This window comes from Elephas maximus, chromosome 1 (genome assembly GCF_024166365.1).
Source record: "Elephas maximus indicus isolate mEleMax1 chromosome 1, mEleMax1 primary haplotype, whole genome shotgun sequence".
In the NCBI taxonomy this organism is placed as follows: domain Eukaryota; kingdom Metazoa; phylum Chordata; class Mammalia; order Proboscidea; family Elephantidae; genus Elephas; species Elephas maximus.
In genome coordinates, this window is record NC_064819.1 from 174,859,160 (window position 1) to 175,402,774 (window position 543,615).

The window sequence follows — 543,615 nt, forward strand, 5'->3', positions numbered from 1 at the left end:
TGATATTTTCACATACTCACAAAGGTGCTAATAGACTTTTAGACTACCTTAATGATAGAAAACATGCTTATCTAACAAGTTTTATTTATCTACGTATCTATCAATTATTTATCAAAACTAATTTGAAATAGCTAAACTATCAGAAGAATAAAAACCTAATTGGCTTTTAAATTAAAGTTAAAAAGCATCACTACCTTTCATATGGAGAAGTTAGACCTAAATAATTGTGGTGAATATAGAAGTGTTTGGAATTTAATATTCTTATAGTAAGAGCTATGCAATTAAATTTGGCCTAATATAAAAGTTCAAGGAACTTCAACAAAAACCTCAGCTTTTAAAAATCAAATCCTGGGAACCTGAACCAGAAATCTTTTCATGATTATGTAAGAAAAAAAATTTTCCTCTGCAGGGAGGGTTTTGATATCCCATAGAATATTCTACTTAACCTTCCCCAATTATTTTGGAAACTATTAATTTCAAGGATTATGGTAACATTAGAAATCCTGTGTGCTTACTTTTGGGAAAACAGGAAGCACCTGTTAAATGGGAGGCGTTGAAACATCAACTTTGTATCACAGCCATGCCCTTTTATTACTTTAGGTAAAGAACACTTTTCTACTCACTAAAATCTTCAATTTTCAACTTCTGATTTCTGAGTGGTTATTAGCTTCAATGAACCAATAAACTGTAGTTGATCTTGTTTTGTGATCACCATATTGCTGATTAGAACCTCTCCAAGAAATTTTGTGTTTTGAAGGGGAGGCACAAACAACAAAGAACACAAGCTGAATGAGTAAAATTTTAAATATATCCAATGCAACCTTAGTTGTTAGGCTCACTTGTATTACTCTAATGAGATAACTCATCAGCAGGCAGGAACGGGGAAGGCATGATGCAAATTCAATCTGTAAGACCACTGTAAGCTAACAAAAATCTGTAGAAAAGATTTAGGAAGAGAGCTATTTTGGTTAATCTAATAAGAGTATATATTTCTTTAAATAAAAGAATATTAAAGATAACAATAGTCTGTTTTTAAGGTTTCATTGGTGGTTTGGTGGTAGAGTCTCACCTTCCATGAGGGAGACCTGGGTTTGATTCCTGGCCAACACACCTTATGTGCAGCCACTACCTGTTTGTCAGTGGAGCCCTGCGTGTTGCTACGATGCTTAACAGATTTCAGCAGAACTTCCAGACTAAGGTGGACTGGGAAGTAAAGCCTGGAGATCTACTTCCAAAAATCAGCCAATGAAAACCCTATGGATAACAACAGTCTGATGCACAACTGATCATGGGATGGGGATGGTGGAGGACCAGGGCAATGTTTCCTTCCATTGTGCATGGGGTTGCCATGAGTCACAGCCGATTCGATGGCAGTTAACATCTAAGGTGACAGTCTTGTTTTCTTACTAGGGTAGATATCCTTGAGGGCAGGTACCACTTCTGTTCAAAATTGTGCCTCCCCCCCTCTCACCACCATGCTCTCAACACATGATAAATTTGCAGATGCTAGATTGAGCTTAATAAATGTTTTGATGAGTAACAGAGTTATTACAACAGCTTGGATTAAATTTAGAGCTATTTCTAGTAGTTGCACAGAGTCATTTTTTTACTTTATAGTCTGTCCCTAATGAGTTCTTGTTTGTAATTATTCTATTTGAGCTCTGAAACTATCTCAATTCAAAATGAACTAGGCAGGCACACCATACCAGCTATTTCCAAAATAAAAATGGTCTTAGATAAGATCCTGAAAGTCCACTCCTCTTTGTATCCCCCCAAAATGGCCGAGTTTCACATTTCATTTCAGTCTTTCATCTAATAACAGCATCATTTAAGTGTGAATCTACGTGGTTTACAAAAGTAAACAAAAATTCAGAATTGTTATTGATTGTTAAGTCCTGGTTTTTAAAGGAATTGAGACAGCAAATAAAAAATGGAGAAAAATTATTCTTTATTGAAAAATACCAATAATACTGACAGACTTCAAAAGCAATTCATTCTTCCAGAATACAAAGTACTTAATACATTTTTTTCAAACCTGTTTGCATTTCAAACAAATTAGCATTTTTCAATATCCAATTCGATAACCTGACTAAAAATATTTTCCAGCTTTATTATTTAAGGAGCTGCACAATCTTTAAAGTGGGGACCATGGAGGTGGGTAGGACCAGAGGGCTAGGGACTGCGCAGCAGTCTACAGAAACACTTCCACAACTTTGGTGCTGGCAACAAAAATACTGCACAAGACAGCTGCCCTCCAGTGTCAGAGAATCTTGGGAAACAGTATATCAAAAGATAGCTAGCTTTCTTATAATTCACACACTTTAAGATTGCTTTTTAAAGAAAATCTTTAAGAACATCACCGCGATTTAATGTCATCCAATAACTCTGAATTTTAAAAAATAACTAGAGTGAAAGAAATGAGCTGTTACCGTCAAAATGGTTTTTGCTGAGCTGTGAGTAATATTTCTATGCTTTTTTAGATGCAAAAAAAAAAACAACACATATGCAAGTTTAATTTGAAACCACACAAATTATGTATGTAGGCTCAGATAGTAGCAGTGTTCACTTTTATTACTAATAGCTTAATTGGAACAGCCATTCTATTCATTCCACCAGCAGGAATAGCAGCACCAAGATCTTCTAAAATTCATTATGTATAAAGCTTATGTCATTATCCAAGTCCCATTCTTTGCATGCTCCAATTGTTGTTATCTTATTTAACATAAAAGCAACAGGATTTGGAGAGTTACTATTTGCTGTATTAAAACAGTTATACAGCATCTTGTACTGTCAAAAAGCAAAATACTGTGAATGGCAGCTCTTCTTCACAGCTCTACCCTTGAAGCCGCCAAGCATCCGCTGCTCGTGCGGGCAGCAGCATTTCCACAGTAAAATAGCAGAAAATAAAGGAATCATGGCACAATGGATTCTGAATTCTTTTATCTACCATTGGTCCTGGGGCTCAGTACCTTCCCCTTGTAGACTATATCTGCTGATCATTCCGTCATCTTTAATGGAGGAAAGGTATCAGGTCATATAGCGAGTGATGGCTCTCAGAGCATAAAGGAGTTCTGCCTGCATCCTAGCTTCTATAAGAAGCAGATTAACATGAACCTGAATATAAAACACAAGATCATATAAAGTAGGATTATAAGCATTCACAATCACAGTTTTCAGTGAACCTAATAATCACCAGCACTAATACATTTCAATGTGCCACCGAATAACTTAGACAAAAATCTTGGGCTTGTTTAACAGAATAGCAGTATCTCAGGAAAATGAAAGCTACCTGGTATTCTTTTTGGATAGATGTTTTGAGCTTTCATTTGTATTTGATCACATCTCTCCTTGAAGGTTTGCTAAAATTTCAGAAAATGTAGACATTGCTTTATCAGAATACCAAATTCCCCCATGTAATCATCATTTTGTAATTTCTATAAAGATGTTTCAAAGAGACCAGACATTTCTACCTACATACCCTTAAAAAGATCTCTTGCAAAAAACATTCTTCTTTCTCCTAAATGGTGACAGCCAGGCCAGTGCCTCTCAAGATGGGCCAGCCCACCTGCCATCCCTGTCTTCTTTTACTCTGTTATCACAATGAGGTTCCCTCCTAAGTAATACATGACACAACTGTCCTGGAATGTTTTTCTTTGGGTTGGTAGGGGTGATGGAAAGGATCTGAGAGCCATTAAGTTAGGTGAAGGAGAATAAAAATTACTACTAGGTTACTGACTAAAGAAGCCACACTAGGCACCTACCTTCTCAGAGTGCTTGAACTGCCTCCAGAAGCTATCATACATTCGTTTGGTAACCTTTTCAGGAGTGCAAACAATGGTTTTGATATAAACTTTAAAGCTACGATCCAATAGCTGGTTAATTTCACCATAGTCATAGTCATCATATCTGTTTTAAAATACAAAGTGAGAATTATATTTTTAGTGCAGTTTTTATTCTTACAAAAGTAGAGACATCAATAGTAAGTGCTCTACTCTTTTACCTTCCTTGTGTAAGCAGCTGTCCCCCGAAATGATAATAAACAGCTTTATAATGTTTAATTGGGAGTGAAAGAGCGAGTATAAAGGGATAAGAAGCAGAGACCTCAGGAAAAGGAACAGAAAATTTGCCAGTGCTCAAGCAAATCATTTCTGAAACTTGACGGTATGAGCACTGTAGCACTGGGTCCTGAGCAATAGTACATATTTATAATCATGAACAAATGCTATAAACAGAACTTATGAATATTACCGAAATTAACAAATTAATATTTATTACCAGTGCTGTTATATAAGATATATACATGTGTAAATATAAAAATTGGAATTATTTTATTCATGTTTCCATGAGTTTCTGGGGTAAGATGAGGGGATAAAAAGAGGGTGGCCCTGGAAAGAAGGATGGTCTACAGACAGCCTCACAGTGTCTATACTCAGGAGATGCTGGTCTAAGTCAAGATGATCCCAGGCACTTGTGTCTGCCCTGTCCCACTGGTGGCAGATTCTCTATTTGGTTTTCAGTGCAAAACGGAGAGAACTCCTGCAAAGCTCGTCCTCCAACCATTCAGGAGACTAAAGTCAATAATTAGCCTAGCCAAACTATCCCCAGATTCTATAAAATGAATAGCAACACAAAGCCTGCCTTTACTGCCAAAATAACCACGAAGTACTATATATAGCATATACTATATACAGCATGTGTGCATGTATGAAAAGTGGGTACATAACCCTGCAGTTCCTATACAACATAATGATGGAGCTCTAAGGACACAAGAGTTGTGATACAGTATCATGGGAGTAGGTACTCTTCAGAAGGAGCTTAAGAACAGTCAGAGTGGCAATATGAGGTTACTGAGTTCCCAGAAGGCAGAAATAAGGGTGTCAGGGGGTAGAAGGTGATATACAGAAAAAACACACCAAAGATATTTGGTGACAAATTTTGCCTCTTTTCAGCTAACACTCTAGAACCACTTGCCTGCTCTTCTCTTCCCCCTTCCTAGAGATAACTGTCACTTAACTCTTGTCAATGTTTCTGACTAGCTAGGAGAGAGGAAACCACCTAAGCTGCATTAAGTCAGTTCTTTGAAGCATTAAAAGCATGAAAATAAACTACTGGGAGGGGTTAGTTGTGAGTACATGTATATGCGTGTCTGTGTGTGTGTGTGTGTGTTCCAAGCATCTGAATAATTTGGCCCAAAAGAATATATCTCTTTGTAAATGTAAGAAGAAAATAGACTAACCTTATTCCAAACATGCAGTGAATATAGTTCCAAATAGCACGTCTAAGCATTGAGGTATCAACATCTTTGTGCGTTGCCATTGTATTATAAGTAAGATTGTAAGCGATATGAAATTTTTCATCAATCAACTGTCCCACATCTGGATAAAGGCGATTTACCAAAGAATAGCCATGGTCTTCCCAGCAATAGTCCTGGATACAAGGAACAGAAAAAATGGGAATGCTTAAGATGCAGCCAAGTGTGGTTCTGCGGTGTGGTGAGACAACTGGCAGTTGGAATCCACTGTCTTTCTGGAACACCCTAAAGCTCCCAGCTTTACTGGCACTCCAGTCCCATGTTTTCAAATTATATACTGAAACATGCAAAAGGTTATGTTTTGTAATTCTGCGAGTTTAAAAACCTTTGGAATCTCTTCCCTAACACCAACCAAAGACAGACAAACAAACCAATCCATTGCCGTGAGTTGATTCCAACTCATAGAGACCCTGTAAGACAAAGCAGAGCTGCCCCACAGGTTTTCCAAGACTGTAACTCTTCACAGAAGCTGACTGCCGCATCTTTCTCCCGTAGAGTGGCTGGTAGGTTCAAACCACCAACCTTTCAGTTGGCAGCCAAGTGCTTAACCACTGTGCCACCAGGGCTCCTCTTTCCTTAACACACAGGACGTCTATTTTCAGCTTCATCTCTCTCACTGACTGCCCACTTAGCCTCAAAAGGCAACTCATTTTGGGAGTCCGCCGTCTTTTTCCATCACTACAGCCATTCACATAGTCCCCAAATTCTGTGAATTTTTAATTGAACACATCCATCACTCATTCTTCTCCTCCAGTCCCCCTTCTGAGTCTCAGCCCTATTAACTGTCTCTAATTGATTTTCCTGCATTAAATCTCCCTGCTTCCTTTCTTTCCACCTCAAACAAAACTTGATAAGCCCCATTTCTGTTGCTCCCATGTTTATTTTCCTAAAACACCTCTTTGACATCATGTCATTACTCTTGTCAAGAACCTATAAACCTATTAATCTACTCATCTAAATCTCTAAACTGTTTTGTCTGGCATTTAAGGCATACCTGATCAATTTTAAATTAATTTCCAAATAATCTGAAGTAGGAATCCTTTGTTCATGAAGCTCAACTAGTCTCTTTATGATCCTTTCCCTCACTCTGTCCCTTAACTGAAGCTCAATTATTGTCCACAGTTTCCTCTGCCTTGGTTCTGTGACCATCCAAAAAACCTTAAATCCTAATCTCTCTCCATAAAATTTCCAGTCCACACGATCTCTTCAATTTCTAATCTATTATATTTCATATCACAATTGAACTATTGAGTACAAATATTCTATAACTCCTCCTTGTGCCTGAAATTTGTCCCCTTAAACAATATCTCAGTTCCTTCAGCAAGGGAACAAAATCTTATAATTCTCAAATATTTCCATAATTCTGGAAAAAATATTTATTGCTTAACATTGGCCCCTCAAAATAATTGGGAAAGTTGGGAATATCAACTCATCTAAATTAAATACTTACGCAATAGATTTAAGACATATATTTAAACTACAATATGTTTCTACTGATGAATTAGAAGCAGTCTTAAAAAACTAGAACACAGAATAGATAAGTATTTGCTAATAGACGATTCTCAACTTTTACTGCAGATCTAGACACTATAACTACTGTTGCTCCTGAGGTATTGCTGAGCACAGTGCCTCCTGCCAAGCAAAAACAGAGAAGCAGCCTGGTATCCTGAAGGACCACCAGGTTCCCTAAGCCTCCATGGATTCCATATGTGCAGAATTGCATTGGGGAAGTTTTACTGTGTATTTCAAAGTTAATGATTTGGGAGCTAAGGAAACTGGGTACACCAATAATAATTCTACTCCCCGCATCACTAACTTTATTCACTCTAAGAGACAGGTGTTAAGCAATTTTAGACTAACATTTATTTATGTAAATCCTATTAAGGCTTAAATTTGAAACCCTCAAAATTTCTCATTGCTTCAAATAACATTTGGTTAATATTTTAAAAGGAATTAAGATGCTATAATTTTCATCATGTATTTTCTATGGTACCTATAAGAACTCACCCAAATTATGCAGTAAACAAAAAATTTACTCACCCCTAAAGCCCCTAACTTAAGCACATCCCTCACCTCTAAATTTCTCTTTAGGCTGCTAAAGACTTTTCTGTTACTCAGCCTTGGGGACCTGGTGCAGATCAGGGTACACAACTGTCTCACTCTTTTGGGTTTTTTTGGTAGGACAAAGGGAGATAAACCAATGCGATCAACACTGGCTAGGCTGTAGTACAACTATTATTTATTGTTTAACTATATTATGAAACTGAAATGTTTCATGCACCATCCTGAAAGCCTAACTACTACTGTAATTTTGTTTTATGGGTGAATGTGTTTTGAATTCTGAGGATCTGATTTATGAACTTCCCCAACACAATAAATATAAGGGAATTGCCTGTACACAGGAAAGTTATTTCTGCAACATTTTATAGTTCTCAAATCCAGGCGGCTCTTTCTTATTTTAGGCCAGATTGAGAGATTTCTAACCGATCACATACATATAGGAGTCCCTGGATGGCACAAATGGTTAAATGCTTGACTATTAACTAAAAGGTTGGTGGTCTGAACCTACCCAGAGGAAAAAGAAAGGCCTGGCGACGTGCCTCTGAACAGATGCAGCTTTGAAAACGCTATGAAGTACAGCTGTACTCTGCAAACATGGGGATGTCGTGGGTTAGAATCTACTCAATGGCAACTGGTATGTGCATAGAACAAATTACAATTTTACCTGGACTCGAAATGTTGGGACATGCATCCCATGTCTAGAGAAATCCTTATAGCCATAACTAGTATCCTCAAAGTGACGAGATATATCTCTTGCTGGTGTAACTTCTTCATCATCTGAAATAGTTTGGGAAAAAAAAAAAAAAAAAAGGCCATTGAAAGCTTTGAAAAAACACAATGCTAGTTAAAATTAATTTTGCCAATAACAAGTAAAAATAGGATAACCTCTTTTTGACAATGAATAACCTATACTAACTAAAATAAAGTCTTAAAACTATAAAATGAAGCTGCTTACTTATCAGTAAATGAAATACACTAAAAGTAGCTTCTCTGTATTAAAAAAAAAAAAAAATCATGGTTTAATTCTCTAGGCCTTTTGTTCTCTTCTTTTATAGCCTCGCTTGTCCCTCTGTGTTCCCACCAACTATATGTATACTAGGTTGTATTTTGGAGCCCTTGTGGGGCAAAGGTTAAGTGCTCAGCTGCTAACCAAAAGGTTGGCAGTTCAAACCCACCAGAGGCTCAGTGGGAGAAAAGACCTGGAGATCTGCTCCTGTGAAGATTACAGCCTAGGAAGCCCTATGGGGGCAGTTCCACTCTGTCACATGGGGTCTCTATGAGTCAAAAACTGACTGGACAGCACTAACAATAACAACAGGTTGTACTTAAAAGTACGCGCTCAAAGTTATGAACATCTTTGTGGATAATCGTTAATGTGATAACAACTATTAAAATCAGCTATGCTCTAAACTTAACACTTAGGCTATTTCTGCTTGAATATTAATGTCACACAATATATGATATGATCTAACAGCTCAATGGTCCTAGAAACAATTCTAGAACAGTGAAAAAAAGAGGTCCTGTGAATCACCATCTTTTCAATGCTTCCTACACTGTCCTAAGCCTTTTTGGACTATCATCATGTTTAGAAACTGATGAGATTATAGTTTCAAGTAAATATAGAATTATATGACAACTCCATGTTTTCAGGCATGGATACAAAACAAAAACCTTTTCCTAGAGGAAATACAAGCTAATGCCCAACCCTCCAATTATACAAATTTGATGATTTCTTTGCTATTAAGAAACTTAGTGTTTAAATGTAGAAACTTACAGTTTTCCCATTCTATTCTTGTCAAAATACATTTTGAGATATTAATTTTTCCTCCTTTAAATTACCTGGTTTATATGTTAAACCTTGTAGCCTGCATATAGATAAAGGCTAAACATAAAGAATTTAGGTTGTTGTTGGTTGTTTATTAAATAGCTCCTTTTCACAGAACTATAGAATTTTATAGCTGGAAGGAATCTCAGCACTTTCAGGAACTCAATTTTCTCATTTTAAAGAAGAGAAAAAAAGGTGGGCTGGGGGTGAGAGCTTGTAACTTACTAAAGTTCACAAAGCTTATTAGCAGCAATTCTAACATTAGAACTTCACTGTCCTCCCTCTTAGTGTAATGCTATTTTCCCTAGAACTTCCTTTTTTCCGATGAAGTAATGATGTAGCATAAACAAACATCTTTCAAAGACTGGCAGTGGCAAAATCTGACCAGTATTCTACTTTAACTTTTCTGTTACATTATATTTCAAAATAAGTAATGTATTCTTTAACAGTGACTAGTAAAACAATCTTTAGTGCTTCAAGTTTCTCGCAGATGTAAAACATTGAAAGCATACATATTTACCTTAAAAACCTTGTTTAGGAAAGGTATTAAATGCCTTGAATCCATAAAAAAATTTCTTTTTAAGACAGAAGCACAATTTTCTATATTATAGTTGAAGTAAGTTATAAAACAGAGACAATATAATTAGATTTATTTTTGGCACATAAGTAGAAGTCCCAAGAAAACCCAGGACATAATGGAAATTATTTATTAACTGACCCTCCACTGGTCATGGCTGGTACATCCCTCTGGCAGTCTGGGCCCCGTTTTCTAGCACTTTGTTGATGCTCTTGGTTTCTGAATGGGAATAGGTTCGTATGGGCTGAAAAGAGGGCACTGAAATATATCAGAGCCACTAGTTCAAAACGCAAGGAAAAAAAAAAAAAAAAAGAGAGGGAGCAAACTTCCCAATCACAGGGCTGAGCTGGCCTGGGGAGTTTGCAACTATTGTTTCCAGGCAATATACGGAATTAGCTGGTGGCTTTAAAAAATTATTTGTAAATAGGAATGCCTATCCAATAGCCTCTCTAAAAGGAAAGGCATATTTGGATTAATGTTTTGAAACTTACTATTTAAATTATCTAAGCAAAAAAGATAGGTTCCTTTTTGTAAGCAACAGAAATTATATTGGCTATGTAATTGTTGCTCTTACCTGAAGAGAAGACAAACATACTTTCTCTTTTTTCTATTTCAAAACGTGAAGCCATCTCTTCCTGACTTGCCTCTTCTTCATCTCGACATTCCTGTAACTGCTTCATTTTTTCCATGAGGGCTTCAACCTCAAAGAAGGAATCACTTACCTGAAAGAGAAAATACAATTAATATTATGTCAGACACAGTATGAAATTTATGAATTTTCTTTTTCTGAAATAAATTTTCTGAAAAAATATAAAACAGAAGAGAAACAATAAAGGCAAAAGCATTTTAACAACTTTACATTCACTGGATACCACTTTTTACATTTATACAAGGTTAAACATGAAAAAAGAATTTTAAAGAGAAAATTTCGTATCAAGGCTGATTAAATCTTCTAAAAGATGAATCAAGATGCCAGCCCTTTCTTTTTGTGCAAAAGAAAAGAGGAGGATGTGATTAGCACCAGGAAATCTCAAGCACCTGTCATTGGCTCTAGGGAAGAGGGAAGTGGTCTCTGCTTCCTCCCATCTCACTGCAGTAGCCATTCACTACTAGCTGGTCCTGATAGGGCACATGCTGCTGGCTCTTAATCCTAAAATAACTCGAGCTTAACCTCCTACAAGGTCTTATAATTTTGCCTATCCCTTGCCACCTACACTAGCGTTGGCAATTTGGAGGCAGTCAATAAGTACTTGCTGAGTGAATAGGTATAGGGGCCTAATATCTCTATGAGCTTAACTGGGTAGATTTTCTACGAAGCCAAATGAAGAAACAATATAACAGCAATTATTGTGATTATTCTTCTGATGATCCCATAACATATAACACTTACTTACCGAAATATTTCCCGCTGAGTTGACCTGCATCTCATCCACATTATGATTGCCATTTGTAATGTCACAGATGCAGTAGTTACTAACAGAAGGAGGTCTGAATGTGTGGCCACCATCACAATGGATTTCTGGACTGATTCCACAGCCAAAGGTGAATGAGGCAAGAGAATGATAGTGTGTGAGCAGAACTACTGCATGGACCAGTTCCGCAAGGGACCAGCTGTGCTCTTCAGCTTTTAAAAGTCCCTTAGGGGTGGAAAAAAAAAAACCAGAACATCTTTTTATACTGGGCTGTGGTGTTGGTGAAAATATATAGTTCATCTTAGTATTTAATCTACTGAAAACAGGGTTAATCACCATACAAATCCTAGTGTAAAATCATAATTTAGAGGACATAAAATCCAGAATATGCTTATTTTATGAATATGTATTCATGAATAGCGCTTAACATAATCTGTAATGACAAATTCATTATTATTTTGATTTACTGAAATACTGATTTATGATATAATAAATGCATTTTACTTACAGTTTTAAGTAAATGCTTTTATTTAGAAATGTGTTTCAGATGCTAAGTTATAAATGTTACTATGTTCTTAGTCCAAAATCTCAAACTAAATATAACAAATTTATGTTTAAATTAGAAGCTACTATGTGAGGTGTGTCTATTCTTGTTTATTACTGGGCCTCCTGTTTATTTTTGTTTATGACCAGGCCTCCTCAAGGAATTAGTGGTTGGAAAAATTTTGTTGTTGTTAGCTGCTACTGAGTAGGCCCCCGACTCATGGCAACCTCATGAATAATGAAACTAAACACTGCCTGGTCCTATGCCATCCCCATAATTGGTTGTGGATCAGACCACTGTGACCCATAGGGTTTTCACTGGCTGATTTTCAGAAGTAGACTGCCAGGCCTTTCTTTCTAGTCTGTGTTAGTCTGAAAGCTCTGCTGAAACCTGTTCAGCACCATAGCAACACACAAGCCTCTGCTGACAGACGAGTGGTGGACGTGTATGAGGTGCACTGGCAGGGAATAGAACCCAGGTCTCCCACATGGAAGACGAGAACTCTATCACTGAACCACCAATGCCCCTCTTTGGACAACTTAAGACTGAATATACCTAAATCATAAAATTGTATTTTGAAAATTATGCCCAAATAACACCTAGAATTCAATTCTGTGCCCCTTTTGCTTCATTATCTATTTTATAATCTTGTATTATTTTTTTCCCTTTCTTCGTGATATACTAGACACTGCATTACTCATATTCCAATCTTTTATCTTCTTAATAATATGCTTCAATTATGTAACGGTATCTAGAATGTGCTATAAACTAGAAAGACAAGACCAGAAAAATGTGTCATGTTTTCAAAAATTTCTAATGCATGGTAGACATCTGTAAAGAATGTCAATCTATTTTTATTCTACTATCCTTTATTAAGGAAACCCTGGTGGCGTAGTGGTTAAGTGCTACGGCTGCTAATCAAAAGGTCGACAGTTCAAATCCACCAGGCACTCCTTGGAAACTCTACAGGGCAGTTCTACTCTGTCCTATAGGGTCACTATGAGTCGGAATCGACTTGACGGCATTGGGTATCCTTTATTTATAAGTAGAACCAGAGAGAACTAGTTTAAAACATCATTTAAAAAATAAGAACACCTGAGATATGTTACTCATGACTTACTTCAATGTGTTCTTTGGTAATAAGCCAAGGTCTATGGGCTAACACTTTGTTGAGTTCTCCTAAATTCCGTAGCTTTTGAGGAGCATTCTCTAAGCCATTGAGCCACTTGGGGTCCCCACCAACATGAAGGAAATCATTTACATGAAGGTTCACTAAGTAGGAGCACTGGTGTCTTGCGGCAGCCTTAAGAGGAAACAAAAGATTATACTGATCATAAAAATTAAAATTCAGACCTACTATAAATTCTTGTTCTTTAGAATGTGCAAAACAGCTAAAGGTTTTATTAGCATGTTTAAAAAATTTCTATAAATTACAAATATGAAGTTTTCATATAAACATTTAAAATATTCAAATACACCATAAAAAGCACCTCAGAAATATTCCAAGAATAAAGAAATATATGATAAAAAACTTTAGAAATTCTATGTGCCAACTTTCAGAAGCTCAGATTAACAAGAAACTTCAATTAAGGTGCTAATCATAAAATAATGGAAAATTATTTAGAAATGGAATAGGATTTGCAATACTTATGTCAATATGAGATATTTATAATTTAAATAAATCTTGTACACTACTTTACTCTTTTATTTAATGGAGGATGGTTCTCAGTAGTGTATAAATACATGGTTGTTTCTTTTTTTTTTTTGTTATGCTTGAGAGCATACCTATTTACAAAGAGGAAAAACAGATACTACCTAACAGGAATCCTATTATAAGCTAGAGTATAAGTATTTACGCCTGTGATTAAAGCATTAAATATCTCTTAAAGAGATCAATAAAAGCAGACAGAATTTTCCACTGAATTTTTACAAACCATTATTCCAATGTAGTGCCGATAATGAAGGGGTAATGGCCCATCCATTTGCAGTAGATAGTGTTGAGTTTTTAAGAAACTTTCTAAATATTGTGGGTGAAAAACCATCACTAACGTAATGTTATCCAAACGACCCAAAGCAGCAAAAGAATCTGCAAACAAAGCATGCATCTGTGCGTCTTCACTCCCCACTTGGAGAATCTGTAATAAATACGAGAAAAATCATGGTTACATAAATTGTAAATAGGTGTCAAAGAAAGAAAATATGTCATTAAGAAGCACATTAAATTTGGCTTGAGAGAGAGGTTACAATTCCACAAACTTAAACTCAGTTGGTAGTAAGACAGAAGAATAAACAGTCACATACCAGCGTAGGGGATAAACAACAAAGGCTGAATGTTAAAGGCACACGTAGATAGTCTGCCTGCAGACTTGGCCAGAATCCAGATAAAAGAGCAGATTTAGATGATCAAACTTGCAGAGCTTGCAAACAGACACTAAAGTTTTTTGTTATAATGATGCCTGCTGCCACTCAATTTAAAGAGACTCGAGATTAATAGCAAGCAATCCTTGTGAAAACAAAGCATAAAAATGCTTTCATATATTTATATTTAGAATAAAGATTCAATCTAGCATTGATACTATCCTGTGAAAATGGTCAGGACTAAGCATCTTAGCTTATGGGCACACCTAAATAACATCCAAATATGAGCAGATGTAGTATCGTTGGTCAAAAAGAACTCTTGGCTTTCCTTGATTAAACATGGGTGTTAAAAAGCATCATGAAATACTAGAAATCAACATGACTACAACAGCTTCCTAATTCCACAGATTCACTGCCAAAGCGTAATGATTAACTGTGATCAACTCTGCGTAAAACACGCTGTTGACCAACAGTTGGTTCAGGTCCCAAGATGTGGGTCATAAAAGCATTTCCTTAGAAGCACACAGTTCACTATGTACCTTCACAAACAACATACCTCCTTTTCCGGGATGAATCTGCTTGGTCCGTGTCCTAGTGGTCGAGGAATTCTAATTCCAAGTTCCTAGAAAAGAAAATTACACCATCTCAGGCCTCCAGCAATAAACAACACAAACTGAGGCTACAGGAATGGAATGGAAAAACACCCAGTTGAACAGAGAAAGGGTTGTTCTGGTGGTTTGTTTTCATGGCTATATATACATACCAACTCTTCTGTTTGCATCACATAGCTAACAACAGCTTACGATACGACTCTGACTAAAAACAATAAAACCTGTTTCACTAAAACCAGAATTTTGCATAAAGTCCTTGGCAGAAAGTCTAGAACAGAAAGTTCAGGACATAGCAGCCAACCCTGTGGATTGCTGGTGATACAAAATAACACCAATGTGTTTGTACATCCCAAACCCAACCAACCAAAATATCAATTCCCTGTGCATCTTGTCAGGAAATGAAAAAGCAGTAAACTTCACTTAGATGTCTTCAAGAGGAGAAATATATTTTTTATACAGTATATAGTAACACCTCACAGTAAGAGCAGAAATGTTAAGAAATAAAAAGCAATTCTTTAAATCCACAAAAGAGAAAGTACTGCAAGACATGTGTTACAAGGTTGGGTAAAATAATACTAGAGAAAGTAATTTTGTTTATAAGCTTGCCATAAATTTTTTATTTATAGGATGTCATCCACCTTGTTTATATTTTAGAGAAGCTCAAATAATTGAGGAATTAATGGTTCTGTCTTTTGACACAGTGAATCTAGAATACCTTATGTGACAGTATGGCATGGTTAAAAACTGACAATACTGTTAGGGTCTCCTTTTTTCCTCCTAATACAGTATGTTTATAGAAACAAAACCCAAAACCAAAATAATGTAATTCAACCTCTTTTTGTTTTAAGGCCCATGCCTTATCAAACTGGTCTCATTTAAAAAAAAAAAAATTTTTTTTTTTTTAGAGTTTATACAACTAAAAATTAACCCTTGCTTATATAATTTCATACAAGTATTATTTCTACCCTCTTCCTACTGCTTCCTAGGGTTCTTCATGACATAAACCAGATACTTTCCTTTTAAAGATTTAAAAAAAGGGGGGGGGGGGTAGACAGGGCAGAACATTTGGCAGCAATTCAAGAAATCTGGTCCAACCAAGTAAAAACCTTTTGAGCAGAATGGATCTTTAAAAATTAAGCAGGCAGGACAACTGAAGAAAATTTTTACTAGAAGTCAAGATTTAAAGTAGGTTATACTTGCCAACTGAGTCTATAAAATAATATATAATTCAAATAATCCCAGCATTGGAGGTTAGTGATTTCTCACTGTGGTTGTTCCACACTTAATACTTAACCATACCCTTCACTAGAGGAGGAACTTAATTCATTTGGTCTGGCCATGTATTTGTTTTACTTTAACACCCTATAATAAATGAGGAGCCCTGGTGGTGCAGTGGTTAAGAGTTCAGGCTGCTAATCAAAAGGTCAGCAGTTTGAATCCACCAGCTACTCCTTGGAAACCCTATGGTGGAGTTCCACTCTGTCCTATCGGGTTGGAATCAACTCGATGTCAATGTGTGTTATAATAAATGACAAAAGAAAACATATTCCCGATATTAAATACATCGCCCTGGCACAATTGTAGCCATTTATACAAAATGTTAACTCTATTAGTTTCTCTAACTGCTGAATTTCTGATCCAAATACATATATTTTAAACAAAATATACTGGACTAAAAATATTTACCCTTCTCATTTCTTTAATCTTTGAAAACTATCTTATTTATATAAGGTGTATTTTAGGAAAACACCTGTTTCATGGTTTTCTTACTTATTTTGTAACTAAGAGACCCTAGGGACTTTAATATGTCAAAAGGTGGCATTTCAAATGTGGGAGAGATGATTATTCAACAAATGATCTTGGGACAACTAGATAGGCAAAACGAAAAAAGTGAAGTTGGAGCTAAGTCATACTTTACTTCATAATAAATCAGTGTTAAATATAAACAAACAAACAAACCCAAAATTCCAGTATTAGAAGAAAATATTCATGAAGTGGAAAAGGCCTAAGAATGCCATAAAAGCCAGAAGTCATAAAATACAAGACTGACAAATTCAATAACATAAAAATAAAGAATTTCACACGGGAAAAATAAATACACACAAAGTAAAAGGCAAACAGTAAACTGGGAAATATATTTACAACTGATGTAACAAAGGGCTAAATTTCTTTAATACACAAAGACTCCTACAAATCAATAGGAAAAACCCCAGCAACCTGAGAGAAAAATGAGCAAAAGACCTAACATTTTAAAGAAAAGGAAATACAAATGGTTGAAAAGATGTTCAATCCTCACAATAAAACAACTGCAAATTAACTACACTGAGATACCATTTTCATTTAAAACATGATTTAAGATAAAAAAAAGTTTGTTAACATGATATATTGGAGAAGGGGTAGAGAAACAGTCATTCTTATACAATGCTCATGGGAGCATGAGGAAAAAAAGATCAAGAAAAATATAAAGAGTATAAATTGTGAGAACCTCAAGGGAATAATTTACTATGTTGATTAAAATAAAAAAGGCATATACCCTTCGAATCAACAGTTCCTTCCTAAACCTTAACCTATAGTCATGTTTGTGAATGTCATATGTGAAAGAGTAAACACTGCAATGTTGTTTATAATAGAATATGATTGAAAACAACCTAAATGCTCATTAATTGAGGGCTGCATGCAGTCCTTAAAAAGAATAAAGCAGTTCTATAGTGGTTGATTTAAAAACATCTCTAAGATACATTACCAAAAAGCAAACTTGCTGCTGTTGAGTTGATTCTGACTCATAGCAACCCTATAGGACAGAGTAGAACAGCCCCGTAGGGCTTCCTAGGCTGTAATCTTTACAGAAGCAGACTGCCACGTCTTTCACAGAGCAGTTGGTGGGTTCAAACTACCAACATTTCAGTTAGCAGCTAAGTGCTTAACCACTGTTCCACCAGGGCTCCTCTAAGATATATTACTGGAAGGAAAAACAAGGTGCATAACATGCATGTATCATGTTAACTCTTCCCAAGGAAAGAAACTCAGCAATTCTATATCTAGGACTGTATCCTACAAATACATTAGCAGCATCTGGGTGGTATTTTTTTTTTTTTTTTTTAATTGAGACCAGATTGATAGACTATGGGCTTTAAAAAAAAGGGACTGAATTTTATTATTTTGGTTTTGTTTCTATACGAAATACATAGTTTACACACCAAACTATTATTAAACGAGTTTCAGAATTTCAAGAAAGTGGCTATCAATGCTTCAGAAATGGATTATTTTCAGATGAGTATGGCAATGGTCCTTCCCAATGTAATTCTCAAGTTTCAGTAATTCGATCCCTATAGCCAAATTTAGTGGCCATATTGGTATCCTTGGCTCCCTCCTTGAGCCTTTCATGGCCAAATCCTTCCTTTCCAGTTCCTTTAGAAATACTATTCTTTTAGGGTGAGAAACTATGCATTTTAAAATAGGATGCTTAGAAAAAGCAAACATTCTTGGGAATAGATTAGAGACCTATTAACCTAATAACCTCTTAGTGTTAAGATCACATTCATTCCTTGACGAGGTAGCAGTCTAGCAAGAGAGCTAGGGCCAGAAGAATGGGTAAAGGTGAGAGGGCTAGGAAGGAATCTCTGACATTCAAGACTCCCATTTCATTTTTTTTTTAACCTAAGGTTAATCCTAGGTAAAACAGAATTTTGCCCAGTTCTCAACTGGATCAACAGGGTAATTTCCTACTAAGCTTAAGAGGTTGTAAGGTATTTGTGCTGTTCTGAAAAAATGTAAAGGGAAAATAGAGAGAAAATAAAAGAAAAGATTAGGGTGGGGGGATAGACTTTCTTTTATCAATTCTTTTCAAAATAGAAGACTGATCAAGATTGATATAATGGGTAATAATACTGCTGTTCTGGAATCACATAAACTTAGTCTCCTATATTTAGAGGCTTGACGCAAAAGATATACCTTGTTCTCTCTCTCTTAGCTAATTAAACTGGGTAAATGAGGATACAAGAACTTGACATGATCTTTCCTACTGAATCTTATACGTAGTAGAAGATAGAGGGCTGATTTGGGGTGTCCCTGATGAGTTCAGACTGCATCCCAATTTATCTCTGTCCAGCTACTGGTAGGAAGAGGATGGTTAACTCCATCCAGCCTCCCACTGCACACAAAAACCATAGCAATAACCCCTGGGAAAAGTAAGCAGGTGATAACTACTTTGAAAGCAGACTATGACATTTGTTCTCATTGTTTTCATAAAGATGCCTCATTTTGGGAAATGCACCAAAGGACACCACAAAAATGGAATAATGTTAAAACAATTTCCCCCATGCATCAATTGTGGAATGGAGAAAAAAGTACACAGCAGAGTCAGAAGATTTGGGCTGAAAACATGACCCTGTTTATTAAGTATACAATTGTCAACAAAACACTTAACTTCTGAGCTGAAGGTCCTACTCCATAAAATAGGATAGAAGACAATGATGGTGCTAATGGTAACACCAATACCAACTACCTCAAAACATCAATTACAGAAGATTTTCCAAATTACTTATACATAGGCTAGCCCTTCATAACAGACTCAAGTCTTATTTTAGGGACAAGGTCTAATAAATTTGATTATTTAGTTTCTCATAAGCAGCAGAGTAAAACAGATAAGGTCATACTCCTAGGTTCTGGCTGGCACCCTGAAATTAGTCAATGATTTCTGAGAACCAAACTTACTTTTAGTTTTCGGCTTATTCCTTAGCTGATAAAAATACGCAAAAAGTAATCTGGGGATAACAGCAGCAGCAGCAGCCACACGTAACAGGTACATAGTATTTACAGCCAGACACTGTGTTTTAAATTCTATTATCTGTAAACAAGAAGCATCTACGATGATAAAGTCTAGAAAAAGTATTTGGCATTCTACAACCTTCATGAAAAAGAAATAAGGATCTTACACTGATCCTTACATCAATCTATGAGGTAGGCAATATCACTGTTCCCATTTTACACAGGTAATTGGTGAAAGCCCTGGGATTTGAACCCACGGTTTAGCTTAGAATCACTACTAGTAAATAGTAGAGATGGGAGTTGAATCCAAGAAGTTGAGTTGTAGAGTTGGAGTCTTCAATTACTACTCTTGTCTCTTTAAGAGTTCTTGATACCTTGGAGACCTCTTTAGATATTACTGTATTACATATTTGCTTTCTATAAGGTTCTGTTTCAATTTTCTGGAAAATTCACTTTTGAACACTTCTGGCCCTAATCACATGACAAAGGAGTTAGTATTCTATTTCTTAACAAGTGCTGATCAGAAAGGCACCGTAGATCTTTAATAGGATGATCACAAACCTAATTAAATATATTTCAGATAGGAAAAAAAAAAAAATTAGTAAAAAAAAAAAAAAAGTTTTTTTTACTAGTTTTTCCTATCTAGGTTACTTCAACTATTCCTTCATCTGTATCTATAAGAAACTGAATTATAGGCTCTGAATAAATTTTCACCAATTCAGATTCTAGGAAGCAAAACTGCCAACAGCAAATGGCCTTGCTGAAAAGATGCTAATTACAGGACAAACTTCAGAGGCTCGCTGTGAAGGTGTGGCAGGAAAAGCCAGCATGGGAACTAACACTCCCCTCCCCTCAACAATCCTAAGTGGCATCTTTGAAAGACAGAGCAATAGCCTCCGCCATCAAAGCATTACTCCGAATCTCCAAGACCTGTTTCCTCCTTACTGCATAATACTAATATACTAATTTTCAGAGTATGAAAATTCTTAGTAAATGTCCAAAGTCCCACAGAAAGACCATGTGTGCACTAGGTCGCTGCATGAATCAATGTCTGTGTACTGAAAGCACTGTTCTCACCAGAGGTTTCAAACTTGTTAAAGAAACAATTACGACTCTGTATCAGTGACCTTAAGTGAAAGGGTGAACGATTTGTCTTCAATGCAAAATGAAAGCATTTGTTGGCTTATGGTGTCTACCCATTTGCAAAAGTAGCTGAAAAGTAAAAATAATCCAGTAATCTGAATCATTTTATTTTTCTCACTGCACTTGATACATTGAAAGAAAACATACAAGCAAAAAACTTGTCTGGGTGTTTTAACACTACACTGATAACTACAACACTGATATAAATTTTATTTGATTTTTAAAAAAATTACAAAAGCAGTGTGCTTTTTGAAACACTTACTAGGGAATTTAGAAATATTAGAAGTCCAGGTACCTCTTTCTCCTTTAAACTTGATCTTCTGTGGACAATATTCTGGAAAGATAAAAATTGACTTCAAAGTACTTCATCTGTAAGGCTGACTTAGGCTATCTGTGTGCCCTATACTTTGCTTAGGAGTTCCATTCCTGGAAAGTGTTTCTTATTTTTTTTTACAAAAGCAATTTAGCAGCCTGCTATTTGAAAAAAAAAAAATTGTTATTGATTCCTCTGTAAAGTGAGTAGTTTTTCTATAAAGCACGGCTTCCTAATTTATCTTCACACATGTTGGATTTATTAAAAATGAAATACATCTATACAAAGTTCCTTCCTGGTTTCCTGAACACAATTCCATAGGCATTACAATCAATGTGCAAGCTAAGATGCATCTACCAGTCAGTTTACGTGGTTATATTTAGAAAATTCTAGATCTGGGTAAGAACTGTTTAGGATTCTGCACACAAGCACCATCAAAAATAACAGATCTATTCAGGCACAATGATTGGGACTCACTTCTACTTGAAATAGAAAAGATTTGTTATGGCCAGCAAACAGAAACTGTAAATGCTAATTCAACACTTTCACCCTGTTTTCTCTCTTTGGTAAAGTTCCTGAAGCAATGTTTTAAGAGACTTTTAGGTTGTTCTATTATCCATAAAAAAGGAGCCCTGGTGGTGGCATGGTTAAAGTGCACAGCTGCTAACCAAAAGGTCAGTGACTGGAACCCACCAGCCGCTCCGCGGGACAAAGATGTGGCAGTCTGCTTCAGTAAAGATTTATAGTCTTTGAAACCCTATGGGGAAGCTCTACTCTGTCCTGTAGGGTCGCTATTGATTCGACTGCAGAGGGTTGGTATTATCTGTAAACAAGGGGCATTTTATATCTATGAATGTTAAAATCTAGAAAAAGCATTTGGTATTCTACAACCTTTAAGAAAAAGTTTCTTCATTTAAGTGCAAATGAATATATGTAGTATAACCATAACGTAAGCTCAGTTCACAAAAAAGTCATTTTAGTAGGCAAAGCTGCGCAGACGTTAATTCAAATTTGGATTTCTTGGACTAAGGCAATACAGCATTCTGATTTCAATTCACATTTTAATTAATATTTCTTTACTTTCTCATTTGTCAACTTTTGAATCAAAACCTTTTAGAGGTTCAAATTTTATGTAGGGTTGTATTAGTCACTTTCAAATGGTGTCCTATTTGCAACCACTCAGGAAAAACACAAAATGTTACAATTAAATGGCTTTTTCCATAGACCAATTCAGAAACGGAAGGTACGGTTTAATAAACAAGATTGAACGCCGTGCATAACGTCACAGAGCTTGCAGAACGTATTTATTCCAGGCAACATCTCATCTTTTAACTGACTCAAATGTATTTTCTTTTTTTTTTTTTTTAAGTAGGAGATAAATGATGGAGGTGGCTGAATAATGTTTTGACAAGACGCTGAGGGAAAAAAAAAATCCACAGGCTGCTTTACCTTCAGCCTAGATCTTTGTTCAGTTTCTGACTTGTGGAGGCTTGTACAAAAAAGACAAGGTTATTTGTGTTTTGGAGGCTTCCATGTAAATCACGGAGGAGCGAGCTGCCTCTTCCAGCCTCGGCAGGCATTTTCCACCCGGGGCAGACTCGCGGCTGGAAACGTCTCCCAGCGCCGCAGGCCGCCCCTCACCTCGGGGACCCGGGCGGCCAGCGGGCGGCTGCTCCTGCGAAGGTGTCAGGGTGCGATTCCGAGTAGGCGCTGCGACCTCCGTGCAGAACCGTAGCTCGGCCGGGACCCCCACCTGGGACCGCCACCCCGCCCGCCCGGTCCCGCCCGCCCGGCCGCCCGGTCCCGCCCGCGGGTACCTCGTCCTGGCCGCGGCCCCCGCCGCACTGCCTGCAGCCCAGCAGCTCCGAGACGGCCAGCGAAGCCGTGTACGCCTCGTTCGCAGCGGCGGCCAGGCGCATGTCGGCGCGGGCTCGGCTGCGGACGCGGAGAGGCGGCGAGCGCTGGCGCCGGCGGCGGCTCCAGGCTGCAGCTTCTCAGTCAGCGCGAGCCCGGGGGGCGGGGCGGCGCCAACAAACAGGCCTCTCGGCCCCGCCCGCGCCGCCGTCACTCCGCCGCCCTGGCGGCCCGGGGCGCCAATGCCGGCCCGCGGGGCTGTCGGGCGAAAACAAGCTCGAGGGCCCGAGCGCCCAGTCAGGAGAGGAGAGGACTCTCAGGTCGGGAGCCGGCGCGGGGCCGGTACGTGAGCGTGCACTGTGGCTGCAAGGTGCGACGCCGCCTTCGGGCTGCTGTGAAAGGCAGATCTGCCCCCCCCCCCCCCTCCACCGCTCCGCTCCGTTTGTCCAGAGCCAAACAGCAAACCACCTCCAGACTAAGCCCGGCACAAGGAATCAATTTCTCTTCATTCTTCTCCAGTAATAATCAAACAGCGCTGAATGGGCCGCACCGTGCAGAAACAAGTACAAGACCATGGCCTATATTCAATGTAAAATTTACTTTTGGTAAGCTATGTAGAAACTATAATCGCTCTCCCACACAAATAGTAAGACTTGGTACCCGACCTTTGAATTGTCTTTTTTCTTACCAAGTATATTCGAAGGATTTAAATATTCTGATTGTCCCTCATAAGTGCCCTGGCTTAAAAAGAAATTCCTCGCTCTAACATCTGATGAGGAACTTGGGAAAATATAGGTTATAAAGGAGCACAAATAACTGACATTATTGGATCCAGAACCCAAATCTCTGAAGTCTGTATCAATACTATTTCCTTACATGGTTCCATTAACTTCTTTTTAAAAAATCAACTCTTTTTTGCCTTTTTGCCCTTGCGTTTTCAAAGCTTTACATGCTCAGGTTTAAGGCGGGGGGGGGGGGGGCGAGAAACATTCTGATAGAAGGAAAGGAAACCAGTTGCGAACGAGTAGATTAGGACTCATAGCGACCCAAAAGGACAGAGCAGAACTGCCCCATGGGGCTTCCACGGAGCGGCTGGTGGATTCCAACTGCAGACCTTTTGGCTGGCAGCCATACCTCTTAACCCCTGCCCCAAAAGAAACAAGTGGAGTCTAAATGAATAAATATTGACACAGAAACAGGACTCATCAAAGAAGTTTCAGTCTCAGGAAACAAAGTCTCAGAAAAGACTGTTACTCTTGTAGCCCTTAAATTGTCATATTTTAAAACAAGCAGGTTAAACATGGTTACTTTTTACTTATCTCCTCCAGATAAGTAAATGTTATATGTTCTCATAGCTGCCTTTATAAATTGCTAAAGCCTCCCCCCCAAATTTTTTTACTGATTAAAAGAAGCAATTTTGGTCAACATTAACATAGAAGAAAAGGCTAGAAAGGTTTCCAAGCTGTCTTCCACTGAGCACAACCACAAAAACAAAACGAAATAAGCAACAACGAACTCAGCAAATCTTACCATTTGCAGCAACATGACATACCTTCCAAGGTAAAGTGGCTATAAATGAATAACTTGGAAACATAAAAGGACTTGATGTATGGGGCTGTGATCCACAAAGCCAGTTAGATGTTGAAGGAAGTACAGGAAAAATGGTTCTAGGACCAGGATCCCTGCTGGCACAGTGGTTAAAGCTTTCAGCTGCTAACCAAAAGGTTGGCGGTTCTGCTCCACACGAGAAAGATGGGGCAGTCTGCTCGCATAAAGATTTACAGACTCGGAAACCCTATGGGGCAGTTCTAGTCTGTCCTACAGGGTCACTATGAGTTGGAATCAGCTCAAAAGCTGTGGGTCCGTTGTTATTATAGGCCAGCAGCTATTTTACAAACTCTGCTATTTGAACATTTCATTTCACCAGTTTATTTCTTCTAGGAAGACTCTTGATATCTAATCCAAGAAGTAATAATGATTTTTAAATATTTCCTTTCTCTATAAATGTAGCATTTATCAAAGTGAAAGTCATTGTCATTGCATTTATCTTTAGTAATAATGTTCTCAGCTCTTATTTTTCTCTAGATCAAGCTGATATACACCTATGTAAAAGCACAGTGGTATCAGTGACTTGATGTGAACAGAGAACTATGAAATATTAGGGAAGCCCAGATTTGGAGTGGGGGTTCAGGATAGGCTTCCTGAAGAAGAGATTTCTGAGTTAAGGCTTAGAGGATTAGTGGAGAGGACTTGGCAAAAAAAGTTGGGAGGGTAGAGGTAGCTTTTTAAGCAAAGGAACCAGCATGTGCAAAGTCCCAGAGGTAGGACAGAGAGTGATCCATTAGAGGAGCTGAATAAAGGAAGTTCATTGGGTCTGGAGTGGAGGACAAGGGGAGTAATGGAAGCAGTTTAGTTAAAAGATAACCAGCAAGGGGAAACTTGTTTGAGTCTTGTTAGGGAATCTGAATTTCATTCTTAAGGATAATGTGGAGCTATTCAATGTTTTAAATGGTAGAGTGACATCAAATCTGCATTTCAGGAAAGGTTTGGAAAAATATTAGAAGGGGGCAAAACTGGGGTCAAGTAGATGTATTAGGAAGGCTATTGAGGCCATCTTGCAAAGGCAAGGGATAGGACTGAAAAGCAATGGAAATGAAGAAAAGTATAAGGAGGAACGTATATTTTATCTCTCCAACACGATAATAAGTTCTCTGAGGGTGGTAGGTACACCTCATACTCTTGTTTTTGGAATTTAGGAGTTCTCAAAGTATCTGCTTTTCCGACCAAGCGGCTTTCTTGAACTCACGAAACCAAACCAGTTGCCGTCGAGTTGATTCTGACTCATGGCAACCCCACATGTGTCAGAGTAGAACTGTGCTCCCTAGGATGTTCAATGGCTGATTTTTCAGCAGTAGACTGCCAGGACTTTCTTCCAAGGCACCTTTGGGTAGACTCAAACCACCGACTTTTCAGTTAATAGCCATGCATGTTAACTGCTTGCACTACCCAGAGACTCCATCCATTAGGGCTTTAGAAAACATAGTCAATTTATGAAAAGCAGTAGATACACTTTAGCAGAAAAAATATTAATCAGGTTAAAAGGCATAATCATGCTTTTACGAACCTCATATTAAGCCTTGAATTTTCTTATTCACGAATGGAATTATATTAAAGTAGCCTATATATATTTTTTATATTTGCAGATCTATTCAATGGAAAAAAATGTATTTAATAATGAGGTTAGAAAATACATGCAGCAATGATTTTGGCCATTAAGCCAAAGAACTCCTTTCAGAGTGGGAGTGGGATCTATCAAACTTATGTAGTTTAAGCATTCTTGAAAAAGCCCCTATTATGTCACTTAAGACATTTTATTTAGAATGAATGCTGGTTTAAAAGATTACTTCTGCTTACTAATTTTGTCAAGATTTTTCTCCTCCAGCTCATATCTTCCTGTTTTTATATATATAGCGTGTCTGCTAAGCACTTTTTTCCTTTTTGACATCATGTTTTGGGTACATTTAGATCCTTTTAGCACTGAACTTTAATTTTACGTGTTCTCTTATATGCTCTCTACTTTTTTCACTTCTTCAATTTAATTTTTAGAATTACATTATAAAGGAGCAAGAGTGTTGACAACTTTTTGCTCTTTCTTTTCTCTAGGGTTTCTCCTTTTAGAAATGTACAGGTTGTTTTAAATCTCTACACAGGAATTTAGAAATACAGGACATCGCCCATACTTTTAAATAGGCTATATTCCAAAAGTATTGGTGGTTTTAAATTAGAAAATCACTTTTCCCCAAAGAATCAGCATGTTAAACTGTGATCAGATTTTCCATGTTGATAATAATAAGACCAGTAACTTATCAACGCCTATTACCAGACACTGAACACTTTACATATACTTTACATATATAAGGTAGATATAATTATTTCTATTTTATAAATCTGTAAAACAAAGTATGGGTAACTTGTCCAAGTTTATACCTGGTGCCATCAAGTCAATTTCAGCTCATAGCGACACACCAGTAAAATGCAGTCTGAGATTAGAGCCCAAATCTGTCTGAATCCAAACAGCAGACACTATGCTGGGCTGCTTCTTTTAATGAATGTATACTTTTTTGAATTTAGTAGCTATGTATTAACCTAAGTTCTTGATTCTGGGGGCAAGAAAAGAGGACAGGAAGAAAGAAAATTTTGTCTCCTTTTCTTACACCCAGGGTGACATCTGGTAAAAAGAGATATGAAACAGATGATCTTGGTCTTTGAGAGCTTCTCCATTTCTCTATCCCCTTCACTCCTTTCAGTCTCTTTAGTGACCTCATGCTACTCAAAACTCCTTCACTACATATCTTACCCGAGTCTACCCGGCCTCATTTTTAAATGCCCCTCACATTACCCTCATTCCCCTCAGAATAAGTGGTAAAGTAGGCTTCTTTAAGTAATTCACACTCTTGTTTGAGTGACTGACATTTCATATTTATTTTAATCAGTCTCAATGGAATGTAAGCTCAATGCAAATCAGAATGTTCGTCTTTTTTGTCCACTGCTGTATTTCTAATATCCTAGTGCTCAGCAAACATTAGACCTGCAACAAACATAGACCCCCAAATAAATATATGAGATCCACAGAGATGTTTCCATTAAAAAAAGAAATTTAACTCAATTGAAAACTTAATAATGAATTTCAGGTTCAGTATTCAATTTTTAAAAGATTTCAGCAATTCAGACTAACATTTTTGGAGGCTTAGGGGCCACTATTAGGCAAGCAACAGCTGCTTGGAAGCAGCTTATTGTTGGATTCAGCTCCACTAAGCAAATTCTGTTTTTCATAGTTTCTTCCCCTTTTTCTCCTTGGGAACTCACATACACTTCCAAGCTTTTTGATTTTCTGTGCCTACTGTCCTGCACTACCCATTTTGCAGCTATAAAGGTTCTGGATCACTTGTTAAGTCAAGCAAGTACTTACAAGTCAGACACTGCCTGTATACATACTATTGTTTAACAAGGTTCATGGAACACTTTGTAACTAGGTTTGGCTTTTAACATCCTGAGGCCTATCTAAGGTGGAAAAGAAAGTGTCCGTTGTGAAATCAAAATTAAATGGGGGAATTCATTCAGAAATATTACAACTTTTAGATGCTAATTACTTTTTGCATCATTTCTGAGTTAAATGAGAAGAAAAAGGTTTAATTTGGAATAGCACGAGGTTTGGGGGAAAAAGGTGAGTAATTCCACCTGGTGGGGAACTGAGTGTTAGAAATTTATCCCATGTTCTGTGGAAGGTTTTAAGGAAGAAGGAAATACTGATACAATCTTCAAAATAAATAAATAAATAACTGAAGATACTAAATATATGACATTTAAGTAGAAAATATTTCTCAGACTGTATATATACACTGTATTGTATAATTTTTAAAATATTTTTGAGGAGCTGGATTTTATTTGTACCTAAAAACATGTGAAATATTTTTAAGATTCTCAAGGTGCTTCTGTTTGTAGACAAAAAGCAAAAATTGATTTTAATATGTAACCTATGATTTTAAATCCAAGGAATATCATTAGTCAGGGATAATATAAAAAATTATCTTTTCAAAATAGATTAAAACCTAATCTAATCTAATATCTTAAACTTACCCTGAGCCCAGAGACTTGAGGGAACTGAACTCTCATGTATCTATGTCCTTTATAAAACTGAATTTACCTCTGGTTAAAAACGTTTAGGGTAAATGCATTAGTCATTAGCTTAATCATGCCTGGATTTTAAATCTTTTACTCGTACTAATGAGAATTTTGATCCAAAGAAACAAAATCCTAATGACGATATTCTATATTCTAAAACTTTTTAATCAAGGTATCCTTTGTTTGTAACAGCTATCCTTCCCTCTCTATCCATGCCTCCCACCATGACTATTACTACAGAGTTCTGCCATATGTGCTTTCCTTGCACAGCACAAAGAACCCCCACTTAGTTCCTTTGTAGTGATCTTTAATTGTAGGTCTTTAATCCTTTAAATCACCTTCTTTTTTGCCTCCTTCTGAGATCTCTTGTTTTCCAGCACGGTATTGAGTTTGTAGATCCTTAACCTGGGCATGAAGTACAAGGCCACATCTGGAGACTACATGTTATTATGCATCTTGGAAATAAATGATATTCACTGAACTTTCCCATCTATTCCTCTGCCCTCCAAAATCCTTACTACCCTTCTGTGGACCATTTTCTCTTTTTCAGAAGGGGTGTGGGTTGATTCAGGGCACTGTAATTCAACATAAAGATGTTTATTTTTGCTTATCACTCACTACTAGCTTTCTGTTTAGCTAAAATATCATCTCCAAAAGAGATAATGCCACTTTAAAAATTATGCATTTTACATGAGCTCAAGTTGACACAGAATTTAAGATTATTTCACTGTGTAATAATACAAAATCTGATTTTCCTAATTTTTGTATTCTTATTTTTGGCAAATAATTGAGAAATATTAAAATAGGATTTTATTTAAACAAAACAGATTAGACAAGGTAGGCTTCTTAATTTGTTATAACTTTAATTTTTAAAATATATTTTGGCATGCTTTCATGTATGGTTGCCAATGCTGTTATTTTACCAATTAATAGAAATCTTAATATTATGTAACCACTTAGCATTCAATCATTACTTATAAATATTTACTGAATGTCAATTATATGCATTTAATTTCTTAAATCCTATGAGTAAGCAGAAATATCTTAATTTGAGATTGGGATTTAGTATGTATTTTATTTAGACTTAATCTTCCACATAATAAGTCATACAGATTAGCCGTCAAGTTGATTCTAACTCACAGCGACCCTACAGGACAGAGTAGAACTGCCCCATAGGGTTTCCAAGAAGTGCCTGGTGGATTTGAACTGCCGAACTTTTGGTTAGCAGCTGCAGCTCTTAACCACTACACCACCAGGTTTTCTGGCACTCAGGGAGTACTAAATGGGGTGTCATCTAGTTTACTGACCAAGTCTGCTAAAAAGCCTGGAAATTTTTTAACTAATATAACCCCTCTAGTTTTAGTTCCCTCCAGTTTCAAATGAAGGGCAACTGAACTTCATAACTCTCATACTTTTTTCAGCCCTAAGGTTCTACTCTTTAAATATAATTCCTAATTTCATTGAGAGTTAAATGCTTTAAGCTAAGTAGAACCTAGCCTACTGAACCTCTCTACTAGCAGACCTCTTTGTACAATACCAATGGTTTCAATTATATTCCTTGGAATCCATTCCTTACAAGTACTTTAGAAATATTAGCAAAATTAGATTTGAACTTTCTTTTCTCAAAATAACCCACAAATGTATATCAATATTAAATGTACTAGAGACCTTCAAAATACTTAATTATTACTGGCCACTAAAAATTCAATTACTGGACTGAAAAAAAGCTTCTTCCACCATTTCCCAGAGACATGTTGAACATTCTTATAAATGTGTCACTGATTAGGAAGTGTAGAGTTAGTGTGCTCTATTTTTTTTTTCCCCAAATTATGCTCGAGCAAAACTACAGTAGTGAGTAAACTGCAATAGGACATAAGTATTTTGATTTAAAATGTGCCAGGCAAGGCTCAGGCACACGTGCTTGGTACATACTCATGAAAGGGTGTAACAGTCAGTTTTGTAACAAAGGAGTGCACTGCACGTTTCAGCATGATAATATTACATGATTCATTAATTTTAGTGCATATTGTGACCTTCTGCTTTTTTCATGTGTGATGTCCTTTATGTCATCCCAAAACTCATCTGGTCTTTAGTCATTAGTGTTCAATGCACCAAATCTATTCTTGAGATGGCCTCTAAATTCAGGTGGGATATACTCAACATTGTAATTTGGTTCTCTTGGATTTGTATTAATTTTCTTCAGCCTCAACTTGAACTTGCATATGAGCAATTGATGTCTGTTCTAAAGTCGTACCCTGGCCTTGTTTTGACTGATGATATTGAGCTTCTCCACTGTCTCTTTCCATAGATGTAGCCTACTTGATTCCTGTGTATTTCACCCAGCGAGGTCCACGTGTACAGTTGCTGTTCATGTTGCTGAAAGGTATTTCCAATGAATAGATTGTTGATCTTGCAAAATTCTGTTAGGCAATCTCTGGTGTTGTATCTATCACCAAGGCCGTATCCTTCTTTGCTTCCAACTTTTGCATTCCAATTACCGGTAATTATCAATGCACCTTGATTGCATGTTTGACCAATTTCAAACTGAAGAAGTTGTTAAACATCTTCAATTTCTTCATCTTTGGCATTAGTGGTTGGTATAAAAATTTGAATAACAGTCATATTAACTGGTCTTCCTTATAAGGATATAGATATTACAGATGGATATTATTCTATCACTGATGGAATTGTATTTCAGGATAGATCTTGAAATGTTCTTTTTGATAATGAATGTGACACCATTCCTCTCCAATTTGTCTTTCCCAGCATAGTAGACCATATGATTGTCCAATTCAAAATGGCCAATACCAGTCCATTTCAGCTCACTAATGCCTAGGATATCGATCTTGTGAGTTCCATTTCATTTTTGATGACTTCCAATTTTCCTAGATTCATACTTCATACATTCCACATTCCAATTATTAATGGATGTTTGTAGCTGTTTCTTCTCATTTTTAGTCATGCCACATCAGCAAAACAAAGCACTGAAAGCTTTACTCCATCCACGTCATTAAAGCTGACTCTACTTTAAGGAAGTAGCTCTTCCCCAGTCATAGTCTGAATGCCTTCAACCAGAGGGTCTCATCTTCTGGCACTATTATCAGAAAATGTTCCACTGCTAGTCATAAGGTTTTCACTGGCCAATTTTAAAAAAAGTAGATTACAGGTCCTTCTTCCTAGTCTGTCTTTGTCTGGAAGTTCCATTGAAACCTGTCCACCATGTATGATCCTGCTGGTATTTGAAATACCAGTGGCATAGCTTCCAGCATCACAGCAACACACAAGCACCATAATATGACACACTGAGAGACGAGTATCATATATGAAGAACGCAAAAGGTCATTAAAAAGGTAGCAAAGAAATAAAACACCAAAATGGATGTCAGAAGAGACTCTGGAAGCACTCACTCGTCTATGCCAAGAAATTTGAAAGACAGCTACCTGGCCAACCAACTGGAAGAGACCCATATTTTTGCCCATTCCAAAGAAAGGTGATCCAATAGAATGTGGAAGTTATCAAACAATATCATAAATATAAGATGCAAGTAAAATTTTGCTGAAGACACTAAAAAACGGTTGCAGCAGTATGTCAACAGGGAGCTGCCAGAAATTCAGGCTGGATTCAGAAGTGGATGTGAAACACGGGAAATCATTGCTCATGTCAGACGGATCTGGGCTGAAAGCAGAGAATACCAGAAAGATATTTACCTGTGTTTTTACTGACTATGCAAAGGCATGTGACTGTGTGGATCATAACAAATTATGGATAGCCCTGCAAAGAATGAGAATTCCGGAACACTTAAAGTGCTCATGTGGAACCTCTAAGTAGACCAAGAGGCAGTCATTTGAACAGAACAAGGGAATACTTTGTGGTTTAAAATCAGGAAAAGAGTGTGTCAGGATTGTATCCTTTCACCATACTTATTCAATCTGTATGCTGAGCAAATAATCCAAAAAGCTGAACTATATGAACAACATGGCATCAGGATTGGAGGAAAGCTCATTAACAACCTGTGTTATGCAGATGACACAACCTTGCTTGCTGAAAGTGAAGGGGACTTAAAGTTATTGATGAAGATCAAGGGCCACAGCCTTCAATACGGATTATACCTCAGCAGAAAGAAAACAAAAATCCTCACAACTGGACCAAAAAGCAACATCATGACAAACAAAATATTGAAGTTGCCCAGGATTTCATTTTACTTGGATCCACAATCAATGCCCATGGAAGCAGCAGTCAAGAAATCAAATGATGTATTGCAGTGAGCAAATCTGCTGCAGCAGACCTCTTTAAAGTGTTAAAAAACAAAGATGTCTAGTGAATGAGAAGGGGCCAAGATGACAGAATAGACAGATGCTTATGGTGAGCCCTCTTACAACAAAGACCCGAAAAAACAAGTGAAACAAGTGTATTTATGACAAGCTAGGAGCCCTGAACATCAAAGGCAAAGTTAGAAAACAAACTGAGCGGCAGGGGGAGGAAGAGACAGTTCAGAAGTGGAGAGGAGTTGCTGGACCTGAATCACCTGGAGCCCTCAGGCACCATTCCTAGGAGCAGCTACAGCAGGATGATACCAGCATTTGGCCATAGTTCCCCCCAGGGAGAAGCTGCCAGCCACACAGCCTACTCACACCTCCAGAACCAGAGAATAATGGCACTCTTGGCAAAAGCTAAGTACTTGCGTATACATTACCACACCCCCCACCCCCAAGCCAGCTTAAGTGGCTGTTGATTTCCCTGGGTCTGAGATAGGCCCTGCTGAGCACCTAGAGCCATTCTCCCGGCTGTGGAGAATGAACAAATTCTCAATCGGGGGAAAAGATAATTTGCCAGCTCCACTAACCTGGGGAGCTCAGGACAGAAGCATCTTCTGTCCAAGCATAAACGGTCCGTGGACTTTGAGTACCTTTCCCCTCTGCATGGACCTGTGTGGGCCTATTTCAGGAGAACACGCCCTTGTTGGCAGGCTACAACTGTTTCAGCTGTGCGGTGGAGAGGTGGGTGTTTGATGTTTGATACTGCTGTGCCTGTTAAACAGGGTCCTCACTTACGCACATCAGGGGCCTAAGGACTGGTAGCTCCACTCAGGTCACCCAGCCATCCGCAACAGGGGTCCAAGGATAACCAGTACCTCCCAGTCCTTACAAGCAAAAACACTGGGTGCCTATGGTCTGTCTGCAGAGCCCGCCCACCTGTATGCTCTAGGCAAGAGGGACACACTTTCCTCAGGGACACTTGGGGGACGATTCTCAGATCCCTGCCTTGTTTAGAGCATGACCCTCTACTGCAACCAGATACCGGTACCTACGACAATCACCCCTGCTCCTCTACGACTGTAGGACAGAGCCTGTACCACACACTTGATGATCAGCTACCTGGACACCTGAGCTGAATTCATACAAAAAAAGTGAATGGACTCCTCGACCGATATACCTGATAACAGCTCTAGCCATCTGGGGACAGGACGTCAGAGCTCCAAATGCGAAAATAATCAAGCTGGGTCACTCAAGCAACCCATTTGGGCATATCAAAATAAAACAAAGCAAGAAGCTATGGTACAGTAAGCAAACATAAAATAAACTAATACAATAACTTATAGATGGCTTGGAGACAACAGTCAATATCAAGTCACACAAAGAAACAGACCATGATCACCTCAACAAGCTCTCAAAGAATCGACGGATCTTCTAGATGAATGTGGCTTCCTGGAATTACTGGATGTAGAATACAAAAGATTAATATACAGAACCCTTCAAGACATCAGGAAGGAGATCAGGCAATATGCAGAACAAGCCAAGGAACACACAGGTAAAGCAGTTGAAGAAATTAAAAAGGTTATTCAGGAACATAATGAAAAATTTCATAAGCTGGAATTCAGAAGATTACCAATACAATTATAGACAACTCAATACAGTCTTTTTTTTTTTTTTTTTTTTTTACAGTCGGAGGAACAAAATTGAACAAGTGAAAGGCAGGATTGTGAACTTGAAGATAGTGCACTTGGCACCAATATATTTGAAGAACAATCAGGTGAAAGAATTTTAAAAAAATGAAGAACCTTTAAGAATCATGTGGGACTCTGTCAAGAGAAATAACCTATGAGTGATTGGAATACCAGAACAGGGAGGGATAACAGAAAGTACAGAGAGAATTGCTGAAGATTTGTTGGCAGAAAACTTCCCTGATATCAAGAAAGATGAGAAGATACCTATCCAAAGTGCTCATCAAACTCCACATAAGGTGGATTTTAAAAGAAAGTCACCAAGACATATTATAATTGAACTTGCCAAAAAAAAAAAAAAGGCAGCTAGGGATAAATGAAAAGTCACCTACAAAGGATAAGCTCGGTCTACTCTGCAGAAACCATGCAGGCAAAAAGGCAATGGGATGACTTATATAAAGCACTGATGGAAAAAAATTGCCTGCCAAGAATCATATATCCAGCAAAACTGTCTCTCAAATATGAAGGTGAAATCTGGACATTTCCAGATTAACAGAAGTTTAGGGAATTCGTAAAAACCAAACTATAACTATAAGAAATACTAAAAGGAGTTCTTTGGTTAGCAAATCAATAATATCAGGTATCAACCCAAGAATACAACACTGGACAGTGCAATCAGATGCCAACCCAGAGAGGGAAATCACAAAAATAAATCAAGATAAAAAAATGCTGAAAACAGAAACAGCGATGTTATTATGTAAAAGACAACAACACTAAAACAAGAAAGAGGGACTAAGAAACATCATAGATCTTCCATATGGAAAGGAACACAAGGCGATACAAAGAAATAAAAATTAGGTTTAAATTCAGAAAAATAGGGGTAAATATTAAGGAGACAAACTATCCTACACCTCAAAATAAAATACAAGAAAAAAATAAGAGACTCAGCAGAAACAAAATCAACAACAACAAATATAAGGAAAAGACAATATATAAAGATAAACTACTGAGTACAAAAAATTAAGTGGGAAAAAGAAACTGTCAGCAACACACAAAAAAAGACATCAAAATGATAGCACTAACGTCATACCTATCCATAATTACGCTGAACGTAAATGGACTAAATACACCAATAAAGAGATAGAGAGTGGCAGAATGGATTAAAAAACATGATCCGTCTATACACTGCCTACAAGAGACACACCTTAGACTTAGAGACACAAACAAACTAAACCTCAAAGGATGGAAAAAAATATATCAAGCAAACAACAATCAAAAAAGAGTAGGAGTGGCAATATTAATTTCTGACAAAATAAACTTTAAAGTTAAATCCATCATAAAGGATAAGGAAGGACGCTATATAATGATTAAAGAGACAATATACCAGGAGGATATAACCATATTAAATATTTATGCACTCAATGACAGGGCTGAAAGATACATAAAACAAACTCTATCTGCATTAAAAAGTGAGATAGACACCTCCACAATTATAGTAGGAGACTTTAACATGCCGCTTTCGGTGAAGGACAGGACATCTAGAAAGAAGCTCAATAAAGACACGGAAGATCTAAATGCCACAATCAACCAACTTGACCTTGTAGACATATACAGAACACTACACCCAACAGCAGCCAAGTATACTTTCTTTTCTAGAATTCTCTAGAATAGACCACATATTAAGTCATAAAGCAAGCCTTAGCAGAATCCAAAACACTGATATATTACAAAGCATCTTCTCTGACCACAAGGCCATAAAAGTAGAAATCAGTAACAGAAAAAGCAGGAAAAAGAAATCAAGCACTTGGAAACTGAACAATACCCTGCTCAAAAAAGGCTGGATTATAGAAGACATTAAGGATGGAATAAAGTAATTCATAGAATCCAGTGAGAATGAAAACACTTCCTATCACAACTTTTGGGACACAGTGAAAGCAGTGCTCAGAGGTCAATTTATATCAATAAATGCACACATACAAAAAGAAGAAAGGGCCAAAATCAAAGAATTATCCCTACAACTTGAACAAACAGAAAGAGAGCAACAAAAGAAACCCTCAGGCACCAGAAGAAAGCAAATAATAAAAATTAAAGCAGAACTAACTGAAATAAAAAAACAGAAAAACAGCTGAAAAAATTAACAAGACCAAAAGCTGGTTCTTTGAAAAAATTAACAAAATTTATAAACCATTGGCCAAACTGACAAAAGAAAAAAAGGAGATGAAGCAAATAACACAAATAAGAAGTGAGATAGGTGATATTACAACAGACCCAACGGAAACTGAAACAATCCTATCAGATTACTATAAAAAATTGTAGTCTAACAAATTTGAAAACCTAGAAGAAATGGATGAATTCCTAGAAACACACAACCTACCTAAATTAACACAAGCAGGTAGAACAACTAAACACACCCATAACAAAAGAAGAGATTGAAAAGGTAATCAAAAAACTCCCAACAACAACAACAAAAAATGCCCTGGCTTCAGTGTAGAGTTCTATCAAACTTTTCAGAGAAGAGGTAACACCACTACTACTAAAGGTATTTCACAGCATAGAAAAGGATGGAGTACTCCCAAACGCATTCTGCGAAGCCAGCATATCCCTGATACCAAAACCAGGCAAAGACACCACAAAAAAAGAAAATTGCAGACCTGTATCATGAACTTGGATGCAAAAATCCTCAATAAAATTCTAGCCAATAGAATTCAATAACGTATCAAAAAAATAATTCACCATGACCAAGTGGGATTTATACCAAGTATGAAGGGATGTTCAACATTAGAAAAACAATTAAGGTAATCCATCATATAAATAAAACAAATGACAAGAATCACATGATTTTATCTATCGATGCAGAAAACGCATTTCACAAAGTTCAACACCCATTCATGAAAAAAACTCTCACCAAAATAGGAATAGAAGAAAAATTCCTCACATAATAAAGGGCATTTATACAAAGTCAATAGCCAACATCATCCTAAATGGAGAGAGTCTGAAAGCATTCCCTTTGAGATCGGGAACCAGACAAGGATGCCCTTTATCACTGCTCTTATTCAACATTCTGCTGGGGGTCCTAGCCAGAGCAATTAAGCTACATAAAGAAATAAAGAGCATCCAGATTGGCAAGAAGAAGTAACAGTATCTCTATTTGAAGATGACATGATCTTATACACAGAAAACCCTAAAGAATCCTCAAGAAAACTACTGAAACTAATAGAAGAGTTCAGCAGAGGATCAGGATACAAGATAAACATACAAAAATCAGTTGGATTTCTCTACACCAACAAAAAGAACATCGAAGAGGAAATCACCAAATCAATACCATTCACAGTAGCCCCCAAGAAGATAAAATACTTAGGAACAAATCTTACCGGAGACGTAAAAGACTTAAACAAGAAAACTACAAAACACTTCTGCAAGAAACCAAAAGAGACCTACATAAGTGGAAAAACATACCTTGCTCCTGAATAGGAAGACTTAACATTATAAATATGTGTATATTACCAAAAGTGATCTATAGAGTTAATGAACTTCTGATCCAAAGTCCAATGACATTCTTTAATGAGATGGAGAAACAAATCACCAACTTCATATAGAAGGGAAAGAGGCCCCGAATAAGTAAAGCATTACTAAAAAACAGAACAAAGTGGGAGGCCTCACTCTACCTGATTTTAGAACCTATTATACCACCACAGTAGTCAGAATAGCCTGGTACTGGTACAACAACAGACACATGGACCAATGGAACAGAATTGAGAATCCAGACATAAATCCATCCATATATGAGCAGTTGATATTTGACAAAGGCCCCAAACCAGCTAAATGGGGAATAGACAATCTTATTAATAAATGGTGCTGGCATAACTGGATATCCATCTGCAAAAAAAATGAAACAAGACCCATACCTCACACCATGCACAAAAATGAACTCAAAATGGGTCAAAGACCTAAATATAAAATCTAAAACAATAAAGATCATGGAAGAAAAAATAGGGACAACATTAGGAGCCCTAGCACATGGCATAAACAGTATACAAAACATTACTAACAATGCAGAAGAAAAACTAGATAACTGGGAACTCCTAAAAATCAAACACCTATGCTCATCCAAAGACTTCACCAAAAGAGTAAAAAGATTACCTATAGACTGGGAAAAAGTTTTTAACTATGACATTTCCGATCAGTGCCTGATCTCTAAAATCTACATGATACTGCAAAAACTCAACTACAAAAAGACAAATAACCCAATCAATTGCACTCCAACAAGGCTGGCATTAATTAAAAAGACACAAAATAATAAATGTTGGAGAGGTTGTGGAGAGACTGGAACACTTACACACTGCTGGTGGGAATGTAAAATGGTACAATCACTTTGGAAATCGATTTCTAAAAAGCTAGAAATAGAACTACCATATGATCCAGCAATCCCACTCCTTGCAATATATCCTAGGGAAATAAGAGCCTTTACACAAACAGATATATGCATACCCATGTTCACTGCAGCACTGTTTAAAATAGCAAAAACATGGAAGCAAACAAGGTGGCCATAAATGGATGAATGGATAAATAAATTATAGTATATTCACACAATGGAATACTATGGATCAATGAAGAACAGTGATGAATCTGTGAAACATTTCGTAACATGGGGGAACCTGGAAGGCATTGTGCTGAGTGAAATTAGTTGCAAAAGGACAAATATTGTATAAGACCACTATTATAAGAAATGGAGGAACAGTTTAAACAGAAGAAAATAATCTTTGATGGCTATGAGGAGGGGAGGGAGGGAAGGAGGGAAAGTAGTATTCACTAATTAGATAGTAGGTAAGAACTGCTTTAGGTGAAGGCAAAGACAACACAGAATACAAGAGAGGTCAGCACAACTGGGCTAAACCAAAAGCAAAGAGGTTTCCTGAGTAAACTGAATCCTTTGAAGGCCAGTGTAGCAGGGGCGGGCGTTTGGGGACCATGGTTTCAGGGGACATCTAAATCAATTGGCATAATAAAATCTCTTAGAAAAACATTCTGCATCCCACTTTGGACAGTGTTGTCTGGGGTCTTAAACGCTAGCAAGCGGCCATCTAAGATGCATCAATGGGTCTCAATCCACCTGGAGCAAAGGAGAATGAAGAATACCACGGACACAAGGTAATTATGAGCCCAAGAGACAGAAAGGGCTATATAAACCAGAGACTACATCAGCCTGAGACCAGAAGAACTAGATGGTTCTTGGCTACGACTGAGGACTGCTCTGACAGGGAACACAACAGAGAATCCCTGAGGGAGCGAGACAGCAATGGGATGCAGACCCCAAATTCTTGTGAAAAGACCAGACTTAATGGTCTGACTGAGACTAGATGGTTCCTGGTGGTCATGGCCCCCAGACCTTCTGTTAGCCCAAGACAGGAACCATTTCCAAAGCCAACTCTTCAGACGGGGATTGGACTGACCAAGGGGATAGAAAAAGATCCTGGTGAAGAATGAGCTTCTGAGATCAAGTAGACACTTGAGACTATGTTGGCATCTCCTATCTGGAGGGGAGATGAGAGGGCAGAGGGGGTCAGAAGCTGGAGGAATGGGCATGAAGAGAGAGAGTGGAGGAAGAAGAGGGGTGTCTCATTAGGGGGAGAGCAATTAGGAGTATATAGCAAGGTGTATATAAATTTTTGTATGAGAGACTGATTTGATTTATAAACTTTCACTTAAAGCAGAATAAAAATTAAAAAAAAAAAAAAGCAAAGATGTCACTTTGAGGAGTAACGTGTGCCTGACTCAAGCTGTGGTATTTTCAATCGCGTTACATGTATGTGAGAGCTGGACAATGAATTAGGAAGACCAAAGAAGAACTGATGCCTTTGAATTGTGGTATTGGTAAAGAATATTGAATATACCATGGACTGCCAGAAGAGTAAACAAATCTTGTCTTGGAAGAAGTACAGCCAGAATGCTCCTTAGAAGTGCAGATGGCAACACTTTGTCTCAGGTATTTTGGACATGTTATCAGGAGAGACCAGTGCCTGGTGGAGGACATCATGCTTGGTAAAATAAGAGGGTCAGCAAAAAAGAGAGGAAGACCTTCAATGAGATGGATTGACACTGTGGCTGCAACAATGGGTGCAAACATAGCAATGATTGTGAGACTGGTACAGGACAAGGCAGTGATATGTTCTGTTGTATACAGGGTCACTATGAGTCAGAAAAGACTTGATAGCACGTAACAAGGACAACAAAAATTATATATTTTACATTTTGGTGCCTTTTGACCTCCTTTTACATTTATGATAAAGAAGTCACCCAGTTGTTTGAAATAAATAATTCCTTTGACTTTTTTGTTCAAGGTTCTGGATTAGTTTAACTACAGACTATTCTGAGAATGCAAGGTGAATCAGTTTCCATTCAAAACTACTTATCTGTGTGAATACAGATTTTCTTGATACTATGTATACAAGAAAATACAGAAATAACACTGCAACTGTCATCCATAACCCCTTAATTCAAAATTTGAAACGTAAAATAGCCTCATTGTTGTCACTAATGACTTGATAATTTTTAAACTTTATTTATTTGAATTTAATAAAGAGATAATTTATTAATAAAATGTTAGTTTTATGTATTATATATATCACAACCTTGTCAAAATTGATAAAAGGCTATGCTGATAAAAAATTAAAAAACATATTTGAATATTGCTGTTTTATATATACACACCATATCTCACGATCTGAACACTAGAACTCAGTAGGTTTGGAGAATCTACACCAGACTGTAGCTCCTAAAATTATGCACCCCAGGCATGGGTCAGGCTTTAAGGTTCAGAGAATGCTTCAAGGATCTCTACTGGTTCCAGCAGAGTGCTGGGGAAATCTAGTTCAAAGTTGCATTCCTATCAATGCCAAATAGAATTTTAAAAAAGAAAAACCAAATCAAACGCCTAAGAGTCAATTCTGACTCATAGCAGCGCTATAGGACAGAGTAGAACTACCTCCATAGGGTTCCCAAGGCCATAATCTTTACAGCAGCAGACTACCACATTTTTCTCCCTCAGAACTGCTGATGGATTCAAATAACCAACCTTTCGGTACGCAGTTGAGCACTTAATCACTGCATCACCAGGGCTCCTTAAAAAGAAAATGATCTTCTTACAATTGCAATGGCTCATGAAGGTCTGTTGAATTAATAACCAAACTGGCCTTCCAGTAGAACTTTCATTCAGCCTGTCCTGGATCTGGTGTATAATTGAAAGGATATCAATCCTCCCAGTCTTTCTCTTGAAAACTTGAAGAAAGTCAATCTTATCCTTTAGTGACACATGCCAGTATAATCAATTATTAGCCTTTATCTTAAATCACAAAAATTTGATATAATGAATATTTTCAATTGAAAATTTAAAAAATGAAGTTCTTTGGATTTGTTTTGATTAACAAGCATGTTATCGATATCTAAAAACATATTGTGTTTATAATAGCCAGGTTTTAAAATAATGTATTTGCTCTCTATATTTAGAAATTGCTTTATGTCAGTAAATTCAAGTTTCAATTGTTCAACCAGATTTTAAAAACTGAACCACAGCACTTTAACTGGTGCATTACAAATATGCAATTAAAACCTTAGACCTTAAATTGGTAAATTAAAAAAAAAAAAACAACTAAACTTTAAAAGATACAAAATATATATATATGCATATTTTATACATATGTGGATCGGAGAAAGAGCAAAGCAGAATCAAGAGTAGCAGGATGCAGTTCAAATAGGTCACACTCAACTTTTAACTTTCCCTAAGAACAAAAAAACAAGCTTAGCAACAGCTTTCAGCCAATCACAAAGCAGACAAACAGGTAAGAACTCAACCACTCCAGATACCAATGAGGTCCAACCTTCTTCTTTTTTTTTTTTTTTTAATTATATAGTGTCAGAACAGAACATAACAAGTTATAAAACAGGATATACTGTCCTGGGTTAAAAATAACTTATAAAGATAAAATCTCTTCCCCAAACCTTAACAAAACATACCAAATTTTAATAATGTAGTGATAACTTTGTTTTCACCTTTACTGTGCCATATATTGTACACATTAAAGTTGCTTTTAAAATATGAATGTATTTTTATTAAAAATATGGAATTCTGTGAGTTTTCTTTTTTGTTTGTGGGTAGAAGATAAGGTAGAAATATCTCTAAGAAAACAATCTTCTCTTTCTAAATTCCCTAGTACTCAATTTTTGAAATCCATAGGGGAGAAAAATCCAACAATGAAATGTTACAGTCTATATCCAAAAATATAAAATATAAGTAAAAACAACCATACACAAACACAACTTTCGAAACAAGTGAACAAACTATCAAACAAACTTAACAGGTTACACAGTGCTAGTTTATGCAATTTTTGCTATTTATTTCTATCATTCAATACATATCCTTGAGAGAAAGTTATTTTAAGATTTAGAAGGGATTTTCAAAGCATTACAGATAACACCACTGTAATGTTTAGTGAAACCCTCAGTATTTGCTCAAATTGACAAAGTGTGTTAGCTTGCAATAAAGACATAAAAACACTGTGAATCAATAGTTAACAATTTTCTTCATTTTGGTTTTAGTTTGTCAAATTTATAAAGTATTCTAAAACAGCTTCCAGTATTTTCTGTGAAAATCTTCAAAAACTACTTTTTGTTTTCTCTTTAAGTACTGCTTAAACCATTTGCTGGTTTTAGTTCCCTAAAAAAAGAAAAAAAAAAGAATTATTTTAAGTACATCAGCTTCACTTGTCATTACCAATTGGACCCACGCTTTAAAATATAGGAGGTTTGCTAATGGTACTAGGGGGTATTGTAAAAAAAATGTATGTATGTATAGTTTTCCATCAATATTTCTTTGTATTCTATACATCCCCAGGAGGACAGGGGAAATTAATGTTTGGAGACTAGCTCTAGGTTTTATTTACCAGTGATATCCTTACCTCATCCTTCTCCACTCTCCTCCTACTAAACCCAAACCCAAAGCCACTGCCATCAAGTCAACTCCAATTCATAGCAACCCTATAGGATAGAACAGAACTGCCCCAGCGAGTTTACAGGGCTATACAATCTTTACAGAAGCAGACTGCTACATCTTTCTCCCAAGGAGCAACTGGTGGGTTCGAACTGCTGGCCTTTTGGTTCGCAGCCGAGTGCTTTAACCACTGTGCCACCAGGGCTCCTTCTTCTATCCTCAGTTGTCACAAAAAGCTAAGCTATGTTGAATCAAGAAAAAAAGTAATTTCAATACATCATTTGGAATAGAGGCATTTTACATGAAGCGCATATTTTCTTTGAGCTCTTAAGGAAATTAAGCATACTTCTACCTCTTAATTCCTTGCATCTGAAACAGAATTTACTCTCAGTACAGACCAAAACCAACATATAAATACTCTGAGGTTGTACCTTAAAACTGTGAATCCAACATACGCACAGCACAATAAATATAACAGTATCTAAAACACAGTGTATGGTATTTTGGAGGGTAAGAGACAATATATATATATATATTTTTTTAAAGAGACAATATTAGGTTGGTAAACTGTAAATGATATTCTTTATTTAGTATGACAAAATTTTCTGCAGAAGATATGATGTTAGAAGACTTTTGAAGGAAATTATAACAATGTATTCTTAGTGAAACTGGGAGAAAATATTTTCAAGCATCTGGGAGCAATTAATGAAGGTTCAAAGGGCAATCACAAGTGAGTAAATGGAGAAAGGAAATTGGGACAAGATTAACAAGGATGAGGAAGGCGATAGCCAAGGAAAGGGATATTAAGAGATATTTTGGAGCATTTTCATTTTAGTAATAGGTTCACTGGGGGAGCCAGTCTAGATTTCCTGGAGAGGGATGGTGAGCTAATGATCTGGGTGGTCATACAGGGTTGGGTAAGCAGTTATACAAAAGAGATTACAGGAAAACAGTGCAGGAGAAGATAGGAAGGAGTGGTGAAAAGTTGCTTATGGTCCCTGGCCCCTTTCTGATGGACACACAATTACTGGCATGTTAAAAGTGAGAAAGGGCTCTAAAATATTGTTGGAAAATATCACAGTACAGTGGGAAGAACACATCTTTGCAGTTAGAAGAAACTTGAGTTCTAACTTTTATTCAACCTTGTTGGCTGGGTGACCTTGAATTAGGCACTTAACCTCTCTGTGTCACCACTTCCCCTTGCTAAAATAAATATTTTCCCCCACATTTCTGTCAGTTTGTCATACTGTGGGGGCCTGCATGTTGCTGTGATTCTGGAAGCTATGCCACTGATATTCAAATACCAGCAGGGTCACCAATGGTGGACAGGTTTAAACTGAGCTTCCAGACTAAGAAAGACTAGGAAGAAGGACCTAGCAGTCTAATTTCTGAAAAGAATTAGCCAATAAAAACCTTATGAATATTGTAGAGGATCACTGAAAAAGAGGTAGACCCTCAATGAGATGGACTGACACAGTGGCTGCAAAAACGGGCTCAAGCATAACAACAATTGTGAAGATGGCACAGGACCGGGCAGTGTTTCCTTCTGTTGTACATAGGGTCGCTATGAGTTGGAACTGACTCAACAACAACGACAACGACAACGACAACGACAAAATATTACAACAGTATCTACCTGTAGTTATTGTGGTGGAACCCCGGTGGCGCCGTAGTCAAGAGCTGGCTGCTATCTAAAAGGTCGGCAGTTTGAGCCCGTCAGCTGCTCTTTGGAAACCCTATGGGGCAGTTCATGCTGTCCTACAGGGTCACTATGAGTAGGAATTGCCTCCACCGCAAGGGTCTTTTTTAAATAGGCTACTGTGAGGGCTAAATATATGTAAAATGCTTTACAATGGTGCCTGATACATTAGTGTTAGTGTTAGTTATTGTATTAATATTATCAAATTTGAAACCATGAAGTTTAGCATCTATTTCTGAAATCAAATCTTAGATAACAATCTGAGTTATTGGTTTTAAAGTTCTCCATCAGCTGGCACACATTTACCTAACTGCTACAATCAGATTTTCACCATAATTCAAAATGCCCCTTTAAGACTTTGTATCTGTTTGCTTTTGTAAGTTTAAGGCCTTCTTCAGTCCAAGTGCTCCTTTAGGATTAAAAGCACTATAAGAAATGATAAGAAAGAAGCTGGGCAAAGGAAAAACACACCCAAATCCAAACCAAAACCACTGTGGTCGAGTCAATTCCAACTCATAGGTACCCTAAAGGACGAAGTAGAACTGCCCCATAGGGCTCCCAAGGCTGTAAATCTTTATGGCAGCAGACTGCCAGATCTTTCTTCTGCATCTGGCACATACTAACCAAACCAAACCCGTTGCCGTCAAGTTGATTCCGACTCATAGTGACCCTATAGAACAGAGCAGAACTGCCCCATAGGGTTTCCAAGGAGCGCCTGGTGGATTAGAACTGCCGACCTTTTTGGTTAGACAGCCATAGCTCTTAACCACCACGCCACCAGTGTTTCCATCTGGCACACAGTAGATGCTTAATTAATACTGGTTGAATGAATGTTGAATAAATAGAACCAATATATCCATACCAGCATATGACAGATATGTACTTAAAAAATACATTTTAATTATAGGCTGTTCACTAAAAAGAAGGCAATAAGCTTGAGTCTACCAAAAAAATAAAATAAAATAACTAAAATTACCTTTATCTTAAACAAAATATAACACTTTTACGTAAAATGGAAAAATAAAAGCATAAATGAAGATTTAAATCAGTACCCAATCATTAAGTTGCTTCATTAGATTTAAAACCTTAAAAAATATTATAGATTTTTCTTAGTAGTGAAATATAGTTTTGTCTACTCTGTCCTATAGGGTCGCTATGAGTCAGAATTGACTCGATGGCACTGGGTTACTCAAAAAATAAAAGGATTCAGAGAGATTTATTTGGCAGAATTAAGCCCAATGATTACTTATGCATGTGTGCACCTGCACACACACACACACACACACACCTGTGCACATCTTGAAATGTTTTCTCACACATTTGAAAATCAGTAGTTTTGGCCAAAATAGCTGTTGACTATTGATACCTGAATTAGCTTTTTTTTTTTTTTTTTAACAATCTCACAGAATGTAGAAAAGTAAGCAAAAAAAGACAAGATAGATGCCACAAAGTTTATATATCAAAGCTAATGTACTGTAGTCAGAGAAAAACCCTTGGCCTGCCTCTTTAAGAGACAATTTACTCTTGCTTTGTACAAAATGATAACAAGCTTGCTTCTCTAGTTTCTAAGTTCACAGTAATTTAGAAGGGAGTAGGCACTACCATTAAACTGATAGAGGAAAAAAGTTATAGTTAACCATATGATCACAAAGAAAGAGTCAGAAAAATTATAAAAGGCAGAAACAAGACCTTGGGAAACACAACAGCAGGAGCCCATTTACTGAAATTGTAAAGAGCCTCCTGGAGCCCTGACAGCACTGTTTTCTCACAGCTTAGGGTAATAACTGACCTCCATAACAGTGCTTTTTACTCATGTTGGACAAACTACCTAAAGATACCCTATAAACTATAAAAAATACAATTTAAAATGGCTGAATTGGCAAAGTAACAGAAATCCTCAGAAGACAAAAATGACCAACAGGAGGAATACGGAGAGGCTATGAGCACTGAGGCTGGCAGCTATGGATCCCCAGTAACCTAGAGCTGTGGTTTTAATGGCAGCATAGAAAATAGAAGACAAAGTCTAGGGCTTAGAAATTGGGGGTGGAATAGAGATCCCATCATAAAACTAGATCCCAAAGGGTTAAACCATCAATGAAAGCATGAACTAGGAAAAACACTCCACCTACAAAAGGAGACAGAAAAATTGCCTGTTTCAACTTTTGTTCTTAGTGGAAATCTCCTTGAGAATTCATAACCACAGGGTGGCTTTCGCAAGAAGAGTTGGGATCTGAATTTCCCAGTACCTGCTTGATCTCAAAACAAAATAAGCCCAAAATTTAAAGTGGGTTGGTTATACCCCCAGTTTCCAGTTAAAAATAAATACCAATTCTCTCTGGAGAAATATAATTCCAAAGAATATGAGCTTACAATCACAAAACATACCATGAAACAAGGCACCATTAGTGAGAGTCAGAACAATAAGCAGCTGACTCAGACTTGAAAAAGACTTCAGATGTTAGAATTAGTTGGTACAGAATATCACTTTATGTTTTAAAAAAGTTAAAATGGAAAGTATGAGTGAGAAACAAGAAACTATCAAAAATAATCAGAGAGATTTGAAAATAAATCAAACACAGCTTTAAAAATAATCAAAATTTAAAATTCAATGGATAAGCAGCTATTTAGCAAAGCTGAAAAGACAATTATTAGTGAACTGTAATGTAAATCTGAAGAAGTAATCTAGAATGTAGCTGTGGGGTAAAGAATTTAACATTTCCCAAAGTAATTTTGACTTTGTCCTTGGATCTTAAGAAGTAACTCTAAATCCTTTGGAATTTCCTGAGTAATTAAGGTGCTTTTGCTATCTATAGGCCTCCAGACCAGGCCCTACAGATTGTGCTAATGAGGTAGCTCAGGTGGGGGTTGGCTAGGCCAGAAAGACCATCTTGTAATATCAGCTGACCTGAGGTGGTAGGGGGACACAGATAATTATGCCTACATGATGAGGCCCCAATAAAGGCTCTGGACATGGAAGCTGTATTGCTTTCTGGTTGGTGAAAGACACAGATATGTGTGGAAGGATAGTGAACTATTTGGGAAGTGGAATCTTCACGTTGGGAACCCTTCCACACCTCACTCTATGTGTCTCTTCATTTGTATCCTTTTTCCTAAAATAAATTGTAATGGTAAGTATAGCACTTTCCAAGAGTTTGGTGAGTCGCTCTAGCAAATTATCAAATCCGAGGGAGTAGTGGGAGTAGGTCAGAAGTGAGGGGGCTGCGGACCCCTGAACTTACAGCTGGTATCCTGGAAGGGTAGAGAGAACCACCAAATTTGTAGCCAGCAGGTCAGAAGTGAGGGTGTCATGAGGATTCCCAAGCTTATGGCAGGTGTCTGAAGTCTTGGGCAGACTGGCAGTCTGGAAGACGGTGTCCTTTAATTTGTGAGGTCTGACCTAGCTCTGGAAACCCTGGGGGCATAATGGTTAAGTGCTAGGGCTGCTAACTAAAAGGTCAGCAGTTCAAATCTGCCAGGCGCTCCTTGGAAACTCTGTGGGGCAGTTCTACTCTGCCCTATAGGGTCGCTATGAGTCACAATTGACTTGATGGCAGTGGGTTTTTTTGACCTAGCTCTGAGTGGTTAGGGTCGGAAGAAGAAGTGCTACATGTGCAGCTGGCATCAGAGCAGAAATGAACAGAACTGAATTGACTGATCCTTAGAGTTTGGTGTGAGAAGTGGGATTTTGATTTTTTTTTCACTCAGTTTGGTTACCACAAAGAGCAAAAAGATAGAAAATATGAGAAACATGGAGGTTAAAATAGCCCAGAAGGAGAAAATAGAAAAAATAGGAGAAAGGTAATATTAAAAGAAACATGGATTGAGAATTTCCCAGAACTAAAGACACCAATTCTCATTTTGTTCAGGAAGCACAATGAATTCTATGCAGAATAATTGAAAAAAGATTCATATCTTGACAAATGGAAGCCAGAAGACAGTGGAATAATACCTTCAAAGTACTGACTGAAAATTGTCATTCTTGAATTGTGTAACTTAAAAACTATCTTTCAAGAACTTGAATGAAACATTTTAATATATTAAAAACTAAGAGTATAACACCACTGAAGGAACTTCAGTTCAGGAAGAAGCAAAATGATTCCAGAAGGAAGTGTGAAAAATACTAGAAAAGTAGTCAGCAAAGAAAAGATTCTTAAAATTTTCATTTCATGAGTAAAATTCTCACCTATCCCTAAGGATTTTGAATAGCTTTGTGTGAACATATGGTTAGGATTCTGAACAGCTCTGTGTGAACATATACTTTCAGTTCTCTTGGGCAAATTTCTAGGAGTGGAAAGCCTGGATCATATAACAGGTGTAGGTTTAAGTAACTGAAACATTGTTTTTCAAAGTTGTTTTACCATTTTACATTCCCAACAGCAATGCATGAGAGTTCCACTTGGTCCACACCCTCACCAACACTTGGCATGGTCAATCTTTTTAATTTTAGTCTAGGTTGTGGATGTGATGCAGTCGCTCTCAACTGGGGGCAATTTCCCCCGCCACATCCCAGGGGACATTTGGTAATGTCTGGACTCATTTTTTGGTTGTCACAACTGGTGGTGATGTAGGGGATGCTACTGGCATGTAGTGAGTTGAAGTCAGGGATGCTACTAAACATCCTACAATGCATAGCATAGCCCTCCACAACAAAGAAATTCCTGGCCTCAAAATGTCAAGTGCCGAGGTTGAGAAACCCTGGAGTAGTAATATTTCATTGTGATTTTAAGTTGCATTTCCTTGATGACTAGGAATAAGATATTGAGCACTGTTTATCGTGCTTATTGGTCATTGATACATCTATCTTCTTTTGTTAAGTGCCTTCAGATTTTTTTTTAATTGAGTTGGTTGTCTTCTTACTATTGAGTTGGAAGTATTTTTTTAATATATATCTTCTGGATACTTTGTCTGATATATGCATTGTGAATATTTCTTCCAGTCTGTGGCTTGTCTTTTCATTTTCTCAATGCTGTCTTTCAAATAGTGTAAGTTTTAAGTTTTAATTTTGATGCAGTATAATTTATCTTTTTTTTTTTTTTTTAATGTTGCATGCTTTTTTGTCTTCTACCTAATAAACCTTTGCCTATCTCAAGGTCATCAAGATTTTCTCCTGTGTTTTCTTCTAGAAGTTTTATAACTTTAGGTTTTAGATCATATAAATTTTACTACATCTGAAAACCAAACTGTTAAAGTGTTTCTCTCCAGGGAACGGGATTATGGATGAGTGGCAATCACTTTTCTTGTATCTATAATATTTGACCATTTCCCTGCCATAGTTATTAAAAATTCTACAGTATGGATAACTTTCTGGAGTGAGAGAGAATGGGAGGGAGAAGTATAGCTCCAACAGGGCTAATTTTGTTCTAGGGACCAAATCTGACCCAAAGGTCTTCTGGTATATTGCAAGTGTACGTGTTACATTAAGTACTCCTTGATGATTCCCCACTATATTAACTCCATATAGCAAAAAGTAAAGTGGACTTTCTTCCAGATACTAGAACAGGCAAATACCGGGGTAAGACGGAGTTAAACACCACTTTTTACTTCTAGTACCCTTGGGTCATAAAAAGCATCTCTTAAAAGCAGTATTAGTCGATGCCACATGGAAAATTGGCCAGCACATACCACAGAGGCAAAGAGAATCCACCATTTAAAAATAATTCACCTCATCTCTGGGCCTGGCACAGAACAAAGACTAGGCCATAGAAGCCCTGTGCTGGGCAAGGAGTTTCCTTTTTAAAAAACCTCCTAAACCATAGCTATTTGTATTATGAAACAACAACCCCAAAAACCTTCCAATTAATCTGCAGCTATAGAAATGAGAAAACAGTACTGAAACTGCACAATAGATATGCTGACATACCTGTTGTTGAACTGGGTTTGAAGATCACCATTAAAAATGGACTTTAACTGTCTCATGTAGATTTAGAGTCTAAATTACTCATTTGATAACAGTCTAAAATTTTTACAGTTTCATGTCTACTCTGAAACAGGGACTTTGTGCAAGCAGATGATGATTTCAGGATACTTTCCTACCCTCTCTGTTTAAGAAAATTATTTACTATAGAAGATTCACAATAAAGTAAGCAGTAAATGGGAACTAAAGTGGAAAGAATGTTCTAAATTCTACAAAGAATTCCAAAGGCCTGATATTTCTAAGAATTATAGAACTCTGTGTCCTAGAAAGACATTTTTCCTAGCCACTGATGAGTAAGGACGCTATTAAGAACAATGGAAATCATGGTTTAAAACACCGTAATTGTATCAAAAAAGGCAGTCTCCAGATTAAATGCACTTGATTCACAGCAATTTCAAACAATTCTTATGAGTAGCAGGGATGATTGTGCCTTATTAAACCTTTGTCTTGAGTGTGAATTATTATTTAAGATGCTGTGAATACTAAATTTAAAATGTTGCCACATTCCTACCCAAAAAAACCAAACCTGTTGCTATCAAGTTGATTTCGACTCATAGCAACCCTACGGGACAGAGCAGAACTGATCCATAGGGTTTCCAAGGAGCGGCTGGTGGATTTGAACTGCCGACCTTTTGGTTAGTGGCTGAGCTCTTAACCACTGTACCATCGCCCCCTAAATCCACTTCTTTTCCCCAATAATAAGCAGATTTGTCTGCTTTCTGTTTTTCTTAGTGAGGAAGGAGACGTTCAATTTATTTTCCTATATAAACATATATTCAATTAAACTCTATTTTACTGAGCTTCTTCAACCCTTCAGTTAGATTCCTAGATATAGTCAAAGTGCGGCAGATATTGTAAGCTCTTAGATACGAAGGTAAACAGTCCTCAAAATGTTAGAGCCTCCTCCCACCCCTGCCAGTACAAGTGGGAGGTAAAAGTTAATAAAATAGCCTTTTAACTTGGCTATAGTTTTTATTTGTTTGTTTTATAGTTAACTGAATGGTTGAAAGGCCTGGTGATCTACTTCCAAAAAATCAGCCACTGAAAACCCTATGAGCATAGTTCTACTCTGACACACCTGGGATTGCCATGAGTTGGAATCGACTCAACAGCAGCTAACAACAATAGCTTTTCCAGACACTTGGGTCTTCAGGGCACGTGTCTACTTCTTTTGGCTCTCCACTCTCTGGTCAGTCCTGCATTAGCATGAACAAGATCCATGGCTCTGGAACCCTCAGAATCTGAGATTTAGGACTTGACAGGAACGCCATTGTTATGAGCCCCTGATCTGAGAATTTGGTCTGAGGAGAGGTATGAAAATGAAGAATGCATTCTAAAGAATCAAAGGCACCAGAAAAACTATTTAGGACTGTGAATGTCCACAAAGGCATAAACAATGCTATGTGTCCTAAGCATTTATGTGAAGGTGTAGGCTGATAGCAGTAAGTTCCTCTATATGTAGAGTACACTGGGGGGAAAAAGACAGTGAGAGATTTCTTCAGCGTATCAATACACAAGGCAAATGAACTTCCTTTTCCTGTCTCAAAATATTCTTTTCTCAGCTGTCTGAAGTTATTTCATCTGAATGTTTAAGGATGGAGTAGAAATAAGTGAAATAGGGAAGAATAAAAATAACCAGGACCTGGGTTAGTGAGAACTATGTCACAAAGGAAAAAAAAAAAAAAAAGTCTCAAATTCTGAAGATCCTAAGGCCTTGGAAGGAACCACAAAATCTTACATTAATTAATGGCTATAGTTCTATGTAGGAACTGTGGAATGCAACATGAAATGCATATTGATATAGTTTTACAGTCCACAAATTAATTTCATATAAAGCAACTTGCAACTTATATAATTTCTCACAACAACCATGTGAGATGGATCGAATTTTCCTGTATTACCCGAGAAGAAACCTGTTATGCAAATAGTAAGTGGCAGACCTTCAAGTCAGATGCAAGTCTGCTGACTTTCGGTCCAGTGCCCTTTCTTTTTCACTATTCAACAGTTTAAAATGCAGCTTCAGGGCCAGCCCTCAGAGAGCTTGCAAGCCAGTTCATCAGGAAAGACTTAGAAACAATTAGAGGACAAACTGGGCAATGTGTAATTCTATGTTGGGTTACAAGCCACAAACTGCAGTTATCTAAGTAAGAGTAGAAAGAGAGTAAAAACTTGAAGGATGGGGCATGACACTGAGTTGGGAATAACAAACCAAACAAAACCCACTGCTGTTGAGTCTATTTGGACTCATAGCGATCTTTTAGGACACACTAGAATTGCCCCATAGAGTTTCCAAGGAGCACCTGGTGGATTCGAACTGCCGACATTTTGGTTAGCAGCCATAGCACTTAACTACTACACCACCAGGGTTTCCAAGATGGGAATAAGGTAGATGAACTCAAGAGGCAGTAAGCAGGTTGCCTTGGCTCTGGCAGGGGATGTGAGTTAGTAAGTGGAAAATCAGGTTAGGGTCAATTTTAGGAGCCTCAAAAGCCAGTGAAAGAGAAGATTAAACAATGCAGAGGCAATAAAACAGACCTGAAAGATTTTTGAACAGAGGCATGAAGTGGTGGAAAAAAGTGACTTTCACAAGTGCAGGATGAGCTCAGGGCAGAGGAAATCTGTGCACATCTGAGGAAGTGGAGGTGAGACTGACTACTTCCTTTCCTCTCCAGCCTCCCGACCTACAGAACTTCACAGTCCACCCATAACGGCTCATTCTGGGACCCGTGTACATGCTCTGCTCTCTGACTATAAGTCTTTCCCCTCTTCTCCTGGCCCACTCCTCACCTTCAGCCTAAAGTTAGAAGTCACTGCCTTGGAGAAGCCTTCCCTGACTCCTCCTCACCTGGGTCAGTCATCCCTCTTTGTGTACTTCCTGTTACAGCACTCATCTCCCAGCACCATAATTCCCAGTGGGCTCGCCTGCCTCCCATTATTAGACTGAAAGCTCAGGGGGCAGAAACAGACCCATGTTTCTAACACTGACACATAATGGGCAAATCAGAGGAAGTAAGAGAGGGTACATAATCAGGAAACCGATTGAGGGGTTTACTTTCCCTAAAACTACATGAACAGGTAAGAAGACAGATCCGTACACATGCCTGCAGAACAAAAAGGCATGTAAATTGGAAGACGATCTTGATCTCAGTAAAGGAGATATTTCAAGCCTTATTTCTACCCAAGTCCCTTAATGAACGGGATGATTGGAGCAGGGTCAGGGCAAAGGTAGGAAGAAAATGTCCCTTTTATAACCACTGCTTAAGGACAATAGGATGTAACTTTTTAAAAACTATATGTTGGCCTTAAAGGGAAGAGAATTCAACAACTTTAACAACTACCCACAGAGAGCATAATGCTTTGGAAGAAACTACACAAGGTATTTCAGAGTACACAAAGATGAAACAAATACAATTCCAGCTCTAAAAAGCCTTATAATCCAATAATCATATAAGTGGAATTACATAAAGGTACAAATAGTGCCATGAATTCACAGGAGTGGAAGTGGAATGAAGGGGACACATTCAGGAAATTAAGAAGGTAGACTCTTAAAAATTATTCTAATTAATAATCAAATTTTATTTCCCAAGAGGCTTCTTTCCACTCTATACCTAAACAAATAAAAGGGCAGTGTTTAAAAGGGGGTTTTGATGGAGATACTTCTGTATAGAATACTGAGGTTGGTTTTATTTGTGACTTCTCACTTGTGAAAAGATGCTACCAGTTATTTTTATTCCATAATATCCCTCTGCAATTATCTTCAGAGCATGATTAAATAGAAAGAAGCTGAACTTAAAATAAGAAGATCTGGATTCAAATTTCAGCACGTTATCTTATTTTCTCATGCCTTAGCTTTTCATTTGTGAAATGGGAGTGATGATACTTCAAGGAGTTGCTGTAAGAACAAAATGTGATAATATAAAAAATTGATAGAAACAAGTGAGTTACCACATTGACAGTGCCAATATTCTAGCACCTTCATAATATCAGGTTGCCAGCTAACAGGAGAAATAGTCATAATAAATAAAAGCAAGCATTTATTTAACACTGCCTCTTACGACTGATTTCGGCTGAGTTTCTGTGTAGACCCAAGATGACAATCAGATGAATTATACTAGTAAACATTTATAAAGAAGAGGCTAACCCATGGGTTCCACAGATAAATTAATCTCTCTTAGCCTCAATGTCCTCACCTGCCAATGGGAGTGATACTACAATAACCTTAGAGGGCCATGGGATTATGTGAGGTTGTTCATAGTGACTGGCTAATAGTAGGTTGTCAGTAAATATTAGCTACGGGAGCTATACATTAAGAGCTCCATACAAAGCTACATAGCATAGTACACTGAATCAGCAGTCTTGTCTTACTTAGAATGTAAACTAAACAACTATTTAGCACAGTGTTTGTGAGGTAATCACAATTTTAATCTTCCTTTTGGTGTTTTAGACTTGAACAATATGTATTTAAGATAAAAAATAATAGTTATCGATGTACTTTTTTTAATTTGGTATTTGTAATGTTATAATTACTTCTAATTACAATACTTACTAAACCAAAAACAAAACAAAACCAAACTCATTGTTGTCAAGTTGATGCCAACTCATAGTGACCCTATAGGACAGAGCAGAACTGCCCCATAGAGTTTCCAAGGAGCGCCTGGCAGATTCGAACTGCCAACCTTTTGGTTAGCAGCCATAGCACTTAACCACTACGCCACCAGGATTTCCAAATACTTACTAAGCACTTATAAGTAATTTAATGTTAAACACAATCTAGCCTCTATAAGCAACATCAATGATTTTATATATAAAACAGAATCTATATTTTAAAAACAATAAATTATTGAATCTTTCCTCTAGTTTGGTAAATACTTGGCTACCATTTATTAGTGATATTTTCCCATTTGGAAGCCCTGGTGTCGTGGTAGTTAAGTGGTACAGCTACTAACCGAGAGGTCGGTAGTTGGAATCCACCAGGTGCTCCTTGGAAACTCTCTGGGGCAGTTCTACTCTGTCCTGTAGGGCTGCTATGAGTCGGAATCAACTCGACGGCAGTGGGTATTTTCCTATTGGTCAATGTGGTAGAGATGGCTAGTTGTCCCTAGTACCTGTTCTCTTCTTCTTCAGTGGTTAACAAAACTCTGAATTTTTAGGTGTACACATTGCCATTCAGAATAAAGACTATATTACCCAGCTTTCCTGACAGCTAGGTATGGCCAAGGTACTAAGCTTTGGCCAGTGGGATATAAAAGGAAGTTGCATATGCTCCTTCTCTCGGTAAACTCTTTTATCTGGAATGTAGACATGATGGCTAGAGTTGGAGCAGCCTGCCATCTTAGGCTTCTATTTTGAAGCTGTTGGAACAACACAGAAGGGATCTGGGCTCCTAATGATTCTGAAGTATCTACCCTGGATTGACTTCATTTACATGAGAGAGAAATAAACTTCCTATTTAAGAACTCTTGGGTTTTCTGTCATTGGCAGCTTACTCTAATCCTAAGTAACACAGACAAAATGAAACCCAAACTTCAAATTCACTTATTTTCTTAATAAGTTTGTTCTCAACTTACACATGCCTGATTTTTTTACGTCCCCCTTTTTCTTATTCCCGCTAACGACTCCTGGATGCCTGTAGACACTTTTCCCTTTGACTCATTTCTATGATGTTAAAGGAGAAATGGCAAGTACCATCCTTCTCCTCTTTCACCACTGTCACAGCTCATATCATATTCCTTTCCTTTACTCTACCCCCACCCACTCTAGGGTTCATTTTGTTCTTCATCTTAGAATTTCAGCTCCCAAAAAGGATTGCCCTCAAAAATGGCATTCTTTCATTCAATACTTATTCAGCAATTTTTTATTGAGTACCTACTGTGTGTTAGGCACTATGTTAGATGGTGGCTGAAACACATGCTGACTTCAAAGAGCTAAGTCTGGCATTCTTAAAAAATGTAGACTGAATTTTGTTCTGTTATTTGCACACTGCTCTTCTGTGGTCCCAAATTTTCCTACAGAATCAGAGTGAAAGATAAGTGAATATAAACGATTGAGAGAAAGCTCTACATATTAAGAGGTAGGAAAAACCTCCGTGCAGGAAATAAGGAAGTGTGGAGTGGGACATTCAGAGACAATGGCAAAGATCTATCATCAGTCTCGCAAAGGCAGACAGATGGGGAAGGGAAAGGAATAAATATTCATTGCATTTTACTGGGCTTTATATAACCTCACAGCCTCTTTCACATATTAATAATTAATAAAGACAGCTTATTGCTAAACATCTGGAGCCCTCCTTATTGCTATATCTGCTCTAAGCATTGGTACAAACAAAGACCTTTGGAAAACCTCAAAAGGCTCTCCAGTATTCTTTCTTAATTCTAGCCCCCATTCAGAACTCAATGGGGTTTTCTTCCATCCTGAGGGAAGAGGTGATTCAGCAGAATGGGGACAGAGGAGGTGTTGACGAAATCTCCAGTTAAAATTTAAGGTTAATTTTCTCACAGGACATTGTTAAATATGCAGCTCAAATTGGCTTTTGTGAATTGGTGTTAGGATTTGCCAGAGAGAGAAAATCAGTTCAAAGTTCCAAATAATTGATATGAATTTTAACTTTGAACAGTGGCCCTTTTGTGAGATGTGAAAAACCTGAACATCACCCTTCGCCTAAAATATAAAGATGGCACTATTATTATCGGACACATAGCTCCAAAAGAATGAAAAAACAAACCGCAACTGATGTTGGGATTTGGTGCTTTTTGTTTTTGTTTTAATCTCAGGCTTCAAGGAGAGGGTATTTATTAAATACTGCTAAACCAGTTTGTAACATTTAGTTTCTAAATACTCTGCAATACGACATTATGAATTTTTTTTTCTTTTGTACATTGTGGTTTTAACACTTCACAAGTAGTTTCTTTTCCTGTTAACTTTCAGACAACTCTGCTTAAGCTTGAGCTAAATATCTTGAGGAAGTGCTACCACAATTTTAGCTTTCTTGTTTCCAGTTGAGCTATTATTCTCAGCTTTTCTCATTAGTAAAGTATATGTTCACTCACAGTTCTCTTTCTAGCCTAATAAAAATGCTCTGAAAATAATTACAGTAAGATAATAAAACAATTAGAAATTTGAGATGGAAAAAAATAGGAACACTGTCCCATCACTACCAGCAAAAAGGCCTAAACCCATTGTCGAGTTGATTCTGACTCATAGCGACCCTATAGGACAGAGTAGAACTGCCCCATAGGATTTCCAAGGCTGTAATCTTTACAAAGCAGACTGCTACATCTTCTCCTGCAGAGCGGCTGGTGGGTTCGAACAACTGACCTTTCAGTTAGCAGCTGAGCACTTAACTGCTGCACCACCAGGGCTCCTTAAAAAGGATTATAGATGTTTAAAAACTTTCTTTCTCTTTGATTCAACACCTGAGCCAGGAAACTCCTACTGATCAAAGTCCCTTGTCTTTTTCTATAGGGCCCATAATATGTGAAATAGAAATCTGACTGCATAGAAAGGCATGGACTTAGGGCCTCCCCAGTAGGCCCTAAGTCCAGAAAAAAACCCAACAAATCACTTCCTTTATGAACCATGCCATCTAAGACTTTGTGATGCAGCACTATTGTACTATTTTCTATAAAAATGTATTCCTTTAATCCAATCAAAATCTTAGATATCCAACAAGGGCCTAAAACTCTTGTTTTTTCCTCTGATTCTTCTAAATTGGCTTTAGGACACAGAATAAAGTATGTTTTCACCTCACATAATAAACATCATTGGGCACTAGAAAATATAAATCTCTGCTAATTGGTATTTTTGTATAGCAATAGTTGTTATATCAACTTTAATTCATGAGGATGACTTTGAAGGACTACAAGATGTTAAAATTCCCTCTCATTAACCAATGCAATTATATTCAGCATCAAGTCCATATTCTTTGTAAAATCATAGTTATTCAACTAAAAAAAATAATTATAAAACCAATTGGGTGAAGCTATAAGGAACTGAGAGAGTGCCTAAGTATCAATATTCTCATTCTATAGATGAAGAAATTGACAACCAGAGGTGAAATATAGAGTTTAATGCTGGTGTATCTATTGTATTGCAGTTTTCAGAAATTTGGACATGTGTGTGTAAAATCAGGGCTATTCTTAGGATGTGCTAAAGTAAATGGCTGCTTACTTGGTTACAAAAAACACACAAAAACCTGTCACCCAAATTCTTCCTTAGAGATGAAAATGGTAAAAATGATACCTAGTTGTCTTTATCTATTTGGTTTCGGTTCAATAATGCCTATACTTTTATAAGCAGATTAATTCCTTTATCTCATAAAAATGCAAAAAACCAAACCAAACCAAACTCACTGCCATCGAGTCAATTCCAACTCATAGCGACCCTATAGGACAGAGTGGAACTGCCCCATACAGCAGGACTGCCTGGTGGATTTGAACTGCCAACCTTTAGGTTAGCAGCTGTAGCTCTTAGCTGCTACACCACCAGGGTTTCTGTTAAAACGCAAATACCCAGTAAAAGAGAAAACTCATTAAGCTATATAATAGATTGAAGCCTTGTGTTGTCGTGTAAGGTGACAATCATGTAGACAAACTTATCCTTGAAAATCCCTTTGAAATGTATCATATTGAATACTGACAAACTACTTCTTAGTAAGTCCACAGCAGACATTTTGTCCTCCAGCATTAGAGCAGATGCCTGTTTATTTGGTTCAGCACTAGATAGAGTCATTGACTTGTGTTTGGGAGCCTTGTTATATAAAAAAAGCATGTCTTTAACACCTGACTCACCGGCAGCATGGTGAGATGCTCACTCTATGTGAGGCAAGCAACAGGGGAGATAGCAGATTTCTGTTTCCCATTTCACACTCACTCTGGGGCATATGTTCATTGAGTGGGGATGTCAGGAAGCAGTGCCTATGATATTTACATTTACATAAAAAATTTTTTTTACCCATATTTAAAATTTTTTGATAAGCAAGAATAGTTAATTTTGCATATGTTAAATGTATGAATGAAGTAACTCCATTGTAAGAATCATCTCCTAAGAGTAGGTTTTGATGGCATATTAGGGCAGGAAAAAAAAAGAATAGGCTCCATAACTGAGAGCAAGAAGAGGGTCCATAGGAGGTGGGGAAAGACCATGGCCAAAGATAAATTTTGCCTACTTCACAAATTTATCCACTCTTTAAATCGTAACAGCTTATTAAAATTATAACATCCCAAATTCTCAACCATGTCAGAAAACCAAGACTTTACTGTAATTTCCCTCCACTTTTGCAAATAGTAACTATTAGTGTCAAAATGTCATCTTTCTTTTACTATTTTTAGTTCAAGATGAGGTCCAATTTAAAGCAACTTGATGGCAAAAACATTAAATTTGCAGATCACAGAGCTGTCTTGTGACTTTTCTTATTGAGTACTGCCGGCAAGTGCTGACTGTCTTTTCCTTGATAAACAGTGTTAAAGAATCTCAAGTGGAAGGGTTATAGCCCTATCACTGGTATTAAAAACCTTAAATCATCAAATTATATGAAGATGATTTACATTTACAGATTCTGAAAATACATGGATTCACCCAAACAGCAAAATTAAGTTGCTAGAAATGAATATTTTCATGAATTTAGAAACTAAGTTTCTGTTAGGGTTTTTCACCTACAAACTCACTTTTTCAAGAACCTTGTTGATTTTCTTTTTCCTAACTAGAGTCTTGTTCATGCAGAAAATTAGTCAAGTGAATTATCATGGCTTCAAATCTGAAAAGGAAACAGGGACGGGACAGTGAGGAAGCACAGCTGAGACGGGGAATTTCAGGGTCACAGAACGCACCATAGCTCTGGAGGGAGCTTTCATAAATGTGTATGTACCATCAGTCAAATGGAGGGCTGTGAGAGAATGTGGATGGCTGAGATCACTTAGGCAGGACAACTGGGAAAGCAACCAACTGGAAACACATGGCCTATTGATATTGAGTACTATCTTTAGCATGAAAACCCCAGTCATGGAATTAGGGACTATTATTTGAATTTCTAGTTATAGCACTAGTAAAAGCTATTTAAATAACAACAAAAAAATTCCTCTTTCACAAAAGAAATGATTTAGTTTGGCAGGTCTTCTGTCATTTATATAATATCCTTTTTATTATACTTAAATATACTTTTTTCAATTAATTAGGGACAAAATTACTAGACTGAGGGCCTTTTGAGGGGTGATAGAGGTTGAGGAAGGATGACAGCATTGTATTTAATGTTTGGACTTTGGGTTTCTGTATCAGTTTAGCTGTTAAATGTGGGAAAGTTATTATGAATTTATCATTTTAGCTATGCCACTCTTGTTCTTTGTGTAAACACTTGTCCAAGGTCTCTTGGGGCAACTCCAGCAAATTACATCAGGTGTTTTGTTACAGCGATGAAATTCAAACAGGAGTCCTTGGTATCACTTCCTTGATTTTATTTTAACTTCTTAAAAACAAATGAATTGTCAACCATTTATGTGACAAACTGGTATACCTTTAAAATAACATAATGCCCTCAGTTTGAAAAGTATGCATTATTTTAAATTGAAATATAAAAATAGCAGAGAGCCTTTTGCTATTTCTTTTCTTTAAGAACAACTCAGTAAATCCACCCCACCCATCTATACAAATACTTGTGCCACTACAAGGAACCACTGACCAAAGAGGGATTTTGAGGACAACAAAAAAGTGGAAGAAGTTTCCAGAACATAATCATGAGAATCCCTTGTGTCATGGAAAAACAACAGGGCCCATAGTCTACATGTGAATAATAATTTAATACTGTAGCAGTGATCAATCCAGAACTGATTACTTAGAACTAAGAATCCTGGGGTTTCCTCTTAAACTATGTCATAACACCTTAAATATTTTTAAATTTCTTAACTAAATGTTCCAACATTAGCATTGAGAGAAGATCTTTTAAATCACAGCAGTAATAAAGACAGTAAATCTGGACTATAAATTAATCAAATTAGAACAATCTAGCAGATTATTTTCTAAATATTTAATGTCCTTAAATTCAAGAGCTAACGCAAACCATTTAGAATACTGATGATGAATATTTGAATGTTTAGATAGGTAAATATGTAAATATTTCTAGCTTCGAGGTTAAGTACCACTGAAAAATGGGAAGATTTCTGGCACATAAGATATATTTTTGTTAAACACACACACAGTAGACAGGAACTCTACCACAGATTAGACATATACTTGAAAATATTTGAACTTAACATGCCTGTGTCTTCCTACCACAAAAAACATTGCAATGATACAGACACTAAAGTAAGACCTATTTGAAAAGTGCTTCTTTCTAACAATATTTTAGATCAGTTGTTATAAAAAAGAAATAAAAAAAAATAAACCCAATGACTTCTGCTTTCGGAAGACAGAGTAGACATATTTTCCCTGTTCCTCCCGATAAAGTTCAACTAAAAATCCAGGGCATTATATATAAAACAAACATAAGAAGACTCTGAAAGGTGGAGAGAAGCAGACAGACTGATTGGGGACACTGGGACCAAAGGAATGACATGGTGATAGGTTCCCTGGGTTTCTTTTTGCATTATTTATCCCAGACAAGGTGCTGGAAAACACAATACTGAAGAACAAAGTTGGAGGAGTCACACTACCCAATTTCAAGACTTACAAGGCTACAGTAATTAACACAGGATACTATTGGTAAAAGACACAAATCAGTGGAACAAAATACAGAGCTCAGAAATAGATTTAAACAAATATGTCAACTGATCTTTGACAAAGGAGCAAAGGCAATAATTCAATGGTGCTGCAATAATTGGACATACACACGGACAAAAAAAAGAAATCTAGAATTTCTTTTCCCTTTATCTCTGTTGTCCCTATTCTACTCAATTTTGATTCCGTTCCCAAGAATCTTTCTTGATATGGGGCCCTGCCCTAGAAGGGAGTCATAGAAGGGTCAGTTTTGAGAGTTCATAGGAATGACACAGTTCCATCCATCCTCGGCCTTCTTACTATATGTCTTCTCTCTGAGTGATCTCAATGAGCATGTTGACCAAGCTTGTAACTATATTTCAGTCTTCTCTCCTGAATTTGAGGTCCATTTATTTAGCTACCTATTATATTTCACCATGATGTCCCACAGCCATGTCACGTTCAGCACGTTTAAAAGTCGAACTCATCACCTTCCCCCAGCTATCCCATTACATCCTCATTTCGCCTCTTATATCCCTATCTCTATGAATGTCTCATCATATATCCAGTTGTCCAATGCAGAAACCTGTGAGGCCTTGCCAATATCTCACCCAGTTCTGAATATTCTACATCCTAAAAAGCTGTCATATCTATCCCCTTATCCTCAACACCAACTCCATCAATATGGTCTCTCTCCGTATCTCTCCTCAATTACAGCAATAGCCTCTTTTCTGGTTTTGCTGTCCATGCTACCTTCCAGCCTATTTTCCACACTGAAGCTATCTTTCTATGTAGATCTGATGATGTTGCAGTACTCCACAGGTTCTCTCCTAGCTGTCAAAATAAAATACAGATTCTTTACATGGCATGCAATTCCATTCTGGATCTCGTCTCTGCCTACTCCTCCAATTATACTGAGTTCAACCTACTTACAGTTCCACAAACTCTAAAAATTCTATGCTTTTTCGCACATGCTAATCTCTCTGACTAGAGTACCTTATCTCCCGTTTCTTCACCTAGCAATCCTTAGTCAGGCTTCAGAAACCAGCTGAGGCATTATTCTTTTGTGAAGCCTTCACTGATAATCTTCTTTCTGTGTTCCCTTACTCCCAACCATCCAAAGTCCTGTGAATAAGCCTCCTCAAGAGCACTTATCACATGAATTATAATTGTGTGTCTACCTGTCTATCTCACCCATCTATCTGGGAGCATCTTGAGATTGAAGCCTGTGCCTTATCTGCTTGCTCACAGAGCCTTACATGGAATAGGTACTCAACAAAAGTTTCTTAAATAAACACATAAATGTGAGGCATGATATGGAAGAACTCTGAATGGAAATAAGAACTTGATTTTGAATCTGTATAGGTTGAAAAAAGTATATCCTATCCTTTACTCTAAAAGAAAAACCAACGTCTAAAAAACAAAAAACCGCATTGCCATTCAGTTGATTCCAACAGTAGAACTGCCCCATAAGGTTTCCAAGGAGCGGCTGGTAGATTCAAACTGCTGATTCAAGCAGCCAAGCTCTTAACCACTACGCCACCAGGGCTCCAAATCTATAATAATTCACGTAGTATGGAACTATAAGAAGTTAAGAAAAAAAAGTTACATTTAGAAGCTTTTAAAAATCTGATGTAATATTTTGTTCTCACTATTTACCAAAACAGTGACAAGAAGAATGTCCTTCACAAACGGGCCCCTCTGAATCTTCTGTCTTCCTAAATGAACATTCTCCTTCCCCCAACTGGCCCTGCTTGTGGGTGGCAGAGGCAGTTTACCACAGGTGAATGATTTGAGGATCCACCTTCCTAAAACATTCCTCTGCTTACCTTGCCTATATGACTTAAGACCTGCACCATTAGTATTGCTCCACTGAGCTTAGTCAACAAAAGCAGTGGAACTACTTCTAAGGGACTGCTGTTAAAATGTAGCGACTACCTAGGAAAAAGGATATGCTCTAAAAAGGCAGCCGCCTTCTTTAGCCTCTCCCCTTAGCACAAACAAGTTTATAAGATCAGGTAGGAAGGGCCTCTCAAAATTTTCCACAGAGGCATCTCTAACCTCTGAGGTGAGAGAACTTCCACATGGGATAACGTGATGAATAGCCTGATAGAAACTTGCCTCAAGTAGGCAATTTAAAATTCTTTAAGTTAAATTTTTATCTTATTCCCTACTATAATCATGCTTGTTTTTAACCTAAAATAATGTTTTAAATCATTTACCAGTAAATTACCTATATTCTCCTCACCTCTGAACCGCTTCCCCTGAAGATTTTAAATACTAGGAAGATATGTCACATTTACGCTATGGCTTCCTGCATCCCCTGACATATAGCCACATATCCCAGGCTGTAATCATGAGCTATAAAAAGTGAGGGAGCAAGTACCTAAAACATTTTAACTGTTTATTTCCTCCACTAAACACCAAGTTCCTTGAGAACAGGGGCTGAGACTCAGTACCTCTATCATTTTCCTTAATACATTTCTTGACACAGAGCTGGCTTTCAACAAACATCTATAGAATGTAAGCATGTATGAATAAACCAATGACAGCCATAATCTTTGTAAGGCTTGGAGCATATCTTGGCACATCAGGACAGCAAAAGTTGGGGACAAAGAAGAGAGTATTATGCATTCATATTTATTGATATATAACAAATATTGTATTACAGTCAATTGTATATTATACTAATATACTTGTATATATATACTAATATACGGGGTGGGTGGGGATACATATCACACTAATACATATTTTAATAACATAGAACCTAAAGGAAGTTAACTTACTTAAATAAAAAAAAATTTTTTTAATTCTCAATAAGAAAACTGCATCATGTGAATGAAATTTCAAAACAAACATAAACACCTAGAGAAGAGGAATAAAACACATGTCTGATGTTGGTTTTAAAGCTAGGAAACAGCTTTAAAAGAAAAATTTTAAATGAAGATTCACACAAAGCTGTGTTACAAAACACAGCAAACAAAGACAAGAACAAAAGAAAGGCAATAAGTACAGGAACAACTGATTTTTAAAACTATGTATCTGAGGTCAAAATATTGGCCAATTCAGCAAAAAGGCCAAACAGGTTATTAGGAGTCTGATTAGACTACTTTTTCATTTTTCAACAGGTTCTGTAGTATGTCACAACCTCGATCTAGTCAAATGACAGAGACAGCCAACGGAAGGGAGGAACTCCAAATCTAAACATGTCCAGCTAGAGCGAAAACCGGCCTGATTGGAAACTGCTCAAAGACTGAACAACTGTGCAACTGGCTGAAGGTGGTGTCTACCCGCAACAGCATCATTAAGTAGCAATGAACACGTTTGGGAGGCCTAGGGAAAACACAAGGGATGCTGCTTTTTAAACATTATTTTAAATGCATACCCATGTTCATTACAGTATTGTTCACGATAGCAAAAAGATGGAAAAAACCTAGATGCCCATCAACAGATGAATGAAAAACAAACTATGGTACACACACAACGATAAAGAACAACAATGAATCTGTGAAACATCTCACAACGTGGATGAATCTGGAGGGCATTATGCTGAGAGAAATAAGTCAACCACAGAAGGACAAATATTGTATGAGAGTACTACTATAAAACTCATGAAAAGGTTTACACACAAAAAGAAACAATCTTTGATGGTTATAAGGGGGGGAGGGTGAGGATGGAAAAACACTAAATAAACAATATGTAAGTGGTAACTTTGGTGAAGGGTAAGACAGTACACAATACTGGGGAAGCCAGCACAACTTGTCCAAGGCAAGGTCCTTGAAGCTGCACAGACACATCCAAACTCCGTGAAGGACTGAATTATTGGGCTGAGGGTTGTGGGGACCATGGTCTCAGGGGAACATCTAGCTCAACCGGCATAACATAGTTTATAAAGAAAATGTTTTACATTCTACTTTGGTGAATATCGTCTGAGATCTTAAAAGCTTGTGAGCGGCCATTTAAGATACTCTGCTTGTCTAACCCCGTTAGGAGCAAGGGAGAATGAAGAAAGCCAGGGACACGGGGGAGAGATTGGTGCAGGGGACTGGGGAACGGCGACTGCTGTGGCCTCCACCAGACTGGGTCCAGTGTGGCTGGATGGCGAATGGCTGCTGCCGCTGACTGCTCTAACAGGGATCACAGCAGGGGGGTCCCCGACAGAGCCAGAGAAATACGTAAAACAAAATTCTAACTCACAAAAACAGACCAGACTTACTGGCCTGATGGAGACTGAGAGTATGGCCCCTGGACTCCCTTTTATCTCAGTAATGAGGTCACTCCTGAGGTTCGCCCTTCAGCTGGGGACTGGACGGGCCCATAGAACAAAACGAGACTAAAGGGGCACACCAGCCCAGGGGCAAGGACTATAAGGCAGGAGGGGACAGGAAAGCTGGCAACAGGGAACACAAGGTCAAGAAGGGAGAGTGTTGACATGTCGTGGGGTTGGTAACCAATGTCACAAAACAATATGTGTCCTAATTGTTTAATGAGAATCTAGTTTGCTCTGCAAAACTTCACCTAAAGTAAAATAATAAAAAAAATTTTTTTTAAGTAAAGTGAAGCAAAAAAGAACGGAGCCATGATTATGGCATTATAGCTCCTTTGGGACAGTAGAAATGCTGAAGTTTACAAATGCATCAGAGGCAGCAGATAACTAAGTTGAAAACAGAGTGGAATTTCGCAATAGTGGAATACACATTGTCTGGGGGAAAACAATTCCATGTGTCTACTCTATTTTGTAAATAGGTATTTTGTCTCTAAAACAAATCATTTTAAAAAGTCATTTCAATTTATAGCAAGTCAGAGAGGTGCCATCTTGCTAAGAATAGAGGCGTATGGCAAGTCTTTAAATATTAAAAATAGACTTAAAATTTAAAAAAATTATTAAAAGAGAAATATAGTTAGTTGGAGTGGTCTGAAATAGTGACAAGATTAGCTTTCTAAGAGAGGCGGATAAACACCAAAGCAGTCTCCAACTTTCAAATAACCCGTCTGTATCTCCCACCCCCCCCCCAATCCTAACACCAGCCTTATACAATCTTTAACCAAGGTCTCTCAGCCTAAGGGCAAATGCTCTATTATTCAATCTGACCATAGGAAAAGCAGCTTCCCAAGAGATCTATCTTCTTGTAGTAAGCATGAGGAATTAATAAGATGGTAGGGCGAAAAGAAAATCTCACCATTAGCCTTCCTTCCTTTTCCTATCATTTTCCAGTCCCTGGATTCCAGGTTAGAATGAGAAGGCAAGAAGGAAGAAAACACAGCTTCTACTGCTTAGGTAGGGGAGATGTGATATTCAAAATGCCATAGAAACACTGTTATAAATGGTAGTTGGTTATGGTAAAAACTGTTCAACGAGCATGACTTTTCAAATAAGAATGGGTTAAATAAGTTTTCAAGAGCTGAGTCCCGAAGCTAATCACAAAGTATTAATACTGCTTTTATAAAGAAATATAATCTGAGCCTTAAACAACTGATCTACAAACTGATTTCTGGAACAAACAGGAAACCTGTTAAGAAAATACAGGGACTCATTTCAGAGATGACTTTCAAGATGGTTTAAAAATTCTTTTGGATCAGTGGCATTAAAGTTGGTTTCTTAAAACAGCAGGGTTCCATGAGGTTTCAAGGGAATCAGATCCTTTATTAGAAGGATTTAAAAAATTTTATTTATTGACCATTTGAACGGATTGTCAGACCATAACTGTGCTACTTTACTGATAATGTAACAAATCAGTTGATTATTTTAAACATTAATGGAATTAGACAAGCTGCAACTTTGTATATTAATGAGTGTTGCTGTTAGCTGCAGTCCACCTGCAACTTATGGTGACCCTATGCTCAAAGTAACAAAATGCTGCCCGGTCCTACGTCATCCCCATAATCAGTAGGGAATCACACAGTTGTGATCCATAGGGTTTTCAGAAGTAGATCGCCAGGTCTTTCTCCCTAGTCTGTATTAATCTGGAAACTCCACTGAAACCTATTCAGCATCATAGCAACATGCAAGTCTCCAGGACAACAGGTAGTGGCTGTGCATGAATCACAGTTACTGATTCTCTTTTTTCTGTCACAGAATATAAGATAAATTAATAAATCACTAATGTGATAGCTTTGTTTCAAATATCTTTTTTCACCAAAATAAATGGCCACTATACACATGGACCTCGCCAGATGGAATACACAGGAATCAAATTGAGTACATCTGTGGTAAGAGACAATGGAAAAGCACAATATCATCAGTCAGAACAAGGCTAGCGGCCAACTGCAATACAGACCATCAATTGCTCATATGCAAGTTCAAGCTGAAACTGAAGAAAATCAGAACAAGTCCACGAGAGCCAAAGTACGACCTTGAGTATATCCTACTGGAATTTAGAGACCATCTCAAGAATAGATTGACGTATAGAACACTAATGACTGAAGACCAGATGAGTTGTGAAATGACATCAAGGACATCACACATGAAGAAAGCAAGAGGTCATTAAAAAGACAGAAAAGAATGAAAAGACCAAAATGGATGTCAGACGAGGCTCTGAAACTTGCTCTTGAAGATCAAGTAGCTAAAACAAAAGGAAGAAATGATGAAGTAAAAGACTTGAACAGAAGATTTCAAAGGGCAGCTCATGAAGACAAAGTATTGCAAAGACCTGGGGTTGGAAAACCAAAAGAGAAGAACACACTCAGCATTTCTCAAGCTGAAAGAACTGAAGAAAAATTTCAAGCCTCGAATTGCAATAGTGAAGGATTCTATGGGGAAAATATTAAATGACTCAGCAAGCATCAAAAGAAGATGGAAGCAACACACAGAGTCATTACACCAAAAAGCACTGGTCAACATTTCAACCATTTCAGGAGGTACCATATGAGCAGGAACCAATGGTACTGGAGGAAGAAGTCCAAGCTGCACTGAAGGCATTGGCAAAAAACAAGGCTCCAGAAATTGACAGAATGCCAATTAAGATGTTTCAACGAACAGATGCAGCACTGGAAGTACTCACTTGTCTATGCCAAGAAATCTGGAAGACAGCTACCTGGCCAAGAGATCTATATTTATGCCTATTCCCAAGAAAGGTTATCCCACCGAATGTGGAAATTATTGAACAATATCATTAATATCACATGAAAGCAAAATTTTGCTGAAGATCATTCAAAAGTGGCTGCAGCATTATATCAACAGGAACTGCCAGAAGTTCAAGCCAGATTCAGAAGAGGACACGGAACCAGGGATATCATTGCTGATGTCAGACGGATCCTGGCTGAGAGCAGAAAAAACAAGAAAGACGTTTACTTGTGCTTTATTGAGTATGCAAAAGAATTCGACCGTGTGGATCATAACAAATTATGGATAACACTGGGAAGAATGGGAATTTCAGAACACTTAATTGTGCTCATGAGGAACCTGTACATAAATCGAGGCAGTCGTCTGAAGAGAACAAAGGGATACTGTATGGTTTTAAGTCAGGAAAGGTATGTGTCAGGGTTATTTATATCCTTTCAACATACCTATTCAATCTGTATGCTGAGCAAATAATTCAAGAAGCTGGACTATATGAAGAAGAATGGGGTGTCAGGATTAGAGGAAGACTCATTAACAACCTGTGTTATGCAGATGGCACAACCCTGCTTGCTGAAAATTAAGAGGACTTGAAGCACTAACTGGTAAAGATCAAAGGCCACAGCCTTCAGTACCGATTATACCTCAACATAAAACAAAAATCCTCATAACTGGACCAGTAAGCAACATCATGATAAATGGGAAAAAGACTGAAGTTGTCAGGGATTTCATTTTATTAGGATCCACAATCAACACGCATGGAAGCAGCAGTCAAGAAACCAAAAGATGCATTGCATTGGGCAAATCTGCTGCAAAAGACCGCTTCAAAGTGCTGAAAAGCAGAGGTGTCACCTTGAAGACTAAGGTGAGCCTTACCCAAGCCATGGTGTTTTCAATCACCTCATATGCATTTGAAACCTGGACGATGAATAAGGAAGACCAGAGAAGAACTGATACCTTTGAATTGTGGTGTTGGAGAATATTGACTACACTAGGGACTGCGAAAAGAATGAACAAATTTGTCTTGGAAGAAGTACAACCAGAATGCTCCTTAGAAGCTAGGATGGTGAGGCTATGTCTTGCATATTTTGGACATGTTGTCAGGAGGGACCAGTCCCTGGAGAAGGATATCATGCTTGGTAGAGAGTCAGCAAAAAAGGGGAAGACCCTCAATGAAATGGATTGACACAGTGGTTGCAACAATGGGCTTAAGCATAACAATGATTGTGAGGATGGCTCAGGGCAGGGCAGTGTTTCGTTCTGTAGTACATTGGGTCACTATGAGTTGGAACTGACTAGATGGCACCCAACAACAACAATGTGACAGCAATGGTTTTTAGGAAAGATATTGAAGGGGAGTTTCAAATCAAAGTCACACAGGTAACTACAAGCATATCAGAATGGAAATCCCACAGAGACAAGGATTTTTGCCTATTTTATTACAGCCTTAGCCCCTTTGCTTAGACCAGTGCTTGGCAGTTAGCAGCTGCTTAGTAAATACTTGAATAAATGAATTAAGGAAAAGTATTCCCCTAAAAATTTCAGAAAAATATTTGAGAAAGTTTTAAAGATAATTTTTAATATAAAACTAATAGTTTTGCTATAAGAAAGGATATATATAAATATAAACATACATATAAATGCAAAATGAAACTGATCATAACTTTACCACTCAGAGAAACTCACTGCTAACAAACATATATACTCATTTCCAGTTCTTTTTCTTAGGAATATTTTTATACAGTTGAGATCAAACATTATTTAAAATTATCTAGCCTTTATTACTCACTTGAAATTTTAGTGTAAGCCTTTTCCAGTGTTACTGGAAAAATGAGGATTTTCCTCAATTAATACTTAAAAAACGTTTTATTCAAACATTCAAAAAGGCTGAAAACAATTTTTAGTGACAAAGAAGTTTTATATAAGGCATCGGTACTAGATCATTCTCTAGTCATTGGTATTGAATTTATGCTTTATAAGCTTAAAGGTAAGACTATTCTATATGAAACAATGTTACCATCAAGTATGCTGTTTTGAGAGAAGACAGGATATACCTCTAGTACATTAATTTGTTCACCCATTCAACAAACATTTATTGTTACCTTACTATGGGCTGGGCACTGAGGATATCATGATGAGCAAAACTACAAAGCTGCTACATCACAGAGCTTACAATCTAGTCAAGGGAGACAGATATTAATCAGCCAATCACACAAGCAAATTTAAAAGCACAACTACAGTAAGCTGTAAATGTTAGAAAATGATAGGTATATGGCCGTATGTCAGTATATAATAAAAGGAGTTGGCCTAGGCTGTGTGTGTGTGTGTGTGTGTGTGTGTGTGTAGCAGGGAATTGGGGTTAGGAGATATGTTGGGAATAATTATATTTAATATTACTGAGCACTTCAGTCAATGCTATTTGGGCCCTGTGTTGATTACACAGTTTATCTCATTTAACAATCACAGTACCTTATAAGGTAAGAATTATCTCCCCCCACTTTACAGATAATGAAATTGAGGTTTAGGTAAGTCATATAACTTACTTAAGATTACATAGCTAGTAAATAACAAGCTGGGATGGGAAGCCAGTCAATATGGCAACAGAGTCTGAAGTCATATAGCTACATAGCCTACTTCCTTGCATAACTGACAGTTATTTTGAGATATGAAGGATAAATCCAAAAATCAAAAAACCAAACTCGCTGCCGTTGAGTCGATTCCGACTCATAGCAACCCTACAGGACAGAGAAGAACTGCCCCACAGAACGTCCAAGGAATGCCTGGTAGATTTGAACTGTTGACCGTTTCGTTAGCAGCGGTAGCACTTAACTATTACACCAGAAGGATAAGTAGGCCCTAATAAAGCACGGGGAGGAGAGAAGGGGGAGAATATTCCATGCAGATTTAGAAGCATGAGAAAGTCTCTGTGATAGGAGGGACTGTGATGAATTAAAGAGGAAGCAACAACATCAACAAAGCCAGCAAACACGCAGGAACACAGAGAGCAAGGGGAAACATGAAGGTGAGACTGAAAAAATAGGCAAGACCTAAACAGTAACAAAGTGAAAGGCTCACGGGCCACATTAAGGATGTTGGCTTCAATCTTAAATGCAATGAAAAGCCACAAGATGCTTTTACCTTTTTTATTTGAAATTTGAATACTTAAGAGGAAGGACATTCACAAATGTTAGATTTAATGAAGCAAGGAATAGAAGGATGAATATTTTCTCAGGTTTGAAAATATTTTCTGAGACCTATCATATCTGTATCAGTATGTCTGACTATCTCAGGAATAAAAGTGATGGCTTTTAAACACCTCTTAAAATAAAATCAAATGTAGACACATTTAAAAGAAGGCAAATTTTTAAAAACTCCTTCTGGGTCTGATGTGTCAACTACAGAAGAGGATTCTATAAAGAGAGAGCGCGAGAAAATGGCTTTGGGCTGGGTGATGGGTGTGGGTCGATCAGACAATATTTAAAACCGAACCTTGTGGAGGCCCCAGGGCTAGGCCAGAAGCGGGGAAAGCTAACTTGAGGCTTCAGTCATAGCAGCCCAGGAACGATGTTGTTACAGAGATGCAAAAATGGAAACAGTAAATATACTATTGAGAATAAACTAGAAAAACTTGGGCTATTCATCCTGCTTTGAGACGTAAGGGTAGAAGAAAAGCAATAAAAGGTACTTCCATGATAGTCTTAAGGCATCCTCTCTTAGATAACAATTTTAATATGACAAGATTATGTGCCTTGTAGAAACTAATGTGTTACTTTCAATGGGTTTGACCCTTGGATAATCTTTTGCAATCCGTGTTAACATGCCGATCAGTTGCCATATTCATTTATTCATGCAGCCCTTTGAATCCCGTAGGTTAGAATGTTTTGACTCCATATTGCTGAATATATTTTTATTAATTAGAATTATACCAATATAATAAATTTCATCTAGAAAGTATTTTTCTGAAACAATGGAATTCTATGATCAATTATCTATTAAAAAAATTATCTATATATTGCAGTCAACCTGGTAAATACACTATATAGATATAGCAATATCTACATAGAGTAGTTGCATATTTAATTCTTTTTCGTTTTTTAGTTTCCCAAAATTATTTTCATTGAAATTAACTCTTTTTCCATAAAACTTAAAATGAAGACTGGATTCATCAATCAGTTTTTTGTCCGTATCAAATTTCATCAATTATTGGTTCTAACATTGTGAGTTTTCTTTTCTGGCCATTATTTTTACCAAGTCTAATTTCCCCAAATGTGATAAGAAAATCTGATTTTCCTGTTACCAGTAATTAAATTTCCTTTGTACAGTTTTTGTAGTTTTCATTTTAATTTTGTGATGTTTGTTTCTTGCCCAAATTTTTCTTTCGGCAATTTTGCCATTTTTATTGTTACCAATAAGACGCTTCTTTGGTCAGTGGCAAAATTTCCTGAACATAGTTCTGTGTAAATGTCATTTTAATTTTCTGTAGACTATTTATACCAATGGTGAACAACAAATTCACTTAAATAGAGAACTAAGGCAACTTCTGGGAATTATGCCCATGGAATAGAAGAATTTAAATGTCATAAATCTTAAGAATGTAAAAATAATAATTTGACTAACAAAAACAGGGCATGTGAGGAAGAGAAGAATAAGTCCATTAATTTTCTCCATTTAACAGAAGAGAGTTATCCAGCCTAAGACTAAAATATGTAGTTTTAAAAGTTTTTTAAATCTAATTTTTATAATCCTTTTAAAAATATACTTTTTGAATCCCTTTAAAGATCTACTGTGAAGAAACATTATTTTTGTCCTAAGCAGAATTACTTGGGTTGGCGGGGGGGAAGGTTCCAACTCACAGCAACCCTATAGGACAGAGTAGGACTGCACCATAGGGTTTCCAAGGAGCGGCTGGTGGATTCAAACTGCCAACCTTTTCATCAGCATCAGAACACTTAACCACTGTGCCACCAGGGCTTCTGAAGAAAAGCACATGAAATATTTGTTGTTGTTAGTTACCATCAAATCAGTTTCGACTCACGCTGACACCATGTGTGCAGAGCAGAACATATGGTTTTTAAGGCTGTGACTTTCAGAAGCAGATGGCCAGGCCTGTCTTTCGAAGCGCCAACCTCCTGGCTAGTAGTTGAGTAGCTTAACTGTTTGCGCCACCCAGGGACCTTTAATTTAAATAACTATCAGCAACACATAAAAAAGCCTAATTGATAACATTCTCATCTACATGAAAATATAATTTAAAAAAACTCTGCCAACATAACCAGTTATTGTCTAGACAATTTTGACACACGGAGACCTCATGCATGTCAGAGTAGAACTGTGCTCCACAGGGTTTACAATGGTTGACTTTTTCAGAAGTAGATTATCAGGACTTTCTTCAGAATATATAACCACCTCTGGGTGAATTCAAACTTCCAACCTTTCAGTTAGCAGCTGGCGCATTGTCTTTGTATAAACCTTTCTTCTATAATTGTGAAGTTGAACTTCTTTTTCACATTTGTAGACAATTTTTGTTTATCATTTATCTATGTTTCCACTTTTGCCTTTTGCTTCTGCTTATTGGTTTGTAAGAGCTTTTTACACATGAAGGATATTAAACTTTTTCATATATGCTGCCTTTATTTTTGCCAATTTTTTTGTTTCTCTTTTAAATTGGTTTATAGTATTTTTGATGTACATAAAGTTCTTAACTTTTAGGTAACCAAAACTCTATTTTCTGATAAAAGCTTCTTCCCTGGTCTTTATGCTTTAAAAGGCCTAACCTATCTCAAGATTGGAGTTCCTGGGTGGTGCAAATGGTTAAACACTGGACTACTAGCCAAAAGGTTGGAGGTTCGAACCCACCCAGAGGTACCTGAAAGATCACAGCCTTGAAAATCCTATGGAATACAGCTCTATTCTCCAACATATGGGGTCACCATGTATTGAAATTGATGCAACAGCGGCTTTTTTTTTTTTTAAATCTCGAGATCAAAATAAATACCAGTTATATTTGTTAGTGTGAGGTAGGTGCAAATGTCATTATTTTCCTTAAAAAGTTGCATAGTCCTTCCAGCACATTTATGAAACAAGCTCCCTTCCCAGTGAAATATGTTTTTGAGGCACGACCCTGCTCACTCTAGGCACTGACCCTCACCTTTACCTGCCAGTGGCTATGTGGCTCCTCTTCTTGAGTCTTTTTGTCTGGAGAGATAACCCTCTTCCCACCCAGTCTCTAAGTAGAGAGAGGAGAGTGAAGGTAGGGTAATTCTGGTCTTATCCTCCCTTTAATCTTTTTTTTTTCCTCATTAATCTCTACCACCTTCCTCTCCAATCCCTCTTAGGTTCCCAGTTTAAGTTCAGATTCTATGCTCATATTTTCAAGTTGTATGGTATTTTTCAGAAGTGTAATTTGGAATTAGATACAGAAAGAATAGCTGGAAAACAAATATGATTATTCCAATCAACCAAAACAAATATGGTTGTGCCAATCAACAATATTCTCAAAAAAAAGGGAAAAGATCAAGTGAAACAGTTCCCAGCAGAGATTATTTCAAGTTTTCAAAAATTTTTGTAAGCTACTACACTAACTGTATATGATATATGGTAGGCATTCAACAAATGTTTATTGAACGGAAAAAATTATCTATTTAGGGCTGTAAACATAGATATTGGGTGGAGGCTCAGATTTCAGAATTTTTATTGCCAACACATTTTATACAAACAAATGTAAAAAAATACAGAAGAAAAAATAATGTAAAATTTCCTCATAACAAACTATATTATGTTTCATAATTAAGTACATTTCAGATATTTTCTGGTACCTAGCCACCAATGTGAACTTTCTTTCTGTAATACCTAGAAGAGTCACCATATTTTTTAAAATTTAATTTTCAAGGTCCCTCTTATTTGCACTTCTATTGATTAAATCTCCTTTAGAAAGCTAAGATACTTGTTAATTATAACAATAGGGAACACAGGCAAATTAAAAGTAGTCACAGTCATCAAATACCCTGTGCATGCAGTAGACACTGGACTTTAGGCTAACCCAAACTATTTACAACTCCACTCCTGTCTCTACAATAGAGGCTGTAAAACTAAACATTTGATATCCCAGTTTCCCTTGAGAGGCCACGCTATACAGTACCAGCCAATGAGATACAAACAGAAGTCTGCTGGTACTGCCTCTTTCCTGTCTCTCTTCTTACCTTCTGGAACATATTTGCAGTATGTGGTAGGCAGCCTCCAAGATGCCCCCAGTGTTGCGTGCTTCCTGGTATTCACAATCTTGTGTAGTCCCTTCCCACATTATATCAAGGTTGGCCTGTGTGACCAATAAAATATGGCAGAAGTAATCATATCTCTTCTACCAAGATTACATAAAACACTGCGGCTACCATATTGTGTGTGCACACACATTGTCTCTCTCTCTCTGTCTCTCACCATTAGCTGTGGGGGAAGCCTGCTGCCATGTTGTGAGCAGTCCTATGTAGAGGTCCATGTGGTGAGGAACGAAAGCCTCCTACCAACAGTCATGTTGAGTTGGGAAGCAGGTCTCCAATTCAGCCAAGCCTTCAGATAAGTGCAGCCCCAGCTTATATCTTGTCTGTGACCTCATGAGAGACCTTGAGCCAGAACTACCCAGCTAAAAAAAAAAAATAAGCCACTCCTAAATTCCTGATCCTCAGAAACGGTGAGATAATAAATATTAGTTGTCTTAAGCTGATATCTTTTGGGGTACTTTGTTATGCAATTTATAATAGATGACAAATATGATGATGCCTGGTATAGTAGCCATTTGGTGACCTTGAGGATAAAAATCACATTCTAAGGATGGTAGCTGTTTAAAAACCTGTTACTATCAAGTTGATTCCAACTCATAGTTACTCTATAGGACAGAGTAGACTGCCCCATAGGGTTTCCAATGAGTGGCTGGTGGATTTGAACTGCTGACCTTTTGGTTAACTGTCAAGCTCTGAACCACTGCGCCACCAGGGCCTCCTAAGGATGGTTGTGGTTAGGTGCTGTCGAGTTGGTCCCAACTCATAGCAACCTATGTACAGCAGAATGAAACACTGCCTGGTCCTGTGCCATCCTGATGATTGTTGTTATGTTTGAGCCCACTGTTGCACCCACTGTGTCAATCCATCTCGTTAAGGGTCTTCCTCTTTTTCACTGACCCTCATACCAAGCATGAAAAGATGGTAGGGGCCATTATTAACTTAGCTGAGAATTAGCCTCAGCCCTGGACTGCCTAAATTAAGACTTCTTTTATAGGTAGGTCCCCATCTGTTTAAGCCACATAGTATTCTGTTGCTTACAGCCAAACACATTCCTAACTGATAAACAAAATAATTCCCAAAGCCCAATTACAGTTACTGAAGAAAGATTCCTTTTATTCAAGGATCTGCCTCTGCTCAGAAGTTTATATTTCTCCTGTCTTCTAGAACCAGCTGTTCATTTCCTGGTCTAGAAACAATACTCAGGCTGTCCTACAGGCACTCCTTGTATTTAAAGGCAGTGGCTGGGAGTATCGCCTTCATTCACCAGGTGATTATAATTCCTTTAGAAGAATGCCTACTTCTTAAAACACATCCCCTTTGACATGTCTGTTTTTTGTTTTGCTTTGTTTTGTTTTAATTCATTCAACTATATCCCAAAACAGAGAATTCAGGAGTTGATTCTAAGCAGCTGGATCATATAATTCATAGGAAAATGGGCTTCTCAGTGACATTCTGCTTTCTCGTATGGATTCTAGTAGCATGTTTCAGCCAAGGAACAAAGACTGGCTGTCTCTGACCTGAGCAAAGTACAAGAAAAACAAGGCTTCTGCTCAGAAAAACGTCCTTTCCTAAAAACCCCACGTTCCCCTTCCTAACGGCAAATCTCTGTTGAGATGCCAAAAGATGCCAAAACTGTAACACATAACAGAAGGCAAGTTTCGTCTGACACAGAAGTACAAGTAATGAAGATCCAGTGACCCTGCTTTGTTTTTCCTTTCCAAGTGCACAACTGCTCACAGATAGAGGCAACACAGCTCTCCAGAAGAGGAAGAAAAATTACAGGAAATCCTGATCCACACTTGTCCAAAATCATCAAACGATCTAGGCAACTGGTATTCACTCATATGATAGCTTTTAAGTTGTCAGCAATTCTTGGCAAATGCAAGAAGAGAAAATAACTTCAGTAAAACTCTGAGCTCTAAAAGGCTTAATGTTCTCACGGTCTCTTGCCTTAAGAAAAAAAAAAAAAACAACTAGGGAGCCCCAAGAAAGAAAATTTCACCAGCAAATCAACCTTCTGCTCTAAGAGAAAACATAATCCAAAATACCAAGTATACTATATCTGAGGAAACACTAAATTTCATATGAAGTTTTCTAAAACTTATGAAACTTCATATATGTCACTTCATATATATCAAATTGGTACATGATAACTTCTTAACATTTAACTAATCTAAGGAAGCCATTTCTTAGAATTTAATTTTAAGAAAATTTCATTTTCAAATTTTTGAGATGTATAAAACATTCTAGGCTCTTTGAAGCTACCTGGAGTATACTCTTAGATTCAATAGTAGCTTAGTCATAGTCAAGCAGACACAAAAAGAAACACGAGAGTTGCTATTTCAATAATCAGTAGATTTGCTTTTAGTGTTTATTCAGTGGCATATTTCAGAACTAATTTGACATGGATTGCTAAACCTAGAATATCTCCTTGATCCTACCACATGGTCACTTCCACAACAGCCTATGCATAAAAAGCAACAGTCCAGCAAAATCTGAAATACTAGTTTGCATCCACAGAGACCCACGTAGCACCCTTTTTATGATACTTAAAAAATCTGTCATATTTATGTTTATTTTTGCTTTTGATCTGTGGAATTAATATAAGAATAAATTCTGTTGCAATTTTTATTCTCTCCTCTACTGCCCCTACCAACCTTCACAATAACTGACAATAACATATTGTTCTCAAAAGTTACTTATGATAATATTCCTGAGACTTTTCTGCTATGTGAGCATTTCTCCCATTCACAGGAAGACAGGCCTAGACCATAACAATGAAAGTGAACTCCACCAGAGGCAAGACAATGTGAGTAAGCTCAGGGACTTCCCCTTTGCCACACTGTGGTACTCTTTGACCTACTTTGATTTTCTACAATTTACTCCTTTAGTTCTCAACCTGAAAGTGCCAAATCTAAGCCTCTGTTAAGTACTATGTATTAATAAACAAACAAAAAAAAAATAAACAAAAAAGAAAAAAACAAAAACATCATCTACTCTGTAGGAAAAGCCACACCACTAAATAAAACATCAACAAAGGATAACCAGTTGAGGTTTTCTTTTTTTTTTTTCCTGGAATAGATCCTAAAATACCTGAAAAAACAAAAAACCAAACCCAGTGCCATCGAGTCGATTCTGACTCATAGCGACCCTATAAAGGAGACCCTTAAAAGAAGTAATTATAAGAAACGTTTTTTCTTGTTTTTTTGTTTTATTAACAAGCTATATGTCTATATTGACATAAAATTGAACAAGGTTAAATTTTCTAGATTTACCAGTTTTCTAGGTTTTTGGCATCATGGTTGCAAAAACACAAGAACCTAAACTAACATGCTTTTTTTTTTAAATAATTTTTATTGTGCTTTAAGTGAAAGTTTACAAATCAAGTCAGTCTCTCACACAAAAACCCATATACACCTTGCTACACACTCCCAATTACTCTACCCCTAATGAGACAGCCCGCTTTCTCCCTCCACTCTCTCTTTTCGTGTCCATTTCGCCAGCTTCTAACCCCCTCCACCCTCTCATCTCCCCTCCAGGCAGGAGATGCCAACATAGTCTCAAGTGTCCACCTGATCCAAGAAGCTCACTCCTCACCAGCATCCCTCTCCAACCCACTGTTCAGTCCAATCCATGTCTGAAGAGTTGGCTTCAGGAATGGTTCCTGTCCTGGGCCAACAGAAGGTTTGGGGACCATGACCGCCGGGATTCCTCTAGTCTCAGTCAGACCATTAAGTCTGGTCTTATGAGAATTTGGGGTCTGCATCCCACTGCTCTCCTGCTCCCTCAGGGGTTCTCTGTTGTGTTGCCTGTCAGGGCAGTCATCCGGTGTAGCCAGGCACCATCTAGTTCTTCTGGTCTCAGGATGATGTAGTCTCTGGTTCATGTGGCCCTCTCTGTCTCTTGGGCTCGTAATCACCTTGTGTCCTTGGCGTTCTTCATTCTCCTTTGATCCAGGTGGGCTGAGACCAATTGATGCATCTTAGATGGCTGCTTGCTAGCGTTTAAGACCCCAGACGCCACTCTTCAAAGTGGGATGCAGAATGTTTTCTTAATAGATTTTATTACGCCAATTGACTTAGACGTGCCCTGAAACCATGGTCCCCAGACCCCTGCCCCTGCTACGCTGGCCTTCGAAGCATTCAGTTTATTCAGGAAACTTCTTTGCTTTTGGTTTAGTCCATCTGTGCTGACCTCCCCTGTATTGTGTGCTATCTTTCCCTTCACCTGAAGTAGTTCTTATCTACTAATTAGTGAAAGCCCCTCTCCCACTCTTCCTCCCTCCCCCCCTCATAACCACAAAAGAATGTTTTCTTCTCAGTTTAAACTATTTCTCAAGTTCTTATAATAGTGATCTTATACAATATTTGTCCTTTTGCAACTGACTAATTTCACTCAGCACAATGCCTTCCAGGTTCCTCCATGTTATGAAATGTTTCACAGATTCCTCACTGTTCTTTATCGATGTGTAGTATTCCATTGTGTGAATATACATAATTTATTTATCCATTCATCTGTCGATGGGCATCTTGGTTGCTTCCATGTTTTTGCTATTGTAAACAGTGCTGCAATAAACATGGGTGTGCATTTATCTGTTCGTGTAAAGGCTCTTATTTCTCTAGGATATATCCCAAGGAGTGGGATTGCTAGATCGTATGGTAGTTCTATTTCTAAAACGTTTTAAGGAAGCGCCAAATCGATTTCAAAAGTGGTTGTACCATTTGACATTCCCACCAGCAGTGTAGAAGTGTTCCAATCTCTCCACAGCCTCTCCAACATTTATTATTTTGTGTTTTTTGGATTAATGCCAGCCTTGTTGGAGTGAGGTGAAATCTCATTGTAGTTTTGATCTGCATTTCTCTAATGGCTATTGATCGTGAACATTTCCTCATATATCTGTTAGCTACCTGAATGTCTTCTTTAGTGAAGGGTCTATTCATATCTTTTGCCCATTTTTAAATTGGGTTGTCTTTTTGCAGCTGAGTTTTTGCAGTATCACGTAGATTTTAGAGATCAGGCGCTGGTCAAAAATGTCATAGCTAAAAACTTTTTCCCAGTTTGCAGGTAGTTGTAAGAGTGTTTTTACACTAATGCGCCATGTATGTACTCTTGATCCATAGATCTCATCTTTTGTTTAAAGAACCTGTTTATAAAACTTAACACTTAATTTCTAACTGGAGTAGGAGGAGAGATCAGACCTGCCTGATCTGACTTGCCAAGTTTTTTTAGGAGAAGATTAATTTTGACTTTTTTTTTCATTAGTTTATACGGTAGAGTTTTGTGAGGATTCTACAGTGTTACGTGAAAATAAACAGCAATTATAGTGAACTAATCTCTTTTAGAGGAAAATCCCTTAAAGGCAAAGATAATTAACCTTTTTAGCCAAAGTAGGCCATCAATGAATATAATTGGTACAGCATCTGCAGGATACTCAGTTCTACTTTAAATACACAGAAAAAATTAATCTCGTTTAAATGATGACTAAGCAAGATCAGTATCCATTGTATCATGGAGTCATTAGTAGGCTTTAGAAAATTTGTTACTGGAAAGTAGCATTTTTTTTTCCTCAACAGAATCAGGAATAATCGTATGCCCTTTCTTTCCCTCTGTGTTAAATTTATGCCAGGTACCTTTCAATGTCTCAGGAGGGAAAACATACATACAAGGCTCCTTCTAACTTTGCCCCCAATCTTTCCATCAGGATAGACTGACTTCAAATCATATACATTTAAATGGTTAATTCAATAAATGTGTATTCCCTTTTCGATTTAATTTGTAATTAAAATTGCTACTTAGAAAAAATTAACATTTTCTTTCAAGATGCATTCTACTTTTTAAAATGACTACGCATATTATTCACAACTTAAATGTATATTTCATTTTTAAATGTGCATAATTTAAAATTAAAGCAAGAAGTTTTTCTTATTTTTTTAGTTTCCTTATGGGGGGAGAAACAACGATTATTTAGTTATTTTACTTATCAAAGTTAAATGACATAGATATGTGTGAACCACATCTGATTTCACAGATCAAACCTAAATAATTGAAAGGCATGTTATGTAAGGAAAAATAGCCTTGACAAATATATATATATATATTTTCCTCAATAAAAGTAATGAGTATGGGAAGTTTGTATTTACTTATAATGTGAAAATAAATTCTTTTTATTTGGAACACTTTCAATGATAAATTTAAAATGTATCATTTATTTTAAACAAAAATTAAATTAAAAAAATTAAATAGGACCTCAGAATTAACGTCACTTAAATGTTTTGGGTAATGCTGTAAACTTGATCTTTACCTTCCTCTTTTAAGTAAATTAATTTATAACAAATATTTACTTAGTCTTTACTATATACAGGAATATATCTGCTGGCCAGGGTGGAGGAGCCTTGAGAAGAGACAGGGGAGGAGAAAGAAACTGCCAGGATAACTGTAACTGTTAAAAGAGAAACAAGTAGCAGGAAGGGGGGCATGCAGAAAAGAGAGGAAGTCTGATCTTGGGGGTGGGAGTGGGGAGGGAAAGCCAACAGGCTGCAGGAATTAACAGACCAACAACTTGCACCAAAATCTCCAGGTGCCTTAACCAGTAGGCAGATCAATTACAACGGTGGAATGAGAGGGGATGGAGATGACGTGGAAATGTTAACGGAGGAGATAAGAGCAATCAAAAGGAAGCTTAAGGAACTGCAGCTGGGAACTGTTTGTGCCTTTTTTACCAGGAACTCACCAATCATCATGCCCAGAGAATGAGTTTTGTCTAATCCTTGCAACCTGAAGTTTTCTCTGAGATTAATACTGTGACACTGATGTTTTTCCTATACATTTTCCTGCTATATCTTTGCACGTCCCTTTGCTTTTAACCTTCTGATGATACTTTGTGAGTCTTGTGTTACCATCTTCTAATCCCATATTATCTTTCCACTGAGTTTAAGTTTCTCAACAGGGGAGTTTTACCCATCTTTATCAAAAGATTTTCATTATACATTATGAAGTTAACAAAGCATTTTAAGAGGGGGCGGGGTGGCGAACATTTCACAAGCCATCTAGTATTTGAAAACAGTTATAGAGAAAGAGAAAAGCAACCCTGACACCTATTTTGCCCCAACTTTTGGCCTTTTACATTACTCCTATCAATGTAGAACTAAATAAAAGAAATAAAATTGAACCATAATGTATAATTTTGGGTTCAAAGAATGGATTTGATTAGCAATGAATGGTAAAATCATCATGAAATAGTCTTAGAGTCTTAGTGAACTAGTATTTAGCCTTGTCACTAAACTGATTTGATATCTGCCAACCTTTAGGATTCCCTCCCTTTTTCCTACAGACTATAATCATTACAAATCCTCAAACAGCTATATACTTATCTTCTTGAATTACATGCCAAGGTAATATACAAAGGTTTATGGATGACTCCAGAGTTGGCTCAGAGTCAATAAAGCTAAAGGTGGCCTAGACTATGTATCAGGTTATATTAGGAAATAGTGCGCTTGACCCCAAAGCGTCATGGACTCAGCTGCTTAGACAATACTCTGCCCAATGAGAACAAGGAAGACCAAAGGAGAATTGACACCTTTGAGTTGTGGTGTTGGTGAAGAATATTGAATATATCATGGATTGTCAAAAGGACGAACAAATCTGTTTCGGAAGAAATATAGCCAGAATGCTCCTTAGAAGCAAGGATAGCAAGACTGCGTCTTACATACTTTGGACGTGTTGTTAGGAAGGATCAGTCCCTGGAGAAGGACATCATGCTTGGTCATGTAGAGGGTCAGCAAAAAAGAGGAAGACCCTCAACGAGACAGATCGACACAGTGGCTGCCACAATGGGCTCAAGCATAACAACGACTGTGAGCATGGCACAGGATGGGGCAGTGTTTCGTTCTGTGGTGCAAAGGGTTGCTACGAAGTGGAACTGACTCTACGACACTTAACAACAACAATATGCCCAATAACGTACTAATTGACACCAAATTAGAAAATGATTTAAGGACCGTATGTACTCGAGAACAACAGGCAAAAAAACAACCACATGTCATCATCAATTATCAAATCAAAACATGGGTTAAAATAGGGTTTTTTTTTTTTTTTTTTGGTACCAACTTAGAGAGTGTCATCTATTAGCCATGCAAAGTTCTGAATGCAGAATGGAACAACCAGTATATTTCTAATATCTCAGCAATGCATAAACACTGAATCACATATACAGCAAATACAACATGGTACGAACTATGGACAACAGCGGGGGATAAAAACTAGCCATTGTTTTGTGAACGGAAAACAGAATGGCCATAAGAATGAGGAGAAAAAGGTCACATTGATGGTGCACACGATGATGTTTTCAGTAAAGCATAAAAAAAAAAAAAAAAGCATAGCAGCAGAAAAACCAGCTAGGAGGAAGTAATCAGAAATGAACCAACTGGGTGAACAAAGGCATTGTCTAAAACAGACTATGGCATGTGATTCTGCAGTGTGGTTGTAAAAGGATGCCCAAAATAGCCATTAGCCATTAAAATATTTCTATAGTTTGCTTGGGCAAAAAAACCCAAGAGGTATCCAAAGGTTTATGGACAAAGATGATAGCAAAGAAATAAAAATAAAGAAGGACAGAAAGGGAGAGAGAAAGAGAGGAAACAACTTACCTGTCCAACAATATTAGTTAAACAAACTATACCAGTCCCAGCTGCCAATCAAGTTGATTCAGACTCATGGCGACCCTATGTGTGTCCAACTAGAACTGTGCTCTACAGAGTTTTCAGTGGCTGATTTTTTCAGAATTAGATCACCAGGCCTTTCTTCAGAAAATATAACCAACCACCTCTGGGTGTACTCAAACCTCCAACGTTTCGGTTGGGAGCATCATATTCTGGAATCCTATGCAGCTAATAAAAAATTATGTGCATGTTATGTTGTTCAGCCAAAAGATTGGTATATAATATAATATGTATTTACCATTTATTAATATATATTAAAAATTTATTTTAAAATATGTTAAATAGAGAGACATATATAAACAGAGAGAAGACAATGTAGAAGTACATATACCAAAATGCTTATAGTGATAAAGCAGGCTGCTAGAAGTATAAGAGATTCAAATTCTATGCTGTATTTTTCAGCATGTTTCAAATTTTCTATAATGAATGTGCATTATTTTAGCAATCAGAAAAATATATTTTAGTTAAAAATTTATTTTTTATATATGTATATATTTGTAGCTAACTGGTCAGATACTCTATTTTCTACTTACTACCCGTTGCCATTGAGTCGAATCCGACTCATAGTGACCCTATAGGACAGAATAGAACTGCCCTATAGAGGTTCCAAGGAGCGCCTGGTGGATTTGAACTGCTGACCTTTTGGTTAGCAACCATAGCACTTAACCACTACACCACCAGTTTCTACTTACTACTCAACTATATATACTTTGTTCACACCATATCTTCAAATACAAAAACAATATGCACATTTTTAGTACACGAATACACACAAAATTTTATATATTTTTTAATTTTAAGAAAGACTAATTACTAGGATACAAATTAGGCTTGAATTAATCTCCTACCTCATCTAAACCTATTCTGTCTTCCTTTTACGAATCTCAGATTCTGGAGGTCACAGTTAAAGGGAAGGTAGAGAAGAATAAGTTTCTTCTTACAATGGATACCGAATGAGAAGTGAAGAGTCCCTAGACAATGGTTTTAAATTAAAGCATATCAAACTCAAACCACATAGTGACTTTTGCTATTAAACCAAAAAAACCAAACCCATTGCTGTTTAATTGATTCCAAGTCATAGCAACCCTACGGAACACAGCATAACTGCCCAATAGAGTTTCCAAGGAGTGTCTGTTGGATTCAAATTGCTGATCTCTTGGTTAGTAGCCATAGTTCTTAACCACTACACCACCAGGGTTTCCACTCTTGCTATTAAAAAAAGAAATAAAAAGAGGCTATAAATCCTGTTTGTGATATAGAACTTGAGAGGTCGATGAATAAGAGCTGGTTTTGTGAATGCTTTCTGGAAGCTTTCACTAAACCTGTAATTATATTGTCCACAGCTCATATTTACCCCATACATTTAAAAAAAAAGGAATTGTGTATTCTGTATTTTGAGTCTGATTATTCTTTGAGGAGTTCTAGTGGCGTAGTGGTTAAGCATTTAGCTGCTAACCAAAAGGCTGGCAGTTCGAATCCACCAGCCACTCCTTGGAAGTCCTATGGGGCAGTTCTACTCTGTCCTATAGGGTCACTATGAGTTGGAATCATCTCGATAGTGACAAGTTTTTGGTTTTGTTTATCCTTTGGATTCATGATTTAAAGCTCCTTTTTGAGTCTGGGGGGCTACAAGGCCCAGAATTCATCCTCCAAAGTTGGGAACAAGGTCAGTAAAAGATAACCTTCTAAAATTACTTAATTTTACCTGAAAAGGAAAGAATTTAAAATGGATCATTTTAGGTATATGTAAAATTAACTCATTCTAAGGTTTTTTTTCTTTAAGAAAGAGACTATAACTGATTTAGATAGTAATTAAGAAACTCATGCCAAATCCACAGGACTAGAGTGTATTTTCAGGAAAATGTGATAGAGGTATAAAAAATTCTTGCTTATTTATGTACACTTATTTACTAGGCATGAGGAAATGGTGTTCTTAGTAGTTTTTAATAAAAGAATGTGACAGTAAGGAAAAAAAATCCATTGCCATTGAGTCAATTTCGACTCATAGTGACCCTACAAGACAAAGTAGAACTGCCCCATAGGGTTTCCAAAGAGCAACTGGTGTACTCGAACTGGTTAAGAGCCAAGCTCTTAACTACTGCGCCACCAGGGCTCTGATAATAAGAAAGTCTAGTCTTAATTCAGTACTTATTGTTTTTGCTGTTATTGTTAAATGGCATCGAGTCAGTTCCAACTCATAGTGACCCTATGTACAACAGAATGAAATACTGCCTGGTCCTGCACCATCTTCACAATCACTGGTATGTTTGAGTCCATCGTTGCAGCACTGTGTCAGTCCATCTCATTGAGGGTCTTCTTTTTTGCTGATCCTCTACCAACCATGATGTCCTTCTCCAGGGTCTGGGCCCTTCTGATAACATGTCCAAAGTATGCGAGAAGTCTTGCCATCCTCGCTTCTAAGGGGCATTCTGGTTGTACGTCTTCCAAGACAGATTTGTTTGTTCTTCTGGCAGTCTATAGTATAGTAAACATTCTTCGCCAGCACCATAATTCAGAGGCATCAGTTCTTCCTTGGTCTTCCTTATTCATTGGCCAGCTTCCGCATACATATGAGGCAATTGAAAATACCATGGCTTGGGTCAGGTGCACCTTAGTTCTCAAGGTCAAGTCTTAGCTTTTTAACACTTTGAAGAGGTCTTTTACAGCAGATTTGCCTAATGCAATACGCCATTTGATTTCCTGACTGCTGCTTCCTAGGGCTTTGATTGTGGATCCAAGTAAAATGAAATCCTTGACAACTTCAATATTTTCTCCATTTATCATAATGTTGTTTATTGGCCCAGTTGTGAGAATATTTGTTTTATGTTGAGGTGTAATCCATATTGAAGGCTGTAGTCTTTGATTTTCATCAGTAAGTGCTTCAAGTCCTCTTCACTTTCAGCAAGCGAGGTTGTGTCATTTACATATCGCAGGTCGTTAATGAGTCTTCCTCCAGTCCAGTACTATATAAGGAAAAGGCTGTTCTATTTCTAGATAATCAACATGAACTACATAGACAAAAATAGCCCAGGGTACAGAAGACAAATTCCTAAAAAATTCAACTTCCTAAAAATTCAACTTCTGTGCTTAAACACCCTCATGATGTATGATTTGATTTGCTAAACAAACAACGGAAACAGATTATCTTCCTAGATATATTCTCCATTAAAAATGGACAAATTAGAATTCTGTTCTATCAGTATCCAGTTGAATCAGGACCTGGAACATGGTCACCTTTGAGCAGGCTACTAAAACTGAGTGCCTATACTTGAAGAGCTGAATACCATACTGTAGTCTTTTTTTTCCTTTCATGAAGTATTACCTCATCAAAATGTTCTTCCATCCAGGCCCTCCTTCTTCCAATCTATCCTCCACCCTGCGGCCAGTTGCTGTTCTAAAACAAATTTGATCAAGGCAATTAACAGATGCAAAACCTGACTCCCATAAAAGCTGTAAGGGCCAGATTCCTTAGCTTGGCTAACAGAGCCATTCGCAGTGTGTCCTAAACCTTCCTTTCTGGCCACATCTTCTACCATTTCCTCTTCCCACAACTGCCTTAATCACTGCAGACCACTTCCTTGGCTCATATTGATCCATTGGTCCATGATGTTCTTTCTATTCTTTTCCATCTGGAAATATCTTATATATCCATTAAGGTCCTGCTCGGATATAGCCAAGGTCAAGTGTCAACCTTCTATGGAAACTTCCTAGCCCTCCTAGACAGAACTAATCCTTCCTTCAACTATGCTTCCATAATGCAGTATACATAGAGCCTCTGTTATAGCACTTTACACACTGTAACCATTTATATAATAATTTGTTTGTATAGCTGCCTCCCCAAATGGATGTGGGTTCCATATGGGTTGAGACGTTGTTTATCTCCTCTGTGTGTCTCCAGTGACAAGCCTAGAATCTGGTGGCTGGGAAACAATGGACAAGGGTTGGCTTGAGGAATGTGTGTCTCTTATGGCACAGGTGCAAAGGCCCTGCCTCATCAACCACCTGGCATCTGTAAAGCTGAAACAATCCTCTTTAAAACTACAAATGACTTTAAGAATTTAAACTATTTAAATACTTATTACTTCCATAATTTCCTATGGCAACAACACATAGTAATAAACACAGAGCTTCTCTCTAATAAAAAGAAATAATCTCTCTTGTTTCTCTAAATAAGCATTATAGTGATTAACCAAAAACCAAACCAAACCCAGTGCCGTCAAGTTGATTCCAACTCATAGCGACCCTATATGAGATGATGATGATTACAGTGATGAGAGCCTATCAAAATGCTACATGTATCAAATTAGATAAATTATTATCTATTTAGAATCCAAATAATACTTAGAATGCTCAAGGTATTTTTGTAGAATTAAATAAAGGACTAAGGAATTCACATGAAAAGCAGTTCTCTTAACACTTAACTCTTAACACAACTCTTAACTCTTAACACTGTGGCTTTTAAAATATAAGGAACACTTCTTAGAAAACGTTATAATCTACTTCTCTTTCAAAATAGCTTTGCCTTATATTTTTCACGACTACAACTAAAACAACACATTTAGAATTTGAATAGGTTCACACAAATGAAAATATGAGTGTGGACTTAATACAAGAAAATTAAAAAGGAAAAAAAAAGCTGCTATAATTTAAGAAGAGAACAATCTCACAATACTGATTTTAAGTTCTTAAATAACAATGATTCTTATTAACTTTAAGAATTGACCTTTATAAATCTCTGTATTAACTAAATGAGGAAAATACAGAGAATCATATATAAAACACACAGCTTAGCTTTTCACATCCCTTTGGCTCAGAAATATTTAATAGCAAATGTTAATACAGTATGTCAGAAACTTGGAAACACTGCTGCTGTATTACTAGATGTTTCTACTAAAATAATGACTTCTGAACAACTAAATACGTCCAGAAAACCACCCAGAATATACTAACTATAAACAAGTCTGAGAATATACTTTAATGCTGGCAAAATCTGTGTTGCAATAAACTAATAACAATTTAGCATATGTAACAGATCCAAACAACCACCACAACAAATAGTCCTCTTTTTACCCTTTCTATCTATCAGCCTGCATACTTTCAGATTGCCTTCAGATATACTGTGGTGGTAAAATATAGCTATCAGTAATAGTAGTGTGCTCTTAGATATTTCAAAGAGTGTGTCATATAGGTTACCTGTCACATAAGAAAGTGAGCTATTTGAATTGGACACATGAAATAGCTAGGGTGAAGGTCATCTCCGATATTTACCCCAAATGTTTCTCCTACTATTGGACTATTCTCCTGATCCACCAAATTTAAAACTTTACATTTTCAACCTCTCTTTCAGTGCCCAAATTTAATACCCCATTAACTCTTTTAATTCCCTTTTCCTATTATTTCTCATTTTCACATGTTATTACCTTAATTTGCAAAATAGCTTATATTTTCCTTAGCTTTAGGTATATTTGAGAATCATTATCAGAGTTAATGTTTGTCCTTACAGATTTATAAAAAATATTCTTTTTTCCCCTGATGCCAATATATAATATTTCTCAGATTTATAAAAATGAATTTTATTTAGTTTTCCCCTTTCCTGTTCCATTTACATATCCAGTTTTCAGAGATCTGTTTCTTTTTATTCTTCAATTTTAAAAGAAATAGCAGTGTGCTACAAATAGTTTAAATATAATCGAATTTGGTTTCAAAATCGTGCAGTCATCCCTCTCACAAATTCCCTTCTATTTGATAATGGAGACACAGAGAGGAAGCACAGTCATTCTTCTTCCTGAAGTAGCCTCACAGGTGAAACAAGATGACTAGGAGATTAAATACAAACACACACAGAAAATTCCACAAGATTATGGGGCCTAACAGGGACAAGGCTACAAGCCAAAAAATAAAATATGTGTGTACTCAGGTGTAGAAAAGGTTCTGATTCACATATTTGTCTTTTCAGACATTCTCGGACAAAGTGATAAAGTGATTCTTGAGGTCTTAAATATTGGCCATTTATTAGTGAGAAAATAATATAAAACATAAAAATAAACTTATTTTCTTTAAAATACAGTAATAACTTTTTTCAATTACAAAACAAAATACTACCTATAATCGCAGTCTAAAACCAACACATTGAAGGGTTTTTTTTACTTTTTTTTAAAGTAAAGATTAGAACTCCTTTCAGTCTAGTGTAAGAGGAATCTGAACTAGTTTACCAAGGAATACAAAATAATGAGATCATCCCTTAAATCTTGAGAGAGGCAAGTTTGGAACCGATAAAAGAATTACTGCTATATACATAGTGGGAGGTAAAATTATGAGACTAATAAAATATTTTAGAAATCTTCATGCATCATTCAAATTAATCATCTCCAGCTAAAACACATATTGACTTGTAATAAGAGTCCTGTGTTAGGCCACACAGCTTGATTTTTGGCTTAAAAATACGTCCATAAACTAATAATAGAAATACACAAACTTAGACTGTCCATCAGTTTCTCCTTCTCCCTAGACAGAGCTCCCTTCGCTGCAGCTCCCCATGCAGAGAGAATCTAACACAAGTTTGCCTAGGAAGCACAGGTTTAAGTCACTAAGGTTTGGGGTTTTTTGAGTGGTTCTTTTCTATCTCGTATTTCCCCATCGCTCCTGTAGTGAGGGTAGGTAAGAAGACGTGTAAATCCTGCTGGAATAGAATGAAAAAGAAGGTAGTTAGGACTCATATGTAGGTCTATTCTATTTCCCTTACAAAAATTTGATCAATCGGTGTAACTAAGATTTGGATATGTATCATATATGTAGGTCTATTCTATTTCCCTTACAAAAATTTGATCAATCGGTGTAACTAAGATTTGGATATGTATCATAGTATTGAAATTATCTGATGGCATTTCAAATTTAATAAAAGTAAGAGGAAGCCAAAAAAGTCAACTAGATAGTTTTCTATTTTCAGGAATGTGTGATATGAAATTGGGAAAAGGAATTCATCTATGAGGAAACTCTGAAGGAGCCACTAATGAATAACGATGGCACAGTGCTTGGTGCAACAGTTAAGCACTTGGCTGCTAACTGAAAGGTTGGCAGTTTGAACTCGGCCAGTGGCTCCATGGGAGAAAGATCTGGTAATCTGCTCCCATAAAGACTATGCCTAGCAAACTCTATGGAGCAGTTCTACTCTGTCACATGGGATCACCATGAGTCAAAAATTGTCTCGACAGCACCTAACAACAACAACAAAAAGGATTTCTAGGAAGATGACAGAATAAACTAGTTGCTTAGTCTTAGGAAACCTATCAGAGAACAACCAACCTATCAGAATCAATGAGAAACAGATAAAAATCTTACGAGATAAAATTTAAAATATCATGCAACTATAAATTAGTTAACTTAAGTCCAATGAACAAGTATTGAAACCACCAAAAACAAAGTGAGGCTACGAAAGGTACAAGATACTCACAAAGGTGGAAACTCTTCAACCACTTGGATATCCAACAAATAAATATAAACAAACTAATCGACTTGACAGCACTGGGTTTTAACATTATTTTTAAAGTGCTAAAAGAAGGGATAATGACTGCCCCCAAAAGGAATACACTGCAATAATGAAAGTACTAAACATGAAAGTTTAGATGCAGAACAAAATTGATTTGGCTGGGTCAAGTGTCAACAAAGATTTGTAGGGCGGCGAATGTAAATCACATTTGAAGTAGCAGAGATGGTAGAATACAGAAGAAACTTACACATCTGGAAAAAATCCGTCAAGCCATCATCTCATCACCTCCTGGGACCTGGTTATTCATGCAATATTAACAAATCAATTATGTTTCCTCAGACAGATTCATTTTTAAAAAAGTACTCTTTATTCTTTTTAACCCCTCAATCTAATATTGTTTACTCTGGTCACTTTTCTGACAAATAAGTTTATATAATCCCAAGAGTCTGCAGCTTGGATGTCATGTTGTCCTCTAGCCATTATTATTCAATAAAATGGCATGAACTCCAATGCCTCTCTCCACCCCTCATTTCCCACCCATAATCTCCAGTCTATCTGGGCAGCACAAAGGGAGGGATTGTGTCACCTTCACTGCAGGTTCATTCACATTGTAACCCACTTCTCTGGCTTTCATGGCACTCCCAGTGTGCAGTGCTCCATCTTCCATCATTCCCCAAGGCATCACTAATTTATACCCACTGAGTGTAAAAGTCTTCTCTGGACAGTTTGGAGGTATAAGACAGAACTACTATATGGGGAAAGGAAATCCCCTAAAGCTGGATGCCAAATCTGAAGAAAATAAAAAGAATGTAAACACTTCAAAGAGATCCATTTAAGAGTCAGACCCTCATTCCCATGGCTACATTCTATCTCATTGTCTTACCTCTCCAGATATTTTTCTTCCATCTCTCTTCCATTCTAAGTTCTCAAATCTTGAAAAAATTCTCCCCACAGAACCCTCAGTTGCTTTCACCTTGAGTATTCACTAGAGCAATGTACTTTTGCTTCTGCCTTCTCCTATCAGATCTGCCCAGAGTGCTACTCTTCTCAAAGCCCCAATCTACTCATCAAGATTTCTTCTTAAATGGCATGAAAGAGTCACAACATAGATGTGCCTGATATTCTCTGGCACATTCTCAAAATGTCTCTCTGCCCTATTCCACCCTGTGCTTCAAAATGCTCGCCTCTATAGGCTGTATCATTGAGGTTCCCTTGCCATCTGGTTTATGGTTAGGTTCTTCCAACGGGAGGCACTAACTGATTGAAGGGCCAGAGGAAGGAGGTCAGGGTATTTATTCAAATTCCCTCACTTACAGGCTGAGGGTTCAGCAGTGGGTATATTTCTCTAATGAACGCCACAGTTCTTGTTAGGCAGGTAGCCATTTCCTACAGCTGTTAATCTCACTGGGTTCCAGTAATTATTCCTAACCCAGTAGCATCAGTAGAACTGGTGTCACCCAATGCGGTAACTTATGGTGTCAACAGCTCCCCCCCACATGGACCTCCTCTCATCCAGACCATACAGAATCCTTAGCAATGTTTTTTTGTACTAATGTTACTCGTAAATCATACTTCCAGTATATCACTCCTTCTTTTCCTTTAATTACTACTTTATTCTCAAAAAAGTTATTGATATAGATTCACAAATACTAATTATCACAACACTGTAGCTAAAACACCAGGAAATTTGACAATATCAGTGACCAAAAACACTGGCAGCAACGAAAACAACAGCATGTGCTTGTAGCACACAGATTCCAAGTGTCATTGTAATTGGGTAATAACGACAACTATGACCGGTGAGCATTAGAAGGTTCAAAAAGTAAGTTAGCATAGAGTTTTCACCTTGTATGTATGTTGATACACAGAAGCTGGGCTTATGAAAAATGTTTTTGTCATAACAACTACCAAGCCAAGCCAAACACATTGCCATTGAGTCAATCCTGATTCATAGGGACCCTGTAGGACAGAGTAGAACTTCCCCATAGGGTTTCTAACTACAGGAATATTTTTTAAAAGACAATAAATTTCTGCTGAAATACTGCACAAAAACTTCAGATAGTCATTTTTGGTGTAACTCCCTCTGACAGTGTCACCCAGTGTGGTCCACACCCCCTGCATTCCCCTAGTGATGCCACTGTCTCAACCCCTTGCCTCTTGAGGCTTAGGGGTGGCAGTGACTTCCAGCTGTTACTAGACCAAAATGCTTCACCATCCCTTGTTGGTCTTCCTTAATCCTGCCCACACCTTCGTAAATAGTCCCCTCATTAAACTGTCTTCAGTCACCCCTTCTGAGTGTGCCAGGATCTTAACTGATTGAGCAGGCAAGAAAATAGACTAATTAAAATTGTAATTGATACCCCTAGAGAGATCACAGAGGATAAAATACTCATAATATAAGAACTGGTTGCTCAGAGAAAGAAGCAATCAGAGAATAAGAAAAAGTTCTTGAAAATTAAAAAACATAAGTGCTGAATAAACACGTCAATAGAAGCACTGAATAATAGAACTGGGTTGAAGGGCAGATTTGTTATCCAAAAGATACAAATTCTTCCCTGGAAGATAAATCCCAAAGATGTAAAGTTAAAAGATAAAAAAGAATGAACATATGGGTAAAGGATGAGTTGGAAGGCTAACACCTATCTAATGATAGGTCAGAAAACCCTGGTTGTGTAGTGATTAAGTGCTATGGCTGCTAACCAAAAAGTCAGCAGTTCAAATCCACCAGGCACTCCTTGGAAACTCTATCGGGCAGCTCTACTCTGTCCTAAAGGGTCTCTATGAGTTGGAATCAACTGGATGGCAACAGGTTAATGACAAGTCAAAAGGGCATAAGGAGATAATGGAGGAAAGGAAAGAAAGAAATAATAGAAGAATAACCTGGATTTAAATCTTTATACTAAAAGGGCCAAAGTACAAAAGACTAAAAATAAATTAATAATAAAAATATGGAAGGGGTAGACACACTCTGACATATAGCAACAGTAATGAAATTTCAAAACTCTAACACAAATGGTTAAGAGCTTGACTACTAAGCGAAAGGTTGGCGGTTCAAACCTACCCAGAGGTGTCTTGGAAGAAAAGCCTAGCAATATGGTTCTGAACAGTCACAGCCTTGAAAACTCTATGGAGTATGGTTCTACTCTGCACACACCAGGTCACCATGAGTCAAAACTGACTCAATGGCAACTGGTAAGGATAAATAAAGTCATCCTAAAAACTCCCAAAATGTGCTTTTTCTTAGGTGACACATAATAAAGTATTCAAGGGTGAATTGTTTGTAACTTTGAAAAGGTTCGGCAAAAAAAGAGAAAAGTGAGAGAAAGTCATTGCGGCAAAACGTTAATGATATGTGAGTCTAGGGGAAGGGTATATGGTATTTATTGTACAATTCTTTTAACCATTCAATAGGTTTGAAAAAAGTTGGAGAAAAAGAAAATCAAGCCTCCCAGGGAGGGGTAAAATAAAACAAACAAAAACAGGTTTCAATGAAAAAGAATGAGAATCAGATTGGTATAAGACTTCTCATTAGAAGCATTAGATGCTAGAAAATAGTGGAACAATGTCTTCACGGTTCTGAAAGCAAATGATTTTAACCTAGAATTCTAGTCAACTATAATCAAATTTGAAGGCAAATTAATAGCATTTTCAAATATTCAAGGATAAAACCAAAAAAACCAAACCCGATGCTGTCAAGTCGGTTCTGACTTATTCAAGGACAACACCACCTAATTCCCATACTCTCTTTAAGAAAAAGTTTTTTAATAGTGCTAAGTTTATGCAACCTGAACAACATAGCAATGAAACACTTGAATGAAAAATGAGTCAAAACTGCATCTTCCTTGTTGTTACACTAATCCAAGCATTAATCATCTCGTTGCTGAAACACTGCAGTTGCTTTCTAACTGGTCTTGATGTTTCCTTTGCTGTGCCCCTCCCATCCATTCCCCACACAGAAGCCAATGTGATTTTATGATAATTTAATGTTCCATTTTATTTATTTTTTTGCATAGGTAATATATTCACATTGAACAAAATACATTCAAATGATTTGAGAAACAAAGGTGCAAAAGGGCTTACTGCTCTGAGGCCTAGACAACAGGGTCCTTGTACTTTAGAGGGCCTGCTCTGGGCCTCCTCCAGCTGTACCTCCCGACAGAAAAGGAGCCCACAGGGCCTTGAGCATGTGTCCGCCCAGACCATGTTCCAGGTACCTGGAACTCTTGGATTCTCTGCCCAAATGGGCCGAGCCTGATCCCAGGGTTTGCAGATAGGTTGTCCTCCTTATGACTGAACTCAGGGCCCATGGGTACAACCCTAGGCCCAGAGAGTAGGCAAGGGGCAGCTGTACGTGGGGTTTCACAGAGCCCTGATAGGGAACTGAGTGTGGGGATGAGGTAGGAGGAAAGTATGGACATGCCACATGCTGGCCAGAGTCCACGATATCAGAATGGGCATGCGAAAATGTATATAGTGAAAAGTCTTGGTCCCATCTCTGTCCCCAGCTAAAATGCTTCCTTTCTCAGATACATTACTTTTAGGATCAAATCCAAAATCCTTAAAATGGCCAATATGGTGCTTCTCAAACTTTAATATGCATTAGAGTCACTTGGGGATTCAAGTCTGATTAAGTAGGACCCGGGTGGAGTCTGAGATTCTGCATTTCTAACAACATCCTAGGTAATACCAATGCTGCTGGTCTGAAGGCCATACCTTGGGTAGCAAACCAAACCCAGTGCTATCAAGTCGATTCTGACTCATAGCGACCCTACAGGACAGGGTAGAACTGCCCCATAGAGTTTCCAAAGAGCCCCTGGCGGATTCGAACTGCCGACCCTTTGATTTGCAGCCATAGCACTTAAACACTACACCACCAGGGTTTCTTTTGAAACTATGTCTTCTGCTACCCCAGTTAGGGAGCGAAACTTTCCTGCTGGCCTACCCACCTCATTTAAAAAGAAACTGCAGCTAGTCCGGGCAGATTGGGGCAGAAGTTGCCAAGTTATAACATTTATTCACTTGTTCAACAAATATTTATTGGACATCTGTTTCTGTGTGCTAGCACTGGCCTAGAGGGTCCAGCAATAAACGAGAAAAAGTCTCCATTTTCATGGAGTTTACAATGTAGTAGGGCAAACAATCAACAAGTAAATAAAAATGTCAGGCAGTGTTTGGGGCTAAGAAGAAAAACAAATCAAGATAAGGAGCTAGAGAGTTAGGAAAGGCATTAGTTTAGACAAATGAGGCATATGCAAGAACAGATAAGTGAATTTTTTTTGCTATTTTCAGTTACTAAGGCAGACACAGTGCTAAGTACCTTATAGAAGAGCTCAAGGTGCTATTACCTCCATTTTGCAGATGATAGACCTGAAGCTTCATGAGGTTAAATAATTTGCCCAAAATTAGACATCTAGTAAAAACCATGACATGAACCTAGCAGTCTGACTAATACCAATTTCTGCGCTAATCAGCTTTTGCTGAGGAAAAACATAACTCCAATGTCTCAGTAGTTTAAAAGTATGTAATTCTTGCTCATGTTTCAAGAGGCCTTCAGCTCTGCTATGCTCACCTGGGCTCCCTGTGTCTTCTCGTTCTGGAATCCAGACTTGAACTTTTAGCCTCTAAGCTGTCAGGTGTGGGCCTGCCAGTTTATGACAAGCATCATAAGAAACTCAAGTACAAATATATTCAGACATGCTACAAGTGCGTCAGCATCACTAGAGGTGTGAGCTCATGCCAAATCAATGAAATTTTCCCTTCATTGGTTTAAAACTTCCAAATTTTAATCACTTAAACTTCTCTCTAAAGTTTAAGGAAAATATGGTTAACATGCAGTAGGTCACTCTAGTTTTTGCAGTGGCTCTTAAATCTCTGTGAGATCTCAATCTCTTTGAGAATCTAATAAAACCTGGGCTCTCTCCCAAAGAAAATGATTATACACACAGTTTGGTATGCAATCTAAGGAGCACACAGACCCCTAAAGCCACAAGCCTCAATTTGAGAACCTTTAAATTGCAGCATCTTCCAAAATCAATCTCTGCTTTGAAAAGTTCCTTCAAATACCTGATGAACAAGAGTGATTTCTCTTTTACTATTTCATTTAATTAAAAAAAAAATTAACTCTATTAGCACCACAAAAACATAGTTTTTGTTAAAGCAGTTTTATATACAGTACCGCAAAAAGCATACCCCACATGCAGCAAAAAAAAAAAAAAGCCTAACCAGCTGTTAAGAATTATTTACTTCAGCGATCCTCAAGGCATGTTTTATTTATTGATGACCTGTGTGTGAATTAGTCACAAATATTTTTATTCTATGGTGGCTGATTTCCCCTCCATGCTCATTGGCTTGAAACAAGTATTCTGTAGAACACAACTCTGGTCCTTGAGAGATTCAATTTTAAATTATCCTAAGTCACACGTAATTTTTTTTAAGAGGAAAGAATACTTGGTCAAAAAAATAATTATGAAATGTACCCTCAGACTACTAAGAAATGATTAGGATTTAGGGTTATGTATCATTTTTCAGTTTTACAGTGTATTGCTGACTCAAATCTACTTTTTATAAACAAGGTACTATGTTGTTGTCATTCGGTGCCATCAAGTAGGTTCCAACTCACAGTGACCCTATGTATAAAAGAACAAAACACTGCCCAGTCCTGTGCCATCCTCACAATCATTGCTATGTTTGAGCCTACTTTTGCAACCACTGTGTCAGTCCATCTCATAGTCTTCCTCTTTTTCGATGACCCTCTACCTTACCAACCATGATGTCCTTCTTTAGGGACTGAAAGAGTACTATAACCAAAAAAACAGACAAACCCGTTGTTTTTGAGTCGATTCTAACTCATAGAGACCCTATAGGGACAAAGTAGAACTGCCACATAAGGCTTTGAAGGAGTTGCTGGTGGATTCGAACTGCCAACCTTTTGGTTAGCAGCCAAGCTCTTAAACACTACGCCACGAAGGCTCCAGTGAGTACTACAGACTATTGTATATACACTACTTTTTACATACAGAGCACTATAAGTAGAGTACTACTAAAATGTAAAATGGCACAGTGGAAGAGAACAGGTAAGTAAATACTTAATGCCCGATGTTTCATTATTGCCATCAAGTTGATTCCGACCCATAGCAACTTAATTGGAGAGAGTAGAACTGCCCCACATAGTTTCTAAGGCTGTAAATCTTTAGGGGAGCATACTGTCACGTGTTTCCTATGGAGTGGCTGCTGTGTTCAAACCGCCAACCTTTTGGTTAGTAGCTGATTGCTTGACCACTGCACCACCAGGGCTCCTATGTTTCATTATAAACCAAAAAAACCCACTCCCATCGAGTCGATTCCGACTCATAGCGATGCTATAGGACAGAGTAGAACTGCCCCATAGAGTTTCCAAGGAGCGCCTGGCAGATTCGAACTGCTGACCTCTTCTTTAAGAGCCGTAGCACTTAACCACTACGCCACCAGGGTTTCCAATGTTTCATTATACAACAACTAAATTAGAATCTGGTAGAGCTCTCATTCATATAATACATCCAAATTATTACATGGCTAATAACCAACCAACCCGTTGCCGTCGAGTTGATTCTGACTCATAGCAACTCCAAAGGACAGGGTAGAATTGCCCCATAGGGTTTCCGAGGAGCACCTGGTGGATTCGAACTGCCACCCTTTTTGGTTAGCAGTCATAGCTCTTAACCACATGGCTAATATAGGAATTTAAAATAAGTAGGGTTATGCACAAAACCAAACTCGTTGCCATCAATTCCGAAACCAAACTTGTTGCCATCAATTCCGATTCATAGCGACAGTACAGGACAGGGTAGAACTGCCTCACAGGGTTTCCAAGGAGCGACTGGTGGATTCAAACTGCCGACCTTTTGGTTAGCAGCTGAACTCTTAACCACTGCACCATCAGGGCTACATTAGGGCTAAAAGGACAATTAAACATATATTTAATGAAGGCCAGCTATCCTTATTTGTGGCTTAACACTATCTTAAGAGACAGCTAAGATAATATGATGGTTGATCACAAAACCAAAAAATCCATTGCCGTCAAGTTGATTCTGGCTCAAAGCAACCTTACAAGACAGGGTAGAACTGCCCTAGAGGATTTCCAAGGAGCGGCTGGTAGATACAAACTGCAGACCTTTAGTTAGCAGCCATGGTTCTTAACCACCATGCCACCTGGCTCCTAGTTGATGACAGAATCATTAAAAAATACAGGCATTTTATCTGATCAACATTTTTTCAATAAAATATTGCAATGGCATTGAGCAGATCTAGGGCCAATTATAGGCAAGTTTCTATTATTTGCGTTCAAAGAGAATCAATAATAAAATGTTTTTTAGTTTTGAAATGCACTATAGTGTTATGGTTAACAGAACAAACTCTGAAGGCTAACTGTCTGGTTTTGAACCCCAGTTCTGCTACCTACTAAGTAGATGAACAGAGGCAAGTTAGAGAACCTCAAGGTGCCTCAGCTCCTCTTATTAAATGGGTGAATGCATGGACAGAGCTTAGAACCTAGGACAAGACAAACGTTTAAGTACTAGAATTTACATATTATGAGGGTAGTGATTTTTATCTTTTTGTCCACTGACTCATCTAAGCGTCCAGGACAGTGCTTAGAAAACCATAGGAGCTCAGTATATATTTGTGAAATGAATGCCTGATATTATTAATACGGTTATTTATGGATGGATGGAAAAACTCAATGAGTTAAGCTCAGCTATTTAAACTTGAAAACTTCCCCTTACTCGCCCAAACTACCTCTTCTAAAACAAAATGGAAACATGCTGTTCTTAAATCACAGTTCCAAGTTTTCTCCTAAGGTTCAAAACACCAAAATATGCTATATCATCTAGACTTCAGCTGGACAAGAGTGCCATCTAGTGCTCATAAAAGCTATGACAAACTGAGAATTCAGAGTATATTTTCATCCAGTGTAATGAAGACTAAAACACACACACAAATGCAAAACCCATTAGGAAATATTCTGCTCCATTAACAACCAGTCTTTGAAAAAAGACTCTTCTAAAGAAACTCAAAGAATTGCAGCTTTCAAAATTACTATATACGGGATTCCAAAAAAAAAAAAAAAAAAAAAAAACCCATTGCCCTTGAGTCGGTTCCGACTCATGCTGACCCTATTACAGCAAACAATTTCAGACGGTATACTGAAGTTCTGCTTAACCATAAAGGCCATTCTTCTTCAAACAGATAGCTGTGTGATGAGCTCATTTTCTTTTTAACGACACGTAATTTTGGTCTTGTTACAGGAAATAAATGCACCCATTATAGAAATTTTTCAAAAATGCAGAAATGCATTAACCACTGCCCCAGAGATAACCACTATTAACACTGGGATAGACAGTCTTCTTTTATATATTATGGTCAAGATACTAAGAATGAAATATGAGTAAATAATAGTAAATAACAATTTCTTTTTACTGAAATCAAGAGCTTTCCCTATCATTGAAAAGCCCTATCCTCAACTTAACATTTTGTTTGTTGTTACTTGCCATTGAGTCAATTCTGACTCATACTGACCCCATTTACAGAGTAGAACTGCTCCATCGGGTTTTTTTTTGTTGTTGTTGTTGTTTGGATGTAATCTACTCCTGTAAAGATTATGGCCAAGAAAACCCCATGTGGCAGTTCTACTCTGTCACACGGGGTCACTATGAGTTGGATTCAACGCGACAGCACCGAGCAACCACCACCACAACCATCTTAACTGAAGCGTATTGCCAGGTCTTTTCTTCCACAGTACTGCTAGGTGGGTTTGAACCACCAACCTTTAGGTTAGCAGTCAAGTGCAAACCATTTGTGCCACCTAGAGACTTTTTTAAAATAGCTATCAGTCATGTAATTATTTTTGTCTGGTTCTGCAACAGCAAAAAAGTCCATAGGGATTCAGGCTTATAAAATTTTTTAAAAAGAAGAAATTATTTCATCTGTTCTCTTTCAGGTAGCGATAAATTGAGAGTAAAGTATACCAACTTGAGTTTGGGAGATGTGAATAGAAATTCTAGTTTGTATAATGTTTAATCTCATCCATTATTCATTTGAGAATGCTCATAAAAATTCTGGGGTTTATAATTCCCTTGATCCCCAAATCATCAACACTTGGGATTTGATTTGCAGCTCATTAGATGATCATTAAATGACAAAAGAAAAGCTGTCTGATAACTCCTACCTTCTGGACAAATGCTGTTTTACTTTTGAGCAAATAGTAGAAAGTAGGAAGTTTCCTAGGATGGCACAGGAATAATGGAAGAGAGGAGAAGAGAAATGGAGGGAGGAGGAGAGGAAAGGGAGGATGAAGAAGCTGCTGCAGGCAGGCCTCTCCCACCGAGGAGTGGTGAGTCCAAACTAGTGAGAGGCCAGAGTCTGGGCAAGGGCATCTATTGGGCAGGCTGGTGTGAGGCTCCTCTATCTGGAGACTGGTCACAGTAGTGGGTGGGGGCAGATCCTTGGCTCATGCTATTGCTTGCTGGAGTACGCTCTCTTCTGGACATTAGTTAAGTTCCAGGGCTTGTACCCTAAACCACAGATCTCTTCATATGTGCAGGGAGGCCCACTCCTCTCAGCCCCTACCTCCAGGAGATACATTGTTCTGGTAGGCTGCTTCTAAAATGATCCCGGCCTCCCGGTACTTGCTCCCTTGGGCAATCTGCTCCCCTTGTGTGTGGACTGGACCTAAGGACTTGTTTCTAAAGAATAAAATAAGGAGGCGAGGCCAAGATGGTAAAGTAGTTAGACGCTTCCTGTAGTCTCTCTTAAAACAAAGACCCGAAAAAAGAAGTGAATTGATTATATATGACAATCTAGTAGCCCTGAACATCAAAAACAAAGTTGAAGAGTTGGAATGAGTGGCAGGTGGGAGGGAGAGACAGTTCAGAAGCAGCAAGGATTTGCCAGACCTGAACTTGCCGGCACGTGAGGGCTGAGGCAAGCAGTAGCAGTTGGGATGTGTTTTCTACATCAGGAGAAACCAAGCAGCAGAGAGTCTCCTCAATCCTCTGGAACCTGGGAGAAGTGACTCTAAGTAGGCAAAAGATAAGTACAAGCATCTAACCTACTGTGTGGATCAAAAAAAAAAAAAAAAAATCCTCCCCGCTTCGGGAAGTACCTCTCTCCCATTTACCTGCCCCTTCCCTACTCTGCTCCGTCCAGGTCTGGGTTCAGAGATTGCTGTGCCCTCTGAACCAGAAGTAGGATCCATCACACACCCCAAGCCATTCTCCTGGCTCTGGAGAAGGAACAAATTAACAAAGAGGAAAAATAATCTGCCAGCTCCCCTAAGCCAGGAACTCAGGGCAGGCACAGGCATAAGGGTCCAAGGACTTCTGAATGCCTTTCACCCCTGCACAGACCTGTGTGAGCCCATTTCAACAGTGTAGGCCCTCATTAGCACAGTACAACAGAGTATATACCTGAAGCCTATTTTCAACTGCAACAGCTATAAGGGGGAGTGGCAGATTCGTGACATTTGACACCACCCTGTCCATTAAGCAGAGTCCTCACCTACCCACATCAGGGGCCTGAGGACCGGTGGCTCCTTCCACTCCACCTAGCCACCTACAACAGGAGTTCAGGAATAAGTGGTGCCTCCCAGTCCTTACACCTAACAGCATTGGGTGCCCAAAGTTCAGCTGCAAAACCAACACACCTATGAGCTCTAGGGAACAGGGACGTGCCTTCCACCCAGACACTCAAGGGCAGCCATCAGCCCCCTGCCTTGCTTAGCACGTGACCTCTACTGCAGCCAGATACCTGGGCCTACTCCAATCACCCCTGCCCATCTAGAACTGTAGGTGAGACCCTGCACTACACACTTAGTGACCAATGGCCTGACCACCTGAGCTGAATTCACACAAGAAAAGTAAATGGACTCCTGGGCTCGCATACCTAGTAACAGCTCTAACCACTTGGTGACAGAATGTGAGAGCTTCAAAGACACCAATAATCAAAGTAGCCTATTTGAGCATATCAAGACAAAACAAAACGAGAAGCTAGGATACTGTAAGCAAACATAAAATAAATCTTATAACTTACTGATGGCTTGGAGACAACAGTCAATACCAAATCACATAAAGAGGCAGACCATGATGGCTTCAGCAAGCAACCAAAACAAAGAACCAAGAAACCTCCGAGAGGAAGATAATTTCTTGGAATTACCAGAGGTAGAATTCAAAAGACTAATATACAGAACTCTTCAAGAGGTCAGGAAGGAGATAGGGAAACAGAGACATCAATATGTAAACGATGACAATATTAAAACAAAAAAGAGGGACTAAATAATATAGTCATAGAACTTTCATATGGAGACGAAGTCAAGGCAATATAAAAAAATAAAAGATTGGTTTTAACTTAGAAAAATAGAGGTAAATATTAAGGTAACCACAAAGGAAACTAACAACCCTACAGATAAAAATAAAAAACAAGAAAAACATAAAGACTTGGCAAATACAAAATCAACAACAACGAAAAAGATAAAAAGAAAATACATAAATAAAAACAGCTGAGCAAAGAAAATTAAGTAGAACAACGAAACTGTCAAAACCACACCAAAACATACATCAAAATGACGGCACTAAACTCATACCTATCAATAATTACGCTGAATGTAAATGGACTAAATGCACCCATAAAGAGAGAGTGGCAGAATGGACAATCCATCTATACGCTGGCTACAAGAGACACGTCTTAGAATCAAAGACACAAACTAAAACTCATAGGATGGAAAAAAAATATACTGAGTAAACAACAATCGAAAAAGAGCAGGAATGGCAATATAGTCTTTAAAGCAAAATCCACCACAATGGATAAGGAAGAACACTATATAATGATTAAAGGGTCAATATACCAGGAGGACATAACCATAATAAATATGCACCAAATGATAGGGCTCCAGGATACATAAAACAAACTCTAACAGCATTGAAAATAGAAATAGGCAGCTCCACAATAATAGTAGGAGACTGCAACATACCACCTTCAGTGAAGGACAGAACATCCAGAAAAAAGCTCAATAAAGACACAGAAGATCTAAATGCCACAATCAACCAGCTTGGTCTCATATACATATACAGAGTACTCCACCAACAGCAGCCAAATATACTTTCTTTTCCAATACACATGGAACATTCTCCAGAATAGACCACATATTAGGCAACAAAGCAAGCCTTAACAGATTCCAAAACATCAAAATATAACAAAGCATCTTTTCTGGCCATAAAGCCATAAAAGTAGAAATCAATAACTGAAAAAGGGAAAAAAATCAAATACATGGAAACTGAACAACACCTTGCTCAAAAACTACTTGGTTATAGAAGAAATCAAGGATGGAATAAACAAATTCACAAAATCAGATAAGAATGAAAACACATCCTACCACAACCTTTGGAACATAGCAAAAACAGTGCTCAGGGGTCAATTTATAGCAATAAATGCACACATCCAAAAAGAAAAAAGGGCCTAAATGAATACATTAACCCTACAACTTGAACAAATAGAAAGCAGCAAAATAAGCCATCAGGCACCAAAAGAAAGAAAAATTAGAGCAAAATTAAATGAAATAGAGAATAGAAAAGCAATTAAAAGAGTTAATAAGACCAAAAGCTGGTTCTTTGAAAAGATCAATAAAATCGACAAACCATTGCCCAAACTGACAAAAGAAAAATATGAGAGGAAGCAAATAACTCAAATAACAAATGAGACATATGATATCACAACAGACACAACTGAAATTAAAAGAATCATAACAGAATACTATGAAAAATTATAGTTCAACAAATTTGAAAACCTAGAGAAAATGGACAAATTTCTGGAAACATGCTACCTACCTAAACTAACATAAACAGAGGTAGTACAACGAAATAAACCTATAACAAAAGACATGGAAGAGTTAAATAAAAAAAAACTCCCAACAAAAAGAAGCCCTGGCCCTAATGGCTTCACTGGAGAATTCTACCAAATTTCAGCGAAAAGTTAACATCACTACTACTATAGGTATTTCAAAGCACAGAAAAGGATGGAATATTCTCGAATTCATCCTATAAAGTCAGCATAATCCTCATACCAAAACCAAGTAAAGACATCAGAAAAAAGAAAATTACACACCAAATTCCAGAACACTTAATTGTGCTCACGAGGAACCTCTACATAGATCAAAAGGCAGTTGTTCAGACAGAACAAGGGGATGATGATTGGTTTAAAGTCAGGAAAGGTGTGCGTCAGGGTTGTATTCTTTCACCACACCTATTTAATCTGTATGCTGAACAAATAATCCGAGAAGCTGGAGTATATGAAGAAGAATGGGGCATCAGGATTGGAGGAAGACTCATTAACAACCTGCATTATGCAGATGACACAACCTTGCTTGCTGAAAGTGAAGAGGACTTGAAGCACTTACTAATGAAGATCAAAGACCACAGTCTTTAGTATGGATTGCACCTCAACATAAAGAAAACAAAAATCCTCACAACTGGACCAATGAGCAACATCATGATAAACAGAGAAAAGTCTGAAGTTGCCAAGGATTTCATTTTACTTGGATCCACAATCAACAGCCATGAAAGCAGCAGTCAAGAAATCAAAAGACTCATTGCATTGGGTAAATCTGCTGCAAAGGACCTCTTCAAAGTGTTGAAGAGCAAAGATGTCACCCTGAAGACTAAGGTGCGCCTGACCCGAGCCATGGTATTTTCAATCACATCATATGCATGTGAAAGCTGGACAGTGAATAAGGAAGACCGAAGAAGAGCTGACGCCTTTGAATTGTGGTTTTGGCGAAGAATATTGAATATACCATGGACTGCCAGAAGAACGAACAAATCTGTCTTGGAACAAGTGCGGCCAGAATGCTCTTAGAAGCAAGGATGGAGAGACTGCGTCTTACATACTTTGGACGTGTTGTCAGGAGGGATGAGTCCCTGGAGAAGGACATCATGCTTGGCAGAGTACAGGGTCAGCGGAAAAGAGGAAGGCTCTCAATGAGGTGGACTGACACAGTGGCTGCAACCATGAGCTCAAGCATAACAACGATTGTAAGGATGGCGCAGGACTGGGCAGTGTTTCGTTCTGTTGTGCACAGGGTCGCTGGGAGTCGGAACCAACTCGATGGCACCTAACAACAACAACAACATCCCTCATGAACACAGACACAAAAATCCTCAACAAAATTCTAGCCAATAGAATTCAAAAACATATCAAAAAAATAATTCACCATGACCAAGTGGGATTCACACCAGGTGTGTAGGAATGGATCAACATAAGAAAAACAATCGATGTAATCCATCACAAACAAAACAGAGTCAAGAACCACATGATAGTATCAATTGATGCAAAAAAGGCATTTGACAAAGTCCAACACACCCATTTATCATAAAAACTCTCAGCAAAATAGGAATATAAGGGAAATTCCTCAACATAAGAAGAACATTTATACAAAGCCAATAGCCAACATCATCCTAAATGGAGAGAGTCTGAAAGCGTTCCCCTTGAGAACAGGAACCAAATGAAGATGCCCTTTATCACCACTCTTATTCAACATTGTGCTCGAGGTCCTAGCCGGAGCAATTAGGCAGGAAAAAGAAATAAAGGGCATCCAAATTGGCAACGCAGAAGTAAAAGTATCCCTATTTGCAGATGATTATGATCTTATACACAGAAAACCCCAAAGAATCCACAAGAAAACTACTGGAACTAATAGATCTCAGCAAAGTATAAAGATACAAGATAAAAAAAAAAAAAAAAGATAAGCATACAAAAATCAGTTGGATTCCTCTACACCAACAAAGAGGACTTCGAGGAGGAAATCGCCAAGATCAATACCATTTACAAATAGCCCCCAAGAAGATAAAATAATTAGGAATAAATCTAACTGGAGATGTAAAAGATCTATACAAAGAAAACTACAAGACACTACTGCAAGAAACCAAAACAGGTCTACGTAAGTGGAAAAACATACCTTGCTCATGGATAGGAAAACTTAACATTGTGAAAATGTCAATTCTACCCAGAGTGATCTACAGATACAATGCAATCCTGATCTAAATTCCAGGGACATTTTTTAATGAGTTGGCAAAAAAAATCATCAACTTCATATGGAAAGGGAAAGAGGCCCCGAAAAAGTAAAGCATTACTGAAGAAGAAGAACAAAGTGGGAGGCCTGACACTATCTGATTTTAGAACCTATTTTACCACCATGGTAGTCAAAACGGCCTGGTACTGGTATAGCAACAGATATACAGACCAACTGAACAGAACTGAGAATCCACACGTAAATTCATCCACCTATGAGCAGCTGATATTTGACAAAGGCCCAAAGTCCATTAAATGGGGAAAAGCAGTCTCTTGAACAAATAATGCTGGTATAACTGGATATCCATCTGCAAAAAAAATGAAACAAGACCCATACCTCAAATCCTGCACAAAAACTAACTCAAATGGATCAAAGACCTAAATATAAAATCTAAAATGATAAAGATCATGGAAGGAAAAATAGGGACAATGCTAGGAAGCCTAATACATGGCATAAACAGAATATGAAATATTACTAACAATGAATAAACACAAGAAGAGAAACCAGGTAACTGGGAGCTCCTAAAACATACTTATGGCTCATCCAAAGACTTCACCAAAAGAGTAAAAAGATTACCTATAGACTGGGAAAAAAAATTTTGGCTACAACATATCTAATCAGGGCTTAATCTCTAAAACCTACAAGATACTGCAAAACCTCAACAACAAAAAGACAAATAACTCAATTAAAAAATGGGCAAAGGTTTACAGGAACAGATATATGCACACCCATATTCACTGCAGCACTGTTTACAATAGCAAAAAGATGGAAGCAACCAAGGTGCCCATCAATGGATGAATGGATAAAGAAATTATGGTACATTCACACAGTGGAATACTATACATCGATAAAGAACAATGATGAATCTGTAAAACATTTCATAACATGGAGGAATGTGGAAGGCATGCTGAGTGAAATTAGTCAGCTGCAAAAGGACAAATATTGTATAAGACCACTATTATAAGAACTGGAGAAATAGTTTAAGCAAAGAAAATATTTTTTGATGGTTATGAGAGGAGGGAGGGAGCAACGGTGGGAAGGAGAGGGGTTTTCACTAATTAGATAGTAGATAAGAATTATTTTAGGTGAAGTGAAAGACAACACACAATACAAGAGAGGTCAGCATAACTGGACTAAACCAAAAGCAAAGCAGTTTCCTGAATAAAAGGAATGCTTCAAAGGCCAATTTAGCAGGGATGGAGGAGTTGGCGACCATGCTTTCAGGGGACATCTAAGTCAACTGACATAATAAAATCTATTAAGAAAACATTCTGCATCACACTTTGGAGAGTCACTTTTGGGGTCTTAAATGCTAGCAAGTGGCCATCTAAGATGCATCAATTGGTTTTCAACCCACCTGGAGCAAAGGAGAATGAAGAACACCAATGACACATGGTAATTATGAGCCCAAGAGACAGAGAGGACCACACAAATCAGAGACTACATCAACCTGAGACAGGAAGAACTAGATGGTGCCTGGCTACAACCAATGACTGCTCTGACAGGGAACACAACAGAGAACCCCCGAGGGAGCAGGAGTGGAGTGGGATGCAGGCCCCAAATTTTCGTAAAAAGACCAGACTTAATGGTCTGAGTGACACTAGAAGGACCCTGGAGGTCATGGTCCCCAGACCTTCTGTTAGTCCAAGACAGGAACCACTCCCAAAGCCAACTCTTCAGACAGGGATTGGACTGGACTATGGGATAGAAAATGAGTCTGGTGAAGAATGAGCTTCCTGGATCAAGTAAGCACATGAGACTATGTTGGCATCTCCTCTCTGGAGGGGAGATGAGAGGGCAGAGGGGGTCAGAAGCTGACCAAATGAACACGAAAAGAGATAGTGGAGGAAAGGAGTGTGTTGTCTTGTTAGGGGGAGAGCAATTAGGAGTATATAGCAAGGTGTATGGAAACCCTGGTGGCATAGTGGTTAAGTGCTATGGTTGCTAACCAAAAGGCCGGCAGTTCAAATCCACCAGGTGCTCCTTGGAAACTCTATGGGGCAGTTTTACTCTGTCCTTTAGGGTCGCTATGAGTCAGAATCAACTCGACGGCAACAGGTACGGTACAGTACAGTAGCAAGGTGTATATAAATTTTTGTGTGAGAGACTGACTTGATTTGTAAACTTTCACTTAAAGCACAATAAAAATTTTAAAAAATGGGCAAAGGATATGAACAGGTACTTTACTAAAGAAGACATTCAGGCAGCTAACAGATACATGAGGAAATGCTCATAATCATTAGCCATTAGAGAGATGCAACTCAAAACTACAATGAGATACCATCTCACCCCAACAAAGTTAGCATTAATCCAAGAAACACAAAATAATAAATGTTGGAGAGGTTGTGGAGAGACTGGAACACTTATACACTGCTGGTGGGAATGTAAAATGGTGCAACCACTTTGGAAATCTATTTGGCACTTCCTTAAAAAGGTAGAAATAGAAGTACAATATGATCCAGCAATCCCACTCCTTGGAATATATCCTAGAGAAATAAAAGCCATCACATGAATGCATATATGCACACCCATGTTCATTGCAACACTGTTCACAATAGCAAAAAGATGAAAACAACCTAAGTACCCATCAACAGATGAATGGATAAACAAATTATGGTATATTCACACAATGGAATACTATGCAACAATAAAGAACAACAATGAATCTGCAAAACATTTCATCACATGGAGGAATCTGGAAGGCATTATGCTGAGTGAAATCAGCCAGTCACAAAAGGACAAATACTGTATGAGACCACTATTATAAGAACTTAAGAAAATATCTTTGATGGTTACAAGGGGGAGGGAGGGAGAGGGGAATTCACTAACTAGATAGCAAACGAGAATTAGGTGAAGGGAAGGACAACACATACTACAGGGGAAGTCAGCACAACTGGACTAAACCAAAAGCTAAAGAGTTTCCTGAACACAACCAAACACTTTGAGGGACACAGTAGCAGGGGCGGGGGTCTGGCGACCATGGTTTCGGAGGATATCTAGGTCAACTGGCATAACGAAGTATATGAAGAAAATGTTCTGCATCCCACTTTGTTGAGTGGCATCTGGGGTCTCAAAAGCTAGCGAGTGGCCATCTAAGATGCATCAATTTGTGCCAGCCCACCTGGAGTAAAGGAGAACGATGAATACCAAAGACACAAGGAAAATATTACCCCAAGAGACAAAAAGGGCAACATAAACCAGAGACTCCATCAGCCTGAGACCAGAAGAATTAAATGGTGGCTAACTACCAGCAACGACCATCCTGACAGGGAACACAACAGAGAGTCCCTGATGGAGTAGGAGAAAAGTAGGGTGCAGAACTCAAATTCACGTAAAAATACTTAATAATCTGACTGAGACTACAGGAACCTCAGAAAACATGGCCTCTGGACTCTTTGTTAACCTAAACTAAAAGGATTCCCAAAGGCAACTCTTCAGACAAAGATTAGACTGGACTACAAGGCATAAAATGATACCAGTGAAGAGTGTGCTTCTTAGTTCAAGCAGAATCACGAGACTAGATGGGTAGCTCCTGTCCAGAGGTGAGATGAGAAGGCAAAAAGGGATAGGAGCTGGATGAATGGACATGGGAAGTCTGGAATGGAAAGGGGGAGTATGCTGTCACATTATAGGAATGGCTACGAGGGTCACATAACAATGTGTGTATAAATTTTTACATGAGAAATTAACTTGAGTTATAAACTTTAACCTAAAAGCACAACAAAAAATAAAAAAGAATAAAATAAGGCAAAAGTGATGTGATGCCTTTTCTAAGATTTCTAAGATTAGGTTATAAAATATTGTGACTTCTGTCTTGCTGGCACTCTTTTTCTTTTTTTTTTTTTTAATAGCATTTTATTTTTTTCAGCGAAGGTTAACACAGCACTCTAGGTTCCCATTCAACAACTTCTACACAAATTTTTCTGTGACGTTGGTTACATTCTTCACAATGCATGAACATTCTCATTATTTCCATTCTAGTTGTTCTGTTTCCATTAATCTATTTTCCCTACCCTGTTACATTCTTATCTTTGTTTTAAAGTAATTGTTGGCCATTGGCACTCTTTTCTGGTAGGTATTTTCCTTCTTCCTCTTCTCATGTGCTTCCTCTGATGAAGCAAGTGGTGAGACTCAAATGGCATGAAACTGAGGGCAGCCTCTGGCCAACTGTCAGTAAGGACCTGAGGCCCTCAGTCCAACAACCCTCAAGGGACTGAATCCTGCCACTAACCATATGAGTGAGCTTGGAAGTAGATCATTCCCCAGTTAAGCCTTTGGATGAGGCTGCAGCCCTGGCCAACACCTTAATTGCAGCCCCATAGAAGACCTTGAAGCCGAAGGTCAAGCTAAGATGTACTTGGATTCCTGACCCACAGAAATTGTGAGATAATATGTATTATTACAAAGCAACAGATAATTCAATTGTTAAACAAATCAAAGCTCCTCAAACCCACCTAAAGAACTGTACCCTGAGAGTCTTTGTCCCTGACTGGGGCAGTTTCTTCAGCCACCACCTAAGCTTGGACCCTGCTTATTCCCTTGGCACAATTAGGCACTTCTTTTGCAGATTTACAGGCCCTCCCCTGTTCAGCTGCCTGATCCCCCTCTCCCACTCAAAGGCTTTTGCACCTGCCCTAGCACCTGAAGTAAATTAAGAGGACATCTGAGCAAATTTCCTAGCTTTGTGCTTCAGTGACCAGATCAGCTTGGAATTTAGCTGCAGGTGTGGTTTCTAAGATAAACCACTCATTCTGACTATGTACTATTAATTTTATCACTTACTGCAATTTTTATTTATATAACAACAAGTATTGCTGTACCAATACATCCTGGCTGAACATCAGCCCAAGTTTGTGCTGAAAGGTTAACACATCAGATAAGGTTCAAGGTCTTAGGTTCCACTTCCTTTCAATGAATTTTTAAATGCAATGTGTATGAATCTGAATACCAAGTGTAGAAACAGTCTAGAGAAAGACTAATGAATTAATGCAATTTTTACAACTTCTTAGCTACCATGATATTGGTACATAGAAACTGCAAAGCTGGAACTGTTTTATTTATAATGCCCAACACTTCAGTGAGAAAAAGTTTTGACAAAAATCACAGTTACGTGTTCATGTATGCACTGACAGATGGCACAAGGAGGATAAAAGTGGGCCACAAAAGGAAACAATATGAGTCCCAAACTTGCGGGGAAGTATAACAGAGCATTAATTACTTCCAGCCAGTCCTCAGAGGTTTTGTTTGGGCATGTAGAGGGTAGAAGCAGTGTGTAAGTGTGTAAACCAAGAGATAAGCTGAGGATAAAAATTAATTATTACATTAAAATGCATCTGCTCCATAAACTGTCTTTATTATCCCAACCCATCCTGATCTTTCCTTGCTCTGAATTGCTACAACACTCTATATACTACATTATTTTTTTCACATTGATTGTAAGTCAATTTCCAATATGAAAGTATGCATGCTTATTGCAAAAAAAAAAAAAGGAAACTATAAGATAGACTGGAACCCTGGTGGTGCAGGGGTTAAGCATTTGGCTGCTAACCAAAATGTCAGCAGTTCAAATCCACCAGCTGCTACTTGGAAACCCTATGGGCCAGTTCTACTGTGAGTCAGAATCAATTGAATGGCAATGGGTTTTATAAAACAGATTAGTAGTTAAGAATACAGACTTAAGAGTCAGACATGCCTCCTGATTCAGTATTCACTATTTACTTAACCTTTCTGGTTCTGTTACCTCAACTATAAAATGCAAAACTCACTTCACAGGATTGTTATAGGTATAAAATTAGATATTACAGGAAAATGGGCATAATCTGTGTAAATTCCTCCAGAATGTAGATGTAAACCCCCAGTATAAAGACTGTATAGCAAGAATTGAGTTTGGCAGTTCTGGAGTGATTCTACATGCCCAGGCAGTATCACCGGCAAGTGCACCTCCTCTGGAAACCTGAGGGGCCAAGGGAAGCCACACTGAGGTAGACTACAAGTGCTTCTTCCCAGGGAGGGCACCTAGCTTCTGAGAAGTTCCTGTTTCCTTGGCTAAATAAATCAGAACCCTAACCTGATCCTGACAGTGAGTGGGTGCCAGTATACCGGTTGGTATGTGTTTTTTGGGGGGAGGTCCTTTCCTCAAAACCTGTAACCCACATGAAACATTAAAAATGTTTTATGTAAAATGCTTACCACAATGCCTGGCATATGGTAAGCACTCAATAAACCTATGTAATTACTGATCATTCTAAAAAGATAAAAATAATGTACTATAAAATGAAAAATAAGTCACCAAAAATCCCACCCCTCGTAGAGAACTAGTTTCCTAACCTTTTTGCCCTCTCTAAATTAGCATGCTATTCTAATAGCTGTGTTTTTCACCTGAATATATGCATTTTGCTTTTACTATTAGATACATTTTAAAAGAATTTCACTGGTTGTATAACAGTCCTTTATCCAGATGTACCAAAATTTGATAATTGCCTATTGCAGAATATTTAGATTATCACTCATTTGTATATAAAAATGTAGATAATAGATTTGTATCATAAATAAAACTATGATTATCCTTAAACATAAATCTTTTTGCGATGATTTCCTAGAACTGAAATTACTACGTACACATTTTTTAAAGACTTTTTATTTTCTAAACTGCCCCCTAGAAACACTGTATGATACGTTCTCTTAACAGCAATTGCATTGTTGGCAATGTCCCACTGCCATTGAGTTGATCCTGACTCATAGCGACCCTATAAGTCAGAGTAGAACTGCCCATCGGGTTTCCAAGGCTGTAACCTTTATGGAAGCAGATTGCCACATCTTTCTCTCGTGGAACGGCTGCTGGGTTCAAATCACTGACCTTTCGGTTAGCAGCCGAGCACTCAATCACTGTGTAACCAGCACTCCTTTGTTGTCAACATACCACCATAAAAATGAACATTTTTAGACACAGTCTTGATATATTCTTAAATATTTTCCTCTGAATAATTGGTTATCTTCTATTTCTTTCATATTCATAGTGCCAGAACAATGTCAGACACAAAGAGATTTAAAATGAATTCTTATTCATGTGTTTTAAGAAAGTATATTTTTCAGCCTTAGATGAAAAGGAGGTCAGCTATAAAAATGCTGTAGGGTTCGGGAACAAAATAAAAACCTGTTATTAAGTATTTTAACAAAGGAATAGAAGCTAGCCATAAATTTAGTTTTATTCCAACCTATAAAAAACACTTGTTACAGATAAATATGTAGCACTAAAATGACAGGATATCTACCTCAAAGTCTGACTCTTCAAATTCTACTACACGTCTACATCTAAATTTCTAAGTAGGAGCCATCAAAGTCTAGTATAAATTGGAACTGTTTTTGTCAGGTGTCATCAAGTCAATTCCATGCATGTAGAGTAGAACTGCCCCTGTAGGGTTTTCAAGACCATGAATTTTCGGAAGCAGATTGCCAGGCTTGTCTTCTGAGGTGTCTTCTGAGGTGCCTCTGGGTGGGTTTGAACCACCAACCTTTTGGCTTGTAGTCAAGGGTTCAGCTTTTTGTGCACCCAAGCATTCTAGATTGGATACCTCTTAATTTGAATAATTACCATTAAGGGAATAATAAAATCTACTTCTGATAAACTCTCATTGCCTGATGGAAAGGGCAAATTCTACTCTAGTTTGGGGTAAATTTTTGTTTAGAAAATTAACTTCATAAATAAACTGAAAAAAAAAAAAAAAGGAAGAAGATGCAGAAAGGCCTTGCCAGACATCCATACCCCAATACTCACTACAGGCCCAACTGCACAAAGTTTCCTTATGCAACATGTAAGGAAGATGAATGAAAACATGTAATGCAACGCTTTGAAAAAAAAAAATCAAATGTAATCATTTGTTAGCAGTTGTCACTAACGAAGGAAGTATAATATCGAGATTTTCCATCTTTTTGGCAAGGTCAATTGCCAAAGATATTTTGTTTCGTCATGTGGTACTAACTTCTTAGTATACATGCCAAAGATACCAAAACTCTGACCTGACAAATAGTATGCAAAAGCATAAAAGGTGGCACTTATTATTAGAAGTTTGAAAATATCCTGTGGTTAATGGTACAGTTCTAATGGGATTTACAATTAGAAATATCAAGGAAGCATTTTAAAATCTAATATATAACACATCATGCAAGAAAGTTAAAAATACTTCAACAATTACGTTAGTTCAAGTACCCAGGTCAAATTGGTTAAGTTCTTAAGATCATTATATAACTCTGGTGAGTTCAATATTTAAGAAATCATGATTAAAATGTTCTAACTTATGAAGATAAAGGTTGAATTATGGAAAGAGCATGAAAAGAAGTGCTCTTCTATACTATTTCAATACAATCCTTTATGATTCTAATGACAACTTTCCATAAAAACTGAATAAAAGAATCCAAAGTCTTTACGCATGGGAGGCATACAAATGGAAGAATGATTTCGACATGAGTTCAATGCAGTTACACAATCTGGGCTTGATTTCTAAAAAGACAATTGAGGCCCCTTTTCTTTTTTGGCTGTAAACAACTTGCTGTATGACATGTAATGCAATACCATATTTTGAGAAATTTCAAACACTCGTAATCCACAGGAAAAATACTCAACACTCCTACACTATTTTTTTTAAGCCCACAATGGTGCAGTCTTTCATCGACAAAGCCAGAAGCACCAGTACTTTTCCACTAGTTACTTGCAGGGCGGGGAAGGGGATGTTCATCACTGCAAGCCTTAGGGTCTAAAATAAGATCATTGCAAGGAGTTACTACAACACTCAAACTGCCAGCACTGTCATAGCAACAATGAGCTAGCTAGGAGAATGCTCTTTTAACATTCAGAGCTAATCTTGAGTCTGTTACTAATGGAAATATACCAAGTTTTCTTTCAGGCAGTGCACTAAAAAAAATCATCTTACTTGGAAATTTCTTAACGTAAAGGTAAGCCTTTTATACATTATATTTCCAGGATCACAGTCCAGAACCTCGCTGCAATCGGCTGAAATTTATAATGACAACAACATAATGAAAATTATATGCCACAGTAAAGTACAAAGATTTAGCAGGACTCAAATGCAACTTCAAGATGGGTCGGGGTTTAAATAAGAATTTGATAAGCAATTCATTAACATCAGAGAATGTGGTTTCCCCTAGAAACACCAAATTTTAAGTTTCATCTTGAAAGAAACCCAAAAACCCATTGCCGTCGAGTCGATTCTGACTCATAGCAACCCTACAGGACAGAGTAGAACTGCCCCAAAGAGTTTCCAAGGAGCGCCTGGTGGATTCAAACTACTGAACTTTAGGTTAGCAGCTATAGCATTTAACCACTATGCCACCAGGGCTTCCCTTGAAGGAAAAATAGTTTGAAAAAGGAAGTAATATATTTTCACAGTTAAGAACTTTAGTATATTAAATTTTTATTCAGATACCCAGCCCAGTGCCGTCAAGTTGGTTCCGACTCATAGCGAACCTATAGGGCAGGGTAGAACTGCCCCACAGAAATGGTACAGACTGGTGTCTCACTGCGGGGTTTGGAGCTTGGCCCCTCCTCTTATTAGCTGTGATACCTTGGGCAAGTTATTTGTCTGTGCCTTGATTTTTCCCTAAGGCATAAAGTGGGGATAATAATAACAATTACCCTTATAATGTTGTTGTGAAGTAATATATAAAAAGGGCTAAGAACTAGGCTCGACATACAAAATGCCTATTCTCACTGTATTCAAAATTACATATTCTACAAAACTAGAAAGATGAACAGACTCATGAAGATGACTTTAAGATACCTTGGCTCCAATGCCATGGCAGATTCTAAAGTATATACAAGAGTCTGCTGCCCTTCCCCCAACACCAAAGACACCTGTCACATTCTCTCAAGCAAAGTCAAGAACACAAACATGGGTACAAAATCTCCTCAAGCCCTGTTAACCTCTTCTGAGGTATCTTTTTGGCAATGTAACCCTTTGCTAAGTTACTTTGTTCTTAGTCATATCAAACTGTCTGGGCCAGGTCAGTTATCTGACAAGAGTCAAAGGACTGTTTTGGGGACTTTCTGCTTAGCATGCTGGGCTTCTACTAGGGGAAGCAGAGTAGGAACACTGCTTGGTCAGATCTAATCTCAGTAGACCTTCGAGGCAAGCATTCTCCGCAGTAAATAACTTGTCTAGAGTAACAGACACAAATAGACCAAGCACACAGGATTCATTTCAACTGGCTACAGACAAACACTGGCATATAAGCCATCACTTACGTTTGTATATTACACATCCCTGAAGATGTGCTTGAAAGTCAAATGTCCATAAGTGCAATAATAGATTAACATGATCTAAGGGGAACCCAGTTCCCAGAGAGCTAAAACAGTATTTTTTAAATCCTTTAATTATGGTTCCTGGAGGAGCTATTTCCTCTACAACCAGGTAACCTGGAAAATAGGTGAAAACTTTCCCAGTTGCCTAGAGACTTGAGGGACCCTAATAGGACATTTCATGCCAGAGAGTTCACCTTCACATATCCTCTCCCCAGATCCCTTTGTAGGGAGAGGATGGAATACTAACAGCATTCAGTGAGCACATGTTAAGGAGCCCTGGTGGCGCAGTGGTTAAGCGTTTGGCTGCTAACCAAAAAGTCGGTGGTTTGAGCCCACCAGCCACTCTGTAGGAGAAAGATACAGCAGTCTGTTTCTGTAAAGATTTACAGCTTTGGAAACCCTATGCAGCAGTTCTACTCTGTTCTGTAGGGTCGTTATGAGTCAGAATCAACTCCACAGCAATGGGTTTGAGTCCATGTTACCTCATTTAGTCTTCACAGTTCTGTGAGGGAACTGAGGTTTAAGGTTACGTAACTTGCCCAAGGTCACAGGCTGGCAGAGCAGGACTTAAACTTACGTCTGACTGACTCCAATGCCCATGCTTTTGACCATTATCCTGTTATGCTGTCCAGGTACTGATGCATGAGCCTTGGCCACAGGACTCTCCAAGTGCACTTGACCACCTAGATTACACACACAGCTTCTGGCTCGCAACCCCTCCTTGTTGGTGCCACAGCAGCATACCAGAACGGTGTTGGACTCCAAAGAGGGGATGGAAGCTACAGATCTGCCAACACCCATGATGCAAACCTCTAGGCAAGTCCAACCCTCGCCCTGGGGTAGTGACTGGTTAGAAGCACCACTATGACATCGCTGGACATCTGCATTAATTGGCTGAACTGAGAACTGAATTAAATGTACAAAAGGCAATTAGGGGTGTTGATAAATGTTGATACAAAGTACAGGATGTATGAAAGTCAAATTACGTGAAAATCAAGGAGTGCCCATTCCTAAGGTAATGGCGGTTTAGACTTTGGCTCAACTGGAAGACCTAGATCAAGATTATTATTATTGTTGCCAATATTTATTGAGCAGTTACTATGTGCCAGTCCTTGCCAATATTCATTGAGCATTTACTATGTGCCAAGCCTACTTCTATGTGCTTCATGTGTTCATTTAATCCTCAAAACTATCCTGTGAGGTCAGTATTATTATAACCTCATTTTACTTGTAAAATGAGGATATAAGGCTTGAAAAGTTTATTTAAAATTTGTACAGTACATTTAAGTTTACAAAATGCTTGATCGAATATCATCTCCTTTAATTTTTACAATCAAACCACAAAGTAGATTATAAAATTATGTCACTTCACACCTGAGGAAGCTGAGACTACAGGGGTTAACTTATCTATGAGCACGTGGCTGGTAAAGAAAATCAACACAATCTTTAGATCATTCTGAAATACTATCTTTAATCAAAGTGAGGCCCTGGGTATTTAGAGTAGACGGCTAGAAAATGAAATAAGGCAGCAAAAACAGAATATAAGAAGCTTCTTCTTTTAAGCAGAATGCCTATTAAAAAGTAAGTAAAACTTATAGTTTTTGCTTTGCCATGTCAGAAGATAGATAAGCATACCCAGTGCCGTCGTGATAAGCATAGTGCTTGGCATATAGTAGGTAGCCAATATTTACCAAATAAACGAAATGAGAAGAAAGACTTCACTGGGTTCTGTGGTAAAATCTACACTGTCACAATAAGATTTCAATTATTTCTCATACTCGGAACCTCTGTCATCAACAAAACTGAGTGTTGAATTTTATAATTTAAGTCTCTCAATACACACATCAACATGTTAGATGAAAAGGCAGACACGTCTTAATTTGGTGAGCTGTAATCACTATCAACAACTTTGAGATATTTTGTTCTGTGAGAAAATCTGTTACCCTATCATTTAAACTACATTTTACTTTTAAAAAGCTTGCCTTAAATATGTCCTTCAGTACCATTGAACATATCACTCCACCTCTATTTTGCAAGGCTTGCTCTTTATCACATGATCGGAAGAATTTCTTGCTGTGTTTAGGCTATGAATAGCATTTGAAAAAATACTGTTATAATTATAGACAGCTAACACCTGCCAACTTGCTAGAAAATGAAATCATGTAAAATTTAAAGACTAGTGTGCAATACTTGTCAAACACTGAAGTATCAAAACAGTAAATGCTCACTTTTAATAAAATTCTAATTAGACTTTACTGAATATTACACATAGAACTGACAAATTATTCTAGCCATATGGCTAATTTTTAAAAAGGTATTATAAATATATATATCAGTTTGACAAATTAAAATAAAAATTTAAGTTTAAACACTAAATGAATATACATTAAGTGAATATATATTCACTAAATGAGTATGTATATTCATCAAGTAAATACATTTCATATATATGAAATTATACATATATACATACATACACATTCTATACATATATATGAAAGATGATTTGGGTAATATAACTCAATATAATTTTATTTCCTTTCAGTATGGTTTAAAAGCTTAAGTGTCAAAGTTGTTTTAAGCTGATTTTCTAATACAAGTAACTTATGCATCTATGAAGACCTTCTTTCTCTTTTTAAATTGAAAGCATAGTAAGATTTATATAAAATATAAAATAAAAAACATCTCATTTTCCTAACGTAATTCCACATCTTACTGCAATCTGATCGATTTTTCTACAAGTAGTTACATAAAAGATACAATAGCATGAGAAGACACATAATATTGTGTTGCCAAATTTCACATGAGTTTTTTTTCTTATTAAGTGAAACTTGCTTTTAATTTAGCTACTTAAGAAGTATGCCACAAACGGTGACCATCTAATAGTAATACACAAACATTTAACAATAAATGCTGGAAAAATGCTGGTGCCAGCTGGAAAAATCCAATAAATGGACCTAATAGTTATCCTACAAAAATTCTCAAAGTGTTCCCAGTGAAAAAGCATTTCTTTTTGAACAAGCACCTTTTAAAAAAACCTCTTTCTATACACTAACTTTATGTTTAATACTCTTTATCAATACCGGTTTAACTTGGTGTAGTAACCAGCAGAAAAAAGCAAAGCATGGAATAATGTTCCCATATTATAATTACCTACTTGAGGTTTTCATACTTTAATTTCCAGTCTGCCTGAGGCCCTAGCAGTATCATCACTGAATCTCCTGAAGAATCCTCTCAATTGAAGCCCCTCCATACACCGCACTAGCATCCTTACAGTGCTACATAATTCCATCAAGGTCAGTGAAGGTCTTTCTCACTTAATGTAATAAATGTTATCTAGAAAAGCTGGATCAAAGTATATCCTATTTTTCATTGACTTTTGTTTAAAAAATTAGCTATTTTACCATGGTGTGAAAAAAAAAAAAGATAGATTTGAGAGATTCTGACAAAGAAAGGATTAAAACTGGTGGCAAGGCTTGCTCGGTGCTGATGTATTTCAAGCACTCTGTGCATTTTGGGCATTACCCCCCGTCTCTGACGCCTCACTTCCCCCAGAGCGTGACTCCTGTCTTTGCACAAATTCTAAAAATTTTCCTATGTCTGGGGTTCCTCCGAGTTCATGCTTATAGTTTCTAAAACTAGGCTCTGCCATTTCTAATTTGTCAGGGTATCTATAATGTCTCACAGAGTTAAGATACAATATCATAATTTGCCACCACATAAACACTGACCTTTTTAAACATGAAAGTTCTTTGTGATTAAGACATAACACTAAACAGTGTTCCATTTTAATCAAAGTTTCAAGTTTGGAATAATCCTTTAGCACACCCAAGACTCACAGCTACTTTCTGTCAGGTCAAAGTTTCAACAAATCCTTAAATTGACTAAGTTATTCTTTTATTACCTGTTCAAACAGTAACAGGATACCGTGCAAATTTCTAATAATTGGCCAAAAAGAACATAAATATAACTAAAATAAAGAGAACAGTATACTTATTTTCTAATTCTTTTACTCCACAAAATGATCTGTGTAGTGCCAAAAGGACATAAAATGTTAGGGATGAGAATAATATTCTAATTAATCTGAACTATTGTTTGAGAGGGTCCTCCATGATATCATGAACAACTCATGACCTTAAATTGAAATTTAACAGCCAAATGTTAAATACAAAATACTATATCCCATTTATAAACAAAACAATAATTATATTAGAAAAAATATCTAAAAAAATTAATCATTCTGTTTTTTTCACTCTAGACTATTTAAATATCTGGAATCTGAAAACTTAAAAAAAAAAAAAAAAGTGTCCTTGTTAGTTTCAATCTTGCTGAAGAGTCAGAACAAAAGATGATGACAGAATGCATTTATATATTATAAAGAGGACACTGAGGGTAGATACTATAGATATGATTCATCCTGTCAGCCAGAGGATAGAAAAAAAATATCGGCTCTTTACTTTGCCTTCAGGCAATAGAAAAAAAAAAAGTTAAATATTTGCCTTCAATTTTTTCTCATTCTCCATCCATAAAGCCTAGAAAACCTGAGAGTAACTAGCAGTCTCCTCTGAGTCTGAAACCAAGGAAAGAAAGCAGTCACCTAGGAATGGGAATAAGCACTGAGGAGAGAAGTAAGCTAGGAGGCTTTTGGAAGGAAAGGGACTCACTGAATTCTCAATGTATGGATAAGATAAAAGAGACCAGAAAATAGTGGATATGGAAAAGAGAAGCTTAGTGTAAATATTGAAAGAGGACTCTAGTATTTGCTGTAATATCTAAGGGTCAGAGTCAGTAGTGACTGTTTGAGATGTACTACCTTAAACTTTTGGGTTTGACTAGAAATGTCAGTAAAAAAGGAAAGAAAAGCAATCATTTAAAAACAAGACCAAACCTGCTTTTACAATGTCCCCAATCTGTTGTTGTATTTTATAGCCCCATTATAAATTAAATTTAGTAGTATGCCTCTAATCTAATGGAATGTAAATTATAACTAGACCAAAGAGATCCCATTACCTAGTTAGATATAAGTGTAATTGTCATGGCAACATCTGACTAGACCTGACTACCTTCCACCCCCTTCTTCCTAGACAACAAAAATTCTTTATTGTGATGAAGGCTCTCCTGGCCCTTAGGGGCTGAATGCTGATTAGTCCAAACCAAAAATAGAAATGTTCAATTTCTTTGCCAATTGGCTTAGAAAAGGGCATTTGATCCAATCTCAGTCAACAGAAACCAGAGGAAGCCTGCTGGAGGGTTTCTGGGAAAAGCTTTTCTTCCGTGATAGACAGAAACACATGAGAAGAAATGCTTTTCTTAGCTACAGATGGTCATGACTGCACATGATACCTGGAACTGCTATGCTGACCTTGCAACCATGAGAGGAGACATCACTTGCTATGGTGAGGAAAGCAGAAAAAAAGGATGATGGAAAGTGAAGACATGATGTAGTTGAGTCAAAGAATTCAGCTTGCCCAACCTCCAAGTTTACACGTGAAATAATAAACTTCTAATTGTTAAATTTACAAACTATTTATTACCCAGTTGGATACCAACTTGATACTCTAACAACTGTAAACATGTACCATATCCCACAGCTAGTTTCATTTCTTCCTGGGAGAGAACAACTACTTCACTAAACGAAAGCATCCTGCACTCCGCCTAGCAGAGATAAATCTTCGTTACTTGGCCTAAACTTTCCATCTTAAACCAAATTACTTTTAGACAGTGTTAATTACTGACAAACTTGTAAGAAATTCTAAGTTTTCTTTTTTCATAGTACAGAAATAAAAATGATAAAATCACCACTCTTAGAAAAGTCCTGGGTACTCTGGATACTACTAAAAATCCTTTGAGGGATCTCCTACCACCAAGAAAGAAGAGCTGGGTACATCCTTTGGACCAGGGGTCTCTGTGCTGAGAACCTTCTAAATTAGGCCCAGGGGAAGACTGATGCCAAGACACATGGAGATCTCTAAGGAACACGGGGCCCAGGGATGCTGAAAGGAGACAAGGACCTTCCTCCTAAACTGTGAGCCAACAGAAAGCTTTCCCCTAGAGCTGGTGCCCTGAATTTGGACTTCTAGCCTCCTAAACTGTGAGAGAATAAACTTCTGTTTGTTAAAGCCATTCACTTTTGGCGCTTCCGCTATAGCAGCACTAGATAACTACGATACTCATATATATATACACTCACACATATATAAGATAAAAAATATATATGTATATATATACATATATGTTATATATATGTATGTATATATAAGATATATACATACATATTTTTTTTCACATTTCCCCCCTTAAAAATATACATGAAGACTACAGGTCCTCAGCGGACTATATTAGTAAATTGTATCAGTGTTGATACTTGTTTGTTTAGGGAATCAAGCATATCAAAAAACAGTGTAATGGGGACTTTGAAAAAAGTCTAAAAATAAATAAGTAAATAAATAAAGCCTCCTATAAGAAAAGACCTTCCTCAAAAGTGGGCAACAAATCCTGAGCACAGTCCCTTAGCATAGAGAAGTTCCCAAAAATGTGTTGAACAAATTTAAGTGTGATATTGATGTGATATCAATAAGTTACAAACAGGGGCATAAACAGAGGATGCTATTTCCTAAAGTGTCAATTTTTTATAGGTCTAAGCATTTGGCAGTACTGGTGGTGCAGCGGTTAAGAGCTCAGCTGCCAACCAAAAGGCTGGCAGTTCAAATCTACCAGCTTCTCCTTGGAAACCCTACGGGGCAGCTCTACTCTGTCCTATAGGGTCGCCATGAGTAGGAATCGACTCCACAGCAACGGGTTAGGTATTTGGAGTTGAATCCATCCTACCACAACTGCCTCACCATCTCTCCTTTCCTGACTACCGTTCTCTGAGCTACCTATAGCAATTAAGGGCCTTCAGGAACAGCTGTAGGAATTGCACATGCAGCTCAGCTTCTCTGCTTTACTAAATAATGTTGTTGTTGTTACCTGCCATAGAGTGGGCCCCTGACTCATGGCGACCCCATGCACAATGGAACAAAGCTCTGCCTAGTCCTGTGCCAAGCCCATGATGGGTTGTGGATCAGACCATTATGATCCACAAGGTTTTCATCTGCTGATATTCAGAAGTAGATTGCCAGGCCTTTCTTCCCAGTCCATCTTAGTCTGGAAGCTCCACTGAAACCTGTTAAGCATCACGGCAACACACAAGTCTCCACTGACACACAGGCGGTGGCTGTGCGTGCTATGCACCAGCGGGAATAGAACTTGCAAGAATTTTACTACTGAACCACCAATGACTTCTTACTAAGAAATTAACAAAGTATTATGAAGCACTACATTTAATTAGGAGCCCTGGTGGCACAGTGGTTAAGAGCTTGGATGCTAACCAAAAGGTCAGCAGTTCGAATCTACCAGCCGATCCTTGGAAACCCGATGGGGCAGTTCTACTCTGTCCTAAAGGGTTGCTATGAGTCGGAACCAAGTTGACAGCGCATAACAACAACAACATTTGGTTAACATTTGGTTTCAGATGTGAGGCAGGAAGGGGTGGACAGGGGAGCTAAGTAGAAGCCAGTTGATGGTAAGTGTTATATGACATTCTTAAGAAGTTTAGACTCTAGTCTATTCTAAAGGGTTTTAAGCAAGAGGGTAACATGGTCAGATTTTTATTTTGGATAAATGGCTCTGCAGCTATGTGGAGGACAGATATGAAGATGGAGGTGGGCTAAGCCTGGAGAGAAGAGACAACAATGGCAGAACTAGAACAGTAATAGCAAGGACAGAAAGCCATTTAGGAGCAGTTTCTAATTGGATGCGTTATAGGCACCTTAACCTCAACATGTCTAAAAGAAAACTCACCATTGTTTTCAACCTCCTGCTACTCTTCTGTCTTAGGAAATAATTGCACTATTCACCAAGAAGCTCAAACCAGAAACTTAGGACTCATCCTTCATTTTGTTGTTTTCCTCATCACCTAAATCCAGTTAAATACTATATGCTGTGATTTTTATCTCCTAGATATCTCCCAAACCCTTCACTTTTTCCCACTTCCCCTACCACATATCCAAGTCCACCATCATTTTTTCCTCAACTACTGGAACAACCCTCTAACTGATGTCACACAACCACTCTTGACCCTCGAAATTCATTCTCCACATTGCTTCCAGAGTGGTCCTTCTAATACAGCATTAATCATGTCACCACCTTGCTCAAAACCCTTCAGTGGCTTCCCACTATTCCTAGGATACGGTACAAAACTCTTACCATGACCTACAACATGCCTAATAACAGTAAGAATACCTAACATTTACTGAACATTTCTTATGTGCTAGGCACTGTGCTAAACTTTGCAGGATTATTTCATTGTATTCTCACAGCAACAGTGGGAGGCAGGAACTATTAGTGTCATCTTCATTTTGGGGAAACTGAGTCAAAGAGACATAACATAACTTGTCTAAGGTTGTAGAGCTAATAAAGTATTGGAGCTAAAATTTGAATCCGGGTCTGATTTCTAGAGCATGTGCTTCTAAGCCTTCATGGTCCCCTCAAACTGTATACTCCAAGCATATTGCATTACTTTCAATTCCTAGAACTCATCTGTTCTCTCTTACCATGAAGCCTCATACATATTGTTCCCTATGCCTGGAATGTCCCCCTCACAAATCTCACTTTGGCCTGGATAAGATTTATTCCCTCATCAAGTCTCTGCTTACATGTCATCTCCTCAGGAAACTCTTTCCTCATTATCTAAAATTAAATTTTTTTGTTTACTTCTTTACGGTATGTCTCTCTGGAGTAGAATGTCAAAATTGTTCACCACTGGTCCCCAGTTCTTAGAATGACATTTACCAGAGATTCAATAAATATTTGTTGAATGAATGATGTAGGCACAGAAACTCACTAATCTGTTAACTTCATCTACTGAGACTGATAAGAAACAAAAAGAAGCCAAATACAGGTTTGTTCATCCACTAAATATTTATTTAGTAGCTTTCAGGTCTCAGCCAATACTCTTGAGAACTCACAGCCCTGACTGGAAAGACAGACACATAAGCATGTGATTACCCCATAATAACGAAAGCATCTATTATAATTGTGGCAGGAATAAGGTGCAATAAATACAAAGATGAAAAAAAGAGTATAAATCTATAGGAAACCTTCACAGTAGAAGAGACTCTTGAATCTTTTTCAAGGATTAATGAGTCTTAAAATAAATATCATATAGTTCATGCATTTTACTTAAGAAAAGGGAAAGGAGCATCTACCATATGCTGGGGCACTTTACATCTCATTTAATTCTCACTATTTTTTTTTTTTTGCTCTATATTGTTATTCCTGTTTCACAGATGTGGAATTCCAAGTTAAGGGAGGTCAAGTAACTTGCTCAAGATTACATAGTACATTAATGTTGTATCTCGTTGAGTTGATTTCAACTCATAGTGACTCTATAAGACAACTGCCCCACACGGTTTCCAGGGCTGTAATCTTTACAGAAGCAGATTGACACATCTTTCTCCTGCAGAGCAGTTGGTGGCTTCGATCTGCTAACCGAAAAGTTAGCAGCCGAGTACTTAACCATGGTGCCACCAGGGTTCCTTAGTACAATAAAAAAAACAAACAAAAAAAAACCTATTGCCATCAAGTTGATTCTGACTCACAGCGAAAGTAGCAGAATTTGAGACTAGGTATGTCTGACTCTGGAAACCCTGGTGGTGCAGTGGTTAAGTGCTACGGCTGCTAACCAAAGGTAAGCAGTTCAAATCCGCCAGGCGCTCCTTGGAAACTCTATGGGGCAGTTCTGCTCTGTCCTATAGGGTCACTATGAGTTGGAATCGACTCGACGGCACTGGGCTTGGTTTGGTTTTTGGTATGTCTGACTCTAGTACCCATTAAAAAAAAAAATTACTGTTTAGTCATTTCTCACTAATGGCAACCCCATGTGTGTCAGAGTAGAACTGTGCTCCATAGGGTTTTCAATGGCTGATTTTTCAGAAACAGACTGCCAGGCCTTTCTTCAGGGGCTCCTTTGGGTAGGCTCCAACCTCCAACCTTTCGTTTAGCAGCCGAGCTTGTTGACAGTTTCCACCACCCAGGGACTCTGGTACTCACTTACCACTACATATCACAGATCTTTGGCCCTGTACTCCCTTCAGAACCTACATATTTCTATTTTCCAAATAACTCTTAACAAAACTGATTATCTGGTTTCCCAGCCTAATAATATAAATATGCGGGAAAATGATTCAGGAAAAGACCAAAGTGAAGTATGCAGACAGAAAGAGAAGGCACTGAAAAACTTTAAAAATTCAAAAAATATATCAAGATGGCATTTCTCAGTGTAGGGTCATACAGTCCTATACACCCCACCTTCTGTTTTACAACAGTGCTTGGTGTGCATCATGATGAGCCCATTACAAAAAAAAAAAAAAGGTTGTTTCATCACTACAGTCTAGGGCCAGAGAAATAACTTTTGATGCCTAAGAGGGTAGACTTTAGGTATCTAGAAAATTAATTTCTCTGTGGTACCTCTGGACAAATAAATTACAATGATTGTTTCCAAATTGTTCTTGGGAAGAAATATTCCAAGATCTACATAGAGTCTTAATTTTATGGAAATGATTATTTTTCTGCTGCTTTAAACTAAATTCAAGCCAGTATAGAAAACTGTTCATCTTAGTTTACATATAACCAAAAACCAAACCCACTGCTGTTGAGTCGATTCTGACACATAGCGACCCTATAGGACTGAGTAGAGCTGCCCCATAGAGTTTCCAAGGAGCGCCTGGTGGATTCGAACTGCTGACCTTTTGGTTAGCAGCCGTAGCACTTAACCACACACCACCAGGGCTTCCTAGTTTACATATATCCAAGTAAATTATAAATTTAAAAAATTTTTCATAGTATGACTTTGAAGAACACCTGTGGATTAAGTAACTTATAGATTGACAAACATATATAAACAACATTACCGAACATTCTTAGTATCTAAAGGCAACCTTTTGCAAAAAAAAATTCTAATAAATAATGTACGAAATGGGGAAAACTAAATATTTTTAATCTGCTGCACTCACAATTTAAATAAATATGTATGTGAAAAATAAACAAAACATGCAGGCAAATACAGAGAAAGTTGGCTGAGTAATTTACCATAAAAGTGTTCCCATCATATATCCTGCCTGGGTTTTGAATTCCTTTATAACATGGGCTTTAATTTTTTTTTTATATAATTCTTTTTAAAAAAGGAAAGCTTACATTTAGAGAACACACCCTGTGTTTTGTTTGTTTTGTTTTTAAGAACAAGAGAAAATTGTTTCAGCAATTATCCTGAACAAGCAGACTAGGAAACATTGAATATCCTCTTATCATTTTGAAGGTTTTTATATGGGACACTTCCCACCCAGAACACTGTTTGTAACAATGGGAAAAGTACACTGGCTCTGCTTCACAACAACGTGAAAAAGTTAATATCAGGAAAAGCCAAGTCTTTACTTGCAATTAACTGTAACTATCACACACACAAAATTTTTTTTTATCACATATATTTGAGGAATGCAGTTTCTGCCTAAAACTCTCTAGAAAGACAATACTTTGTTTACTTATATTTGAAAATTGCTTTTTACTTTAGTTCATTTTTTTCCAATTTTAACCCAAAACTCTATTTTAAGATGATTAGAGTTTACATCATGACGACGTATTAGAAGTAAACACAAAGTGAATAACTGCAAGTAAAATTTTGGTGTACTAGATAGACGGCATTATTTATAAAGCTTTCCTTACCTGGACGCTCTTCAGAATAAACTCACTTTTCTCTCTTACATCTTTAAAAGGACACCTCTTAGAAAGCATGAGCAGATGAGCAAGAAGTTTATTCAACCCATCCGAAGAAACAGCATTTGAAAGCTCGTGTGACGGACGATGTGGTGTCTCTTTAACGGAACGAAAATACTCGGTTTTCCTCAAAATTATTTGCCTAATGTTTTCCAGTGCTATCTCTCTGGTACTTGAATCTCTACTGCACAGTCCATCCCATCTCATTTCATTCTCTCCTTCAGCCATGTCAACTTGGAGCTTTTCTTTTTCAATCTTCAGTTACCTTTCACCATGTCTGCAAAAGCAGTTTTTATTTTTTAAATCAGAAATGTAAGAGTAAAATCAGAGAAATCGAATCGTCAAGAAAACGCACGTTCGGGTGACATTTGGAACCGGTTGTCTCTTATACGGATGATTTCCACCGAGTTACAAAACAGAGCTCACCCTCTGGTTCTACACTGGTCAAAGACTGAAGGGAAAAAAAGTTGGAAGGTTGCAACCTTACGGCGCTGGCTGTGCTGGAGAGGGACTCTCGGGGAAGTGCTGTCCTTCGTCTCGCGGGGTCAGCGGATATCCTCACGACGTGGAGCTGTCAAATCCGTGCTATGCCCAGAAAGGCTGGTACCAGTTGAACACTCTCCAGTCATTCGGGGGTTTTTGTCAGTGCAGGCACGGCGGTCACCGGAGCGTTCCCACCCCGCCTCTCCGGCACCAGTCCCCGCCCTCCGCAGCTCCTCCTTGTGCCCCAGCGGCCCGCTGACCGCCAGCGGGGACGACTCGCCGAGCCCTGGCCCACGGGCCGCGGCGGTCGGAGACTTGAGCGCTCCAGGGGGCGGGTGTCTTCTGCAGATGCAGTCTCCGAGGCAGTACTGGAGGAGAGCGCCCTCGGCCCCGCCGATTCCCGACCCTCAGGAAGACGCCGCTTCTTCTCCGATCCCTGCGCCCTTGCCCACCGCCCGCCAAGCCAGACCAGCACAGGGTTGCCCCGCACCGGGCTGGGCCGCAGAGCTGGCGGTGCGGCAGAGCCCCAGGCACAGAACCCGCCCCTTCGTCCAGCCCCATCGGTGGGGATCGGCCCAAAGGGCGGGAGCAAGGAGGGGAGATGGGGTCCTCACCCCCAGCCCCTCCCCTTTCTCCGCCCGGCACAAACCAGGAGCCGCCCCTGCCCCTGCGCCCTCTTCCCCGCCCAGGCAGACGCGACCCGCGAAGGCAAAAAAAAGCCATTGGAAAAAGCCCCGCCCTTCGCCCTGCTACCTCCGGACCCCAAGCCCGCGCGCGGCCGCCAACGGCTGCCGGTTCTTACGCATGCGTAACCTCAAGGACGGTGCATGCGCCTTAAAGGCACTTAGCTTCTTCACGGTTCGTTTTCTGTTGTCAGACGTTTGGTGTTGGAGTGGAGAAAGGGGAAAAAATTAAGTACGCTGAAACTTTATCAAAGACAAGCAGGGTAAAGAAAGACGACACGGAGCACTCCTGGAAGAAACAGGCTAAATTTAAGATTTGTCTAAAAATAGTAACGGCCTCTTTATTAGCCCGAACCCCGATTTAAGGAGGCAGGGTGTCCTCGCGTTGACTTCTGGGAAACGTAGTTTTTATTCTGCGGGTGTTTTGTTTGCGACAGAAACTACAACCCCCAGGGACCACCGCGACTTTGCCTGTGGCGGCCTACAAGCCAACGGTTAGGCAGCGCGGATTGACTGGATCGTCGGCTTGGTGAGCACTGTAGGCTTGGCTGCTTTCTTTCCTGGCTTTCTTTGACAAGATTTTTTTTTTTTCTTCCTCCTTTTTCCTCTGGGGTTTTGGAGACGAAGCCATCCAAGGCTGCTGCTCAGACAGTCCAGGGACTTTTTCCAGTGACCTGAGTAAGAAGTACTAGTCCAGGTGTCTAAGCTCCTGCGCGTGGTGAGGCGAGAATTTGGAGGTCGCGATCCCGAAGTTGGGAGTGAGCGGCCTTCTTTAAGATGCAAAAAGGATGAAATGAAAACGGATGCTCCGCGCAGCTGTCCCTGCGTTTGCCCTCTGTAGTGAACATGCGCGGGATGAATCAGACACCCCCGTGCAATTGAGCGGAAACCCTGGTGGCGTAGTAGTTAAGTGCTACGGCTGCTGTCCTAGAGGTCGGCAGTTCGAATCCACCGGGCGCTCCTTGGAAACTCTATGGGGCAGTTCTACTCTGTCCTGTAGGGTCGCTATGGGTCGGAATCGACTCGATGGCAATGGGTTTGGTTTTGGGTGCATTCGAGCCTAAGCTTACCTCTGTGTAGAGATAGTCTTCAAATGAATCCCAAGTAGGGCATTGAAAGCGACTTGTGAAATCCGTTTCGAATGAGACTAAAAGAAAAACAATCTCCAACATTCGTAGATGATAAGAATTCTTGCAGGCTTTAACGAGACCATATGGGGGGAAAAAAGACCATATTTAAAAAGTCATGCCACTTGAGAAAAGTCGGGGTTTGAAAGCCCATCAATGAACTGATAAGATTAGAATTAATTTTTCACGTTGCAGAACAGATCCAGTTCTAAAAATTTAACATTGTAGGCACGGTCTAAACAGTGAAAGAGACACAGTCCCTACCTAAACAAAAACAGAACTATGTAATAGTGTTATCTTTGGAGTGTCTAGAAAGAGGGCCACCCAGCCAAGTCTTGGAAGTCGAAAACCAAACCAAACCCACTGCTGTTGAAACGATTCTGACTCATAGCGACCCCATAGGGATAGGGTTTCTGAGGCTGTACATCTCTACGGAAACCAACTGCCACATCATTCTTCCAAGCTGCTGCTGGTGGTTTCCAACCTCTGGCCTTTGGGTTAGCAGCCGATGGCTTTAACCACTGCGCCACCAAGGTGCAGTGGAGTCTCTTTCCCAGGGGAATTGGGGGCCAAAGAAAGAGCATATGCTGAAGCCCAGAAGCGAGAGAGGTATGGAACTTTAAAGAAACTGCAATAAGCCAAATCACATAATTTGGGAGGGATGGCTTTTTGTATATTGATATATTTTGAAGCTGCAGAAAGACAGGTACTGTAAAATTTTCAGGTAGTTTCTCAAAGTGACCAATGAGTTGGTGTAATTTGGCAAGCCTGGAAGGATTCTAATGCTACTGGTTTAAATCAGAATAAAAATGGTTATAGCTATTATTTTAAGTGTGATTTTAAAAACAAAAAAACATTGCTTTTTTTGTGGGCTCATCCTTCTTTACCCAGCCCACAAAGGGTAAGGTGGTTTCTCAAGGCTAGCTTCCCTTTTCACTCCATAGTTGAATATGATCTCAACCATATGCATGGATTCACCAGTACCTATTTATTGCAGATGACGTCCAAATGTTTTTGGTTTTTGGTTTCCAAATGTATAGCTCCATCCAGGTTCACCTCTCAGCTTTCGTATATCCAGTTATCTCCTTAATATTTTTTCTCACGTATCTTAAAAGCACTTCAAACTCAGCATGCTTAAAACCAAATACACAGTTATTCCCTGTGAATCTGGTTTCCTTCCAGTGTTCCCTATCTTAGTAAAGGCCACTACCATCCATTCACTTGTGAAAATTTGAAAGCTAAGCATCATCCTTCATTCCTTCCTGTTGTTCATATCTCTATAGCGAAATTGTTAGCAAGTTCTGTCAATCTTATCTTCCAGATATCCCTCAAATCCACCCATTTCTCTCTGCTTTCAAAAAAACCAAACCCAGTGCTGTCGAGTCATTTCTGACTCAGAGAGACCCTATAGGACAGAGTAGAACTGCCCCGTAGAGTTTCCAAGGAACCCCTGGCAGATTTGAACTGCCTTCCCTATCTGCTTTAGCACCATCCAAATACTTGTTGAATACCTACTATATAACAGGACCCAGGGAATATAGCTCTGACAGCAGCAGAGTGTAGTGGCCTAGAAGCCAAGTGAAAGTGTTTGCCTTCTGCCAGAGAGCTTGCATTCTACTAGGGAGAGACAGACAATACATAAATATGTGAATGTATAGTGAATCAAATGAAGAAGACAAATGCTTTGAAGAAAAAACTTGAGAAGGGGAATAGGGAGTGTTGGGTTGTGGGGGTGGGGCTCACTTTTAAATAAGGTAATCAGAGAAGACCTAACCAAGAAGGAGGCATCTGAGGGGATCTGAAGATGCTAGGGGGAAGAACATTCAGGTGAAGAGAACAGCCAATGCAAAGGCCTGTGGGCAGGAGCATGCCTACACATTTGAGTTGTTAGCTGCCATGGAGTCAGCCCAGACTCATGGAAACCCCATGCATGACAGAACAAAACACTCGGTCCTGCATCATATCCATCATCAGTTGTGGATTGAACCATCATGATCTGTGGGGTTTTTATTGGCTGGTTTTCAGAAGTAGATTGGCAGGCCATTCTTCCTAGTTCATCTTAATCAGAAAGCTCCACGGAAACGTGTTCAGCATCATAGCAACACATAAGCCTCCACAGACAGACTGATGGTGGCTATGCATGAGGTGCATTGGCTGGAAATAGGATCAAGTCTTCTGCATGGAAGGTGAGAATTCTGCCACTGAACCATCAATGCCCCTTCCTCATGCACATTTGAGAAAGGAGACAAATGTGGCTGGAACATGATGAGAACAGGAAATGCAGCAACACACGGTCTCAGAAGAAGAGGGTAGTGGTAGGAGATGATGTACGTGATTGAAAGGACATTGGCTTTTTGGTTGAGATGGGAAGCCATTGGACAGTTTTAAGCAAATGAGGGCACAATCCAACTTTTTTTTCAAGAATTACTTCATTTGAATTGTTTTGCGTATAGACCATGGGGGAGTAAGGGTACAAGCAGAGAGACTAGTTAGGAAGCTAAACTAAAAATCTAGGTGAGAAATGATGGGAGGTGGGTTGGACCAGGGTGTTAACAGTGGAGGCAGAAGAGGACCAGAGTCTGGATATGTTTTTATGATATAGCCAACAGGTTTTACTGACAAATTGGATGTGACTTGTGAGAGTAAGAGTCAAAGATGACTCCAAAGTTTTTAATCTGAGCAACTAGAAGGAAAAAAATGCCATTTACTATCATAAGAAAGTCTGTAGATGAAACAGATGTGTGTCTGTGTGGTTTGTGCTGGTGGGGGATTGATTGGGAGATCAAGAGTTTAGTTTTGGTCATGTTATTTTTGAGAAGCCTATAAGATATTCACGTAGAGGCGTGGAATAGACAGTTGGATAAATGAGTCTGAAGCTGAGGGGAGAGATCCTGGGCTAGAGAGAAAATTTTAGGTTTCATTAGTGTTTCAATAGTAATTAAAGACCAAGCATAGTTAAGATCACTGAAGGAGGCATAGAATTTAGGTCGATTTGGGGTAATCTGCAAAAGTAAATATGAAGGAGTGGCTAGTGAAGAGGGAGAACTGCAGAGTGTGGTGTCCTAGAAAGCCAAGTGAAGAAAGTGATGAAGGAGGAAAAATTGATAAGTTGTGTGAGATGCTGCTTTTGGCCAAGTAAGATGAACACTGATAATTGACCACTGCATTTAATAAAGTAGAGGTCATCAGAAACCTTGATGAGAGCAGTTTTGGTGAAGTAAAGGATACAAAAGCTGCGTGTTTTATTCAAGAGCACATGGGAGAACTGGAGACAGTGAGTATGGATGCAGCACCTTTGTTACTGCTTTCTTTGTCCAGACTGTTCTAGTCTCATTCTTTGACTCATTAACTCTTTTTCTACAGATCTGACCTCAAAAATCGCTTTATCAGAGAAGTCTTCCTAAGAATGTCCATATAATAAATACACTCTTATTGTACTGTATACCTTTACTTGCTAGTATGTTACAAATGCAGTTTTACAATGGTGTGTGTGGTAATATGATTAAAATGCATTCAACTCCAGTAAACCTTATGCACTCTAGAGTAATGCCTGTGCTTTTTTTTTTGCTTGTCATTGTATCTCCAGCTCTGGCTCCAGTGCCTGGCACCTAGCATGTCACAGAACTTTCAGAGGTATTGCATAGTTACCTATTGATTACAAAAACACAAGGTAACTCAAGTATGGAAGAAGGTACTTTATAATGAAAACATTTTAGACATTTGGTCTTGAAAGAGAGCAAAATTTTTTATTACTGGTGAATTGTGGTGTTCGCTCTCATAAAATGTTGTTGTTAGGTGCTGTTGAGTCATTTCCGACTCTTAGCAACTCTGTGTACAGCTGAACGAAACACTGCCCTGCCCTGCGCCATCCTCACAATTGTTGTTATGCTTGAGGCCATTGTTGCAGCCGCTATGTGAGTCCATCTCATTGAGGGTCTTCCTCTTTTTTGCTGACCCTCTTCTTTACCAAGCTTGATGTCCTTCTCCAGGGACTGATCCCTCCTGACAACATGTCCAAAGTATGTAAGACATAGCCTCACCATCCTTGCTCTTGAGGAGCATTCTGGTTGTACTTTTTCCAAGACAGATTTGTTCACTCTCTTGGCAGTCCATGGTATATTCAGTATTCTTTGCCAACACCACAATTTAAAGGCATCAATTCTTCTTCAATCTTCCTTATTCATCATCCAGCTTTCGCATGCATATGAGGTGATTGAAAACACTATGACTTGGGTCAGGCACACCTTAGCCTTCAAGGTGACATCTTTTTAACACTTTAAAGAGATCTTTTGAAATAGGATATGATAATATTTTTACCATGTTCCTGTGTACCTCATTCAGTTTAAAGGTAGTCAGTAGGACATTGTATATGTAAAGGAAAAAAAAGGATGCTGTTGCTTTAAATGAATAGTGCTGTAATCAAGGAAAAAGCTGGTTGGTCTCCAAGACACTTCATAGAGTAGTATTCATTATGAAATTCATTGATGAATTCACTATACACCAGAGTTCCTAAGTATTGTGCGCGCAGAAACACAGTCTCGCTAGTGTACCAGTGTTTGTGAAACTTGGAGGTACAATGAAACCTGTGAGAGCTGGAACTCGACAGGACTGCCTTGTTTTTCTGGGTCTCTTAAGTTTTCCAGCTTTGTCAGGGTTCAGTCTTACCACTTTTCTGTTGATTGTTTTAGTGGAAAATATTTGAGCTTTCCTTCTCTCACAGGTTTCCACCTTACACAGGTTCCGTCTGGCTTTCGCAAGTTTTACTGTAAGTATTTATAAGAGTGACACAGGTGATTAATGAATTTACCAGGATGCCAGTAGGAGTCCCTGGGTGGTGCAAGTGCTTAAGCACTCGCCTGCTAGCCAAAAGGTTGACAGTTTGAATCCACCCAGAGGTGCATCGGAAGACACAGACCTGGCAGTCTGCTTCCAAAAGATCACAGCCTTGAAAACCTTGTGGAGCAGTTCTACTCTGCCCACATGGAGTCACCATGAGTTGGGATCAACTTGAAGACAACTACTATTGATAATAATTTACTAATATACTTTGAGGTATTTGCAAAGTGATTAGCATACTGATTCTCTGACCAGGGTGTTCTCTCTGTAGGAAAATTACTGCGGAATCAGCAGGTTGCCTGGGAACTTGGAATCAAAACAAAGGAAATTAGGTATATGATGTGATCACTTAATAGCATTAAACTATGAGAGCCTGCCAATAGATCTTTAACTGCCTCTAGAGTGTTCTTCCAATTTTTGCCTCTTTAAGTTGCTTTTTCTCTGTTTCCATTTCAGACAAACTTCTTTTTGAACACATTCTTTCTTTTTAAATATGTTAATATATTCATATTGAAGCCTAGCTTTTTGGTCTTAGAGCCAGAAAGCTAACTTTGCATATATCTGCTCTGGCCCATTATTGTGTTGTGTGTCTCTGAGCTGATTTCTACCCTACACTGATTTATAATTTAGCCCTCAGAGGGTAATCTTATTTCCCAGTTTTCCTAGACCCCACACTAGTGGCTCAGTGGTTAAGAGCTACAGCTGCTAACCAAAAGGTCAGCAGTTCAAATCCACCAGCTGCTCCTTGGAAACTCTGTGGGGCAGTTCTACTCTGTTCTATAGAGTCACTATGAGTTGGGAACAACTCTGTGGGTCCCTGACAACACGAACAGCATGTATCGTTTGGGGGTACATTGATTTTGAGCTCAGCAATGAGGTCTGAGCTACAGATATGTATTTCGAAACTATCAACATATAGGGATATTTTGCTTTTAAGCTTTAATATATTAAATGCTCATATGTTCCAGGCACTCTGTTAAATACTTTGCATACATTATCTTATTTTATCCTCATGTAGCAAGAAAATGTTAGAACTGATCCAAAGCCTACTCTTAAACACTATGTTAGCGTTATACAGTAAAACCTGTGAAAGCTGGAACCTGTGTAAGGCAGAAACCTGTCAGAGAAGGAAAATTCAAATATTTTCCACAGTGTAATAGAGAGTGATAGAAGAATGTTAAGACTACACCCTGTGAAAGGCAGAAAACTTGCAAGACCCAGAAAAACAAGGCAGTCCTGTCTAGTTCTGGCTCTCACAGAACTGTACTATAGATATGGGTACAAAGAAATTTACTAGGGAGCTAATGCTGAAGAAGAGCTTGAGTAGTCTGAAACTAACCAGAAAAGGAAGAGGATAACCAGGAAAAGGGGTAACCAAGAAATCTGAAAATTTCAAGAAGGAATGGCTGGTCACTACTGCAGAATGTTAGCAACATGTTAAGAACGCTAAAGTTTCTGCGTGGTTTGATAATTAGTAGTTTCTGCTACAGTACAGGAAACCCTGGTGGCGTAGTGGCTAAGTGCTACAGCTGCTAACCAAAGGGTCGGCAGTTCGAATCCACCAGGTGCTCCTTGGAAACTCTATGGGGCAGTTCTACTCTGTCCTATAGGGTCGCTATGAGTCGGAATCGACTCGGTGGTACTGGGTTTGGTTTAGTTTTGGTTTTGCTACAATTTATGCATCTGGCATATATTCCTGTATTAATTGAATTACTGTGCTGCACTGAGATAAAGACTGATTAGCCTGGAGTGGCCTGTAGGTAAAACCATGCTCCCTGTGGATATGAGAGTATTTCCTCAAGGGCTGGCATTTCCCATGTTCAATCTCTGCCAAAAAGTTAGGTTCCAGATTAGGAAATTACAACTTGGATAAAAGGATTTAGGAAAGTGAAGGAGGGAACTCTGGATCTCTGGACTTCTCTTTCTAAGCTTTAGTGTTTAAGGAGGGGACATGTAAGCATGGAATATTGGGTGGCGGGTGCTAAAATAGTGCTCACCAGTTGAAGGTAGATCAGGGGCAGGGATAGAATAGGGTCTAAAAGCACCAGAGAGAGAATTGTAACTTAAGATATGCCACCTGGTTTCCTGTTGGTGTCTGTGCTTTTTCTCCTTTTATTATCTTCTAGCTTCAGAGTCCCTGGGTGGCTCAGTTAAGTGCTAGGCTACTAGGCAAAAGGTGGGCGGTTTGAACGCACCAGAGATACTTCGGGAGACAGGCCTGGTGATCTACTTCTGAAAGGTTGGGCAGATTACTAAAAACCCTACGGAGCAGCTCTACTCTGCATATATGGGGTCACCATGAGCCGGAATCGATTGATAGCAACCAAAAATAGTCTTGGAGAAGTCTTATTGAAATGTTACGACTGTCTTCGCTGTACCAAGGGAAATATAAGGGAGAGAGTTACATAGTGATAGAACATTATTAGGAGAGCAGTACCGTCCTCACAGTGAGGCCAGTGAGGAGGTACAGGTATAATAACAACCCCCCAGGGGAAAGTGAATGTTGTGGACAAGAACTGGAACTCACGGATCTCTTGCCTTTCCACGTGTAGAGATTCTCCTTTCATTGTCAACCTTGTAGGATCTGGGTTTTAATTAGTAAGGAAGGCAGTAGTTCTAGCAGAAATTCATTAGTGGTCTTTTTCATTGCAATTGCAGGAGAGTATAGAGATGGAAACCAGATATATTCTTTCATTTGTTCAGCACTTTCTGAAAACCTATCATGGACAGACTCTACACTTGACACTAATGGTATAAATAATAAAATTATTTACAGCAGCATACAAAGTATGCCCTTTTGAAGCGTGCTATCTGCACGGAATATAAAGTTGTTTGGAGAAGGTTGGCTGAACAGTGAAGAGGAATAGAGATAGGGAAGTAGCTGAAGGTCAGTGAGAGAGATAATGAGGAAAGGGCAATGCTAAGGAGGTAGAATCGACAGGATTTAGTGACTCTCTGGTTGTAGGAGATAAAAAAGGAAGATGTCTGGGGTGACTCCTACCCAGATGGTGAAGAGTAATTCCTTCCATTACTCGGAGTAGGAAATTTAATAGGAAGACCAGTCTTGGGATGGAGAGGTAAAGAGTCCAAGTTTGGACATGTTAATCATGTTGTTTGAGGGACCTATGGTTCATTCAGGTGACTGATAACTAGTACTGCTTCTGAATGGCTTCTATACATGCAACTATAACTGTCATGAGATATAGCTGCTATATGTTCAAATAGTGAGAAGAGTATGGACGTTGGAGTCACAAAATCTTGGGCATGAATCCCAGCTCCATCTCTTTCTAGCTATGTGAATTTGGCCAGATGTTTAACATCATTAAGCCTTGGATATGGGAGATGAGAGAGTCTTAGTTTTCTCATCTGTAAAAGGATGATAATACCTACCATGCCAAGGCTATTAGGAAGATTTAGTGGCATATATGTAAAGTTCTTGACTACGGTGCACCTAACCTGAGCCATGGTGTTTTCAATTGCCTCATGTGCCAAAGCTGGACTATGAATAAGGAAGGCCGAAGAAGAATCAACACATCTAAATTATGGTGTTGGCAAAGAATATTGCATATACCAAGGACTGTCAGCCTTGGGTTTGGGTGTTGGGTCAGAAGATTGAACAACTAAATCTGTCTTAGCAGAAGTACAGCCAGAATGCTCCTTAGAAGCAGGGATGGCCAGACTTCGTAATTTGGACATGCTGTCAGCAGGGACTAGTTGCTGGAGAAGGACATCATGCTTGGAAAAGTAGAGGGTCAGTGAAAAAGAAGAAGACCCTCAGTGAGATGGATTGACACAGTGTCTGCAACAACGGGTTCAAACATATTTACTATTGTGAGGATGGTACAGGACCAGGCAATGTTTCATTCTGTTATACATAAGGTTTCTATGAGTTGGAGCCAACTTGACAGCACCTAACAATAATGTAAGGTTCTTAGATTAGTATATGGTATATGTTGGGCACTCAAGAAATAGTATCTTTTAAAATTATCATCTTTATGTAAAATAATATTTGTCCTTCAATTTGTTTGAGATTAATAAAATATTTCTAAAGTGCTTTATAGTTCAGCTGAAAAGTGCTAGTTTTTGTAATCCTATTATTTTTAGTTTTATTATTCTTGCCATTTTCTAAGGCTTCATAATGAGATCCTTGAGTTATATTTCATTTTTCTCAAACTTACACCTTTGATAATACTATTTTGCATTTTTAAAATTCTTAATTGGGGAAAGTTTCCATAAGAAAAAATAACAGCAATTAGGAATTTCTTATAAAACAAAATGATAAGAGCTGATATATTCTTCAGCAAGAACTCAGTATCTGGTTTTGTTATGGATGTTATTAAAAACACCATGTTTAGTTAATGCCATACCTGTAAAAAAATTATCTTCAGCAAAATTTTACTTCTCTGTGATATTAATGATATTGTTTGACAGTTTCCACATTCTGTTGGATCACTTTTCTTTGGAATGGGCACAAATATGAATGTCTTCCAGTTAGCCAAGCAGCTGTCCTCCAAATTTCTTGGCATAGACGAGTGAGCACCTCCAGCACTGCACCCGTTTGTTGAAACATCTGAATTGGTACTCTGTCAATTCCTGGAGCCTTGTTTTTTGCCAATGCGTTCGGTGCAGGCGTGGACTTCTTCCTTCAGTTCCATTAGTTATTAACCATATGCTATCTCCTAAAGTGGTTGCGCATCGACCAGTTCTTTTTGGTACAGTGACTCTGTATTCCTTCCATCTTCTTTTGATGCTTCCTTAGTCGTTCAGTATTTTTCCTATAGAACCTTTCAGTACTGCAACTTGAGGTTTTACTTTTTTCTTCAGTTCTTTCAGCTTGAGAAATGCAGAGCATGTTCTTGCATTTTGATTTTCTAACTCCAAGTCTTTGCACATTTCATTGTAATACTTTACCTTGTCGTCTTGAGCTGCCCTTTGAAATCTTCTGTTCAGCTCCTTTACTTAACCATTTCTTGCATTCACTTTAGCTACTCTGTTCAGGAGTGAGTTTCAGAGCCTCTTCTGGTATCCATTTTGGTCTTTTCTTTCTTTCCCGTCTTTTTAATGACCTTTTGCTTTCTTCACGTACGATGTCCTTGATGTCATTTCACAACTCTTCTGGTCTTCAGTAATTAGTGTTCAGTGCGTCAAATCTGTTCTTGAGATGGTCTCTAAATTCAGGTGGGATGTACTTAAAGTTATAATTTGGCTCTCAAGGGCTTGTTTTAATTTTCTTCAGCTTCAGCTTGAGTTTGCATATGAGTAATTGATAGTCTGTTCCATAGTCGTCCCCTAGCTTTGTTCTGACTGATGACATTGAGCCTTCCCATTGTCTCTTTCCACAGGTGTAGTCGATTTGATTCCAGTATATTTCATCTGGCAAGGTCACATGTATAGTCGTCGCTGTTTGTGTTGTTGAAAAGATATTTGCAATGAATAAGTTGTTGGTCTTACAAAATTCTATCATGCAATCTCCTGTATCATTTCTGTTTTCCAACTACTGATCCTTCTTCTTTGTTTCCAACTTTTGCATTCCAATTACCAGTAATTGTCAATGCATCTTGATTGCCTGTTTGATCAAATTCAGACTGAAGGAGTTGGTAAAAACCTTCAGTTATTTCCCATCTTTGGCCTTAGTAGTTGGTGCATAAATTTGAATAATAGTCTTATTAACTGATTTTCATTTTAGGTGTATGGATATTATCCTATCATTGACAGCGTTGTACTTCAGGATAGATGTTGAAATGTTCTTTTTGACAATGCAAGCCATTCCTCATCAATTTGTTGTTCCCAGCATAGTAGACCATAATGTATACTGAGCAAATAACCCAAGAAGCTGGGCTATGTGAAGAAGAACATGGTATCAGGATTGGAGGAAGACTTACTTAATAACCTGCAGTATGCATGTAACAAAACTTTGCTTGCTGAAAGTGAAGAGAACCTGAAGCACTTACTGATGAAGATCAAAGACTACAGCCTTCAGTATGAACTGCACCTGAACACAAAGAAAACAAAAGCCCTCACAACTGGACCAGTAAGCAGCAGCATGATAAATGGAGAAAAGATTGAAGTTGTCAAGGATTTAATTTTACTTGGATCCACAATTAACACTCATTGAGGCAGCTGTCAAGGAATCAAATGATGTATTGCATTGTGCAAATCTGCAAAAGACCTCTTTAAAGTGTTAAAAAGCAAAGCTGTCACTTCTAGGACTAAGGTACATGCCTGACCCAAGCCATGATGTTTTCAGTTGCCTCGTATGCATATGAAAGCTGGGCAATGAGTAAGGAAGACAGAAGAAGAATGGTGCCTTTGAATTATGGTGTTGGCAAAGAATACTGAATATATCATGGACTTACAGAAGAAAAAACAAATTTGCCTTGGAAGAAGTACAGCTAGAATGCTCCTTAGAAGCGAGGATAGCCAGACTTCATCACACGTACTTTGGACATGTTATCAGGAAGGACCAGTCCCTGGAGATGGACATCATGCTTGCTAAAGTAGAGGGTCAGCGAAAAAGAAGAACCTTGTTGAGATGAATTGACACAGTGGCAGCAACAGTGGGCTTAAACAGCAGTGATTGTGAGGATGGCACAGGACTCGGCAGTGTTTCATTCTGCTGTATAGGTATGCTATGAGTCGGAACCAACTCAGTGGCACCTGAAAAAACAATTTTCTTTGTCTATAAAACACCATACATACTATTATCCATTTTTACATTTCTGTTTTTTTAATATACCAAACTTAGGATGTTTGCATGTGCTATTATTTTCTACTCGGAACGCCCTTCCCTGATTTTCACATGGTGCCTCTTCATTGTTCTGGACTACTCTCAAAATCTTTCTGAGAGGCCTTACCTGACCATCCCAATCTTCTTCGCATCATTTATCCACTTGAACATATTTGCTCGTTTTATGCTATTGTCTGCCCTTCCCCAAGAGTATAAGCTCCTTCAAGACTCTGTCTTGTTTCCCACTGTACTCGCAGTGCCTTAAACACTGATTCACACATGGTACTCCCAAAATACTTCTTGGCACACTGGCTGACTACCTACCGTATAGACTTCTTAAACAAAACACAGATAATATATGTAACGCACTAAGTGCTTGGCACCATTTCTTCTGTTTATGTGTATATTTGTTTTCCTATGCCCTATCTCAAACATATATATAATTTAATAGTTATCATTATTAACAACAGCTAATATTCATAGTGTGACTACTTGTGCCTGGAGGTACTGCGTTAGGTCATTTACATGCATTGTCTAATTTTAAGTCTCCCAACAACCTTATGAAATAGGTACTATTATTAGCCCCATTTTTACAGATAAGGCTCAGAGTTTAAATACCTTGCTCCAAAACACATAACTAATTAGTGGCAGAGCCAGAACTGGAAACTGTGTGTATTCTGCCTTCAGACAAAGCTCTTGTTCTTTTTTTTTTTAATTTTTATTGTGCTTTAAGTGAAAGTTTACATATCAAGTCAGTCTCTCATACAAAAATTTATACACACCTTGCTACATACTCCTAATTGCTCTCCCCCAATAAGACAGTACACTCCTTCCCTCCACTCTCTCTTTTCGTGTCTATTCGCCCAGCTTCTGACCTCCTCTGCTCTCCCATCTCCCCTCCAGACAGGAGATGCCAACATAGTCTCATGTGTCTACTTGATCCAAGAAGCTCACTCTTCACCAGTATCATTTTCTTTCCCATTACCTAGTCCAATCCCTGTCTGAAGAGTTGGGTTGGGAAAGGGTTCCTATCTTGGGTAACAGAAGGTCTGGGGACTGTGACCACTGGGGTCCTTCTGGTCTCAGTCAGACCATTAAGTCTGGTCTTTTTATGAAAATTTGGGGTGTATATCCCACTGCTTTCCTGCTCCTTTAGGGGTTCTCTGTTGTGTTCCCTGTCAGGGCAGTCATTGGTTGTAGCTGGGCACCATATAGTTCTTCTGGTCTCAGGCTGATGTAGTCTCTGGTTTATGTGGCCCTTTCTGTCTCTTAGGCTCATAATTACCTTGTGTCTTTGGTGCTCTTCATTCTCCTTTGCTCCAGGTGGGTTGAGACCAATTGATGCACCTTAGATGGCCGCTTGCTAGCGTTTAAGACCCCAGACGCCGCTCTCCAAAGTGTGATGCAGAATGTTCTCTTAATAGATTTTATTATGCCAGTTGACTTCGGTTTAGTCTGAAACCATAGTCCCCAGACCCTCACCCTTTCTACGCTGGCCTTCAAAGCATTCAGTTTATTCAGGAGACTTGCTTTTGGTTAAGTCCACTTGTGCTGACCTCTCCTGTATTGTGTGTTGTCTTTCCCTTCACCTAAGATAGTTCTTATCTGCTATCTAATTAGTGGAAATTCATCTGCCTCCCTCCCTCCCTACCCCCTCTCATACCCATCAAAGAATATTTTCTTCTCTGTTTAAGCTATTTCTCCAGTTCTTTTAATAGTGGTCTTATACAATATTTGTCCTTATAATAGTGGTCTTATAAAATATTTGTCCTTTTGTAACTAATTTCACTCAGCATAATGCCTTCCAGATTCCTCCATGTTATGAAATGTCTTGTGGAGTCATCATTTTTCTTCATCAATGCATAGTATTCCATTGTGTGAATATACCATAATTTCTTTATCCATTCATCCATTGATGGGCACCTTGGTTGCTTCCATCTTTTTGCTATTATAAACAGTGCTGCAGTGAACATGGGTGTGCATATATCTTTTCATGTCAAGGCTCTTATTTCTCTAAGATACATTCCAAGCAGTGAGATTGCTGGTTCGTACAGTAGTTCTATTTCTAGCTTTTTAAGGAAGTGCCAAACCAATTTCCAAAGTGGCTGTACCATTTTACATTCTCACCAGCAGTGTATAAGTGTTCCAGTCTCTCCACACCTCTCCAACGTTTATTATTTTGTGTGTTTTGAATTAATGCCAGCCTTGTTGGAGTGAGATAGAATCTCATTGTAGTTTTGATTTGCATTTCTCTAAAGGCTAATTATCGTGAGCATTTCCTCATGTATCTTTTAGCTACCTGAATGTCTTCTTTAGTGAAGTGCCTGTTCATATCTTTTGCCCATTTTTTAATTGGTTTATTTGATTTTTTGTAGCTGAGTTTTTTGCAGTATCGTATAGGTTTTAGAGATCAGGCACCGATCAGAAATGTCATAGCTAAAAACTTTTTCCCAGTCTGTAGGTAGTCTTTTTACTCTTTTGGTGAAGTCTTTGGATGAGCATAGGTGTTTGATTTTTAGGAGTTGCCAGTTATCTAGTTTTTCTTCTGCATTGTTAGTAATGTTTTGTATACTGTTTATGTCATGTATTATGGCTCCTAGTGTTGTCCCTATTTTTTCTTCCATGATCTTTATCGTTTTAGATTTTATATTTAGGTCTTTGATCCATTTTGAGTTAGTTTTTGTGCATGGTGTAAGGTATGGGTCTTGTTTCTTTTTTTTGTAGGTGAATATCCAGTTATGCCAGCACCATTTGTTAAACAGACTGCCTTTTCCCCATTTAACTGACTTTGGGCCTTTGTCAAATATCAGCTGCTCATAAGTGGATGGATTCATGTCTGGATTCTCAGTTCTGCTCCATTGGTCTATGTATCTGTTGTACCAATACCAGGCTGTTTTGACTACTGTAGCAGTATAATAGGTTCTAAAATCAGATAGAGTGAGGCCTCCCACTTTGTTCTTCTTTTTCAGTAATGCTTTACTTATTCAGGGCCTCTTTCCCTTCCATATGAAGTTGGTAATTTGTTTCTGCATTTCATTAAAAAATGTCATTGGAATTTGGATCAGAATTGCATTGTATCAATAGATGGCTTTTGGTAGAATAGACGTTTTTACAATGTTAAGTCTTCTATGCATGAGGAAAGTATGCTTTTCCATTTATGTAGGTCTCTTTTGGTTTCTTGCAGTAGTGTCTTGTAGTTTTCTTTGCATAGGCGTTTTACATCTCTGGTAAGATTTATTCCTAAGTATTTTATCTTCTTGTGGACTACTGTAAATAGTATTATTTGGTAATTTCCTCTTCGATGTTCTTTTTGTTGTGTAGAGGAATCCAACTGATTTTTGTATGTTTATCTTGTATCCTGATCCTCTGCTGAAATCTTCTATTAGTTTCAGTAGTTTTCTTGAGGATTCCTTAGGGTTTTCTGTGTATAAGATCATGTCATCTGCAAATAGAGATACTTTTACGTCTTACTTACCAATCTGGATGCTCTTTATTTCTTAATCTAGCCTAATTGCTCTGGCTAGGACATCCAGCACAGTGTCGAATAAGAGCGGTGATAAAGGGCATCCTTGTCTGGTTCCCGATCTCAAGGGGAATGCTTTCAGACTCTCTCTGTTTAGGATGATGTTGGTTATTGGCTTTGTATAAATGCCCTTTATTACGTTGAGGAATTTTCCTTCTATTCCTATTTTGCTGAGAGTTTTTTTCATGAATGGGTGTTGAACTTTGTCAAATGCCTTCCTGCATCAATTGATAAAATCATGTGATTCTCATTTTTTATTTCTTTGATGGATTGCATGAATTGTTTTTCTAATGTTGAACCATCCCTTCATACCTGGTATGAATCCCACTTGGTCATGATGAATTATTTTTTAGATATGTTGCTGAATTCTGTTGGCTAGAATTTTGTTGAAGATTTTTACATCTAAGTTCATGAGGGATATCCATCTGTAATTTTCTTTTTTTGTGGTATCTTTACCTGGTTTTGGTATCAGGGATATGCTGGCTTCATAGAATGAGTTTGGAAGTATTCCTTGCTTTTCTACGCTTTGAAATACCTTTAGTAGTAGTCGTGTTAACTCTTCTCTGAAAGTTTGGTACAACTCTGCAGGGAAGCCTTCCAGGCCAGGGCTTTTTTTTTTGTTAGGAGTTTTTTGATTACCTTTTCAATCTCTTCTTTTGTTATGTGTCTATTTAGTTGTTCTACCTCTGTTTGTGTTAGTTTAGGTAGGTAGTGTGTTTCTAGGAATTCATCCATTTCTTCTAGGTTTTCAAATTTGTCAGCGTACAATTTTTCATAGTAATCTGATATGATTCTTTTAATTTCAGTTGTGTCTGTTCTAGTATCGCCCATTTCATTTCTTATTCGGGTTATTTGCCTCCTCTCCTGTGTTTCTTTTGTCAGTTTGGCCAATGGTTTATCAATTTTGTTGATTTTTTCCAAAAAACCAGCTTTTGGTCTTGTTAATTCTTTCAATTGTTTTTCTGTTTTCTATTTCATTTAGTTCTGCTTTAATTTTTATTATTTGCTTACTTCTGGTGCCTGAGGGTTTCTTTCGTTGCTCACTTTCTATTTGTTCAAGTTGTAGGGATAATTCTTTGATTTTGGCCCTTTCTTCTTTTCGTATGTGTGCGTTTATTGATACAAATTGACCTCTGAGAACTGCTTTCGCTGTGTCCCAAAGGTTGTGATAGGAAGTGTTTTCATTCTTATTGGATTCTCTGAATTTCTTTATTCCATCCGTAATGTCTTCTATAATCCAGTCTTTTTTGAGCAGGGTATTGTTCAGTTTCCAAGTGTTTGATTTCTTTTCCCTGCTTTTTCCGTTATTGATTTCTACTTTTATGTGCCTGACGGTCAGAGAAGATGCTTTGTAATATTTCGATGTTTTGAATTCTACTAAGGCTTGCTTTGTGACCTAATATGTAGTATATTCTAGAGAATGTTGCATGTGCACTAGAAAAGAAAGTATACTTGGCTGCTTTGGGTAGAGTGTTCTGTATATGTCTATTAGGTCAAATTGGTTGATTGTGGCACTTAGCTCTTCCAAGTTTTTATTGAGCTTCTTTCTGGATGTCCTGTCCTTCACCAAAAGTGCTGTGTTGAAGTCTCCTACTATAATCGTGGAGCTGTCTATCTGATTTTTCAATGCTGTTAGGGTTTGTTTTATGTATCTTGCAGCCCTGTCATCGGGTGCATAAATATTTAGTATGGTTATATCCTCTTGATATATTGTCCCTTTAATCATTATATAGTGTCCTTCCTTATCCTTTGTGGTGGATTTAACTTTAAAGTCTATTTTGTCAAAAATTAATATTGCCACTCCTGCTCTTTTTTGATTGTTGTTTGCTTGATACATTTTTTTCCATCCCATGACTATTTGTTTGTGACTCTAAACCAAAGGTGTGTCTCTTATAGGCAGCGTATAGACGGATCTTGTTTTTTTATACACTCTGGGACTCTCTGTCTCTTTATTGGTGCATTTAGTCCCTTTACATTCAGTGTAACTATGGATAGGTATGAGTTTAGTGCTGTCATTTTGATGTCTTTTTTTGTGTGTTGTTGACAGTTCCTTTTTCCCACTTAATTTTTTGTGCTGAGTAGTTTATGTATTGTCTTTCCATCTTACTCGTTTTTGTTTCTGCTGAGTTTCTTTTTTTTTTTCTTGTGTTTTATTTTGATGAGTAGGATAGTTAGTCTCCTTTGTGAGTACCTTAATATTTACCCGTTTTTCTAAGTTTAAACCTAATTTTCTTTCTATCCCCTTGTCTTCCTCCCCATTTGGAAGATCTATAACTACATTTCTTAGTCCCTCTTTCTTGTTTTAATGTTTTCTTCTATTACATAATAACATCGCTGTTTCCCTGTTGTGAGCATTTTTTTATCTTGATTTATTTTTGTGATTTCTCTGTCTGGGTTGACCTCTGATTGCTCTGCCCATTGTTCTAGTCTTGGGTTGATACCTGATATTATGGATTTTCTAACCAAAGAACTCCCTTTAGTACTTCTTGTAGTTTTTGTTTCGTTTTTACAAATTCTCTAAGTTTCTGTTTATCTGGAAATGTCCTCATTTCACCTTCATGTTTGAGAGACAGTTTTGCTGGATACATGATTCTTGGCTGGCAATTTTTTTCCTTCAGTGCTTTATATAAGTCATCGCATTGCTTTCTTGCCTGCATGGTTTCTGCGAAGTAGCCCAAGCTTATTCTTATTAACTCTTCTTTGTAGGTGACTTTTTGTTTATCCCTAGCTGCTCTTAAAATTCTCTGTCTTTGATTTTGGCAAGTTTGATTATAATATGTCTTGGTGACTTTCTTTTAAAATCTACCTCATGTGGAGTTCGATGAGCATCTTGAATAGGTATCTTCTCATCTTTCATGATATCAGGGAAGTTTTCTGCCAACAAATTTTCAACAATTCTCTCTGCATTTTCTGTTCTCCCTCCCTGTTCTGGTACTCCAATCACTCGTAGGTTATTTCTCTTGGTAGAGTCCCACATGATTCTTAAGGTTTCTTCATTTTTTTTAATTCTTTTATCTGATTTTTCTTCAAATATATTAGTGCCAAGTGATTTATCTTCAAGTTCAGAAATTCTGCCTTCCACTTTCTCAATTCTGCTCCTCTGACTTTGTATTGAGTCGTCTACTTCTGTAATTTTATTGTTAATCTTCTGAATTTCTGATTGCCGTCTGTGTATGGATTTTTCCAGCTTATTAAATTTTTCATTATGTTCTTGAATAACCTTTTTAATTTTTTCAACTGTTTCATCTGTGTGTTCTTTGACTTGTTCTGAGTACTTTGCCTGATCTCCTTCCTGATGTCTTGAAGGGTTCTGCACATTAACCTTTTGTATTCTGCACCTGGTAATTCCAGGGAGGCACTTTTATCTAGACGATCCCTTGATTCTTTGTTTTGAGAGCTTGTTGAAGCGATCATGGTCTGTTTCTTTATGTTGTTTGATATTGACTGTTGTCTCCGAGCCATCTATAAATTATTGTATTAGTTTATCTTATGTTTGTTTATTGTATCCTAGCTTCTTTCTTTGTTTTGTTTTGATATGCCCAGATGGGTTGCTTGTGTGACCTAGCTTGATTATTTTTGCCTTTGAAGCTCTGATGTCCTGTCACCAGATGGTTAGAGCTGTTATCAGGTATATCAGTGTAGGAGTCGATTTACTTTTCTTGTATGAATTCAGCTTAGGTGTCCAGGTAGCTGGTCATCAAGTGTGTGGTACAGGCTCAGTCCTACAGTCTTAGAGGGGCCAGGGTGATTAGTGTAGGTACTGGTATCTGATTTCAGCAGGGGTTCCAATGCTCTGAACAAGGCAGGGGGCTTAGAATTGTCCCCCATGTGACTCTGAGTAAAGCGCATCCCTCTTCCCTAGAGCATACAGGTGGGTGGGTTCTACAGATGGACCATGGGCAACCAGTGCTTTTGGTTGTAGGGACTGGAGGGACCAGTTATCCTTGGACCCCTGTCATGGGTGGCTTCGTAACCTGAGTAGAGCCACCAGTCCTTAGGCCCCTGATGTGGGTAGATGAGGACCCTGTTTAATAGGCAAATTGGTGTTAGTCATCAAACACCCACCTCTCCACTGCACAGTTGAAACAGTTGCAGTCTGCCAGCAGGGCCTAGACGGGCTGCTTCTGTCCGGAGCTCTGAAGGTTAGTGGAGCTGGCAAATTATCTTTTCCCCCAGTTGCAAATTTATTCCTTCTTCGGGGCTGGGAGAATGGCTCCAGGCACTCAACAGGACCTATCTCAGGCCCAGGGAAATCAACAGCCTCTGAAGCCAGCTTGGGAACGGGGGGCGTGGAAAAATTATACGCAAGTACTTAGCTTTTGCTGAGAGCACCGTTCTTCTCCGTTTCCAGAGGTGTGAGTAGGCTGTGCGGCTGGCTGCTTCTTCTTGAGGAAACTGTGGCCGAATGCTACCACCAGCCTTCCACAGCCGCTCCTGGGAATGGTGCCTGAGGGATCCCGGCAAATCAGGTCCGGCAACTCCTCTTGGCTTCTGAACTGACTCTCCCACCCCCTGCAGCTCAGTCCATTTTCTAACTTTGCCTTTGATGTTCAGGGCTCCTAGTTTGTCATAAATACAATCGTTTCACTTGTTTTTTGGGGGTCTTTGTTGTAAGAAGGATCACCGGAAGCACCTGGCTATTCTGTCATTTTGGCCCGACCTCCTGAAATCAAAAGCTATTGTTCTTAAACTCTTTACCCAAAAAGTGTGGGTATGCAATAAGTGGGAGTTGTTAGTGCTGTAGATTTTTTGTCATTACAAAAAAAATTTTTTTTTTAGTATGTACTTAGGCTTTCGAGATCAAATGTTCAATATTCTGCCTTCTTAGCAGTAAGGTGTTTTGCATTCTTGAGGTGCCATCTCATGAGCCTCAGTTTCTTAGCCTCACACTTTACACTTTGTTTAAAATGCAAGAATCAAAACTTAAGCTAAATTCTTTCTTTGTACCCTCATTGTGTTTAATGTCTCTCAATGTCCAAAAGCGTTTTTTGATACCTAATGGTAGCCCAACTCAACGGCTAACAGGACTGAATCAACTTAATAACTCCCCAAGTCCATCATAGCTTTATATTTGAACATTATCCACAATAACAGATTGCAGGCTTGACCGGAGCTCTCTTTTTTCTATGTAACTTTTAGAAAGCCTTTTGACCTTTCTGGGCCTCAAAGTCTTTATCTGTAACAGAAAGGGAGTTGGACTAGATTTTTATTAAGCTTTCTGCTGGATCTGAAATTGTTAATTATTTTGACCTGTTAAAGAATGAAAAAAAAATCAGTACACTGAATCTTTACAAGTATGTAAATGTTGCCCTTCAAAATTGTTCCTTGAGAAAGAGGCTAGAAGACAGCCAAGAGAGGGGGCCAACAAGAGCATTATCTGGAACACGTTAGGAGACTGGAGTCCATTTCAGTGCTGTGTTACTGTTATGTATTGTGAACATGTGCAATTGGCTGAGTGCTGTAAGTGCAGATTGCTAGTCAAGGATACTTCCTACAATTAGGAATATTTTTCTCCAATTGAATTACCTTGGTGCTTGTCCGCATTGCCGTTTGTTTGCTACTTTCTACCTCATCATACAGGTTTGCACAATCTACTTGTGTTTTCACTCCAGTAGTTTGACCCTCGTATGCTGTGAAATACTGAAGCCATCTGAACCTGAACTATACCCTTATAAAATGACTGACTTCCTTTTTAAGGCTTTTAAGGAAATTGTCCTAATTATTTATGATTTAGTAACATAAGCAGCTTTGCCTCCAAATGCTTACTTAGTGTTTTTTATTTTGGCTTATTTGAAAAATGGCTTGTTCCTTTTTCTGTGTATGTGATACCCAGATGAGTTATAAGGGCTTTTTAATTTTGAATCTTTAGTTTTTATTTTTAAGATTTTCTTAACAAGATTGATTTATGTTCTTTTCAGTCTTTTAAAAGCCTGCTTTCTGAAACAATATGGTCATCTTTTTTTCCATGTTATTTTGCCTCCCTCCTTTAGGAGTAAATGAATACTGTTTAATATTTTCTCCAGTTTTTCTGCCTTTGGTATCTCCAAATTTACTGTACTGTGCTTTGTATGTCAAAATTTCTAGTATTTCCAGCATATTTTAATGGATAAAATTTTAAAACCGTAATTACTAAATCTATATTCATTTTATGCTTATTGAAAGATTTGTGACCTACCCCTAGTGTGTATGTATATACATATAAAAAAATTTTTTTTATTTATATACATATAGTTTTATACACGCATGTATATGTATATATACACACACATATATATACACGCACACAATTTGTGACATGAATTTTATAAACTAGTCCCACTGCTGGCTTCATCTGATTTATCTGCTCTCATTTTCCTTATCCACTTATTTTACATGAAAATGTATATGTATAGAGGTAAGATGTTAAAATTTTGTATCATTTAAAAAAATTGTTAAATATATCAAATAAAAATAAAATATAACACCCTTATACCTACCCCCTTAAATGAACAAATGTTAACATTTTGCCTTATTTGCTTTGTTTTTAATGAAATAAAATATTACATATATTTTGCAAGTGCCTTGATACAGTAATGTTTTTATGTTTTATTTATACATAAAAGGCATCTTACTGGTACCTATCATTCTGTAACTTGCTTTTTCACACAACAGTATGTTTTCAGAGCCTAAACATGTTGCTAAGCATAGATCTAGTATATTTACTTTAGCTGCTGTAGCGTACCTTACTGTGTGAGTCTGGCATAATTTACTTATCCGTTCCCCTATTCATGGATATTTGTGTTATTTTTTTTTTTCTAGGGCAAACAACACTACAATGGATATCATTATACATACCTCCAAGTGAACATTTGCCATTTTCTCTAGGGCCCATTCACAAGTACCGAGAAGTAGAATTGCTGAGTTATAGGGTATATAAACCAAACCAAACCTGTTGCCGTTGAGTCAGTTCCAACTCATAGAGACCCTATAGGACAGAGCTTAACTGCTTTATAGGGTTTCCAAGGCCATAACCTTCACAGAAGCAGATTGCCACATCTTTCTCCCGCAGAGCGGCTTGTGGATTCAAACCGATGACCCTTCAGTTAGCAGCCAGGCACTTAACCACTGTGCCACTAGGGCTCCTTATAGGGTAAATATACAGCCTCACAGTTTTCAAACTGTCCTCCAAAATTTTGTTCAAGTTTACGCTCCCACCAGCAGCTTCTCAGAATTTCTTTTTTTCCACATCTTTGCTAAAGCTTGATATTGACAGGATTTTAAGTTTTCATCAGTATAATTGGTATGAAATAACTTGTTTTAATTTGCATTTTCTTAATTAACTAGTCAAGTTGACTATCTTTGGTCTTGACAATTCATGTTTTTTCTCCTGTTAACTTCTGTTACTATCTTTTGTCTTTTTATTAACTGAGCTGTTTCTTACTGTTTTTAGAATATGAGTTATTTCTGTATTTTTGGTACTAATCTTTTATCTGTTATCTTTGTTGCTGTTATCTTCTCTCAGGCTAGTGCAGGGCTTTTAACTTCGTTAATTGTAGCTTTAGTTATATGTTGTTGTTTGTCATTAGGTGCTGCCGAGTTGGTTCCCACTCGTAGCAACCTTATGTACAACAGAATGAAACACTGCCAGGTCCTGCGCCACCCTCATAATCATTATTATGCTTGAACCCATTGTTGCAGCCACTGTGTCAATCTTCTTTTTCACTGACTCACTACTCTTTCAAGCATGATGTCCTTCTCCAGGGCCTGGTCCCACCTGATAACATGTCCAAAGTACATGTGATGAAGTCTCGCCATCCTTGCTTCTAATGATCATTCTGGCTGGACTTCCTTCAAGACAGATTTGTTCCTTCTTTTGGCAGTCCACTGTATATTCAGTGTTCTTCACCAACACCATAACTCAAAGGCATCAGTACTTCAGTTTTCCATATTCATTGGCCAGCTTCCATGTGCATATGAAAAAATTGAAAACGCCATGACTTGGATCAGGTGCACTTTAGCCTTCAAGGTGAGATCTTTCCTTTTTAACACTTTAACAAGGTCTTTTACAGCAGATTTGCTCAATGCAGTGCGTCATTTGATTTTTTGACTGCTGTTTCCATGGATGTTGACTACGGATCCAAGCAAAATGAAATCCTTGGCAACATAAATCTTTTCTCCGTTTATCATGATGTTGCTTATTGGTAGTTGTAAAGATTTTTGTTTTCTTTATGTTGAGGTGCAGTCCATACTAAAAGCTGTAGTCTTTGATCTTCATCAGTGCTTCAAGTCCTCTTTCAGCAAGCAAGGTTGTGTCATCTGCGTATCACGGGTTGTTAATGAATCTTCCTCCAGTTCTGATGCCACTTTCTTCTTCATATAGCCCAGCTTCTTGGATTATTTGCTCAGCATATAGATTGAATAAGTATGGTGAAAGGCTATAACCCTGATGCACACCTTTCCTGATTTTAAACCAAGCAGTATCCCCTTGTTCTGTTTGAACACCTGCCTCTTGATCGACGTACAGGTTCTGCATGAGGACAATTAAGTGTTCTAGAATTCCAATTCTTCACAGTGTTATCCATAATTTGTTATCCACACAGTCGAATGCCTTTGTGTAGTCAAAACACCGGTAAACATCTTTCTGGTATTGCTTTCTTTCAGTCAAGATTTATCTGGTATCAGCAATGATATCCCTTGTTCCATGTCCTTTTCTGAATCTGGCTTGAATTTCTGGCAGTTTCCCATCAATGTACTGCCGCAACCATCTCAGAAATTATTGAACAGTATCAATATCACATGCAAATAAAATTATGCTGATGATAATTCAAAAACAGTTGTAGCAGTACTCTGACAGGGAACTGCTGTATGAATCTACATATGTACAATTCTATGTTTAGGTATGACTGCCGTAAAGTTTTAGATAAGAGGTTAGCCAAGAGACTCTGTCTAAAACAGTACTGTTGACTGGAAAAATAGTCTCGGGACATGTTGAAAATTTTGAACTTTAGGACTTGTGTCTAAGTCTAAGTAAAATTCCAGTAATGTCTTAGTTTAAAACAGCTCCAGACAATTTTACAACATGTATCAGAAGAATTAAAACTGACTTTGACTCAACAATACCATTTCTAGATTGTATCCTAATGAAAAAATTGGTGCTTTACATAAAACTTTATGTATTGCCATTAAAAAGACATACTCTAAAATAATATTTAATGATTTAAGAAAATGTTTCTCTTGTAATATTAAGTATAAAAGCAATTTATATAAATGATATGTATGGTAAGATACTAACTTTGGTTAAAGTAATAAAAGACTGGTAGAGTATATACCAAAATATATACCAATAATAGTTATCTCAGATTGGTAGAATTTATAATGATTGTTTTCCTCTATAATTTCCAAATTTTGTAGAATGACAGCATATTACTTTGCAGAATCAAAGTTTGTCGAAGATCTCTCCAAATACTCTCTCCAGTCTCTTGGCTAACACAGTAAGATAGCGTGGATTTATATACAATGCATAAGGGAACCCTGGGGGCACAGTGGTTAAGAGCTCGGTTGCTAACTGAAAGGTCAGCAGTTTGAACCCTGCAGCCACTCGGCAGGAGAAAGATGTGGCAGTCTGCTTCCGTAAAGATTTACATCCTTGGAAACCCTACGGGGCAGTTCTACTCTGTCCTGTGGGGTCGCTATGAGTCAGAATTGACTCGAGGGCAATGTGTTTGTTTTTGCTTTTTTCCCCATATATATATATATACACACACACAAACACACATGTGTATAAAATGTAAATATAAGAAGTTGTGGATAGTATTCATATACATTAAGAATATTACTTACAATTGAACTTATCATTGTGAATGCCCCTAGCTGTGGCTATTTTTTTTTTTTTAATTGAACTTTAGATGAAAGTTTACTGAACAAACTAGTTTCTCATCAAACAGTACACACATTGTTGTATGACATTGGTTAACAGCCTCATGACTTGTCAACACTCTCCTTTCTCAACCCTGGGTTCCCTATTACCAGCTTTCCAGTTCCCTTCTACTTTCCAGTCCCCGCCCCAGGGCTGGTGCACCCCTTTAGTCTTGTTTTGTTCCATGGGCCTGTTCAATCTTTGGTTGAAGGGTGAACCTCATGAGTGGCCTCATTACTGAGCTGAAAGGGTGCCCAGGGTCTATACTCTCAGGGTTTCTCCAGTCTATCAGGCCAGGAAGTCTGGTCTTTATTTTTGAGTTAGAATTTTGTTCTACATTTTTCTCCAGCTCTGTCCAGGACCCTCTATTGTGATCTGTGTCAGAGCAGTCAGTGGTGGTAGCCAGGCACTATCTCATTGTACTGGACTCGGCCTGGTGGAGGCCATGCCGGATGTGGTCCATTAGTCCTTGGGACTAATCTTTCCCTTGTGTCTTTAGTTTTCTTCATTCTTCCTTGCTCCAGAAGGGATGAGTCCCATGGAGTGCCCTAGATGGCTGCTCACAGGCTTTTAAGACCCCAGACATGTAGCCATTGGTTTTGTAGCTTTAAAACCCAGGTAGCTAATTGGAGAATTGTCTTCTGTATCTTTTGAAGGAGGGTAATTTGCAGCTGATGAAACACCAAAACCAAACCCACTGCTGTTGAGTCAATTCCAACTCATAGCAACCCTAATAGAAAAGAATAAACTGCCCCATAGGGTTTCTCACGCTGTAATCTTTACAGAAGCAGATTACCACATCTTTCTCCTGCGGAACAGCTGGTAGGTTCTAACTGCCAACCTTTCAGTTAGCAGCTGGTCACTTTAACCACTGCATCACCAGGGCCCCTTTTGCAGCTGATAAGAAGTGTTTCATTGAAGGATGAGAGTTGGTTTTAAACAAGGCTAGAGGTGTATTAGCCAAGGCTAGTCTGGGCTAGATTGGTAAGTGAGTCCAACTACCATGGTGAAAGCTGGATTGGAGGGTCGGTGCCACTTTTTGTGGGGCGCCAAATTTGCAGTAGTCTAGAGCTATGAGTCAGAATTGACTCGACGGAACTGGGTTTTTTTTTTTTGTTTTTTTTTTTTAGAGCAAATACAAAGCCCTGAGATGGTTAAACGTATTTGTTTCTCTTTTAGATTGTGAGTGTTTCCTCTTTCCATCTCCAGCTTTTAGTAGATAGCCTGGCACATGTTAGACACTCAGTAAATATTACTGAAATTGAAATGGAATGGAAACGAAATAATGCAGATTCCTAACATTAGCTTTACTGAAAAGTCACCTCAATATTAAATGAAGTGAATTGTCACAGACAACCTCTGTTTGGATGGCAGGGAAGTTTTTAGGAGCAATAATGATCTCATGTTTAGCTCTCATAGGCTCTTTTCTCTACTATTTTATTTTAGCTGCTAGGGGTACTTTGGAAGGCCCTCAGTTCTTTCAGTATTTGGCACAGTTAGCTATAGGTAAAGTATGTACATTGGAAACTGATGAAGAACTAGAACATATAAGAGGAGCGTGTGAGATACCAATTTTCATAGCTACATTTCAAGCAAAATATAAGTTGATCAGCTTAATTAAGCTTCTGCCTCGGCTAGTAAGGAAAATCAGGTTTTGTCCTTTTGCCCTCTGTGCTGTTCAACAGCATACACCATTTTTCATTTTAAGACCTTAACGGCGGTGCCAACAAGTCTAGTTTGAAAAAAAAGAGTTTAATGGTGTCTCTCTACAGATCAGCCTGTCAACATCTCTGGCCATCAGTAGATCACTCCCCCTTCAGAACAGTTGTTCACTTTAGACATGTCATAAGTTTGTGTGGTTAAGCTTGCTAATTGGCATAAGGATTGAAATTACGAATTTGGAGCTCCGGATGGCAAGGAGAGCAATGTTACGACAAATGTAGGTGTTTGTGTTGCTTTTTCACAGAATAACTCAGTCACTCCTGTGACTAGAACCCACTCTGGGCTGAATGGGATAGGTGTTTTACTTTGTATTGAGATGACTTTTCAGTAAAATTTATCTTGGAGCTCTACATGACTTTTAATTCATTTCAGATTGGCAAGCATTTATTAAGTATGGATAAGGTGCTGAGGTTACAAAGATGAATAAGATATGATTCCTGTCCTCAAGGCTTACAGTTTAATGGAGAAGACATGAATAGATTATGTCAGTCTACTATATTACGCATATGGGTATGCAGAGAGGAGAGTTAATTAAGCAGGAAAGAACCCAGGTCTTCTGACTTCCTCCAGACCCCTTTCCACTATATCATGTTCCTTAGTGGAACCATGGGGATATATTCCCACCCCAAATCCAAAGAAATGTGGGGGGAAATGCCTAAGAATCAGTTTGGTGTCACTAAATCTAAGAAAGTAACAGGAACTCAAAGGGATGTAATGTTAGAGAACGAACAGGAAGAGGAGTGACACTGTGTTTGAAGAGATGAACCTTTTCCTGCATTGCCTACCAATTGATGTTGTGCCGTCACATTGATGGAGGCGACAGGAAAGTCAGCAAACGAAAAGTAAGTGCTTAGGCATATAAATTGTTTTTCTTTCTGTTCTCAAGAAATTGCTGATGGTGATTATCTTCAAAGGGGGGAAAGTGATGGTTATGGTTGAGAATCAGCAGTCAAGGACTAAAAAAAATGTTTACTATTTTTTGTCTTTCTATGCTATTTAGATTTTGTTACCAGTCAATCTATTACTTTTATTTTTTTTTATGTTAAATAGGAGTTTCTATTGATGAGATTATGGGCCATTGAATTTTTTTAAATTAAGTATTGTATACTATACAAGGTGTGCTAATAGATTTCATCCTAAGAGTAACTAGGTAGGTTGACATTCACGGTGGACATTTCACAGATCCACAAAGAAATAATATTTTTATAACATAGGACAGCTATGGTACTATAGAACCTTTATTTCCTTGTATCTGTGAGAAGGGAATAATTTAAAATTATAGGTAGGGATATGGGAAACTTCACTTCTTGCAGCTGGAGTAAATCCCTATACTCACATGCATACATACATGTATACATTTTTTCCTGGGGTAGGACACAGCTTTCCTGAGTGAAAAAGGCGCTCTGGTGAGGAAAGGCAAGGGTGGGAGTCAGATTAAAATTTTTATATCGATTACTCTAGATAGGGCTGTGCTGTGATAGGGACTCTGAGGACTTTTAGTTCCTAAAAGCAGGGGTAAGTAGCACTGGTGGCTTGTGTAACTGGCTTATTTGTAAGTTATGCGTTTGAACTCACTGTAGTGGTCAAATGGTGCTTATTTTCAGTGCAAAACAACTTTAATTCTTTAGCAGTTTATTTCGATGACGTGTTTGCTGTCCAATGGAATTTGCAGTCTTAATAAGATCCCAGAGCAACTCTGGTGTGTAACTTGTGCTGTATTTATACTATCCTTGGAAAAGATAGGAAATGCATGTTTGAACTAGAGATCCACAGTTTTTTCTGCAAAATTAGGAAAGTTCCTAAAGAGTTTTTACCTGTGTGTTATTGGTGTTGTTGAGAAGCGAGTAATTTTTCTTTAAAGAGCCAGGGTACATTGGATAGAATGAAAAAATTAAATCAGTGTGGTGTTTGTGGCCTGTGAGTGAAAGAAGGAATGCCAAGTGTGGAACTGGGACTGTAAATTATCATCCTTGGCAGGAACAGAGTTTGCCTTTCTTCCTGTTGTGTCTGGACAGTTACCAGGGCCTGTGATGGACTTTGCAATCTATTTCTCAAATTCCCAGAGAGTGTTGCAGTGTTATATGGATTCTGGGGAAGGAGTGATCTGACCTCATTCAGTTTGGTTTCTTTTTTGTTTTCATTTTAGAGATGGTACTTTTTAATATTTGTTGTTGTTTTTAGTTGCCTTTGAGTTGGCTCTGACTCATGGGCAACCTTATGTATATCAGAATGAAATGTCTGGTCCTCTGCCGTCTTCATGATCATTGGTATGTTCAGAGGAATTATAAAAAATGGTTAATGTGATGGGAAAAAAAGGATTTTTATAATCTCTTTGTTTTATAGTTTTTACTTTTTTAAAAACAAGTGAACACCTATATGAAATTACATATGGAATACATTTGAAAACCAGAAGTAGGCCCCCTCAAAAATTTCTGATTCAAGATAGCTTAGTATACATTCCATTTACTGTATTTCAGTGATTCTAAGACTTTTTTTCACAGTCAAAATATTTCTAAAATAGGGATCTGTCTTGTAATCGTTATTGGCCTTGATCGAAGTTAGACTTCTTCAGGGAAGATTTGCATTTCCTCTGCACTTGTACTGCTGCCAGCCTGAGACCATTTTAAATTAACATTCTCTGCTTGAGGGTTGTTTGTTTGACCCCACTGGTAGTGTGGATTCAGACTGCAAAGGTGTGGATATGGTTTACAGTGTCATGGATAAAAGTTCCTGTACTCGGTGCCCGGCATAGACTTCCAGGTTTCTTTTCTGCCTCTTTCTGCATGGTGGGTTTATTTTCCATTTACCCTACACTGCGTTTGTAGCTTTCTGTTTTTCCAACTTTATATGGCAGTACTCCTATTTTGGGTATTTTAGTTTGTGACACATGAAAGAATAATGTGTCTTATAATAGTGGTTTAAATTTGATGAAAGATCCAAAGTAACTGACTCTTATTGCAGACACACTTCTATTAAGCTCAGTGTTTTTGTTATGCACTTCTTTGCTTATTCCTTACCAGTGGTCTTCAAACCAATTTGCATAAGATTACTTGGGCAGTTGATTAAAACTGTACATCTTGGGGCCTCATCCCGAGAGATTTTGTTTCAGTGGAGCTGGGTGAGGTATTTAGTAAATACCCTCAAAGTATCACACTTAGTGAAAGACTGCATGTTCTATATGAGTGAATAATCATGGCTTTAGCTGCCATCAGTATATATCAATGACTTCTACATCCTTACCTTTAGTTCAAGTCATTCTTCTTAAATGCCAGACTCACCTATACTATTGACAAGTCCATATGAAAGGCAGAATACACTTTGATCCAAGCTAAGCAAAAAAAAAAAAAAAAAACCATTGCTGTCAGTTCCAACTCATAGCGACCCTGTAGGACAGAGTAAAACTGCCCCACAGGATTTCCAAGGCTGTGCTCTTTACAGAAGCGGACTACCGCATCTTTCTCCCATGGAACAGGTGGTGGATTTGAACTGCTGACCTTTTGATTAGCAGCTGAGCGCTTAACCACTTTGCCTCCAGGGTTCCATTTTGATCCAGGTCACAGGGTTCAAATCCCAGCTCAGCCAATTAATAACTGTGTGATCTTGGGTAAGTTACTTAACTGAGAGATAATTCTCAGTTTCTTCATGTAAAATGGAGTTAATACTTACCTCATAGAGTTATCTTGACAGTTCAGTGGATCTATACATGTAAAGTTCTGTGACCACTGTCTGGCACATATCAAGCTCTGTCTAAGTGTTAGTTGTTGTTACTGTGTTTTGTTGCTGTGCCACAGACCTCACACATGTCTACCTACTTTCTCACTTTCTTTTGCATATCAAATTTCACTCATTCATCCTTCATGTCTCAGTTTAAGGACTAGTCCCCCAGGAAGCCATCTGTATAACCTCCAGGCTCTGAGTTAGATTCTCCTCCTCTGGGCTCCCATACCTGTTACCGGTTGCCGTGAAGTCGATTTGGACTCACAGCAACCCAATAGGACAGAGTAGAACTGCTCCATAAGGTTCCAAGGCTATAATTTTTATGGAAGCAGACTGCCACATCTTTCTCCCACAGAGTGGCTGGTGGATTCGAGTTACCACCGTTTCAGTTAACAGCCAAGCACTTAACCACTATGCTGCCAGGGCTCCTTTGAATGTCTATAAGCACCTCAAATTTGACATATCTAAAACTAGATTCATTCTTTTTCCCTCAGACTTGTATCTCCTTTTATATTATTTATTTCCATTAATGTTACCACCGTCTTTTATTTTTTTGATGTTAAATAGGAGTACTTGCCCAAGTGAAAACCTTGGGAGTCATTTTTGATACTGTCTTCTCCGCCATTTCACATATCCAGTTGTTCCCTAAGTTCTTTTGATTGTATCTTCTAAGTATCTTTTGTGTTTATCTCATCTACTCCAGTTATATTTCAAGCCCATATTTTCCGTTGTCTGGATTACTTTAGGAACTTCTTAATTTGTTCTTCAGTCTATAATTTCTTCCCCCTTCAATCTGTACATCTCAGGTCCATTAAAATAAACTTGTCAAGATGCAAACCTGATCATGTTATTCTTCTTTCATCCTCCATTAACTCCCCATTGTGTAATCAGAGAAAATACAAGCTCCTTTGTGTGATATACAAAGTCTGTAGTGGTCTCTTACCACCAACATTTATTCACTATGCTGCACCCAAATTCACTAAGGTCTGTTGAGTCCCTCAGTGATAATACATTCTGTCTCCACTAATTGTATATTTCCAAATTTTGTCTTCCTGTTGAACCTGTTTGCTTGTTTGTATGTTTGTTTGTTTTGGTCTCTGTCTTTCATATCTTTCCAAATGTGTGGTGAGCCTTGGTCAGACAATTTATGTTTAAGAGTGGGGCGCTAAAAAACTGATTGGAAACTCTGAATCCATTCCTCATTTTAGCATTTTCAAAATCTTTGGTAACTTGGGCTACTCATAGTCTCCAGATAAGGATCCGCATTCTGGGAACTGAATCTTCCTGCTTTCTGCCTGGTGCCCCCACCTTCAGCTGTGCCCAGTGTCCCCCAATCCAGAGATGCACTTTAATTCCCTCTTCAGAGAACAAAGCAAAACTTCCAGTCTCTTCCCAGGTAGAGGGAGGCTGCATGGAGAGGCAGGGAGGATTTAGCGTATGATTACATCTAAGTGCAACTTTTAACCTGTTCTCTGGGCTGCCCCATCTTGACTCCTAGATGTGGGGCAAATTCCTGAGCTGTGTGGGGTTCTCAGGGTAAATTTAAAGGTCACTTAGTAGGTTTTTTTGGTCATCATTTGGGTTAGGAGTCTGCCTTTTTGCATTAGCTAAGTCTGTTACTACTCCTCCATCTGTTTTTCATTTTCCAAAGTTCTGTTGTTGTCATCTCTCCTATCTCTTTGTTTTTGCAGGTTTATGTCTTTTCTTAAAAATTGTTTCAGTATTATTTCCAGTGGGTTTCCGAGAAGGAGCAAAGAAGTTAGTGTGTATGTTTAATCTATCATATTTACCTAAACTCCTCTTTCAAGCTGTTTGTAATTCCAGATTGTCTCCGGCTATACTTCTCTCTCCACAAGCAGGGAGAGTTAGATCATCTCTTCTGTGTTCCCAGGACACTCTGTATATGCTTCTGTTATACAAACTGATCCCGCTGAATCATATCTTGTTTTTAACTTGTCTCCCTACCACACAGTGATATCATTGGGGGAAATACTTTTTTCCTTATTTATTTTTATGTACTCAGAACATATCAACCAAACCCATTGCTGTCCAGGCCCTATTGGACAGCGTAGAACTGCACCATAGGGTTTCCAAGGCTATATAATCCTTACTGAAGCAGACTGCCACATGTTTCTCCCACCGAGTGAGTGGGGAGTTCGAACTACAAAGCTTTCAGTTGGCAGCCTAGCACTTAATTACTGTGCCACTAGGGCCTCTTGTCCTAAATATTAAAAAAAAAAAAAAAAACTTGCCGTCAAGTCAATTCCAACTCATAGAGACCTTATAGGACAGAGTAGAACTGTTTCATAGGGTTTCCAAAATGCTGCTGACCAATACCAACTGCCAACCTTTCGGTTAGCAGCTGTAGCTCTTAACCACTGTGCCACTAGGGCTCCCTTGTCCTAAGTATAAGAAAAAAAGTATAAAAAAGTACTAAATTTGGGGGGTACAGATTAGGCTAGACACATACTACTCCGGTATGTTAAATCATTGAGACATTTACTGAATAGCTCTGAGGAGCTATTGGATCAGACATTCAAATCTTCAGACATTAGTTAAATCATTGAGACATTTACTGAATAGCTCTGAGGAGCTATTGGATCAGACATTCAAATCTTCAGACATTATAATAGCAGTTATAAAAACAGGAATTGTTAGCAATGAGCTCTCCAAGTCTACGCCCTTGGCTGTCACGATGGTGGCTGCCATCTTCTTATAACCTTTCATTCAACATTATTTAAGAGACTTCATTTATGTTAAATTTGTAACTTTTTATTTACTTCCCAGTTTTCCCTTAGACTTGGAAAATTAAAAAAAAAAAAAAAGTTGTTATCCGTTCAAGATTCTCAAGTATAGAAATTAAACATATCATATATAATTTGTTGCTGGATATTTGCTGAGGGAAGGTGATTGCAGAAACTCATAGACTAGGGAAAGATGGGGTTGGATAATAGTAGAAAGCAACAGATCTTGTATTTGTACCAAGCCATGTATGATTTGTTTGGTTAGGGCATAGTACATTTCTATTTTACTTTGACTTTTACATTTTATGATTGTTTAGCTTAAGTTTGAAACATTAATACAGTAGAATTCCTTTAGTAATTTAAAAAATTTTGTTAGAACAAGAAGTGCTCATTATAAAATTTATTTAAGCAATACAGAAAAGTTCAAACCTAGGAGTAAAGACTCACAAAGCAATAAGCAAAAAAAATCTACTACCCAGAATTAACCATTGTTAATATTTGGAGAAATCTTTATTTTGATAGTGTAATTTTGTTTAACTAATATGTTATTGTGTAGAACTTAACATATTACTAGTTTCCCAAAACATAGCTATATATAATTAAAGTTTTAGTCAATATGCTTAGGCCACAAAGTTGTTGGACTTGTTCTCCAAAGGGGTACCACTGTATTTTAAATTATTTTTATATTTAACATTATTAGTTTTGCCATAAAGTATAAGACAATAATGGCATTTTAAAAAAGTGTTGATGTTCTTTTATGAAATTGTAGTATTTTATTCTTAGGAAGTATTCTTTAACTTTTTATTTGGATATAATTTCAAACTTACTGAAAAATTACAAGAATATTACAAAGAACACCCATATATCCTTTACCCAGATTCCCCTGTTGGAAACATTTTGCCTTTTTTGTTTTATCATTTGCTGTCTCTAACATACATTCGCTTTCTCTGTATGTGTGTGTGCATGTATGTGTGCGTATACCTGTGTATATGCATTTTATATAAACACACACATAAAAATAATTATACACATTTTTTTCTGAAACATTTGAGAGTAAATTTTATATACCATGGATCTAGATAAATCAGTGTATATTTCCTAAAAATAAGGATATTCTCTTACACAACCACAATACATCATCTTCAGTAAATTTAACATTAATATAATGCTTGTATCTAATCCATCATCTGTAATCCAGTTTTGTCAGTTGGCCCAATTATATTCTTCATAGCATTTTCCCCCTCCAGTACAGGATATAGATTAGGATCATACACTGCAATTAGTTGTCACTGTTTTTTAGCCTTCTTTAATCTGAAACAATTCCTCAGTTTTTTATTGTCCTCTTTTTAAACAGCTTTATGGAAATGTACTTTCATTATCTTTTATGACATTGACATTTTCGAAGTAAACACTGTCTCCTCCTTTTTGTAAAAAAATAGACTATCTTTGGGGTTTATGCAAAGTTTCCTCATGATAAGATTCAGATTATGCATTCCTGGCCGGAATACCACATAGGTGATGTTGTGTCCTCTTCACGTCCAGAGGCACATGACGACCATCTGTCTCTCATGAGTGATGTTAATTTTACTTATCCTATCAAGATGATGTCCAACTTCTCTATTTTTTTCCTTGCTTTTAATAAGTTATCCATGGAGGAGACTCTAACGTGGTGCAGATATCCTGGTCCTCACCAAAACTTACCCCCCGCCAGATTTACCATCTGTTGGTCCATCTTGCCTAAGTCAGTCTTTACTACGATAGCTGCAAAATGCTGATTTTCAAATCAAACAAGGTCTATTTTTAAAATTAATTATAAATTATGTTAAGTTAGTCCATTTGAATGTCAAAAGATGAGTATACTAAATGTAAGATTTGATGCTACAGTCAATACATTATACATGATAGACATTGAAATATGATATTTAAACTATTCCTGGATTTCTTGCGTTTGATAGTCGTTCTGGGTATTCCTATAAACTCATTGCATACGTTTTAAAATTGAATACGTAGTGCGCTTTAGGATGTGATCTAGGTTCTGATACTTCTTCTGTCTGTTTTCTCTACTGACCTGTCTAACAGATGCTCTGTTATCTGAATCCCTTTAGTGAACTCTCCATTTAGTTAATGATTAACCAGATAATATTCGCTTACTGCTATTGAAGAAAAACAAACTTTCCAGTATGGAGTAGCTTTGAGAACCATGTCTGAATAGAAAGATATAAGTTCTTTTTCCTTTTTGAAACATGAGTCTTAATCTGTATGAGTATGTAAGTAAAACTAGTATGCTTAGAGTACTTAGTACCTGTATATCTAAAGCTATGGCAGTCCACTCTTTCAGGCATTGTTTAAATGTTCAGAGAAACCTCTCATTAAAAAGATTATAAAATTTTTTATAAAATGCTTAAAACATCTTTGGATAACCTGGCAGCAAAGTAAGGGGCAAATATGAGGCTTCAAGTATGAGAATGCACAATTCCATAGGAATAAATTGGCCCTAGAGCCCCTTTTACCCTAGGGCATCTTCTGCTTCCTCATGACCCAGAACCTGGACCCTAAGGAAGTGCTTCTGCTTGTATGGGATAGTAGTCAAAGTCTGGGGCCTGTTGTATTAATTTTAATGTAATCTTTGTATCTTTCCCTTTATACTTTCTCCCTTGCTTTTGGACATAAAATATCGTATCCATTCTAAGATCAGTTAACAGTTCATTGATTTTTTTCACAGTTTTTATTTTATTTTTCATCTGACTCTGTTACGTACCTGAAGGCGCTTTGGTGGCCCAGTGGTTAAGAGTTCACCTGATAACCAAAAAGGTCCACAGTTCAAATCCACCAGCTGTCTTTGGGAACCCTGTGAGGCAGTTCTGCTCTGTCTATAGGGTCACTATATGAGTCAGAATTGACTCAAGGGCAGCAGGTTTGATTTTTTGGTTTATGTGTCTGAAAAAGAGGAATACTGTCAGTGAGATGGATTAACACAGTGGCTTGCAACAATGAGCTCAAACATAGCAACGATTATGAGGATGTCAGAGGACCAGAGAGTGTGTTGTTCTGTTGTGCATGGGGCTGCTGTGGGTTGGAACTGATTCGACAGCACGTAACAACATGTATCTGAAATTTATATTGATGTATATGGAATGAGATAAAGATTTAATTGGATTTTTCTCCAAATTTTCTAACATCACTTGTTGAATAAACCCATTGCCGTCAACTTGATTCCGATTTGTTGAATAATTCCCATTAATTCCTTTTTTAAGTTCTTTTATTTATTAGCTCCCCTTGACCAGTTGGTTTTTATATCATTATCTTAACATTTTAGGTATTGTATATTTAAATCGTGGGTTGGAATATCTGGCATCTATATCTTGCATTTATAAGGCAAGTTCTGTAACCACAAATTACCCTACTCAGTTGTAACAGTATTTTTTAAAGTGCTAGACGTTAAAAATAAGATAGGGTTAGCTCAACCCTTACTGTATTAGCCCTTAAGGTAAATTAACAGATAGACACACACACACACACAAATGGACAAAAGAAACAGAGCTATCAATCTTTCTTTCTCCGTTTTCTCTAAGGAAAAGTCCAAACTTGGAATAATTAGCAGCATAAGAAACAGATTTCCCCATTCCAAGAATGTACTGTAAGTATCCCCATTCCAAGAACCTACTGTAAGTATCTCTGATTACCTCCAAATGCCATTTCCCTAATAGTCCTATGTGATTATGCAAAGATGATGGTGTGGCTAGCCCCCAGCAGGAATAGATATTGGTTGTTATAAAGGACCATTTTGAAACAAGTGCTTCACTCAAGAATAAGTGAATAAGCACACAAGAAGACAAAAATGCTTTCAAGTATTTGTGTCTAGCACATTCTTTTTCAGGGATAGTGCTTTATGTGTAGTGGCTCTTTAGTTAGAGCCAATTAATGTGTCTTGATTTTATAAACCACAGAGACAACCGATAATTTCCCTGGTTGTTCATAAACTGCCAAGAATGGTTCCAGACATAACCTGCATTTCCCTAGGCTTTACTAGGCCGTAACAAATGAGGCCCACATTACAGCCTTTTGCCCCTACTTGCAGATACTTGTAAAATGCTCCACAAGAATTCCTGAGGTATTTTCAGTTACCTACAGGTAGGCCCCATACCAGACATACCAGAATGCCTTGCTTGAGGCCTGGACACCTATCATCATTTGCAGAAATTTCTCTCATATATGCCCACAGATATGTCCCTTCCAGTTGTTGTCTTCTTTCTCTCTTGCTGAACAATACTACCAGAACCCTCAAAAGACCAAAACTGTGTTTGTGGTCTCTGGTGAACTGAGACAATTGACAGCTTCCCCCTCTGTTGGATATAACATCTTCTACAAAGCAGGGCAGCTGATGCCTCAGCCTTTTATAGAGATACTGTTGAAACATTTCTCAGTTTTTACTTACAAACCTCTCTCTTTCCAGGACCCACGTATAAGTCTATGGGACTGGGTCGAAGATGCATTAGAATGACCACCCCTGTACTCAGAATCACCCCTCCCCTCCTCTACCAAGTAAGGCTTTGATTCTGGATCAAGCTTTTTGTACTTGTTTCTTCTTCCTTCAGAATGAGTTTTAAGCTTCTAGTGGGCTTATGCACCAGTTTACAACACATGGCCACATTATAAAGGTTAAGCTGGGACCCCTATTGCAATGAGAATCCTTGCATTCTGTGTCACAGCATAGCTTGTCTTTTCTTATTCCTTTACTGGTTTCCTTTTTTTTTTTTTTTTTACTTTATTTTCATCCTACTAGTAAGTTGTCACTCTGCTCATACCCACTTTAATATGTGTTTACACATTTAATTTAAAGAAACTTTAGTCTATTTTTTAACCTCTCAGCATTTTCTGAGTAGTTACTTCATATATACATTAAAAACCTCAAATGTGGACCAGTTTTTTGACTGGTCAGATTCCAATTTGTGTATTATGTTTGGGACAGAGGAAGCAGAGCCCTTCCAAGGATTTCAGTCTATAACTACTGATGCCAAAATTTCATTCTTTTTACATTCTCGTAGAAACCCACCAGGAGCTGAAAAATTAGTCGGGTATCTTAAGTAGCTCCAGTTGTTCTTGGGATAGCTTCATCCACCAACCTCTCTCCGAAGACAGACAACCATGTTCAAAACTTCTGTACTTTGGGCCCAACCTCCATTTCATTGTGAACCAGCTGTGACTAATTTTGCTTTCTTATTTTTTGAGGGAAGAGCAACTTAAATAGATGCAGTCTCCCACGGGCATCAGAGAGTGTCTGAGCAGCAACAACCTGGAGGAGTGGAGACATGGTGAGTAAATGATACCTGGTACTAATGACAATAGAAAAAAGTGGTTGCCTCCCCAAAACAAAGGACAAGTATTCTAATAAGACTTCTTAGGCCCTTTAACCTCTAAGGTCTCCAAGCATGGTTCAGACCATTCAGAATGTCCTGGAAGATAGCCAGTCATGGCAATGGCAAAAGTAGAAAATCTTGGAAAGTGAAGCGTGTCCTGTGCCTTTCCAGGAAATAAAGTCATGGGAAGTGTCTTCCTTTGCCTTGTGAATTGCAAAGGTAGTGAAATGACAGAATATTTGCAATTCTCAAAAGTTAAAATAGGCTAATTGGATAATGGAATTCCTGGATTTACATTTTAAAACAAGCTTTCTTGCTTAAAACCATGCCTTCTGTGTTCTTTGAAATTCTGATGTATGTGGAATCCCTGCTGGGGTGTGTGTGTGTGTGTTGCGTGCACACAAACAATTATTACTCCATTTCTTCTAAAATATGGAAACCCTGGTGGCGTAGTGGTTAAGTGCTACGGCTGTTAGCCAGGAGGTCGGCAGTTCGAATCTGCCAGGCGCTCCTTGGAAACTCTACGGGGCAGTTCTACTCTGTCCTGTAGAGTCACTATGAGTCGGAATCGACTCAACAGCAGTGGGTTTGGTTTTTTTGGGTTTTTCTTCTAATATAGTTATGGATTAATTAACACTGACTAGAATCTATTAACTAGAATACATTTCTAAAGGATTTAAATTACAGAAAGTAAAATGATTTGGTAAAGTTAGGCAAAAAATTACCTGCTTGGATGATTTAAGAGGGCTATCCTTAAAAAAAAAAAAAAGTAAAAATAGGACTAGATTCTTCGGAAACCCTGGTGGTGTAGTGGTTAAGTGCTACGGCTGATAACCAAAGGGTTGGCAGTTCAAATCCACCAGGCGCTCCTTGGAAACTCTATGGGGGGCAGTTCTACTCTGTCCTATAGGGTCGCTGTGAGTTGGAATCGACTCAACAGCACTGGGTTTGGTTTGGTTTTTTTAGATTCTTCAGATTTGAAATCCTTATAGTTGTATCTTATTCAAGAATTAGATTCAGAAATTGCATATAGCCAAAATTACCCTTGAAAATCCCTTAGGAAGGTAGTACATTGGAGTCCAACAATCAGTATTAGAGAATCAGATTATATGGTTGGCTTGTGTTTAAAAGCTGTATTGTATTTTAGAATATGCACTTTCTCTTTAAACCTTATAATCACTCTCTTTGTGGAGAGGTTCTCTGACTATGAGAGGTAGGTACGTGGAACCTGTGATCAACTGAGAAACCAACAAATTCACATCATCCCTGTCATGCCCACTCTAAGGCATAGTTCACTGAAGAGTAGGCAAAATTGCCCATTCTATTTATATAGCAAATCGTCATTTTCCTTTCTTTTTTTGCTGAGCCTATTACAGTTAAATTTGTGATGATTAATTTCATAAAGATACAACTCCACATAATATGATTATGCATTTATGTTAAAATTTTACCTTAATTTTTGGATATTTTTGTCACTCAGATAGGAAAGAATGATGCTATGCTATATCATCCCTGTGTTCTGTACAGGTAATGGATTCTGAATTAACGCACAGCATAGTCGGAAGCTATCTTAAACCTCCAGAAAGAGTATTTGTTCCATCATTCACCCAATACGAAACATCTCAGAATTGCCACCCCGTGAAAGTAGAAGTTACCCCTCCTGAAGTGTTTCATAGTCCAAATAGCCAAGGTAATGCTAACATAAAATCTTATATAAAATTAGGAGAAGGTACAAAATATTTTATATAAAACTTTTCATTTTTGTGTAGAAAATAGTATAATTGTGTATTTGACTAAATGAAACTCCTAATTCTGTTTCTGTTGCCAAAAGTTTCTATGAACTTAGACAAGACACTTAACGTTTTTTATTTTGTCTTCTTCAGCTGTAAAATAAAAATTAATATAACCAGCGGGACATACAGCATAAATGTGTTATAAAAACATCATTAGATAACAGGGAATTACTCTTTGAAGAATAAAGGTCAGATTTTAAACCCTCCCTGGTGGTGCAGTGTTTAAAAGCTCAGTTGCTAACCGAAAGGCTGGCAGTTCCAATCCACTACCTGCTCCTTGGAAACCCTATGAGGCAGCTCTGCTCTGTCCTATAGGGTCGCTATGAGTTGGAATCAACTCCCAGGCAACCGGTTTGGTTTTTTGGTTTAAACTAGATGTTGCAGCCTTGGTGGCACAGTGGTTAAAGCACTGGCAGCTAACCAAAGTGTTGGCAGTTAAAACCCACCAGCAGCTCCAAGGCAGAAAGATGGGGCAGTCTGCTTCTGTAAAGATTTACAGCCTTGAAAACCCTACAAGACAGTTCTCCTCTGTACCATAGGGTCCCTATGAGTCTAGAATCGTCTCCTCGGCAGTGGGTTTGGTTTTTGGGTTTTTTAAACTAGATGTTTAGAATGTTAATACCTTAGTGTAGTTGTGTCTCATTCAAGGGTTAGATTCCACAATTACATATATCTGAGTTCGATGGGAAGCGGGAACAAAGAACAGACCCTAGAGAGCCCTGAGCAGCGTCACTGCCGCAGCTGGCCTAGTTACCATCACACCCTGGGAGGAGCCACAGCTGCGGCAGCTGGCAGCCAACCCCAGTCACCATCACCACAACCATTATAGCAGCAAGGGTGAGAGCCAGCAGTCGCCCCTGCCCCACCTTCAGCGCTGCTGACACCAGGCACGGCACCACGGGCAGCAGCACAGGAAGCCACAGCCCAGGTGGCCTCACATTGGCAGCGTGTACCGGAGGCGACAAAAAATAATCACAACAAAATTTTGGAAACAGTACAATGGTTTGATGTAAGAAACGGATATGTTTTACCAACAGGAATGACACCAAGGAAGATGTATCTGTACGCCAAACTGCCATGAAGAAGAATAACCACAGAAAGTACCTTAGCAGTGTAGGAGATAAAGAGACTGTGGAGCCTGATGTTGTTGAAGGAGAAAATGATGAGAAGGCAGCAAATGTTACAGGCCCTCGTGGAGTTCCAGTGCAAGACAGTAAATATGCAGCAGACCTCAGTAACCATTATAGATGTTATCCACATTGTAGGGATCCTCCACACAATTACCAGCAGAATTACCTGAATAGTGAGAGTGGGGAAGAGAATGAAGGATTGGAGAGTGCTCCAAACCCCAGGCCCAACAGCACCGCGGAGACCCTGTGAGCGTCAGCAGCAATATTCCAGCCCTTCTGTGCAGGGAGAAGTGAGGGAGGACACTTCCAGCCAGGGTGCAGGAGAACAGGGTAGGCCAGTGAAACAGAACATGTATCCGGGTTATAAACCACGACTTCACAGGGGCCCTCCTCATCAAAGACAGCCTAGAGAGGACAGCAATGAGAAGAGGATAAGAAAAATCAAGATGAGAACCAAGGTCGGTGGCTACCTCAACGTTGGTACCGACGCAGATGCCCAGAAAACCCTAAACCACAAGATGGGAAGGAGACAAAAGCAGCAGATCCACCAGCTGAAAAGTCGTGCACTCCAGAGGCTGAGCAGGGTGGGGCTGAGTAAATGCTGGCTTACCATCTCTGCCATCATCTGGTTTAGTCATCCAGCAAGAAGAAATGAATATGAAATTCCAGCAATAAAAAATGAACAAAGGATTGGAGCTGAAGACCTTGTTTGCTTTTTGCCCGTTGACCAGATAACTAGAATTATCTGCATTATCTATGCAGCATAGAGTTTTCGTTATTTTTACCTAAGAAGTCTTTCCGGTAATGACAAAGTGTTTTTTTTTTAAAGCCTCATTTTTCTCAATACACCTTTAAAGGTTTTTACGTTGTTTCATATCTGGTCAAGTTGAGATTTTTAAGAACCTCATTTTTAATTTGTAATAAAAGTTTACAACTTGATTTTTTCAAAAAAGTCAACAAACTGCAAGCACCTGTTAATAAAGGTCTTAAGTTAAAAAAAAAAATTACATATATCTAAAATCACCCTTGAAAACCCCTTAAGAAGGCAGTACATCGGAGTAACTACAAAATAAAAGTAACTTTATGAATGTATATTTGGGAAGATCTTAAAACTGAGTTAGTAAAATATTCATGACTCTAGGCATACATTAGATACCATATAAATTATTTTCTAAGATGCTGATAATCATGTTATTTTTTAATATTCTATACTAAACATTGCCATTAGTAAATAGATGAGCTTTATGGAGTAAAACAGTGACAAGAAAAAATAATTACCCAAATCAAAGAACCAGCTATAGATATCATATAAACCAGTTGCCATTGAGTCGATCCAACTCATGGCAACCCCATGTGCATCAGAATAGAACTGTGTTCCATAAGATTTTCAGTGGATGATTTTTTTGGAAGTAGATTGACAGGGCTTTCATCCAAGGTGCCTCCGTATGGACTCCAACTGCCAGCCTTTTGGTTAGCAGCCAAGCACATTAACCATTTGCACCACCCAGGAACTCCTTAGATACCATATAAAGAGCCCTAAATATCATAGCTTTATCTCATTTGTAAAAATCAAATGATAATCTCTAGCAAATATCTTTTTTACAGGCTGTCCCCCGGGGTTACAAACATTCTACTTACAGACAACTTGTACTTGCCCTTTAATGTTAAGTAAAGTTGCTCCTCACTTTGAAATGATTGAACCAACCCCTACTCACAATGAATTCTTCATCACAATCACCTTCACTTGCTGCATGTGCAGCTTTTAAAGTACTGAAAAGTCTTTAAGCCTTTTCTTGCGCTAAAGTAAGGCTAAGGAAGAACCATATGCACCTGCTCCAACTTACAAATTTGACTTTTAAAGACATGGGTAGGAGTAGATCTCATTCATAACCCAGGGACTGCCTGTAATTAGCTTTAAACTATCTGCAAGTTAACATATAACAATCATTTGTATTCTATTCACCTCTATTTTCATAGTTTAATATTGAAGTTATAATTTAATAGTATAAAATAATATTTAAAAATTTTATAACTATGAACTTACCTAAAGTACAAAAATACTAATATAGTTGAATAGAAATTGCAGTAGTACACGTTTACTACTTACAATCATTCAAGCTTAACATTAGGTAAACAATTAAATTATGTTATTTTCTAATAGAAGAAGCTGTGTTTTACCTAATAGATCCTGGCTGTTAACACCGTATCTCGGACATCGAAGCAATAAGTGTTTGTGATTTGACTAAAACTGAATACATCAAGAATTGAGAAAAACCTTTAACTTTAATCCTAAATTTTCATGTTAAGTAGCAGATACTATATTTTAACTTTCTTTATTCGTATTCAGATTCTTATACACCCAAACTTTACAGTCTTCTTTTCAGATTTGAAAATACTTATTTTATTAAATTAAGATTGCAGTTATTAGCATTCTCAACACTAGAAAATCACTAAATACAATCATAGATATATTATTTTTAAAAGATATGTTAGGAAAATTTGTCCCTCTTTAGAGTTTTAGTCATTTATTATTTTTTTATTTTATGAGGAATATACATAATCTGTACATTTTTCTGGCTCACTAACAAAAATACACTGCTCATTTTTACATGTTACTGTGATTGCCAGTGCTTAAAAATTCCACCTTAAAACCTCAAGCAAATTTTTGTTTTTCAACAGCTCTTATTTTAGCCCTAAAAACTCTTCAGGACAAGATTCATCGTTTAGAGCTAGAGAGAACACAGGCCGAAGATAACCTGAACATACTGTCCAAAGAAGCAGCACAGTATAAAAAGGCCTTGGAAAATGAAACAAATGAGCGAAATCTGGCACACCAGGAACTGATAAAGCAGAAAAAAGGTAAGAAAACGCAATGGTTCCCAGAAATGGAAGCATTACTAAAGTTTACAGTTTGAAAGTAATATTCCCAGTCCAAACCGATTTACTCAGATATCTTTCTTACATACACTCAGACCTTGAAGCCTTAGTTCTCAGACATTTTGATATATGGGGGCAGTTGATACATTCTTGAGATTAAAAGAAAAATTAAGTTCTTAGGCAAGTTGTATTTAGAAATTGGAATATTTTCAGAATAACTAACAAAACCCAGTTTAATCCATAATATAACTAGAATGCTCTATATTTTCAGTTAGAATAATTTTTATTTAGAAAATATAAAACAACACTAGTAATGAAACAACATAAAAATGAGTAAAAAATAATTTCATAAAATTTGAGATGGAACAGTAGGTGGAGGTTTCTGTGGAAATTATGAAAGATATTTGGACACAAGAGTTTTAGAGATTTAGGACATAAGTCTTTATTGTGTATATTTTCACTTCAAAACTTAGAGCTTTTTTTTTTATTTTTACTGTGACACTACATTCACCTTCATAAACAAGACTGAAGTTTGTATTTTGACTTACAAATAGAACGAAGAAGTGGGAAGAAAAATTTTCTGGGATAATTGGACAAAAATGGAAGAAAGAACTGAGGAAAGTAAAAAGTTAAAGGATTAGAATGGGGTTTCTTATTCTTTAAGGAATTGACTGTGCTGTAAGTAATGAAGAGCAGAGGAAAATAGGAATGGTGGAATGCATATACTTGAGTTTCCTGAAAGGGTAGAAATGTGATGATAGGGAAGAGACTTTAGGTCTTCTGTTTTTCCAGGTGGTGTCATTTTCCAGAAATAACCAGAATATTTATCATCCTTTACTTTCAGAAGTATGTCCTCTGAGTCCTAAAGCCATCCTTTACTTTCAGAAATATGTTCTCTGAGTCTCTATGGGGAGACAATGTTAATCCAAAAAAAAAAAAACCCATTGCTGTTGAGTCGATTCCGACTCAGGGTGACCCTATAGGACAGAGTAGAACTGCCCCATATGGTTTCCAAGGAGCATCTGGTGGACTCTTAACTGCCAACCTTTTGGTTAGCAGCTGTAGCTCTCAACCACTAAGCCACCAGCGTTTCCCAATGTTAATTCAGTTATTTATAATCAATGAAACACTCACAAAATATATTTTTCATAACTCAGGGAGAGTCAATACTTAGGACTAAAGAAGCTTTGAACTATTAGATCTTGATCGAGTTTACGTAATGTATTTATTATGATATCCAGCTCTCTAATTTTTTTAATCTATGTGCCAGTCAACTAATTAACCTCATTATTTTGTTTTTTTCATAGATATAAGTATACAGTTAAGTTCAGCCCAGTCTCGCTGTACTCTTCTAGAGAAGCAGCTAGAGTATACAAAGAGAATGGTTCTCAATGCAGAACGAGAGAAGAATATAATCCTAGAACAACAGGTGAATGTATTTTCTGTATGGAATGATAATATAGTTTAATACGTTTTTGAAGGCTATTTAATGACACTGAAAGATTGCCAGTTATAACCTCAAATAGGATACAAAGCTGCATAACTAACCGAAAGGTTGGCCATTTGAACCCCCCATAATTATAAACCTCACGATATATTTTTATTATTTTGCTTTAGTCACTTTTCCTTTAAAGAAAATTAAGAATCAAGAAATATATATATGTGTGTGTGCATATATATATACACATTTTTACTAATTTCAAGTGCTTTTCATTTCTTTGTATAGATTCAGTTTTCCATGTGGTATCATTTTCCTTCAGCCTGAAGTACTTTATAATTTCTTATAGTGCAAGTATGTTAAGAGAATTCTCTTTTATAGTTGGAAAAATCTTTACCTTGTCATCATTTTTGGAGGATATTTTTGCTGGATATAGAATTCTCGTTGGCAGCCTTTTTTTTTTTTTTTTCTCTTTTCCCCTTTCAGCGCATTGAAGAGGTTGTTATGTGTTTCCTGGCTTTCATAGTTTCTAATGAGAATTCTTATTTTCATTCCTGTACATGTAATGTGTCATCATTCCTCAGCCTGTTTTTAAGATTTTCCCTTCATCACTGGTTTTCAAAAATTTTGATAATTGATTATGCCTAAGTGTGGTTTTTGTTATTTATTCTGCTTAGGTTTATTGAGATTGTTGGATCTGTTGGTTAATACTTTTTGTCAAATTTGGAACATTTTTAGCTGTTATTTCTTCAAATAATTATTCTTTTCAACCTCCCTTTCCTCTGGACCTTTAAATTGAACATATCTTAGAACACAGGTCATCTAGACTCAGCTTATTGTTTTTTAGCCTTTTTTTTTCTCTATGCTTCAGTTTGGATAATTTCTCTTGCGCTGTCTTCATGTTTACTGACTTTTTCTTGTGAAGTGTCTAATCGGTCATTAAGCCTATCCAGTAAATTTTTTGTTTCAGATGTATTTTTTAGTTCTAGAATTTCCATTTGGTTCTCTTTTATAGTTTCCATTTCTCTATTGACAGTCCCCATCTATGTACTCATTATGACCATCTTTCTCTTTCTATCCTTGATTATATTTATAACAACAATTTTAACAGTCTTGCCTGCTAATTTCAACATCTCAGTCATATCTAGCTCTGTTTCTATTGACATTTTTTAGTTGTGAATTAAATTTTTCTAGCTTTTTGTATTTTCAGTCATTGTATGTTATATGTTGGACACTGTTGAGTCTTAATCTTGTTATCTTAAGGAGTGTTGGCTTTTGTTCTGGCAGGCAGTTAAATTACTGGCAGATCAGCTTGATGCTGTCAAAGCTTATTTTTAAGCTTTGTTAGGGCAAGTCTAGAGAAGTCTTTAAGACTAGAGTGATTCATAAAGTATAGCCTTTCTTGGAGGGTGAGGGGTCTCAATTGAATACCTAGAATATTCAGTGAGGTCTCACAAATCTGGCAAGTTGGAACTTTGCTCCCAGCACTGTGTGACCTCTATCATTCAGCTCTGTAGTAGCTCGTTTCTCCCAGGCCTCACAGTTTCTTATTCTCCACACATGGAGCTTAATAGGACCCCTACGTATACTTCTGGAGCTTCTTCTTTATACAGCTTCCTCCTGTCCTATACTTTGCCTGCAAATTCAGCCACCTTAACAGCCATGAGCTCTGATTTCTGCCTCTTCTGCTCAGCCTGGCCACCATGCTCTGTTTGGGCTCACCCTCCCTGTATGGCAGTCCAGCAAGTGTACCCAGGCAGAAAGCTGGGGCAGTCCTGAGGCTTACCTTATGTGTTCTCTTTATCTTAAGGATCACAATCCTATGCTGTCTGTTGTCCAGCATCTAAAAAAGTTGCTTCATATATTTTATCCAATTTATAGTAGGTTAATGAGGAAAAGACTGATCTGGTACCAGTTACTCCACCAGGGTCAGAAGTCTGAGTCTTTTTTGATAGAAAATCACAATAGTAAATACTATTATAAAGCAGTATATAAATATGCATATATATCTGTATTATAACTGAAACAAATGTTTAATGAAACAATATTAACCAATATATTTAATGAAATGATATATTTTTCAGTCAGTCTTTTAATGCTGATCTTGACCCAGTAAATTGATTTTGTCACCCACTGAGATTCTTGTGAATGTACGTTGGGAGACATGTACAGAAACGTTCACGGTGCTGTTCCTAGTGGGAGAATACTGGAATCAGTCCAGATGCCCATTACAGGATATTCACATAATGGACTGTTATATAGCAGTGAAAATGAATGAGCTACAGCTACACACAACAATATGGATTAATTTTTGAAACATAATGCTGAGTCAGAACAAGCCCAAAAAAACCATATATAATAAACAATACCTAAATTTAGGGATCCATACATGTTAGCTGGAGCCCTGGTCGCGCAGTGGTTAAGTGTTTAGCTGCTAACCAGAAGGTCAGCAGTTCAAATCCACCAGCTGCTCCTTGGAAGCTCTATGGGACAGTTCTACTCTGCTCTGTAGTGTCACAGTGAGTCAGAATTGATTCGACAGCAACAGGTTAGGTTTTGTTTTTTTTGGGTACATGTTAGTTAAAATTATAAAGAAAAGCAAGTGCACAATTAATACAAATTTATGACCATGGTTATCTCTGAGAAGGAGGAAATGGGCCTTCAATTAGGGAGTAGCACATGGTAAATTAAATGGTACTGTTACTGTGACAGTTTTTAAGTTGAGCAGTTATTTGTAGATATACTTTTTAACATTATGCTTCATAATTTATATAATTTTGCATATATAAAAATATTTTATAAAGGGTGAGGCTGATCTATTGAATGGTCTCCAATACATATTGTTAAGTAAAAGAAAGTAAGATGCAAGCAGCAACATGTAAGATATGCTACCATTTGTAGATGGATCGAAAACTGAAGATAAATGTAAATATATGTGTAAATGCATAGAATATCTCTGGAACAACATAGAAGATGCTATTGATAGTGGTCGTTTCTGTGGAGGGCAACTAGGTGGTTATAGGTCAGGAGAGGGAGAGAGACACTGCCTTGTCGTACTATATTTTTTGTACTTTATTTTTATACATGTGCATGTATCACCTATTCAAAAACATAAATTTTAACAGGAGGGGAGCTTCCTCAAGTGGATGGAGGACTGTTGGGTAACTCATTATCTCTAAGAGCTACAAAGGGACCCTGAAATTCCAAAGCTGATACGATGAGAAGGGAAATCCTGCCCTCATTATGTGGTTTCTACATATTGCTTTCTTTTTCTCCATCTTTGTTTTTATCCTTTATTCCTCTCATAGCTGATTTTCTGTGAGTAGTTTTGATTATGTGGTGAATGACCGTTTATTTAAAGCAGGTTTTGCTGATGATGTTTGCTGTTAGTAAAAATGTTTTAGAAAGAACCACAGATGTGCCATTGATGATAATTTAGCACATCTTTTTTTATTTTTGCACATTGTTTCCTCCTTAAAAGTACTCGTTTTTTTTTTGTTCTTTGCTTGTAAGCACCTAAAGTATGTACATGTTTCTTATGACAGATTTATACTGTGCTTGGGATTCTCAGAAATTGTATTATTCTTGAGCCATTGGCATCACTTGCCAAATTCAGATTTTGTTTTTTACCCTTCCCAGGCCCAGCTTCAAAGGGAAAAAGAGCAAGATCATATGAAGCTACATGCAAAACTTGAAAAGCTTGATGTCTTAGAAAAAGAATGTTTTAGACTTACAACAACTCAGAAAACTGCCGAGGTAAGCCTCCACTTGTTTCTTTGAAATGGTAGTTCCAGGAATAAATCTTTGGTGTTAAGCACAATTGGCATTGTATGTGAATATACAGTAAGTTTTATTAGATTTATAAAGCTTCGTTTATAGTAATTCAGATGTGAATCCCTGTCTATCAAGATGGAAAGCTAATGTGTTCCATACCGGCATGAATTAGCTTGCCTTTGAATGTGATATTGTAGTTTTGATTTCTAAGATGGCAGAATATTTTCATTTGTTGGATAATTTACTTAAAAAGCTATGGAAAAAAGATTGCTTTTCACCATTTGCAGATAAATTAAGACTATCCTTGATCCCCTCCAAATTCCCTCCTTTCCCTCCCCCCCACAAGCTTATCCATTTCATAGAACTTTCTTCAAGTCCTGTTTCCTCTGTGAAGCCTTCCTTGAGTTCTTCAACACTCGGGAAGCTCTCGCTTTGAACTAGTACTGTCCTATTCTTAGCCACACCGCAGGTAGAAGATGTAATACTTATATGTTTAAGGCTATATATAGTGTATACACCTGATGTACTAAGGTCATATTTTGGCTCTCGTGGACTTGCTCTGATTTTCTTCAGTTTCAGCTTGAACTTCCATATGAGCAATTGATGGTCTGTCCCACAGTTGGCCCCTGGCCTTGTTCTGACTGATAATATTGAGCTTTTCCACTGTCTCTTTCCACAAATGTAGTCGATTTGATTTCTGTGTGTTCCATCTGGCGAGGTCCATGTGTATAGTCACCGTTTATGTTGGTGAAAGAAAGTATTTGTAATGAAGAAGTTGTTGGTCTTGCAAAATTCTGTCATTCCATCTCCAGCATTGTTTCTGTCACCAAGGCCGTGTTTTCCAACTACTGATCCTTCTTTTTTGTTTCCAACTTTTGCATTCCAATCGCCAGTAATTATCAATGCATCTTGATTGCACGTTCGATCAATTTCAGACTGCAGCAGCTGATAAAAATCTTCAATTTCTTCATCTTTGGCCCTAGTGGTTGGTGCGTAAATTTGAATAATAGTCGTATTAACTGGTCTTCCTTATAGGCATGTGGATATTTTGCTGAAGATCATTCAAAAACGGCTGCAGCAGTATATTGACAGGGAACTGCCAGAAATTCAGCCTGGTTTCAGAAGAGGACATGGAACTGGGGATATCATTGCTGATGTCAGATGGATTCTGGCTAAAAGCAGAGAATACCAGAAGGATGTTTACCTGTGTTTTATTGGCTATGCAAAGACATTCGACTGTGTGGATCATAACAAATTATGGATGACATTGTGAAGAATGGGAATTCCAGAACACTTAATTGTGCTCATGAGGAACCTTTACATAGATCAAGAGGCAGCTGTTCGGAAAGAACAAGGAGATACTGATTGGTTTAAAGTCAGGAAAGGTGTGCGTCAGGGTTGTATTCTTTCACCATACCTACTCAATCTGTACGCTGAGCAAATAATACGAGAAACTGGACTATATGAAGAAGAACAGGGCATCGGGATTGGAGGAAGACTTATTAACAACCTGTGTTATGCAGATGACACAACCTTGCTTGCTGAAAGGGAAGAGGACTTGAAGCACTTACTAATGAAGATCAAAGACCACAGCCTTCAGTATGGATTGCACCTCATCATAAAGAAAACAAAAACCCTCCCAACTGGACCAGTGAGCAACATCATGATAAACGGAGAAAAGATTGAAGTTGTCAAAGATTTCATTTTACTTGGATCCACAATGAACAGCAATGGAAGCAGCAGTCAGGAAATCAAAACACACATTGCACTGGGTAAATCTGCTGCAAAGGACCTCTTTAAAGCATTGAAGAGCAAAGATGTCACCTTGAAGACTTAGGTGCGCCTGACCCAAGCCATGTTATTTTCAGCCGCATCATATGCATGTGAAAGCTGGACAATGAATAAGGAAGACCGAAGAAGGATTGATACCTTTGAATTGTGGTGTTAGCGAAGAATATTGAACATATCACAGACTGCCAAAAGAACAAACCAATCTGTCTTAGAAGAAGTAGAACCAGAATGCTCCTTAGGAGCAAGGATGGCAAAACTGCGTCTTACATACTTTGGACATGTTGTCAGGAGGGATCAGTCCCTGGAGAAGGACATCATGCTTGGCAGAGTACAAGGTCAGTGGAAAAGAGGAAGACCCTCAACGAGGTGGATTGACACAGTGGCTGCAACAATGAGCTCAAGCATAACAATGATTGTAAGGATGGCTCAGTACCGGGCAGTGTTTCGTTCTGTTGTGCATAGGGTCGCTAGGAGTCGGAACCAACTCAACAGCACCTAACAACAACAACAACAACAACGTAGTGTATACATGGTCTGAATCAGATTATAAACATTGCTTTGTTGTTTTATTGTTCATGTATGTTACTTCTGTTTCCCCAAGTACAGTGTATAAACTCTTTAAGTAACAAGGACCCTATCTTATATTTCTAAGATGTTTTCTTTAATATCCCTAAAAGTTTCATCATATGACTTTGTTGCTGGAACTTAATAAAGCCCATGAGTCTATTACATTCTTAACTTTCCCTTTGTTCTCATCTGTAATAGCAGGTAAAGAAGCCTAGGAAGAAAGCCAAGAAAAATCTTGGCATCTTTTATAATACCTTTTTCTTACACTCTGCTTTAACTTGCCAAACTCTTAAGAATCAGCATGCATTAGGACTCTATTTGGAAAAGGAACAAAGGATATTTGGCTCTAGGTTTTATATAACAATCCTAGTTTTTTATTGTCTTGCAGGACAAGATTAAACATTTAGAGGAAAAACTTAAGGAAGAAGAACATCAGCGTAAGCTATTCCAGGACAAAGCTTCTGAGGTAAATGGAGTAGTACATAATCTATCTCAGTAAGCCACATATGCCTTATTATACTTTTCAATAACTGAAATCTGTATTCTAGACTCTAATTTCTGCTTCCCAGAATGTTAGTTTTGTCTCTTTTTGCTATAATAATGAAACTCTCAATCATTTGGCCAGTATATTAATATACTTGGATGCATTACCAAGAGTTGTTTTGTTTTTTTTTTTGTCTCTTGAGATTCTGACAAATGTATATATTCTCAATTGAAAGAACTCCTGGGACAGATTGTTTTCAGTTTGATTCATAGATGTATTAAATAATGTATTCTCATAAATACAAAATGGTTGTAATTACGAAGAGACTAATGACTTTCACAAAAAAAGAAAATGGTTTTCTTTTCTTCCTCAGAAAAATTTTTATACTTATAATTCATAACCTGATTTTGCATTTTTATGTTTTTGAGAAGCTTGTTACAAATCAATTTTATAAGTTTTTTCTTTATCATTATAGCTTCAAACTGGACTTGAAATCAATAGAATTTTAATGTCTTCAGTTTCAAATTCAAAACACTCTAAGGGAAAGAAAAAATCTTCAAAGGTATGCGTATAAAACTTTTTTTCAAGCAACATTCTATCCTTATTTGACTTATTTATTTACCTCTTTAATGTTTATACCTACCTGTTTCTAAGAAGGACTTGAAGAGATTTATAATAAAAGACATACAGTACCACCAAATGGGAATAAAAGCATGAGCCAAGTGATGATTGTTTTATATATAAGAACAGAGAATTCAATAAAACCTAGGTTAAAGAAAGTAACAGTTGAACGTAAAACTTAGCAATGAGTTTGACAACCAAAGGAGAAAGGAGCATATATAATGGGCTTCATAGCTGTCTTAGTGAAGTAACAGGAAGCATTCTAGTTTTTCTAGAAAGACAAGCTTTTTCCTAGTATTAAACTCTTAGAGAAATTTATTTTGTGATACTTGTAAAAGACGCACTAACTAAACAATGCAATATAGATGCCGACTGAAAGAACAATTTTATATAATAGGTGCATAATAAAAAAAAGCAAGGGTATAATATTAAATTAGAGGTCTGTAAAATCATTCCTATAGGAAATTTATAATCATTTGTTCTTTCTATGCTCATATCTGTAGGATTGCCTAAAATAGGAATAAATCGGTGAGTTAGTACTTTATAGATTGATCACTATTTTGTTTAGATGACTTGATGTTTTGGATATATTGCATTAAACCTTCTTAGTTATATATAATGCCAAGATGAAAAATTTTAATCTCTTTTAATCATATGACTCTGAAATTATACTTTTGATGACCACTATTACCATTTACTTCATATGCATGAGTGAGTGTTTCTGTGTGCCATTCACTGTGGGAGCCAGGGATGCTGTTTGAGAATTCTGGGCACTGCCATAGGCCCACCTGTGGGCACTATAATGGAGAGACCATTATACTTAAACTTTGGCTACTCTTCTGTTGCATAAATAAGAATTACTGTTCAATACTCTGGCATCATTTTTCATAATTGTTTTTCTTTTAAAGAATTTGCAAGCTACAGTAATAAAACCATTTTCCCAGTACAACTTTATATTGTTTTTTGCTTAATTCCTCCCTTAAATATTTGCTTTGTTTCTTGTTTACGCAAGCTATTTACAACCAGTGTAAATAGCTTGCAAATGGAAAAAATATTGACCTATTTTTATATCTAGGCTTTATGGCATCCTTTGTCTGGTGAGTTAATGGGAATTATTTTTAAACGATTTACCTATTCATTATAAAAAATAGTGAAGATACAGGGAGAGAAGTAAGAGAAAACAAATGAAGGAAAGGAAAGGGAGCTCCTGGAAAAGAAGAGAAAGAATCATTAACTAAAATCAGTTTACAAAAGTACTTAGTTCGCTCCAAAAGTTAAACAGAGTGTTACCACTTGACCCAGCAATTCTACTCCTATGTATATACTCAGAAGAATTGAGAAGTGGTACACAAACAGATACATGTACACACATGTTCATAACTGCGCTGTTCACAATAGCCAAAAAGTGGAAACAACCCAAATTTCCATCAATGGATGACTGGATAAACAAATTGTGGTATATACATACAATGGAATATTATTCAGCCTTAAAAAAGAATGAAGAACTGATACATGCTACAAACTGAATGAATCTCAGTAACATTAACGCTAAGTGAAAGAAGCCAGAGACAAAAGGTCACATATTGTATAATTCCATTTATATGAAATATTCACAATAGGTTAAATCCATGGAGATAGAACACAGATTGGTAGTTGCCAGGGCCTGGGAGAGGGAAGATTAGGGGCAACTGCTTAATGCGTAAGAGGTTTCCTTTTTGGAATGATAAAAATGTTTTGGAACGAGATGGAGATGGTCATTACACAACATTTTGAATGGTAAACACCACTGAGTTCTTCACTTTAAAATGGTTAATTTTACATATGTGAATTTCACCTTAACAACAAAAAACTGCAAAAACCTAGTTCAAACCCGAAGTTCATAGGTTCTACAGATAATAATGTCTCCCTTTGAAGATGGAAGGAACACTAATGTTGCTGAAGGTAGTATCAGCTTTTACGAGGCCCCTATGAGACTCCTACTCATCCCCCTGAGACTATTTTCTCCATATCCTGGAGGTGGTTCACTTAACTCGTTACTTTTTGATTTGCATACGTAGTACCTGTAGATGATAAAGAGGTAAATACAACAGACATTTATAGAGATGCAAATAAATATACAAATATAATACACAGTATAATAAAAGCTTAATACAAGCATAAGCAAAGTGTTGTGTGCTATGCAGATGAAGGAATATGTGAGGGGTCATGCAAGGCAGCTCAGAGGATTAATAAGTATTGAGAGACAGAGATGAGGAGGAGAAGTGCATTATAGCTTGAGGAAACAATTTGTTTTTCCAGGAACCGATAGGTCATATTTCAGTATTGGGGATGAGATGGGGCATTAAAAATAATAATAATAATAAGTTGCCGTCCTGTCAATTCCAACTCATGGAGAACTGTTCTCTGCAGGGTTTTCAGTGGCTGATTTTTCAGAAGTAGATGACCACACTTTTCTTCTGAGGTGCCTCTGGGTGGATTGTAATCAACAACCATTCAGTTAGTAACCATGCTCTTAACCATTTGCATCACCCAAGGACTCCAAAATGAGGCATAGTTAAAAGTGAAAATATAGCTTGGAGGAAGATTATGGCCAACGTCCAAAGCCATGTTAAGAATCTGAACTTTTATTCTGTACACAGTTGCATACTATTCAAAGTTTTTGAGAAGAGTTGGGACGTGATTAGAGCTATACTTCTAGATGGTAACTGACAGTAGCATGAAAAGGTGAGTTTGGAAGTAAAGAATCTAGAGACTATGCGAATATTGTAAGAAGATGATGGAAGCCTTTCCTAATAATGCTTTCATTATTTTCTTAAAAGGTTAGGCAGTAATTAGAGACCTCATTCAGCTCAGTGACTAAAAGATTAACTTAAATTTCTTTTTTGCTCTTAATTATAAGTACTTGAAATAGCATTAGACCAGATCATTGTTTTCTATTACTTGAAATTCCTATTTCTGAGGCATAGAATGTCCAAGGCCACCAAGTAACTCTGAGAGAGTAAGAACTGACTCACAAACTTTTAGAAACCCTAGTGACGTAATGGTTAAGAGCTGTGGCTCCTAACCAAAAGGTCGGCAGTTTGAATCTGCCAGGCGCTCCTTGGAAACTCTATGGGGCAGTTCTGCTTTTTCCTGTAGGGTTGCTATGAGTTGGAATTGGACTCAACAGCAGTGGGTTTGATTTTGGGGGGGGGGTCACAAACTTTTATGATTTATCTACCTCTAAGCCGTTTTATTTCTTTAGTTCTCTTTTTAAAATATCTAGTGATTATATAACAGTTAAGCCATCTAAATTTCCATTTAGAACTGAGAATATTTTGTTTTCATTATGGAATATTGTCAATTCGTGGATTATTCTCTTGCTGAAGTGTTAACTGGGGTGACCAGCTCATCCTGGTTTCTCTGAGACTTTCCTGGTTTTAGCACTGAAAGTCCTGTATCCCAGGAACTCTCTCAGTCATGGACAAATTGGGATGTTTAACCCTTTCAATAAAAATGGTTCAATTTCTCTAGTCAAAATGATTAGCAAAATAATTTAAATTATTCTTTGAGTTTAAGAATGTAGTTAGCAATTTTTTAAAAAAATTTTTTATCAAAGAGTATATATAACAAAAAAAGCCTGCTTTCAGAAAAAAAAAATAAAATTAGCAGTGGTGTATTCACTACCGTGCTTAAGAAATAGAACATTACCAACACTGTTGAAGGCCCGGATATGCCCCTCCTAAATTGTATCCCTTCCCCCCCAGGGGTGTCCACAATTTTGAATTTGTCTTTATCATTCTCTAGATTTTTTTTTTTAATTGCTGTTTAAGTTCATGTAATCATCACCACAGTCAAGATATAAAACTGTTCCACCACTACAAGCCACCCTCGTGCTACTTCATTATAACCACACATCCCCAGTCCCTAACCCCTGGCAACTTGTAATCTTTTTCCACTTCAATAATTTTGTTATTTACAATGTTATGTAAATGGAACCATATATAGCATATAACTTTTTGGGACTGGCTTTTTTTGTTGTTGTCGAATGCTGTCGAGTCAGTTCCAACTCATGGCAACCCAATGTGTGTCAGAGTAGAACTGTGCTGTATAGGGTTTTCAAGGCTGTGACCTAGTGGAAGCAGATTGCCAGGCTTGTCTTCTAAGACACCTCTGTGTGGGTTTGAACCACCAGCCTTTCAGCTAGCAGCTAAGCACTTAACCATTTGCACCACCCGTAATTTTGTTATTTCAAAATGAAATCATATAGTATGTAACCTTTTTTTTTTTTTTTTTTAGTATGTAACCTTTTGGAACTGGCTGTTTTTTACTCACCTAGTTCCTTGGAGATCCATCCAAGCTGTTGCATGTATCAGTATGTTTTTGTTGTTGCACAGTATTTCATAGTATGAGTATACCAAAGTATGTTTAGCTGTTCACCTGCTGAAGGACATTTAGGTTAATTCCAATTTGAGGCTGTTAAAAATAAAGCTGCTGTGAACATTTGTACACAAGTTTTTGTGTGAACATAGGGTTTCATTTCTCTGCGATGAATGCCCAAGAGTGCAATTGCTCGGCCGTATGCTTAATTAGATGTTTAGTTTCAATAAGAAACTGCCAAACTATTTTCCAGAGTGGCTGTACCATTACATTCCAGCCGACAATGGATGAGTGATCCAGTTTCTCTGCATCTTTGCCAGCATCTGGTGTTGTCACTATATTTTGGCCATTCTCATAAAAACATAGTGATTGGGTTTTAACTTCCATGTCCTTAATGACTAATGATGTTGAATTTCTTTTCATGTGTTTATTTGCCATCTGTATGTCCTTATCACTGAAATACCTGTCCATGTCTTTTGCCTACTTTCTAATTGGATTGTTTGGTTTTTTACTGTTGAGTTTTCAGAGATTTTTTTTTTTTATTTCTTTTTTTACTTTTTCCCTTATACTCTTTAGAAAACTAAATGTTTAAAGAGAGGACTACCTCAGGAAAGTTATTCAAAGTTTGGAGCACCATCTTTTGTGCCTGGGAAGGTAGGGGCAAAAAAAATGAAGATAATTATTCAAAAAAAACTTCTGCTTTTTTATTTTAAGTAGTATTTAAATACTGTCAGTCATTTGAAGTTCTCAGCTATTTCTTTTCCCCTTAAGTTCGTCAGGGCAAGCCATTCTGTAAATGCAAGTGTGCAAAACCTCCTGCAGATGGTACAAGATTGTGGCCTGCAAACCCTTCAGAAGCATTCTAAAGCTTCTGAGCCTCGATATTTTCACAAGCCTAGTAGAATTCTCCAATGTAAAGCTGCACCTCCTCATCCAGAAAACTCTGTCTCCGTTTGTGATAATTTGTCTGAACTTTTGATGGCAATGCAAGATGAGCTGGACCAAATGAATATGTAAGTATTTTTATTCTTTATCAAGGAAAAGCAAAATGATTTTAGAGATCGTTTTTCTCCACTCATAAATTCTTAAAGGCCTTATTTGGCCATTCGTACTTATTTTATCTGGATCTGCAAATTTGTTGTCACTGATTATTCATTCCGTTTATTATTACTATTTAAATTTTCAATTGTATGGGATTATTACTTTTCTAGTCCGAGGGGTTTCTGTCTTCCGAAGCTCTGGACTGATAAAAATAGATACCTATTATTGTCATTCTCACAAATGTGGTCTGGTGATTTTAGATTATAATCACAAAAGCTTCTATAAGAAAGATTACCCTTTATATATATATATATATATATATATATATATATATATATTTTAGCTAAATGAATGATTTGATTACACAAGTAGGAATGCATTTCCACAGTTTAAACTCCAGCTAGTCTGCATGACAAATTTTGAAACATTCATAGTAAGCAAGATACTGTATGGGATACATATTTCATGCCCCCAATTTTAATATGTACTCAATTCTAGAACATACGCGATTGGCTTGCCAGCTAGTCAAACTAGGACCACTGTAGAAGATATAACTAGTTTTATTGACAGTACTTTTTTTTTTATGGACAGTACTTCTTTGAATAGACTAACATCAAACCCAGGAATTTCTTAGGCAAATATATCTGCAGTTGGAATTTTTCCAAAGGTCCCCTCTCTCCCTACATCAAAAATTCCAGAATTGGAATTAAAGAGCCTTCTAATGCCTCTAGCTAAAAGTATGAGAACATTTAGCTAGGGACATGAAGAATTCACATGTTTTTTAAGATGGTTTAAGGGCCTACGTCCGGCTGGTGCACACGATTTAGTGCTCAACTGCTAGCTGAAAGGCTGGCAGTTCAAACCTGCCCACACGCACCTCAGAAGACAGGCCTGGAGATCTGATTCTCAAAGGTCACAGCAGTTCTACTCTGTGTACATGGGATTGCCATGACTCAGACTCAACTGGGCAGCAACTAACAACAACCATAAAGTCTTAAGATATTTCTAAAGACATACGACCTTCAGATCACAAGACTCTGGTTATATTTACCATAGATTTAATTGTTGTTGTTGGTAGCTGCCATTTACTTGACTCCAAACTCGTTGTGAACTCATGCACAACGGAACAAAACGCTGCCTGGTCCTTGCACTATCCGCATGATTGGTTGTGAATCATACTGCTGGATCCACAGAGTTTTCATTGACTGATTTTTGAAAATAGATCACCAAGCCTTTCTTCCTAGACCATCTTAGTCTGGAAATGCCACTGAAACCTGTTCAGCATTACATAGCAGCATGTAAGCCTGCACTGACAGATGGGTGAAGGCTGTGCATGAGGTGCATTGCCTGGGAATAGAACCTGGGTCTCCCACATAGAAGGCAAGGATTCTACCACTGTGCCACCACTACCCTATAGATTTAATACCAAACCAAAAAAAACACATTACCATCAAGTCGGAACCTTATATTAGACAACCCTAAAGAAGGAGACGCTCTTTGAAGATTAGTATTTAACTCTAAAATTTATGATTGAAAAATATGGCAAAAACATATACCATACACTATAACAGTGTTTGATATTTGCTTTTCTGTCATAGGGAGCATCAAGAACTACTAAATCAAATGAAGGAAACTCAAAGCCATTCAGTCTGTGAAGACATAGAAAGTGAACTAGAGCATTTAGTGAAGAAAATGGAAATTAAAGGAGAACAAATTTCCAAACTAAAGAAGCATCAAGATAGTGTAAGAAGGTTTTCATAAAAGATTTTAATAAAAAGTTAATATTTGTGAATTCAGTGTTATATCTCTGTCTGAGCTGCCAAATGTGAGGACTGTATGTGTGGTTTTGTGAAAAGACTATAGACAGTAGTCATTTAGACATGTTACAGAATGGAGTCATCTGTCTCTTTGGAATTGCGTGGACTTCCTACAGCTCTTTCCAAGATAACATAAAGAACATAAAGGAAAAGGAACAAGAAAGTTTAGTTATGTATTCAGATATGGTTTGGGAAATATTGTGAGGTAGGTTAAATTTGCCTATGCAGCCTTCCAAGTTACTCTTTTAGCATCCTTTTCCTTTATCCTTCTCTCCACTAATGCCTTAATGATGCCACAATGAGACGGGTCTCTAATTTAGTACTATACATAAACCTGGCTCCTCAAGCTATACTCCAATCCTACAACCATTATTCCTTCTTTCTCAAAACAAGCTGTGCTGTCTTATATTCCCTAGGGACTGTACTCAGCTGGCTGTAGTGAGTGGGGCAGGGGTGGTGAGGGAGACTCTATCTAGTTGCGTGTGAAGTCTTAACGACTACGAATAGCTTTAGTAGTTTTAATATTTTAACAGAATTATGGAATGTAGTATCTTATGCCAAGTCAGTGACTCCATAGCATGAGTCTGGGTCAAGCCTTTCTAGGAACTCTCAAGTCACTTTATGTAGCTACTCCTTCTATAGCTATAATCAGCATTCATAAAAATTGGTGATACATTAATCTATGAGTCAGAATTGACTCAACAGCAATGGGTTTGGTTTTTGGTTTGTTTGTTTTTTGGTTTCTTGTATGGGAAAGTAATAAAGGATGCAGAATTTTACTGCTTTTATTCCAATGACCAGTAAATAAATGAACATTTTGAAGCAATTTTTTTTTTAGTTTATTAGCTTTTAAGGCTATAGTAAGTATAATATTTTTATGTGATTGTGTTTAGTAAAGATTATACAACTTGTACACTTTCTTGGAATTGCATAGGAGAAACATATATGGTATAGAATAATATATTTTTAAAAGTGAGGCAGTCTGTACATAGATTGTATTTTGAAAAACATGATTCGTATTTCATAATAGCTCTTGCAGCATAATTTCCAAGAATTTTATTATGATAAATTTAATATCTACAAAAAAAAAATTGTCCCATAGGCTAACAGAGCACCAGGTACTCATCCAGTGTCTGGACCAGCTCTACAAATTAGGCCTTTCCCAGAGGCCTATATGTAAGTGAAATAGACTAGGTAATGGGATGCACTTTGAAGAAATGAGTTTCAGCTGGTTGATGAGTTTTGTTTTGTTTAGTTCTGCCTACCCAATTATTACCAGATACTCTTCAAGGAAATCAGGTTACTCCCATGATTTTTTTTTTTTTTACTGCTACTCAGTAATACTTAAAATTCAGGAATACATTTAAATGTGTGTATACATATATATAATTCAATTATAGAAACTCAGTACTCATTCCTAGAAACAATCCTTTGCTGCTAATATCATCTGAAAGGTTCTTTACTTTCCTCTCTGCTTTCCAGTTTTTACCATTTCATATCCTCTATGCAAACTTCCCTTCAACTTCTCCAGCCCACATTGATCTTGTCCTACTTTGGCCTTCTCAAATACACGCTTTTTGTCTTACTCAAAGTCTTCCTGGCTTGTATTATTTATTCTCTAGTTGTCATGTATGTGCTTAACACTCATAGGAGCAGTAAGCCCCTTGAGAGCAAGGACTGTTTCATTCATTATATTTCTACCAGACTAGCACAGTGTTGGACATGTAATAGTTGTTTAATAAATAAAAATTACTGAATTAAACTTTTTAATTTTATGTAATCTTCAAGCTTTCAATCCAGTCCATCTATTTTAGGTTATATTTTCAGTATATTGTTGACTAAAATTTTAGATTTTTTTTTTTCTCTCCAGGTCCATAAACTTCAAAAAAAACTTCAAAACTCAAGGATGAGTGAAGCTTCAGGTATTCAGCGAGAAGATAGCAATTCTAAAGGATCAAAGAACGTAAAAAATAGCCCTAGAAAATGTTCTCATGAATCTAGCCCTCTTCAGAAAAACAGTAACTTTCATCCAAAACGAGTCCATAATCTTCAAATGAAATTGAGCAAAGATGATATCATGTGGGAACAGTAACACAGTAGCACAACTGTCACCTTAAATGAACTCTGTCAATGAGATCTTGAATTGTCTAAAGTGGTTTTAATTTAATATACTTTTATGAAAGTTTGAATTATGTTTCTAGCCTCTATAAAGTGTGAAGTTGTATTTTTAAATTAATGCCTAATAACCTATTAAGGGTCTCAAATAATAAATGATTGCTTTTTTTTGTTTTTCTTATTGATTAAAATGCCTAATCCCATCATGTTTTAGAACATAGTTCACTAAACTAAATCTAAGAAATTGGATTGGATGAACTATATTCAAACCTGAGTTAAATTTGAGAAACAAGTACCATTCCTGTTTTAATTTGGTAGGTTTGTAACCTTGGGGCCCTGGTAGTGCAGTGGTTGAGAGCTCAGGCTGCTAATGAATAGGTCAGCGTTCAAATCCACCAGCTGCTCCTTGGAAACCCTGTGGGGCAGTTCTGCTCTGTCCAATAGGGTCACTATGAGCCAGAATTGACTTGATGGCAGTGGGTTTTGTAACCTTGAGGACCAGTGTAAAATGAATAGGGTATGGTAAGGTCTTTTAACTTTCCTGGTATTTCCTACCTATCTTGTTTTAGAGCTGTGAAATACTTTTTCTCTTTTGAAAAGGGAAAAGCCAAATAGGTCTGCAGCTTCATGAAGAGGCCTTTAACCTGAGTTTCTATGTGACAGTTACAAATAGGAACCCATACTTAATTTTTAGAAGACAATATTATATAACTGTAGAGCTTTCCTCTTCTGTTTCTATTCTCTTTTAAAAATCTAGTTGTGTCAAAACCAGTGATCTGTTTTATCTTACTCCTTTACAGCTACATAAACTAACTTTTACTCTGTGCATTGTGTATAATGTTCATCAGTGTAAATGGAGAATGTGATTTTCCAAGACCCACAAAACTGGCATATTTTTATAAGAAAATATAGGAACAGGAAGTTGCGTATTTTATTACCTAATCAAAAGTTCAGGGAAATATGGTACGTTTTTATATTTTTAAATCAGTGATGTCATGATAGATTATGTATGTATGCATTATAATAAATTTACACTTGTTCACCTATGACCTATCTTGTTAGAAGCTTTAAAAACTACTATGACTCTTGTGATCTATTTTGGTTCCTCACTCAAATTCTTTGTGGCAACTAGAGAATTGGAGGAATCAACTGAAGTAAAAATAAAGGACAGAGAGAAAAGGCATAGTAAAAGGGAGGAACTCAGAATATAGGATTGCTGTTTAAGAGATGGTGATTCCAAAGGAACAGAGTTGGACTGGTACATCCTCTGACTCCACAGCTGGAAAACTGCCCAAGCTATAGGTAGGAGAGAACTTTTAGGTCAGGGGGAGCTGGGAAAAGCAATTTTTAAAAGATAGCCTTTTTTTATTTTTTTTCCTGTTCTCCTTGGAAATTCTACAAAGGTATGTATAGGAGGAAGAGGGTAATTGTAGACCCTCTGGGGAGGAGGAGAACTATGATTCATTCTGATCGTGAGCAGAGGTGGTATGTTAGAAAACCTTTGCATCCCTGCAAGTGTGGAGAGGTGATTGAAAATGGGCAAATCAATACTTCAAATTGTCCTCAAAAGTAATTAAGAGCAGAGATAAAAGTTTCCCTCTAGTTTAAATAGTATATGTGTCCACACACTTTCATGTCCCCTCCCCCAGTCAGCTCCTTCAGCCCCAGAGATGTTCCACAGAGTGCTTCATCTAGAGTCAATTTTGTCACCTTACCTCCTTTTCTACTTTGTCTTTCCAACTCAAGATGCGAGGTCTGGTTTAAACTTAGCAAAAAGCCCATTAGGACCATGGTGTAACCATATCTTGCTGTGGCTTTTTTTTTTTTTTTTTAATGCACTTAGGAAAGTGGCTGAGTATACAGTAAAGCCTACAAAAGCCAGAACGTGTATAAGCTGGAAACCTGTCAGAGAAGGAAAATTCAAATATTTTCCACTAACAGAGATTGATAGAAAAGTGCTGACTGCACCCTGTCAAAGGTGGAAAACTTGTGAGACCCAGAAAGACAAGGCAGTCCTGCCAAGTTCCGGCTCTCACGGTTTTCACTATATTTATCAGTAATGAAGTCATTACTTGTGAAAATTTATTGCTAAATCAAATAACCTTAAAGAATTTTTAATTCATTTTAGGAATGCTTGAATATTTCAGTTAAGAATTTTCTTGCAAAAGCAGTGTAGCAGAGTAGAAAAAACATGAGACTTCGGAGTTAGGAAGGCATCTGCCACTTAGAAGCTTGGTCAAGTCAAATAACTTTTGAGCCTTGGTTTGTCATCTGAAAAGTAGGGCTAATACTAAACCTACCTCACAGGGTTGTTAGGAGGAGAGTAAATGAAATAACATGTGAAAGCACCCAGCAGAAGTGCTGCCACTAAGTAAAAATTCAACAAATATTTGTTGTATCTGAGTGATTGGAAAAAGAAATTGTTGTAGGAAAGCAAAAGCCTAAATGTGTTCTTTGTAAAAGTGGAAATATTCTAATTTACTTGACTGCGCCCCTGCCCTCATGTCCCTAGGAGGAAAGTTCTTTGGCTTGTTCTCTAGCTCAGGAGTAGTGGAAACGGGTAAAGAATACAGTTCTACCATTGTGCAGAAATACAGACTCACACACAGCTCCCTGGTTTGGATTCTATTTTGGTCGGTTTTGTGACATTTATTACTGGAGACAATAAAGAAGAGTGTCTTGTTGCTCCATCACAGCTACTGAACTAAAAATGGCTCTCTGCTCACAGACTACTTGCTTGCCACAGCTTTGGACTCCTCGGGGGGTGGAGCAAAAGATTTCCTTCCTGCACAGGGACAGTCCATGGTCAGTGTACAAGAGTTGCTGTGGCAACCCCGCAGTCAAGCTCTGCCCAGCAGAAACTCAGTATGATGATTTCATTGATTTTGTTCACTTCAGTGAGAAACAGGTTTGTTTGGTTTTTATTAGAAACTGAAATTAGAACTTTCTAGCCAAGGCAGGTCTCAACTTTGATGAAACCAGAGAGTTCCAGTGTTTGAAGCAACAGGTATTGTGAATATTCTAATCCTGGAAATGAGAGTTGGACTCTAGAATGAACTGTACTTGGGTGGGCCATTGGCAACCCAGCCATTTTTACTAGGTTATAGTCAAAGGTAGGAGTTGTTGTGTATCGTTGAATCGATCCAATTCATAATGACCCTATATGACAGAGTAAAACTACCCCATTAGGTTTTTTTAGCTGTCAGAATCAACTCGATAGCAATGGGTTTGGTTTTGGGTTTGGTAATCTTTACAGGAGGAGGTAGCCAGGTCTTTTCTCCCTCAGAGCCACTGGTAGATTGGAACTTCCGACCTTTGGTTAGCAGCCCAGTGCTAAGCGTTTCTACCACCAGGGCTCCTTAAAGACAGGAGGGTGAGAGGGAAATGCTCAGTTTTCAGCAATGTAAGATTAAAGAGGGAGATAACTCAGTATATTGAGCTAACTGGCTGGAAGGGTGTACTTGAGATTTTTTTTGTAGCCTTCTTACTTTCTTTAAAAGTACAATTTTAACTATAAAGTAGTATTCTTAATCCATGATAAAGTAACAAAAAATTAAATAGAAATTTGACTTGTACTATTGTAAGAAATCGAACTAAAGGAGGAAAGGCCAATTGGTCATTGCAATGAAAGGAGTGCTCACCTTGGACAAAAATGCACCAGCTGCCACTATTGATGCAGAGTAAATAGTGAAACTCCTAATGGTGTTTCCTGGAACTCTATTCAGCTGTAACTAAAAATGTACCTACTGAGAACATTTAATTGTATGTATCTAAGTACAGGCCGACTCCCAGAGGTACAGCCAGACAAACCTCTGTAAGGCATAATACCATCTGTGAGCTAAGAAAGCTCTTAAGGGTGCCACTGCACCTTTTAATTAAAGTGAAATGAGGATAAACAAAAATAATGTTGACTGTCACTCATCTGAAAACAAATTTACTTTTTAGTAATTAGGGATTGTTAATGCCTCGGTCCTTTTCTTCATAACCTATACTTATTTTCACACAACTTTCCTCATTTAGTTCCTTTTTTTGTGTTTTGTTACGTAAGGAGAATTAGACATAATAAAATTGTAAAACTTTAAAATATTGTCTGGGCCAGAGTTTGCTTTTTTTTATTGTTGTTGTTAGGTGCTGTCGAGTCAATTTTCGAATCATAGTGACTCCATGTGACAGAGTAGAACTGCCCAATAGGGTTTTCTTGGCTGTAATCTTTATGGGGAAACTAGGTTAGTACTAAAGGTATAAGGGGGAAGAGCAAAGTGTTCGGAGATCGCTGTGTCCTCCACTATATGAGTGACCGAAAGCAGGAATTTCTGAACCATAGGACAGTGTCTTAGTCATCTAGTGCTGCTATAACAGAAATACCACAAGTGGGTGGCTTTAACAAACAGAAACTTATTTTCTCGGTTAGGAGGCTAGAAGTCTGAATTCAGGGTGCCAGCTCTGGGGGAAGGTTCTTGTCTCTGCTGAGCTTCTGCTCCTGAGTGATCCTCACGTGGTTTTTAGTGGCGTAGTGGTTAAGAGCTACAGCCGCTAATCATAAAGATCAGCAGTTTGAATCCACCAGGTGCTCCTGGGAAACTCTATGGGGCAGTTCTGCTCTGTCCTATAGGTTTGCTGTGAGTCGAAATAAACTCATCAGCAGTGGGTTTGGTTTTTTAATCTTTATTGAAGCAGAATGCCAGGTCTTTCTCCTGCGGAGCCACTGGGTGGGGTCAAACTGACAACCTTTGAGTTAGCAGCCGAGCACGTCGTCACTTTTTATTGTAGCTATAGATTAATTGTTGCCTTAAAGAATCAGGTGGTTTTTTTTTTTTTTCTTCCTAGTGGATATATTGGGAGTATTCTCCTTATCGATATATAGATTCATTGTATTCCTCTTTGGTGCAAGATCCTGCTAAATGCCATAAGCAATCATTAGAATTATAAATCAGTGCCCACCACTGAAGAAATTTATTGTAATTGTATATGCATGATCCATTGTGTACCTATGTGTTTAACAGTTTTAGCAGAAAATAATAAATAAGACTTGTTAACGATGATTTCGACAGTCTTGTTCGTGAGTTGTAGATGGAGGGTTTGGGCTTAAGGCTTGAAGGGAGGAAGGTGTGCATTATGAGTTGTCTGTCAAAGGCAGATTAAAAAGTTCTGTGAAGGATATAATCAGCTTTCTAGAAAAATCTTTTAAAATAAGGGTGGAGTTATCCACCAATAATACACTCTGCCTAGACTTTTATCTTTGCTTGTCTAGCTTTCCCTCATCCTTCAAGTCTCAATTTACTGCTCCTCTAGAAGCCATTTTTGAGCCTCCTCACATATCCCTAACTCTTCCCAAACCTGGGTTTGCTGCCTCTTCCAGGCATGTCCCCGATCTTTGCACTTAGCACTTTCTTGTTATTGTTTATTTAATAGTTTGTCTTTCCCATAGACTGAGCTCCCTGAGAGCAAGTCCTTCCTGGCTCACCACTGTAGCCCTTGCACCTGGCACAATACCTGGCCCATAAGTAGCTTCTCAATAAATATTTGAAAAATAATTAAATTGCATGAAAATATATTAACCCTATTTGGTGGTCTTATCTGAGTGAGCATATTGGATTGGGTGCTGCTGTTTCAGACACCAGTTCAACTGTTGTGCTGTTTCACCTTTCAAGGATCTGCAACCATGTTTTACATAACCCCTAGTTAAGAATAACCAATACTGTGTTTGCTTGTTGGGGGAGAGATGGTTCCACAGACAACAAGCGCTCAGAATGATTTTTTTTTTTTTTACATTTTTCTTTTATTGTGCTTTAAGTGAAAGTTTACGAATCAAGTCAGTATCTCAAACAAAAACTTATATACACCTTGCTATGTACTTCTGGCTGCTCTCACCCTAATGAGACAGCAACACTCCTCCCCTCCACCCTGTATTCCCCATGTCCAGCTCCTGTCCCTCTCTGCCTTCTCATCTCGCTTCCAGAAAGGAGCTGCCCACATAGTCTCATGGGTCTACTTGAGCCAAGAAGCTCACTCCTCACCAGTATCATTTTATGTGTTATAGTCCAGTCCAATCCCTGTCTGAAGAGTTGGCTTCAGGAATGGTTCCAGGCTTGGGCTAACAGAAAATCTGGGGGCAATGACTCCTGGGGTCCCTCCAGTCTCAGATCAGTAAGTCCGGTCTTTTTATGAGAATTTGGAGTCTGCATTCCACTGTTGTACTGTTCCATCAGAAATTCTCTGTTGTATTCCCTGTCAGGGCAGTGATCAGTGGTAGCTGGGCACCATCTAGTTCTTCTGGTCTCAGGCTGATGGAATCTCTGATTTATGTGGCCCTTTCTGTCTCTTGGGCTCGTATTTGCCTTGTGTCTCTGGTGTTCTTCATACTCCTTTCTCCAGATGGGTTAGGACCAATTGCTGCATCTTAGATGGCCGCTTGGTAGCGTTTAAGACCCCAGACACCCCTCACCAAAGTGGGAAGCAGAACGTTTTCTAAGTACATTTTTTTATGCCAATTGACCTAGATGTGTCCAGAAACCATAGTCTCCAGACCCCCAGCCTGCTACTCTGGCCTTCAAAGCGTTTGGTTATATTCAGAAAACGTCTTTGCTTTTGGTTTAGGCCAGTTGTGCTGACTCCTCCTGTATTGTGTGTTGTCTTTCCCTTCACCTAAAATAGTTCTTGTCTACTATCTAATTATTCGTAAGGTTTTCAAAAAAAAAAAAAAAAACAAAGATGTCACCCTGAAGACTAAGGTGTGCCTGACCCAAGCCGTGGTATTTTCAATCGCATCATATGCATGTGAAAGCTGGACAATGAATAAGGAAGGCTGAAGAATTGACACCTTTGAATTGTGGTGTTGGCAAAGAATATTGAATATATGATGAACTGCCAAAAGAATGAACAAGTCTGTCTTGGAAGAGGTACAACCAGAATGCTCCTTAGAAGCAAAGATGGCAAGACTGCATCTTACATACTTTGGACATGTTGTCAGGAGGGATCGGTCCCTGGAGAAGGACATCATGCTTGGCAAAGTACAGGGTCAGGGGAAAAGAGGAAGACCCTCGACAAGGGGGATTGATACAGTGGCTGCAACAATGAGCTCAAGCATAACGATTATAAGGATGGCTCAGGACCAGGTAGTGTTTCATTCTGTTGTGCGTAGGGTTGCTATGAGTTGGAGCTGACTCCATGGCACATGACAACAACAACAACATATCAAATTAGTGAATACCCCTCTCCCTCCCCCCCCCACCCTGATAACCATCAAAGAATATTTTCTTCTGTGGTAAAACTAATTCTTGAGTTCTTATTATAGTGGTCTCATACAAAATTTTCATTTTGCAATTGACTGATTTCACTCAGCATAATGCCTTCCATCAATTCCTTGTTTTTCACCAATGCCTTCAGAGCAGCTTGGACTTCTTCCTTCAGTACCACTGGTTCCTGATCAAATGCCACCTCTTGAAATGGTTGAACATTGACTAATTCTTTTTGGTATAATGACTCTGTATTCCTTCCATCTTCTTTTGATGCTTCCTGTGTCGTTTAATATTTTCCCCATAGAATCCTTCACTATTGTAATTCGAGGCTTGAATTTTTTCTTTAGTTCTTTCAGCTTGACAAATGCGAGTATGTTCTTCCCTTTTGGTTTTCCATCTCCAGCTCTTTGCACATGTCATTAAAATACTTTGTCTTCTCGAGCCACCCTTTGAAATCTTCTGCTCAGTTCTTTTACTTCATCAATTCTTCCTTTTGCTTTAGCTGCTTGACGTTCGAGAGCAAGTTTCAGAGTCTCCTCTGACATCCGTCTTGGTCTTTTCTTTCTTTTCTGTCTTTTCAATGACCTCTTGCTTTCTTCATGTATGATGTCCTTGATGTCATTCCACAACTCGTCTGGTTTCGGTCACTAGCGTTCAATGCGTCAAATCTGTTCTTGAGGCGGTCTCTAAATTCAGGTGGGATATAGTCAAGGTCATATTTTGGCTCTTGTGGACTTGCTCTGATTTTCTTCAGTTTCAGCTTGAACTTGCATATGAGCAATTGATGGTCTGTTCCACAGTTGGCCCCTGGCCTTGTGCTGACTGATGATATTGAGCTTTTCCATCATTTCTTTCCACAGATATAGTCAATTTGATTTCTGTGTGTTCCATCTGGCAAGGTCCATGTGTATAGTTGCTGTTTATGTTGGTGAAAGAAGGTATTTGCAATGAAGAAGTCGTTGGTCTTGCAAACTTCTATCATTCCATCTCCAGCATTGTTTCTATCACCAAGGCCGTATTTTCCAACTACTGATCCTTCTTTTTTGTTTCCAACATTTGCATTCCAATCGCCAGTAATTATCAATGCATCTTGATTGCATGTTCGATCAATTTCAGACTGCAGCAGCTGATAAAAATCTTCAATTTCTTCATCTTTGGCCCTAGTGGTTGGTGCGTAAATTTGAATAATAGTTGTATTAACTGTTCTTCCTTGTAAAAAAAAAAAACTAGTGTGTTCTTCCTTGTAGGCGTATGGATATTATCCTATCACTGCCAGCGTTGTCCTTCAGGATAGATCTGGAAACGTTCTTTTTGATGATGAATGCAACACCATTCCTCTTTAAGTTGTCATTCCCAGCATAGTAGACTATATGATTGTCCAATTCAAAATGGCCAGTACCAGTCCATTTCAGCTCACTAATGCCTAGGATATTGATGTTTATGCATTCCATTTCATTTCTGATGATTTCCAATTTTCCTAGATTTGTACTTCATACATTCCAGGTTCCGATTATTAATGGATGTTTGCAGCTGTTTCTTCTCATTTTGAGTCATGCCACATCAGCGAATGAAGGTCCCAAAAGTTTTACTCCATCCACGTCATTAAGGTCTACTCTACTTTGAGGAGGCAGCCCTTCCCCAGTCATCTTTTGAGGGCCTTCCAACCTGGGGGGCTCATCTTCCAGCACTATATCAGACAATGTTCCGTTGCTATTCATAAGGTTTTCACTGGCTAATGCTTTTCAGAAGTAGACTGCCAGGTCCTCACTCATCTTTGCCAAGAAATATGGAAGACAGCTTTCTGGTCATCTGACTGAAAGAGATCCATATTTATGCCTATTGCCAAGAAAGGTGATCCAACCGAACGTGGAAATTATAGAACAATATCATTAATATCACACGCAAGCAAATTTTGCTGAAGATCATTCGAAAATGGCTGCTGCAGTATATAGACAGGGAACTGCCAGAAATTCAGGCCGGTTTCAGAAGAGGACGTGGAAACAGGGATATCATTGCTGATGTCAGACCCTGGCTGAAAGCAGAGAATACCAGAAGGATGTTTAACTGTTTTACTGACTATGCAAAGGCATTCGACTGTGTGGATCATAACAGATTATGGATAACATTGCGAAGAATGGGAATTCCAGAACACTTCATTGTTCTCATGAGGAATCTTTGCATAGATCAAGAGGCAGTTGTTCAGACAGAACAGGGGGATGATGATTGGTTTAAAGTCAGGAAAGGTGTGCGTCAGGGTTGTATTCTTTCACCATACCTATTCAATCTGTATGCTGAGCAAATAATACGAGAAGCTGGACTATGTGAAGAAGAATGGGGCATCGGGATTGGAGGAAGACTTATTAACAACCTGTGTTATGCAGATGACACAACCTTGCTTGCTGAAAGGGAAGAGGACTTGAAGCACTTACTAATGAAGATCAAAGACCACAGCTTTCAGTATGGATTGCACCGCAACATAAAGAAAGCAAAAATCCTCCCAACTGGACCAGTGAGCAACATCATGATAAACAGAGAAATGATTGAAGTTGTCAAGGATTTTATTTTACTTGGATCCATAACAGCTGTGGAAGCAGCAGTCAAGAAATCAAAAGATGCATTGCATTGGGTAAATCTGCTGCAAAGGACCTCTTTAAACTTTTGAAGAGCAAAGATGTCACCCTGAAGACTAAGGTGCGCCTGACCCAAGCCAAGGTATTTTCAACCGCATCACAAGTATGTGAAAGCTGGACAATGAATAAGGAAGACCGAAGAAGAATTGACGCTTTTGAATTGTGGTGTTGGCGAAGAGTATTGAATATACCCTGGACTGCCAAAAGAACGAACAAATCTGTCTTAGAAGAAGTACAACCAGAATGCTCCTTAGAAGCAAGGATTGGGAGACTGTGTCTTACATATTTTGGACATGTTGTCAGGAGGGATCAGTCCCTGGAGAAGGACATCATGCTTGGCAGAGTACAGGGTCAGTGGAAAAGAGGAAAACCCTCAACGAGGTGGATTGACACAGTGGCTGCAACAATGAGCTCAAGCATAACAATTTTAAGAATGGCTCAGGACCGGGCAGTGTTTCATTCTGTTGTGCATAGTGTCCCTATGAGCCGGAACCAACTCAACGGCACCTAACAACAACAACAACGCCTTCCAGATTTCTCCGTGTTATAAGATATTTCACGGATTCATTATTCTTAACCATTGTGTAGTATTATGTGAATATACCATAAATTATTTATCCATTCATCCATTGATGGCCACCTTGTTTGCTTCCGTCTTTTTGCTATTTTAAACAGTGCTGCAGTGAACATGGATGTGAGTATATCTGTTCATGTGAAGGCTCTTATTTCTGTAGAATATATTCCAAGGAGTGGGGTTGCTGGATCGTATGGTTGTTCTATTTCTAGCTTTTTAAGGAAGTGCCAAATCGATTTCCAAAGTGGTTGTACCATTTTACACTCCCACCAGCAGTGTATAAGTGTTCTAGTCTTTCCACAACCTCTCCAACCTTTATTATTTTGTATTTTTTGAATTAATGCCAGCCTTGTTGGAGTGAGATGGTATCTCATTATAGTTCTGATTTGCATTTCTCTAATGTCTGATGATCCTGAGCATTTCCTCATGTATCTATTAGCCGCCTAAATGTCTTCTTTGGTGAAATGCCTGCCTGTTCATATCCTTTGCCCATTTTTTAATTGGGTTATTTGTCTTCTTGTTGTTGAGTTTTTGCAGTATCTTGTAGATTTTAGAGATCAGACGCAGATCAGATTTGCTGTAGCCAAAAACTTTTTCCCAGTCCGTAGGTAATCTTTCTACTTTTTTGGTGAAGTCTTTGAATAAGCATAAGTGTTTGATTTTTAGGAGGTCCCAGTTATCTAGTTTCTCTTCTGGTGTTTATACAGTGTTAGTAATGTTTTGTGTACTGTTTATGAAATGTATTAGGGCTCCTACCATTGTCCCTATTTTTACTTCCATGATCTTTATCATTTTAGATTTTATGTTTAGGTCTTTGATCCATTTTGAGTTAGTTTTTGTGCATGGTTTGAGGTATGGGTCTTGTTTCATTTTTTTTGCAGGTGGATATCCAGTTATGCCAGCATCATTTGTGAAAGAGACTGTCTTTTCCCCATTTAACAGACTTTGGGCCTTTGTCAAATATCAGCTGCTCATATGTGGATGGATTTATGTCTGGATTCTCAATTCTGTTCCATTGGTCTGTGTATCTGTTGTACCAGTACCAGGCTGTTTTGACTACTGTGGCGGTATAATATGTTCTAAAGTCAGGTAGTGTGAGGACTCCCACTTTGTTCTTCTTTTTCCATAATACTTTACTCCTTCGGGGCCTCTTTTCCTTCCATATGAAATTGGTGATTTGTTTCTCCATCTCATTAAAAAATGTCATTGGTATTTGGATCGGGATTGCATTGTAAGAATGATTCTTTTTTTGATGTTATGATACTAAGAGATTTGAGAACCAAGGCAGTTCTTTATTTGGATATGGGTGTCTTTGACTTGTTGACTCAGCAAGTATTTACTGATTGCTAATAATCAACTGGAAACCCTGGTGGCATGCTGGTTAAGTGCTATGACTGCTAGCCAAAATGTCAGCAGTTCGAATCCACCTGGCGCTCCTTGTAAACTCTATTGGGCAGTTCTACTCTGTCCTATGGGGTCACTATGAGTCGAAATCAACTCGACGGCAACAGGTTTGGTTTTAGTTTTTAATAATCAACTGTTGGTCTCAAGATACTGTGCTGGATACTACAGGAGATTGAAAGACAAATTTTGCATGGATTCTGTCCTCAAGTTGCTGTAACCTGATAGAGGAGTTAAGACAAGTACATAACTATAATACAAGGAAGAAAACAATAGGTGACATAAGAGGTATAATGACCAGCACAGAGTAGATACTCAATATTTGCTACTAAATGTTTGTTCTGATCTATTGATAGGTACAGTACTGTGGGAGTTTTTGTTGTTAGGTTGCCATTGAGTCGATTCTGACTCATAGCGACCGTATGTATAACAGAACAAAACACTGCCTGGTCCTGCGCTATCCTCACAATCATTGTTATGCTTGAGCCCATTGTTGCAGCCACTATGTCAGTCCATCTCATTGAGGGTCTTCCTCTTTTTCGCTGACCCTCTGCTCTACCAAGTGTGATGTCGTTCTCCAGGTGCCAGTCCCACCTGATAACATGTCTAAAATATATTAGACAAAGTCTCGCCATCCTCACTTCTAATGAGCATTCTGGCTGTACTTATTCCAGGACAAGTTTGTTTGTTCTCCTGGCAGTTTGTGGTATATTCAATATTCTCCAGCACCATAATTCAAAGTAATCGATGATTCTTCTTACGTATTCATTGTCTAGCTTTCACATGCCTATGAGGTAATTGAAAACACTGTAGCTTGGGTCAGGCACATCTTAGTCCTTAAAGTGACATCTTTGCTTTTTAACACTTTAAAGAGATCTTTTGGCAGCAGGTTTGCCCAGTGCAATGTGTCTTTTGATGTATTGACTGCTGCTTTCGTGGGCGTTGATTGTGGATCCAAGTAATACGTAATCCTTTATATCTTCAGTCTTTTCTTTGTTTATCATGATGTTGCTTACTGGTCCAGTTGTGAGGATTTTTGTTTATATTGAGGCGTAATCATACTGAAGGCTGTGATCTTCGATCTTCATCAGTAAGTGCTTCAAGCCCTCCTCCTCGTTTTCACCAAGCAAGGTTGTGTCATCTGCATATCATAGGTTGTTAATGAGTTTTCATCCAATCCTGATGCCCCATTCTTCTTCATATTGTCCAGCTTCTCAGATTATTTGCTCAGCATACAGACTGAATAAATATGGTGAAAGATACAACCCTGCTGCTCACCTTTCCTGACTTTAAACTACACAATATCCCTTTGTTCTGTTCAAACGACTGCCTCTTGATCTAAGTACAGGTTCCTCATGCACACAATTAAGTGTTCTGGAATTCCCATTCTTCACAACATTATCCATAATTTGTTATGATCCACACAGTCAAATAAAACAGTATATTCAATAAAACACAGGTAAACATCTTTCTGATACTCTCTGCTTTCAGCCAAGATCCATCTGATAACAGCAATGATATCCCTTGTTCCACATCCTCTTCTGAATCCGGCTTGAATTTCTGGCAATTCGCTGTCAGTGTACTGCTGTAACCACTTTTGAATGATTTTGAGCATATTTTACTTGTGTGTGATATTGATGATACTGTTCCATAATTTCCACGTTTGTTTGAATCACCTTTCTTTGGAATAGGTATAAATATGAATCTATTCCAGTTGGACAGCCAAGTTTCTTGGCATAGATGAGTGAGTACTTCCAGTGCTGCATTCATTTCTTGAAATATCTCAATTGGTACTCTGTCAATTCCTGGACCTTGTTTTTCACCACTGCCTTCAGTGCAGCTTGGACTTCTTTCAGCACCATCGGTTCTTAATCGTATGCTACCTCCTGAAATGGTTGAATGTCTACCAATTCTTTTTGGTACAGTGACTCTCTGTATTCCTTTCATCTTCTTTTAAGGCTTCCTACGTTGTTTAATATTTTCCCCATAGAATCCTTCGATACCACAACTCAAGGCTTGAAAATTTCTTAAGTTCTTTTAGCTTGAGAAATGCAGAGCGTGTTTTCTATCTCCAGGTCTTTGCACATGTCATTATAATACTTTGTCTTCTCAAGCCACTCTTCTGTTTGGCTCTTTTACTTCATAATTTCTTCCTTTCACTGTCACTGCTTTATTTTCAAGAGCAAGTTTCAGAGTCTCTTGTGACATCCATTTTGGTCTTTTCTTTCTTTCTTGTCTTTTTAATGACCTCTTGCATTCTTCATGTATTATGTCCTTGATGTCACTGCGCAACTCATCTGGTCTTTAACCATTTGTGTTCAGTGCAACAAATCTTTTCTTGAGATGGTCTCTAAACTCAGGTAGGATATACTCAAGGTCTTACTTTGGTTCTTGTGGATTTGTTCAAATTTTCTTCAACTTCAGGTTGAACCTGCATATGAGCAATTGATGGTTTGTTCCATAGTCAGACCCTGGCTTTGTTCTAACTGATGATATTGAGCTTTCCCATTGTCTCTTTCCACAGATGTAATCGATTTGATTCCTGTGTATTCCATCTGGTGAGGTCCACGTGTATAGTTGCCATTTCGTTGTTGATTAAAAGGTTTTAGCTATGAAGAAGTCGTTGGTATTGCAAAATTCTGTCTTGCAATCTCTGGCATTGTTTCAGTTACCAAGGCCATATTTGCCAGCTACCAATTCTTCTTTGCTTCTAACTTTTGCATTCCAATCACCAGTAATTATCAATGCATCTTGATTGCATGTTTGATCAATTTCAGACTGCAGAAGTTGGTAAAAATCTTCAATTTCTTCATCTTTGACCCTAGTGGTTAGTGCGTAAATTTGAGTAATAGTCGTATTAACTGGTCTTTCTTGTAGGCCTATGGACAGTATCCTATCACTGACAGTGTTGTACTTCAGGAAAGATCTTGAAATGTTCTTTTTGATGATGAATGTGATGCCATTCCTCTTGAATTTGTCACTCCAGCATAGTAGCCCTATGATTGTCCAATTCAAAATGGCCAATACCAGCCCATTTCAACTCACTGATGTCTAGGGTATTGATCTTTATGCATTTAATTTTTGACAGTTTCCTGTTTTCCTAGATTCATACTTTGTACATTCCACATTCCTATTATTAATGGATATCTGCAGCTGTTTCTTCTCATTTTGAGTCATGCCACATCAGCAAATGAAGGTCCTGAAAGCTTGACTCCATCCACATCATTAAGGTTGACTCTAGTTTGAGGAGGCAGCTCTTTCCCTGTCATCTTTTGAGTGCCTTCCAGCCTGGGGAGGTCATCTCCTGGCACTGTATCAAACAATGTTCCGCTGCTGTTCATAAGGTTTTCGCCAGCTAATTTTTTTCAGAAGTAGACTGCTGGGTTCTTTTTCCTAGTCTGTCTTAGTCTGGAAGCTCAGCTGAAACTTGTCCAGCATGGATGACCCTGCTGGTATTTGAATACCAGTGGCATAGCTTCCAGCATCACAGCAACATGCAAGCTCCAACAGCACAACAAACTGATAGACACGTGGGGTGTTAGCCTATTAGTATTTCTTCATTCTCTGTCTTGATTTTTTTAGCTTTCACCTACATTTTGTCCTGGTAGCTGTATTGCTCTAGGATTCTTAATCTTTATTAGGCTTGTTGGTTGTGGATATCAGTTCACTTAGCAATTTCAAACAAATGCTGTCTGTATAACCACTATCAAATTCAAGTGCATGAATGGAAAAAATGAGTTCGAAACACTAGTAAATGGAGAGGGAGTTGGTGGGAAATGAAGCAATAATGACTTAGACTAAGACATAAAAGTAATACATTTATGGAAAAGTTATATTCTAGAGGTCAGTTATTGATTTGCACAGAATTATGTGAATGATTACCAACCCGCTTTCCTGGTGAACTTAAGGCACTCAGTTTCCTCATCCATTGGACCAAGTCAGTGTTTCAAACTGTGGGCCATTTCCTATTGGCGGATTGTGAAATCAATTTATTGGGGTACTACCAGCATTTTTTAAATCATAGAAGAGCATTGAAAACATCAGAGTTCATCACACATAGTGAAGGTAGCTAATGTTTTGTAAAACTTGTGAGCACTGGATTGTAATTTTAAATGTAGGCCTTCCTGTTGTTTGAGGAGGAAAAAGTAGTCTCAGTAAATGTTTACTGGGAATGAATTCGAAAGATCTTTTAGAGGAAAGTGGGGTAGCCAGTTGAAAATGGGAGTACTTCTGGATTCTCTCCTATGGCTTGTAGCAATCTTTTTTTTATCCCAGAAATACTATTAAGAATGTGTTTTGCATGTTTTATGATAGAAGTCTCATTTTAAGCAATACCGTTAAATTTCCCAGTCCGTGGAGCCCTTCTAAAAAACTAGCTAACCTAGAGTAATGTTCCTTTTCTAACGTGGACGCAAAAAATATGCAACATGAGTCCCTTAACAAATGGCCTCATTATTCCTCAGCCTCTGTTGCCATCTAATAACCTCTGTCTACAATGTAACCAAGCACGGACCTTGTAGTTAGGAAAGAGATTTGTTCTGCAGATGCTTTGGGCAGTTTTATAATTTTTAAAGATGTGAGATTTGAGAGAAAAACTATGTATATGTCTCCAATCTGAAATGGGCAAAGATCTGCGATTTGGCAAACCCTATTGAGCATCAACAGTCTACAGCACCATAGAATTAAAAACCTGATAATAGCACCAATGTAGCACTCTTTAAAAACTTGTCATTTTACTGAGCAATCAATCTCATGGAATTTTTTTTTTTTTTTTTAATGAGTGGGTAGAGTATTTAAATATCTTACCTGAAAACTAGCTTCATTAAATAAAGTAACTGTTAACTGAGAGGAAACTGGTATTTCTGTTACTTTTGATATCCTGCTCAATAGATTTCTTCCTAGCCTTATCAATAAAGTCACTTGCTCTGGGCTATGATCAGAACAGAGGAAGAAGTGCTGCGGGGAAATACGCTTTAGAATGATGTTCATTATCATAGGGTTCTACCGAGTTGTGAAAGTTTATTCACCACTACAAATTACTAAAGTTGCTTGAACACTTAAAAGAGGTCTTCATCTGTATGAAAAGAGGATTGTAAAGTGAGACAGACTTTCCAGTTGGAATGAAATAATGTACATTTGACCTGACTTTGCTTAACCTGATTAAGTAAATTTTAGGATGGGCTCTAAAAAAAACCTCGCAAGGTATTTTTGGTTTGTTTTCCTTAAAGTTAAGTGTATGTTGATTTGTAGGTTATTTCTTGGAAAAACCTATTACTGAGCTAGTACAGAATGTGAATCATTTCTTGCCTGAAATACAAGATTGATGCTTACGGGGCAGTTGTCCAGAATCTTCTGGCTCAATTGGAAGGTATTTCACTTTTCATCACTGTAGGTGCTTTTAACTTTAAAAATGTGTTATTTAAAAATATAAGCCATATTGGCACATAGGAAACCACTTAAATTTAAAACACACCCGAGAATTCTTTGGACTATTTAGTTTATAATTTCCAGCAAAATAAAAAGTATCTTTAATGCCTTTGAAAAAAGTCTTTTCTAGAGGTAGCTAAATCGAAAATATATAATGCATTTGAGAGAATAACACTACTAATATCTTTGATATTGAAATGCTTGAACACAACATAAAAACCTATTGACCTCTTTTTTCCAAAAGCAAACTAAGCTACAGATGTAAAGCTGAAGAAATTCAGTACCACAGTTAAAAGAAATCATTTTTAGGTTAAGAGTTTCTGCTTTTACATTAATCAAAAAAGTAACTTTTTTTTTTTAAGTTATAATTTAATGTATATAACTTTTCTGTTTTTTAAACTTGGAAGAATTTATAGTAGTATTACATGCTTTTATTTTTGTGTTATGATTTAAATGCTAGGCACCTAGCTAAATTTTCAGAAAGGGCTCCTTTCTCTTTTACAGAATAGCTCTCCAGTAGAGAGGGCTCTGCCTTTGGCGTTTGGGTGGGATATTTGCTTGTGATTTCTAATTCTCAGAGCCACTTCTGAACATTCCTACAGATATACCACAAAGTGAAGAGTTTGATTCTCTTAACCATTCTACTAAAGTATTATTGATACAAACTACCACTTACTAAAATAAAAATATAAAACACTCAGAAATGAAAGCATTTAGAAAAGGAATTTATGTGAAAAGGTTTGCAATGGAGTCCAGGCTTTAGAATGACAGTCTTATCAAATTAAAATATAAAGTGTATTTTATAACTAATGTCAGTGAATTGTACATGTGAAGAATGTTGAAAAGGCAAACAAGTTCTTGCATATATATTCACCACAATAAAATATGTATAATATTTAAAGGAAAAAGAAAAAGCCTAAAAATTTCTAAAGTCACCAAGTTTATAGTTATTCTATTCATGGTGGAAGACAGCAGTTTTCTCATGTAATTATGATATCCAAAAAGGTCACATATCTTCAGACATCAGCATTGACAAAGTCAGGGATATAGTTGTTTTTATTAGAGAGTAACTTATAGGAACAGCTCATGGTTTCATGCATTTGGGGAATGAGAAGTAGACTGAGTGACTCTTTCTGTTTATTGCTATTTGTTCTCAGGGTTGAAAAGTGTGTTTTTGGAAGTCCCCAAGACCACTTTAACATTCAAAGATTTGCTAGAAGGACTCACAAAACTCGTAAGAGCTGTTACACTCAAAATTACAGTTTATTACAGTGAAAGAATACAGACTAAAATCAGCAGTTGAAAAAAACACATGGGGCAAAGTCCAGGAGACATCAGGTGAAAGCTTCCAATTGTTCTGTCCCAGTGGAGTCATGCAGAGACTGCTTAATTCTCCCATCAACGATGTGTGACAACACACATGGAGTATTGCCAACCAGGGAAGCTCCCCTGAGCCTTGTTGTCTAGGGTTTTTATTGGGGTTCAGTCATGGAGGCATGGCTGACTGCCCATGGGCTGACCTTCAGTCTCCAGCCCCTCCAGAAGTCAAGCTGATACTGCATGGCCGAAGGCCCCTGGCATATATAACATTCTTAGCACACACTAACTGGCATGGCCTAAGGCCCCCAGGTAAACAAAGATGCTCTTTTAAAGCAGGATATTCCAAGGGTTTAGGGATTACCTCCTAGGACCTGGTGAGAGCCAAACCATTTTTTTTGGCACGCGCAGGATTACACAACCCTGCTGAGTTAATGTTTTATTGCACTGTGTCCGTTTGTTTTGTTTTTGACTGTGGAATATGATGTGCATTTGCTTAATGATCACGGCATCTAGTTAAGGTGTCTTTTGCCTCCAAATTTCTTCCTAAGGGATAGATTTGGCCACATGAATTTCCTAGGGACTTTCTGATTCATTATCATTACTGTGATGTTTCAGTCAGTTTTATGATATAAGGTGATGCTTAATACAAGAAGACCTTCTTGCAGTCTGGTTAATAAAGCTAGAGCCATGTGATACTAAAGCTTAGGAGTTAGCTTCATCTGGAGGCTTTATAAAGTCCCGAGGGTTGTCATTACTTTTATATGTAAGATATTGCTCTTATCAGCTTCTGTATTCAGATCAGAAATCAAGAACCATCCAATTCACCTCAACCAAGTTGCTTGGGCTTTGTTGCTTAAATGGACTTGCCATACCTAATTTAATTAGATTTGTGACATGTTTATGGTTACGGAAGTGATTTGTTAACTTGCCTGGTAGGAAGGAGAACAGGTTTTTATTGAACTTATCTATGCAAATAACCACATGACTATGAAAAGTAAAGGAACTTAGTAAAGGCATTTTGTGTAATATTTAACTTTCTACCATTATTTGGGTACTTCTCTGTGTCATTTTCTACAGAATCATTATTTTTAAGTTTTCCTGGAAACATTATTTATATAAATTATATTAACAATTTTCATAGGATTTTTTTTTTCTGGAACATGATAATATTTAAAGAATGTCTCATTCCATTTTATAGAAGTGTAGCCTACTGAGAGCTCAAGATTAAGAAGAAAGGAGTATTTTTAATGTAATCCATTTGAAATAGAACATTATATATGTTTAGCTACAATTAACTCATTTACTCCTAAATAACCAATCCTTGTTTTGGTAATTTTGGGTGAAGCAGTCAATTTTCACAAAGTCAACTACTTCTGGGTTTAAAGAACCATAGAAATCCTGACTCCATCCTTTGGTTTTCTGACAGGTTTCTATTTGTTGTGCTGACATCCACTTATACTGAAAAGTCTGTTCCCATGAGTGTATTTCCTGTAGAATTAATAGTTATTAAATGGCAAAATTCTTTACTGAGGCTCTTCTTCTTTTCATGCCTCTTCTAGAAGACTCAATTTATGATCTATAGCTTATATTAGGGGGCTTTAGGCAAATGTAAAAAAGAAAAAAAAAAGAAGAAGAAAGCATTTGTGGATGACAAAACCCAATGGCTCAGGCTAATTTGTAAGAGCCAACAATACTAGAATAGAGCAGAGTGAATTTATTCTGAAATAACACATAATTGCTTTATAAGGATTTAGACAATGAATACCCTGAGAGGGAAAATATATTATGGAGAGAGGGCATTGGAAAGCCTCCAGGTCCTTTTAATTTATCCCATAAAATTCTAGGGATTGTCACCTTGAAACAAAATGTTTTGTAAAAAAAAAAAAATTTGTTAGCAGTTATTGTGCCTATCTTTGTACATGGACATGAGAATGCTCCCTTCAACCTGAAAGTTACACAATTGCCATAATATCTTTGTTAATAACACTTAATTTATATGCAATTAACTGAGATTAACCTCTTGCTGATTTGCAGGTCCTTTACATACTGAGGACTTAATAAACAGGATAACTATTACAGTAATTTTGAGCTAATAAAAAGTCTGGAGTACGCCAAACCTATCTACTTACTTTTAGCATCCCTCCTTTTATAGGATAAATGAGCAAATCTTTGTGGCTGTCCAGCAGCTGCTGGGATAACCCCAAAGACAATTTTGCTGTAAAAGACACAGTAAGCATTTTATTCATCTGAATTTGAGGCTTGGATTTGGGAAAAGCAATATCGAAAAATGTTAGCGGAAAAAAGATATGAGCAAAATAAAAGGTTGCAGGCAAAATTAAAAATAAACTAAGCATCCAAAAACCAAAACCAAATCCAGTGCTGTTGAGTCGATTCTGACTCATAGCAACCCAATAGGACAGAGTAGACCTGCCCCATAGAGTTTCCAAGGAGCGCCTGGCAGATTTGAACTGCTGACCCTTTGGTTAGCAGCCGTAGCAGTTAACCACTACGCCACCAGGGTTTCCAAACTAAGCAACAGATAATATTTATTAGGAACTGTTTCAAAGATAAGGAACTTCTGTTTTAAAAAATTGTTCAAGGGCGTGATAAGAGCACAAAATGTTACCAAGCTCTCAAGGGTATTTTGGTGATACAAGACACCTCTCTACGTGGGCACTGAGTACCTTTTAACTGCCTTTTGTTCAGAGTAGACATATATGCAAAGATCAATCTGTCAAATTAACAGAAAGAAAATCCAAATTCTAGCTTTACTCTTCTTTGAATATCATCCATATTTTATAGAATAGGATTTACAAGCTGTAAAATTGGTGTGGGGGCAGTGTCTGATCTCCTGTAACTTCAGAAGGGGGAAGGAGAATCAAGACCTACACCCCAGGGCTGATTCTTATGAGGCAGAGGTCAGACATACCTCCTCTCTTTGCCATCTTTACCAATTCTAACACCAACTGTCCCTCCCATGGCACTCTCTACTTCTCTGCTGGGTTCAGTAAGGCATTGCAATGGCCACACAGAACTCACAGACAGTACTCACGATTACCGAGTTTATCAGGGAAGTAATAGGTTACAATTCAGGTTCAGGATACACTTCTTCCATCGGGACAGCTTCTCCCCAGCCTTGCTCGCAGGCACGCCTCTCCCTGGCTCTCTGCCTCTGCCAAAAGGCACTCAGCTTTCTCACTCCATGGGCAGGGAAGCCCACTATGCAGTCTCTCTTGCCGGTCTCTCCTGCTACTGCTTCTCTGCCATCGCTACTCACCATTTTCAGGGTTACATTCTCTCTCTGTCTCCTGGGTCCAGGAGCTTCTCAGTGCAGGGACCCCGGGTCCAAGGGACATGCTCTCCACTCCTGGCTGTTCTTCCCTAGTGGTTGTAGGATCCTCTTTTACCTGCATCTGGGCTGGCTCAACTCAAGCCCAGTGGGATGGCAAAACTGACCAATCCTTTTGGTGGGCCACAATTACCCCATCTGCACAGTCCCGCTCAATCACATGGGTGGGAGTTAGAAGACCATGGCGGGAAAGACCACACAAAAGTGATCTATCACACCACACAAGCCTTTTTCTCCGTCTTATGAAAAAAATGCATTAGTATCGAGCCAACTTTATAAAATTAGTTAACATGTTTTTATGCTTCTTTCTAATTCATTATTTGTAAGTATTATAAAACCAAGGCAAAGTCCATTTCCCTTCAGGCCTTCTACAACTTACTGTGCACACTTAATTTGTCTCTTAATATGTCCTTTCACATTCAGGCACAACCAGACAGTTTTAATTTAAGACAAAATTATCCTTTTCTCATGATAGAAAAAAAGTCATTATTCTTTACACACAATGCAGACATACAAATATTCTTTTACATTTCTGAAGAAAAAAAAACCTCAAAGTTGTTTATATATCCTTTCAGCCTATTAATTGATGGTCACAATATATAAAAAGAAAAACCAAGGGTATATTAAAACTATGTTTGGTGACCCAGAACTTTTTTCATTCTCTATAAGTTACTTGCCTAGACCCTGTAATTTGTATCTAAAGATTATTAACTTAGTAACTCAATTTAATATTAATTTAAGGACTTAAAATTAAGGATCTTGGAAAATATCTTGAAGCTGACATTCCACCCAGGGGCACAAACCCAGAAAAGCCAAACCCAGTGCCGTCAAGTCGATTCTGACTCATAGCAACCCTATAGGACAGAGTAGAACTGTCCCGTAGAGTTTCCAAGGAGCACTTGGCGGATTTGAACTGCTGACCCTTTGTTTAGCAGCCGTAGCACTTAACCACTATGCCACCAGGGTTTTCACCCAGGGGCACATTACTGTTAATTTCAAAAGATTGCCAGAAAGGTGACATGTAAAATGTTTACTCAGGCAGTGTCAATGGAATAACTAAATCCTTATGACCTGTAGCATTTTAAGAAGATCACAAGAGCAAATTGTTTTAAAAGATGTCAGTTACTGCAATTCAATCTTAGGTGAACAATAATTTCTTACCTTTTTTTATAGCATGCCAACATTTTAATTCACACTGTGATAAAACCAGGAAGAAGTCATATAGCTGTTTTTAAACAGCATTATTAAACCAGGCTACTTGGCCCAATTATTCACCTTGAGTAGGAATGTGATTACTTGAAGTTTCCTTCCTATTTTTATAGTATATATTTAAAAGCTCTTCCAAATTTGTTTAAAAGTGTTAAAGTTTTCTTAATATTTTTCTGCTATCAATTTGCATTTCTTTATCTCGAAAGCTTGCAAACAAGACTACTAATTTATTTCATAAAAATGTTTTCTTCTGAGTATAGGCTTCACTAAGAGAACTTTTTCTTAAAAGCCAGCAGACTTAAAGCAATGAAAGTTCAATATATTCTTTCTTCTTTAAAAATTCTTGAGGTATCTTATTTTCAATTTATAAAAATAAAAACTTTTCTAAATTGAAAATAATCCCTATAAGCCAATCAAAAACAGTTTTATAAATTTAAGAGACTGTAGAATTGTAGAATATAATTAATTTTTCTTCAGAACAGGGTTTCTTAACCTTGGTACTATTGACATTTTGCACAGATAATTATTTGTCCTTTGCACTGTAAGATATTTAGCAGCATTCCTGGACACACAAGATGCCAGTAGTACACTCTCACACTGTGACAATCAATAATATCTCCAGACACTGCCAAATATCCCTGGGGCCGGGGGGCGGGGGTAGTGGCAGCAAAATCACCTCCCAGTTGGAACCATTGCCCTAGAGACAGGCAAAAGTACTCAGATAGTATTTCCCTCTCTCTGAACAGATGAATCATACTAATCTGAGCATGCCACTGAACTCTGGAGAGTTTATTGCTGGATTTCCCCCTATTTTTGTAGTGCTATTTTGTAGTAAATACTAATGTACTATTTTTGTAGTACTTGTCTAGTCAGGTTATGAGTTGAGCTGGGGCACAACTTTAAGCTAATTAACACCTTATTTTTGCATACAGAGTTCTGTACCGCATCTTTGCTTGGCTCATTTGTGTATTTATACTTTCCTATTTTCTCTTGAGAGAGGAGAGAGTAAAAGTTGCGCACTCAGAACTTTTCAGATTTCTTACAAGGGTCATGAAATTACAGACAAACCAGAAGCAATCATTCCCATTCCATCACATATTCAGGTTCATTTGTAGAATGGTTATACAAACTCAGCAAAATTTTCTTTAAAGTTTCTACACTTTGCTCTAAAACCATGTAAAAATAATTTTAGATTTTATTCATTCTGTATATTTTGTTCTCTTTGATCATAGACCTGACTGTTGGAATTAATTGCCTCTATATAGTGCTTTCAAATGACAGCCTTTCTGACCAATTAATCTCCAAAAGTTTCCTAAGGGAAAGAGATTGGAGTCAGAGAAAGATTTATAATTGTAAATGGACTATTATAAAAGGTATGCCTTCCTTTTTTGAAGGAAAAAAACTCTTAAAAAACTCAAAAAGAGAGCTGACAACCATAGTTTATAATGTTAGCCCCAGATAGCTCAAATGTAACCAGAGTCCAAATAGCTAATTGGTTTATGGTAGCAGCTCCAGATATCCAAGGTCTTCCCTCCATTCTAGTGGGTACAAAAATATATTTTTCTTCATTGATACGAACTCATAGTAGCACCCAAACATGAAAAACAACACAGAGAGTTTTATCAGTGACTGATAAATGAGAAGAAAAATCCAGTCACTGGTGAAGGTTTTAATATACCTACCTCAGTATCTCATTAAAAATTAGACTGAAAAAATCAATAAGCATATAAAAGACTTGAACATGTAAAAATGGTGTGGGGGCAGCATCTGACCTCTAACTTCACAAGGGGGAAGAAGAATCAAGATTAATAGTCTAAGGCTGATTCCTATGGGGCAGAGGTCAGACATGCCTCCTCTCTCTGCCATCTTTACCAGTTCTAACACCGATTGCCCCTTCCACAGCACTCTCTACTTCTCTGCTGGGTTCGATAATTCGTTGCAATGGCCACATAGAACTCACAGACCATACTCATTATTAGAACGTTTACTAGGGAAGTGACAGGTTATATAATACAGGTTCAGGAATACTCAGGGTATAGTTCTTCCATCAGGATAGCTTCTTCCCAGCCATCCCGCAGGCACACCTCTCTCTGGCCCCTCAGCCTCTGCTCTGTTCAGGCAAGTGTTACAAAGCTCTTTTAGCTCTGCCAATAAGTGCCAAGAGGCACCTCACTCTGCCAGCAAGCCTTGGCTCAAAGGCACTCAGCTTTCTCGCTCCATGGGCCAGGAAACTCACTGTGCCATCTCCTGCCGATCTCTCCTCCCAGCCTCTCCCTCCACCATTTCTCTGCCACTGCTTCTCATCATCTTCAGTGTTATAGCTCTCTCTCTCTCTCAGTCCCCTGTTTCCCGGAGCTTCTCAGGGCAGGAATTCCAGGTCCACCTGAGTTCTCCTTCCTTGGTGGTGGTGAGATTCTTTCCCTGCTCTGGAGTTGACTTTCTTTTAAGCCTAGTGGGATGGCAAAACTGACCAATCCCCTTGGTTGGCCACAATTACTTTATTTTCACAGTCCCACCCAATCACTTGGTTGGGAGTTACAAGACCATGGCAAGAAAGATCACACAAAAGTGATCCATCACACTGCAGAACAACATGATTAACCAACCTGATCTAACTGACGTTTATAGAACACCATTCCCAACAACTATAGAATATACATTCTTTTCAATTGTACATGAAACATTTACCAAAATAGATCATATATTGGGCCATAAAGCAAGCTCAACATATTTTTTAATTTTTTGAAATCATACAGTTTGTCCTCATACCACAGTAGAATCATACTAGAAACTAATAACAGAAAAATAGGACCACTTCTAAATAGGTTAAAGAAGAAGTCACAATGGAAATTACAAAATCTTTTGAATAAATAATAAAAATACAACATCTAAAACTTGTGTGATGCTGCTAAAATGGTGCTTAGAGGGAAATAAAAAAAAAAAGAGGGAAATACATAGCTTTAAATGCCTATATTAAAAGAAAAAAACAAAAAATCAAACTGCTGCCAAGTCAATTCGATTCCAACTCATAGATTGAAAATTACTAATCTAAGCTTCCATCTCAAGAAGCTAGAAAAATAAAATTAAACTCAGGATAGTAGAAGGAAGCATATAATAAAAGATGTGAGCAAACATCAACAGAAGAGAAGGCAGACAAAACAGAGAAAACCCAATAAAACTAAATGTTGGTTCTTTAAAAGGATTAATAAAATAGTTTAGCCTTTTATGCCTACTAATGCAGAAGATCACATGCAGTTTAACAAAGGAGATATTTCCTTTGAACCCTGGACGAATATTTTCATGATCAAGATGACCAAGCACCAAAAATGGTTACCCAAGGCGGGTTGTGGTATACCTATCTGTGCAGATCTTCATGAAGAGGATTGAATTGCCTCAGAGTGATATGGGACCAGCTTGCTTATCAGTTTAAATTCTGGCATTGGGTGAAATAAAAGTTATTGTTTTATTTTGGTAAACACGACACTATCAATTTTAGGACATTTAAAAATGCTCGAAATTATGCTGCTTTTTGTCTTTTGAAAAGTGGGGTTAATCCATTTATATTTATCGTTGTTGTTATTGTCAGCTGCTGTTCAGCTGGCCCCTGACTCATGACAACCCCATGCGCAATGAAATGAAACACTACCTAGTCCTAGTTATCCTAGTTGTCTCAGTTATCTAGTGCTGCTATAACAGAAATACCACAAGTGGATGGCTTTAACAAAGAGAAATTTATTCTCTCACAGTCTAGGAGGCTAGAAGCCTGCGTCCGGAGTGTCAGTTCCTGGGGAAGGCTCTCTCTCTGTTGGCTCTGGGGGAAGGCCCTTGTCATCAATCTTCTCCTGGTCTAGGAGCTTCTCAGTACAGAAACCCAGGTAAAAAGATGCGCTACACTCCCAGTGCTGCCTTCTTGGTTGTATGAAGCCCCCCATCTCTCTGCTTGATTCTCTCTTTTATATCTCAAAAGAGACTGATTTAAGACAAAACTCAATCTACAAGATTGAGTCCTACCTCTAATCCTGCCTTATTATCATCACAGGGGTAGGATTTACAACAGGTGGGAAAATCATATCAGATGATAAAATATTGGACAATCACACAGTACTTGGAATCACGGCCTAGCCAAGTTGATACACATTTTGGGGGGAAAAAATTCAATCAATAACGTGCATCATCCCCATGAATGTTTGCAGAGCAGACTGTTGTGATCCATAGGGTTTTCACTGGCTGATTTTTGGAGTAGATAACCAGCTCTTTCTCCCTAGTCCATCTTACCTTGGAAGCTCCGTTGAAACTTGCTCAGCATCATAGCAACATGTAAGCCTCACTGACAGATGGGTGGTGGCTGAGCATGAGGTGCATTGGCCAGGAATCGAACCCTGGTCTCCTGCATGGGAGGCAAGAATTCTGAACCACAAATGTCCCCTATATTTGTTGTAATTACTGATATATTTGAACTTATTTCTACCATCCTTTGTTTCATTTTTTCTCCCTCATTTCCTGTCTTCTATTGGATTTTAAAAGTTCCATCCCACCCCTCACCCCAACTTGTTTGAAAAGCTCTAGATTACATTCTATTCTTTTAGTAATCACCTTGAAATTTTTAATGTGCATTATACACACAGTTAAACATTCAGCTATTAGCCATAATGTTGGCAGTTGAAATTCACCCAGAGCACCTTGGAAGACAGGCCTGGTGATCTGCTTCCAAAAGGTCACAGCCTTGAAAACCCTATGGAGCAGTTCCACTCCACACACCGGGTTGCCATGAGTCAAGATCAACTCAAGAACAACTATCAACAACAACATACATTGTCCTAAGAGTCTAGAGCCAGTAGTTTTCTTTGGTACGTGCTTGCTTTAACTACATCTAAGCTCACTTTAACCATCCATTGAACACCCCCAAACCCTGCTCAAGCTAATTGTATAATCTCTGTCTTATAGGTTAAATTTTACCACTTTTTAAACACATTAAAAAAAAAAGGTTGTTGTAGTTAATTAAATGTACTTATTTTTAAAAGACACTATTGATGCAATTTCTGGGAATCTCTCTTCTGAGACTTTAAGTGAGGGCCCAGTGCCAGCCTGGCACACAGTAGGTATCCAGGCAATGACCCCTCCCTCCCCCACGCCCCACCCCCACCCGGTATAAATAGTTGCTTGTCTCTTTAAAGTGGATCACGAGAGCCCAGCAGGCATGGATTCCTCTGGATTGGATCCATTCCATGGAGAGTTGTCAAAGACTAACCTTTCCCTGTGTTAGTTTTCTGGGTACTGTACTTGACTGTGTAGAAAGCTAAATGGTATAGGATTAAATTTTCTCATTTCTGAGCTGTGAAGTGTTGAAACTTATCAGGAAATGAAGGCAGAATGTTCATCCTCTGGGAAACCAAGTCATCCAGTCTCTCTTGGCTGCCAGCTGGAATGCAGCTGTTAAGGCAGCTGTTGAACTGTTTGCCCAACTGAAAGGACACTGCCAAACAGCAAATATTTTTCATAACAACATTTCACTTTTGCTAAGGACAATAACAGGCACTTTATTGAGCTCCAGCAGTGTGCCAAACATGACAGATTCATTACTCAGCAGGTCCACAACCTAGACTGAACATGGATGCTCATTTCCATTTTTTAATGTTTGTAAAAAGAACACATAGGCTCTCAAAGGAGGCCTCTGCACAAAAGATGGCTGCAGCTTAATTATTTGTTAAAACTAAAGCATATGAACTTAAGAAAATGAAATATATCTGAAAGGAACAATGAAAATCTAGAAATGTCAAAGGGAAAAAATATTTAAATATTTTAAACCACTCTAATGTGGCCTTTGCTATGAGTCAGAATCGACTCAATGTCAGTGGGTTTGGTTTTTTTTTTTCTTTTTGGGGGGTTTAATGTGGCCTGAGGAAACCCTAGAGGCATAGTGGTTAAGAGCTAAGGCTGCTAACCAAATGGTTGCCAGCTCAAATCCACTGGGCCCTCCTTGGAAATTCTATGGGGCACTTCTACTTTGTCCTATAGGTTTGCTATGAGTCAGAATCGACTCCATGGCAGTAGGTAACATGGCCTTGGAGTCCTGGTGGTGCAGTGGTTAAGAGCTCAGCCGCTAACCAAAAGATCAACAGCTTGAATCCACCGGCCACTCCTTGGAAACCCTATGGGGCAGTTCTACCCTGTGCTACTGGGTCTGTATGAGTCGGAATCAACTTGAGGGCAGAGGGTTTGGTTTGGTTTTTAATGTGGCCTACATTCTCCATGTGGGAGACGAAGATTCAATTCCCAGCCAGTGCACCTCATGTGCAGCCTCCACCCCTCTATCTGTGGAGACTTGCATTTTGCTATGATGCTGAACAGGTTACAGTGGAACTTCCAGACTAAGAAAGGCCTGGCTATGTACTTTCAAAAATCAACCAATGAAACCCCTATGGATTACAATAATCCTATCTGCAACTGACCACGGGGCTGGCGCAGGAATTGGCAGCATTTTGTTCCTCGTGCGTGGGGTCGCCATGAATGGGGGGCTGACTCAACAGCGGTTAACAGCAACAATGTGGCCTAAGAGTGACGTTATCCCTACCTGTCCAGGACAGCAGTAGCCCAACAAACATGCCTGGTGGAGCTCCATCTAAGGAGAGGCTACACATTCTCCACTGAATCTACTATAATCCATGGGCTCCAGGATTTCTAGGTCATGCTGTTGATCTATGCTGTTTAATAGAACAAGACACTAAGTACTTCACAATTAAATTGAATTTGAAGGGCTGTCAAATGAGTAGAGTAGGATAGGAATGATCAAAAATTTTTGTTTATTGATAAATTCAATATGCCAGATGTAGGTATTCAAAATTAAGAAAACATATCCAAATATGTAAGTATAATTTTTTTCTTACCATAAAAGTGCATGGATCATGTTCATGTTAGATAGCTTCCCACCTTCAATATATTCTCCCTAGCCACAAGCTCAAACCCTCATAAAACTTATGGAGAAATCTAACCATGGTAGAGAGATCCTGTACATAGCCATCGTTTGTCCCAGTTGAGGTGATATCAGCCAGCAATAACCAATGTTCATAGTGTTTAGCGTGTGATCCCCACAAGCCTTTCTGAAGCCTGTGGGCTTGGGATGGGGTGCGTTCTGATTTAACATACCCCACAGTCAAAGCTGGAGCAGAGACACTTCTGAAGGTGAACTGAACTGAACAAAAGCATAGTCAATGGAGCTTCTAAACTACTCTTTCTCTACTGTTTGCTCAGTGGTAGTTAAATCATAAACAACAACAATCTAGTCTGATTGTGTCTTTAAACTGCAAAAGCATACATGTCCTTTGGGCAAAGATAGCCAAAGTTCTGCACACTTGGTAATGGTCACGGGGGAAGTCACCCACAAGCTTTGTGCTCTTCTTTTTCAGGGATACAGGAAAACAGCAAATGCAAACCATGGATGAAATTTATAAGATTGCTTCCACAGAAAGGATCCAGCTGTTGGAGAAGGAACTGGCTATGCAATTGACTGAGCTGAAGTCTGAGATAGAAGAACACGGGGCTCTTCAGGGGACAGCTAATAGAACTTATAGGTAAATAAATAGTGGCAGTGTGAAGGTGAGATCTTCAGGGACTTTAACCCCCACTCTCACCTCGTAATCTCCATCAACTCCCCTCTTCTTTTTTTTTTTTAATTTTTATTGAGCTTCAAGTGAACGTTTACAAATCAAGTCTGTCGCATATAGGTTTATATACACCTTACTCCATACTCCCACTTGCTCTCCCCCTAATGAGTCAGCCCTTCCAGTCTCTCCTTTCGTGACAATTTTGCCAGCTTCCAACTCTCTCTATCCTCCCATCCCCCCTCCAGACAGGAGATGCCAACACAGTCTCAAGTGTCCACCTGCTACAAGTAGCTCACTCCTCATCAGCATCTCTCTCCTACCCACTGTCCAGTCCCTTCCATGTCTGATGAGTTGTCTTCGGGAATGGTTCCTGTCCTGGGCCAACAGAAGGTTTGGGGACAATGACCGCCGGGATTCCTCTAGTTTCAGTCAGACCATTAAGTACGGTCTTTTTGTGAGAAGTGGGGGTCTGCATCCAACTGATCTCCTGCTCCCTCAGGGGTTCTCTGTTGTGCTCCCTGTCAGGGCAGTCATTGGTTGTGGCCGGGCACCAACTAGTTCTTCTGGTCTCAGGATGAGGTAGGTCTCTGGTTCCTGTGGCCCTTTCTGTCTCTTGGGCTCATAGTTATCGTGTGACCTTGGTGTTCTTCATTCTCCTTTGATCCAGGTGGGTTGAGACCAATTGATACATCTCAGATGGCCGCTTGTTAGCATTTAAGACCCCAGACGCCACATTTCACAGTGGGATGCAGAATGTTTTCATAATAGAATTATTTTGCCAATTGACTTAGAAGTCCCCTTAAACCATAGACCCCAAACCCCTGCCCTTGCTCCGCTGACCTTTGAAGCATTCAGTTTGTCCTGGAAACTTCTTTGCTTTTGGTCCAGTCCAGTTGAGCTGACCTTCCATGTACTGAGTATTGTCCTTCCCTTCATCTAAAGTAGTTCTTATCTACTAACTAATCAGTAAAAAACCTCTCTCCCACCCTCCCTCCCTCCCCTACTCGTAACCACAAAAGTATGTGTTGTTTTCAGTTTATACTATTTCTCAAGATCTTATGAGAGTGGTCTTATACAATATTTGTCCTTTTGCCTCTAATTTTGCTGAGCATAATGCCTTCCAGGTTCCTCCATGTTATGAAATGTTGCACAGATTCGTCACTGTTCTTTATCGATGCGTAGTATTCCATTGTGTGAATATACCACAATTTATTTAACCATTCATCCGTTGATGGACACCTTGGTTGCTTCCAGCTTTTTGCTATTGTAAACAGAGCTGCAATAAACATGGGTGTGCATATATCTGTTTGTGTGAAGGCTCTTGTATCTCTAGGGTGTATTCCGAGGAGTGGGATTTCTGGGTTGTATGGTAGTTCTATTTCTAACTGTTTAAGATAACGCCAGATAGATTTCCAAAGTGGTTGTACCATTTTACATTCCCACCAGCACTGTGTAAGAGTTCCAGTCTCTCTGCAGCCTCTCCAACATTTATTATTTTGTGTTTTTTGGATTAATGCCAGCCTTGTTGGAATGAGATGGAATCTCATCGTAGTTTTAATTTGCTTTTCTCTAATGGCTAATGATCGAGAGCATTTTCTCATGTATCTGTTAGCTGCCTGGATATCTTCTTTAGTGAAGTGTGTGTTCATATCCTTTGCCCACTTCTTGATTGGGTTGTTTGTCTTTTTGTGGTTGAGTTTTGACAGAATCATATAGATTTTAGAGATCAGGCGCTGGTCGGAGATGTCATAGCTGAAAATTCTTTCCTAGTCTGTAGGTGGTCTTTTTACTGTTTTGGTGAAGTCTTTAGATGAGCATAGGTGTTTGATTTTTAGGAGCTCCCAGTTATCGGGTTTCTCTTCATCATTTTTGGTAATGTTTTGTATTCTGTTTATGCCTTGTATTAGGGCTCCTAACATTGTCCCTATTTTTTCTTCCATGATCTTTATAGTTTTAGTCTTTATGTTTAGGTCTTTGATCCACTTGGAGTTAGTTTTTGTGCATGGTGTGAGGTATGGATCCTATTTCATTTTTTTGCAAATGGATATCCAGTTATGCCAGCACCATTTCTTAAAAAGACTATCTTTTCCCCAATTAACTGACACTGGGCCTTTATCAAATATCAGCTGCTCATATATGGATGGATTTATATCTGGGTTCTCAATTCTGTTCCGTTGGTCTATGTGCCTGTTGTTGTACCAGTACCAGGCTGTTTTGACTACTGTGGCTGTATAATAGGTTCTGAAATCAGGTAGAGTGAGGCCTCCTACTTTCTTCTTCTTCTTCTTTTTTTTTTTTATTAACTTTTATTAAGCTTCAAGTGAACGTTTACAAATCCAATCAGTCTGTCACATATAAGTTTACATACATCTGACTCCTTATTCCCACTTGCTCTCCCCCTATTGAGTCAGCCCTTTCAGTCTCTCCTTTTGTGACAATTTTGCCAGCTTCCCTCTCTCTCTATCCTCCCATCCCCCCTCCAGACAAGAGATGCCAACACAATCTCAAGTGTCCACCTGATATAATTAGCTCACTCTTCATCAGCATCTCTCTCCCACCCACTGACCAGTCCCTTTCATGTCTGATGAGTTGTCTTCGGGGATGGTTCCTGTCCTGGGCCAAGAGAAAGTCTGGGGACCATGGCCGTCGGGATTCCTCTAGTCTCAGTCAGACCATTAAGTATGGTCTTTTTATGAGAATTTGGGGTCTGCATTCCAACTGATTTCCTGCTCCCTCAGGAGTTCTCTGTTGTGCTCCCTGTCAGGGCAGTCATCGATTGTGGCCGGGCACCAACTAGTTCTTCTGGTCTCAGGATGATGTAAGTCTCTGGTTCATGTGGCCCTTTCTGTCTCTTGGGCTCTTAGTTGTCGTGTGACCTTGGTGTTCTTCATTTTCCTTTGCTCCAGGTGGGTTGAGACCAACTGATGCATCTTAAATGGCCGCTTGTTAGCATTTAAGACCCCAGACGCCACATTTCAAAGTGGGATGCAGAATGTTTTCATAATAGAATTATTTTGCCAATTGACTTAGAAGTCCCCTCAAACCGTGGTCCCCAGATCCCCGCCCTTGCTCCGCTGACCTTTGAAGCATTCGTTTTATCCCGGAAACTTCTTTGTTTTTGGTCCAGTCCAATTGAGCTGACCTTCCATGTATTGAGTGTTGTCTTTCCCTTCACCTAAAGCAGTTCTTATCTACTGATTAATCAATAAAAAGCCCTCTCCCTCCCTCCCTCCCTTCCCCCTTCGTAACCACAAAAGTATGTGTTCTTCTCAGTTTTTACTATTTCTCAAGATCTTATAATAGTGGTCTTATACAATATTTGTCCTTTTGCTTCTGACTAATTTTGCTGAGCATAATGCCTTCCAGGTTCCTCCATGTTATGAAATGTTGCACAGATTCGTCACTGTTCTTTATCGATGCGTAGTATTCCATTGTGTGAATATACCACAATTTATTTAACCATTCATCCGTTGATGGACACCTTGGTTGCTTCCAGCTTTTTGCTATTGTAAACAGAGCTGCAATAAACATGGGTGTGCATATATCTGTTTGTGTGAAGGCTCTTGTATCTCTAGGGTATATTCCGAGGAGTGGGATTTCTGGGTTGTATGGTAGTTCTATTTCTGTTTAAGATAACGCCAGATAGATTTCCAAAGTGGTTGTACCATTTTACATTCCCACCAGCACTGTGTAAGAGTTCCAATCTCTCCGCAGCCTCTCCAACATTTATTATTTTGTGTTTTTTGGATTAATGCCAGCCTTGTTGGAATGAGATGGAATCTCATCGTAGTTTTAATTTGCTTTTCTCTAATGGCTAATGCTCGAGAGCATTTTCTCATGTACCTGTTGGCTGCCTGAATATCTTCTTTAGTGAAATGTGTGTTCATATCCTTTGCCCACTTCTTGATTGGGTTGTTAGTCTTTTTGTAGTTGAGTTTTGACAGAATCATGTAGATTTTAGAGATCAGGCGCTGGTCGGAGATGTCATAGCTGAAAATTCTTTCCCAGTCTGTAGGTGGTCTTTTTACTGTTTTGGTGAAGTCTTTAGATGAGCATAGGCATTTGATTTTTAGGAGCTCCCAGTTATCGGGTTTCTCTTCATCATTTTTGGTAATGTTTTGTATTCTGTTTATGCCTTGTATTAGGGCTCCTAGAGTTATTTTTTTTGATGTGTTGTTGAATTCTATTGGCTAGAATTTTGTTGAGGATTTTTGCATCTATGTTCATGAGGGATATAGGTCTACAATTTTCTTTTTTTGTAATGTCTTTACCTGGTTTTGGTATCAGGAATATGGTGGCTTCATAGAATGAGTTAGGTAGTATTCCGTCATTTTCTATGCTTTGAAATACCTTCAGTAGTAGTGGTCTTAACTCTTCTCTGAAAGTTTGGTAGAACTCTGCAGTGAAGCCGTCCCGGCCAGGGCTTTTTTTTTGTTGGGAGTTTTTCGATTACCGTTTCAATCTCTTTTTTTGTTATGGGTCTATTTAGTTGTTCTACTTCTGAATGTGTTAGTTTAGGTAAGTAGTGCTTTTCCAGGAATTCATCCATTTCTTCTAGGTTTTCAAATTTGTTAGAGTACAATTTTTCGTAGTAATCTGAAATGATTCTTTTAATTTCATTTGGTTCTGTTGTGATGTGGTCCTTCTCGTTTCTTATTCGGGTTATTTGTTTCCTTTCCTGTATTTCTTTAGTCAGTCTAGCCAATGGTTTATCAATTTTGTTAATTTTTTCAAAGAACCAGCTTTTGGCTTTGTTAATTCTTTCAATTGTTTTTCTGTTCTCTAATTCATTTAGTTCAGCTCTAATTTTTATTATTTGTTTTCTTCTGGTGCCTGATGGTTTCTTTTGTTGCTCACTTTCTATTTGTTCAAGTTGTAGGGAGAGTTCTCTGATTTTGGCTCTTTCTTCTTTTTGTATGTGTGCATTTATCGATATAAATTGGCCTCTGAGCACTGCTTTTGCTGTGTCCCAGAGGTTTTGATAGTAAGTATTTTCATTCTCATTGCATTCTATGAATTTCCTTATTCCCTCCTTGATGTCTTCTATAACCCAGTCTTTTTTCAGGAGGGTATTGTTCAGTTTCCAACTATTTGATTTCTTTTCCCTGGTTTTTCTGTTATTGATTTCCACTTTTATGGCCTTGTGGTCTGAGAAGATGCTTTGTAATATTTCGATGTTTTAGACTCTGCAAAGATTTGTTTTATGACCTAATATGTGGTCTATTCTAGAGAATGTTCCATGTGTGCTAGAAAAAAAAGTATACTTTGCAGCAGTTGAGTGGAGAGTTCTGTATAAGTCAATGAGGTCAAGTTGGTTGATTGTTGTAAGTAGGTCTTCCGTGTCTCTATTGCGCTTCTTACTGGATGTCCTGTCCTTCTCCGAAAGTGGTGTGTTGAAGTCTCCTACTATAATTGCGGAGGTGTCTATCTCACTTTTCAGTTCTGTTAACATTTGATTTAATGTATCTTGCAGCCCTGTCGTTGGGTGAATAAATATTTAATATGGTTATATCTTCCTGGTCAATTGTCCCTTTTATCATTATATAGTGTCCTTCTTTATCCTTTGTGGTGGATTTAAGTCTAAAGTCTATTTTGTCAGAAATTAATATTGCTACTCCTCTTCTTTTTTGCTTATTGTTTGCTTGATATATTTTTTTCCATCCTTTGAGTTTTAGTTTGTTTGTGTCTCTAAGTCTAAGGTGTGTCTCTTGTAGGCAGCATATAGATGGATCGTGTTTCTTTATCCAGTCTGTGACTCTCTGCCTCTTTATTGGTGCATTTAGTCCATTTACTTTCAGCGTAATTATAGATAAATAAGTTTTTAGTGCTGTCATTTTGATGCCTTTTCATGTGTGTTGTTGGCCATTTCATTTTTCCACAAAATTTTTTGTGCTGAGACGTTTTTCTTAGTAAATTGTGAGATCATCATTTTCATAGTGTTTGCTTTATGTTAGTTGAGTCGTTACGTTTTTCTTGGCTTTTATCTTGAGTTATGGAGTTGTTATACCTTTTTGTGGTTACCTTATTATTTACCCCTATTTTTCTAAGTAAAAACCTAACTTGTATTGTTCTATATCTCCTTGTATCACTCTCCATATGGCAGTTCAATGCCTCCTGTATTTAGTCCCTCTTTTTGATTATTGTGATCTTTTACATATTGACTTCCATGATTCCCTGTTATGTGTACTTTTTTTTTTAATTAATCTTATTTTGTTTTTGTGATTTCCCTATTTGAGTTGTTATCAGGACGTTCTGTTTTGTGACCTTGTGTTGTGCTGATGTCTGATATTATTGGTTTTCTGACCAAACAATATCCTTTAGTATTTCTTGTAGCTTTGGTTTGGTTTTTGGAAATTCTCTAAACTTGTGTTTATCTATAAATATCTTAATTTCGCCTTCATATTTCAGAGAGAGTTTTGCTGGATATATGACCCTTGGCTGGCAGTTTTTCTCCTTCAGTGCTCTGTATATGTCGCCCCATTCCCTTCTTGCCTGCATGGTTTCTGCTGAGTAGTCTGAACTTATTCTTATTGATTCTCCCTTGAAGGAAACCTTTCTTTTATCCCTGGCTGCTTTTAAAATTTTCTCTTTATCTTTGGTTTTGGCGAGTTTGATGATAATATGTCTTGGTGTTTTTCTTTTTGGATCAATCTTAAATGGGGTTCGATGAGCTTCTTGGATAGATATCCTTTCGTGTTTCATGATGTCAGGGAAGTTTTGTGTCAGGAGTTCTTCAACTATTTTCTCTGTGTTTTCTGTCCCCCCTCCCTGTTCTGGGACTCCAATCACCGGCAAGTTATCCTTCCTGATAGAGTCCCACATGATTCTTAGAGTTTCTTTATTTTTTTTAATTCTTTTATCTGATTTTTTTTCAGCTATGTTGGTGTTGATTCCCTGGTCCTCCAGATTTCCCACTCTGCATTCTAATTGCTCGAGTCTGCTCCTCTGACTTCCTATTGCATTGTCTAATTCTGTAATTTTATTGTTAATCTTTTGGATTTCTGAATGCTGTCTCTCTATGGATTCTTGCAACTTATTAATTTTTCCACTATGTTCTTGAATAATCTTTTTTAGTTTTTCAACAGTTTTATCAGTGTGTTCCTTGGCGTTTTCTGCAGTTTGCCTTATTTCGTTTGTGATGTCTTGAAGCATTCTGTAAATTAGTTTTTTATATTCTGTATCTGATAATTCCAGGACTGTATCTTCATTTGGGAAAAATTTTGATTCTTTTGTTTGGGGGGTTGGAGAAGCTGTCATGGTCTGCTTCTTTATGTGGTTTGATATGCACTGCTGTCTCTGAGCCATTACTGGGAAACTAGTGTTTCCAGAAAATCCGCTGACTGGTACGCTGGCTCCAGGCTCTGAAAACAATCGCTGCTTCCCCGTATTTGTTCGTTCTCCGTCTCTAAATCTGTGTTTGTTGTTCAGGGTTCGTAGATTGTTATGTATGTGATCGATTCACTTGTTTTTCCGAGTCTTTGTTGCAAGAGGGATCCGAGGTAGCGTCTACCTAGTCCGCCATCTTGGCCCCGCCTCCCGGACATTCATTTTTATCAACACAGAGGTCTCTCTTCTTCTTTTTCAGTAATGCTTTACTTATCCAAGGCTTCTTTCCCTTCCATATGAAGTTGGTGATTTGTTTCTCCATCGCATTAAAAAATGACATTGAAATTTGGATCGGAAGTGCATTGTATGTATAGATGGCTTTTGGTAGAATAGACATTTTTACTATGTTAAGTCTTCCTATCCATGAGCAACGTATGTTTTTCCACTTAAGTAGATCCATTTTAGTTTCTTGTAGTAGTACTTTGTAGTTTTCTTTGTATAGGTCTTTTACATCTTTGGTAAGATTTATTCCTAAGTATTTTATCTTCTTGGGGGCTACTGTGAATGGTATTGATTTGGTGATTTCCTCTTCGATGTTCTTTTTGTTGATGTAGAGGAATCCAAGTGATTTTTGTATGTTTATCTTATAACCTGAGACTCTGCCAAACTCTTCTATTAGGTTCAGTAGTTTTCTGGAGGATTCCTTAGGGTTTTCTGTGTATAAGATCATGTCATCTGCAAATAGAGATAATTTTACTTCCTCCTTGTCAATCCGCATGCCCTTTATTTCTTTGTCTAGCCTAATTGCTCTGGCTAGGACCTCTAGCACAATGTTGAATAAGAGCGGTGATAAAGGGCATCCTTGTCTGGTTCCTGTTCTCAAGGGAAATGCTTTCAGGCTCTCTCCATGTAGAGTGATGTTGGCTGTTGGCTTTGTATAGATGCCCTTTATTATGTTGAGGAATTTTCCTTCAATTCCTATTTTGCTGAGAGTTTTTATCATAAATGGGTGTTGGACTTTGTCAAATGCCTTTTCTGCATCAATTGATAAGATCATGTGGTTTTTGTCTTTTGTTTTATTTATATAGTGGATTACATTAATGTTTTTTCTAATATTAAACCAGCCTTGCATACCTGGTATAAATCCCACTTGGTCATGGTGGATTATTTTTTTGATATGTTGTTGAATTCTATTGGCTAGAATTTTGTTGAGGATTTTTGCGTCTATGGTCATGAGGGATATGGGTCTGTAATTTTCTTTTTTTGTAATGTCTTTACCTGGTTTTGGTATCAGGGAGATGGTGGCTTCATAGAATGAGTTAGGTAGTATTCCATCATTTTCTATGCTTTGAAATACTTTTAGTAGTAGTGGTCTTAACTCTTCTCTGAAAGTTTGGTAGAACTCTGCAGTAAAGCCATCCGGGCCAGGGCTTTTTTTTGTTGGGAGTTTTTCGATTACCGTTTCAATCTCTTTTTTTGTTATGGGTCTATTTAGTTGTTCTACTTCTGATTGTGTTAGTTTAGGTAGGTAGTGTTTTTCCAGGAATTCATCCATTTCTTCTAGGTTTACAAATTTGTTAGAGTACAATTTTTTGTAATAATCTGATATGATTCTTTTAATTTCAGTTGGGTCTGTTGTGATGTGGCCCATCTCGTTTCTTATTCGGGTTATTTGTTTCCTTTCCTGTATTTTTTTAGTCAGTCTAGCCAATGGTTTATCAATTTTGTTAATTTTTTCAAAGAACCAGCTTTTGGCTTTGTTAATTCTTTCAATTGTTTTTCTGTTCTCTAATTCATTTAGTTCAGCTCTAATTTTTATTATTTGTTTTCTTCTGGTGCCTGATGGATTCTTTTGTTGCTCACTTTCTATTTGTTCAAGTTGTAGGGAGAGTTCTCTGATTTTGGCTCTTTCTTCTTTTTGTATGTGTGCATTTATCGATATAAATTGGCCTCTGAGCACTGCTTTTGCTGTGTCCCAGAGGTTTTGATAGTAAGTATTTTCATTCTCATTGCATTCTATGAATTTCTTTATTCCCTCCTTAATGTCTTCTATAACCCAGTCTTTTTTCAGGAGGGTATTGTTCAGTTTCCAAGTATTTGATTTCTTTTCCCTAATTTTTCTGTTATTGATTTCCACTTTTATGGCCTTGTGGTCTGAGAAGATGCTTTGTAATATTTCGATGTTTTAGACTCTGCAAAGGTTTGTTTTATGACCTAATATGTGGTCTATTCTAGAGAATGTTCCATGTGTGCTAGAAAAAAAAGTATACTTTGCAGCAGTTGAGTGGAGAGTTCTGTATAAGTCAATGAGGTCAAGTTGGTTGATTGTAGTAATTAGGTCTTCTGTGTCTCTATTGCGCTTCTTACTGGATGTCCTGTCCTTCTCCGAAAGTGGCTTGTTGAAGTCTCCTACTATAATTGCGGAGGTGTCTATCTCACTTTTCAGTTCTGTTAACATTTGTTTTATGTATCTTGCAGCCCTGTCATTGGGTGAATAAATATTTAATATGGTTATATCTTCCTGGTCAATTGTCCCTTTTATCATTATGTAGTGTCCTTCTTTATCCTTTGTGGTGGATTTAACTTTAAAGTCTATTTTGTCAGAAATTAGTATTGCTACTCCTGCTCTTTTTTGCTTATTGTTTGCTTGATATATTTTTTTCCACGCTTTAAGTTTTAGTTTGTTTGTGTCTCTAAGTCTAAGGTGTGTCTCTTGTAGGCAGCATATAGACGGATCGTGTTTCTTTATCCAGTCTGAGACTCTCTGTCTCTTTATTGGTGCGTTTAGTCCATTTACATTCAGCGTAATTATAGATGTGTTTAGTGTTGTCATTTTGATGCCTTTTTATGTGTGTTGTTGACAATTTCATTTTTCCACTTACTTTTTTGTGCTGAGATGTTTTTCTTTGTAAATTGTGTGTTCCTCATTTTCATAGTATTTGACTTTATGTTTGCTGAGTCGTTACGTTTTTCTTGGTTTTTATTTTGAGTTATGGAGTTGTTATACCTCTTTGTGGTTGCCTTGATATTTACCCCTATTTTTCTAAGTAAAAACCTAACTTGTATTGTCCTATATCGCCTTGTATCCCTCTCCATATGGCAGTTCTATGCCACCTGTATTTAGTCTCTCTTTTTGATTTTTGTGATCTTTTACATATTGACTTCAATGATTCCCTGTTTTGAGCTTTTTTTTTTTAATTAATCTTAATTTGTTTTTGTGATTTCCCTATTTGAGTTGGTATCAGGCTGCTCTGTTCTGTGACCTTGTGTTGTGCTGGTATCTGATATTATTGGTTTTCTGACCAAACAATTTCCTTTAGTATTTCTTGTAGCTTTGGTTTGGTTTTTGCAAATTCTCTAAGCTTGTGTTTATCTATAAATATCTTAATTTCACCTTCATATTTCAGAGAGAGTTTTGCTGGATAAATGATCCTTGGCTGACAGTTTTTCTCCTTCAGTGCTCTGTATATGTCATCCCATTGCCTTCTTGCCTGCACGGTTTCTGCTGAGTAGTCTGAACTTATTCTTATTGATTCTCCCTTGTAGGAGACCTTTCTTTTATCCCTGGCTGCTTTTAAAATTTTCTCTTTATCTTTGGTTTTGGCGAGTTTGATGATAATATGTCTTGGTGTTTTTCTTTTTGGATCAATCTTAAATGGGGTTCAATGAGCATCTTGGATAGATATCCTTTCATCTTTCATGATGTCAGGGAAGTTTTCTGCCAGTAGATCTTCAACTATTCTCTCTGTGTTTTCTGTTATCCCTCCCTGTTCTGGGACTCCAATCACACGCAAGTTATCCTTCTTGATAGAGTCCCACATGATTCTTAGGGTTTCTTCATTTTTTCTAATTCTTTTATCTGAATTTTTTTCAGCTGTATTGGTGTTAATTCCCTGGTCCTCCAGATTTCCCACTCTGCATTCTAATTGCTCGAGTCTGCTCTTCTGACTTCCTATTGCATTGTCTAATTCTGTAATTTTATTGTTAATCTTTTGGATTTCTGAATGCTGTCTCTCTATGGATTCTTGCAACTTATTAATTTTTCCACTATGTTCTTGAATAATCTTTTTTAGTTCTTCAACTGCTTTATCAGTGTGTTCCTTAGCTTTTTCTGTAGCTTGCCTTATTTCATTTCTGAGGTCATCCCTGATGTCTTGAAGCATTCTGTAAATTAGTTTTTTATATTCTGTATCTAGCAATTCCAGGATTGTATCTTCGTTTGGGAAAGATTTTGATTCTTTAGTTTGGGGGGTTATAGAAGGAGTCATGATCTGCTTCTTTATGTGGTTTGATATCGACTGCTGTCTCCGAGCCATCACTAAGATATTGTAGTTATTTATTCTATATTTGCTCACTGAGTCTTATCTAGTTTTGTTTTCTTTCAATGTACATAGATGGGCTACTAGATTGCGCTGTCTTGCATCTTGTAGCCCTTGACTCACTTATGACCTATTACCAGCTGGTTTGGGCTGTTACCAGATATATATGCCTGAGTCCATTCACTATTCTTGAGTAGAATCTGATTTTGGGTCATCAAGTGTGTGATGCAGACTGTCACCTATCCACCTAGAGAAGTAGTGGTGATAGTTGTGTGCACCAGATTCTAGTAGCAGCTGGGGTTCACACTCTGGGGGGTGGCAGGATGCTGACAGGCTTCCCCCAAGTGTCAGTGAGGGAGGTGTGTCTCTATTCCTAAAGCACTTTGGTGGGTGGGCTCTGCAGCTGTACCTTAGGCCCGCAATGCAAGTACCTCTACAGATTGGTAGGTGTCACCCTCCTTAGACCCCTAAGGCAGGAGGCTAGGTGGTCTGGGGGGAGCTTCAGCCCTCAATTCCCTGTTGTGGGTCAGTGAGGGCTCTGTTGAATACACAGAGATATCAGACCTGGGAAACTTGTCTTTCCAGTAAATCAGCTAAAACAATTGCAGTCAGAACCCTATCAGAAATGCCTTTGCATTATAATAGCCACCTTGTTCCCTGTACGGATGAAAGCCTGAGACTGTGGATCGCGTATGCTTGGCTGGAGCTGGTTCTGTGTTTTTAGTCCAATTAGGGAAGGATTTTTGGTCCCTGGGTTTTTTGTGGTTGCTTCTCTCAGGCCAGAAGAATGGATTAGGAAAAGACCCCAAAAAAGAGGAAAAGAAAAACTGTGGAGCAGTTCTCCCTCTGGCTCAGGAAATTCCAATGTTAATGAAGCCACCTGGGGAGGGGAGGGGAGGGTTCAGATAAACAGGAGAGAGTAGCACCCCGGAATATAGACAAAGTTACTTATCTTGCTTGGGATGACTGTTTTATCTGAGATTCCCGAGGGGCACGTCGACTGTGTGCGCTGGCTGGGTAGAGATTGCCCCTGAGGGTCAGGCCCGCGTCCCATGCTTGCGCTGTCTCAGAAGCCACGGTCAGTTCCTCCACTCCCAGTCCAAAGCCCAGTGTCAAGGTTCCCCAGCTGGGATGCTACACTCCCGGCTCCAAAAATAGTTGCTGCCTCCCGGTGACTTCTCCTCCCATCAGCCACGTTGCTGCGCTGCCTGTGTGCACTGGCTGGGATTCCCCCGAGGTCAGTTCAGTGGGCTGGGGCTGCGCCCCGTGTTTGCACTGTCACAGGATGCCGTGTTCAGCTCCCCTGCACCCAGTCCAAAGCCCTGTGCCAAGGCTCCCCGGCTGGGGCACCGCACTCCCGGCTCTAAAACCAGTCGCTGCCTGCCGGTGACTTTTTCTCCCACCAGCCGCGTCACCCCGCTGCCCGCGCTGACCGGCTGGGCCCCCTCCCGAGGTCAGTTCAGGGGGAAGGGCTGTGCCCTGTGTTTGCACCGTCATAGGATGCCGTGCTCAGCTCCCCTGCACCCAGTCCAAAGCCTGGCACCAAGGTTTTCTGACTGGGACGCTGGGTCCAGGCTCCGAAAACAGTCGCTGCTTCCCCGTGGTTGTTCTTTCTCAGTCTGTCACTCAGGTCAACTCTTTAAATCTGTGTTTGTTGGTCAGGGTTCGTAGATTGTCATGTATGTGATCGATTCACTTGTTTTTCCGAGTCTTTGTTGCAAGAGGGATCCGAGGCAGCGTCTACCTAGTCAGCCATCTTGGCACTGCCCTCCCCACTTCTTTTTATATGAACTGTTGACATTACGTCAAGCTAAGAAATGGTATACGACAGCAATTTCAAGTATCCCTTTCCAACCTGACTGCTGCCCTTAAGGTTTTCCTATATTCTAGAGTTGCCAAGGCAGAAAGAGACAATGTCCTCCCAAAGAAAATGGAAAAGTGCTCTTAAGTGTTCACAAATGCCATTGTCTTGAAGTTCCAGAAGCTATTATGCAAGTTATACTCACTGAAAAGAGATCTTATTTTACCCAGTAATATTTTCATTGAATTTCACCTTGAATTTTGATGAGAAATTTAAAAATTGAAATAATACTGGGTATTTGGTAATAAATTCTGGCTAAAAGATGCTTTTAGGAGGCCTTCTACAGGCAAATGCTGCCAACTATTGTAATCCAGTTCTTTCAGGGAAATAGCCCTTTCAGATCAGTCCCTAAGGAGCAATATGAAGGCCCTGTTAGGTTGAGTAGTTGAGCAAACACAATGTGGATGATGAGGGGTGAGGAGGGACGATCAGGAGAAGAAGCAGTAAGTAGGTGCATTAGTGCTTCATTCTGAAGATGGTTCTAAAAAGAACCAGTATTTAGTTTGTTTTGTAAGAAGCAGTAAGTAGGATACCTTAGTACCTCATTCCAAATATGATTCTGAAGAACTAGTATTTGTTGTGTTTTATGAGTTGGCATTGAAAGACTTTGGGTATATAAAGCAAATCATGGATTGTGTAATGAAATAAAAGATGAGGGAACCACACAAGTCACATACTTTCTCTAAACTTTGGTTTCCTTATTTGAAAACCAAGGTTAAAAATATGTGCCTTGCCTACCTCATAAGGCTGTGAGGGCAAAATGAGATAATGCATGTTAAAGTATTTTGAAAACCAGAAAGCACCATGCAAAGAAGAGTTGTTGATATTATTGCAACTTAAATGGCAGAGCCTCAGGCAAGTGACACCCCACTACATCTTGTGATAAGAAAGGCTTCCTGAAGTCCGTTTTGGAACAGCGTGATGGAAAATCTCTGGGTACCCACACTTATCTACTTCTTCAATCCACCACACGCTGCACCTGAAAGAGTCTAAATTTAACACAATAAATACAGATTGAGCACCTTCTGTTTGCCAGGCACTGTGCTAGGTTTTGGAGTCCAAAAGAAAATGGAAAATGGCCAGTGCTGATAATCACTTCAACATTCTCATTCGCCACTAGACTAAAAAATCAATTGAGAACTGGAGGATACTGCTGTAGTCATCTTTCATTTTTCGCATTCTTTCCTTCATTTTACTGCCATGAGCCCAAGACTTTACAATGCTTAAACGTTTCATAAGTGCTTGCTGAATGAATAAATGAACGAATGTATGTTGAATGAACAATGCTTGCTGAACGAATGAATGACTGTTTCTGTGGGTTGATGCACTTATGTTGACCAGCCTATTTTAGGTCATTCACAGACGCTGTGAGGAAAGACATGATCCAAGTGAGAGATAGTTGAAGCAGCTAAGCCTGTGACCCTGCCCAATCTCCCAGCGTGCCAAAGAATTAGGAGACCGGGGAGAGGTGGCGAGGGGATGGATGGGTTTCTTCTGTTTCTCTGACTGCCTGTTTAATAGCTGTTTCCCTTTCTGGTTACTGCTTCTCCACCTCCATGAGGATGCAGTTAGGACCCAGGTACCCAATAATCACAGAAATTATACCCTACATTTATTAATGCTCTTACTCTCAAGGCCCTTTTAGAGCTTGCCCGTTTTCTTCATCCAAGCAAATATGTCTAGAGATAATCCATTGCCCACTGCCATGGAGTCGATTCTGACTCACAGTGGCTCTATAGGACAGAGTAGAACTGTCTCATAGGGTTCCAAGGCTGTAATCTTTACAGAAGCAGACTGCCGCATCTTTCTCCCACAGAGTGGCTGGTGGGTTAGAACTGCTAACCTTTCGGTTAGCAGCCCTGTGCCACCAAAGCTCCTGTCGGGAGACAAGGAAGGCATGACCACCACCATCAGATGGGGGAACTTGACACAAAGTGGTTAAGTAAGTTGCCTGATTTCACATGGCTCAAGCTCATTCTGACGCTTATACACACTAACAGTGTATTTTCATCTTCTTTTAAAACTTATCTATAGAGACTGAGAGGGTCGTATTAACACTATTTTTTTATTTTATTTGATTGTATTTTACGTGAAAGTTTATAGCGCAAATTAGTTTTCCATTCAAAAATTTATACATAAATTGTTTTGTGACATTGTTTACAATCCCCGCAATGTGTCAGCACTCTCCCTCTTTCCCTTTATACCTCCAATTTCCTATGTCCATTCATCCAGTTTTCCTGTTCCTTGTTTTTTGGGTCGCCTTCAAGTCTTTGTTTTTGAGCAGGAGTTGCCTGTTTGGTCCCATATACTTGACTGAACTAAGAAGCACGTTCCTCATATGTGTTACTGTTTGTCTTATAGGCCTGCCTAATCTTTGGTTGAAATGTAGACTTTGGGAGTGGTTTCAATTCTGAGTTAACAGGATGTCTCAGGTGCATTGTCTCAGGGTTCCTCCAATCTCTGTCAGACCAGTAAGCCTGGTCTTTTTTTGTGAATTTGAATTTGGTTCTACATTTTTCTCCCACTTGGTCTGGGACCCTCTATTGTGATTCCTGTCAAGGCAGTCCTTGGCGGTAGGTAGCTGGGCACCATCTAGTCCTGGGCTCAGGCTGGTGGAGGCTGTGGTTTATGTTGTCCATTAGTCCTTTGGACTAATATTTTCCTTGTGTCTTTGGTTTTTTTCATTCTCCTTTGCTCTGAATGTGATGGGACCAATAGAGGTATCTCATATGGCCACTCCCAAGTTTTTAAGACCCCAGACACTACTCCCTAAAGTAGGATGTGGGACATTTTCTTTATGAACTACGTAATGCCAGTTGACCTAGATGTCCCCCAAGACCAAGGTCCTCAGCCCTCAGCCCCAGTAACTTGGTCCCTCAAGGTATTTGGATGGTCAAGGAAGTTTCTATGACTTTGCCTTGGTCAAGATGTGCTACCTTCCCCTATATTGTATGTTGTCTTTCCCTTCACCAAAGTTAACTTGTCTACTTTTTAGTGACTTCCCTTCCCCATCCTTCTTCTCCTTCGTAACCATCAGGAATTGTTTTCTTCTGTGTGTAAATCTTTTCTCGGATTTTTATAATTCTGGTCTCATACAATATTTGTCCTTTTGTGATTGACTTATTTCACTCAGCATAATGCCCTCCAGATTCATCCATGTTGTGGATTCATCATTTGTTCTTCATCACTGCGTAGTGTTCCATTGTGTGTATGTACCATGATTTGTTTATCTACTCATCTGTTGGTGGGCACTCAGGTTGTTTCCATCTTTTTGCTCTTGTGAAAAATGCTGCAATGAACATGGTTGTGCATATGTCTATTCGGTGACGGTTCTTATTTCTCTAGGATATATTCCTAGGAGTGGGGTTGCTGGGTCATGTGTGTTTCTATTTCTAGTCTTTTAAGTAGGCATTATATCGTTTTCCATAATGGTTGTACCATTTTACATTCCCACCAGCAATGCATAAAATTCCTAATCTCCCTGCCACCTCTCCAACATTTGTTATTTTCTGTTTTTCTTTTCTTTTTTTTTTTTTTTGATTAGTGCCAGTCATGTTGGGGTGAGATGGTATTTCATTGTAGTTTTGATTTGCATTTCTCTAATGGCTAATGATTGTGAGCATTTCCTCATGTGTCTGTTAGCCACCTGAGTATCTTCTTTGGTGAAGTGTCTCTTCATATCCTTTGTCCATTTTTGAATTGGATTGTTTGTCTTTTTGTTGTTGAAGTGTTGAAGTGTTCTATGGATTTTATAGATTAGACCCTTGGCAGACATGTCATAACCAAAAATTTTTTCCCAGTCTGTAGGTTCTCTTTTTACTATTTTGGTAAAATCTGTTGATGAGCATAAGTGTTTAATTTTTAGGAGCTGTAAGTTATCTAGTTTATTTTCTGGTGTTTGTACATTGTTAGTTATGGTTTATATCGTATTTATGCCACGTATTAGAGCCCCTAGCATTGTCACTGTTTTTTCTTCCATGATCTTTATCGTTGCAGGTTTTATATTTAGGCCTTCGATTCATTTTTAGTTAGTTTTTGTATATGGTGTGAGGTATGAGTCCTGTTTCATTTTTTTACAGATGGACATCCAGTTTTGCCAGCACAATTTATTAAAAAATACTGCTTTTTCCCCATTTAATGGACTTTGGGCCTTTGTCAAAGATCGACTGAGGATAGGCTGACTTGACAACAATGTTTTTTTTTTAATGCAAAACCAACAGCCAACATCATTCTCAATGGAGAGAGGCTGAAAGCATTCTCCTTGAGAATGGAAACAAGACAAGAGTGTCCTGTATCACCACTCCTATTTAACATTGTGCTGGCAGTCCTAGCTAGAGCAATAAGCCCAGAAAAAGAAATAAAGGGCATCCAAATTGGATAGGAAGAAGCAAAACCATCCCTATTCGCAGATGATATGATCCTATACATAAAGAACCCCAAAGATTCCATAAGAAGATGGATTTATGTCTGGGTTCTGGGTTCTGTTCAATTGATCTATGTACCTGTCATTGTACCAGGCTGTTTTGACTACTGTGGCTGTATAGGAAATTCTGAGATCAGGTAGTATGAGGCCTCCTACTTTGTTCTTTTTCTTCAATAATGCTTTGCTTATCTGGGGCCTCTTTTCTTTCCATATAAAGTTGGTGATTAGTTTTCCATCTCATTAAAGAATGCTGTTGGTATTTGGATTGAGATTGAGCTATATCTTCTGTAGATCACTTTGGGTAGGATTGACATTTTTGCAATGTTGAGTCTTCTTAACCGTGAGCATGGTTTGTTTTTCCATTTATGTAGATCTCTTTTGGGTTCTTGCAACAGTGTTTTGCAGTTTTCTTTGTATAGGTCTTTTACATCCCTGGTTAGATTTATTCCTAAGTATTCCATCTTTTTAAAAAAGGGGCTATTATAAATGGTATTATTTTCCTGATTTCCGTTTCAAAGTTCTCTTTGTAGGTGTATGGGGATCCAACTGATTTTTGTATGTTGATCTTGTATTCTGCTATGCTGCTGAATCTATTAGTTCCAGTAGTTTTCTTGTGGAATCTTTGGGGTTCTCTATGTATAGGAACATATCATCTGCGAATAGGGATAGTTTTGCTTCTTCCTATCCAATTTGGATGCCCTTTATTTCTTTTTCTTGGCTTATTGCTCTAGCTAGGACTGCCAGCACAATGTTAAATAGGAGTGGTGATAAAGGACACTCTTGTCTTGTTTCCATTCTCAAGGAGAATGCTTTCAGCCTCTCTCTATTGAGAATGATGTTGGCTGTTGGTTTTGTATTAAAAAAAAAAAAATTGTTGTCAAGTCAATTCTTACTCATGGTGACCCTACAGAACAGAGTAGAACTGCCCCATAGGGTTTCCAAGGAGTGGCTGTTGGATTCGAACTGCTGACCTTTTGATTAGCAGTTGAGCTCTTAACCATTGTGCCACCAGGGCCCCTGATTTCTGGTTTTGTATGCCCTTTATTATGTTGAAGAATTTCCCTTCTATTCCTATTTTATTGAGAGTTTTTATCAGGGATGGGTGTTGAACTTAATCAGATGCCTTTTCTGCAGAAATTGAGATGATCATGTCTTTCTTTTCTTTTGTTCTATTTATGTGGTGGATTACGCTGATTGATTTTCTAATGCTGAACCATCCTTGCATACCTTGTATGAGTCCCACTTGGTCATGGTATATTATTTTTTTGATATGATGCTGAATTCTACTGGCTAGCATTTTGTTGAGAATTTTTGCACCTATATCCGTGAGCGATATTGGTCTTTGATATCAGGGTTATGCTGGCTTCATAGAATGAACTCAGGAGTACTCCTTCCTTTTCTGTGCTCTGACATAGTTTGAGTAGTACTGGTGTGATCCCTTCTCTGAATGTTTGGTACAATTCTCCAGTGAAGCTGTCTGGGCCTGGGATTTTGTTGTTGTTGAGAGTTTTTTTTAAATTACCTCTTCAATCTCTTCTCTTGTTATGGGTCTGTTCATATTAACACTCTTAACTGAAATTTCAGCAGCTACAATCCCCTTCAAAATCTTCAGGTGGTCTTTCACATGTATTACAGAACCACCTGGGATGCCCTCCTCACCAGTGTCTGCAAAATCTCATCTTGAGAAAGTGATGTCTGCACCAGGATTGCTGTCCCCTGATGTTCCCAAAGGTGCCAAGCCTTGGGGAATATTTTATACCAGATAGGGAGAGCGCCCTTCTTCCTGACCCTGGGTCCCACCCTTTACCACTGAGGCCCCACAGCAATGCTGCTTGTGCCTCCTTGTCTCATAGCCCATTGTGAACACAACTCCCTCTCTACTGGGCTTGGAAAGGAGTCCGTGAAGCTGCTTACGCAGTCACTTCGGCCATAAATGTGTTTCCTAGGGTATAAAGCATTGATTTTCTTGAAGCAGAAAGTTTGGTTAAAATAATTGCCGAAGTGTTTCATATTTGATTTTTAAGGGCCATTTTCACCCCAGGTAACTCAGCAAGAACACAAATGTAAAAACATTTTGTTTAAATTATAAGGTACTGGTTTTATGTGTCATCGAAGTTGAGATAGAGGCCTGATAAGCACAGTACTTACTAGAGATGAGTTACTGAAGGAAATGCAGGTGGAGGAAATAAAAAATTCTCAGCTGTGTTAGCATGTGCCCCTCTCTGCACTCTTGAGTTGGAATAGTGAGGTAAATTGGGGGTGAAAGGAAAGTTATGTGTGGGGAGAAGGGAGAAAAATTGGCCAAGGGGACGGTTTAGCAAGTGTTAAGGTGTCCGCAAGAGAGATTTTGACCAAGACAGAAGCACGTGGTCTTTACATGCCCCCAACAATCCATTATGCTATGATAATACTTAATCAGAAATGAGCAGTTATTTAGAATTGCATATAAATCATGATGGGTCAGGACGTACCTATGATTTGGGTCTAGATCTTCCTTTGCATAAATCTTTTACAGCTCTGTTCGGATACCGAAGGACATTTCCTACTTTAGAAGAGAAAGAGAACTAGCACTAAAGAAAATCCTACAGGTAAGTAGGAGAATGGGCTATGAATATTTCAATACAACAAAAAATTAGATTTTGATAAATTGTTGAAAACTTTTAGCAGGAAAAGGTTATTTCTGCAAACAAAAGGCTGAAGCAATTGACTGGTTACAATGCCAAAACAGCCCAAATAGCTCACTGCTGAATCAGAGCAGGACACTGTTTCCTTGGAGGGATTTGATTTTGTGATATTTGAAATTTTGCAGTTCCTTGATTTGGGCTGTTAAGATTAGTCATTTGGAAACTAATTTAGATTTAATCGCATAGTAGGTTGTGTAAAAACTACCAGAAACTGTATGTCATTTTAGGTCATAAGAATTGATAATTTTATTTTATTTCTTTCTGTTTATCTGCTGTGTTGCCTGGGGTTCAGGTGGCTGAGTCAAAGCCCATTGTTGTTCAGGCAGATGTCATGCAGAGGGAGCTAGAGAGCTGCCTAAGAAGGGAATACACACCTGAAAATTTGCCTTTGCTTCTGTTGCAGGTAGGAATCATTTTGCAATTTGAAAAACTGATCTGGAATTTAGTAGAAATGTATGACCAAAGCTGGCTTTTGGGGGACCTTACAGTCAGGGCAGGATTTTCCTCCATACGTGTAGTTTGCACATATGAGAACTTGGTTAGTGTAAATGCTGTTCTTTTGTGAGATAACTATGCCATCGTAGTTAAGTTCGGTTTAGTAAAAGTCACTAAATAACTGACCGAGTTTCTACTAAATACTCCCCTGGGCTAGTGTTATGGAACAATATAACACTGACTAAGACAGTCCCAGTCCTGAAAAATCTAGGTTTAGCAAACCTAGGAAAGGTATTTCTGAAAATTCCTCTTAATAACTGAAAACATGGAAAAGGGTTATCCATAAAGATGACTATTACAGCATTACACTTGTTAAAATGAAAATCGTACTAAGCCAATAGTAGAGATTGAAGTTTATTTAATATACAGTTTGCAAATTGGGCAACATTTCCAACTAGAGAGTCAAAATGTTCCAAAGAAGAAAATTCTTTTACAGGCTCTTATACCCCAGCTTAATGGAGCCCTAGTGGAGCAGTGATTAAAGTGTGCAGCTGCTAACCAAAAGGCTGGCGGTTCAAATCCACCAGCCACTCCACGGGAGAAAGGTGTGGCAGTCTGCTTCTGTAAAGATTTACAGCCTTGGAAAAAACGTTATGGGGCAGTTCTGCCTTGTCCTATAGGGTTGCTATGAGTCAGAATTGACTCCACGGCAATAGATTTTGTAACTCCAGCTTATCACTGGTAATTATACATTGCCGTGGAAACAGGGCCAGAATAACATGTAGACATGCAAGTTTCTCTTGAAGAACAATTCAGGTAATTACTAATTTACCCTAAAACAGAGCTCTAGTTTGACCTTTGGAGTTTCTATTGTCGAAACTAAATCAAAACCAAACCCACTGCCATCAAGCCAATTCCAAATCATAGCAACACTATAGGACAGAGTAGAACTGCCCCGTAGGATTTCCAAGGAGTGGCTGGTGGATTCCAACTGCTGACTTTTTATTTGCAGCCGTAGCTCTTAACCACTGCACCACCAGGGCTCCATTGTCAAAACTGCAATTCTATGAAAGAGTACAATGCCCAAGGCAAATATTTTTCATCAATTAAGCCAAAGCATTGTTCAACCTTAAGAGAACCCCTAGGAAACCAGTCTTCTCAAGGCTCAAGGTTCAGAGATTACCTCAACGCAGTAGTTTGGGTGGGTCACCTCAACGTCCCTGGAATCTAGAACTCTGGATTCTATGAGAATTAAAAACTCTCTTTTTCAGTTTCCCCCTTTTGATCAGGACTCTGCTATAGACTCTTTGTTCAAAAACATTCAGTAATGGTAGCCAGGCATCATCTGATTTTCTTCTGGTCTCATGACAAAAGAGACAGTTGTTAATGGAGGTAATCAGACATGGAATCTAGTTCCTCCTCTGCCTGGCTTTCCTTTTTCTCTGCTGCTGCAGACAGGTAGAGACCAGTTGTTGCACCTTGGATGGCTGCTTGCAAGCTTTTAAGACCCCAGACACTACGTAATGAACTAGGAAGTAGAACAGAGACACTAAGAACAATATTGGGCCAATTGACTGAAGCGGCCCAAAAAAACTATGACCCTAGACTTTGGAATCCAGAAAACAAATCACATGAGGTGTTTGGTCATACATAACCAACATCAATAACTGCTTTTCATGTGCCTCAGCAGCAACTGCATTCTGGAAAACCTCAGATTGCATATTATTAATATAGACACAGCAACATTTTTACTAAGGCACAGACTCTTCCCTGGGACACTAACACAAAATCTAATGCTACTCTATTTTGTAAAAGTCTGTCTTAGTCATCTTGTGCTGCTATAACAGAAATATCACAAGTGGATGGCTTTAACCAAGAGAAATTTATTCTCTCACAGTCTAGTAGGCTAGAAGTCTAACTTCAGGGTGTCAGTTCCAGGCAAAGGCTTTCTCTGTCAGCTCTGGAAGAAGGCCCTTGTCATCAGTCTTCCCTCAGACTAGGAGCTTCTCTGTGCAGGAACCCTGGGTCCAAAGGATGCGCTGTGCTCCTGGCACTGCTTTCGTGGTGGTATGAGGTCCCCAACACTCTGCTTGTTTCCCTTTCCTTTTCTCTCTTATATGATAAAAGGTGGTGTAGGCCACACCCCAGGGAAACTCCCTTTACATTGGATCAGGGATGTGACCTGAGCAAGAGTGTTACATTCCACCTTAATCCTCTCTAACCACAGGCAGAGATTATGACTTACAACACATATGAAAATCACAAAATGGAGGACAACAACACAATACTGGGAGCCGCAGCCTAACCAAACTAATACATATTTTGGGGAGACACAATTCAGTCCATGACAAAGTCACAGCTCAAATTTCAGATATTTCTCTAGTTATGGTCTTTAGAGCTTTTCTAAGTTTATTGATGGAATAAATCTAAATATCTAAAACCATTTGAAGTCTGATTATTTTCCTTTTAATGCAAGAAACGGCTATTTCAGTAACTAATAGTACTATGCCAACTATGAAGCGTCCTATGGTAATGGTTTTTCTCATATCCTAATTCTCCTTTTAATCCTTTTGAAGTTTCTTTTCTGGTTTTAATGTTTACTTTCCTTTCCTATTTCTTATTTTCCTCTTTAGTCAATTATGTATAGACACATAGGAATAGCATAACAAGAACCAGCCCAACCTGGAAGCAGAAAACAAAATCACTCATCAGATAGTTTAGGAGAAAGGAGGAAAGAGGTTTCTTATATCCAGAAAACAGAACATAAAAAAAAAAAAATCAGCAATATTTCCCACATAAAACCAGTAAAAAATCCTTTAATCCACTCAGTCCTGTGACTTACAACACATATTAATTTCTGTTTCACTCAATCCTGGATCAGCAGTCTCATGAAACTCATCAACTTCTCCACAAGAGTTCTGGAAATCTTCGTTCAGTCCAGTAATACCCACATTTAAAATATCTATCACAGCCTTCTCAGTGAATCTCTGATACAGTCTCTTTTGTTGAAATATTCTGGTCAAGTGCGTTTAGGGAATCAGCAAAGTAAAAACTACGTGCAGATGACAAAACTTAAAAATGGCCACTGTTAACTTATGATTAATAGTAAAACACTTGATGAGAATTTATTACAGAAGTAATGCAGAGTAAAATAAAGTCACTTCAAAAAAACTTCAGATGAAATATCTCTAAACATAATGATTAACTCTATTTTCAAAGAAATTTATATATAACGTGTAATGATCCTGAGACATAATAGCATATAGTTAGGATATACCAAGATTATCAAGTCTCTAAACATATGAATATTAATAAAACTTCATAGGTAAGAGGTGTAAAGCTCCAGTTAAAACCACTGGCTTCAGCGACGCTAGATTCAAATTTAAAAAATAAACAAATAAAGCTGCAACAAAGTAAGCAATTTAAAAATCTTGTTGTCTAATATCAGGCAAAACATCACGGTAAAGATACTGACACTCATAAAAATTTTTAACCCAAAGAAAATTACTCACATCTCTTGATTTAACAACACATTTCATACAACTCAGGATGCATTGTTGAGAAGAGTCCCTTGACTCTTTCTTTACTATTCTTTTGGTGATCAGTTTAACCTTGTCTTCTTAGCAAAACATTTTCTTTAAGGATCTTGTAGATAAACCCATCAAATCTTAGCTAGCTTTGTTGTTGTGAGGTGCCGTCCGGACAGTTCTGACTCATAGTGATCCCACGTACGACAGAATGACACACTGCCTGGCCGTGCTCCATCCTCGCGATCATTGCTATTTTTGAGCCCATTATTGCAGCCTCTATGTCAATCCATCTCATTGAGGGTCTTTCTCTTTTTCACTGACCCTCTACTTTACCAAGTATGATGTCCTCTCCAGGGACTGGTCCCTCCTGATAACGTTCAAATTAAGTGAGACGAAGCCTCGACATGTCGCTTCTAAGGAGCACTCTGGCTGTACTTCTTTCAAGACAGATGGCCTAGTAATTTTTTATTGGGTGCTGAGCATTGTAAATTTTACATTCTTGAGCACTGGATTTTCTTGTATTCCTTTAAAGAATGTTGGACTTTATTCTGATAGGCAGTTAACTTGCAGATCAGCTTGTTCTTTCAAGGCTTGCTTTCAAGCTTTGTTATAGTGAGTTTAGAGTAACCTCTACTCCAGAGATAGTTTATCCTTTTTACTGAAGTGTGACCCCTCAGATGCCTCCACTGAATGAATGCCCCAGGTGTTCAGTGAGGACTCTTTATTCAGGCTGGTTGGAACTTGAATATCTCCCAGCTTTGTTCAGCTCACAATTCCCCAGCTGGTTGTTCTTTGCGCAGCTTCATGGGGTTTCCCTCTGTGCATGCACAACTTAGTATACAGCAACAGATTCAATGAGACCTCTATACAAATTCCCAGAGCTCTTTCTCTGCATGGCTCCTTCCTCCTCAAGTACTCTGATCTGCGTGTGCCAGGGAGCTCAGCCTTCTCAAATTTCAATTTCTCTCTCTTCAACTCAGAGAGACAATCATGCTCTACTTGGATCTCCTATCCTGCTCCCAGTTCAGAAACTGCCTTCAAGCAGAAAACAGGCATCTGGCTCACTTCGTTTGTTTCCCTTCTTTCAGGGATCACAGTCCTGCATTGCCTATTGTCAGAAAACAGTTGCCATATATATTTTGTCCAATTTTCTAGTTGTTTATGATTGAAGGTTAAGCCTAGTATTAGTTATTTCATCATAAAACCAAAACCAAACCCGTTGCCATCAAGTCAATTCCGACTCATAGCCACCCTAGAGGACAGAGCAGAACTACCCCATAGAGTTTCCAAGGAGCAGCTGGTGGATTTCAATTACTGACATTTGGTTAGCAGCCAAGCTCTTAACCACTGTACCACCAGGGCCAGTATTATTTTTATTATCAGGAAGAAGACATTTAAAAAGAGTTGGCTTATCAATTATTTTTTAAGTATTTAGTAAAATTTCTGGTCTAAGATTAAGAGCTTTAATCTTACCTGTAAGGTGCTCAGCATCTTCGATTTATAACTTTATTTTTTAAGACAAATTTTTACACTCAGCTTTTGACAGTTTGACAGACTTTTATGTCAATCTGCTAAAATTGTTTGGTAACTGATACATGAACCTACAGTCTGTTGACTGGGCAACAGATCATAAAGATTTAGAAATGCCACCTTGCTTTATTTAAATTTAATGGTATCTTGATCCAGGTGTTTTAATTTTATGGTGTCATGTAAAAAATCCATCTTCCCAAAACAACCAGAAACTGATTTACCTATTGTTAGTGTTTTTAAGATTTTAATTCAGTCTTCTTATGATAATTGTATTCTGCTAAGCAGTTTTTTTTTTTTTTTTTTGCTGCTGTTTAAGTATTACACAGAGCGAATTACCCAGCTGGCCCAAAGTAAATATTTACACATGCTTAGGTGGAAGAGGTTTTGCCAGCACAGTAAGATCATGGAGCAACTTTACCCTCTTTACCAGGTAGGAAGCCCATGAACAAATGTACCTGTCGGCTGTTTTTCATAAGGAAACAAAATAGTCAATCAGCTTGCCAATTTTTTAAGTCAAGGCTAAAGATGGGAAAGGAACTAATGGGTGGACCTATTTGCCTGTCCTGCCCATGGCAGTTGATAATGGTACCTGTTTTTTCACATGAGATTTGAAGGAGGTTTCCTGTGATAGGAAATGCATTTTTCTCCATAGACCTGGCTGCCTCTGCCATAGGTATAAAGCTCAGAAGCTGACTTCAGTTACCAAACATCCTTACATGCCAACACTTTGCACGAGTCCCTCATTTCCACATCCTAAGAACATGACCGCTGGGTTTGTCAATCAAATTCAGAATATGGAAGAACTTTGGAATTCCAAGAACCCTCTTATTTGGCCCCAAAATAGCATTACCCTATGTCTGGATGCAATGATACAGGAGAATAAGGCTTGCAAATGACCAAGTTCTGTCTTTGTCTCTCTCCTAAACAGAAACAAGTTGGCTACATTCTGCAGGAGTACAATGACGCAGTTCAGAGAGCTCAAAGATTATCTGTTGCCCGAGAAAACTTCCTTATGGGAAAGAGCAATCCTCCTAGTTTAGTGACACAGGAAGACCTGACTATTTACACAAGGTGGTTAGTGTGTCACCTATACTCTCTCAAGACTATTCACCATTACTTGCAGGTAAGAACAGCACGTGAAACATTGTTATGTGATGACATGTTGCCCTGCCAGGAATGGTCAGCCCATTGTTTTCTCATACCTGTCATCTAGTTTTGGATTGTCAACATTGCGGTACTCCATCTGCCCTACAAATTATAGGACCAATGATGAGTCACTGGCCTTTTCTTTGAAACCTTTTAAGATGAATGCTATCTTGGTCTAAAAAAAATCATTTCATTAATTTAGTTTCCTAATATATTCACTATATATGTTCATGTTTTTATCATCTTGTTCAGGATTTATGCTCTCCAATTTAGAATCATCTTTTTATTCAGTAATATTTAATGAGGCTCTTAAATGTGCCAGGTACTTGCCTTGGGCTATGCAACAAACACATGACCTTTGCTGAAAAGGAGCTGGGTCCCAGGCTGGTAGGAAGATGGGCAAGTAAATATTCGACTGACATACACGGTGATAAGAAAAAGTAGAAAAAGTATAAGTACAGGGTAAATGAGTGGCCCTGAGGTATCAAGGAAAGGAGTAATACGATCCCATTTTCGTTTTAGAAGGATTCTTGTTTTTCCACCTAAATTCTTTCCTACACCTCTAAGCTTATCTCAGTGACACCACCATTCACAGAGTTACCCAAACCAGAAAGCTGGCCATCATCCTTGACTTCATCTTTTCGCCAGTTCCAGCCAGTCACTGTTAAGTCTACCTCTGATATGTCTCCCAGTCATATGTTATTATAATGATCTTCTCATAAGCCTGGGTGCCCTACTAAACTATGAACTCGTTGAGATTGGTCCATGTCTCCTGCATCTTTATATCCTAGCACCTCACACAGTACCTTGTCCATTATGGGTGCCTGATCAATGTAGACTAGGTGAAAATCAAGGTCACTCAGAGCTGGTGACAGTGCCAGGTCTCTGAGCTCCAGATTTAGCCCCTCATGGTTGGGCAGGTTACTGAGGCCCACTTCTACCTCCTTCCTTTTCAATCAAAGCAAAGTGTTGCTGCTGAACCTCAGTCTAGAAGATTCTGTGTTAACTGAGTTGACATGCAGCCTCTTGGCTGTACTCTTCTGTAGGACCTCCAGTATTTGTCCATCGCCAAATCACTGAGTGTAACTGGTAACGAACTCCCTGAAGTTGCTCAGGAAAATGAGAAGGTCTGTGTCAGTGACATCGGCCCTGACATCCAAGGTTCTACTTCTCCAGGTCCAATGGATACCAGAATTTCAGGTAAGAAATTAGTCTTTGTTTACAAGGATAGTGTGGAGAAAAGAAGATTGTGATTTTGTCACATGATCTTGATTGCAATTTTTCTATACACTGAGAAGTTATATCTTCTTAATGAATAAATAATAATTTGGTATTTTCTAATGGGAAACATAATTGATACTTCCCTTAAACATTTTAATCTCCACCTTTATAACTGGCAATTTCGGAGCAAGGAAAAAGCAATGGACCTGTCTCTGCCTTGGCCTCACTGTGGGCCTGCGTGCCTAGATCATTTCCTCTCCTTGGACCTCAATTTACTCATCTCCAAAATAAATCTCTCAGATCAAGTGACCTCTAAGTCCCTTCCAGTTTTCATATTAAATGGTTTTGGAAGAATTTCCTTATCTGAATCAATTTACTACAGTCTTCCTGCCCTTACCTGTGTTATAAATGACTAAGAAACCTGCTCAAGTTTCTACTCTGAATAACATACTTGCTTGGGGTTATGCACAGGGTGTCACAGGAACACCTGGGGAATAGGCGGTCAAGACAGTCATGAGCATCAGAGAAGGTTTCTGGCAGAAGAATCCACCTGAGTCCTTACAGATAAATAGGAGTTAGCTAGAAGAAGGAAGGAGAAAGTTCTCACCTTCATCTAATTTATTGGTTAATATATAAGGCATATTTTTCATTAACCACAAAGGATTATAGGCAGTTATAGTGTAAGTCATTCCTCAAAGCCATTCCTCAAAGGTTGTGTTGGGTTTCTCCTGCAGGCTGGGAGAAGGTGAAGGGTCTTTGCTACCTCCCACAGAATGCCAGCACCAAGCATTTGTCATATATGCCTGGCCAAGTGCAGCACAGACTATAAATTGTGGCAGAGACAGCAAGGCAAGGAGCAGAATGGCCCTCCCATCAGCAGAGTCGGTCCTGCCTTCACTTATTTCCAAGGACCTCTTGGTTTTCTCTCCCTGACTGCTGTTCATTGGTCTTAATGCATTTGGTTTTGGGTTTTTTCAGGCCCAATGAGAACAGAAACTGCTTTCATCCTGCCCCAACACATGACGGAAGCAGGAGAACTAAAACCTCAACTGAAGCTCCTGCTCTCCCATTTCAATATCCCATACGACGTGGAGGAGCTAAGGAACTCTGCTAAGGAGATGGAACTTTTTTCCTTGGTACTTGATGGACTCTTTCTTAATACAAATATAGATGTTCATAAAAGAAAACACTAGGATTCATCACAAAGTTGGATATTTATACTGCCAACAATTGTTTCTTGAGTGATAAATATAATAACAGCAGGTGGGACTTAATTTAATAGAGTACTCTGTTAGAGTTATGAGAACCTGGAATATATTGAGCCCAGAAGGATTGTAGGATTTGTTTTTCTGCTGAATGTAAAGGAAAATGTAGGCTACAGTTCATACTGTTGTTAGGTGCCGTAAGTCAGCTCTGACTCATAGCAACCCTATGTACTGCAGAATGAAACACTGCCTGGTACAGTTTAGCTGATGTAAATGTAGTCAAGATTTGGCAGATTTGTATTGCAAAGTTCTCAAATGCCTAAAGCCCTCCAGTTCTCAGAATATGTCACGATAGCCCTGCTTAAAGCCAAACCACTTTGTATTCAATAGAGCATACATTGTATAGTGATGTCTAAAGCCATGCAGTGCAGTCTGCTCTGCTGTAATGCAGTGTTGCACTTCCTTTGAAAAAAGGCAACTCATATTATCAAAAGCCATATTATTTAAAAAATAAATGGTTCAAAGGAAAAAAATATTTAAGGGTAGAGAGTTTCAGATTTATAATAACAAAGTTATTTTTTAGCAAGATTTTCAATGATAAAGGTATTTTATAGCTCCAAATGTGTACTATTTGCAAGTATCTATATTTGCAGCATAAAAATAATAAATTGATTGATCCAAACAGATAGAAAATCAAATCTGAGGGCTTCTGAATGCCCCTTGTGTAAGAAGGAGCTTCTGTCTCCTCTATCAGCATTTGCCTTGACCTTGAAGTTCCACTTGCATTTGTATCAGTTCCAGCATTATTTTATCAGAATTGTTTCTATCAGTATGAAACACAGACTCTTTACGCTCACTAAAACCAACAGTATCCTGTGCCCTCTGGTTTCTTTGAAGGTGATGATGTTCCATTTTGCCTTTCTTTTCATGCCACCAGCAATACTGTCATCAGCAGAGTGCTTCTATGGGAGAACCTTTACCCTCATTTTCACCAAGTATTATAACAAACAAACCATGGGACTGGAACAAGATGGTGCTTTCAAAAGATCCAAAATAAATAAAAAATAAATTGCAGCACAATAGACTATCATCAATGATAAACCAAAGAATATGAGTCTGGCTGAGCACGCCAACAAAGGAGCCTTGTTTCCACGCTGCTGTGAATGGCTGTCTCCTTTATGTGGTGACAACCCCCACTTTCAATTTTTTTAAATAACAGTATTCTGTACAGTGCTTATTGTGTTCCTGAGATAATTGCATTAGGACAACTTTTTGATATAGGAAAAATGTCTGTGTTTTGGGTACTGTTTATCCTGGTATTCTAGTGCCCCAAAGCGGGGCAAGCAAACTCCAGCCTGTAGCCCCCTACCTGCGTTTTTTTAGATACTGTAAAGTGTTTTCCAAATGCAGACACACCTACTCACTTAGGTATTGTCTTTGTCTGCATTCACACTACAACAGCAGAGTTGAGTAGTTGCAGCAGAGATCATATGGTCAGCAAAGGCTAAAATATTTACTTTCTGCCCCTTTTTGAAAAAGTTTGTGACCCCAGCCCTATACCAGTGATGTCTAATAGAACTTCCTACAATGATAGAAATGTTTTGTATCTGGGCTGTTTGATAAGGTAGCCGCTAGTCACATGTGGCTATTGAGCACTTAAAATATGGATAGTGCAAAAGAGGAACTAAATTTTAAATTCTATTTAATGTAAATTTAAATATCAAAACAGCCACATGTGGCTAGTAGCTATAGTATTGGACAGCATAGCCCTGGAGTACCATCATTCATTGGAAGACCTATCAAGGAATCTTCAGCTCTGTGATTCACACACCTACTCATTCCAGAAATGTTTATTGAGACCCTCATACCTGCCAGCACTGTGGTAGGTTCTTGAGATTCATGGACTGTGTCCTCAAGAAGCTCGCCTTCTAGTGAGGAAATTGTGATACATTGTGGTCAGTGCAACGACAAAGACGTGGCCAAGGCTCAGCAGATCTGGGCCATTCTGGAGAAGGAACAAAGAAGTATTAAGCATTTTGACAGCAGGAAGTTAACAGGTGCTAGCAAGGAGACCCTGGGTGGTGCAAACAGTTAGCACGCTTGGCTGCCAACCAAAATGTTGGCAGTTTGAGTTCACTGAGATGTGACTGGGAACAAAGACCTGGCAGTCTACTTCTGAAAAATCAGCCACTGAAAACCCTGTGGAGCACGGTTCTACTCTGATACGCATGGAGTTGCCATGAGTCAGTCATCTCCGTGGTAACTGGTGCAGGTAGTATTAGGACTACATTTAGGAAATACCCCTTTTAGGTAAGAGCACAGACACCTTCTTTCTAGCAATGTCCTGATCAGGCTTCTAAGAGCAGGATTTATTAAACCCTTAGATTTTCTAGATCACCAGATGAATGTTCCAAAAGTGGACAATTTACATTCCACTTATATTTAGAGTGAGGCTCATAATACATATAAAAATATATATATTACATATATTACCAGCCACCGGAGCAGACGTTCAGAACAAGTACCATACACACGATTATGGTAGTGAGCTGACTGGGCACATATGTCACACTGGCACAGACATTTAATGTCCTATTACTACCCACACAGTCATCTTTTATGAATTAGTTTGCCTCAAAGGCTATTTCAAAGACAATCAGTAGCTGGTTTGGAAATTGCCTGCAATCTGAAACTTTTTTTCTGAGCCCTACTTCTCTTAATCCTGTTTAGGTTTCCCAAAAATTTCAAAGCATCTTCAAGGAACAACAGAGAATGCAAACATTTCCAGACTATGATGCTGGGATAGCTAAAGCTGAAGACATGGGTTTGGCAGGACTTGGTATGACCCTGAAAAAGAGATCCAACTGGATTTCCTTTATAAAGGTAAGGGTGAGCTGTCTGTGATGTCAGAAAGTGTCCTCCAGGCAGGCCAAGCAACCAGCCAGCACCATATCTGTCTGATCCCTGTTGTTCCCGCTGCTGTGTGCCCTGAGCTAACTGTCGGCTAGGACCCAGAGGAGGTGCCTACCTGTCGTTCGGGCAGCTGGGGGGTAGGGGAGGCAACTTGGAGAACCTGGCCTTGCGCTCCAGGATCTTCCAGCTTTTTGCCTGCCTCTGGTCTATGGTGAAGTTAGCCATGCTGATCTGCCTGCCCTGAAGTTCCCCATACTTCTATGCCCCTCTCTACTGGGTCAAAACTGCCTTCTTCTTATTAGTGAACTCAGCTACTTGGCAAGAAGAAAAAAATAATACCCAAAGGTGTAATTGATTTGTATAAATCCCACTTTTTAGTCAAAAAATGACTTAGTACAATTGTGTGTCGGGCATGGCCCTTGATGCCAGAGATAGACAATTCACAAACAGTACACGAGTAAGCAGCTTAAACAAGGTGATGGCAGGTAGTAGTGAGTATTGTGAAGAAAAGAAAAGTCTTATGTGATAAAGATGGACTGAGGAAAAGGAGCAGAATCAAAGAACACTCCTAAGTCTGGGGCTTGAGCAACTGGGTGGTCAGTGTAGGGGAAGCCAGACTTCCTGTTTTAGATTTTTACACTTGACAGTCAAGCTAAGATATCAAGGAGGTAGTGGGTTATAACAGACTGGAGCTTAGAGCTGAGATGTAAATTTGAGAGTCATCAGCATATAGATGGTATTTATAGCCACAGGACAGTCCCTAGGTGGTGGAAACAGTTTGCACTTAAAGGTTGGCCGTTCCAACCACCCCTGCACTCTTACCTAAAGGGGTTTCTTAAATGATGATTTGCTTCAGTTAAGATTAGAGCCAAGAAAACCCTATGGAGCAGTTCTACTCTGTAACACATGGGGTCACCATGAGTCAGAATCAACTAGACATCAACTAACAACAGTAACACAGCCGTAGGATTAATTTTATCCTGTTAATGTGAAAGATGAAGTCTTAAATGTGGAGTCACAAAGAGACTTGGTGGATGAACTTCCCTTGTCTCATAAGTCAAGTGCAATGCCCAACACTGATGGGTTTAAGATGCCTTCTGCTCAGCGATCATGCTGTGTCACCCCAGGTGGGCTCTTGGCATCTTGGAGGCCAGCCTCCAACGGGAGCTCTGCTGCAGTCTTCCCCTAGGAGCCTGGGATTCCACACAGACCCTGGCATGCCCTAGCAAACCATTGACACTGACACCGGATCCCATTTCAGAAGGTCCTTGAATCTCAATTCTTGTAACTTATATTGAAAACCATTCTGTTATGCTGTAACTTTGTGTGAACACAACTGTCCACTAGATTAAACCAACAAGTGATCCTTGGCAGAAGAAGTTTTTGACCAAACTAAAAGAACGGAAAAGAATAGATGTATTAATGCAACTCCAAGCAAAGTTTTTGAAGGTGAGAAAATAACCATGGTCCCTTGTAGATAAGATTATTGCTGAAATCATTCTCAGAAAATTGTATTTTCTTTCACCTTTTAATATTTTTGGCTTGGATTCACTCTGCAGCCTTTATGTGAAACTTTCTGATCTAATTGTCAAACTTTTATAATCTTGTCAGCTTTCAGGAGAGAATGAAAATTGTCAAGAGAGCTGGATTTTAGCACTAACTTCTGTGTGATACTGGTCTAGTCATTTAACCTCCTTGAGCCTTGGTTTCTTAATCTGTGAAACAAAAGGATTGGACTAAATGATCTTTGAGGTTCCTTGTGACATTAAAGGTTCTCTGGGATCATTATTTGATCCTTTACGTTCAGAAGAGGACAAGGGACATTTACTCAGCACCTGCCACATGCCAGCAATTGTCACAGCAACCCTAGAAGAGATGTTATTACTATTTCTTTTTTTTTTTCTATTGTGGTAAAAATGTATGCTACAAAACATATGCCAATTCAATAATGTTACATCTACAACTCAGTGATGTTGATTACATTCATCATGTTGTGTAACCATCACCACTATACTTTTCCAAATTATCCCACCACCATTAACAGAAGTTCAGTGCCCCCTGTGCAATGACTCCTGCTTCCTCCCTTCCTTCCACCCTTGGTAACCACTAATAAGCTTTAGTCTCTACACGAAAGCCTATTTCATGTAAGTAGGAACATACAGTATTTGTCCTTTGGTGACTGACTTATTTCACTCAGCATAATGTTTCAAGGTTCATCTATGTTGTATCATGCATGTATTAGGACTTCATTTCTCTTTATGGCTGAGTAATATTCCATTGTATGTATGTACAACATTTTGTTTGTGCATTCATCATTTGGTAGACACTTGGGTTGTTTCTATCTTTTGGCCTTTGTGAATAGTGCTGCAATGAACATTGGTGTACAGGTTTCCGTTTGCGTACTTGCTTTCAATTCTTTTGAGTATATACCTAGGATCAGGATTGCTGAGTCATATGGTAATTCTATGTTTAATTTTTTGAGGACCTCCCAACCTGGTTTCTATATTATTATTCTTGTTAAGTTGATTTGCCCTGCTCTGAGTGAAAAAGTCAGGATTCCAGCAGAACTATGAGCCTAGGTCTTTGTCATTACAAAGTCTGTGCTCTCGCCATGCTACCCTGCTGCCTCCTTCTCCATCTCCAGGCAGTTTCTTAACAGTGGATGAAGTTTGTACCCAAAGCTGATGGGCATTTACCTTTTTATTAGTGCCGCCACACTTGAGGGAGTGATATATCTGTAGAGGATCATCATAGAATTTTAAATGAGTTGCTGCGTATATTTGAATACATATAATGTTGCATCGGAAACCCTGGTGGCATAGTGATTAAGAGCTATGGCTGCTAACCAAAAGGTCAGCAGTTCAAATCCACCGGGTACTCCTTGGAAACCCTATGGGCAGTTCTACTCTGTCCTATAGCATTGCTATGAGTAGGAATCGACTCGACAGCAATGGGTTTGGTTTTTGGGTTGTTTTAGAGTTGAATGGGTGAACATATTTGGGGAATCATGATGCTTGAGTTTAATTTTAGTTTTCTCTTCTAGTTGAATAAAAATAAAAGTGGGGCTTTTTTTCTTGTTCATATGTATGTAGCAAATTCTTGCTGGGAAGATGGGAATACTGCTTCCCTAACCGTTTCTTCTCCTCTCTGTTCTACCTGAGATTTCCAGTCCAGAGCGCATAATGCAGGTGCTCCAAGACCACGCTGCAAAGACAGTCATACCGGCTCCACATCATCCACCTTTTGTGGCTTCCCAGGGTTTGCATCAGTGCAACTATGACCAAATCTGGGAGCATATTTATAGCAACGTCAACCTCTACCAGGTACAACAGAGAGAAATAATCGATCTAACTTTCTGTTCAACTCGCTAGCTATATGTATCAGTACCAGCTGCTGTTGAGTTGATTCTGGCCTATGGCAACCCCAAGTGTGTCAGAGTAGAACTGTGTTCCATAAAGTTTTCAATGGCCAATTTTTGGAAGTAGATTTTCAAGCCTTTCTTCTGAGGCATCTCTGGGTGGACTCAAACCTCCAATCTTTCAGTTAGCAGCCGAGCACAGAAACTGTTGCACCACCCAGAGACTCCAGCTGCGTGTAGCACTAGAAATTTACTTTGTTAATTTTTCAGAGACCAACCCTCAAAACAACTATATTGCCTATCCAGATTTATTTTTATACACATACACACACATACATATATATATATACACATATATATATACACAAAAAAGATTAAGTGCTAATAGAAAGGAAGGATATAAAGAGATGTAACATAAGATGTGTTTCCTAGTAGGACATATACTTAAAAAGATAAATACGAATGCAGGGCTGTACATCCTAGTGCTAAGCATCAAATGAATTACACAGCTATTAAATGTGAGTGCTTAGAGGGAAAGTGGTCCCTACTGGGCTGATTCTATTGGGGAAGACCTCTTGAAGGAAGAGGAAATAGAGCTGGGGTTGGAGGAAGTGCAGGACTTAGGGAAGTGGAGAAGAGATTGGGAAGGCAGCATGAACAGCCAGGCAGAGCAGAACCTGTATGTGGTGTGTTCAAGCCCAGTTTGGTTGAGTGGAAGATTCATGTGGAAATATAGTGAAGAGAAGTTTGGGGAGGGTAGGGGCCAGATTGCAGATGCTTATAAATTCCAAACTAAGGATCTGTGCTTTATCTTATAAGGGAAGTGACATATACAAAGCTGTATTTTTTAGGAAGATTAATGCCACAGCAGGTGGTTAGCTAGATTTAAAGAGGGAGGATTGGAGGCAGGGAAACCAGTTAGGTAGCTATTGCATAGGACTAGCATGAAGTTTGGCAGTGCAAAGTAGTTTCTGTTCAGAGCTAATGGATATTTGTCTTTACAATGGTACCATGACATTTTCAAAGCTGCCATCCGCTACTATTTGCTTGTCGCTCAAAGGGAAGGGTTTTGTTTCATTTGCTTGTTTAAAATGGGAAGATTTGAATGTGTTTATAGTCTGAGAGGAAGGAGCCAGTGGAAGACACAGAAAATGAAAGGGGAAATTTGAGAAACAGATGACCCTAGGGGAAAAGGAGGGAATGGGATGAAGAAACCAGATGGAGGAGCAATTACTAGAAAGGGAAAAAGACACCACTTCCCTTGAGGGGAATGAGATCCATGGAAATTTCAGGTGTGAAAGGCTAAAATAAGGGAGCTGTGAATGGCCCTGGTTGTCTCAGAGAGAAAGGAGGAGGAGGTTATCTGCATTAGTGAGGTGGGAAGGTGAAAGTGGCAAGTGAGGAGGTTCATCACAGAGGGAGAGGCAACAGAACCTTCTGAGAAGAATATGAGGATTACCACATAGCCAAGAAGACCCAGTTAAAGTAAGAGGACATGAATTTGTAGTGAGCTCATTTTGCATAATAATTCTATTATTTTCACCCCTAAAGGTAACTGTAGAGTAACTGAAAAGAGTACATAAAGTCAAGGTGTGGGGGGGAAGTTTGGTAGATGCTAGAGTGTTGTAGCCATCCCAGGCTGGGTAAGGAGGAAAGTGAAACCTGAAGATATCTAATGAGTTATGGATTGCCTGGAAGTAAACACACACACACACACTTTCTATAAATTTTAATCTGTTTAGACAAAGATCTAGATAATCTAATGGGAAACAAGTTGTCCACATCAGTCAGGAGCAGATGCAGATATCCTGGTACTAATCTCTTGGCCCTGAAATGCCCTGACAAGACATTCACCTACCAGTGACACTGTCTCCTCAGCTGGAGCCCTACCAGAGTTGAGAAAAGTAGCCACATGTTCCCTCCCACTGCCGTTTCACACTGGGATATACATCACCAGTCAGGGAGGCCTTGTACTAACAAGGGGACTTTTAAAAACATCTGACTCTCCTGGGTCTTAAACCAAACTTAGGCAGTAGGGAGAAAAGAGAAGAGAGAAGGGAGAAGGCAGAGTCAGCACTAGGTATAGGTAGCTCTGGAAGATGTCTCAGCTTCTAGGACCTAGGACAATCTACCTCTAGTTCTGGTATTAAAATTGGTTTGAGAACTGTTGGCATAAATCTCTTTTCCTCATTGGCTAAGAGAATAAGGGGAGTTAAACTCCTGGGGACCAGATGAAGGTGAAAGGAGGTGAATGACATTGATGGAGAGATAGAAGACCAAGAAGAATGGGGTCAGAGATGAGAAGCTTCATGTTTGGAAATTGTGGAGAAGTAATGAGGTCCTTTTTTTTTTTTTTAATGAGGTCCCAGGTGTGACCTGGACAGCAAGTAGTTGAGTTATAGCAGCGCTCATGGGCATTAAAAGGAAAACCAGGTAACCTGTAGGACCACTGTGGTGGTGAAGAGCAGAAGGTACACAGTGAGGGCAGGAGGTGATGGATCAGGTAGGTGTTGAGAGACAGAAAACACCAAGTTAGAGCAACAGTGAGAGAAGCTGTGGTAGAAATGGAGGTGGGGAAGCTTCCTGTTTCCGTTTTCCCCAGCCGAGTAGTGGAGGGAAAACTAACACTTCTCACTCTTATCCCTGTTACTGCTTTCCTTCATTTGTGGAGGGAATGGGAAGTTGGGGGTACTGATAGAATGTAGTCTGGGCTTTCACCAAAGTCTGTTTGCAGTTGCCCAAATGCTAAAAAGGAAGGGGGGGGGCGGGGAGTAAGAAAACCACTATGTCTGGCTATTTACTGACTTAAAAGTGTTGTTCTTAGAATTGACCAAAAGCGAAAAAGATGAGCACTGTGCTCTCAAGTTGATTTACAGTAAACAGAACATAAAGAGACTTAGAATACCTGTAGGTTTTCAGATTACAGAAGAACACACCCTAGTCAACCTACATATTACTGTCATGCAAGTTTTCCAGTTTCCCGTTCATTCATTCAGTGATTATTACATGGGTGCTGCCTTTGTGCCAGTAATCATACTGGGCTCTGTGAATGAGATAGACCCAGTTCCTGCTCCATGGGGAGCAACACACAGTAAACAAGTTAACAAAGAAGTAGATCTGCATCTCTAACTTGTGGGTGCCTTGAAGAAAACAACAGGGGGCAGAGGAGGCACACTTGGATAGTGAGGTCAGTGGAGACCTCTCTGAGGGGTGACATTTGAGTTGAAAGTTGATGAATGAGAAGGATCCAGACATGCGAACAGCCTCCAGAGGAGCTTTCTAAGCAGAGAGCTGAAAACAGCACTCAGAACTTAAAGTGCTGGAAGGAAGGGAGGAAGCGAAGGAGGAAGGCAGGCAGGAAGGAGAGAAACAGAAAGAAAGAAAGAGAGAAAGAAAGAGAGAAAGAAAGAGAGAAAGAAAGAGAGAAAGAAAAGAGAGAAAGAAAGAGAGAAAGAAAGAGAGAAAGAAAGAGAGAAAGAAAGAGAGGAAAGAAAGAGAGAAAGAAAGAGAGAGAGAGAGAGAGAGGAGAGAAGAGAAGAGAACAGAAGGAAGGATGGAAGGAGGGGAGGGGAGGGGAGGGAGGGGAGGGGAGGGGAGGGGAGGGGAGGGGAGGGAGGGAGGGAGGGAGGGAGGGAAGGAAGGAAATATGAGGCAACAAGCAATAGTTTTCCACTTTCCTTCACATTTTCCCGTGGATGTTACTTTGTAACCTCCTAAAGTATTTCTGCTTCAGTCACAAGTGTCATCAGAGCACCACTGATAGTGACATTGCCACTCTAAATGTTGAATACTAGTCAGATGGGACTGGAACTAAGTAAGCAAGCATTTGGCAGGAGCCCCTGGTGGTGTAAACAGTTAACGAGTTTGGCTGCTAACCAAAAGGTTGGAGGTTCAAGTCTACTGAGAGGATCCTTGAAGGAAAGGCCTGGCAATCTACTTCCAAAAAATGAGCCATTGAAAACCCTATGGACCTCAGTTCTACTCTGACACACATAGAGGTGCCATGAGTCAGAATCAACTAGACGGCAACTGGTTTACTGGTAACCATTTGGCAGTAGGGAGGACAGGAATGTGGGTATGAATCTTAAAACTCTGCTACTATTCTGCAAGCATGTAGCAGTCACAGTACGAATTTTAACATTTGTATGCTGCTCAGCATCCTGATTCTGAAGCTGGCAAGTGGCAACCAACGCCCCATGAAAAATATCCTTCATAAGGGCCTTTTCTGCATGAAGGAAAGCAAGGATCATGGGATTGTCCGTTTTGACAGCTCTGAGAGAATGTAACCACTAATTGTAGCACTTCAGAATAGCTTCTGATGAATTCTTAGAGAATGCTGTTTTGTTCACCAGTAATCTTTCTTTAGGGAATTTTTTTGTTGTTGTTAAATAAGTGTTTTACTTTAGAATAGTTTTAGATTTACAGAAAAGTTGCAAAGATAGTACAAAGAGTTCCTGTATACTCCTCACCCAGTTTATTCTTATTAACATCTTTTCTTACTATGGTACATTGTCATACCTAAGGAACCAACATTAGTACATTACTGTTAAACTAAACTAGACTTTATTTGGATTTTGCCAGTTTTTCCATTTATGTCCTCTTTCTGTTCCAGAATTATATCCATCGTTGTTAGTTGCTGTTGAGACAATTCTGACTCATGGTGGCCCCCTGTGTGCATGGTAAAACTGCTCCATAGGGTTTCCAAGGCTGTGACATTTCAGAAGCAGATCACCAGGCCTGTCTTCTCAGGGAGGTGCCTCTGGGTGGGTTCAAACCACCAACCTTTTGGCTAGTAGTCGAGCGTTTAACCATCTGTGCCACCCATGGAGCCACATCCAGGGTACCACATTGCATTTAGTCATCATGTCTCCCCAGTCTCCTCTGGTCTTTGACACTTTCTCAGTCTTTCCTTGTTTTTCATGACCTTGACAGTCTTTAGGAGTATTGGCCAGGTAACCTGTAGAGTGTTCCCTAATCTGGTCTTGTCTGATATTTTTTACATGGTTACACTGGAGTTATAAGTTTGGGGAAGAGTATCACTAAGGTGAAATGCCCTTATCACGTCGTATCAGAAGGACATGATATCAATATAACTTATAATTGACAGTGTTAATCTTGATCACTTGGTTAAGGTAGTGATGTTTGCCAAGTTTCTCCAATATAAAGTTACCATTTTTCTCTTTAAGGAGTTTAAAAAGTTTTAATTTTAAACTACAGAAGTAATAAATAAAGGTCTGCTCCTTATAAAATTGAAACATTGCTGAAAAGTTAAAGGCCCCTTTGACTATCCCACCCCCTTATGCTGGTGTTTATTCTGCTTTCACAGAGGTGAACACTGTTATTGCTTCTGGTCTTTTCAATGCATTTACATACATACATACATTCCCATAAAAATTATGTATATAGTATATAGTTGTATATGATAATATAATATACAATATATTAAAAACATATATTATTATATTATGTATATTTGTTGCTGTTGTTAGGTGCCGTCAAGTCAGTTCCAACATATATATATATATATATATATATATATATATATATATATATATATATATATATATATATATATAATTTTGTGTTTAAGTTTTCTATATAAAAGGTAAAGCACAATGTGTGGATATCTTTCTGCAACTTGCTTTTTTTCACCCAACAATAGTCTTGGAGCTCTGTCTCTGCTGTTCTTTATAATGGCTGCATTGAATTTTATTGTATTCTACAGTTTACATAGCCATTCATTCGTCTATTGATGGTGGTTGCCATTTTTTTTCCCTGTTAAAGCCATTCTTACTGAACTTTCTTCCACATGCCTACTTGTGCACATGTGTGTTTCTTTAGAGTAGATATTTAGAAATAGATTTTATGGGTCTCAGACTATACACATTTAAAAATTTTAATCAATCTTGCCAAAATAGTTATACCAACTTTTTTTTCCCACCAGCACCTTAGTAGAGCATCTATTTTCCCACATCATTTCTGACATTTGATGTTTGTCTAAACGTTGATAACGTTGGTAAATGTTTCTACCAGAGCTTGAAGTGGTCCTTTATTTACCACTAGCATCGAAAGCTGGCAACTCTTCTTTAAATACAATTCTAATTCCAGATTTACTTAAAGATCTGGATTTTGGGAATAAAGAAAAAAATAACAAATTTTCTTATAATTGATGATAATGTGTAACTAGAAAGAGATGATTCTGGTCAAACCATACTACTTCTTTAGGGTATTTCTTTGAAAAAAATTAAATAATTTAAGTGTAGCCCTGATTCGAGAAAGGAATGGACTGGCTAGCTCTGTGTGCATCCTCAGGAGCCTATAATTCTGTTAGATCAAGTTACCCGTGTCCATTGCCATTCCTCAGGAAAGCACCCACTTGTTAAAAGACCAATGCATAAACATTAAATACTACTTTTGACCATTGCATTTCTAAAGATACCACTTAAAAGGATCATGATTCCTTAATGTCATAGAGTAAGGTGACAGAAAGTACTACATTCGGGCTGTGGTGTCAGGCAGCAATGGCCGAAACTTCTCCTTTGCCTTTTCTCACTGGCCACATCAAGGAGGGAAGAAGGAGACAGCCATTGTTTTTTCTCTACCTAGGTTACTCCTCCCTCCATTTCTGGAGGTAATTTGTTACAAATACACTGTGTGCTGTCCTTAAAACAGTATTCTATAGAGTGCAAGAAGGCCGGGGAAACATAAAACACTTTTCCTGATTTTCCTCACTGATTTTAATAAAACATTTATTTCTAATAACAAATATTTTCTAAGGATAAGCGTGGCATGTATTTATCATAGCAAATTTGGGAAATATAGACAAGGAAAAGAAATAAATCATCCACAATTTTTCCACTCTAATATAATAACAATGTTGCTAACATTCAGTATATATCCTTCTAGTTTTTTTTTGTGTGTGTGTGCACAAACATACATATAAGATGTAGAGACATTTTAGGGGCAGAGAATACACAATAGACAGTTATATGTATGTATTTATTCCCTCCCCGCCCCCTGCTTCCATTACCTTGCTGCCACTTTCCCAGAGGAAAGTGAGATTTGCAATCAGTGGAAACCTACAAGAACTGTCAAAGTACATGAACTCAGTCATGCTGAGACCCAGCCACAAGGCAGAGTAAATGTCAAAGGATTTAACCTACCCAAGAAGGAAGAATTGAAGGCAGATGGTGTTGACATTCCGGATTCTGGTCAGCCCGGCTGCTTGCCCAGTCTATTTCCAGTTCTCTTAGGGTAATGTTCTAATGGGCTTTTAAAATTTCCTAAGCAGTTTGCTTTCATGGGTGGTGGTTAGTCCCCTCTTCCTGGAAGATGCTGGGTTCTCTCTGCCCCCTTCCTTTCTCCCTGGCAATCCGCTGGCCCAGCAGTGCTTTTGTGGTTTGTCCGGTCATTCCTTAAAAGTGTCTTTCACTGCAACGTGATCTCCCCTTTCTGATTTTTCCTGTGTAATTGTTTTAGAAGCAGCTGAAAGAGTCACAATCTCATCTGAGAAAGGATGTGGTTTGAAGCCTCCGCTCTGGGGCCACGTGGGGCAATGCTGAACTATAACCTCAGAGCACCGTAAGCCAGGGAGGCAAAATGTTCCATAGAGCCCTTCTCACTCAAAATTCATAGAAACCATCAAAAGTCATCTTCCCTGAGGGTATATCAACTTTCCTATAGATTTAAAAAAAATTACAGATTCTCTTCACTTTGGGATAATAGTCTTGTGATTCTGTATTAAGGAGCTGAGGTGTACCACATCACCTCCCAGGGTCTTTTCCATTCCTAGAATTGTGGAGCACTGACACAGAAATAAACCCAGAACACACAAGAGCTAACTCTGCCCAAAGGCAGAATAGACAGCTACTTAGTGATACCTCATTGGACTACTCCCTCTCTCACCTACCCTTCCTAATATCCCTGTTCAAAATTTTCTTCCCACTTGCCTATCATAAATCCTGCAAGTCTATCTTTAGAGTCTTGAGGACTGTAATAGTTCAGATTCGGTTTGATTGCTGCTCATGCCAAAAACAAAAAAACCAAACCCGTTGCCCTCGAGTTGATTCCGACTCATAGCAACCCTTTAGGGCAGAGTAGAGCTGGCTCACAGCATTTCCAAGGTCATAATCTTTATGGAAGCAGACTGCCATATCTTTCTCCTACAGAGTGGCAGATAAGTTTGAACTGCCGACCTTTCCAGTTAGCAGCTGAGCACTTAACCACTGCATTACCAGGATTACTTCCTGTTGATCATAGCAAAACACAAAATAAAAGGATTAAGTAGGATGGAAATATTTCCCTCATATTAATATCTATGGGTAGGAAGTATGGAGTTGGTGTGGTGGCTCTGCTCCATGGAGTCCTCAGACAGCCTAGCTCCTTCCATCATGGGTTCCACCACATTTGGCCTCCAAACCGGAGATCAATGCCTGGTCTGAGATGGAGCTCCAGCTGCCACGTTCGTGTTCTAGGCAGCAGGTGGAGAAGCTGCCTCTTCAGGGAAATTCCCCGAAGCTGCCACATGACACTTTCACTTGCATTCCATCAGCCAGGGCATAGTCACATGGCTGTGTCTAGCTGCAGGAGAGGCTGGGAAATATATTTATTCTGGGTGGCCATGTGCCTAGTTAAAAATTCAATTTCTGTCAGAAAAGAGAAAAATGGATATTGGGGAACAACCAGAAGTTCATGTTATAAGAACTTTTTGAAATTTCAAAAACTATTGGAATATAATTAAGCCAGAGGCAGGGTTCCATGCTAAGCCAGTGCCACTCAGTGCTTTAGTGGGGGTTAGAGCTACTATGGAAGAGCATGCCTTATGAAATGGGGTGTAGAAATAGGTACAGGCAGAGAGAACAACTAAGAAGGGCCTCCCAGAAGGACAGGGGCAGGACCATAGACAAGAATCATCTAATCTACAGTTTTCACTGGATGTACAGCTGCATCCCTCTCAGCATCAAGAGACTGTGGAAATAAGTGTGAAACAAAAACTCTGTGATAGACCCTGCAGAGCTGACTGACTACAGCAGTTCCTGATGCAGATACTAGCATCGACCAAGCACCTGTTAAGTTCCAGGCACTACGCTAGAGGCTTTATATACATTCAATCATTTAATTATCACAGCAACTAATTATCATTTTTCATTATCATTACATTTAAAAAATGTGAAAACAGCCTGTTGTGTTGTTGGTTGCCGTGGAGTCGATTTTTGACTCATAGTAAATCCATGTGACAGAGTATAACACCCCCACAGGGTTTCCTAGGCTGTGATCTTTACGGAGATTACCCTCGTCTTTAGTTTGTTGTACTATAGTGGTTTGCGTGTTGCTGTGATGCTGGAAACTATTCCACCTGTATTTCATGTACCAGCAGGGTCACCCATGGTGAACAGGTTTCAGTGGAGCTTCCAGACTAAGACAGACTAGGAAGAAGGACCTGGCAATCTACTTCTAAAAAAATTGACCACTGAAAATCTTATGAATAGCAGTGAAACATTGTCTGATATAGTGCCAGAAGACAAGGTTGGAAGCCACTCAAAACACAACTGAGGAAGAGCTGCCTCCTCAAAGTAGAGTCAACCTTAATGATGTGGGTGGAGTCAAGCTTTCGAGACCTTCATTTGCTGATGTGGCGTGACTCTAAATGAGAAGAAACACTGCAAACATCCATTAATAATAGGAATGTGGAATGTACGAAGTCGTCAAAAGTGAAAATGGAGTGCATAAAGATCTATATCCTAGGCATTAGTGAGGTGAAATGGACTGGTATTGGCCATTTTGAATCAGACAATCATATGGTTTACTATGCTGGGAATGACAAATTGAAGAGGAATGGCGTCAGATTCATCATTCCAAAAGAACATTTCAAGATCTATCCTGAAGTGCAATGCTCTCAGTGATAGGATAATATCCATATGCCTACAAGGAAGATGAGTTAATACGACTATTATTCAAATTTACACACCAACCACTAAGGCCAAAGATGAAGAAATTGAAGGTTTTTATCAGCTTCTGCAGTCTGAAATTGATCGAACATGCTACCAGGATACATTGATAATTACTGGTAATTGGACTGTGAAAATCGGAAACAAAAAAGGATCGGTAATTTGAAAATATGGACTTGGTAATAGAAAAAATGCCAGAGATCCAATGGTAGAATTTTGCAAGACCAACAACTTCTTCATTGCAAATACCTTTTTTTTAGAACACAAATGGCAACTATATGCATGGACCTTACCAGATGGAATACACAGGAATCGAATCAAATCGACTACATCTGTGGAAATAAATGATAGAGAAGCTCAATATTGTCAGACAGAGCAAGGTTAGGGGCTGACTGTGGAACAGACCATCAATTGCTCATATGCAAGTTCAAGTTGACGCTGAAGAAAATTAAAACAAATCCATGAGAACCAAAGTACAACCTTGAGTACGTTGTTGTTGTTAGGTGCCATTGAGTCGGTTCTGACTCATAGCAACCCTATGTACAACAGAAAACACCGCCCTGACCTGCGCCATCCTACAATTGTTGTTATGCTTAAGCCACTTGTTGCAGCCACTGTGTCAATCCGTCTCATTGGGGGTTGTCATGGATTGAATTGTGTCCCCCAAAAATATCTGTTAACTTGGCTAGGTCATGATTCCCAGTATTGTATGACTGTCTACCATTTTGTCTTCTGATGTGATTTCCGTGTATGTTGTAAATCCTATCACTATGATGTAATGAGATAGATTCACACATTAGTGGCAGTTATATTAATGAGATCTACAAGATTAGGTAGTATCTTAAGCCAATCTTTTTTGAGATATAAAAGAGAGAAGTGAGCAGAGAGACATGGGGACCTCATACCACCAAGAAACCAGTGCCAGGAGCAAAGTGCATCCTTTGGATCTGAGGTTCCTGTGCTGAGATGCTCTCAGACCAAGGGATGACTGATGTCAAGGACCTTCCTCCAGAGCCGACAGAGAAAGAAAGCCTTCCCCTCGAGCAGGCGCCCTGAATTCTAGCCTACTGAACTGTGAGAGGATAAACTTCTCTTTGTTAAAGCCATCCACTTGTGGTATTTCTGTTATAGCAGCACTAGATGACTAAGACAGGAGCCTTCCTCTTTTTCACTGACCCTGTACTTTACCAAGCATGATGTCCCATGGTATATTCAATATTCTTCTCTAACACCACAATTCAAAGGTGTCAATTCTTCAGTCTTATTTATTCATTGTCCAGCTTTCACATGCATAGGAGGCGATTGAAAACACCATGGCTTGGATTAGGCACACCCTAGTCTTCAAGGTAGCATCTTTGCTTTTCAACACTTTAAAGAGGTCTTTTACAGCAGATTTGCCCAGTGCAATGCATCTTTTGATTTCTTGACTGCTGCTTCCATGGGTGTTGATGGTGGAGCCAAGTAAAATGAAATCCTTGACAACTTCAATCCTTTCTCCATTTATCATGAATGTGGCCTATTGGTCCAGTTGTGAGGATTTTTGTTTTCTTTATGTTGAGGTGAAATCTATACTGAAGGCTGTGGTCTTTGATCTTCATCTGTAAGTGCTTCAAGTCCTCTTCACTTTCAGCAAGCAAGGTTGTGTCATCTGCATAAAGCAGAACATACCCCACCTGAATATAGAGACCATCTCAAGAATAGATTTGACACATTGACCAATAATGACTGGAGACCAGACGAGTTGTGGGATGACATGAGGACATTATACATGAAGACAGCAAAAGGCCATTGTCTTAGTTATCCAGTGCTGCCATAACAGAAATACCACATGTGGATGGCTTTAACAAAGAGAAATGTATTTCCTCACAGTAAAGTAGGCTAAAAGTCCAAATTCAGGGCACTGGGTCCAGGGAAAGGCTTTCTCTCTGTGTTGGCTCTGGAGGAAGGTCTTTGTCCTCAACCTTCCCCTGGTCAAGGTCCCTCTCAGCTGCAGGGACCCCAGGTCCAAAGGACATGCTCTGCTCCCAGTAGTGCTTTCTTAGTGGTATGAGGTCCCCAACTCTCTACTTGCTTCTCTTTTTATCTCTTAAGAAATAAAAGGTGGTGCAGGCGACACTGCAGGGAAACTCCCTTTACATTGGATCAAGGTGACCTGAGTAAGGGTGGTGTTACAATCCCACTCTAATCCTCTTAATATAAAATTACAATCACAAAATGGAGGACAATCACACAATACTGGGAATCATGGCCGAACCAAATTGGTACACGCATTTTTGGGGGGACATAATTCAATCCTTGACAGTCAATAAAAAGAGAGGAAAGAAAGAAAAAAAACAAAATGGATGTGTCATGGAATGAATTGTGTCCCCCCAAAATATCTGTCAACTTGGGTAGGTTGTGATTACCAGTATTGTATGATTGTCTACCATTTTATCATCTGATGTGATTTCCCTGTTGTTGTTGTTAGGTGCTGTTGAGTCGGTTCTGACTCATAGCAACCCTATGCACAACAGAACGAAACACTGCCTGGTCCTGCGCCATCCTTACAGTCATTGTTATGCTTGAGCCCATTGTTGCAGCCACTGTGTCAATCCACCTCGTTGAGGGTCTTCCTCTTTTCCACTGACCCTGTACTCTGCCAAGCATGATGTCCTTCTCCAGGGACTGATCCCTCCTGACAACATGTCCAAAGTATTTAAGACGCAGTCTCGCCATCCTTGCCTCTAAGGAGCATTGTGGCCGCACTTCTTCGAAGACAGATTAGTTAGTTCTTTTGGTAGTCCGTGGTGTATTCAGTATTTCGCCAATACCACAATTCAAAGGCATCAACTCTTCTTTCGTCTTCCTTATTCATTGTCCAGCTTTCACATGCATATGATGTGATTGAAAATACCATGGCTTGGGTCAGGCACACCTTAGTCTTCAGGGTGACATCGTTGCTCTTCAACACTTTGAAGAGGTCCTTTGCAGCAGATTTACCCAATGCAATGCATCTTTTGATTTCTTGACTGCTGCTTCCATGGCTGTTGATTGTGGATCCAAGGAAAATGAAATCCTTGACAACTTCAATCTTTTCTCCGTTTATCATGATGTTGCTCATTGGTCCAGTTGTGAGGATTTTTGTTTTCTTTATGTTGAGGTGTAATCCATACTGAAGGCTGTGGTCTTTGATCTTCATTAGTAAGTGCTTCAAGTCCTCTTCCCTTTCAGCAAGCAAGGTTGTGTCATCTGCATAATGCAGGTTGTTAATGAGTCTTCCTCCAATCCTGATGCCCTGTTCTTCTTCATTTAGTCCAGTTTCTCGTATTATTTGTTCAGCATACGGATTACATAGGTATGGTGAAAGAATACAACCCTGACGCACACCTTTCCTGACTTTAAACCAATCAGTATCCCCTTGTCCTGTCTGAACAACTGCCTCTTGATCTATGTAAAGGTTCCTCATGAGCACAATTAAGTGTTCTGGAATTCCCATTCTTCACAGTGTTATCCATAGTTTGTTATGATCCACACAGTCAAATACCTTTGCATAGTCAATAAAACACAGGTAAACATCCTTCTGGTATTCTCTGCTTTCAGCCAGGATCCATCTGACATCAGCAGTGATATCCCTGATTCCATGTCCTCTTCTGAAACCGGCCTGAATTTCTGGCAGTTCCCTGTCGATATACTGCTGCAGCCATTTTTGAATGATTTTCAGCAAAATTTTGCTTGCACGTGATATTAATGATATTGTTCTATAATTTCCACATTTAGTTGGATCACCTATCTTGGCAATAGGCATAAATATGGATCTCTTCCAGTCAGTTGGCCAGGAAGCTGTCTTCCATATTTCTTGGCATAGATGAGTGAGCACCTCCAGCGCTGCATCTGTTTGTTGAAACATCTCAATTGATATTCGATCGATTCTGGAGCCTTGTGTTTTGCCAATGCCTTCAGAGCAGCTTGGACTTCTTCCTTCAGTACCGTTGGTTCCTGATCAGATACCACCTTTTGAAATGGTTGAATATCGACTAATTCTTTTTGGTCTAATGACTCTGTGTACTCCTTCCATCTTCTTTTGATGTTTCCTGCATCATTTAATATTTTCCCCATGGAATCCTTCACTATTGCAACTTGAGGCTTGAATGTTTTCTTCAGTTCTTTCAGCTTGAGAAACGCTGAGCGTGTTCTTCCCTTTTGATTTTCCATCTCCAGCTCTTTGCACCTGTCGTTATAATACTTTATTTTGTCTTCTCGAGAGGCCCTTTGAAATCTTCTGGTCATTTCTTTTACTTCATGAATTCTTCCTTTTGCTTTAGCTGCTTGACTTTCGAGAGCAAGTTTCAGAGTCTCCTCTGACATCCATCTTCGTCTTTCCTTTCTTTCCGGTCTTTTCAATGACCTCTTGCTTTCTTCATGGATGAAGTCCTTGATGTCATTCCACAACTCATCTGGTCTTTGATCACTAGTGTTCAATGCATCAAATCTATTCTTCAGATGGTCTCTAAATTCAGGTGGGATATACTCAAGGTCATATTTTGGCTCTCATGGACTTGCTCTGATTTTCTTCAGTTTCATCTTGAACTTGCATGTGAGCAGTTGATGGTCTGTTCCAGAGTCAGCCCCTGGCCTTGTTCTGACTGATGATATTGAGCTTTTCCATTGTCTCTTTCCACAGATGTAGTCGATTTGATTTATGTGTTCTATCTGGCGAGGTCCATGTGTATAGCTGCCGTTTATGTTAGTGAAAGAAGGTATTTGCAATGAAGAAGTCATTGGTCTTGCACAATTCTATCATTCAGTCTCCAGCATTGTTTCTATCACCAAGGCCGTATTTTCCAACTACTGATCCTTCTTCTTTGTTTCCAGCTTTCGCCTGCCAATCGCCAGTAATTATCAATGCATCTTGATTGCATGTTCGATCAATTTCAGACTGCAGCAGCTGATAAAAATCTTCTATTTCTTCATCTTTGGCCCTAGTGGTTGGTGCATAAATTTGAATAATAGTTGTATTAACTGTTCTTCCTTGTAGGCATATGGATATTATCCTATCACTGACAGCGTTGTACTTCAGGATAGATCTTGAAACGTTCTTTTTGACGAAGAATGCAACACTGTTCCTCTTCAAGTTGTCATTCCCAGCATAGTAGACTATATGATTCTCCAATTCAAAATGGCCAGTACCAGTCCATTTCAGCTCACTAATGCCTAGGATATTGATGTTTATGCGTTCCATTTCATTTTTGACAATTTCCAATTTTCCTACATTCATACTTCATACATTCCAGGTTCTGATTATTGATGGATGTTTGCAGCTGTTTCTTCTCATTTTGAGTCGCCACATCAGCAAATGAAGGTCCCAAAAGCGTTATTCCATCCACGTCATTAAGGTCGACTCTACTTTGAGGAGGCAGCTCTTTCCCAGTCATCTTTTGAGTGCCTTCCAACCTGGGGGGCTCATCTTCCAGCACTATATCAGACAATACTCTGCTGCTATTCATAAGGTTTTCACTGGCTAATGCTTTTCAGAAGTAGACTGCCGGGTCCTTCTTCCTAGTCTGTCTTAGTCTGGAAGCTCAGCTGAAACCTGTCCTCCATGGGTGACCCTGCTGGTATCTGACAACTGGTGGCATAGCTTCCAGCATCACAGCAACACACGAGCCCCCACAGTATGACAAACTGACAGACACGTGATTTCCCTATATGTTGTAAATCCTATCACTATGAAGTAATAAGTTAGATTATTGATGAGGTCTACAAGATTAGTGTCTTAAGCCAATCTCTTTTGAGATATAAAAGAGACAAGTGAGCAGAGGGACGGGGGACTTTATACAACCAAGAAGCAGTGCTGAAAGCAAAGTGCATTCTTTGGACCTGAGGTTCCTGCACTGACATGCTCCCAGACCAAGGGGAGACTGATGACAAGGACCTTCCTCCAGAGCTGACAGAGACAGAAAGCTGTCCCCTGGAGCTGACACCCTGAATTTGGACTTGTAACCTACTATACTGTGAGAGAATAAATTTCTCTTCATTAGAGCCATCCACCTGTGGTATTTGTGTTATAGCAATACTAGATGACCAAGATAGGATGTCAGAAGAGACTCTGAAACTTGCTCTTAAATGTAGAGTAGCTAAATCAAATGGAGGAAATAATGAAGTAAATGAGCTAATAGAAGACTTTAAAGGTCAGCTGGAGAAGACAAAAGTAAAGTATTGAAATAAATGTGTAAAGGAGGCAGAGCCAAGATGGCAGAATAGACAGACGCTTCTGTCAAGCCCTCTTTACGTCAAAGACCCAAAAAAACAAGCGAAATGAGTATATTTGTGAAAAGCTGGGAGCCCTGAGCATCAAAGGCAAGCTTAGACAATGAACCGAGGGGCAGGGGGAGGAAGAGGCTGTTCAGAAGTAGAGAAGAGTTACTGGATCTGAATTGCGGGGAGCCCTCAGGCACCATTCCCAGAGTGGCGGCTGCAGCGGACTGGTATTAGCATTCGGCCGCAGTTTCCTCAGGGAGAAGCAGCCAGCCACACAGCCTGCTCACACCTCCGGAACCTGAGGAGAACAGCGATCCTGGCAAAAGCTAAGTACTTGCGTATATTTTATTGCGCCTCCCCTACCCCCAAGCCAGCTTCAGCAGCTGAATCCCTGGGCCTGAGATAGACCCTGGTGAGCACCTAGAGCCATCCTCCCAGCCTTGGGGAAGGAAAAAACTTGCAACTGGGGGGAAAAGATAATTTGCTAGCTCCATTAACTGTGGGAGCTCAGGACAGAAGCGGCTCCTGTCCAGGCATAAACTGTCCGTGGACCTTGAGCACCTTTCCCTTCTGCATGGACCTGTGTGGGCTATGGGGAGAATAAGCCCTTGTTGGCAAGCTCTAACCATTTCAGCTGTGCAGTGCAGAGGCAGGTGTTTGACATTGCTTTGCCTATTAAACAAGGTCCTCACCTACCCACATCAGTGACCTAAGGACTGGTAGCTCCACTCAGATCACCCAGCCACCCATGACAGGGGCCCAGAGATAACTGATACCTCCCAGTCCTTACAACCAAAAACTTTGGGGGCCTGTGGTCCCTCTGCAGAACCCACCCACCAGCACACTCTAGGGAACAGAGACACGTTTTCCTCACAGAAAATTGCGGGTAAGTTACCAGCCCCCTACCTTGTTCAGAGCATGACGCCCTGCTGCCATCAGATACCAGTATATTCGCCAGTCACCCCTACCCCTCTAAGACTGCAGGACAGAGCCTGTACCACACACTTGATGATCAGCTATCTGGAAACCTGAGCTGAATTCATACAAGAAAACTGAATGGACTCCTAGACTGATATACCTGATAACAGCTCTAGCCAGCTGGGGATAGGACACCAGAGCTCCAAAGGTGAAAATAATCAAGCTAGTTCACTCAAGCAACCCATAGGAGCATACCAAAACAAAACAAAGCAAGCAGCTAAGACACAGTAAGCAATAACTTCTAGATGGCTCAGAGACAACAGTCAGTATCAAGTCACATAAAGAAACAGACCATGATCACCTCAACAGGCTCTCAAAATAAAGAATTCAGGGATGTTCTAGATGAAAGTGCATTCCTGGAATTACCAGATGCAGGATACAAAAGTTTAATATACAGAACCCTTCAAGACATCAGGAAGGAAATGAGGCAATATGCAGAACAAGCCAAGGAACACACAGATAAAGCAACTGAAGAAATTAGAAAGATTATTCAGGAACATAATGAAAAGTTTAATAAGCTGGAAAAGTCCATAGACAGACAGCAATCAGAAATTCAGAAGATTAACAATAAAATTACAGAATTAGATAACTCAATAGAAAGTCAGAGGAGCAGAATTGAGCAAGTAAAAGCTAGAATTTCTGAACTTGGAGATAAATCACTTGGCGCTAATATATTTGGAGAAAAATCAGATAAAAGAATTAAAAAAAATGAAGAAACCTTAAGAATCATGTGGGACTCTATCAAGAGAAATAACCTATGAGTGATTGGAGTACCAGAACAGGGAGGGATAACAGAGAATACAGAGAAAATTGCTGAAGATTTGTTGGCAGAAAACTTCCCTGATACTGAGAAAGATGAGAAGATATCTATCCAAATGCTCATTGAACTCCACATAAGGTAGATCTTAAAAGAAAGTCACCAAGACATATTATAATCAAGCTTGCCAAAACCAAAGATAAAAAGAAAATTATAAGATCAGCGAGGGAAAAACGAAAAGTCACCTACAAAGGTGAGCCAATAAGAATAAGCTCGGACTACTTGGCAGAAACCATGCAGGCAAGAAGGCAATGGGATGACATATTTAAAAAATTGGAGGAAAAAAATTGCCTACCAAGAATCATATATCCATCAAAACTCTCTTAAAGATGAAAGTGAAATTAAGACATTTCCAGATAAACACAAGTTGAGGGAATTCGTAAAAACCAAACCAAAACTACAAGCAATACTAAAGGCAGTTCTTTGGTTAGAAAATCAATAATATCAGGTATGAACCCAAGACTAGAACACTGGGCAGAGTAACCAGAAGTCAACCCAGACGGGGAAATCGAAAAAAACAAAGCAAGATTATTAAAAAAAAAAAAAAAAAGCCCAAAACAGGGTAACAGCGATGTTATTATATAAAAGAAGACAACATTAAAATAATAAAGAGGGACTAAGAAATGTAATAATACACCTTCCATATGGAGAGGAAGATACGGCGATACAAAGAAATAAAAGTTAGTTATACATTTAGAAATAAAGGGGTAAATAATAAGGTAACCACAAAGGAGACAAACTATCCTACTCATCAAGATAAAATACAAAGGAAAAATAGAGACTCAGCAGAAACAAAAATCAACAACAACAAATATGAGGAAAGGACAATATATAAAGAAAATCTACTTAGCACGTAAAATCAAGTGGGAAAAAGAAGCTGTCAACACACAAAAAAAGACATCAAAACGATAGCACTAAATTCATACCTGTCCATAATAACGCTGAATGTAAATGGACTAAATGCACCAATGAAGAGACAGAGAGAGGCAGAATGGATTAAAAAACAAGATCAGTCTATATGCTGCCTACAAGAGACACACCTTAGACTTAGAAACACAAACACACTAAAAGTCAAAGGACAGAAAAAAATATATCAAGCAAACAACAATCAAAAAGAGCAGGAGTGGCAATATTAATTTCTGACAAAATAGACTTTAAAGTTAAATCCATCAGAAAGGAAAAGGAAGGACACTATATAATGATTAAAGTAACAATACACCAAGAAGATATAACCATATTAAATATTTATGCACCCAATGACAGGGCTGCGAGATACATAAAACAAACTCTATCAGCATTGAAAAGTGAGACAGACAGCTCCACAATAATAGTAGGAGACTTCAACACACTACTTTCAGTGAAGGACAGGACATCCAGAAAGAAACTCAATAAAGACACGGAAGATCTAAATGCCACAATCAACCAACTTGACCTCGTAGATGTATACAGAACACTCTATCCAACAGCAACCAAGTATACTTTCTTTTCTAGTACACATGGAACATTCTCTAGAATAGACCACATATTAGGTCATAAAGCGAGCCTTAGCAGAATCCAAAACATTGAAATATTACAAAGCATCTTCTCTGACCATAAGGCCATAAAAGTGGAAATCAACAACAGGAAAAGCAGGGAAAAGAAATCAAACACTTGGAGACTGAACAATACCCTGCTCAAAAAAGACTGGATTATAGAAGACATTAAGGATGGAATAAAGAAATTCAGAGAATCTGATGAGAATGAAAACACTTCCTATCAGAACCTTTGGGACACAGCAAAAGCGGTGCTCAGAGGCCAATTTATATCAATAAATGCATACATCCAAAGAGAAGAAAGTGCCAAAATCAAAGAATTATCCCTACAACTTGAACAAATAGAAAGAGAGCAACAAAAGAATCCCACAGGCACCAGAAGAAAACAAACAATAAAAATTAGAGCTTAACTAAATGAAATAGAAAACAGAAAAACAATTGAAAGAATTAACAAGACCAAAAGCTGGTTTTTGGGAAAAAATCAACAAAATTGATAAACCACTGGTCAAAGTGACAAAAGAGAAACAGGAGAGGAAGCAAATAACCCAAATAAGAAATGAGATGGGTGATATTACAACAGACCCAACTGAAATTAAAAGAATCATATCAGATTACTATGAAAAAGTATACTCAAACGAATTTGAAAACCTAGAAGAAATGGATGAATTCCTTGAAACACACTACCTACCTAAACTAACACAAACAGAGGTAGAACAACTAAATAGATCCATAACAAAAGAAGAGATTGAAAAGGTAATCAAAAAACTCCCAGGAAAAAAAAAAAAGCCTTGGTCAGGATGGCTTCACTGCATAGTTCTACCAAACTTTCAGAGAAGAGTTAACACCACCACTACTAAAGGTATTTCAGAGCATAGAAAAGGACAGAATACTACCAAACTCATTCTATGAAGCCGCCATATCCCTGATACCAAAACCAGGTAAAGACACCACAAGAAAATTATAGACCTATATCCCTCATGAATGTAGATGCAAAAATGCTCAACAAAATTCTAGCCAATAGAATTCAACAACATATCAAAAAAAAAAATTCACCATGACCAAGTAGGATTCATACCAGATATGCAGGGATGTTTCAACATTAGAAAAACAATTAATATAATCCACCACATAAATAAAAACAAAAGACAAGAATCACATGATTTTATCAATTGATGCAGAAAAGGCATTTGACAAAGTTCAACACTCATTCATGATAAAAACTCTCAGCAAAATAGGAATAGAAGGAAAATTCTTCAACATAATAAAGGGCATTTATACAAAGCCAACAGCCAACATCACCCTAAATGGAGAGAGCCTGAAAACATTCCCATTGAGATCGGGAACCAGACAAGGATGCCCTTTATCACCACTCTTATTAACATTGTGCTGGATGTCCTAGCCAGAGCAATTAGGCTAGATAAAGAATTAAAGGGCATCCAGATTGGCAAGGAAGAAGTAAAAGTATCTCTATTTGCAGATGACATGATCAGAAAACCCTAAGGAATCCTCAAGAAAACTACTGAAACTAGTAGAAGAGTTCAGCAGAGTACTGGGATACAAGATAAACATACAAAAATCAGTTGGATTCCTCTACACCAACAAAAAGAACATTGAAGAGAAAATCACCAAATAAATCCCATTTACAGCAGCCCCCAGGAAGATAAAATACTTAGGAATAAATCTTACCAGAGAAGTAAAAGACTTATACAAAGAAAACTACAGTACACTTCTGCAAGAAAACCAAAAGAGACTTACATAAGTGGAAGAACATACCTTGCTCATGGATAGGAAGACTTAACATTATAAAAATGTCTGTTCTACCAAAAGCGATCTATACATTTAATGCAATTCAGATCCAAATCCCAACGACATTCTTTAATGAGATGGAGAAACAAATCGCCAACTTCTTATAGAAGGGAAAGAGACCCCGGATAAATAAGGCATTACTGAAAAAAGAAGAACAAAGTGGGAGCCCTTACTTTACCTGATTTTAGAACCCATTATACCACCACAGTAGTCAAAACAGCCTGTTACTGGTACAACAACAGATACATGGACCTGTGGAACAGAATTGAGAATCCAGACATAAATCCATCCACATATGAGCAGCTGATATTTGACAAAGGCCCCAAAACAGTTAAATGGGGAAAAGACAGTCTTTTTAACAAATGGTGCTGGCATAACTGGATATCCATCTGCAAAAAAATGAAAAGAGACCCATACCTCACTCCATGCACAAAAACTAACTCAAAATGAATCAAAGACCTAAAATAAAATCTAAAATGATAAAGATCACGGAAGAAAAAGTAGGGACAATGTTAGGAGCCCTAATACATGGCATAAACGGTATACAAAACATTATAAAGAACGGAGAAGAAAAACTAGATAACTGGGAGCTCCTAAAAATCAAACACCTATGCTCATCTAAAGACTTCACCAAAAGAGTAAAAAGAGTACCTACAGACTGGGAAAAAGCTTTTAGCTATGACATTTCCGATCAGCCTCTGATCCCTAAAATCTACATGATACTGCAAAAACTCAACTGGAAAAAGACAAATAACCCAATTAAAAAATGGGCAAAAGATATGAAAAGACACTTCACTAAAGAAGACATTCAGGTGGCTAACAGATATATGAGGAAATGTTCACGATCATTAGCCATTACAGAAATGCAGATCAAAACTACAATGAGATTTCATCTCACTCCAACAAGACACGAATTAATTCAAAAAACACAAAAGAATAAGTGTTGGAGAGGCTGTGGAGAGATTGGAACACTTCTACACTGCTGGTGGGAATGTCAAATGGTACAACCACTTTGGAAATCAATTTGGTGCTTCCTTAAAAAGCTAGAAATAGAACTACCATATGATCCAGCAATCCCACTCCTTGGAATATATCCTAGAGAAATAAGAGCCTTTACACGAACAGATATATGCACACCCATATTTATTGCAGCACTGTTTACAATAGCAAAAAGATGGAAGCAACCAAGCTGCCCATCAGTGGATGAATGGATAAATAAATTATGGTATATTCACACAATGGAATACTACACATCGATAAAGAACAGTGAGCAATCTGTGAAACATTTCATAACATGGAGGAACCTGGAAGGCATTATGCTGAGTGAAATTAGTCAGTTGCAAAAGGACAAATATTGTATAAGACCACTATTATAAGAACTTGAGAAATAGTTTAAACTGAGAAGAAAACATTCTTTTGTGGTTACGAGAGGGGGGAGGGAGGGAGGGTGTGAGAGGGGCATTCACTAATTAGATAGTAGATAAGAACTACTTTAGGTGAAGGAAAGACACCACACAATACAGGCGAGGTCAGCATAATTGGACTAAACCAAAAGCAAAGAAGTTTCCTGAATAAACTGAATGCTTATAAATTTTTTTTTTTATATAAGGCCAGTGTAGCAGGGGCAGGGGTCTGGGGACCATGGTTTCAGGGGACATCTAAGTCAATTGGCATAATAAAATCTATTAAGAATACATTCTGCATCCCACTTTGAAGAGTAGCATCTGGGGTCTTAAACGCTGACAGGCGGCCATTTAAGATGCATCAATTGGTCTCAACCCACCTGGATCAAAGGAGAATGAAGAACACCAAGGACACAAGGCGATTACGAGCCCAAGAGACAGAAAGGGCCACATGAACCAGAGACTACATCATCCTGAGACCAGAAGAACTAGATGGTACCGGGTACAACCGATGACTGCTCTGACAGGGAACACAACAGAGAACCCCTGAGGGAACAGGAGAGCAGTGGGATGCAGACCCCAAATTCTCATAAGACCAGACTTAATGGTCTGACTGAGACTAGAAGGACCCCAGTGGTCATGGCCCCCAGACTTTCTGTTGCCCCAGGACAGGAACCATTCCTGAAGCCAACTCTTCAGACATGGATTAGAGTGGACAATGGGTTGGAGAGGGATGCTGGTGAGGAGTGAGCTTTTTGGATCAGGTGGACACTTGAGACTATGTTGGCATCTCCTGCCTGGAGGGGAGATAAGAGGGTGGAGTGGGTTAGAAGCTGGCGAAATGGACACGAAAAGAGAGAGTGGAGGGGGAAAGCGGGCTGTCTCATTAGGGGGAGAGTAATTGGGAGTGCATAGCAAGGTATATATGGGTTTTTGTGTGAGAGACTGACTTGATTTGTAAACTTTCACTTAAAGCACAATAAAAATTATATATAAAAAAATTACACAGCCAAAGAATGTATTTTTGATGTTTGTGGTACTTGTCAGATTCTTTAAATACGTATTACGTTGTGATTCTTATTGTAAATAAATGCTCTTTCATACCTAAATAAATAAATAAAATACATAAAGACTGGAGTTAGAAAACCAAAAGGGAAGAACATGCTCAATATTTCTCAAGGTGAAAGAAACTGAAGAAAAATTTCAAGACTTTAGTTGCAATATTGAAGGATTCTATGGGCAAAGTATTGAATGACACAGGAAGCATCAAAGAAAATGGAAGGAATACACAGAATCACTGCACCAATAAAGAACTGGTCTACGTTCAAAGATTTCAGGAGGTAGTATATGATCAAAAGAACCTTGGCTCTGGAGGAAGAAGTTCAAGCTGCACTAAAGGCATTGGCAAAAAACAAGGCTACAGGAATTGATGGACCACCCACTGAGATGCATCAACTAATGGATGCAATGCTGAAGTGCTTACTTGTCTATGCCAAGAAATTTGAAAGACAGCTACCTGGCCAACTGACTGGAAGAGATCCGTATTTGTGCCCATTCCAAAGAAAGGTGATCAAACAGAATGTGGAAATTATCAAACAATATCATTAATATCATCAAATCAACTCACTGCGGTCCAGTCAATTGCAACTCATATCGACCCTGGAGGACAGAGTAGAACTGCTCCATAAGGTTTCCAAGGCTGTAAATCTTTATGGAAGCAGCCTGCCTCATCTTTCTCCCTCAGAGCGACTGGTGGGTTCAAACCGCCGACCTTTCGGTTAGCAGCTGAGCACTTAACCACTGGGCCACCAAAGCTCCTATTAATATCACACACAAGCAAAATTTTATCGAAGATAATTCAAAAACAGTTGCAACAGTACATCAACAGGGTATTGCCAGAAATTCAAGCTGGCTTCAGAAGAGGGTATGGAACGAGGGATATGATTGCTGATGTCAGACGGATCTTGGCTGAAAGCAGAGAATACCAGAAAGATGTTTACCTGTGTTTTATTGACTAAAAAAGCATTTGACTGTGTGGATTGTAAGAAGTTATGGACAATATTCTAAAGAATGGGAATTCCAGAACACTTAATTATGCTTATGTGGAACCTATACATAGACCAAGAGGCAGTTGTTCTAACAGAACAAGGGGATACTGCATGGTTCAAAATCAGGACAGGTGTGTATCTGGCTTGCATCCTTTTACCATACTTATTCAATCTATGCTGAACAAATAATCTGAGAAGCTGAACTGTATGAAGAAGAACGTGGCGTCAGGATTAGAGGAAGACTCTTTAACAACCTACTATATGCAGATGACACAACCTTGCTTTCTGAAAGTAAAGAGGACTTGAAGCACTTACTGATGAAAATCAAAGACGACAGCCTTCAATATGGATTACGCTTTAACATAAAGAAAACAAAAATCCTCACAAGTGGACCAATAAGCCACATCATGGTAAGTGGAGAAAAGATTGAAGTTGTCACGGATTTCGTTTTACTTGGATCCACCATCAACGTCCATGGAAGCAGCAATCAAGAAATCAAAAGACGTGTTGCATTGGGCAAAACTGCTGCAAAAGACCTCTTTAAAGTGTTGAAAAGCAAAGGTGTCACTTTGAGGGCTAAGGTATGCCTGACCCAAGCTGTGGTATTTTCAATCACCTCTGAAGTATGCGAAAACTGGGCAATGAATAAGGAAGAAGAGAGAAGAGTTGATTCCTTTGGATTATCATATGGGTGAAGAATATCGAATACACCATGGACCTCCTGAAGAACAAACAAATCTGTCTTGGAAGAAGCACAGCCAGAATGCTCCTCAGAAGTGAGGATGGCAAGATTTCGTCTTACGTACTTTGGACACACTATCAAGAAGGACCAGTCCCTGGAGAAGGACTTCATGCTTGGTAAAGCAGAGGGTCAGTGAAAAAGAGGAAGACCTTCAACAAGATGTATTGACACACTGGCTGCAACTGGGCTCAAGCATAGCAAAGATTGTGAGGATGGTGCAGGACCAGGCAGTGTTTCATTCTGTTGTGTATAGGGTCACTACGAGAAGTAACTGACTGGACAGCACTTAGCAACAATGAAAATCTTTATGGCAGCAGATCACCAGATTATTCTTCCACAGAATGGCTGGGTAGGTTCAAACCGTCAACCTTTCAGTTAGCAGCCAAGCTCTTAACTGTTACACTACTAGGACTCGTTTGAGACTTTTAATGTCTAAGTCATATAGTTAATAGAAAGAAGATTTTAATCCACTGATTTTGCTCAGTGTGGAACAAGACAAGAATAGAGATTCAAGGTTCCAACATACAGGTTCTTGAAAAACATGTATAATCTACTTTTTGTAAAGTGAATCACATAAAAGGCAGGAAAATGGGTGGCTGCTATTCTGTGAATACTTTTGTCAAACAATGCCTCCTAATTCAATTTAGAAGTTCAAATTTTCATATGTCAGGTTTAAATGGATCAAGATGCCCTTCTACTAGTTCATCTAAATACACTTTAGATCATGAGGTTGAATTTTGTGATGACTCAGCTATGATTTTATTAATAATATTGCAAATGTTTATTTAATCCTATTAATGCTCCTTTTTTGATAGAGTGAAAATATGAAGGAAGATGACCTTTCAGTGGAACAAAATGAGAATGACCCAGTACAAATAAGTCTCAGCCAACATGCTGGTGGGCCTTTCAAGCAGAAAAAAGAGACAGGGTAAGATCAAATCATTTTATTGGTGACTCAAGCAAATGGGTTGAAACATTGTGGGGGAAACTGAGTAGCTGATTAATATATTGCCTACATGTTAACTCAAAAACATTTGAAGGTAAAATGAAAGCAAAACTGTTAAAGCCAAGTCAGACAACTAAATTAATGTTGCATCCTAGGATTGGTTATTGTTGTTTTTATTGTGCATTAGGAGAAAGTTTACAGAGCAAATTAGTTTCCTACTCAATAATTCATACAGTGTTCCATGATATTGCTTCCATTCCCCACAAAGGACCTGCCACTTGTCCCCATTTATGTCCTAGGTTCTCCGTTTCCTTTCGTCCTGAGTTGCTACCCTGTCCTGCCTTTTCGTCTTTTCTTTGGGGCAAATATTGCCCTTTTTATCTTGTATAATAGATTGTTCTAAGGAACGCATTTCTCTCAGGTATTGTTCATTTTATGGGCCTGTCTGTGGTTTGGCTGAAAGGTGGTCTCCAGTGATGGCTTCAGTTCCAGTTCAGGATCAGACTTGGGGGTTCCTCCAGTTTCTATCAGACCAGTAAGTCTGGTCTTTTTTGTGAATTTTGTATTTTGTTCTGCAGTTTTTCTCCTGGTTTTTCCGGGACCTTCTGTTGTGATCCCAGTTAGAGCAGTTGGTAGTGGTAGCCAGGCACCATCTAGTTCTTGTGGTCTTGGGGTCGTGTAGGCTGTGCTTCATGTGGTTCAATAGTGCTTTGGACTAAATGCTTATTTGGGTCTTTGGGTTTCTTCACTCTCCTTTGCTCCAGATGGCAAGAGACAGATAGTTGTATCTTAGATGGCCCCAGACGCTACTCACCTAAGTAGGATGCAGAACTTTGTCTTTATGTACTATGTTGTGCCAATTGACATAGACGTGCCCTGAGAGGGTTGGGTTTTTAATCAGAGTGATTGGTAAGAGAAATTTTGGGTTTTTTCTTTTTATATTTATGTATATACAGTAATTATTTTTCCTCTAGTGCATTTTTAAAGCATAGCCATTGTGAAACTCCCTACATTAAATAAAATGACTTTTTAATTTGATGTACGTAAATTTTCCAAACTACTTTGCGATGAAAAGCGTTTATTGTATCTCTCCTGCCTGCTAAAGGTACAGCTATGTTACAACCCTGCAACTGCTGGGCTTAGATGACGGGACTGAGCCCAGTGATGGGAATCCTGTCTTGATGAAAGGAGCCTACCTGTCTTTTCTGTATCTGCGCCACCTGCGAATCAGGGAGCTGCAGGTATGTGTGTGGCCCCACTTGTTGGTTTCAACCGTCTGTTCCGGTCTAGGAAGGGGGCTTTCCTACCACTCCAGTAGCAACACATTTTTATGCTTTTTTTATGTGTTCTCATTTTTACATGCAATCAGCACCTGCCTGGGGTGATGTGTTCCTTTCTCGGTGGTAGAGCTGGCATACCACCCTTGCTCTTCCAAACAAGTTCTACTCCATGGGGTGGGGCTAGGCAAAGAACAGGGTCCTGATTCTGTTCTTTTTTTGTTTCAGCGCACCTGCTTAGGAATTCTGAACTATTTCAGATCTGTTGAGCGAACCCTGACGATCAACACTTCAGGTCTTACCTCGATTTCAGGGAACTTGGTTGCCACCATGGAAGACCCTTCCTGGGTTAATACCGCAAAAGGAGGCTTGGGCACCTTGCAAGACCTAGGAGCTCAGCACTATGTCCATGGTACACCTGCTGAGCACAAGGTGAGCTATTCTGCTAGGTTTTTTCTGCCTTGATTACCCCATCTCCCAAGCCGCCTTCTTAGCTCCTGGAGTCAGTTAACACGATGGAGTAACCGATGGGGGTTTCTTAGGGAAATGGCTTTTCAACTACAGCAAAATGCAGAGCGCAACCCAAAACAGCTCTACAGGGCACAATAGGAAGGAAACAGTTTGTTGATTTTACAGTGAATTGAGCATGAAGGGCCCTTTCTGTTATCCCAGCCTGAGAACCATATGTCTATACAGAGAAACTCTTAAAAGAACCTCCTTGGTGTTGCTAGAAATACCTTTTTGCCTCTTTCCTGTTTTCCAAGTCCCACATGCGAATACAAATTAAAAAACAAAGGTAGAAAAATATTTGAAAGACCTGAACAACAAAAAATCTTCTATTCCTCAAAAAAAACCTGTTTGCTTCTTGGTGCTTTTGATGTCTCATGAATATATTTTTCTATAAAGTCTATAAAATTTGAACCCTGCCTTAAAAAAAAAAAAAGCCAATATGACAAAATTCATATTATAACCCTTTCTTTGAGAATGAAACTGAAAATGCCTACATATTCTTGGAATACTGTAGACACAATAAATCCTTACAATATTTTAATCTCAATCTGTAAGAAGTTTATTCCTGGAGATAGGATTTAATATAAAATTCGTCTTCTTAAAAGATACTGGATTTATAAATGTAAGAAATAAAATCTATTTACCTTTCAAATAAGTAATATTCTAAGTTGATGTGACCCCTGACTTACTCTTGTCACGTCTCTAAGGATAGGACAACTTGGTATTAATTGATCACTCACACACACAAAGTCTAGACCAGTGCTGTCTGATAGAAAGAGAATGCAAGCCACGTGCATAATTTAAAATCTTTCTAGTAGCCATATTAAAAAAAGGAAATATATGAAATAAATTTTAATAATATAATCTATTTAGTCCAATATATCCAAAATATTATCATTTCAATATAAAAAAAAATTGATGAACTATTTTACATTATTTTTGGACTAAGCCTTCAAAATCTGGTGTGTATTTGTATTTATAGCATATCTTGGACAAGCCACATTTTGAGTGCACAGTAGCCACGTGCGGTTAGAGGCTACCATATTAAATAGAGAAGTGCTAGATAATGGAAAACTTTTTCTTATTTTTCCATTCAGTCACCTAGAGTCTAACCTTCACTCAGTAGCCAGGAGACCCTTCTCTTGTTGGTTTCCTTCCCTAACAAACATTCCCCCCTCTGCCCTAGCCCCTTACCATACACAGACTTTACCGTCCCCTCAAATCTTTTTTTACTCCTCTGTTGACCCCAGCTCATAGCTAGTCGAGTTCAGTTAGTTGCCTCTCAGTGGAGCTAGAAAGGAGGATTAACACACCTTTTTAGCAAACACAGAAACCCTGGTGATGTAGTGGTTAAGAGCTGCAGTTCGAATCCACCAGGCGCTCCTTGGAAAAACCCTATGGAGCAGTTCTACTCTGTTGGAATCGACTCAGTGGCAACGGGTTTGGTTTTGAAAAGAAAACACACCTATCAAACAAACACATCTTTCTCTTGCTAATATTGAGCCTACCCTATGCTACAGCTGTTTTATGTTATTTTGATAATAGATTTTTAAAAAAATCTTTATCGTCAAAGACTTTTTACCTTGACTGGGGGGAAGGTGGGCAAGGGTAGACTAGTTGTGTTGCAGGGGTAGAAGTAAAGTAGGGAGATGGGAGACAAATCCTATTGCTTCTGGCAGTGGCCTGAGTATCTGAATGCTTGGAGTTGCCATCAGTGGAGATGTGGATGAAGCAGGTTTGTTGGGAAGACTAAGATCTCAATTTAGGACATGGGAAGTTTGAGATGCCTACTAGATGTTCAGGTGGAAAAAGGAACTAGAGTTGGGTATTTATCTTTTACGTAGTAGGTGTTTAATAAATGTTTCTTGCACAGAAGAAAGGACCTGCCCATAACAGGATGGCTGTGAGATTACAAAAAGGCAATGCACATGAAAGTGATTTGCAAAGTATATCATATTGTTCAAATGCAGAATAATTAACTCTGATAATATTATACTCTACAGACTAGGAGGAAAGTAGAGTAGATGATTTCTATGATTTTCGTTTTAAAAGATTGTAGCCAATGGATCGAGTCATTCACCCAACAAATTTTGATGGCATTCTTAGGCTGAACAATTATTATCTGAAATTCATGCAAAGGTGATTTAGAAAAAGTCAGAGAAGTGTTGTTTACATTGCGAAAGGACATAAAACACTTATTGAGAAGTAATGGCAGAAAATGCTAGGGTGAAAAGAATGAATGAAGGACAGCCAATTTTGTTACAGTTATTATACTCAGCAAATAGTTATCTTGGCATCAGTTAATTTGTAGACTTAAAAACATATGAATCATTCCAAAGATGAGATTATTCCTAACCCAAACAGGTAATTATTGCCATCCCCTTTCTGCCATTCCTCCAAGCATAATATTGAAGGATTAACTCTCTAGACCACAAAACCTTCAGAATGAGGGCCTTTGACATGGCTGCAGAAGAAAATAAAAAGGAAATAAATATTATAGTGACTGAGCCATAACCTTGCATGAGGCAACTTGGTCATCTGATTTTCAAAGTGTGTTTCCTGTGGACCTAAGTACACATTTCAAAGACAGGAACTGAGGGAGGGAAAGAGCAACGTTCAGTGGAAAGGAAGGACTGTCTGTGTCAATAGAAAGGACTTGTACAATGGAGTGGGGGTGGGGAGAGCATGTGTGTGGGGGGGGGTGGGGTTGGAGAGACCACTGATGGCACTGCAGTCAGCATCTTGACACTGCTATTGTACTTCAGCAGCTCCAGAACTCAGTCCAGTAGCCATTTCTTTAAAGCCTTTTAAAAATTCCCCTGTACTAGAAGACTAGAAAAGGCCTTTTACAGTTAAGTAGATAAAGTTTACACATTAACCACCAAAACAAACGCGTTGCTCTTGAGTTGATTCTGACTCATAGCAACCCTATAGGACAGAGTAGAACTGGCCCATAGGGTTTCCGAGGAGCAGCTGCTGACCTTTAGGTTAGCAGCTGAGCTCTTAACCGCTGCACCACCAGGGCTCCTTACCACATTGAGTTGTCCATTTTCTTTAAGGGAGACCTCATTTTGCATAACAGGTCACAGGAGCTAAATGCCAACAGAAGCTAACAAGCTAATTTATAAATCTAAGCAAACTGATTTTTTTATATGACAGGTAATTTTCTCAGCGTCTTTTCTGTTTTCCACTGATGTCTATCATTGTATAAGGAACAATAATTTCACTTGGAATTCTAGTCAAAGGAAGCTCCTAGTTATATAAAATGTTTTATGCCTGAAGAATAGCAAAAAGCAAAGTAAAACAAAAACAATTATCTACTAGAGAAATGCTTAACTGTGACATACCCTTTTGATTGCATATTATGAGCCATAGCTATTTTTTAGAAATGCTCACATGTTTACTTATTAGAAGGTTCTAAGTTTCTGTTTGAATGATTAAGATTCTAGAATTGAATGGGCAATTCATTAAAGGAGTTTCTTCAGGGAAATTGAGTATATCATCTGGTATACGTATAACAGCACATAAAATGTAATTATAGAGCCACAGCTCTGAAAGGATCCAGAGAGTACCCTTTGTCCACCTTTCTTTTATTGTCAACCAACCATCTAAGTGGATAATAAACCATCCTGTTTGGTGAAGGTTGCAGAATGGTTCCTGTAGTTACACAACAGGCAATGTTACTATGCAAACCAACAGGCAGGTCTAAGGAGAGCCAGGATATAATGACTACCTAAAATTTATACATAAATGGATTCTATCCAACAACTGACTTCTTTACTTAGCGAAGTATTTATAAGAATGAATAGATGTGCACTTAGGTCCACATTTATGGAGCCATTTGTTCTGTGTATTAAATGACTCATGAATAACAACTAGGAAAATCAGATTGTTTTTCTTAAGGATATTGTACAAGGCTAATCTTTCGTAACCTTTTTGTAATTATTGCTTCTGCCCTGTCTTAGTTATTGCCTTAGGCTGGGTTCTCTAGAGAAGTAAAACTTACAGATATATGTAGAGAGAGATTTATATCAAGGAAATGGCTCATGCGGTTGTAGAGGATGGAACGTCCCAAGTCCGTGGGTCAGAATAGAGGCTTCTCCTGATTCACGTGGCCACAGGGGCTGGTGAACCCAAGTCAAAGAGCAGGGCTTTTGCTCACAGGCTGTGAAGATTGACGCCTCCCAAGATTGGCAGGCAAGACTGCAGGTAAGCTGCTAGCTCAAGTCCCAAGAATCAGAGGTCAGACGAACAGAAGTCAGCTGCAAGACCTGGAGTGAGCAAAATCCCATGAGCCTTGCCAGGCCACACAACCAAGAAAACTCCCTTTCAACTGATTGACTATTCATAGCAGGTCCCATCATGGAGGTGATCACATCACATCAAATATCATCATAGAAGTGATCACAACATCATATGACTGCCAAACCACTAGGAGGCCAAATTCAGGGTGCTAGCTCAAAGGAAAAGCTTTTTCTCTCTGTCAGCTCTGGGAAAAGTCCTTGTCATCAATATCCCCTGGTCAAGGAGTTTCTCAGTGCAGGGACCTTGGGTCCAAATGACACGCTATTCTCTTGGCTCTTGTTTCTTAGTGGTATGACATCCCCCTGCCTCTCTACTCTTTTATATCTCAGAAGAGATTGCCTTAAAGCACAACCTAATCTTGTAGATTGAGTCCTGCCTCATTAACATAACTGCCTCTAATCCTGCCTCATTAACATCATAGAGGCAGCATTTACAACACATAGGAAAATCACAGCAGATGACAATATGGTGGACAATCAGGCAATACTGGGAATCATAGATTAGCCAAGTTACCACACGTTTTTGGCCCCCTCCCCCACAAGAAGCCTTTTTAGACTTTTTTTTTCCTAATTGTCTCCTGTTCACCAGAGAAACACAACCAATAGGAGATGATAGATAGATAGATGATAGATAGGTAGGCAGATAGATAGATGATAAATTGATAGATAGGTAGGTAGATATGTAGGTAGGTTTTAAGGAACTGGCTCATACAATTGTGGGGGCTGTCAAGTCCCCAATCTGTAGGTCAGGGTCAGGCTGGAAACTCTGGCAGGATATCTATGTTATGGTCTTGAGACAGAGTCCTTCTCCTCCCAGAAATGTCAGTTTTTGCTCTTGAGCCCTTCAAGTGATTGGATGAGGCCAATCCACATTTTTAAGGGCAATCTCCTTAGAGTCCACTGATTGCAAATGTTAATCACATCAGCAAAATATCTTCACAGCAACATCTAGACTGGTGTTTGATGAAACAACTGGGCATCAAAGCTTAACCAAGTCGACACATAAAATTAATCATCACAGCTCACTCCAAAGAAATGCACATTAACAGAGACATGCCGTATTTATTTATGTATAGTGTGTATATCTGTTTCTACAAAAAAATAGTAAGGCGTTTTTGCTCTCCAGGAACCACGTTTTGCCCAGAAATTAACACACACTTAACCCCTCCCCATGAGAATGCATGTATTCAGCTAAAGTGACATGAGGTCAGAATCCATGAGGGCAAAGCAAAGATTTCTGACTGGTACATGTCAAAAGAAAGTCCCTGGGTGGCACAAATGGCTTGCACTTGGTTGCTAACCTAAAGGTTGGTGGTTCAAACCCACCCGGCAGTGCTATGGAAGAAAAACCTAGTGATCTGCTTCCGTAAAGATTATAGCCAAGAAAACCCTGTGGAGAAGTTCTACTCCATAACACATGAGTCAAAATTGACTTGAAGGCAATAATTAAAAAAAAATTTTTTTGTGTGTGCTAAGCACTGGGGATATAATAATGAACAAAAATAGACAAGTTCATTACCTTCACAGTACTTATAATCCAGTGGGTGAGACAAATATTGGTGAATAACCAAGCAAATAAATATAAAACAGCAACTGAGTGTTTTAAAAGAGAGACAGTTCGTGCTAGAGAGAGGTCAGGGGACTTTCCTGAGGAATCAATGATTGAGCTGAGATAGAAAGATGAAGAGGCCCTAACGTGGCAAAGGAGGGAGGGATATTTTTCTGTGGAGAGGGAATGGCATGTGTAAAGGACCTATGACCAGAGAGAGTGTGGCACCTACAAGGAGCCAAAAGAAGACATGAGTGGCTAGAACACAGAGAACCAAGAGGAAAGTGATACAAAATGAAAACTTCTCAGAGTTTCCCAACTTTACCATTATTGACATTTTGGGCCTAATAATTCTTTGTTGTGGGTAGCTGTCCTTTGCATTGTAGGGTATTTAGCAGCATCTTTGGCCTCTACCCACAAGAGAACAGTAACACGTCCTTCCCAGTTGTGAAAACCAAAAATGTCTCCAGACACTGCCAAATGTCTTCTGGAGGGACAAAATCACCTCTAGATGAGAACAACTGGACTAGAAAGAAGGACAGGGACCAGGTCATGTAGGCCCTATGAGTTTTGTTTTATCCTGTGACTAATGGGAAGACTTTTAGGCATATTAAGAGTGTGAGGGAGGAATTGGAAGATGGCCTAATCATCTAAAAGATTCTCTTCCAGCAGTAGGAAAATGCAAGGCAGGGACAGGCTAGGCCAGTTTAGAAACATCTTGACTAGTCCTAAGGAGCTGTGGAGGTACAGTCTTTAAGCGCTTGGCTGCTAACCAGAAGGTCAGTAGTTTGGATTTAACAGCCACTCCGTGGGAGAAAGATGTGACAGTCTGCTTCCATAAAGATTGTTGTTAGGTGCCGTTGAGTTGGTTCTGACTCCTAGTGATCCTGTGCACAACAGAATGAAACAGTGCCTGGTCCTGTGCCATCGTCACAATTGTTGCTACGCTTGAATCCATTGTTGCGGACATTGTGTCAATCCATCCTGTTGAGGGTCTTCGTCTTTTTCACTGACCTTCTACTTTACCAAGCATGATGTCTTTCTTTCTCCAGGGACTGATCCCTCCTGATAACGTGCCCAAGGTTTGTGAGACGTATTCTCACCATCCTCACTTCTAAGGAGCATTCTGGTTGTACTTCTTCCAAGATAGATTTGTTCATTCTTTTGGCAGTCCATGGTATATTCAACATTCTTCTCCAACACCACAATTCAAAGGCATCAATCCTTCTTCAGTCTTCCTTATTCATTGTCCAGCTTTTACATGCATTTGAGGCAATTGAAAACACCGTGGCTTGAGTCAGGTGCACGTTAGTTCTCAAGGTGACATCCTTGCTTTTCAACACTTTAAAGAGATCTTTTGCAGCAGATTTGCCCAATGCAATGCATCTTTTGATTTCTTAACTGCTGCTTCCATGGGCGTTGATGGCAGATCCAAGTAAAATGAAATCTTTGACAACTTAAATCTCTTCTCCATTTATCATGATGTTGCTTATCGGTCCAACTGCGAGGGTTTTTGTTTTCTTTATGTTGAGGTGTAATCCATATTGAAGGCTGTGGTCTTTGATCTTCATCAGTAAGTGTTTCAAGTCCTCTTCACGTTCAGCAAGGAGGCTTGTGTCATCTGCATAACACAGGTTGTTAATGAGTCTTCTTCCAATCCTGATGTCTGTTCTTCCTCATATAGTCCAGCTTCTCAGACTGTTTGCTCAGCATACAGATTTAATTGGTATGGTGAAAAGATACAACCCTGATGCACACCTTTCCTGACTTTAAACCATGCAGTATCCACCCATTCTGTTTGAACAACTGCATCTTGACCCATGTACAGATTCCTCATGAGCACAATGAAGTGTTCCGGAATTCCCATTCTACAAAATGTTATCCATAATTTGGTATGATCCACACAGTTGCATGCCTTAGCATAGTCAATAAAACACAGGTAAACATCTTTCTGGTATTCTCTGCTTTCAAGCCAGGATCCATCTGACACCAGCAATGATATCCCTGGTTCCATGTCCTCTTCTAAATCCAGCTTGAATTTCTGCCAGTTACTTGTCAATATACTGCCACAGCTGCTTTTGAATGATCTTCAGCAAAATTTTGCTTGCATGTGATATTAATGACATTGCTCAATAATTTCTGCATTTGGTTGGATCGCCTTTCTTGGGAATTGGCATAAATATGAATCTCTTTCAGTCAGCTGGCCAGGGAGCTGTCTTCCAAATTTCTTGGCATAGACAACTGTGCACTTTGAGCTCTGCATCTATTTGTTGAAAGATCCAATTGGTATTCCATCAGTTCCCAGAGCCTTGTTTTTCGCCAATGCCTTCAGTGCAGCTTGGACTTCTTCCTTTAGTACCATGGGTTCCCGACTATATGTTGCCTCCTGAAATGGTTGAACGTCGACCAATTCTTTTTTGGTATAATGACTCTGTGTATTCTTTCCATCTTCTTTTGATGCTTCCTGCATTGTTTAATATTTTTCCAGTAGAATCCTTCAGTATTGCAACTCGAGGCTTGAATTTTTTCTTCAGTTTTTCAGCTTGAGAAATGCTGAGCATGTTCATCCCTTTTGGTTTTCTGTCTACAGGTCTCAGCACATGACATCATAATACCTTACTTTGTCTTCTCCAGCTGCCCTTGGAAATCTTCTGTTTAGCTCTTTTACTTCATCATTTTTTCCTTTTACTTTTGCTACTCAACATTCAAGGGCAAGTTTCAGAGTCTCTTCTGACATCCATTTAGGTCTTTTCTTTCTTTTTCTCCTGTCTTTTTAATGACCTCTTGCTTTCTTCATGTATTATGTCCTTGACGTCGTTCCACAACTTGTCTGGTCTTTGGTAAAGATTACAGCCTTGGAAACCCTATGGGGCATCTCTATTTTCTCCTGTAAGGTTGCTATGAGTTGGAATAGAATCAACGGCAACAGTTTAAATGGCCTAAAGATGGTAATCTTAGCTATGAACATGCATGGGATCTCTTATGGAAAGAAAGGAGCCCTGGTAGCTCAGTAGTTAAGAGCTCAGCTGCTAACCAAAGGCCAGCAGTTCAAATCCACCAGCCATTCCTTGGAAACCCTGGGGGGCAGTTCTACTCTGTCCTACAGGGTCACTATGAGTCAGAATCGACTTGACAGCAACAGGCAATAGGGAAAGAATATAGTAGGAAAAGATGAGGTCCTAGGACTGGGTCTTGAGTGTTGCCATCATTTAATGACCTGATAGAGGAAAAATATGCCTCACATCATCAGAGAAAGAATGGCTGGGAAGTTTGATGAGATCAAGGAAGCCCTGGAGTCCCAGAAGCCCAGGCAAGAGAGTGAGTCAACAAGTAGGAAGTGCTAAACTGTGTCAAATCTGCTGAGAGATTAGTTAAAATAACTAAAGCAAGTCTGTGGGGTGTGGAGGAAAGGTCTTTGTTGGTCTTAGTGAGAGTGGTTTTGGTGGCTTAATGGGTCCAGATGGGATGGGTTGAGGAGTAGGAGATGACCAAATGGACAGTGAGTATTGACAACAGCTTGGGGAAGTTTGGACCATGTAGGGGAGGAGAGAGATGGGGTGGATCCTGGGAAAAGAAGGGAGAATGTTTTAAAAAGGATGTGAGGATGTTTCAGTTCAATTGCGAAGTATCCGACTGAGAGGAGTTGAATATATAGGTAGTCCCTAACTTACTCTGTCGTAAGTTGATTCTGACTTAAGTCTAATCTCATTTTTTAAAAGTTTCATTATTATTGCCTTTTACTATCAGTATCTTTATAAATCATAACATCGAACATCTGCAAGTGAACATCTGAGAATGATAACATCAGCAAATTACGTGCTACAGCACTGTGTGTAGTACACATTACTAACAAAGTGGTAAGTGCGGTTAGTCGTAACTTGAATATGTCATAAATCGGGGACTATCTGTACAAGAAGAAAAAGGGATGCTTTCTGAGGTGGGAGGGGATGGCATCCGAAGCACGGGGAGACAATGGCCTTAGAGGGGAGTGTCATTTCCTGTCCGTGCAGAAGGAAGGAAGAAAGGAGAGGCATGGGTGGGTGTGTATATGTGAGGCAGAAGTTGAGGGCTTTCAGTTGGGGAGGGCATGGGTTCAGAGACTTCAGGGGAGTAGAGAGGTTTGAAATTATGAGAATTATTATTAGAATGATGCTTTTCAGGGAGCAACAGGTCCTCAGTCACCTAAGAAAAATAAAATTGTGACAAGAGACTGTGCTAATTCATTTGAGAAGTATTTATAGAACTAAAATTAAATGTTTTTAACAGCTAACGTTGTTGAATCCCAAGCACCTTACGTGCATGATTTCACACACTCCCCACAACAACTCTATGATGTCTCCACTGTCCCCAGGATGAAGATGAGGAAACTGAGGCTAAGAATAGCTGAGTGATTTGCCTCAGGTGAGATCCTGGCAGAGCCGGAATCCGAAGCCAACCACTCTGACTCCGGAGTCCAATTTTAACCACTAGCCTGCCTTTTTCTAGTTAATCCTGAGTTAGCCATAAAAGCAAACTAACCAGCTAGTTACTATCTACCTCGGAATCTCTGTGCTCCTTTCCGTGTTCTTTTTAAATATATTTTTTTCTACATGCAGATTTTTATACATCAGAATGCTTACAGTTCCTTGCTGACAGCACACTGTATGGGAGCAGAAGTTTGCTATTTGGTCCATTTTGACTGGCAAAATAAACGTCACCTTTTTCCGGAAATTTCTGGGCTCGACTTTCTTTCTTCAGGTCCACAGTGTGCAATTCCTGGAATTCTCAGAAGTGGAGAACCAGGATGACTACTACAGCACAGGAGCTGGCTATATCCTCACCCAGGACCAGCAAGGAGCATATATCATGTATGATGAAGCCTTGAGTGACCTGAAGGAACTAGAAACAGAACTGCTGCTCCTGGCCAGCCATTACATAGAGAAAGAAAAAAGTAAGAAGGTGAATTTTTACAGAATAAACCAACCAAACAACACTAAGGGCTCTATTTAATACTGCCCTGCTCCAACATAGGAGACCCTGAGTAGTGCAAACAGCTAACTCACTCAACTGCTAACAAAAAGTTTGGAGGTTCAAGTCCATCAGAGGCACCTCAGAAGAAAGACCTGGTGATCTACTTCGGAAAACTCAGTCATTGAGTTTTGGAGCACAATTGTACTCCGACGCCCATGGGTTCACCATGAGTTGGAGTCAACTCAACAGCAATTGGTTTTGGCTATCCAACAGAAAACAGACAGACAGGAGTATCTGAGAAGTCGACAAGCACAGACTCCTCCCTCCCCCGCACCACACCTGGACATACTCACTTTAGAAAAGACACAGTTCTGTTTCCAGCTCAAGTTCCTCCTCTGTTGGGGACTGTGACCTCCCCTTCAGGGCTCAGTTGTAATTTTTGCTCTTGTTTAGACTCTGCTTGTTGCCCAGTAGCATTTCAGCATCACCCACTGGGTGCAGAGAGTGTGGTGCAGGACCCCGAGGGAAGCAAAGTAAGCAAGTGAAGGTCATGATTTTTTTTTTCCCCCTAAATGGCAAAGTCTTGGAAACTCTATGGGGCAGTTCTACTCTGTCCTATAGGGTCGCTATGAATCAGAATCGACTCAACGGCAACAGGTTTTTTTTTTTTAACAGAATTGAAGTGACAAAGGAAGGGCTGGATCCTGAGGAAACTGCGTTTAGAAACACAGACATCTCTAGGTTCCTAATAGGAAACCACCATGATGCAAGAAGATCTGGCTAGGAAAATGCTAGATAAAACCCAGAGGGAGAAATAATTACTCAGGCTAATCAAGTAACCCATAAACTGTACCATCTCTTTCTTTGAGCATCACTTAAATTTACCCAACCTTAGAAATGGGTGAGGTCAAAATATTGCTTTCAAAATAATGTTACAGCATTAGCATTACATTTAGAAAGAACTTAGAGCTTCCAGACGCATTGCAACACCCAAAGGGAAATAAATGCAAAGGTTTATGCTCTTTTGTAATATATGTAGACTTATGATTAAGGTTAATTCATGTTCATATTGTTACAAAGTGCTGCCCCAAGAATATTTATTCGGCAATTAACCTTTCCCAGACAGGATTAATTTAGTATAGGATTGAACTCTTTGTCCTATCTTTACCAAAAATCATTGGTACTTGAATCATGGGATGCAGAGATGGCTTTCAACATTCCCAGGCATTTAATTTCAGCTCTCTGCTTTTATCTTTACTGACTATCCTACATACTAATACATCGTTTCAGTTTATATATAAATTTATAGTGCTATAAACTATTCCCAGATGCTTAGAATTTAATTTATTAAAACACTTAGTAGTCATTTAGCTACATGAGCATCTTTTAGTTGAGCTAGTGATCAAGTCACCCATTGTGAAATGATTTCCCAGCTGCTGCTAGAGAAGCTCCTGATCCGATTTTCTCTCGTTCGGTACCTATCATACACTTGACAATCGTTGAACTCAAACTTTAGCATCTGAAGATCTCTTACCTTCTAATATTTCATTCTGAAGTGGGCCACTTAAAATTTGAAACATGATAATAATGCTGGTAGTGAAAACTAACATAATACAATGAAAAAATATTTCAGCTGAAGAATAACGATGATTGCCTCTATTGCTTTAAGCAAGTAATTAACATAATTAAGGAATATCTTAGAAATGTCTCTTACAAAAATTTTGACTTGGCTCACACACCACCAGTTGAAATGGCAGGTTAAATTGGGTTTGTTGTTAAAACACCAGAGGCATATTTTTAGAGACAAAATGTATGTTTTGCTTTTAAATTATAGATTTGAGAACAACTGCATATTAATGGAATTTTAGTTTTATTTCTAAAGTTAGTCTATAAAACTAAAATTTGAAAGTAAAAACAAAAACCTCTGACTTACAAGTCAACAAGTATGAATTGAGAGCCTGGTCTTTGCAGATAGCTCTTTAGCTAATTCTCAGAAATCCCAGTGACTGGTTTAGTGTTTCCAATCCTGAGATGGAGCTGACAACCTAATAGGAACAGCTTCTTCTATCTCTAATGATTTCCCCACCTTCTCTCCCAGGTCACAAAGAGGGCAGCAAGTCAAGGACCAGCCAGGACTGGGGATGGGCCCACCCAGGTGTGGACAGGTTTGCTGTGCTGTACGATATGTGGACTTGGGAAGCAGCCCTTCTAGAACACAAGCACCAGGTACTTTTGCTTAGAAGGCAAAACTATTCTTTTTTTTTTTTAAACCCAGTGAGTCTTTTAGGGCAGCTTTTAATAAAGCAAATAATTATTTTATCCAAATAACCTCAGATAATTGTAAGGATGTAAATAATAACTTTCATTTTCTTTACTGTGGTTCTTTGTCATAAAAGAGGGTTCCTAGGTAGTACAAATGGTTAATGTGCTTGGCTGCTAACCACAAGGTTGGAGGTTCAAGTTCACCCAGAGGTGCCGCAGAAGAAAAGCCTGGTGATCTACTCTGGAAAACACTATGGAGCACAGTTCTACTCAGGCCCACATGGGGTCACCATGACCTGAAGTTGACTCCACAGCAACTGGACCGGTTACCATTAAAAAAAAAAAAAAAAAAAGGGTCAATAATACTCCTTTGTTTTATAGATACAATGTATTAGACAGCTATATAATCTCAACCTTTCTTACAACGTGTATGTTTTTGAGTGCGTGTCCAGTCATAGGGACAAGCCTCACTTTGTTAAACACGGACTGACTGACCTCATCATGGCCTTTATGCCACATGTGGGTAGGTGGGAGCAGTTGGGCAAGGAGTGCTCAGTCCAACAGTTGCAAAGGTAAATTTAAAGCAATGAAAAAGCAAGTTACTAAATCCCCATAATACCATTAATGGTTCATATTCCAATAACAAAGTGAAGCACTGCAAGTATATCCAGTCTTCTTTTGTATCTTTTGCGTGGATTATTAGTTGATACTCACCAACTGTTGGGAATTTACTCATCAAACATCACATATTTACTCTATACTAGGTAAATATACTGTTCCAGGCATTAGGGACACATAGATAAATATGACAGCATGAGCCCTATATTTAAGGAGTTTACAGTCTATAAAAGTTGGTCCAATTTCTAAGCAAAAATTATAACCCAGTGGCTAACAGCTTACAATTGAGGCACGTACGAAGAACCATGGGGATCCCGCTGGAGGGAGGGAGAGATTTGCCCTGTGGGGGGCTGACAGAGTGGAGGAAATGCTGGGAAGTCTTCCCAGAGGAACAGATAGTTAGCCTTGTCACTAAGAGATGAGTAAGAGGTTACCTGGCTGACAAGGAAAAACATTTAAGCAGAGTAAACAGCATTAGCAATGTCAGCAGGGTATAACATGGGAATGGCCAGTTTGGAGAATGGAAAGTCTGGCAGGACTAGAACTTTCTTCTTTTTTTTTTTTTTGGTGGTGAGGTTGGTTCTCTCAAATTCTTAAGGAGCCCTGGTAGAGTGGTGGTGAAGAGCTTGGCTGCTAACTAAAAGGTCAGCAGTTCAAATCTACTACGTGCTTCTTGGAAACCCTATGGGGTAGTTCTACTCTGGTCCTATAGGTTAGCCTATTGGGTTGCTATGAGTTGGAAATGACCCGACTGCAATGAGTTTGGTTTGGTTTGTTTTGGTTTGGTTACTTTAGGGACAGAGTAGAACTGCCCCATAGGGTGTCAAGGGAGTGGCTGATGGAGTCAAACTACTAACCTTTTGGTTTGCAGCCACAGTTCACCGTAGCTCTTAACCACTGTACAACCAGGGCTCCTTAAAGTAACCATATCGTGTATAAATGCTCATGAAATTAGAGTTGGTGTGAATTTAGGTGGATTAAGGGACTCAGAGAAGCAAGGCATCAATTGTGCTAGCTTCTAAGTGATGTTTGTACCAGCTGCTGATTCTCCCCATGGCACTAAAGCACACATTTTCTTAACTCAAATTTGTATTTGGAGCACTAAAACGATTTTCAAGCCTGATACCTTTGAAAAGCTGTAAAAAAAATTTCTGTGATGTTGTGTCTAGCACGATTTTCTGTTTGGCACCTTCATTTGACCTAAAATACTATTTTCAAAAGATTTTTAAATCCCAGAAATAAAAAAAAGTTGAAGTAAAATTAATATAGACACAGTAAGGCTTGAGGTGATTCATTTTGGCCATTTTCTCCAACATTTGATACTTACCGTCAGTGTGTACCACATACCATTTTGCCGGAGAGCTGGTCTTTGACATACACAGGTGACATTTGAAAACTCCTTAGACAAATACCAGCCTAGAGTTTAAATGGAAATGAGCCACCTAGCAAACAGATAATAAATGGAACCTGTGAGGCAGAATGATCATGCTCCCACCCTTACTGGGAAATAATTCATAATAAAATTATATAAGAGTCCACCTGAGAGCTTCTGCAGGCTGAGGCCAAAGCCTGAAAAAGCCTTATCAATTTAAAAAGGGAGTCACATTTTCTTTCTCAACATCTAGGGTTGTCAGATAAAATATTGCAATATTTGGGACATATTGTAAAAAATTATACCAAAAAATTATCTGTTCATGTGAAATTTAAACTTAAGTGGACATCCTGAATTTTATTTGTTAAATCTGGCAACCCTATCAACAACAAATGTGACCGTGGCAGCTTAGCACAGGCCTCTACAAGCTGGTGTCATCAGCAAGAACCCCCCTCCCGCTAACTCCCTGGAAACTTCCCCTGCCAAAGAATCAAACAATAGGGCCATTTGTACAAAAACAGGTCAAGGCAGTATAAATACTATAAACCAGACCCTGGGATTGTCCTGGCCCAGCTGAAAAGGTTCAAGTTAGCCCAGAATGAATTAGAAGAGTGATTGTTTCTTTCTTAACCTCCCCCTGGGGCTATTGAGTGACACTCTTCTTACTCCTTCTAGTTGCCCCACCTTCCTCTCTGCTTTATCTTTGGCTATTTAATAACTGAATGTTATTCTAGATTAGAGCTCCTGGATGGAACAAGGTCATTTTGATCACCCTGCTTGCTTCATTTTCCCCAGGGCTCACTTAAGTGCAAAAAGATCTTCATCTTCCTTCACCTCACGCAGTGATGTGTCAGTTTCTAACCCTGTGGAGCACCTTCTGGAGTCCCTCTAACCAAAAGGCGCAAATGGCTGAGCATTCAGCTACTAACCAAAAGATTAGCGGTTTGAACCCCCCAGAGGTACCTGTTTCGAAAGGTCACAACATGAAAACCCTATAGAGGGCAGTTCTATTCTGCAGTACTTAGGGTTGCTGTGAGTCAGATTCGATGGTAACTGGTTTGGATTTTGGTTTGGGAGCATCTTCTGTGGTCTGAGCTTTTAGCCTGTTTTGGCATTTTCCTTTTACGTGATAAGGTTGATCCAAAGTCCTTTAGACCAATGTTTTCCAAAAGACATCCCACAAAACTGGATATTAAGTAAAGTACCCCAGGCTCTCCTTGTTGAGGGAGATATTTATTTTCTATTAAATAGGTATTTATTATTTATTAATAAGTCAATATTTGATTCCTAGCCTGCTACTGATTCTTGTGTGTTTGGCCCCATTGGGAACCACGGGAGTGATGATTAGCAAGACCCAGATGTTCCTGGATCTGGTCTAAAGGCTAACATAAAAGCCCAAATCCCCACCTTACTCCCTCTACCAGGTAGAGAGTGAGAGGAGTTACAGAACCAATATCCAGAACAAAATGGTCTTTTCACCACAATCATCAAGTGCACTGCTCAAAGGGAAGAGCCATGTCCTCCAGCTGGGGGAAAGGGAGGGAATCTGCATTTCTAGAAAGTTCCCGGGCAATGCTAGGGACCAATTCTGAGAACCAATAGTAGAGCCAACCCATTGCAGTTGAGTCAATTCCAACTCATAGTGACATTATGAGACAGAGTAGAACTGCCCCATAGGGTTTCCAAGGAGTGGCTGTTAGATTTGAACTTCCAACCTTTTGGTTAGCAGTCGAACTCTTAACCGCTGTGCCACCAGGGCTCCACTAGTACAGCAGCGGTTCTCAAATTTTATCATACGTAAGTCACCTAGGGATCTTGTTAAAATGTAGATTCTGACTCAGTATATCTTGGATAGAAATGCAAATTCTTAGCAGGGGGTTGAACTGGAATGAACCAGTTCAAAAAAAAAAAGTTCAAAGCCCTGGTTAAATCTACTCTCTACACAGCCTCTGGGAGACCTGGTGGTGGAGTGGTTAAGTGCTTGGCTACTAACCAAAAGGTTGGCTGTTCAACCCCACCAGCAGTTACATGGGAGAAAGTCCTGGCAATCTGCTTCTGCAAAGATTACAGCCAAGGAAGCCCTATAGGCAGTTCTACTCTGTCACACAAGGTCACTATGAGTTGGAATCAACTTGATGGCACCTAACAACATTGGTCTCCTTAAGGAGATTCCTTAGTTTGGTAAGATAAAGACTAACCTCTTGCCCTAGAGCCACCAGCAAGTCCGGCATCCCAGCAAACAAAACACACTCTTTCTCTGATGCTTTCTGTTTCTGCAATTAAAAGTATGCTAGGCTGGCAAAACCAAGAAACGAAACCCATTGCCATCGAGTTGATTCCGACTCGTAGTGACCCTGTAGGGCAGAACCAAGAAACGAAACCCATTGCCATCGAGTTGATTCCGACTCGTAGTGACCCTGTAGGGCAGAGTAGAAGTTTCCAAGGAACACCTGGTGGATTTGAACTGCTGACCTTTTGGTTAGCAGCCCAGAGCGCTTAACCACTACACCACCAGGGTTTCTGTGAGGCTGACAGATTGGTAGAAATAGGAACCTCAGCAATTCAGTCCTCACTGCCCATTAAATGTAGTCACATACTGAGGAAGCCTATGACATCTGTGATTTGTGGTGTTTGTGGGGATATGAATACATGTAAGTGCTGAGGTCTTTCAGCGTAAGACTAAAACCCCAAAGTGGGAGCTAGGCAGTGAAGACTGCTTGGGGAGCGACATCCTGAGCAAAAACTCTGAGGGAGGACAGGCCAGATTAGATCAGCAGAGAAAAGAAAGGAATTTGTTCAGCTGTGGGACCAGGGGGAGTTAACAGTTCAGAAGCTTTCAGTCAGGGCTAGTTTATCCATCATAAGATACAGACTCAGTGCTTAGGACTTAAGAGGTTTCTAAGGGCTATTGAAATGTTTGAGGTTTGGGGAAAAAATGTATTACTCCAAAATATGAAAAGGAAATACAAAGTAGATGTCAATAAATGCTTAGTTGCACATCTATAAAATGTAAAATTTTGTTCATGGCCACTTATGGACATTCCTTTACATTTGAAAACAATTTATAGAGCAGGTTTTCTCACTTCTTAAGAATTCCCAAGTATGTACAAAGACTGCCCAGAAATCATAGCCAATCATTAAGTATGTTGCTCATAGCCAAATAAATTCAAAAGCAAAATTATAAATCATTTAATATTTTGCAGGAAAAAAAATAGTGGTCAGGATGTGAATGCATTTTAATACATTTGATATGCTGTGTGGTGAGGTCTCCAACAGTTAAAGTATCAAAGGCCTATGGAGGTCGTAAAACAAAACGGGACAACCAGAACAGAAATAACGAGAATATTCACACATTGCAAAGAATGTAACCAATGCCACTGAACAACTTGTGTAGAAATTGTTGAAGAACTTAAACTACCATGTAAACGTTCACCAAAAGCCCAATAAAATATTATTAAAAACAAAACAAAGCAAGCCTAAAACAATAATTACATTGCTCAGAATTACTAATCTTGCCCTGGGTCTCTGGGATTCCAACCCCTGACCTCTGAAGAGCTTTTGCTGATTAGTGCCATGACTAATTATACACAAATAGAATTTATACAGAGATCAGAAATTCCTTAAGCTCATGGAAAAATGTAAAAGCAAAATAAAGAGCCATCTTTTTCTGAATTCCTATGCTGAGAACCTCTTCAACTGTTAGTATCTGGAAGCTTTCTTTGAGGTTTAGGAAAGAGTTACTAACTCCGAGAAAGCAGAATTTCCACTGGAGTTTTGCACAGGGAAGATTCCTCCGTGTCTAAGAGTTCTATAAACAAGCCATCTTCTAGTGTGGAGTTGGTCTGGGATAAATCACTTCGTATTCAGGGAGGGACTTTCACCCTCACCCTTCCCTTCTACCACACCCATCGTTTACAGGTGAAATTAGGGCAAACTATTAAAAAGACTAAAACAAAAAACCAAACCAGTTGCTGTCAAGTTGATTCTGACTCATGGCAACCCCATGTGTGTCATAGTAGAACTGTGCTCCATAGGGTTTTCAGTGGCTGATTTTTGGGAAATAGATATCCAGGCCTTCCTTCCAAGGTGCCTTGGGCAGGGGATGGGGAGACTTGAACTGCTAACCTTTCCGTTAGACGACATTCTCACACACATCACACCCCAAATAGAGTTTCTAACTTCATTCCCTATAGTTTATACTCACCTTTTTTTTTTTTTTTTAATCTCATTAAGGCAATGCACAGTAGTACAGCTTCTTACTCCAGGACCAACTAACCATTTCCCTGTCAGGGACCAGCATAACCCTGCCATACGGTTTGTCTTCAACATTTGTGTTAAATATCTGACATTAATTATGTTACAAACAAAACACTGACAACAAAGAGCAAAATTTTCACACTGCAGGTGGTGATTTCAAGCATTAGGGCCAGTTTTTTTTTTTTTTTTCCTCACTGTTTCAGTTTTGTTTGTAATTTGTATATCAAAATTTGAAGCTATCTACAGCTTTCCACTTGAAGAAATTTTGTAAATGAGGTCTTAAAAAGGGATATAATCAAATGTGCTTGAGCATCTTTCGATATCTGAACAGGGGACTTCCCAATGCAGGGGGGAATGTGCAGATGGCTACTGGATTGACCCCTGAATCTCACGGCAAACTCCCCGGCACAGGTGACAATAGCTACAGCATGGACCACACCTTGCCTGAATCTAACCAATGACCACAGGTTTCTCAAGGCTAAAAAATGACAGAAACCTGTTCTCACAGTGGAGTTCCTTGTTGTTGTCATCGAGTAGAACTGCTCCAAAAGGTTTTCAATGGCTATGACATTGAGATCTGCAGGCCTTTCTTCAAAGGTGCCTCTAGGTGGATTTGAACTACCGACCTTTCCATTAGAAGCCAAGCGTTTAACTGTTTGAATCACCCAAGTGACCTTTAAAGAGAAAGGGTCAGAAATTTGGCTGAAATGTAGAACAGGGTAGGAGTCCACCTGCCTAGCTTTAGTGATGAAATAAAGTGGAGGATCACAAATGGGTCTGTGGAAAAATGTGTTTGAGATAAATATATCTGATGAAGTGCTTTTGAATGCATTGTCTTGTTGGAGGTAGGTAATTATGTAATCCCTTTTTTATTTGTGGAGAGCAGGGGAAAGGGCCTTGAGTTAGGAGTGGAGTCAAGATGGAAATCCAGGTACTCTGGCTCCAAAGCATGTGTTCTTCCCCCTGTGCCTCCCTAACTCTTTCCGTAGGCTGACTAATTGTCCTGCATTGTATTGGTGTTTCATCTGCACAAGCCAGAGCCAGGTACCCAGAGGTTCGGAGCTGTGTCTTTCCTGATGATGCCCTGGGGTTTTCCAAAGCATGGGGTTGGGGCTTCACCTCCCTTTTCTGGGCCATAGGGCTGCCTTAAGGAGCCCTGGTGGTGCAATGGTTAAACACAAGGCTGCTAACCAAAAGGCTGGCAGTTCAAACTCACCAGCTGCTCGGTGGGAGAAAGAGCTGGTGATCTGCTTCCATAAAGATTACAGCCTAGGAAACCCTATGGGGCAGTTCTACTCTGTCCTGTAGGGTCACTATGAGTCAGAAGCGGCTCCGTGGTACGCAACAATTACAGGGCTGCCTCTGCTCTTAACTATCAACCTTATTTGTAGCTTCTTGACAGTTACTTTGAAGCTTACCAGCACGTGTTGGACCCTGAGGAGAGGTTTGCCTTAGCACAAGTAATCACTGACATCATGCACCGGCGCCCAAGGTTTGATCCCAGCCAACCTTATTTCATTGAAGCCTACAGAGATGATTGCACCTACCTGAGCCTTCACCTGCAGCTGGTGAGGAGCATCCTCAACCAGCACGTGAGTACAGTAGGGCTTAAAAGTTTACGTGTGAGAAAAGGATGAAAAACACGGCCCAGGACTGGAAATAGTCATTGTACATTCAGACCTGGGTTTTCAAGAGCAGTGTGTGCAGCATGTTTATTTGTAAACTCATTTGCATTGTTTCAACCGTAACTATGGTCTTAGGCGCCTGGGTGGTACAAACGATTTGTGATGGACTACTAACCTAAAGGTTAGCAGTTTGAGCCCACTCAGCAGCACTGTGGAAGAAAGGCCTGGTGATCTGCTTCCTTAAAAATTACAGCCAAGAAAGCCCTGTGGAACAGTTCTACTCTGTAACACGTGAGGTCACCATGAGTCAGAATCGACTTGATGGCAATGGTTTTGGGGTTTGGAAAGGACGGTTTCCAACACTAGTTACATTTAAAGGTTCATGGGGAATTGACAACCTCAGTTTTCACTAGATCATAGAGCTTATCGGTAGTGAAAGAAGGACTAAAGATAGACCTTTTCAAAACATGAACGTATAAAATTGTGTTTATTATTTTTTTTTAATTTATGACTTTTTAGGACGTTGAAGGAAACAGTCACATTGTATGTGGTCTGGGGAAAAGCTAGTGGCAGGAAGTAAGCAGAAGCCAGCGGACTGTTGTAGTATACTTACCCTCAGCCTGGTTGGAGTTTTTTCCAAGTAGTCAATTATCTGATAGAAAGAAGTTTCCTTTTGCATCTTAAAATTGTCTAAAGATTGTTGCCTTTTCTTTCTTTGGCTGACCCTTGGCTCAGGCTGAGAGACCAGCATGTCTGATTGCTAGTGGATCCCCAAAACAATGTCTGGGTAAAAATTAGTCAACTCATGAAGAGAAGCAAAGGGGGCATGTTCTTCTCATGCCAAGACTCATTATTCATGTCTATGGGAAAGTTGAACTTTTCTAATTTTAACTTTCATGCTACATTTCTAGATAGAGTGTCAGCGGGAATACGTCCAGAGGCTTTGGCAAGAAGGGTGCTCAGATGATAGCAATAAATTCGGACTTCCCCTTAACATAATTTGCAAGCAACTTATTTCCATCAACAATAGCAGGTAAGTTGATGTTGGTTTTAGGTATTTTACATTTAGTCTTCTAGATACATTAAGGATATAGTGTGTTAAGTGTTGTAAATACTAAAAAGCACCTCTCAAGTATTTGGGGAAGTAAAAGCCACGGAAGAGGGATTCATATATGTAACATCTGTTTGCTTTCTGAGTAATAAAGAGTACCAGTATCAATACCAGTTGACATAGTCAATTCCGACTCATAGTGACCCCATATGTGTCAGAATAGAAACCGTGCTCTATAGGGTTTTCAATGGCTGATTTTCAGAAGTAAATCACCAGGCCTTTCTCTTGAAGCACCTTTGGTGGCCTCAAACTGCCAACCTTTCAGTTAGCACTTGAGCACATTAACCATTTGCTCCTAATTTAATGAAGAGTAAAAATCAAAACCAAACCCATTGCTGTCAAGTTGGTTTAGACTCATGGCAACCCTATAGGATGGAGTAGAACTTCCCCATAGGGTTTCCAAGAAGTGGCTGGTGGATTCAAACTGCTGAGTAGAGGTCTAGAATTTAAACTTAGGCCACTGGGAGCAGAATCTTCATTTCCTTGAGCAATCCTAAAAACAAGCATTTGCTCTTGAAACACTGCCAGAAGATTTAATCAGACGTGCCACACAAGTCCACAAAACTTTTTCTCAAAAAGACGTTTCTTTATTCCAGCAAGTGTCACCAAAGAGGTTTCTGCAAACTCACTGTAGAAAAAACCCCATGTGGCCCCTACCCCTTTAAGGAGCAGTGAAATTTCCTGAGAACACTTAGAGAGGATACATACTTTAAGTCACTCGTTGACATGCAGCATGACCTTCCCCCCATTCCATTTCAGCTTTTGAGGGTACAGGGAAGTAGGAAGCTGGGTGACAGGCCCCTGGATGGTCTGTGGAGCTCAAGATCACAATCTCTCTTCAGTTGCCGTCCAATCAATTCCGACTCATGGCAACCCCATGTGTATCAGAGTAGAATTGTTCTCCATAGGTTTTGCAATGGCGGGTTTTTTGGAAGTAGATTTTCAGGCCTTTCTTCCAAGGTTCCTCTGGGTGGACTTGAACCTGTAACCTTTTGGTTAGCAGCCAAGTGCATGAACTCTTTACACCAGCCAAGGACAATCTCTCTATCCCCTCCTAAATGGGTGTCTAGCCTCTTTCAATATCCAACAAATGTTTGTATGTTCCAGGCACTGTGTTAGGCACTAGGGACACCACAAATGTGAACAATAGAGGCATGGCCCTATGCTCCTGTGGTGTGGCCAGTCCAGCTGTAAAGGCAGACTTTCAATTAAAAAAATCACTGTAGTGTGCTATGGGATCATGCTTGGAATGGGTAGAGTGCCATGGGAGCACATAGCTGAGATTCTAACCTCTTGAGAAAGTCCTGGGAGTTCCAGGCACAAAACTCGACATTTTCTCCATTGACCTTTCTCAGGACTGATTTCTTCACTGCAATAAGCTTGAGACATCAGCTGTGTGTGTCTGTGTGTGTCTGTGTGTTTCTGTGTGTCTGTGTGGCTTGCTATGGCAAGAGTCTACAGTACAGGAAATGGTTTTTGGCAGAGCATGTTAGAGCTATATGGATACTAAGACCTGTCAGAAAAGTCTCAAAAGCAAATGTTATTTGATTGATGAGATTCCTTCCCAGATTTAACGTGGTATTTTAAGACCCAGGACTAAGAAATATCCCCCTTGCATAGATTTAAAGAGATATAGTTATGTTTTTCAGTTCCATGCCCTTGACTTGTGCTGTAGCCTTTATTTCCAAAGGAATAACCCACAGACAAGCATTTTATGGTTTCTGGTCTCACCTATTTATAAAATATACCATCCTTACAGCAAACATGAGTGATTCCAGCAGTGGTGTACAGAATTTAAAAATTGTCTTTATCCATTATTAACATTTTGAGGGAAAAAATTTAAAAATTCAGGTGAAAAATAGAAATGAATAGCCGTGGAAATTATTTCTTGCTTTTATGTTTAATCATGTTTAATTTATTTTGTTTTCAAATATTTGACTTAATGTCAGTAACTGAAATGTTGACAGGTTTGCTGTATATAATTTGAATCTTACTCTTATTGGGCTTTTAGAATATATTATGTCTTCCAATTTCAGACGGGTCCATGTTAAAGCAAAGAGCATGTGTGTAGCCCAGCTGGGTTCCCTGGATGGCCTTGGAGGTCCCTTTCAGCTCCTAGTTTCTTAGAATGCTCTGGATCATAGGAGCTGTTTTTATTGGTCTTTAAAAATATAAAATTCAAATCTCTTTGGAAACAGATTAATTTTTCACAGTGTAAAATTGTTGTTAAACTTTTCTTTTCTTCAAGCCCAGCATTGAAAAACATTTATCTGCTGGAATTCCACCCTTCACTCGGCCTGGCATCGCTTATTCCCAAAGCCCTCGAGCATCTCCTCCAGGAGTCCCGAGGCACATGCAGACCCGCATCGGCCAGCCGTCTCGCCCAGCTGGAGAATCGCGTGCTTCAGCTAGCCCTGGATGTGTGGCTCACCCCAGCCAAGCCCGAGTCCTGGTACAGCGCACAGCTCCAGAAAGATGTAGGTTCTTGCTCTTCGAAGGGGGTAGTTGGGCCCTCGGTAATGGGAATATTCCCCCCAGATGTTACTATTTAGCTTTGTTTTTCTGTTTGGCTCTATTTCCCTCTGTTTGGTCAGAGACAGATCATAGTCATAGGCCTTGCCAACATTTTTATGTGACTTTTTGGGGGTCAGTTTATAGTTTATAAGGATAACTGCTACCATTAAAATTAAAATGGGGACGTACATAGGTGTGTGGAAAATGTCTTCTTAATTTTATGTTTTAACAATATAAACCCATTGCCGTTGAGTCAATTCTATACATTTTTAAAATTAAAATACGTGAGTTTTGTGTCATCCTCCCCCCCCCCCCGCCCCCGAATGTTTCTAAAGTTTACTCTTTTTTGTCTCAAGATGAGATCTGATGCAGGAGAGGAAAGACTGGGTGAGGAGTCAGGGACCTGAACTCAAGTTCAACCTGACCATTAACTCTCTGTGTGACTCTGAGCAAGTCTCTTAGCCTCTCTGAGCCTCACTTTCCTTTCTGTAAAATTATGTTTGTGTATTTGTGGGGAGGTGAGCTCCATGATCTCTAAAGCCCCTTTCATCTCTAATGGTCTATGATTTGAACTGTGGCCTGGTGATATCTATGATGTTGGTAATTGGATTTTAACTCTTTTCTTTTTCTGTTAAGGCTCTCATAACTGAGCTTGGGTTTCCATTTTGACCTTACTCTGTTTGGGCACTTGCGTCTGACTGAGGACCTTTCAAAGGTCCTAGCTGTCCAAAGATACCTCATCTATGGGTCTGCTTCAGCCTCCTGCTCCCTCTTGCCCAAACTAAAATTTTATTTTAAATTGATCAAAATAATCTAAAATTAGGGAATTTTAACAAAAATGGAAAAAAAAAAAAAAAGATCCTTACTGGAACCATTCAAATGCTTTTGTTATTTTTATTACTTTCCTGAATTCAATTATTTTTATGTATGGTTTACATAGTTATAATTGTATCTTTTGTACATTGTTATCTCCTGTTTTTTTCAGTTAACATTATATCAAAGGTTTTTTTTTTTTTCTTTCCATATTGCTACCCGGCCCTTGTACTTAGCTTTATGACAGCATAATCGCCTTAACTGGTGAATCATAACTTATCTAACCATTTCTCTCTTGATGGACACTAAAGTGGTTTCCAATTTTTCATTATTATTAAAAATGCTATAAGGTACATTTTTATGCTTGCAAATTTTTCCATATTTTGAATTACTTCCTTTTGATACGTACTTGGAAGTGAAGTTGCTGAAACAAATTTTAAGGTCTTTCGATACATATTGACAGAATGCTTTCTAAAAGAGTTGTGCCAGTTATAAAGCCGTCAATCATGTATAAGAATATCAGTTTTGCTACACCATCCTATATTAGGTACAAGCATACAATGTATGTGCTAATATACACACATACATGAAAGGTGGCATTCTGCTGTTGTTTTCATTTGCATTTCTTTGCTCTTTATTGAGATTAAATAGTCTTCCAAATGTTTTGTCACTAGTGTATTTTGTATAGGTTTTCTGTTCTTTCCCTTTGTTTCTTTCTCTGTTGGATTCTTAATGCTATTTGTATCCACTTACATAAGCTCTTCTTAAATTAAAAAAAAATTCTCTAATGGTTAATAATAATAATTAATTATTATTCTTTTTGAAATGTGTTCAAATTTGGACCTAAAACTCAAAACCGAATCCACTTCCATCAAGTTGATTCTGACTTATAATGACTCTACAGGACAGAGTAGAACTGCCCCTTGGGTTTCCAAGGCTGTAAATGTTTACTGCAGTAGACTGCCATGTCCTTCTCCTGTGGAGCGACTGGTGGATTCCAACCACCGACTTTTCAGTTAGCAGCCAATTGCTTTAACCCTGTGCCACAAAAAACCTGTTGCTGTTGAGTTGATTCTGACTCATGGTGACCCTACAGGACATAGTAGAACTGTACCAGAGAGTGGCTGATGCATTCGAACTGCCAACTTTTTGGTTAGCAGTCGAACTCTTAACCACTGTGCCATCAGGGCTTCTAAATTTGGACCTAGAAATGATAAATATTCAGATTAACCTTTTTGTGTTAGGTCAGAAAATGGGGGAGATATTGCCTCCAGAATGGATACAGGAATTAGTTAAATAGATCTCTTTGTTATACTTTAGAAGACATTAAGAACCTAGAAATGGCAATCTTAGGTAAACAAGTCCCTTGGTAGGTAGGTGGACAGATAAGGGTGCTTCTGCACCCTTGGGGACCGAGCCACAAAAGGCAGATTAGAGGTCCCCCGAAATGAGTCATTGCTGGGGATGGTATCTTGTTGTTGGGTATTGTCAAGTAAATTCCTACTCATGGTAACCCCATGTGACAGAGTAGAACTGCTCCATAGGGTTTTCTTGGCTGTAATCTTTAAGTTGCAGATCACCAGGCCTTTCTCCAGAGAACCCGCTGGGTATGTTTGAACCACCAACTTTTCAGTTAACAGCCAAGCACTTAACCATTGCGGCACCAGGCCTCCTTCAGTAGTATTTAGAGGGTAGCAAAGATTCTCAAGCTGAGGAACTCACAGAGACAGGAGGAAGGTGTTAAAGGACAATGTTGTTACTTTACAAATTGCCCAGGGCCGGCTCTGAGTGGAGCAATGCCTTCACAGCATTCCTCCACTCAGAGCCGGCCTGGGTTAAAAAAAATAACAAACCCGTTGCCATTGAATTGATTCCAACTCATAGTGACCCTATAAGACAGAGTAGAACTGCCCCGTAAGGTTTCCAAGGAGTGGTTGGTTGAATTGAACTGCCTACTTTTTGGTTAGCAGCCGAGCTCTTAACCAGTGTGCCACCAGGGCTCCAACTTTGGGTTTAAACCAAAAAACCAAACCCACTGCCGTCAAGTCAATTCCAACTCACAGCGACCCTATAGGACAGGGTACAACTGCCCCACAGAGTTTCCAAGGAGCACCTGGAGGATTCGAACTGCCAACCTCTTGGTTAACAGTCATAGCACTTAACCACTACACCACCAGGGTTTCCTAAATTTATTCTTGGTACTGCTGTGTGACCTCGAGAATTTTCAGATCCCTCATTGGTAAAGTGGGAATAGTATCTGTCATGCCTACTTCATGGGGATCTTGTGAAAATAAAAATGAGTCAACATATGAAATTTTAAAACTGCAATTCCAGGGGTTTATAAGAAATTATTATTATTATTAGCCACCAAAATACTTTAAAAAATATCAAGAACTCATTTCCATTCATGTTGCCTCTATCATTTCTATTCTTTTCTTTATCTTGCCTGGAAACATTTATGATGATGATAACAGCAAATACTATCTACCAGGCATTTTTGCATATATTAACTCATTTAACCCTCACAACAATTCTACTAGGTAGGTACTTTCTTTATTTCCATTTTACAGATGAGAAAACTGAGATATGGAGAAGTTGAGTAAACTGCCCAACCTCTCACAGCTTGTAAGTGGCAGAGCTAGGGCTTGAGCCCAGGCAATCTGGATACAGAGCCTTGCCGCTGACAGTATTTTTTATATATATATTTCTTTTTTTTCCCCCCTTGTATGTTTGAAAATGTACTTTGTTTTCTTTCAGTTGTTTTCAGCTAAAATAATGGGAGATCCCTTTCTTGTGGTGGAGCTAGGCCTGCTTGCATTCAAGTCTGCAGCAGATGAAGGACAGAAGCAAGGCCAAGATTCTCATGTGCTGCTCCTGGAGACCTTTTCCAAACTTCTGGAACTATTGACCCTCCGCCATCGGCTGATAGAAATGAGTCTGGAGAGTGCACACTTAGCTCGGTCAGTAGGGGAACTGAGGACCCCGGCGGAGGATAAGCTCTGCGGCAGGACCTGGGTGTAACAGACCACAGGTCTCCTGTGTACAAGCCTTGCCCGTGACCTTTCTAAATGGCTAAAGTGATCGCCTCGCTCCCTTGCTTCTTCTCTCCTTCTGGCCTCCCTGACCACTCCACAAGGCTAGGTCCTCCTATTAGCACCTGGGCTTCCACTCCATTCATCTCACTTCCTTCTAATTATATGCTTATTATTGGCTTATGGTTTTTCTGCTAGTATGAGTGCCCAGCCTGCCAAAGCCCGGTCCACGTTGATTACTGTGATACCCCTTCAGCTACTCTGGGGCCTGGCCCACGCCAGGCACTCAGTGAGTAATTGGTTGAATTTGCTCTTGAAAGTAATGGAGTTCAGTAGCAGAGTGGAAGCAGCATAGGTCCTGGAGAAAGGAGAGAGGTGAGTCAATGAAAGCATCCAGTTCTGACAGAGGTAGAGAAGGCTCAGCAGGTAGAAGAGGAAAAAGATAAATGAGCTATGTTTTTGGTATAAGTGTGAGGTGGTGGTAAGACACCCAAGTGGATATGTTCAGTAAGAAGCTAAAAATATGGAGCTAGAGGATTCACTGCAAACACATATGAGTGCTATTGGGCTCTGGTCCCCAAGAGAGGCCCCGTAGACACAAAGAATCTGATCATTCATCACCCACAATTGTCGAAGGCCTGCTGTGGCCTGAGTTGTACTGGGGACTTCACATGTGTTATTTCATCTCATTCTCAAAATACCCAATATTTTACCAGGGAGGAAATAGAGGCTCAGAGAAGTTAAGTAATTTGCCCAAGATCACATAACTAGAAAGTAGTAGAAGCAGAACTCAAACCATTAGCTAAGATACCACTAATCTCTCTGACACTGCCTCTCCATGATTCATGATCCTTGCTCTCAAAGCGCTCACACAAAAATTACACATAATATAGTACAATAATAATATTCTATCACATGAACAAAATACTCTGGGGGCACAGAGAAGGGAATGTTTCATTCTTTCTAAGTGCGTCAGGGAAAGCTTCATAGAAGAGGTGCCATCTGAGCTCAGCCTTAATGTGCCAACTTCTCAGGGTGGAGAAATGGGTTAGAGTGGGGGTAAGGGGGAGAAGAAGGCACTCTGGACATGTAAGGCTGATATATACCACCTGACTGTCAGTTTATCATACTCTAGTGGCTTATGGGCTGCTATGATGCTAGAAGCTATGCCACTGGTATTTCAAATACCAGCAGAGTCACCCATGGTGGACAGGTTTCAGTGGAGCTTCTAGACTAAGGCAGACTAGCAAGAAAGGCCTGGAAATCTACTTCCAGAAATTAGTCAGTGAAAACCATATGGATCACAACAGAATATTGTCCAATATAGTGCTAGAAGATGAGCCGCCTAGGTTGGAAAGCACTACACAATGGACTCAAACATATCAATGATTATGAAGATGGCGCAGGACTGGGCAACATTTTGTTCTGTTATACATAAGGTCACCATGAGTCAGAGCTGACTTGACAGCAAGTAACAACAACAAAGGCTGAGATGCTAGAAGGACAGTTGAATGGAGCCATGTTACACATAGTAAATAGGCAGATCTGAAGTTCAGTTAGGATATTGACAGGGTCACAGATTCTTACATGGGGGAGTGACCCTTAGGGCCTGGGACTAGACAGACTCTCCAAGGAGAAGATGTAGAAGATAAGAAGAGGACTAAGTTTAGAACCCCAGGAAACACCAGGATTTGACGATAAGGAGGAGGAGAGCCAGCAAAGACAAGAGGGAGTGGTCATGAGGCAGGAACAAACCCAGGAGAATGGGAATCCTGGATCCAGGAGGACAAAGACATTCTTCAGGGAGAGGACAACTAACAGTGCTGCTGACTGCTGGCAGGAGGGCAGCGTGAGAAGCTGCAATAAGATGGTGAACATTGTGTTAAGGGCAATATTGGTGACCTCAGGGAGGGCTATGAGGACAGAAGCCGGTATGCGGGAAATGAAAATTAAGAAAGTGTGCAAGCGTACCTTCTACTTTAATTACTACTTTTGCTTGTCATAGCATAGAGCGTGACTTGTTTACTTCACACAGTGCTTGGCTTACCTTTTGTGTTTTGGCTTTACCTCTTGTACATATTCAGGTGTTTTTGTTTTCTCACTACACACTTTCCTTTTAGGAGGAAAGACTAGCAAATGTTTTCTACTCCCCCCCCCCCCCCCCCCCCCCCCGCTTTTAGGCTGTATAAGGAATTGGCATGGGAGATGGGTTTTGAAGAGTTCCATTTGTACCTGAGACCTGTTCATTTTGAATTTGCATCACATAAGGAGAAGGCAGACCAACCACCTCCCATCTTTATTACTTCTCTGCTGGAGGACAGTGATCGGGTAGACAGGTGAGCCTTGAGAGGGTCAAGGTAAAGGTCATGTAATGGCCAAATGAATGATTAGTGAAAAATAATTTCTGTCACCATTGGACGTGCAAATGCAATTGCATTTCTAAATTCTCTCCCTTACAATTTATCTGCCATGATTTCAATTTTTTCATTTTCTTTCTCTTTTAATAAGAGGGAAAAAATAAGATCTCAGTCAAGGGGGATAATTAGCTTTAGAAACACTGAGTAACTGAAAAATGAAAGAACCTGGTCAGGGAGCTCAAATGAGATGAAATCACAGGCTTAGCTGCTACCTGAGTAGACCACATTGCTTCTGGGTAGAGATGGGTGTGTGAGAGTTGGTCTGATGGGGCAAGAACGATGGAAGAGTCCATGTCTCTTCTCTCAACTTTCCTGTACGAGGAAGAAGTCAAGGAACTTTTGAGCATTTTTTTCTGCAGAACTATAATGCAGTGTACAAATCTAACATATGGTGGTGATATCTCAGTCAGACTCTTAGTATATCGGTAACAGAAGCCAACTAAAACCAGTGAAACTTCTCTCTTAGACCCTAGAGGTTCAGCCTATTGCCTGAAAGAAAATAGTCTTACTAGTAACAGGTCATGAATATACCTACTCAGAGATCAGGGAAAGAATCTTTCTTTCCCCTCACACAGAATCAGCCTTTAGTATGTGCCTAGGGAATCTTCTTGTTGTCTCCCTCTTTTTTCCTTCTTTGCTAGTCTGCCATTTCCCCGAAGGGTTCCAGCTCCATCCCAGACTTGGAGATACCATTCCACCTACTGGCTCGACCCCAGGAAGGCAAAGGGACTCAAAGAAAAGTCAGCATTTTTTTTTTTTTTTTTTTTGCTAATGTGGATCACCTCTCAAAGTGTAACTATGTGGTGTTAATTATGTTGAAGGACCCTCATCCCCAGAGAGCATGGGCTGCAATGAAGGAAGTTAGGATGACCTATCCCAGGTTTCTCAACCTTGGCACTATTGACATTTGGACTAGATAATACTCCGTCGTGGGGCCTGTCCTGTGCATTACAGAATGATTAGCAGTATCCTTGGTGTTTACACTGTAATGTCCATAGTACCCCTTTCCTTCCATTTGTGACAACCAAAAATGTCTCCAGACAGTGCCAAATGTTCCCTAGGGGCAAAATCTCTCCTGCTCTAGCCTGTCATTCTAGCTAAACCAAAAGGAGAATTAATGGTAAGGATACATATATCTCACAGAGGCATTCACACAGGTGTGATCAGCCAGCCCTCAGGTGAGGCTAAGTCTCCAACTGGCTTAGCTGAGAAAGCCTTTTGGAGACAAGATGTTCTCTGGCTTTTCGAGAGCCCTGCTAGAGTTGGTATTATCTACTGCTGTGAAGTAGAGCACATTTCTGTTCAGCCTAAATCCACCAATCAGAAAACACAAATTGTCTGAAACCTCTGTGGTCTAGCCAAGGGGTGATTGGTCCTCCCAGTGATGACCCAGGGATGCTGCAAGATCCCGGGGAGCCTTCTGAATTATTAGTTTCCTTTGCCGCCATAACAAATTACCACAAACTAGTTTTTTGTTTTTTGTTTTTTTTTTTAGGTAGCTTAAAACAATAGAAATGTATTTTCTCATGGTTCTGGAGGCCAGAAGTTCAAAATCAAGGTGTCCACTGGGCCATGCTTCCCCCAAAGCCTCCGGATGAAGACCCTTCCCTGCCTTTTCCAGCTCCTGGTAGCTCCATTCGACAGCACTGGGTCTTTTTTGGGGGGTAGCCCCATGCATTTCTTGGTTTGTGGCAGTGTAACTCATAATCTGTTTCCATCTTCAAATGGCTGTCTCCTCTGTGAGTCTGTCTGTGTCTCTTCACTTCTTAAAAGGACCCCAGTCATATTGGACTAGAGTTATGATACAAAGAACTCAATTTGGCCTTTGTCTTTGGTTCCTGGAAGATGTTGTTTTTGTTAGGTGCTGTCAAGTTGGTTCAGACTCATAGCGACCCCATGTGTATCAGAACAAAATGTTGCCCAGTCCTGTGTTATCCCCACAATAGTAGGTATGTTTGAGCCCATATGTCAGTCTATCTCACTGAGGGTCTGCCCCTTTTTCTCTGACCCTCTATTTTACCGAGCATGAAAGATAGCCCTTGGAATCCTGCAGCAATTGAAGTGCCTGTGCTATGTAAAACCTCCAGATAGCACCTGAGGATGTGTGCAAGTGAGGGGGGCTACAGACCCCACCTGGTCAGCTAAACTTAGGAAGGGAGGGTGGCATAATTCAATCATGGATAATCAATGATTCAATCAATCATGACTATACAGTGAGATCCCAATCATGAGTATACAGTGAAACCAATAAAAGGCTTTAAACACAAGTTCGGGGGCTTCTTGGACTGGAGAGACCATGTACTCTCTGGAGGATGGCATGTCTCTGGGCATAATGGAAGTCCCATGTTGGGACCCATCCAGACCTCATCTGATGAGTGTCTTTGTTTGTATCCTTTCTGCTTATAATGAATTCGTAACTGTAAACACAGATAGTTCATGAATTCTGTGAGCATACTACAGAATTAACGAACCCACAGGGGGAAATGAAAACCAGCAGGGGCTGGTGTCTGCCTATTTGCCAGTTGGAAGGACAAAAAGTCCTAATTTGTGAACAGGAAGAGATTACCCAATAGGCAAGGTAAGCACAGTGCTTACCTTGCTTACCAGATCGTCTGTAGTGAGCAATTTCACATTTTTTTTTTACTACATCAAAGATTTCTACTTCTAGGTATGGCTGGCATCTGTCTCTCTTCCAACCCAAAGCACCTTCCCACAGAATCAAAGCTTCTTTTCAAATTTACTTTTTAGGTAGAATAGGGGCAGATGACCCATAAGCAAGATAAGCATGGGCTCACTTGTGCTTACTTACTTATCTGTAGTGAACCATTTCGCATGGGTTTTACCATATCCATGTGAAATTGTTCACTACAGATGATCTGGTAAGCAAGGTAAGCACCATGTTTACGTTGCCTATCAGATAATCCACTCCTGCTTCTGAACTCTGACTTAGCCCTTCAGAGAAGGGCTGTGCAGGCAGTCGATCTGAAAGACGGTGCCCTTTTAACTTGTAAGGTTTGAGCTAACTCTGGTTGGTGGTTAGAATCAGAGAAAGAAAGTGCCACAGGGGTGGCTGGCAACAAGGAAAGAGTGTGGGAAGGTGAGACTGGATCCATTTCCGTGTGGAAAATGGAAATTGGATTCATGCTGATCCTTACTGCGAGTTAGCAATAAAGGTGGGATTTGCCCACTGTGCCCTTTGCTTAGCAGTGGAAGGGCCCACCCTAATGACCTCGTCTTAACTCTACTACATCTGCAAAGACCTTATTTCCAAACACGGTCACATTCACAGATACCTGTCATTTAGGACTTCAACGTCTCTTTTGGGGGGACAAAAGCCAACCCATCACAATGGGGAAAGGTTAACATGTTCAAGGAAGTGCCTTCAGTTTGTATTTATTTTTTATATGTTAATTCCTTAAACTTGCCACTTTGGTATATCATTATAACAACAATTTATACCAAACATTAGTGTGGTTACTTAGAGTTTAAAAAGCACATTCATGCATATTATCTCACTATGAGATTGATGATATTCCTGTTTACAGGTGAAGAAACCAACATTCATAGATATTAAATTACTTGGCAATGTCTAATAGTTATGGACAAAGGACAGTGTCCCAAGGTGGAATCATGACTGCGGAGAACATTTAGATGATTGTTAGAACCACAGGAAAGAATGAGAAAAGAAGGGAACAACATTTAGGGGGTGTACAAAAGAATGCAAAGAGCTGAATGTTCAAAAAGATAAGAGGAAAAAACAGGAGAGAACAGTGTAATGGTGATCAAGAGAAAAGAATTCAAACACTGCAGTGAGACCAGGTCCAACAAGGACTGAAAAGACCCTAGAGTCTTTGCAGCCTTTGTGTTTAAACATTAAGCCCCATATAAGACATGTACTTGGTATTACCACTGATGGTTCGGATCCAAACACATCTGTTCCATCACATCAGAGCATCAGAGCAACTTCATGTTTCTTCTTGCAGATATTCTCCTACTACTCTTGTCTTAGCTATCACTGAGGTGGATGATAATCAAGTTGGCAAGTTTAGTTTTTATACAAAGGAAGCCATCCTTAAGGTAAATAATTTTATCTTTTTAATTTTTTTTAAAGAAACTAAATTAAGCAATTTACTCATGTACTTCTTAAAAAAAACCACACATGATATCGAATCACGTAAGTTTAGCTCTCATATATAAGAAAAGCTTCTGACTTAATAATGACGATGGTCTTGCCTTATCTGATATATTCATTCACCACACGGTTCAAGCATTGGCCTGGTTTGAACCATAGAGGCTGCGACACCATTTTGTAGTAATCTCTGTTGGAGAGTAAAAAGAAGCACATGTAGCAAACCATCTTTGCACTGAGCTTTTAAACTATATACACTTGTTATTGGAGCCTTTATATGATCTTTTTAATCTGGGTGCTATTTTTTCCACTGCCACTCAGGTGGATGTCTTTGCTTTTATGTGTGTATGTGTGAGTTTGTATTTGTGCGTGTGTAGTGTAAAGATAATCTAATCCTGACAGCTTCACACAAAGTCTGCCACTGAGCACACGTTTGCTAGTTTATCAGAGCCTACTCATCCTTTCCTGACTATTAGGGAAACCAGAATGTGTCCAGGCGCAGAACAAATCAGATTTGGATACTGCCCCAGGGGATGAAATGTTGCTTAGGGAGAGACCAGACTGGGTTTGAGGCTGAGCAGCCTGGATCCAAGCTCATCCTGCAGTTTGATTCATATGTTCACATGCTGAATCCGTGTTGATCTTAAACCTGAATTTCCTCTCTTTCTTCATGTAGAAGTTCCTAATACCATTTACGTTTTCCTCTTTTAGCTCTTGTTCCATTCAGGAGTGGAAAATATGCAAGTGACGCTTGCATGCCAAGCTGCTCAGAAAAATGCCTTGATGGTCGCTGTCCAGCAGGTGTCCTTCTATCATGAGCCCCATGGGAGCTGTACAGCCGAAGTCAAGGTCAGCCTGTATGCTAGAGAAGGCTGAGGCATGCTACCACTACAGGGGCTTAGACTGTCCCCTCCCTTCCTCTTTCCCTCTCTATCTTCCTTTTAATCTTTGTTTCTTCCCTCTTTGTCTCCCTCCCTTCCTCCCTAACATGAATCAAAGCATGACCAAATTCTTACTATCTTTTTTTTTTTTTTTTTTTAACAATTCAGTAATACTTTTTCCTTTGGATGTACCTCTATAATGTTGACTAGCTAGAATAATCCAACAGAAAATATCCTGTAGCCCTAACCCCAACCTTTGCAGATAAATTATTTCATTATCTTCTGGTTTATCCATCCTGTATTTCTTTTTGCAAAAGTAAGCATATGCATTTATGTTTTCTTTTTTTTTTTATGTACTCTTTTTTTTTTATGTATTCATTTATATACCATTTTTTCCACAAAGGTACCGTACTATATATGATCTCTTTTTTTCCCTTTTTTCTTTCTTTTTTGTTATTGAGATATAATTCACATATCATTAAATTCACTCTTTTAACGTGTACATTTCTGTGGTTTTTGGTATATTCACAAGGTTACGCAACCACTAACACTATCTAATTCTTGAACATTTTCTTAAACCCCGAAAGAAATCCTGTAGCCATTAATTTTCTTCAATGCTGCTTGGTAGTTTTTAGTGTACAAGCCTTGCCCTTCTTTTGTTAAATTTATTCTTAAATATTTTATTATTTTTGATACTATTGTAAATGGAATTGCTTTTTAAATTTCATTTTCGGAGTGCTCATTGCTCAAGTATAGAAATACAATTGATTTTTTTTTTTTTTTTACATTCATCTTGAATTCTGCAACCCTGGTGAATTTATTTATCGTGTATGTATGTGTATGTGTGTGTATTTCTTAGGATTTTCAATGTACAAGATTATGTCATCTGTGAATAGAGACAGTTTTACTTCGTTCTTTTTGTCTTAGTTGTCTAGAGCTGCTATAACAGAAATACCACAAGTGGATGGCTTTAACAAACAGAGATTTATTCTCTCACAGCTTAGGAGGCTAGAAGTCTGAATACAGGGTGAGAGCTCCAGGGGAAGGCTTTCTCTCTCTATTGGCTCTGGGGGAAGGTCCTTGTCATTAATCTTCTTCCATTTGGAGCGTCTCAGCATAAGAACCCTGGGTCCAGAGCATCTGCTCTGCTCCTGGCTCTTCTTGCTTGGTAGTAATGAGGTCCCTTTCCTCTCTGCTCAATTGTCTCTTTTATATCTCAAGAGAGATTTACTCAAGGTAAAAATTAATCGTGTAGTTTGTGTCCTGCCTCATTAACACAACTGCCTCTAATCCTGCCTCATTAACATCATAGAGGTTAGAATTTACAAGACATGGAATAATTACATCAGATCACAAAATGGAGGACAACTACACAATACTGGGAGTCATGGCTTAGCTATGTTGACGCACATTTTTGGGGGGCACAGTTCAGTCCATAACACTTTCCAATCTGGGTGTCTTTTATTTCTTTTTACTTGTCTAATTGCCGTGGTTTTTGCCTCCGGTACATATTGAATAGAAGTAGTGAGAGTGGGGATTATTGTCTTGTTCCTGTCTTGGTCTTGATCTTGATCTTAGGGGGAAAGCTTTCGTTCTTTTACCATTAAGTATCATGTTAGCTGTAAATTTTTCATAGTTGCCCTTTGTCAAGCTAAGGATGTTCCTTACTATTCCCAGTTTTTATCATGAAAAGGTTTTGAATTTTGTCTATTCTTTTGTACTTTGTTTTTTAGCCTAACAGTGCATCCCGGAAGTTACCCCAAATCAGTTATAGAGATCTTCCCTGTTCTTTCCTACAGCATCATATTTCTTCATTGTGTGGATGAACCATAGTTTATTCAGCCACTCTCCTATGTTTGGGCACTTGATAGTTTCCAATATTTTACAATTACAAACAATGCTACAATGAATGTATATGTGTTTTCATATTGTTGGAATTGTATATTCAGGCTCAATTCCTAGAAGCAGGATTGCTGGGTCAAAAGGTATATGCGTTTGTAGTTTTGTTAGACACTGCCAAATTTACCACCACATGGTTAATACCATTTTGCATTTCCACCAACATTATATGGAATGCCTGTTTTCCCTCAGCCTCACCAACTGCTATACACTATTTTGAAATGTTTTTTAGTCTCCATTTCAGAGTATATTTTTATATATTTCCATGTCTATAAGTACATATCTCTATCACCATTTTAATAGAGTAGGTGAGTAGGTAGACTAGAATGAACGTGACTGAAGTTTTTAGCTTAATATCACCTGATTATTAAGAGCCATAAATCTTGATAGCTCCTTACAGTCTACATCAGCCTTGGATCTTGGAATTGGGATGTAGTCAAGAGAAGGATTTGGGAACTACCAGTTTGGAAAATAGCCAATAAAACAAACAAAAAAATCATTACCCATAAGATTATCAAATGAATGTAACTTAAGTGTAAAAATAATATAGTTTTAGGAAATCAGCTTTACAAATAATTTTAAACATTCTTTAGGCTTCATAGATCCCATTCCTCTCATCACATTCACCCCTTATCCTATTTTTCTACCTCCCTTTACTCATTTCTACTCTTCGCATTAATAGGAGAGTTCAAACTTATGAGTATGGCAAGAACTTTCACTTCCCCACTCACATTGCCAAATACTAATTCCCATAGAAACCAAACATTGCAGTAGAAAATAGGGACAGAAGAAGTTATATTGACTTTCTAAATTCATCCCAAAAAATTTTAATCCAGTGCTTTGTGTATGTTAGGCTCATTAGATAATACTGAAGTGCAAGTCATGCTCCTGAGGAGCTTATAGCCTGTGTATATAAGAGAGACAGGCCCGTAAGTGGATCAAATATAGGGTATTAGAGAGGTTCAACAAGCTATGGAATGAGTTCAGAGAAAAGAAAGGTCACACGTTGTTCAAAAACCAGGAAGGGCAGCACTAAGAGGGGGCATTTGTCCTCAACTTCTCTGGATTCCTCACCTTGGACTAATCAATTGTTACCATTTGCCAATATCAGCTTCAAAATATTGATTGAATATGACCCTTCCTCTCTGTCCCCACTGCTTTAGTTTAAACTTTCATTTTCACTCACTTGTGTCGTTATAATGGTCTTCTAACTTGCCAGCCTCCCTCCCCCCAGTTCCATGACTCGCACCACTACATCTGCCCCCAATAGAATCCATCCCACACACAGTGACCAGAGCAACCATGCCTCCTTGATTAGAACTCTTCAGTGACTCCTTGCAGCCCAAAGATCAAAACTTCACAGCCTGGCCCCAGCCCTCTATCCTGCCACTCCCCTGCACTCTAGTTGAAGTTCCCTGGTTATCTTGTGCTGTTTCATGTCTCTAGGCTTGTGGTCATACTTTCCTGAAACGTTTTATCCTCACCCTATCATACCCTATTCCCCTTTTTATTTTTTTTACCTAAAGAATGTTATTCATCCTCCAATATTCAGTTCAGTCATCACATCTCCCAGAAAGTGTACATGATTTGTTTAACTTGGGTAACGTGCATTTTGTGACTATCTCTTCACACAAGAGTGTATTGCAGGGGGGATATAAGTACATATGGCAGGGGCTCAGTCGTTAAGTACTATGGCTGCTAACCAAAAGGCTGGCAGTTCGAATCTACCAGCTGCTCCTTAGAAACCCTGTGGGGCAGTTCTACTCTGTCCTATAGGGTTGCTATGAGTCGGAATCGACTCGACAGCAACAGGTTTGGGGTTTGGTGTTACATACCTTCCACAAATGTGAGAAAAGAAAAGGGAGGATGACATAATAAAGAGGAATAAATGAGAGGCAACAAAAGGAGTCAGTGAAACAGGACAAGAGGAAGGGAAGGAAAGAAGGAACAGAGAAGAAAAGACAGGCAGAGAGAGAGCAAAAGAGAGAGAACAGGATTGTTCACTGCCACTAAAGCCAAAGAAGGAAGGCGTTTCAAGAAGGAATGGGTCTTGATCAAAGACCTATATGTTAAAGCTAGAACTATAAAGATCCTGGAAGAGAACATAGGGACAAAACTAGGGGTCCTAATTTTCAGCAGAAACAGACTTTAAATACAACTAAAAATACACAAACAACAGAAGATAAATTAGATAACTAGGACTTCCTAAAAATTAAATACTTCCATTCATCAAAACATTTTCCAAAAGAATAAAAAAAGAAACTACACACTGGGATCACCACTCGTCTGTCATTTTGTTGTACTGTGGAGGCTTGCGTGCTGCTATAATGCTGGAAGCTATGCCACAGGTATTTCAAATACAATCAGAGTCACCCATGGCGGACAGGTTTTGACAGAGCTTCCAAACTAAGACAGATTAGGAAGAAGGACCTGGCAGTCTACTTCTGAAAACCTTATGAATAGCAGCAGAATATTGTCTGATACAGTGTCAGAAGATGAGCCACTCAGGTTGGAAGGCACTCAAAATAACACTTCAGAAGAGCTGCCTCCTCAAAGTAAAGTTGACCTTAATGATATGAATGGAGTCAAGCTTTTCAGAACTTCATTTGCTGATGTGACATGACTCAAAATGAGGAGAAATAGCTACAAACATCCATTAAAAAATTGCAACATGGAATGTGTGATGTATGAATCTGGGAAAATTAGAAGTCATCAAAAATGAAATGGAATGCATAAAGGTTGCTATCCTAGGCATTAGTGAGCTGAAATGGACTGGCATTGGCCATTTTGAATCAGACAATCACATGGTCTACTATGCCAGGAATAGCAAATTGAAGAGGAATAGCATCAGATTCATCGTTCAAAAAGAACATTTCAAGATCTATCCTGAAGTACAACGCTATCAGTGATGGGGTGATATCCATATGCCTACAAGGAAGACCAGTTAATACTACTATTACTCAGTTTTACTCACCAACTACTAATACCAAAGATGAAGAAATTGAAGATATTTACTAACTTCTGCAGTCTGAAATTGATCAAACCTGCAATCAAGATGCATTGATAATTACTGGTGATTGGAATACAAAAGATGGAAACAAAGAAGAAGGATTGGTAGCTGGAAAATATGGCCTTAGTGATAGAAATGAGGCAAGAGATTGCAGGATAAAATTTTGCAAAACCAATGGCTTATTCATTGCAAATACCTTTTTTCAACAACATAAATGTGACTATGCATGTGAACCTCACTGGATGGAATACACACGAATCAAATTGACTACATCTGTGGAAAGAGAAGCTCAATATCATCAGTTAGAATAAGGCCAGGGGCCAAGTGTGGAATAGACTATCAACTGCTCTTATGCAAGTTCAAGTTGAAGCTGAAGAAAATTAAACAAATGCGTAAGAGCCAGAGTAGAACCTTGAGCATATCCCACCTAAATTTAGAGACCATCTCAAAAATAGATTTGATGCATTGAACACTAATAACTGAAGACCTGAAGAGTTGTGGAACAATATCTAGGACATCATATATGAAAAAAGCAAAAGGTCATTAAAAAAAGGCAGAAAGAAAAGATCAAAAATGGATGTCAGAAGAGACTCTGAAGCTTGCTCTTGAACAAAGAGCAGTTAAAGCCAATGGAAGAAATGATGACGTAAAAGAGCTGAATAGAAGATTTCAAAGGGCAGCTTCAGAAGACAAAGTAAAGTATTATAATGAAATGTTCAAAAGTCTAGAGTTAGAAAACAAAAAGGGAAGAATATGCTTAGCGTTTCTCAAGCTGAAAGAACTGAAGAAAAACTTCAAGCCTTGAGTTGCAATATTGAAGGCTTCTACGGGCAAAATATTGAATGACGCAGGAAGCATCAAAAGAAGATGGAAAGAATACACAGAGTCATAGGCACATGAAAGCTGGACAATAAATAAGGCAAACTAAAGAACTGATGCCTTTGAATTATAGTGTTGGTAAAGAATATTGAATATCCCATGGTGTCATAGGCTGGGTTCTCTATTGTTGTTGTTAGATGCCATTGAGTCAGTTTTAACTCATAGCAACCCTATGTACAACAGAATGAAACACTTCCCGGTCCTGTGCCATCCTCGTGATCATTGTTATGCTTGAGCCCATTGCTGCAACCACTGTGTCAATCCATCTCATTGAAGATCTTCCTCTTTTTCTCTGATCCTCTACCAAGCATGATGTCCTTCTCCAGGGACTGGTCCCTTCTGATACCATGTCCAAAGTATGTGAGATGAAGTCTTGCCTTTCTCACTTCTAAGGAGCATTCTGGTTGTACTTCTTCCAAAAAGATTTGTTCATTCTTTAGGCAGTCCATGGTACATATGACTATGTATGTATATAAAGAGAGTGAGAGATTTACATCAAAGAAATGGCTCACACAGTGTAGAGGCTGGAAATTTCCAAGTCTCTGGGTCAGGCTGGAGGCTTCTCCTGATTTACGTAGCTGCAGGGGCTGACAAACCCAAGATCGGCAGGTCAGGCAATAGGCCTCTGGCTCACAGGCTGTGGAGGCTGACAAATCCCAAAATCAATAGGAAAGTTGGCAGACCACTGGTTCATAGACTGTGGAGGTGGACAAATCCCAAGATCAGCAGGTAAGCTGCCAGCTCAAGTCCCAAGAACCAGAGGTCAGATGAACAGGAGCCAGCTGCTGGATTCAGAACAAGCAAAAGCCCACAAGCCTTGCCAGAAAGTTCGCCTATATTGGATTGTAGGCCACACCCCGAAAGAAACTCCCTTTCAACTGATTGGCTACTCGCAGCAGATTCCATCATGGAAAACAAATCAAACCCATTGCCGTCTAGTCGATTCCAACTCATAGCGACCGTATAGGACAGAGTAGAACTGCCCTATAGGGTTTCCAAGGAGCAGCTGGTGGATTCTAACTGCCGGTCTTTTGATTAGCAGCCACAAACGATCACACACGGACTCCCAGAAGAACAAACAAATCTGTCTTGGAAGAACTACAGCCAGAATGCTCCTTAGAAGTGAGGTTGGGAGACTACATCTTATGTACTTTGGACATGTTATCAGGAAGGACCAGTCCCTAGAGAAGGACATCATGCTTGGTAAAGTGGAGGGTCAACAAAAGAGAAGAGGACCCTCAACAAGATGGATTGACAGTGGCTGCGATGATGAGCAGGAAAGCAATGATTGTGGGGATGACACAGGACTGGGAAGTGTTTTCTTCTATTGTACATAGGATCACTATGAGTTATAACCGACTTGATGGTACCTAACAACAACAGACTGGGAAACAATCATTGGCAACAACATATCTGACAAGGGTCTAACCTCTAAAGTATATAGAAATCTCCGATAACTCAAAAGTACAAGACAGGCAATCAAATCCTAAAATGGGCAAAGGGTGTGAACAGACACTTCACCAAAGAGTACATTAAGTGGCTAACAAACACGTGAAGAGATGCTGATGATCATTAGCCATTAGAGAGATGCAAATCAGAACTACAATGAGATAACATCTCACCCCTGCAAAATGGCACCAATCAAAAAAGCACAAAATAACAAATGCTACAGGGTTGCTATGAATTGGATTCGACTTGATGGCAATGGGCATACGGTCTATGGGTGAGGCTGTGGGGAGATTGAAACTCTTAAACACACTGCTGGTGGGATTGTAATATGGTACAATCACTATGGATAAGAGTATGGCGCTTCCGCAAAAAGCTAGAATAGAAATACCTTATGATCTAGCTATCCACTCCTAGGTATATATCCTAGAGATGTAAGAGCAGTGAGACAAATAGATATATGCACACCCATGTTCATTGCAACATTATTCACAATAGCAAAAAGATGGGAACACCTAAATACCCATCAACAGATGAATGGATAAACAAATTGTTGTACATACATGCAATGGAATACTATGCAACTGTAAAGAATAATGATGAGTCCTCAAAACATCTCATAATGTGGATGAATCTGGAGAACTTTATGTTAAATGAAATAAGTCAACCACAAAAGGATAAATATGGCATGTTCTCAATTTTATAAAAAGTAAAAAATAGGTATCCACACAGAAAACAACATTCTTTGATGGTTACCAGGGATGGGATGGGGAGGGAAAGGAAATCGCTTGCTAGATAATAGACACCTGTTACTTCCGATGATGGGAAAGGTAATACACAATGTGGGGGAAATCAGCACAACTTGACAAAGGTAAATGAAGATGTTGAAATGTACACAAGAATAAAGGACAATTATGGTAAATGTTATATACAGTTTTTTGACGACAGTAATAACAACCAAAAAACATGTGTGTGGTTACAGGGGTAGATATGTATGCTATACATGTATAGGAAGGTATGTGTGAGTACATACATGTGCATATATAGGTATATTTATAAAAAAATAGGCATAAATGAATGCATGTTTGGGCATGCTACATATATATTCATATATATAATAAAGCACATAGGGAGTGCAGTTACGGAGACCACCTAAACATTTCCAAACACCTCACAGGATTAGTTTACTGGGTTAAAGGGCTCGGGACCATAGTCTCTTGGGATAACTCAGTCAATTGACATAACATAGTTCATAAAGATAATGTTCTACATCCTAGTTTGATGAGTGGCAACTGGGGTCTTAAAAGCTTGCAATTGGACACCTAAGATACGACTATTGGTTTCTTCCTGTCTGGAACAAAAGAGAATGAAGAAAACCAAAGACTCAAAGAAGAAACTAGTCCACAGGACTTATACCCACATGAACCACAGCCTCTTCTAGCCTGAGACCAGAAAAACTAGATGATGCCCAGCTACTGCTACTGACAGTTCTGATTAAGAACATAAGAGAAGGTCCTAGATAGAACGGGAGAAAAATGTAAAATAAAACCCAAATTCCTAAAAAATAATAATAATAATAAGACCATACTTTCTGGACTGATAGAGACTAGAGAAACCCCCGAGACTATCGCCTAAGATACCTTTAAACTTGGAACTGAAGCTACTCCCAGGGGTCTCCTTTCAGCCAAATAATAGAGTGGCTTATAAAATAAGCAATATCAACTGTGAGTAATGTGCTCCCTTAAACAATCAACTATACAAGACCAAACAGTGAACATTTACCCAAAAGCAAAGAGGAGAAGGCAAGGAGAGGCAGGCAAGCTAGATCAATGGAAACAGATCAAACAGAATGGGAAAAATGAGAATGCTGACACATTGCAAAAATTTAACCAATGTCACAGAACACTTTGTAAAAAAAATTGTTAAATGGCAACCTAATTTTCTGTGTAAACTTTCACCTAAAGCACAATAGAATATTCAAAAACAAAAGAAAGAAGGAATGGGTCACCAAAGAACATGTATGCAAGGCAAACAAAAATATGAAAAGATGTTTAATACCATTAGTCATTAAAACAAACAAACAAAAACCCCAAACCCATTGCTCTCAAGGCAATTCTGACTCATAGCGACCCTATAAGACAGAGTAGAACTGCCCCATAGGGTTTCCGAGGAGTACCTGGTGAGTTCAAACTGCGACCTTTCAATTAGCAGCCAAACACTTAACCACTGTTCTACTAGTGCCCTGTTAGTCTTTAGAGAAATGCAAATTAAAACCCCAGTGAGAAACCACTACATACCCATTAAAAAATCTGTTGCCATCGAGTCAATTCTGACTCACAGTGACCCTATAGGACAGAGTAGAACTGCCCCATAGAGTTTCCAAGGAGGGCCTGGTGGATTTGAACTGCCGAGCTTTTGATTAGCAGCTGTAGTTCTTAACCACTACGCCACCAGGGTTTCCACATAAAAGGGCTAAAATGTAAAAGGCTGACAATACTGAGCGTTGATAAGGATATGGAGGATCTAGAACTCTCATACACTGCTGATGAGAATGTAAAATCATACAAACACCTTGGAAAACAGTTGAGCAGTTTCTTAAAAAATTAAACGCACACCTATTATATGATTTAGCCATTCCACTTGTAGGTATTTAACCAAGGGAAAAGAAAGTATATATTCATACAAAGACTTATACACAAATGTTTATAGCAGCTTATTCATAATAGCCAAAACCTGTAAACAACCCTAATGTCTATCAACAGGTGTCTTAGTCATCCAGTTCTGCTATAACAGAAATACCACAAGTGAATGGCTTTAACAAAGAGAAATTTATTTTCTCACAGTCTAGCAGGCTAGAAGTCCAAATTCAAGGCGTCAGCTCCAGGGAAAGGCTTTTCTCTCTGTTGGCTCTGGTAGAAGGTCCTTCTCATCAATCTTCCCCTAGACTAGGAGCTCCACACAGGAACCCCAGGTCCAAAGGACTCACTCTGCTCTTGGTGCTTCTTTCTTGGTAGTATGAGGTCCCCCTGTCTCTCTACTCACTTCTCTCCTTTATATCTCAGAAGAAATTGACTTAAAACGCTATCTAATCTTGTAGATCCTCATCAATATAACTGCCGATAATCCATCTCATTACATCAGAGTGATAGGATTTACAACACATACGGAAATCACATCAGATGACAAAATGGTAGGCAATCATACAATACTGGGAATCATGACCTAGCCAAGTTGACAGATATTTTTGGAGACACAATTCAATCCATGACAGCAGGTAAATGGGTAAACAATTTGTGGTATATCCATACAATGGCATACTGCTCAGTAATAAAAAGAAATATACACAACAACATGGATGAATCTTAAAATAATTATGCTGAGTGAAAGAAGCCAAAGTCCTCCCCCACCCCCCAAAAAGTACATACTGCATGATTTCATTAATATAAAATTTTAGAAAATGCTTTCTAACCTGTAATGACAAAAGGCAAAGCAGTAGTTGAAGAGGGGACAAGGTGGGAGGGATGGGTATGATCATTATTTTTATTATATTGATAGTTTCACAGCAGCATATGTATCTCTAAACTTATCAAATTGTGTACTTTAAATATGTGCTGTTTACTGAATTTCAATTATACCTCAATAAATCTCTTATTTAAAAAAGAAGAAGGAATAGGGAGAGGAATGTTGATAGAGCTGAATGCAGAGGAAAGAGACAGAAGGGTGGGGATTAAAACGAGGCCATTAGATATTGGGAAAATCTCATTGTTACTCTGAGAGAGCAGTTCTGCTGGTGGGATCAGAGTGGAAAGCCAGAGTGCCAGAGTTAAGGAGTGAGAGGATGAAAGCCAAAAAACCAAACCCACTGCCATCAAGTCAATTTCGACTCATTGTGACCCTACAGGACAGAGTAGAAATGCCCAATAGCACTTCCAAGGAGTGGCTGGTGAATTCGAACTGCCAACTTTTTGGCTAGCAGCCTGAACTTTTAACCACTGTGCTACCAGGGCTCCAAGAGGATGACAGACAGGTAGAAATATTGTGTATTTGCTGCTGTTTAAGAAATTTGGTCTGAATTGAGGAGAAGGTAGCAGGATTAAAGGATGAAAAAGGATAAAGGATAAAAACATGTGAACATATTGGTAGGAAGGGATTGGAAAAGAGGAAGCAATTCAGAATAGAAATGAAAAATGGACAGGGTTGGAATCCTGAGTGTGGGCGAGGGGCTTGGGTAGTCAGGGAATTACCATTTTAATTTAGCATCTTCTATGGGCCAGGAGGAAACCCTGGTGCCGTAGTAGTTAAGTGCTACGGCTGCTAACCAAAAGGTCAGCAGTTTGAATCCACCAGGCACTCCTTGGCAACTGTCCTATAGGGTCTCTATGAGTCAAATTGACTCAGCGGCAGTGGGTTTGGTTTGGTTTTTTGGTTTGTGGTCCAGGAAGTGAGCCAAGTAATGTAAATACATGATGTCATGGAATTCTCTCAACAGTCCGTAAGGTAAGTGACATCATTCCCATTTTCTAGGTAAGGAAACAGGCTCTGAGAGGCTAAGGGGCAGAGCCAAGATCATCAGTTAATAACTGTCATTGCTGGGATCTGAGTGCAGAGCTTGTGCTTTCTTCGCACTCCTCGCTCATGGCCTCGCCATGACCTCCCCATGACCTCCCCAGCCTCCTGAGTGGTATCTACTCCTGTTTTCAGAAGACTGGGATACCCCAAGGGTCTTCAGAAGAAATCAAGTTGGAAACTTTCAACTTTTTACCTGGGATTTTTTTTTTTTTCTTTTATGCCTTACTCTTCTTGCCTCTACTTCAGTAATTCTGATATGGATAAGTCCCTATTTCTTTATTTGAAGAAAAATAGTCTTTCCTTAGAAGCTATAACCTTTTTATTTTAGTTGATAGTTTAGAAAAAAACTGAAAGGCTTCCTCCATCGATGCCCTGAAGCTCCATAACCAATAGGATTATTGGAAGATACATGGATTTTCCTTTTTTCTTCACCATCCCTCCTTCCCTTCTCCCTCATTCCTCTCTCCTTCTCTCTCCATCTTTCTTTCTACCCCTCCTCTCCTTCTCTCCCCCTCTCTCCCTCTACCTCTTCCTTCTTTGTCATTACATTGTCATGGTGGCATGTATAGCCCACCTCCATATGCTTAGCCTGTGCCAGAATGGTCACCTTAAGGTCATTTTCCAGATCTTGCAGGTATGAGTCCATCAACAGTATTTCTTGAGAGGCCACTCCAATTAGCCACTTTGTAGAATGGAGAATTATTCTTAGAGCACTTTAGAAAACTCTATTCTGTAAATAGATGTACTTACTGCCATACCCCTTCATTGTACAAAGTGGTGTCTCCTCATCTTGTTCCTTCCCTTCCTTTCCTCTCTCCCTCCCCTGTACCCAGGAATTTTTGGTATTTGGAGGCTCAGTTGTGGCTGTGAGATAATTTTGGCGCTCTTACTGCAGGTGTTTTTTGGGTTGGGTTACTGCAGGACTTACATAACCAATTTAATTTACTTTGTTTTAAAATATTTTAGGAAATAATTTCAGATCTGAGAAATCATTGTGGGATGAGTTCAACCAGAAGAAGATATTCTAGAACTGTGAATGGCATAGAGAGCTTGCTGTTAGCCACAACTCCAAAAGTCCCAGACACCCTTACACATCCTTCAGAAAGACTCCGGGCTATCAAAAGGTACTGCCCTTAAATTGTTTAAAATAACAAAATTGTCTTCTTCTAAATCAGTTAATTACATAGTATTATGGGATTGAAAGAGACCTAGACTAGAGTGACCAGCACATGTTTAATTTTGAAGACCTTGTATGAACACTGAGAATGCTCAACTCCTGCCAGTATACTCCAGTCTACAAAGGAGAGTCAACAGTTTCTAGTTTCACCTCTTCTCTTTCCTCTCCTCCTCTTTCCTCTTTTTTTTTCTCTCTCTCTCCCCTTCTTTCTTTCTTTTCTCTCAGCATATATTTTAAACTCAAAAATGGTAGAACACAAGGAAGAAGATTTACAGGCTTCTCCAAATCTGTCATATCTGTCTTATATGGAGAAGCCAGAACTTGACCATTGCTTAGGACAATAGGATAGTGCATGTCAGAGATAATAACCTTAGAATCCACACCCTCTAAAGAGTCACATCTACAAATAAAGGATGCTCTATTACATCTCGATCTTTCTTCAGACAGAGAAGGAGAGACAGAGAAAGAGTGACATTTATATTCTGTAGTAATTACGAACACTCTGAATGTTTTACCAAGGCATACCAATGACACTCTAATTTAATTCTGGCAAATTTAGAATAAAAAAATAATAAGAGACAAAGATATTTCACTACTCAAGATGCCATTTATCTAAAACATGCCCAGAGTTCAAGTGCCCCAAACCCACACTCCCATCATGTGGCTGGAAGATTTAAAACCAATATGTCTCAATGAGAAAGCCCTTGGGAGTCCATTTCAGTCCAGTAATCCCTAGAATTCAGGCCAGGAAGGCACAAACGAGTCTGGATATGAAGTTTGGGACCAAAGAGGGACTGCTGATGTATGCTTTAGGCACAAGGGGTTCTCCAAGGAGGAGGGTGACTTGTTGGCTTCCCTGGTGATCATCAGACACAGTTGAAGCAGGTGAGAACCATGAAGACAGAGCCACCTGCCCACCTAGTGCAATGCCTAGCACACAGCCCAGGTGTTCCTGTCTTGCAGAAAGCTCTCGGGTTGCTGTTGTTGCATATCCACTTGTCCCTGACCTTGGATTCAGATGTCTCTCTTCACTTGTCAGGGCTCCAGAGGCTTTCGTGTCTATTCAGCTACAAAAGGTGGGGCTACGGGATATGATGCTGAACGCCTTCCTCCTGAGGAAACAAACCATGGCTGACAGAACGCAGAACCCTGTGAGTGTGTCATGAGAAGGGCATCCAAAGCTCTAAGCCTCTTTTATATTTGAACAAATAGAAATTCTGGGCTTGGAATTTGTTGCTTTCAGCCTATTTGAATAGGACCATTGAAAAGTGATGTTCAATAAGAAATAGAAAGGAATCAATTCAACCTAATAGCAGTCTAGTTTTTTTTTTTAATATAATTTTTATTGTGCTTTAAGTAAAAGTTTACAAATCAAGTCAATCTCTCACACAAAAACCCATATACACCTTGCTACACACTTCCAATTACTCTCCCCCTCCACTCTCTCTTTTTGTGTCCCTTTTGCCAGTTTCTAACCCCCTCCACCCTCTCATCTCCCCTCCAGGCAGGAGATGCCAACATAGTCTCAAGTGTCCACCTGATCCAAAAAGCTCACTCCTCACCAGCATCCCTCTCCAACCCATTGTCCAGTCCAATCTATGTCTGAAGAGTTGGCTTCAGGAATAGTTCCTGTCCTGGGCCAACAGAAGTCTGGGGGCCATGACCACCGGGGTCCTTCTAGTCTCAGTCAGACCATTAATTCAGGTCTAATGAGAATTTGGGGTCTGTATCCCACTGCTCTCCTGCTCCCTCAGGGGTTCTCTGTTGTGTTCCCTGGCAGTCTAGTTTTTTAAATGCGTGTATTTTTCCAAGACTCCGTTTTGTTTTGTTACTTTCTAAACCAACGAGTTTTAGCATTTGCACTGGGCTTGAGACCACTCCTGAGTAATATGAGGTGAGGAAGGGCTCTTATCATCTAGTTGCCTGTTATCTTGATTCTTTAGGCATTACAGCCATGTTTCTATTTAAGGGTTTTATATTAGTCTAAACTGTTGAAAAATACTATAAATCTCAAACTGTGAATCAGGTGAATTTTGTGAATATCATTTCATTTTCCATTGCTCTTTTGATGAGGAAATCATTAAGCTAGTGCATAGTTATGTGGGAGAAAAATGACAAAGGTTTCAACCCCCAGGCTTTGTGACTGGAAAGACATGTCTTCCATGATATAGAATTTACCTAATCCAGTCCTACAAATGGGATATGACAAAGACTAGATTTTCCAGATTACTACTAAACAATGCCAGAGGCAAAGGAACCCATCTAATGAACAATTCTCAAAAAATATTGACCAAGTGACAATTGCGATGGCTCATTAACTGCCCTTCAGGTCTATCCAAGCTCTACTGATAAGAAAGAGCTCAGTTTTGTCAGGCTCTGGGATTTACTTTACTTACAAACTAATAAATTAGCCTGTCATTCTTTCATTGGTGCTAGCAGAACACAGGAGACTCCTGGATCAGAGTCAAAGGACTTTATTATTCACAGCAGAGCAGGCAATGTGAGCTTTATATTTGTGTCAGCTCTCTTTGCCTTTCAAGTCCCACGAGAGCAAAGTGAATTTACCCATATGCACACAGAGGGTTTGTGTCACAGTTGAGAAATAATGAGCTTGGGATAGCCACCTCTTTATTAGCAAGCCTGCTCTTTTTCCCAGAGGGAGGCATTTTCTCATCCCTCAAGGTTGCTCACTGTGAACATCCCTGAGAAATGGCCCAGGTAAAGAGTGATCAAGGCCTTGCTTTCTTGGCATACTCAGCAGAATGTGTAGGAGGGAAAGAGACTCATGGAAGACTGTGTTCCAACAAGTATACCTTCAGAAAGAATCTCTCAACTGTGTGGCCTTTCCCTCCTTTAAGTCTGCTCACATATACTCGGATAGGTAATTCTTAGAGCTGATTGTCTAATGTAAGAATTATCGTTCTCTTTTATCACAGGATGAAATTGGGAAAGTCAAGAGAGATGTTATAGTTGAATATTGTCAGAAGTAAGTATAGTATATGTGAACAATGCATGTTGATTTCTCTGACTCTGAATTCAATAAACAGAAGTATTATGTGTAGAAATCCAATGACGAGGGTAGTTTGTGTTTAAATAAACCATCACTTGCTGTTGTGTTACCAAACCCTAGAAGGTGGGCCCTTTTCTGGTGCACTCAGACTTGCCAGTAATCTGGACACTGGTCTTTGAGAAAGAGAAAGTAACTTTATTTTAATGCACAGAGCAAGGAGCCAGGAGGAAGTTCCTCAAATCCGACTCCCCGAGCTACGGGGAAACAGGGTTTATAAGTGATTTGGGCAGCAAGGTGATGGCCATGCAGATATACTGGGGAGGGAAAGTTCTAGAAGGTGGCCAGGAAATATGAGGTGACACGTTCTTCTTGGACCTCTCGCTTTAGAATAGGGTCTGGGTGACGATTTTTCTTCTGTCGCGTTCCACCTGTTGCTGCGTCCTCTGTTGAGGTCAATTAGCGGTCACGGCTGGCCCTTCTGCACGTGAGGTGGGCCAGATCTGGCTTGGGCTAGTTTAAGGACTAATGGAAATTTACTGGCATTCATAGGCTCAGGTTACAGTTGAGTCGACTCTGACTTATGGGGACCCCGTGGGTGTCAGAGTAGAACTGTGCTCCATAGGGTTTGAAATGCCGATTTTTTTGGAGTAGATCACCAAGCCTTTCTTCCGAGGTGCCTCTGGGTAGACCCAAACCTCCAACTTTCAACTAGGAGCTGAGCACATTAGCCATTTACACCACCAGGGACTCCAAATAAACCACAGTCCTGTTGAATAAAACCAAATTAAACTTCTCTTTGAAGAGGTCCATGCCTCTGCATTTAGGCAATAGCAACCTAACCCAGATGGAAATTTATTCTCTTAAAAGTCCTCCAGGGAAATAAATCCTGGAAGTTTGATGAGCTGTGGAACAACTCGGGTTCCCCTTCAGGAGACACCACCTTTTCTCTTGACTTTTTAGGTTTAACCACCACATGTCTCACTATGCTCTTCGGGGTCAGATCATGGCATACTGCAACAGCCTGAGAGCCCTGCTGGAAGATTTCCCTACCATCAGGAATACCTTTTTCATGGTGGGGCAACCACACGAAAAGAAGGGGCTAAGGAATGCCAAGGAAGGCCTCAAGGCTGACCTCAGGTGAGTAATTTCCTTTAGAGCTTGTTACTCCCCATACCTCCTCCCCACCTCCTCCCCTGGGAGAGGAGTACTGTGTTGGATTTGGTATGGAGATGCTTGCTTCCTTTAACGCACTTGGGCTTTGATCATTTAGTCCAAAAAGGCAAAAGAAAGATTTAACACACAGAAATAAGAGTATCTTTGTGTTTGAACCCAGGAGTTCTTTGCATGGGGGCTGTTTGACTGCTTTTTCAATCTATGTAGTTTTGTTTTCCCCTGGAGATCCCAGAGGTTTTCGTCAATCACACCCTTTTACACAAACCAACATCTAAAATAAACAAACAAATAAGTAAACTTGATCTTGATCTATCTTGGCTTCAAATATTCTATTCAATGGAGTAGAGAAAATATTCAGATGAAAACAAATGATAAGCCAGTGCCTTGGAGAAATCAGTGTCTTTCTATATTTTTCTGATGTGGGGGGAGGGCGGATGATGTAGAGTGACATTAAGTGATAGAACAGAGCTGCTTCCAGACAATTTTCCAAAAGGTCCTAGCTCAGCCTACCTGGAGTTCACCTACTGAAATGGAGGAGTTAACAGACTTTAGCAGTTAAGGGCCAAGTTTCCTTTAAAAAAAAATAGGGGGTGGGGGTGTTATACAGTTGTGCGGTCTCCAAGAGGGAGCACAAATAATCTGTAGGATGAATTTTCTAACTTACTCTGTCCCCAACAACATGGAACTTAGTTCCGATAAAGGAATACTCAATAAATATGATCATAGAATGAATGGACAAAAGAATTGAAATACCATTTGTGTCAGAACACACTTTTACTCACTCTTTCATTCCCCCACTCATTCACTCATGCATGATGCATGCATTAGTCAACCATCATGTACTCAGTACTTAATACCAGGGAGGTTGCCAAGAGCTAGAGTTACAAGGACGAATAAATTATTGTCTCTGGCAGTAAAGTCAGTCCAGTTGGGAGAAAGATCTATAAACAAACAAGTGGCTTCAAAGACAACATGTTAGAGGGATGTGGAAAGTTCCGTGAGGGCACGAAAAGACAGCCTGCTCAGCATTACTCTGGGGCCTTGGGGAGGAATTCAAAGAGGAGGTGAGAGTGAAGTTTTCTTGGAGTTCACCAAGAAAATAAGGATGATAGAATGGGCTGGAGGATGAAAGAAGCTGACATTCTTAAGCCCTTGGCTGACTGATAGCTGTCTATCAAAATAGGAGGCAGTCCTACCTTGGTACTTATAAAGTGCCCAGTGTGTAGGGGTCTGGAGACCAGAGTTTCAGGGGACATCTAGGTCAATTGGCATAACAAAGTCTGTTAGGAAAATGTTCTGCATCCCACTGTGGTGAATGGCGTCTGGGGTCTTAAAAGCTAGCAAGCACCATCTAAGATGCATCAGTTGATCTCAACCCAGCTGGAGCAAAGGAGAATGAAGACCACCAAAGATAAGAGGAAAATAAGAGCCCAGGAGACAGAAAGGGCCACATAAACCACAGACTCCATTAGCCTGAGAGTTGAAGAACTAGATGGTTCCTGGTTGCCATCAATGACTGCCCTAACAGGGAACACAACAGAGAATCTCTGATGGAGCAGGAGAAAAGTGGAATGCAGAACTCAAATTCTAGTAAAAAGACCAGACTAAATGGTCTGACCGAAGGGATTGAAGGGACCCGAAAAGACATGGCCTCTGGACTCTGCTGGCCCAAAACTAAGACCATTCCCAAAGCTGACTCTACAGACAGATATTAGACTGAACCCATTAGACATAAAATGATACTGGTGAGGAGTGTGCTTTTTAGCTCAAGTAGACACATGAGACTATGTGGGTAGCCCCTGTTTGGAGGTGAGATGAGAAGGCAGAGGGGGAGAGGACCTGGTTGAATGGACACGAGAAATACAGGGTGGAGAGGAGGAGTGTGCTGTCACATTATAGGGAGAACAATTATGGTCACATAACAATGTGTGTATAAGTTTTTGTGTGAGAAACTGACTTGAATTGTAAACTGTCACTTAAAGCACAATTTAAAAAAGAGAAGAAATAATAATAATAAATAAAAATAAAGTAAGCTGCTTTTCTAAAAATAAAGTGCCCAGGTTTTGGATACCAGTGTTGTGTCGGGAGCTCAGCCAGCGCCTTCACTTTGGGAAGACGTCAGGATATAACTAATGGAAGAATGGAAGAGGGGGAGGTGGGCAAAGATACCTCAGTAGACTATTTTGCTGAAGGGTTTGACTGAACATCTGCTGCATGGTGAGACTGAAGTACACCTTTGTCTCGTGTTAAACATCACAGGATAATCCTCCAAGACTTCTCAGCACTATTATCTGGAGGCTTTTTGTCACTCACCAACTCAGTAGCCAAGTCAACCATTTATAAATTCGATCTTCATTTGGGATCAAACTTTAAAAATAGTTTCCGGAAGTCTAACCAGGAGTCCGCTACATTTGGCTTTAAGAGAAAATGTATTGAGGAAGTCTATTTTTGTTTCTAATCTGTTTCATTTGCAGCAACCAAATAAAGAGTCAGAATGTGGAGAGGAGAAAAATTTAACTTGCAGTATCACTCTATTCCTTTTTTTTTTTTTGGTTTCTTGCAGGTGATTGTGTGTTTCCTAAAGATTAAGGGACATAGTCATTTAGGGTAGAGAGCCTAGAGCCCTAAACCATCTGGTCCATAATGTCTGATAATTTCAAGGTAGCATCTTGGCCAGGAAAGTGTGAGCAAAATAAGTGCCTACCCAGAGCCCAAGTAACATAGCCGGGAGACAGATAAGCTACAACTAATACAGATTCAGGGTTTCTTCATGACACGCACCTCCTGCTTCCTAAACTCTTGAGATTTAAACATGTCCCTTTTGATATGCTCACATAAAAGGAAGTCTATAGACAGGAGGGGGAAGTGGTGATTCAGTGGTAGAAATCTCACCTCCCACGTCGGAGACACAGGTTCACTTTCCGACAGATGCACCTCATGCACAGCTACCAGCTGCCTGTCAGTGGAGGCTTGCATGTTGCTATGATGCTGAACAGGTTCCAGTGGAGCTTCCAGACTAAGGTGGACTAGGAAGAAAGGCCTGCCAATCTACTTTCAAAATCAGCCAATGAAAACCTTCCAGATCACAATGGGCCAATCTGCAACTGATTAGGGGGATGACACAGGACTGGGCAGCATTTTGTTCTGTCATGCATGGGGTTGCCATGATTTGCGAGGCAACTTAACAGCAGCTAACAATATCAATAACACAGAAAGGAACTTCTGTCTCATGTGGAAGTTTGGAAATGTGTATAAGATTCTGCTTCCCAAGTCTGTGGTTCCATGTACAGACTTCACGGAAATCCAGCATCAGCTACAGAAGTATAGTGGAGAAAACCATGGCCTGACAGAATATCTGGGCTTTTTTTTACCCAGCTCAGTCGTAAGTTGTCACAAAGTCTTGGGCAAGTCACTTGACCTCGATCTTTGGTCCTCAATCTCTTCATCTAATGAGTGAGAAAATTGAAGCAGTGCTCTGAAGTTAAACATGTTATGATTTGTAGTGCTAAGATGTCTAGAACATGATTCCAAACAATGGGACTGCTCAGTAAAAACGTCCTGGAAAGGGGCCATTTTTAAGAGTGCTCATGAAATGATAAATGGGAATCTCAGGCCAAGGTTAACTACAGATAAAAGGACAGAATTGAAGAATGAAGGTCATGGGTGACAGAGATCCTCATCTCATTCATGAAGTAAGGAATTGAGTGAGATCACAGAGAAGAAATGGATTTTATTTTAAATTCCAATTCCGACAGTTTATTCGTGGCCATGTTGAGTATTCTGAGACATCAAGCTTGTGAGAGTGTTGTGATTGATTGGCAGCATCTGCCATGGGCAAGGGAAGGGAGAAGGGTGGCCTGTCTTTGTCTGGAAGTCTGATGAAACCTGCGTATTGTTGGTGACCCTGCTGGTATTTGAAATACCAGTAGTACAGCTTCCAGCATCACAGCAACATGAAAGCCACCACAGTACGACAAACTGATAGATGCGTGGTGGACTTAATCCTTAAAAAGCTGTAATACACCAGGTTTAGCTTTAGCAGAGACCCTCCCCTGCCTCCCCCCACAACTGGAGTTTCTGTGGAAGAGGAGCCAAGGAAAGCTATCCTCCCAAGTAGGAGGTCCCCTGATGTTCCTATTCCCTTCATGGCTACAGAGGAGACTGAGAGTCTGGAGACTAGGGCTATACTTGGCCACACTCCCAGGAACAATTGCAATGGCTGTTGAAGGAGCAAAGAAGGGAGAGAGAAAAATGGCACTAACATTAATTGTGCCAGCCAGAGCCACCATTATCCCATATCACTAATTTATACAAATTAGAAGAAGGCATGCCTTCCTCTGGGCAAATGCAGCTCCCACACCAGGATGCAGAGCTTGGAAAGTCAAGTACAGGCTGGATTTGGGCCACTGCTGCCTGCCTCAGGGCACAGCCTGAACAATACATGGCAGCCTTGGTGACAAGTGCTGTACAACAATGAATTAGACATGGTCCTTGCCTGAAGGGCAACAGACGTGTAAGTATACATGTAATTACAATACAGCATGCTAAAATAAAAGTATAATGAAAACACCCACCAGGAAATGCTCAGTATTATCCAAAGGATAATACTGGGAGTGGGTAGCAAGGAAGGCTGCAGGGAAGAGGGGACACTTAATATGGGTCTTGAAGGATGACTAGTGTTCTAGGTGCACAAGGAAGAGAAATTCATTTCAAGCTGGGCGACCACGTGTGCTAAGGCACAGAGATGTGAGATTGCATGTGGACTTCTGTGAGACTCATACACAGGGCAAGTAAGGAAATAGGATGTCCAGGGGGTAGGGCAAGATCCAGAAATCTGGTGTTTGTCCTTCAGGTCATGAGAGAAGAGGGCAAGATGATTCTCAGAGAAGCTACTGAAATTGAGAGATGTTTAGGAAGTGAAATCGGCTCGGGCAGGTGCTGAGGGAGAAAGTGAAAACTAGAATGGCATCCAGGGTTTCTGGCTTGGGTTGATAAAACAGGGCAGTGCCATTAGAAGGAAAAGATGTCAGGGGAGATAATGAGTCTTGGCTCAGAGCCTCCGCTATGGAATTTTTCCATTAGCTCCCAACAAGTCTCAGGTGATTTTTATTCCATGTTTCTTCTGCACTTTCACGCCCTTCTATGACACCATGCTTCTAGCATAGTATCATGTTAGCACGTCTAGCTCCCTCTGGAATGTAAGATTCTTGAGACAGCAGAGACTATCTTCATTGTATCTCCTGGGTGCCCACCTCTGCCTTTGACCCTGGTTGAAAGGGCAGGTGGGTGTGTGTGTCTTTGTGGGTGGGTCTTCGGGAAGTAGATGGAATTCCAGCCAGTTGGCCTTTCATTCAGTTATGAAATAGAGACCATGTCATCATCTGCTGGCAGGAATTTGGTATAGGTCTGTGTGTGTGTGTGTGTGTGTGCGCGCGCGCGCATGCGCATGCTTTGGGTGAAGGTTTACAGAGCACATTAACTTCTCATTAAACACTTAATACACATATTGTTTTGTGACATTGGTTGCCAACCCTGTGATGGGTCAACACGCTCGCCTCCTCGACCACGGGTTCCCCATTTCCATTCATCCAGCTTTCATGTCCCCTCCTGCCTTCTCATCCTTGCCCCTGGGCTGGTGTGCCCATTTAGTCTCATATATATGGTTAAGCTATGTGTATTACTGTTTTCTTTAAGGGCCTGTCTAATGTTTGGCTCAAGGGTGAACCTCAGGAGTGACTTCAGTACTGAGCTATAAGGCTGTCTGAGGGCCATACTCTTCAGACTAGTAAGTCTGGTCTTTTTTTGTGAGTTTGAATTTTGTTCTACATTTTTCTCCAGCTCCATCCAGGACCCTACATTATGATCCCTGTCAGAGAAGTCAGTGGTGGTAGTCAGGCACCATCTAGTTGTGCTGGACTCAGTCTGGTGGAGGCTGCAGTAGTTGTGGTCCATTAGTCCTTTGGACTAATCTTTCCCTTGTGTCTTTGGTTTTCTTCATTCTCCCTTGCTCCAGATGGGGTGGGAGCAGTAGACATACCTTAGATGGACACTCACAAGCTTTTAAGACCCCAGATGCTACTCACCAAAGTAGGATGTAGAATATTTTCCATATGAACTCTGCCAATTGAGCTAGATATCCCCAAAGACCATGGTCCTCGGCCCTCAGCCCAGTAACTGGATCCCTGTGGGAGTTTGGATGTGTCTAAGAAGCTTCTATGACTTTGCCTTGGTTCAGGTTGTGCTGGCTTCCCCAGTATTGTATACTGTCTTACCCTTCACCAAAGTTACCACTTATCTATTGCCTAGTTAGTGTTTTTCCCTCTCCGCCTCTCCCCTCCCTCGTAACCATCAAAGATTGTTTCTTTCTTGGTATAAAGCTTAAAGAAAGTTTGGAATTACTGAAAAGGGAAATGGGCATGAGAGCTAACCAAAGGAAATAAAAAGAATAGTCCCAGGGTGACACAGTCAGCTCAGGCTGGGAACCATTTATGTATTGCTGCATCAATATAATTAGTGATGTGATTTCCTCCTGTGCCTTAGCAACATGCAACTAGGAACAGAAAGTTGAACTGTTAGAAGAATCCAGGATTGGGGGTTTGCTAGGTGGGTTGTGAGTACAGAGAAACAGAGAATTAAAGGTGCTAGTGAGAGAATAATTCACATGCTTGATCTGGTCCAATCTGGGCTGAGAAGGAAGGGAGGTCAGAAACTAGAAGGGGAGACCAGAGGTCTGGGTAATGTCAATGTGTATATCTTGTGAGGATGAAGGAGATTTAGTGGATGTGAAGGGGTGAGAAAACTGGAAGGATAAAAGGGGGGTTGGGAAAGTGGAATATTTGAGTTGACAGCATTGGAGGTGATATGGTTCTAGATGATGATAAGGTCTGGGGTGTGGCCAGGAGTAGGTGGCTGAAAGGAACGGAGGTGCAGGGGAACGATGTGAAGGAGATGAAGGACTGTCAGACCAGGTAGTTGATGAGCCTGCTATAGGGCGGGGGTGGGGAGCAATCACCCTTGGAAGGCTGGGAACCAGGCTGAGCTCTGGGTACTGCGCTCCCTGCGCTGAGCACCTCCTGCTGTCATCTTTGCCCGTCCTGGGCAGATGGCTGCTGGCTGCAGGCAGGGGTGGAAGTGGCAGGAAACAAGCAGATGAGACAGCACTTGGTAGAGGGCCTATACCTCCAGGGACGCATGTGCTTCTTGAGGTGAGGACTCAGGCCAGCCCTGTGCAGGGCACAGCTGCCAGTCCTCAAGCTGTGGCCTGCATGCCTGTGTGTGCAGACACAGAACTCGTGTTTCTGCCTTTTTGATAGTCAATGTTTCTTTTTTTTTATGTTTTTTTTTTTATTAACTTTTATTGAGCTTCAAGTGAATGTTTACAAATCCGATCAGTCTGTCACATATAAGTTTACATACATCTTACTCCGTACTCCCACTTGCTCTCCCCCTAATGAGTCAGCCCTTTCAGTCTCTCCTTTCGTGACAATTTTGCCAGCTTCCCTCTCTCTCTATCCTCCCATCCCCCCTCCAGACAAGAGATGCCAACACAATCTCAAGTGTCCACCTGATATAATTAGCTCACTCTTCATCAGCATCTCTCTCCCACCCACTGACCAGTCCCTTTCATGTCTGATGAGTTGTCTTCGGGGATGGTTCCTGTCCTGTGCCAACAGAAGGTCTGGGGACCATGGCCGCTGGGATTCCTCTAGTCTCAGTCAGACCATTAAGTATGGTCTTTTTATGAGAATTTGGGGTCTGCATCCCACTGATCTCCTGCTCCCTCAGGAGTTCTCTGTTGTGCTCCCTGTCAGGGCAGTCATCGATTTCAATGTTTCTTTTGAACACGGTCAAATACTGTGAACTGAACAGTGGCTGGGCCAAGCTGCTTTGATCTGCACCAGGGCGGGAATAGTTTGACTTTGTGGTTGCTAAAGTAAAGGAAATTCTCCAAGCTAAAACCACACTTTGTCCTTGAGCTGAGAATTAACTGATTAAAAGCTTGAGACTTGAAATGTAGGTTTAAGGCCAACAAGTCACTTCAAGTAGGGTTTTAATGAGGGGAAAAGTCTCATATTCAGAAAGTTTGACACTGGAAGTATTCAGCCTTCTGTTAGAATGAGTTAAATTTTGCTTTAATAAGCGGGAAGGGTTGTTTGAGTCTCTCCCAGAGACCCAGGAATAATTTTATTCCTCATAGGCAATCATTGCGACAGTCAAAAAATGCTCCCACAGTTTCTAAAGCTCCCCCTGGAAGGTGAGGCCCTCCCACAGAGAGCCATGGTGTAGAAAATGGAAGGGGGAATGGAAACCAGGTACAGATGTGAGAGATGTTTAGTAACGGAGTCAGCAGGACGAGGAGTAAAGAAGGGAGGGTCTAAAAATGACTCCCTGCTTTCTGGCTTTGGAGGCTGGGTGGGTTGCAGTTCCTTCAACATAGGGGGAAGAACAGGATTGGGGTGGAAGGGGATGATGAGTTCAGTTCTTGCCTTTCTTGACTGAGGTGGTTTGAGGCACCTCCAGCCATGATGAGGCAACTTGGAACTCCGGAGTTGTGGGGCACCAGGGCTGCAAATGTGAGTCAGGAGTCACTAGGTGTATGGATGGTGGCTGCAGCCAGAAGAGCAGACGCCATGGTCCATGGCCAGATCAAGACTAAGAAAAGGAGAGGGTTGAATGGGACTCCCGGGATGGGATTCAAAAGGGGGGCACATCCATTGCATACCTCCTTCTGATGTCTGTCTGTCTGTCTGTCTGTCTGTCTGTCTGTCTGTCTGTCTGTCTGTCAGGCCTGCCTGCCTGTTCCAGCATAACCAAGACAGGCCTGAAGTTCACTAGTCTCTGACCTTCCCTCATAACCCTCAAGTCTAGGATATCCCCTTATTAGCACCTTTAGGTCCCCACTTCTTAAAAAGTTACTCTGCATGTTCGTACGTGCCTTCCTATTGCGCCACATGCATCCTCAGCACCCATTGAGCCCCAGCAGATGCCAGACACCCACACTTCAGCATAATAACAAACTTTGCATGTCATTGTTAGCCACCATCGAGTCGCCTCTGACTCGTGGCAACCTTATGTGTGTCAGAGTAGAACAGTGCTCCACGGGGTCTTCAATGACTTATTTTATAGAAGTAGTTTGCCAAGCCTTTCTTTCAAGGCACCTCTAGGTGGACTCAAACTTCCAACCTTTCTGTTAGCAGCTGAGTGTGCTAATCGTCTGCACCACCCAATGACTAAACTTTGTATAAACCAAAAACCAAACCCACTGCTGTCGAGTTGATTCTGACTCATAGAGACCCTATAGGACAGAGTAGAACTGCCCCATAGGGTTTCCAAGGAGTGGCTGGTAGATTTGAACTGCTGACCTTTTGCCACCAGGGCTCCAAACTTTGTATATAAAAAAAATAGCACCTTACAATTTATAAAATACTTTTCACATGCTTGATACTCTTTTTAAAAATTATTCCCCACACCAACTCTGTGAGTTAGGAATCATTATCCCCATTTTGTGGATTAAAAAAAAAACTCAAGACAATTCGTCTAAGGCCACACAGCTGTGGATGGTGAATATTGGACTCAAAATTGGGTCCTATGATGTGAAATTCCACCCTGCTAACTGTACATGTCACCGTTTTCACATCAGGTGAGCCCAGTTGATTAGTTCTCTTGAGGAAAGCTGCAAGATGGACTTGACAACACTGAATCATTGGAATGTGAAACGGCCCACTCCCACCCCCTATTAGAATGGGGCCACCTCAATCCTGAGATGATATAGAAACCAGCTGAGGATGCCAACTCCCTCCAGTGGGTGTGGTAGAAAGATCATGGGTTTCCATTGTATGAAGGTCAAAATCAGGCAAAACCAACATATCTCTTCATGATGCATCCATTTGTGGTAAAATTACAAAGAAAAGCAAGGCATTGATTAATGTAAACTTCAGGACAGTGGTTCTAACCTTCCACCACCAGGGAGGGACACATCGGTCTTCAAAGGTGTTGGCAACGTTCTATTTCTCAGGGCAGGCTGTGGGCACCTGGGCTTGTGTTAATCTTTAAACTGTACATATATGGAATATATGTATATAAACCCACAACAAAGAGACAACTGCTGCCTAAGAAATGATCAGGTAACTTCCAGACTAAGATGGACTAGGAAGAAAGGCCTGGCAATCTACTTCTGAAAAATTAACCAATGAAACCCTATAGATCACAACAGTCTGATCCACACCTGATCATGGGTTTGGCACCGGACCAGGCAGCGTTGTGATAGCATCCCCGTGAACTGGGAGCTGACTTCACGACCTAGAACAACGATAACAACTACCTCTCTCTTCTTGGTTACACTTTGCAACATCAGAGATAAATAATGTTAACCATTTCTTGTATATGATTCAGAAAATTTATATACAAAAATATAAATGTTGTCTCAACTTGTTTTAAGCACAGAAAGAAAGAAATTATAATGTATTTGTAGGAGGAGGGCAGAAAGGAGAAAGAAAAAAAAGGCAAGAGGCTGGGGGACTGCACAGGAGGCCAGATCCCCTGAGAAATATGGTGAGGAAGGAAGAAAAATAGAGCCTGGTCTCTGGAATGGAACAGATAGATCTGCATTTAAATCCCAACTTAGTCTCTTAGGAGCTGGGTAGGCAAGACCTAGGTAACCTCTCTACCTCAATTTCCTCATTTGTGAAACAGGAACAAAAATATGTACATCCTTAGGTTGTTAACATCCATGGAAGCAGCAGTCAAAGCAAACCTGCTGCAAACCTGTTAAACCCTTTAAAACCACACCCGCTGCTGTCGAGTCTATTCCAACTCACAGCGGCCCTATAGGACAGAGTTGAACTGCCCCGTAGGGTATCCAAGGAGCAGCTGGTGAACTCAAACTGCTGACTTTTGGTTAGCAGCTGGGCTCCTAAACAACACCCGTGGAAGCAGCAGCAGCAGTGAAGGCAAATCTGCTGCAAAAGACCTCTTTAAACTCTTAAAAAGCAAAAATATCACTTTGAAGACTAAGGTGCCCCTGACCCAGGCCATGGTATTTTCAATCACCTCATATGAAAGCTAGACAGTGAATAAGGAAGACTGAAGAAGAATTGATGCCTTTGAATTATGGTGTTGGTGAAAAATATTAAATATACCATGGGTTGCCAGAAGGACAAACAAATCTGTCTTGGAAGAAGTACAGCCAGAATGCTCCTTGGAAGCAGAGGTGGCGCAAGATTCATCTCAAGTATTTTGGCCATGCTATCGGGAGGGACCAGACCCTGAAAAAGGACATCATGCTTGGTAAAGTAGAGGGGCAGTGAAAGAGAGGAAGACCCTCGCTGAGATGGATTGACACAGTGGCTGCAACAGTGGACTCAAACAGCAACGATTGTGAGGATAGCATAGGATGGGGCAGTATTTTGTTCTGTTGTACATAGAGTCGCTATGAGCTGGCACCGGCTTGATGGTACCTAAGACAACGGAAACCCTGGTGGTGTAGTGGTTAAGAACTTTGGCTGCTAACCAAAAGGCTGACAGTTTGAATCCACCAGGCGCTCCTTGGAAATTCTGTGGGGCAGTTCTACTATCTACTGTAGGTTGTCTAATTCTACTCTGTACACATGGGGTGACATGAGTTGGAAATGACCTGGGGGACAGTAGTGGTTCAGCAGTAGAATTCTCACCATCCATACAAGAGACCCAGGTTTGATTCCTGGCCAATTTACCTCATGTGCAGTCACCACCCATCTGTCAGTGGAGGCTGGTGTGTTCCTATGATGCCGAACAGATTTCAGTGATGCTTCCAGGTTAAGACAGACTAGGAAGAAAGGCCTGGCAATCTATTTCTGAAAAACCAGCCAGTGAAAACCCTATGGATCCTGTTGTGTATGGGGTCACCATGAGTTGGAGCCAATTGGAGGCCAGCTAACAACAAAGACGACAAATTTCGTCCTAAGAACGAACTGAGATAAAATACACCCATATGCAAAACGCCTAGCATGGTGCAGGCTACCTAACTCATGCCCTTGTTTTCCCTTCTTACCTCACCTTTCCCTCTCTCCATACCCACTCCTTCCTCCAATGCTGCTGAGGTTAAAATCAGCCCAATTGCCTTCTTCCTGTTGAGTTATTTATAACCCTAGTCGCCTGGGCTCAGCCAGAAAAGCAGGGCTGGACATTGGGCATGTGTCTAAACATGATTGTAGGCTTGGGCGCTGTGGCCATGTGTGTGTGTGGGTGGGGAGGGTGGCTGTTGAGTGGTTCACTTTCCGAGATGCTTCTTGTTTAGAGGGAAACGATGCTACTGGTGCTTTCTTTTAATGCCGCAGGAGTTTTCAGCCCAGGCCACGGTGTTTGCTGTCTGCTGATGGAAAAGTCTTCCTCAACTTATGGTTCATACCTCATTCTTCTGAAGTGCTGGTTATGTTCAAAACTCTGCCAGAAAAGGTTTGTACTTTTTTTTTTTTAATGTGTGTCAGAATGAAAACTGGCTTTTTTTTTTTTTTTTTTTTTAATGTCTCCCAGTTAAACATATCAATTCCAGAGAACATCTCTTGTTTTTTTTTTTCCCGGAAACATCTATAACCTTAAACCTTCTCACAACTCCTAATATTTTTGCCTGCCTTATTATAACTTCTCTTGGGTCTCATTATTTCACGAGTCCTGTTTCTCCCTGGTCATTAATGAGCATCAATTTGGGCTTCCAGCATTCCTTATTAATCCTCAGTTTTCCTCTCAAACCCATCGAGAAAACTCCACCCTAATGCCCTGAAGCTACTGTAAGGCTGAGATCACACATGTAACTTAGCTGGTTACTCTTATGAGGGATTGCTCTATGCACGTTACTTACTCATGTTGGGTAATATTGGTAACCGTTATAAAAATGATATAAAAACACATAAAGCATTCACAAGTATTTGTTAAATAAAAGTGTAGTGTTGACAATAACAACTTGGGAAGACCCTGATTTTTCTTTGTAAGTGAACACATGCTTAACAACCAGGACTTCAAACCAGTTCCTTCCAGTTCAATCCCCTGCTGAGAATTTGCATCTCTAACGAGTTCCCAGGTGGTGCTAGTGCTATAGGTTGTGACTGGTTCTGAGAACCACTAGTAGGGCAGTGGTTCTCAAAATCTAGTATACACAAGAATCACCTGGGGATCTTGTTAAAGTGGAGACTCTGATTCAGTATATCTGTAGTGGCAGTGCAAATTCTCAGCAGGGATTCAAACCAGACTAAATCAATCTGAAGCCCTATTAATAGCCTAAGCTTCTCACATTTTCTTTCACTGAAGAATTTCCAGCTGTTTTTTCCTAAATATAAAAACACCACCTGCTGCAGTTAGACTATAATTTTCACTTTTCCTTCACTTCGGTGTTGATATTTAAGACCCAGTGTTTGGTTTTTAGTTGTGTGTTAAACTATGTTGATAAATAGCTAAGGCAACTTATACTTTGCTTACAGCTGTTCACTTTGGACAATGTCTGAATGTGAGTCCCTCCTATCAATTTATTCGTGACCCTTGTAATTCATTGGTGGTCATGCAAATATATTTTGATGTGTTTATGGCCACCAGGGGCCTTGTTTCAAAAATAGGTTTGTTGTTCTTTTTCAGATATTATCTTGTACTTACTGTGATAATGTTTGCCTATTCTTGTTTAAAGATATTGTCCCTAATCAATATTCATATATTTTTGTATGCCTCTTAGAATCTTCCTAAAACTGTTTTCCTTGTATTGATTTTACCCACAGGCAGCTTTTAGAGCCTTACAGCTAACTCTACAGCTGATGGCCCCTCTCCATGACATTGTGGCTTACCTCTGCAGCTTTGCTAAACTTGGAAACTGCCCAGCATGTTTTGAATTTCCTCTAAGTCCTAACCCTTTGAGAAGCGACTGGGGAGGAACTGAGGGCATTGGTAAGCAACGAAAATATCACCTTCAATTGAAATTCTCTGAAACTTTCAATACTGGAAAAGAAAAGAACTAAAATATTTTTTCATGAATGACAGTGTTAAGAAGGGCAAAGGAAAAGTCCCATTATAAACTGTTGCCAAGCTGCATGTTTATCTAATTGATGCTGCATTTACAGGCTAAATCACAAAGTGCTCCAAGTCTGAAGTCAGGAGGCCTGGGTTTGGTTTTTTGTTGGTTTGTTTTATTGTGCTTTAGGTGAAAGTTTACAGCTCAAGTTAGTCTCGCATTCAAAAATTTAAACACATATTGTTTTGTGACATTGGTTGCAATCCCCACAATGTGACAACACACACCCCCTTTCCAGCCCAGGTTCCCTGTGTCCATTCGTCCATTTCCTGTTCCTTCTTGCCCACTCATATTGCTTTTAGACAGGAGTCGCCCACTTGGTCTTGTATATTTGATTAAACTAAGAAGTATGTTCCTCGCATGTGTTACTGTTTGTTTTGTAAAGCAAAACCAAACCCCTTGCCATAGAGTCGATTTTGAGTCAGAGTGACCCTATAGGACAGAGTAGAACTGCCTGATAGGATTTCCAAGGAGTGTGGCTGGTGCATTTGAACTGTTGACCTTTTGATTAGCAGTTGTAGCTTTAACCATTGTACCACCAGGGCTCTGTTTGTTTTATAGGCTTGTCTAATCTTTTTCTGAAAAATGGGCTTTGGGAGTTGTTTCAGTTCTGAGTTAGCAGAGTGTCTGGAGGCCATAGTCTCAGGGCTTCCTCCAGTCTCTGCCAGACCAGTAAGTTTGGTCTTTTTTCATGAATTTGAATTTTGTTCTACATTTTTCTCTCACTCTGTCCAGGACTCTCTGTTGTGATCCTTTTCAAAGCAGTTGTTGGTAGTAGCTGGGCACATGTAGTTCTTCTGGGCTCAGGCTAGTGGAGGGAGGCCTGGGTTTTTTCCCTGCCTCTGCCACATGGTTACTTGAAATGGGCACATTACTCTCTGGTTCTCTGTTTGCTTATCTGTAAAATGGGAGTGGTAGTACCTATCTCATGGAGATAGCCTGTGAATAAAAATCTATGTAAAAATTCTAGAAGCATGTACACACCAGTTGCCATTGAGTCAATTCTGACTTATGACAAACCCGTGTTTGTCAGAGCAGAACTGTGCTCCATGGGGTGTTCAATGGCTGACCTTTCAGAAAACAGATCACCAGGCCTTTCTTCTGAGATTCCTTTGGGTGGACTCAAACCACCAAACTTCCTGTTAGCAGCCAAGGCATGTTAACTGTTTGTACCACCCAGGGACTCCAGAAGCATGCACAACCCCATTAAATACTAGCTTTCTTTTATTGCCTTTCTGGCCTTCGTGACACTGCAAGGTCAGAGCCAAGTTACTGTGCCCACTCACTGTAAAGAAGCTAACTGAGGGTTAGGTAACAATGTCCTGATGGTCTTGTAGTAAGAATGATTGAGGCTTTAGTGTTAATTAGTAACTCTAGTTCAGCACTAGATTGTAAGATAAACATACTAGGTAAATTTAAGACTCTGAAATATTTATCAAGCTGGGTTTATCAGAAGCAGGGAAATTGTTCTTGTTATTTTAATAATTTGACTTCCATCCAAATCATATCACTAGTCATATAAATAATTAATCACAAAATATTACAACTTAGTAGCCAGGGATTTTAAAGAATGAGAAGAGGGTAAGAAATGAAATAATATGCCTATTCAAACCATGTGGTCTTAAAACTAAAGTGATATAATCTGAATATATACTCCTCTGGCTGGACCCCTGAGCTGGCTGCAGATAGATTTGCATTGTTCTAAGGAGCACTGAAGGAATCTATAGACATTCAGCCATGAGATTAGGGAAGGGTGTGAATGGTGACCTGGGAGGAAAATTGATGCCTGTGTCTGTGGACGTGGAGAAGAGACAGGATTGAAAAGGGGGCAGGGCAGGGCAGGGGCAGTGCCACTTCAGCAGAAAGGACAGAAATGCTGCAGACTAAATAGGGTCACTTTAGGGTTGCTATAGGAAGCCCTGGTGTTGTAGTGGTTAAGAGCTATGGCTGCTAGCCAAAAGGTCAGTGGTTTGATCCACCAGCCACTTCTTGGAAACCATATAGGGCAGTTCTAGTCTTCCTATAGTGTTGCTATGAGTCAGAATTGACTCAATGACAATGATTTTTTTTTAAATGAGCTTTCAAGGACCCTGGGTAATGCAAATGGTTTGCACTTGACTACTAACCAAAAGGCTGGTGGTTTGAACCCACCCAGCAGCACCTCTGTAAAGATTACAACCAAGAAAGCCCTATGTGGCCATTCTACCCTATAATACATGGGGTTGCCATGAGTTGGAATCAACTTGACAGCAACAGGTTTGGTTTTAACTTATTTATTTTGCTTTAATGAGCTTTCAAAACTGCTAGCAAGTCTTCAATACAAGCATCAAAAGATTAGGCAAGTTTCAAAAGACTTTTAGATTCTTTTACTAATTTGAAGACTCTTATAAATGGGGTTTACTCAGGAAATAAGCTAAGATGCTCTTAGGGGAGCTGCTGGTTGTTGGGAGGCTGTGGGGCTGGGCTCCAGATGAGGGACAGGAGAAAGGAGGAATGGGCCAGGAAAACTGCCATCCCTACCTTGAGGTAGGAAGACAGGTGTTATGGGGAGATGAAATAAAGGCAGGGATAGAGCCAGAGCTATGCTTCCAAATGAAGTCACTGCAGAGGAAATCCTACAGCAGCTGGGAGGGAGCAGTGCTTCCAAGGGCACAGCCCACATGCAGCAAAAGTGACCTGGGGGAGCTTAGATTGGTGGGGAAGAGTAGGAGGAATGGTCCTAGCAAGACAAGAAAAGAGCATTGGTGAAGACAGCAGGCAGGACTACACATAGCCATTCCAGGGAACACTGGACAGTGTGGCCCAAAGGAGGAATTATGTGGACTGAGGAACAGTGGGAAATAAGGCCAAATTGTTGAGGACTTAAACTTCAGGATTAAGGAAATTCATATCTTGCTACTTACATGCACCCAGGAGTCCCTGGGTGGTGCAAACAGTTAACATGCTCAGCTGCTGATCAAAAGGTTGGCAGCTTGAGTCCACCCAGAGGCACCTCAGAAGAAAGTCCTGATGATCTACTTCTAAAAAATCAGCCATTGGAAACCCTGTGGAGCACAGTTCTACTCCGACACACCTGGGGTCCCATGAGTTGGAATCAACTCAATGGCAACTGGATATTCTTATTAAATGGGGAACCATTGAGATAAGTGGGCCGCAGCTTGCCAAGGTGTACAATTAGAGATGTGTACTATTAAAACCAAAGTAATATTAAGCCAATAATAGAAACTGATTGAAGTTTATTTAATATACAATTTACAAATTGCAGCAATATTTCTGACTAACTCATTGCCATTGAGCCGATTCCAACTCGTAGTGACCCTACAGGACAGAGTAGAACTGCCCCATAGGGCTTCCAAGGAGAGGCTGGTGGATTTGAACTGCCGATCTTTTAGTTGCAGCCATAGCACTTAACCACTGTGCCACCAGGGCTCCATTATTTCTGGATAGAGAGTCAAAAATGTTCCAAAGAAGAAAATTCTTTCACAGATTCTTGTACTGCAACTTATCACTAGTAATTATACATCGTCATGGAAACAGGGCCAGAATAGTATTTACATAATGACTTGTGGGATTGCAACATTTTCTTAAAGAACAATTCAAATAATTACTGATTGGCCCTAGAACACAGCTTGTGGTCTGTCCTTTGGAGTTTCTGTTGTCAAAACTATACATAGCTAATTCTTTAAAAGAGCACAATACCCAAGGCAAACATTCTTTAGTAATTAGGAAACCAGTTTTTGGCCTCAAGAGCCGGTCGGTGATCTGCTGTTATAGAGCTGGCTATAGCAGTCAGCAGAACAGCATGGGTGAATACGACTAGTTTCATGTAAACAATTGAGTTATTTCAATCGAATTTTCACAGGCAGCCAGCAGGCAGTGGAGAGCAGTTATTACATACAGGAAGCTGTGGGACCCATTTTGCACCACGAGTTTGTAAAATCTGGATTAAAAAAAATTACCTCCTCAGTGTTTTCTCATGCAATGTTTCTTCTAGCATGTGATAAAGATGTTGAGTAAACTATAAGAAACTATTTTCAGCTTCTCTCAATTAACATTTTGGTATTATACTTCAGAGCCATGTCTGAGTTAAAGTAATTTAAAGTATGTTAAATGTGGCTCTTTCGCACCACATTACAGTAAACACATTTGGGAGACATGCTTTCGTGGAAAACTCAGAGGTGCTAGATCCATAATCCAAAGAGAAGTATTTCCATGTTTGTTCAATTCTAGTTTATTTTCATTTAAAATCTTTTAGGTTAAGTTTTAACCTTTTAAAAAGTTAATTTTGAAAATTGAGACACAATACTAATAGTGTAGGAATTGGTGAGGCCTTGACTTAAACCTTTCTTTGTACTGTGATTTCCTTTGGGATGTGTTTTGCTATGTGTTAACTAAATTTTTTCTTAAAATAAAGATTTTTTCTGAATAAAAGAAAAGAAACCAGTTTTCTCAAGGTTTAAGGTTCAAAGAGTATCTCAGGTCAATAGTTTGGGTGGGTCATTTCACCCTCCATGGAATCTAGAAAAATTAGATTCCATGAGAATTAAAAGCTGTTCCTCAGTACCTGGTCATGTTGGGAGTGAAAACATTTGTGCCCCAAGGAGAATGTACAACATTTTGCACATTCTACTTTGGCTGAAAATAAAGGGCAAACTGAACTAGCAAAAGAAAAGAAAGAAAAATTCTAAAATAATAATTTTTAAAGAGTTAGGCCCCTCAGCCTGATTCCCAGAGGAGACAAGGAGAGCTATGCTGAAAAGATTAAATAAGAGTCTATCTCAACTCCTTTAAGCCATGTTTGAGCCATTTGGAATTAGATAAAACGGGTTATATGGATTTATATGCTTTAAAATAATTTTTCAAGGGACATTCAGGATTTTGGTTTTAGGTCTCCCACTTAAGGAAGCAACTCTTAGCATGGTCTAAGGACACTGCCGGGTTCTCCCTTTTCCTGAAACTCAGCAACTCCTTTTGCGTCAATATGAAGCAGAGGGAGTGATAAGAACATGGGAGTTTACAGTATGATTTCCTTGTAAAGGACCAGGAGGCCAATTAAAGTCCAAATACCATATGCTGAAATTATTTTTTCAAGAACTCTTGAGACAAACTAGGTACGGAGTATACTGGTTCTCAAAGTGTTTGTCACGCTGAGACGGGGCCACTGTGACTCCTCTACCTCTGATTTCACAAACAGGACCCTCCTAGGGAGAGATCAAGAAAAGGCCCCTTTTCTGACATTTCCTGGCACAGGGTCCACTCCCACTGTCACCACTGCCAGCAACCATCTGCCCCATCCTCACAGACAGAGCCTTCCCTTTCTGGGCCTGCCCACCTCCTGCCAAGCAGCATGACCCCACAAAGAAAACAAAGCCAGAATAAGGGTTTTAATATCAGTAAATAGCAAAGGAATAACAGTACCCATAACCCACGCATCTGTATTATAATGATAATGCCACTGTCTTAGTTTCCTAGGTACTACAAGGAACCCTGGTGGCACAATGGTTAAGAGCTCAGCTGCTAACCTGTGGTTCAAACCTACCAGCAGCTCTTGGGGAAAAGATCTAGTGATCTGCTCCTGTAAAGATAACAGCCTAGGAAACCCTATGGGGCAGCTCTACCCTGTCATACAGGGTCACTATGAGTCAGAATCAACTTGACAGCACATAAGAACAGGTAGTACCACAAACTAGGTAGCTTAAAACAACAGGAGCCTCATAGCTCTGGAGGATATCAAGGGTCATGCTCTCTCTGAAGGCTCTAGGGGAAGATCCTTGCCTATTCCTAGCTTCTAGTGGTTCCTGGCAATTCTTGGCATTTGTAGATCCATCACTCTAATCTCTTGCCTTTGTCTTAATATGGCCATCTTCCCTCTGTGCCTGTGTCTCTTATCTTTTTCTAGGACACTAGCCACCTTGGACAGCACTCACCCTACTCTAGTCTGACCTCATGTTAACTGACAACATTTTCAAAGACCCTATTCCCAAACAAGGTGGGGAGGGGTGTTGGGGGGGTGGGGTTTAGGACTTAACGTATCTTTTGAGGAGACACAATTCACTCCATAACAGCCACATAACGGCACATAGCTATTTTGCTGGGAAGCGACTTGATCATGCAAAAAGTATATGCTTTTCTCCTAATTCTTATTTATTGCACAAACAGCACGATGTAAACCATCTTAAAAATAATGAAAAGAAAAAAGTCGCCTATAATCCAACTCTGGAAACCGTGGTGGCGTAGTGGTTAAGTGCTGTGGCTGCTAACCAAAGGGTCAGTGGTTTGAATTCACCAGGCACTGCTTGGAAACTCTATGGGGCAGTTCTACTCTGTCCTATAGGGTCACTAGGAATCAGAATTGATGTGACAGCAGTGGGGTTTTTTTTTAAATAATCCAACCATTTTAGCAAATGGACCCTTTCATTTGTCTTTACAGCATTCTAGCCCTTGTGCAAATACATATGTATTTTATAGAGCTTTAATCATAGGGTATGTGCAATTTTATATTCTCCTTTTTTTCGTGATCATTACAGAGAATTAGAAATATTTTCTCCTGGTTGCTTCTTCGCTTGGCAGGCTGTGTTGCTTAAAGACCAGACTCACTAGGCATTAAACAAATGAGGCTAACTGACTGCCTTTTCCTCTTATCTACCTCACACAAGCTCTTGTACAATTTGCTCTAATGTGACTCCTCTTCTGGTAGAAGTTTCCTTTCAGTCTAAGAAAAGGGTTGGCCATCAGATTCAGAGGGGTCATAAAAAGTTCAATGATTAGACCCAATTATTTTGAGGTTAGGAAAAAAAAAAGGGTTTTTGTTGTGTGAAAAGCATCAAATGAATATGAGATCCAGACTGCTTATCTTATCCTAAAGCCAAGAGGATATATTGCAAGTGTTAGCAACCATTTTCCACCCCAATCTTCCCTGATCAAGTTCTCACAGACAGCTTCTCTACTCCCACAGTTCCTCTGCTTTCCATGCTGAGGAGGCCCAGGATCAGTTCAGCAAGGTGAAAGGTGCTAGGGTTAGGGGATGAGGTGTTGAAATAGAGCAGCTCTGGAAACTTCCATGGGTCTCCCATCTCACTCCTGCCCTGGGCTGCATATATAGGCATGGTAATCAGTTTCCATAATCCTTCTCTTCCCTCAATAGGAATGTCCTTTGTGGGTAGAAAACCATCACCACCCTCACAGGGAGCTGATGTGTGTTTCAGACCAGATAGCATTCTGGTAGCCCTGTGAGTGCGTGGAGGCTCACCCACCCCTACCGGTGCTCCCTGTGCCTCACCAGCCCTTACCCATGCCAGTAACAAAGGTGCCAGGACAGCCATCCAGATCAGGTTCCTCAACTCAGCACTCAGTGCCCCCAAAAACCCCTAACTTAAATTTCCATTCAAAACATGTGTAAACCTATTTATACCTGTCATGGATTGGATAGTGTTCCCCCAAAATATGTGTCCATTTGGTTAGGCCATGATTCCCAGTATTATATGGTTGTCTTCCATTTTGTGATTATAATTTTATAATTTTGTGAAGAGGATTAGGGTGGGGTTGTAACATCCTCACCCAGATCACATCCCTGATCCAGTGTAAAGGGAGTTTCCCTAGGGTGTGGCCTACACCACTTTTTGTCTCTCAAGAGATAAAAGGAAAGGGAAACGAGCAGAGAGGGGGCCCACTTACCACCAAGAAAGCAGTGCCAGGAGCAGAGAGGATCCTTTGGACGAGGGGTCCCTGCACAGAGAAACTCCTAGTCTGGGGAAAGATTGATGAGAAGGCTGACAGAGAAGGCTTTCACTGGAGCTGACACCCTAAATTTGGACTTTTAGCCCACTGTACTGTGAAGAAATGCATTTCTCTTCATTAAAGCCATCCACTTGTGGTATTTCTGTTATAGCAGCACTAGATGACTATGACAATACCCAACCTGCTTTTGCATTAGAAATAAGCCAAATAGGGATCTCCCACCAAACCAAACCAAACTCATTGCCATTGAGTCGATTCTAACTCACAGCGACCCTATAGGACAGAGTAGAGCTGCCCCATATGGTTTCCAAGGAGTGCCTGGTAGATTCAAACTGCCAACCTTTTGGTTAGCATCCAAGCTCTTAACCACTATGCCATCCACGCCCACTCCTAAAATGACTAGAATCTCCCAGAAAGACAAGTATGTGTAGTAGTCGTACATGTATATACGTGTGTGTGTGTATTTTTACTTGCTTTGAATGGTCTTCAGTCTTTAACCCATGAAGCAGTGACAGGAGGGCTAATTTGGATAGCGCAGTGATGAGAAATGAGTGCTGGTTTATAATCTCTAATAATTTCAAGCCCCCAGTGGGTGTACCGAAGCGTATACTTTACGTGCACTTTCTCTTTCTCATTCTATTTAGAGATACCTGTAGCCTAGTAAATTTCTTATTGTGCTGTAAAGCAAAGCAAGTTTTTATCTTTCAGAGGGACTGAGGACAGAAGGAAGGAAAGGTAAATCAGACCTTGGGTTCTAGAGCGTAAGGCTTTGCTTGTATATTTAGCACACCCACAAACACAGATGTCCATCCAGGTGAAAAGTTGGCTCTGGAGGGTGAAATGATGGTTCATTGGGTTAGCTATAGTGGCCTGTATTTCACACTGACTAAACTGTTGCCTATTTTTTAGGGTTTGAACTTCAAGAGCTGCAGAAAATGATTGACAGCCTCCAGAGCCCCCAAGACCCCAAGCAGGTGGCCCAGGCACTCCTTCTCCGGAGGGAGGTTATGTTTCTGCAGTTTGACGCTGCAGTGAGGCATCTCATCCGGTACGGCCAGGAGAGTTAGCTAATCCTGCCCAGTAAATTCTGCTGGGCAGGTGTTTGCTGAGCAACCATCCAGGGAGGCCGCTCTTGGCAAGATGAGATAATGTGCTTAAAATAGTCGGGGGCACAACCAGATCCAGAACACTGGTGACCAAGCACATCCTGCTGCAAAGGGTGTCCGTGGGGAATGATTTCTTGTTGGTTAATACTATTCTTGGCTTTATGAACTGTGATTACAAAACAGTTAGTTTGCATGTCAATTGCTGCTTTCAATGTTCAAGCTATCTTCTTGGAAGTAATTTTTTTGATACTTCTGGGGATTATTATTTCTAAGAGTTTTATTTTTCTCAACCTTTCTTTACCTTCCAAAAGGACAGACTTTTCACTGCCCTTCCGAAGCCAATGGAATTGACTGAGTTAAATTTATAAATAAATAAATGTACCTCTGGCCTACAGGACTCATCTTAAGCACTCTGCATACAAAAAGAATGTTATTTTTGGTTAATCAATTATGACTCTGATGAGAAAATGAGTCTGGATTAGCATTCACAGTGTTTCCAGTATGAGCAAGCTGTGTATGGGAGGGGAAAAGGGTCAGGTCAGAGGGCCTCTGCTTATTCTTAAATTGTCAAAATTAGGTAATTTCCTTTGATAAATTCCCAGGGTGACTATTTAGCCAATTTAGGGGGGCCTCTGGGAGCTCTGCTCTTCCCTATGGATTGTAACTGCTTCCCACCATCAGTGTGGGTGTCCACAGAAAGACAGAAGCATGGAGTTTGTACTTCACTAGGGAGCCCCTGGCGCCCTGGTGGCACAGTGGTTAAGAGCTCAGGCTGCTAACCAAAAAAGGTGCTCCTTGGAAACCTTCTGCGGCAGTTCTACTCTGTCCTGTAGGGTCACTATGAGTCAGAATCGACACGATGGCAATGGGTAGGTAACCCCTAGAGGAGCCCTGGTTGCACAGTGGTTAAAGCACTTGGCTACTAACCCAAAGTTTGGAAGTTTGAACTCACCGGCCACTCTGTGGGAGAAAGATGTGGCAGTCTTCTTCCATGAAGATTTCGGCTTTAGAAACCCTATGGGACAGTTCTACCCTATCCTACAGGGAGGCTGAGTTGGAATCAACTCAAGGGCAATGGGTTTAGTTTTTAGGGAGTCCCTGGGTGGTGCAGATTGTTAAGGCATGCAGCTGCTAACCAAAAGGTTAGAAGTTCAAGTTCACCCAGAGACACCTCAGAAGAGAGCCCTGGTGATCTACTTCTGAAAAATAAGCCATTGCAAACCTATGGAGCGTAGTTCTACTCTGACAAACATGGGGTCGTCATGAGTCAGGTGACACCACAGTAACCACACTTTGTTTCTGCTCTGCGTTTTCTTTATGCTGAACATCAGGAAACTGGATTTAGAATGTAAATTCAGCAGGACAAAAAGTCAGGCTCATTTGCTTTCTTTTTATTGAGAAACAGCTTTCTGAACTACAGCTTAGTCACACAGGTAGGCTGTAAAGGCTCTGATTGTCAGGACGGCCATTCATCTGAGCTCTGAAAATCCAAGGTCAGAATTTGTAAGGAATTTACATAGGATAAAAAAACAGGAGTCCTTTTTGGGTTCAGTATGCCACTCTTCTCCCACGGAAGCACTGTGCTTTGCTCAGAATTGCTTTGCCAGGGCTTTCTTTGCCCCAGCACTCATTCAGCAGTATCACTATATTTTTCAGAGGACCCAACAGTGGAGCTATGTGGTTCCTCCGGAGAAAGCCACCCAGGATGGTAGACCCCTGTGAGTCCTCCACTCATCACACCTTCTCTGGCCATTTGTACAATAGTGCCTAGTTTCTTCACAGCGGTTTGGTTGTGTTTGAAAACACACTTCTAGTAAGTAGTAGACCAGGACAGAACTGAGATGTGTCTGACTGCAAAGCCTGAGAGCCACAGTGCCGGGCAGCAGTGTGGATAGAAGAGAGGACACAGAGAGATGGCAGGGGCAGGAGAAAAGAGAAGCTGAAAGATAAATGTCCTCCTTCTTGATCATTTTACTTAGGCCTGAACTTGCAAACAAGGAAAAGTCCTTAGATAATCAAAAGAGACAGGAAGCTTGGGGAAGTTCCCCCACCCTTCCCAGAGCTCACCATGACTGAGCAAATGTGACTGTTTTTCCCAGGGAACTCTTTGCTTATATGAACTGAAGACTTCTCCAGAGTTTGCTTCCATAGATAGAAGGAGGGGAGGGAGGAGGACGCTTCAAGGACAATAGATAAAAGGCCCTGCAGAGGTGCCTAAAGGAGCCCTGGTGACATAATAGTTAAGAGCTTGGATGCTAACTGAAAGGTTGGAGGTTTGAATCAGTGAGAAAAGACCTGGTGATCTGTTCCTGTAAAGATTATTGTTGTTGTTGTTAGGTGCCTTAAATCAGTTCCAGCTCATAGCAACCCTATGTACAACAAAACAAAACACTGCCCAGTCATGTACCATACTCATAACCGTTGCTATGCTTGAGCCCATCATTGCAGCCACTGTGTCAATCCATCTCATTGAGGGGCTTCCTTTTTTCATTGACCCTCTACTTTATCAAGCATAATATCCTTCTCCAGGGTCTAGTCCCTCCAGATAACATGTCCAAAGTACATGAGACAAAGTCTTGTGCCATCCTCACTTCTAAGGAGCATTCTGGCTGTCCTTCCAACACTGATTTTTCATTCTTCTGGCAGTCCAAGGTATATTCAATATTCTTCTCCAACACCATAATTCAAAGGCATCAATTCTTCTTCGGTCTTCCTAATTCATTGTTGAGCTTTTGCATGCATATGAGGCAATTGAAAATACCACGGTTTGGGTCAGATGCACCTTAGTTCTCAAAGTGACATTTTTTCTTTTTAACACTCTAAAAAGGTGTTTTGCAGCAGATTTGCCCAATGCAATATATCATTTGATTTCTTGACTGCTCCTTCCACGGACATTGATTTTGGATCCAAGTAGAATGAAATTCTTGACAACTTCAATATTTTCTCCATTTATCATGATGTTGCTTATGGGTCCAGTTGTGAGGATATTTTCTTTATGTTGAGGTCAGCCTAGAAAACCGTATGGGACAGTTCTACTCTGTCCTCTAGGGTTGATATGAGTCACAATCGACTTGACAGCACACAACAACAGAGTCACCTATCCTGAATGGCCCAAACGTGAAGTGCTCAACTACTAACCAAAAGGTTGGTGGTTTGAACCCACCCAGAAGCACCTCAGATGACAGACCTCGCAATCTGCTTCTGAAAGGTTACGGCCTTGAAAATCCTATGGAGCAGTTCTACTTTGCATGTATGGGGCCACCATGAGTCAGAATCGACACGATGGCAACTAACAATAACAAAAGTCACCTAATATCTGGCTCCTGCTTCTCTGTGACATAGATCAGCTCTAGTTGCTGGATCCATGCATGTTTCTAGGCATAGAACATTTCATTCTGCCCTTGTTGCCCTGCCCTCCACAGAGTTCAGGCAAGGGCCAGATGGAAATGGGTGCTGTCCTCTAACAAGGCTGGAGTCACATTCCCAGGGCCAGTCATCCACCTCTTGTTTGTCTGTCAACCTGCAGGAGTTATTTATTAGCCAATGTGAGAAATACCTGAGGATTGTGTTCTACTTTAATGGCAGGTGAATTAACCTTTTGCCTTAAAGGTAAACGCTTGGGTGATACAATGATTCTAATCAATCTAGTTTATTTACCTCAGGGGTCAGCAAACTACTTCTGTTGGCCCGGGACTGTTTCTGTACGTGTGGCATGTGTACCATGCTCTGTGTGAATTTTATGTATTTTAATAGTTGGGGGGAAAAATCAACAAAAGAATAGTATTTTTGTGACATAGAAAAATTAATGTGAAATTCACATTTCAGTGTCCATAAAAGAAGTTTTATTTGAACACAACCATGTCAATCATTTACATATCATCTCTGGCTGCTTTCATCCTACAACCAGAGTTGAATAGTTGTAACAGAGGCTGTATGGTCCACGAAGCCCAAAATATTTATTATCCGGCCCTTTAAGAAAAAGCTTGCCAACCTTTGGCTTAAATGATTAAATTACTTTGTAATTTGGGGATGGAGGAAGGCCAAGAAAAAAAAAGTCCATCCAAGGGGCACTACATACATATATATACATACACAGTGCCGTTGAGTCGATTCCAGCTCATAGCGACCCAGGGGCATTAAGAACAGAATAAAATGTATGAAGTACTCTGTTGCTGTAGAGCCGATTCCGAGTCACAGCAACCCTATAGGATAGAGTAGAACTGCCCCATAGGGTTTCCAAGGAATACCTGGTGGATTCGAACTGCCGGCCTTTTGATTAGCAGCCGTAGCTCTTAACCACTATGCCACCAGGGTTTCCAAAATGTACGAAAGGTGCCTCTAATCTGAATGTATTGTTGACGTTCAGGCTGATTAAGGTAAAAAGGAGAAACTTGAAGAAATATCCTGAAGTTGCAATAGTAACTTCCCACAGCCAGCCTGATTTAGGAATATATCAAGGGATCTCTAAAGAAAACAATACCAGCCTCTTGGTCTTTGAATTCTGTTGGTTTTCTGTTCATTTTCAATTTATTTTTGTTTTCACATTTGTCTATTTTAAGTGTCTCTAAGTATGTAGATGTTGAAGTTTGTTTCAAGACTATCTGGGGATTTCTGGGAGATGCACAGAAGTCCTCATGTAAGTTGGGCCAGCTAATGACCAAGCCTCAGGTCTCAAGTGGCTGAGAAGCCAAGAGCCTCAACTTTTGCCTGGTCTCCTCAGGGCCACTTTGTAGGGTTTTTTTAATATCCATGCCTCCAGGGAAAACTCTAGCATTTGCCCTGTGAACCAACAGCTCCCTGTGGCTTGAATCAGCTTGTCTGGGATCATGCTTGTGGATAGCTCTCTCACTCACAAGATGATTGGGGGTCTAGGAACCCCTCAACTGCTTATTGGTATTAAGGCGACTGGAGTGTGGGAGAATAGCTTGGAGAGGTGGATACTTCTATTCAGACATTTTAAAAATGGCCTGCTGGGAAGAACTGATGTTATGGATTGAACTGTGTCCCCCAGAAATGTGGGTTGTAAATCCTAACCTCTATACCTGTGGTTATAATCCCATTTAGGAATGGATTGTCTTGGTTATGCTAATGAGGCAGGATTAGTATAGTCTCAAGTCAGTGTCTTTTGAGATATAAAGGAGATTAAACAAGAAGACGGGATAAGATAGATGCCAAAACACATGAAGATCTCCAAGGAACCAGGATACAGACAGAAGCGAAAAGAGACAACGACCTTCCTCCAGAGCTGACAGAGAGACAAAGTCTTCTCCTGGAGCCAGCACTCTGAATTCAGACTTCTAGCCCTAACCCCCCTCTCCCCGCAAAAAAAACCCCACTGCCACTGAGTCAGTTTCGACTCATAGTGACCCTGTAGGACAGGGTAGAACTGCCCCATAGGGCTTCCAAGACTGTAAATCTTTACAGAAGCAGACTGCCGCGTCTTTCTCCTGTGTAGTGACTGGTGGGTTTGAACCACTGACCCTTTGATTAGCAGCCGAGTGCTTTAACCACTGTACCACCAGGGCTCCTTAACCTCCTAAACTGTGAGAAACTAAACTTCTGTTTGTAAAGCCACCCATTTGTGGTATTTCTGCTATAGCATCACTAGATAACTAAGACACCTGGCTTTGTTAGGGGTGGGTGGTTGGCAGGTGTGCCACTGGCACGAGCAAGTCAGTCTTTCATTCTTCTGAGCTTTTTTGTATCTGGAGTGCTGTTGTCAGGCTGTGATGGTTAGACCCACCCTGACAGAAGGCATAGTCCAGGGTTTGCCGACTGAAGGTCTGAATGAGTTGTCACTGGGGCTCGTGAGCGGTTTTCAGTACTTCCAAATGTATGATGAAAAAGATACATTTGCCCAAAAGCTCCACAAGTAAATAAATCAGTTCATTCAAGATTCTTCCCCTTTCCCTCCTTTTCTTTGATTTTCTCAGAGGTGATCTAAGTTCCTGGGGGAAGAGGAAACAGTCAGAGAGGAGTATTACCTCACCCATCTCTGCCTCAGGTTAGCTGGTCCAATCTGAGCCTCTCAGGGTTGGCCTCTTCTCAGCACTGCTCCTGGGCACCCCCTTGTGAGAATGCAAGAGCTTGGGACCTCCCAGGTCTTTCTTCCACACTTAGGGTCTGTGCTGATCTCTGGGAGGCCACCTCATTTCTGTCAGTGCTCATATCCCCCTCTGCCATTGCTGATATCTCCCTTAGCCATTGCTGACTTCCTCCTACTTTGGTGTCTGCTATATGGAAGACTTGGGCTACACCAGTGGAGGATACAGACAAAAGATCCTTTCTGCTCTGGGGTTGCAGTCTCTCCCCCCAACTTATCCTGTGTCAGCATCATCTTTTCTTAGGCACCCAGTAGATCTAGAAACAGTTTTTCCTGGCTTGCTAAACTCTTATTTCCTTTTGGAAAAGAAAATCACCCAAGCTTATGCATACTCCCTTCTCCATCACTTACTGTATAAATGTCATGCTCTAGTCTTCAAGGCTTTTGGTCCTTGATATGCAAAGTCAAGTTTTGTTTCAAAACAAAGACCTTTCTTTCTCAAACCCCAGGCTTTTATTATTTAATTTACAATTTGGTTTTACATACCAAAATTATTGTCTCAGCTATTGGTCTTAAAATAATTCAATTGATATCTTTGTTCTAGAGCTACAGCTGCACTGTATAATAGGGTAGCTACATGTGGCTATTCAATTAAAATTAACATGAATTAAAATTAAATAAAATTTAAAATGCCGTTTCCCAGTTGCATTAGCCACATTTCAAGGGCTCAACAGCCACATATGGAATGGCGGAGGGCGATATGAGCACTGACAGAAATGAGGTGGCCTCCCAGAGACTAGCATAGCCCCTAAGTGTGGAAGAAAGACCTGGGAGGTCCCAACTCTTGCATTCTTACAAGGGGGTGCCAGGAGGTGTGCTGAGAGGCTCAGGTTGGACCAGCTAACCTGAGGCAGAGATGGGTGAGGTGACACTCAATGGCAATCCGTTAGTCTACAGTATATCTACCTTCCCTATAGAATTGTGGGAGTGAAGGTCAGTGCATACAGAAAGCGGGGGTGAGGGATGAGGTGGCTAAGGAAGAAATGTTATCTTGCCGCAGTTCTTTGAATAAAGTTTTGAGTTTTAGAAGGAAAAATAATTACTTTTAATGAAATTTGCCCATACGTTTTTCCAGAAGATCATTTTTGGCAGCTGGAAATGTTTCTGCCTACCAGTCTGTCACAGACGGCATGTACCATGGGTTGCCACCAATGAGCAACTCTCTCGTGAAGAGTGTATTTGCTTCACAGCTTGGCCTGCCCCAGCCACTGGATCCACGGAGCCTCCAGGTGTGTTTATAGGTATTTCTACACCTATAAATGTGTGTGATGCATAGGGGATTTTGTCACTTTGTTTCTGTTTGGTTTAAACTTTGTAGGGGTTCTCAGTGCTTCAAAACATTTCAGTCTTCATTGGCTCCCCTTCACTCACACAGGGAGAAGCCAGGGCCCCGTGGCCAGCTGTTATTCCCAGTCAGAGTCTTCCCAGTCAGAGTCTCCAAACTGCTCAACAAGCTAATGAGGCAACAGTTTATCTACTCACAGCTGATAATAAAACCAACACTTGATCTTTTTCATGTAATAAGTAATTATGATAGCAATTACAACACATAAATTAGATCAGCAGCTGACTTGAATAACCCTGGTTACAATGTGTATTATCATATGTGATCTTGTCAAGTCTCGTTGCTCCTAGGCAGGATCAATATTATCCACCTTCTACAACTAAAAATTTAAGGCTTAGAAACACCAGAAATCATACCATTAGAGAATTATGGTAGCACTTGTTCACAAGCTGTATTCATTGTCTATTGCTGGGTAATAGATTACCCCAAAATTTATCAAATTAAAACAATAAACATTCATAATCTCATGCTGTTTCTGAGAATCGGGAATCTGGGAGCAGCTTAGCTGGGTCGTTCTGACTCAGAGTCCCTCATATGGCTGCAATCAAGGTGTCAGCCAGGGTTGTAGCTATTTCAAGGCTCAACTGGAGGAGAATCTGCCTCCAACCTCACTTACATGGCTGTAGCCCTCAGAAGATCCACTTCCAAGTTCACTCCCATGGACCTTTCAACACAGAGCTGCCTCAGGACATGGCAGATGGCTTCCCCAAGAGTGAGCAATCTAAGAGAAAGAAAGAGAGAGCCCAAGACAGAAGCCACAGCCTTTTTATTACCTAACTTCAGAAGTAAGATCCCATCACTTGTGCCACATACTGTTCATTAGAAGCAAGTCACTAAATCCAGCACATACTCAAGGGGTTGTTGTTGTTTTTGTTAGGTGTCATCAAGTCGGTTCCAACTCATAGCGACCCTATGCACAACAGAACGAAACACTGCCTGGTCCTGAGCCATCCTTACAATCGTTGTTATGCTTGAGCTCATTTTTGCAGCCACTATGTCAATCCATCTTGTTGAGGGTCTTCCTCTTTTCCGCTGACCCTGTACTCTGCCAAGCATGATGTCCTTCTCCAGGGACTGGTCCCTCCTGACAACATGTCCAAAGTATATAAGACGCAGTTTCGCCACCCTTGCTTCTAAGGAGCATTCTGGCTGTATTTCTTCTAAGACAGATTTGTTCGTTCTTTTGGCAGTCCATGGTATATTCAATATTCTCACCAACACCACAATTCAAAGGCGTCAGTTCTTCTTCCGTCTTCCTTATTCATTGTCCAGCTTTCACATGCATATGATGTGATTGAAAATACCATGGCTTGGGTCAGGTGCACCTTAGTCTTCAAGGTGACATCTTTGGTTTTCAACACTTTAAAGAGGTCCTTTATAGCAGATTTACCCAATGCATTATGAGCAATTGATGGTCTGTTCCACAGTCGGCCCCTGGCCTTGTTCTAACTGACGATATTGAGCTTTTCCATCATCTCTTTCCACAGATGTAGTCAGTTTGATTACTGTGTGTTCCATCTGGTGAGGTCCATGTGTATAGTCGCCGTTTATGTTGGTGAAAGAAGGTATTTGCAGTGAAGAATTTGTTGGTCTTGCAAAATTCTATCATTCCATCTCCGGCATTGTTTCTATCACCAAGGCCATATTTTCCAACTACTGATCCTTCTTCTTTGTTTCCAACTTTTGCATTCCAATCTCCGGTAATTATCAATGCATCTTGATTGCATGTTTGATCAATTTCAGACTGCAGCAGCTGATAAAAATCTTCAATTTCTTCATCTTTGGCCCTAGTGGTTGGTGCATAAATTTGAATAATAATCGTATTAACTGGTCTTCCTTGCAGGTGTATGGACATCATTGACGGCGTCGTACTTCCGGATACATCTTGAAACTTTCTTTTTGATGATGAATGCAACACCATTCCTCTTTAAGTTGTCATTCCCAGCATAGTAGACTATATGATTGTCTCCTTCAAAATGGCCAATACCAGTCCATTTCAGCTCACTAATGCCTAGGATATCGATGTTTATGCATTCCATTTCATTTTTTACAATTTCCAATTTTCCGAGAGTCATACTTCATACATTCCAGGTTCCAATTATTAATGGATTGTTTGCAGCTGTTTCTTCTCATTTTGAGTTATGCCACATCAGCAGATGAAGGTCCCAAAGGCTTTACTCCATCCACGTCATTAAGGTCAACTCTACTTTGAGTAGGCAACTCTTCCCCAGTCATCTTTTGAGTGCCTTCCAACCTGGGGGGCTCATCTTCCAGCACTGTATCAGACAATGTTCTGCTGCTATTCATAAGGTTTTCACTGGCTAATGCTTTTCAGAAGTAGGCTGCTGGGTCCTTCTTCCTAGTCTGTCTTAGTCTGAAAGCTCAGCTGAAACCTGTCCTCCATGGGTGACCCTGCTGGTATCTGAATACCAGTGGCATAGCTTCCAGCATCACAGCAAGGGGACGGGAATTAAACTCCATCTCTTGATGGGAGGAGTATCAAAGAATTTCTGGGCATATCTTTAAAACCACCTCACAAGCTGAGTTCTTTTAACTCCAAAAGTTTTGACTTGATGTTTTGCTGTTATAAAGCTTAGCTTGAGTGACACTAGGAAACCCTGGTGGCATAGTGGTTAAGTGCTACAGCTGCTAACCAAGAGGTCAGCAGTTCAAATCCACCAGGCCCTCCTTGGAAACTCTATGGTGCAGTTCTACTCTGTCCGATAGGGTTGCTATGAGTCGGAATCGACTTGACGGCAGTGGGTTTTTTTTTTTTGTTTTCAGTGACACTGACAACCTCAACTAGTCCCAAGCTTTCACCTACTCTAGCTACAAGATGGTGACTCCTGGCCCAAACCTTCACCCTCATTTAGACCCAGAAGACAGGGTTGAATCCTGGCCACTGGGCATGCTTACGCTGCCTGGGGCATTGCCTGGGATTAGGTGGATGCAGGCATCCTGATTTCTGCAATGTGAAGTGACTTGGAGCAACTCCAGAAATTGTCTGAAGTCAGCCCAAGGTCTAGAAGTATAGAATAGGTTGGTATGGGCAGGCCCGGCACATCCAAGGCTGCACATCCCACAAGGAGTAAGGGATGCCTCGGTCATTGGACAGTAATGTGGAGAAGACAGAGGGTCACATGTAATATATAGTGACATTGATTTTGAGTTATCTAGAACTGGGTCACTATGGTGATACAGGGAATTTTTTAAGGTTCATAATATTGAGATCATCTGAGTAAATTTACCTTTGTTAATTATAAATATGTCCCATTGGTATCATTCTGTTCTGGAACTTCTGAACACTGGCGCTGACTAGTTATACTGAACACTCAAGTACCCTCTGTGTTAAGCCACCTTCTGGAGGTAAAATTGGTTTTTTAATAAGATTATTACTCTTTCCTCTATGTTATCAGGAACCATCATCAAGAAGTGTTTGTACGTAATAAATAAATTACCCAACAATGTTTTAGGGTACACTCGAAGACATCTGTTTATATACAGATGTCTAGTACTTATTGGCACAGTACAGCATTACCATGTTTATTATCTGGTTCTTTTAGGCATTTGTGCTGTTCCCTTGGAGAGCATTTCTGGAAGATGGAGGACCATTTCCACTTATGAGTAGCAGCCCAGATACCCTAGAATACAATATGCAGGTAGGGCAGATCTTCTCATTTATCACTGAGAAAGCTGAATGCATTCTGCAAAGCATGGCTGTCATTAGGTCTATATATTATGTCCTTCATACTTATACTCTAGAGTGTTTGATAATGATGTTATAAACCTGATACTGAAAAGGAGTCGTGTTTTCTTATAACAGGTGAGAATCCTGTTCTCAGCTGGTATCAGCCTCGGCTGAACTTCCCATGACCAACAGTTATGTGGGAGAGCAGCCAGCCACCTCCCATCTCTGAGCCTCCTAGAGAAACTCCCAGGCTGGCAGCTCAAAGGTGTGCCGCTCCCGACTCACCTATGGAACCCTGGTGGGAGGAGAATGCTTTAAGCAGGATTTATAAGGAGAAATTTTTTTTTTCAAGTTTGTGTTTTTCCCTTGGTCATTTAAGTAAATTTTGTTCTGTTTTCATTTTAAAAAATAGAAAATATAAAAATCCTAAATTTGCTTCAGTATGGAGGTGGGGAGTGGATGGGAATGGGGTAGGACTGGCCATAGGTTGATGATTGTTGGAGTTCAGTGATGGGAGCTTGGGGTTCATTAAACCATGTTGTTTGCATTCGTATATGTTCGAAATTCTCCATACATAAGTTTTTTTTAAGTAAAATAATAATAATGGTTAAAAAAATTAATTATAGTCCCACCACTAAGAAACAATCACAAGTAACATTTTGGTTTTTTCAGTATTTTTCCCTGTTTACATGTGTTTGTATTTGTACTTTTAAAGGAATATTGACATCACACTACATATTCAGTTGTGAATTCTTTTCACTTGATTTGATATAGTAAGAATTTCTACTTGCCATTATGGAATGATGTAATAATATTCCATGATAGGAATTTACCAGAATTTATGTAACTATACCTCCGATGTTGGGTATGTAGACAGTTTCCGACTTGAACTACTATAAATAATGCTGCCCTGTACAGCCTCATACCTCAGCATCTCTGATTGTTTCTTTAGGATAAGTTCTTAGAAGTGGAATTGTTGAGTCAAAAGGTATGAATGCTTTAAAATTCTTGGTATCTATTGCCAAGTTGCCCTGCTTGAAAGTCTACACCAGTTTATAACCCCACCAGCAGTATATGAAACTGCCTCTTATCACTTTTGGGTATAATTATTTTTAAAACTTTTGCCAATTAATTAGGCAAAACTGTCAAAGATCACCTTAGTAACATGAAGTGAATTAAAATTTACATTTCTGGAAAGGAATTTTTTACAAAGACTTTTCTTCTCAAAAAGAGGAAGCTCTAAGCACTTCTGCAAAACTTAAGCAGTCTTTTTAACCAGCTTATAAAAACGCCCTTTTTGGGCTTCAGACAAGTGGGTTTCAATAATTTCACACTGAATCCAGCAGTCAAGTTAGTTCTTCTAGGTTTGCATTTTGGGATGTAGCATATACCATTAATTAAGTGTACAACACACCATTTTGTATGCTTTGACTTACGTTGTTGTTGCTGTGTGCTGTCAAGCCGATGTTCAAATCGTAGTAACACCATGTGACAGAGTAGAACTGCCCCATTGCGTTTTCTTGGCTATAGTCTTTATGAAAGCAGATTTCCAGGTCTTTCTCCTGCAGAACCACTGGGTGAGTTCAAACCACCAACCTTTAGGTTAGCAGCTAAGTGTTTAACCTTTGTGTCACCAGGCCTCCTGCTCTGACTTACAAAATACGCAATTTTGCCCCTTTTGCTCAGCTGGATTCTGGGCAGACCACAGAAGCCCAAGCCCTAGGCAACAGGTTTTAGGATTAGAGAACTTAGAGGCTTTCATTCACCAAACACAGAGGCCCAGGGGAAATGCCAGGGTCAACACCTCAATTAGACCAGTGGCCCCAGACATTCTGGAAGAACCTCCAGGCAATGAGAGAACATGTCTGAGTGAGCTTTTTTTTTTTAATCATTTTGAGGTCCTGAACCCAGGGCGTTTGTAACAGCAGTATAATCCACACTCACAAGGACTGTAATCCTTATGATTTTCTAATAAATTTTTTCTTCCTTTAAAAAAAAACACGAAAACATCAAAGATATTATTTAAATCATTAGAATGCTTCAGCATCGGCTTGTGATCTGGATTGTCAAGGTTGTTAACTCTTCTTAGCAAGATGTGGTCAAAATAATATAGATGCCCCATGCAGGTGGAAAATATAGCCATGCAGCATTTTATGAAGTCGAGGGCCTCTGCTCCTACCTCTGCCACATATGGGGGCTGTGACTGTGACCCTGAATGCCTCTGAGCTTGTGTATTTTGAGGACCAGACTTGAGGTACTGTAAACAAACATCAGGTCAGCTTTTGCTTCTGACAACCTCTGCCTCTGTTACCAGATTAGGGTCCGTTCCCTGGAGCAGTTGAGCCAATGAAACATACTCCAAGTCAGAAAGAATGAGATAGTTTATTAAGGAGATGTATACATCACCAGGGACCCAGCAGCAACACAGCCTCTCTCTATGGAGTCCCAAAGAGCAATTTGACATTGGCGCTTATATAGAATTTTATGAGGGTTAGAAGTGTCTTTGTAGTCCGAAGATGGCATTGCCAGAGGAGTTATACATTAAAGATAGTGACAAATGACTCTTCATCAGACTAAAGAGACACATGTGAACATCTCTTTATCAGGCTAAAAATACACATATCAGACACCTGGGCTCTAATTTCTCTGTGGGGGGTTGAAAGTCACAGGTTGTCCACAGAACAAAACAAAGTTATTTGCATCAGATTAAAACAAAGAACAAAGTCATTAAAATTAGGTCAAAACAAAGTCATTAACAGAGGTTTGCGAGGGAGGAGGCAGGCAGAGGAAGGATAAAAACTTACAAGTTCATCATAGCATTAGTTATGTCAAGCTCTCAGTCACCCATTTTGAATAAGGAGAAAACACTCTGAGGAGCATTGGGGTCACACCTCCTTGGTAGTTGGACAGCAAGCATGTCAGCCTTTACTGCCTTCCTAAAGTAATGGGTGTGTGTCTGTCATCTTCCACGAATGTCACTCAGCCCATGACTTTCAGCTCAGTCACTGCTGGGTCCACTATGTGCAGACACTGTTCTAAGGGCTGGGAAATTTGGTACTTCCACATAGAGCCAAAAGTCTGATGTATTAGGCTAGAAATCTTACTTTGGTTTTAATGGGATTCCTAATAGTTGAAAGGGTGGGTCTTTTAAGCACAGCTACTTCTAGTTTTCTCCCCCAAAATTATATGTAAAAGGTGCATTAAAAAAAAGCATAGAAGTCTTCAAAATAACTATTTTTTTTTTTAGCTCTGTCTGTGTGGGCTGAGTGACCATGACCGCAAGGTGGCTCACGGAGAGCTGATCGGCATGCAACAGCTAATGGACGATGTAATTCTGAGCAGCTATCATATGATCATGGAGGGTCCCCCAGGACGGCAAGCCACACTGGACAAAAATACACAGGTATTCATGATGAATAATCTGCATAATTAGCCAAGGCTGTATTGTAATAAAAGCATTTTCTACTTGGGGGATGAGCTAGGGAGCCACATCTGTCCATAGTCTCTCCTAGGGGGGCCCAGGCCTGAGCTAATGCCACACCTGAACAGCAATGAAGCAGAGGCACCCTGTGAAAGCCACTCCAAAATGTTTCTTTCATTGTAAGTCCCAAGTCAGTAGTATATCTCTCTCTTTTAATTTTGAAAATGAAACAAAGTTTATGGGAGGCCCATTGAAACCAAATGAAATAAATATTCCAACTGGATGCTGTTCCCTGTGAGTCACACGTGTAGAACCAGAATTAGAAGGCCCAGAGGGGTGGGATGGAGGTTCCCAGTGAACAACATCTCAGGCCTGGGTTCTCATCCACATCACTCAACTAGGCTGTGGACTTCTAGGCAAACACCCCTTCCTCTGGACTTGTCCCTCTGAAGCTCTAAGGCACCAAGAGCCACTAGCCCACCTGGTATCATAAATTTTACTTTAAACAGTTCTGCTTGTATCTGCGAACCGGAGACATGTTTGGACACAGGGTAAGCTTGCTGGTCCCCCATTTAAAAAACCTCTTTTTCAGAGCCAAATTTTTTGAAAGATGCCTACACCAGCCATCTCCATTCCCTTATTGTCCATCTATTCATCAAAATACTGCAATCCATCTCCTTCCCCATCACACCAGTGAAACCACCCTCATCAAGAGCACCCTGGTCCTTGTTGCCAAATTCACTAAATACTTTTTAGTCCCTTTCTTACCTGACCTCTTGGCAACATGTGATACAGAGTGTCCTTCTTGAAACCCTCCATGCCCTTGGCTTCCACAGCATGACTCCCTCCTTGTTTTCCTCCATCATTGCTGGCCACTCCTTCTCAGACTCTTTTGTGGGCTCCTCAACTTCTGCTAATCCCTAAAGTACTGGTGTTTCTTGAGTTCTGCCCTACTACTACTGCTACCAGGAACCCTGGTGCAGCAATGGTTAAGTGCTTGGCTGCTAACTGAAAGGTTGGCGGTTCGAACCCACCAGCAGCCTCTTGGGAGAAAGACCTAGTGATCTGCTCCAGTAAAGATTACAGCCTAGAAACCTTATAGGGCACTTCTACCCTGTCATTATAGGGTCACTATGAGTTGGAATTCACTCAATGGCACACAACATTACTACTACCAGGGCCACTCTTGACTCTCATGGGCCCTAGGCACTTTTGGATTTACTGGCCGCTTCCTCTAAAAAAATTTTTTTAATTATACTTTACTTCTATGTTAGTATAAAAACAAATATATTAAAACATTTTATTCAACCTAAAAGTTTCTTTTCTCCCCTGATTTTAAAATAAATTAAAGCATTTTGTGGGATCTGTGTTCTGTGCCTCCTGTGCCTAATCAATTATACCACCCTGACAGCTACTGCTACTTACAGCTACTACTAGCTATGAGCTGAAGTCTGTTCAGAGTGCTTTGTATGTATTAATTTATTTAATCCTCACAATAATTGCATGAGATAGGTACTTTTATTATTTTCATTTTACAGATAAGTATACCGAGACTCAGAAAGATTTAATAACATGCCCAAAGTCACATGGCCAGTGAAAAGAAATACCCAGATTCCAACCCAGGAGTCTGGCCCTAGAGTCATCATACGCTGAACCACTATGCTGCTTCTCTCCTCTCTACCCAGGCAAATTCTCTACTTTTACTGTTTTGATGACATTTACATATGATGACTCCAAAATCTACATCTCCAGCCCAAATCTCTCTCCTATCAGATCTATATGTTTAACTGCCTACTGGACATCTCACCTGGTTTTATTTCAGAGATAGTGGGTCTCAAACTGAGATCATTTTCTTACCCCAAAACTTGTTCCTCCTGTATTCCCTAACAGTGAAGAATACCACCACCTGCCCAGTTGCCCAAACCAAACAATCCAGGCACCATTCTTGACTCCTTCTCTCTATCATCACCACAACCAGATACCAAAATTTATTATCCTATTATTTTATTATCTCTTGAGTTGTCTGCTTTTCTCCATCCTCCTCCTAACACCACCATCTGTCCAAACCAACATCATCTACTATTGCTGGGCTGTGAACATAACTTTCAATTGGATATCCTACATCCACTCTTCCCTCCTTCCAACCCACTCACCAGGATAATATTTTTTAAATACAAATCTGATTGGAAGCCACAGACACTCAGTGGCTTCCAAATGCCTTAACCAAACCTTCATGACTGGGCTTCTGCCAATGTTTCTACTCTCAACTCCTCTCGTTTTCTCAGATGTGCCATGCTCGTTCACCCGCTCTGTCCTGTTACACAAGCTGGTCCCTCTGGTGGAAAACTTCCCCTTCCTCCCAGTCTCTTCCTCATTGTCTAACTCCTACTAATCATCAGGTTTCAACTTCAAGTCGCTTTCTTTAGGAAGCTTTTCCTAGTCTCGCACCCTCAGGTAAATGTTCCTTTTGTACCAATTAGGGTGCTCCTGATGCAAGTAACAGGGTACCCCACTAGCCATGAGTTAAATTAGAGAAGTTTAAATTGGGGTCGCTCTGAGTTGGAATCGACTCGACGGCAGTGGGTTTGGTTTTTTTGTTTTTATTAATCGTCCATAACAAGAAGTCTAGAAGGAGGCAGTTCAGGTTGGTGCAGTCACTCAACAGTGTTTTCAAGGACTCAACTTCTATCCTGGGTGTGTCAGCAAAATGTCTCCCTCCTCCTTGCAAGATGGAAACAGGAACTAAAAAGCTTTCTCCTTGAGGGGCTCTATCTTTTTAAGAAGGAAAATTTTCCCCAGAAGCCTCCCAGTAAATTACCCCTGTATCTTAATGGCTGAGATTGAGTTATAAATCCATTCTAGAACAATCAATGGGAAAGGGAGTGGGCTTAGACATGCCACCTAAATTTCGCAACAGAATCAGGTGCTTTACTTGGAGCATCTGTCATACTGTTTGAAGACCAAGTAGTGCCAAGGTCAAGAAGCATGCTGAACTCTTGATCCCTCTGTTTACCACTTTTTGGCCCCATTTCTAAGTGCCATCTTTCCCTGACATCCCACCCTCCTCACCTTGTTCTTTCTGTCTCCCATTCCTTCTCCCATCCTTTAAAACACTTACGTAGAGAAGGCTTCTCTTAACATGAACATATTAATAAAGTAAGTTTACTTTTAAAATATTGTTTGTTTTAACTAGTTTTATGACATGTTTTTATTTAAGATGTTCACAAGGAGGCCTGGTAATGCAATGGTTAAGCACTCAGCTATCCAAAAGGTTGGTGGTTCAAACCCACCCAACAGCTCCATGAGAGAAAAGACTGGCAATCTGCTCCCATAAAGATTACAGTCTAGAAAACCCTATGGGGCAGTTCTACCCTGACACTTGGGGTAGCTATGAGTTGAGTTGACTCAACGGCACCTAACAACAAAAAGATATTCACAGATAATAGGAAAACCTTAGCCTTAGTTGTTTTTTTTTGTTTTTTTTTTTTTTAGTGAATCAGGACTCCTGAGTTCCTGTCCTACTTATGCCACCAGTTCTGTGATCTCTCTGGGTCTCAGTCTCCAAAATGCCAAAGTGAAGGTGATGGATTAGCTCAGGGCCTTTAAAACTGTGGTCCAAGGAAGACTGGGTTTCCTCAGAGAGATCTGGCAGCCTCTTGAGGGGTAATGTCCAACTGCATGGCCTCTAGGCTGCCCCCTCCATGTTACCAGAGTTTTTCAGCCTTGATGTATTGCCATTTTTGCCACTGTGTAGGATTTCATTTGATAAAAGGTTAACATAAATCTGGGGACTAGCTGATTGTTGAGGAAGTTGGCTCTAAGTTTGAGGGATTGCCAGCTGCCTGATGGAGCTAGCTCTCTCCCAGGCTCTTGCTCGCCAACTTTTTCTCTGATGAGCTTTCCTGCTGGCAGACACGCCTTTCTTTAGACATGTTAATAGATCAGTCTAGGATCTAGTTATACCAGGTTGTCATTTGTCCTAAGGAGCCCTGGTGGCACAGTGGTGAAGAGCTTGGCTGCTAAGGGAAAGGTCAGCATTTGGAACCCACCAGCTGCTCCATGGGAGAAAGATGTGGCAGTCTGTTTCTGTAAAGATTTACAGCCTTATAAGGTCACTATGCGTCAGAATCGACTCAACAGCAATGAGTTTGGGTTGTTTGTCCTGTTTCTAGCTAGAAACCTGAGTGTCTAAAGTATCCTCACCTGCATGGAACCCTAATATTCTCTGAAGCCTTTGTTGTAACATCTTGGGATTTGCCATCCTCTTCTTCAAAGGAGTCTTTGTGGCGCAGTGGTTAAGAGCTCAGCTGCTAGCCAAAAGGTTTGTCAGTTCAAATCCACCAACTGCTCCTTGGAAACCTTTTTTGGCAGTTCTACTTTGTCCTATGATTTAGGAAATAATATTGGAGTCTTCATTCCCTTTCCTTGAGCATAGAGAATGTGACCCAGCTGGAGCTGGACTCACAAGGACACATCAACTGAGTCCTGAGGTATAAAGACAATAGCTAAGATAATCTTGGAAAATATCTTTTAGGGAACCTCTCACATAAACCGTTCAAATAGAACACAAAAGACTTTCCACTCTTATCTTTTTCTATTAGCATTTAGTGAATAGAAAATTTTTGGGACCAATGAAGACCCTCCTGACTATCCTTACTGAAACCTGTACCAATGATTGTTAAGAAAGACAATTCAAAATGTAGGATCACAGTTTCTAGCCAATCTGTGAAAAGGTGAAGCTTTCAAAGGTTTTGCCCATTTGTAACTTTAATACTGACGACTCTAGCATTCCTGGACTCAGCCAGACATGGCTGTGGCAGCATGCTTGTCCGTTTTCCTATTCCTGTCATGCTGTAATATCATTCTGTAATATTTCCTTGGACTCAGATAGACATGGCTCTAGCAGCATGCTTATTTGTTTCCTGCTTTTGCCTCTTTGAATGTATGCTGAATAAAACTTTCTTTTTGCTTTACTAATCTTTGTGATGTTTTCTCCCTACAACACCTGTAGGGTCACTATGAGTCAGAATTGACTCAATGGCAACGGGTTTGGTTTTTCAATTTTTTGGCAAAGAAAAGCTCCGTTTTGCTGTGACTGAGACACTATAGCCAGGCTGAGGGCCTGGATGCGGGTCCCTGTTCTATCACTCTCTGGGTGACTCCAGCCCTCACGCTGTTGGCTGCAGGAAAGCAGAGGCCAGAATACCTTCTGTATCCTCCAGGGTTTATACCAGCCCCTCAATGAACACTTAGTGAAGGCATCAGCAAATGAATGAGCAAGTTATGATTCTAAAATAAAATTGCCTGTTGAATAATAAAGTCAAATTAAGAGAAATATTCTCTGCATAACTTTTTTTTTCTTTTTAATTTGTTTTTGTTGTTGTCCTTGAGAATGTACACAGCAGAACATGGACTTATTCAGCAATTTCTACATGTACAATTCAGTGATACTGACTACATTCTAAAAGTTGTGCAACCATTCTCACCCTCCTTTTCTGAATTGTTTCTCCCCCATTAACATAGACTCACTGCCCCCTGAGCGTCCTAGTTAATCTTTCGAGTTACTGTTGTTAATTTAGTTCTTAAAAGAGCTACAAGGCTCAAACTCTGCCTAGCTTTTAAAGGATGAGGAAAGGAACAGGAGATAAGATAAACTTAAGTTTTCATTTTCTTTCTCATAGAATGAGTAAAATCCTCAACGTAAGGTTATATTTATAGCCTACCATGATGATGGCATGGGGAGGGGGGAGCGCTTAATTCTCATGTGCATTAAAAAGCACTCTCCAGAATGCAGAGGCTAAACGTGAGGGCTCCGTTTTCAAAGACAGATAAAATGTTAGTACCCAAATGTAACGGAGTTTTAAAAATCGGTGGTTTGACACCCGAGCAGAAGCTGAGATTGAGACATTTTCATCCTTTCTGTACATTCCCTGTTCAGGAGGGATGCTTAACCTCTCTGGGCACAGTATATGCTATAGGCCTGTAAACCGTTCTCCAAAGAATGCTTTATTTTGTGTGGGGTGTATGTAAAAGGTTATCTAGTACTGGACCATGATTAATAAAGAAGGATTTCTGTCATGCTTTCAGCCACAGTTGCCCAAAATGCCAGAATTCAGAAGTCAGTTCCTAAGCAGCCCAAAGGCCTCCGAACTGCGGGAGGGGTCATGTGATACAGTAACGTCCCTCGCTTTGCTGAGATCATTTCTGATACTGTGGAAGCAGCTGGAAGTACTGAAGGAGCACTGGGGCCGCCTCAAGCTGCAAGGCCAGGACATTAACACAGTTTCTCTCCACAAACAGTTCTCTGAGCTCTATGGGTGAGTGTTGCTGAGGCAGAAATTCATGTCAGTTAGGGGACCTCAGGGCTTGGCAAATTCATGCCCCTTCTTCTGAGAGCAAAATTTGACCCAAGGGTCCTAGTATACCCAGTCCCACTGAGTCCAGTGGAAGCCGGGCAATGTGTCTGTAATGATTTACAAGAAGAAGTAAGTTATATTAACTTCAGAGACAGGCTGGATTCCATTAAGCTGTACTTATATATCTTTTACCCAGAGTCTGTCATTGGGAACTTGTGCTTATGAAGTGTCCCCACAGTGCCAACTCTAAGCTTTTTAGCTCATAGGATCCCAGGGAGCAGTAGATGGGGAGCTGATGCTGCTGTGAACTCCTCCCCACTCCCTCCACCATTAGAACTAAGTGCTGAGTCTCTGAGAAGCTTCATGTGTTACAGCCAGAGGTATAAATATGGCCCAGCATGACACCTTAAGTCTGTGGTATGGTGGGAGCTTTGAGCAGCTTCAGGTCCTAACTCTGCCAGAAATTCGAGCCAGATTCAGAAGAGGATATAAAGGATTATTATTGCTGATGTCAGATAGATCAGGGCTGAAAACAGAAAATACCAGAAAGATGGTTACCTGTGTTTTATTGAGTATGAAAAGACATTTGACTGTGGGAATCATAAAAAATTCTGGATAAGATTGCGAAGAATAGGAATTCCAGAGCACTTAAAATTGTGCTCATGAAAAAACTCATGAGGAACCCGTATATAGATCAAGAGGCAGTCATTCAAACAGAACAAAGGGATATTCCGTGTTTTAAAACCAGGAAAGGTGTGTGTCAGGGTTGTATCTTTTCACCATGCTTATTCAATCTGTATGCCGAGTAAATAATCCAAGAAACTGCACTATATGAAGAAGAACGGGGCAATCAGGATTGGTAGAAGACTCATTAACAACCTGTGATATGCAAATGATACAACCTTGCTTGCTGAAAGCTAAGAGACTTGAAGTACTTCCTGATGAAAATCACAGACTATAGCCTTCAGTATGGATTACACCTCAACATAAAGAAAACAAAAATCCTCATAACTGGACCAATAAGTAACATCGTGATTAAGGGAAAAAAGATTGAAGTTGTAAAGGATTTCATTTTACTTGGATCTACAGTCAACACCCATGGAAGCAGCAGTCAGGAAATCAAAGACATATTCCATTGCACAAATCTGCTGCAAAAAGACCTCTTTAGACTGTTAACAAGCAAAGACATCACTTTAAGGACTAAGGTGCACCTGACCCAAGCCACAGTGTTTTCAATCACCTCATATGCGTGTGAAAGCTGGACAATGAATAAGGAAGATCGAAGAACTGACGCCTTTGAATTGTGGTTTTGACAAAGAATATTGAATATACCATGAACTGCTAGAAGAACGAACAAATCTGTCTTGGAAGAAGTACGGCCAGAATGCTCCTTTGAAGTGAGGATGCCAAGACTTTGTCTCACGTATTTTGGACAAATGATCAAGAAAGACCAGTCCCTGGAGAAGGACATGATGCTTGATAGAGTGTCAGTGAAAAAGAGGAAGGCCCTTAACAAGATGGATTGACACAGTGGCTGCAACAATGGGCTGAAACATAACAATGATTGTGAGGATGGTGCAGGACTAGACAGTGTTTCTTTCTGTTGTACATAGGGTCACTCTGAGTTGGAACCTACTCGACAGAACCTAACAACAACAGGCCCTGACTGAGATGACTTAGCAAGCAAGAAAGACATCCCTTATATCCTATGTCCAGTACACAACGAGCATTTACTAAGCACCAACCCACCACCCTGGGCCTTACTGAGCATAAGAATGTTCCCTTTAGCATAGTCGGAACTGCCTACCTTGAGAAATTGTTACAGTCAGCTTTTCTGGTATTTAGACAGCAATATTTTGAAGAATGAGGGCTGCAAATTATAGTACTCAGTTGAAAAGGCCTCTGGATTTAATACTGACTAAAAAAAAAAAAATTTTTTTTTTTTTAAGGGAATGGCAACTGTAGTGAAGTTAGATGTTGATGTGAGTGGCTGTGAATGGGTTGGGAAGTTAATACATGATGACTGAAAGTTTTGCTACAAACAAAATGAAGTAACATAATAGAGAATTCGAAGGAGAAAAAATATGTTTGCTAATTTCTGTCTCTTTTTTTTCTTTAATAGAACAGACATTCTCTACCCCAGCATGAAAGCTATAGCCAGGCAGATGGGGAAAGAAGATGAATATGAAGGACTTATGATAAATAATCAGTCTATTCTTCCCCCCAAAGGAGCTTCAGAAATTGCAATAAAAACTCAGCAGGTATGCAAGAGCTATTTTAAATATAAAAAATAGCTTTGAAAAATTGCTTTATGGCATTAGCATTTAAAACTACAAAAACAAAAAAAACTACAGATACATCCAAATAGTGTTTTTCTAAGAAGTTAAGTGTAAATTGAAGGTTTGTAAATCATTGAACAGGCATTTGGGGACTTAAGTATTTAAAGGCATTTAAAGCTTTGATTAAGCAAAAAAAAAAAAACAAAAAACCAGTTGCCATCTAGTCAATTGAGACTGCATGTGGACCCCAGGTGTGTCAGAGTAGAACTGTGCTCCATAGGGTTTTCAGTGGCTGATTTTTCAGGAGTAAATCTCCAGACCTTTTTCTGAGGCATTTATGGATGGACTTGAATACCCCAGCTTTTTGTTAGCAGCCAAGCATATTAACTGTTTGCACCACCCAGGGACTCCAAGCAAATAACTGCCTCCTAATGAAGTTCCGAAAACCCTGGTGGCGCAGTGTGTAAGTGCTACGGCTGCTAACCAAAAGGCTGGCAGTTTGAATCCACCAAGCGGTCCTTGGAAACTCTATGGGGCAGTTCTACTCTGTCCTGGAGGGTCGCTATGAGTCGGAATCAACTCAGCAGCACTGGGTTAGTGAAGTTCTGAAGTATCCCTGGTGACAAAGTGGTTAAGCGCTCAGCAGCTAACCAAAAGGATTTTGGTTTTGAACCCACTAGCTGCTCTGTAGGAGAAAGATGTGGCAGTTGGCTTCTGAAAGATTTACAGCCCTGGAAGCCTTAGGAGGTGGTTCTACTCTGTCCGATAGAGTCACTATGAGCTGGAACCGACTCGACAGCAACGGGTTTGGTTTTTTGGTTTGATGGAGTCTCAAAGAGCCCTGGTGGCATAATGGTTAAGCACTGGATTGCTAACCAAAAGGTTGGGTCAGCGGTTCAAACCTACCAGCTGCTCCGCAAGAGAAAGCTATGGCAGTCTGCTTCAGTAAAGATTAGAATCCTGGAAACCTATGGGATTCCTATAGGATCACTGTAAGTTGGAATCAACTCGACAGCAATGGGTTTGGTTTTGGTTAATAGAGTCCCTGGGTGGTGCAAACAGTTAACACGCTTGGTTGCTGACAGAAAACTTGGAGGCTCAAGTCCAACCAGAGGTGCACTGGAAAAAAGGCTTGGCAGTCTACTTCCAAAAAATCAGCCACCGAAAACCCTATGGAACACAGTTCTACTCTGACACACATTAAGTCAGAATCCAACTGAAGGTAGCTGGTTGGGTTAATCTATCAGTTCTGTAAGTCTAGATTTTCATCTTTTGATTTTCTTCAAATTAAGGTACACCTCCACATGAAAGACTACAATAGAAAACATGAACACAAGCCTCTTAACCATAAAATCCAGCACATAAATCTCTCACACACATATGGGCACACGTACACATATATACACAGAAATGAAATTAAAAAAAAAAAATAGTTCCTTGTAATTTTTTCGGAGAATAAGAAAATGAAGTTTATGCACTAGCTCATTTGGTGTGCGTTAGATGATCAATGTAGAGAGGTTGGCTTCCCAAGTCTTTGCTCACCTTGGTTCTGGAACACAGGTTCCACGTGACTCCACTTATTGTAACGGGCAAGGAAAGCCTCTGGCTATTCAGTTTTCAATGTAGAGACACATGTCCAATGACCAACAAGGACAGCTTGTACCAGTCCTTCCTGCCCCCAGTCCTCAGCCCCCTGAACCCTCTGGACCCTGGTTCCTCTCCAGCACCTGGGTCCTCTGAGAGGAAGAGACTAACATAATGGGTCAAGTGAGGGCCCATGGCTATTACTGGCATAGTGTTTCCCTTAGTGATTTGTGGTTTTAAACCTTCCCGTGAAATCCTTCTTGGTTATCTAAATCAAATTTCAGACGCTAGTGCTTCTCTTATAATGACAGCCCAAAAAACTCCTGGCCACATTTTGAGACCCCAAAAGACATGAGTTCCCCCCAAGTAGTTAGTACTTCACAATTTAGCAGAACTTGGTAAAACATGTTGGATTTTGTCAGTCAAGATATGGGCCAGGAAGGAAAGATATTGATTTCCACGGAGGTGTAGCAACCCATTGGAAGCACTTGGGGGTCCAAGGAAGGAGCCCCCTTGTTCATCCGGAGAGAACAGTTGAAGGACAGGATCCCACCCAAGACTTTTTTGCAGGAATTTGACTTAGTAGCCCTGAGCGTAATCTCAAACTGGAAAGTAACTCTCAACCTATGCTTACTCTAGCTTCAGAAACTTCTGGAAAATCTTGAAATTCATATGATCCAGGAAGTATTAAGAAAAGTTAAGAGATAGATGGCACTGGTTATATCAGAAAAGTCCAAGGAAGGGTATACTGTCCCTACAGGTAAAGTATGTTTATTTTATTGGTTTTTCCTAATTATAAAAACAATCCATGAATCTATATGCATTTAGAAAACACTGCAATGTTCAGAAAATAAGATGAAAATTATATTTTAGACCTTGTCCCATTTTGATGTTTCCTTCCAGTTAAAGCGTTTTTAAATAGACAACATGTTAACTTCAGTCTTAACTCTGCCAATTACGTCATATTGAAATAAAGTTGCAATGGGAGAAACATATAAAGCCTTTCTTACTTGTAATATATAGAAGTGCAAGTATATACAGATACACCACACCCAGATAGCATATATAGCAAAATCTTACAAATACATATACCTGGGATGGGAAGAAACCTGTTGCTAACAAGTCAATTTCGACTCATAGCGCCTGTATAGGACAGCATAGAACTGCCCCACAGAGTTTCCAAAGCTTCAACCCTTAAATGGAAGCAGAACTACCAACTTTTGAGTTTGCAGCCAAGCACTTAACCACTGTACCACCAAGGCTTCTAGGATGGGAAGGTGATCCAAAATTGTGCATCACACGAGTCACTCAGAGGTATTTGGGGCTTAATGCTCTGAAGTCACCAGCTTGAAGTTCTTACTAATTTTCACTTAGAATTTGTTTTTCATAAGGTGGCACAGTAGTTAAGCCCTGGGCTGCTAACTGAAAGGTGGGCAGTTTGAACCCACAAGCCGCTGTTCACGAGAAAGATGTGGGGTAAAAAAGATGTGGCAGTTGGCTTCCGTTAAGATTACAGCCTTGGGAACCCTATGGGTGCAGTTCTACTCTGTCCTAAGGGGTCACTATGAGTCAAAATTGACTCAATGGCAATGGGTTTGTTTTTGTTTTTTATAACTGTCATAAACCCATTGCTGTCGATTCCAATTCATAGTGACCCTATGAACTGCCTCAGAGGGCTCCCAAGGCTGTAACTATTACAGAAACAGACTGCTACATCTTTCTCTGGCAGAGTTGCTGGTGGGTTCAAACCACCGACCTTACGGTTAGCAGCCACTGTTTAACCACTGCTGGGGCCTGTGCATATCTAGGGGACCCCAGACGGGCAGCACTATGGTGTGTTTGATGAGTGCCTCTGTGAGGGAGAGCTTCTTGCTCATCCTTGATCCAGGTATATCTAGAACACTCCAGAATGGAGGTTGCAATACTCTTGGGGGTTGCCTGTCCACAGTGGTTGGGGCGGTGGGCTCATGGCAAGGGAGATGCCTGGGTGGGGCATGGAGCATCAACCTGGCCATTGGTGGGCTGCATGCATTCATCCCCTGAGAGGTAAGGCAGAGCCCTTGGGTGCCTGTGAGGGTCTGTACTTACTCTGCCAGTATCTCTGTGCCTGAGGGAGCAGGATATTATAAAGCAAATAAAAGACATCATGACAGGTCAACAGAGGGGCTGCAGAAGAAAGGGAAACACTTTATATTTTAATACATTTACTGGTACTTTTTTCCTGCATTTTGAACAAGCCCTATTGCATTTTTATTTGCACTGGTCCCTGAAAATTATATAGTTGGTCCTTTTCTAAGTGGCAATGTCTGATCCTGATTCTTACTAGTTCTGTAGGAAAATCCATAACCTTTGAGCTAGGGAGGAGTTGTCTGACTCCCATAATGATTTAGGTTTTCCTTTTGAGGCAAGGTCCACAGACATTGTAACGTTAATTACTAACCATTGTCCTCACCTGAGACGTTGTCGTTTGATCCACGCTTCTAGTAACTGACTTCTGTAAACAGGGTTTTGGGAAAAGTCTGTGCAATGAGAAGGCAAGCCACTCCCCAGCTGGGCGTCTCTGAATGTCACCAGAGAGCCGAGTTTGGTTGAGCTCTCCTTACAGGATATTCAACAAGACACAAAGCAGTCTGTTGTTTGTGCTGTGTTGGCTGCACCCAGACAGCTCCCTTCAGAGTCCTTGGAGAAAATCCACAAGCACAGCAGGTGCAACCATCTGCACAGTTCGGGGCTGTGGTTGTTATGAAACGCCCAGGGGGGAGGAAGCATCTTTGTTTTGTGGCTGTGCTGCTTGCTGAGGGTGCTTGTCAGCTGTGGTTATAAAGGGCCTTAGACAAGGGGCTGCTGGTGGGGATCAGGCAGAGGGGAGGGGCAGGGCTATTTTTAATGGTGACAAGGTTGGTTTGGAGGTGCAGTGGTTAAGAGTCTGGGTGCTAACCATAAAGGCCAGCAGTTCAAATCCGCCAGCTGCTCCTTGAAAATCATATGGGGCAGTTCTGCTCTGCCCTATGGGGTTGCTATGAGTCAGAATCGACTCAACGGCAACGGGTTTGGTTTTTTTTTTTTTTGGTTTAAGGTTGTTATGGAATCCCTGGGTGGTGCAAACAGTTAATGCACATGGCTGCTAATTGAAAGGCTGAAGGTCGAATCCTCTCAGAGGTGCATGAGAAGAAAGGCCTGGCAATCTACTTCCAAAAAATCAGCCATTGAAAACCCTAAGGAGTGCCGTTCTACTCTGACTCCCATGGGTTAGCCGTGTGAGTTTAAAGTTGATATTACCAGGCCTTACTTTGGCTGGAATACCTGTTGCCATCAAGTCAATTCTGACTCATAGCTATCCTATATGGGACAGCGTAGTGTTGCCTCGGAGGATTTCCAAGGCTGTGATTTTGGAAGCAGACTGCCACATCTCTCTCCCAAGGAGCAGCTGGTAGGTTCAAACCACCCAACTTTTGAGTTAGCAGCTGAGTGCTTTAATCACTGTGCCAACGGGCTCCCTTTGGGTGGAGCATACTGGCCAATTCTAAATTCTTGTTTGGATTCTGTACTCACAAGATTTTAAAAATAAATGCCAATGTTGAATTTTATTTCATTTGTTTTGTTTTTAGTCTACACAGTATTACTCAATGTGGAGGCCTGGGTCTCCTCCTGTACTGAGTTTCCCCAGTGCAATGATTGAGACCCCACTGTGTGCCAAGACACTTTTGAATACATTTCTTCAATTTAGTCTTTTGAAGGCTATGTACCTTAAAAGGAGGTGATTAAAAATGTGGGGTCCCCACTCACACTGCTCATCTCTGCAGCAAGAAATAGCCATAGCCATAGCCTCTTCATGTAGAGACCATGCTTTGTGGTCAAGCTTAGCGCGGGCTTGGAGTTTCCACAGAGGGAGTAGAGAATGGAGAGTATTGAGATCCAGGCAAACAAAGGAGGTTCTTGTCCTCTTTCCCTGTTGGCCAACTCTGCTCCCCTGAGAACGTTCAAAAGTGGCTCCAGAACCTCTTGCTCAGGCACAGGGCTGGCTTAGACAAGAGGTAGGTTCCATCGATTCAAAACAGCCCTGACATCCATCCCCTGTCTTTGACATTTAGGCACTGAAATGACTTCTAATTGATTTTCTAAAAAGTGGGGTGCAATCTATCCCAGGAGTGTGGGGAGAAAGTATTAGAAGTTCTAAACGGATTCAGCCCATATGTGAGAAATCACATGTCACATTCCATACTGAGGTGTCCTGAATCGACTGTGGGGAGGGTGTCCACAAGAATAAGAAAATAGGAGAGGTGCCACGCCTAATCCTGGAACGCACTTATTCTCAGCCACATCTAGAGGTTGAAAAAGATAGTCTGATCAGACCTGGCAAGAGGTCAGACAAAAAATTCCAAAAGGTCCAGGAAACTATTGAGAATGTAGATTGTGATCCAGTTTCACTCCTGATGAATCTCACCGTAAGTACATTGTGCTCTGTAATATTAGCTAGTGATAGTACTAAAGGTAGTTATGGATGCAAAAATGTGCATTCATGTTAAAGAGAAAAAAAAAAAAGCCAAATTTGTTGCCATCGAGTCAATTCTGACTCATGGTGACCCCGTGTGTTACAGAGTAGAACTGCTGCGCAGGGTTTTCTTGGCAGTAATCTTTAGCAGATTGCCAGACCTTTCTTCTGCGGTGCCACTGGGTAGGTTCAAACGACCAGCCTTTAGGTTAGTTGTTGTTGTGTGCCTTCAAGTCCAGCTCAAACCATTTATTTGCACCACTCAGAGAGCCTGTTTCACTTAAGGGAATCACAATCAAAACAGAAAACACGGTCTAGACCACCGTTTTCCCAGCAGTATGTCCTGGAACACAAGCTCCTTAAGAGGTTAAGGCACTAGAAGTTCTAACCACCCTTCACTAGCAGACTCCTGGTTTACCTGAAGTGTTCCATTCCCTTCTGGTAACACAGGCAAGCAAACTACTCACTAATTATAGCATTTAGCTTGTACACGTTTGCCCAGCCATGCTTGCTTCCTCCAAACCTGTTTATGCTGGGTTTGCTTGCCATTGTATTTGAGTAATTTAATCAAATGTTATATAAACCTATGAAAAAGGAGTGCAAAGAGAAAGAAGTCTGTTGGTTCTATAAAAACTAAATTCAAAGTTTTGAAGAAAATAGGCTAGTTGTTTAGGAAAAGAAGGGCTATCAAAATTAGTTTTGGGTCAGATGACTGAAAAGATTAAGCAAAATTGTAAAAATGTGCAAAACAATGTATTTGGATTGTTTCACAGTCTGTAAGTTCTCTCTCCATAAAAATTTAAGAAAAAAAAGCACCAGAAAACATAGCACATGCCCTATGTATTATGGTTTATGGAAAGATGGTGCAGACCTCCAGTCAGTGGGTACACACTCAAAGAAAACCCCTAGGCTTTGTGTTAAATGCCTGGCATTTGTTGACAGATTTATGTATTTTTAAAAATAAATTTAAAAAGTTAAGTAAAATGTTTAAAATAATACAGTTTTTCTGCTTTAATGGACTTTTGATTAACCAATAATTCTCAGTCCTGATTGCTTTGGATAGGATGATTTCTACAGTGTTTTGCAAGAGGAGAAAGGTGTTTTTTTTTTTTTTTTTTTGCTTGCTTGCTTATTTTCAATAAAAATAAGTTTGGGAAACTCAGAGTTAAGCAAATCTTAGAAAGGTTCCTTTCCTCTAGGCCTTTTTAGTCTTTACTCTCGTACTCTGCATTATAGGTCTCCAGGAGAGAGAGTGTGCGATGTTTCCAGATTTAATTGACCACAGAACCCTTTTCTCCCCTTGGGGATATCTACCATCAACTCAAGAACTAGAGTTCTGGGAAGCAATGTGGGCAACACAGGAGTACAAAACACATACATGTAGTTGAGGCAAGACAGCTTCCAAACTACCATCTATTTGAGCGTCTGCTGGCTGGTGGGGAGAACCACCTTGATTGGCAGTTGAGGGCCTTCAAGTTTCAGTTCTGCCTTAGCTGAAGACCCAGGGGCCACTCAGGCACAGACAGGTGGTGGTTGGACTAGAGAAGTGAAATGTTACCAAACCAAGATGCCCTTCCTAGAAGGAGGAGGTTGGGTGGAGGTGTTGTTCAGAGACAGGAAGTAGCTCGACCAAAAGGAAGTCAAAAGTTCCTCCAGTCAAAGGACCTGTGAACAGAGTGGAAGGAGAAAATGAAATCCTAATTAAACCCCCAGTGTGTTGTCTCCCCTCCACCACCATGCTTTTGTCAGAAACCGCTGCTTCGTCTGAAACAAGCCATGACCACACACACACTGATAATGAGACCCAGACCACCACCTCCACTTTGCCAGGAATGACTTCTCTTGGATGAATCCCACGCTTTCCCTGGCTTCCCCTGACTCCTGCCTGGGGTTGTGGGATTCATCCAAGAGCAGTCATTCCTGGCGAAGTGCAGATGCATGTCTGAACTCGAACAGGAAGAGGAAAACCAAAAAACTAAACCCACTGCCATCAAGTCGATTCCAACTCACAGAAACCCTATAAGACAGAGTAGAACTACCCCACAGAGTTTCTAAGGAGCGCCTGGTGGATTTGAAATGCTGACCTTTTGGTTAGCAGCCAAGCTGTTAACCACTGTGCCCCCGGGAGGAAGGACCTATAAAATACCCTCCTTCAGCTGAGCCCAGAGCTAAAACAGCTCCAAAACTACCCTAAATTACTCAGTGGACATTTGCCAGGTTGACCCCCAGACCAGGGGTGTGTGGCAGGTGTGGCTCTTCATCAGGCTTGTCTGTGAGGCGGAGACCTGCCGTTAAAGTAGTCTGTAAAAGGAATCCAACTTCTTGTCTGGGAAATGTCTGAAATATACACAAGCTCTGTCTTTTCAAGGTTTAGATTCATAAAAAGTGCTTAAATATCTTAGGAAATGTGAACTTTTGGGCACATGGCCCCTTGGATGTTCTACTTCAACTGTGCTGGGACAATGGTGATATGTCTACTCAACTTCTTTGTCCTAAAGGAAGAACACAACCAGATTTATATGTTTATTACAGAAGGTAACTAATTGTGGGATGTGGGATCCCATTTTCAAAGCCAGGCCAATGCAAAGGCCCTAAGCAGAGTGTGCCTATCATATTTCAGGAACAGCAAGGACATAAGAGGGTGCGCAGTGGTGGTTCAGTGGTAGAATTTTCGCCTTCCATGCGGGAGGCCCGAGCTCATTCCTAGCCAGTGTACCTCATGCACAGCCACCACCTGTCGGTGGAGGCATATGTGTTGCTATGATGCTGAACAGAGTTCAGTGGAGCTTCCAGACTAAGATGGATTAGGAAAAAAGACGTGGCAATCTACTTCTGAAAATCAGCCAGTGAAAACCCTGCAGATCACAATGATCCAATCCACAGTCAATTGTGGCAATGGCACAGGACCGGACAGCATTTCGTTTTGTTTCACATGGGTCCCCATGAGTCAGACGCCAACTCAACAGCAGCTAACAACAGCAAGGACATAAGAAATAGCACAATAAGTGCAAATACCAGAGGCTCCTGCTCTGTCATACCCACATTCCTGGGAAAACTGTGCTCGGTGCTTCCTCCTGCATGCGCTGAGTCTCCTGTTAGAAAGCCAAAGGTATGAGTAGGAAAGAGCATCTAAAATTAGAAACAGCTGGGGGCAGGGAGTGGACCTGTGGGAGCTCTTGCTGATGGCTATCCCCACCACAGAAAAGGGAGCAGGGTGAGGCTTGGTTCCTACCTGCAGCTCCACAGGTCTCTCTTAGATCTTTTTTTCCAAGATTCTGTTGGAGCCACACAGAAAGTAAGCCCTACTCTGTCAGTTCTAACCAACATAATAAATGTATACATATCCTTTGGCTTTTCGATTAGGATTGCTAAGGAATGTTGGCATGCTGACACTGTACAAGCACTGTCATATTATTTTTAAATTTGATTTTGTTTTTTAACAGGTAATATATTGACAAGGTTCAAAAATTAAAATGAAACAAAAAAGCGTACATTGAGAAGCCTTGATTCCATCTCTGATCCCGTGTACCCCATTTCACCACCTATATGTAATGACTTTTGTTAGCTTCTTGCATGTCTTCTCAGTGCTTCTTTATGCAAATGCGTACAAATGCTAATTTATTCTTTCATTCAATGTCTATTTACTGAGCACCTACTACTTCTAGACTACTACTGTATATTCTAGACACTGTTTTAGGCATTTGAGGTATATCAGTGAATAAAATGCAAAAATCTTTACTCTCATGGAGCTTATAATTTAGAATGGGTGGACAGACAATAAGCAATAAACATAAGAAATAAGAAAACAATGGATTAAGGACTTCAGCGTTTCCTCTGAGTGTGATGGGGAGCCATCCCAGGATTTTGAGCAGAGAAGTAACACTCTCTGACTTATGTTTTAATAGAATCTCTCTGGTTCTTGTGTTGAGAATAGACTGTAAAGGAAGAAAAGGTATAAGAAGAAGCTGGTTTGGAGGCTATTTCAATAATCCAAGCATGAGGAGATGGTGGCTCAAACAAGGCTGGGAGCAGTGGGAGTAGCAAGTGGGCAGATGCTGGGTATATTTTAAAGGAGTCACTGATGGGTTGACTATTGGGTGTCGGAAAAAGAGAAGACTCAACGACGACTCCAATATTTTTGACCTGAGCAATTAGGAAAATAGAATTGCCACCAGCTGAGATGGACAGCGTTATAAATGAAGTGAATTAGGGAGGAAAGATCAGGAATTTATCTATGTACAAATTAAGTTTGAAATGCCTTTTAGACGTCCAAGTAGAGATGCCAAGTGGGTTGTTGTTGTTGTGACTAGTTGCGATTTAGTTGATTAGACTCTGCACACATAGCAACCCCATGTGTGCAGAGTAGAATGCTCCCTAGGGTTTTCAAGGCTGTGACCTTTTGGGAGCATATTGTCAGGGCTTACTTCTGAGGTGCCTCTGGGTGGGTTTGAACCACCAACCTTTCTGCTAGTAGTTGAGCACTTAACCATTTGAAGCCATCCAGGGATCCTGCCAAGTGGTTAGTTGGGCATAAATATGAGAATTGTTGACATACAGGTGGTATTTAGTCATGAGACTAGATGATATTACCAAAGGAGTGTATAGAAACGGAAAAGAGGAGGTGGACCAAGGACTGAGCCCTGGGACACTCTGATGTTGAGAGCTGGGGTTAGGGAGGGAAAAGGAGCCCTAGACGGAACTAGGAAGAAAAGTAAGACAGAGTGGTGTCACAATGGCTAGTGAAGGACGTTTTCCAAGCAGGAGGAAGTGACCGATTGTGCCAAATGCTATTGGTATCCCAAGTAAAATCAGGACAGAGAACTAACAATTGACTGTAGCTACAGGGAGGTCATTGGGGTTTGGCAAGATCCGTTTCAGTGGAGTGGTAGAAGTGAAATCCTGTTAAGTGTGTTTAAGAAGTAATTTGAGAGGAATCGCAAATAGCGAGCTTAAGAAAAACCAAACCCATTGCAGCTGAGTTGATTCCGACTCATAGTGACCCTCCAGGACAGAGTAGAACTGCCCCATAGAGTTTCCAAGGAGCACCTGCTGGATTCAAACTGCCGACCGTTTGGTTAGTAGCCACAGCACTTAACCACTATGCCACCAGGGTTTCCAATAGTGAGCTTAGATATCTTTTTCTGGGAGTTTTGCTACAAAAGGGGAGCAAAGAAAGGAGAGAATAGCTAATAGAGAAAGTGAGCTCAAGAGAAGGATTTCTATGAGATGGAGAAATAATGACATGTGGTTGAATGGACACAGGGAACCCAGGGTGAAAAGAGGGGGTGTGCTGTTACATTATAAGGATTGCAACTAATGTCACAAAACAATATTGTGTATAAATTTTTGAATGAGAAATTAACTTGAGCTGCAATCTTTCACCTAAAGCACGATTTAGAAAAAAAGAAAGAATGGCATGTTTGTGTGTTACTGTGAATGATCCAAGAAAGAGGGGAAAGTGATGGATATAGGAAAAAGAAAGTGTTTCTAGAGCAATGAGCTTGAGTAGGCTTGAGGGGATACCTACCCCTTTATTATTTTTATTATATTTTTTAAAAAATAAAAGGTAGCATTTTATATGCACTGTTCTGCACCTTGCATTTTTCGCTTAACAATCTGTGGTTCTTTCATACCAGTACATGGAGAATTTCCTATGTGTTTTTTAACAGCTGCATGCTACCCCATTGCAGGGATGTGCCATAGTTTAAGTAACTAGACCCTTAAAGGTGGACACTTCTGCTGTTTCTAGTCTTTTGCTGCCATAAACAATGCTTCTCTGAGTAACTTTGAATAGGCCTTGTTTTATATAAGTGAGCACTGTTGCTGCTTTACTCTAGTGGTCAACATTTCTCATCTGTGACTATCGGATTTCTTACCCTTTTTTATTAACTATATATTCAAATTAATTTTTGCCCCAGAGCACCAGGAATGTACTTCAACAGGTAAATATAATAGCTCGTCACTTATTTCTGGTATTTCTGTTAGACCAAAAAAATTGTGCAGATACATAAAAGGACTTAATGAGAATAGATGTCATGAAGGGCCAGTGATAACATTTGACTCCAGGTTTTCACTTATGGTCATGGGATGTGATTTCCTGACTTCGAAGATACTCTTCCAAATCTCATTAAGAATCTTGTTAAAGATCTTCCTTATCCTCATGTTCCAGAGGATCTTGGGTACTCCCCCATCTCCTCCACTCTGCCACCCCACACATTAGTTGTGTGTTTGGAAATGGCAGTGTGTTATGTCCAATGTTATGTGTCGGAGAGTTGCCATTTCATAGCCATTAATCGTTGCTCAATGTTTCCTTATACTGGTATATGTTTTGGCATGTTTTCCTCCCTAGAACTCTGGAAACACCAAGTCATGAAAGAGAACTTTTCCGTCATAAGACCACAAATAGTTGAAAATTTTATACAGAGATTAATGGAGAATTACCAGGATGGTGAGTTAGAGGTATGTATTGAAAATTAGTCATTCTGGTCTTTTTTAAACATAAACCCAAACAAGGTAGACTTTCTCCTTTCATATTAATTAATGCTTCCCTTACTCCCTTTGAATGATGATATGATAACTGAGGCCGAACCCAAAATGTTAATCATTTGTTACCATTTTCTTTTCTAGGTTTTCAGTAAGGATGGGAATAATTAGAATGCACATGTTGGCTGCTTTCAGATTTGGTCACATTTTTAAAGTAACCTTGGAGTTTGTTTATGAGCTGATTTTTAGCAACATTTCCTGTTATTGATTTTTTTAGTATAAAAAAAGTTAAAGAAAACCGAAATAGCCTGTAATAATACCACTACCTAGAAACACATCCCCTAGAAAATGTTTTTGAAACTACAATATGAAAAAAAATTAAAAGCACAGAAAAGTAACATTTTCATCCCTCCCCCACTTCACTTTCTCCAGTTTTCTCTCCACAAAGGAAGTCAGCATTGACAATTTTTTTGTGTTATCCTTCCAGAAAAATATTTGAACCCATAACAGCTCTACATGACATATATTTTTAAAATATGTAAATTATAAAAAATGTATTTAATACAGGCCCACATAAATGCTCATAATCCTTGGAGTTTTGAAGCCGGTTTACTCTTGGCAGGAAAAGCCTAGCTAAATCAAAGGAATCCATGGAAAAGGCCGGATAAGACAGTGTCATGGATTGAATTTTGTCCCCCCAAAATATGTGTCAACTTGTTTAGGCCATGGTTCCCAGTGTTATGTGGTTGTCCTCCATTTTGTGATTCATGTAATTTTCCTATGTGTAGTAAATCCTAATCTCTGCCTGTGGTTCATGAGGCAAGATTAGATTATGTTAAAGAGGATTTGGGTGGGATGGAATACCCTTACTAAAGCCACATCCCTGATCCAATGGAAAGGGAGTTTCCCTGGGGTGTGGCCTGCATCACCTTTTATCTTGTAAGAGATAAAAGGAGAGAGAAGTGAGCAGACAGTTGGGACCTCATACCTTTGGACCTGGGGTTCCTGCATGGAGATGCTTCTAGACCAAGGGAAGATTGATAACAAGGACCTTCCTCCAGAGCCAGCAGTGAGAAAGCCTTCCCTTAGAGCTGGTACTCTGAATTTGGACTTTTAGCCTGCCAGGTTGTGAGAGATGAATTTCTTTTCCCTTTGTTAACAACATCCACTTGTGGTATTTCTGTTATAGCAACACTAGATAACTCAGACAGAATGTATGTGCATATTTGACCCTAACAGAGCTTTTAGGGTTATTACTACATTAACCATAAGTGCAGTAGGTAGATATGAATTCAGTTCCCTTTGAAATTTAACTATTTTTTAAAAGCCTGACTTAGCAAAAACATGCTCAGTTTTTTAAATGTTTCCCCAAATTTACATTTGTCTAAACTCAAAGCTCTTAAATATTCCCCATGATTTTACAATAGGCACTTCAATTCTTAATTATGAGGTAGAGAATTCACAACCTTGGCTGGGGATAAGTGTTTCCTCAGGGTGTTACGATTTACACAGATTTGCTTTAAGCTTTCAGTTATACACAAATATGGTGTTGTGTACTCTGCTGAGGGGGTCAAGTGATTCTACTCCAGAATTTTGTTCCTTTTGTTACCTGTAGCTCATAGGTTCTCAAGCAGAGGTACAGAGGAGATTAGGGTAGGTTATGCTCAGAAAAATGTTTGAATCAAAGAATTATGTTACTCAAGATCTGCTCATTCCGTATCTATACACTTCACCCCAACATCACGTTTCTGGTGGTAAAGATGGGGTCTTGTAGGAAATAAATTTGAGCATTAGTAGGTGGAGCAATCTCATATGAGATGCAATGGAAACTTGGGGCTTGCTGAACTGTTTGATGTGAGCCTCCCAGTGTTGTGAAATCAGAGGACCTCTGGATGCTTGGCCCCCTCCAAAGGCTGTGCCAGGTGGTCTTCTAGCCTCTTGGACCACTGAAGTAACAAAAAATTCACTCTTTTCCAAAACCCACCCGTCACTGGGCAGCTCTCATTTTAGTTAGCTCTTAAAAACCCAAAACCAATTGCTGTCAAGTCGACGCCAACTCACAGTGATCCCACATGCATCACAGTAGAACTGTGCTATATAGGGCTTTCAGTGGCTGATTTTTTGGAAGTAGATCACCAGACCTTTCTCCCAAGGTGCCTCTGGGTTGCCTCAAATCTCCAACTTTTTAGTTAGCAGCCAAGCACGTTAACCATCTGCACCACCCAGGGACTTCAGTGAGCTCTTACTAAGCTGAATCTGGCTTCCGCGCCATCTCTACCATGGATCCTAGCTCTGTCCCTGGGATACCACAGATCATGGCGCTGACCCCTCACAACAATCCATTAGATGTTTGAGGGCAGTGTGGTCAGCGCAGCTCTGTCAGGGCTATGGCTGGCATGTGTGGAACCTCTATGCAAATTATAAATAAGGGCCCCCTCTAGGACCACAAATCAAGAGATGCTCTTCTGCATGGCGGGTTACAAATCATCACCCCTTCTCCAGATAGGCGCAGCCCCATGCCAGGGCGCTAGGACTAGAAAATGAAACAGAGGCTGAACTTTCCCTTCACCTGGGTGCCTCTGTGCAGAGTCAGACTGCAGAACCAGACATTAAGGTCCTGAGCCTCATCTTCCCTTCTTCAGACTAAACCATCTCCACTTCCTTCAGTCATGTTTCATGCACACCCTCGCCATCTGGTCAGTCTCCTCTAAACTTAAGGTTGTCTGACCACCAAAAAGCACCCTTGTCTTAGATGTTCTGCTTTGATTAATGCCTGCGGTTGGGTTAGATTTGGCGGTCATATCCCAGCTAACTCACTGAGCTGTCGGCTAAAGCCCACACATTGCAACCAGGCATTCTGCTACTGCCATATTATCTGGCCATGTTCTGGTTCAATTTGGTCCACTATTTGAACTTCTTGAGAGCTTTAAAAATCTGATTTCTATCATCCAGTATATTCTCTCTCTCTCCCAGTTCATGTCGGCCTCCCCTTGGTCTCCTCATTTGAGTCATTAATAGCAATGTATCACAGATCAGACCCCAAGCCCTGTGTTGCCTACTGTAGTCCTCTCCAGGCTGACCATGTTCTTTGGGCACAACCCATCTAGTCGTACCACCCCCCAGCTCATATTCTACATTTGTCCCCATGGACATCATGAAAAACCTTCTGAGATGCCCTGCTGAAATCCAGGTACACTGCGTCTGCTGTTATTTCCTGAGGAAAAGAAGGTTAATCTGACCTAACTTTTGAACCCATATTGGCTTCTAGGGATCTCTGCTTCCTTTTCCAAATGCTAGAAAACCAACTTTTCATAATTAGTTCTAACATCTTGCCCAAATTTTATATCAAACATACTGGCCTGAAGTTAGAAACTGACCTTTTTGCAAATCAGAATTACAACGGTTTTTATCTTGTGCGTTCCAGAACCATTTCCATTCATGTGTCAAGAGTCACACAGTCATTCATTTGGCAAGCATTTACAGATTTTTTTTTTTTTCCAGATGCTTTGTTAGAGATATAAAGACAAAAAGTACAGTTCCTGACCAAAAAGAGCTTTTGGAGACAGTTTGGTGAACCAGCAATGTCAGGAAAAGGCATTAAATGCCTTGATAGAGGCATGCACAGGGTGCTATGTGAGCTCAAAGAAGGGGAATTCAACCCAGCCATGGGGTGGGGTAGGAGATGGTCAGGGAAGGCTTCCTGGAGGAGGTGTTGTTTGAACCAAGTTTTGAAGTGCAAGTAGGGGTTGACCAGATGAAGAGGAACAGGGAGGGAAGGCAGGGCAATCTAGGAAGGGAGTATAGCAAAGAGTTCAGGTCAGACTATTGGTAAGGTGGGTGAGTCCAGATGCTGGATGGCCTCCTGTGCAACCCTTAGGAGTCTGGATATTATTGCGGAGTCAATGGGAAGTCACTGAAGCATTTTGTCGATGGAGGTGGGTGTTTTAGAAATATCATCAAAACAGTTTGTGTGTGCCTGATGTTAGACTAATTGTTTTGAGGGATTCCAAGATGACACAAACCACAGAAGCATGATTTGCTCCCAGCAGGCTATGGGGCTAGGTGGAGGCCAGAAGTGTTAACAGGGACAGGATGGACTCCCCGTACCCCCACTCCACTGAAAGGGCCCCTTGAGGAGTGTCTTAGTCTGGGTTCTCTAGAGGAGCAAAACCAGTGAGATGTATCTAGAAATATAGAGAGAAAGATTTATTTCAATGAAATGGCTCACATAACTGTGGGGGCTGGCAAGTTCCAAATCCATGGGTCAGGCAGGAGTTGCAGACCTCTGTTGGCTCATGAGGTTACAGGGGCTGGTGCATCTAAAATCTGCAGGTCAGGTGGCAGGCTGGAGACTTCTGTAGGCTTATGCCCCAAGAACTGGCGGTCAGGTGACAAGAAGAGTGCAGGGTCAAAAGAGAGAGCACGAGCTTTGCCAGAGCGCCCATTTATATACTGGAGGTAGGCCACAACCCCAAAGGAACTTCCCCTTCAACTGATTGGCTGATCACATCAGATCACACCATGAAAAGTGATTACATTATATTACGTTGTGGAAGAGCACCCAGTCCAGTGTCTGCAAAGCTACTGAGAATCATAGCCTAGCCAACTTGACACATAACGTTAACCATCACAAGGAGGAACCTAGAGAGGGTGTGGGGTAGGGGAAGACTGGGCTCAGGGGGAAGGCGTGAGGTAAGGTCTCCTTCCCCTCACCCCTAATTACTGTCCATAATACTTGGGGTGACCCTGCCTGTCCTCAGTGGAGGTTTTAATCTCCTGACTCTGTTGTATCTTGAGTGCACCCTGCCCGGCTGATATAATTGATGACTTTTTCAAAGCTTTTCTATCTTTTAATTATTATACTATTTTATGATTACATTGTTTTAGAAAATAGAAATATGATGTGTTAGAAAATATATTCATAATCTTGCCACTCCTCGATAACCACTATTATCATTTTATTGTGTTTCTTCCAAGCTTTATTTATAAATTTAACTGTTTTTATTTACGCTTCTTTTTTTTTTTTTTTACAAAATAAAATTAATTCAGGCTCAGTGGTTAAGAGTTCAGCTGCTAACCAAAAGGTTGGCAGTTCAAATCCACCAACAGCTCCTTGGAAACCCTATATGGCAGTTCTACTCTGTCCTATTGGGTCATTGTGAGTCAGAATCGACCCAGTGGCAGTGGGTGCAATGGGTTTGGATTTGGGGTACGTTATAAACATCTTTCCTTGTCAATAAGCGTATATCTACAGTGTAATTTTTGGTGACTGACTAGTATTTTATGGTATAGATGGGCCAGAATGGATTCAGATCATTTTCCATTGTGAGACACTTTAGATTGTTTCCATTTTTCTTTTCTATTGGAAAGAATACTGTAAAGAATATCTATATTTTGGAAAAAAAAAAATTTTTTTATATTTTGGAGTATAACTTTTATTATTCCCTAAAGATAAATTCCCAGAAGAGGAGTTATGGGCTCAAAGGGCACGAGCATTTTAAAATCTTTTCATAAATACTGCCAGCTTGCCCTCCACAATACAACACGGATTCCCCTGCCCGTCAGTGGCGGGTAAGCAAGCTACCTTCTCACTCCTTCGTCAGCACTGGGTTTTATCATTATTTTCCATCTCTGCTAGTTTGCCTTAAGAACTAGCCTTGGCAAAGCCTGTCATGGGCTTACTCTGGAGGCCACAGGGCACACTGAGGTTGTACTGAAAGGACAGTGTTCTAGGCCCCTCCAGGACAATTGATTCAGAGTCAGGGAAACTGCCCAGGCTCCGGGGGAAGCCTCACTTCTACAGCTGACCACCAGTGTGCTGAGAGCCTGTCCTGACCCTGGAAGTGCCATAGATAAAGCTCATGTAAGCATAAAGGTTGGGTCTTACACTTGACCCCGTAAGATTCCCAGAAAACAGAGAGACACACTCCCTGATACAGAGACACACATGGACACGTGGACACTCACATAGACAAACATACACTGATACAGACATGCACACACATCCTACTCGGGTGGATCTATCCTACTTCTACATATTGGCTTCTATTTCACTCCAGAGCCTGAATCTATGGCTGCCTTGGAGGGGTAGACTTTTCATGTTTCTTAATGGCTACCTCTTAAAAAGGGTGCCTAATCTCCTGGAGAAAGCAGGAATTGGAATTGTCTAGAGAGTGAGCCCTTTGAACAGAAGATTTCAAAGGGCGGCTCGAGAAGACGAAGTAAAGTAACATAATGACATGTGCAAAGAGCTGGAGATAGAAAACCAAAAGGGAAGATCATGCTTGGCGTTTCTCAAGCTGAAAGAACTGAGGAAAAAATTCAAGCCTCAAGTTGCAATAGTGAAGAATTCTATGTGGAAAACATTAAACAACGCAGGAAGCATCAAAAGAAGTTGGAAGGAATACACAGAGTCATTATATCAAAAAGAATTAGTCGGTGTTCAGACATTTCAAGAGGTAGCGTATGATCAGAAATCAATGGTACTAAAGGAAGAAGTCCAAGCTGTTCTGAAGGCATCGGCGAAAAACAAGGCTCCGGGAATTGACAGAATATCAATTGAGATGTTTCAACAAATGGATGCAGTGCTGGAGGTGCTCACTCGTCTATACCAAGAAATATGGGCAACAGCTTCCTGGCCAACTGACTGGAAAAGATCCATATTTATGCTTATTCCCAAGAAACGTGATCCAACCAAATGTGGAAATTATAGAACAACATCATTAATACCACATGTAAGCAAAATTTTGCTGAAGATCATTCAAAAACCGCTGCAGCAGTATATCGACAGGGAACTGCCAGAAATTCAGGCCGGTTTCAGAAGAGGACATGGAACCAGAGATATCATTGCTGATGTCAGATGGATCCTGGCTGAAAGCAGAGAATACCAGAAGGATGTTTACCTGTGTTTTATTGACTATGCAAAGGCATTCGACTGTGTGGATCATAACAAATTATGGATAACATTGCAAAGAATGGGAATTCCAGAACACTAAATTGTGCTCATGAGGAACCTTTACATAGATCAAGAAGCAGTCTTTCACACAGAACAAGGGCATACTGATTGGTTTAAAGTCAGGAAATGTGTGCATCATGGTTGTATCCTTCCACCATACCTATTTAATCTGTATGCTGAGCAAATAATCCGGGAAACTGGACTATATGAAGAACGGGACATCAGGATTGGAGGAACACTCATTAACAACCTGTGTTATGCAGATGACACAATCTTGCTTGCTGAAAGTGAAGAGGACTTGAAGCACTTACTAATGGAGATCAGAGACCATAGGCTTCAGTATGGATTGCACCTCAATATAAAGAAAACAAAAATCCTAACAACTGGACTGATAAGCAACATCATGATAAACGGAGAAAAGATTAAAGTTGTCAAGGATTTCATTTTACTTGGATCCACAATCACCGGCCATGGAAGCAGTGGTCAAGAAATCAAAAGACGCATTGCATTGGGTAAATCTGCTGCAAAGGACCTCTTTAAAGTGTTGAAAACCAAAGATGTCACCTTGAAGGCTAAGGTTCACCTGACTCAAGCCATGGTATTTTCAATCGCATCATGTGCATGTGAAAGCTGGACAAATGAATAAGGAAGACCAAAGAAGAATTGACACCTTTGAATTGTGGTGTTGGCGAAGAATATTGAACATACCACGGACTGCCAAAAGAATGAACAAATCTGTCTGGAGGAAGTGCAACCAGAATGTTCCTTAGAAGCAAGGATGGCGAGACTGCATCTTACATACTTTGGACATGTTGTGAGGAGGCATCAGTCCCTAGAGAAAGACATCATGCTTGGCAAAGTCCAGGGTCAGCAGAAAAGAGTAAGACCCTCAACAAGGTGGACTGACACAGTGGCTACAACAATGAGCTCAAGCATAACAATGATTGTAAGGATGGTGCAGGACCGGGCAGTGTTTCGTTTTGTTGTGCATAGGGTTGCTATGAGTTGGAACTGACTCGACGGCACCTAACAACAACAACAACAGATAGTGAGCAATGTGGCCCTTAGATGGGAGCAAGAGGGGCCCCTGCCTTACTCCCCATACTTCAGAGGGCACAACTCTGGCCCTTCTCCAGCCACACACTTCCTTACCAGTTAAGAAACCCCTGGGACCAAGGGGACATGCCCACCCAGAACCCCTACCTTCCTTCTAGGCCATGCTCCAATACCTGGAACCCTGGAATTCCCTGCATGCGCCTCTTCCCTGATCATATTTCTGTCTTAGCCTGGGCTCTCTACAGAAGTAAAACCAGTGAAGCATGCATATACATATATATACAGTATGTATATAGAAAGAGATTTATCTCAAGGGAATGGCTGACATGGTTGTAAAAGCTGGCAAGTCCCAAGTCCATGGGTCAGGCGTCAGGCATTATGCTGAATGCTCCTGACTCGTGTAGCTGCTAGAGCTGACATACCCAAAGATGGCAGGCTACTGGCTCATGGTTTTGAAGGCTGACAAATCCAAGATTGGCAAGTAAGATGGCAGGCTGCTGGCCCAAGTCCCAAGAACTGGAGGTCAGATGCTGACACACCAAATGCAGGATCCAGAGCAGAGGAAAAGCCAGTGAGCTTTGCCAGAAAGTCCACATATATTGGATGCAGGCCACACCCCCAAGGAAACTGCTTTTCAACTGATTGGCCACTCACAGCACATCTTATCATAGAGGTGATCACATTATGTCAGATCTCATCATGGAAATGATTACATCATTATACCACTGCCAAACTACATCATAACTGCCAAATCACTGAGAATCATGGCCCAGCCAAGCTGACACATGACTTTATTGATCACACTTCCCCAGAGGGGGAGTTGACTCTTACCACCAGTGTGCAGCACACCCCTGGCCTGAGGGGCGGCTGAGGGACAGCTGTGAGCAGGATTGTAGACAGAGTTTGACAGAAGGCTGCAGTGCCCACTCCCATGTATGCAAGGGCCCTCAAGGGAAGAAGGGGGGTTGTGCTATGAGCCGGGGACCAGCCATCCCCAAGTCATCACGTTTTAGCACAGAACTCAGAGTAGTCCAAGAATTATGCATTCAAACCCGGTCTTCCTGGTCATTTTGAAGACCTACTCTTCAAGGTACAAGAATTAAACATTTTAATTTTACTAGTTTGTTAGTTTGACAACTTTTATTAAATACTCATAATATTTAGACATATGCTATGTGCCTTCCATTTGTACTCTTGTCCCTTGCCCTGTAAATGTTAAGAGCAGACCTGAAAGAGGCTTGAAAGACTAGAGCTGATGTTTTGGTCCAGAGGAGAAGTGGAGGTGGGGCTGGGAGCCAAGGCCAGGGGTGCCGTGAGCCCTGGTATGGTGAGGTGGCCCTGCTGGAGCCACTGTGAATGATGCCCCTTCCTTTTCAGATCACTTTCAGGAAAGACCACTTCGAAGCCTGCCTCTTTTCCTTGGGTTGTGATGTGATGGCAAGAGAACGCAGCAACTTTGAGACCTATTCCATGTGTTATGAGCATGTGTTGCAGCATGCAAGGCAAAGGCTCTGCCAGAAGGAGCAAGTATGTTCCCAGAGAGACAAGAGCTGCAAGGGGAACGGGTGTTGGTAGGGAATCACTCAGAGGAGCAAAGTAAAACTGGGTGGGGGTTTTTCTTATACAAGAATTAGGGTGAATGGTACTCTCCAAATTATTCTTCTCATTGGCTCATTTTCTTGGGCTCTAGTATTCTTAGCTGCAAAGTTGACAACCCCACCCACAACAAGCCATGTACTTTGGAGATATCCAGTGGGAAATGTAAGAGGTGAGCAACCAAGGAACTGGGCCCCAGGGGAAGATGTGGAGCTGACATTCCCACCCTTAGCCAACACAAAGGGTTCTTGTGCTGTTCCTGGTCAAGTAAAGAAGCCAGGATCCTTGAGTAAACTCTATCATGGGCTGGTCTTGCTGACAAGGTTTCCCTGGAATGAAATTCCACTGGTGGAATCCAAGAGTCACTTCTGTCCTAGATTGCAGACTGTTTTGAAATGGATTGCACAGAAGATTCAGAGTAATTTTAGTTTGTACCTAAGAAAAATCTGAAACACTAGCCAAAAATATCAAATAGAGTATTAAAATATCAAATATTGACTCTTAGACTCGCCTCCACTTTGGCTTCTCCCCGTTACTGAGCCCTCTACATCAGTGTGAATACTGGGAAGTTGACACTATCTGTTAGTGCTGTGTTGGACATTGGAAAGTCCTATGGGAAGACAGCAGAGTCATGGCTCCACCTGGGGACTGAGAGTCTTGAAATGGGGTTCCACCCACACAAACAGGAGGTGTCTGGAGCATGTTGTACCGAATTGAACCATGGTGGAAAGAGTAAATGTTTGAGTTTGCTTACGCACTGCTTTCTCCTCCTCAGGAGTTAGATGTTATACTAAGAGGTCAGAGGCTACCTGAAGAAGATGCTAGTCAGGTAAGTTAGTCACTACTTGTATTTATTTCCTGGGGCTGCTATAATAAAGTGCCACAAACTGGGTGCCTTAAAACCACAGATGTGTATTCTTTCACAGTTCTGGAGGATAGAAGTTCAAAATTAAGTTATCAGCAGACTCTCTGAAGGCTGTAGTAGAAGATCGTTTCTTGTCTCTTCCTAGCTTCTGGTGGTTGCCTGCAATCCTTGGCTTGCAGACACACCCCTCTAAGCACTGCCTCTGTCATCACATGGAGTTCTCCTCTGTGTGTGTGTGTCTGTGTCCGAATTTCTGTCTTCTTATAGGGACACCAGTCATTATTTTAGGGCCCACCTTAATCTAGTATGACCTCGTTTTAACTTGATTATATCTGCAAAGATATTTCTTTACAAATTTCCAAATAAGGTCACATCCACGAGTTCTGGGTGAATGTGAATTTTTTTTTTTTTTAGGGGGAGTGGGTTGTTCAACTCAATACATTACTTAAAAGGTTTTCTTCCCCATTTCTCAAATCCATCCTCTCAGAGTTAGACAGAAATGGAAATTCTCAATGTCATTTGCTTGCACCACCTTGAGGGGTGACCTGTTGAAGTTCCACAGTGAAGGAGACCACTGTAGAGACACCCACGGGAATGTTTTCACTTTTTATAAGTAATCCTCTTTAAAGGTCTTTTTTTTTTTTTTTTCTTTTCTTTTCCTTGAGCTTTGTGTTTATTTTTCATTGATTTTTTTTTTTGGTTGTTGTTGTTACTGTTATTTGTTCATTTTTCTTTTTTCTATTGAGATCAGTTAAAGTGCATTCCAACAAAAGAAGAGGTATTTGGGTTGAAGTGTCAAGGGAAGGCCAAGTTGAAGATGGAGGCCAAGACAAGTGAGGTCTTTTCCCCAGCTGAAAACTGCTCAAGCAGTGGCTCTTCTGGGGCCATGCACTCAGCAACCATGTATTGAGCGCCTACTGTGTGTCTGGCACTGTGCTGGGACCTTTGAACCAACCGTAGATTCTTCTGCCCACTTCCATGCAACAGGATATTTACCCTCTTCATGAGGTTCAAAGTCGAAGTGCAATTTCAGCACTGATCCACCCATAACTATTTTATAATAGCAGTTTGGGATTCCTAAATTGTTTTCCGTTTAATAAAGATTTCTGCTGCTAGGTTGCTGAGCTCAGTCATGATATGATCATGGAAATCACTGCTCTGAGAGCCCGACTCACCGATTTGGAAGAGGAGAATCTCAATCTCAAAAAGCAGATTAGAAAAGAAGTCCAAGAAGAATATGAAGCGTTAGTCCAAGCCTTGTTTGTGACCTGTTTACACATAAAAGTGAGTGTCCCTGTGTCTGGGCAGCCCTGTGGAGAGCCAGGAGTAACTGACTCCCATAGCAGCTGGATACAGAGGGATCAATGACAGAATAAGCTTTGCAATAACAAGAGATTCTTGGGCCCTAGAATTTTCCAGTCCTAAGCTTTCACGGCTGAAAGACAGGTAGCAATGGGTTGTCATTATTTTACCATGGTAGACACTGAATGTTAGATAATTTAGATGTTTGTTATTTTTCACACTTTATTGCCAGTTGCCATCTGATTGCTGGGTGCTGCTGCTCCAAGGCCCCAACAGTTTATAGCACTGTTTTGTCTATTGAATATAACTATCTAATGGGAGAGCACAGCACATAGGACCGGACAAGACCCCAGTATAGGTGGCAGCAGCCACCTACTGAGAGCCCTCTGGGTAGATGCAGAATTTGAATCAGCTTCCAGAGATTTCTTCGGCCCTCAAAATGCCCACCAGCCTTTCTCTCACCCCCATCATGTGTCACAGAGCTGCTGACCCATTAATGAAGTCTCATCCCAGAAGAGGAGTGATAATGGGGTGCCCATGTGCCCAGTACTGTTAAAGCCAGTCACGCTCTTGCATTGTCTGGGCAGCTGTAAGATGGATGCCCCACACCTAAAATGGGCTGTCAGGGAACCTAATCCAGCTTGCCAGCAAGTGTGAAGTTCAATATGAATGTACCACCCCCAACTCCAACACCAGTAAACTAGTTACCATCAAGTTGATTCCAACTTATGGCCTCTACAAGTGTGTCAGAGTAGAACTGTACTCCATAAGGTTTTCAATGGCTAATTTTTTTGGAATTAGATAACCAGGCCTTTCTTCTGAAGTGTCTCTGGATAGACTTGAACCTCCAACCTTTCAGTGAGCAGCTGAACACGTTAAGCATTTGCACCACCCAAGGGACTCCTAAGTCCAGCACAATCTTCCTTCCCCCTTCCCTGCTATTGGGAAACCACAGAGCCAGCTCCATTTGGGTCCTTACTTCGCTGCCTCTTCCCAGGGATTCCAGAGTGGCCTCTAGAGTTGTTATGTTGACAAGACTCTCCACCAATGCTTTGCCTTGGCCTGGTCATTCCAGAGAGGACCGGAGAGCTCCTTCTTACTTGTGAAGGGCCCTCAAGGTACAAATGCTTACAAATATTAAAGGATCAAAACCAAAATGCACTATCCTTGATACTGTGAGAGAGGGGTAAGCAGACAGTGAAGGCTGGAATTTGCTGAGAAATCTTTCAGATGTGAGATTGTCGGAGAAATTACTTAAGCTCTTTTTAGCTTCTGCCAGATTCTTAGATAAAAAATAAATTCCCTACTTCTCTCAGGAGAAAATAGCTCTGCCAGACACCTCAAAGTAGAAAATCCCTGTGCTAGCCCAGGGTCCCAAGAATGCTGTGAAGCTTCAGCTATGAGCCAGCAGCCAGGATTCCTGCCAAGGCTCCCCAAATGTGAGCTATCTTTCTGCCTTCCTCTCCAAGGAAATGGTTCAGAGGCAAGGGGACATCCCAGCTCTACCCCTCACCCTGAGGACGCTGGGTCTTCAGTTGCCCTTACCAATGATCAAGCCATTTCACCCTTGCTTTTTATGAGCCCTGGTGGCACAGTGGTTAAGAGCTTGGCTACTGACTAAAAGGCCATTAGTTTGAATCCACCAGCCACTCCTTGGAAACCCTATGGTGCAGTTCTGCTCTGCCCTATAGGGTCGCTATGAGTCAGATCGACTCGACGGCAATAGGTTTGGTATAAGCCATTCAAAATAAGCTGCTTCATGAGATACCTGCTGGAGGATAAATAGGGAGGCAGCCAGCCTGATTCCTTACTCTATTTTACCTCTTTTTAGTGGAGTTCCTTGGTAGTAGCTCATCTAGTATCTTGCTGGTCAGATTCTGCTCTGAGACAACGTGATAGCAAAAAACCCTAAGTTGAACTTCCCAAAAATAGCGACTCTATAGAACAGAGTAGAACTGTCCCATAGGGTTTCCAAGGATCAGATAGTGGATTTGAACTGCCACCTTTTTGGTTAGCAGTCACGCTCTTAACCAGTGCACCACCAAGGCTCCCAAGTAATTTCAGGAATTGAGAATTCCCAAGGGGAGATTCAGTCAGCAGGTTTCCATCTGCAACCTCCCACTGTTCTACTGTTCAACTTGCCTTGGCATCTGACAACCTAGGCATCCTCTAAAATGTGCAGGAGTCCAAATGATGAAGGCCTATGGATTAGAGACAACCCTAAAGGGGCCACTAGTGTGACTTCCATATAATACATGAATAAATAATTGGGGGAATGCCTGGGTGGTGCAAACAGTTAACAGGCTCAGCTGCTAACCAAAAGGTTGGCAATTTGAGTCCATCCAGAGGCACCTTGGAAGAAAGTCCTGATGATCAGAGACGAATTAAAACCCTATGAGCACACTTCTACTGTGACACACATTGGGTCACCATGAGTCAGAATTGACACCATGGCAACTGCTAACTGGTAGGATAATTGGGTGGATGATATTTTAGTGTGAAATCAATTCTGAAAGTTGGATTTTAGAAATAAAAGTGCCTCTTCCTCAGTTGCTCTTCTCTCAACCCAAATCCACTGTACTTCCTTAACTTGAGTTTGCAATTTGCAGGAGAAGCTGGATGAGAACCAGCTTAATTTGATCCAGAAAGTGTGTGACCTAATCAGCGAGGTAAGAAGAGAAGGGATTGACAATATGAAGGACCTAAGGAAAAAATGGGGCTCTGCCAGACCTGAGGAAGAAATAGAAAAGAACCCAGCCAAAGTACGTGATTCCATTTAGCAACGGGGATAGCAACATCTCAGCCTAGTGTTTGACCCCACTGTTTACTCCATTTCCATTCCAGCCTGGTTCCCTTGAGAAAGCATTGTATCAGGCATTTAAGCAGGGCACCAGGGCTCACTGCACAATCATGTCATCTTATGGAAAGCATGTTTCATGTCCTTTCTGAGGAAAGTGTTGGGAGCAGACTTTTCTGAAAGTAAGCCTTCTTAGCAGGAGCAGCTGCGGGCCTTGGAGGAGGACAACTGCAGCCTGGCCGCCCTGGTGTGCAAAGCCAGGATCTTGGGCCGCTGGAGGCTGGCCGTGCAGCAGGCACATTTCCAGGGCCAGCTGAGCAGGGCAGAAAAGGTGAGCGCTGGGGGAGGGAGGCTCAGCCCAGCCCCAGGGCTTGGCTGCAGCTGCTGAGCTGGTCTCAGTGTCGGGTGACAGGCCCTTGCTGAAGGATCTGACAGTTGGGGATTTTTCCTGGGGAGGGCCAAAGCCAGAGCACTGGGAAAGAGAGACAAGAGGCAAACAAATGGCAAGAGAGAAAAGAGCAGAGGGCTTGAGACAGCTTTGTCACAGTGCTGCACATCTTTGGGTTTCTACCACGATTCATCTGAGCTAAATGAAGTAACAAAATAATAAATGGAAAGTCTGCTGTAAAGAAAAGTGAAACTGAAACACATATTGATAGGGGTTTGGAAACTTTCACTCTGACTGCTCCTGAAAATCTTTATTTACTCTGATCTGTCTCACTCTTCATAATTGGAATCATGGGAGCAGTGACCAGCAGGAGCTCCATTCTGCTGGAAGTTTTCAAGAACGGTAGATGATGGAGTGGTTTAGATACTGCTTGTGAAACTAAAAATGTGCGAAGAACGCTTATCTCCTATCGGTCTACTGTGTTTGGGATATTTACAGGAAGCTATTCAAAGTAAAAAAGAGTGTTTGAGCATCAAACTAATGGCAGAACGAGAAGTGGCTTTGTTTCGTCAACAGCTGCTGGCGCTCAGGCAGGCCCTTGCCAGGGCTCAGGGTGACAACGTGAACATGTGGAAGCGGCAAGAGAACCAGGTATCTGGGCCGCAAGGCAGCTATTACTTCCTCCGTTTGAGCACGCTCTGCAAAGCCAAAGGCGGCAACCAGAGGCAGCCAGACGGCCGCCTGTAGCAGTCACCAGAGCTCCACAGGGTGAAGCCGAGCAGATCTAACAGCCAGAAAAAGATGGCTGGCACCTTGGCTTCCCTCTTCTCCCTCCTTTCCCAGCCATGAAACCAAGGGCAGTGGCCAAAGGGCCTTCGTTCTCACTCATATTCGGCTAAGATGATAAAATATTATTCATATGCAAGGTGATTTTCATGTGTGTGTGTGTGTGTGTGTGTTTACTGTGAGGGTGTCTTGGGTCTGGGTCTCTGCCTTGATCACAAAGCTGTTCAAGCCCCAATCCCACATTCCATTTGTTCTGGGGTAAAAACATCACAAAGTTTAGTAAAGTGAAAAGCAAGTTTTATTTGGCATATATTCAAAGATGCAAAAGTGGGAAAGTGGACAAGCGTGCTGCCACAGCCATGTCCAAGGAAGGTTACAGAGTCATCAGTGTATATTAACATGACAAATGGACAAAACCATTGAAAGGTTCACCTTTTCACAGATTCACTAGAAACTGGTTCTACATTTTGAATTGTCTTTCTTAATCATCCTTGGTATAGGTTTCAGTAATGACAGGAGGGTCCTTCTTGGTCCAACAAATCTTACTATTCACTAAATGCTAACAGAAGAAGATAAGAGTGGAAAGTCTGGGAGTCATTTGTGCTGTTTTATTAGTTCATGTGAAAGGTTCCCTAAAAGATATTTTCCAAGATTGTCCTAGCTATTGTCTTTATACCTCAGGGCCCAGTTGATGTGTCCTCATGAGTCCTGTGGGAGCCGCTCCAGCTGGGTCATATTTTAGGACAGGGAATAATGGCTCCAATATTATCTTCTAAATCATGTTGACAGAAACCTTCTGCAAATGGAGTGTGGTGCGGCAGTCAGCTCTACCCCCAAGCAGGGAGTCTCAGGTCCTTTCCTGATGGTTCACATTCAGTCTTACTCTTAGAAGTTACTGCTGCCTCAGACGGATGGCACCAAAATAAGGGTGTTTTAAGTCTAAACTCTTAATAACTGTGCCAACCCACTGAGGATGATTAAAACAGAGACCCTAGATTTAGAGAAAGAACAGCTGAGTTTAAATAACAGCCTGAGAAAGCTAGGCATACTTAAAGCATGAAATAAAAGTTGCTTATTTGAACATTTTGGACCCCTAATTCTTCCAGTATTGTGCATCAGGTGAATTAATTATATAAAGTACTTGGCAAACAGTAAAGTCACCATACAGATGTCAATAATTATTAATATAATATTATAATTATTAACCATCTAGTATTTATGGTGCTAACCAAAAAGAAAAAGAAACCCAGCCTATTGCCATCAAGTTGATTCCAACTCATAGTGACCCTACAGTAGGAGAGAGTAGAACTGCCCTAGAGGGTTTCCAAGGAGTGGGTGGTGGATTCGAACTGCCGACCTTATGGTTAGCAGCGGAGCTCTTAACCACTGTGCCACCAGGGCTCCTCTGTGGTGCTACTCATTAGAAAAAATTTCAGAACAGAGCCAAAATGATTGCTATTCTCCTTTATCCAACAAATATCTGCTTTCCCCAAAGTTACTTTGGAAGTCAGAACAGAAACAAGATTAGAACCTCCTTTCCCCACTCATAACATGTATTGCATCACCCTGTCTCTCAGCGGATCCCTGGGGGCACAGTGGTTAAGAGCTCCTCTGCTAACCATAAGATTGGTGGTTTGAATCTAACAGCTGGTCCTTGGAAACCCTGTGGGGCAGTTCTATGCTCTTCTATAGTCTCTGAGTCAGAATCGACTTGATGACAATGGGTGTGAATGTATGTCTCCCAATATTAAACCCTTAATGCTGCTATCTCAAGATAAAGGCTGTATAATAATCCAAGTGTAGCATGTGATAGATATGGTTATTTGGTTAATAAACTAATTAACTTGTACATTATCATCAAATCTTGGAATTAAGAGACCACATTATTTGGCCTGGTATTGTTGTATAGAGACTTTATCACTTTCCTGGTTTTTGTTGCTATTTGTTTGTTTGGTTCCCTCTGAATATTGTTTCAGGACTTACAATACAAATGCCAGGCTGGGCTAGAGACCCTGGTGGTCTTGCTGCTGGCTGGCATAGGACAGAACAGCTGAGCTGTGTTACCTTGAGCCCAAGAATACACCACATAGTTCTACCCCTGGGCCCTAAGGGAGAGGATGGTGATAGCGTTGACCAGCCTCTTATTCCCTGTCTTCTTCTACCAACATAGACTCTGCTTTTTTTTGTTTCTTTTGGCCTTTTCCTACCACAGGTTCAGTTGCTGAAGGAGTTAGAACACAGAGTGACCCAGGAAGCTCTCAACCGCCAGCAACTGGATTCACTGAAAACATCCAGCATGGAGAAGCTCTTGGATGAAGTGGAACAAAAAGAACAGCAACTACAGCGCCTTACTGAAGAGGCTGAGAGGGCTTCTAAACTAGGCCAGTTGCAGCAGAAAAAAATCAAGAGAGAAATCCAACAGGTAAACTCCAGTGAGAGGTAGTAGCCACTAGTAAGTGAAACAGGGTGTGCTGGCAAGAATCATTTCATTCTCTGGTCTTTTCCATGCTCCTCTTGTTTTCTGCAGCAGGACATCTCAACCTTTGTCCCATCTAGGCACACCAGAGAAATGATAACATTTATACTGACACTGGGGTGTCTCCACCCACTGCTTACGACCAGAGATGATGGCCAACTGCCTCAGAGCTCAAAATCTTGGCACATTTGTGACCCACTTGAAAAACATGTTTCTGCAGAACTCTAGTCTTTGAACTAGGAAGTCTTTAGAAAATTCCGAGGAGTCTAGAAAAGCAGCAAGTATTATGGAAGCCATTATCAGAGGATTTTATTCAAGATATTTCTGGAACTGTGAGAATGGTTTACGTACACAATATATTTTCATTTAATGTACCCACAGTAAAAGAAAAATTAAAGGAAATAATATAATGCAGATGTGTGGATTAATGCAAAAGTCCAACAAAGGAGATCACAGAATATAGTTCAATACAAAAGGAAAAAGAAACAGCGCCTCACAGAGCAGGCAATTCAAACATATGCATTGAATGAATAGATCAATTAATTCACTGGAGTTATTAGAAGAAATTGGAAAATCAAATTATCGGTCAAGTTTTTCAAATGCTCAAGGAGGTGATTAGTAAGAACTCAACTAAAGATAAATGTTTGGTAAAATGGATAAATGAAATTGATGGAACTCTTGAGAAAATATTTTTGTAAAAATGGAGAGAGAAAATGAGTAACTATAGAATAAAAAAATTAGAATTTTCCATTTATTTCATGAAAAGTAAACTAAAATATGGCCAAAGCTGTAAGAAAACTTTGGCATCACACATTTGCCTTACAAGTTTTCTAAATAAAACAAAAATCAAACAAACAAACAAAAAAAACAAGCCTATTGCCGTCCAGTCAATTCCAACAGATATCGACCCTATAGGACAGAGTAGAACTGCCCCATAGGGTTTCCAAGGAGTAGCTGGTGGATTTGAAAAAAAAAAAAAAATTTTTTTTTTTTTATCTTTTGGTTAGCATCCGAGCTCTTAACCACTGTGCCGCCAGGGTTCTGCCTTTCTAAAAGCCACCATAAAATTAGGGAGATTCATAGATTAGTATTTCAAAGTCCTCTCTAGTGAGTGGTGGTGCAGTGGTTCAGAGTTCTGGCTGGTAACCAAAAGGCCAGCAGTTTGAATTTGATGGCAATGGGTTTGGTTTGATTTTTGGTCTCTAGCTAGTAGCTAGTTATTTGGTTAATGGCAGAGATTCCAGAGGTAGTCAAAACAGGAATATTTTGAGATTTCTCTCAATAAATGCATCTTCGATAAATGTACGTAAAAACCACCATTGGCCCTTTCTAAACTATCCCTCTAGCTCTCCCAATAGCTCATGTATCCCAGGGCTTGTTGTTGTTGGGTGCTGTGGAGTCACTTCCAACTCATGGTAACCTCGTGTGACAGAGTAGAACTGCCCCATAGGGATTTCTTGTCTGTAATCTTTATGGGAGCGGATCTCCACATCTTTCTCCTGCAGAGCCTCTGGGTAGATTCAAACTGCCTAACTTTCGGTTAGCAGCCAAGTGCTTAACTGTTGTGCTGCCAGGGCTCCTTTCATATACCACTTTGTTGTTAGGTGCTGTCAAGTCGATTCTGACTCATAGCGACCCTGTATGACAGAGTAGAACTGCCCCATAGGATTTTCTTGGCCCTAACCTTTACGGAAGCAAATCAACAGGTCTTTCTCCTGTGGAGCCACTGGGCGGGGAGGGAGCATCAAACCACCAACCTGTCCGTTAACAGCTGAGCACTTATAGCAATCCACTCTCCACCAGCAAGAGCCCCCATGGCTAGCAGAGAGGCTTCCTGAATCCATCTCCAGCCTCCCGACTCTCTGGTGGGTATTGACTGGCCTCAGCAAGCATCCATGTCCTTGCTTGCTCCTGTGCCTAGTGAGGTCTTTTAGAGCATAGGCCCTGGACTCAGACTGCCCGGTTCACAACCCCAGGGCCTCCAAACTTCACTAGTTGTGTTTCTGTGTGTAAGGTCTAGGGCTTCTCTGTACATTAATTTTCTCATCAATAAAATGGAGATAATAATGGTGCTCATCATTTTATGGGATATGGGGGAAGATTAATCAAGTTAATTCAAATAAAGTGCTTAGAACGCAATCTGACACATAACTGTCAATAAATGTTGGCCGCTTGTATTTTTGGGGGGAATATGAAGTCGACAAGCTTTGAAAACAGGTAGATAGACCTGGATTCCAACCCTGACTCTGCCACTAACTGGTTGTATGACCTTGGGTGAGTCACTGAACTACCTCTGTGAAATGGAGGTGGGGTGTGCTAGCCCAAGGTAGGTCCTGATTAAGCACGTTTCTTGCCTTTGCTAATATTTCTCAAATTAATTTGACTCCAACCTGGTTGAGGGAATTTTGATGCTTCCCCTGACTCCTGCCCATAGGGATGGAATCCTACACAAACCCCCACAGTACATAGACAGACTCTGGACCTAGTTTATATTAGGAAGGTTTTTCTAACTGGATGATCTTATAATCAACTGAATTTTAAACAACACTTGAAAGCTTTCACGCAACACAAGGAGCCCCAAACCCCCATTGCCATCAGGTTGATTCCAACTCAGAGTACCCTATAGGACAGAGTAGAGCTTCCCCATAGGGTTTCCAAGGGGCAGCTGGTGGATTCGAACTGCTGACCTTTTGGTTAGCAGCTGAACTCTTAACCACTGTGTCACCAGGGGTCCAACACAAGGAACAGCCCCCTTTAATGTTTGTCAGACAAACCTGTGGTCACAGCTCAGAGTGAGCAGGGGCCTCTGGTTGAGTCTATAGAGCACGAGTAGGATTTAAAACACCTGGGGCTAAACTTTTGAGATCAGCGTGTATTACTTTTTTATCATTAAAAAAATCAGAAGGTGATAGCATAAATTTTAAAAGAAAAAGCACCTGTAATCTGTGCAGATGAGGTGTACTTCGGATTATGTGTGATTTGGATTACGTCAGCCCTGGGTGGGGAGAGCTACAGGAGTAAATACAAGGGTTACCTCTGGAAATAGGTGCTGGGGCACTCCCAGCAGAAGGTAGTCTAGTGTAGATAACTTGCAGAGAGGTCAAGTCTTTCCTCTGCTTGAAACAGTCCAGGGGCTCTTGCAGGTACTTGGGGTAGATACTGTCTTGACCTCCAAGGTCCTGTGTGAACTGGTCCCTCATCCCTCCTCTCTCCCTAACCCTCCTGTGTAAACTGCTCTATCACCTCTCCTCTCTCCCTACCTGTCTGGTTAAATAAACATAAAAAATATAACTTCCGTAAGTAAACTCTTGGCTATGATAATGTACAAAGGCAGTTGCAAGGGCTGCCTTTGTTCCCCTTTGGTCAAGTTCTTAACCCTTACAGAGCTCTGGATTCTCAGAAGGCTGAGTTCAGCCTAACCAGGACTTCCACGGGACCCACAACCTCCCTAGGAAATGCCCTGTGAATGAAAGGGTCTCAGGTGTGCACCCCAAAACATTTCCACATCCTAAGCACTTTTTCCCTCAGATGCGAAGCCAGCTTACCCAGGAGCGCAGCCTGAAGCTGGACGCATTCCAGCGTGTAGAAGAGCTACAAAGTCAGCTTAACGACGCTGAGCAATCATCTGTCCAGATGAGCTCACCAGATGGTAAGGATACCCCTCCTCTGTCTGGAAAAATCTCCCAGTATCTGGGGTCTGAATTGAAGGAAAGTCTCAGTTATGCAACCAATGATTATCGAGTGGGTGCTCAGTAATGTTTGTTGAACGAATGAATCAACCTTAATTCTGATTTGCTGTGAGAACTTTCTACTTTAGTTCACTTTGGAGTACTGACGTCCTATACTAAAAAGTTTCGGTATTAAAAACTGGTCCCAGGCTGCCCTGACAGGGAACACAACAGAGTCTCTGATGATGCAGGAGAAAAGTGGGGTGCAGAACTCAAATTCACGTAAAAAAACCAGACTTAATGGTCTGACTGAGACTAGAGGAACCCTGGAAGACATGGCCCCCAGACTCTCTGTTAACCCAGAACTAAAACCGAAGCCAACTCTTCAGGCAAAGATTAGACTGGACTATAAAACATAAAATAATACTCGTAAAGAGTGGGCTTCTTAGTTCAAGTAGATACATGAGACTAAATGGGCAGGATGAGGAGGCAGAAAGGGACAGAAGCTGGTTGAATGGACACAGGAAACCCGGGGTGGAAAGGGGGAGTGTGCTGTCACATTACAGAGATTGTAACTAGTCACAGTGTCTATAAATTTTTGTTTGAGAAACTAATTTGAGCTGTAAACTTTTCACCTAAAGCACAATTAAAAAAAGAAAAAAATCATTTAAACAAAAAAAAACTGGTTCCAGGAGTGTAATATGCCACTTAAACAACATTGGAGACTTCACTGATTTTGAAGCATCTTAATGCCTTGAGACATCAATGACCACATTTCTCAGATGTTATTCATAAAGTACATTATGATTTGACTGCTGGGGGCTTAAGGAGTCCTATGGAAATGTCCATCAAAATACCCCTGTGGACAGTGCAGCCAGGAGGCAGCACAGAACAAAGGCCAGACCCCAGAAGGTCTCTAAACTAGCTTGCTGCTCCGCGTGCTAGTTTCCTTGGACAACTGTAACAAAATAACACAAAGAGGGTAGCTTTAAACAACAGAAATTTATTGTCTACCGTTTTGGAGGCTGAGAGTCTTAGATCAGGGTGTCAGCCATGTTGAGTCCTTCTGATGCTTCAAGCGAGAATCTGGTAGCTCCACGGGTTCTTTGGTTTACAGCTTCAGTGTCACATGGCATCCTTCCTGTCTCCCTGCCTTCTTCCTTTTTATAAGGGCACAATCATGTAGGAGTACGACTTACCCTACTCCAGTATGACCTCAAATTAACCTAATAGATAACATCTTCAAAGGCCCCATTTCCAAACAAGGTCATGTTCACAGATACAGGGGTTAGGACTCCAACATATCTTTTTGGTAGACACAATTCAATCCATAACAATCCCTATAAGATGAGGGCTAAATAAATTTTAAGTTCTATTCTAGATTTGACTCTTGGAAATAAACCAAGATTATCAGTAACCATGTCCCTTAGTGATGCAAATGGTTAATGCGCTTGGCTGATAATCAAAAGTGTGGAGGGTTAAATCCACCCAGAGACACCTTGGAAGAAAGGCCTAGCAATGTACTTCCAAAACCTGGACATTGAAAGCCCTTGAAGCACAGTTTTACTCTGACACACATGGGGTGGCCATGAGTCAGAAAAGACTCAATGACAACTAGTTTTTTTTGGTTTATCAGTAATCATAACTGGCTTATTGTTAAGGTCAGCCAATACTCTCCTCTCTGGTTCTGCAGCATAGTCTGGCGATTAAGTGTTTGGGCTTCAGAATCAGCCAGTCAGGGTTCAAGTGCTGGCTCTGCCACTACTATGTGACCCTTAACTCGAAAAACCAAATCCATTGCCTTCAAGTCAATTCCGACTCATAGAGATCCTATAGGACAGAGTAGAACTGCCCCATAGAGCTTCCAAGGCGAACTCTTTACTGAAGCAGACTACCATGTCTCTCTCCTGCAGGGCGGCTGGTGGGCTCAAGCCACCAACTTTTTAGTTAACAGCTGAGTGCTTAAACCACTGCACCACTATGGCTCCTTATGTGACCTTAGACAGGTTCATTAATACCTCTGTAAAATGGGAATGCCCACTGTCATGGATTGAATTGTGTCCCCCCAAAAATACAGGTCAACTTGGTTAGGCCACGATTCCCAGTATAGTGTGGTTGTCCTCCGTTTTGTGATTGTAATTTTATGTTGAGAGGATTAGGGTGGGATTGTAATACCACCCCTACTCAGGTCACCTCCCTGATTCAAGGTAAAGGGAGTTTCCCTGGGGTGTGGCCTGCACCACTTTTTATCTCTCAAAATATAAAAGGAAAGGGAAGCAAGCAGGGTTGGGACCTTATACCACCAAGAAGGCAGCACTGGGAGCAGAGCCTGTCCTTTGGACCTGGGGTCCCTGTGCCTGAGAAGCTCCTTGACCGTGGGAAGATTGAAGACAAGGACCTTCTTCTAGAGCCGACAGAGGGAGAGAAACTTCTCCTGGAGCTGATTCCCTGAATTTGGACTTTTAGCCTACTTTACTGTGAGGAAATAAATTTCTCTCTGTTAAAGCCATCCACTTTTGGTATATCTGTTATAGCAGTATTAGGTGACCAAGACACCCACCTCAAAAGTTTGTTCTGAGGATTAAATGAAGTAATGCCTATCTGGCACTTAGTAGGAGCCCTGGTGGCACAGTGGTTAAAAGCTTGGTAGCTAACAGAAAGGTTGGCAGTTCAAACCCATTAGCTGTTCCATGGGAGAAAGATGTAGCAGTCTGCTTGCATAAAGATTACAGCCTTAGAAACCCTACGGGGCAGTTCTACTCTGACCTACAGAGTCGCTATGAGTCGGAATCGACTTGAAGGCAATGGGTTGGCACTTAGTATAGTGGTACTCAGCAACTGAGCAAATGTTGGTTATTATGTGTTTAGTCCTTTTATACATGCGTTTAGTCCTTAAGCTATGTTTCCTTTTGGCCATTTGCCAGTGTGAATGAACTGAGAAAGCATAGCTTTTCAGAAGCAAATTCAAAGATCAAGTTGCCAGTATCCCTGCCTCTGTGCTTGCTGCCTGGACCCTGACAGGTGGTGCTGGCATCTGCCACACCAGCTGTCTCTCCACTGGCTGTTACTGCTGGCCCAACCCAAAGACACAGAGCAACAAGAGTCCCTAAGGTCCCTCCTTTGGCCACTGACCCTAAGCAGTTCTCTGTCTCACACCATCCTCTCCTCGTTCCCTGGAATTTTTCCTTTTCCTTTCCCCCTGCCTCCAGCCAAGCCAAGAATCTTCTTAATCCTTTCCTGGGTCCTAGTATGTCTTCGCTGTCACCATGTCCTCCAACACCTGCACATTTATGAAGAAGAACCAGAATGAGGCACAAGGGATGTGGCAGCCCCTGATGCCCAGATGTGGGCTGTGGCAGCAATGAAAGAGAGGCCTCTTTCCCGGAAAGCAGGGGTAGAAGTTACTCTGAGGCCCCAGCCCTGGCCTGTCACTCTCTGCAATGAGAAGAGAGGGCTTGCTGAGCATTTCCTACTTAAAAGATTCACTAGAAGGGAGACACTGGGTAATATCTGTCTTTTTAGTACCCAGCATGCTGAAGGACAGCCAGAGAGCCGTTAGCACTTAAAAGGCTAAAGTCAGCCATTCCCACTCCTTCCTCAGCTGGCTGTTGTCCCAGCTGGAAGCTTGAAGTGACTCAGGCCTCTTCTTTTGGCAGCAACAATAGCAGCACCATCCCTACTTCCCAGGACGGAAGTGGAGGCAGAGTTAAAGGACAAGTTCCCTTTACTTGGCATTAACATGACTTCCCGTAGGGTCCTGATATTGCTGAGAAACTGCAATTTGTGCTAGAGTAGTTATCCTCAAAATGCTCAGGTTGACATAGGCCCAGCTAAGGTGTTTATCCCTGGGGCTGAGGGTGGAGTCAGCTCGCTTCCTCATCTTCTCTGCAGCAGCTATTTTAAATCTCCCCCATCTCTTCAAACCTTCATATATTGCCCCTCCTCCTCTCAGTACTTCACCTCCCTCTTCACAGAGAAATTAAAAGCTACCACACTGGAATTTCCCCTACTGCTTGTCCCTGAGATACCTATGAGCGTATAGAGAAGAAGCAGATAAAGAATAATCCAAGGACTATAAACACTGAGAAAGAGATTAAAGAAGACTTAAATAAATGGAGAGATGTTCCATGTTCATGGATTGAAGACTTAATATTTTTAAGATGTCAATAATACCCAAAGTGATCAATAGATTCAATGCAATCCTGATCAAAATTCTGACAGCCTACTTTACAGAAATAGAAAAAGGAATCTTCAACATTATATGGAATGGCAAGAGGCCCTCGGTAGCTAAAACAATGTTGAAAGAGAATAAAACATACTATACAGCTACAGTAATCAAAACAGCCTGGTACTGGTATAACAATAGGCACATAAAACAATGGAATAGAATTGACAGTCCAGAAATAAACCCACACATCTATGGTCAACTGATTTTTGACAAGGGCGCTAAGTCCATTCGATGGGGAAAGAAGAGTTTCTTCAATAAATGATTCTGGGTAAATTGAATTTCCACATGCAAAAAAATGAAACAGAACCATGCCTCACACCATATACACAAAAACAAATTCAAAATGGATTAAGGACCTATATGTGCAAACTAAAACCATAAAATTCTTAGAAGAACAAGCAGGGGCAAGACTGTTAGGCCTACCTTTCAACATTGAATTATCTAATATAATAAAAGCACAAAGAGCAAAAGACGAAATAAATAAATGAGACCTCATAAAAGTTTAAAAATTTTGTTCATCAAAAGTGTTTACCAAAAAAGTGAAAACACAAGCTACCGACTGGGAGAATATCTTCAGAAACCACATATCTGGCAAGAATCTAATAACCAACTTAACAGCAAAAAGACAGATAACCCAATCACAAAATGGGCAAAGGATTTGATTAGACATTTCACCAAAGAGGACATTCAAATGGCCACCAAACACATGAAAAGATGCTCATTGTCATTAGCCATCAGAGAGATGTAAATCAAAACCACAATGAAATATCATTTCACTCCCACTAGGATGGCTAAGATAAAAAACAAAAACAAAAACAAATGTTGGCGAGATTGGAACTCTTATCCATAGCTGGTAGGAATGCAAAATGGTACCGCCCATTGTGGGACACAGTGTGGTGGCTCCTCAAAAGACTAAAACTAGAACTACCATATAACCCAGCAATTCCACTCCTAGGTATATACCCAAAAGAGTTGAAAGCAGAGACTCAAAAACAAACTTATACACCAATGTTCATTGCAGCACTATTCGCAATAGCCAAAAAGTAGAAACAACCCAAGTGTCCATCAACTGATGAATGGACAAACAAGGCTGAGCAGTTGGTCTCTATTCACCTGGAGCAACAGAGAAAGAAGGAGAGTCAGAAATAGGAGGAGAATATGGAATGTGTGGCAAATTGCCTCCATGAACAACTGCCTCCTTTTGCCATGAGACCAGAAGACCTGGATGGTGCCCAGCTATGATTACTGAATATTTTGATCAAAGATTCCATAGAAAAATTATGCTTAACGGACAGAGCTGGAGAAAAACGTAGAACAAAATTCTAACTCACAAAAAAAGCCCAGACTTACTGGTCTGATGGAGACTGGAGAAATCCCAAGATTATGGCCCCTGTACACCCTTTTAACTCAGTACTGAAGTCAATCCTGAGGTCCACCTTTCAGGCAAAGATTAGACAGGACCGTAAAACAAACAGTAATACACATAGCTCAACCATGTATACAAGACTAAATGGCACACCAGCCCAGGGGCAAGGACGAGAAGGCAGGAAGGGACAGGAAAGCTGGACAAATGGAAATGAGGAACCCAGGGTTGAGAAGGGAAAAGTGTTGACACATTGCAGGGTTGGCAACCAATGTCACAAAACAATATGTGTATGAATTGTTTAATGAGAAACTAATTTGCTCTGTGAATCTTCACCTAAAGCACACACACACACACACAAAAGAATCCTGATCAAAAGGGGGAAATGCAGAACCGAATTTCAAATTCTCATGGATTCTAGACTTTCTGGAACTGTGGAGGGTGGATGAACCCCTAAAACTATTGCCCTGAAATAATCTCTTCAAACCTTAAACCAAAAATATGCCCTGAAGTAATCTTAAAACCAAACAATAGTTTAGCTTAACTAGTAAAAAGGCCTGCCTTGAGCATTATGTTCGTTTAAGAACTGTCTATATGGGATCAAACTGATGACAGCAACTCCAAAGTTTAGATAGGACCCTTAGGGGCAGTGAGTTTATGTTAATGAGAGAGAAACAACTCAGAAAAGGAGGATGAGAATGGTTGCACAACTCAAAGAATGTAATCAATGTCACTAAATTTTACATGTAGAAACTGTCGAGCTGATGTATGATTTGCTGTGTATATTCTCAAGAACAACAACAAAATAAAATTTAGAAAGAAAAGCAAAAGAATAATTCACAGTCCCTGAAAAGGTAGGAACAAATGGGATCTGAGCATGGAGATTGGTCCTGGAAGGGGCACCTTTTCCATTTTAACAAGACAGGAGGGAGAGGCAACTGATTATAGATGTAGCCATCTTTTCTCCTTTTATTTCCATGACACTGGTCCTTACAGTTTTCTTTCTCCTTCTCTGGCTGCTTCTGCTAAGTTTCCTTTTCTAGTTCCTCCTTCTCCAACCTGTACACGTTGGAGCCCTTTGGAGATCTGTCTGGCCTCTTCTCCTGTCATCTTTCATTGCTTCAGGACTATCATATATGTTTCCGCAGCTTTAATTATTTGCTAAGTCTACATTTGCAGCCTGACACTCTTCTCTGAGCTCTAGACCCAAAGATCCAATGCCTCCCTGACATCTACACTCATAAGTCTGACTCACAAGTGCAATAGGTCAAAACTGAACCTGTCTTTCCCCCTTCCTCTCATACTGACTCCTGGGAAAGGTGGGGTGAGGGGTTGCTGTCTCAGCAAATGATATTACCATCTATCCAGTTGCTGGAGGCAGAAATCTAGAGCTATTCCTCACTTGCAAAGTCCTATTAATATGAATGGAGCCCTGGTGGCACAGTGGTTAAGAGCTTGGCTGCTAAACAAAAAGTCGGCAGTTCAAATCCACCAGCTGCTCCTTGGAAACTCTGTGTGGCAGTTCCACTCTGCCCTGTAGGGTCACTCTGAGTCAAAACTGACTTGACCACACACAACTTTCTTTCTTTTTTTTTTTGAGGTTTAGCACATCTTTTTTTTTTTTTTTCAATTTCTTTTTCGTGCAGTGGCTAAGAGCTCAACTGCTAACCAAAAGGCTGGTAGTTCAAATCTACCAGCTGCTCCTTGGAAACCCTATGGGGCAGTTCTGCTCTGTCTTACAGGATTGCTATGAGTCAGAATCTACTCGATGGCAACAGGTTTTTTTTAGTACATCCAAGAAAATAGTTATTACATTTCAAAAAAGTCAAGACACTATGATATCATTTTTATAATTTTCTAAATTTTTTGTGCTTTAGGTGAAAGTTTACAGCTCAAGTTAGTTTCTCATCCAAAAATTAATACACATATTGTTTCATGACATAGGTTGCAATCCCTGCAAGGTGACAGCACTCTCCCCCTTTCCACTCCAGATTTCCCATTTCCCTTCCTTCTCATCTTGCTTTTGGGCAGAAGTTGAGCAACATTAATTTGAATATCTATGTCTACTTCTATGCACCACTGTCCAAGTCACCCATCACCTCTTTTTTACTTAGTCATATGACCCTCAGACAAGAAACTCCTTCCAGGTTTTGACCTTCACTCAAAATTGATGAAACTAGATTTGATGCCCATTTTAAGCCCTAAAATATTATGAGCTAAATATGAACTTGTTCATTTCAACCAGTTATAATTTAACATTTTTAACATTGTAGGACTTGCATCTCGGGCCCGCTACTCCCTGAGTTCTCCTTCCACATCATCCAGATACTCCCAGCAACACTTTTTAAAGACTAATCTTAAAGGCGGTATAATAATAAGAGGAACTCAAAGACCAAAGACTGTAAGTAATGATAAATTTGATAATGTTAAAAAAATTTTTTTTTTTTAATGAAACAATGAAAATTTTAAATCTGAAATTAGGTTTTAGGATCACTTCAAAGTTACATTAGAACAGTTATAAATCAATATCTTTTCTAGGTGCTTTGGGTCTGGATAATAAATTCTGATGTTGAAATAAGCCCAATAGCACCTAATCAATTACGTGGGTGTGGAAGTTGTACCAACACCTTGCTGTGATCTAGCTCTAAACTTTTTTTTTTTTTTTTTAAATCATGTACCTACTATAATTAATTAACTAACAGCATCAGATCCTTTAACTTAGTTCCCTGGCAGTACAGAAATTGCTTCAGAAGTCATTTTAAAACACATGAGCAATCTATCCTCCAGGGAAATTCTTGGGATACAGATCAGGTTGAGGTATAGCACATATTTGAGGAATTATTTTTTAATATTTTAGCTCTTTGTTTATGCAAAACACCGTTTACATTCCACTGTTTCTCTATACTATGTTAAAGTATAAAGATACTGGTATCTTTCAGAATCCCCTCTAGTGATGTTTACATGTCTAATCAACACATTTAAGAATTCCTGCTCTCTTACTTTGAAAAACATTAGGAAGAAAAGATTTAATCATTCCTCCAGAGATAACTATGTTATTCTAAGGCCTCTTTCAAAGGTGCAATTCTGGAGCTGATGGTCTGGTTATTGGGCCAGAAGTTTGTTGCAATATTTCTAAACACTCAGTTAAGAGACTAAACACAGAAAGGGAAGAAATAGGTTAGGAACACGCCCAAATGCAATCCTTGACCCAGGGAGGGCCACATCATTAATGCCCACCATTTGCTTGACTCACCAAGCACTATTTAGTCATCTTTCCCCAAAACATGGAATTCTAGTATATGTCTATTCAGGTTTCTGCATAAGCCTTTTCCCAAAAGGAAACAGTGTTTAGTATGCACGTATGGGACTACAGGGGCTTTCAGGATTCTTTCAATCTCCGTTTCACCCCCCACCCCCAAAGCTCTGAGTACAATAAATATTCCAACCAACGAGGGAGGGGAGGAAGGGGGATTGGTGATCACAACTCTTGTGGTTAAGAAGGCTACTAAGTAGCTAAGTGCATTAATAGAGATCCACTGTATTTTTGAGATAAAAGGTTGATGGTCTAAGGCTAATTATGTTAGCCATGACCTTATTAAATGAGTGAACCCTATAAAATAGTATCTGGTGGATCCACTGGTTTCTGTACAGTATAATGACCCCAAGCCAAAAAGCCTTAGGGCCAGGAAAGGTGCAATATTAGTTGGAGCCTCTTCAAATCTATCTAAGGTCTGACCTCTTAAGCAAGGCCTATGAAACAAGTCCGATAAATACTGAACAGGACTTTATACATGGCTGGAATGTAAGAATATAAATGATTTTCTAAAAAAGAAAAAAAAAGCATTGCACTAACGTGAATTACAAAATATCAAGGAATGTTCAGATTACCCCCCAAATACGGGATTTTTTTTTTTTTTCTTCCTTAGCTGGAAATCGCTTTCCATTCATTGATTTATTCTTGACCATTTCCTTTATGAGCAGTGGGAAAATATGTACAAGAAAACATGCTAAATGGCCTAACCCACAAGGAACCAATAACCTTTGCTTATTAGTAACAATGATTTTTTTATGATGCTATTATAAGAATTATTCACCATCTTCTTAAAAAGTACCGTTATCTACTCAATATTTATATTACAGGATCCTGCTAAACACAAAAAAAGGATCGATGCTGTTTTCCTACCCAACGTGGCAAAAAATACTCAGCTTGCAACTGTTCAAGTTCAATCTGCTCCATCTAGCATCCCATTCAGACCTGACTGGTAATCATATCTCCTTCTTCCAAGTGTTATTTCTGAAAGCATTTGAATAAATAAAAATTACTCTAAACACCATTAAGCCTTTTACCTAATTTTCTTTTCAGTACTATGAAGAAAATGTAGGACTGAGATGATTATATCTTGAATGTCTGAGGCAAAGTAGGGTTTAGCCCTAGATTTGAAAACGTAAGAATTGATTTGTATTCCTACTAATAATCCCTTGCCTCTCAACTAACAGCATCTCAATATGGATTCTAGAGTTACTAAGAAGTAGAAGGCAACTGCTACATCTCATACTACCTACGACAAAAAAAGAGGCATGATGCTCAATTGGCCTTTTTCGATTTTGAAGGTAACATATTCCATATTGAGTGGGCTACTTCAACCCATTTATAGAATCACCCATAAGATTACCAGATTTGAGTGGGGACAAGAGCAAGAGAAGGAGGCTCTGTTGCAAGTTCAGATTACAGTACAGACTGCTCTGCCATGTAGTCTTTATGATCCAGCAAATTCAATGATTCTCAGTCTCATGGCATAAAAGGTTGCTGCTGTATGGAGCCTCTGTCAAGCACCAGCAGGAAAATTATAATGTGGCCCTCTAGGATTTTGGAGCAAATCTGTGCCCTCTTCTGCAGATAACTATTCTCCTTTTGAGAAACAGCTTCTGGCTTGCTAATGTACCTTGGCTTGCTAGCGAACACCTAACAATGGATATCGGGTGACATGTGGCCTGAACTTCCCGTTATGAGTGTTGTTGGATCCATCTAGTCATAAACTTGGGCAGGTACAGCAGGAATTCATCATCAAATGGAAATGCTATACAAAAGACTTAGCTTGGGTAGGTCTAGAAAGTACAAGTAGGTTATACAAACAGGTGACTCAGATTCCTTTAACACCAACTCCTGTTTTGTTACTCCTCTCCCTCATTCCATGAGTTGTTCCTAACAAGTTGGCCAAGGTTTTAAAAACTCAAGCCTCATTTACAGATGGTCTGTGTGATATACTGGTTCTACCCAAAAGCAGATAGCTGCAGCACTACAGCTCCACTCAAGGGAGCCTGAAGGAGGCTGAAGAAAGAAAATCCTCTCTATAGATGTAACCAAGCTCTGGACATTTGGTTGCCCACCATCTCTGAAATGATACATGGTCAAAAGTACAGATCTACACTAATTCATGGGCAGTTGCTAAGGGTGTGGCTGACTACTCAGGGACCTGGAAGAAACAAAATGGAAAGGTTGGTGACAAGGAAGTCTAGAAAGAGGTGCCTGGATAAATCTCTCAGAATGGGCACAGCCTATAAAGATATTTGTGTCCCATGTGCATGTTTATCAGAGGGCATCCACAGCAAAGGAGCCTCTTATTAATCAGGTGGACTAAATAATGTACTCTGTGGATGTCTGTCAGCCTCATTCCTAGCCACCCCAGTGCTTGCTCAATAGTCCATGAACAATGTGGCCATGGTGGCAGGGATAAAGGTTATGCATGGGTTCAACATGGACTTCCCCTTACCAAGGCTGATATGGCTAACACTATGCCAAATGACTAATCTGACAAGACCCAAGACCAATAGTGAGCACACAATATGGCACCAATCCCTTGGCAAGGGGTTGAACAACCATCCACTTGGTGGTAAGTTGATTATATCAGACCTTTTCCATCCTAGAGGTGGCAGAGATTCATCTTTACTATGATCGACACATATTCTGGATATGAATTATTTTCCCTGCCTGTATGCTTCTGTCAACACCATCTGATCCATGGACTCACAGAATGCCTTGTCCATCATCATGTGAGCATTCTTCATGATACTGATTCTAAGTAAGAAATCAATTTCACAACAAAGTGCTGCAGTGAGCTCATGTTCATAATATTAACATACCCCAATACACTCACTCCTCACTTTTCGACTGTCTTGTTATCTGACATTTTGCATTTATGACAATAGTAAAACATCTATTATCCAACTATTTTATGCATTAACAACGTACATCTGTCAGTAATGAATGCCAAGGTGCGAGGTAGAGTTAACGCTAGCTGTGATGGTTAAGGCTTCCCGTCAACTTGAGCTGGGCCACGATTCTCAGCAGTTTGGCAGTTATGTATCACATAGTCATTCTTCATTTTGCATAATGCCAACTTTTGCATAATGACTTGGTCTTTGGAAACTAACCATGTTGCTAAGTGAGGAGTGGGTGTACTGAGAAGTAACTAAAAGGTGAAATAGTTTACTGAATACAAGCAGTCCCCAGGTTACAAACGAGACCCATTCCTGAGTGTGCCTTTAAGTTGAATTTGTAGGTAAGTCAGAGCAGATGTATACGATTCTTATTTAGCCTTACTTTAGTGCAAGAAAAGGCTCAAAACCTTCTCAATGAGTTAAAAGCTGCATGTGCAGCACGTGAAGGTGATTGTGATGAAGAATTTGTTGTAAGGGTTGGTTAAATCTTTTCAAAGTGAGGGCAAATTTACCTAACATTAAAGGGCAAGGTGAAGTCGGACATTCATAACCTGAGAACTTACTGTACTGTTATAGCAACGGTTGGGAGACAACACCCAGAAAGGATGGACTTTTGTCTTATAGGATGTGGCATTTTGTTTGCATCAGAGTATATGGGTTCAGGAACTAAGGAATAGAGGTAGGAGCTGCTCTTATCACTTTTATACCTGATAATGTACTTGCAGGATTTTGGCTTCCCATCTCAGCAGCCCCAAGCTCTGCTGGTTTGGAGGTCTTAGTCTCCAAGGTATGCTTCCACTGGGGACACAAAAATGGCTCCATTGATGTAAGATGAGACTGACACCTGCCCATTTTGGGCTTTTTATGCTAGTAAATCAGTAGGCAACAAAAGGGATTACTCTACTGGCTGGAGTGATTGATCCTGATTGCTGCTACACAATGGAAGTTAAGGACTATATCTGGAACACAGGGAATTCTCCAGGGGCCTCTAGTCCTCCCATGACCAATGTTACATTGTTAGGTGCTGTCAGGTGAGCTCTGACTCATAGCAATCCTATGTACAATGGCTGTACTCAGGCTGATACAAACAACATAACCAAAGACAAAGACTTAAAATATTTACAATCCATTGACCTTAGATTAGCATCCAGTATATCTTGTGGGGTGGGGATGGGGGGAGCAAAAATAACAACAAAAAGCAACAATTATTAAGAAAAGACAATAGAAAACTAGACAATTCATAGAGGAAATACAAATTAATGATGGCAACCAAGGAAGCCATTTCACTCATCAGAACATCAAAACGTAAAAATAGTCCCAATATCAAGTGGTACAGGTATAGGAAACACTCTGATACCCTGCTGGTGGGAATTGGCAGGCAATCTCAGTCTCTTAAAAATTTTAATGTGGAATCTCTATGACATAACTTTTCCACTTATCCCATGTTTATTCTAGAGTACTATTTAAACAAGTGCAAAATGGCAGGTACAAAGTCGTTCTTTGAGAACCTGTTAGCAAAAACTAAAAATTCTAACAACCTAAACATCCTTAAATATGTAAATAACTAAATCATTTACAGATATGAGTTGCTTAACGTCCACGATACATTCTGGGAAATAGGATGTTATGTATTTTGGATGTTGTGCAAACACCGTATTACATACGGGAGAGAGACACACAGGAAGGACGGTCTCTGGCCTGCACCGCTGCGGCCACCACACTGAGGGACTGCTGGAAAACTTTGGCTTTGCTGCCACTGGTGCTGCATGGTTGCCACCCGGGCTCATGCCAGTCCCCTGCCCACCCGCCGTGGCACGCACTCGCTCCCTGCCCAGCCGGCTGCCTCCTAACCTGGCTGCACTGCTGACTTCTTTCCCTTTCTTCCTTCCTGCCTGCCTTCCCCATTGTCTCCCCTAACGGGCTTTAAACTCTTCCAGCCAGGCTGCTGGACTCGCAGTGGGGCAGGGGCCTCAGGGGAGCATCCCGCTTGGGGGCTCCGGTGGGATCTACCGGGTCTCTGCCTGAGGCGAGTATGGTGGAACAGGCAGCCCCAGATGGGCACCTGGACCACCTCCCCCTGCTGCCCAAGGTGGGGGGTAGGGGGGCGGTGTGGATGCGGACCCAGGGCTAGTGAGAGACAGATCTCCCTACTTGGGACTCCCATCCGGTAAGTCCTGCTCTCCTATTGCATCCCCTTATGGAACCATGGAGGTATATGCAGTCGGATGGTGCTCAAAAGGATGTCAAGCGATGCATGCCTGTGTATTCATACTGCAATATACCAACACAGAAATTAAGAATTTGTTATTGCTATATACAAAAAAAAAAAAAAAACTAAGAAAATTTGTGTTATTACTTAAATGATTAAAACTTAAGCCTTTAAAAAACAAACAAAAAACCTGTCTTGAACTTTTCCATCCGGCAAAGATAGAGTAAAAAGGACTGGATTTACCTTGAAACTAAAAAACTGGAGAAAATATGAAGCAATGGTTTTCAATACATTGGATATTAGGCAGTGAAGGAAAGTGATCCCTGAAAGATTGTAAACTATTGATCCAGTTCCCAGGCCAAATGCAGGGAGAACCCAGGCAGAGTCCAGTGGACTACGGGAGTTAAGACGATGGAGATGAAAGTCCACTGAGACTAAGGCAGTTAGAGTTCCCAGGGGAAGAGTACCAAGAGGAGAAAGCTAGAGACAACTCCAGAGGGTACCCCTCAAGTATTCAGCAATGGGCTGATAAGCATACACATATAAGGAAACTATGCAAGGCTGAGGAAAGGTTTAGAAAAAAAAGTACCTAGAGGCCACACAAGGCCAGTAATAGTCCGTTCCATTAAGCCCATACTAGAAAACCGCATAACCCAGGGGATACTGAAGTACCCAGCAGGGACTTGACTTAATAGTGGGGACGAGTTAGCCCTGGCCCTGCTCTCAAATACCAAAACTTAAGACCGAAGGGACCAAACTGTTTTCAAATTGAAACTTAACTATATCCCACAACAAAGCTCATGAATACTTAAAGGAATACAAAAATATCTGGCACCCAGATATTTTGGGTGTCTGGCATCTAATAAATTACCAGGCATTCAAAACAACAGGAAAATATGACCCGGGAGAAAAATCACCCAATAGAAACCAGCACTGATGTTAGAAATAGCAGACAGACATTAAAGTTATTACTCCATGTTTCAAAATTTGAGAAAAATACTAAAAATGCAGAGACGTGACAGAGACTTCTAAAAATGGTAACTACATCTGCAATGAAAAACACACTGGATGAAATTAACAATAGATTAGACATATTAGAAAATATTAGAAATTGAAGACATAGTAATAGAAACTATCTGAAACAAAGACCTAAAAAATAGAGCTCAACAAACCCCAAATAAATGAAGAAAACTACACCACAAGATAATCAATCTTGCTCAAAACCACGGATAAAAAGAAAAATCTCAAAAACAGCCAAAGCAAAGACATGTAGAGAGGCACAAAGACAATGACAACAGATTTCTCATAGAATACAACGTAAGACAGACAGTGGATCAAAAAATGCCAACCTAGAATTTTTTATCTGGCAAAAATATCTTTCAAAAACAAAGACAAACACGAAAGCCTGATAGAATTCATCAACAGTAGTAGACTTAAAACACTAAAAATATTTTTATCATTTCAAAAAATTATTTTGAACCCTATTCTTATCAAAGTAATTTGTTTCTAGCTGTTTTAGGGAATCCTCACACTTGCAGGAAGTTTTACACAATACTTACCAAGTTGGCTGTACCTATAAGACTGATACGAAACCAAATATTCCTGAAATGTTACCGGAGAATGGCCTCGGTTCTTGTCTTCGGTGTAGGAAAGAATTCAAACACTGAGACAAATAGTGCCAAGTGAGCAGAGGTTTATTAGCAAGCAGAGGGCTACCAGTAAAAGTACACTTGATTCAGGTAGAGAAAGAATCTGAGTGCCCCATAGTTGTTTTCTTAGGGTTTTATACTACTTTTTTCTCTTGATCTGTCTCTATTAACATTTAAAAGCCAGGACAAGACCCCTCCGCCCCGCCCCCAATGAAGACTATTTCCTTGGCTTAAGGTTTAATTACCAAGTTAGAGATCTTATCAAGTTAGGGACTTTATCAAGTTAAGGGCTTTATCAAATCAAAGACCCCTGTAAAGATCATTTCTTTGGCTTAAAGTTTAACTATATAGGGACCATCTTATTGAGGAATGTCACTACCTCCTCTCTCTTCCTTTGTTGGGATTGTCTTATTGAGGAATGTCACCATCCCCCTGCTGCCTCCTCTTCCGGACTGCAAGTTCTCTCCCTCCCCCTTACAATTTCTAAGGCCAAATATTGATGTCAGATGGATCCTGGCTGAAAGCAGAGAATACCAGAAGGGTGTCTTTACCTGTGTTTTATTGACTTTGCAAAGGCATTCCACTCTGTGGATCATAACAAGTTACAGATAGCACTGAAAAGAATGGTAACTCCAGAACACTTTATTGTGCTCCAGAGCAACCTGTACATAGACCAAGAGGCAGTCATTCAAACAGAACAAAAGGACACTGTGGTTTAAAGTCAGGAAAGGTGCGTGTCAGGGCTGTATCCTTTCTCCCTGCTTATTCAATCTGTACACTCAGCAAATAATATGAGAAGCGGGACATATCCTCACACCCGGACCAATGAGCAACATCATGATAAACAGATAAAAGATCGAAGTCGTCAAGGATTTCATTTTACTTGGATCCACAATCAACACCCAGGGAAGCAGCAGTCAAGAAATCAGTAGATGGATTGCAGTGGGCAAAATGTGCTGCAAAAGATCTCTTTAAGTGTTGAAAAGCAAAGATGTCACCTTCAAGACTGAGATGTGCCTGACCCAAGCCATGGTGTTTTCAATTGCCCCATATGCATGTGAAAGCTGGACAATGAATAAGGAAGACTGAAGAATTGACGCCTTTGAATTGTGGTGTTGGTGAAGAATACTGAATATACCACAGACTGCCAAAAGAACAAACAAATCTGTCTTGGAAGAAGTACAACCAGAATGCTCCTTAGAAGCAAGGATGGCAAGACTGTATCTTGCATACTTTGGACATGTTATCAGGAGGGATCAGTCCCTGGAGAAGGACATCATGCTTGGCAGAGGGCCAGCAAAAAAGATGAAGACCCTCAACAAGATGGATTGACACAGTGGCTGCAACAATGGGCTTAAGCACAATTGTGAGGATGGCACAAGACCTAGCAGTGTTTTTTCTGTCGTACACAGGGTCTCTGTGAGTTGAAGCTGTCTCAACAATACCTAACAAGCCCAAATAAAGGAGACCCAGCGGTGCGATGGTTAAGTGTTCTGCTGCTAACCCAAAGGCTAGTTGTTTGAACCCACCCAGCAGCTCCTCAGAAGAAAAGCTGGCAATCTGCTTCTGTGACGATTACAGTTTAGAAAACCCTATGGGGCAGTTCTACCCTGTCACATGGGATCACTATAAGTCAGAACTGACTCGAGGGCACCCAACAACTAGTATTTATAGCTTATACACGAGTACTCAACTATATTTTTCTTCTCAGTCCAGGGCCTGTGATTAAATAATGTTGCCTATAACACAGGCCAACAGAACCAGGTTTCACATGCCAGCACAGTTTTAGTTCACATGTGATCTGGTCTAAAGGGGCAGAAAATCACAAATAATTTAAAAAATGTAATAATAATTAAGCTTTCAAAAATACAAACAAACAAAAAAATATTCTCAATTCCTAACTACATTAAACAGAACACAAGTAGGTGGCTTCTACTGGCTTGTGGAAGATAAACTTGCATTGTCATTTTCACAAGCATTCAACTCTCATTTTTAAGCCTCTGCTCCCCTTTGATGAATATACACCTCAGTAAACACCTGTTAATGTAGGGGACCAGTAATGTGAGCAGACAAACTATTCCCAGACCAATAAGGTAAACCCACTAGCACTAAATCTCACCATCAAAATGCAAAAACACAGGTCAGTTAATAAATCAGATTAGGTCAATAAACACGTAGATTTATTTTAAATCATTTTGGTACATGATACAGATTGGTTTTGCGGTTTTGCATGAACTAAAATAGAAATTTCTAAATACAGCAGTATCTGCCTGTGCAACAAAAATCCATAGGTAAAACGAAGTATTTGACAGAACTACAACTGCACGAACAAACCAGATGAAAAACCTGAAAAAGCTTCTATGTAACTTCCGGATTAAAAAAAAAAAAAAAAAATTAATGGCTCAAGATATTAAATTGCTAAAGGAAAGGGGAAAACGGATCTGAAAAGGCTGAGTTATGCTGTAAAGAGCTCTTCTGTAGATCTGCAAAGTCTGACTTCATATGATTTTGTTGAAGCGGTGCTCAAAATTACAGGTAAGAGGCTTCAAATCAAGCTACAACTTCATGAAATTTGCTGTATGTGTTAACGCTAATGTGTGCTGAAGTATTCCCTATCCAAGTAAATGACAATTATACTACTGTAGCTACTTTTTTGCCACTTTGGAGGGAATGGAAATTCCGAATATTTTCAAATGAATCTTGTATCAAGTAACAGCCATGGCACCATGAAAAATTTTCTGAGGTACCTAGAATATTACTACTAAAAGAAACACAAAAACATAAAGTAAACTAACCTACCGTTTCCCCCAAATCCTTTCAAGCCAGAGATTTTAAACAATTAAGGCACTTGAAAACATTAGGTGTATGTACAAATGTGCAAGTAAAACAAACTTTAGCTGTACCAGTAAGTAACAAAAAAACAGTAAATCTCCATTTTAACAACTTTTAATATAACTATCTAAATGCGAAGAGCCGGTTTTTGAAACGGACCAAAGTGATTTACCATTTCCTACCATAAAATATTGAAAACCAAGTGCTGAACTCAGCCACTATAAAGAAACTAAAACGGGAAAGCTCAAAGACCTAGGAAAAAAAAAAAAAAAGGCTTATTTTAAACTAATTTAAGCCTCTGAACTAATCCAATATGTCAAAAGCAGAGGAGAGTATCCCTTTTAATTTGTTCTAAAACTAAAACAAAAACTAGTCCTTCATAAAAAAGCTACAGAACTACATATGTTCACTATACTACAGGAATTGGAACCAAAAAGAATGGAAGGGATGGAAGAAAAACAGAAAGCTCTATCTATTCATTCAGGGCAATAATACAGTAATCTGATCAACCAAAAATCCTTAGATTTTCTGAAATTACACTGGTTACATTTGCTGTCTGAAAACATAAAATGATTGTCTCATTTAAAGAGTTAGTAAATGATTCTAAAACAACTTATTTCCTCCTTTTTGACTCATGAAAGAAGTTACTTTTCAAGTAAGATTCGTGGAAATCCTTCCAAGGTACAACAGTGTTATGGTACATTTTTGAAGTACAAAGAAAAAACATAATTAAACCAATTTTATCTCTAATTATACTTTAACAGCCATTAAAAAAAGAGTTGGAGGTTTAATATGTGAATGCTTTCAACTTTGCATAACATCTTTTAGCTTAAGTTATTCAGCTCTGAGATAAAATAGGTGAGTTTTCAATCAAATACCAGCAGTATGGTATCTAAAAGCAGGTTTCCTACTGCTCACATCAACAGTTACATCCTCTGCGCGACCTTTACTTTTCTTAATGTAAAAAGAACAAATCGCAAACATTTTAAGTTACAGCCTACCTTTCAGTCTGTCTTTTAAGGCACTGTTCTTTATTTTCCAATGATACAAGGTGCTTTACAAGTATGAACAATAACCTGCTATACATTAATGGTTTGTATCCTTTCCATTCATTTCTTTAAAACTGGAATGTAAATTCCCTGTGTGGCATCCTATTTCTAATGTAGAAAAAATAACTTATCAAGCACAAAATTTTACTTTAAGGATACAGTTTAGTAGTACTAAATTTATAAATTTATTCCCCTTTTGAAATGATAGCCAAAACTCCACCTGATTGATGCTCATTTGGCACATTCTTCTCACTAACTACATCCTGAGTTAGGATGAAAATAACGCAGCTTTCCGGCCTTAAAATGACTAAATTTAAACTGCCAAGAGAGTCATGAGGCTGTCTGCACAGGACAATGTTTTCCATCCCTTACAAAAAGTTACATTTGGCATGTCAAGAAAAGAGAAAATAATCCCACAGCAGTAGCCATTTAAAATAAAAGAAGACAGCCACAAGGATTCATGCAGAATATTTTAAATATTCCTGTTGAGCAAAAAGACATAACTGATTTTTCTTCAAGGACGATGCTCCAAAATATCCTATATGCCTCCTTTGGAAATTTAAAGATCCTGGAATAGCGTCTTCCATGTGGGACATCTTGAAAGATATTATTTTGGTTTCAGTGAATTACATGAACGAACCGGCAGTCTGTGTTAATTTGATGTGTTTTACAGAGTGTGGTAGTTTCGTTCTTTAGATTTGCAGAATTTATAGAGAAAGAAAATTACAGCTTGCACACCCAAGACGAGGACAATTCCTCCAATGAAACTGGCCGCATCAAAGGTAGACTTCCGCCCAGGCTGTGAGGTTGGAGTCAAAGTGGTGTTTGTCGTTCCTGTTAGATAAGAGAGCAGAGATAGTCCTTAGAAAGTCTCATGATTCTCAGAAACCTGTTTCTGTTTTGCCTGGTGTTAAAGTCTATAAAGTATTCCCTCTAAAGTCAACTCTTTACCAGCTAAAATATATCCTTAAGTAAGGAAGACAACCACTTACTAATTTAATTCTTCATCTTGTTCAAGGACTTTAAAATGGTCAAGAGTCTCCTGACATATAAATTATATCCTACGACTGTGTCAGCCACTTTTAGAATTTACAAGAACTTCTTCAGACGATATATTTTTAGCTAATTGCTTTTCCATTCATTAATTTGTAATTAACATCACATAGCCTGAATGAGCACATGCAAAAAAAAAAAAAAACATCACCACAGCTGTTGTCGAGGTGATTCTAACTCATGGCGACCCCATGTGTCAGAGAACTGTGCTCCATAGGGTTTTCAAAGATATGACCTTTCAGAAGCAGATTGCCAGGCCTTTCTTCAGAGGCACCTCTGGTGGATTTGAACCACCAACCTTTCAGTTAGTAGCCAAGCACTTAACTGTTTGCACCACCCAGAGCCTGTTGAATAAGCACATAAAGGTGTATTAATTATTAAAACATTAGCTATTAGTATCAAAATAAGGAACCCTGGTGGCACACTGGTTAAGTACTCAGCTGCAACCCAAAAGGTCTTCAGTTTGAATAATAGGAAGAGACTAAATATTAATATCTGTGTAGAAAATTCATATGGTTTTTGAGTTTTACTATAACCTATATAAAGTAAATACATAAATTAAAATCCTGTCACAATTTTCAAGTTACAAAAATAATCTCAGTACCTGCAATTTAAAATTTTGACAAGCAAAAGAATTTGTCATAAAAGGCATCTTAGTACACTGTCAAAACATTTTACATTATAAGAAATTATTACCAAGCAATAAGGAAAATTCCTTTGAGGGAGTAAAACATCTCAAAAGAAACAAAAAAAATTAGATGGAGTCCCATCCATTTTAATAAAAAAGCAATTTCATATTTAAAATGATTTTTATTTTTTCTTCAATAGATTATCAAATAAACAATGGCTCTGTTGCCTATGTAGTAAGTTAGCCAGCCTTAAAAACTAATTCCTACTGTTCTGCCTTCCTTCCTATGAGCAACAGAGTGGCTTCACTGAAATTAAAGAATGAAAACAAGGGGATCGCTAAGAGCAGGTAAAGGCTCATCAGCATCAAGACAACATACGAATAGGGAAAGGGTCCCTAACCTATGTACCCTGGATGTCCTGCAGCATACTCTAAACAGAATTTAGTTGACAATACGGCAAATCAAAGTTTATTTTCACATGCATTTTCAAGAGTTACAAAGAAACATAATAAATATGGTGAGGTGTACCTCTTGTAATGATCTTGGTTTTTTAGGCTTTTCTCAGTAAAAAAGGATGGATATATTATCTTCACTCAAATCACCATGGTCTAATAGAACACACAACCCAGTCTATAATATGAACAAGTAATTACCTTTTTAAGTTATAACCAATTAGTTTTGCCTACAAATTCTACAGAAAAGATTTTGGGTATTATTACACTTAATTATAATGGGTCATGCCAAATGTGAGTACACATTAATAAAACCAGAAGAGGACTCTCAGCAAACCTACCATTACTTGTTCTAACAGCCTATACTATCTTGGTCCCCTAAATCTAAGATAAGAATTTCAGGCCACGGCCGTTCTTGAGCAAAACTGGAAAATGCCGTTAGAAATAGTAAAAGGCAACACTGTACATCCTACATCACTGTTAGTTGAAGAAACCTCAATTACCTGATGTAGGAATTGTGGTGGAAGCTGTAGTCGAGTAAGGCGTAGCTGTGGTTCTAGCTGGAATGTGAAGAGAATGTATTAAAAACCTTAACTTTCTAACTTCCTAGGTAACTAGTATCTATCTTTTAAAAATAATACTACCAGCTTCAACATGCTTTCAATTTTTTAGAGAATAAAGGTCAAGATAGCTACAAGTCCAACAATACTAGTATTTAAAGGTATTTTAATGCATTAAGTAGTCATAAAATTGTGTCTATGTTAAGATACGTATATGTGTATGTGTGTGTAAAATCAATATATACATCTGGATAAAGTTTACAAAAAGACAGAGAAGGCCAAGAATTAATATTTTGTTTCTAAGGGGGGGAAAAAAACTATTTTAAAAAGTCTTACTAAGAAACAAATGCAATGTAGTATTTCTTCTATGAGTATCAAGATTTATCTCATCTTTGGGAATTACAAGTGATTTTAATTTTCTTTCTGTACTTTCCAAGATTTTCACAAAACCCATAAAAAGTAAAGTTTGTAGAATGAATGTACAAAACTAGAGTAAATCTGCTCAGATTCACTGAATGTGAAATGCTGGAGTTATGTGTCATTGTCACAAACCAGAGATATTGTGGTCCAAAGCTCAAATAAGTCTTTACTAATTCTTAAAGTTCTAACAACCTTTAGGTAATCACTAAAACATTATCCATCAATAGGGTGTAATTCTGAGAGGAGGAGGAGGAGGAAAGGAGCCAATCATCCTGTATTACCTGTAGAACTGGTTGGTGATGGAGTAGCAGTGGGCACTATTAAAAACAAACAAAAAACTCAGTACAAATCTAAATTGTTTAAAATACCACAATCTGTAACACTATTTCTCAACCTGCAGACATCTGAGTACCACTTTCAAAATTTTTATAATACTTAAGTACTACCTATGGAAGAGACTGACAGTTTTCCCACTCAATACCATTCTCCCCTTCTTTAGAAATACAAGGGCCAATTTTTAGTGATACCCCTTCTCCCCCCAGGAAAGCAGATTCTTAGCCTCCCTTGCTATGTCCCATGTATAACTGACCATATAACACCCATACGTTTCGCAGGCCTGGATAACCCTGTTCTGGCCTTGCTTTGTTATGGAGTCTGGGAAGTCTAAGAGACATCCTTAAAATGGATACAGGCCTCTCTTCCCCTTCGTTTTCCTACTGGCAGAAAAATCAAGTGATGGCTGGTACACAAGCCCCCATCTTAGACAGTAAGATCAAAGCTATTTTTGAGAATGGTGAAGTAAAAACCTAGGTGCCTGGGTTCCTAATAGTTACAGAGCCGCCACGCTAGCCCTATAGCTGCATTCTAGTCCATACTTCCTTTACATGAACGAGAAGTAAATTTGTCTACTGTTTAATTCATTACATAATTTGGAATTTCAGGTCCCTCACAACTGAAACTAAAAGGAACCCTGATGCCCTGCAATGGTTAACCTCTGAGCTGTTAACCAAAAGGTCTGCCATTCAAACCCACCAGCTGCTCCCACCAGTGGGAGAAAAGACCTGGTGATCTTCAAAACCCTATGGGGCAGTACTACTCTGTCCTATAGGGCTGCCAGTAGTCAGAATGGACTCGACAGCACACAACAACAGAAACTAATTCTGATATATGATCATGTAAGTAACATTAGTTGTTCAATTTTTCCTTAAATCGTGTCTTTAAAATTTTTTAATCTTGTCTCTAAGCAGTATCGTGAAATCATAGGTCTGTTGTAGTTACGTTTTTTCTATAACGAACAACTACTAAAAATGCTTACAACATTAAAACATACAACTGAAATGTTCATTCATGTACCACCTAATATTATGCACACTACATCGGGTAAAACGAATGTAACCCTCATTTACAATGTTCAAGTTGATGTAGAGGGCTGGGGAAACTGCTACCAAAATTAGTTATAGATACTACTGACACATTCCAGAAAAATCTTTTGTTCCATTCAAGTACTATCCATGCACCAAATTAGCAGTTTGACTTTCCCATTAATTATAATCTCATTAGGAAAATCAATTGTTTCATCTAGAAAGTTTAACTATTTCCTGGACAAGAAGTAAAGGTTAAAGAGTAAATAACTTCCTCAAATTAAAATACAGGAAATGGATAGATACAGAGAAGGTTCATTTAACCACAGCACAAACTATGCTAGAGCCTAGCTGTGACAATCACGAGCACCAGTCTCCATGATCAAGCAAGACCAGAATAGGTTATCCAGGCCTGCAAAAGGCAAATAGAGAAAATATAAACTACAGTAAATTCATGGCAAACTTAAAAAAAAAAAAAAAAAAAGGTGGGAAGGGGCCATCTGCACATACAGCATTCCAAAGCAAACCATTAAAACCTTCCTTGTATCAATCAAAACAAAGAGCTCTATTTTCTATACATATCCAATTTCTAATAAGATTAGAATTATGGAAATAGTTCTAACAAAACACGGAAACAAGGCATCCTAAAGCAATGATCTTCCTCACCTCTCTGTGGCCACTTCGCCCAGCAGCAAACATGAAAACTTACCAGAACAGGATTCTGTGCGGTTCACCGCATGGCAATCACTAGCTGTTGAATTATGTGAACAGTGGCTCTTATTTGCTATTAAAAAAAGTAGACAAACAGCACCAGTCACTTATATTATCTTTGACTATACTACTAAGCTCCTGAATAGCTTCTAAAAAAATTAAACTTAAGCATAAACAATTTAGAAGACCAATCAATACTGTTATCCTCCTTTTCTCGTTGTCTTAGTAATACTAGGAGAGCGCTCCAGGTTTTATCCTTTTAAAATCCACATAAATATATCGGACAGATAAATTTGAAACACATCTCACAACTGTGGTGTGGCTACTATACAGTCAAGGAAAGCTGCCAGAACCCAAAGGAGAGGGCTGAGTTAGGAGTGGAGTTAGTAAGGATGTAGTAAAGGTTTAGTAAGCATGGGAGGTGTTCTCATACCACAGCAGCAGTAAGACCTCTGTCCCAGATATCTCACCGGTTTAGTCTTCTACACCTTCTACAATAGCATTCCTGGGTAGGCAGACTTGGAGTCAAGAGAGGAAAGCTTTCCTGAACATACCCTAAAGTAGACCATTTAACCTCCAGAACCTGCCAACTCCTACATACTGCCACATACGGGGGTGGGGAGTGTGTCTTTAAATTCCATTTTATGATCTAAAACAAATGTGACTCTTACACAACAAAAAAGTTAATTTAACCAAAAATTAAGCTAATACCTTAATTCTAAAAGAGCTTTTTGAACTTTTAATGTTGTTATATTATTTCAAGCACTCATATTCTTCACCCAAGAATAAAAAAATTTAACATGTGGTTTTAGACTTTTCTTTATTAAAAAAAAAAAAATATTGTTTTGCTGATAAAAATGCCAACCATCTTACATTAAATGAAGAAAACAGATATTAAATATGCGATAATGCTGTGGCTCTAACAAAAATCTTATGGGCATTTCAACATATTCCATCCAGCATTTTATCCCTCAATTAAATGTACATACAGGTAACTTATACTTTAAAACTTAACGTAAGCACAGAAAAAGAGTCAACTCTCTCCTTACTTCATTCTTCCCCAATATTCAAGCATCCAACAAAGTTTCAAGTCTCTCTTAGCTTTACACATCACCCTGCAGGACATCTGTAGTTTAATGTCTCAAACAACCCAGAGGATTTGTCTGGTCTTCCTTAAGACCACCAGGGGAAAATTACACTACTTTCTTTCATAGTTAATTCCTTCTAAAGGTCTAAATTTCTCTTCCTTTAAAAGCAATTGAGCCCTAATTATCAAACCTAACCCACCAAACAATTATCAAACCTAAGGGATTAAAAAAGGGAGGAAGGGAAGCAGGAAGGCATTTTACAGGATAGGAGATGTCCGTGTCAACCAAATGTTAAATAATGCAAATTAAAACAAATCTAAAGCCTCTTACCTTCTTTACATTCTAACCAGAAGCAGGTAGTACTACCATTAACACAGGATGCACAGTCCTGGTGGTTTTCACAGGTTCCTGAGAAGGAAAAATGTATGAAATCAGCAAACTAACTGGTACCTAATTTTGAGTTTGTTCTACTTAGGTTTTTTAAACAATAAAAAAAAAAAAAAAGAAGTATTATATACAGTACAATAATTACTAACTCAGAAAAATAGTAAAATTTTATAAACACTGGCTTATAAGAGATTCCAATCATCATGAACTATGAATAAATGAACCAAAAAAAACAAACAAAACACCAACAAGCTAATGGATGCCTATCTAAACAAGCCTTTTTCACAGGGTAGCTATCTCTCCAAAGACATTCATAGACACTCAGGGTTTCTTGAGGCATTTTAAAGCACCCTGAAAAAAAAATACTGGGGAAAAGGCATTTCCCCCTGTGTTACAAGATGAACACTAAAACAAACAAAAAAATCCAAACGCGTTGCCGTGGAGTCCATTCTGACTCACAGCGACCCTACAGGACAGAGTAGAGCTGCCCCATATGGTTTCCAAGTAGCGACTGGTGGGTTCCAACTACAAACTTTTGGTTAGCAGCCGATCGCTTAACCACTGTGCCACAAAACCAACACTAATTAGATTAATATTAATAAGATAACAGGTTGAATCCAAGTTCTGATGATGCCTATTAAGAAAAAGAGGTAACGTCCTAGAGATTTTCAATTCATAAACGGTTTCCTCTTCACAGAGTCCGCTACAACTGAAGAATAAGTGACAATATCTGGAGGGGCCAGATCCATGTAGGACATCTAACTTAACAAGTTAGCAAGATCTTACCAACAGGAGTTTAAGTCAAAAGTCCAGAAATAAGGTCTACTTAGACTTCAATGTCTGGACAAATGACTGGAATCCAGAAATGGGCTCCATCCTCATAGAACCTAGATGCCCTGGACAAATATTCCCATTTGCTTTCCCCGGGCTAAAAAACTTGAGGCTTTGCCTTTGAATATTTTTATTAATAGCATTTACTAGAGGCTGGGACATGTATGGTACCTTTGAGGGGGTCACAAAATAGAACTAAGAGTTCTTAATATATTTTCACGCAGATGAAAAGTACTAGCTTTTTAAAATCTTTTGTGGCTGATGATAAATGTTTGGGTAGCATAATGAATGTAATTTACAACCGACTTTTTTACCTTTCAGATTAGTTTATCCAACTACAATTTCCAGAAACATATAAGACATCTGTTTTACACGCATCTCAATTACACAAAGGCAATTAACTCGATATTTCAACTTTCTCTTAAAAAACACACACTACAGTTCTGGGAAGGAAGTGCCAAATAAACAGAAGACAAAAAATATTCTGCTTTATCATCTTAAAGAGTGTCGTTAAAATTCCAAGCATTGCACTGCAATTTACTTTCCTTATTTTTAAGTTTTTCAGTTATTATCACATCTTTCTAAACCTAACGAATTATATATCAAATGTCTATCTTATTACATTAACATTTTAAAAGATACAAAAACTAGGGAAGACACTGTGGAACAATACGATCAGCATGAAAATAACGCCAAGGTGAAATCCTCACACTTGAGCAACACTTCGGTCAAAAAGCCAAGTTACTCCTCATCCAGTATTAACTAGAACAATCACCACATTAGATTGCAGATTTTAAACAAAAATCTAATGGTTCTTCACTTTATTACCCAAATTTCTCCCCTCCGCCGTTTTTGTTTTCACAACATAGATCAATTAATTTCTTGTATGCCTTAACCAACCCCTAACCGACTTAAGTTACAAGGCGTGTTTTAAGAAATCGACAGCCTTAGAGTCCAACAATCCCAGCTCCATCACCTACCAGGGAGAGTTGCTTTATCTCCGATTTCATCTACCTCCTAGGTTTCACCACTCTTCCTCCTTTGCATATAAGAGTGCAAAGTTTCCATTCGTTAAACGCTCAAATCTTAGATGTATCTCATACCAATCCGCAAAACCAATGTAATTAATCTCAGATACGATTTACTCTTTCAGACCCAAGTCTGAGACACGAACGACTACTACAGTCCTCAAGTTTTTCTTTCCCACTTTTCGCCAACTTCCGGAGAAGCCGCCCTCAGGAGAGAAAACCAGAGTGGATAATCGACCAAGGCCAGGGAGAGGGAGTTCGGTCTCGCCTCCAACTTTCGATGCGCGGTGCCTCGCCCCATAATCAATCCAACAGCCGCCAGGGCGGAAAGCAGCCACGTCCCTTCTCCCAACATTAATACGGGCCTAGGATTACGATGCACTTTGACAAAGCACCTCGAAGTGAAACATTTTCAGGGTCGGAAACAGCCCTCCGGCCACCGCGGCTCTCCCGTCCCCTTCCCGCCGGAGTGCTCCCCACTAACCCCGGCCACCCCGCGACCGGCCCCATTCTGGACTCCGGCGGGCCGCCATGTTGCCAGAGTCGCCGCCGCGCCCGGAGCGCGGCCCGTCCCGGCCCCGGCCCTGCGCGCACCAAGGGGACAGAGGCCAGCTAAGCAAACGCGGGCGAACACAGGCAGCCCACTGGGCCGGGGCCCACCTGGTGTAGCAGTGGTGTTCGGCGTGGGGGTCGTCAAAATCGTCGGGGTTATCTTGGTGGGCGCTGAAGTCACGTTATGGGGCACGGTAGTGTTCGGCTCCTCCGACAGCACACCGCGCGCCGCCAGGCAGGTGACGGCCCAAAGGAGCGAGAGCCAGAGCCCCGACATCGCGTCCGCAGCGACCGAGCTCGGGCGAAAGCTGCGGCGCACAAGGCTCCGTCAGTTCTTCCGTCCCCTGCGGCGCCGCCTCAAAAGCTTTGCTCCACCCGCCGGCGCGCGTTCGGGTCACGTGAGGGGCCCGGGGCTCCGGCGTGCGGGGGCGAGGCGAAGCGGGGGCGGGCCGCGGGGGATACCAACGGGAATCCTGCAAGAGGGGGGACGGGGCGGCGAGAGGAGGCCGAGAAAGGTTGTCCTTTAATGCGACTGTACTACAGCGAAGAAACTGGCCAAACACAGGCATAGTCTTCTGTACCTTCAGTTACGACACTGGGCGCAAAGAGGCTTTTCTCAGGCCTGCAATACGGATGGCCTCCACCCTAGCTTGGATGGAACAACTTACGTGACGTGGCGTATGGCGTCCACCAGAGCGCCCAGCGAGGCAGTAATTCTGCGGTCCCACGTGACCTCCGCCCCCACTCCCCGCCCCGTTCCCTGGCCGGAGTCCCAGGGAGCCGAAATCGTTTACCTACGCCCAGGTAGAATGTGGGCGAGAATTAAGTTCGTGCTGTGTTGCTGCGTCCCGAAAGTGCTTACATATATCCGCAGTAGGACCTGCGCTTTTTTTCCTTGAAAATTGGTTTTGCTGAAAGTAACCGTGATAGAACTACCGGGGGAAATAGACTACGTGGATAAGGCGTTTGTGCCCGGCAGCCCACTTAGTATGAGCGCTAAGGCACCGAAAGAAAGAGGTCTTCTGCCTGCTAGCCAGAGCTGGTGTACCGCCTGCATGTGTCACACTTTTCTAACGTGACTTTTCCAACTTTCTTGCTGATATTTCAGTCAGCAGTCTGAGTTGGTGGGTCATATAATCCATTCCCACCTCCACAGGTAGGAACTGGAGACTGCGTGAACTCTCCTAGACTAGGACTATTGAACCGGTTCATTCAGGTTCAGACCCCTGGATTGTGTTTATTATTGTCACAGAGTGGGATTTCTCAAACTTGGCATTGACATTTTGGACCCGGTAATTGCCTAAAAGAGCCCTGGTGGCACAATGGTTAAGCATTTGGCTGCTAACCAAAAGGTTAGTGGTTCAGACCCACCCAGCCAGTGACTCGCTCCATGGAACAAAGACCTGGCAGCCTGCTCCAGTAAAGATTACAGCCTAGAAAACCCTGTGGGGCATGGAGGTCGCCATGAGTTGGAATCGATTCAGTGACACCTAATAACAATTCTTTGTTAGTGGAGCCAAGGCTGTCCTGTGCGTTGTACAATACTTAGCAGCTTCCCTGGCTGGTAAGCACTAGATGCCAGTAACACCCCACCCCCCAGTTTAACAACCAAAAATATTTCCAGACATTGCCAAATGTCTCCTGGGTGTAAAACCGTGCTGTTGAGAACCACTTTACAAGGTCAGACATCACTCAGGCTATTTCCTCTTAGAAAATGCCTCAGTTAGGTTATATGCTGCCTCAGCTCTGATTGGTTTTTAGACCTACCTTCCTTTTCTTGAAAACAAGACAGAGTGCTTCCAATCATGTAAGTGAATCTGCTAGCATATGAGTGCTCTCCAACTTTTTAAACAAAAAATAAAAAATTGTTCTGACCTGTCAACTTTTTCTTCTGAATAGACCAATACTTCAGACAGGGACTTACCTTCTAGCTGTTTTGTCATGTCCCATGGAGTTGATTTTTAACACAGTCACCCCATGTGACAAAGTAGAACTGTTACACAGGGTTTTCTAGGCTGTAATCTTTATGGGAACAGATCACTGGGTCTCTCTCCTGGGAAGCCACTGGGTGGGTTCAAACTGTCCACCTTTCAGCAGCTAGGTGTTTAACCACTTTGCCACCAGGGCTTCTATCTTCTAGCTGTACTAGTAGCTAATATGTAATGGCCCCTTAGGAACCAGAAGTTTGGCTCCACTACTTGATAGCAGTTAAATTCAAATTTACACACCAACCACTAATGCTAAAGATGAAGAAATTAAAGATTTTTACTAATTTCTGTAGTCTGAAGTTGATCAAATATGCAATCAAGATGCATTGATAATTACTGGTGATTGAAATGTGAAAGTTAGCAACAAAGAAGAAGGGCAGGTATTTGAAAAACATGGCCTTAGTTTTAGAAACATGGCCAAAGATTACATGATAGAATTTTGCAAGACGAAAAACTTATTCAATGCAAATACCTTTTTTCAACAACATAAATGGCGACTATATGCATAGTGTATGTTATTGAAAAAAAGTATTTGCCATGAATAAGTCAGTGGTTTAGCAAAATTCTATCATGCGATCTCCAGCCTCGTTTCTGTCACCAAAGCCATATTTCCGAACTACCGATCCTTCCTTGTTTCCAACTTTTACATTCATCGTCAAAAACATCATTTCAAGATCCATCCTGATTTATAATGCTGTCAGTAATAGGATAATATCCATATGCCCACAAGGAAGATCAGTTAATACAACTATTATTTAAATTTACACATCAACCACTAAGGCCAAAGATGAAGAAATTGAAGATTTTTACCAACATCTGCAGTCCGAAATTGATCAAACATGCAATCAGGCTGCGTTGATAGTTACTGGTAATTGAAATGCAAAAATCAAAACCAAAGAAGAAGAATATGTAGTTGGAAAATATGGCCATGGTGACAGAAACAAAGCCAGAGAGATAACATGATAGAATTTTGCAAGAGAGAGTTGTGGGATGACATCAAGGACATCATACACTAAGAAACCAAAAGGTCATTAAAAAGAAAGGAAAGAAAGAAAAGACCAAAATGGATGTCAGAAGAGACTCTGAAACTTGCACTTGAACATAGAGCAGCTAAAGCAAATGGAAGAATTGATGAAGTAAAAGAGATGAACAAAAGATTTCAGAAGGCAGCTCGAGAACACAAAATATTATAATGACAATGTGCAAAGACCTGGAGAAAAAATTCAGGCTTCAAGTTGCAATACTGAAGGATTCTATGGGCAAAATGTTGAACAAAGCAGAAAGTATCAAAAGAAGATGGAAGGAGTACACAGAGTCACTGTACTGAAAATAACTGGTTGACTTTCAGCCATTTCAGGAGGTAGCATATGATCAAGAACTGATGGTGTTGAAGGAAGAAGTCCAAGCTGCACTAAAGCCATTGGCAAAAAACAAGACTCCAGGAATTGACAGAATACCAACGGAGATGTTTCAACAAATGGATGTGTAGCGCTGGAGGTGCTCACTCAACTATGCCAAGAAATTTGGAAGACAGCTACCTGGCCACCTAACTGGAAGAGATCCATATTTGTGTGCATTAAGAAGAAAAGCAGTCTAATGGAATGTGGAAATTATTGAACATTTTCATTAATATCACACTTAGCTAAAATTATGCTAAAGATAACTCATTAGCGGTTGCAGCAGTACAACAGGGAACCACCAGAATTCCCAGATGGACTCAGAAGATAATGTGGAATGAGGGATATCATTGCTGAGGTTAGATGGATCTTGGCTGAAAGCAGAGAATACCAGAAATGTTTTTACCTGTGTTTTATTGACTATGCAAAGGCATTCAACTGTGTGAATCATAAATTATGGATAACAGTGCGCATGGGAATTCCAGAACGCTTTATTGTGCTCATAAGGAACCTGCACATAGACCAAGAGACAGTCATTCGACAGAACAAGGGATACTGCATGGTTTAAAATCAGGAAAGGTTTTGTGTCAAGGTTGTATCCTTGCACCATACTTAGTCTGTATGCTGAGCAAGTAATCCAGGAAGCTGGGCTATATGAAGAAGAATGGGTCATCAGGATTGAAGGAAGACACATTAATAACCTGTGATATGCAGATGACACAGCCTTGCTTACTGAAATCAAAGAGGACTTGAAGCACTTACTGATGAAAATCAAAGACCACAGCCTTCAGTATGGATTACACCTCAACATAAAGAACATCCTCATAACTGGCCAATAAGCAACATCATGATAAATGGAGAAAAGATTGAAGTTGTCAAGGATTTCATTTTACTTGGAGCCAAAAATCAATGCCCACAGAAGTAGTAGTCAAGAAATCAAACAATATATTCATTAGGCAAATCTGCTGCTAAACACCTTTTTAAAGTGTTAAGAAAAGACATCACTTTAAGGGCTTTGAATAATGATGTTGACGAAGAATACTGAATATAACATGGACTGCCAGAAGAACAAACGAATCTGTCTTGGAAGAAGTACAGCAGGAATGCTCCTTAGAAGCAAGAATGGTGAGACTTTGTCTCACATACTTTGGACATGTTATCAGGGGGGACCAGTCAGTCCCTGAAGAAGACCATCATGCTTGGTAGAGAGTCAGCAAAAAAGACCCTCAGCGAGAGGGATTGACGCAGTGGCTACAATGATGGGCTCAAGCATAGCAACAATTGTGAGGATGGCACAGGACCAGGCTTTGTTTGGTTCTGTTGTACATAGGGTCATTGTGAGTCGGAACCAACTTGACAGCACCCAACAACAACAACTTGGTAGCAAGGAGCAGAAACCCTGGAACTAGCCAAAGTTAAAGGGAGCAAGGTTTTGAACCCATTTGTTCCGGTTCCCTCAGCTGAGAATTTGCATTTCCATCCTAGATATACTGAAACAGAATGTACATTTTAACAAGGTCCTGGGGGAATCAGATCAGTTCCAAGCCCTGGAGGATTCACTGTAAGAATATGGCAGTAAATTTGTAGACATTCCGGGGTAGGAAACTAAGTAGTAGGACAAGGGAGACTTGGATTTGGAAGGGAGGAATCTCTGGCATGTGGACCTGGTTTGCTAGGGCATTGTTTCACAACGCAACCCCACGTGACCTTGCCAGCTCCAGTCCTTACATCTGTCTTCCTTGCTCAGTATTCTAGTTACAGTTCTTTGAAGAGAAAACTTGACTAACTTACAAGGCCTTGCAACCTATGTACTACCTATCTCTCTCCTCTCACCTCATTCCACTACCATTTGAAACCTACACTAGAGTTCTTTGAACTTTCAATTCTTCTAACTGCTGGTATTTTGACCCCAGACGTTCACATATTTCTTCTGCCTAGGATAGTTTCATCCCTTCCTAGCTCCTGGCCAACTCTACTCACCCTTCAGGTCTTTCAACTCTGATGTCACTCCTGGAATGCCATCCTTAACATCCCAACCCTCCCCCATCCTCCACACACCAAAAACTACAGGAGGTGCTCTTGCTCTGAAAAATACTGATGCCTGGGTACTGATTTAATTGGTCTTAGTAAGGCCTTACTAAAAAAAAAAAAAAAAAAAATTTTTTTTTTTAGTAAGGCCTGGGCATCAGGGTTTTTAAAAGCTTCCCAGGTGTTTCTAATGTGCAACCTAGGGTGAAAACCACTGCTTTCTTTACTCTTGATTTTCAAATTGTAGTCCAAGAGCCAATATCATTCGTATCCCCTGGCAATTTGTTAGAAATGCAAAATCTTAGACCCTGCTAAGACCTCCAGAATTACAGCCTTGGAATCGTGAGGTTGCAGGACTGTTCATTAGCAAACAACTGACAATTTGCAGTTGGGGCTGTAAAACCTGAGATCAGTTCCTTAGAATTTTGAACGTTATCTCAAATCTTCCAAAATGAGAAAACGGTTTAGATGCCATGCTCCCTCATTAACATGGTCTAGTATATGTACTTTGTTGCAATAACAGGACAAGGTCTAGTTATAAAAGTAACACATTAGTCATCAGAATGCCTTTACTCTCATATCTGCGGACACAGAAGAATCTAGAATCCCTTCTGTTTGATTAAATCAAGGTTGTTTTTTTTTGTTTGCTTTGGAGTAAAATTCATCTTATGTTTGGGGTCAACTGGGACAAGCTTTTGAATCCTTTGTAACAATCAGTTTCTCCAAACTACACAGTTAAGTATATAAATCATTCTAATACAGAAACATTACTGTGCATACCCCTCTAAATGATGGCAGTAAGAACCACTGCATATTACCATTCTGTGGTTGAAATTTCTACACAGGTGGGAAGATGAAAGTCAATTCTTTCAGTGTCAGATAAAATGCTTAATGTCTTATACAGCTTCATCACCAGTAAGAATTGCTCTGCTGATTATTACACAAACAATGCTTGTAGTCTTTTTTTTAAAACCAAAAAATACGTTTTCATTCATCTCATCCTTGAATGTCCAGTGAGAGTCCTGGTAGCAAGCCCCACTCCCCGTTGATGGAGATGTCACCAGTGTGACCAGGGGAATCTGATCAAAGGCCCAGAGAGAGGGTCTAGGGGCTTCATACAAATAGCCTGAGGTTCTCAGGTTTCTTGGAACTCTAAGGATATAGGAAAAGAAGATGTCTCCTCTTCAGTGGTTCCCCATATCAGAGTCACTTGGGGACCTTTAAAAAAAATACAAGCTCCTGGGCCACATGCTAAAGATTGTACATCAGTCATTTATTGAGCATACATTTATTGAGCACTTACATTCTTTATACAAACTATTGATTCACTGAACTCTCACAACAACCCTATGTGGTAGGTACCATCATTTTGCAGATGAAGAAACAGAGGCACAGAGAAGTTCTTTCCTAGCATAGCTAGGAAATAGCAGAGCCAGGATTTGAACGTAGGCAGTCTGGCTCTAGAATGCACATTCTTAACACTATGCTGCCTCTGGGTCGGTTGAGAATGTGACATAGGTTAGAATGCTTTCTCACCATTCGCCTCAGATCTTAGTATGAAAGTATGTGCCAGTTGTCAGGAGTTAGGGATGATGAGGGCATGGGGTGGGTGTGCCTATAAAGGGGTAGCATGAGGGAGGTCTTTGTGGTGCTGGAGTAGTTCTGCGTCGATTGTGGTGTTGGTTACATGAATCTACATGTGTGATAAAATGTCATCACACACATATTGTACCAATGTCAATTGCCTGGTTTTGATATTGTACTATAGTTGTGTAAGATGTAACCATTGGGAGAAGCTGGGTAAAGGGTATATGAGATAGCTCTGTACTATTTTTGCAACTTCCTGTGAATCTATAATTATTTAAAAATAAAAAAATTTTATAAAAAGCATATGCCTATCTTTGGCAAGCCCCAAATCATTTAGAGGCCAGTCCCCTTAAGGTTGGCTAAACGATCATTCTTGGAAGACAAACCTCCTTCCACTTAAAACCAAACTCATTGCCATTGAGTCAGTTCCAACTCATAGTGACCCTACAGATGAGCAGAAGTGCCCCATAGGGTTTCCAATGAGCAGGTGGTGGGTTTGAACTGCCAACCTTTAGGTTAGCAGCCAAGCTCTTAACCACTGTGATGTCAGGACAAGAAAAATACAATGGCTCTGGGCAGAGCAGGAGCTCAGTGATGGTAGCAGCAGCAGCAGCTGAGCAAGACCACCTCTGGCGGCACCGATTGCAGAGTCAAACACATTCTGACTACTAAAAGAGGTCTAAAACCAATTACTTATGTCGTGTGGGACCCTGATGGCGCGGTGGTTAAGTGTTTGGCTGCTAACCAAAAAGTCAGCAGTTTGAATCCACCAGCCACTCCTTGGAAACCCTATGGGGGCAGTTCTACTCTGTCCTATACGGTTGCTATGAGTTGGAATTGACGGCAATGGGTTTTTTATGTCTTGCAGGGATTCTCAAGTGACCAGAAGCCCCGCTGGCTAAATAAGAATCACTGGGGAGAGACCTAAATGAGTGACACACTCGCTGTCCTATAACTAAAGACTCTGATTCAGAAGGTCAAGGATAAGGTCCACCAATCTGTGTTTAAAAAGCACCCCAAATGACATGGGTTTGGGAACCTCAGATTCAAGAACAGCTGATAAAACTGGATCTCCAGTGATATCACAGGAGTCAACCACCATAGGGAGTATAACCAAAGCCCTTGATTTTCTTATGGTTGGTATGCTCAGAGAGACAAGGATTATATCATGTCATATAAAAACATCTACCTTTTTCTCAATGCCATGTATTAATAGTGAAATATTAAAATGAATTATTTTTTCTATTATATCTCTCCTATTTGGTTATTTACCAAGTTTCTCATGGTAGCAATACAGTTACAAATAAGACAATTCTCTCAAACTGAATGTTTTCGTATTTAAAGACCATTAGGTACTCTGCTAAGTTAAAAATGTTTTGGCTACAAGTAATGAAATACTCAAAACCAACAGTAACATAAACAGGGGCCTATTTGTCATACATAGTAAGAAATCCAGAGGTAGGTGGGTGCTGATCTTGGTTCTGCAGCTCAAGAAGTGGCAGCTGACATCTCTGCAGTTCTCTTGGGCTTTCCCTCCTGGGTAACATCTGCACGAGGTGACATTTGCAGCTCCAGCCTCTCTCCATTGAAGGCTGGATGAAGGAGAAAGGGCCAGAGCCACTGAAGTTCTACTTCTGTCCCACTGGCCAGAGTAGTATCCCATGGGCACTCCTGGCTGCAAAGGAGGCTGGGAAATTGAATATGTTGCTTTTAGTGTCTCTACAGTAGAGGAAGGAAATGAAAATGGGGAGGGATTGGGTGTTGGGGGGCTGAACCTACATTGTTTGTCACAGCTTTCAAGTTAAAATGTTATCAAGCACTGTTTAATTAAGTCTAAAAACAGCTGATCAGATACATAGTACTAAATTATCATAGAAAATATTGATATGAAAATCAGTCATAAAGATTTCCACTGTCAATAATTATACATCTGGGTACTGGTCTTTCATTCTCTGTTGGAACTAATTCAAGTTGTTTAAGAACATCTGTTCCTTCAATCAGTTGCCTACATGGGACAAAAAAAAAAAAAAGGAAAATTTAATCAGTCAAAAATTTTGCATTTAATTTGAATTGAGTCCTACCCAGCTATAAACCCATCAAAAACCCAAACCCATTGCTGTCAAGTAGATTTCAACTCATATTGACCCTGTAGGACAGAGGAGAACTGCTCCATAGGGTTTCCAACACTGTAAATCTTTACAGAAGCAAACTGCCACATCTTTTTGGAGTGGGTGGTGGGTTCAAACAAACTACCAACCTCTCGGTCAGCAGCCAAGCGCTTAACCACTATACCAAAGGGTTCCTTTACACAGCTATAAATTCCATGTAGTGGAGTTGATTCCAACTTATAGTGACCCTATAGGACAGAGTAGAACTGCCCCATGGGGTTTGCAAAGAGCGGCTGGTAGATTTGAACTGCTGACCTTTTGATTAGCAGTCAAATGCTTAAACCCCACTGCACCACCAGGGCTCTGCTTTTACCCAGCTAGAGCTAAGGCTATTTCCTACAAATTAAATTAACATCAGTCATAAATACCCTAAATAGTTCTAGATGTGTCAACTTTGCAACAATAAGCTACAACCACAACCATAATCCAGGTTGCTGTCCTCTCCTGCCTGGCTACTGCAGTAGCCTCCTAGCTGAGTTTCCCCTCATCTGCTCTGGCACCCTTACGATCTTAATATTCTTACTGTAGTCATATGGATGTTTTTAAAATACAAATCTGGTGTCATCTCCCTGCTTAAGACACTTCAATAATTTCCCATTTTGTGTGTGTTGTTGTGTGCCATCAAGTCAATTCCAACTCATAGCAACCCTATTTGACCGAGTACAACTGCCTCATAGGATTTTTTTGGCTATAATCTTTACAGAAGCAGATCATCAGGTCTTTCTCCCACAGAACTGCTGGGTGGGTTCGAACCGCCAACTTTTGAGTTTGCAGCTGAGAGTTTAACCATTGTGCCACCAGTACTTCTTATAATTTCCCATTATCCTTATGATAAAGACCAAATCCCTACCACGGCCTGCGAGGGTCTACATGGTCTGCCTCCCCACCACTGCAGGGTTCTCTTTCAGCAGCCTCCCCCTTGCTCTCTCTGCTCTAGCCAGGCTAGACTTCAGTACTTCCAGAGCCCTATATCCCCTTCCTACCACCCCTGTCTCCCCTACTCTTGCCTTTTACCTGCACTGCACCACCCCTTTGCCTGGTCACCTCCTGGCCTTCCTTAGGTCTCAGCTCAGGTATCACTTCCTCAAGGAAGTTTCCTAAACCTCTCTGTGTATATCCAGCTGTCCCTGTCCTTGATGGGAGTTATTAGGATTGGAAATTTACATTTATCTTTATGTTTCTTTGATTAATTTCTGATTCTTCCAAGAGAGCTGGGATCATGTCTGCTTGTGCTCAGTGCTGAGCAATGGGTTTGTGTTTTTGGTATCTTGGTGACAGGTACCAACCTTCCAACCAGTTTCAGAATCCTAGGAGTCACTCAGACCTGCATCGCCCAGTATGGTTGCCACTAGCCACAGGCAGCTATTTAAATTAATTAAAACTAAATACAATCTAAAAGTCAGTTTCTCCATTGCACTAGCCACATGTCAAGTGCTCAATAGCCACATTAAAAGTTTGAAAGTAGTGGCTATGGTACTAGGCAGCACAGATTCTAGGACATTTCCATCATTGCAGAAAGTTCTACTGGACAGCGCTGCTCTGCTCTTTCCATGTCCTCACCCCCAACATCTAAACAGTCACCAAGACTTGCCAATTCAAACTTCTAACTATATCTTGAATTTGTCCATTTATCCCCTGCTCTTCATCTGTACTGCAAGTACCTTAGCCTGGGACTTTATTTATGGCCTACGGGTGGTGCAAACGGTTAAGTGCTGTTCAAGCCTACCTAGAGGTGCCTCAAAAGATAGACCTAGCAATCTGCTTCCAAAAAGTCACAGTCTTGAAAACCCTATGGAGCAGTACCACTCTGCACACTTGGGGTTGCCATGAGTCAGAATTGACTCGATGGCAACTAACAACATTACCATAGCTTCTTATCTGGCCTCTCTACATTCATTTTCATCCTTTGCCAATTTATTCCTCACCTCTGCCAAAGGGATTTTTCCAAAAGGAGAACCTGATCATGTTGCTCCCAATTTAAAATTCTTCCATGGCTCCCCATCACCTCTGGGTGCTGTCCATGCTCAGCAGCCCTTGGCACCCAGAGCTCTGGGCCCTGGCTGTCTCATATTGTCCAGCCTCCTCTGTCTCCATCCTCCCTGGGCACAGAGCTCTAGTCAGATCAAATGACTTATAGATAAGACATTCTCTTATTCCTTAGGGCCTCTCTGCAAAGCTTCATTATGCTTCTAGAATTGATTTTTATAGTTTTAATTTCCTGCCTTCTCTATCTGGCTAACTTCTACTTGACTTTCAATACTCAGCGTATCTTTTCAGGAAGCTTTCCATGGCCCCCCTCCCCCTCACTTTATGATCACTTATTGTTAATTCCTCCTACCACTATCAGCACCATATAACCCCTTTTTCACTGTATGTACACATTTCTTCTACAAATAGAGATCTTACAGATCTGTATTTTGATACTGTTTCCCTATGAGACCACTGGGCAAGGTCGTGCTCTGTGAGTTGGTACAGTCTACCCTGAAGGAGAGGCAGATTCTTGCACCAGAAGCTAGCGCTTGGAAGGAGGGCCTGTCTCAGGAAAGAAAACTTCTGTTTCCCTATGGACCTTACCAAACAGTCTGGGCTTCCAGAAGCGCAAGTAAACTTGGGGATGTTTAAAGAAGGCATCTACACTAGAGGCAGCCCTACAGCTGAGAAGGAAGGCATCTCTGGAGGAGTTACATTTTATCTGCCTATTATACCTTTCTGCTTCTCCCCTGTTGTTCCGTGAGGTCTTGTTCAAATATTTCAGCCCAGCTTCCACTGTGATTTGGAGATTTAAGGGATAAATGGAGATCACACTTGGACCAGAAAAAAAGGAGCACAGCGCCTCCCTGAGGCCAGTGTGGTGGTGACAACAAAAATTAGTGAGAAATTCCTCAAAAGGAAGGTGAATTGTGAGCAAGCATTCCTCCACTAAACGCCCATTCTGTAAGGATCTGCATTCACTTTTCCTAAAGAAATTGGTGGCTGTCTTCTTACCCTCTCTTCTGAATTCCCCATGCACCCTTTACTCAACTTGCACAGCCCGTGTCTCATGTTCTTAAGAGTTGTTGGTTTTCTGATCTCTTTCCTAATAGACTATACACTCTGCAAAGGGCAAGAATTGTGTATCATCCCTCTTTCTGTACCACTGGGCACAATGACTGGCATATTGCTGTTGTTTTGGGGTGCCATCAAGTCGATTCTGACTCATAGCAACCCTATGTGACAGACTAGAACTGCCCCACTGGGCTTTCATGGCTGTAATCTTTACTGAAGCAGATCGCCAGGTCTTTCTCCTGCAGAGCCACTAGGTGGGTTGGAACTGCCAACCTTTCGGTCAGCAGCCAAGTGCTTAACCAGTGTGCCACCAGGGCTTCTTGACTGACATGTTGTTGTTGCTAGGTGCTCGCGAGTCGCTTCTGACTCATGAGAACCCTATGTGACAGGGTAGATATGCCCCATGGGGCTTTCTTGGCTATAATCTTTATGGAAGCAGATTGCCAGGTCTTTCTTCTGTGGATTTGAGCCACCAACTTTTCAGTTAACAGCTGAGCATTTAATTGCTGCACCACCATGGCATATACTGTTATCTTTGAGCCCTGGTTGTATAGTGATTAAGAGCTTGGCTGCTAACCAAAAGGCTGGCAGTTCAAATCCACTAGCCACTCCTTGGAAACCGTATGGGGCAGTTCTACTCTGTCCTATAGAGTCACTGTGACAGCACCTAACAACGACAACAACAAGCAGTTAATAGAGGGTGGAGAGACTGTCAGCAAGATGGTAGGAAGATATTTAAATAATCTAAGAAATTGTGAGGGTGATTTGAATTTAAAAATGATTCAGGAATACGTTTTCAAAATCAATACAGTTTAGTTATGACTAAAAACAACACATGATTTTAGGTTATAATCTAATAATATAAAATCTCTTTAAAGCAGTATCCTTTGGATGAAAATACATTTTCAACCTTTTCAACCTGGAAATGTCACAGATCTTACACTCAAGGAACAATTGTGGTTAAAATTAACACTGATATGAAATTTCTTCATGAGCTAAAGAGTCAGTAGCTATCCCTACAGGGTAACTGGGGTAATCCAATAATTACTCAGCAAAATTCCCATTTCAGGGAAGACAAAGTAAGCATCACCTAGTATTTACTTCAGCAATTAAATACAGATATGAAACACTGGAGTGATGAAAAGTACATTCTTCAGATATTTTAGGTCCACAGTACCTATAAGCATCTTGCTAATAATACTGTAATAATTATTTGATATACTTCCATATTTAAAACTGTTCAGTAAAAAGAGTTATTTGTAACTTGGATAGTTTTCATCCATCTCCTCATGATGATCATGGACAATTACTTAAATAGCTTCACCTCCTCACTTCTCCATCTAAATATATTTACATTATTAAGCTCTATGGTATGATTCACAATAAATTAAAAATTGATAATATCCTTGAAGCTGAAGATGGATGGAGAGACATAACATTATAATGGCTGTGCTTAAATTATGTTTGTGTTCTTTATAGATGCAAAGCTTATGAAAAAAGTATTTCTAAATACTTCTAAATATCATTGTCTATATTTGTATTACTTTTGCTTTTAAATTCTCTTTAGTTACCCATAGACTATGCACAATACTTTTTCAAATCTTTTTGAATCATATTTTTTATATGGATGAATATTATATAACAAAAAATGTACATACCCAAAAGCCACATATTTTCTATCTAGGTAGGGAGTTGACTGTAGTGTGATATAGAATTGTGATCCATTGCTGTGACGGCCTTTGTTGACCATTCCAAGAACTCCCCTTTTATTATGATGAATTGAAAAGTTCTCATCTAGGAAAGACAATAATCAATACGCCATTAAAATATTTCTATTATCTCAAATGAATGTAAGATTTATTGTAACAAAATCATTGATAACAATCGTAATCATACTTACTCATACCTTCCAAATGGTAAATATTCTGTTTCTTATTACTTTCAAACAGTCAAAAATGCAAATAAACTGTAAAATTTTAGATGTGAACATTTAGCTTTAGTTTATCTTAACTATAGCCAAAAATAAGTGCACTAAGAAATTGTTGTTGTTGTTAGGTTATACAGAGTTGTTCTAACTCATAGTGACCCTACGTACAAGAGAACGAAATGCTGCCTGCTCCTGGGCCATCACACAATTCTTACTATATTTGAGCCCATCTTTGCAGCCACCATGGTAATCCATCTCATTGAGGGTCTTCTTCTTTTTCATTGACCGTGTACTTTACCAAGCATGATGCCCTTCTCCAGAGACTGGTCCATCCTGATAACATGTCCAAAGTATGTGAGAAGAAGTTTCACCGTCCTTGCTTCTAAGAAGAATTCTGGCTGTACTTCTTTTAAGATAGATCTGTTCATTCTTCTGGCAGTCCATTATATATACAATATTCTTCACCAACACCACAATTCAAAAGCATCAATTCTTCTTCCTTCATCCTTATACATTGTTCAGCTTCCTCAAGCCTATGAAGTGATTGAAAATACCATGGCTTGGGTCAGGTACACTTTAGCCCTCAAAGTGGCATCTTTGCTTTTTAATACTTTAAAGAGGTCTTTTGCAGCATATTTGCCTAGTGCAATAAGTCATTTAATTTCTTGACTGCTGCTTCCATGGGCATTGATTGTGGATCCAAGTAATATGAAATCCTTGAGAACTTCGATTTTTTCTGTTTATCATGATATTGCTTATTGGTCCTGTTCTGGGATTTTTTTTTTTTTTTTTTAAATGATGAGGTGTAGTCCATACTGAAGGCTGTGGTCTTTGATCTTCATCAGTAAGTGCTTCAAGTCCTCTTCACTTTCAGCAAGCAAGGCTGTGTCATCTGCATATTGCAGGTTATTAATGAGTCTTCCTTCAATCCTGATGACCCATTCTTCTTCATATAGTCCAGCTTCCTGAATTACTTGCTCAGCATACAGACTGAATAAGTATGGTGAAGGGATACAACCCTGATATACATCTTTCCTGATTTTAAACCATGCAGTATCCCTTGTTCTGTCGAATGACTGTCTCTTAGTCTATGTGCAGGTTCCTTATGAGCACAATTTTAAGTGTTCTGGAATTTCCATCCTTCACAATGTTACCCATAATTTGTTATGATTCACACAGTTGAATGCCTTTGCATAGTCAATAAAACACAGGTAAACATTTTTCTGGCATTCTCTGCTTTCAGCTAAGACCCATCTGACATCAGCAATGATATATATTGTTCCACACCCTCTTCAGAATCCGGCTTAAATTTCTGGCAGTTCTCTATCAATGTACTGCTGCATTCATTTTTTATCTTTAGCATAATTTTACTTGAGCATGATATTAATGATAATGTTCAATAATTTCTGCATTCCACTGGATCACCTTTGAAGGGCACAAATATAGATCTCTTCCAGTCAGTTGGCCTGGTAGCTTCCAAATTTCTTGGCATAGACGGGTGTCTTTGTCATCTAGTGCTACTATAACAGAAATATTGCAAGTGGATGGCTTTAACAAAGAGAAGTTTATTTTCTCACAGTAAAGTAAGCTAAAGTCCAAATTCAAGGTGACAGCTTCAGGGGAAGGCTTTCTCTCTCTGTTGGCCTTCTCATCAATCTGCCCCCTGACTAGGAGCTTCTCAGGCACAGAGGGACCTCGGGTCCAAAGGACACGCTCTGCTCCCGGCACTGCTTTCTTGGTGGTATGAGGTCCCCTGTCTCTCCGCTCACTTCTTTCTTTTATATCTCACGAGATTGCCTCAAGACAGACTCCAATCTTGTAGACTGAGTCCCACTTCACTAACATAACTGCTGCCCATTCTACCTCGTTAACCTCACAGAGGCAGGATTTACAACATATAAGAAAATCACACAATACCCCGAATCATGACCCAGCCAAACTGATACACACATTTTTGGGAGGACATAATTCCATCTGTGACAATGAGGGAGCGCTTCCAGCGTTCCATCTGTTTGTTGAAACATCTCAATTGATATTCTGTCAATTCCTGGAGCCTTATGTATCACCAATGCCTTCAGTGCAGCTTGGACTTTTTCCTTTCATACCATCAGGTCCTGATCATACGTTACCTCCTGAAATGGTTGAACATCGACCAATTCTTTTCAGTACAGTGGCTCTGTGTATTCCTTCCATATTCTTTTGATGCTTCCTGTTGTCTGACAGTCTGTTCCACGTCGGCCCCGGGCTTGTTCTGACTGATGATCTTGAGCTTTTCCATTGTCTCCACAGATGTAGTCAATTTGATTCCTGTGTATTCCATCTGGCAAGGTCCATGTGTATAGTCACCGTTTATGTTGATGAAAAAAGGTATTGCAAAGTTCTATCATTTGATCTCCAGCATTGTTTCTATCACCAAGGCCACATTTTCCAACTACTGATCCTTCTTCTTTGTTTCTAACTTTCGCACGTCAATCACCAGTAATTATCAATGCATCCTGATTGCATGTTCAATCAATTTCAGACTGCAGAAGCTGATAAAAATCTTAAATTTCTTCATCTTTGGCCTTAGTGGTTGATGTGTAAATTTGAATATTAGTCGTATTAACTGGTCTTCCTTGTAGACATATGGATATTATCCTATCACTGACAGCGTTGTACTTCAGGATAGATCTTGAAATGTTCTTTTTGACAATGAACAGAACACCATTCCTCTTCAACTTGTCATTCCGGGCATAATAGATTACACGATTGTCTGATTCCAAATGGCCAATACCAGTCCATTTCAGCTCACTAATGCCTAGGATATCGATGTTTAAGCATTCCATTTCATTTTTGACTATTTTCAATTTTCCTAGATTCATACTTCATACTTTCCAGGTTCCGGTTATTAATGGATGTTTGCAGCTGTTTATTCTCATTTTGAGTTGTGCCACATCAGCAGATGAAGGTCCCGAAAGCTCTACTCCATCCACGTCATTAAGGTCAACTCTACTTTGAGGAGGCAGCTCTTCCCTAGTGGTCTTTTGAGTGCCTTCCAACCTGGGGGGCTCATCTTCCAGCACTATATCAATGTTCCGCTGCTATTCATAAGGTTTTCACTAGCTAATTCTTTTCAGAAGTAGACTGCCAGGTCCTTCTTCCTAGTCTGTCTTAGTCTGGAAGCTCAGCTGAAACCTGTCCACCATGGGTGACCCTGTTGGTATCTGAATACTGTTGGAATAGCTTGCAGCATTACAGCAACATGCAAGCCCCCACAGTATGACAAACTGACAGACATGTGGGGGCTCAATTGGTTAGTGAATTTCTAATCCATGCTGCCAGACAAACTGAGTAATCAATGTGTCACTGAACACAATGGGCCCCCATGGGCATCACCAGGCCAACTGGGCTGACAGGAGGACAGCATAGCCTCCATCTGGGGACCAATACCCACAGTGGTCCAAGTATGGGAATGGGGAATAATAAATGAAGGCACAGGGGTGTCTGGAGGGTCAGGCGAGGACCTGTTCTAGGCATAGTTTAGCTAAGAGATCAGTGGCCTACTGGACAGAAAGTTCAAGGTCTGTCTGAGACTGTGTCTCCAAGCAAAAAAGAGCTACAGTGATCTGATAATGGCTATTAGAGGCGTGGTAGATTCTCACTAGGGATTAGGGAGAGCAAGGAAGTTTCCAGGAAGGCCCTTTCCCTACCTACCATGCCTTACCTTAAGACCCAACTCAAAAGCTTTTCTGTGCTACTGCCCCCAACTCTCCAAGGCAGTTATTCTTTCTTTTCCCACAGTTTGTCCCTTTGTAATAGCAACTGGCATGATGTCTACAGTTTATCTGTTTAAACATCTGTCTGCACAAAAACACTAAAATCCTTGAGGGTAGAAACTTGTTCATATCCTCATTGTTTCCTCAGGTCCTAGCACCATGGTGGCACCTATGCCAGAGTTTAATAAATGTTTTACAAATGAATAAGAGAATGGTGTCACCTGCATGTTTTAATTTGATAAAGTTGTTTGCATATGAATTTAGAAGAAATCTAGCTATTACTCTTCCCTTTCCTTTTGACCATCGGTCCAAGAGGAATTTTTTTTTAACCTTTTCATTGTATTAAAATATAGATACAAAAAGTCACAGAAAGTAATGTACAGTTAAAACAGTTATTATAAGGCAAACACCCTTTTAATCAGTGCTCAGGCCAAGAAATAGAACTTTGCCAGTTCCCCCAGAGTCCCTAAAGCCCCACTCCCCCTCAAAAGTAACCATTCTCCTGACTATTACATAATCAATTTCTTAATGTTTTTTATAGTTTTACCATCCAAGTATGCATCCTGAGGAGCTCTGGTGGCCCAGTGGTTAAGCACTCAGCTGCTAACTGAAAGGTCAGTGGATTCAATCCACCAGCCACTTCATAGGAGAAAGATTCAGCAATCCGCTTCCAGAAAGATTATAACCTTGGACACCCTATGGGGCAGTTCTATTCTGTTCTATGGGGTCACTGCAAGTGGGAACTAACTTGACAGCAATAGGTTTTTATGCATTCCTAGACACTACGGGTTAGTCTTTACCATTGCAAAAAAACTTGTTATGCCTTTTAAATCTCTTTAATCTCCAGGTTCTACCTCTGTCCCCTTCAGGTCCTTATACTTTATCTGCTAATGAAGCTGGGCTACTTGACCTCTAGAGTGTCCCACAGTCTAGATTTTGCTGATTGTGCACACATGGTACAGTTCAACATGTTTCTCTGTCCTCATGTCATGGATTGAATTATGTCCCCCCACCAAAAAAATGTGTGTTATCAGTTTGGCTGGGCCATGATTCCTGGTATTGTGTGATTTTCCTGTATGTTGTAAATCCTGCTTCTATGATGTCAATGAGGGAGGATGGGCAGCAGTTGTGTTAGTGAGGCAGGACTCAGCCAACAAGACTGGATCCTGTCTTGAGGCAATCTCTTGAGATATAAAAGAAAGAAGTGAGCAGAGAGACAGGGGGACCTCATACCACCAAGAAACCAGTGCCAGGAGCAGAGCGCGTCCTTTGGACCCAGGGTCCCTGCACAGAGAAGCTCCTAGTCTGGGGGAAGATTGATGAGAAGGTCAACAGAGAGAGAAAGCCCTCCCCTGGAGCTGACACCATGAATTTGGACTTTTAGCCTACTTTACTGTGAAAAAATAAACTCTTTGTTAAGGCCATCCACTTGTGGTATTTCTGTTATAGCAGCACTAGATAACTAACATACCTCGGTACTGTCAGTTCTGCTGGAATACTTGTTCAGAATATGCAAATCTGTCCCAACCTAATTGACATATTAAGGAATAACCTGAGCATAATGAATTTCACATTTGCTTCTGTGTGATTTCCTCCACGAAACACATTAGGTGAATACAGAAAACTACCCCAGATGAACGAGCTGCATGGGAATATATACACCTCAGACAGCTACCAGCTACCTCAGTTCACCACATGGATAAGCCGCACCCATCCACGACTGGCGTTACAGCTTTTGTCAGATTTCAGAGAACCCTCCTAATTTTGAGTAACTTCAAAACTACTCACAAGCTGCTCTGCACACCCACTTCCACAAGCAAACTTTAAAGGTAAAGTGCCATATTTATTATAGTACTTATGTGTTTCTCAACCATTTAACATTTGTAAAACTATGTTACTCTTTTTATTAGGTTACCATCTTGTTTTTTAATATGTCACCAAGGAAGTTTTTAAGTGTTATGCATCTAACCTCGTTTTTGCCATAAGCTCTGTGGTTTTTATTGCATGATTTTTTCATAGCACAGTGATACTTTAAGGACACAAATGTCACATTATGGCAGAACTGATTATATTCCTTGCAAATTGGTAGCTGGGCTCAGAGGCTTGATCAGGCTGATGTTCTATCTCACTGGTAGTTGTGTTCTTTCAACAGAAGACCCACAACATCTGGCTGTCTGTGAAGTTAGCAGCTACTGACAGGGCCAGCAAAATGGTGATACACTAATTCTATCATTTCCTTTTCATTTATTAATTGGAATACTTTTATAAAGAGATGTTTCCTCTTATCTACAATTTGGTACAGTTCACATAGGAAACACACACTAAATGCTTGGTTCTTTGCCTATATTTATCAATTTTCAAGATAATGAATTGGTTTCCTATCTCCCTCCAAAGGTAATCAAGAGCTAGGTGGGTTTTTTTTTTTTTTTTTTTGTAAGTTTTTGTTTTTAATGTAGTATCATTAAGAACTCATGGATTTAGAATATGTTAGGTTTAGATCAATTTCAATTACATGTACTACAAATTACCCCATTTTTGGCCAGTGAGAGTCTCTTCAAGCTGGCTCCTGAGGCTTTTGCCATGACCCTCGTAATATTTCATAGCACTCTTGCTATGCGATACGACATGAAGTTCCAGGCTCGTTTTTTGTACATTTCCTTCCTCAAACCTAGAATCTGCCATTTCTCCCAGAAGCCTTGATTTCTTTAAAGCGGAATGGCATTTCCAAACAAAAACCTAAATATCAGCAGTGCCTGCTCATTTCACTGGGCTGGTGGTCATTGTTTGTTGGCCTCTTCACTAGACATGGCTAGAGACAGAGATATACTTCTTGAGTTTAAAGTAGTATTTCCAATTCAAATTCAGGGACATGGTGTATTTTACTTATTAGCCTCTTCTATATTACATCTGTATCTTCTTTCTTCCTGATTCTCAAGGGTACAGGAGATGATGAAATCAAAATATCTCATAATTAGTCACATACTTTATCCCACATTACATATACAAAAGTCTCAGAATAACAATACCAATAATACCATCACCAATTACTCAGAATAATTTTAAAAATGGTTTGTATATATACTCTCCTTTCTCTTCCATTTTTTAAGTAGTTAGAATATACCTACATTGCCTGAGCATGTAGAAATTATGTAACATACTCTCACACTTTTAACCCTCACTGAAATTTAGTTCTACAAGTAATTATGTGATTATGCTTACCACCAGCCCTTATACTGACTTCCCTCTTATTTGACTGTCTGAAACTCACTCTACACTAGATTCCTCAGGAAGGGCTCAAGGCAACAACATTCCCTGAATTCCTGCACGTTGATAACTCTGTGCCCTATATAATTTAAAGTTAGTTTGGCTGGATATAAAATCCCTGGCTCACATTTCCTTTCTATGAATATCTTAAACATATTACTCCATTTTTTCCTGGCATAAAGTATTGCTGGCAAATAATATGGTGATAATCTAATTTTCTTTCCCTGATAAGCCACTTGCTCTTTTTACCTAGAGGCCCAAAGAATTTTTTCCTTAACGTCCTTTAATGTTATTAAAATATGTCTTGGTGCTGATTATTTTACTTCAATATTTTCTAAGTCAGGGTTCTCTAGAGAAACAGGACCAGTAAGATACATATATAAAAAAAAAAAAAAATTTTTTTTTTTTTTTTATATATAGATAGAAAAAATAGATAAATTTATTTTGAGGAGTTGGCTCATGCAATTGTGTGGGCCGACAAGCCCAAAATATGTAGGTCCAGCCACAGGCTGGGAATTCCAGCAGTTTCGTGTCCCAAATTGGTAGGTCAAGCAGTGGTGGAGTGACAGGAATTCTGGAAGAATGTTTGCAGTCTGGAAGCAGAATCCTCCCTTGGGAAATTTCCAGTTTTGCTGTTAAAGCCTTCAACTGATTGGATGAAGCCCACCCACATTATGGAGGGTAATCTGTTTTACTTAAGGCCAACTGATTTAAACCCTAATCACAGGTAAATACTTCACAGCAATATCTAAACTAGTGTGTGATGGAACAAACGGGCACCATAGCTGTCTTGGTTATCCAGAGCTGCTGTAACAGAAATAAGACAAGTGGATGGCTTCAACAAACAGAAGTTTATTCTCTCACAGTCTAGTAGGCTAGAAGTCCAAATTCAGGGTGTCAGCTCCAGGAGAAGGCCTTCTCTCTCTGTTAGCTCTGGCTCTTGTTTCTTGGTGGTATAAGGTCCCCCTGTCTCTCTGCTCACTTCTGTCTTTTATATCTCAAAAGAGATTGGCTTAAGATACAATCTAATCTTGTAGATTGAGTCCTGCCTCATTACCATACCTGCTGCTAATCACATCTCATTAACATCATAAAGATACGATTTACAACACGTAGGAAAGTCACATCAGATGACAAAATGGTGGACAATCACACAATACTGGGAATCATGGCCTAGCCAAATTGATATACGTATTTTTAGGGGACACAATTCAATCCATAAAAATAGCCTAGCCAAGTGGACACATAAAATTAACCATTACAGTCCACCCTTTTTCAATTTGGCACCCACATGCATCTCCTTAAACCAAACTTAATCTCCTAATGAAGACAATAACAAAGTCATACTTCCACCTAACATGATACAACTATCCTGTGTACAACCAAAATGCACTAACCCCTTTCCAGAGAAGATGCAAAGTCCTTGGGTGATGTTCACTCTTCTCCTTGATATCCTGTGCTCAGCCCTTCTTAGGAGCCATGAGCAGCACCGTGCTGCCTTGCATGGCCCTCCTTGAGCGCAACAGTAACAGAGGAAAGGCAACACTGGTGGAACAAAAGGACTGGAGACCGAAGTCTCCCAGGAAGCCATTGCTCCTTTAGATCTCCCTCAAGGCAAATGATTAATGTAGGTGATAATGTGAGTCAAAGACAACTGTTAGCCCCCTTCTCTGTCCTCGGTTGGAGATGAAAGGGTCCCTTGCTCACATAATTTTTTACTTGAGGTATAAACATACAATACAATGGAGGTATCTTAGATGTTCAGTTTGATCCATTTTGTCAATTGTATATAGCAACTACCACCTAAAACAAGATACAGAACATCAAATCTTTTTTTATTTTGGAACAGTTTTCTTCAATTGTAGTTCTCAGTATTTGTTCTGTTCTTGTGCTTTTGGTTTAATTCCTTAGGGATACCTGTTCCCTGTATTTTGGATCTTCTCTTTCTTTAATATCAGTCACCTTCTTGTAAATCCTTTTTATCTCTCTTCGCTTCTTTTTGGTTTTTCAAAATTTCCTCCTCTCACCTTCTACTTCTTTTAAGACACATATCTGTTATATTTATTTGCTCTTGTGTTTCTTCTAGTTTGTTCATTTCTGAAATCATTTTTATTTTATTGTTACTCCTTTCCTGACTTCTGTCATCTCATGTCTAAGTTTTTCTAACTCTGATTTACGAGTTCTTTCATGTTTCTCATTTTACTAATAATGCCTTTTAGCTCATTTTGAAATAGACTGTTACAGTTTTGATCTGTTCTATGAGTATGTCTTTCTGGTGTGCCTTCATTATCTATAGTGCTCTTACTCTGTTCTTATTCTTGTTTCATAATAACCATGTATGGGATTTAACCTTGAAACTTTTCTTTCATTTCTATGTAAAATTGGTTTTCCTAAATGTTTAAACGGAGGCTTTAGAAGGAAGGTACCTTTTCTAACTTCACAAAGCTCCCTCCTTTGCCATTTTCATGTAGTGTTCAGAAATATGGCAGCTTGCTTCTTGAGATTTCCTGGCTCTGTTTCCATTCCCCCTTTATCTAGATCTTCGCTTTCATCACTACTGCCCCATCCTGCATAATTTTGATTGCACTCCCAACAGCTTCTCCTCAGTATGGTGCCTGTCCTAGAAGAGGGCATTGTCAGGTTAATAACAGTTCACAGGGGTTAGGCTGCTCCAGCCCCTTCAAGCCTTACTGGGGATCCCTTGCATTTGCCTGCTATTGGCTATTTTGGGGTTCTCCTAGTCTCAGGTATGTCAGATGCCCTGCTTTCTCCCACATGGATGCCGAAACCATGCAGACTCCATGGCTGCTGGTACTTCATGCTCACCCATTTGTATTTTGGAAACTGTATAGATATCTTGTCACTTAGTTTTGTTTTAAATGTTATCTGTGAGTTTTTAGATTTTCTAATTATTTTATCTCTTTTAATGTTGGGATCTGGAAAAATTTTAAAAAATGAGCACTGCCACTATCATCTTCCCTGAATCCCCTTATAGCAGTCTTCATAGTATGATTACCAAGGTACCAATGCTAAGTATTATTGTGACAAATTACATGCCTTAAAAATATAAATTCCTTTTGACCCTATAACCCTAATTATAGAAATTTATCCTAAAGAAATAATATAATCAGGTAAGTAAAAAAAAAAATGCGTGCACAAAGCTGTTCTGGACTAGAGTGTCTCCCCCCCCTCCCATTTTTAACTCTACTTTTAGTTTGTGTATTACTTCACACAGTATCTGGAGTGTCCTATTAAATTTGAATAATTGACTAGTATATGACTGACAAAATTTAAAGATACAAACCTTCAAATGTTGGTCCATAAATTGACTCTCCACCATCTCCTCTTCCAGCTTCTATATCTGAGAAACAATAATAAATAAAATATTAGAGTAAAATAAATCATTATCTGCACCATGAAAATATTACTATAATGGTTTCACTTGTATTTTCTACATACTTTTACATTCATCATCCCATTTTCTTCTCATAATAACTCTGTGAGGTAGGTTAAATTATAATGCAGCCTTTGAAATGATGAGGCATCAAATTGTAACTATAGTCGAGATTTAAAGAAAGTGCGTTCATATAAATTCTGCTTGCTTCCAAATGTATTTCATAGGCTGTCTTGCTTTTCAGAAAAATGGAAGGATTAAACTGAGAGGATGAAACAGGAACAATAAGTTCTTTTTAAAACATGAATAAAAATAGGTGTTCTAAAAAGAATTAATGTTCAAGTTTTCATTCCCTGGAGCCTTCTAGCGATAACTCACTTATTTACCCAGTACTTTTGGAAATGAAGTTCCTTTATGTTTTTTTTTTTAGATGTTTATTAATAAAAATTATATGACATGCATATTTTGGCTTAGGCAATGCTCCCACTATGAAAATCCTCCATGCGCAAATCCTTTTATTCCATCTACAGCTAAAAAGGAAGCAAAGCTAACTCTAGTGAAAACAGAGGTCTCTCAGGTCTGTCTTCTGTACCCCAGCCTCCCCATCGGTATCCATTTACTTCCATCAGCTTTCTAATCCACCCCTTCCTTTGACATAACGCTCAATAAATTTTTGTTGAAGTATCATGTCATTTTAACTCAGTATGAGTGATTTACCTATAATAAAACTGTTTGTGCTATTTTCTGGGAATCTGATGCATCAGCAAACCTGTGGACAGGATTTATTCCAGGCAGAGCAAGTAACATTTAAACTATAGTGTTCATAAGGCTGGAGGAGGAGGCAGCTGGTGCAAAAGTTAACTGGTATGCCTTGGGTCTCCAGCCCGACTGCACCTGATACTTTGCATGGTTGACCCCACTGCCCTCAGCACCTCTCAAGAGGATGTTGCTGAAGGCCAAACCTGGAAATGGGGAAGGTGAGAGTCCTCCGCCATCAATTCCTTCAGATTCTAGAGTTTGCTCTGCTCCAGCAAATCTGCCCAGGTGGTTCCCCTCCCCGACTAATTTATCTAAACACCAGTCACACTCCCTTGCCCCATCTCCCCTTCCTCACACCTGCCCACATTACTCTTGCCCTTTTGTCCAGATCTCCTGAATATTTCATATTGACACCATTTCCATCAGCATCTGCTATTATTTTTGTCTCCATAGTCCATTCCCTTGTATATCTGATACAATTTCTCTACTTCTGACAACAAATTCAGGGATACAGAATAGTAGCTAAAAGTAGACTTTAAATTCAAATGACTGTAATTTAAATCTGGACATTAGTTACCCTTTCCAACCTGCTTCCTCATCTGTATAAATAGGGATACTAACAAATGCCTCACAGGCAGCTCTGAGGATTAAATGAAATAATGCAGGTGGAGCACTTAGAATAATGTCTGGCAGAGTGTCATGCTCATTTATGTGGTCATTATTATTATGCAGCATCATGTGCTAATGGAATTCAACTTCTCACTAGCATCACTGTCACCGTCATTATGCTCAATATGATAATGATAATAAGATGTATTAAGCTATACAGCAAGGGATCCTTCTGAAGACAGTAGGCCTTGCAGGGACCACGGAGGGAGAAGAGAACCAAAGTAGTTTATCTGACTTGATACGTTCTTTAGAAACTGTACTTTAGAAATGAATGGAATGTATATGTTTCTGGTTTAACCATCTGTTGGTCATTCCTTCATTTGTTCTTTCAACAGGCACCTACTATATGCCAGGCACTGTACTAGAATCCAGGGATGCAACAGTGAACAAAATAGATAAAAATATCTTGCCTCGTGGAGCTTACATTCTAGTGAAGAGAGACAGACAATAAACGAATTAACTGAGAAATATGTAATAGTATTCCAATGGTGGAAAGTGCTATGAGGAAAATAAAGCAGGTATGGGGGATAGGAGAACGGCAAGGGAGTTGCTGAGGAGAGGCATGTGTAGAGGAAGGTGGCAGCTCTAAGTAGGGTGGTCAGGTAAGTCCTTGCTGAGAAGATGAAATCTGGGCCAAGATCAGAAACAATAAGGGGTTTAAGCAAGGGGTACCTGGAGGAATAACTGGAGAGAATATGTGCCAGGCAAAGGAAACAATCAAAGACTCCAAGGCAGATACACGTTTGCTGTGCTCAAACAGCAAGGAAGCCTGTGTGTGGAACAGAGTGAGCAAGAGGGAGATGTCAGGAGGTGAGATGAGGGAGTTGTGGTTGGGAGAGGAGAGTAGATTGTGTTGGGATTGTTGGTCCCAAAGGGCAAGCCATAGTGCCTGGAAGGATCCAAAGGCACTGGACAAAACCACAGTGAGCCCCTGTATTCCAAAACTCTACATAGCCCTGTGGGAATTTCACATCTGAAGGGAGAAGAATGTTTACAGAGCTCAGCACCTTCAATATAATGTCACTGAATCCTCACCATATCCTGTGATATTATAATAATGATCCCAAATTTTATAATTAAGACATTAATAATTCAGAGATGTTAAGTGGCTTGTCCAGGGTGGTACAACTTGTTTGGATTTGAATCTAGTAGTCAGATTTTTTTCCAAACTGTTCTTAACATTGATGCCTCACTGCTAGAAAATAGGACCCAAGATCTGTGCATTTTACTATTTAGAAATTTTACCATAAGTATATAAATACATAAACAAATAAATAAAATTTCCTACTTTTCTCAAATCTTGCTCTAGGCAAGTCCAACAAAACCAAAAAACAAACAAAAAAGAAGCCCAGCCCATGAGAGGCAACACTGAACTAAGTATCAGGAGACCCTGGTATCGGTCTCCTTGAGGATTGTTTTATAATAATGAAAAATGAAAAACAATCTAAATGTTCACCAATGGAGAATTAAGTATATTGGTGTAAGTAATATGATGCAAAACAAGGCAGACACTGCAAATTTTTATGTTTATTGATATGGGGAGATAAACCAACCAAAAACCAAACCCACTGCCGTCAAGTCAATTCCGACTCAAAGCAACTCTGCAGGGCAGAGCAGAACTGCCCCATAGAGTTTCCAAGGAGCGCCTGGAGGATTGGAACTGCTGACCTTTTAGTTAGCAGCCATGGCACTTAACCACTACGCAACCAGGGTTTCCATGGGAAGACAAATACCAAATATTAAGTGGGAAAACAATGGAGTTAGATAACAGTATTTGTGATGTGACCTCACTTTGGGGAAAAAGAGATGATTTCCATGTAAGATGCTTGGGACAAATCTACATTTTTCTCCTGATCAGCCTCAGAATGTCTCACATCATAGAAAAATAATTAAACATTATTAATTTAAGCCTCTGCATATTTCATCAAGTTCAAGCAAATCTTCTTCCACGCTCAATTATTTTTAAATTTCTGCCTGATTGCTCCCTATGGAGTATCTTCCAAAGGCCTCCAAAAGTTAACTTTGTGCTGTTAATCAGGTACCCCCTCTGTGTAAAGCCAAAGGACTGACCCAAAAAGAAAGAAAAAATGGAAACCACAATCTTTTGGATCTTACTTTTCACTTATAACAATGGTGGCTAGCCATAAATATCTTTGGTGAGAAATAAAACCAAAAAACCAAAACCTGTTGCTGTCAAGTCAATTCCAACTCATAGCGACCCTACAGGACAGAGTAGAATTGTCCCATATGGTTTCCAAGAAGCACCGGGAGGATTCAAACTGCTAACCCTTTGGTTAGCAGCTGTAGCTCTCAACCAGTACACCACCAGGGCTTCCATGAGAAAGAAGGCCACTGTCTATTCTAAGTATCCTTAATTAAGCGAGCATTTAAAATTACATTTTAATAAAAAATGTTATTCTGCCTTTCTATATTACTTTTTAGTTTGGAATCTTCCTGGCAACATACTTTAGATTTATTTATTTAAATATTAGGGAATTCTTTTTAAAAGTATGAATATCTTAATTCATCATCTGGCCATATAAATCCTTTAAGTACATTACATCTAATTCTGTATGTATACAGAAAACTTTGTGCATTCTTTTTTGATGTTGAAATTAAGTTACATTTAAGGTTTTAAACTCACCTCCTCCTTGTATCCAAGCATTCTGGACTAATCGATGAAATATTGAACCTTTATAATGAAGCCTTAAGCCACCTGGAGAAAATCCTGCTTTTCCTGTGCACAAGACCTGAAAATTCTTACACGTTTTGGGACACACATCACAGTATAGCTACAAAATAAAGATAAAAAGGTTTCAAAGATTACCTATTTAGCATTTTGACAGCTACAAAATTTTCCCAACTTATTTAACAACAACAAAAACCTCTTACCTCAAAAATCAATCTTCCAACTGGATAATAATCAATAGCAACGTCCAAGAACACAAAGTCATGCTAGTTAGTTAGGGAGCAAAAAGACAGTGCAGGTCAAAGTTGGATAAAAAATTTTTAGAAATGACTAAAAATACAATGTTTTCAGTGATAAAGATTTCAACTGTAATATAGCAGCAAAGCTAGGATGAGTAACTTAAAGAAGTTTGTCTCATTTTATTACAGTACATCTTTAAAACCCAAATAACACTAGTTTTTAAAACTAATAGTGAAGCTGTGAATAACATAAACTTGTCAAACAAGACTTAGAACACATGGCCTAGATATCCCTGACATGGCAGACGGAGTGTGGAAAGGTACATTTGTCAGTCTCTGTGAGGAAAGAACAGACTGGGACTTCTCTTTTCTTTCCTGAGTAATTTTGGGAAAAGATCCATCGGGAGCACTATGGGTTTGGTTACTGTGTGTCCTGGATTTTCAGAGACAGCACAGATTAGCTAAGCAGGGCCAGGCTACATCCTTTATAAGGTGTTCAACTTGTCCTGCTCTATTTCTTAAGAATCTAGGACAAAACAATATGTGTATTAATTGTTTAATGAGAAACTAATTTGCTCTGTAAACCATCTAAAGTACAATTAAAAAAAAATAAAAGAATCTAGGAAACATAAATTAAATCACTTTTAAATGTATCACTATCATTTTATGGCACTCTAACTTTTTTTTTTTCATTAAAAGACTGAAATAGTGCTATCTGACATCCAGGTATGAGATAGTATGATCATACTAATTATAATTAATATGTTTCTCTCAGCTTCTGTATTACAAGTTCATAATTATAAATGAGAATATTGTAACTAAAGAATAAAAAAAAATAGGAGGCATAATATAGCAAACTTCACAGGGCTTAGGGAGAAAAATAGGAGACATCAGTTGACTTATGTCATTACTCATTTGTAAGTCCATTTAGGCATCTTTAAACAACCCTGTACATCAATACATTATCTTTATGGATTACTAAAAGAGTAGATAATTCTGAAAATTCTAATGAAAAGAGATCAAATAAATGCAATACAAGGTAATGTCCTAGTCACCTTGAAGCCAAACAGGCAAACGTAATTGTCCAGCAGGTTGCTACAACCCAAAAGTAAACAAGGCAGCCTCTGAATAACTAAGTCCCTGGGTTTTACTCAGCAAGAGAAGTCCACCCTCTGTGTGAAAATCTACAAATTTTCTCTGGAATCTATGTCCTCTAGCCTCACTGCCACTAATTAATTCAGGCTCCAGCCCACACCACTACAGCAACTTTGTAAATGTCCCCACTCCAGCCTGCTTCTGCACAGCCCTAAAAATTAATTCCAAAAAAGTAGGAGGATTATGTCATACTCTTTTTCAAAAACTTTGCTGGCTCGTTTTCCTCTTGAATAAAATCTAACTCCTTGGTTCAGAATGGACAATAAGTCATAATCTGGCCTCAACCCTTCTGTAATGGACCTCTTCAGGGTTTTTTTTTTTTTTTTCCTACTTAACATCTGAACGCCCTTCCTACTTAGGTAACTTTCCACAGGGCCCCACCACCCTCTATAGAACCCAAAGAGGCCAGATTCTCCCTCTCCCCATGCTGTGTTAGCAGGGTGTGAGAATATGACCTGGCTGGACCAGTCAGGTGCTCCTGCCTGGGACGCTGGATCTATAAGGTGTGACCCAAAAACACACAGAGAGTTGAGACGTTATTCACAATGAAAGTGGCAATGCAAACCCAGGGCCAGCAGTGCTCAAGGTAACATCCCAGCCACACATTCCTATGGCGTGATAGGTCATGTTCTTCTGCTTCCAGGCTTCCCTTGGCTCCTACCTGTTTTCCGAAGCTGGTTCTCCAGCTTTCCTGTCAATTGTCAGGTAACCAACATCCTTTCAATACATACTTTTCCTCCCTCAATGAACCACAGAAGCTTGGTTGTTGGCACCCGGCACCAAGAATCTTGCTCTCATTTTCCCAGCCTCATTGCCTACCAATTCTGTCTTCCCTGTTGTCCCCTGCCATTCCCAGAGTACTCCACATACTTCCCAATCAGTGTTCCTTTGGAAATTAACTGCTGTGGGACATGAATTCCCACCCATACCCTAGGGTGTCTACTATTTTCAAAGTGCACCGCTTATGCAACCCAACATTCACTGAGCACCTCTTTTGTTTCAGGTTCTGTCTGAAGCACTGGCTAAATGGGAATGAATAGACGAGGTCTTTGTTTTTGTACAGCTCAGATCCTAGCACTGGTCATCCTGTGGGCACAGACCACCATGGGCATGAAATTATTTTTAACACATGGTAGTTGTTCTACAATGAGGTTTCTGAGCAAAATTCTTCTGTGGCCATTGCATCCTGATGTCTGTCTTTTCACCCCTGGAGTAACCTCTGCCAGTGGAAACCTCCCCACTGCCACCGCCCGTCTAGGCCTGCTGCCTGCTCTCACCGACTACGCGTCATGATTTAAAATGTCACCTTTCTTCTCAATCAAAATATCCATTTCCTTAGTGCAACAACCCTCTCCTAGGTGTTAGAAAGGTTTAAATGAAAACATTTCATATTAAAGGTGAATGAATGATAAGCTCAACCTTCTCTGAGGGATTTTTATATTTTAAGATGGATGATAATTAGTGCATATAATCTTTAGGGGGAAGTAGAAATATCTGAACAGGGACATTCTCCCTGTGCAACCTGTCCGCTGTGAAACATGCTTGCTTTATACACCACCAGGCCAAACCCTGCCGTACTCCAATCCTTTGCAACTAGATCTTAAGGTCATTGAGGGCTTAACACCTAGTCTCCTGCTCACCTGTATCCCTTTTGTTAGGTTATCAATAATTAGTACTTAATCACTATAAATGATTAATGATCCCACCATTGAAAAAAAAAATCAGTATAACTTGCCTTGGTGTTTCTTAAGAATTCAGAGGAGTAATCCAATGTAAGCGCCTCATAAAGTGCAAAGGGCTTAACATCAAGTATGTCCCACACCCTGTGAGCCCATTTCTGCAGCTCAAGTGCATCACCCAGGAACTCATTGTTAACAAAACATATCACGTACGAAGAATATTCCCAGGTTTCACCCTTGAGCTCCTGTGAAGAAAAAGGATTTTTAAAAAACATAATGAAAGAGAGAAAAGACAAACAAAAAAGAACTTGCTAAACCCATAAGCCAGAGCCTGTTATTAATGCTACGATTTAATTTATCTTTTCCATAAAATCTTTAAAAACTGTATTTGTTGCCATCTTTTAGAATTTTGCTTCCAAAAATAATTTCATTAAACACAGAATTACGATAAAACCAAAAGCCAAACCAACTGCTGTCAAGTGGATTCCAACTCATGCCGACCCCATTTGTTTCAGAGTATTACTGTGCTCCACAGGGTTTTCATGGCTGTGACCTTTCATATGCAAATTGCCAGAACTTTCTTCTGAGGTACCTCTGGGTGGGTTCGAACCACTAACTTTTCAGTTAGTAGCCCAGCACTTAACTGTTTGTGCCACCCAAGGACTCCAGAATTACAATATGACCCAGCAATTCTGCTCCTCAGTATATACCCAAAAGAACTGAAAGGAATGCAAAGAGTTACTTGTACATGAATGTTCACTGCAGCACTATTCACAAGAGTCAAAAGGTGGAAACAAACTAAATCCCCAACAGCAGATGAACGGATAACCAAATTGTCTTTTATCCATACAATGGAATGTTATTCAGCCATAAAGAGAAATGAAGTTCTGAAACATACATGCTGCAACACAGATAAACCCTGAAAACATTATGGTGAACGAAATAAGTCAGATACAAAAGGATAAATGTTATATGATCTCACTTACACAAAATATCTAGAACAGGCAAATATATAGACATCCAAATTTATCAGTGGTTAGCAGGGGCAGGCGAGGTGGGGAAGGGCATTGTTTAGGAAGCACTGAGTATCTGTTTATGCTGGTGGAACACATGGCAACTAGTGATGGCTGCACAACGTGATTTATGTAATTGTCACTGAATTGCACTTGTAAAAAATGTTGAGTTAGTAAAAGTTGTGTTATATATTTTTCTTACAACAATAAATATAATCACAGAAGATAGTTGATTATCTAATAATAAATTCATTGTGTGCACAGTATGCTTGTTACATTAACATGAAAACAAAACGTGGTCTCTGACTTTATTTCTGAAGCACATTTTACTGTGTACATATTTGGAAAGATTATGGATTCTGGGTAAGATATGGCAGCATCAAGAGAATGCTTTTTTTGATGGAGGGGGTCAGGGTGAGGTAAATTAGGGACCATATAACACTCAAGGTCAATCTCCTAAATCCCCAGTGTGTCCCCAGAGGAACATCTTTTGAAGAGAGATCTGGTTTATTACTTGCCAGCCCTGGCAAAACCATGAATAATTTGGGATAAAAAAAAAAATGTTAACAGACATCAGAATCACTGGAAGGCTCATTAAAGCAGAGATTCCTGCCTGGCTATCACTGAATGTTTTGATCAAAGATTCTGTAGAAGAATCCTGATCAAAAGGGGAAAAATGCAGAACTCAATTTCAAATCCCCATGGAATCCAGAGTTTCTGGAGCCATGGAGGCTGGATGAACCCCCAAAACTATTACCCTGAGATAATCTTTAAACCTTAAATAAAAAATATACCCTGAAGTCTTCTTAAAACCAACAAGTTTAGCTAAATTAGCAAAGAATGTCTGCCTTGAGCATTGTGTTCTTTTAAGAAATATTTACGTATCAAATTGACAACAGCAGCTCAAAAGACTAGATAGGAAACTTAGGGGTCAGTGAGTTTATGTTAATGTGGGAAGAATAATTCAGAAATGGAGGGTGAGAATAGTTGTATAACTTGAAGAATGTAATCAATGTCACGGAATTGTACACGTAGAAATTGTTGAACAGGTATACGTTCTGCTGTGTATATTCTCAACAAAACAAAACATATGGGGGGAAAAAAAACCACAGATTTCTGAGCCCGACCTGAATTTCTGATTCAGAGATGGGCCTGAGAATTTGCATTTCAAACAACACACAGGAGATGCTGATGCTGCTGGTCTGCAGGCCGCACTTTGAGAAACACTGGCTTGGGGAACCATTTGTCTTCAGCTCACTAACTTGCTCCATTCCCAGATCCTCCCTCAGGATATTTAATATTCTATTGCTCATTCAGAAACCCTGATGGTATAGTGGTTAAGAGCTATAGCTGTAAACCAAAAGGTCAGCAGTCTGAATCCACCAGGTACTCCCTGGCAACTCTATGGGTCAGTTCTACTCCTTCCTATAGGGTTGCTATGACTCGAAATCGATTTGAAGGCAATGGGTTTGGTTTTGGTTATTGCTCACTTGACATTTCTCGAGCTGAAAGAACTGAACCAAAAACTCAAGCCTTGAGTTGTGGTAGTGAAGGATTCTATGGGAAAATATTAAATGATGCAGGAAGCATCAAAAGAAGATGGGAGGAATATACAGAGTCACTATACCAAAAAGAACTGGTTGACGTTCAACCACTTCAGGTGGTAGCATATGATTAAGTGGTACTGAAGGAAGAGATCCAAGCTGCACTGAGGGCACTGGCGAAAACAAGGTTCCAGTACTTGATGGAATACCAACTGAGATGTTTCAATAAACAGATGTAGCATCGGACACACTCACTCGTCTATGCCAAGAAATCTGGAAGACACCTACATGGCCGATTGACTAGAAGAGATCCATATTTGTACCCATTCCAAAGAAAGGTGATCCAACAGGATGCAGAAATTATTAAACAATATCATTAATATCACACAGAAGTAAAATTTCGCTGAAGATCATTCAAAAGCGGTTGCAGCGGTACATCAACTGGGAACTGCCAGAAATTCAAGCCAGATTCAGAAGAGGATGTGGAACAAGGGATATCATTGCTGATGTCAGATGGATCATGGCTGAAAGCAGAGAACACCAGAAAGATGTTTACCTGTGTTTTATTGACTATGCAAAGGCATACAACTGTGTGGATTATAACAAGTTATGGATAACATGGCAAAGAATGGAAATTCTACAACACAATTGTACTCATGAGGAACCTGTACTTAGACCAAGAGGCAGTCGTTCAAAGAGAACAAGGGGATACTTCGTGGTTTAAGGTCAAGAAAGGTGTGCATCAGGGTTGTATCCTTTCACCACACGTATTCAATCTGTATGCTGAACAAGTAATTCAAGAAGCTGGACCATATGCAGAAGAACATGGCATCAGGACTGGAGGAAGACTCATCAACAACCTGCAATATGCAGATGGCACAACCTTGCTTGCTGAAAGTGAAGAGGACTTGAAGCATTTACTTGATGAAGATCAGAGATCACAGCCTTCAGTGTGTGGATTACACCTCAACATAAAAAAAAAAACCCTCACAACTGGGCAAATATGCAGCATCATGATAAATGAAAAAATAGTGAAGTTGTAAAGGATTTCATTTTACTTGGATCCATAATCAACACCCATGGAAGTAGCAGTCAAGAAATCAAATAACACATTGGATTTGGCAAATCTGTTGCAAAAGACCTCTTTAAAGTGTTAAAAAGCAAAGATGTCATTTTGAGGACTGAGGTTCTCCTGACCCAAGTGTTTTCAACTGCCTTATATGCATGTAAAAGCTGGACGATGAATAAGGAAGATGGAAAAAGAATTGATGCCTCTGAATTATGGTGTTGGCAAAGAATACTGAATATACCATGGACTGCCAAAAGAACGAACAGACCTCTCTTGGAAGAAGTAGAACCAGAATGCTCATTAGAAGCAAGGATGGCAAGACTTTGTCTCACATGCTTTGGACATGTTATCAGGAGGGATCAGTCCCTGGGGAAGCACATCATGCTTGGTAAAGTAGAGGGTCAGCGAAAAAGAGGAAGATGGACTGACGCAGTGGTTCCAACAACGGGCTCAAGCATAACAAGGATTGTGAGAATGGCGAAGGACTGGGCAGTGTTTTGTTCTGTGGTACACAGGGTTGGAACCAACTTGACAACACTTAACAACAATATTGTTCGCTTCCTCTACCCTTATCAAAACCTGCTTCCAGGGAGAGAGGGAACTTGTTCGTGCTGAACTGTAAATCACTGCTATAGCCTTTGGGTCGATACTCTCTTTAGTGTTTAAATTTATCAACATCACATTTTATAAGACTCAAAGCATAAAAAAGGGAGAAAAGGTTCAATTGTGGATATTTTAGTTAGCCTGGTGGGAGAGATGCACTGTACAGTGGAAAGTAGGCACACTTTACTCTAAAGCTGAGGCCGAACGTATCGGTGCACTTGACTTCTCTGTGTCTTCTCTGTGCATGAGAGTACCAAAGCCCCAACACCATCCCTCAAGGGTGGCATTACACCCACGCTAAGGCCAGCTCAGATCTAGCTAACTGAGTCATTGAGACTTCAAATATGCTAAGAACTTCTACATATAACACAAGACATGATGCTTATATCGATGGACAAAAAACTTTCTGAAAAGACAAGGTTAAGGTGTGTACAGAGTAGAAATACTCCATAAGGTTTTCAAGGCTGTGACCTTTCAGAAGCAGATCGGGAGGCCTTTCTTCTGAGCTGCCTCTGGGTGGGTTTGACCTGCCAATCTTTTGTTTTTCTGAGTTAATTTCTCATTCAAATATTTATACACATATTGTTTTGTGACACTGGTTGTAATTCCCACAACTTGACAGCACGCTCCCCCTTTCCACCCCAGGATCCCTGTGTCTATTTGTCCAGTTCTGTCCCTTCCTGCCTTTATCGTCCTGTTTTTGGACAGAAGTTGCCCATTTGATCTCGTACATTTGACTGAACTAAGAAGCACTTTCCTCGTGTGTGTTATTTTTTGTTTTATAGGTCTGTCTAACCTTTGTCTGAAAAGTGGGCTTCGGGAATGGTTTCAATTCTGGGTTAGCAGAGTGCCTGGGGGTGATAGTTTTGGGGGTTCCTCCAGACTCTGTGAGACCAGTTAAGTCTGGTCTTTAGTCATGAATTTGAATTCTGTTCTACATTTTTCTCTTGCTCTGCCTGGGACTTTCTGTTGTGATCCCTGTCAGAGCGGTCGTTAGTTGGTGGTAGCTGGGCACCATCTAGTTCTTCTGGTCTCAGGCTAGTGGAGACTCTGGTTCATGTGGTCCTTTGGTCTTTTGGGCTAATATTTTCCTTGTGTCTTTGGTTTTCTTCATTATCCTTTGCCCAGGTGGGATGGGACCAATAGATGTAACTTAGATTGCCACTCACAAGCTTTTAAGACCCCAGACGCTATTCATCAAAGTAGGATGTAGAACATTTCCTTTATTAACTATGTTATGCCAATTGACCTAGATGTCCCCTGAGACTTATGGTCCCCAGGCCCCGGCCCCAGCTACTCAGTCCCTCAAAGTGTCTGGCTATTTCTAGGAAACCTCTATGCTTTTGCTTTGGTTCAGTTGTGTTGACTTCCCTATATTGTGTGTTGTCCTTCCCTTCCCTGAAGTTGACACTTGCCTACTTGCCTACTATCTAGATAGTGATTTCTCCTCTCCCTTCCTCCTCACCTTCATAACCACCAAAGAATGCATTTTTCAGTGTGTAAATCTTTTCCTGAGTTCTTATAACAGTAGTCTCATCCAATATTCGTCCTTTTGTGACTGACTTATCCCACTCAGCATAATGCCGTCCAGATTCACCCATCTTGTGAGATGTTTTGCAGATTCATTACTGTTCTTTATCATTGGGTAGTATTCTGTTCTGTGTATGTACCATAATTTGTTTATTAATTCATCTGTTGTGGGCATTTAGATTGTTTCCATCTTTTTGCTATTCTAAATAGTGCTGCAATGAACATGGGTGTGCATATCTATTCATGTATATTTCTCTAGGATATATTCCTAGGAGTGGGATTGCTGGATCGTACGGTATTTCTATTTCTAGCTTTTTAAGGAAGTGCCATATCTTTTTCCAAAGTGGTTATACCATTTTACATTCCCACCAGCAGTGTGTAAGATGAACTGTCAACCTTCTGGTTAGTAATCAAGCGCTTAATCGTTTGTGTCACCTAGGGACCTGGCACATAAAAAGTGTCATATAACTGCTGTCACTCTATTTGTATTTCAACAAAAATGCATTACGGCTATGAAATGATACGCGACTTAACAAAAGATATTCTTAATTCAAGGTCCCTAGGAGGCACAAACGGTTTGCACTCAACTGCTAACCTAAAGGTTGACAGTTCAAACCTACCCAGCAATACCATGGAAGAAAAGTGGTGGCAATCTGCTTCCATTAAGTTTACAGCCAAGAAAACGCTATGGAGCAAGTCTACTCTGTAACACGTGGGGTCACCACGAGTCAGAACAGACTTGATGGCAACTAATAACACCAACAACATTCTTGACTCGTCTCTTGCACCATTCACGTGAATAAGCAGAGACGGAAGTGGTCTTATAAAGCATCACTATCTGTAAGATACTTAATCACAGGATCAAAGGACATCCTTCTGTGACCAAGCAAAGAACAATCGAAACTACTTGGCTCAAAGGAAATAGGATTTCATCAGCCACTGGGGAGATGCGGGGGTCCAGAGAAACCGAGAAATTAGGACTGGGATTCTCAATGGGACAAGGCCAGGGATAACAAGCAGGAGGCATACCCCATGCTGTCCTCCTCTCCATCCCCAACCCCCTCAAACACAAGACATTGCTGAGCTAGGATGCCACCTCTGAATCCTCAAAACATGCTTCAGGCAATACTACCAACTATCAGGGCTGGCACCCAAGATACCATCCTGGACTAAGCTCTGCTTTCCCTAGGTTCTGGGGTTCTCCAAGGGTACTCTTAGAGGGAAAATACAGAGAAGGAAGCTTCAACTAGGACAAGGCTGCCCTGTGGGAAGCAACAGCCTTATACCAGCCTCTTTGGTATACCAGTGCCATATCCCCACCAACATCTTCTAGAGTAACGATCAAGAAGAGCACCAGGCCACAGTAACCTGGGTGCCAGGGGTCACAGGACGCGTTGAGTGAGTGACATGCATGGAAAGGGCGATAACCATGAACGGGGTAAACAGCAGCACTGAGAGTCTACCACTTACCTTTATCACATGACTTCCAGAAAAAAAATTCTGAAAATGTTTCACTTTTTTTTTTTTTAAATCAGCCTGATAAAATGATTAAAATAATTTAGGGAAAGTACGTAATTTAAGAAATAAAAATCTAGTTACACTAAAGTCATTGCTTCAGTTTTTCCATATCAATGCAAAGATAAATAATGCAAGCAAAGTGTTTTCTTTGATAATATCCTCCATGCCCCAAATATCCTTTACCCTTTTTTTCTCCTGTAGATATTGATCCCACGCAAATTCTTGAAGAGGAACTACTATAGGATCTTCAAACTTGGATGGATATGTAGTCTTCAGACTCTAGGTTTTAAAATAATTATTTTAGAGTAAATTCTCTTTTAAAATACAAATCATTTCCCCCAATTTTCATGGGGCTTCCAAGAAGTTTTATATAAAGCACACATGGGCCACACAGTCTTACTTACATAGACGTCTCTTGTCTGCTCCCAGAGGCCCCTGTCCTTACCTCCATAAGGTGCTCCTCAGTCCATATTGGGGCTCTTGTTTATTTGTCTTTCACCTCTAGTATAAGCTCCTTGAAGGCAAAGACTGTGTCTTAGTCTCCGTACTTTCCTACCTAGCGTAATATCTGCCACACAGTGGACTATCCACACATAGCAAGTGAATAAACAAACAAAGCAACAGTTTTGTGATCTGCCAGATTCTTTCAGGACCAGTTTTCCCATAAATTAAACTCTTGCTTCCGTGGATCTACAGATACTTTGCTTGTAACTAAAATAAATAAATATTACCGCCTTTATTTACTCATGTGTAAAGAATGACACAGATATAGTTGTGGTTATACCCCTTTGGGGGGAGGGAGACATAAGTACTAAAAATGTTCAGGTTTAGGTTTTGGGTATGTTTTGAGTTAGCATATACTGTTTTGTCTATATGACTCAGAGAAAATTCTTACTGGTTAGCAATCCCTGCAAAAAAAAAAAGTTTTGATTTCTGATATTAGTTATACCCGGCCTCCTCCTAAAGCAACCAAGGACAGATGAGGCAATAACAATTAGGCCTCACTTTTCAGAATGGGAAAGGAGTAGATGTGCCAACAGCGAAAGTGACCACTGGCTTATGTTTAACAAGTCACTGCAGTTGGTACCTTCTTCACTAAGGACAGTGCTGGGAGGTTCTGTGGTAGGCTAAAAGAAGACACCGGCCTGGCAAGCTCCAACAGGGGCCAGCATTCGAAGGGGGAGACACCAAGGTGTGGGTGTATCCTGCCCTGGGGTAGAAGAGGGCAACAGTAATAGTGCACCCAATAAACAGACGTGTCCTTTTTTCAATTCCAGTGCCTGTGCTGAATTTGAGGCAGTCATGCAGGATAACTGCTGTTTCTAACCAAGGAACCATCTGGAATAATAAGCCCAACAGTTTTCAAATTAAGCACATCAGAATTTCTTCATAATTTAGTGTTTGTTTTAGGATAGACTATGGTCAAATTAAAATATGTTGTTGTTGTTAGTTGCCATCAAGTCCATTCCAACTCATGGTGACCCCATGTGTGCCGAGAAGTAGAGTTTTCAAGGCAGTGACCTTTCAGAAGCAAATCGCCAGGCCTGTCTTCCAAGGTGCCTCTGGGTGGGTTCAAACTGCCAACCTTTCAGTTAGTAGTGGAGTACTTAACCATTTGCATCACCCAAGGACTCCCTAATTAAAATATATTTAATACTGATTCTTCCTTTTTACACATCTAAATCTCTGTCAACAAATGAGGCATCCAGGATTCTAACAAATTATCATGTTGGAACGTATCCGAGGATTCTTTATGAAAACAGAATAAATGTAAAGCTTAATTTACATTGATATACTTTCATATTCAAATGGTCACAATCTTAAGAGGCAAAAATCTCATATAGGCAAAATCTTAAGGAAGGAAAAATTAACATTATCAATATAATATATTGTTTTTTTGACTTAGTGTCCTTTACAGAAGGGGCTGGTAAACTATGGCCAGTAAGCCAAATCTGGTGCAGTGCCTGTTTTTTATAAGGCCCGCAAGCTAAGAACAGTTTTCACATATTTAAATGGTTGAAGAAAATCAAAAAATCATATTTCATGTCATGTGAAAGTTATATGCAAGTCATATTTCAGTGTCTATAATAAACTTTCATTGGAACATAGCCATTGATTTCCAAATTGTCTACTGTTGCTTTCACATGACAAGGACAGAGGGCCTAATATAGTTACTATTTGGCCGTTTATAGAACAAGTTTGCCAATGCCTCCTCTACAATATGGAGCAGGCATGGAAAACATGGGTCTTCAGAAAAGGAACTAAGAAAAAGGAAAAAAAAAAAACCCTCGAACTCATTAAATACAACTTTTGCCACAACTTTGCTGGTCTCATCTTCCTAGAGAACACCAGACATGATTTCTACTTCTTATAATGCTCCATGTATCCTTTCCAGACTTCTGATCACATTTTTCCTTCAGATTGATGTAAACTTTACCTGTTTCACAAGTTAGCTAATTTCCTGATTTAATTGCGAACTTTTAATTATGTGAATGTGAGCAGGCAACAGGACAGGGATTTCTTAATATGTTTGCTAATTCATTTACTCGTTTGGGGGACCTTTTGTGTCACTATCCAGCAGGGTACTATGGGCAAGATACACAATGGTCCTGGGGTCCAGCCGGGTCTAGAAAGAGAAAACCAAGCTAACAGGCTTAATTTTACATTTAACATGCCATACATTTCTACTTCATTCAGGTTGTAGGTGTGCCACAATTTGATTGGCCTGGCCAAATTCCTCCAGTTTTTTATATAAAGTGTTTTTTTTTTTTTTTTTTTTTAAACATCGTTCCTCTTGCCTACAAAGGGACGTTTGCACTCTCCAAGAAAAATCTGTGGGCCAAGAAATCCTTGCGGCACCTAACTCGATTGGAATGCGGTGACTGCTATAGAAAATTTAAGGAAAAGAACTTTCTGAATCAATTAAAAAAAAAATCAGACCCGTTGCCATCGAGTCGATTCCGACTCATAGCGACCCTACAGGGCGGAGCAGAACTGCCCCCCCAGAGTTTCCAAGGAGCGCCTGGTGGATTCAAACTGCCAACCTTTTGGATAGCAGCTGTAGCACCTTGCCACTACACTGCCAGGGTTTCCAATCAATAGTCTTTAAAAATCACTCGAGCAAGGAGTTCGTAAAAATCAGCTAGTTATATGATAACACTTTTACCTTAACATTTTTGTTATTAATTTTTTTTAATCTACAATTAAAATTAATATGGACTAAAATGCGAGTATATGTAGAGGAAGGAACTACGTTTATTCCCCGGAAAGATTCTGAAGACTTCCTTCACGCAGATCGCCTTTTGGAAGCAAGAGGAGGTCGAACGCCCGCCCGGGATCCCGGAGATGGGGGCTCCCAGAGAACACCGAGCTCCGCCACTCGGGGGCGTGGGGCGAGCAATCCAAGCCGCCTTGCTCCAGGAAGCCAGGAAGGCCGCCCCACACTTTTGGTTTCTTTGCGGTTACCTCAGCTGTGCTCTTCGCAATCTGAAAGCTGGAGCTCTTAAAGAGCCCCACCACCTTCACCTGCAGCAGCTTCTCCTCGGGCGGAGGCTGCGGGCCGCACGGGTTTCTCCCTGAGCCGCAAGGCTCCAGGCTCGCCATGGCCGCGGCTCGCGCCTATCCCGGAGCATAAACAGTGCGCGTCGCCGGGGCAACCGCGCGGCTCCGCCCCCGCCGTTCGCTGAGGCTCGGGACGGGGCGGGGCCTGGGCGTGGCGGCTTCCGCGGGGCCTCCTCTGAACTGTACGCCTGTTGCTTGTAAAGCTTTCTAGAGGTGGGAGAGTGGCTCGCGGGCCGCCGAGGCCCGGAGACGAGTTCTTGGGGAAAGGGTCGGTGAGGTCGGCGCCCCGTGTGCTTCAGACCTGCCTGTAGCGCGCCCGGCGCAGGACCTCAGGGTCCCGCGGGGGCCAGCGTTTCGCGGCAGATCGTCTTTCCGGTTGGGCAAGCGGCCCAAGCCCGCGCGCGGCCAGTTTGTGGCCAGAGGGCTGGTTGCCCGGGTAACGCGGGACCGGGTCCGGGGACGCGCGCCCCCTAGGCCAGGTTCGGGCAGAAGGAAGCCGTAGCAGAGCCCGCCTGGATCCCGGCCCTTCACTGCGCTGGGGTCCCGGCCGTGACTTCCGGAGGGGCGCGGGAGCGGGACTGCCCACCTGTGCGCGCCTCTCCCTGTCCACCCCTACCCAGGCGGTCTCGTGAGCCCCAGCCGCCTCGAGCCTTCTGCGTCTTCCGCGCTGTCCCCAGAGTGGCGGTGCCATGAAGCCCAACTTCTCCCTGAGACTGAGGGTCTTTAACCTCAACTTTTGGTGAGTGCGGCGAGGAGTTGGATCTGGAGGCCACATTTCCTTTCACACGCACCAGCCAGAGGAAGGAAGCCTTCCTCACATTCTGGCCACCGCCCTGTCCGACGATCTTGGGGTGCAGGGGAAACCAGCACGTCCACATCTGGGTCCAGCTGTGGTGGTGCCTGGTTGCAGAGGGCTGAGCACCCCCAGTCGTCACCTTCCCTGGCCCTTCTTTTCTTTAGGGGCATTCTCTACTGGAGCAAGCACCGGGTAGACCGCCTGCAGCGCCTGGGAGACTTTCTGAACATTGAGAGCTTTGACCTGGCTCTACTGGAGGAGGTAGCGTTGTGGGGAACTGGTATGGATCCGAGGGTGGGAGGAGGGGTAGCTGGGGGCGCAGGAGGGGACTTTGCTCCTAGGGGAAGGGGTCAGTCATCTTTACCCCCTTCCCTCAGGTGTGGAGTGAGCAGGACTTCGAGTCCCTAAGACAGAAGCTGTTGCCCACGTACCCAGCTGCACACTACTTCAGGAGGTGAGAAGCCTACTGGCCAGAAGCCTGTTCTCAGACAAGTAGGCTCTTGAATCTGCCAGCCATTCCCTACTGTTTCTGCACCCCCTGCTTTCCTGCCTACTCTCTGCCAGCGTCCTCTCCCTCTGGGTGTGGGTGGGAGCAGGAGGTGGTAGAATCAGGAAGAACTTCAGCCATCTCAGCCTTATTATCAGGCCACGCCATCATTCTCCTACAGAGGCTGTAGGAGGTTTGTTCTTTGTTCCAGGGCTGGTCTCAGCAGCAGAGAGAAAAAAGTAACTGATGAGAGTTGGGAGACAAGGGGAAGAGGGAGGAAAGTGGGGCAGGGTATTTCTTTTTCTGCTTTTTTGGCTTTCAGCGGAGTCTTTGGCAGTGGCCTTTGCGTCTTCTCCAAACACCCAATCCAGGAACTCACCCAGCATGTCTACACTCTCAATGGCTATCCGTACATGGTAAGCCTAACCTCTGACCTCCTCTATCTCCCACCCCCCATTAACATAAGGTAGAGGAGGCAGCCCTCCTAGCACTGCAGGTGAGGGTCAGAAAGAAGGTAGCAGTGCCCTGCAGCTCCCTCCCCCCAGTACCCTGAGTTCCTGCTCCTTCCTGCCTGCAGATCCATCATGGTGACTGGTTCAGTGGGAAGGCTGTGGGGCTGGTGGTGCTCCATCTAAGTGGACTGGTGTTCAATGCCTACGTGACCCACGTGAGTGAAGCCAGCAGTGCCAGGGGACAGGCAGCCTAATCCTGAGAGGGAGAGATGGGACTCTTCTAGCTGTGCTATCTGGGCATGGGGTGTGGGGGTGGGATCTCATAAGGTCACAGTAGGCAAGGTGGTTCACTCATTCTATACTGAGTACCGTGCCAAGTGACAGACACAAGCTTGATTTAGACTTTGTTTCTTGGATTCTCAGTTTTATCTACCATAACCTCACTTATCTTGCATAGCTCCATGCAGAGTACAATCGACAGAAGGACATCTACCTAGCACATCGTGTGGCCCAAGCTTGGGAACTGGCCCAGTTCATCCAGTGTGTGAGCTTGGGCTTGACAGGGAAGCGGGATGGGACTCAGGGACTGAGGGGTGGCCAAGGCCCCATTTATAGGGCAGAGCTGGCGAGGCAGGAATTCCCACCTCACCAGCCTGACTTTGCCCAGCCACACATCCAAGAGGGCAGACGTGGTTCTGTTGTGTGGGGACCTCAACTTGCACCCAAAAGACCTGGGCTGCCGCCTGCTGAAAGAGTGGACGGGGCTACAGGATGCCTACCTTGAGACCCAGGACTTTAGGGTGAGGCCCTGGCTCATTATTTCCCTGCTTACACCCCAGCTTCTTGCCCTCTTGCCTCTGTCCTTACCGCAAGCAAATACTCCCGTAGGGCTGTGATGAAGGCTGTACGATGGTACCCCAGAACTGCTACGTCAACCAGCAGGAGTTGGAGCCGTATCCCTCTGGCATCCGCATTGACTATGTGCTTTACAAGGTCAGGCTCCTCCCTCTGTGTGCCCTCTGTCACCAGCCTGTGCTGATTCTTGTTCAGCTAGTCTTAGAGCACTGATGTCTGGAGCAGGGGATAGCCAGGAGCTGGTTCTCTGGGAAGAGGCCCTCAAACATAAGCTTTTCTCTGGTCTTCATGCTTCCTAGGCAGTTTCCGGGATCTACATTTCCTGTAAGACCCTCAAAACCACTACAGGCCATGACCCTCACAATGGTACCCCCTTCTCTGATCACGAGGCTCTAATGGCGACTCTGTATGTGAGGCACAGCCCCCCCCAGCACAGCCCCAGCCCTACCCATGGTGAGTCACCCCCCCTTTCCCTGGGCTCCTCCCCTCCTCAAGGCAGCCCCCCCCATTCTGACCCTCTCCCTCCTGCCCCACTGCCCTGCCTTGTTCTAGGACCAGCAGAGGTGTCACCATTGATCGCTGTGCTGAAGGAAGCCTGGACAGAACTGGGTCTGGGCATGGCTCAGGCTCACTGGTGGGCTGCCTTCGCTAGCTGCGTGATCGGTCTGGGGCTGCTTCTCCTGGTGTTGCTGTGTGCGTTGGTGGCCGGAGGACAGACCGGGGAAGTTACCTGGCTGCTCTTGAGCCCCAGCGTGGGACTGGTGCTGGGAGCGGGTGCAGTCTACCTCTTCCACATGAAAGAGATCAAAGGCTTATGCAAGGCCCAAGCTGAGCTCCAGCATGTGCTGAGAAGAGCCAAGGAAGCCCAAGACCTGAGCGTGGTGTCTCAGCCAGCCCAACAGGAGGACAGAGCTGAAGAACAATAAAACTTGACACACTTTAGCGGCTCTGCCTTCTTCCTTGTAGGGGCAGTGATGGGCCAAGGGTCAGTGTGACTGTCACAAAGTAGACTGGAAGGCTCCTACACATCTGCCCTCTCTGCACACCCCCTAACCCCCAACTTCAGGCAGCGTGAGCCTTGTTTGTGGCAGAAACGTTTTTACCATAAACAATAACGCCCTCTCTCAGGCAGTCTAGATAAGTAGGGCTGGCACTGTCCTTGGGTGAGGTTGTGAGGTCAGGCACTGGTCCTGAGAACACAGTTGGGAAATGCACTATGGGCATTTTTCTTACAGGGCAGGAGTCAGACAGCCCCCAGATCTCTAACCCTGGGCCCCCACCCCGAAGGCCAGCTCACTGAGCCTGCGCTCTTCCTGGAAGCAGATGAGAGCATCTCGCTGGTGCACCACATCCAGCAGCTTCTTTAGGATCCGGTCCTCAGCCTGCCGATCAGCAGCTGTCTTTAGGGTTTCTGAAGGGAGGAGGTAAAGCTTAGAAAACAACAGGACAGGGAGGTAAGAGAGACGCAACCTAATCCTGGTCTTTGTGACTTCTAGATCCTGGGCTTTATTTCCTAATCCGTAAAATTGGGAGGTTTTTTGACACCAGTGGTTTCTAGCATCATTTAGAAGCAGTTTCTTTTTGAAGGAAATGCGCGAAAACCCAATGGCGCAACTGTTTGAAGAAGGGAGAGGTGAGGGCCTTGGACCTCCATCCTCTGATTACCCCCTTGAGTTGTTTCAGAGGCACAGGGATCTTGGTACAGTTGGTCTGTATCTGAGATCCCAAGGCTCACGCAACACCAGTCCCATGATGTCTGCCCCTCCTTATGTCCCACCTACCTTCCCGGTTCATGTAGCCTCGTAGTTCCTGGTCCAGCTGCCACTGTTCGTCCTCCAATTTCAGCTCCTGCACCCTGCGGAGGTTAGGAATAGATGAGGCATGGTTGTCCAGGAGCTAGCTGGGGCCTGGTTCACATGCCACTGTCACCACTTCCCACCCCTTACGTGATCATGAGTTCAGCTTCCTCAGCCACCAGACCGTTTTTCTTCTCAACAAGCTTTAACAGCTGTTCTAGCCACAGTGCCTTTTGCTTTTCTGGGGAAACTGATAAGGAAGAAGAGGAGAGGTGGTCAGGAGTTATCCAGCCAAGGGCTTAGGAGATACAGAGCCTAGAGAAAGAGGGATGTTATGGGTATAAGGAGTGTCCAGGAGCTGTGTGCTCTGAGCCAGACCCTGACGGTTGAAAGAATTGCTCAGGGTGGAACACCGGCCTGGTAAGCAGAGGGGTAGCCTAGCTTGTCCTCCCCGTCATTACTCACTGCTGGGGCTCCTCAAGGCCAGCTCCAGCTTCATGCCCTCAGCCTCCAGCTCCATCAGAGAAACCTCGATCTCATTTTGTCGCCGTTGGATGGCCTGAGAAGTACAAGATAGGAAGCCCACAGATCTTCAGTTACTCAAGAATGGGGCTTTTGAGGAGCCCTGATCTCGAGTCTCAGAACTTTCACCCCATCACAACTTCCAGGAACTCCTGGGCCTCACCTGGGCCTTGCAGAATCTCTTCATCTGCTCTTCCTTGCCACGGCGCATCAGAGTCCGGCGCCATGTTGGATACTTGTCCATGGTACCTGAGTTCTTGGCAAAGGTCAGCAGGGCCTGTGGCAGGGTCAGACCAGTCAGGGGTAAGGCTGGATTCCTGGTGGATAGGGCCTGGGGAAGCTCCATTTGGGAGGGGCAGAAAAAAACTAGACTGGAAGTGGGGTAAGTTCTGGTAGATAAAATGGAGGCTTAGAGACATGAAAGAGGCAGACTGGGTGAAGACGACATTCTAAGAGAAGGGCGTAACGGAGAGAGTGTGGTGTAGGCTCCTCCTATGTGGCAGGGACAGAAGTGTTTAGTAGACATGTTGCCTTGGGTAGAGCAGGTGGCCAAGGTTCCTCCGACTTAACCTGCTCCATGTCTTCATCCAAAGCAATATCTTCCTGTTCCTCTTCTTCCTCTTCACTGGAGGGGGGACTCTCTCCTTCCTCCTCCTTCAAGGCCACAAGAGCTGAGCTAGGGAGCCCTGAGCAGAGGAGAGATTGACATGGCCTGGGATTCCCATGTCCTCCACAGGATTCTCCTTGCAGTAGTCCCTATGCCACCCCTGACCCTGGGTCAGTACATCTGTGGGCAGAGGCACAGCAGTTACCTTGAGGTCCCTGGGCGGGCATTCCCCAGCCCACAAAGCTGCCCTCCAGGGCCTGGCGGGCCAAGGTAGCGCAGCTGCGGGGGGGCTTAGGAGGGGGCTCCATTTCCGGGTCAGGGGTAAGGTTAAGGGAGGATAACCGCCGGCGTTCTGGGCTAGAGAGGCGAATCAGCTGACGGGCAGGCCGGCTGGGACTTGGTGCAGGATTGGTACCTTCCTGGGGGACTGGGGGCATCGAGGGGGCCGATGGCAGACTGTCACTGCCTGGTGTGGGCAGCTCCTGGAAAAGCCACATGGTCAGGTCACTGACCCACCCACTGTAGGGCTGAGGCCACCCCTTTGGAGCAAAATTGGGTTGTGGCATTTATTCATTCACTAAGCATTTACTGAACAGCGTCAGCCAGTATTCTAGATGCTTGAAATACATTGATATACAAAACAGACAAAAATATCTCATGGAGTTTACGAAGTCAGCTGAGCTGGAGAGACCCCCTTCCTGTTTCCCACCCAACACATACACATTCACAGGTTTTACCCGACTCTCAGAGCCTGTGTCCCTGTTATCATCTTTGTGGCCTGGTTGGGGCAGGTGCTGGAGGCAGTAGAAGTGTCCTGGGAAAGGTGGGGAGAGCGAGGAGGAGGGAGGCATCAGATGGGGGCAACCCAGTGATAAGTTATCAGACAAAGTGGCATTTGGGGGTGGGGAAGGGAGACACAGGACTCTGGATTTGCAGGGGGATTTCTGCCAGCCTCCTGGTTCCCTAGAACCCCTCATTTGGAACCTTGGAGGTGAGAGAAAAGACCCTGAGCTCGGCAAAAAAGTCCACCTTGAACCTGTTTCTGCATCATGCCCGAAACCCCAATTCCCCTCAACCCTCCAGCTCCTTGCCCAGGCAGGGCCAGGCCCACTCACCATCTCCTGGGTGCTGCCCATAGCTCCCTGGCCACAACGTGGCCTCACAGACATGGCAGTGGAAGCAGCTCCGGTGGAAGAAACAGCCGTCGACACAGAGGCGTTCCAGGATATAGAGGCGTTCCCCACAGAGTGCACACAGGTCCCCAGCACCAACCTGCATCGCCCCACGACACAGGATCAGCTGGAGCGAGGGCCAGCTGAAAGTTCACCCCAGAAACACTCCTGCCCTGCTCTCCCTGGGCCTCTGCGTACAGAAAGGGTCCTGTTCTCACCTCCTGGTTTTGGGGTGGGGGTGTCAGGGGTACACTGGGCTCTGGGACAGGTGGATCCTCAGTACTTGGAATCTCAGCCTCTACCTAAGGCGGGGTAAATGTTCAGGCCAGGAGGGAGAGGGGCCGGAAGAGCTGGGGAATGGGTATGCACAGATGAAAGGGCAGGAAGGGGAGGGGAGTGAGGCTAGGAAGGGGGACAGGCTGGGGGGTTACAGGCCACGGGGTGGGGAGCAAGACATGGGGGGACTGACATATGGCAGACAATACCTGATGAAGGGAGACAACACATGGGACAGGGACCATCCAGCCCCTGCTTGCATTTACCACCAAGCGAGGTTTCTTGCCACCAGCATTCTCCCCATTTTCCTGCAAGAAGTCCTACACCCTGAGCATGGGGCTCTGAGCCCCTAGTTTCCCTTCCTGCATTCTGAATGTTCTCCCTACCATCACCCAGGGATCTCCCACTGGGCACTCCTGCTAGCGGGAACTCTGCTGCCTCTCTACCTGGGCCCGGGTCCGCTGCAGGGTCCTCTGCAGTTTGCCAAGGAATAAGACAGCGCTGGAGGTCCCTGGAGATCCTTGGCTGACGGGGCCTGCATGGGGAGTTGGGGTGTCAGGGGAAGTCGTGGGCCAACACTATATCCCTAAAGCAGACAGCCACACTCCAGCCAAAAATGATACCTCGCCCAGGCTGGCCCTCAGAGGGCTCTCAACCCTCTCACACACCCCCCACCTCCCCACCCCAGCACTGTCCCACACACCTACCCCCCAGGTCACCTGGGCTGTGGGGCTTGTCCTTGAAGGCACTGTGGAAGTGGCTAAGGTAGGCAATAAGGCCCAGCGGATCACTTCCCGCCACCACTGCCTGTGCAGACAACACTGGTGTGATGCCCAGCTCCTGCTCTGCCACCTTCAGCGCCCGCGAAGTTGCTTCCAAAGCCCCCACCCCCTGCAGCTCTGAGGGTTCCCTGTGAGGTATGGGGGAGAGAAATCAACGGGAGACAAGACCTGACCCCACTGGAGGGAAGAGGGGTGGGGAGATGAGGACGCCAGGAGGGGAGGGATGGGACAGGGGGTGGGGGACCCAAAGGGAGGAGAGGGTGTGAGGTTCTCTTTTTTTCCTCTCTGCCACCTCCTGTCCACTGATAGCTGCTCTAACCTTTGGGGAACTCTACCACTTACAAAGCTGTCCCCTATCTTAGTGCACTTGATTCTCACGAGACTCAGACGGTAGGGCAGGCAGGAATTCTATCTCTAGGGAGATGAACTGTGGGCATAGGATTATTAGTAAACGGTGGAGCCCAGACTCAACCAGGCAGGCTACCTCCCACGCAGTAATCTCGCTACATTCCTCACTGCCTGAAGGAGATGGAGGGCCAGGGGCATGAAAGAGAGATACGGTCTGACAAGGGCCCCCACCACTGCCTGGTCCCCAACTCACAGCAGGCCAGGGCACAGCCGATACACCAGAGCACACAGAGCTAGCCCGTCAGCCCAGGAGGAGGACAGGTCAGTGACACGGACACCTGGGTACCCAGTGGTTTGCTCCTGGCACCAGCGTAGCAATGCCTCCTGGGTGCCTGCCAACCATGAGAGAGAAGGCTATGCTGTGCCCAAGGCCCATGCCCCAGCCTTGGCATACAGGGAGCCAGTGTTGGGGGTGCGGATCTCTGTGGGAGGTGGAGTCAGGGACCCCATCCCTACCAGGGCACCAGCCTGAGGTTCACTCTCAGCTGCACCTCCTCCACCCCAATTTTCTCATTTAAAATAATCCCTTGTTGGAATAAAATAGGAGAAGGAATAAAGTGAAATCACAATTAACCACAGAGAGGTCAGCAGGCTGTGAACAGAGAGGGCCAGGGAGGCCCAGAGGCTCAAAAGGGTTTGCATGATGGAACGGGTCAGGCAACACCACACGGCGAGAGTCAGCACTGTTAGGGTTGAAAGGGCTGTTAAAATATCGATGTGCTTCCATGCGGATGGGCAAACAGCTGCTGCTGAGTGCTCCGCTGCCCCTCCACTCCTCCAGGACACCCCCAACTTCCCCACCACCCAACAACAAAGCATCCTCCAGCATATAGCTCCTGTCCTGAGGCTGCCGGTAAATATTTTGACCACCCCCTTTGGAGTAGGGTCTGCTCACCAGTGGCCAGCTTTCCTGTGTCTGTCTTGTCACTCTTCTTCTGCACAGGTTCCTTGGCTAGCACATCATACAGGTCTTGTACCTAAGGCAGCCCCTTTAGTTTTCAAGTCAGGCTTACCACACCCCCCACCTCAGCCCATGAAGGAAGGGCCAGCCTGGGGTAGGACTGATGGAGAGGGGCAGTGACTGGGCTGAGTTAGGAAGTCTAGGGGTGGGAGGGGTTCTGACCTGGTTGGGAGTCACAGCCCGGAGGTTCAGGTTGGGGTAGCGGGTGGCTGGGTCCAGCCCATACTGGGCCACGTTGCGGTGCATGTTTTCCGGGGATGTCTGTGACAGGAGCTGGTACAGGCTCTCGCTGGGGATGGGGAGTGAGGGCCAGGGCACAAATAGGAGGGTGCCCATCAGCACCTGCCCCTCAAGACTGTCAGACCTTCCCTTTATTCTCTTTTGCCCAGGCCATCGTCTATTTACCCACCACCCCTTCCCCCTCTCCCTGACTCTTGTCCCTCATTCAGTCCCCTTGATAACTCAGGCCTCACCGCTCAGCCAGCACCTCTAGGGGCTCAGCACCTTCTGCCCACCGCTTTACCATCCAGGCTGCATCAAAGGCGGCCAGGAAGCCCCGGGCCACTCCAGTGCCCAGGGGCCAGAAGGGCTGCAGGGTCAGAGGGACAGTAAGCAGCTCAGTGAGTGTCCAATAAGAGCACTCCCAAGCTCATATGCCCCCCAAGGCCAGACTAGAGGGGCTCCCCTCACCACACTAGCAGCCTCTCACCTACACCAAGAAGCCCTCAGCTCCTCCCCTCAACAAGCAAACATTTTTTACTACCTCCTCCCAATTAGGAGTTGTCCCTGGGTGAAGGAAACAGTTAACGTGCTCGGCTGCTAACCGAAATGTTGGAGGTTGGAGTCCACCCAGAGGTGCCTTGGAAGACAGGCCTGATGATCTACTTCTGAAAAATCAGCCACTGAAAATCCTACAGAGCACAGTTCTACTCTGACACATGTGTAGTTGCCATAAGTCAGAATGCACTCAGTGACAACTCGTTTGGTTTTATTTTCTCTATTAGGAAGTTTCCACCCCCCACCAGAAAATCCCTGTACCTCCTTACAGGCAGTCCCTGTCTTTCAAAGCCCCACCGTTCTCCCCAATCAGAGAACCCTGAACCCCCTCACCTCCACCAGGCAGTCCCCCACCAGTCCCAGCAGCAGGCGGGCACCGTGCTTCTCTTGCACGCGAGCAGAGCTCTCCGCCCGCATCATGCTTGTGAAGTCAAAGGCAGAGACGTCAGGGTGCCCGTGGGCATCCTGGGCAAACTCCAGCTTCCCGAGCTTGCCATGGGTGGCAAAGTCAGCAGCTGCCCGGGCAAAGTGCTGCAGAGCCTCGGGCACCACATTGGCACTTCCCAAGAGCCGATCGGTCTCCGAATAGTCCTACATGGCCAACAGATCAGAACCAGCAGGGTCAAATGGCCAGTCCCATCCCATTGGGTATTCAGGGTGCACATACTGAGGCCCAGAGAAGAGAAAGGGCTTCCCCAGACAACCTTGCAGTTGAAGACTGAGTCAAAGGTAAAATTCAAATGTCCTGCCTCACACTATAGGGTCACTATGAGTCAGAGTAGACTCAAGGCAACAGGTTGCTTCTGACGGCCCCAGCCCGTTCCACCTCAGCCTGCTACTGAGGGCCCCAGGACCTGCCCTGCCACACAGGCCTAATATCATTCCTGTCACACACTTGCTTTGGAAAAGACACTGAACTTCTCAAGCCTCCGTTACCTCATACTTTAAAGAAAACATGCCTATCTCTCAAGGGACTCATGAGAATTAAAGGGGAAAATTCATATAAAGCTCTCGATATAGTACCTGGCACATAGTAGGCACTCAATTAGTTAATTCATTAAGCAAATACTTATTGAGTGTTTACTACATACCAGGCACCATTCAAAGCACTGAGAATTGACAAGAAGAAAAAGGGACAAAGAGACAAAAGCCCCTGCCCTCAGGGAGCTTACATTTGTAGTATAAACCAAAAGCCCACTGGTGGGGAGTCTGATGAAGCCTGGTCCTCTAAGCTGTCCAACCCATTGCTGTTGAGTCAATTCCGACTCACATCAACCCTGTAGGACAGAGTAGAACTGCCCCACAGGGTTTCCAAGGAGCAGCTGGTGGATTTGGACTGCTGATGTTTTGGTGCTGGTGTAAGGTATTTAGCTCAGATTATGATCCCGGTGGCCATGTAAATCCCAGGGGAGGAAAGTTGGGGCAGAGGCAGGAGAAGGTGGGGCCACTCCACACCCCATCTTAGCCTCTTCCTCCCAGGGCCCAACACCCAGCCCCTCCCTGTCTTGGCATGGGCCACACCTGGCGTAGCACCCCCAGTCGCAGTAGGCACTGCTTCTTGGCTGTCATCACAAAGTAGTGGGTGTCGTCCTTGTAGTACACAATGTTCTCCAGATCAATGCCTGGGGGACAGGGAAGGGAGCAGGAGATGTGTGTGCGTCACCTCTCCAAATACCCACCATGGCTGACCTGTGAGTTGGGACAGCAGCTCAGACTGCAGTGAGTGTCTCACAGACACAGGACCATCTGTCTCAGGCCCAGGAGGGCTGAGGGCTAGCGGCGAAAATGGAAACAGGGCTAGGCTAGCAGCTGGGAGACCTGTACCACACAGTCACATGCTGTGGATGACAGCCTGGCCTCACAAGCTGGGATGTGCACTTCCCTGGGGGCGTGGCAGTATGCCGCCAGAGTAACATAGGGCATCTTCTTGAAGTGCCACTTTCGTTTCGTGTTTATATTTTGTATTAAAGCACCTATAGAGGAGCACGAAGCAATGAAGCACAAAGGAACTCCAGAAGTTAAGCTGAGCCTTGATCTTGTGGTATATGCATTTGGTGAGAAATTTCCAACACATGTCATGCAGGGTAGCCCAGTGGGTTGTGCCTGCTGAATCCCTGGGACACAGGCTCTTTCCCCTTTGCTGCCAAGCCACAAAGACGAAAAAGTGTGAGATTGTTGGACTGAGGACAGCTCAGGGAAGGAAGAGGAGGGAGCCAGCCCACAGCCAGGCAAGGGGAAGAGGCCCCCACCTGTGGCCTTGAGCAGGCTCTGGAAGAAGCTCTGGTTGTAGATCCTGGCCACGCCACTGATCTCAGGCACCTGTGTCTCCTCCACGGTGCGCCCATTCACAAAGTTGGCCGTGATGCCAATGGCCAGTTTGCCTCGCATTTCTCGAACTGTGAAGCCTGGGGGTGGGTAGTGGCAGGATAACGGGTATAAAAACCAAAAACCAAACTCACCGCTGTTGACTTGATTCTGAGTTATGGTGACCACGCAGAACTGCTCCACAGGGATTTCTTGGCTGTAATCTTTGTAGAAGCAGGTGGCCAGGCCTTTCTTCTGTGGAGCCACTGTGTGATTTCAAACCTCCAATTTTTAGGTTACTAGTGGAGCATGACTGGGTTTTTTTAGTGGAGCATAAACCATTTGCACCACTCAAGAACCCTCAAGAGGGGTATAATAGCCTAGAAAACCCACGATGCTGGCTTCATTGAGGGAAAGGAGTCACTCACCTTCAGGGACGAATTTACCTCCAGCAGCCGAGATAAGGACATCAAATTCATAGTTGGCCAGTTGGGCTGGGGGGCTGGGCTGGAGTTGGGCACGCCAGCCACTCCCTGGGGCAGAAGGTATGAGAGGCACAAAGGTGTGGATGTCGGAAGGGGCCCCTGCGCTACCAGGGCAAGCCAGCAAAATAGTTAAAATAAACGTGTTTAATTAAAATAAATGGCTTAGAAAGCAATAATACATTGTCTATCAAATTATACCTTCACAACAGCCATGGAAAGTAGGGATGGAAGAAAATGCTATTCCCATTTTATAGATGCTCAAACTGAGGCTCAGAGTGGTTCACCCAAGGCCACACTAATAGAAAGGAAAACTCGGCTGGCTCCCAATCCCAGCCTATTTTTTCGTCAGACTAAAATCTCCTTGGTGGATAGGGGTTTCTGGGAGCAGAGGTATACTTACCCTTTTTGGGAGGGGGCTGGAGGCCGCTGAAAGTGACACCCCAGTGAATTTCCACCCCCAGCAGTAATGCCACCTTCAGCAGTACCAGCTGAAGCTGCCGGATGCCTGGAAGGGAGGAGGGAATTAGGAACAGGGAGCCTGGCTGCACGGTGTCCCGGAGCACCAGTGTGTGCCTGGTCAGAGCTAGATAAGGTTTTAGAGATCACTCAGCCCAACTGTCTATTTTACAAATGAGGAACCTAAGTCCTGAAGATCACTTGGCTGAAGTGGCTCTTATCTACTCTGTTTTTACCTGGCCCAGCAGGTCCCACCCTGGCCTGCCTCTAGGCCCAGGTTCACCCACCCCCACTCCCTCCAGGTCACCATGTGGTGCTCACTGATGTGGTCCAAGGTGCCAGTGCAGAAGCGCCCATAGAACTTCTTGGCACCGAGTGCTCGCAAGTCGTGGATGGTGAAGGGCCAGAGGTGGAGCACGTTGTGACGAGAGAACTTGGTGCGCTTTTCTACCAGCACCACGTGGGCCCCTAGCAGTGCCAGCTCCACTGCAGTTCGTAGCCCGCAAGGTCCAGCGCCCACCACTAGGCACTGTGAACACACAGGGCAGTGTGGGCCTGGCATCCTTCCTTCCTCCTCTGACTCCCCCCACTCTCCAGGACCCACCTTGGTGCTGGTGCAGGCCCGGCCCTGCTGGTACACAGGCTGGCCTGCTCGTTTGTCCAACTTGGCCCACAGGGACTTCGCACTCCAGTAGTTGAGCTGAGCCTTGATCTTGTGATACTGGGTCAGCCCCCTGCCAGCCTCCACCCCCAGGGCCTCACATAGCCCCTGGAAGCTGCTCAGCACATCCTGGCACAGCTGGGCCTGCAGGAAGCTCTCAAAGTGGGCATGCGCTGGGTTGGTGGAAGTGGGCAATGCCATGGAGGCCCCCAAGAGCTCCTGTGGATGGGAGCAGCTGGGCAGAGGGGAGTAGCTGCTGGAGAGAAGGAGGGAGAGAAGGGGGCTGGAGAAAGGAGGAAGGGAAAAGGAACTGGTGGAGAAGAGAGTAGCTGGGGGGAGGGGGGAGCTTGGCTTTATCCCTGATTAGCTATGCTCCTCCCTTCTGGGGCCCCTCCACAGCCAGGATCTGCTCCAAAGACAGCTGCTATCCTATGCATTCCAAATGCGCCAAATTTGGAAAGAAAAAACCAGGAGTCCTGGGTATAGGGGGCACCGGGAAAGCCAGAGGATCCTCCAGTTCAGCCTTCCAGTGGGATCTCCAAACACACTGCGCTCCCTAGGGCCCAGAGGGCAGGAGTTCTTAGCTGGCATTCGGGAGGCAGAGGCCCGTGGAAACAGCATTTGGAGGAATTTCTCAGGGGAGGGCAGGCTGCCCGGGAGGAAGGCTTCCTTTGCTCAGGCAGATCTAATACCTCCACCCCTAGCTGCTGGGCACCCATACTGCCCCATCTCACTCCAGGCCTCCCAGCTCCGGGCGCCCTTCGATGGCGTCAGTGCCACGCTGGGTGTGGGCTGTGACTCCTGCTCCCCTCCTGAGCGAGGGGGAAGCAGGCTCTTACTGTGTAGGCTTCACTTCCAACCTCTAAAGCTACCTCAAAAGCTGGAGGATGTTGCGACTGACTGGGTGACTGAGGCCTGAGTGTATTTCTGACTCCCTGTGGTCAAGGCACTTCCCCAGAAAACTTGCCGCTGCTCCTGAGAGCCTCGAGGGCGGGCGAGGGGCGACAGCCGCCAAGTCCCCATCCCAGCCTCCTCCCACCCCATCGACGCCCCGCCCCGTCCTCTTCCCAGCTCCGGAACGCTCTCCCAGGAGTCTCTCCAAGACAAGGCCACTCTTTGTCCCCCCACCCCACGCTCCAGCTCCCACGCAACTTGAGGAGTGTCGGAGAGGGGTTGCTCATGGGGGATGGAGGGAAATTAGCAACTGGGGCAGGTCCTGGAGCCGACACAGCTCCAGCCCCGCCGCCCCAGGGACCCCAGCCGGAACCCAGCGGGCAGCGCCACGGCAGAAGGGGTCTAAAGTCACCCGCTGCGAGTCACCTGGTCGAGGGCCGGCTAGACGTCAGGAAGGACAAAGATCTCCCTTGGGGGTGGGGTTGTGGAAGGAGGAAGACCTCGGCGAAGAGGAGAGAGGGGCGCCCCAGCCTGGTACCACCAAAACAAAGGACGTGCGAGGCGCGGGAGGCGGCTCCGGGCCGAGCGGTCCGGGAGGATGGAGAGAAAGCTGGACCACTGGAGGCTGGGCGGGGTCCCACACTCCGGACAGGAAAGTCCGAAGCCGGGCTGCGCGGGGCGCGGAAGTAAGGGAGGCGCGCTGGACCGGCCAGGCGCGGTTCCGGAGCCGGCGGGCCGCATTTCCCTGGCAGGGCTCGTGCCCCGTGCTCCCAGCCCTGGCCCCAGCGAGCAGAGGGCGCACAGCCGGCGCCGCTGGACGACCTACCTGGTTAAGCCGGAGCCGGGAGGGCAGCTTCCTGCTGGTCAGTGCCGTGGGGGGCGGGGCGGAGGCGGGAGCGGGGGCGGGGACCGAGGGAGGGGAGACGGAGGCAGCGGGGAGGGCGAGCTGGGGGATAGCGGGCAGCTGGACCGGTGCGCCCCGCCGGGGAGACTGGCGGGTTTGGACTTCGGAAGCCGGGCGCGCAGCCCGCAGAGGCTTTAAGGGCGCGTCATTAGCATCTCATTAGCCGGCGGGCCCGGCTCGGGACAGCCCCGGGCCCGCCCACGCCCGCAGGGCGGTGTCCGAGGGCGTGGCGCTGCTGGCACCGGTACGGCTTTGGGGCTGAAGACCCGGGTCGAGCCTGGCGGGTCTGAGGAGCCCGAGGGCCGGGGGCCCCCAGTGCCCTGCCTCACACCCGCGGCCTCGGGCTCCTTCCCGGCGCCTGCGCGACTAGCCCTTCCCAGCAGGCGAGGCTAGGACCCCGACCCTGGTGCAGTACCAACTCCGCGGGCGCCTTTTAGTGCTGGGCAGGAAGCTTGGAGGAGCCGACGAGTCCGAGGGTGGCGCCGGAACGTCTGTGCTCTCCTCAGTTCTCTAACCCGGGTATCCACGGCCCGGATGCCCTGCTGTGGATCCAAGCTTGGAATCCGTCTCCTTTGCCACAGAGCTTCCTCCAGACACGGGCAAGTGAGGGATGAGGGAGTCTTGCGGGGAAAGGGAAAAAGAGAGTTTAAAAGAGGGGCTAGATCCCCAACGTTCAAGAACGCCTTAGAATGAGAACCCAAAGACCTGTCAGCACTGAAAAGGACTTTAGGGACCTTTGGGGTCAACTTCCTCATATTCCCGATAAAGAAACAGCACTGAAAGTTAGAGGACTCGCCCAAGATCATTCAACTAGTTAATATTAATAAAACATCAATTCGCGTTTATTTGGCATCTGCTATGAGTATTTTTTTTTTATGAGTATTAATCTCGGTGCTCACAATAGTCTTGTTTTACCCAGAAGAAAACTGAGGGTCACAGAGATTCTCTGATCTGTACAAGTTACACAGCATGTGCCAGAACTGGCATTGGGGCTCAGGCCTATCTAGGTTCCACCACACCTGTGTTGACCCAATGTGACAGGTAAAAGCCTGGCATTATAAGAAGCCGTTTCTTGTTTAGAGGAAGTGGCACTGTTACACTAGAAACATTAACAAAACCAAGGAATAAATGGGAGGGTTGCTCTCCTTGAGAACCAGGGTCGGAAGAGAGCTGGGTGCCCTATGGCTCTCCTGTTCTACTTCTCACTTTGCATTTTGCCTGGAAACCCTCTGAGGCCTGCACACGCACTGCTTCCAGCTTGAGCTGAGAAGCAGGCAGGGGGAGGGAGGCAAGGGGAAATGCCTGCTCTCTGCCAGGAGAAGAGCAAATTTAGCCAGGTCACACTCAGGAAACTAGGGCAGCTTCCTAGTTGGGCCCATCTTAGCTCTTGGGTGTGACTCTGTATTTGGCCTGAAGTGAATTTGCTGAATATCACACACCCATATTTAAATACATAGTATAAGAAGGTTCTAAAGTCCGCTGTATATGAGTTACCAGCCTTTAAAACCAACCCATTTCCATTTCATGAGCAGATAACAAGCTGCTTCTGTGCTTTCAGAGGCCTAATAAGGGTCTGGCCCTTGACTCAGTGACTTGTGGTTGCAGCCAAACAGGACAATGTGGCTCTCTGAACGACAAATGGTAAAACTGAGTTCAAAAAAGATCAGATTGCCTCCATGAACATCTGCCTCCTTTGCCGCGAGGCCAGAAGAACCGGATGGTGCCCAGCTACTAATACTGAACATTTTGATCAAAGAGTCTATAGAAGAAGCCTGACCAAAAGGGAGAAAATGTAGAACAGAGGAGCAAATTATGGAATCCAGACTTTATGGACCCATGAAAGTTATTGCCCTGATAGTATTTAAACCTTAAGCCAAAAATATACTGTGAAGTCATCTTAAAACCACACAGTAGTTTAGCTTAAATATAAAAAAGTCTGCCTTGAGAATTATGCTCTTTTAAGAACTATATGGGATCAAATTGATAACAGCATCTTGAAAGATTAGATACAAACCGTAGGGAGCAATGGGTTTATGTTAATGAAGGAGGAACAACTGAGAAAAGGAGGGTGAGAATGGTTGCACAACTTGAATGTAATCAATGTCACTAATGTAGAAACTGTTGAATTGGTATGTGTTTTGCTGTGTATATTCTCAACAACAAAGTAAAATTTAAGGGAGAAAAAAGATTACAGAACAAGAATGATTTCATCGGTACAAAGAAACTGCTGACTTGGAGTTTCACTTTTTGCTAATTAAGATATACACGGGAGCATAAGGCAGTGGGGAATTCAGTGGCCTTTAACCCAGCTCTGGTCAGATCCAGCTTTGTTTCACATTAGCCACCTGTGACCTTAGAAAAGTCACTGACTACCACTCTCGCAGTCTTCTGATTTCTAGTTGGAAGCAGTTTAAATACTCAACCTCCTCAGTCCAGTTTGATTCTAAAATCCTATTATTCAATGTTGGTGGCTCCAACAAATGTACAGACTGGAAGACACAAACCGAGTTCTGCTGACAGAACTCTTTAAAAAATGACCTCTATTAAAGCTAAAAGAATAAATTTATTATTTATCTGCAGACATTTCTCTCCTTCATTAGAATCTTCTTTAAGTCACGATCCACGTAATATGTGTATACCCGTTGCCGTCGAGTCGATTCCAACTCATAGCGACCCTGTATAGAGCTAAAATACCGGCACTGTCACATTGGACAGTTCCTACTGGATCAAAGAAGTGGCTGATACGTGAAAAGTATACTTTAAAAGGCTCACAGTCTAATGCTTTTGCAAATAATCATGCCAGCAATGGCTTCTGTTTATAAACTTGAATCATTAGAACAGGCTACCCTTTCCTCTAACACTTGCTGTGTTCTGTCTTCTTGCAATGCCATCCTTACCTTCCAACCTCTCCTCTTCTGGGCCTGGAGCCAGAAACTAGGTCCCTAGCACTCCAGGCGACATGTCTAAGCCAACCTGTAATACTGTCTTGCACTTTCGGGTGAGTGGGTTCAAACAACAAATTGATGGTCCTAGGCCAGGAGCTGTGGATGCAGTGTGACCAGACAGACAGGGTACCTGATGTGAAAATAATTGCAAACTGAGCCCAAAGTGTACAGGGTGCTATAAAAGAATATGACAGGGTAGGTTGATGGAAATCAGGGGTCACAAAGGGCCTCCCTGAGGAAGTGACACTTAAGCTGAATTCTGACAGATCATAGATGAGTAATTAGTCAAGAGGGTAGGGGTGGAAACCTTTCGAGGCTGAGAAACCTCCAAAGAGCTGGGTGTGTTTAGGGAACAGCAAGGAAGCTGATATAATGAAGTAAGCACAAGAGGAGCCTAAGAGGAAGCTGGACCAGAGATTTTATTCTAAGTGCAGTGGGAAATGGCACTTAAAGATTTTAAGCAGGGACATGATCATATTTGCGTTAATAAAAACGTAAACTTGTTCATTTCGAAAGATGCTCTGCTTGATGCTAAGGACAGACAGTGGTGAACACATAGAATACTGCTTCCAATGGAGAAAGGTGGCGGGGTGAGGGCTGGAAAGGATCGGTCAGGCCTTGGCAGGAGTCCAGGAGAAAGCCCATGTCGTTGCAGTGGCGATGGGAGAAGCGGAAGGATTCAAAATTATCTTGAGGTCAAACTGGCATGACAGTAAATGGACTGGGGGTATGTGTGGGGTGGGGGGATGAGGAGGGTCCTCTTAAGAATGACTCCCCAGCTTTTTCTTTTGGCTGATTAGGGTGGGTGAGTCACAAATTTGGGTCCCTCATTCTTTCCCACTGTCTATCTGTATACTAGGAGCCCTGGTGGTGCAGTGGTTAAGTGCTCAGCTGCTAACCAAAAGGTTGGTAGTTCAGACTCACCAGCCACTTACTGGGAGAAAGATGTGGCAGTCTCTTTCTGTAAACATTACAGCCTTGAAAACCCTCTGGGGGCAGTTCTACTGTCCGGTAGGGTCACTATGAGTTCAAATTGACTCAGTGGCAATGGGTTTGGTTTTGGCTTTTATCCGTATGGTGCTTTTTATTTTTATTAAAGTGGAACAATTTCATAAACTCCAAGATAACACAAGGAATTCTACTGAGAGGCTGTAAAGGTTAAAAATACAAATAGGTTCAGGATAAGTTTAAATATTTTCCAGTATTTTTGTTATGTGAGTGCTTACATGCCTCAAACACTAAAATTGGAAAAATTTACCCAGAAGCCACTTAATCATACTAAAATTTCCTATGAGAGGTAGATTCTAAAAATGTAGACACTTTTGTCCTTAACTATAATTTAACCTAAGGAAGCTTCAGTTTTACTTTTCATTTAACAAGGTTAAAAGCAACAGGAACTAAAACCACGAACCAAGGTATTCTTTCAGAAAATCATACTCAAGTTCATATTTGATCTAATAATATGGATATTAAAAATAATAAATCCATGCTCTAAGATCAAGGACGTTCCCTGTCCTTACCCCTGCTCAAATTTCTTCCTCTTTCTACACTTCACATTGTATAGAGTATCACTTTTCAGATTCACAGAAATAAAAAAGCTAAGATGATTCCTTGCTAAGGTAATCTAAATGTGTTCAAGCGCCGACATTTTGTGTTGAAAAATATGATTGAATGCGCTTCAGTTTACAAGCTCTCCTAATATGCTACATGTTTAAAGGTGAGAATGAAATACACACAAACACACATATATTCCAGTCACGACAAAAGCCTTTACTGCTTGATTATGTGTAAAGAAGCTGAAAGCAAGACCAGTAATCACAATGACTTTCAGCTTCTCTTAGAGGGCATTCCTTGATATCTGCTATTTACAAAAGGAAAGCAAGGGAACTTTTCTAGGAGTCATTCCTCTGTACCTGCTATTTACAAAAGCAAGAGAAAACAAGGGATTTTCTTTCAATTCTTCAGTTTATTTAAGCTTTGAAACTGAGGGTAAAAATTTACCTCATTACTTAATAATGTTGTTAGGTGCCGTTGAGTCAGTTCCAACTCATAGCGACCCTATCTATGCACAACAGAACGAAACACTGCCCAGTAAAGTGCCATCCTGACAATTGTTGCTATGCTTGAGCCCATTGTTGAAGCCACTGTGTCAATCCATCTCCTTGGGGGTCTTCCTCTTTTTCGCTGACCCTCTGTTTTATCAAGCATGATGTCCTTCTCCAGGGACTGATCCTTACTTAAAAATGAGTAGAAAAATAAAACAGGTATACTCTAAACTTCAATTTTTCACTTTAGTAGTTAACTTTCATATAGTTCGTAAATTTCAATTAAGCTTTAAGTCAGTTTTAGTCAAAAAGGTCTTATTACATCGAGCTCATCATATAGAGAAATCCAGCTTAAAGTTTCAAAGGACTGGTGGCAGTACACCCTTCTGGGGGAAGAAGTACAGTGGAAATCAGCTGGTCCTATGCCCCAGTCCTAGTCTTGCCTCTTAACTGTGATCTGGGGAAAGTGACTTCATCTTTTTGGGCCTCAATGCTCTCATCTATAAAATAGGCATATTACTACCTCATAGGAATGTCATGAAGATTAAGGTAAATGTGCTTCAAAAGGGTTACAGGTGTGTTCCAGACACTGCTCCCCTCTGGCGTCTGGGTGCCAGTCATGGTCTGAGGTTACTGGAGTTCCCTAAACACAAGGTGCTGTATACATCTTATTTTTTGTGTGCCATGGCATGAAAAAGGTTTGAGAAGCACTCAGACCAAAAAAAAAAAAAAAAAAATCCACTGCTGTCAAGTTGATTCTGACTCATAGCAACCTGATGGGGTTACAAAGGCTGTAAATCTCAAAAGAAGTAAGGCTGCCACATCTTTCTCCTTTGGTGCTGCTGGTGGTTTTGAACCGCCGACCTTTTGGTTAGCAGTTGAGCATTTTAACCACTGTGCCACCAAGATACTGCCCTAAAGCACCTGGCTTTGCTTCTAGCATTTGAAAAGACTCAATACATGGCAGATATTGTTGTTGCTCCAATTTAAGAAAGCCTAGATTGTAAGTATCTATAGGGAGAATCTCATTTTATTCCTCAGGATTATCCAACCAGTTGCTCACAAACACAGGCAGTCCCTGGGTTACCAAGAAGCTCCCTTCCTGTGTCTTTACATTAGATTTGTAGGTAAGTCGGGACAGGCGCGTATGGTTCTTATTTAGCCTTATTCGAGTGCAAGAATAGGCCTGAAGCCGTTTCAATGATTTAAAATCTACCCCTGCAGCAAGTGAACTGCGATGAAGAATTTGTTTCAAGTAGGGCAAATTTGACAGCTGGTCAAATAATCCAGAACTCTTCCAAAAGATATTTTTATGGCCGGGACTGGTTCTCAGACTTAAAAACAGGTAGGCTTGTGCCATACAAAACAGTAGCCACTAGCCACATGTGGCTATCGAGCACTTCAAATGTGGTTAGAAGGAGGAACTGAATTTTATGTAATTTTAAATATAAATTTAAAACTGATACTCATTTCAGTTATTGAAGAAAATTTTATGTTTGGAAATACCTGCATATGTGAACCTACGTTTTCAGCTGTAACTTTTATGAAACCTATATACAGATGCAGTCCTGGTGGCACAATGATTAAGAGCTCAGGCTGCTAAATAAAAAGTCAGTAGTTCGAATCCACTAGTCGGTCCTTGGAAACCCAATGGGGCAGTTCTACTCTGTCACTATGAGTCAGAATAGACTCGACGGCAACAGGTTTGGTTTATACACAAATCAAGTATATCTGATGAACATTACATCCACACTGACATGTACAGTAAAACCAAAACCAAACTTGTTGCTGTCAGTTTTAACTCATAGCGACCCTATACATCTCATCTCTTACTATGAGATGTACAGTAAGTAGGTATAAAATACACATTTTGAAGACTATGAAAAAGACAATGTAAAATGTCTAATACATTTTTATATTGATTACATGTTGAAATTATAATATTTTATAAATGTCAGGTTAAATAAAATATATTATTAAAAATAATTTCACCTGTTTCTTTTTCCATTTTTAATGTGGCTACTAGAAAAGTTAAATATGTGCTTCATGTTGTTTATTAGACAGCACTGAGGTAGCCTGTCACAGAGCTAAACATGTCTTACAAACAGCCGTGTGACAGTATTTCCTGATTAATTATCTAGCTATCCAGAGCGAGCAGTCGAAAATTCATTTACTTTAATACTACGTACACCCCCTGGAATAAATGTGAGCCAGTAAAAATTTCTGTTTTAAGAATAAAGTTAAATAGTTTTAATGACTAAATCAAGAACCTGAAATAATACTTAGGGTGTAAGGTTTTTATCTTTGCTCTCGTCAGGTCTGATTTAACATTACTTAGCTTGACACACATAAAATATATCATTTCGGAAATTTCATGAGTTACATACGATAACATATAGCTTGGCAAATGTGCAACAAAAATGTGTTCATCTTCTTTCAAATCTGAAGAATTCTCTATTATTTTAACCTCCAAAAACACTTAACTTGATTCAAGTGGAATCAAAGATACCTGAAACAAGAAAACAAGGAACTGATGTAAAGACTGTTAACTCTAGGGTATCACCCCTACTCTCCACCAGCATCTTGTTAACTTAGATAGCCTATTGCTCACCTTTTTTGGGGGATTTTCGCAAATGTTCTCTACCAGTTTACTTGAGAGTACGTAAGTGGTCCGAAAAGTGCTCAATAAAATACCCTGAGCTCTAAAATTTAACCCAAACATAATTTAATCTTTTGGCAATTACTTAAAATCGTAACAGGATTAAAGACACATGCTGGCTACAAAGTTTCTGTGGCCCCAAATTCTCTTTAAGATTAGGAGAGGATATTTACTTTTTTAAAAAAATCTCCATTTTGTGGGATTTAACACAGTTTGCAATAAAATTCAGTTATAGTAAGTTCCCATCTCCTGAAAATTATCAGACACAATACACAGATCGACATATTTAGAGAACGATTAGAATTCAGTAGAGTACATTTAACACTTAAATTATACTGAATAAATCGATACTGTTGCAAGATAATCAAGAAAGCTTTAATTTCATCACAAAGATCAAATATCTTTGCTTTACTTAGAATTTATTTGGGCTAAGTGCCTCGATCCAATCTAGACGTTTTAATTTAAATTGAAGTCCATGTTTCTCAGAAAAACTGAGTTCAGCATTTTTGACTTTCTTGTTATATGAACTGAGTAAAACAGAAATTTAGTTTATATGTCTTTGAGTCTACCTTAAGCATGACACAGAGAGGCCACTGTAGCATACGAAGATTAAATGTTGAGGCAGTTATTCTTTCTTAGGGGACTGGAAGCACTTAAAGGACAAATTCTCCAAACGTGATATGTCATATGCAGCCCTGGGTGGGCTGCAGTCATCTGTAGTGGCAACTGTGTTGCCCATGAGAAATGAGGAAGTGGAACAAACACTTGACCCAATTCAACGAACACATGACTTCCTTTGCTCTAAAAAATAAAAAGATATAACTGGCAACGCCACCAACACCATAACCTTTGGCTGCAAACATCAATATCTACAGAAAAGTCTACACAAATACCCCAAGGAAAAATAGCCCCCATCTTCAAGAGATGTAGTAGATGAAAATGAAAACCATTCACGAATACTGAAATGCTAAAGCCAAGTCAGCACTATCATAACACACGATATGCACATCTTCCTGCCTGGAAAGCATTACAAACATCAGCCCGTTATCACATCTCTGCAAGGATCTGTAAGTCGGCGTTTCAGAAAGCCTGACTTCGAGTGTTTACAACCCAGATATGGCTGGCTTCCAGAGAAGAGACCAAGAGAGGAGCCGAACCTGTTCATAGGTCAGCTCTGCTCCTGGCTAAGGGGCGTGGGCCGAGGTGCATGACGCGTGGGCGGTGGCGGAGCAGGATGCTGCGTCAGCTGCAGGTGCTGAGCCGGATCTGAAGTGCTTGCAGCTAAATGGAGCTCCCCTGTTTGCTCTTGATGGGCGTGAAGATGTTCCAGGGTTTCCTTGGAGAGTGTGATTACATGTACCGGCTCCGTCTGGGAAGGTTCCATCTGGCTTTCAATCATACTGAGGCTCTGAATGTGTTCGGGTTGCTCCTGCTGTGCAGAAAGAATTAAATTCTGCAGTTGCTCTGGCTGCTGCGTGAGCAGGGTGAGGTTAGCAGCCTGACCTGTGGTCATGCTCTGGGAACTCTCAGCTGCAACGATGCTGATTCCCTGGCTAGGGCCAGGCATGAAATCGATGTTATGTACAGAATCGGTTACAAGAAGCTGAATTTCCTGCTCTCCAGAGGTAGACAGTTGATATGGCTGCAGCTGGAGAATATTCCTGACCTCTTCAGAATTATTGCTGCTGGAAACGCTGCTGGTGTCTGCCACGTGTTTCTCTTTGCTATGGATTTTCAAGTGAGCCTTCAAGTTGTCTACGCGAGCAAACTGCAGATGACACTCCGGGCAGGAGAAAGGCTTTTTGCCCGTGTGTAGAATGCAGTGTCTCCTCTTGGCGCTGGAGTCAGAGAACGATTTACCGCATATGCCACAGGAGTAGGGCTTTTCTCCTCTACAAGAAAACAGAAATTTTATTTTTTTAAACTGAAATGCCTGTTTATTTAGGGAGAAGCAGTCGAGAATAGAGAAAAAACAGACTGGAAACCTTAAGTCATGGCTTCTTCTACTAACTTACAGATTTGGAGCAAGTCACAACTTCTACTGGCTTGTTTCTAATCCAATTAGCAAAAAAAATTAAAGCGGGGATGGTACTGAAGAAAGCGCGGCAGATGGGGTTAGGCTAGATGTGATAAAATTTTATGATTCCATAGTATATACCTTGAGATAAGAAAGTAAATATTTAAATACCACACATATAACTCTTTTTTGTTTTTAGTTCTCAGCTAAGTTTTAGGCTCTAATGGCTCATTATGTATACATGACTGTATATTTAACTATAAAATCCAAACAGCTCCTAATTATTTCTGATGCTGTGAGAACTCTTAGATCCAATCAGGAAGTAATTTGTGTAAACAAACGAGTTAATTATTTAGAAGCAATTAATAAAAAAATTTTTTTAAATTGAGGTTTTAAGCTTTGGACCAGTCCCTGTCACCAAATTAAAATTAAATACATGAAGTCATAATGCAAACTTTTACTGATCAGTTTTCCCCGATTTTGCCTAAGTGAGGAATTTCTCTATTGAAAAGAGAAGATAAATAAATTACACTGAAAATTCTACTGGAGTACTAATCTGGGGAAAAGGACCATATAGGTAGTATGTCACCCCACTGAACATCAGGGTTGAATGAGGACTCCATGTGAGAAAAACATCTGTAAAACTTTACCGATGGATTCTGATGTGGGTCTGAAGAGAACTCTTTGCTGTGAAAGATTTGCCGCAGATTTCACAAGTAAATGGCTTCTCACCTAAAAAAAAACATTTAAAAATATACATTTAGCTAAAAAAAAGAAAGCAAAAACCTCCCCACAGTTTCAAAATATAAAAAAACAACAAAGGCAGGATCACTTGAACTCTCAATAAGCATGAATGACCAAATGAAGCATTTACCAAGTACCCACAATGCATGCTAAGTGCTAAGAAGATACAGGTAAAGTGTGAGCCACACAGTTCTGTCTCTTAAAACTGAACAAGGAGGTAACGCAGGAACAAAGGAACACACAGTATTTACTCCTGTGTTTTTCACCTTTAGATTATTATAGCAACTTACAGTCTCATACCTTACAGCTTCTAAAGAATTTCTCACAAAGAGTAGCTCACTTGACCCTCAAAAGGACCCCCGTGCACTACGGTGATTATGTATTACTCAGATTTATATCTACCTTTCAAATATATCCAGAATACCACCTCCCTGGACAGCCCCTGGTCCTCCTAACCAATCTCGTGCTTCTGCTCTTGCTTCCCTGTGATACGCTATCAATGTGGCACCACAGTGATCCTTCAGGTCATTTCATACTTCTACTGCGAACTCTAGTGGTCCCCCATCCTGAGATAACAGCCAAAGTCCTTGCCCTACAAGAAACCACAGATCTAAACCTCTCACCTCTTCAGTCATCCTTAACTTCATCTACCACTTTCCTGGTTCACTGCACTCCAGCCTCTCTGGCATCCTTGATGGTCACTCAGTACCACACCCTAGACAAGTCCTCACTTGGGGCCTGTGTATGCATCATCCCCTCCACCTGGCATCACCCCCAGGGGTCTCCCAGTATGGCTTACTCAATCATCTCCACTAAACAACAACAACAAAAAATCCAAAACCGTTGCATCGAGTCAATTCCTACTCATCTCGACCCTACAGGACAGAGTAGAACTGCCCCATAGGGTTAAACCAAACCTGTTGCCATCAAGTTGATACCAACTCACAGCAACCCTATAAGCCTCTGACAAGTGTTGTTTACCAGGGAGGTTCATCAGCAGCCTCTGCACCTAGAGCATTCCTTGGTCTGCTTCTTTGCTTTAGTTTTCCCATGATGCTGTCATCATCTCATACACTACACATTTTATTTGTTTATTGTCTATCTCACACCATTCTTCTTTTTAAAGCCAAAGAAAAGCAACTTTGACTAATTAAAAACAATTGTGAAATTATATATAACAAAACATACACCATCTCAACAATCTCTAGAAGTACGGTTTAGAAACATCACATTCTTCAAGTTGTGCAACCATTCGCACTATCCTTTTCCGAATCATTCCACCACCATTAACATGAACTCAGTACCCCGTAAGCAAAAACTCCCCCTTACCCCTCCCTTCCTCTCACTCCGATAACCACTAATACCTTTGGTTTCTATACCCAACCCCAGTGCCACCGAGTCGATTCCAACTCATAGCGACCCTATATATTTGCTTATTTCACGTAAGTGAGATTATATAGTATTTGTTCTTTTGCGACTGACTTATCTCACTCAGCATGATGTTTTCAAGGTTCATTGTTGTGACATGCACCAGGACTTTGTTTCTCTTCGTGGCTGAGTAGTACTTCCGTTGTGTGTATGTACCACATTTTGTTTATCCACTCATCTGTGGATGGACATTTTGATTGTTTCCACCTTTTGGCTATTATGAAAAGTGCTGCAATGAAGGCAGGTGTACAGGTATCTGGATGCAATTACTGCCTTCACTTCTTATGGCTATACCTACTTAGGATTGGGATTGCTAGGTTATATGGAGGTTCTATGTCTAACTTTGAGGAACCACAAAACTATTTTCCATAGTGGTTATACCACTTCACATTCCCACCAGCAATGAATGAGGGTTCCAGTTTTTCCATGTAAAAAAAAAAGACGTCTCACACCATTCTTAAGTAAGGTGATTTGTGGGTTTATTCCTTTAGTTCCCCAGTGCCTAGAACAGGGCCTGGGACACTGTTCAAGAAATCCCTGTTGAATGAAAGAATTTCACAGGTGTGGAAACTGAGGTCCACACAGAAGTTGTGGCTGTTCCAAACCCCATTATGTTTTATTAATATCAGCAGACATCAGTGTTAACTTGTACATTGCACATACAACGACAGACTGTTCATGCCCTCCAGAAACAAAATTAAGTGATCCCAATGCTGGCAGAAGAACTATGAATTAAAAAAACAAAATAAAACACAACAAAAAAACAAAAGCAGCACAATCCCACTTAACCAGGTAATAGCAACAGCAAGGGGTGAGTGTAAGTTGAAGTGGAGGATGGGTAGCTTTCCTTTTCATAGCATCTACTGGAAAATATAAGGTGCCCTGGTGGCACAATGGCTAAGCACTTGGCTGCTAACTGAAAGGTTGTCAGTTTGAAGCCAACCAGCAGCTTCACAGGAGAAAGAACCTGGTGATCTGCTCCCATAAAGATTATAACCAAGAAAATCCTATGTGGCAGTTCTGGCACATGAGATCACTATGAGTCAGACTCGACAACATCTAACAACAACTGGAAAATTCAGGCTGGACATTTCTCCAAGCTCCACCTGGGCAGAGGACACTTGTAACAATTCGGACAAGTCTGCACCTTTGCATTGTTAACTCCAAGGTTAAGACCAGGCCACTGTCATTATTTTTCAGTAGTTTTCCAGATTAGGGAGCCCGGGTGCCATGACGGTTAAGTGTTACGCTGCTAACCAAAAGGTTGTCAGTTTGAATCTACCAGCTGCTCCTTGGAAACCTTATGGGGCAGTTCTACTTTGTCTTATAGGGTCACTATGAGTCAGAATTGGCTCAGTGGCAATGGGTTTCTTTTTTTTTTCCGCCCCCACAAATTAGAGCATGTGGGGCCTATTATGATCTTGGTTTTCTCCCTCTCCAGAAACTAAGACGGAGTGCCTGTTCTTTTTATTTATGACTGTAAAGTTCTGTGAAACCCTATTACTAGGACTGACTTTTTCCTGACTAACCACTCAAAAACAATTCAATCTGGGTTTATTATACCTCAGAACATCTTTCTCCTGGCAAATGCTTTTTTAAGGACAAATGTTCAAAATAATAGACATTCCTTCCAGAAACAACATTCTCTGGCCGAGGCTCTCTGAGAGAACGGGCAGGACAGTAAGACACATTTTCCTGGCCCAGGTGAATCTGGGGAAGTTTTCCTGTTCCCTCAGCTTCTAATTTGTCCTTCTGGTAACAGGGTTACACAGCATACTACGTTCAGTTGATTGACCCATTCCTTTTTAAGTTTATTCAGTTCTGAAACACTGAAGACCATCTCCAAAGTACTACACATTGAGCTAAAAAACAGAAAAGAAACAAAAGATATGCTCACAGCCTCAAAAAGAATTCAGTCTATTTGCCAAGATACACAAGTAATCAAGTAACATAGGGCTGTATTTGACTAAATGTTAAAATGAATGGTATCAACGATGTTGAGTTCAGACAAGATGATGGATATGGCTTGAGGCAGGATCTGCTAGAATGGAGAGAGAATGGCAATTTGGACCAGAGAACTTGTATAAATAGTGTGACCAAAAAGCTGGTGTTAGAAATGACCACATGGTGTGGATGAGAAGGACAGGGATTCACTCTGAAGAGTGGAAAAGCTACAAGGTGAGGCCAGGCCATGATGCGCCATATATTCCAGGCAGAGGACTTCTGGAGCCTCTGGAAGCTTTCAACAGAAGAACAAGAGGACAAAAGTATACTAACTAGATGAACCCATGGGTAGGGTGGACTGAGAGGCTGAGGCTGGAAGCAGTAGGACCAGGCAGGAGTCCCTGCAGTAGTCTACACATGAGGTGCTAAGGTGGCAGGGGGTGGACAGAGAAGGAAGAAAAGACAAGGGGACAGGGCCTGGGTGGCAGTGGAACCTGAACGAAGTTTGTTGTAGGAGGATTAGAGGCGGTTAAAGGAAAGGGTGGAGACACAAGTATGAATCGGAGGGTTTCACCCATGGGGATGCTGACACACTATTTAAGCAACTTAAGGTTTCCTTCTAGACCCTCTTCTGGGAAGTATACTCTACCGACCTCACCCCACCCTGACGACTACATACCACCCCCTCCTCTCCCTATGGAGCCCTGGTGGTGCAGTGGTTAAGAACTATGGCTGCAACCAAAATGTAGGCAGTTCGAACCCACCAGCCGCTCTATGGAGATCCTATGGGACAGTTCTACTCTGTCCTATAGGGTTGCTATGAGTAGGAACTGACTCAATGGCATCGGGTTTGAATTTTTTTTTCCTCCCCTTATAGCTCCAAGTAGTACCTACTATTGCCTGCTGGGCATTACCAGCTGGATTCCCACAGTCACCCCCTGAAACCAGAAATAGCTTTCTTGGTTACTGGCAGCCCCAGTCAGATACAACAGCCATTATGATGCTTCCAATTCTCTCTCCCCTCTTATATTCAATTGCTAATCCTTCTTCCCACTGCCAAACAAAACTTTATTTTTATTAAAAAATTGCTCAAGTTCATTGTAAAAGAATCAAATGATACGGAAAAGTACAAAGGGTATAAAAACCATACCAAATTCTCTTCTTTTGAGATAGGCAGTTAACACTGTGATGAGCGTCTTTACAGGTTATCTCTTTAGGCATTTGCACATTTGCGTACACAATTTTACACTCATGAGATCATCCAGTGCATGCTGTTCTGTGTGTCAAATAAAGCCACACCGCCATTTTGAAAGGCTGAGTGGGGCTCCATTGTGTATACTGCCCAAATTTTACTTAACTAATCCCTTACTGATGGATATGTAGGTCATTTTTAAGCTTGTGACAGTATAAACAATCTTGCCTATGATGACTATCCTTATGCAAACCTCTTTTTATAACTGGACAGTTTACATTTTGATAAATATTGCCCAAGTGCTTTCCAGAAAGTTCCTAAATTATATTCCTACCAACCCGCAAACCCATTGCCATTGAGTCAATTCCAACTCATAGTGACCCTATAGGACAGGAAAGAACTGCCCCATAGGGCTTCCAAGGAATTGCTGGTGGATTCAAACTGCCAACCTTTCGGTTAACAGCCAACAGTACATAAAAATGCCTACTTCCTCACAGATTTGCCAATCTAACAAAGGGGCAGGGAGGAAGCATGCTTCTTTTTCTCTGATGATTAATGCAGCTGAACACTGTTTTATACATGTAGCTGGCGGTTCCTATGTCTTCTTCTGTGAAGTGCCTTTCATGTCTTCTGCCTAGTTTTTTATTGGAGTGCTCACTTTTTCTTATTTGGGATATTAACACTTTGTCACGTAGGTAACAAACATGTTTTCACAAAGCATCTCTTAAATACATCTCTTCATTCCACTCCCTTGACCTGCAGGCCTTCTTCTTTCTTCCCTAAAGAGCCTCCTACCTGGATCATCCCCAGAACCCTTTTTCTCTGTCCATCCTCCTGGGGCAGCCTGAGTTCTTTTCTATACACAAATCAAAATCCACAATCCACAAATCCTCCTCCCTAAATAAATATCTTTTGTGGTTCCTGTCCTCCCAGCACCCCCACCCGTCTTCACCATGGGCCGACCCCACTGCCTAGCAATCCCATCCTACCTGCCCCCTGTGGATTCCCTCACTGCAGCCCCGGAGGGATGGCTCTCATATCCTCAGGCTCTGCACACTCTGTTCCTGCATGGAACTCCCCTTCCCACTTCTTTTGTCTATCCAGAGCTGACTCCTTTCCTCTGGGATGCTTTCTCAGGGGAAGTGAGGCACTTCATCACACTGCGCACACACCTCTATCATGGCTTTTTGTCACGCTGTACTGAGATTCTCAAAAGATGGCAAGCGGACCCTGAAAGGGTACGTTATAGTGAGGGGCCTCCAGATCTCAGGCACACGGCAATGAGGAACACTAACAGAGGGTCTGGAAACAAGCAGCAGAGGAGATTTAGGAAGCTTCCAATATAACCCCCCAAAATGAGAAAGACTGTATTAAAATGAAGAAGAAAAGGCTGTGACTTAACTAACTTTCTTATGTGTTATTAAACAGGGCAAGCTACATGAGTTGGCACCCACAGGGTAGGAATCAGGGTCTAAAACCATCCAAGGGAGAGAGACCCTGGAGCAGTGGCACTGTGCGGTGGGGTGAGCTCGCTCACCAGGCTCTTCATAGCCTTGACATTCCCGACATGCCCCCAGCTGTACTAGCAACCTTCTACTTACTAACTTGGCTCTCAGGTACAATGATGTCAGCAAAGAAGTACTACGGGCAAGGGAAAGGTGTAGTCTCTTTCTTACATTAAATACATTTGCTGGTTTATGGGTTTTATGAGTTTGCTTGGCTAACTTGACTCAGTCCCTGTGAGCCTAACTGACTCCAGGCACAGGGACAAGATCTGAGGACTAGCCCCTGAACTGTGACGACCTCACGGGTGTTGCTTGCCTGCCTGCCACCTTGCCTCCATTTCCAAATGTGTCTGTGCCCCCCACTGACAATGCCCTGTTAATAGACATCTCTTATTTATCTCATATTTCCATGGTATTTGGTGCAGTACATCTAACCCAGAGTTTGCACTTAAAGAACTAAGCAGTGACAATCTTGGTTTTCTAACAAAGCACGGCCCTGCTGCAGCAATCAGTGCTTCTTGCCCTGGCCCTCTCAGCATGGTCTGCCTCCTGATCAGCTCACACCACTGTCTGCAGAGGTGCGCACAGCTCTGCAGGAAGCCTCTCTCTACACATCCAACACAATGCCTGGAGAGCAGGGGAAGTGGCACACCAGTTCTTTACAATGCCAACAAACACTGCACATATTCTCTGTGCTAGGTGCTGGGGACAGATCAGTCACAGTTCCTGACCTCAATGAGCCCACTTCTGTGTGTGTGTGTGTGTGTGTGTGTGTAAATATGGAACAAAACATCTGCTACTTCAACATTTATCATATGTACAGTTCAGCAACATTACTTTATGTTCAGCATGTTGTTCAAGCATCACCTTTATCTGTTCCCAAATTTTTCCACCAAGTCCCATTTTTTGATGGGTTCAATTTTCTTTTTGATTCCTAAGTCATACAAAGCACTTTGTGGAACCCTCTCCACCTCCTTTTTACCCACCAAAATCTTCCATTTTCCTATTCTGTCTTTAGTTTGCTGGAATTATAAGGGATAGAATTTGTGTTCCTTTTCATTCTTACTTTCAAGACCTCATTCTACTCAAAGACTAGAAGCATTCCTAACTCTTATGTTTAAAAGACAAAAACCAAGACAGCATGTTTCACCTGTTACTCAGCCAGACCAAGCCACCTCCGCTCTTCTCCAGCCACACTCAACCCCCAGGTGTTCTCATCACAGCTTCACATGCTATTCACAGGCTGATGAGTAAGTGTGTAAATTCCTATCTCTGCCCTGCATTCCAGACCCAAGTACCAACTGCCTACTCTGCGTCAAACAGGCATCTTAGGCCCAGCACGTTCAAAATCTAACTCTTGATTTGTTCCTCCCACACACTTCCCCAGTTTTTCATTCTTCTAGTTGCTTTTGCCTCCTTTTTATCTCACTCACACCCCCACATCCCACATCCAACCAGGTTGACTCTTCCTTCAAAATATATCCAGAATCAAACTACTTGTCACTATTTCCACTGCTACCACACTGGGCCAACCCACCACCTGCTCTCACCCCAGGATTACTGCAAGAGCCTCCAAATGGATCTCTCTGCTTCTACCCTGGACATTGCTCACCCCACCCCACATGGTAGCTGCAGTGATTCTATTAAAATTCTAAGTCAAATCATGTTGCTGTTCTCCTTAAAGCTTTAAATACAATCCAGTCTTCACTGTGGCCTCCCAGGTTCTTAAGCTTTGTTGTTGCTATGTGCCATTGAGTTGATTTTGACTCACAGCAAACCCATGTGACAGAGCAGAACTTCCCCACTGGGACTTCTAGGCTGTAGTCTTTACAGGAGCAGATTGCCAGATGTTTTCCCTGCAAAGCTGCTGGGTGAGTTTGAAGCAGCAACCTTTTGGTTAGTAGGTGAGTACCTAACTGTTGCACCACCAGGGCTCCTTTCTTAAGCCTACGTACACACTACAATCACCTGGAGGGCTTTTAAAACTACCAACTCTGAAGCTCTGCAAATGCTGAAGCTCTACCCCAGATCAATTTAATCTGAATCTTGGGCTGGGACCAGGCTTTCCTTTCACAGCTTCTCAGGTGGTTAAATCTGCAGCTAAGGTGATTGAAAACCCTTGCACTATGCAGACTACAGGTGTCTCTCATTTCTTACACCACTCCTCCTCCTGCCTCAGCCCCTCCTGCCTCTGGCATTTCTTCAGCAAGTCAGAGGCACTCCTGCCTCAGGGCTTTGCACCTGCTGTTCCCTCTGCCTAGCATGGTTTTCTCCTGGATATCCACAATGGCTCCCTAGCTCCCATGTCGCATTTGGATCTCCATCTAAGATGCCACCTCATCAGTGAGGCCTCCCAGACCAGCACCACATAAGAGTTCCCCTTCCTGGGCTCTGTCCTCTTACCGTACATTTTATTTCTTCATAGCACTTAAGCCACCACCTACATGTTAACGTATTTGTTTGTTCTTTGTCTCCCCTGCTAGAATGTTAGCCTCTCAAGGGCAGGAGCTCTGTCTCATTCATTGCTGCATCCTCAGGGCCTAGAACAATGCCTGGTGCCCAGTAAGTGCTCAATAAATACTTGCCAAGTGCACTTGTGGAATGAATTAAATTTCACAGAACCCATTAATGACAATGTTTGTAGAAAGGCTGTACATACGAAATTTATACCCTGTGACATTTACTGACTTTATGAAAAATAACTTGTGTTTAAAAAAAATTGTCCAAAGTAACATAAACCAATTTGATATGTATTTCTGGTAGATACTTCAACAGAACTATTAACTAGTCAACCTATAATGCAAAGTTTTTCTTAGGAAATCTAAGAGGCTTATTTTAAACAAGTGCTCTTGACCAAAAAGTTTAGAGACCCACATTTCTACATTTCTGATCTTCAGTGAAAGAATCTGAGCTGCCCTAATCAATCCTGCCTCCTCTTCCTCCCTGAAGCTGACTTTTCTGGAGGTGGCAATGCTCAAGTTATATGTGCTGGTTCTAGGAAAACTGGAAAAATCCTTAGTGCCCATGCTACCTTTTTGGTTGTTTCATTTTCCTTCCTCTTCTAAAAAAAATTATCTGGATAATCTTCAATGCTGAAGTAAATTATGAGTCAAACACAGAACCTCAGACTTGTACTGTTTTGTCATATTAAATATCCATTTATAGAACGTGCTCAGTAAGTGATTTCCATTTTACTAATTTACAAAGAGATGTAACCTTCCCACAGAATGATACCAACAGCATTCTGCCTTGGCCTTTTAAATGATCTACTTATAAGATTCCCAGCCAATTTACAATAAACATTTCCAACCAGTCTGAGAACTCAGAGTACTTCATTCGTCACTCTCCTGGAAACATAAAGCATACTAGAAAGGAACCAGGAGCTGCAGTTTACCTGTGTGTGTTCGCAGATGTTTCTTTAGCTGAGACACATCCATGAATTTGCGATGGCAGTGGTTGCATTCCGGTAATGAGTGGCCTTGTCGCAACAATAAAAAAAGTGTCAGTGCCTATATGCTCTCCCTGCATTTCTTCAGTGATTTGTGTTAAAGCACTTCCCTGAAAAATAATCACTTTAAATATGGTATTTTAATAAAACAACAGTAATTTTTTTTTTTTAATGAATTTGGTAACAGTTAATATTTTCCTGTGCACCTTAACTCACGAGAGTATACTGCTTCCCCAAGAGAGCTGGGACAGTTCCAATCTTCCTAAATGTAACCACCTTTTTTCTCAAAGCATTGATGTGGTTATGGCGAAATGATCTCAAATGACATTCCCAACCCCTTTTCCTTTCTTATCAGTTGATACGAAATAAAAAAGGACAACGTGTAGAGCCAGGTGGGAGAAAGCCAGGACTGAAAGCAATGGTGTGCTGATGTCTCTGTCTGGGCAACACTAGCAACCAATTACCTGGCGCCTTCTTACACAAGTGGTGCTTTTGAAAGATACCAATCCTGTAGGGTTTCTGTGTGCCACACAAAAACCACAGTATAAAAATTAAATATAAATCAGATGGTAGTAGAGAATAACACAAGGACATCTAATTTAGATTGCTTTCAAGACGTTTTCCTCTGAACACTCATCATCTACAATCTGAATCTAATATTTCAGAAACTATTCGTATCTGTTTCTCTTCCCCCCTTCCCTCACCAATCCAAATTTTCTCCTACTTTACTGTACCTGTATGAACTCGGTAATGGCTTTTTAGTTGTCTTTTCTGGCTGAAATACTTTCCACATTGATCACAGGTAAAGGACTTCTGTCCTGCCAAATAAAAAAAAAAACACTAAAACATGCAAAAACTATAGAGAACTAGAATGCTCACTAACAAGGTACATACCACAGTGAGCCCAGGTGCCCATTCACTACAAAATAATACAAGTGACTTGTCTGCAAACTCAAATGCCTTCAGAGTCTATGACAGTAACATAAATGTGCAAAAGCATGTAAGGCAATAGGGAATGGTGGACATTGGGGCAGAACTGGAGAATTCAGGTTTCCCCCAAAGGCATTCAGGGTAAAATAATTCTAACCTCTGGTAGTTAAACAAAACATGTTTGCACACTTAAGTCCCAGGAGCCAGTTTACAAGCCCTAGTTTTAAGGCTTGATGCTGTGCAGAACTCTAAGCTACACTGTGAACAAAAAAAACACTGTGACAGATGCCTAATTCCACCTTTCAAAGACACCATGTGGGAAATGATACCAGGCTGAGATCACAGGAATGCCCACCCAGGGAATGGGCAACTGTTGGCAGCTGGCCCCCAGCCAGGTGCAAGCCGGGCTACCTGAGTGCAGGCTCATGTGCTCCAGCAGCGAGTGCTTGGTGGTCAGAGCCTTGCTGCACACGGTGCAGGTGTACGGCCGCTCGCCTGTATGCATCCTGGTGTGGACCTGCAGGGAGTGCTTCTGGGCAAAGCCTTTTCCACACTCGTTACACTTGAAAGGTCGCTCCCCTGGAACAAGAGCCCCAGAAGCATGGTGTTAAGCAAGAATCCTCTGGTGGTCCCTCTCAAATTAAAATGACAATAAAGAGTTCTCTCTTAAAAGGCATAGATTGCAAAAGACAATGAACAGGAAGAGAACATCAGCAGTACAATTTTGGAAGCCAGAACAGATGAATCTGAAGCCAGCAGTGAGGAGAGCAGAGACCAATTCTAATTTTTAAGACTGAGCCTCCAAAAGGCTTAGGAATTGGTGGCATATGATAACTCTGAAAATGGGGGTGAGGGAGGGTATCTGACAGCCTGTTTCAAAGGCAGTTAGTACCCTGCCCCCAACCCCGATCCAGTCCCCCATTACATGTAGCCAGGAGAGGGGCCTTCCCCTAAACAGAAGATGGAGACTGTTCTCTGAAGAGGGTAAAACAAAAGGTCTCTGGATTGGAAGTTGCCAGGTGCAGCTGAGTGGGACTACCCAGTGAGAGCAAGTCAAAGTTCACATCTGAGACGATGAGACCTCCCCGGCCTTTTCCTCCTGGTGCCCCAGGACACTAGCAGACAGGCTTAGAGCCTCCAGGTGAGACAGCAGAAACTTCTCCTGGAATGTGAAGGCCCCAAGGTAAGAGAGTTCAAGATGCCGACACCAGGCACAACCAAGGAAACAGGGTCCAGCCACACCAAGCCACTGTCTGCAGGCCCTATCCACACTCGCAAAATTGCCACTTAGTTTTTTCTGACATTAAATATGAAAAAACACAAAACCCACCATTCTAGGAAAGTCTCTAACAGTAATGGCAGAGACCAAAATGCACAAGAAAAAAGCAACTTGTAGAAAACAGAGACTGACCAGGGTGAGGAAAACACCAAAAATCAACAAACAAGTAAATGTTATCATTAACATACTCAGAGGTAAGATGGTACACTATGAAACAAATGCTATTTAAAAAAAAAAAAAAAAAGGAGCTCCTAGAAATAAAAGAAATAAGAGTAGAAAAGAAAAAAAAGCTTTGAAAGAAAAAGTAGAAATTTCCCAGGAAGTGGAGCAAAACATGAAGGCAAATATGAGAAAAGGTAAGAAAGTCATCCTGGAATTGCAACATCCAAACAGCAGAAGTTCCAGAAGGAAAAGACAGAGAAAAATAATGAAGGGAAGAAAATCACCTAAGAAATAATTCAAGGAAATTTTCTAGAACTGAAGGATATGGGTTACCAGGCTGTACAGGCCTACCCGGTATCCACTCCAATGGAATAAAGCAGACACACGCTAAAGTGATTCACTACAAAATTTCCAGAATACTGGGGCAAGGGAAGATCCTACATGCTGTTTTTCTTAAGAAGCCTTTCTTAACCATTTAAACTCTCTAAACTCAGTACCTATACATATCTTTGATAAATATAAGCAAATTTACAAAACAGAATTTATTAGTTCAATAAATATGTACCAAGTACCTACTTTTTTCAAAGTACCAGAATCCAGGGCTCTCAACCTATCTGCACTTAAAAACACTAAAGCTCCGGGCAATTGAATGGAAGTTGTCGGGGGGTGGGTCCCAGACACTGGTAGTTTTAGAAGCTCCCAGGTGAGCAGCCAGGTCTAAACCACAGGTGCTAGATGCTGCTGCATGATACAAGACTTAAGTTCTACTGCCTATACTCAAGCTTACAATTGAACCGACGGATGTATGTTGTTGTTTGCTGCCATCCGGTCAGTCCTGACTCATGGTAACCCTACACACAATGGGACTGGACCGCTGTTTTCACTGGCTGATTTTCAGAAGCTGATTGTCAGGCCCTTCTTCCTAGTCTGTCTTAGTCTGGAAGCTCTGTCGAAACCTGTTCAGCACCACAGCAACACACAAGCCTCCAATGACAGGTAACTGGTAGCTGCGCTTGAGGTGCATTGGTCGAATTGAACCTGGGTCTCCTGCAGAGAAAGCAAGAACTCTAACACTGAACCAACACTGCCCTCCAAGGGATATTTAAAAAAAAAAAAAAAAAAGCCTATTGTCATCAAATCGATTCCGACTCATAGCAACCTTACAGGACAGAGCAGAACTGCCCCATAGGGTTTCCAACGAGCAGCTGGTGGATTCAAACTGCCAACCTTTGGTTAGCAGGAAAACACTTAACCATGGTGCCACCAGAGCCCCTGTATAAAAAACAAACCAAACCTGTTGCCGTCGAGTCAATTCCTGACCCAAAGCAGAGTGAATTAAGGGTCTCGAGAGAGAGCTCAAAGGATGAAAGACTATTAGCTAGGGCTGTACTGTCCAATATGGTGGTTATTAGCTACATGTGGTTATTCAAATTTATATTAAATTTTTAAAAATTAGTCACTGGACTGTAAGATAGACAATGATACTGATGATGAGTGAGCTTCTTGGCTCAAGTGGACACTTGAGTCTACGTGGGCAACTCCTGTCTGGTGGTGCTATGAGGAGAAAGAGGAGGACACGAGCTGGTTGAGTGGACACGGGGAATACAAGGTGGAGAGGAGGAGTGTGCTGTCTCATTAGGGGGAGAGCAGCTGGGAGTGCATAGCAAGGTGTGTATAACCTTTTGTATGAGGGACTGACTTGATTTGTAAACTCACCTGAAGCACAATAAAAAAAAAAAAAAAAACAACTTGCCACTAAGTGTTCCACGGCCACATGTGTAGTGGCTGCTGTAGTGAACAGTGCAGATATATACTTGTGTGTATACATACACACACACATATAAGTATAAAATACATACACGTTTATATACACACATAGAATTGTCAACGGAATAGGTTCTACTGGACAGCATGGCTAGAGGGACCAAAAAGGAGAAAGCATTTACGGCTGGACGGCCGTGTGAGAAACCTGTCCAGACAGAAGAAACAACCTGAACAAAAGCACAGGTGTGGTCAAGAATAAGGGCCTGTTCAAGAATCAGAAAGAATAAGTTTGTCTACTACCTGTAAATTAAGGCTGAAAAGTTCAGCTGGATACATACCTGAGATGGTCTTGAACCAACAACTACTCCAAATAAGAACAGGGGTTCTGGAATTAGGCTACCTGGATTCAAATTCCAGCTCTTTCACTAAATGTGTGACCATGGGCAAGTTACTTAAGCTTGCTAGGACTTGGTCTCTTCATCTGTTCAATGGGGGATATTAACTATCTCATAGGATTGCTATGAGAATTAAATACAATAACATGTATAGAGGCTTCTGTACAATGTGCGTCACACAGAAGTTGCACAATAAATGATAGCTATTACTATCATCCACGTCCTGTCAGTTGATGGTACTACAGCGGCTTGCATGCTGCTATGCTAGAAGCTATGCCCTTAGTATTTCAAATACCAGCAGGGTCACCCATGGTGGACAGGTTCAGCGAAGCTTCCAGACTAAGACAAGCTAGGAAGAAAGGCCTGGCGATCTACGTCCAAAAATAAGCCAATGAAAACCTTATGGACTGCAACAGAACACTGTCCAACTCGCTTGCCTTGGACACGCCATCAGGAAGGATCAAGTGCTACAGGAGAACATCGTGTTTGGTGAAGTAGCAGGCCAATGAGGGTGTGGAAGACACTCGGTGAGATGGATTGGCACAACAGCCTAACTCAAACGTGCTGGCAATTGTTAGGACACAGGACCAGGCAATGTTTTGTTCTGTTGTACGTAAGATGGCCAGGAGTTGGGGTCGACTCGATGGCAGCTAACAACCACATTATTATTATCATTACTATATCAAATTCCAAAACACATTCCAATATGCTACAAAAGCGTAATTACCAGTGTGGCTCCTCTGGTGGATTGCTAAAAAGTGATTGTACTTAAAGACTTTGCCACAGTCTTTACAGCGGGCCTCTGGGCCAGGGCGTTTTCTCCTTCCAGTGCTTCCACAGACCCTTTTGGCAGAACCCTGATCATCTTCATCCCCAACGAGTTTGTAATCTTTAAGTTTGACAGATCTCCGAATCCTCCGCTTGCTATACCGACTTTGGTTGTCCTGCCCATCCTGGGTCTTAGGATCACAGTTCTCATCTTTTTCAGATGGCATTTCTTCCACTGACTCAATAGTAGGCTGAGATTCTTCCATTTCTTTCACTGAAATCTGTTGGTTCAGTATACCACCGTCTCCTTCTTTAGACATAAAATTTTGTCTATTTTGAACAGAATTGTTCACCCTTAGCTGTATTTCTTCCTCTGCAGCCAGTCCTGATTTCCCCTCCTGCAAACTGTTGACTTTTCTTGGTCTTCCCCGTTTCCGCTTGGGAGGATCATTTTTCTTATTAGAGATAACAACCACTGAAGCACCAGCAGTGTTCAAAGTTGCTGGCTTTGGGGGGCTATGATTATTCTGAAAGTCTGTGTAAGCCTTTACCAGGTCATAGACTTTTAAGAACTGAGCAGTTGCCAGGATTTGTTCTGTAGTTTTCTCAGTAGCATGAAGATAACCTGTATAGATGAACTCCAACAGCATGCTAAATGTGTCAGCAACCATGCCTTCCAGCATATAAATGGACTGGCCAATCTCCCCCTCTTCAGCAAACATCATTGAGAAGTATTCGCTACTGGCAGCAAGTAAGGCTTTGTGGGCCCGGAAATGCACATTCTCTACGATTAAAGTGATGTCACAGAGAAAGCCTTTCTTCCTCTGATCCTCAAAACTGGCCAGAATGGAATCACTGTGAGTGTCTGAGTGGACAACAAGGTGTCCAGAAGGCTGCTCTGGTGATGTTTCTGCCATTTTCTTTATAGGTCAAGGCTAAACCTGAAATAAGAAAACATTATTGAACAAGGAAGAAGCATCATCTAATAAGGTTAATCCCAATACAAACGAACCCGCTATTCACTTCACGTTGTGAACTGAATTTTACCACTTACATTTTAAAAAGTCAATTAAAAAAACAGCTTTTGAGTTCTCATGCCTGTTGCACCGTTAACCAGCTGAGTGAATTCCCAATATCCATGCAATCTTTCAGGGTCTGTTCTCTCCTCAGTGAAATGAAGGAATTGGGATCAACCATCTCTAAAGTCCTTGCCAACACTAACTTTCTCTGATTGCATACCTTTTGGGAATGGGGACTACACTTTCAGTTTCGGTTATTATTAGACATTTCGTCAGTGAACACAATCATGAAAAAAGCGAAGAAAATGTACATATGCAAAGTGAATCTTGGGGTATCTCCAATGAAATAATAGTAACGTAAGATGCATCGGCCTCGCTTTGGAAACCCAGCTTGGAACAACCGGGCTGGCGTCAAAGGACGCGCGGAGCCGCAAGCGGGCAATTCCCCGGGTCCTGGGGCGGCCGGGAAGGGAGCGGCGGGACGAGGGAATCCGCGCCCGGGACCCTCGGTCTGACAGGGGAGTGGACGGTTGAGGAGGGATCTACGCGGCCGCGGGGCCCCGCGCTCACGGACCTTCGGCCCGGGCTGGACCTACCTTTCTGGGGCATCCGGCAGGGACCGGGTCCGGGTCGCGCGCGGCTGGCCCACCGGCGGCGTGGAGGGCGCACCGCGGCGGGGCAGCACCGCACCTCGGGTCCGCGGGTCCCCCTCTGCGGCTTCAGCGCCGCCCCGACTTCCACCTCTACGCCGCCGCGGCCGCCAACCCGGAAGCGCGGGCGCCGGAGCCGCCTGCGCGCGGACGCCTGACCACGTGGCCTGCGGAGACGCCCCCCGGCTGCGCGGCGCGGCGGGGCGGGGCGGGGCGGGGCGGGGCGGGGCGGGGCGGGGCCGGCGCGGGGCCGGGGCGGGAGGTCGGGCGTGCGGCGCCACCTCCGGAGCCCGGTCCGGTATCTTTTTTTGCGATGAGTTGGGGGCGATGGGTAGGACTGATGTTGTTACCCTGCGTATTTGGAAGTTTTATGTCATAGTAGACTGTCGGCTCCTCGCCGATGTCGAACCTGATGTAAAGTTCACGAATGTGTGGCGAACGAATTGAAATTGCTTTTACATTTATCGTTGTCATCATCTAATGATTTACCTCCTAAATATTTTTCACATCTGCCCCTTCTTTTGTCTCCACTCCCAATTCCTTCGTCCAAGGTAGTGAAGAGAGAGCTCGAGTCAGACCTGGGCACCGAGTGATCTCGGGTAAGTTACACATTCAACCTTGATTGCCTTACATGTAAAGACCTGTAAAAAGTGGAGGTGTTAACATTAGTGGCAACCTCGTAGGGTTGCTGTGGTGTAAATGAGATCATGTCTACCATGGGTTTAGTGCCAGGTTTAATCCATGTCTACTGTAATTAAACTCAAGAAGCCCCGTTGGGGCAGTAGTCAAAGCACTCGCTTGCTAACTGAAAGTTGAACCCATCAGGGGAAAAGGATGTGGTGGTCAGCTTCTCTAAAGATTACAGCCTTGGAAATCCTATATGGCAGGCCTCCTCTGTCCCATAGGGTCCCTATAAGTCGGAATCCACTCCACGCTCCTGCTTAGAATCTATCGAGGCTCTCAAGAATAAATTCTTAGATTCTTAATAGGGTCTACGTGTCTCACCCTTATCTAGTCCTGACTTCTCTCTTTAATTGCATATTTCAGTGCATTCTCTATTTCATTTGATGCCTTGCCAATACCTAATTGCTTATAATTTATCCCCTCTCCCTCACTTCTAGACCCCTAGGTTGTCATCTGTAGCCTCCATGATTTTGAAACTGAAAGTACCAACCTGTTCCTTTTAAATTTTTGTATAGTTTTTATTAAAACTAGCTCAAGCCACATATGCCCTTCTGTGAAGCTTCCCCTTCTTCCTGAATTGCCTCTAAATAGCAGGATTTATGGGGTCCAAGTGGGATGGAGGGGTGTTCTGCTTGACTTCTTCAAGTCAACAGGAAGAGAGGTCAATTCAATGACTTGACTGTCCCATTGCTTCTCGCTGCCACAAGAAGTTGCAGTAAGAACTCTGGTCCTCCACAGATCCTCAGTCCAACAGCTGAAGCTGACTTAATGCCAGGTTCATCCAGGCACTCCCACTCCCTCAGTGAGTTCTCACTAGAGCACAGGCTCTATGGAGAGAGGCAGGGTATGGATTTTCTGGCATGAGCCACTCACAGCAGAGACTAGCTCTTTCTTCAAGACAATTTCATATAGGATGCACGTTCACTTTTCCTGAAACTGTTTTTTTGTTAAGGCCAGCTGGCCTACCCCCAATAGGTCTCCTTAACTTTAATCTTGCAGAGCAGGGCTTGGGGTATATCATTCATTCATCCAACAAATACTTACTGAGTTCCAAATAAGTGCCAGTCACTGAGTCAGGTGTTGTTGATACAGCAACTAGCAAGGTCCTTACTCTCATGAATTTTACATTCTACTAATGGGAGACAAGACAAAAATATAAGGAAACAATTTTAGAAAGCATTAAGATTTATAAGGAGTGATAGAGACTGACAGGAAGCAAAGTCAGGATAGAGTGACATTTGAGCTGAGATCTGAATGATGGGGAGCCAGCTCTGTGACAGTCTGAAATAAAAATGAAATAAAAATTTCCCTGGGCAAGGTAAATGCAAGTGTAAAGGTTTTGCATCTGGGAATGAACTTGGTGCATGTGAGGAACAGAAAGGCCTGTGTGGCTGGAGTGCATTGAATGAGGGTGAGAGCATAATGACTGTGAGAGTGGCACAAAGTGAGAGTGGAGGTAGGGTTGCCAGATTGAGCACATAAAAAATACAGAACCCCTAGTTAAATTTGAAGGAGCCCTGGTGATGCAACAGTTAAGTGCACAGCTACTGACCCAAAGGTTGGTGATTTGAACCCACCCAGCTGCTCTGTGGAAGAAAGACCTAGAGATCTGCTTCCGTAAAGACTGCAGCCAAGAAAATCTTATGGGGCAGTTATACTCTCTCAGATAGGGTTGTTATGATTTGAAAATCAACTTGACAGCACCCAACAAAAACAGTTAAATTTGAATTTCAGATAAACAAATAATATTACATAGGACATTCTTACACTAAAAAATAATTCATTGTTCATCTGAAATTCTAATTTAGCTGGGTGTCCTGTATTTTATCTGGCAATCTGAACTGGGAAGGATTCTTTGTTCGGATAACATGGGAAAGTTAAGATTATGAAAAACTGTCCCACTATAAGACAACTAGAAATGACACAGAAAATGTATAACTGAGGGTATAGGAAAGTAAAGGAAATTTCAGGGATCAAAAAGTAGAGGGAGTTGAAACCAGAGTAATAAATTAGCCTTGGAAATCCTAGAAAGTTCAGTGAGACCAGGGCTTAGATGCTTAGGTTTTAATGGTATACTGGGGCCAGGATAAAAAATGTGTGAGGTTGGGAGTTAGAACAGAGACCTTCCCACACAAGTCAGGTCCCTCACAACGGATATAACCTCCATGGAGGAGTGGGCTAGAAAAAAAAATCTGTGTACTGGCAAAGGGAGACAACTTGAAAATGTAACTTTTTTGGCCTTGGCTCCAGGTGAGGGGGAAAGTCTCCTCTGAAAATTTGTGATTGGGCAGAATTAAAAAAAAAACTCCTCCCCACAAAAAACCCTAGCAATTAAACTGTAATCAATGAAATTTAAGCCTCAATGGAGAACATTTCAATAAAATTTACACATACATACACACAAAACTCAATGGACGGGTTAAACACCTGAAGAGAGGATTAGTGATCTAAAAGATATATCTGAAGAAATTGTTCAGAAAGCTAGTTTGAGATAAAGAAATGGAAAGTATGGAGGGGAGGTAAGGAGACATGAAGAACAGTATGAGAATGATTCATCTTGTAACGTGATTGATATTCCAGATGAAAGACTAGTAGGAATGGGAGAGGGGCAATATTTAAATACAATGAGGAGAATTTTCCAGAAGTGGGGCAAAACATGTGTCTACAGATTTGGGAACAAAACAAATTCCAAGAATACTACAGTAAAGAGAAATTCACACCTAGATACACTGTAGTCAAACTGTAGAACATCAAAGATTAGAAGAAGATATTAAAAGAATGTAGAAAGAAAATGTTGCTGTTATTGTTTTCTGCTGTCCAGTTGATTTTGACTCCTAGCAACCCTTTATTACCTATAAAAGAAACCCCTGCCAATCTTGGGTTCGTCAGTCCCTACACGAGTCAGGAGAAGCCTCCAGTCTGATGCCTGATCTGTGGACTTGTGACTTGTCAGTCTCTACAATCACATGAGCCATTTCCTTGAGATAAGTCTCTCTCTCTCTGTCTCAACACACACACACACACACATATATATATATATGTAGCATCTGGGGTCTTAAAAGCTTGCCAGTGGCCATCTAAGATAGATCTATTGGCCTCATCCCATCCAGAGCAAAGGAAAATGAAGAAAACCAAAGACACAAGGAAAATATTAGTCCAAAGGACTAATGGACCACATCAACCATAGCCTCCACCAGCCTGAGCCCAGAAGAACTAGATGGTGCCTGGCTACATCACTGACTGCCCTGACAGGGATCACAATAGAGAGTCCTGGACAGAGCAGGAGAAAAATGTAGGACAAAATTCAGATTCACACACACACACAAAAAAAGACCAGACTTACTGGTCTGACAGAGACTGGAGGAACCCCGGAGACTATGGCCCCCAGATACCCTTCTAACTCAGAACTGAGGCCACACCCAAAGTCCACCTTTTAGCCAAAGATTGGCTGAAAGCAATAACACACATAAGGAAGTTCTTAGTTCAGTCAAGTATATGAGACCAAATGGGCAACACGTGCTCAAAAGCAAAGAGGAGAAGGCAGGAAGACTGGATGGACACGGGGAACCCGTGGTGAAAAGAGAAAGAGGGAGAGTGCTGGCACAATGTGGGAATTGAAACCAATGTCACAGAACAGTTTGTGTATAGATTTTTGAATGAGAAACTAATTTGTGCTATAAACTTTCACCTAAAGCACAATAAAATTTCTTTAAAAATCATAAAGAAAAACGGACAGGTTTTACTTTGATAAAGGAATATTAACTGCAAATATAAAAGGTTGACATCTATATTAAATAAAGAACTCATGCAAAACAATGTCCAATGAGTAAGAGGGCAAAAGGCATGAAGAAATAATTCACAAAAGGAAATGCAGCTGATGAGCAGCATATGCAAAACATGCTCAATCTCACTATTAATTCAAATTATAATTCAAATTAAAGCAACAAGGTTCTGCTTTTTACCCATTTAAAAAAGTAATCTAGAAGGTAATGTGAAATACTAGTAAAGATGTAATAAAATCGGTGCTTTGGGGGCACTCCTGGAAGCAGTATGAATTGTTGTGATCATTTTGGAAGGTAGTTTGGTAATATGAATTTTGGCCCATAAATATATTCCTGCCTTGTCACCAGTATTTTTATTTCCCAGAGTTTATCTCAGGAAAATTATCCCAAATATGGGAGGGGAAAAAAGGTTCATCGCAGCACTTTTTATTATAGTATGACTGCATATGCTCCAACAACAGGAATGGTCAAGCACAGTGTATCTATTCAATGGATATGTGTAACTATTTTAAAAAGAAACCTGAAAGGAACTACTTTTCTATATTTTGTTATTGTACTTACATTACTTTTTGTCTTAAAGTCTGTCAAATGGAGGCTCCTCTCCTCCGTAGGTGAGATTATGGTTTCGATCGCAGTGAAAATGACATCTAGACACACCATGTAGAGACATGGTTTGGTTGAAATTAGAGGGATCAAAGAGCTAAATCACTCATTTTAGAGATTAAGAAACCGAGGCTCAGAGAAGTTGAAATTTACCCAAGGTTACATACTTAATGCTTATTCTTTTGATTTTTTAAAAAGCTAATCTTGCTGTTGCATATTATAGACTTTTTATACTGCTGCTAGAAAACTGATAATCTTATTTTAAAAATTTCATTCAAATTCAATGCAGTATATATTCCTCTAGCATATACTTTTTGATAGATGTCACATAAGACTCCCTAGATTTCAT

At 40.4% G+C, this 543,615-nt stretch overlaps 8 protein-coding genes, 1 long non-coding RNA gene and 1 pseudogene across 31 annotated transcripts; 4 read left to right on the forward strand and 6 right to left on the reverse strand.

Annotated features, from left to right (window-relative positions):
• Positions 1–1,951: 1,951 nt before the first annotated feature.
• On the reverse strand, positions 1,952–132,482 carry SESN1 (sestrin 1). 2 transcript variants are annotated; one of them, XM_049896373.1, is made up of 10 exons: positions 131,383–132,482; positions 14,645–14,710; positions 13,665–13,865; positions 12,851–13,033; positions 11,169–11,411; positions 10,349–10,496; positions 8,037–8,149; positions 5,237–5,427; positions 3,762–3,906; positions 1,952–3,114 (listed from the first exon to the last, which is right to left on the reverse strand). In XM_049896373.1, the coding sequence occupies exons 1-10, from the start codon at positions 131,659–131,661 to the stop codon at positions 3,028–3,030; spliced, it is 1,656 nt and encodes a 551-aa protein (XP_049752330.1). In that variant the 5' UTR covers positions 131,662–132,482; the 3' UTR covers positions 1,952–3,027. The 2 variants fall into 2 exon arrangements, with proteins under 2 accessions (XP_049752330.1, XP_049752394.1); XM_049896437.1 differs by lacking the exon at positions 131,383–132,482 and adding an exon at positions 22,740–22,941 and having other exon boundaries at positions 1,953–3,114.
• Positions 85,367–121,941, reverse strand: LOC126085484 (uncharacterized). Its single transcript, XR_007519291.1, has 2 exons — positions 86,577–121,941; positions 85,367–85,896 (listed from the first exon to the last, which is right to left on the reverse strand). It is a non-coding gene; the product is annotated as an uncharacterized LOC126085484 (long non-coding RNA).
• A 295-nt stretch (positions 132,483–132,777) lies between the features above and the next one.
• CEP57L1 (centrosomal protein 57 like 1) lies at positions 132,778–213,400 on the forward strand. Of its 11 annotated transcripts, none has more exons than XM_049897594.1 (15): positions 132,778–133,128; positions 170,463–170,527; positions 171,344–171,432; positions 172,120–172,202; positions 173,775–173,937; positions 177,850–178,029; positions 179,355–179,476; positions 183,125–183,241; positions 186,006–186,083; positions 186,577–186,663; positions 191,658–191,735; positions 191,853–192,094; positions 193,721–193,865; positions 195,810–195,861; positions 213,148–213,400. In XM_049897594.1, the coding sequence occupies exons 4-15, from the start codon at positions 172,200–172,202 to the stop codon at positions 213,219–213,221; spliced, it is 1,341 nt and encodes a 446-aa protein (XP_049753551.1). In that variant the 5' UTR covers positions 132,778–133,128; positions 170,463–170,527; positions 171,344–171,432; positions 172,120–172,199; the 3' UTR covers positions 213,222–213,400. The 11 variants fall into 11 exon arrangements, with proteins under 11 accessions (XP_049753551.1, XP_049753251.1, XP_049752896.1 ...); XM_049897294.1 differs by lacking the exon at positions 213,148–213,400 and adding an exon at positions 138,834–138,894 and having other exon boundaries at positions 195,810–196,848; XM_049897210.1 differs by lacking the exons at positions 132,778–133,128; positions 213,148–213,400 and adding exons at positions 138,476–138,491; positions 138,834–138,894 and having other exon boundaries at positions 195,810–196,848.
• On the forward strand, positions 174,754–175,997 carry LOC126057342 (Y-box-binding protein 1-like; annotated as a pseudogene).
• On the forward strand, positions 196,860–434,431 carry LOC126082529 (uncharacterized). The gene is given in 48 exon segments (XM_049895073.1): positions 196,860–197,017; positions 222,949–223,077; positions 226,606–226,770; positions 247,248–247,320; positions 247,709–247,819; positions 253,228–253,341; positions 253,840–254,034; positions 255,104–255,257; positions 256,257–256,414; positions 259,214–259,366; positions 260,744–260,845; positions 262,558–262,719; positions 289,080–289,192; positions 290,316–290,451; positions 290,716–290,919; positions 301,588–301,780; positions 303,899–304,026; positions 311,701–311,901; positions 312,846–312,967; positions 315,294–315,522; positions 319,130–319,332; positions 321,585–321,740; positions 325,805–325,898; positions 326,662–326,799; positions 339,601–339,758; positions 340,851–340,962; positions 342,748–342,797; positions 343,782–343,958; positions 356,309–356,426; positions 357,734–357,899; positions 366,670–366,808; positions 374,045–374,198; positions 377,878–377,973; positions 381,250–381,405; positions 387,511–387,740; positions 389,902–390,040; positions 392,282–392,402; positions 402,484–402,593; positions 412,006–412,155; positions 413,000–413,053; positions 414,206–414,373; positions 417,001–417,153; positions 417,388–417,519; positions 418,075–418,227; positions 420,575–420,784; positions 424,367–424,487; positions 432,371–432,498; positions 434,238–434,431. Coding segments are annotated over 46 exon segments (6,606 nt in total). The 5' UTR covers positions 196,860–197,017; positions 222,949–223,077; positions 226,606–226,624; the 3' UTR covers positions 434,364–434,431.
• Positions 434,432–442,337: 7,906 nt separating this feature from the next.
• On the reverse strand, positions 442,338–453,500 carry CD164 (CD164 molecule). Its single transcript, XM_049900386.1, has 6 exons — positions 453,236–453,500; positions 450,660–450,737; positions 449,240–449,314; positions 447,451–447,486; positions 446,693–446,749; positions 442,338–444,889 (listed from the first exon to the last, which is right to left on the reverse strand). Exons 1-6 carry the CDS (start codon positions 453,402–453,404, stop codon positions 444,723–444,725), a joined length of 582 nt encoding a protein of 193 aa, XP_049756343.1. The 5' UTR covers positions 453,405–453,500; the 3' UTR covers positions 442,338–444,722.
• A 6,311-nt stretch (positions 453,501–459,811) lies between these two features.
• PPIL6 (peptidylprolyl isomerase like 6) lies at positions 459,812–495,868 on the reverse strand. Of its 3 annotated transcripts, none has more exons than XM_049898482.1 (8): positions 495,613–495,868; positions 492,331–492,426; positions 484,927–485,115; positions 482,001–482,063; positions 481,753–481,900; positions 477,591–477,647; positions 466,999–467,134; positions 459,812–462,132 (listed from the first exon to the last, which is right to left on the reverse strand). In XM_049898482.1, exons 1-8 carry the CDS (start codon positions 495,748–495,750, stop codon positions 462,021–462,023), a joined length of 939 nt encoding a protein of 312 aa, XP_049754439.1. In that variant the 5' UTR covers positions 495,751–495,868; the 3' UTR covers positions 459,812–462,020. The 3 variants fall into 3 exon arrangements, with proteins under 3 accessions (XP_049754439.1, XP_049754457.1, XP_049754448.1); XM_049898500.1 differs by having other exon boundaries at positions 492,593–495,706; XM_049898491.1 differs by lacking the exon at positions 459,812–462,132 and adding an exon at positions 463,323–464,394.
• Positions 495,869–495,896: 28 nt separating this feature from the next.
• Positions 495,897–499,282, forward strand: SMPD2 (sphingomyelin phosphodiesterase 2). Its single transcript, XM_049898469.1, has 10 exons — positions 495,897–496,447; positions 496,669–496,765; positions 496,882–496,958; positions 497,314–497,407; positions 497,569–497,658; positions 497,901–497,983; positions 498,111–498,243; positions 498,332–498,436; positions 498,598–498,751; positions 498,851–499,282. The coding sequence occupies exons 1-10, from the start codon at positions 496,398–496,400 to the stop codon at positions 499,222–499,224; spliced, it is 1,257 nt and encodes a 418-aa protein (XP_049754426.1). The 5' UTR covers positions 495,897–496,397; the 3' UTR covers positions 499,225–499,282.
• An 87-nt stretch (positions 499,283–499,369) lies between these two features.
• Positions 499,370–511,449, reverse strand: MICAL1 (microtubule associated monooxygenase, calponin and LIM domain containing 1). Of its 7 annotated transcripts, none has more exons than XM_049898415.1 (25): positions 511,226–511,449; positions 509,449–509,758; positions 509,166–509,373; positions 508,789–508,893; positions 508,332–508,436; positions 507,849–508,004; positions 507,121–507,221; positions 505,933–506,190; positions 505,296–505,411; positions 504,985–505,111; positions 504,757–504,838; positions 504,055–504,193; positions 503,379–503,581; positions 503,118–503,206; positions 502,881–502,979; positions 502,614–502,697; positions 502,339–502,495; positions 501,961–502,037; positions 501,429–501,705; positions 501,187–501,302; positions 500,780–500,893; positions 500,560–500,653; positions 500,245–500,344; positions 500,080–500,153; positions 499,370–499,709 (listed from the first exon to the last, which is right to left on the reverse strand). In XM_049898415.1, the coding sequence occupies exons 2-25, from the start codon at positions 509,704–509,706 to the stop codon at positions 499,561–499,563; spliced, it is 3,288 nt and encodes a 1,095-aa protein (XP_049754372.1). In that variant the 5' UTR covers positions 509,707–509,758; positions 511,226–511,449; the 3' UTR covers positions 499,370–499,560. The 7 variants fall into 7 exon arrangements, with proteins under 7 accessions (XP_049754372.1, XP_049754367.1, XP_049754391.1 ...); XM_049898410.1 differs by having other exon boundaries at positions 509,449–509,761; XM_049898434.1 differs by having other exon boundaries at positions 503,391–503,581; positions 509,449–509,761; positions 511,226–511,448.
• A 5,565-nt stretch (positions 511,450–517,014) lies between these two features.
• On the reverse strand, positions 517,015–538,337 carry ZBTB24 (zinc finger and BTB domain containing 24). Of its 4 annotated transcripts, XM_049898511.1 has the most exons (7): positions 538,144–538,337; positions 536,488–537,469; positions 532,572–532,739; positions 531,965–532,048; positions 531,177–531,260; positions 521,620–521,701; positions 517,015–520,844 (listed from the first exon to the last, which is right to left on the reverse strand). In XM_049898511.1, the coding sequence occupies exons 2-7, from the start codon at positions 537,443–537,445 to the stop codon at positions 520,121–520,123; spliced, it is 2,100 nt and encodes a 699-aa protein (XP_049754468.1). In that variant the 5' UTR covers positions 537,446–537,469; positions 538,144–538,337; the 3' UTR covers positions 517,015–520,120. The 4 variants fall into 4 exon arrangements, 2 of the variants coding, with proteins under 2 accessions (XP_049754468.1, XP_049754475.1); XR_007518974.1 differs by lacking the exons at positions 517,015–520,844; positions 521,620–521,701 and having other exon boundaries at positions 531,965–532,043; XR_007518975.1 differs by lacking the exons at positions 517,015–520,844; positions 521,620–521,701 and having other exon boundaries at positions 531,181–531,340; positions 531,965–532,043.
• Positions 538,338–543,615: the final 5,278 nt, after the last annotated feature.

Excerpts from the sequence above, each read along its gene's own strand:
- SESN1 (XM_049896373.1), bottom strand. The coding sequence starts at position 131,661 with ATGGCTGAAGGAGAGAATGAAATGAGATGGGATGGACTGTGCAGTAGA. Across the intron at positions 13,034-13,664 it reads GGCACTACATTGGAATAATG|GCTGCCGCAAGACACCAGTG; the intron begins GTTTGTAAAAAT and ends TTTCCTCTTAAG. Across the intron at positions 3,907-5,236 it reads CACTGCATGTTTGGAATAAG|ATATGATGACTATGACTATG; the intron begins GTTAGTCTATTT and ends ATTTTAAAACAG.
- CEP57L1 (XM_049896939.1), top strand. Across the intron at positions 178,030-179,354 it reads ACTGATAAAGCAGAAAAAAG|ATATAAGTATACAGTTAAGT; the intron begins GTAAGAAAACGC and ends TTTTTTTCATAG. Across the intron at positions 179,477-183,124 it reads ATATAATCCTAGAACAACAG|GCCCAGCTTCAAAGGGAAAA; the intron begins GTGAATGTATTT and ends TACCCTTCCCAG.
- CD164 (XM_049900386.1), bottom strand. The coding sequence starts at position 453,404 with ATGTCGGGGCTCTGGCTCTCGCTCCTTTGGGCCGTCACCTGCCTGGCG. Across the intron at positions 449,315-450,659 it reads CTGGTTAGAATGTAAAGAAG|CAAATAAGAGCCACTGTTCA; the intron begins GTAAGAGGCTTT and ends TTTTTTTAATAG. Across the intron at positions 446,750-447,450 it reads ATCACCAACCAGTTCTACAG|CTAGAACCACAGCTACGCCT; the intron begins GTAATACAGGAT and ends TTCACATTCCAG.
- PPIL6 (XM_049898482.1), bottom strand. The coding sequence starts at position 495,750 with ATGGCGAGCCTGGAGCCTTGCGGCTCAGGGAGAAACCCGTGCGGCCCG. Across the intron at positions 482,064-484,926 it reads AATTCTTAAGAAACACCAAG|CATGACTTTGTGTTCTTGGA; the intron begins GCAAGTTATACT and ends CTAACTAACTAG. Across the intron at positions 462,133-466,998 it reads AGAAAATATGTGGCTTTTGG|GCAACTGATTGAAGGAACAG; the intron begins GTATGTACATTT and ends TGTCCCATGTAG.
- SMPD2 (XM_049898469.1), top strand. The coding sequence starts at position 496,398 with ATGAAGCCCAACTTCTCCCTGAGACTGAGGGTCTTTAACCTCAACTTT. Across the intron at positions 496,448-496,668 it reads GTCTTTAACCTCAACTTTTG|GGGCATTCTCTACTGGAGCA; the intron begins GTGAGTGCGGCG and ends TCTTTTCTTTAG. Across the intron at positions 497,408-497,568 it reads TCAATGGCTATCCGTACATG|ATCCATCATGGTGACTGGTT; the intron begins GTAAGCCTAACC and ends TCCTGCCTGCAG.
- MICAL1 (XM_049898415.1), bottom strand. The coding sequence starts at position 509,706 with ATGGCATTGCCCACTTCCACCAACCCAGCGCATGCCCACTTTGAGAGC. Across the intron at positions 502,698-502,880 it reads GTGTTGTCTCCCTTCATCAG|GTAGAGGCTGAGATTCCAAG; the intron begins GTATTGTCTGCC and ends ACCCCGCCTTAG. Across the intron at positions 501,706-501,960 it reads ACACAGGCTCTGAGAGTCGG|GAGCTGCCCACACCAGGCAG; the intron begins GTAAAACCTGTG and ends TGGCTTTTCCAG.
- ZBTB24 (XM_049898511.1), bottom strand. The coding sequence starts at position 537,445 with ATGGCAGAAACATCACCAGAGCAGCCTTCTGGACACCTTGTTGTCCAC. Across the intron at positions 532,049-532,571 it reads GCACATGAGCCTGCACTCAG|GACAGAAGTCCTTTACCTGT; the intron begins GTAGCCCGGCTT and ends TTTATTTGGCAG. Across the intron at positions 531,261-531,964 it reads CCATTACCGAGTTCATACAG|GCCACTCATTACCGGAATGC; the intron begins GTACAGTAAAGT and ends TGTTGCGACAAG.